The 531,809-nt window shown below is 42.4% G+C and overlaps 11 protein-coding genes, 1 long non-coding RNA gene and 4 other non-coding genes across 35 annotated transcripts; 9 read left to right on the forward strand and 7 right to left on the reverse strand.

Moving 5' to 3' along the window:
* The first annotated feature begins 11,077 nt into the window (after nucleotides 1-11,077).
* Nucleotides 11,078-27,968, forward strand: ZNF821 (zinc finger protein 821). 9 transcript variants are annotated; one of them, XM_025268977.3, is made up of 9 exons: nucleotides 11,078-11,157; nucleotides 11,828-11,890; nucleotides 13,087-13,174; nucleotides 14,469-14,583; nucleotides 21,556-21,681; nucleotides 24,207-24,352; nucleotides 25,043-25,147; nucleotides 26,089-26,255; nucleotides 26,998-27,968. In XM_025268977.3, the coding sequence occupies exons 4-9, from the start codon at nucleotides 14,544-14,546 to the stop codon at nucleotides 27,650-27,652; spliced, it is 1,239 nt and encodes a 412-aa protein (XP_025124762.1). In that variant the 5' UTR covers nucleotides 11,078-11,157; nucleotides 11,828-11,890; nucleotides 13,087-13,174; nucleotides 14,469-14,543; the 3' UTR covers nucleotides 27,653-27,968. The 9 variants fall into 9 exon arrangements, with proteins under 9 accessions (XP_025124762.1, XP_044788066.1, XP_044788068.1 ...); XM_025268976.3 differs by having other exon boundaries at nucleotides 11,086-11,157; nucleotides 13,057-13,174; XM_044932135.1 differs by lacking the exon at nucleotides 26,998-27,968 and adding an exon at nucleotides 26,451-26,591 and having other exon boundaries at nucleotides 11,086-11,157; nucleotides 13,057-13,174.
* A 2,082-nt stretch (nucleotides 27,969-30,050) lies between these two features.
* ATXN1L (ataxin 1 like) lies at nucleotides 30,051-41,106 on the reverse strand. Of its 2 annotated transcripts, none has more exons than XM_006060388.4 (3): nucleotides 40,960-41,106; nucleotides 39,038-39,105; nucleotides 30,051-37,843 (listed from the first exon to the last, which is right to left on the reverse strand). In XM_006060388.4, exon 3 carries the CDS (start codon nucleotides 37,724-37,726, stop codon nucleotides 35,663-35,665), a length of 2,064 nt encoding a protein of 687 aa, XP_006060450.1. In that variant the 5' UTR covers nucleotides 37,727-37,843; nucleotides 39,038-39,105; nucleotides 40,960-41,106; the 3' UTR covers nucleotides 30,051-35,662. The 2 variants fall into 2 exon arrangements, with proteins under 2 accessions (XP_006060450.1, XP_025124760.1); XM_025268975.3 differs by having other exon boundaries at nucleotides 30,051-37,846.
* A 19,123-nt stretch (nucleotides 41,107-60,229) lies between these two features.
* Nucleotides 60,230-144,027, forward strand: AP1G1 (adaptor related protein complex 1 subunit gamma 1). Of its 2 annotated transcripts, XM_006060402.4 has the most exons (24): nucleotides 60,230-60,564; nucleotides 85,730-85,933; nucleotides 95,466-95,590; nucleotides 99,752-99,893; nucleotides 101,491-101,587; nucleotides 102,711-102,787; nucleotides 103,634-103,642; nucleotides 105,891-105,986; nucleotides 106,440-106,520; nucleotides 106,719-106,817; nucleotides 112,023-112,078; nucleotides 113,114-113,227; nucleotides 116,083-116,223; nucleotides 117,122-117,176; nucleotides 127,400-127,522; nucleotides 127,692-127,781; nucleotides 128,076-128,203; nucleotides 129,136-129,240; nucleotides 129,915-130,056; nucleotides 130,241-130,367; nucleotides 135,065-135,172; nucleotides 135,294-135,454; nucleotides 138,335-138,433; nucleotides 139,836-144,027. In XM_006060402.4, exons 2-24 carry the CDS (start codon nucleotides 85,733-85,735, stop codon nucleotides 139,935-139,937), a joined length of 2,478 nt encoding a protein of 825 aa, XP_006060464.1. In that variant the 5' UTR covers nucleotides 60,230-60,564; nucleotides 85,730-85,732; the 3' UTR covers nucleotides 139,938-144,027. The 2 variants fall into 2 exon arrangements, with proteins under 2 accessions (XP_006060464.1, XP_006060465.1); XM_006060403.4 differs by lacking the exon at nucleotides 103,634-103,642.
* On the forward strand, nucleotides 113,509-113,594 carry LOC112580487. Its single transcript, XR_003104885.1, has one exon. It is a non-coding gene; the product is annotated as a small nucleolar RNA SNORD71 (small nucleolar RNA).
* A 3,988-nt stretch (nucleotides 144,028-148,015) lies between the features above and the next one.
* PHLPP2 (PH domain and leucine rich repeat protein phosphatase 2) lies at nucleotides 148,016-211,288 on the forward strand. Of its 2 annotated transcripts, XM_025268982.3 has the most exons (19): nucleotides 148,016-148,198; nucleotides 156,965-157,242; nucleotides 167,204-167,337; nucleotides 175,097-175,287; nucleotides 180,852-180,977; nucleotides 182,125-182,279; nucleotides 184,029-184,175; nucleotides 184,559-184,789; nucleotides 186,338-186,540; nucleotides 188,391-188,451; nucleotides 191,895-191,990; nucleotides 193,293-193,448; nucleotides 195,728-195,928; nucleotides 199,210-199,372; nucleotides 199,555-199,685; nucleotides 200,793-200,903; nucleotides 202,168-202,362; nucleotides 203,718-203,949; nucleotides 206,287-211,288. In XM_025268982.3, the coding sequence occupies exons 1-19, from the start codon at nucleotides 148,100-148,102 to the stop codon at nucleotides 207,439-207,441; spliced, it is 4,065 nt and encodes a 1,354-aa protein (XP_025124767.1). In that variant the 5' UTR covers nucleotides 148,016-148,099; the 3' UTR covers nucleotides 207,442-211,288. The 2 variants fall into 2 exon arrangements, with proteins under 2 accessions (XP_025124767.1, XP_025124768.1); XM_025268983.3 differs by lacking the exon at nucleotides 193,293-193,448.
* A 2,698-nt stretch (nucleotides 211,289-213,986) lies between these two features.
* MARVELD3 (MARVEL domain containing 3) lies at nucleotides 213,987-227,658 on the reverse strand. 2 transcript variants are annotated; one of them, XM_006060405.4, is made up of 3 exons: nucleotides 227,152-227,658; nucleotides 224,306-224,433; nucleotides 213,987-214,701 (listed from the first exon to the last, which is right to left on the reverse strand). In XM_006060405.4, the coding sequence occupies exons 1-3, from the start codon at nucleotides 227,649-227,651 to the stop codon at nucleotides 214,064-214,066; spliced, it is 1,266 nt and encodes a 421-aa protein (XP_006060467.3). In that variant the 5' UTR covers nucleotides 227,652-227,658; the 3' UTR covers nucleotides 213,987-214,063. The 2 variants fall into 2 exon arrangements, with proteins under 2 accessions (XP_006060467.3, XP_006060468.4); XM_006060406.4 differs by lacking the exon at nucleotides 213,987-214,701 and adding an exon at nucleotides 217,725-219,197.
* Nucleotides 227,659-227,760: 102 nt separating this feature from the next.
* On the forward strand, nucleotides 227,761-288,125 carry TAT (tyrosine aminotransferase). Of its 4 annotated transcripts, none has more exons than XM_044932137.2 (13): nucleotides 227,761-227,807; nucleotides 228,815-228,902; nucleotides 279,499-279,745; nucleotides 279,885-279,989; nucleotides 281,966-282,033; nucleotides 282,886-283,044; nucleotides 283,267-283,405; nucleotides 283,816-283,868; nucleotides 284,165-284,317; nucleotides 284,977-285,105; nucleotides 285,420-285,503; nucleotides 286,222-286,320; nucleotides 287,061-288,125. In XM_044932137.2, exons 3-13 carry the CDS (start codon nucleotides 279,511-279,513, stop codon nucleotides 287,199-287,201), a joined length of 1,365 nt encoding a protein of 454 aa, XP_044788072.2. In that variant the 5' UTR covers nucleotides 227,761-227,807; nucleotides 228,815-228,902; nucleotides 279,499-279,510; the 3' UTR covers nucleotides 287,202-288,125. The 4 variants fall into 4 exon arrangements, with proteins under 4 accessions (XP_044788072.2, XP_044788073.2, XP_006060474.3 ...); XM_044932138.2 differs by having other exon boundaries at nucleotides 227,789-227,807; nucleotides 279,532-279,745; XM_006060412.4 differs by lacking the exons at nucleotides 227,761-227,807; nucleotides 228,815-228,902 and adding an exon at nucleotides 278,749-278,905 and having other exon boundaries at nucleotides 279,532-279,745.
* Nucleotides 264,835-264,938, reverse strand: LOC112580515. The gene has a single exon (XR_003104910.3). It is a non-coding gene; the product is annotated as a U6 spliceosomal RNA (small nuclear RNA).
* Nucleotides 288,126-289,507: 1,382 nt separating the features above from the next.
* On the forward strand, nucleotides 289,508-402,415 carry ZNF19 (zinc finger protein 19). 4 transcript variants are annotated; one of them, XM_044932141.2, is made up of 8 exons: nucleotides 289,508-289,905; nucleotides 290,272-290,377; nucleotides 294,717-294,791; nucleotides 391,380-391,524; nucleotides 394,131-394,194; nucleotides 396,832-396,958; nucleotides 397,514-397,627; nucleotides 398,744-402,297. In XM_044932141.2, exons 5-8 carry the CDS (start codon nucleotides 394,162-394,164, stop codon nucleotides 399,829-399,831), a joined length of 1,362 nt encoding a protein of 453 aa, XP_044788076.2. In that variant the 5' UTR covers nucleotides 289,508-289,905; nucleotides 290,272-290,377; nucleotides 294,717-294,791; nucleotides 391,380-391,524; nucleotides 394,131-394,161; the 3' UTR covers nucleotides 399,832-402,297. The 4 variants fall into 4 exon arrangements, with proteins under 4 accessions (XP_044788076.2, XP_044788077.2, XP_044788078.2 ...); XM_044932142.2 differs by lacking the exons at nucleotides 289,508-289,905; nucleotides 397,514-397,627 and having other exon boundaries at nucleotides 290,082-290,377; nucleotides 398,744-402,415; XM_044932143.2 differs by lacking the exons at nucleotides 289,508-289,905; nucleotides 394,131-394,194 and having other exon boundaries at nucleotides 290,086-290,377.
* Nucleotides 330,271-336,777, reverse strand: CHST4 (carbohydrate sulfotransferase 4). Of its 2 annotated transcripts, none has more exons than XM_006060407.4 (2): nucleotides 336,262-336,777; nucleotides 330,271-331,447 (listed from the first exon to the last, which is right to left on the reverse strand). In XM_006060407.4, the coding sequence occupies exon 2, from the start codon at nucleotides 331,444-331,446 to the stop codon at nucleotides 330,271-330,273; it is 1,176 nt and encodes a 391-aa protein (XP_006060469.1). In that variant the 5' UTR covers nucleotide 331,447; nucleotides 336,262-336,777. The 2 variants fall into 2 exon arrangements, with proteins under 2 accessions (XP_006060469.1, XP_006060470.1); XM_006060408.3 differs by lacking the exon at nucleotides 336,262-336,777 and adding an exon at nucleotides 335,564-335,700.
* On the reverse strand, nucleotides 381,628-381,700 carry TRNAG-CCC. The gene has a single exon. It is a non-coding gene; the product is annotated as a tRNA-Gly (tRNA).
* A 12,016-nt stretch (nucleotides 402,416-414,431) lies between the features above and the next one.
* Nucleotides 414,432-441,290, forward strand: ZNF23 (zinc finger protein 23). The gene is made up of 8 exons (XM_045163454.1): nucleotides 414,432-414,522; nucleotides 414,926-415,031; nucleotides 419,929-419,993; nucleotides 426,673-430,459; nucleotides 430,557-430,628; nucleotides 430,948-431,247; nucleotides 431,366-431,444; nucleotides 441,198-441,290. The coding sequence occupies exons 1-4, from the start codon at nucleotides 414,447-414,449 to the stop codon at nucleotides 428,469-428,471; spliced, it is 2,046 nt and encodes a 681-aa protein (XP_045019389.1). The 5' UTR covers nucleotides 414,432-414,446; the 3' UTR covers nucleotides 428,472-430,459; nucleotides 430,557-430,628; nucleotides 430,948-431,247; nucleotides 431,366-431,444; nucleotides 441,198-441,290.
* Nucleotides 441,241-445,022, forward strand: TLE7 (TLE family member 7). Its single transcript, XM_025268987.3, has 9 exons — nucleotides 441,241-441,605; nucleotides 441,719-441,741; nucleotides 441,908-441,966; nucleotides 442,421-442,633; nucleotides 442,717-442,958; nucleotides 443,138-443,279; nucleotides 443,413-443,566; nucleotides 444,297-444,370; nucleotides 444,670-445,022. The coding sequence occupies exons 1-9, from the start codon at nucleotides 441,298-441,300 to the stop codon at nucleotides 444,772-444,774; spliced, it is 1,320 nt and encodes a 439-aa protein (XP_025124772.1). The 5' UTR covers nucleotides 441,241-441,297; the 3' UTR covers nucleotides 444,775-445,022.
* Nucleotides 445,023-449,462: 4,440 nt separating this feature from the next.
* On the reverse strand, nucleotides 449,463-449,535 carry TRNAM-CAU. The gene has a single exon. It is a non-coding gene; the product is annotated as a tRNA-Met (tRNA).
* A 4,166-nt stretch (nucleotides 449,536-453,701) lies between these two features.
* Nucleotides 453,702-501,752, forward strand: LOC112580264. The gene is made up of 6 exons (XR_003104582.3): nucleotides 453,702-453,827; nucleotides 454,644-454,793; nucleotides 455,556-455,586; nucleotides 458,938-468,012; nucleotides 479,897-479,987; nucleotides 501,635-501,752. It is a non-coding gene; the product is annotated as an uncharacterized LOC112580264 (long non-coding RNA).
* Nucleotides 474,577-501,879, reverse strand: CALB2 (calbindin 2). Its single transcript, XM_006060417.3, has 11 exons — nucleotides 501,679-501,879; nucleotides 491,257-491,333; nucleotides 488,387-488,476; nucleotides 485,304-485,384; nucleotides 481,828-481,884; nucleotides 481,152-481,229; nucleotides 480,598-480,653; nucleotides 480,242-480,281; nucleotides 480,056-480,109; nucleotides 479,234-479,305; nucleotides 474,577-475,259 (listed from the first exon to the last, which is right to left on the reverse strand). The coding sequence occupies exons 1-11, from the start codon at nucleotides 501,770-501,772 to the stop codon at nucleotides 475,143-475,145; spliced, it is 816 nt and encodes a 271-aa protein (XP_006060479.1). The 5' UTR covers nucleotides 501,773-501,879; the 3' UTR covers nucleotides 474,577-475,142.
* Between the last annotated feature and the right edge of the window lie 29,930 nt (nucleotides 501,880-531,809).

Below are 531,809 nucleotides of genomic sequence, written 5' to 3' on the forward strand. Positions count from 1 at the left end.
ATAGCGTCTAAAAAAAAAGTGAGCAAATTGCTTGGATCTAAAAAGGCTTAGAAACACAGCAACCACATGTTATATGGACCTTGTTTAGATAGCCTGAAACCAATTTATAGTCTTTTATGGGCTTCCCTGGTGGCTCAGACGGTAAAAGAATCTGCCTGCAATGCAGGAGACATGAGTTAGATCCCTGGGTTGGGAGTTGGGAAACCCACTCCAGAAAAGCCTGGCAGGCTACAGTCTATGGACTCGCAAAGAGTCAAGACTGCAGGATTCTAGTTATTTGAGGAATTTAAAGACGTCGGCTCAAGACAGAAGGTAGAATGGTGTGGGAAGGGAGAGTGGGGAGTTACTGTTTAATGAGTACAGAATTTCAGTTTGGGATGATGAAACCGTTCTGGTGACGGATGGTGGTGATGGTTACACAACCGTGAGTGTACTTAATGCCACTGAACTGTACAACTAAAAATTTTTAAATGGTAGCTTTTATGTGTATTTTACCACAATAAAAAATGTTCATTGTAAAAATTTTCAAATGACGTCTGTGTCATGCTGCTGCTGCTAAGTCGCTTCAGTCGTGTCCGACTCTGTGCGACCCCATAGATGGCAGCCCAGCAGGCTCCTCCGTCCATGGGATTTTCCAGGCAAGAGCACTGGAGTGGGTTGCCATTGCCTTCTCCGCTGTGTCATGGGAGAGAATTAAATAATATACTAGTGAATTAAATGGAAAATGTGGCATCTTCAAGAAAACTGGCTTTACAGAAAGAGGGCTAAGAGATACAATAACCAAATGTAATGCATAAAATTCAATTGGATCCAGATTAGGAAAAAAAAATACATATTTGGGAGAACAACTTGGGAAGTTTGAATATGTACTAGATAATAGATATTATGGAATTCTTGTTAATTTTCCTTGGTATAATCACGTCACTGAGTGGAGAATGCATGCTGACTGTGTAGAACCAAAGGATCATGGTGTCTACAACTTAACTTTCATATAGTTCAGAAAACAGGAAGTGTGTGTGCACAACTAGGCTATTATATGTCTTAATGGGAATTATTAGGTTTTCCCCCAGAAACTACCAGACTAAGCTAAGATCTCAGCAATAAGTATATATATAAATATATATATATAGTTAATATGCACACACACAGATATATATATTTGGATGTGCCACATGGCATGTGGGGACCTTAGTTCCCCAACCAGGGATCGAAACTGCACCCATAGTCTTAACCACTGGACCACCAGGGAAGCCCAAGTATATTCTGATTCTGTTCTGCATTTAGTTTAAAAACAGAATAAAATGGACTGATTTCAATACTCTGTTTTTTAAGGACAGAAATATGTTTATTGTTTTTACTAGTTTGAGAATATATATGTAAAGTAAACTGAAAGGCCTATGCACACTCTCCATACCATTGTTAGTTTTGGAATATATTCAAAAGTTTATTTATTTAAAATTTAACACAAATAGGATAACAATATGTACTCTATTCAGTACACTTGGGCTTCCCTTGTGGCTCAGCTGGTGAAGAATCCGCCTGCATTGTGGGAGACCTAGGTTCGATCCCTGGGTTGGGAAGATCCCCTGGAGAAAGGAAAGGCTACCCACTCCAGTATTCTGGCCTGGAGAACTCCATGGACTGTATTTAGTCCATGGGGTCGCAAAAAGTCAGACACTACTGAGCAACTTTCACTTCACTTCTTCAGTAAACTTGCTTTTATCTTTAAGTTGGAAAGATCTTTATTCCTTACTGGATTGATATGCAAGGTTGTAAAGTACTTGAAATCACCTTTTTTTTTGTTTTTTTTTTTTTACTTTTTATTTTATATTGGAGTATAGTTGATAAGAGGGCTTCTTAGGTGCCACGGTGGTCAAGGATGCATGCCACTGCAGGAGACCCGGGTTCAAATCCTGGGTCAGGAAGATCCCCTGGAGTAGGAAATGGCAACCTGCTCCAGGATTCTTGTCTGGAAAATCTCACGGACAGAGGAGCCTGGCAGGCTACAGTCCATGGGTTGCAAAGAGCTGGACATGACTGAGCAACTAAGCACACACACATAGTTGATTAGCTATGTTGTATTAGCTTCAGGTGTACAGCAAAGTGATTGAGCCATACATATACCTATATCTATTCTTTTTAAAATTCTTTCCCATTTAGGTTATTACACAATATTAGGTAAACCTGCTTTTTATACTTAATATATTCTGCATATCTTTTTATATCAATGCATATCAATCCATATTATCTTTAACAACGGAAGCAGGTATATCATTATTTAGCCAATCTTTTACTGATATTTAGGTAGATTCCAACATTCCAATAAGTGCCATTGTGGATATACTTCTAAAAATATCTATGCATACTTTCAGATTATTTCTTAAGGATGCAGTCCCATAAGTGGCATTGCAAGGTTAAAGAGTATGCATGTTTGAAATTTGGATACCCATGTTATTTATGGGTTGAATTATGTCTCCCCACCAATATATGTGTTGAAGTTCTAAGCCCCAATATCTCAGAATGTGACTTGACTTGGAGATAGGGTCTTCACAGAGGTAGTCAAATTAAAATGAGTTCATTAGGGTGGGCCCTAATCCAATATGACTTGTGACCTCTAAAGAAGGATAAAATGTGGAAACAGACACAGGTATGGGAAGAAAACCATGTGAAGATGAAGGCAGAGACTGGTGGAAGAGTCTATGCATGGAGCAACACCCAGGATGGCCAGCAAACCACCAGAAGCTAGGAGAGAGGCCTTGAACAGTTTCTTCCTCACAGCCCTCAAAAGGATCTAATCCTACTAATCTGATCTAGACTGTCCAGCCTCCAGAACTATGAGACAATAAATGGCTGTTGTTTAAAGCACCCAGTTTGTGGTACTTTGTTATGGCAGCACATGCAATCTAGCACAACCCAGCACCAGACTGCTCTCCAAAAAGGTTCCATGACTGTATCTACCTCGGGTCCAGCTTCTCCTACTCTCCAACTGTAGGCATTATCAACCTTTCTCATCGTTTGGAAGCTAAGAAGTTATGTTAATTGGCACATCTTTGAAAATAAGATTGACTGTCTTGTAAACAGCACTCATGAGAGTCTTTTTACCATTTTCCTAAGTTATTTTAAAAATAATTTTTTAAGTAATGCATAAACATGGCAAACCACACACACACAGCTGAAAAAGATGGACAGCAAAAATTAAGTCTCTCTGACCTTTAGTCCTTCAGTCTCTTGACTGGGGAAGTAACCATTGTTACCAGATTCTTGTGCCTTTGAGCAAGTTACTTAATCTCTCTATGCTTCAGGCTCTTCATATGTAAAATGGGAATAATATCACCTACATTAATAAAGTTATAAGAATTAAATGTGTCAGTTATAAACAGCTCTTAGAACAGTGTCTGACAATGTTAATGCTATTGAAGTCCTTCCAGTGATACTATCTGTAAGGCCATATACATAAATATGACTTATTTTTAAATATGTAGTAGCATACTATACCAGAGAAGGCAATGGCAACCCACTCCAGTACTCTTGCCTGGAAAATCCCATGGACAGGGGAGCCTGGTAGGCTGCAGTCCTACCAGGGGTCATTAAGAGTTGGGCACGACTGAGCATCTTGACTTTCACTTTTCACTTTCATGCATTGGAGAAGGAAATGGCAACCCACTCCAGTGTTCTTGCCTGGAGAATCCCAGGGACAGAGGAGCCTAGTGGGCTGCCACCTATGGAGTCGCACAGAGTCAGACACCACTGAAGCGACTTAGCAGCAGCAGCATACTATACATTCTACAGTTGTCCCTTGGTATCAGCAGATTGGTTCCAGGAACCTGAATGATACCAAAATCTCAAGTCCCTTGCGTAAAGTGCTGTAGTATTAATATTCTCACATACTACCTATGATCCTCCTTGCACACATGCTCAGTCACACCTGACTCTGTGCAAGTCCACGGATGGTAGCCTGCCAGGCTCTTCTGTCCATGGGATTCTTGAGATAGGAATACCTGAGAGGGTTGCCATTTCCTGCTCCAGGGGATCTTCTCAACCCAGGGATCAAACCCGTGTCTCTCTCACACTGCAGGTGGATTCTTCACCACTGAGTCACCAGGGAAGCCTCACACAATCCTCCAATCTACTCCAAATCATCTCTAGATTTACTTATAATACCCAATACAATGTAAAGTCTATGTAAATAGTTGCCAGTGAGCTGAAAACTCAATTTTGCTTTTTGGTACTTTCTCCAATTTTTCTTCACAATTGTTTCAAGCCAAGGTTGACTGGCTGCATGGATGAAGAACTCTTAGGTATGGAGAGCTGACCTTGTACTGTAACTTGTTTAGTACTATAGCTTGCTTTAAGATACATATCTCAGAGATTATACTATAGCAGCAATTATCAATAACTCTCATTCTTTTAAAGAGCTGCATAATATTCCATTTTATGTGAACCATATATTTTAAGCACTGCTCTATTTATGGGTGTTTACATTATTTCTAATATTTTGCCTGTATAAACAATACTGCAATGCTTAAATATTTGCCTGTGTGGATTGTACAAATTGGGTAAATTCCCAGAAGCAGAAGAACTGGGTCAAAGTGTAGGTATATTTTTAATGCTGATAGATATTGCCAAATCACCCTACAAAGAGGAAGTGTCAATTTACACCATCACCACCGATGTGTTGGGAGTTTCTATTTCCCCATGCCATCAGTAATAGTGTATTTACATAACTTTTGGAATCCTTGACATTTTTGCACCCTTGAACAAACCATAACAGTAAAGATGAGTGAAAAGTGTCATCAAGCCACTGTCTTGCTAAAAAATGATATGCTTCACTTAGAAAAATTGCTTCTAACTCAGCAATTTCTTGGATTCAGCAATCATCACCTGTGTCCTGTCCAGTCTAATTATTTAGGTCCTATAATATATCAATGTGAATTGTACCACAACCTGCCAATTATTCAAAACAGTATCTCTATCCCTGGCTGACTAGACCAGTTTTGATCAAAGCAAAACATAATCCAAAAAAAAAACAAAATGACTCACACTGTTTCACTTGAAAATCCTGCTTTGCTGTCAGGATAAAAATTAACACATAACATTTCTTTGGTTAACTAACCAGTAATTCTATTTTATGTATACATTATAACTAGTGGCTGTAACTAAAACTTGATATAGTACTTGAAGAGTCTTACAAGTTTGTAAGACAAAATGTTAGGCCTGTTTCTGTACAGACCTTCCAGCTAAGAATGGTTTTTACAGTGTTAAGAGACTGAATAAAAAAACTAGGACTTCCCTCTCTGTCCAGTGGTTGAGAATTTGCTTGCCAGTGCAGGGGACATGGGTTCAATGCCGCTAGGCAACTAAGCCCATGCTTCACAACTATTGTGGAGAAGGCAAACGGCAACCCACTCCAGTACTCTTGCCTGGAAAATCCCATGGACGGAGGAGCCTGGTAGGCTGCAGTTCATGGGGTCGCGAAGAGTTGGACATGACTGAGCGACTTCACTTTCACTTTTCACTTTCATGCATTGGAGAAGGAAATGGCAACCCACTCCAGTGTTCTTCTCTGGAGAATCCCAGGGACAGGGGAACCTGGTGGGCTGCCATCTATAGGGTAGCACAGAGTTGGACACAACTGAAGAGACTTAGCAGCAGCAGCCACAACTATTGAACCTGTCTTCTAGAGCCCAGGAGCTACAACTACTGAAGCCTGCGCCCTAGAGCCCATGCGCTGCAAGAGAAGCCACAATGAGAAGCCTGTGCACTGAAATGAAGAGCACCCCCCCGCGCCCTGCAACTGGAGAAAGCCTGCACAAAGCAACGGAGTCCAAGCACAGCCAGAAATAAATAAATAAATCTTAAAAAAAAAAAAGGAGGAATAATATGTGGCAGAACCCTTATATTGCCCACAAAGCCTATTTGTAAACTTTATAGAAAAAGTTTGCTGAGTGCTGGGGCTTCCCTGGTGGCTCAGCTGGTAGAGAATCCACCTGTAATGCAGGAGACCTGGGTTTGATCCCTGGGTTGGGAAGATCCCCTGGAGAAGGGAACTGATACCTACTCTAGTATTCTGGCCTGGAGAATTTCATGGACTGTATAGTCCGTGGGGTCACGAAGAGTCAGACATGACTGAGCGACTTTCACACACAACAGAAGAAGGGCTTCCCAGGGGCACTAGTGGTAAAGAACCTGACACAGGAGACAGGGTTCCATCCCTGGGTCACGAAGATCCCCTGGAGGAGGGCATAGCAACCCACTCCAGTATTCTTACCTGGAGAATCCCATGTACAGAGGAGCCTAGTGGGCTACAGTCCATGGGGTCACAAAGAGTTGGGCACAACTGAAGCAACATAGTAATTTGCCCTTTTTTTTTTTAAGGACTAACATTTACAAAGGGGCAAGTCTCAGAAAGTTTTTAGGCTAAAAATTGTAAAGTGAAATAGAAACCACTCTGGATATCTTCCTAATAAGGTCTAGAAAAAAAATAAGTGCATGTTTTAGAGCACTTAGGAAATGACTCCTCAGAGAACTTATGAACATCAATAATTTGGGCTATATACAGATATTAAATATCTCCATGGCATTTTGCAGTTTATAGGGTACTTACAAGCATATTAACTCAACCTGAGGCTCACAACATTCCTGTGAGGAACTGTAGGTCAGAAATGTCTATTAACTTTTATAAGAGGAAAGTGAAGTTTAGAGCTGTAAAGTGACCAATCCAAGATCAACAGCAGTAAGTGCCAGGATCAGATCTTGATCCCAGATCTTGAGACTCGACATGATATAATTTTTATAGGTCCACATTTCCACAGTAATTTGCATCTTCCTTTTACCTTCAATTTGTGTATGAGTTTATCAAAAAAGAAAAAGGAAAATGCAATAAATCACAATTATAAACTTTCATTTGAGTTCACATATCAGATCAAAAGGAAATTCTCAAATCAGATTCTTTTCATGACATTTATCCTGATTGCAATCATCCTATAAAACTTAATTTTTCCTTAAATGAATTCAAAGACATGAAAACTTATAACTCTATATTCTAAATATAAACTCCATCTCCTTAAAATATGATGATCTTATCAAGACTGTATGAATCTGCATACGGATAGACATATAGGACAATAAAATAGAACTGAAAATCTAGAAATAAATCCATATATTTATTTTCACTTGATTCTGAACAGGGATAACAAGAGAGTTCAATGGGGAAAGAATAGACTTTTCAACAAACAGTGCTGAGAAAACTAGATATATGCATAGAAAAGAATAAAGTTGAACATTCCTGCCTAATACCTATACAAAAATTCACTCAAAATTAATCAAGGAGTAAAATATAAGAGCTGAAACTATAAAATTCTTAGAACAAAATATACATGGAAATCTTTATGATTAAGGACTAGGAGATAGTTTCTTAGATATGACACCTAAGTCAAAGGCAAACAAAAAGAAAAATAGAAGAACTTTGGTGCTTCAAAGGACATTATCAAGAAATTGAAAAGATAACCTACAGAATGGAAAAAATTTTTTGCAAATCACATATGCTATAATAGTTTAGTATCCAGAATATTTTTTAAAAAACACTTCTAAAACAATAATAAAAAGGCAAATAACTCAAAAATGCACAATGCATTTGTGAAGACATTCTCCAAATTGTTAATGATAAGCTCAAGAAGATGTTCAACATTCTTAGTCATCAGGGAAATGCAAATCAAAACCACAGTGAGATATCACTTCACTGTATTACAATGTCTATAATGAACAAGACAAACATTAACAGGTGTAGCACAGGACATGAAGAAATTGGAATTCTCATTCATCACTGGTAGGAATGCAAAATGATGCAGGCTTTTTGGGCAAAAGTTTGACAGTTCCTCAAAATGTTAAACACAGAATTACCATATGAACCAACAATTTCACTCCTAGGTGTACACTTGAGAGAGCTGAAAACATGACCACATAAAAATTGTACACCAATGTTCACAACAACATTATTCAGAAGAGCCAAAAAAGTGGAAACAACACAAATATCTATCAACTGATGAATGGAAGTAAATGTGGTATATCCATACAATGGAGTATTATTTGGCCAAAAAAAAAAAAAAAAAAAGAAATGAAGTACTGACACACACATAGCAACACGTGCGAATCTTGAAAACTTCGTGCTAAGTGAGAGGAGCCAGCCACAAAGACCCATTATTGTATGATTCCATTTATGTGAAATGTTCAGAATAGGTAAATCCATAGAGACCCAAAGATTGAAAGAGGCTGGAAGGAGGAAGAAGAGGGATTGACAGCTGTCTGGGGTTTCTGTTCAAGGTGATGAAAATGTTTTGGAATTAAATACTTGTGATGTTTCACATCCTTGTGAACATACTAAAATCCACTGAGCTTTATTTTAAAAGGGTGAATTTCATGGTATGTGAATTATAAATCATAATAATTTTTAAATGAAATTCTTTAAGTTGTCCTACCAATATTGTTGTAATGTAAAGCCCTAACAAGGTTTTTGCAGGAGCCAATAAATATAAACAAGAGGATATTTCAAGGGAAAGTTAATATAGTTAAAGTGGCAAAATAATAGCATTAGTTCATAAGTAGACTGGGAAAGTAAAAGTAAAAGTGAAGCTGAAAAAAAACCCAAGATTAATGAAAAAGTCTTCTAGATCCAGAACATGTTTAGGTGAGAGCAGAGAAAAAATAAACGAATTTCTTATTTAATAATTTTTCCCTTATTTGACTATAACCCTGAATCATAACACCTCAGAGGCATTTCTAGGGTGTATGTGTGTGTGTGTGTATTAGTTGCTCAGTTGTGTCAGACTCTTTGTGATCCCATGGAACTATAGCCCACCAGGCTTCTCTGTCCATGGGATTCCCAGGCAAGAATACTGGAGTGGGTTGCCATTTTCTTCTCCAGGGGATCTTCCCAAGCTAGGGACTGAATCCATGTCCCCTGCAATGCAGGCACATTCTTTACTGTCTGAGCCACCAGGTAAGCGCATTTCTAGGGTACATGAAGGTTTTAAAAATAGCATTATTATGACTCTATTTTACTTGCAGTTCAAGTAGATGAAACCAACCACCCAGTATTACACATTATTATATGATGAAGCCAAGAAATATCCCTGGAGGCTCTTTCCTAATGCTTTGAAAGTTGAAAGTGAAGTCGCTCAGTCGTGTCCGACTCTGCGACCCCGTGGACTGTAGCCCACCAGGCTCCTCCGTCCATGGGATTCTCCAGGCAAGAGTACTGGAGTGGGTTGCCATTTCCTTCTCCTAATGCTTTACCTGCTAGCTATTTTCATATTGAAAATGTCAACTATGTAAATTTTAAAGTGACATAATACAGCCGTATTTGTATCCCTCAGTCTAAACTCATGAAGAATTACTGTTAAGTACAAAAGCCAGTGTTTATTCCAGCTTACATTCTTATACTGTCTACAAGCCTTCTGGTTGGATGAGAATATTCCATTTTCTGGTTACCTACCCAGAAATTAAAATTTTAAAGGAAATTTTAATTTTTTATTTTAAAATGAGATTTAACTGAAGTTCAAGAATAATAATTTCTACCTCAAATCCCAGCCACAATGAATGAATAAGCCATTTGCTAAAGAATTATGAAGGAACAAGATCCTCTCACATTAAACACAAGATGGAGACAATGATATCATCTCTTGAGAGATTTCTGGAAAAGCCATTTTGCAAGAATGCTTTATGCAAATACCAGGACTTGTTGCTTTATAAGCAAAGTTCAGCATTCTCTTTACCCTCCTCTTTGTGGGGGTCAGTGATCATACGGGATACATGCATAACGCTTTCATATATTCATTTTACTTAATCAGCACACCAACCCTACGACAGTAGAGACTAGGAATTATTACACTATTATCCATTTCACATTTTAGGAAGCAGGGGTTCAAAATAGAGAAGTGACTTGCCCAAAGTAACCAGGCTTGTAAGCAGCACACTCAAAGCTGGGTCTTCTAATATCAGATTTCACCTTCTTTCCACCGCATGCCCTACTTCTCCATGTTAGCCTTATCAAAGGCAGACTTACACATTCTACAATGAGACGGATGACAGAATGAGAGGTAAGGAAGGAAGTGGTGAGGAAACAAGGGAACGATGAGAGGGCAAAGAAGTGTTTTATTAGGAAATGAGTCTAACCATTCTCAATTGCCCCAAATGTCCCTTAAGTGGCAACAATGCTATAAGTTACCCTTCTCTGAATTAATTCTATGCCGCCGGTGTACAGCTACTGTTATTAGTCGAGAATCATGTTCGAGACTTACATGTCTAAAAGGAATTATAGATCTGTCTCCTCCGAGTTTCTGACAGCTGAACCTAGCCCCTCCCACAGTGGTCCGTGGCCCCTAGGTCTCGGTCACATTTAATGCCTTAGGGGCCCGAAGAAACCATGAGATGTGGGGAAATGAAGGGACGAGCGTTTGGGTTTGGGGAAACGGGGAGGCTAAGGTTGGGCTAAGAAGAGGGGAAACCTGTGGTGGAACTGTGGTTGGGGGATGTGGGTTTTGTGGCTGAACTCGAAGGTGGGGTAGGAAACCAGGATCAGAGCTGACAGTCAGGGTGAAGTTAAAAAGTTCAGGAGACGATAAGGGGAGCTGAGGAGCTGACAGGACCAGAGAAAGACCTTGGAGAGTGCGAGGCTGGGTGGTCTCCACGGCGCGAGGATGCAGACGAGGCCCCTCTCGAATGTCTGTGATTGGATGCTCTCTTAGATCCCGCCTCCCCGGACCCCCTCCCTATAAGCCCCGCCCATGCCTCCGGGCGCGCGCCTGGGGAGCGGGGAGGGGGACCAAGAAGAAGAAGGGGGGAGGGGGGGGTGAAGAGGAGAGACTCGTGCACGCGCTCCACTCGCTGCGGGTGCGCGAGCAGCGCGCTCCCGCCACCCGCGTCGCCATCTTTTCCCCCTCAGTCTGTCTGTCTGCTGTTGGCTTTGTCCGTCTGCAGCGCCGCCCCTCGGCTCCCCACCACCGGCACGACCCGGAGCTGCCCTCTGCCCGCCCGGGCCCAGTCGCGGAGAGCCCCGGCCCGGCGGGCCCGAGCTGCGGCTCGGGGCCCATTGTCCGGCGGTCTGTCTGTCCGGAGGCGGGGCCCAGGGACCCGGAGCGCCGCGGAGCGCCGAGGCGCCGGGTAAAAAGACCCCCGACTCTTTCCATCCGGGACCAGGCTGAGGATGCAGGGGCTCCTCGCCCCCTCCCTTGGTCGCCGTCTGTCGGTCCTTTTGTCAGTCTGCGTCTGGGGAAGGGGCCAGGGGCTCACTCTGGCCTGGGGGGCGGGGGCCGTCCTGGCTCCGACCCTCCCCCTGCCCCCGGCTCCCGCGACGCGGCTGGACCCGGCTGACTCCCCACCGCGGCCGTTCCTCTTTCCCGTCCCTCTGGCGATCTCGGGCGCGGGAGGGGTGTCCGCGCCGCCGCCCTCCCCGCGTGGGCCTAGGTCGGTCTCAGCCGGGCACCGCCGGGACGGCCCCGGCGTCTGACAGGCTGGGCTGGAGCTGGGGGAGGGAGAGGATGGGCGTGAGGGTGCCGACCCGGGTATCATTCCGGAGCCGCCGTCTCCAGAAAGGCTTCTAAATTTAGATTTCTGAGAAGACTGTATTGTCTGAGCGTTTGTCTGAGCCGCCTCGGAAGACCTCTGGCTCTTGGCTGATAATTCCCGGGAATCTACCTGTGCTCCTGCTTCAGGAAGCCAGAGGGACCGTCTCGGCTGAGTATACACAAGCTCCGGACCAAACAGAAGCGGGAGCAGGGTGAACCGGGAGGCGGCTACGTGACCAGCTTTCTTGTCCTCTCCTTTTTGGCAGGTACAAACCACTGGGATTCAGGCGAGTTTACTTTGCTCCGTGGGAACTGCACCAGATCTGGAGGTGGGAGTGAACCCTCTTTTCTTAAAGCTTGGATTTCACCCATTTTTTTCCTTGCCGAAGTCTGTGGCGTGTCCTGGAACCTGCAGCCTAACACCTGTGAGAGATCAGGGACAGTGTTAAGAGGAGTTGTTGGCCTCCCTCCCAAGGATTCTTAACCTTGTACTAAAGATGGACAAAGTTGCCTCCCTTTTAAAATAGGATCTCTTGTAAACCTGAATCTCACCGGTTACCTTTCTTCCCATCCTCTTTTTCTTCCAGATGGTGATGTTCAGGCTATCCATTTACATTTTTGTGTGGGTTTCGAATTACAACTTGGGAACTGAGTCAGTGTTGAAAGTAAAACTGAGTTAGTGAACTTTAGGGCACTGTGTCTATGGAATTCTTTAGCTTTTACTGCTGTAAAACAATTGGCTAATCTCTGCGATCTTGTTGTGCAGTCAAGAATGTACCTCCAGTGCTAGATTTTTTAATTGTTAATTAATTAAATGACATTTATTTTCAAGAGTCCAAAACCCCACAGGCTTTCTTTTTTTTTGAGGGAGGTAAGAATATTTGCTTCTGTTTTCCCTTCAATCCCTCAGGTGTGAAGTCAGTCCCATTGGGTACCATCTGGTTGGTTCCTCATTTGACCACTAGGAGGATTGTGAGATGCAGTGGACACTGGAGATTTAAATATGCAAATACTGATCTCTGTTTCAGACTTGAAGCTTTAGTATTGTTTAGTATTTAGCATTGTTGCCTCACCAAGATGATCTGAATAGAGCCTGTCTCAAATTATTTGGCCTTCTTTTGAAGGATTTTTATTGCCTTTATCCCATAGTTTCAATTTCAGATCTTGATGGGAAGAAAATATAAATATTAGTTAAGATTTCGTTTCTTCCTTATACAATAGAGAGCTATAGCTCTGCAAATTTGGGGGGGAAAATGATAGGCAACCTGCATTTCATTCAGCTTTCTGTTTTGTGATTCCACAGACTTATAGAAAAAGACCCAAAGTGTAATATTCATTCACCGCTTCAGTTTATGACATAACTATTTGATTAAAAAGAAATCATCTAAACAAACAAAACTTAGAGAACACATTTCATTAACATTAGCACTTAGCATTCTACCTTAAAATTGATTTTTACTGTATACATTTGGAGTTTTTTTTTTTTTAATTAAAGGTCTGAAAAAGAACTGTGTTTGATATGCAGATATGATAGAAGACTGCCTGAAAGCTGCTTCCTTTGCCACTTCCTGTGGAGGCCTGTCTTTGCCATTTGCGGTTTCTTTCTTCTTTTGGTAAGGGGAGGCAGGATCTGATTACAGGTCTGAGGTCCTTTCTAGCTACATAGAGGAGTTAGTTGGCATAACAGGAGGCAAGTCTTCACTAACTTGAGTGCAGAGTATAGATGGTAGTAAGTAACCTCTCATAATGCCTCTTAAGGCAGTAAACTACAATTTTATATTTGCTTATTCAGTGTGAGTACAATTTGAGAAGGCAAGAACTGAAAGAAAAGTTCGAGGGTGATCAGGTCCACATTCTTATCTTTGGTACGAAAGAGAATATCTCTCTTTTCAATCTATGTCTGTTTATTCACTCTGTCTTTCAAAGAAAATTCACAGCTTCCTCTACTAATCCATTTCAGACTCTCTAACAACACTTAATGCTGGGAAATCCTTTCTTATAACTAACCAGGAACTGTAGGCGTAAGTATCTGTTTCCTCCTATTTCAGGGAAGCAGGTGCATGTCTCTGCAACACTTCTCATTTGGGCACTTTTTCTCTTTGTTCTTCCCACCCTTTGCTACACAAAGGCTGGATTGAGAAGAGGCACTACAGTTATTAACTTTGACCACCACCTGGGAGCATGTGAGCAGGGCCAGGTTGATACTTCACACTGCGGTATTGAATTAGTACTCAACAATGTGGACGGCGCCCAGCTCTTCTGGTGAAAGCCCATCTTCAGCATTGGAAGTCTGATTTGCTTTAGTGCCCTGTCATCCACAGTGCCTGGCACTGTGCCTACATCACTAGTAGAGGCTCTACTTCCCATGTTTTCATTGACAGGTGCCCAAGAGTTTTGAGATATTTCCTGTTTCACAGGAATGTGGTGCCTTTGTCCCCTCCAGGAGAGATAACCTCTTGAAAAAAACATCTGGAGGCTCCCACTGGTGCAGATTGCAGGGCTTGACTTCCAGAGGGCATGTGACATGTGAGCTGCCACCCTCTTGAGCTTCCTTTGCTTCCTTTTACAATTTGTGGGGTGAGCCCACAGTGTGTCTAACACTGGTTGCCTGAGTTTTTCACTTTCCTTTCTACCCTGTGACCTTGAACATGATTACTTAACAGTATTCTGGATTCCACAAGTGGATTTAGAGTGAAATTCTCTAAATCCTTTAGAGTCCCATCTCAAACTTCTTGGGACCTTAACGTTATGCTAGAGATTTATTCATTTCTCTCTTTAAGTAGTACAGTAATTTATAAATGGTGAGTTTTATATGCTCAAAAACTATTTAAAAAAGTCTTTTATCTTTTAATTGTGTATAATTTCCAGGCTGAATGACACATGCTAACATTATCCTTTTTATTGTAGGTCAGCACCTTGCAAGGAGGTGGTAACATCCAGTCGTGAAACTGGGAAAAGCCAGAGCTCTTGGATCAGGGAAACATGTCCCGTCGGAAACAGACAAATCCAAATAAAGTTCACTGTGAGTATGGGGCTTTTCTCTTCCAAAACCTGGGAATGCTGAGGGTTGGAATGGAAGAGTAATCTGAATTTAAGTGATTGGCTCACACTAATTCTTGAAGCAAAAAAGAGTCAAAGGTGTCAAATGTGATGGATTTAAAGTGTGTCTGTGCTAGGCGAAGTCTTGGAAACCTGTCTTAGGAATAGGTGTTCTTGATTCATCCTTAGTATTCACATTAACAGACATTTATAGGGTTCCTACTCTATGCAAAGCTTTGTGCTAGATGCCAAGGCTATAAAACAATAAAATGATACGTAAGACTAAAATGTAGCCACAGATATATAGAGAGGTAGATGAGCATATAGCAAGATAATCTATGCTAAGTGTCAAATAAGGATGCTGTACACTGTGTGTACTACAGAAGTTAAGAGGAGGGAGAGAACTCCATGGACTGAAGTAGCGAGGGAATGCTTGATGGAAGAGGCCCCACAACATGACTTTGAACGGGGCTTTAGAAAGTAGAAGGTGAGTTTTTTTAAAACAGAGGAAAGGAGAGGTAAAATCAGGTAGGGGAAACTGCATGAGCAAAGATACAAAGAGGGAATGCACATGATATGTTCAGGGAACAAGGAGACTTTGTATGAAGCAAAAGTTTCATTTGTTCAGAAACCACAGACCATGAGGTTGGAGATGTTTAACTCTATATTGCAGAGGCCTGAAGGCCAGGCCAAGTTCATACTTCATTGTGGCTGTAAGGAGATACTGTAAGGTTTTTAAACAGGGAGACTGGAGTGACATTTAGACTACAAAGTAGTGTGCAGGATGGATCACATGAAGGAGAGACTGATAACAGAAAACAGCTGTGCTTTACTGCCTTGCATTATTTCTCTTAGTTCAGTAATTGGATTGTAAACTTCTGGAGGGCAGACACTATGTCCCATATATAATTATTGCTATCCCTTTCAACTTTTAGCACTGCTCAGATTTGTTGTTTACTTACCAAGTCATATCCAACTATTTTGTCACCCCATGGACTGTAGCCCGCCAGGATCCTCTGTCCATGGGATTTCCCAGGCAAGAATACTGGCGTGGGTTGCCATTTCCTCCTCCAGGGTAACTTCCTGACTTAGGGATTGAACCCATCTCCTGCTTGGCAGGTGGATTTTTTTTTTTTTTTTACCACTGAGCCATCAGGAAAGCAGCACATCTCAGAGTGGGTGTTCAAAAGGGCCTTATTAAATGAGCATTGACATATTTATGCAGATTTGAGACAATTAACCAATTTCCTTTGTTCTGAGCAGATAAACATCTTCATTCAAATGTAAAAAAGAGACAAATAGCCCCCTATTGTTATGGAGGACTGACTAAAGCACAGCAACATTTGAAGGGAATTCAGCATTAGAACATTTGAAAGATTTTTTTTTTTTAAGGAAAGAAATCCTACATTTGAGAGGTTAGGTTAGTCAAGGAGTTAAAAGGACTAAAATTTATTAAAAAGATACTGTATGCCAAACAGTGTGTACCTTATTTTATTTTATTGGGTAATTTCAAGAGTAGGAGAGAAAACCATAGGTACGGAGGAATTAAGAGGACTTCAGTATGTTATAGATTAAATGAGATTAGGGTGGTAAACATTCCTATACAATTAATTCTTCTATTCAAGTCCCAGAAGAGTTGTATAAAACAGAGCAAGTTTGGATGCTTCTCAGAGTGTATTTTATAGTAAGTGGATCTGGAAGGCTGCTTAATATAAAAGTGAGTGGTTCAGAAACAATTAGAAATTGTTTCTGAACAATTAGAAATTGTTCAGAAGCAATTTAGAAATTGCTGCCAAAACAGTGAAATTTAGTGGCCCTAAATGTGAGGATTGTCAAGAGAGACAAGATGAAGTATCTGTAGCATAGGTAATTGAACACAGAAGTTCAGGATTGTCTTCTCTGCTCTGGTTTGAAGATGAATATTGATAAAGACACAGATGTTTCCCCAAGAAGGCAGGGTAGGAAAAGGAACTCTTAGTAAAGTGATGAGTTCACAAATAAGGCAGTCACTGGAGTTGGGATTTAACTATAAAAGCCACCTGTCCAAAGAGACTTGGAGGAATGTAGCTCACAGAGATGATATATGACTGTGATCAGTCCAGGGGAGCCAGTAAATGCTTGTGTGGCAGATTCCTACACCCACATAGCATAAATCCATAGCCGCATCTCTTCCCACCGTAGCTACTGGAGTTGGAACACAGGCCATAGAGAAGAAGGGAATACCATATCCACAGCTGCAGAAATGCAGTGTTCTAGACTTGAGCTAGTGAATATCATAGTACAGTGGTGGAGCGGGTAGGACTTTGCAGACTCTGCACTGGTAACCATTAAGAGGGCTATGAACAGCAAGGTTTGGGTGCAACTAAAAAGCAGACCTTCAGGGAGGGGCTGTTTTCAGTGAGACCTTTGGGCAGGAAATTTTGAATGCATCTCACACGATGGACTAAGAAAGAAGAAAGACCCTGAGATTTGCTAGTCTCTGGGAACCTTCTGCTTATTTACTATTTGGGGACTAAAGCTGATCCTCCCTTTTTTGAAAGGTCATTTTCTCATTGCCCATGATAATAATGACAAGCGGAAGTTAGTAATTTCAGTCTTCTGACCACGTGAGCCTTCTATCCCCTTGCAGCAAAATAGAACCAATCAAATATATTGAATTTAATGCCTCTCCTCTATTTAAAGTAAATGGAATGGATTCAGGTTCTGGGAGGCGGGAAGGTCTGCAGAAGCTTTGCTTAAATGTCAAAGCCAATCGGCATTTGAGCAGAGTAATGGCGGAGCTCCATCAGATCTGCCTTCTGGGAAGAAGAGGATTGTGTGGCATGAAGCTCAAAGCCCGCCTAAAAGAATATATTAAGAATCGCACTGCTGTAGCCCAGCAGCATCTGTCAGATCTACTTTAGAAGCCAACGGGCAGGGTGCTCTGGCATATACTTGGCTTTTCTCAGGACTGTCTCTGGATCTAAATTATCGTCATGATCTCTCCTTCTCCCAGAAACATCTAGGCACTCTTTATGTTTTGCCCAGTTGGTTAATAGACTTGATGCAGAGCTTTGGAATAGAAGTCCAGAATTATTGTTAGTTACAGAGGAACTGCTGGTAGCTTGAGATCTCTGTTAGATCTCTTCCCTCCCTCCTTCCTCATCTCACCCCCTTCTGAGTACAAACTTCTGTAAACTGTTTCTAGAGTGGTTTCGAACAGTCCTTTGCACACTTTCATTTGATGTGTTTATACCAAGCAAACCACTTAAATAAAGGAAAACTTTTTCTTAAGAGACTTTTGTTTTCAAATTATATGTGAGACTGAAAACTTCCAACCTCAATTACTCTTTTAACTTGTACAGAGAAGTAGGAAAAAAGGCTTTAAAGTCCCTCATCTTCTAAAAAGTGCAATTTGTTTTGTCTTTATTCATTGTCAGCATCCTTGTAAGGTAATGGTTCAGTTCCCAACATGTAGCACCTCAGTTACAGAGACTGTCAGCTAGAAAAAGAATCCTAAACACCTCACTCCTAACACTAACTTATTTTATTTTGAATTCGACATCTGCTCTCCTAGAAAATGTCTCAACTGCTATACTTAATTTCATTCCACCAGACATTGCATTTATTTAACTGCACCAAAGACTCAAGAAAGAGAATTGTAAAATCTTTTTCTTTCCAGTAACTTTCATCTCAGGCTTCTCATCTGTTCTACAGACTTGCTTGTGTGACTTTATTCTTATCTGGTCTAAAAACCCTTAGCCAAATCAGACCAACAGTATCTAGATTTCATACCATAAAAATGAGAGGTAGCACCTTGCTTTTTACTGGTGAGCTTAGATGACTTTTTCTCAACTATCAATAGACAAATAAATACCCATGTTAATTAAATAAGATAGTTACTTTACATTGATATCTAAAACCAGAGGATTTTTTTAACCTCCAATAGTCTCAAGACAGAAGGAAATAATAATTCTACACTGTAAAAGCAGGCAATTGTGTAACACTTCCTAATCACTAGTATCTGTTTAGATCATATTATACCTGAGTTAATATGACATACTTTTAGCAAGTATCACTACCTTCTTATGAAAGAATCCTTTTTAATAGTTTTTATATAGTTTGCTTTATGTTGATATTTAAAATAGGAATATCCCTGAGGAGTAAAGTTTACCTTAGCCTTTTTCCCAAGTCAGGAGTGGAATAAAATATGGGACCATAGCTTTTCTTTCCAAACTGCCAAAGGAAAGAATAACAGAATTAATATAGCCCAACTATCCAAGGTGAGAATGCTCCCAAAAGTCCTGGATAGGATGGCTGTATTATACAGACTCTTCTCTGTTCTGTGAAGGCCTAAATATTTAGATAATGTCAAGAGAAGTAAAATTTTAGCCCAGGATAATGGAGACTAGACTGAATTACTAGCTGATCTTAAAAAGTACATATCCTTTTAGATGTCCTTCGAATCCAGTGGTGATTCCCCATTAAGAAAGGAGGGGAAAGTATAGATTCTTGGTGTGTTAAAAACCTAGCTGGTTTCTAGATAGGCTTCTTTAGAGATGTCTTTGATGTGGATGGTCTGCCCTTGATAATTATATGCTAGTACGTAACTTACTCCTTAGTGTCATACCTGTCATGGCCACCAGGTCCAAAAACATGCATTTACCCAGAGTTCATTACCTGTTCCAGTTGGCCATGGTCTTGTGGTTACAGAGGAACCAACAAGGAGAAATTCAATATTTTACTCCTGCAGAGAGGAAAGAGGAGGCACTGTAACAAAGAATTCATTTTTTGCTCTCCCTTGCTATAATTTATACCCAGTGTGTCATCCTGAATATTATGAAAGTCGACGTGAAGCAGCTTATTTTTCCTTTACTTGAGGGCTGTGTATCTAGAAGTGCACTTAGACTTTCAGCATCTCTGTTCCCACTCACAGCGTCATTCAGAGGAGCATAATATCACTCTAAGCCAGGCATGGTAACTCATCACATGGCGTCAGAACCAGGAAAATGATGGTTCCTTCCATCATTACTGGCCTTGAGAATATTATTTTGATATTTGCATTGTGTATATCAGTTTCTCCTGGAAGGAAAGTAACACTGACGGTAGGATCAGAGCTATTCTTATCACACAGAGACAACCATTTGTTTTTGGTAAAATCACTCTAATGAACCACTTAAAGTTCTGTTTACAACTATGCTAGAAAGGAGTTGAAAAATATAGTTATTAAGGGTTGGATAGACTGGAGTTTGAATCTTTATTTCCACCATAGATCTTAGTTTTTCTCCCAAGTAAAATATGGACAGTAATTCCCACGACAAAGACTCTTGCAGAGAATTAAGGTGAAGTAGCAACTATAAAGGAGGAGAAGGGGACAAAAGAGGATGAGATAGTTGGATGGCATCACTGACTCAATGGACATGAGTTTGAGCAAACTCTGGGAGATGATGAAGGACAGGGAAGCCTGGCGTGCTTCAGTTCATGGGATCGCAAAGAGTCAAACACGACTTAGCGACTGAACAACAAAGCAACTATAAAGCACTTAACACAGCCTGGAACTTGGAAGTGCCAAATAATCACTATTATTAGCATTCAGCACTTAACATATAGGACATGTTCACTGAATATTTGCTGAACAAATACCTGAGTGAATCACACAAAGCCCGTGTGTGTTCTCAGTCGCTCAGTCATGTCCAACTCTTTGCAACCCCATGAACTGTAGCCCACCAGGCTCCTGTGTTCATGGAATTACCCAAGCAAGAATACTGGAGTGGGTTGCCATTTCCTTCTCTAGGGGATCTACCTGACCCAGGGATTAAACCTGAGTCTCCTATGGCTTCCTGCATTGGCAGGCGGGTTTTTTACCACTGAGCCACCTGGGAAGTCATACTTCACATCAGTTTTTTCACTGCCCGAAGACTAGTTGTTCAAGTCATTTGACCAGGTTATTTCTCCAAATCATTGTATCAGCCTCGGAATCTGAGCCTGTTTAATTTCCCTTCTCTCTTCATTAAGAAAGCACCTGGCCTATTGTCAGACATTTCACTAGGGCTTTTATTATTCTTCCTTGGTGGCTGGAGAATAGGGATTGTAGTTTCCACTCTGACTGAGATAATGGAAACCTTGAGAAACCCAATTCTTTTTTTCCCTTATGCCTGGCCTCTTGGAAATAAAAGAGCACTTAAATGTTAACTCTTCAATAACCACACAGACACCAGGCGGAGTTCCTTGGGATAAATGCACAATCAAGGATGGTTCCAGGGCTTTTGGATACTCCATACAAAGAGAAAAAAAAAGACCATACTAAACCAAGGAGACTAGATGAAATATTATCCTGTTGTGAACTGGTTGGCATGTTTCAGGAAGTTTGTTCCTCAGCAGAAGTGGGTTCACATATTATCCATTTTCCTTTTAATCAATCATTCTACCAATTTTTTATTTGCTCGTGACTAATTTTTATAGATGTGAGGGAGTCAAGGGAAAACTTCCATAGTATATCTTGTAAGGAGAATGGATGAAAGATGGGGTCAGAGATACTGTTTTTAGATGGATCATTTGAAGCATTTGTTTACATAGTCGGAAGTTGGCAGTCAGGGCCATGTCATTAATACACTAAGATTCAAAATTATGCCCAGATTTGTCACCCTATCTTCATCCCATCGCTTTGCCTCCTCTTGTCTCTGTCTATCCATTCCTGATGGAACATTATAATAGCAATTTATCACCTCTAAAAGGAGTCAAGAGTAGGAGGATTTAAGAGAGGCAAATGCTGCTTTCTAGAGCATCTGGCTTCTTGCCCAGGAAGAGTAGCTGTGCCCAGAAACCACTGGAGGCCACCAGCTGACTTGGAGATGAATGACCCCACCACAGGGTACCTGCCTGTCTCCTACCTTTGAATGGTCTGCCTTTCCAACCAGCTTGCCTGGGGATATACCGCCCAGCTGGTGGCCTGACTATTTTTCCTTGTGACCACCAGGGGATCAAGTATTTGCTGGGCTAGAAGAGCAAGCCCGCCAGGCGATGATGAAAACTGATTTTCCTGGAGACCTTGGCAGTCAGCGACAAGCTATCCAACAACTAAGAGATCAGGACTCCAGTAGCAGTGAGTTCTGCACCTTCTGGTAATGACTCAGGGCAATGGGAGAAGAATTATCAGAGTGTGTGTGCTCTGGGGATTGTGCATGGGGGTTGGGAGGAAGACCTGAAGGAGATTTGTGGATCCTCAGTGTTCCCACAGGTGTTCTAAGGTGTATGGGCATATGCTTGTTCAGAGAGATAACAGGTTTGACATTATGTTTTTGTTTTTTTTTAAAACTCAAGGACTGCAGTACTTGGCATAGTGCCATACATAGATAGGTTTGTGATAACTCTGATAGGGGCATAGGGATGTTTAGGGATGTTTAGTATGCAAGGAGCCCCTGGGCTAGATCAAATGAGAAGAAAAAAAAATCCCTGTCCTTTGGAATCTATTTATTCATAATTAATAAAATATAAGCATGGTATTCTTGAAAGTTATTGCTTGAGGACCCAGTTTTAATGCTCTGTAAGAGGATTTGCTTGTTAGTGAGATTACATAGCATATAAACTGCTAATGTGGAGGTCTTTCCACCCCACATCCTAAGTAGATCCCTTTGACTAAGAGATTGAAAAGACAGTGGCTGGTAACTGGTTGAACCTCAGGGATCATCTGTTCCATGACTTGCTTGAACAAATACACTTTGAGATGTATTATTTTCTAGGATGATACCCTCACTTTACTAATTTGATCCTTCTGATATTGGTTGTTATTAGTATCAATTCAGATTGACATTTCTGATTTTTCTCCACATTTGGGGTTGGAGAGGAAAGAAGAGGGAGAGTTCTGCACTCTTCTACGTACTACATTTTCTATTTAAACTAACATGTTAGCAATGAAAAGTAATTTAGCAAGTCATTGCTCAGGTACAGAAAAATAAACCCAAATATTTCTAGAAAATCTGTGGGAGCCACCAGTTTTAGTAGTAGGTGGGAATGCCAAATCTATAGAGGTCTGGTAGGTTTCCATTCTGGAAAAGTTGTATCATCCCTTTACATGGCAGACTTTTTTTTTTAACCTTTCTTGTATATATATTTGAATTTTTGAGAAATTACAAAAAGTGTTTGATACAGTATTGTCTTAGACTACAAGTATTCGAAATAAGCTGATGAGAAAACATTGTATCATTTAATCTGTGCCAATCCTTATTTACTGAAGTGGATTCAAACTAAACCTTTGGACTGAGGAGTAGTGCACGTGTACTACAGATCTTTCCAGGGCTCAAATCCAGGCCACTAACCAAGTGGAATATCTAACAGAGACACAAGTAACTACCAGCAGGTGACATGGGTAGATTCTCTTTGGAAGAAAGGGAATGTGACCAGTTTTGCCCAGTTACTGGTAGATTTAGAAATTACTTAAGGGAGAGTAGAAGATAAGCATCGTTAGTTAAGAAAGCCGAGTCCCACTGCCAATGCAGAGAGCCTGGTGAAGCTCCATCCTGTATTCTTCTCACTGACATTCAGGCCCAGGAGTCCAAGATACAGGTGGTGTTGGGATGGGACTAGAGTCTGACAGTTTCCCCTGGTTTGGCTTCCTCTTGGGATCTTCAATGTACTAGCACTTTTTTTTTCCCTTTCAGAAAGAACTTCTTACATTACTATGTTTAAAAAAAAATTTCTTTTCCTATTTTATAATAGAGAGGAAAAAAAAAATCAGCTCACACAAACCTTGCAGATCCCCCAGCCACAGGCAGACCTCCGCACAGCCACATCCTACGCCTAAACTAAAACAAACTCAATTCTTACTTTAGTCATGAGAAATGATGTTTCATCCCAAAGTAAAGAATATCCTGTTGCCTCCAGTTAAGCATTCAGTTATCCATCAGATAATCCAAGGAACCACCAGGAATAATGGAGTTATTTAGCCTAGACTGCTGAGTTCCTAGCAGGGTGAGGACACCATGAGTCAAACACCACTGCAGAATGCCAGAGGTTGGTTGCTGTACTAACTCTTGCACTGTCCTGAGCAGCTTTTCCCCTAGAAAGTGACGTTTTTACCTAATTTCTTACTACTTCCTTTATTGATAAAAAGAAAGAAAAACTTGGTGTTTCTACAAGTGCACCTTGGGGTTTGTTGGGAGAGAAAAGACTAGTGGGTCTCAGAATAGAACAGAGTATATGGAGAAACTGCAGCGAGGTTAGGGACAAAAGTAAGTAATAAAATCAGTGATAAGTGTTGGTAAGTTGGAAGTGGTGCGTTGTCGGAATAAGCATGGTGTGAGGTGCATGGGAGGTGTGATTTGAAGTGTGAAATATTTGGGAACCGTGTGTAAGAAGTTATCGCTTTTTTGATAATATACAAGGCCTAATAACCATTTTCCAATGCAGTTTTACCTCCAATTTTCTCTTTTGTGTATATATGACAATATAAGGAACAGTTAGAGCTGGCTTCCACTTAACATGATTTGTACTCAAAAAAAGCTCTGATACCAACTATATTATGGAAGATCTGGGGGTGTTTTCCGTTTTAGCTGCAAACTCTTGGGTGGAAAGCAACACAAGATGTACTCATGCAAAAATCAGAACAAGTGACCAGTTTGTGTGTTCCAGGTGACAGTGAGGGAGATGAAGAGGAGACCACACAAGATGAAGTCTCTTCCCATACGTCAGAGGAAGATGGAGGAGTGGTCAAAGTGGAAAAAGAGTTAGAAAATGCAGAACAGCCTGTTGGTGGAAAGAAAGTGGTAGAGCATGAGGCAAGTGACAAATGGCTCCTGAGTCTGGGCACCCCTTCCCGTTCTGCTCTGTCCAGATGCCTCTCTTCCACCTGAAGGCAACTCTCGCCTCTGAGGGTCTCCCGGGTTTTCAAACGTAGCCTCTCTTCTTTCACAGCACCAGGTACCCAATCCTCAGGCACACAGTTCTCATCACACCCAGCCTTCCTTTTCCACCCGCCCACATATCACTTTACCCACACACAGCTTCTGCTCTCAAAGCTCCCCACTTCTTTCCGGCAGAATGTCCATCTTTGTAAAACTATTAGCTGACTTGCTGAGATGTACTCTTGAATACGCTTGCAAATTTCAGTCACAGTATTAAATGAGGTGCCATCTTTTCACTAAATTGTCTCTTGAGGATTCTTCCAAGAGGCATGGCAGGAGGGAAAGCTAGTTTTCTCCCTACAGAGTTTACCTTAGGGGGGGAAATTAGATAAGCTCTCTGGAGTAATTCTATGTCTTCATGGCAGGAAGCCTTGGAAAAAATGAAGATGGGAACAAATTTAATTCCCTTTCCCCCGTCACTCTCCTTTGACCCACGATGGGAACCTGAGAATAATGTATGATAAGAGGTTGTGTTCCTTTTAACAGGATACCCTTTTAAAAGAAGCAAGGCAGGGAAGAGACTGGTAAACCATCTTAGTGAATTGCCTACTTGTTGTGTTGCAGGTCACGGAGAATTTGCATTCTGACCCGTTACTTGGACTCTGCCAGTGTCCCCTCTGCCAGCTCGACTGTGGGAGTCGGGAGCAGCTGATTGCTCACGTGTACCAGGTATGGTTTGGGGAGCCACATGCTCTGGAAAACAGGCGCCAGTGACTTGTTTAGCCTTTGCCTCCAACCCCAGAAAGAACCTTGGGTTGTTTTTGCTTCCACCCAGATTCCACTCTTATAGAATAAGTGGGATACATTGAGTGAATATGTTCTGGGTTCCCAGGCAGACATTGTGAAAATTAAGTATCATTTTTTTCCTAAAGTAATTAATGTATATTTTATATAGTGAGAGAGAAATGGGCTTTGTTTTAAAGAAGAAAAAAATGAATTAACAGATGTTTCGGAAAGACTGGAGAAAGTTAGTGTAAACCAACACATCAGAACAAGACAACCGTCCAGTCTCAGAACACGTGTCATGATTTGTAGTGAACAGGCATCAGCACACATGGCAGCTGGGTTTTACCATAAAGATCACTGGTTCATGAGGGGAAGCATTTCTTCAGAAGACTGATACTGAAAGATGGAAGGAAAGGCTGTGCATTTAAATACCTTTTGGGTACCAGTCTTCCCAGCCAGTTTCTAGACTTGGCCTTCAATGCTCCTTTAAAGTGCACTTGTTGGGCTTCCCTGGTGGCTCAAGATGGTAAAGTGCACTTGTACCTACACAGCATGGGGCAGACAGACCATGAGAAATTATCCTGAGTGAAAATTCTTCTCTGGCTCTGAAGAGGAATGTGGCATCTCATTGTTCGCCAAGCCAGCCCCATATCCCAGAACAGAGTCAGAACTCAAATCAGTGAAATCTGAGCAGTGGTGTGGATGGCCTCGCCCTTCTGAAGGCCCTTTAACGTGAGCCTGTTCCTTTTCTGGATGCTAAATAGGGAGAAGAGTTCTTGTTCTAAGACTAAGGAAAGAGGGGTGTTTCCCAGAAAGTAGTTCTTCAGTGGGTAGAACTTGTCCTGGAGCTGGTGTGAGTTGACAGATGAGGCTCTCTTTTCCAGCACACTGCAGCCGTGGTGAGCGCCAAGAGCTACATGTGTCCCGTCTGTGGCCGGGCCCTCAGCTCCCCAGGGTCACTGGGTCGCCATCTCTTAATCCACTCGGAGGACCAGCGGTCGAACTGTGCTGTGTGTGGAGCCCGTTTCACTAGCCATGCCACATTTAACAGGTGAGCCGGGCACCTAAACCTCTATGCTGGGAGCAGATAACTGGGTGTGGGTTCTCCTTTCCCAGTCAAAGACTTGGCATTGCAAAGGCAACTGACTCTTGACTCTGGAAATACAAGGAAGGAGGCTAGTAAATATGTCCATTCCATTAAAACACCCCCAAAGGGAAATGAATTCTCGTGTCTTTCCTTGATCAGAATATCTTCATCTGGAAAGAGACGTGGGAAGTCCAAGAACCTTCATGATAAAGCATGGAGAAAGAAGTTAGAGAGGCCATGAGGACCCTCACAGGAGGACAGTCTCCACCGTGTCCAGGAAGACTGGGGCTGTGTGCACTGTCTGCACCGTTTGCTAGTTAGTGTACAAGGCAGGGTCGGGCAGGGGGAGGTGAAGCCAGTGGACCGGACCTCCCCTACGGCAGCTGCCACCTCAAGGAGGACTGCCCTGCACAACTCCTACAGACACCATCAGTTTGGCTTGAACAGGACTGCACATCGTAAGGGCTCCTCCTCTGATTTCTGGTGGCTTGCTGTGGCGGTTGGCTCAGTCCCTAACTCCAGGTGGGCTTCAAGACTTGGTAGACACCCTGGCCCAAAGAAGGGCAAGAGCGGAAAGGTGGAGGAGGTCTCCCAAGTACTCAACTGACCCCTAGTGGTGAACTTGGAGCGTCTGGCCTGGCAGGACAGAATAAATCAGGGCCTTGTTAGACCATGGCATTAACTGTACAAAATTTTTGCTTTCCAGTGAGAAACTCCCTGAAGTCCTTAATATGGAATCCCTACCACCAGCCCACAGTGAAGGCCCCTCCAGTGCCGAGGGGAAGGACATTGCCTTTACTCCTCCAGTGTACCCTGCTGGAATTCTGCTTGTGTGCAACAACTGTGCAGCCTACCGGAAGCTGCTGGAAGCCCAGACCCCCAGCGTCCGCAAATGGGCCTTGCGTCGGCAGAATGAGCCTTTGGAAGTCCGGCTGCAGCGACTGGAACGAGAGCGCACAGCCAAGAAGAGCCGGCGGGACAATGAGACCCCCGAGGAGCGGGAGGTGAGGCGCATGAGGGACCGAGAAGCCAAGCGCCTGCAGCGCATGCAGGAGACGGATGAGCAGCGGGCACGCCGGCTGCAACGAGATCGGGAGGCCATGAGGCTGAAGCGAGCCAACGAGACCCCCGAGAAGCGGCAGGCCCGGCTCATCCGGGAGCGGGAGGCCAAGCGGCTCAAGAGGAGGCTGGAGAAAATGGACATGATGTTGCGAGCTCAGTTTGGCCAGGACCCTTCTGCCATGGCAGCCTTAGCAGCTGAAATGAACTTCTTCCAGCTACCTGTGAGTGGGGTGGAGCTGGACAGCCAACTCCTGGGCAAGATGGCCTTTGAAGAGCAGAACAGCAGCTCTCTGCACTGAAGCCACACCCTCCTGCCTGCCTTCCCGCTCACCACCCACCCGAGCCCACAGGGATCCGCACTCAGTCACCCTCAGATTCTGTCCTTGCGGCGGAGGCAGGCCCGGGTTTGTTGCAGGTGGACCTGCATACCCCTTGCATGTGGGAGCAGGATGATGGGGTCAGGAGGGACCCGGATCCAGGCAGCTGTGGACAAGGGAGCAGGCACTCCAGACACTTCAACTTTCCAGCCCACTGCTGCAAGGTCTGCGTGTGGGACTGTGGGGTCCCGGTGCAGCCCGTGGAGTTACGAGGGCAAATAAATTAATTTTATCTTTACTGCCCTTTCCTGCTCTTCTCTTGATTTCATTCTAGCAAATGAAGTGATCTAAGACCTGGATGGAAGTTTTCAGGCAGGAACTTCCAGTGATTGTCTTTTTCCAAGGGAGGGTGCTCCTCCACTTAGGCTCTCCAAGCACAGATCACTTATCTGGCCCTTCACAAGTTAATGACAACATTGAGAAAGAACCGATGCCGGCTTTGTGAGGGTCCATGCCCACAACCCTAATGAGCCTCGCCTATGGTCCCAAGAGCTATTTCAACCTAGCTTTCCTTTTCCAAACTCAGAAGTAGACACCTTTCCTCATGACTGGGGCTTCCCTGATAGTTCAGTTGGTAAAGAATCCACCTGCAATGCAGGAGACCCCAGTTCGATTCCTGGGTTGGGAAGATCTGCTGGAGAACGGATAGCCCACTCCAGTGTTCTTGGACTTCCCTTGTGGCTCAGCTGGTAAAGAATCCACCTGCAGTGGGAAACCTGGGTTCGATCCCTGGGTTGGGAAGATCCCCTAGAGAAGGAAAGGCTACCCACTCCAGTATTCTGGCCTGGAGAATTCCATGGACTGTATAGTCCCTGGGGTCGCAGAGTCAGACATGACTGAGCAATATTGAGCACACCTTTCCTCATGACTGGCACTTGCTAAAGAGGATATAGTATTTAGACTAGGTACCAACTACTTTGCCCAGCAGAATTCAGTCTGCCAAACTTAAAATTCTACCCTAGACAGCAGTCATTTGCATTTAGGGATACAGTCATAGAAACAGCTGTAATATTAAGGTACATAGTGCCAGGGAACTCAATATTTGAGAGAAGAGGTAACAGCTTATCTTTTTATGTAGTCGCCAGAGCCAAGGTAGGATAATAAAACCCACTGAGGAAAATCCAGAGTTCAGGTGATACTGAGAGCTCAAGTCAGTAGTGGTCAAGACTGGAGCAAAATGACTACTCTGGCAGTTTGTATGTCTGCCAAACCATGGAGGAGACAAAGAGCTGAGGTCATTTCTAAAAAGCCGCCTATGATGGTACACAATAAGCACAAAACTTTCCTTAGCCTGCACCAAAGGTTGTGTACAGTTTAGATAATTATAGATCCTGATGTCCAGAAGGAAGTGCCCTAGTTAAGTTGTAGCCAGAAAAATAACTATGCCAGGAATGTGGACCTCTTCCAATATCATAACAAGGAAACTTGGACTCCTCCCTGACCTCTGTAGGTTCAAGGCTACTTAAAAGAGTGTTAGCTGACCCCCCACCAAACTAGGGTTAATTCCTACCAGGCTGGCTGAAATACTAGTTTTGAAAAATGTTAATAAGCCTATTACAAAGTACTGGACATTTTAAAGAAAATACTTGAGCCAAATGGCTTCCTCAGAGCCCCACACTGGAAGTTCTACCTGGGATGTTTCAAAAATGGTTGAGCACTCATTATGTGTCAAAGATTGTTCTGAGCACTTTCATGGATTATCTCATTTAATTTTTACAACAAACTATGAGTTAACATAAACTCAGGAATTAGGTGCCTGGATTTAACATTCTGTACCGCTAATTACTGCTGTGTAACTTTGGGCACATACTTAAACCTCTTCATTTTCCCACCCACAAAATGGAAATAATAGTACTAGCAACAAGTAACTGTTAATACATAATGCACGTAGATTTTGTGGCACACGGCAAGTGCTCAATAAAAGTGAGTAACTATTATGTATCTTGAGTGTTTCACCCCTTACTAGTGGCGAGCTAAGTTAGCAGTGGTAGCTGGGATTGGAGATGACTTACTCCAAAAGTTTCTGGCAGTGTTTCTGAGAATAGAATTAGAAAAAAAGCCAACAGGGAGGGCATCTACAGGTCCTTGTGGTTGTGCGAGTACAGAATCTGAGTCTCCAGGCAGACTTCTGGGTCCCTGAGATACAACAGAACGTGCAGACCACGGTTCAGGACTAGCTCAGACAACCTGCCCCAAGCCCACCACATCAAGATGGGTGCCACTTGCTCTCCAGTTCAAGCTCTGCCACACATGGCTTCGGTCCCCCACCCAAGGGCCACCATCTAAGGCTGGGATACGAAGAAGGCGCAAACACCAAAAGGAAAAGCTAGTAGTTTATATAGATAGATATATAGATATATAGATATTGATATATATTGTGTTTACATAGTCCACAAGTTAAATGCAGGTATCCATAAGAAGAGCATTAACAATAAAAATACAATCTGTGTGTAGCCAAGTACAGAGACTTAAAATGGTAAAACAGCAAAAAGGATCTCACAAAAGTACAAATATACAGTACAAATTGATTTATTTAAAACAGTTACAAAAAAGCACAACAAAATAGAGATTATCCTTAGAATTATTAATGCTTTGTTAAAGATCAGGTAGGATTAGAGGGTAAGAAATGGTATTGGGTGGGGGGAGCACCTGACTAGTTCTAAGGCTTTAGATACAATGCAGTTGATTACATATTAATTTAGCCATTACATACTGGGGATAGTAGTTGGGGGATCAGTAATTTATCTACAGGGAACTCCTACACAAATCAGATCCATCCATCAGACCTCCCCAGTGCCGTCCTCTACTACTCCTCAGGACCCTAAAGCCACCTGGATGACAACATCCCCATCCTCCCTTCTCCACCCCATTCCCTACCCATATAGTCTTCCCTCCCCTAAGGTGCTGTGCAAGCTGAGAGCAGTCTGCTCTCTGCAGCTGGAACATATACTGTTTTGGCTACAGGGATCCTGTGTGTGACGAGGGAGGTTGTAGGGGACAGCCTTATTTTTAATACTTTTAAGTTTGCCAAGAGTACTGTCAGTCTCTTCCCCAACACAAGCTTCTCTTGAATGCGAGTGTCAAGCAAATGAGAGATGAACCCTCCCTTTAGCAACCTCAGTGATGCACTAACCACTCGTAGCTCACAACTATGTGCAAACTCCCTGTGCGGGGAGTGGATATAAACCACTGTGTCATCAGCTCGTTCACACTCGCACACACGCTCGCTCTCTCTTTTTGAAGAATCTCAGTCCCCGTGACAGTCATAAAGACCAAAATAAATGCTTGCAAGTTTGACAATAGGTAAAGGCACATGGGCTGCCACCACACACACTGCAGACAGGAACTCAATTTGAGGCCATCTTCACTGCTGGGCATTTGCAGTGGAATGGCTTGGGGGAATCACACAGACTTTTGAGTTTGCAGTCTACCAGGGGAGGATCTAGGCTTAATAGGAGAACTAATAAAGAAACCTTAGTGTGAAAAGTGCATTACTACTGTTCCTGCTGGGGAGGCTCAGCAGGGCACACCGCACCACCTCTCCTCCTTCCGCCCCAGGCACTGTGCATAGTCTGAAGGTAAGGAGAGAGTGCAGTCGACTCTAGCATCTCAAGGGCCAGCATCATCCCAGGCCCAGACCAGACGTGTGGCCCCAAGATGGATCCTAGAGTTGAAAGAGCAACTGACAGCTGCAAAGACCCAGATGCGTTTTTTTATTATTGCATAATGCGGGAGGCCCTGTCTATACCAGGGAAGCTGGAGGGTGAAGGCTTCCCAGCAAAGGGCTATTAGGTTCCTGGTCAACATCCAACCTCACGTGGTTCAGATCTTCAACTGTAGTGTACACTTCTTCCCATCTGGAAAGTATTGTAGCTTCAGTGTGGTTTAGTAAACTTAGCCTCAGAGGCCAAAAAGTCTCCCTAAAACTTGGCCTCTGCACTATTTAAGACTGTAACTTAAATCTCCCGCGGCCAATTCAATCAACCAGGTTGTTTTTACTCCAACGGACCCAAGCCCTTTCCCAGTCAACTCATGTCTACCCTTTATCTCCAGTGTGATCACTCAACTTTTCAACATGCCTGCTTCTTGCAGGCTGAAATCATACCACCACTCTGCATCTTCTATGGTGCCCAGTGGTAAAAATAAAACTAAACCCCACCTGAGGGTCTATTTCAAACCCTCCCCCAACCCCAGAATCCATTTAACTGGAGCCAGATGAACCTCCCTGGGATGCTGACACAGGTCCTAACCTGGTTCCCCATCATTTAATTTTTAAAACAGGATACAAGGTATTATAAAGGAAAGAAGCGAATACGCAGAAAACACCACTTACAGGACCCATTTGTCTCTTCTTCAAGAGTCAGATTATTTGGAGCCAAAGGGCTCCCAAGATGCACTGAAGCCACATCCCTTTGGATTCACCAGCCCACCAGCAGCATTTCATACCATCCCTACTCAACATGACTTTGCTACAAAGTAACCCTTGCACAGGTAAGGATGGACAGGATGCCTGGGTCTCACCTACATGGCCAAAGACACAGAAAGAGTGCTGTGAAGGGCAGCAGGCAGGACAGTGAATAGACAGCAGCAGTGGCAAAGCAGCACAGACCAAAGCCCCTGATGTGACAACCAACTGAACCAAGAGTACAGAAGGATCAGTCCAGATCTACTGGCCGCCCCTCCTCGCTGGGCTGCCAGTGCTCAGCTCTGACCTCCCAGTTTCCCCTTCCCCCACGCCAAACCCCCTCCTTGTACATTAATCTTGATAGAAATGGTTATCCAAGACTTGGATGTCTTACTCTTCCTTCACCTGGTCCCCGTACTTCCCAAACCGGTGTAGGCATTTCTGTTTAATGCCAGAGTTAGCCATCTTCCTATGTCTAACCTCTAGGATGTCCTACCCCTGACACTGGCCTTCTCCAACTGCCCATTACCTGCTAAAGCTGACAGCTTCCCACCAAAACACTCACTCTTTCAAAATGCTCTTAGGTCTCTTATAATAACACTTATGAAATCTTCACAAGGAAGAATGGACACACCATAGGTTATTCATTCCTCACGCCTGGAAGAAAAGACTGAACCAGAGGGAAAAGGTAAAGGGAATGCCAGTGCTCTAACCAGGATCTAGAGCACAGAGCTTCTTTCCCTGGGAGACCATACTTTACACAAGACACCTCTGCAGCTCAGCGAAGTCAAGTAATCAATATACTACATATGCATGGCACAGTATCAGGGGAAGTGCTGGTATTGCCTTACCAGCAAGATGCAGAAGAGGAACAGCAGCAGAAAGCTCAGGACCCAGCTCGCCAAGGTGCACAAGATTTTCTCTTTCCAGAATTAAGTGGAAGTTACCAGGCTAGGCAGTGAGGGGTTTTTGTATTTAAACTACTTGGCATGTATCTGGTTAGACAGAGGTTTGCTCCCTTAAGAAGAAGCTCAGTTGGTATCTGTGGTGGGTATTTCTTGAGTGCTTAGTGTGTGCCTGTCACTATAATCGGTGGATGAGCCTTGCTAATGAGAAAGGTTTCTGAGAAACCTGGGTATGAGAAACTGGGAATGAATTGCTTGTGGAGCAGCCAGAAATGAGGCCTTCTCTGGAGGCCTCCTCTGAGAGAATTCCTCAAGACTCAGCCCCACAGGGCCCCAGTGTAGAAACAAGCCAGAGAAAGCAGCATTGAGAGAGAACGGGGACAGAGAAGGGAAAGGACATGATCCCAAATGTGTACAAGGATAAGTGTTCACCAGACATGGCTGGTGTTTGGTTCTGAGGTGAACCGGAGACTGAAGTGATCAGGTCAGCAGTTTCCTTTGGACAGGCCTCCAGAAGCTGACTGACCAGGAAACTGCTTGCAAGGAATGAAACCGTGGAGTGTAGGGCTTGGAGCAAACAAGCCGGTCTCAGTCACTCTGTTCCCCCAGGAGAACAACCTTTAGCACCTGAACACTAAGAATGACTCCATTCTCAGAACGCCCCCTCCCCCCAGGAGGTAGGTAAGATTATTTATCCCCATTTGGCAGCTGGGGAGAAAGTGAAAGAGTGAGAGGTCACAAGACTTGCCTAAAGCCTTTGACAGAGCAGAGATCAGACCTTAGAGGTTCGGGACTCCGGATGACAGGCCAGGCCTCAGCCAGTCCATCTTGAAAGGCCAGGGTCATACCCTGGGAGAAGCCTCACCAGAGAACTGAGTGGACAATACCCTGAGTTGTTTCAAGAGTCTAAAGACCTCCCCCCCCCCATATAAACAGAACACCCACCCACCCACCTGAAAGCTGATGGGGGAAGCCTAATTCTCAACATCCACTGGAATCCCACAGTCCAAGCTGATGCTAAAAAGTCATGAAGAAAAAAATGGGCTTAAGACACGGGGGCACATGCAACTAAGATCGAAAAAACTCTTTGCAGAGGAATACTCCACCACAAAATGAAATCTAGGAGACTTTTCAGGTATTGAAATATTATCAAGAGTATCCCAGGGAATTCCCTGGTGGTCCAGTAGTTAGGACTCCATGCTTTCACTGCTGAGGATCTAGGTTCAGTCCCTGATTTGAGGAACTAAAATCCCACGGACAAAATAAAGAAAAAAAAAGACTATCCCAACACCTTAGAGCTGGCTGTGGGAGGAGACGGCTTGGGGAAGCCCAAATGCTGGGAGAGGGAGTGGAGTAACGTGGGAGGGACTCTGTAAAAACCTAAGGATGGGCACTGCCCAGCCACTGATACTGGCCCCGACCCAGGGCATAGTTCCATTTTTGTTTCCCCACCAAACAGTTCAACTACAGGAGAGGAGGGGACATGACTCTGAGTTTTTAAAACTAGAGAATAACTGAAAGGGAAACCAGAGAGACCCCCTACACACCAAAAACTAGAGGTCTTGGTCAGAGTGGACAAAACCAGTTTTGTAGAAAGGGAACGGCAATGCAGCTAAAAATTAGGCCCAGGTCAAGATACCAAGCAGACAGGTTAGGTCAGCAGAGAGTGGGGGCAGCGCAGGCACTTAGGCACAACACAGACAGACAGAGGAGCGGGTGTAGGGGCCTGGGGCAAAGGATCCACTGGTTCTTTTGAAAGTCACCATTACCAACTCAAGATTCAGGACAATTTCAAAGTGGGTCTGGAACACTGAGGAGGAGGGGCTTTGTTAAGTCAGCTGCCCTTCCGGAAGCTCTGCCTAGAGCCTGGTCAGTCTGGCCATCAGGTCTTTCTCCTCATATCCCGCAACTCGGTCCCCGCTAAGGTAGGTCTCCACTCTGAGCCTTGGAGGGGCTTCTCTCTCCTGGTGGGATGCTAGAAGCCTTGTGGGAGGAACGGTGGGGAGAGACGGGAAATGGCTGGAGCAGAGGGTCACACAGAGTCCCCTGCAAAAATACCCAGCCTCCAACATCTGTAACAAAACTACCCTTTAAAGTGCACAGCTCTCAAAAGAAGAGTTCTGGGTGGGAACCCTCTTACTTCCAACCATGGGGCCTCCTGCCCTCCCATCACAAAAAAGAAAGGGAAAAAAAAAAAACTTCAGACAGCTGAACTGCTACTATAAGCTGTGGATCATCATTTTTGGCTCTTTCTTTGCTCCCTCCCTCTGCCACCTGCTCCCAAAGCCTGACTCTCTCCTTGCAGGAGCCAGGGATGAAGAGGAAAGAACAGGGGGCCCTGATATTTGGAATGTTTCTTATCCTGCGTGCACCCCCTTCCTTCCTTGGCCCAGGCCTGCTGCTCCCCGTCACAACACCCCAGTGGGGGCTGTTCTGAAAGGATGCCATGGGGTGACAGGTAACAGACCCTGCCTCAGGAGGCTGCCTTCGTGCCACCTCTTCCCCACCAACCTCACTGCCCAGAGAGCTACCCACTGCTCGGCATGTGCAAATCCTCTGCTCTGCTCACTCACGGTGAGGCCCAGCTCTGGGGTGGAGCCCCAGGCTGGGTCTGGGATAAGTTCATTTCCCCGCATTAGAGCGCCCTTCGATGGACAGCTTCACCTCCTGCGGAATGAAAGAGGGACGGAGCAGTGCAGCCCGCGCCTCCTCCCCTTGCGTGCTGTATCTTTGGAAGCTCGGGGCTGACCAGCAGGCCTGAGCACCAGGCTCCGGCTGCGAGGGCTCTACCGACCGGGAGCCCTCGCCTGACGGCTGGCTTTTCCCATCACTGTCACATTGCTCTCGGGGTCCCAGGACTGTCCTCTCAGGTCTTTCTCGGGGAGGACCCAGCTGGCCTGGGGGAGCACAGCTGGACTGAGAGACTGAGTTACTGTTCAAGTTTTGTAAACTGATAGAGATGCAGACATCTCCCACCTGGAGCCGATGGCAGGGCAGAGAGAAGAGTTGTGCAGTCCGCCCGGGGCTGCAGGAGGACCAGCCCTGGCCATAGACGAAGAAGGGGTGCTCAGGGGGCACCTCGATGCTCACTTTGCTCTGCTGCTCACCCACCACGAAGTGCAGCATGACAAATCCAGGCCATTGGCTCTCCTGAATGTCCACAACTGTGCTTGAGTCAATCTTCAGCCCCCCGCTCACTTCGGCACTGCGCACAAAATCCTGTGTCTGGAGGTCCTCCACCCGCTTCAGCTCCCCCGTAGCCAGCTGGATGATGGCGCCCTTCATGAAATGGGAGGGCAAATGGGAAGAGGTCACGGGTGGTAGCGTCGACTCCTTGTCTGGGAAGGTGGCTCTGGCCTGTATGTCCAAACTTGATGCCACCAGGATCTCCGAACCCACAGGCAGCAGGCCTGGGTCAGTTCCAGCAGGCACCAGGTTGCCATTGGCTACAACCACTGCTTTGGGGAAAGGTCTATGCTTCAGGGGTTCCTGATGGGAGTGAGGGGAGACCCCTCGGGCCTGGTTTTTCTCGGCCATCTCGGCGGTGCTCCTGGCTGGCCCTCGCCCCCCGCCCTGGTGGTCAGGGTTATGGTGGGACAGGTTGAGGGGGCTGGGCTCGTCCTTCCTCTGAGCTGCCACCACCCGGTAGTCCTGAGAAGCTAAAGCACCCACCACCCGCTGGACCTCGAGGTCAGTGTCCGGGGTCCCTCGGTGTGCTGGCACTGCCACCTCCACCCGTGCAGACTGAGAACCTGAAAACAATTGTCCGTCCACCACGCATTCGACCACTGGCGCCAGTCCCTGGCCCTCACCCTTGTTGCTAGGGGAGTCAAGGGCTTCGCTTTCCCGTCTCACTAAATTCCGATCTCGCGGTCTCTGTCCATTGGCAGCGGCTGCTTCCAGAGCAGGCTGGCCCTCCTGAGGAGTAAGAACTGGGCTGGCACCTGCGGGGGCGGTTTCATGCAAGGTGTACCCAGCAGGGAGCCTGGACATCTGATAATAAATGGGCATCCGGCCTGGAGCGAGGTCCAGTGGCTGAGTACTCGAGTGATGTGGCAACTGCCCAGGCGGGGAGCTGGCAGAGGGGGCTTTGCTGAACGAATGGGCTGGGGATGAAGCCGGGGGAGGAGTGGCTCCTTCTGCCAGGAGTGAGGCGTATGGCACAAAGTGTGGAAGGTGAGAGGTGGCGAGGTTGGCAGAAGGAGAAAGGAGGGGACTTGGGAGGAAATTAGGTGGCACAGCATAAGGAAGGCTGTACGGAGACCCGATGAACTGCAGAGAGGTGGACGGGAGCTGAGCATAGTGGATTGGGGGATAGTGGATTCCTGGATGTTGAATCAGAGAAGACGCTACATTAAATGTGGGGGGCAAGGGGCTCATGTTCACCACAGATGGGAGGCCAGTTGGGGAGAAGGTGGCAGGTGGCACAGCCACCTTATACAGCATGCCATACTGGTCCACCGTTAGACCAGTGATGGCCTCGGCTCCATCACCCCCCAGGCTGACTCTGGCTCCTGCCTGGCTCTGCCCGGCCACCACAACCCCTCGAGACCATTCAGAAGCATCACTGGAGGGTGTGTGGTTAGTTGAGCAGCTGGTGGTTCTCCCCATATCCTCGCTGGTCACGGGGAGGTCTCGTTTCTTTGGTGGAAGGCATTCCTGACTCCTCTCATGAACAGGTTTCATATTGCTTTGTGGTGTTCCTGGAGCCTGGAAGGGGTCGGCTTGCTCCTTGGGGCATCAGAAGGGGCTTCTTTGTAGCTCCCCTGCACCCCTCTGTGCTGTTGGCTGGGGCGCCCACATCTGCTAGGGAACAAATCAGAGGCAAAGAACAGTAACCCAGGGGTAAACCAAGTCAAATGGAAGAGCAGGAACTGCATCCATGGAGGAAGATGGAACCAAGAGGACTGCTGGGAAAAAAAGAGGAATGAGAAAGAGGCAGACAAGGATGCTACACCCCTCACTCATCCAGCCAAGGACATGAAAGAAACAATCACAGAAAGCACACAGCTACAAGGTCAAGCATTCAAAAATGCGGAACGTAACCTGTTGGTCCATGACCCCAGGGAAACCAAAAGCGTCATGATTAGCTGTGTCTCTGATGCGAACCCTGACTATTCTGAGTCTATCCCCCTAAGGGGGATTTGAACACATGGTCTTTGCTGCTGGGTCCTTAAGTTTCTCCTTTTGTCACCAAACACTACTGTGCTATCTTCTTTCCTGAACATATGAGCTCATCCTTGCTTCCTTTCCCCAGCCTAATTTGGGTTATGATCTCATCTATCCCCCTCCTCCCTCCCAGGCCTTACCTCCTTTGCCTCATATCACCACTACCCCAAGGACCCAGGTGTCAATAGGTCCTGAGGTCTGCTTGTTTTTTTAAAAAAATGCTGTTCCCTAAGTATGTTATGAAAACAAGTATCTTCTTTGCCCCATAAAATACTACCTTCAAACTTGGGCCCTATGAGGAAAGTGATTGTACTAGCATTTTCTAGAATTTATTTATTTCTCCTTTTCTTCAAAGAGCAACAAAACTCTTCTGACCTCACACAGACTTTGTGTTTCCTAGTCTGGCAAGACTTCTTTTCCTCCCATGGACTACCTTCAATTTGCCTTCTTCACTCATTCCCTTTCTTTTTTCCTTTGCCAATGGCTCCTTTTCTTTGGTAGGGAGGTTCTAGGCACCACTTCTTAAGATTCTGGTTCCATTCCCCAAAACATGCCTCTTTATCGCTATCTTAGGTCTATGTGATTCATAAGAAAGTTCTCTCTCCCCTTTCTCTATCACCTTTCATACACACTTTTGGCCACTGTCACAACTTATCATTTTGGTCTGAATACTTGAACACCTATGAAATTTGTCACCTATTTCTTCCAATCAAGCTTCAGTTCTTTGGCTCTGGAAAAAGATTTCTATGATATTACACTCTGTTCTGCTTTTCCACTGTTGATTCCAGATGTTTTTCTGCAACAAGGTATCCAAAGCACCTCTATTACCTGAGCTTCCAGTGGTGCTTCTGAGAAGTTGTAATAAGAAGCAGTGTCCTCCCCACTGGCTTGGGAGCCTAGAAGACAGAAACAGGAATACAGTAAGCGGGAGCCTAGCCTCTGACCATCCCCAGGATCATGAAGAAAGCGAATTCTAAAGCCATAAAGACATTAAAGTCCAGGAGTCCCTGCCTCAGCCTCTTCTCTAGGGGTAACAACACATTAAATTCTAATTTGTTGGAAGACATTTCTGGGAAAAAAATTTCCAAGTGTCAAACTTCACTGTTTTCCTTAACATCGTATTCTTCATTCTCTACCTGTACCTATTCCACCAAAGGTTAAATTTATTTCCAATCCCAGTTTCAGGTAAATGCACAAAGTGGAAGACTCAGCATTGTCCCCATGTGAACAAAGGGAAGCAGGAAAAAAATTAATCTCACGGATTTCACTTTTATTCTGGGCTAATGAAAACATAGATGTGGAGGTTATTTAAATGAGAAAAGAGGCACTGGAGGAAAATGAACAATTATTTATGTTTCTGGGGCAGAAAAAGAGGCCAAGGGGGAGTCACTCAAAGGGAAGCCTTATTAACAAATTTCCAGGGTAAAAAAAAAAAAAAAAAAACAGGCTCCTGTGTGTGTGTGTGTAAAATTTGTAAGTGACAACTTTGTACCAAGTGCTGAATCAGGTGTGACAGAAACTGAAAGTACTGCCTTCATCCTCAGGTACCACAACAATGGAAAACAAAACTGCTAACTGTCAACATCCGAATCTACACCTGTCAGAAACATCATGCACTGAAGACCAGAGCCTTAATCTCTAAAAACAAAGAAAGTAATATTGACCAGTACTTGGAGACACTGTTGATACTACCCACTGTGCTTTCCAAGTCCTACAGAATACTGCAAGCCTCAAACCAAACTGAAGGTATTTCTCCCTTAAGATCGGCAAGGTGCAGATATATCAAAAAAAAAAAAAAAAAAAAGGGAAGAAAAAAAAGGAAGAAGACAGGAAAACAAGGTGGAAAGACAAATTCTTCGTTCCATAAACACAAAGTTACACAGAGGGCACAAGTCTTGCATTCCTTCTTTGCCAGCAGTTCCAGTAACTGAAAAGCTGTTGGCTTTCTCTGTCATTTCCAACAGAAAATGGGGTCACATCTTCAATTCTAGAATGATACTTGCCTCTCATGACTAAAACATTAAAGAGAACCTGCCTCTAGGTCACAGAGGGGTTAGCCAAACAGAGGCTAATAAAAGGACTGAAAGAGGCAAAAGGTCTGGGGGAGTAACAAAGAGCCAAGACTGTGCACCAAGTTCCCACAACGCAAAACACATTTTGGAATCTGAAACGTTAGCCTCTTAAGAGGCTCAATGAGGATTTCTCCAGGGCAAGACGCAGCCTGTGGCCCTAACGGAGCTAACGGGAAAGGAGGACCATTCCGGAGAGCTGCTGGAGCTGCCAGCACAGCCCAGAATCAAGAGGTTGAATCCAGCCCCAGACTCGAATTCGCTGAGGGCGAGGAGCTTAGAACAGACAGGGGCTAAGGCTTCCCTTGATCCCCCGATCACTGCCCCAAAAGGGGTAAGGCCCGAAATTGGGAATTCTGCGTTTAGAGAGTGGAGGGTCGACCTTTCAAGCAGAGGAGTAAGGGCGAGGCCCCGCAGGCGCTGCTTCCTTGTTTGGGGGCCCCTTCCCGCCCCGAGGACTCGGACAGCCCGGGCCGCCAGGACACAGCCGCGGGGGCGCAGGAACCTGAGGCAGCTCTCTGGGCCGGGCCGGTGAGAAGCGATCCGGGGTCTAGGCGAGGCCTCTTTCGCTCCCTCGGTCCGCGGGGTAACGGGCTCTGGGGGGCCACTTCCTTCAGAGCACCAAGCCCAGGCCTGCTTGGCCCCAGTGAGGTCGGCGGCCTCAATCAAGGCGACACTCACCGGCCCATCTCACGGCGCTCCCCGGGCTCCTCCCGCTGGTCCCGGAGCCGCCGCAACAGCGGCCGCCGCCATCCCCGGCCCCGGAGCCGCCCCACACCCAGCGCCCCCCCAGCCGGGCGCCCGGAGATGGCGTCAAGAGCGCCCCGCCCCCGGCGCGGAGAGATGGCATCAGAGCCCCTGGTCGGAGAGCGACGCCCAGGAGTACCCCGGAGGGGAGGGGGCTGGCTCCCCGCCTGTCACTCCCAGCGCCCCGCCTGGTGGGAAAACGAACTCCTCTCCCTGGGGCAGGGTCACGTGAATAGGACTGGGCCCGGCCTCCACACCCTGACCCCACCAAGGACCCTGCAATCGCTTACTCCAGTCAGTTCTGGAGGTTCCCAAACAGAACCCCGAAGCGTGGCCATCAGTGACCCTCGTTTCCTGGACCTCGGGAACTGACTTTGTGAAATCTTTTGGGAACCTCCCGGAACACTGAGGCGACCCAGGTCCGGGAGAGTATTGAGATTCCCCCTAGAGACCCAGGATGGAGAGGGGAGCTCTTTAAGAGTTGAGAAATGCCTCTGAGGGGGGACGAGAAATGGACCGGAACCAGGATCTAGAGGAAAGTGAAGTTAGTGACTTGAAAGTCTGTGAAGAATGAGAGGATGGGGGAAGTACAGTGGGAAGCAGCTTAGCGGGAAGAGGGCTTGACTACTAGATGAACTGTTTGGTCACCAATTATTGACAATTAACTTGTCGACTTGATAGTAATATGAACATCTGATTAACTTAAGTGAAAAAAGGGAATTCCTTGATGGCTCGATAGTTAGGATTCGTGGCTTTCACTGAGCAGGAAACTAAGATTCCGCATGCTGCAAAGCCCTGCAGCGTGGCCAAAAGAGAAAAAAAAAAAAAAAAAAAGGACACCAATTGATTTATGCTTTGATTACAACTATGTAAAAAAGTAGTTCTGCATACAGACAAAAGCTGAACAGAGGGAAAAAAAACTATTTGAGAGACTGGATTCTGAGTAGATTTTGTTCCTTTTTAGTTTCTGCAAACTGTTCAGTAAATAATCACTGATTTTTGTTCGATTTTGAAAGTTCTACTGGCTGGGCTCTTGCTATTAAGCCTTTGGAAAATCATTTTACTACTTTAGGCTTCAGTTTCCTTTTATGTGAAATGAAGAGCTTGAACTGGGTGAAGCTGCTGCTGCTGCTGCTGCTACTAAGTTGCTTCTGTTGTGTCCGATTCTGCGCGACCCCATAGACGGCAACCCACCAGGCTCCCCCGTCCCTGGGATTCTCCAGGCAAGAACACTGGAGTGGGTTGCTATTCCTTTCTCCAATGCATGAAAGTGAAAAGTGAAAGTGAAGTCGCTCAGTCATGTCCGACTCTTAGCGACCCCATGGACTGCAGCCTACCAGCCTTCTCCCTCCATGGGATTTTCCAGGCAAGAGTACTGGAGTGGGTAGCCGTGGCCTTCTCCCGAACTGGGTGAAGGGGCCGGAGTAACACATAGATAGGAGAGATCGCGAAACATTTTAAGTGAAAAAATAAGCGAAGATATACATTGTGAGATCATGTATTTATTTTAAACAACATAATGTTACAGTTGCATATATTTATGTATTTGTACAGAAGAGGAGTGGAAGGATATGTATCAACTAGTTAACATTGGCTATCTCAGGAGAGGAAAGTGGAACTGGGTGGTGGCCAAGAGGAACAAAAGAGACTTTTAGTTATTGTTTGGATTTTTTTATTGAGAATATTACCTTAGAAATATTAAATGAGCAAGTTAAAATACAAATAAGGTATATGATCTCTAATATTCTTTCTAGGAAACACTTAGGCCTCAAATTTGATATTTTCTCACCTGGGTGGGTCCAAAGAATTATCAAAATTATTGAATACTACACACACACACACACACACACGTGTGTGCACACACACACACACCCCTACACCCAAATGGGTAAAACATAATGACACTACTGATTCGTAGCCATCTAAATCAGCAGAAAACTTTGCTTTGTGAATATTAATATTATACATAACAATTATTTTCTCAGTTTGGCCAAGAAGGAAGTCCTGTGGTTACTCAGGGACCCTGTTTTAGTGCTAACTGGCAGAATGGTTTCTGGTTCATTTCTTCGCTCACAAAACTGGCATTGAAACTGCCAAGATCAAGACCTTTGGACCATCAAAGTGTATTCAACGATAGCCAGTTTCTCCCAGATCAAGATATGCAATCAGAGACCTGGTTTTCAGGCGAAATTGATGCAAGCAAAATGTTTTTTGGCTGCCAGTCATTAACATAATGACATGGTTCAAAGGTGTGTGTCTATTTTTGTTTAAGGGTGTTCTGAATGGTGAAACACTAGTGATTTCCTGGTTTGATGCTGCAGTCCCAAAAGGGTAGGTCATATCTGCTGTATCTTCTTCTAGAACTCTTTACTCCAAGCAAGCCTCATTTCTTTGGTTGTACATATTGATGGTTGTTGTCTAGTTGGTAAGTCGTATCTGGCTCTTTTGTGACGCTATAGACTGTAGCTCGCCAGGTGCCTCTGTCCATGAGATTTCCCAGGTAGGATACTGGAGTGGGTAGCTATTTCCTTTTCTAGCGGATCTTCCCGACCTAGAAATTGAACTCTCATCTCCTGCATTGGCAGGTGGCTCCTTTACCACTGAGCCACCAGGGAAGGCCTACAGGCAGGGTAAACTCAGACAACTATCCCAACTGTTTGTGATGCTAAGGAATCAATCAGAGATAAGTTTGGGATAAAAACTTGGGAAACCATGTTTGTCACAACAAGAGGAGTAGGTGGCTTTTTTTCATACTGTCTTATCTTCCTGCTTATATGCTTTAGCATACCAGGGTGTCGTTTTAAGAAAGGAACTTCTATCCTTAGATCCTATGGCAGAAATGACAACTAATCTTAAGCATATATTGAAATTATAGAATCCTTAGCAGATTTGACTTTCCCTAGAAACATGTTGGTTCCTGATATTAGATTATTTGGGAAAGTTTTCTAATTGTTTCCAAATGTAGGAATGTGCAGTTTTTAGGCTTCTGTTTTATCTACTTCCCTGTGTTCTCATTTCCACATGCCTTTAATGTTATGCAACCTCTCCAGGTTCCAATGGGGATTGCCTTTTCGAATTCATTAACATTTAGAAGAAGGTCTTATAACTTCTCCAAAGTGACTATTATGTCCTCTGGGGAGGAGAATATCCCTCTGTTGTCTACTTCCTCAGACACTTGTCAGAGACTTTCACTATTTGTCAGAAACTTCCGGCAGAACTCTCAAAAGTTGCAGTAAAAACACTGACGATTACAATAAACTGAAGGAGATCTAGCCCTTATTTGAATCACAAGCGTCGTATCTGGGGAACTGGTCCATAGAGAAGCAAGTGCATTCAGGCCAGTACTAAGCAGCCAGGAGTTCCTTACACGGGATTTGTTAAATAAATAAATGTGTGCGTGCTCAGTCGTGGCTGGCTCTTTGCAACCCCGGGTACTGTAGCCCGCCAGGCTCCTGAATAAATAAAGTAGATGTGGAAAAATTAGAGCCTCTGATAACTCTCTCTTTGGCTGGGAAACTTCTCAGCAAGGTGATTTGCGAGCTGCTGTACCTTGTGGTGAAATCACATTCAGCTTTGCCTTCAAAGCTTATGCCTTTTGCAGACAACTCGCAGCTGGTTGTCAGTCGCCTAGAATTCCTGGAAAAAAATTTTTTTTAGAGTGAGGGAGCATAGCAAGCTGCGCCTCAGATTCCTGTGCACTTCATGCTGCCACCTCCCAGTCCCATGGCATATCTCATAAGACCTTACTTAGCAACTCTGAAATTTAAAGGCATGTTCCTGAATTGTGGGACTGATTATTACAGTGATCAAATTGTTTAAAAATTTTCAAACACTCTCCTGTATCTTGGTTGTCTCAATACCAATCATGGTTTTGTAAGATGTTAAACCACTGGTGAAAACTGAATAAAGTGGGTCCTCGGTTGTTCTGTATTACTTCTTACAAACCACATGTTAACCTACAATTATGTCAAAATAAAAACTTTATTTAAAAAGAAGTTTCAGGCTTCCCTAGTGGTTCATTGGTAAAGAATCTGCCTGCCAGTGGCTCAGTTCAAGTTCAGTCCGTGAGCTGGAACGATGCCATGTGACTATGCACCAAACTATTGAGCCTGTACTCTAGAGCCCAGGAGCCACAACCACTAAGCCCACGTGCTGCAACGACTGAAGCCTGTGAGCCTCTAGAACTCATGCTCAACAACAAGAGAAGTCACTGCAATGAGAAGCCTGCGTACCACAGCTAGAGAGTGGCCCTCAATTGCTGCAACTGGAGAAAAGCCCATGCAGCAACAAAGACCCAGCGCAGCCATAAATAAATAAATAACATTTGTTTTTTTAAAAAAAAATATAAAGAGTTTTCCAGGGAATGCCCTGGTGGTCCAATGGTTAGGACTCTGCACTTCTACTACAGGGGGCTCAGGTTCAATCCTTGGTCAAGGAACTAAGATTCCAAGTATGGCCAAAAGAAAGAAAAACATCTCCGAAGGTTTAAGATGTAATGTTATGTCCAAATGACTGGACTTCTCTCCACCAAAGCACAGTGCTTTATCTAGCCAAGCCTTTTTTAGATGTGTAATAGCTATTAAGTTTGAGGTCCTGGGCAAATTTTTCTGAAAGAGCTTCCTTAGCTTTTTTCAAACACACACAGAAGATGCTCTTTCTTCTATCAGGTGACACCTTAAGTCATGTTATACCCATGAATATGAGTAATAGCTGATTTCTATTGTCTTCTTTCTGTAATTTATGTTGCCTTTTGCTCTTTCCTTATTCCAGTGGGTCACATGTGCCATGACCCCCTCAGTAAACTGAGAAACTGAGGATCTCTGATTATGAGAAGGGTTCAAGTAAAATAAGTAATGCATGTAAACACAGTTTTCTCAGTGCTGCATAAATAGCACTGTTCATTATTGAATTACTATGGTCTATTAGATTATGGTAGCGGAGAAGCAGATATTACCCAAACTTTCAAGCTGATTTTTAGGCATTCTTTAACCAAATCTTGCAGAGGGTGTTTGGGCATTACTTATATAAGGAACCTATGGAAAGTATTCAAAACAAATGACGTATAGAGAAATCCAGTGGTACTCATTATTATTATTGTGAACAAAGAGAATGACATTGATGGTGTACATAGAACTTGTGAACTTTATCAACTGTATGTCCAAGTGTCCTTTAATTCTGACAATCAGGGATACATATTGATTTTTTTCAGTTTTTTGTTTTAAATAAAAACATTATTTCACACTATGTCATATATGGCCCTATTTATTAAAACACTCCTCTTTGTCAGTTCATTTTCCTAAATGCATGCTTTGTGCTGCAGCAGAGCAGACCCAGAAAATAGGAAGGAGGCGATTTACTATCTGGCCTCTGGGAAAGAGGAACAAGCTCGGATCAGAGCACATTACCTGATAATCCTACCGCCGGAGGCCATGGAGATCTTGGAACTGTACTGGGGACCTGCTGCTGGTTTACTTTAGCTTGATCCAGGGCACAGAGTGAGACCTACTGAACTTGCATCATTTGTCAGGCTCAACAAAATTGCAAGGCATTTCTGCCACCTAGTGAGGGTGGCACTGGGCTCTAACTTGTGTGCATGCTCAGTTGTGTCTGGTTCTTTGTGACCCCATGGACTGTAGCCCACCAGGATCCTCTATCCATGGAATTCTCCAGCAAGAATACTGGAGTGGGTTGCCATTTCCTCCTCGAGGGGAATCTTCCTGACCCAGGGATTGAACCCACATCTCCTGCATTGGCAGGCTGATTCTTTACCAATGAGCCACCTGGGTATTTGGGACTGTGTCAAAAAGCACTGTCTCCACTTGGTAGAGAACTAGTCCTGCTTGACAAGAATATGTCAGCCACAGAACCATTTTTAAAACCAACTAGTTGTCTTTCCCCGCCCTGAGCTGTAAAGATGTAATATAAATGTGTAGAAAAGTTAGGAAGTACAGACAGAATCTGGAGATAAGAATTTTGGTATATTTATTTCAGTCTGTATATGTTTATCTGTATGCATCTCTGTGTCTGTATATATACTTATTTATACTGATAGGTACATAAAGGTTTGTGTGCGTGCATGCTTACTTGCTAAGTTGTGTCTAACTCTTTGCGACCCCATGGACTGTAGCCTGCCAGGCTTCTCTGTACGCAGAATTCTCCAGGCAAGAATACTGGAGTGGGTTGCCATTCCCTCTCCATGGGATCTTCCCAACCAGGGATTGAATCGGGTCTTCTGCATTGAAGGCAGATTCTTTACCAGCTGAGCCACCAGGGAAGCCCAAGCATACATTTTCCTAGATATAACTGGCTTAGTAATATGAAAGAATCTAATCCAATTTAGCAGTTTCAACTTTTGAACATCTTAATCATGACTACATGATACTGATACTCAGCTGGGACACAGGGAGGTGGCCTCAGAAGTTGTTTTCAGGCTGGTGGACACTCTCATCATTCAGTGTGTCCATTCTGATTGGACTGTGCCTTGTTGAATATGTTGACTATTACCTCTGATATAATTCAAAATACTTATCATAAAATCAGATAATACTAATTAGAAAATAAAAATATTTTTTCTTGTGTCCCTCAGATAAGGCTGCCTTATGATACAAGCACAGCATCTCCTTGTTGTTGCTAAACTATACATCTTTTAAAAATTATGCATTTTACATAACAGAGACAAGAAAAATGAAGAACTATGATTCAAAACTGAAATACTACTTAAAACCTTTTTGTTTATTTCTTTGTAGGTATGTGTGTGACCAGATTTGTTCTGCTCTTTATTTTGCAGCTGATGTGCAAATTGAATGTGAACACTCAAACTCAGGTTCTAGTGGAGCAGTACCTATAGAAATGGCTAAGAGCTACGTGTGTGTATCTCAGCCTGACTCTTTGCGGCCCCATGAACTATAGCCGCCAGGCTCCTCCATGGGATTTCCCAGGCAAGAATACTGGAGTGGGTAGCCATTCCCTTCTCCAGGGGACCTTCCCCACAGGGATCAAACCCTCATTGGCAGGTAGGTTCTTTACCACTATAATGTGCCATTTAAATCCAAAGCAACCTTTATGGTGAGTACTTTCAAGAAGAGAGAACTGACTTAAAGCTAAGATTTTTATTGTGCACTAGATTTTTTTTTTTTTTTTAACTTAAGAATGTGGCTTCCAGAGTTGTTCTGGCAGGATTGTAAACGGGTGACCTCTGCACCTTTTCTCCACCCACATACTTTTTCTAGCAGAGATGGACTTCTATGGTCAGATGACCCTTCTATTTAATAAGTTGTTAGCAATAGAGGAGAAAACAAAGATGAAGATATGTAAAGTGTTATGCCCAGAAGCATATTTAGTTCTTAAGATCTCTTTATCTGAGCATTATTTTACATTAAAAATAATCTACTATTTTTATATATTTTTTAAAATATTTATTTATTTTTGGTTGTACTGGATTTTGGTTGCTGCTCACAGGCTTTCTCTAGCTGTGGTGCATGGGCGTTTCCTTGTGGCGGCTTCTATTGTTGGGGGAGAAGGCAATGGCACCCCACTCCAGTACTCTTGCCTGGGAAATCCCATGGACAGATGAGGCTGGTGGGCTGCAGTCCATGGGGTTGCTAAGAGTCGGACACGACTGAGCGACTTCACTTTCACTTTTCACTTTCATACATTGGAGAAGGAAATGGCAACCCACTCCAGTACTCTTGCCTGGAGAATCCCAGGGACGGGGGAGCCTGGTGGGCTGCCGTCTATGTGGTCACACAGAGTTGGACACGACTGAAGCGACTTAGCGCAGGCTCTAGGGTCAGCTTCTGTATTTGAGGCATGTGAGTTCAGTAGTTGCAGATCACAGGTCCGGTTGCCCCATGGCATGTGAAATCTTCCCAGACTACGGATTGAACCACATCCCATGAGGTGGCAGGCAAGTTCTCAGCCACTGGACCACCAGGGAAGTCCTATTTTGCAATTAAATAAAGAGGTCTTGCAATAAAATCTACAAAATCCAAAGGCACAAGGTACCATCATTGAGCCTTGGTTCAGAGTTTGAGTTCAGTAGTAAAAGGACCCTTATTTAGATCCAGCATTTATTAACTGTGAGACTTCAAGCAAGTGACTTACCCTCGCAAAGACTCAGTTGTCTGGACTGTAAGAAAGGGGGTAATAACATTTAAGAGTTATTAACAGATCTCAAAAGCATGTTGAGATGATTAAATGAGATAATATGTATAAGGAATTTATATGCAGGGCCTGGCACAGAGCAAACATAATCAAATTTTGCTTTTCATCCTCACATCATTACCACAGAGAATGGATTAAGCTTCCAAAAGGTGGTCATGAATTTTTTAAGGGCAGGAGAAATTTCTCCTTAATGCCTTCAAACTGACAGCATGGACCATGTTGGACTGTGGTTAAAGGGCACACTTGTCTTTTCTGATGCTTTGCTTCCGATGGTTTCCTGAAAAGGACTCTTTTACTCTTTTTTTTCTCTTCCAAAGAGTTATGTGGTTTGTTGAAAAATGACATGTAAAAAAAATTTAGACAATACAGAAAGGGACTAAGAAGAAGAAAAAGCCATATGAAATGCCACCAGAGTTGTGCCTAACAGCTCAGTATCTTCCTCCCTAGTCTCTAGGTGATCTCATCCAACATTGTGGGTTTTTTTTTTTAAATTTTAAAAATTAGTTATCTATTTGGCTGTTCTGGGTCTTAGTTGCACATGCGATATGTGGTAACTCGTTCCCTGACCAGGGGTTGAACCCAGGCCCCCTGCATTGGGAGTGTGATGTCTTAGCCATTTGACCTCGAGGGAAGTCCCCAACATTGTGGCTTTTACTCGCCTTTGTGGTGAGGACTTCAACATGTATATCACTAGCTAAGGTCTCTAGGCTGATATGAACGGCAAGCTGATGTATTTGCCTGCCTTCCTGATATCTCCTTGGATATTTCAGAGGCATCTCAAACTAACGTGTCCCAAAGTGCTCTTCCAAGAACCTACTCATTCTACAGTTAATGGTGATGCTATGCTAGGGACATATCTTTCTTGACTCTTGCCTTCCTCTCAATCTGACAGTACCCTGAGCTAACACGGAATAATCTCTGGCCTGGTATTCTTGCCTGGAAAATCCCTTGGACAGAGGAGCTTGGTAGGCTGCAGTCCATGGGGTCACGAAGAGTAGGACACGACTGAGTGACTTCACTTTCACTTTTCACTTTCATGCATCAGAGATGGAAATGGCAACTCACTCCAGTGTTCTTGCCTGGAGAATCCCAGGGACGGGGGAGCCTGGTGGGCTGCCGTCTGTGGGGTCACACAGAGTTGGACACGACTGAAGCGACTTAGTAGTAGTAGGATGATTGCAATATCCCCTTAACTGGTTTTTCTGCTTCTACCCCTTTTCCCCCATAAACTGATGTTCAGTGTTTTCTGCTTCTACTCCTTTTCCCCATGAACCAATGTTGGGAGATCTGGCTAGTACCTAGATTAGGTTGTGTATCTCCTCTGCTTTTTAAAAACCTCCAGTGACTTTTTAATCTCACTTAGGATAATAGGCACCAGCTTTCCTCTGAGCCAGGAGGCCGGCCACGTCCACTCTCACCTCTTTTCTCTGGCCTCGTTCCCTCAGCTCTCTGCTTGTTTACTCTGCCTCAGCTACACTGGCCTCCCTGTGCTTCTTCAAACACACACCTGCTCCCTCCTCAGAACCTTTGTCCTTGGGGACTCTGTGTTTTCCGGCTCTCTGCCTGGTCCCTCCCTCACTTCCTTCTGGTCTGTACTCGAATGTTCTCTTCTCTGGGAAGCCCTCCGAAGCTACCTTCTCTTCCCTCCTCACCACTTTATATTTTTTCTCTACTGCTCTCATCTCTGAGATCTAACACACTGTATCCTTCACTTAGTGGTCTCGTCTGTCTCTCAGCCTGCAACATCAGCTCCATGAGAACAGGGACTTTTCTCTGTTTTGTTCGCTGTGGCATCCCCAGCTCTGTGCCTGGTTTATATTATGTGGTCAACAGATTTTTGTCAAATGAATGAATAAATCCAGAGTTTACTAAAATAAACTAAATATGAGGCTAAAATATGAGAAACTTTCTTGTAGACATTGTTGTTGTTTAGTCGCTAAGTTGTGTCCGACTCTTTATGACCCCATGAGCTTTAGCACACCAGGCTTCCCTGTCCTTCACTATCTCCCTGAGTTTGCTCAAACTCATGTCCATTGAGTAAGTGATGCCATCCAGCCATCTCATCCTATGTTGCCCACTTCCCTTGCCCTCAATCTTTCCCAGCATCAGGGTCTTTTCTAATGAGTCGACTCTTCACATCAAGTGGCCAAAGTATTGGAGCTTCAACTTCAGCATCAGTTCTTCCAATGACATATCTATGCATATTGATATCTAGTTCTTAAATACTGGTGCACCACAATGTCTGACCTCACAGGTACTCAAAACATAGTCACTGAAACAGAGAGAAAGAAGTATGTAGGCCAGAAAGTCTAAAGTTTGCTTGAACTGTCATTGACTTACCCTAGACTCTAAGCTTCATGAAGGCAAGAATCATGTCTCCTTGGCTTGCTGTTTCTCCCCCTACAACCCCCTTAGGGCCTCTAAGGGTACTTGGCATATAAAAGTGGTAGGCAATAAATAAATGTGTCATAAATCGAGATGCCAATGTGATTCTTGCCTCAGGCTGAAGCCCCAGCGGACCGAGTCAATATTAGACTTTCTGAGGATGTCGAGAGGTACTCTTGACAAAAGCAGTGGAACTGTCACAGGACTGGTGACCTACTTGGGGCATCGCCAGATTAGCACCAGGGCCCTCACCTGTGTCATCTCCAGCCCCTTATTTCTCATCCCTTCCTCCTGAAAGGTCAATATCGTTAGGGAAACTGAATCTGGAATGGGACTACATATAGTGCTAGAATATATTTCTAAATGGGCTCTTGAATAGTAAGCCTGTCTGAAGTTATGTTTTTGTTTTTGACCCCACCACGAGGCATGTGGGAATCTTAGTTCCTGAGCCAGGGATTGAACCCGCACGTCCTGCAGGGTAAGCTTAGAATCTTAACTGCTAAACTGCCAGGGAAGTCCACTGTCAAGGTTTTTTTTAAGGCAAGGGGGGCATATTTGCAATCATATTGCTGATATTTGCTGATATTGCTGATATTTGATGTATTTTTATGATGAATTCATGAGAAAATAGGGCTATAGTCTTTTATCTACCTCTTGACAATACCACAGTAGAGACTGCAAAGAACATTTTTAAGAGCTGGCCTATTTGAAGTGTTAATGTATAGTGATTTAGATTAGATCTGTTCAGTTTTTGTAGAATGAAAGCAATTTTCTCTTATATTGAAAATAGTATAAAAATCGCATTTATTTGTGTACATAATTCTGGAGAAGTAAAAAAAAAACCCTAAAGAACCATATACATTAATTTGTTTACTCTTTGTTCCTTCAGTATGAAGGAAACAAAGAGAAATTGTTTTGTTCTTTTCATCTTGTGAAGGTTTTCTGCCCCATGAAGTTCTCTTTTAAACGATTTTATATTTTGGTCGTAATTTAACTCTGGTTTTCCTTGTGAATTTATTTGCCTGAACCACTTTGTGTATTGCTCAGCTTCTACTCTTGGAATTCAAGTCCTCTGCTTTACAAATAAAGTGAAGAAAGCTTTATTATAGAAAATTTAAATGTACAAAATTAGAGCAAATAATAAAATGATCTTTCATGTACCCACCCCTCAGTTTCAATGTTTATCAATATTCTACTGCTCTTATTTCATCTACTTACCTCTTCCTAACACTCTTTTTGGAGACAAAAGGAACTTAATTTAAATCTCAAACATTATACTTGTAATTTTACCTGTAAATACTTCAGTTTATATCTATAACATATACCTTTTACTTTCATAATATGAAACAATGTTATTATGATGCCCAATAAAATGAAAAATAATTCCTTATTATCATAATACTCACTATCTCAAAAATGCATTTTTACAGTTATTTTGTTGAAATCAGGATCTCAAGAGACCCACACTTTGTATTTGGTTTATATGTCTCTCTCTTTTTTTCTTTTTTTGCCACACCAGGAGGCATGCAGGATCTTAGTTTCCCAACCAGGGATCAAACCCATGTACCTTGCAGGGGAAGCGTGGAGCCCTAACCAGTGGATCACCAGACAATTCCTGGTTTTGGTTTGTCTTTTAATTCTTTTCATCTCTAATACTTTCTTCTCCTCACATCTTCCTTTTTTTTCTTGCCACTTATTCGTTGGAGAAAGAAACCTCTAATTTTATTAAACTGAATCATCTTTCACAAGTAGCATCTTCAGACTCAAAGATAACAGATTTTCCAATTCTTGTATGAGGCCATAGGAGATAGAAGATGTAAAACTCATCATTGCGTCTAAGGCTAATTTCCCCAAGGCATAAAACAAAACAAACAAACATACACCCTTCACCTCAAATAAGAAGGAAGCTTGACTGTGTAACTTAAGTTAATTTTAGGAACTATTTATTGGAGGCTTACTGTGAACAAAATATGCACTTGGAACTCAAAACTAATTGCTTCCTAGTCATGTTTTTTCTTGCAGAATGACTCCTATAAGAAAAAATGATTTGCTTCCTTCAGTGGTTCTTGTGAAATAGAGGGAATGCTGGTAGAAGTTGAAATTGCTTAATATGCATGCTGCTACTGCTAAGCCGCTTCAGTCGTGTCCAACTCTGTGTGACCCCATAGACAACAGCCCACCAGGCTCCCCTGTCCCTGGGATTCTCCAGGCAAGAACACTGGAGTGGGTTGCCATTTCCTTCTCCAATGCATGAAAGTGAAGAGTGAAAGTGAAGTCGCTCAGTCGTGTCCGACTCTTAGCGACTCCATGGACTGCAGCCTACCAGGCTCCTCCGCCCATGGGATTTTCCAGGCAAGAGTACTGGAGTGGGTCGCCATTGCCTTCTCCGTAATATGCATGAAGATATTTCAATTATTAAGACTATTCTGGGCTTCCTTGGTGGCTCAGGGGTAAATAATCCACCTGCCAATGCAGGAGACATAGTTCAATCCATGATCTGTGAAGATCCCACATGCCATGGAAAGCTAAGCTTGGGCGCCATAACTGTTGAGCCTGTGCTCCAGAGCCTGGGAGCCTCAACTGCTGAGCCCACATGTCACAGTTACTGAAGCCTGCACACCAGAGAAGCCATCACAGTGAGAATCCTGAGCACCACATCCAGAGGGTCGCTCCCACTCGCCCCCCAACTAGAGAAAAGCCTTCGTAGCAATGAACACCTAGGACAGCCAAACAATAAATAAATTAATTAATTAAAAACAAAGTAAAACTTTTCCTCCATTGGTGAGAGAAGTTTATTAGTGGTTTACCAGAAGTACAGTGCGTTCCTTTCTAGACGCTAACAGCTTTCAAAGTGGATGTGAATCTCAAAGAAATATTTAACACAAAAAAAATGCTTTAAAACTCCTACCAAAAAGAAAAATACTACCACACTAGATTATTCTGGCACATGTTTTGAAAAATTGTGCCTGTTTAGAGAGAACTTAAAGAACATAGCCAAACAAATGTAACCACAACTACCATTCGCATGATGGGGGAATTGTCCGGTTTTCCAGCCATATTATATGCTGCACTCTCAAAAGTGATTACAGCTTACTGTCTTTGAGGCTGGGGTTTCTTTCTGGGGAGCTGTATTGTTGTGACTTTTAATTACTTTTAGAAATGAACAAGTGCAGACTTAACGCTCAAACTTCTTCTAAGTCAGAATCTTTCTTAGTACTGAACTGACTGACTGGGAATCAGAGCTCCTGGGCACAGATTTTAATACGGCCACCTGTGTGTAGGTCTGAAGTTTTCTCCTTTATGATCCCTTCCATCTCTTGAACTTTATGGTTCTCTGCCTCTCCTTGGGCTAAGGAACCTCATCCTAGCCCTTCTTCAAGTCCTGGTTCATCCTCTGGTGTGTGTGAGTGGCTTAGCAGAGGAGTTTGGTGTTTCCTGAACTGGGTACCAGGAACTGGCTGCCCCAGTTACTGTAGATGTCCCAACACTTCGTGGACTGCTCAAACTAATTTTAAAGCATCTCGTAGGACTGACTGATTTTACAGGAACAAGGATGGTGCTATACACTTAAAGGAAAACCAAACTATTTTACTGTGAATCCTTCCAGGCAAATGATGATGCTCATACTAAGGAAATAAAATTACTGGAGCAGGAAACAATGCTCTATTTCTGGATGGTACGTCCTTCTCTGGTGGTTTCAGTTTTTTTTTCTTCCAGTTTTACTGAGATATAATTACACAGCACTGTATAAGAATAAGGCATATAGCACAATGATTTGACTTATATACATTATGAAGTGATTATCTTAATAAGTTTAGTGAACATTGATCATCTCATATAGGTATAAAATTAAATTGTTTTTCTTGTGATGGGAACTCTTAGGGTTTATTGTCTTAGCCACTTTCACTATCATGTTAGGAGGTCAGAGTTGGCCGTTGGAATATTAATTTTTACATCATTTCTGGTTTCTATCATAACTGTAGGATTGACTCCTAAAACCTTTTCTCAGGATAGCAGAAACTGTGATTAGGGACCACCCTTAAAAGAATTGTAAAGAAATACTTTTTGTGCAAACATTACATAAACATCAGAGGGACTAATTTTACTCCATTTTCAGGCTTATTTATAGATTCCGTGACTCAAACGATAGCAAAACAGACCAGTAGAGCTGCTTCTTTGACTCATGTCAGTGCATCTTCTCTGGGATTGCCTGCCCCTTCACTCTCCTTTCTAGGCTGAGGTCTCTGGCAAGTGCAGGAGTAGGAAGAGTTCCTTATGAAAGACTGACCACGTTTCTGTAGAGAGGGCTTTCCCCATGCGCTGCAAGGTCATGTGGTTTCAGCTGCTGATACTGAATCAAATCCTGCTGATACTTAAAAATCCTGCTGCATCTAAGCCCAAGAGAATGGGTCCCCTTCTAGTTCCATGGATTCTATCAGACATGCCATGTCTTCCAGAAGCTATCTTTTCACTGCTCAAGCTCCAGTGACCTCTCATATTTCTGCTTCTTTTGAAACTAGGACTTATCTGCTGAGTAGTAATATCACTGATATTTTTCTGGATTAAAAAAAAAAACCTGTTTCCCTCAATGAGATTGTAATTATCTGCAGGGTAGGGACTGTCTCTTTGCAATGTCTATTACAGATTCTATGCACCCAGGTCAGTGTGTTGTAGTGGAAAGACTCAGGAAGTACATTCATTGAATGGTTACTGTATGGACTGAAAAATATATCCAAGGTTGGAAGATCTAGATTTGAATCTGATCTCTGCTGCATGAAGGTGTGACAAATCATTTAACTTTCATGAGTTTCTGTTTCCTTATATCTAAAATAGGGATGATAATATTTATCCTAAAGGCAGCTAATATCTATTGTGCCCTTATATCTACTGGCACTTTGTGCCAGTTGCTGTTTCTAAGTACTTTAAATGTATCTGCTCATTTGATGATCACACCAGCCTTAAGATGCTGATGCTATTTTTTTTTAGGTGGGGGGTGTGTGTGGAGCCCCTTGGCACACAGGATCTTAGTTCCCCTACCAGGGATGGAACTCACACGCCCTGCAGTGGAAGTCCGAAGTCTTAACCACTGGACCGCCAGTTAAGTCCCAAGATGTTGATGCTACTATTAATTCCATTTTACAGATGGATACACTGAGGTTCAGAAATGCTCAGAGATGTTAGGTAACTTGTTGCAGGCCACACAATAAAGAGAGGAAGAGCAAATTTAAATCCAGGCAGTCTATTACCAGAAAACAACCTTTATTTTTTTAAACACTTTTAAAAATAATATTTTAAATTTATTTTTATTGGGTGTGCTGAGTCTTCATTGCTGTGCAGGCTTTTCTCTAGTTGCGGCATGTGGGGGCTACTTTCAGGATGTCGTGCTCGGGCTTCTCATTGTGGTGGCTCCTCTTGTTGCAAAGCACAGGCTCCAGGGTGCAGGCTTCAGTAACTGAAGCTTCCAGGCTCTAGAGCAAAAGCTCAGTTGTGGCACAGGAGCTCTGTTGCTCCACGACATGTGGGATCTTCCCAGCTCAGGGATCAGATCCGTATCTCCTGCACTGGCGGGCGGATTCTTTACCACTGAGCCACTAGAGAAGCCTGAAAACAACACTTTTAACTACTATGTTATTGTGTTTGCATGATTTACCAGCTCACGGTGGGTGAGGAGCAAATGAATCCATATATATGAAAATATTTTTGTAAACTGTAAGACAGCACACAGGGGCTTCCCTGGTGGCTTAGCAGTAAAGAATCCTTCTGCCAATGCAGGGTACATGAGTTCCATCCCTGATCCAGGAATTATCCCACATGCTGTGGAGCCCTCGAGTCCGTGCTCAGCAACAAGAGAAGCCAGCGCAATGAGAAGCCCTCACACTGCAACTACAGTATAGCCCCTACTAGCCACAACTAGAAAAAACCTGAATGCAGCAATGAAGACTTAGTGCAGCCAAAAATAAACTAATTAATTAAAATTTTAAAAAATTGTTAAAAAAAAAAAGATCTGCCACGCAACTGTTATCTATTCCTAGAAGTTTATTGAATCCTTTCTGGCTATGGCTGTTTTAAAAACAAAAATCTCCTTTAGTATTTGGATCCATAAAACTGCATTATCTTATAAGACTTTTTCCCCTCAAAATGTGAAAGTCTTTTTTCCCAACTAAAAACACAATATGCTTTTGAAAAAGAATATAATAAAGATAATAAAAGTCCTCTATAATCCCACCATCCAAGATAATCATTTTTACATTTTAGTTTTATTCTTCAACTTCTCTGCATATACACATTTTTTGGCTTCCCTGGTGACTCAGATGGTAAAGAATCTGTCTGCAACGTGGGAGTCCTGGGTTCAACCCCTGGGTCACAAAGATCCGCCCCCCCCCCCCCCCAAGAAGGAAATGGCAACTCACTCCAGTAGTCTTGCCTGGACAGAGGAGCCTGGTGAGCTACAATCTATGGAGTTGAAAAGAGTTGGACAGGACTGAGTGACTAACATTTTCACTTTTTTCACTTCATACTTTTTACAAGCTCATTTTATAATACCATTTTGCAATGTTTTTGAAAACCTGCCATACCATGCTCATAAAGATAGTTGGAGCTCCAGTCTGGTCAGTGGCATGATATTCCACTTTATTGATTTGCTGTAATTTATCTGAAATTTGAGATTATGTTTGAATAGGTGGGGAATAAGTCTTCCCAATCTTTAAGATCTAGCCGCAGAGATCAAAGATCTCAGGAAAATAATCGTGCTTTATGTTAGGTCAATTGCTTTAAATTTTCAGTTGCATTAGGGGAGGAGTTTGGTAATTATAAAGATCAATATAAGTAAAAAAATGTACATGAAGGGGGTTTACATTTTATAATGTCTGTCATTTTCTCTTTGTTCTACCACTTGGCATGGTAGAATAGAAGCTCCTTCCTGTTTCTTAAGAAGCTAGTTTAACTTTCCTTTTGTGGTTTACAATGGGAAACACTTAAATTCAATTTCTAAGCAAATTTTTGTGACTTGCAAACAGAATGTTTTAGGTAACTGTTTTGCAACCTGCAAACTCCTTACTTTCATGGGCACTCCATATTGTACTTTAGCATGTGTTCATGCAGTGAAACAGTGAAATCTACGTTATGGAATGATTATGGTGTTCTAGTTTTACACTTTGCTTCCACCCCTGCGGCCCAGTAGTAAAAGAATCTGCCTGCAACGTAGGAGACTCCAGTTTGATCCCTGGGTGGAGAAGATCCCCTAGAGTAGGAAATGGCTACCCACTCCAGTATTCTTGCCTGGAAAATTCCATGAACAGAGGAGCCTGGTGGACTACAGTCCATGGGGTCCCAAAGAGTTGGACAGGACTGAGCTGCTGAGTTTTACACTTTACCTCCCCTGTGATCAAGAGCTGCACTGTGCATGAACAGGATATGAGGCAACTGAAATCCATAAGCATTCTGCTCCCCAAATCATTTGCTCTCGGTTTATAGCACTCTGAGTGTGGGGGAGGGTGAGTGGGTGTGTACCAAAGAGAGGAACCCCAGTGGGGGAGGGGAGAGGGAGGGTCGTTTAGCAAGTTTCAGCTTCTCTGAGCCTCAGTCTCCTTGTTTGTAAAACTAAATTCCTTACGCTTGTCTAGTCTGATTCAGGAGGTTGTCTCAAGGGTCAAATTAGATTATATATGAAGATGGGATATCAATATTTAATAATAAAAAGTGATAATTACTAGTATTAAGCCCTTGGCCTCCTTTCTTTACAGCTACTTGGCTCAAGAGCGAAATTGCACAGGCGGGGCTACCCAATTCAATTTTTGTTAACTGTTTTGAAATTCCCTGCATGAAAATGACTAAGGACAAAATGTACGACCTCCTGCCTGTGACAGGTCCTAAACTCAAGATTTGTGGTTAGTTCTGTTTTCTTTGACATCTAGCTAGGTGCTCTGCTTTATTCACTTTTGGGAATACTTATTGCCATTTCATCTGAAGGAATAGTAGGTCACCTTTTCTTTGAAAGGGCAGTGATATCTTGGCTTTTTTTATGTTCACATGGAAAATATTCGTGTCAGGTGTTAGTAATTATTTATCAAGCCAAGACCTGTATGGTTGGGCTGTCTTCAGCTCAGGTCATTGGTACATGGAGTTACAGTTGCAAAGTCCATTCTGGAACGGTTTTAGCTACCACTAGTACAAATCTCTTTTTACAATGAGGAAACTGAGACCCAGAGAATCTAAATGTTTTGTTCAATGTCAAAGGTTGACAGGTGATGGTGTGCTTGAAATCTATTCTGTGACATCCTCTCTTATTTTTATAAAATGCGTTGCAAAGATGACATAAAACTTCAGAATCCAAGACTACTTGGAGCATGATCCTAAAGTTAACCTACAGAGAAAGCTAAGGTCTCAAAAGTGATAGGTAAGAATTTGGGGTTCTGGTGGATTAGGACCAGCTCAGCCAGGCTCATTCTCCACCTCTACCTGCCTCGCCTCCCCATGTCCTCCGCTACCTTGCTAGCCCCACCCTTTTCAGGTGACCCCTCCACTTCCTGGTAGCCCAGCTCCCACCCCATCGCAGGCGGAACCAATGTTCGTGGGCTCTGGGGTCCATCGGATCTTTCTCGCTCAGACTCTTCGCAGCGGTGACTCGGCAGCGGCGTCTCGCGTCATCAGTGACAGCCCCGAACCTTGCTACGCTTTGCGTCGCTCTTCCAGGAGCAGTCACCTCCTCCTTGGCAAATAGTCCTCGGTGGGGTCCGAGTTCTTGGATAATAGGAGAAGGGAAGCACGAGAAGCTGCAGTCTGGGGACGCGGGACCGACAAGCAGAGAGAGATAGGGACCTAAGTTTCTGTGATAGTGTGCAAAGTTAGTTAAAAACTACTTCCCACCTAAGATCCCTCCGCCTGCAGTAGCGGTGGTGAGGCCGAGGGAGCCGCCATTTTGGATGTTCGGTTCCTGCTGCCACTGCTGCCACCGCCCCCGGAGCTGCTGGTTTCATTCGAGGTTTCGGGCCGGTGAGTGTCAGTCGCGGCGCTAAGATAATACTTCTTGTTTTACTCTGCGCCTGCCAGGAGCGCTCGGCCGGAAGTTTCCTGTCTATCCCAGGGGTCCGGTCCCAGATCGTGGAGGGTGAGAAGAGAAGACAGAGACTGGGCCAGGAGGGACCGGGAGCACAGGGGTGGTTCCGACTTTTTGAGGGCCAACCCCGAGGCCTCAGACCCGGAGGCTCCGCACGCGGCTGCGTCTGTGTTATGGCGTTGCCCGGCCGGTACGGGCCTCCTTGGACCCATTGACTTTCTCAGGCTGCACTCCTCCTTTGAGGACTCATTGAGAGAGCCTGGGGTTAGCGGGGCGGGTCCCTCCTCCGCGTGTCTTCTGTGTGCCACGTATCAGTGTTCTTGTATCTTGCATCCTAGTCAAGTCTTTCGTGAAACTCTCTTTTGTATTTCCAAATGCTCAGTTAGTTAATCGTTGTCTGCATCCGCATTGCCGTTCTCTTTGAACTGGACGTCGGCCTCGCCTCTCTCTAACCTTCCGACCAACTTCTTTCCCAATTTTCTGGGGTTCCCCCCATCTTTTTTCTTAAACTCACCTGCGAATACATTGGTTACCCTTCTCTGAAAGTCCTGATCCTGCAGGCATCAGTTATTAATAATTCTCCCGATTTTCTTGGCGGCTTGACAGAGTCGGGACGGTTGGTTGTGTTTCTCAGTTAGGGTTTGGTGTAAGAGATTCGTCGAACCACTCGGTCAAGAGTGTGCTTCAACAGTACATGTTTATAAAGCTGAGTAAAGGGTTTTTGGGGGGAAGATGGTAGGGAGAGGCTGTCAAATGTTTTCTCATTTGTATTTTCTCATCCCTTCCTGGGCTGAACACGTAGCTTCTGGGTACTTTTGGACACTTAACATATTTTTGTTGATGCTGTGTATCCCTGCCCAGGGCAATCTGCCTGTGAAGAAGAATCTTAGTCTGACATTGGTAGAAGGGAAAGTAATTTTTTTTTAGATACTGCAGGGATTAGTTAACAGAAGAGAGGAGTGACGACTTCTTAGTGATTTTAACTTTCAAGTGGTTTGTACAGTAGTGTTCTTCGTTGATTAACTCCGAAAAAATACTTGGATTGACTTCGTGTATGGTATTTTTCTGGGGATAGTTGGATTTTAAATATTCACTTTTACTGTTCCCCATAATGCTTATCATACTGTATACACTTTAACCTTTGCTTTAAAAATAAAGCCTCTCCAGGCACCCATAGTTTCACCACTTTCATTCTATTCTTGAGGTATGTTTGCAGTATAGCATACTTGAATAAAAAGCATTTCACTATAATTCACTGATTATTTCCTATAATTCAAATTAAATGAGTGTGACTGAGTCACCTCTGTTGCATCTCAGCCTGGGTTTTCACATCTGCAAAAGAGAGATGTAAATTATTTGAGATGGTACCCTAGTGACTGCTGAAACTTAAATTTATAACTTGAACTTGACCAAATCTTTCAATACTTGAAATCCTAATCCCTGTATAAGTGCATTATTCTTATCAGGTTATTATCAGGTAGATTAATTCCTGTACTAGTCATATGATGTCTCAGTAGAAGAGTGAATGTTTCATTGTAAATAGTCAGTGTTCTTGGTATTTGTTTTCAGGAGACTTTTCAAAAATGTTTTATTTCCTGTTTGTATATCTACTTTAAAGCCATGGAGTCTCTTTTTGGTTTAAAGGGCTGTCTAACAAGATAAATGGAATCCTCACTCATATACTTGGGCTTCCCTGGTGCTCAGATGGTCAAGAATCTGCCTGTGATGCTGGAGACCTGGGTTCGATCCCTGGGTTGGGAAGATTCCCTGGAGGAGGAAATGGCAACCCACTCCAGTATTCTTGCCTTGGAGAATCCCCATGGACAGAGGAGCCTGGTGCGTTGCAAAGAGTCGAACAGGACTGAGCGACTAAACACAGCAGCACTCATATACTGAGTATCGCCTTGTAGTTGCTACTGAAATGTTGATTTCTGAGTTACACTATCAAATACTCCTAATATTAAATATTGGGCGAGCTATCAGATGGGTGTTAGTTCATTTCATGGCATTAAGTACTGGTATTTAAATGTCATTCATTCTTGGGTAGTTTGCATTCAGTTGGAGAAAGCATCCTTTTGCCTTGCAAATGATAAGTGTTGTTTATTTTAGTGCACCTTTGATTGATCATACTTGAATGTCTACTTGGTGTAAGGGATTGTTGGGGTTCCATACTTGAAATAAACATTGTTTAGGAAACATTAATTTCTTTTGTAGCAGTTGCTTGTTCTTTGATCTGTTTCACTGACAGCAATTCTAGATTTGAAGATGAATTTTAGAGTGAAAATATAAAGTACAAAAATTGTCAGCAATGCTTTGGTGATATTTCATCATACTATTTATTTTTAAAAGTGGTCTTGAGTCTTGAGATTAGTCGTGTGCAAAAACAAAAACTTATGTTTTTGTGATTTGTAATAATTCTATGCAAATTGAAAAAGTTGAACGAATATTTTCCAAAAGATTATTTTTAATTAAAAAAATGGAATTGGGAAAACACATACCAAAACAGATTATCAAAATGCTTAATCTCCTTATTTGCATTTGATGAGGATTTAAAAATTTTGTATATACAGCAGGATGTAATTGATATAAAGACTTTAAAACTAATTTGGATTTAGCTTCAGAAAATCTAAAACTATTACCTTTCTTCAACCTGCAGCAACTTGTTTTATCGTTTTAGGGGCTTGTCTTTCGGTCTTCCTTTATGAATTGTTTTCAGTTCTTGATTTTGACTTTCATCCTTTTGTTACTTGTTCAGTTTCTTTCATGCAGGATGATGTTACAGTAGCTGTGTGTTTGTTGCTCAGTAGTGTCCAACTCTTTACGACCCCATCGACTAGCCCGCCAGGCTCCTCTGTCCGTGGAATTCTCCAGGCAAGAATACTGGAGTGGGTAGCCATTCCCTTCTCCAGGGGATCTTCCTGACCCAGGGACCAAACCCAAGTCTCCTACATTGCAGGTGAATTCTTTACCACCTGAGTGGTAAAGAATCTGCTTGAGCCACCAGGGAAGCCCATTAAAGTAGTAAGCAGTTTTAAAATTAAGAGAACATATAGATTTATGTAAGTGCTTATATTTGTTGGCTTACAGGTTTTGAAAATCATTTTTGGCAAAAAGTGATAGTTTGGATTCTTTTGGATTCTTTGATTTGCTTTTTTGTATAGAAAATTTTGTTTCAGTAAAGGCATCATTTCTACATTTAAAATACATATAAGGTTTTTCTTCACTGAAGGAGTCATTGAAAATACTTAATTTGCTATGAATTCTGGTCACTAGAACAATCTGTCAGAGTTTGAAGGGTCCAAAAGTGGAAGAAAAAAAAAAACCCACACTTGCCAAACTTGTTGAGTCAGTATTAACTAACACTTTTGTACAAAAAGGGCAAGGGTTAGGATAATATGATTAAAATGAGAAATGCTTTTTTTACTAGGTACTTTGAAGTTTAGCCTTTTTTGGTGGGGTTTTGTTTTGAACTACTCTAACTATTGGAGAAGAAAATTAATGAGTTATAAATGTTGCCAGTGAAAAACAGGCTTAGAAAGAAAAAAGATTTTTTTTAAAAGATGAAGAAAACATATGTGACCTTTGTACTTTATTAATAATTAAAGACATCTTAAAGGCAAGTAGTGTTCACCCCCCTTTCTTTGTTGTTACAGTGCAGCAGTCACAGTGTAACCTGATAATCCGTTGCTTTGCTCACTCCAGTTTGCCTGTGTAGCTGATTGTGTTGGGCTGAGCATCCTAGGCTGTGCAGCTTGTCTGGCTTTGAGATTAATGTTATAGATTCTTGGAAAGAGCAAATATGAGAAAGGCATGTGCTTATTAATCTTTGGAGATGTAAAACATTTGTAGTCTCCTTGTCAGCGTTTGGGTTAAAATTAAGAATATCATAGCATAGATGGTGTACACTATTTGATCGTAAGATTTAACTTTCGTAAATGATCACACAGTTGTACAACTCAAAAGAAGTTCCACTAGTGTTTTTACATCTCAGTTTAGTTTCTGCTTGCTAAACCTTACTCTTGGGAAATTGTTCAGTTTCAAGCTGAAGAGAAGGAAGGGAAGTTAATTTTTAAAATTCCTTTTTAAAGTCTGCACAAGAGATTCCCTTCCCACTTTTTGAAATTTTTGAAAACATGATACTTTTAAAATATAGTGAAAATACTGGTTTGAGATGGATGGGGAAACTGAGGAAGAAATAGGTACACTGTGTAGAGTTAATTGAATCTTTGTAGTTATTGTTAGGGGTTTTGGGGTCTGAATATTGAAGGAAAACTATTGTAAGAAGAAAGAGCCTTGGGGTTCCCTAGTGGACCAGTGGTTAAGACTCTTGATTGCACTGCAGGAGGCTTGGGTTCAGTCCCTTGTTGGGGAACCAAGATCCTAGATGCGTCATGGTGTGGCCAGAAAATAAACAAGAAACAAATAAAAGAAGAAGGAAGAGCCTCTTTTTCTAATAGTCGCTGAGTTGTATCTGACTCTTTGCCACACCATGGACTGAATGAAGGCTGTCAGGCTCCTCTGTCCATGAAATTTTCCAGGCAAAAATACTGGAGTGAGCTGCCATTTCCTACTCCAGGGAATCTTCCTGACCAAAGGATTGAACTTGTGTCTGTTTTGTCTTCTCTGTTGGCAGGCGGGTTCTTTACCAGTGAACCACCTGGGACTCCTTTCTGTTAGTACTCAATCAATGTATGTAACTTTTGAAAATGTGTATTTCTATCAGTGAAGGCATGGGCACTGTATTTTCTTTAGAAGCTTTACATGATGAACGTTTAATAAATGGTGTTCATTATTTAAGAAAGTAGAATGAGGAAGTTGCTTATAATTTGACTCTGCTGTCATTTGGGTGTGTTATTTTATTTACGCACGCTGAACTTTTGTTGTTCCTTGAGCACTTAAGTGTTCTTTCATTCATTGTACCTGTTCGGCTTACACCTGGAATGCTTTTCTCCCTTCCAACTAATGAATCTATTCTTTCTTCCTCTCTACCCCAGGCAAAGGATTGTAGTATTTTTTTTTTTAGTGTTTGTGCAATTGTTTACTAGTCCTGATCTTCAAAGGACAAGAACTATCTTAATTTATGGCATCCCTAGTACATAGCACGTGTGTGCATGCAGAGTCCCTTCAGCCGTGTCCGACTCTGTGTGACCCCATGGACTGTAGCCTGCCAGGCTCCTCTGTCCTTGGGATTCTCCAGGCAAGAGTACTGGAGTGGGTTGCCATGCCCTCCTTCAGGGGATCTTCCTAACTCAGTGGTCAGACTCAAGTCTCTTGTGTCTCCAATATAGCAGGCAGATTCTTTATCCACTGAGCCACATGGGAAGCTCATAGGAGTTGACTGCAGGTCATTTACTTGCGACTGATAGAGTTGATGTTATTGAAATTTATTTTCAGATTTAGAACATATACAAAACCTTATCTGTGTGTCTTTGGAAATATTATTTAGATATTTAATTCCAAAATGGATATTTTCCTTTTCTACTTGTAATTTACTCAGACCCTTTGTTTTGCCAAAGTTTCAAGTGACAGCAAAGAAATTTGCTCTGCCTGCCATCTTTTTTCTTTCTTTTGAATACCTGTTATGTAATTCATTATGCTCAGGGAACTAATAGTAAGCTGAGAACTTCAGTCTTTTTCCTCAGAATGGGAATATGTTGATAGTTTAGTGATTTGTTATCGACTTTCCCACTGTTTTTGAAGGCTCTACTATAACAGTGCTGAGGCGTTTTTAAAAAGTTCTTAATCTATTTACAAAATAATAGATGTCCACTGTAATAAATTAAAAAAAAAAAACTAAAGACACACTTCTAAAAAAAAACCTGTTCATTTCCCCAGCCGCTTTGTTGTTACTCCCCAACCATTTTACCAGGTTTTGAGTATACTCCAGTACCTCTCCACGCTTGGTTAAGTACTGTACATACAACATTAATGTACATACATGGCATGCTTTGTTTTTACAAAGGGTAGATCATACTTTTTATGTTACTCTGTAACTGAAACTTTCCTTAACACCTCATGGTCAGTAAGTATAATGCTACCTTGTTTTAGAGGGGTGGGATGGGAGGGTGGAAGGGAGGCTCAAGAGGGAGGAGATACATGTCTACTTACCGCTGATTTATGTTGTACAGCAGAAACCAACATGGCATTGTAATTATCTTCCAATTAAAAAAAGGAAACCCTATCACGTCTCACAGTGTGGATGTACTCTACATAATTTATTCAGTCATTTTCTTGTATACGTTTGGGCTGTTCCGAGATTTTTGCACTACAAACAGTAGTGCACTAGACGACCTTTTACATGTCCCTTTATTTGCTGATGCTCTTATTTCTACAGAGTGGAATCTCTTAGGTGGGATTTCTGAGTTAAAGGAATTATATTTTAAATGTTACCATTGCTGGATTACTCTTTTAGTAGGTTGTCATAATTTCCATTTCCACTAGCAGTGGGTTCATAATGTCACATCTTTAGATGACATTACTTAATTTTATTTTTGCTGGTCTGCTAGTTGCTAAATGGTTTCTCAGTTTTGTCTTAATTTTAATTTCCTTGATTATTGCTGGAGCTAGTCTCTTTTACTATGTTTTGTGGTCTTTTGGATTTCCTTTACTGTGAATTGCCTGTTCATGCCCTTGCTTCATTTTTCTTTTTCTTGTATCTTGCAGGAACATCTCATGGTATATTAATTCTTTGTGTATAACACATGAATTTATTAATCTAGAGTTAAATTTTATCTGGTATAAAGTAAGGGGTCTTATATGATTTTCTTTTGTGTAGAGAGCCAGCTGTGTCCAGACTAAATAAACCATCCTTTCTTCAATGAATTGAATGCTGCCTTATCATATGTTACGTTCCCATATATGTTTGCTCTATTTCTGGATGTTCTGTTTTACTCTTCCTGTACCATTATTTTACTGTTTTGAATATTATAGCTTTATATAGAAAGTTAACACTCTGTTAAGTGCTCCTGTCACTGTACTTTTAAGTTTTTTTGACTATTCTTAAATATTTATTCTTATCTATATTGGTTGAATATAATTCTGTTGAGTTCAGAAAGCTTCAAAAAAGCCAAGTCAGTGTTTGGAATTGCACTATATTCATGTATTAATTTTGGAAGGCCTGACATTTTTAAATAATGATAACTTTTCCATATTATAATGTTTCCATTTATTGAGGTCTTATTTTAGTTTCTTCAGTAAAGATTTCGTAGATTTAGTAGTTGTCTTCATCTAGTTCATGTACCTTTATTGCTAAATTTATTCCTAGATATTTTACAATTTTTGACTCGGTTATCAGTGGAACTTCAACCCCCACCCCCACCCCCCCCATTTCTAACTAATGTCAAACATAGGTTAAAAATGAATCTTTCATTTCCTATAGACCAGTGCTTCTCCTCTCCACCCACTTCTTGGCTATCTCAAATTAACAGAACTTGGATTCGTGAAGAATATGCTAGGGAAAATTTGTTGTCTTAGTATTAAGTCACTTTCTCATAGCTTTCTAAAGTCATCTGTAGAAAAGTGCCCATAGATAACTGTGACTCTAGCCTTTTAGGATGAGTGCCACCTTTTTATTTTGAAAGTTTGCAGTTTTGCTTTATTCATCCATTCTTGTGGTTTTTGTCAATTTGAATCTTTAAAGCAAGAATTCTCAAATTATGCATGTTCATTATATGAAAGATATCAAAATATATGGAAGTTAAAGCACCTATATTCACATGAGGTACAGATATCTTCCTTAAGATTTATCTTACTTGTTCAATTCAGTTCAGTCACTCAGTCGTGTTTCACTCTGCGACCCCATGGACAGCAGCACGCCAGGCCTCCCTGTCCATCGCCAACTCCCAGAGCTTGCTCAAACTCTTGTCCATCAAGTCGGTGATGCCATCCAGCCATCTCATCCTCTGTCGTCCCCTTCTCCTCCTGCCTTCAATCTTTCCCATCATCAGGATCTTTTCCAGGGAGTCAGTTCTTTGCATCAGGTGGCCAAAGTATTGGAGTTTCAGCTTCAGTATCAGTCCTTCCAATGAATATTCAGGACTGATTTCCTTTAGGATGGACTGGTTGGATCTCCTTGCAGTCCAAGTGACTTTCAAGAGTCTTCTCCAATACCACAGTTCAAAAGCATCAATTCTTCGGTGCTCAGCTTTCTTTATAGTGCAACTCTTACATCCATACATGACTACTGGAAAAACCATAGCTTTGACTAGACGAATCTTTGTTGGCAAAGTAATGTCTCTGCTTTTTAATATGCTGTCTAGGTTGGTCACAGCCTTTCTTCTAAGGAGGAAGCGTCTTTTAACTTCATGGCTGCGGTCACCATCTGCAGTGATTTTGGAGCCCCAAAAAATAAAGTCTGTCACTGTTTCCATTGCTTCCCCATCTGTTTGCCATGAAGTGATGGGACCAGATGCCATGATCTTAGTTTTCTGAATGTTGAGTTTAAAGCCAACTTTTTCACTCTCCTCTTTCACTTTGATCAAGAGGCTTTTAGTTCCTCTTCGCTTTCTGCCATAAGGGTGGTGTCATCTGCGTATCTGAGGTTATTGATATTTCTCCTGGTAATCTTGATTCCAGCTTGTGCTTCATCCAGCCCAGCATTTCACATGAGAGTTCATCTTACCCTTTAGGGCGTATCTTTAAAAAAATTAAGATTTTATTTGAAGCATTTTGTGACCGTTTTTGATAATTGAGGCCTCTATGGTATATCTTTGCTAATATTAGGGTTAAGAGAGTGAAAAATTGCTTTTTATTTTGTGTCAAATTGATCATGTTCATCTGTCATAGTTTATTTCGCCTTTATTACTTTTCATATGAATTAAGGTGACTGAATTGTTCAGTAGGCATATTTACATTTATATATATCTAATTTTAAAACCTCAGGTTTGGTGAGTTTTGCTTATGGATAATTAAGTTTAAAAGAAGATTCCTATAACACTGACAGTTGAGGGACAATTGAGCTTAAGATCTCATAGAGGGATACCAGGTGACTGCTTAGACAGGGTGTGGTAATATCCTAATGTGGTCACACATTTCACAGCCTTCCCCTTGAAGATCCAGAAATTCCATTTTAGTATTTCACCTAGGAATGATTCATCCTGATCAGACTCGCTGGTGTGTAAGTTAGGATAACAGTGTTGTAATTCATAAGGGGTTATACTTTTCTGTTGAATTACCTGTATCTACTTTGTGGGGTCCTCTGTTCCTTGTATGGAGGTGTTTGGGAGGCAAGGTGCTTCAGAAGGTGATTAATAATCAGAAAGTTGCATTGTGAGCCTGAAACCAGATCCTATAAAGTTGCATGGGCTTGAGTGTTTTATCATTCTAGGCCAAGGTGAAACTTGAAAGAACTGTCCCTGACAATGGTGTTTTGCCTCTCCAGAGACCAAAATACTTATCCCCAGATTTAATCTCTTCTATTCAAACAGTGATTTATTAACACTGGCCACCCCTTTTTCTTCACTCTGTAGAACATTTCCTTTCTATGAACACATTTCTTCATACAGGAGAAATAGATGTGTGCTGCTTCCCCCTCCCTGCCCACTTTACCCCAAAGAAAGAAAACCACAAGAACACAGACAGTGAGAGAGCACAGCTAAGTCAGATTAATGACAGGTAGTGTCTGTAATCAAGAGGGAAATGGCACCCCACTCCAGTATTCTTGCCTGGAAAGTCCCATGGGTGGAGGAGCCTGGTGGGCTGCCGTCTGTGGGGTCGCACAGAGTCGGACACTATTGAAGCGACTTAGCAGCAGCAGCAGCAGCTGCAGTGTCTGTAAGATACATTGTAAAGTAAAAATCTGGTTGAAGCATAATACTGTTGATTAGTTTGGTTTAAGTTTCTTACTATTAAGCTTTCTTACTATTTTGGTCATGGTATTTTTGCAAGTTTTAAATATACCAAAGCAATTCAAATATACATATGAGATAAAAATCTGAAATAGGGGTTTTGTGTGGAGTGTAATTTGAAAGTATAGGTCATATGGAGAGTGAGAGAGAAACATGGCAACTTCTGTTGGAGGGTTTTGCCCAGTGTTAATTTGGGTCCCTTGAGCACTCTCAGCCATACTTAGAAGTCTGTGACTGGTGGTAAAGTTAACATAAATTTTATTTCTTTTCTTACTGTTTATCAAGAAAGATTTCAAGTACAGTGGGTGTCTAGAAAAGGAGATAATTTTCATATTGAAAAATCACTTTTAACTTGGGATTTCTTTTTAGATTTAGAGTTCAAATACCTTTAAGTTTAGAGGAAGCAGAATCAGATAGCAGTGGGAATCCCACCCTTTATGTATTTGTCGGCTGTCAGCTCAGCGCTCACAGCCAGAGAGTGTGAGGTCAGGAGTGGGAAGAAAGTTAAATAAGTATGATAGAATAGAGGACTGGGTCAAGTCCTGATGCCTTTTCTATAGCTGTTAGTGAGGATCCAGTGCACTTTATTTTGTATTCTCTGGAAAGGACAAGTACATTTTCTTTAAATAAGGCTCTTCTACTCTTCAGAATTCAATAAATGCATTATTTGTTCAGTTCCTACTCTTCAGGCAAGGGGAATATAAGGATTAATAAAATAATCAAGAATCAGGCTTTAGGGAGCTTGTATATGAGTGGGAAAAATAGGTATTTCAGAGGAAAAAAAAGAGGTGATCATGGCTTGGAGATGGTATTGATGGTTTTATCCCACAAAGGGTTTTGTGGAAACTTTGGAAAGTAACTATTTTCTCCATTTTAGGGATAAGATTTAGGTGAATTGGAACATTTGCAGTCTTTTTTTCCCCTGGTCTCTTCTACTATTTAAAAATTTTCTTTTCTATATGAAGCATTTATAGTTTTGATTACTTTGATATGTAAAATAATACTAATTTAGTTTTAAGCTTCAAAACCCAATTTTGTTTAACCATTTTGGATAGAAATTTTTCCAAAATGAATTTTATACTTCCTTTTTTTGTTTTCATCCTTATTTATCAAATTATTAAATAGAATACATTTATTAAAAATAGACTATGTTAATAAAATAGAATACATTAATAAAATAGAATACATTTGTCCACAGCTCCTGTTCCTTAACAAATCAGACTTAATTTTTTTGTGTTTGCTTTTCATCCTTGTCGTACTAAGTGTTTTACTTTTTATTTTTAGTTTTTAAAAAGATAACAAAGAGGGACATTTTATTTTGAAAATATGTGCAAGCATGTACATATAAAACATGTGGATGTTTAGGCATTGACTGAAACCATTGAAATACTAAATGTGTTAGACGTAAAAAGAGAAATTGACAAAACATAATCATGGTAATAGACTTAAATATATCTTTCTCAGTCTTTGATGGATCAGGTAGTTAAATGAATGAGAGTGGACAGTATTTGAACTATATAATTTTTAGAAATTGGTTATTCCATGGATACTGTTTTATTTTCATGTAACTGTTAGCTTTAGTTTTTAGGGCAGCTTTATTGAGATATACACAAAATTGTATATATTTAATGTATAATTTGGGCTTCCCTTGTGGCTCAGTGGTAAAAAATCCGCCTGCCAGTGCAGGAGAGTTGGGTTCGATCCCTGGATTGGAAAGATACCCTGGAGAAGGAAATGGCAACCCACTCCAGTATTCTTGTCTGGGAAATCCCATGGACAGAGGAGCCTGGCAGATTACAGTCCATGGGTTGTGAAGAATTGGACACAATTTAGTGACTAAACAACAATGTATATAATTTGATGAGTTAGGATATAACTTTATATTCAGTTTTTTTCTACCTTCTGCCTTAAATGTTAAATGTTGATCTTTATGAGCCATTCCTTGCTGAGCCATGATCTTATTTAAAAAAACTGAATATGGTACTGTTTTTAACTTGTTAATATTCTTAGGACTTCAGGGAGAGTTGAAGACTTTTTACTAGCACACTAAGTATCCTCAGACTGCTATGCTCTGTGTGTGTCTTAAGTGTGTATAAGATAAATGCTTTAATTTTGGATTTTTTTTAAAAAGTTGTAAATCAAGGTAATTATTGTGGAAGTCAAAGGTAGAGATTTATCAGTGATTTGGTCTTTTCCTTTTTGATTAATCATCTATAATTTTTAATAAGAGAAATCGGTAAAGGGCACAATCTTTTTTCTAGATTGTGGAATTTTTAGAATATTTGTTTGTATTTTTTAGAATACAGCAGGCACTGTCCTCTTGACAAATTTTCAGTTGCACAATATAATATTGTATAGGCACTGTATCGGAGAAGGCAATGGCACCCCACTCCAGTACTCTTGCCTGGAAAATCCCATGGATGGAGAAGCCTGGTAGTCTGCAGTCCATGGGGTCGCGAAGAGTTGGACACGGCGGAGCGACTTCCCTTTCACTTTTCACCTTCATGCATTGGAGAAGGAAATGGCAACCCACTCCAGTGTTCTTGCCTGGAGAACCCCAGGGACGGGGGAGCCTATGGGGTTGTACAGAGTCAGACACGACTGAAGCGACTTAGCAGCAGCAGCAGGCACTGTATTGTTATAGCAGATCTCCAGAATTTATGAATCTTGCTATTATGCTTTTGAATGCTTGCTTCAGTTAGATATAAGTTTTATTTGTTTGTTTTGCAACCGTTTTTTTTTCCCCCTTGCTGTTAGGTGACAGTTTAACTATCATCAGTGTCCTTTCCCAAAACAACTTTCTCCTGGCTCCCACTCTCTTCAGTTTTTCTTCCAGTTTTCTAATTTGTTCTATTCTGGAAAAAGCTGAATAAGAACCTGCAAATAAAGTAGATGTTCCGGGTCGATATGTGTTGATGTGAATCTCTCTGTTGGCTGCATGAGATTATAAAAATGTGTTTTAGATTCTCAGCTATGTTCTGTATAGCTGAGTCATTACTATACATTGTATCTTACGTTTTTATTTTAAAGGATAGTTATTGTTTTTTATGATAGATGTTTAAGCTGTTATATGTTGAGGAATCTCATGGTTTTTGAGTATTTGAAAAGCAAGTAAACACTTTGAAAAATAAGGAAATCTACATCGTAATTAAAATAGGTAATGTGGTCTACAGCATTCATTACATATGTCTAATACATGGATGTATTTGAATCTAATTTTTAGAAATATTTCAGATATAAAGCACATGGAAAATAATAATAAACATTCATTTACCTACTGCCTAGTCCAAGAAGTAAAATACCACCAATGTAGCTGAAGCTTCCTGTGTACTACCCCAGTCAGAGTCCCCTCTTTCCCAGATGATTGTCTTTGGCATACACATTCTTATTCTTTTACTGCATTTTCACAGTTGAGGTATGTTTTAGGTGTACAGCAAAGTGATTCAACTGTACATACACTCTTTTTTTTTTTTTTAATATTTATTTATTTGGCTGCCCCAGGTCTTGGTTGCGGGATATAGGATCTGTTTCCCTGACCAGGGATTGAACCCAGGCCCCTGCAATGGGAGCACAGAGTCTTAGCCACTGGACCCCCAGGGCAGTCCCCAGTTACACATGTACTCTTACTGCATTTTTGTAGTAGATCTAAAGAATCTAGTAGATCATACTTTCATGTCTTTTAAACTTTTATAAATATTAATTCTGTGTGTCTTTCTGCAACTTGTTTTTACTCAAGATTATTTTATTCAGGGGTGATTTGTTCATGTAGCCAACATTCGTTTAGTGATTACTACGTGCTAGGCACTTTGCTAAGACTTTTATGTGTATTCTGGTTTGTTTCTTGTAACAATTCATTGAGGTAGATACTCTCCGCATTTTAGAGACGAGGAAACTGAATTCTGAGAGATTAAGACATTTACACAAGGACACAGCTAATAAGTTGTGGAGCTGGCATATAAACCTAAGTAATTTTATGTTGTTTTAAACAGTGATAGGGTCATTGAATAAGGGTACATCATCTCTTATCAGTCCTGAAATTGCCAAAAGACGTTCTTCATAATTCTTTTGGTGTTAAAGTCTGATCTGACCAGATGCGAGGCTGTTTATAGTATTTATTTCTCTCCTTGGTGTGAATATTCTTATGTGTTACTGCAGAAATATTGTTTGATAATAGAACAGATGCTCCAGACCTAATGGGCAAATTATAACGTATTGTGTAGGTACTATATTACCTTTCTAAAATCCAGAAAATTTATTTCCGTTCTCCCCTAAAGGTTTTGAATGAGTACTGGTACTGTGCTACGTAGGGGCTTCCCAGGTGGCTTAGTGTTGAGAAATCTACCTGTCAGTGCAGGAGATGCAGGAGATGAGGGTTTGATCCCTGGGTCAGGAAGATCCCCTAGAACAGGAAATGTAACTCACTCCAGTATTCTTGCCTGGAAAATTCCATGGACAAAGGAATCTGGCAGACTACAGTCTATGGGGTTGCAAATGAGTCGGACAGGACTGAGTGAATAAACGACTGTGCTACAAACCTCTTTCTATATATGTATGGGATTTTGGATTTGTTTGATTCAGAAATTGCTCAAAAAGAAAAAAATGTCTACATATATTGAGTTAGTTTGGCCATGACAATATTTGGCTTATCATAAATACAGTGTCCTGTCATTGATTAGCAATTTTTGCCTTTTATTATGTGGCTGGAATTTAAAAATCTGTTTTCTTCAGTAGACTTTGAGATCTTAAGGATAGAGGCTATGTCCTTGCCAGTCCCTAGCACCTATTACAATGCCTGGCATAGCAAAGGCTCAGCAAATATTTGTTCAATGAGTGATTGGCACTTACTGGTATAACATGTTTCCCTGTTACTTAGGTCATCTCTGGGGTAGTGTGACTAAGTGAATTGAACAAGGAAGAAAAAGAAGAGGTACATGAAGCTAACTTCTGATTCTGTATTTTTTACATTTTCCCTTTCCATTTTGAAATGGATTTAAATGATGCTTATGTTGATGTGTTGATGTTGTTTATGATATTGTAGTCTCTGTTTTATAAATGGGCCTTCAGCTATTCAACTTTTTTTGTTGTTCATTTTCTGTTTAAAGACCTTGATCTTGCTGCTTTCTCAGTTCAGAATTCTCAAACTTAATGTTAAGTGTAGTATATAATATTTTGCTCATTATTAAAGTTTGGTTTAACTTATTTTTTCCTTGTACAGAATTACCTGACTGTACAAGCAGTCAATTGAAGAGGCTACCTTTGATTTGTAAAGAATGATGCTTTTAAAATAGACTGAAAATAGAATGATATGTAGTATGATCATTAAATATTTGTTCTCATAGATTTTTAAAGCTGATTCAATACTCTTTATTTTTTATTTTAATTTTTCAGTTTTCAGTATTCAGTATTTATTCAATACCCTTATTTTACTGCTGAAAGAGAGGCTTAGAGAAGTCAAGTGGCTTGCTGTAGGTAGTTGGGCCAACAAGGGTGGTTAAGTACTAGGATCTTCTTTTTACTGTTTTTGCACTAACATTTCTTTTAAATCTGTTCTTTTCTTTATAGACACTGTGTCTGAGGGATATTCAACATGTTAAGAGTTTTTGTTTGAACAATTTAAGAAGTTTCTTATTCAAAATATAAAACCATAGTCGCTAAGGTTTATTAATGTAAGAAGACTTGGGGAGCAGGCAAGAGGAGAGGCTAGCTTACTGGGCCCAATTCTCTTCCCCAGTAATTTTTCCTTCACTTGTAACTCTTTGACTTCAATTACTGTTGCTTCCAGTGCATAGTTCCTGTGGTGTGACTCCCTCCTTTTGGTGCCTTGGCCAAAACATAGACATGACATTTTGTTTTTCTCAATTTTTAGAATAGACCTTCTTACATATCTTAGGTAGAAATAAAGAGAAATACAAGTTCTTAAAGATTTGTCCTTGGCCTTCTCCATGTATTTAAAGCATTACCCTCTTAGTCTCAGTTCACTTGTTTGGAAGTCCAAAATAGCTGTAGCTTGACAGGCACCCTTTCTGAACTGCCTGGGTTTGAAAAGCACTCCCTTTCAACCTGGTACTCAGGATCTCCTTTCTAGATGGCTTGGTACTTCTATGGAGCTTAGCTCAGTAGAGCACCTATTAGTTCCCTGTCCCTCATAAGCCCCATTTTTCTGTGATAAATTCCTAGATGTAGCATTGCTGGGTCGTATGGTAAGTGTATGTTGTAAGTTTATATGAAACTGTCAAACTGTTTTCCAGAGTGGCAGTACCATTTTGCTTGCCTTCCAGCGCTGTGTGAAAGAGAGTTCCAGTTGCTTTGCATCCTCTCCAGCACTTGGTGTGTTAGCCATTCGAGTAGGTGTATGTTGTTGCTGTTAAATTGTTAAGTTGGGTTCAACTCTTGTGACGCCATGGACTGTAGCCTGCCAGGCTCCTCTGTCCATGGGATTTCCCAGGCAAGAAAGTTATCTTATTGTGGTTTTAATTGGTATCTAATGCTTAATGTAGTTGAGCATCTTTTAAATATGCTTATTTACTATTCTTATAGCTTTTTGGTAAAGTGTCCATTTTTAACTGTTTTGAGAATTGTGTCTGTGTCCTAGATAAATACACATCCCTTGTTGATACGTGATTTGCAAATATCCCAGTCTGTAACTTGTCTTTTCATTTTCTTAACAGTGTTTTTCATAGTGTAAAAGTTGTGTATTTTTTATAAAATCCAATTTTATCATTTTTTTTTCTTTTATGGATTGTGCCTTTGGTATAACCTCCAAGAACTCTGCCTAACCGTAGGTCATGAAGGTTTACTCCTATGTCCTCTAAAAGTTCTATAGTTGTATGTTTTATATTTAGATCTAGGATCCATTTTGAGTTAATAAGGTGTGAGAGTTAGGTCAAGGTTCAGGTTTTTTTCTTTCTCTTTTTGCATGTGTATGTTCAGTTGTGATGTGCATTAAGTTGTTCATACTAATACCTAATTATCCTTTTAATGTTTGTTATAATATCTCCTTTCATTCCTAGTATTGGTAATTTGTATTGTTTCTCTTTTATTGTCTGGCCAGAGGTTTATCAATTTCATTGATTGTTTTTAACAACAAGTTTTTGGCTTCATTGACTTTTTTTTGTTTTTAATTTCATTGATTTGTGTAGTGTTTACTTTTTTCTAGTTCATTGCGGTTATTTTTATTTACTTTTTAGCTCCCTGACACGCAAATTCATGAAGTGTTCCATTTTTGGGGGGTTTCCCTGAGAGTTCAGTTGGTAAAGAATCCGCCTGCAATGTAGGAGACCCCGGTTCGATTCCTGGGTCTGGAAGATCTTCTGGAGAAGGGATGGACTACCCACGCCAGTATTCTTGGGCTTCCCTTGTGGCTCAGCTGGTAAAGAATCCACCTGCAATGCGGGAGACCTGGGTTTGATCCCTGGGTTGGGAATGGCTACCCTGGAGAAGGATCCCCTGGAGAAGGGAATGGCTACCCACTCCAGTATTCTGGCCTGGAGAATTCCATGGATTGTATAGTCCATGGGGTTGCAAAGAGTCGGACACAACTGAGTGACTTTCACTTTACTTCCCTGACCAGGGTTGACCAGGGGTTGAACCCATGCTCTCAGCAGTGAACGTAAGGAGTCCTAACCACTGGACTGCGAGGGAATTCCCTCCAGTTTTTTTTTAAAGTAGAACCTTAGTTGTTAGATTGTTGACATGTAAGTCCTTAATGCTATACATTTCCCATTAACCATTGCTTTAATGTATAACCCAGATTTTGATGTGTGTTTATGTTTTTGTTGAGTTCGGCATGTTTACTAATTTCCCTTGATACTTCCTTTTTCACCCATGCATTATTTGGGAATGTATTGTTTAATTTCGAGGTAGATGGAGAGTTTTCCAGTTAGCTTTTAATTCCATTATGGTCAGAGGCCTTTTTTTTTTTTTTTTTTTAATTTCCATTCGTTTAACTTTATTAACTTTTTTTTTTTTTGCTGTGTGGCTGGTGGGATCTCAGTTCCCCAACCAGCAATTGAACCCCAGACAGTGAAAGCGCTGAGTATTAATCATTGGACTACTATGGAATTTCCTAACTTTTTCCCCCAAATGGTCTAGGACATGGTCTGTCTTGGTGAATGTTCTGTAATTAAGAAGAATGTACATTCTGTTGTTGGTTGTGGTGTTCTGTAGATATTCGTTAGATCCAGTTAGTTAACAATGTCATTCAAGTTTTTTGTTTTATCCTTGGAGAACATGGTGAAGTCTCTTAACTATAATTGAGGATTTGTTTATTTTTCCTTTCATATTTGTCAGTTTTTGTCTCATATATTTTTTAACACTATTGTTGAGTATGTTTGCAATTGGAATTGTTATCTTTTCTTGGTGAATTCACATCAAGCAGTGAGAGGATAGGGAGGGATTACTGCGTGCTTGTAGGGTCTCAGCTCCTCTGGTCGAGAGGAGTTTTGCTTTTCCGGTTTTAGGCGCCTGCCTGGAGGGCACTGCCATTGCTTTTTTGCAGCAGCCACCAGCGGTATTACCCCGGGGCAGGGGAGAGGGAAGGAAAACACGAAACAGAATTTCTTCCTTTGTCCTTTATCTTTCTTTTCCTGCTCCTCGGATCAGAAGGAGAGGGTTTTTCTTAGAACTTCTTCTCTGTACCCACTGAGCACTTCCAGATTTGGGGCTTCCCTTGGGTACAAGCTGAGCAACACTGGAGGAAAATGACAGCTTCTTGCCAGTTTGATGTAGCTTCAAATTCCTCTTGCTTTCTCTAGTCTGCTCACTGTCATTTGCTTTGCAGAGTCCTCAGGTAGCTGTGGCATGTATTTTTTCTAGGATTTATAGTTCCATTCAGAAGGAGAGAGGCAGGACTCCATGGAGTGTTGTTTACTCCCATTTTCACTGGAACCAGAACTTTTTGTTTAGTTTTGTTCTTAGAATATATTCTGAAATATACTAAATCCTTTACTTTTTCATTCATGCCTGTGTAAACCAAAAAAAAAAGTTTCAGTAAACAAGTGTTTCCTGCCATCAAGCCGTCAGCCACTGCTGCTACTGCAGCCATCTGGTGGTGTACCCTAAAGGGAATTCAGGATGGAGAAGAGAGAATACTGGCAGATAAGATGCGGATCAAAGGAATGACTTCAGTAAACCCAGACTCTGGCATTTTCACATACACAGAAAAGCACTAAAATCATTAACTTGAGATGTCTGGTTTTTGTGATTAGCAGTCATCTTGTGATGTTTGTTGGATTACATGTTTTTGGTTTTTTTGCCTCCCGCCGGTCAAAACTCATATGTCCTGACTCCTCCCTTATCTCTTTGGAAGGTTCCCTCTGATCTGTCTGTATCCATGGCCTATAGTGAAAGTGAAGTCGCTCAGTCATGTCCGCTCTTTGCAACCCTGTGGACTGTAGCCCGCCAGGCTCCTCCGCCAGGCAAGAATACTGGAGTGGGTTGCCATTTCCTTCTCCAGGGGGTCTTCCTGACCCAGGGATTGAACTTGGGTCTCCTGCACTGCAGGCAGACTCTTCACCATCTGAGCCACTAGGGAAGCCCTGAGCTATGCTGCTGCTGCTGCTGCTAAGTCACTTCAGTCATATCCGACTCTGTGTGACCCCATAGAAGGCAGCCTGCCAGGCTCCTCCGTCCCTGGGATTCTCCAGGCAAGAACAGTGGAGTGGGTTGCCATTTCCTTCTCCAATGCATGAAAGTGAAAAGTGAAAGGGAAGTCACTCAGCCGTGTCTGACTCTTCGCGACCCCATGGACTGCAGGCTACCAGGCTCCTCCATCCATGGGATTTTCCAGGCAAGAGTACTGGAGTGGGGTGCCATTTCCTTCTCCAGGGCGTCTTCCCGACCCAGGGCTTGAACTTGGGTCCTCTGCACTGCAGGCAGACTTTTCACCATCGGAGCCACCCGGGAAGCCCTGAGCTATAGTTTTCAGTAATTCTCCAAATAAAACATAGTTCTCAACTTTTTACGTCGTGCATTTTTTCAGTTGACACCTATTAAGATATTTTCTTGTGATACAGAAAGAAATCAAGTAGTAGTAAGTTGTCACAGCCCAAGGGAAAAAAAATCTTGTGTTTCTCTAAGCTAGAGGCAGCCTAGTATTGGAGGAAGAGTGCTGAATGGGGGAATCATGAGATATGAGTAATGCTAGTGACTAATTCTGTGACCTTGTACGAGGTAGTTAACATCCTGAATCCTCCATTTCCTCCCCCTAGCATTTACAAAGCTAGGGGCATTGCGACTTCCCTGGTGGTCCAGTGGTTAAGACTCCACACTTCTAATGCAAGGGACCATCCCTGGGTGGGGAACTGAGATCCCATATGCCTCACAGTGTAGCAAAAAAAAAAAATACTAGAGAAAAAAGCTAGTGGCATGAACTATATTTCTGTGACTCTGAGGCTGATAGCTGAGAAGTTGATCAAGGTAACTTGTTTTTCTCTCAGCTGTCTTAAACTTCTGTGATTTCCCTCATATTTTGGGACTAGATTTAGGCTTTTTCTGATAGTCTTTGTTGGCTTTGTAGAGGTCTTCTAGAGAGAAGTTACTTACTAGCAGAGTATTACCATTGATACTGATTTTTTTAAAAGTAGTTTTATTTATTTCTTTATTTGGCTTTGCTGGGTCTTCGTTGCCGCATGGGCTTTTCTCTAGTTGCAGAGAACGGGGGCTACTCTCTGGTTGTGGTGTACAGCCTTCTCTTGCAGAGGCTTCTTTTATTGCTGTGCACAGGCTCTAGGGTGCACGGGCTTCAGTAGGTGCAGTTCCCGGGCTCGAGAATGCAGGCTCTGTAGTTGTGGCGCGTGGGCGTAGTTGCTCCGCGGCATGTGGGATCTTCCTGGATCAGGGATCGAACCTATCTCCTGCACTGGCAGGCAGATTCTTTACCACTGAGCCACCAGGGAAGCCCTTGATTGATTTTAGATGTCTCTTGTTCCCCACACACCAAGTTAAGGTTAACAGTAAATAAGATTCTTTTTGAAAATGCAATTACTGGGCTTTTGACAGTCAACACCTGATTTTACATTTGGTTCTTGATCTTTCAGAGCTGTAATACCTTTATACTTTTCTTAGTTTATTTAGCTGTGTTGAAAGTAAGTATGTAGTACATTGGTTTTGCTTGCCTTTAGATTTTGTTTTGTCCTAAAGTCATTGATATTTATGATTATTGTGAAAGTAGTGGTTCTTTATATGGACCTCTATTAATATTTTTTATTATGAAAATTTTAAGGACTTAGATGCCTTGTTGAAGCTTTTTGATTTTTAAAAAGCTTTTGGTGATGAACAATTTCTAATACACAAGAAAATAGAGAATAATATAATGTATTGTCATGTATTCATCATATACCTTCATCAGTAATCAATATTTGCCCATTTTGTTTCATTTTTACCCCCTCCTCTTCTCTTTCCTTGATGTTTTTCCCCCAAGAGTATTTTATTTATTTATTTATTTTTAGTTCTACTTGTTTATTGCTATCACCCCATCTCCTTCCACCTTCCTCATGCATGTTCAGTCGTGTAGCCCCATGGACTGCAGCCTGCCAGGCTCTTCTGCTCATGGACTTTTGCAGGCAAGATTACTGGAGTGGGTTGCCATTTCCTTCTCCACCCTGGGAGTATTTTAAAACAAATCCTAGCAATCATATAATTTCACATAGATACAATATTTATTTTTGAAGTACTGGGAAGAACTTCTTGCATCTTAATACCAGGTTCAAGTGCCTAGCTCTGTCACTTGCCAGCTTTGTGACCTTAAGCAGGTTGAATAGTTGCTCTGAGACCAAGTTTTCTCAAAGGCAAAGTGAGGATAGTGATTTTCCATCCTTATTTTAAAATGATGTAAGGGACAAATGAAATAATGACGATAATAAACGTAAAAGTGCTTTGTAAACTACAGACATTAACCCGCAAATAGTTCTATTAAAAAGTGACAAAATGGGTTTAGCCAAGTGCAGGCAGCTGGAGGGGCGCCGCTGAACTGATCCACTGAGCCTGTTGCTTCCACTGCCGACCCGTGCTCTGTGACCTGCGATTCCAGATCCCTTTTAGATTGGCCTAGGCGCCCCAGGCCCGGTCCTGGCGGTGCGTCTGGGGGATGAGCAGTGGGCAGCAGGCCAATGGGGCCCTGTCTGGAGCAAGGTGCTGCGGAGCGACACGGTCTGGGAAGACAAGGATGAATTTTTAGATGTGATCTACTGGTTCTGACAGATCATTGCTGTGGTCTTAGGTGTCATTTGGGGAGTGTTACCACTGCGAGGTTTCTTGGCAATAGCTGGGTTTTGCCTGATCAACGTGGGTGTCGTGTACCTCTACTTCAGCAACTACCTGCAGATGGACGAGGAAAAATATCGCGGCACATGGGAGCTCACAGAAGAAGGGTTTATGACATCGTTTACCTTGTTCATGGTCACCTGGATCATCTTCTACACTGCCATCCACTATGACTGACGGTGCACGGCCCCACCTGCTCCCTGCCCGGTCCAGAGGACCCTCTTAGTCACAGCACAGAAGCATGATTGGTAGGGGCTCCCCAGCCACATGGAACCGGGAAGACCTATGTTTCCTGGACTGAAAGTCAGTGTGTTGGGCGTCAGTGTCTTCTGCAAGGGTTGCAACCTGAAACTTTAGAGAACCATCCACCTTTTGAAGAAGCACTTTTGAACTCTCTGTTGCCAACTGTTTCTTCTTGGAGACCATTGTGAGATATCTGTTTGCCGATTGGAGCTGTCCTTTGATTTGCTGCACCTCTGGATCTGGATGAAACATTAAATTGTCTTCCTTCTCCATCAGGTGTACAGTTTTTAAACTGCCATCATGGGCATTTCAAGTCTTCTGAAAACAGTATGGCAGTATGTGCATGGTCCATAGCATAGTACAGGCAGCATCTGATAACAGTTTTCATTGTAGAATGTTTTCAGATGTTTGAGTAAATCAGATCTTTAATTGAGAAAAAAAAATGACAAAATGGCATTATACAGGTAGCTTTGTGTAGTTTAGGACACACAGTCTTAAGAGGGCCGGTATGCTGGAGCTTATCAATACCTAGGGAACTTTTCTGAATTCCTAACGTACCATCCCTACCTTGAGGATTGATACCATAGTGAACTGATTGGAGTGGGATATCCTACGGGTTTATTAGATTAGAGCAACATAGAAGATGATTGGTTTAGGATTCCACAGCTAATAGGTACTGAAGGTGATTGTAATGATTGTCTAATTCTATAATTTTTATTAACATGGAGGTATAATATGTATAAAATAAAATGCACCTATTTTAAGTATACATTTTGGTGAATTTCATAAGTGTATACATCCATTTCTATCACCCCAAAAGATTTCCTTGCTGCCCAGTCCAGTCCCTCTCCCCACAGGTAATCATTGATCTCTTTTCCATCATTGTAGATGAGATGTGTCTTTCTTAAAGGTTTCATATAGGTGAAATCATACAATATGTGCTCTCTTGGTCTTACTTCTTTTGCTCAGCAGAATGTTTTTGAGACCCTTGTGGGTTGTGTATTGGTTCTGTTTTATTCTGACAAGTATACTTTTATATGGGTATGCCAGTCATGCTTCACCTGTTTATGAACATTTGGGTTGTTTCCAATTTTTGGCAGTTACAAATGAAACTTCTTTGACCATTTTTGTTCATGTGTTGTTGAGAACACATATTTTCATTTCTCTTGGGTAAACACTGAGTGTATTTGCTGAATCATATGCTAAGTGTATATTTATATGAAATTGCCAAATTGTTTTAAAGTATTTGAGCTATTTTACATTCCCGTGAGCAATGTGTGAAAGTTCATTTGTTCTATATTATTGCTTAAAATTATAGGCATTCTAAGGGTGTAGAGTGATATCTCCTTAATAGTTTTAATTTACATTTCTCTGTTGACTGATGACATTAGCATCTTTTCATGTGCTTGTTGGCCATTCATATATTTTATTTTGAGAAGTGTCTAATCAAATCTTTCCCCCATTTTAAACTATGATTATTTTATTTTATTTTTGAGTTATAAGATATGTATTCTAAATACAAGTCCTTTGTAAGATAGGATATAATGACATCTTTTGAAGGGTAAAAGTTCAAAATTTTTATGAAATCCAGATTATTAATTTTTCTTTTGTGCTTTGTTCTTATATATTAAATCATTGTTTAACCCACATTTCCAAAGATTTCCTTCTGGGTCCCATTTTGAATTAATTTTTGTATATTGTGTAAGGTTAGGGTGCAGGGTTAATTTTTATTTTTTCTCATGACACTAGTAGTCTTCTGGACAAAAAAATGTTGCCTGCCATTTCAGTAAACACAGAATATTATGACTGTGAAGACATCAGCCTGTGCAGCTGCCCCTGATGGTACACCTTGAGGGGAATTCTGGATGGAGAAAAATAGGATCCTGGCCCTGGATAGTTAAGATATATATCAAAGGAATCATTTCAGTAAGCCTAGACTCTTGAATCTTGTCAAACATACAAAAGCATTAAAATCGTTACTTTGAGATGTCAGTTTTTGTGATTAGCAGTCATCTTGTGATGTTCAACTACATGTGTGTTATTTTTTCACAGCAAAACCTATGTATCCTGGCTCCTTCTTACTTCTTTGAAAGACCCATCTGAGAGGCTGTATTCTGGGCTATAGTCTTCACTAATAAAACATAATTCTCGGCTTTTAGGTTGTGCATGTTTTTCAGTTGACGGTTTTGTCTGCTGAGATTGGTTTATTGGTTTTTTTCCGCCACATTTTCAAAGAATACTTAGTATATACTGAGATGATTATGTTTCTCAGATAGGTGTTTAAATTTGATATTTGATCTTTTCTCCTCATCTCTTATTTTGTTGAATTGAGCTTTGATTATGATATTCAGTATTCATCTCATACTTTGTTGAACTATGTTGAGTTTAACGACAGTTGAGCAGAAAATACCTATCTTCTTTAAGGTTAGGCATGGTCCTTTAGTTAATTTAAGGATTGTGTAAAGATTTGGCTTGATTTAGTTCCTAAGATATTTTGATATTAGTGATAGACTTTTCATTGTTAGTGTATTTTATTTCTTACTTTGCTTTAGTTACCACTTAACATTTTTATTAGTGTTCTTTACATAAATTTAATGAATTGAGGGGTTTGTATGTAATTGCTTTGCTGGAACATTGTATTACTGGACTTAACAAGTCTTAAATTCTTAAAAATCAGAAATGTGTGTGGAAAGTTGTGTATATGGTTTTGGTAGAATGTGAACATCTTTATTTAATGTCTTTCTATATCCAGAGGATGCCAGCCCCCATCAGATTGCGGGAGCTGATCCGGACCATCCGGACAGCCCGAACCCAAGCCGAAGAACGAGAAATGATCCAGAAAGAGTGTGCTGCAATTCGGTCATCTTTTAGAGAAGAAGACAATACATACCGGTGTCGGAATGTGGCAAAATTACTATATATGCACATGCTGGGCTACCCTGCTCACTTTGGACAGGTAGGCTGGGGTGAGACCACATCTAGCAAAGGGTGCTGTGCTCTGCTTAGTCGCTCAGTCCAGCTCTTTGTGACCCCATGGACTGTAGCCTGCGAGGCTCCTCTGACCGTGGGGATTCTCCAGGCAAGAAGTGGGTTGCCATGCTCTCTTCCAGGCTAACAAGGGTACTCTTATTTTAATGTCAGTAGGTCAGGGACTGTTAGTCTTTCCTGTCAAGGAGGACAGGATATTTTTGATGTCCCAGTAGTCTTATTATTATGGAACTGAGGGTAGAATTGAGAGAGAAAGCTGCTGACCTGGGAAGGCATGATATTGCCATCAGTTGTCTTTTCCATTGGGAATCTCTGTAATTATGTGGATTAGAGTATGTTTTGATGGTGGCAGTGTGTTTAAAGATTGACTGGGATTAACTGGTAGGTTGTGATTGTTCTGTCACATATTCTGGACTATGATGAGTACACTTTTAAGAAAAGTTTACTAAATGTTTTCTTAATTATTTTCTCAGTGCAGTAATATTATAACACTACCAACACTGTTGACAGTTGTGTTTAAGTAAAAGAAATTTGATGAATGCCAGGTAATGGCATTTAAGGATTTTGTCCTTAACCTCATTCCTTGATAGCTATAGCCACTGTGCAGTTCTGCCTCTTGTTTCACTCCCACACACAAACACATATTTCTTTTAAAAAAAAAAAACACATATTGCTTGATACAGCCAGTCTGGGCCTGATAGTCTTGGTGATAAGTACTTTCTTCTTTCCACTTTTATACATGGTGAGGGAGATTGAGCTACAGAGAAGGGTGTAGTGGGTTGTTTTTTTATTCTTATGAATGCTATTAAATTTTATTTCACTTGAAAATTTAATTGTGTGCTAAGTAGTCTTTCTGAGGAAAAGACTGCAAAATTGAAAGAATGTAAAAAAAGTAAAATAAAAGAAAGAATGTGCAACACTAGGTACAAAGAGAAAAAATACCACCCATATTTGCATTATTCAACAATAATATTATTAATGTTTTGACATATTTGTCAGGAAAGATGGCCATCAGTTTATTTTCTGTTCAGCTCACTAACTTCAGTGGAAGAATATACCCGCACCATTGAGTTAAAATAAAAAAGTAATGGGATTGAATCTTCCCAGGCTGACTTGGGTGACTTTTATGCTCATTTTGGGGCAGGGAATGAGATCAGCCTCTCAAGAAATTCATGGTTAAGAGTGGGAGAGCGTTAATTCCCCAAAGGAAAATTGAGGTATTAATATCCGAGGAAAGGACCAGATACTAGGCAATCAAAAGCAACAGCTGTCTCCTATAAATAAACATTATATGCTTTTGCCATATCAGAAATGGATCTAGGTGGTTATCCATATAGCATGTGACATAATTAGTATAAAACAGATAGCTATTCATGTATTCTTTTTGGTTGATTTTAAGTAGACACATTAAGTTAGATAGTCAAGTGGAGGAAAGGCTCCTAATCCTTCCACTCAGAGAGTGCTGCTGTTAAAACACATCATGAGAACAGTAGATTTATATACTCCTAAGGCTGTTCTTTAAAGACAAACTCTTGAATTTAAAATCATAGGGTAGACTTTGGTGATATTTCATTTTGTACAGGAACTTTATATATATGTCTAAGATTCATTTCTATGACATATTTAAATAAAATATGTTTTCCGAGTCTATCTAGGCGGCATTTTTTAAGAGAAACTACAGAGGTCATTTTGAAAGGATTTGGTAGCCATGAGAGAAGGCTGTCTTGCCTCAAAATGAGAAAGTTTGAGCTTTAATAAAAGAGCAGTAATTGGGGACTTCCCTAGTGGTCCAGAGTTAAGACTCTATGTGTCCACTGCAGGGGAGGTAGGTTTGATCCCTGGTTGGGGAACTAAGATCCCACATGCCATGTGGTGCAGCCAAAAAAAAAAAAGTAATAATTGTAGTTGAAACATGCCAAATAAGTTTGTATCAATAGTTCATCATAATTAAAAAAATTTGAAAGTGTTATTGGCTGTTTTTGGAAAATACTAGGGAAATGACTCATTATTTTGAAAACTGGTAAAGAAAAAGAAAGAAATATTTATCCTGCCTTTTCTATCCAGTTGTTCCTTGTAAAATAATTATTGCCAAGTTCTTTCCGAAGGAACTATTGGTAATCCAATGGTATATATAGAGAAAGTTGCTCCTTAGAGGAATAGCCCAGCTAATAAATGAAGAAGGGATGGAAGAAGAATTAGGGTATTACCATTTTCAACCCCTGATGATCATCAGTGCTGCTGATGTCACAAAAGAGATAAAACCACCAGCAATAATTAAAGCCTCCTGTTAAAAGTTCATATCACCACCTGTGAATTATATTTGCTAAATCAAAACAAAACTGATAAACGTGAATCTGATCAAGCTTCCTTGTCCATTTAAAAAGAGACATTTACAAGTGTTCATATTGGGAACAATCTGTATGTCCACAAAGAGAATAGATAAGTTGTATATTCATAGGTGAAATACTCTATAGCAATGAACATGCCTAAACTGGAGCTTCTTGTCTGGATGTAGGTAATGTTCAAAAGATGTTGGGTGAAACGGGCAGGAATACAATATGATACTTTGTGGAAAGTTTAAAGCATTCAAAAACAATTGTCTTTTTCACGTATAGCTAAGGACATACGACATGACAGTGATCAACAGCAATTTTGAGTTTTGGTTACTCCTGGGATGAAGAGAGGGAACTTAGACTGAGGCAGACTATTCAGAGGGATTTAATTGAATTCATCATACTAAATTTTTAAAAATAAATGGGATAAAACGTTAAGATTTGTTGAAGCTTGTTGGTGGGTCAAATTTTTGAGTGAAATATTTCATAATAAATTTTCTCAAGAGAAAAAAAAAAGGGATACAATAGGAATGTTAATATGTATTTTCTTCTCAACCAGAAGAATGAAAAAACAGGCTCTGGTTCATATAGATTTTATGTTGCCAGTCTGTATAGTGGTAAAGCAATTATAACCTTGTTCTTCAAATGTGTGTGTGTTTGTAAACGAGAAAGTTATTTCTGAATATTAAAATGAAATAAAAGTAACTTTTAAAAAATACCTAACCAATCAGTTGCAGATCCATTAATATTTACAATATTTTTTAAATTTTTATTTATTTAATATAAATTTATTTAATTGGAGGTTAATTACTTTACAGTATTGTATTGGTTTTGTCATACATCAACATGAATCTGCCACAGGTATACATGTGTTCCCCATCCTGAACCCTCCTCCCTCCCCATACCATCCCTCTGGGTCGTCCCAGTGCACCAGCCCCAAGCATCCAGTATCATGCATCAAACTTGGACTGGCGATTTGTTTCATGTATGATATTATACATGTTTCAATGCCATTCTCCCAAATCATCCCCACCTCTCCCTCTCCCACAGTTCTAAAAGACTGTTCTATACATCTTTCTAAATTCCATATATATGCGTTAATATACTGTATTGGTGTTTTTCTTTCTGTCTTACTTCACTCTGTATAATAGGCTCCAGTTTCATCCACCTCATTAGAACTGATTCAAATGTATTCTTTTTAATGGCTGAGTAATACTCCATTGTGTATATGTACCACAGCTTTCTTTTTTTTCCTAGTTTTATTTATTTATTTTTAATTTGAATTTATTTATTTTAATTGGAGGCTAATTACTTTACAATATTGTATTGGTTTTGCCATACATCAACATGAATCCACCATGGGTGTACACGTGTTCCCCATTCTGAACCCCCCCTCCCACCTCCCTCCCCATACCAATATTTTAATTGCATCTTTTCATCGAGATGAGTGTAAACATCATAAAGCTTGGTGTTAAATTAAAAGCAAGTGTCATGTGCATTTGACCTTTTGGGAAATTATTCTAAAAGCTGACAAAATGAGTGCAGCTTTTTTTAAAAGGGCAACCAGGTTAAATGTTGATAAAAGGCAGTATTTCTGCTTGGTTCAGAAAAATGTGACAAAGCCAGAAACTTGGTAAAATTATCCTTTTAAAAATTGTTTTGCAATTCAAAGAAAATTGGAGGATTGCATCTAGAAAAAGTATGTAGAAAATTAAGTTGTTAGGTTTTCCATCTAATCTACTCCCTCCAAATCTACTGTATTTGTTGTAAAGGGGGACAATGATTTCATTCCCTTCAGGCTTGTTGCTAATGACTGTCTGGAGTTTCGGAATGCTTCTGCTGAGAAAATATTCTGCAAAAAATTCAAGGATCAGCTGGAGATAATTAGTAGCTATTTGCCTTGAAGACATGGCATGTAGGACAACTGTTTGGGTGCTGTCTTCCTTGATGTGGCTGTTACCTTAGTGATGAGGAACTAGGCCCAGATGGTGAAACAACTGGCTTAGGTCTCTTAGCTAGAACCAGTCTTAGACTCAGCTGCTAACTCTGATTTCTTTCTCTTCCACTCTGTGTTATGTACAGAGAGAAACTTTTCTCAAATGTTTTCTTTCAATTACTAACCTGAATTTGGTGTCCTTCCTACCCTGTTTTCACAGTAGCTTGTGCATGACTGTCATGGTATATATATCATATTTTCTGATAAATATTCAAATGCTGGTTTTCTTTTATGTATCCTTCTAACAGTATCAGTGGGAATGACTGGTACATTGGTTTGGGCACAGCAGGAACTTACCAAATTAAAGCAAAACCACCAATGACTCAGAACACTTGGAAAGTAAATATAAAAAAAAATCAGTGAGTAGCGAAGAGTTGTGACAGTCAGCCCTTTGGCATGATAGTTGGGGAGACAGAAGGTTGCTGTGGATAAGCAGGTATATTGAGGGTGTTGTTAAAGGAGAAATTGATAGTAGGTGAGGAATACAAAATAACTCAGCAGAAAAAGCATAGCCTTCATGGAGTATAGAGATAAGAAAGGAGTACTTAACAGGCTCCGACAATAGCATCACAGATATGATAGATAGAATAGCACAGTAATTGCTCATGATTTTAAGTTATCTTTAAAAGGCTGATTGCTTCCATTTACTGAGTTATATTTGCATAGGGTTGTGGTCTTAAATTTTCGAAGACTTTTTCATGAAATGATTCCAAGACTTAAATGCTTTTTTGAAACATATGTTGTTTAACTTTGGAGGGAGAACAAATTATTTCATCTTTTTTTTTTCATTTTTTTTTTTATTGTATTAACTTTTCTAACCCTAAGTTCTCTTTGTCCTGCAGTTTTTTTCTCCCAGCCCAATATTATTCATCTTTGTAATAAACAATGACAGTTCACTGATGCAAAATTTAAAAGATACAAAAGGATATATGATGAAAACTGTGCTTTCCATCCACTTCCAGTCACTTAGTTTCCCTCCTTACAGGTGACTTGGGGTATTCATTTCTTGACTATATTTCCAGAGATGCTTTATACATCTCCAGGCAGTGGACATATATATTTTTTAGTTCAGTTCAGTTCAGTCGCTCAGTCGTGTCCGACTGTTTGTGACCCCATGAATCGCAGCATGCCAGGCCTCCCTGTCCATCACCAACCCCCAGAGTTCACCCAGACTCATGTCCATCGAGTCGGTGATGCCATCCAGCCTTCTCATCCTCTGTCGTCCTCTTCTCCTGCCCCCAATCCTTCCCAGCATCAGAGTCTCTTCCAATGAGTCAACTCTTTGCACTAGGTGGCCAAAGTACTGGAGTTTCAGCTTTAGCATCATTTGGTATATTCTTTCCTCTTCCAAAATTATATTGTAACATACTGTTTGCACTGTTCACCTACTAATCCATCTTGAAGATTAGTCCATACCAGTATATAACGAGCTTCCTTGTACATATTTTTTTTTCCAGCTTTGTTGACATGTTCATGGTAGTAAATCCAGCATGGTATTCCATTTATGTATGAATCATAATTTATTAAACTGATGTCTTATTAATGGACACTTATTTGCAATCTTACTGTTTGAAGTAATAATAGTACAGTGGAATAATATCCATTATCTTGCTCACGTGTGAATGTAAATGCTTTGTCAGTTCCTAAAAGTGGATTTGTTGAGTCAGAAAGATATGTGTGTGTGTAATGTAGACAGATACACTCTTTCTCACTACGTCTTGTGCCAGTTTATACTCTCATTACTAATGTCCTTGCACTGTTATAATAACACTTTTTAAAAAATCTTTTTTAATATAATAGGTTAAAATGTGATATCTCAGTCTGGTTTTGATTTGCATTTCTTTTTCTTTTCTAATAACTTCACTGAATCATATTTTGCATATCATATAACTCACCCTTTTCAGATGTACAGGTCCTTTTTTTTTTTCCCAGTAAATTTTCCTAGTTGGTTTTGCATTTGTTTTGTGAGGAGATTGAACTTCCTTTTGTACTTTAGTTATTTTTTTTAGTTTGAACTGTCTCTTCATATTCTTTGTCGGTCTTTTTTAAAAGTAAGTATAGAATCCTGTTGTACAGGATTTCATGTCTGGTTGCAAGTAGTTTTTCTAAGTTTGTCATTTGCTTTTACTTTGTTCACAGAGTTTGAGATAAAAGCAAAAGCTTTCTTTTATCTTGGTGGTGGACTGTTTATGGTGGATTTAAAGGTAGATATGTGGGTTAGCTATGTTTCAGGTGGAAGTTTAGGTAGCTATAAATGAGGAGTAGAAGTACTGGGATGAAGTTGAGGTTGTTGTCTTAAGAAATGGATACATTTAATTGGTGACTACTTTTCTTCTGTAACTTACCTGTTGAGTTGTATTTTTAGTGAGGGCTGCTCAAAAGTGAATGCCCTCTCCTCACTACCCACATCCCATTGTGTTCTGCTTCAGTCATTTTCTTTTTCAATATTTGAAAACTTTGTAACAGTCTTAATAATGACACATGGTACATTATGAGTTCAGTTGCTGGCCACTGCCACGTAAGTGTGAAGTGTGATCAGAGTCAGTCCTTCACTTGAAGATGTATTTCAGAGACCATTTCCAGTATATAATCTTATATTTTCCCCTCAAATTTGTCACCTTCAAAAAAAAAAAAAAAAAAGAAGCAGCTCATTCTTGAAGCAAAGTCACTGTACCAATGGAGAATATTTAAAAGAAAGAATTTAGTGTTTGTCTCTTTATTTTACTTTTTCTTTTGGTATTTAGTTAGTAGTTCTAACAGCTGTCACAAAAAAACAGCAAATTGTACTCACTAGTCATTGATGAATTTTGGTCTATCTTAAAACCTGGCTTCCCAGGTGGCTCAGTGGTAAAGAATCCACCTGCCCAATGCAGGAGCCACAGGAGATATGGGTTTGATTCCTGTTGCGGAAAGTTCCCCTGCAGGATGAAATGGCAACCTACTCCTGTATCGTTGCCTGGAAAATTCTTTGGACAAAGAAGCCTGGTGGGCTATAGTCCATAGGGTTGCATGGAGTCAGACGCAACTGAGCACGCAATGTGCGGTGTGCACACAGACACGCCCACGCACACACACTCTTAAACTTGGCCTTTAAAAATATGAAGTAATATTAATGCCTAAAAATGTCCTTCTCATTAGTTCATCTTAATTAAAAAAATTTGGGGTGGTTTATTTGTTTAATGCTTGATGTTTGTCAAAAGCATGATTCAGTAAGGATGATAAACATTTCGGTGATATCTTGATTCTTAGGACATTTTCTTTCACTGTTAAAATATTATTTATAGAATGATTAAGTGAGAAGATTTAAAAGCCTTCAGTTTGAAAAAGAGAAAGATTTTTCTAATAACATTTTAACTTGTGATTTTTCATTCACCTCAGCAGTTACTTTTCTGCTGACATTTAAGAATGACTTTAATCCTCTACTTCAGAAATTGTTCTTTGAAATTTAAATTGTGTAGATAGAAAGGGTTGTTAGATAATCTTTGTTGATCTCAGAGGCATTTCAGTTTTCCTTGGGATCCTGGTTATTCTCTCTTAGAGGCTTCTTTGACTTGCTCATGATGCTATAGTCATCCCACAACCTCTTGGTGTTTTTAATGTAGGTACATTGAGAGAGCAGTTTTTAAATAGCTCAAGAGGGATTTATTTGTAAACTCTTTTACTTTCCTCAATTTGACTTTCATACTTACAGGCAGATTCTTGTGGGAAGTAGTATCATGAGATCTCACATTGCTATATACACTGGTCTGCATCTGAGCCCCTTTCCTTGGAATGCTGTGAGTCTAAATGGGAGCATAGTTTGAAAAACTCCTCTTAAAGAGTTTTAACTTGTGTATACCCTTTGAAAACCACTGCCCTAGAGGGAATGTTTGGCTTCTTCCTTGTTAGTCAAGATGAAATCATAAAGTATATATCAGTGATTATGAAGTTCAAGAAAGTCTAAGTAGAGAGACAGACTAATTGCAAGGACTTTTTTTTTAATTTAAGGATTTTTTCATTTATAGTATTGTCTGTATTTCCAGTGTACAGTGAAGTGACTGAGTTATACGTATGTGTGTGTGAGAATATATATTTCAGATTAGTTTCATTATGTTAAGATACTGAATATAGTTCCCTCTGCTATACAGTAATGATTGTTGCTTATCTATTTTATGTATAGCAGTTTGTATCTGTTAATTGCTCCTAATTTACCCCTCTCTCTCTCTTCCCCTCTGGCAACCATAAGTTTTCTACCTTGATCTGTTTTCTATTTTGTAAGTAGATTGATTTGTTTTACTTCTTAGATTCCACATGTGATACCATGTACCATTTGCCTTTCACTTCACTTAATATGATGCTCTCTAGGTCCATCCATGTGGCTGCTAATGGTAATACTTGGTTCTTTAATACTCTATTATACACAGGTGCATGCATGTGTGCGCACACATGCGCGCATACCCCGCCCCAAACCTTAAACCAGTCATCTGTTAATGGGCACATGGGTTGTTCTGTATCTTGGCTGTTGTAAATAACTTCATGGATTCTTAAGCTCTGAGGGTTGTGTAAAGAAAGAATTATGTAAGAGGAAATTGTATAAAATATTTTAGGTTAATTCTATTACTGAGTTTTCCTGTGGCTTTTTGTTGTTGTTTACTTCTGTTTGATTCCTAAAACCTCTCCTCTTCATAGTTCAAGCCTCAAATGTAGCACTTTTCCACATAATGTTAAAGTTAGTTAATTGTTCTTCTTTTTTAATTGTACCTTCCATGATGTTTAGGACTGTTTGACACTTGGGTGCATTTCAGTTACTGAGCTTTTGATATTTCAGAATAGGAACCAGACATTAAATACACACATGTGTTAGGTGCTCATTTAATGTACCCTAGGAATTAAATTAAGAATAAGGTTTATTAAACCCTTATGATAACACTCCCGTAGTCTGTATGAATATTTAGATCTAACATAAACTTCGCAGATTATTTGGATGGCAAGTACGATAGGGCCTTAACTAGATACTGTATTCCAGAGCTTGATTATTATCTTTAAGATATTGAAAGATCTTAAGTCTTTGCCTTTTATTTTTGTGGTTTGATGATATAGGTTATACCTATGTACTTTAGTTATCCATTGAGTCTGGGTTAAAAACATTGTTTTCCTGATTGAAATTTCTTTTTTTTTTTTGTAATTTGTAGTTGGAGTGCCTCAAGCTTATTGCCTCTCAAAAATTCACAGACAAACGCATTGGCTATTTAGGGGCAATGCTGTTGTTAGATGAAAGACAAGATGTCCATCTTCTCATGACCAACTGTATCAAGAAGTAAGTCTTAATTTCTCTCTTCTAATAACTGCTTTGTTTTTTTAGGTCTTTTTAATAATATGACATCAAGGCTTCTGTTTATTGATTTTATATTTGCTGTCTAGAATATAATTGAGTTGCTTTTGGTTCTGGAGCTTATATGTAAAGAGGATAAGGAAAGTTTTAAAACTTCTGTAGAAAAAAAGTAAATCTGTAGGGGATAATTTAAATGAAAGTATTGTTGTACATCCTGAGTCATAGCAACTATTTAGCAATAAATAAGCATTTGGACTTTGATAGAATAGAAAAAGCATTGGTAAATCTGAGCTTTCTTATCATAGAATTTTTTGAATACCATGAATTATGAGGCACTGTATTTATTAAATAATTACCAGTATATTCTAAATGAATACCATTTAAAGGTAAAAAGAGAGGTCTTGCTTGTCAGCAGTCTAATCCCAGATTTCAGTTGCTGACAGTTGTATTTAGCCTGTGAGCTTTTGTGCATAAGTCCTTTTTTCTCTAACAGGTGCTTTACTAATTTACTAGTCCAGTTATGTGTTTACCTTAGAAGCTGAGGAATGCTTGCCATTCTAGAAAAAGTAGAAGACCTGCGAGTAGGGAGTTAACAGTTCTTCTCAGTATCCCTCTTATAATAAATTTCTGTTAAAAAGCTATGAAAGTTCTGATGGCCTTATTGATTTAAGGTTCTTTTTGGGTTCTTTTGCTTTTGGTATGTCTACCAGTTTATCTCCTTTTTTAGATTTAATTTTTAATTTACAGTATTTGTGTAATTGACAGAAGCAGGGGTTTATAGGCGATCAGTTTGTAGACATTGAACTCATATATTTTGCTGTGGTAAATGTTGTAATTTAAAATTTCCCGATAATGAAAAAATTTTAAATGAGAATTAAGATTTGCTTGTAAAAATATAGTATCTCATTTAAATACATTGACTCTTCAGCTTTATTTGGGAAAATTTTGTTCTTTTTGGCCTTGAAATAAATATTAATAATGAAAATACTAAGTTGCTTCAATTTATTCAACAAACATTGATTGCATACCTGTTGTATGCCAGGAGCTATTGTAAGTGCTGAGGATGGAGAATGAAAAAAGTGAGCAGAAATCTTTGGTGTCATGGAGGTTACATTCTAGGTGTTTAACATGACTTTATACTCTTATTTTGGACAAGGCTCTGCAAGTTTCTTTAATTTTTGTTCTTACATGCTCTGCTGCCCTTATTACTCAAGCCTTTAGTCACATGCTGATAATTTGGCAGTTCTGCCTAGCATCAAGTTTTGAGCCAACTTAAGAATAGGTTTGTAGCTTGATTAAAATTAAAGAATGAGGCATATAGGCAATGAAGGAATCTGCGTGTATAATGAGACCCAGCCAAGCCCCAAGTGAATTTAGGAGAGAGCTACTAATAGTTGGGAATTGATCCGATACTTCAGTTTAAGTTCAGTCAAAGGACTTTGGATCATTCAGTTTTTTAAAATCTTTTAATGAATGGGTTTTTTGTTTATTTGTGAGGTTTCTTGCTTTTTGTTTGTATTATAGGGCATCATAGTGTACTAGTAGTTTTTCTGTTTAATGATGGCATGTTTACCTCATTGTTCATTGGTCCAGAAAAACTTTTAAGACATTAATGATCTTGGACTTAAATCTTTAAAAATCAGACACATTATTTTAAGAGCTTGCCTTATACATATATTCTTAATCATTGAAAAATGAATGAAGAGTTAACGAAATATTTTTTGGGAACCAGGACCATAATTAAGTTAAAGTTTATTAGTAATTTTTATCTTAAATATTCAAATTAGTAGAAAGTAGCAAACCTGACTGACACTTTGCTTTTGTTTCTTTTCCTTTCTTTGTTCTTCAGGAATTTATTCATTGGTTCATTAAAAATTATCATTAATGAAACCTTTACAGTGTTGACAGCAATACATTTTGTTATGAAATATAAGCTATTTTCCAGAACAAACAATTCAGAGAGAAGAATGGCATTATTTTACACTTTTGTAAATATCTTTAATGTCTAACCTAATAGAATAGGTTAGATGCTTGTGTTTGCTTCTGCATTCATTTTCTTATGTTTTAGTTGAAATATATGAAGATCTAGCCTTTCACAGATAATGTTTGAAAAAGGAAGAGGGCTTTAATAACCTTTCAGATAACTATGGATAATCTTCCATGATACCATACCAAACTCCACAAGTGGTAGTTTCATTAGGTTAGTGTAGAATCTGAAACTGTATCAGTGAAGTTTGTTTTTTTTTTTGTTATATTGAAACCCATCCATACAGTTTGACTCTTTTGTTTAGTTTTTAAACATCATGCTTAAAGCATTTGGAGAAAATTAGTTCACTGAGTTTTAAAGTATTAATAGACTGTCAGGTTCATGATGGCAATACAAATATTCCAAAATTCTAATTTTCACTTTCAAAGCTTAGGTTTATCATTGGCAACAAATATTGTCACTTGTTGCCCTTGAAGTGATAGGCTTACTTGGCTTTTCTTCCAGAAAATGTTTAAGAAAATAATCACATCTTAGTAATTATAATTGTTATTTTTCAGGTAAAAATGATGTTCATTTTAAAAACAGCTGGTTCGTAGTTTAGCTTGTAAATGAAACAGATACACAAGTGCTTTTCGCTGAGATTGTCCCTTATTTCATTATGCATCAGAAGTATTTCATGCATACTTTCCATTTTGTCACACAGAATATTAAAAAATGTGCACTCAGGAGTCAAGGTATGAGGGAGTTCCTTGGTGGCCTAGTGCTTAGGATTCTGGGCTTTCACTGAAGTGACCCAGATTCAATCCCTGATCAGGGAACTGAGATCCTACAAGTTGCATGGCATGGCTTAAAAAAGAAAAAAAGTCAAGGTATAATTAAGCTAGTTATTTTTACTGCTTTGTCATGAGTGACTGAACAGCAGACAACAACAAAATGGGGAGTATTAAGTGAAACTGCCTCCCTCCCTTCCTTCTTTCACCGTTAAGTGTATGGCAGTGAATTCAGTGACTGGTAATACAGTTTGGTGCCTCTTTCCTGATATGTGCTAATGTGCCTTAGTTCTTCCCATTTACACTGATAGTGCAATAAAGCTGACAAATAATGAGTTAGTATTGTGAAAGTATTTGTATCTCATGGACCCCCTGAAATAGTCCTAGGAACTTCCAGAGATTCTCTAATCACCGTTTGAGAACCACTGAACTAAAGGATTTTAAAATACTCTTAAGGCTGGTAGAAGTAGCATAACTCAACATAGGAATTCAGCTTCTGCATAGTAAGAGTTGATTATAATATATAAATGCATTTACTATTCAAACTTTTAATGCTTCAGCTTTTCTGAAAATACTTCCTGGCTGGTTTAGAAATAGTTTTGTGCAGTAATCAGTGCCTGTTAGAATTTTTTGTATCTGTTCAGTTCAGTTCATTTCAGTTCAGTTGCTCAGTCGTGTCCAACTCTGCGACCCCATGAATCGCAGCATGCCAGGCCTCCCTGTCCATCACCAGCTCCCAGAGTTCACTCAGACTCATGTCCATCGAGTCAGTGATGCCATCCAGCCATCTACTAGATATTGAGCCTCACTGTAACATCTACCTTAGTTTAAAATGGTTTAATTAGCTGTTTTTTTAGTTATTGTTTTTCTTCTTTTGAATAAATGTAAAAATTAATATCAAGGTTAATACTATGCTCAAAGATTTTAGAGTGTTTCTGTTGTGATGTTTGTCATCTTAAATGCTCTAGCAGTAGAGATTGTGTTTTCTAAATTTTTTTTTAAACATTTTGGTTAATATCTTACTTTTTTGTAGTTAGTAGTAGAGCATATTAAAATCTTTAAAGACAGAGTTGTGCTTCATATTCTGTCATTGCTAGTAAAGAAAGTTCTTTTGGCATCCCATAGATAGTATGTTGTATAGATTCTGTTACTCGTGGTGTTTGGAAACGCTGGGTTGTAAGCATGTAGAACAAACTGTCAGTTTACTGTGTTGTAATTTGTATTAATAATAAGGTTAGAATAAACTTTTTTTTTGCAAAAATTATCCTAATATTTTCCTTATGAGAGAAATCATGAATCATTCAGAGCTTTCTTGTTAGATTGTGAAGCTTCTTCATTGGGAGCACTGGGCAGGGCATATTCATTTCTGCCGCCTTCTGTCTTTTGCAGTGATCTCAATCATAGCACACAGTATGTACAAGGGCTAGCACTTTGTACCCTCGGCTGCATGGGGTCCTCAGAGATGTGCAGAGATCTTGCAGGAGAGGTAGAGAAACTCTTGAAAACCTCCAACTCTTACTTAAGAAAAAAGGTAACTTTCCATGAAACGGAATGTCTGTGTTTGGAATAGGGAGTATTATGGAGAGAAGGCACATTATTCATTCTTGAAAGCGCAAGTGATAATATAACTTTCTCTGTGCATTAAATGTGTTTTAAATGACTGTATATGAATCACTTGTTCATAAGTCAAAATCTATTTTTTATACTAATTTTGGAGGTGATTTTTTTATTGCTATTTAACTCTCCAGTTGGTAAGTGATTGTGGACACTTTAATTTTCTTAATTCCTCACTTTTCAAGAAAATTGTTTATCAACAAACAAATAGATGGCATACCTAATTACTTTCTAAATTACCTGACTCTAACCAGTGTTAAACAAAGTGATAATGAACAGATTGTTACAAATTTATTTTAGTGCCCATGCCTTTGTATTAGGGCCTTTGAATCTTGGAAGTGCAGTTCCTTGGGACCTAGATAATTATTAGGGAATGATTTAGCACCTCCTTCCTAAAATTGGTATATCTAAGTGGAATAGTAATGGAAGACAGTGATTTTATTCTCTTATATGCTTTTATTTGTTAGTATAAATATTTTGTTGTTATTTTATTGTGCTTGAATCTTAAAGCCTTCATAAATAAGCGGTATAAAATTTAGGACTCTAGAAGGGACATAAAATCATCTGATTGTCATTGACTGTGCCTTTTGCATTTAATGGTGTGAGACAAAGCTGTTTAAAAGGGCCAAGCTGTTTTCCAGGATCATGTGCTGCTAATGATGGCTAAAGGCCAAAGCCAGTCCTTTCTCTTAAAGAATGTGTGGGCTGCTCTTGTTCAGAAAGATTACATAAATATTAAATAAAATATCCCTGCAGATTAGGAAAAAATTGTTTTCCTCAACTGTAGCATGGGAAGAATTAGTTGAAATCTTTTCTTATTAAGTACCTAAATTATGATATTCAATTCCAACAAGTAGTAGTTATGGTTCCTTTGCGGGGATGGGGGAGAGTAACTGAAATCAGTCTTTGAATGTCCCTTTCTTTACTGTCAACAAGCTAGGGCCATCTTTTCTTTAGTAGAGACTGGCTAACAGAGAGACTTAACTAAGATACTAAGTAACTTTCAAATGATTTTCTTGATTTCAGTAGAGGTTGAATGGAGAAAGTATAGGTATTATTAAAAGTAGCAGCAGATTTAAAGCATCTGCAATATATGTATCTTTCACCTGCATAGTGTTTTTATAAAACCTTTTGGTTTTCTTACTCAGAAGAACAATGATCACTGACAGAGTCTTTATTTTTTAACTTTGCAAAGCTGCAGGTAAATTATATTTAGCAAAATTGGTAAGCTCGTGTTAACAGATGGTCTGGTTGAAAAAAGTTGTTGTCCACTTATTTGGTAATATATGACCAAAGAGACAGGTGAGTTAGAAGTTCTCATTAATGCAGTAGTATAAATTGGACAGCCCTAAGCAATTAATAACTAATAAATCTGATAATCAGATCTATACCTCCTTTCTTTTTTCATGTAGGTGAATTGGTTGACAAGGTTCTTTTGTTTGTAAGATTGGTTGTCCTGACTTTAATTGAAATAAATCTTCTTTTGTCCTTTTATGTTTTTTTTTTTTTTGTAGGCAGCACTTTGTGCTGTTCATGTCATCAGGAAGGTTCCTGAACTTATGGAGATGTTTTTACCAGCAACAAAAAATTTGTTGAATGAAAAGAACCATGGTAATGTGATTTGGATGCACTCATGAAGTACTGAGGGAGAAGGAGAAAGACAATAGTCTTCAGGCAGTCTTGGCCTCTGTCTCACACAGTGGACTCAGCTTTCTGCTGTGCTTGGACACCTTTTCCAGGAAGGGCCAATGGGTTGAATTTCTCTTCTACTCTCAAATACTAGCTTTGTAATTAGAGATTGATTCCTTTATAGTAAGCTTGTTTTTCATTTCTGGTCCCCTTTTATTATATCAAAAATACTATATTAACTAATACTCAGTGTAATTGCAAATGATCCTAGCCTTGATTTTCATGTGTGAAACCTTTTGACTTCTTGGCTATTTCTTTATCTCTTTGCCATTGTAGTGTAAGATTTGTGAAACTCTTTGTAGGTTACTTGTAACAGGAATTTGTAATGGGTACTCAGACATATAAAACTTATGAGGAATTAGATGGAATGTATGTGGCTGTTCTTTACTGAACATTTTATTCTTGTTTTGAATTTAATGAAACAGATTCTGAGTGAAGAAAATTCTTGTGTCCTAAATGCTAAGAAAAAAAGTGGTAACATGTATTTAATTTGATCAATGCAGTCCTCTGCCTAGAAGATTCAGAATATACTTGTTGAATAAATGAATGTCTAGGGCACATATTTAGTGTTAAGTATGTGCTTCTTTTCACTCACTCTTGAACAAGCAAATTTACTTTGTCATTCATGCCTATATTTTGTCTGGAAATTTAAAGTCTTAGTAAGATTTTTCTTCTTGAAATATCTTTCAAAAATCAGCTAAGAGCTTAGTAAATTTGGAGCAGGTGATATCCAGTTTATGTTGACTGAGCATGTCTTTATGGATATTCTCAAATGGAGAGGCTTGTACATTGGATGTCATTTGTAAGCAATTATTTTGGCCACGTAACTTTAGAATATTCTGATTTGACAGATCATCTGTGTTAAATCAGCAGGTATCTATGAATACCTTCTTTGTATTCAGCTCAATGCTTAGATTCTTGGGAGATTAAAAAACAAATGTAGCAGCTACCTTTTTGGAATTGACCTTCAGAACTGAAAGCCCTGTGCTATGAAACTGAAGAATACAGCCTCATTTTTTAGTTTTCACCGGCTCTTTTCTTTCAGGTGTCCTTCACACTTCTGTAGTTCTCCTCACAGAAATGTGTGAGCGAAGCCCAGACATGCTTGCACATTTCAGAAAGGTAGGTGCCATAATGTATATCTAAGCCTCTCTTGATTGAAAATGGTTTTCCTAAAGGACATGATTTTCTCACTTAGGAATTTTCTTTTGAAGGAAAGGTATGGAACTGAGTAAAGGACTTAACCAACCCTTCTGTGTGGTAGGAAGTCAGCTTTAGGCATAGAACTGACAGTAGTACAGTGTTTCCCCTTTCATAATAGAAGTCTTTTCTCCTTGGCAGACACGCCGATCTCTCATGTGCTTTATCTACTGTTTTCACATTGAAATTAGGAAGTGTAACCTGAGGTCGAATTACAAGCAGGAATTGTGTGTGTGTGTGTGCGTGTGCATGTGTTTTAAGGCAGGTGATTTCTTTTTTTTTTTTTTTACCCTCTTAAGGTGAAAACTGCAAACAGATTTGATATTACCTTTACCTAACAGAGAGTCCCCCTCTGTTCATTTTGTGCTGTGGTGACTCCAGTGGTGGATGTCTCTAGCTTTCTGAAGTCCCTCCCTCCCTTTCTTAGAGCATTCTAGAATGGAGATTTTTGTTTTTTCCACTTACGTTCAGAAGGCACTAGTAAGCAGGACTCAGAGAAAGACTGTTTTTTGGATAATTACATGCATTCAGTTCCTTTTATAGGATGCTGACCACTTCATATATTGGGTTTACTTTGTACTTTAGATCTAATGAAGCTCTAATAGCAGCTCTTCGGGCGGTGTGGCCGGGGGGAGCTTTTTTTTCCTCCTTAGATGATCATGTCTTGATTAAAATATTATAAATATAGTATGAGGCCCGTATCTGTCCCTAATGCTTGCTTTGTATGTTTTGTTCCTGTTGTCTGTTTGGAATCCTGCTGTATGTTAGAATGAAAAGGTAAGAATTAACCCTCATTTAGATGGTGCATGCTGGCATTAGGTCCTTAGTAGCTTTTGTGTATCCATCCACAAATGTGGCTTAAAAAATATACTAATGCTGAATCTGTGCTTAATACTGTGTTATTTGTCATAGCATTTTTGGCTAACTCCTTAGTCCAGATTTGGTCTTGTCACTTAAACTCCTGATTCCACAGTCAGCCTTGGATTTCAGTTGCAGCCTTTCCTGATTTTTAAGCCTCCTTCTCTGCCTTTCCTTTATCTTCACCTGAGAAACTTTGAGCAGTTTCCCAGTGGCATTGGTGATGGCAGTCTAGAGCAATTTGGAACCAAAACACCAAACACTGCTTCTTTTTGAAGTAGATACACTTTAGAACCGTGTCTGGGTAACCTCATACTTTAAAAAGCTCAGTACTACTTCTGAACTTTAAATTCAGACTTAGAGCTTTAATTTCTTCTTGACTTGCACTCTATCTTGCCTTGAAGTTTTGGAGTGTTAAAAGATTTTTGAGGTAGAGTGGGTGGGCATCAACTGATTTTCATGGCTGCAGCTTTTCCCTTTGTCATTTTATTTTGTTTGTCTCGTCATCAGTTTTAGTAACTTGCTTTTTTGTCTGAAAAATAAAGCTTGGTTCCAAGAATTTGTATGCTGAACACTTAGAGATATTTGTGCTTTTTGTCCCAGGGTGCTCTTATGTGGTGTGAGCTTCGTAGCTGAAGAAAAAAGAATTTTTCTGAGACAGAAACCAGATTTAAAAAAATAATGAAGGATATGTGTAGTACAAAAAAGTAGACTGTTGAGAAGTATGCAAGGCGAACTACTTTTTAGTGCAGAGCTTGGTAACTAGATGGTTCCAGTTTTATTACATTTTAAAGCAGTTTATATAGTTATATTATTCTGACTTCTTATTGAATCTGTCCAGAGTTGAGAGATTTAATGAGGATTCTGTTTAGAATTTACAGGCCATTGTAAGCTTAGATTTGTTTGAATCTTGGAGTTGTCCAAATTAGATTTTTGTTAGGTGACTTAGGAAGTGCTAAATTCTGAAGTGTTATGGCCAAACCTATTCACACAGATTATGTTGTCTTATATTCAGCAGTAGATTTAGTATTGTGTTTTGAGTGCATTCCTTGAGCCCAGCTTGGCTTTTGTTTCAGTCTTGATCCACTTAGAGAAGAATCCAGATTCAATGAGAAAAAGATAATTGAGTTGCAGCAAAGTTGGGGCTGTTCTGATTGCCTCCAAGACAGATAAGATTCAGTTTGCTTTGGATGGTTCTTAATGTTAGGTGATTAGAGTTGTTTATATAGCTAAATTGAGTTTGTAGTTGGAGACTGCAGAGGTTCTTATTGTGGCAAACATTTTGAAATGGGGTTTTGATCTTAAATGATTTCTCAATGAAGTACAATAAATAATAGTATTTAAAGCATTTTTAAGTTCAGCTTGGCAATAAAATTGCCTCTACTGTGTGTCATCAGTCAGTCTAATGGACAGAGTTAAAAAAGAAGGGCATTCTGACCATAAGGAATGTATCATTTCATTAGTAAGATAAGATAGGCAACAAATGTATGATTAGGTGCTGAAATTGAATTTTATCAAAAATTGTGTCATATGAGTTAAGAATAGGACAGAAACAGCATTCATGACCTTGCTTTCTTCCTCAGGAGAAGGAGACAGTTTTTCATGTGTCTTGTCAGTGTTGGAGACTTTTGTATTCCCTGTTGTTTATTGGGAAAGGATATAACTGACAATATAATAAGAAGAGAGAGTTTTGTTTTCTTTATTTGAGATAGTTTGTTTTAAAACTAATTTTCATAAAATTACCAGAGTTTTGGATGTGGTAGCATTTTATATCCATATGTGTTAGATAGATTAAAAATTGAATATGTTTGTGCAGCCTAGGTGTGTCAAGTCCCATAGAAGTCCCCATAGGCATTTGTTTTACTCGGTTCTCTAGGCTTTCTGACCTACTGTTATTTGTAGTATCTTTGCATATATTACTCTGGAGTAAAAATGTCTGTTTTGGTTTTAATTCAGATAGCATACATACTCCTTCTTGAGTTCTGGGCCAGAATACTTCTAAGTTATGTCTATGAAACATCAACAGTATACTAGGATTTTGTATCACTAGAATTTGCTTGGACTCAGACTCTTGAATCTGTTTTTTTCTAAGCCAAGTTAACCTCTGCCTGTTCCTGAGAAATTCTTTGATGTTCACTGTTTTTTGATGCATTTCTCTTCCCTGCAGCTTGTGCCCCAATTAGTTCGTATTCTAAAGAACCTCATCATGTCCGGATATTCACCAGAACATGATGTTTCTGGGATCAGTGACCCCTTTTTGCAGGTGAGCTTAAAAGAAAGTTTAGGATAAATGATATATTTTGGAATGAATTTTTCCTTCCTCTTATGTTTGTGTTGAGTAGTTTTGGTAGTTAATTGATTAAGCTAATTACATTAATAAATGAATAGTGACACAATTCTGTATTAGATTAATAGGATAAAATTATATTTGTAATAGTCAAATCATATACCACATAGAAACGTGATTTTCCAGTGTGCTATAGCTCTGCAGGTAATGGTATCCTTTGACTGTTAAGTGTAGATTGTCTAACAGCTTCATTAAGACATAGAACCATACATAACTGCTCTAAAGATCATGTTTAAAATTCTTCTGTTTGAATTTTGACCATTTCTATTGGGATCTAAGACTTCGTTTAAGTTATTTGAATTTCGTATCAAGCAAAGTTCCTTTGTGCTAGACAGAATTTGTTGATGTTTGTCATATTTTGCACATTAGGTACGAATTTTGCGGTTATTAAGAATTTTAGGACGAAATGATGATGACTCAAGTGAAGCTATGAATGATATATTAGCACAGGTGAGTAGAACAAAACTTGTGTTTTTGTAAACACCCATTTTAGTATAGCAGGGAGCAGATTGATTGTGATTATATGGAGCAATTTTTATTTGTGTTTTCTCATTGGTGGCTGAAAACAATCACAAAATGTCTCTTGTTACCTCTGGATGTTTTTTGGAAACATTGTTTTGTCACGTAACACCTTCTGTGTCTTTTCAGGTTGCCACTAATACGGAGACTAGTAAAAATGTAGGAAATGCTATTCTTTATGAAACCGTTTTGACTATCATGGATATTAAGTCAGAGAGTGGACTGCGAGTAAGTTTTTAATCTTTACTCTCAACATTTTATTTTAAAATAATTGACTTGGAATTTGGAAATTAACTTTAGGAAAGAATGATGCAGAATGTATCATGTTTTGGTACCTAAAGTATCATTCTATCCACTGAAGGATTAATGTTGATTATAATAGAAATTGGAAGATTTTACGTATGTTACAAATACAGATGATGTTGAATGAAGGAACCATTTCAGAATAAGCTTTTGTTTGGAACCGTGATTTGAGTTGGCCTCATTCACTTCAAACAAGATGGCAGCATATTTGAGTTAATCCATTTTTCTTAAATATTTATTTTTATTTAAAAAAATGAACACATAAAGTAAAAAAAATTCAATACAAAATGGTATCAGTTCAGTTCAGTCACTCACATGTGTCCGACTCTTTGCAACCCCGTGGACTGAAGCATGCCAGGCTTCCTTGTCCATCACCAACTCCCGAAACTCATCAAACTCATGTCCATTGAGTTAGTGATGCCATCCAACCATCTCATCTTCTGTCGTCCCCTTCTCCTCCTGTCTTCAGTCTTTCCCAGCATCAGAGTCTTTTCAGATGAGTCAGCTCTTTGCATGAGGTGGTCCAAGTATTGGAGTTTCAGCTTCAGCATCAGTCCTTCCAATGAATATTTAGGACTGATTTCCCTTAGGAATGACTGGTTTGATCTCCTTTCTGTCAAAGGGACTCTCAAGAGACTTCTCCAACACCACAGTTCAAAAGCATCAATTTTTTGGTGCTCAGCTTTCTTTAAAGTCCAACTCTCGCATCCATATGTGACTACTGGAAAAACCATAGCTTTGACTAGACAGACCTTTGTTGGCAAAGTAATGTCTCTCCTTTTTAATATGCTTTCTAGGTTGGTCATAGCTCTTCTTCCAAGGAGCGAGCAAGCATCTTTTAATTTCATGGCTGCAGTCACCATCTGCAGTGATATTGAAGCCCAGAAAAATAAAATCTCTGTTTCCATCGTTTTTGCATCTGTTTGCCATGAAATGATGGGACCGGATGCCATGATCTTGGTTTTTTGAATGTTGAGTTTTAAGCCAGCCTTGTCACTCTCCTCTTACACTTTCATCAAGAGGCTCTTTATTTTTTCTTTGCTTTCTGCCATAAGGGTGGTATCTGAGATTATTGATATTTCTCTCAACAATCTTGATTCCAGCTTGTGCTTCATCCAGCCCAGCATATCACATGTTATACTCTGCATATAAGTTAAGTAAGCAGTGTGTCAATATACATCCTTGATGTACTCCTTTCCCAGTTTGTAACCAGTCTGTTCCATGTCCGGTTCTAACTGTTGCTTCCTGACCTGCATACAGATTTCTCAGGAGACAAGTCAGGTGGTCTGGTATTCCCATCTCTTGAAGAATTTTCCACAGTTTGTTGTGATGTACACAGTCAAAGGCTTTGGTGTAATCAACAAAGCAGATGTTTTTCTGGAATTCTCTTGCTTTTTTCTATGATCCAGTGGAGGTTGGCAATTTGATCTCTGCTTCCTCTGCCTTTTCTAAATCCAGCTTGAACATCTGGAAGTTCACAGTTCACGTACTATTGAAGCCTGGCTTGGAGAATTTGAGCATTACTTTGCTAGCGTGTGAGATGAGTGCAGTTGTGCAGTAGTTTGAACTTTATTTGGCATTCCTTTTTTTTGGAATTGGAATGAAAACTGATCTTTTCCAGTCCTGTGGCCACTGCTGAGTTTTCCAAATTTGCTGGCATATTGAGTGCAGCACTTTCACAGCATCATCTTTTAGGAATTCCATCACCTTCACTAACTTTGTTTGTAGTGATGCTTCCTAAAGCCCACTTGACTTCACATTCCAGGATGTCTGGCTCTAGTTGAGTGATCACACCATCGTGGTTATCTGGGTCATGAAGATCTTTTTTGTATAGTTCTTCTGTGTTTTCTTGCCACCTCTTCTTAATGTCTTCTGCTTCTGTTAGGTCCATACCGTTTCTGTCCTTTATCAAGCCCATCTTTGCATTAGATGTTCCCTTGGTGTCTCTAATTTTCTTAAAGAGATCTCTAGTCTTTTCCATTCTATTGTTTTCCTCTATTTCTTTGTATTGATCACTGAGGAAGGCTTTCTTGTCTCTCCTTGCTATTCTTTGGAACTCTTCTTTCAAATGGGTATATCTTTCCTTTTCTCCTTTGCCTTTAGTTTCTCTTCTTTTCTCAGCTATTTATAAGGCCTCCTCAGACAACCATTTTGCCTTTTTGCAATTCTTTTTCTCGGGGATGGTCTTGATCACTGCCTCCTGTTCAGTGTCACGAACCTTCGTCCGTAGTTCTTCAGGCACTCTATCAGATCTAATCCCTTGAATCTGTTTGTCACTTCAAGTGTATAATCGTAAGGGATTTGATTTAGGTCATACCTGAATGGTCTAGTGGTTTTCCCTACTTTCTTCAATTTAAGTCTGAATTTGACAATAAGGAGTTCATGATCTGAGCCACAGTCAGCTCCTGGTCTTGGTTTTGCTAACTGTATAGAGCTTCTCCATCTTTGGCTGCAAAGAATATAATCAGTCTGATTTTGGTATTGACCATCTGAGGATGTCAGTGTGTAGAGTCTTCTCTTGTGTTGTTGGAAGAGGGTACTTGCTATGACCAGTGTGTCCTCTTGGCAAAACTGTGTTTGCCTTTGCCCTGCTTCATTCTGTACTGCAAGGCCAAATTTGCCTGTTATTCCAGGTGTTTCTTCATTTCCTACTTTTGCATTCCTAGTCCCCTATGATGAAAAGGACACTTTTTTTGGGTGTTAGCTCTAGAAGGTCTTGTAGGTCTTCACAGAACCGTTCAGCTTCTTCAGCATTAGTAGTTGGGGCATAGGCTTGGATTACTGTGATATTGAATGGTTTGCCTTGGAAACAAACAGAGATCATTCTGTCATTTTTGAGATTGCACCCAAGCATTTCAGACTCTTTTTTGACTATGACAGCTACTACATTTCTTCTAAGAAATTCTTGCCCACAGTAGTAGATATAATGATCATCTGAATTAAATTTGCCCATTTCAGTCCATTTTAGTTCACTGATTTCTAAAATTCGATGTTCACTCTTGCCATCTCCTGTTTGAGCACTTCAAAGAAAATGGTATACAGGGAGGAAAATGTCTGCTTATTGATTTTACGTTTAGACTTAATTCTTCTAGTCAGCAGTTGTTACCATTTTCTAATGTACATTTTGGGATGGTATTCTATTCATATTTAAACATATCTCTATGTGTGTATTTCTTATCTTGCCCACTTTTAAACCTTTTTATTTAAAATAATTTTAGGCTTATAGAAAAGTTTCAAAAATAGTTCAGAGTTCCCATAATACCATTCAGTCAGCCTCCCCTAATGTTAACATCTTGTTTTCCTGTAGTGTAATTATCAAAACTAAGAAATTAATATTGTTTCAGTACCATTAATTGAATTACAGATTTTATTCAGATTTTACCAGTTTTTCTGTTGATGTCCTTTTTCCTTTCCAGCACCAGTCCTTGATCCCATGTTGCATTGATTGTCATGTCTCCTTAACTCCAATCTTGACATTTCCTTCATCTTTCCTTGTCTTTTGTGACAGTTTTGAAGAGCACTGATCAGTTATTTTGCAGAATATTCCTGAATTTGACAGTCTGATATATTCTTATAAAAATTAGTTTGTAGTTACGCTTTTTTGGTGAGACTACCCCAGAAGTGTTGTGCCCTTTACAGTTTCATATCTGGAGGTACATGCTCTTTATTTGTCTCATTACTGGTGATTTTAACCTTGATCTTTTGGGTAAGGTGGTGTCTGCTGTGTCTCTCCACTGTATAATTGTTATTTTTACTCTATGTAATTAAAAATATTTTGGAGGAAACACTTTTGACACTATGCAGATACTCTGTTCTCAGACTTTTGCCAACCAATTTTAGTATCCTTCTGAGGATCTTGTCTTTAACAGTTTTTTGGGTGGTGCTCTAATGATTCTTTTCTATTCTCACTTTTTCTTCTTTAAGTAATTGGAATTCTTTTGTAAGGAAAAACTCTCCTTCAAGTGTTTATTCATTCTTTCAACCACGTATTAATATAATGATTGCTAATCCATTGCTTTGTGAGAAACAAATATACTAACTACACCACAGTATTTGGGTACAGGTCTTTTGACATCTGGGTGGTTCTGCACCTTATGCTTATCATGTTAGATGAAAACATTATGTTGGAGCTAGTTTATATTCACATATATAGAGACCATTCTCATTTTAAAAAAGATTGGTACAATATGCATAACATAAACTCTATCATTTTAACCATCTCTAACTTTGTAGTTCAGTGGCGTTAAGTAAGTACCTTCAGACTGTTGTATAGCCAACACCCACCATTCATCTTCAGAACTTGTTAGTTTCCCAAACTGAAACTGTGTGCCCTTTAAACAATAATTCCCCATTATCCTCTGATCCCAACCCCTGGCAACCACCATTCTACTTTCTGTCTCTATGGATTTGCCTATTCAGGATATTTCACCTAAATGAAATCATATAATATGGGGTGTTTGTGTCTGGCTTATTTCACCTAATATAATATTCTCAGGGTACATACCTGTCATAGCATGTGTCATGATTCATTCTTTTTAATGGTTGTATAACATTCCATTGCATGAATGTGCCATAGTACATTTAGGAAAATTGCTATTAATGAACACTCCTATCATTTGTGATTACAGATAGTGTTGCAGTAGATTTTTGTGCATATGTTCAAGTATATTTTTCAGCTGAATTCCTAGACGTGAAATTGTTGAAGCAGGGGATATATTTTCATTTTGTAGTTTTAATTATTTATTAATTTTTTTGACTGTGTCATGAGGCATGGATTAAACTCGTGCCACCTTCAGTGGGTGCTCGGAGTCCTAACCTAACCATCCAGTGAATACCTTATTTTTATTATTTATAGTTATTGCCAGATTTCCCTCCAGTGAAGTTGTACCAATAGTATTTTCCTGCTAGCAATATAAAAACTTGAAAACATTCTTGCAGCTTTTACTTTTGAAATAGAATATGATTTTAAGAGTTTGCCTTCAGAGGTTTTTTTTGGCTAGTAATCCATAGAAGTGCTGATTAAACGACCACCTTTAAATAGTTTGCACTCATCAGAGGCCAGGAAGTGATCCTTAAACAATATAGATTTTTTATTTTCTTAAATTCTTAACTTGTGCTATTTTTCTGTAGGTCCTAGCCATAAATATCCTGGGTCGTTTCTTATTGAACAATGACAAGAATATCAGGTAAGTAAGCTGAAAAATATTTTGTATCTGGCTATTATAAATTCAGTGTATTCATGAGTGACTTTGCTCAAGATCACACATGTAGAGTGACATGTCTAAAACTTCAACTCAGGATTTTTATTTTTAGTCTAAAGACTGTTTTGATAAGAATTTGAGGATTTGCCTCATGAGTTAACTTTTAGTCCTTATTTATGCTTTACCTTTAGGAATCAGCAAACTTTTTCTGTCTGGGAACAGATGGTCTCTATTATAAACTACATGGGCCTTAGGGTCTCTTTGGCAACTACTCAGCTCTGCCTCTTGGTGTGAAAGCAGCCACAGACTGTTCTGCATTGCAATAAAAATTGATTTACCAAACCGGACAGCAGAGGGCTGTTCTAGGCTTAGTTTGCTGACCCCTCTCAATTAAGAAGAAAAATAGAATATTTCGGTTACAAATCTAGAAGATGTTTATAAACTCCAGCTACTTTTAAAAAGTGAATGAATTTATCAGTGTTATTTTTTTATTCTTTCTTATCGTGTTATGATTGAAAAAAAAATGTGGAAATAATCATTATGGTACCCTGAATTATCTTCTCCTTCCAGAAGAATTTTTTATACTTAGATGGTAAATTCAAAGTTTTGTAGGGGCAGTTTTGGTACTGGTATCAAAAGCAGAGAAAATACAAATGATAAAATTTAAATAATTTCCTCTTGCATTTTGGGGCTCAGGCAGCCTGAAAAGGCATACTGTATGCTTATTTTGTTGTGGTATTTGAAAGAGTTTGGAAGAATCGCGTCTATCACTTTTAGAAGTTTAATGGAGTTGGCCATGAATGTAAATCTAAATCCCAGGCTTCTGGTTGCCGCAGTTTTTGATTATAGTGTTGTTTATGGGTTTGCAGCGTTTACATTTTACTAAGTCTGTTGTATCTTTTAAATATTTAACCATGTACGGTTTTCAGTAGTCATTGAACATCATCTTTGTCATTAAGCAGAGAACTATCCTGAATTTCCCGTTTTAATTCTGTTCTTCTGCAACTTTGTTTCATCCAGATATGTAGCTTTGACATCTTTGTTGAAGACTGTGCAGACAGATCACAATGCAGTACAGAGGCACAGAAGCACAATTGTGGACTGTCTAAAAGATTTGGATGTCTCCATAAAACGGTAACAGATAATTGAAAGTTGTGTGCTCCCCCCCCAATCCTCCGTCTGATAACTTTGTAATAGAGTTTTGAGAAGGAGAATGTTGACATTTATGTATTTAGTCATTATTTTGACAGAGTAAATCCTTTTTTCCAAAAGGATTGGCAGGGAGAAATTTAGATCAATGAAAGAGACCAGTAAGGAATACTTAAGTGCACCCTGAAGTTATCCTTGGTTCTTTGTTAAATAAAACAGGTGCAAGTAGGCTGGGCATACGTTTACTCATCAGAGGTACTGTGTTCTGTGTGCTGGAGGATGAAGATACGAAGTGATCCATCGGCTGAGTGTTCTGTCACTATGCTGAGACTCGAATGGCTGACAGCACACATTTTCTCGCAGTACTTATGCCCCAAGATACTAGAGGCAACCTGTTAAAACAGTGCATCTGGGAATGACTTTTAGGCAGCACATAGGACTTAAAAAAAAAAAACAACTTGGAGTATGGCTGATTAACACTGTTCTGATAGTTCAGGTGAGCAGCAAAGAGACTCAGCCATATATATGCGTGTATCCATTCTCCCCCAAACTTCTCTGCCATCCAGGCTGCCACATAACGTTGATGTGGCATACAGTAGGACCTTGCTGGTTACCATTTTAAAATACAGCAGTATGTACATGTGGGTCCCAAACTCCCTATCTCTTCCCCGATCTTCTCTGCTGGCAACCATAAGTTCATTCTCTGAAGTCTGTTTCTATTTTGTAAATAAGTTTATTTGTATCATTTCTTTTTAGATTCTGCATATAAAGGATGTCATATGATATTTCTCCTCTGTCTAACTTACTTTACTCAGCATATGACTTTGAAAGGCATATATTTTTTTTCCTTGATCAATTAACTCTACTGGTCCTCCTCTTAGAATAACTGTACGTGTTTGTAAAACCTAGTTATAGTAGGCTTCAATGAACTTTTGGTTTACTGTTCAAACCAGAAAAAATTTAATTTGAACTGATCTCTGAAACTATTCACTTAACAAACATTTATTGATAATTGAGTTCCTTTTATTTGTAGAGGACAGGTGTTAAGTGCTTGGGCAAACTAAAAATAAGACCTGGTCTCAGTAATAATGACTTTTATATAAAGCTTTGTGAAGGATTTATAAGCACCCTCTCAGTTGGTTCTCAGAGCAAGCCAGTAAGAGAAACTAGACAATTACTTCTCTCCTCAGTTAACAGATTAAAGTACAGTCCCAGAGGAATCAAATGACTTAACTCTAAAGCTTACTCCTTGAACAAGGCAGTCTTCAGAATAGAAATCAGACTTTCTGACTCCTATTGTGTTGTTTCTCTATCGCTCTTGACTGGGCTTTGCATTTCAAAAGTAAAACCTGGGTCTCTCCACAGGTTGTATAGCAATGGCAGCTAAGACTCTGGAGCCAGAAGGCCTCATTTCAAATCCTAGCTTTGCCCTTAATAAACTTGGTCTGGTTAATTAGTCTTTCTGTGCTTCGGTTGTCTCCATGTACAGTGTAGATACAGGAGCACCCACTTCCAAAGGTTATGTGGGATTAACTGGACTAGCATATGTAAAGCACTTAACCACTGTATACGAATTAGCTATTATTGCATTTCTTAATGCAATCTTAAGGATTGAGTTTTTGTTGCTTGTAGATTAAGATGAAAGTATTTTCAACTTATTAAATTGGTATTTTTGAAAGTAAATTATATGCCATGGTTTGACATTATTGACCAAATATGAAAAGATGAGTGTAGTAACTAGCATATCCATATTTACCTTGGTTGCCAAATTTGATAGGCAGCTATTTGTTATTGTTGTTCAGTCGCTCAGTCATGTCCAACTCTTTGCAAGCCCATTGCAGCACACTGGGCTGTCCTGACCTTCACTGTCTCCCGGAGTTTGCTCAAACTCATGTCATAGTGATGCTATTATAGAAACTCCTGTTTGCTCTCATACCGCATATCTTTTTTTCCTTTTCATGGCGCTTACTGTCTTTTTTTGTTTTTCTTTCCAGCTTTATTGGTATATAATTGTATGAGTCTAAGATGTGCATCACATTGCTTTGTCACACTTTATTGCAAAATGTAACTCCTGCAGCATATCACATAATTACCATTTCTTTTTTGTGGTGAAAATATTTTAAATCTACTTATTTTAAAATATTTAAAATCTAGCAGCTTTCAAGTTTATTAGTACATCATTATTAATAATAGCCATTATGCTATACATTAAATCTCCAGAGCCTGTTTATCTTACACGTGGAAGTTCATGCTCTTTGACCAATATCTCCCTATTTTTCCCACCCCACAGACCGTGGTAACCACCATTCTAGCTGTATGTCTATGCATTCAGCTTTTTTAGCTTCTACATATAAGTGATATCATACAATATTTGTCTTTCTCTAACTTATTTCACTCAGCCGTCAGGGTTTGTTTTTATTCTAATCACTTGTATACCTTTCGATGTATGTTACATCATCTTTGGGTTGAAGTGGATGTAGTAAAAGAGTTTGGTGACTATATATCACATTTTTAACTGTTGATGCAGAGAGATAGTATCTTTGAGTATTAATTTCTTTGCCTCTCTTTTTGAGCCTTTTAGGTATTCTAAATTTCAGCTTCATAGAACAGACTGTCTTTAGTAGTGTGTATCTTTTGGGAATTTTCGAAGAAAAGCATTGATGAAAGTTCAAAATAACTTTGTTAACTTTGGTTATCTCGTGTGCAAAGATTGGGATTACAAGATCACACAAAGACATCAATACATCCACTGGTGCTTGGTGTTCAGGGACAACATACCTGGGTCTTTGTTTCATTCCCACTGTAACTATCATAACTTTTTTTCCCTCCCTCCATGGAAGGCGTGCAATGGAATTGAGTTTTGCCCTGGTAAATGGGAATAATATTCGAGGCATGATGAAGGAGTTACTTTATTTTCTGGATTCATGTGAGCCAGAATTTAAAGCAGACTGTGCATCTGGAATCTTCCTTGCTGCAGAAAAGTAAGATTTAACTTTTACATTCATTGGTAAAAAATGCTTGGAACTTTTTGGAAAGCATCTTTAAAACATGAGGGAAATATTGTAAACATGTTTAAATATGTAACGTTTATTTCAGGCTTCCCGTTAGAAATTGGGTTTGAGAAGGTCATTCTAGTCAGTATTTATGTTAAGCATTATACTAAGACCAAAATAATCCCACTTTTATAAAATCTCCTCTTGTATCTGTTCTTTAACCTCTCTTCTATGATTCCCTTTTAATGAAGAGAATAGAAAAGTTACAACATTTGCATTGTGGTTCGTGTAAAACTTTCTGGGATGAAGTCCTCAGGATTTTGATAGTATGGTTATTTCTCCTCTTTTCACTGTTAATTTAAGGGGAGGCAAGTTCCTAGACCTGGTGTTACCTGGGTCTGGGAACAGTGCTCTTTCTTCTTTCTTCTCTGTCCTCTCCTGTCCTGACTTTATGATTTGTTTTCTAAGAAAAAAACTGGAGACAGAGTCCTCAGTTCTCAACTCAGCAACTCCTATTGCAGTATTTACATATGAATTTGACCATGTACTGTTTCATTATCCATTGAAATGGGATTTGGTGCTAGTTTAATTGCTTGTAGTTTTGAAGGTGAAATGCGTCCAGATACAGCCTCTTAACCTGTGAACCTCAAGACTATAGGACAGGAGTTTTGAAAGTCACTGTGTATGTGTGAATGTGTATAAGAGTTGCTTAGTCCTGTCCGACTCTTTGCAACCCCATAGATTGTAGCCCACCAGAGCCCTCTGTCCATGGGATTCTCCAGGCAAGAATACTGGAGTGGGTTGCCATTTCCTTCTCCATTAAAGTCACTGAGCAGAACTTAATTTACAGGTTCCAGTTTTTTCACCCGTGCCATTGTTTTCTCAGGTATGCACCTTCCAAACGGTGGCATATAGACACGATTATGCGCGTTCTGACAACGGTAAGTAGTTTTTTTAGGTAAGTGTGTACTAAGTGCTGGATGTGTCAGTTAATGAGACAGACAAAGCTCTTATTCTTATGCAGCTTATGTTTTAGTGGGGGAGATGGGAAATTCATGGGGAAAGAGGGATGCTCCTGTCAGGCAGGGGGGAATGCTGTGAAAAATACTAGAGCAGCATGAGGAACTATAGTGATGACAGAGGAGAATGGGATATGGGGCAGTGGGCCAGGTTCTTGGGTAGAATAGTCAGGGCAGGTCACTCAGAGGAGGTAACATTTGAATAGAGAACTTGGTAAAGTGGTGAGCTGTGCAAAGATTTGGGGGAAGAGTGTACAAACCAGAGGGAACAGTTGGTGTTGCAAAGCCTGAGGGTAAGTAACAAGCTTGACGTGTTTGGAGAGCATCAAGAAGGCCTGTGCAGCCAGTAGACGGAGAGAGGCAGAGAATGGTTTGAGGCAGGGGCTAGATTCTGTAAGGCCTCACAGGAGTTAGGATTTTATTTTGATATGATGGGAAATCATTGGGAAGCTTTGTTTAGTTTTGTTTTGGCTGTACTGTGTAGCATGCTGGATCTTAGTTCCCAGACCAGGGATCGAACCCATGCTCTCTGCAGTGGATTCGCAGTCTTAACCACTGGGCCACCAGGAAAGTCAAAACCTATCTTTAAGAAAATGCTCCAACTTTTCATTTTTCCAATGAGTTTATATTCTCTTATTATACGGTTATATGCCTTTTCTTCTTTAGCCTGTTGATGTACTAGGTTACATTAATTGATTAAAAAAAATAATTTAATTGAAGTTTAGTTGGCTTGCATTAATTGAATTTTTAATGTTGAATCAGCCTTCCATATCTGGAATAAATACGACATGGTTGTGGTGTATAGTTTTCTTTAATACATTATTAGATTTGATTTGCTAAAATTTTAAGGATATTTGCACCTGTGTTCATGAGATACTGGTCTATAGTTTTCTGTTCTTGATGTTTTATTTGACCGTTGTGTTATTTAGTTAGTAGTGTGTTGTTTAATCTCCACATATTTGGGGACTTTTCAGCTATCTTTGTATTGCTAATTTCTAGTTAAATTTTGTATGATTTCTGTTCTTTTAAATTTAAGACATTCTTAATGGCCCAGAATGTGATCTGTCTTGATGAATGCTCCATGTGAGCTTGAGAAGAATGTTTATGCTGTTGTTGAATGACGTAGTCTGTAAATGTCAATTAGATCATGTTGAAGCTTTCTCTTAAAAACATTCTGCTTTTTCCCATTAGGGAACAATATACATGTCCCAGTCACATCACTGATTACCTGCTTTTTAGTGTCTTGCCTTTCCTTTCTTCCAGTTTCTCCAAACTTCTCCCTCCATCTTTGTGTTTCTTAACAGGAGTGAGTATCCTACCAATCTGGGATTTTGTTTCTTTGTCTTTTTCTGTTTCCTCTTCAAAGTACACGTGTGTAGGCCAGGTCTTGGTCCTGTAAATCAGATCCACTCTTCTATCCAATAATGGGAGATTGACCAAGGTGGGCACAGCTTCCACAGTTTGTATGCCCTGTGCATCTTGGTTATCATAATGCTCTTGTGAGACCAAAATTTAGTTTCCTCATAGGTTAAATAGCTTTACTTTGTCTCCATGGTGGTAAATCTCAGATTCCATTTGTCAACAGGACAATAAAGAGATCATTGTGTGTTTTTTTTTTTTTGAAGTGTGGATAATGAAATACAAAACACTTCCCATTGCTGGGGCTATGTATTGGTTCTATATTTATAAACTCTAGTTTTTGAAGGACAGTTATGTTTTAAAGAAATTCGGATTTTTAGAAACTTACTGTTTATTTCAGTTTTATCTTATTTATTAAGCCTTTTTCAACTGTTCGTACACAGCCCTTTCTCCATATCCCAGAGTAGTGTGACTACCATAGCTGGCTTGTATGCTTTTATTTATTTATTTATTTTTTAATCTCAGTTTTATTTATATATTTATTTACCTTTACAATATTGTATTGGTTTTGCCATACATTGACATAAATCCGCCACAGGTGTACATGTGTTGCCCATCCTGAACCCACCTCCCTCCCCATCCCATCCCTCTGGGTCATCCCAGTACACCAGCCCTGAGCACCCTGTGTCATGCATCGAACCTGGACTGGTGATCCATTTCACATGTGATAATATACATGTTTCAATGCCATTCTCCCAAACCATTCCACCCTCGCCCTCTCCCACAGAATCCAAAAGACTGTTCTGTACATCAGTGTCTCTTTTGCTGTCTCGCATACAGGCTTATCGTTACCATCTTTCTAAATTCCATATATATGCATTAGTATACTGTATTGGTGTTTTTCTTTCTGGCTTACTTCACTCTGTTACAATAGGCTCCAGTTTCATCCACCTCATTAGAACTGATTCAACTGGATTCTTTTTAACGGCTGAGTAATATTCCATTGTGCGTATGTACCACAGCTTTCTTATCCATTCATCTGCTGATGGACATCTAGGTTGCTTCCATGTCCTGGCTAGTATAAACAGTGCTGCAATCAATATTGGGGTACCCGTGTCTCTTTCAATTCTGGTTTCCTTGGTGTGTATGCCCAGCAGTGGGATTGCTGGGTCATATGGCAGTTTTATTTCCAGTTTTTTAAGGAATCTCCACACTGTTCTCCATAGTGGCTGTACTAGTTTGCATCCCCACCAACAGTGTAAGAGGGTTCCCTTTTCTCCACACCCTCTCCAGCATTCATTGCTTGTAGACTTTTGGATCGCAGCTATTCTGACTGGCGTGAAATGGTACCTCATTGTGGTTTTGATTTGCATTTCTCTGATAATGAGTGATGTTGAGCATCTTTTCATATGTTTGTTAGCCATCTGTATGTCTTCTTTGGAGAACTGTCTGTTTAGTTCTTTGGCCCACTTTTTGATTGGGTCATTTATTTTTCTGGAATTGAGCTTCAGGAGTTGCTTGTATATTTTTGAGATTAATTCTTTGTCCGTTGCTTCGTTTGCTATTATTTTCTCCCATTCTGAAGGCTGTCTTTTCACCTTGCCTATAGTTGCCTTTGTTGTGCAGAAGCTTTTAATTTTAATTAGGTCCCATTTGTTTATTTTTGCTTTTATTTCCAGTATTCTGGGAGGTGGGTGATAGAGGATCCTGCTGTGGTTTATGTCAGAGAGTGTTTTGCGTATGATTTCCTCTAGAGTTTTATAGTTTCTGGTCTTACGTTTAGATCTTTAATCCATTTTGAGTTTATTTTTGTGTATGGTGTTAGAAAGTGTTCTAGTTTCATTCTTTTACACGTGGTTGACCAGTTTTCCCAGCACCACTTGTTAAAGAGATTGTCTTTTCTCCATTGTATATTCTTGCCTCCTTTGTCAAAGATAAGGTGTCCATAGGTGCGTAGATTTATCTCTGGGCTTTCTATTTTGTTCCATTGATCTATATTTCTGTCTTTGTGCCAGTACCATACTGTCTTGATGACTGTGGCTTTGTAGTCGAGCCTGAAGTCAGGCAGGTTGATTCCTCCTGTTCCATTCTTCTTTCTCAAGATTTCTTTGGCTATTTGAGGTATTTTGTATTTCCATACAAATTGTGAAATTATTTGTTCTAGTTCTGTGAAAAATACTGTTGGTAGCTTGATAGGGATTGCATTGAATCTATAGATTGCTTTGGGTAGTATACTCATTTTCACTGTATTGATTCTTCCAATCCATGAACATGGTATATTTCTCTATCTATTTGTGCCCTCTTTGATTTCTTTCATCAGTGTTTTATAGTTTTCTTTATATAGATCTTTAGTTTCTTTAGGTAGATACATTCCTAAGTATTTTATTCTTTTCGTTGCAATGGTGAATGGAATTGTTTCCTTAATTTCTCTTCCTGTTTTCTCATTGTTAGTGTATAGGAATGCAGAGGATTTCTGTGTGTTGATTTTATATCCTGCAGCTTTACTATATTCATTGATTAGCTCTAGTAATTTTCTGGTGGAGTCTTTAGGGTTTTCTATGTAGAGGATCATGTGATCTGCAAACAGTGAGAGTTTTACTTCTTCTTTTCCAATCTGGATTCCTTTTGTTTCTTTTTCTGCTCTGATTGCTGTGACCAAAACTTCCAAAACTATGTTGAATAGTATTAGTGAGAGTGGGCACCCTTGTCTTGTTCCTGACTTTAGGGGAAGTGCTTTCAATTTTTCATCATTGAGGATAATGTTTGCTGTGGGTTTGTCATATATAGCTTTTATTAAGTTGAGGTATGTTCCTTCTATTCCTGCTTTCTGGAGAGTTTTTATCATAAATGGATGTTGAATTTTGTCAAAGGCTTTCTCTGCATCTATTGAGATAATCATATGGCTTTTATTTTTCAGTTTGTTAATGTGGTGTATTACATTGATTGATTTGTGGATATTGAAGAATCCTTGTATCCCTGGGATAAATCCCACTTGGTCATGATGTATGATTTTTTTAATATGTTGTTGGATTCTGATCGCTAGAGTTTTGTTAAGGATTTTTGCATCTATGTTCATCAGTGATATTAGCCTGTAGTTTTCTTTTTTTGTGGCATCTTTGTCAAGTTTTGGTATTAGGGTGATGGTGGCCTCATAGAATGAGTTTGGAAGTTTACTTTCTTCTGCAATTTTCTGGAAGAGTTTGAGTAGGATAGGTGTTAGCTCTTCTCTAAATTTTTGGTAGAATTCAGCTGTGAAGCCATCTGGTCCTGGGCTTTCATTTGTTGGAAGATTTGTGATTACAGTTTCAATTTCTGTGCTTGTGATGAGTCTGTTAAGACTTTCTATTTCTTCCCAGTTCAGTTTTGGAAAGTTGTACTTCTCTAAGAATTTGTCCATTTTTTCCAAGTTGTCCATTTTATTGGCATATGGTTGCTGATAGTAGTCTCTTATGATCCTTTGTATTTCTGTGTTGTCTGTTGTGATCTCTGCATTTTCATTTCTAATTTTATTGTTTTGATTATTCTCCCTTTGTTTCTTGATAAGTCTGGCTAATGGTTTGTCAATTTTATTTATCTTCTCAAAGAACCAGCTTTTGGCTTTGTTGGTTTTTGCTATGGTCTCTTTTGTTGCTTTTGCATTTATTTCTGCCCTAATTTTTAAGATTTCTTTCCTACTACTAACCCTGGGGTTCTTCATTTCTTCCTTTTCTAGTTGCTTTAGGTGTAGAGTTAGGTTATTTATTTGACTTTTTTCTTGTTTCTTGAGGTAAGCCTGTATTGCTATGAACCTTCCCCTTAGCACTGCTTTTACAGTGTCCCATAGGTTTTGGGTTGTTGTATTTTCATTTTCACTCATTTCTATGCATATTTTAAGTTTTTTTTTTAATTTCTTCTGTGATTTGTTGGTTACTCAGCAGCATGTTGTTCAGCCTCCATATGTTGGCATTTTTAATAGTTTTTCTCCTGTATTTGAGATCTAATCTTACTGCATTGTGGTCAGAAAAGATGCTTGGAATGATTTCACTTTTTTGAATTTACCAAGGCTAGATTTATGGCTCAGGATGTGATCTATCCTGGAGAAGGTTCTATGTGCACTTGAGGAAAAGGTGAAATTTCATTTTTTGCTGGTGAAATGTCCTATAGATAGCAATTAGGTCTAACTGGTCTATTGTATCATTTAAAATTTGTGTTTCCTTGTTAATTTTCTATTTAGTTGATCTACCCATAGGTGTGAATGGGTATTAAAGTCTCCCACTATTGTGTTATTGTTAATTTCCCCTTTCATACTTGCTAGCATTTGTCTTATGTATTGCGGTGCTCCTATGTTAGTTTGGGTGCGTATATATTTATAATTGTTATATCTTCTTAGATTGATCCTTTGATCATTATGTAGTATCCATCTTTGTCTCTTTTCACAGCCTTTGTTTTAAAGTCTATTTTATCTGATATGAGTATTGCTACTCCTGCTTTCTTTTGGTCTCTATTTGCATGGAATATCTTTTTCCAACCCTTCACTTTCAGTCTGTATGTGTCCCTTGTTTCGAGGTGGGTCTCTTGTAGACAACATATATAGGGGTCTTGTTTTTGTATCCATTCAGCCAGTCTTTGTCTTTTGGTTGGGGCATTCAACCCATTTACATTTAAGGTAATTATTGATAAGTATGATCCTGTTGCCATTTACTTTATTGTTTTGGGTTGAGTTTATAAACCCTTTCTGTGTTTCCTGTCTAGAGAAGATCCTTTAGCATTTGTTGGAGAGCTGGTTTGGTGGTGTTGAATTCTCTCAGCTTTTGCCTGTCTGTAAAGCTTTTGATTTCTCCTTCATATTTGAATGAGATCCTTGGTGGTACAGTAATCTGGGCTGTAGGTTATTTTCTTTCATCACTTTAAGTATGTCCTGCCATTCCTTTCTGGCCTGAAGAGTTTCTATTGAAAGATCAGTTGTTATCCTTATGGGAATCCCCTTGTGTGTTATTTGTTGTTTTTCCCTTGCTGCTTTTAATATTTGTTCTTTGTGTTTGATCTTTGTTAATTTGATTAATATGTGTTTTGGGGTGTTTCGCCTTGGGTTTATCCTGTTTGTGACTCTCTGGGTTTCTTGGACTTGGGTGATTATTTCCTTCCCCATTTTAGGGAAGTTTTCAGCTATTATCTCCTCAAGTATTTTCTCATGGTCTTTCTTTTTGTCTTCTTCTGGGACTCCTATGATCCGAATGTTGGGGCATTGAACATTGTCCCAGAGGTCTCTGAGGTTGTCCTCATTTCTTTTAATTTTTTTTTTTTCTTTTTTCCTCTGTGTTTGTTTCATTTATTTCTACCACTCTATCTTCTACCTCACTTATACTATCTTCTGCCTCCGTTATTCTACTGTTGGTTCCCTCCAGAGTGTTTTTGATCTCATTTATTGCATTATTCATTATATATTGACTCTTTTTATTTCTTCTAGGTCCTTGTTAAACCTTTCTTGCATCTTCTTGATCCTTGTCTCCAGGCTATTTATCTGTAACTCCAATTTGTTTTCAAGGTTTTGAATCATTTTCACTATCATTCGGAATTCTTTATCAGGTAGATTCCCTATCTCTTCCTCTTTGGTTTGGTTTGGTGGGCATTTATCCTGTTCCTTTACCTGCTGGGTATTTCTCTGCCTTTTCATCTTGTTTATATTGCTGTGTTTGGGGTGGCCTTTCTGTATTCTGGCAGTTTTTGGTTCCTCTTTATTGTGGAGGTTTCTCACTGTGGGTGGGGTTGGATGGGGGTGGCTTGTCAAGGTTTCCTGGTTAGGGGAGCTTGTGTCTGTGTTCTGGTGGGTGAAGCAGGATTTCTTCTCTCTGGAGTGCAGTGAAGTGTCCAGTAATGAGTTTTGAGATGGTCAGTGGGTTTGCTGTGACTTTGGGCAGCCTGTATATTGAAGCTCAGGACTATATTCCTGTGTTGCTGGAGAATTTGCGTGGTATGTCTTGCTCTGGGACTTGTTTGGCCCTTGGGTGGTGCTTGGTTTCAGTGTAGGTATGGATTAATGTTATGTTATTAATCCTATGGATTAATGTTCCCTGGATTCAGGAGTTCTCAGGTGTTCTCAGGATTTGGATTTAAGCCTCCTGCCTCTGGTTTTTAGTATTATTTTTACAGTAGCCTTAAGACTTCTCCATCTATAGAGCACCAATGATAAAACATCTAGGTTAATGATGAAAAGATTCTCCACAGTGAGGGATGCCCAGAGAAGTACACAGTTACATGGAGAAGAAAAGAGGGAGGAGGGAGCTAGAGGTGACCAGGAGGAGAAGAGGGGGAATCAAAAGGGGAGAGAGCAAGTTAGCCAGTAATCACTTCCTTATGTGTGCTCCACAGTCTGGACCGCTCAGAGATGTTCATGGAGTTATACAGAGAAGAGAAGAGGGAGGAAGGAGACAGAGGTGGCCAGGAGGATAAAGAGGGGAATCAAAAGGAGAGAGACAGATCCAGCCAGCAATCAGTTCCCTAAATGTTCTTCACAGCCCTGAACACACAAAAAGATTCACAGAGTTGGGTAGAGAAGAAAAGGGGGAGGGCAGAGATAGAGGCGACCTGGTGGAGATAAAGGAGAGTCCAAAGCAGGAGAGAGCAGTCAAGCCAGTAATCTCACTCCCAAGTAAAAATGGGTACTGAAGATTTGGTTCTTAAAGGCACAAAGTTGATAACAAGTACCAAAAAGCAAAGGTTAAAAATACAGAGTAGAGGTTAGATTCTCAAAAATACAATGTTAAAAAACAAAGTCACAAAAATTATAAAATATATATATATGAAGTTTGCTTTAAAAATAGGGTCTTTTTTTTTTTTTTTGCAAGGTAATAGTAGGTTATAAAAATGAAAATTAAAGGAGTAATAGGGGACTTAAAAATGAAAAAAAAAATTTTTAACTTAGAAAATGATAATAGTAAAAATATACCTAGGACTTTCTCTGGTGGTGTTGCGGACAGTGTGGGGTCAGTTCATTTTCAGATAGTTCGTTGGTCCAGCTTGTACTTCTCAAGGTCTATAGGCCCCTTCCTATGTCGTCATTGCTAACTACAGGGTTTTAATCTATTGCACCTGTCACTTCCAAAGTGGTTCCCTCTGTTTATTTTAGCTTCTTCTGTTTGCTGGTCTCTTCAGTGTCTTAATTTCCGCCCTGACACAAGGAGGGCGGTGGTGGTCACTTTTTTTAGCCTCACTTGTTCAGTCGTGTTGTGGGGAGGGAGGAACACTACAAACCAATATCACTGGCGTGTGCTCACAGTGATTCAGCCACACTGGGTTTGTCCCCACTCATGGCGTGTTGCTTTTCCAGTCTACCCTGTTCAGGCTCTAGGTTGCTCTGCTGGGAACTGTCTGATGCTGGCCCTGGGTTGTGTGCACTCCCCAGGTCTAAGCCACTCAGGTTCAGGTTTTCGGGCACTCCTCAAAGGCGCAGACTTGGTTGAGCCTGTGTTTTGTGTCCGTCCCAGGTTCAAGCAGCTCAGGTGACCAGGTGCTTGGCGAGCATGTCGCCCCCAGTTGAAGGCTGCGACTTAACGCCTCCCCCGTCCCAGTTGCTCGGTTTTCTGGGTATACAATGGGCACGCCTTCTCAGGTGTGCTGTGTGTCTCTTCTGGGAAGCTGATCTCTGGCTGTGACCCTCCCTGTGGATGTCGACCATCCAGAATCCCAAGAAGTCTTGGTTAGCAAGGAAGTCTGCTTGCAGTTTGGTGTAGGATGCCTCTCTGGGGCTGTGGTTGCCCGCTTCCAGCTCTGGCTTCCCTCTCCTGCCTATCTCCTGCGGGGGATGGGCCAGTCCTCAGCCTGCTAACTCTGCTTCATCCTTTGTTCTGTGAGTGGGCCTGGCAGTATCTTAGGTTAGGGATTTTCCTGGGATAACTATCCCACAGTCTGGGTTGCTGTCTCAAGCTAGTTCCCTAGGATTGCCCTCGGTCCTTACCGTAAGCAATACAACCCGCTCCGCCCTGTCCCTTCCCCACTTGCTAGTGGGGGATGCAAGAATCTGGGCTGCTGCTCCGATGGGAGTTGCTGTTAGCACATAATCTGTGGGTTTTAATTATTTGTTTATTTTTCCTCCTGGTTATTTTGCCCTCTGAGATTCCAAGGCTTGCCACAGACCCGCCAGAGAGAGTATTTCCTGGTGTTTGGAAACTTGTGTCTTTTTTAAGACTCCCTTCCTGGGACGGATCTCCGTCACTACCTCTTTTGTCTCTCTTTTTATCTTTTATATTTTGTCCTACCTCCTTTCGAAGACAATGGGCTGCCTTTCTGGGTGCCTGATGTCCTCTGCCAGCATTCAGAAGTTGTTTTGTGGAATTTGCTTGGTGTTCAAATGTTCTTTCAATGAATTTGTGGGAGAGAAAGTGGTCTCCCCGTCCTATTCCTCTGCCATCTTAGGACTGCCTCGCTTGTATGCTTTTAACACCTGTGTTGAGGAGTTGTGGGGAGGAAGAGGTTGTTCTAATTAAGTTCCCAGTAAATGTATTTCTTACATTTTTGCATTAGTAGACATTCTATTTTGAATAGAAAGGGCTTTTCTTGAAATTCTAAACCTTTATATTTTAATTTTACTTTGGACAAAGAAGATTTTATCTTTTTATAAAACCTTAGAACTTAGAATATTCATTTAAATAAGACTTTGAAATTTGAGCTGCTTCTGAACATGAGAATTGGAAACAACTTTATCTTGGAGGGTGTTTTGTAGTCATCTCCTCTGAGCAACAACAGCACTAGCTGACTTTTCTTATCATTACTGTGTGTTTCTTGGGGTAACTGTCTGCATTTCCTTTTAGGCAGGAAGCTATGTTCGTGATGATGCAGTTCCCAACTTGATCCAGTTAATAACCAATAGTGTGGAGATGCATGCCTATACTGTCCAGCGCTTGTACAAAGCAATTCTTGGTGATTATTCTCAGGTAAGTACTTTTACTTGAGGGGGGAAATTGCTGTTATTTTTCTGATATGTTCTTATTACTGTCACTCTTAGAGGTGCCTCAGTTGTGACCTTTATGGTTGGATGACCTATATGATTTGTATTAATCCTTTAAAGGATAAAAATCTTTTTCAAACTGACTCTTTTGACAGCAACCTTTGGTGCAAGTGGCTGCATGGTGTATAGGTGAATATGGAGATCTTCTTGTATCTGGCCAATGTGAAGAGGAAGAGCCTATTCAGGTACCCTTTGTCACTCGTGGTTAAGAAAAGGGAAGACAGTGTTTTTGGTTTTAAGAGTAGTATTTAATGAGTTGAAGTCGATTCCTTGAAAACCTTTTAAAGAAGCAGTGGTAGAATTATTGATTCATTGGAAAACTTGCTCATTTTTCAGTTGGAACCTACTGGGCCATTGTGAGATTTGAAACTCACCTTTAGGTCCCTCTCCCCACCCCATCATAGTGACTTACATTGTTTCTCTTACCTTCTGGCTGAAGAGAAGTGAGAATGTCATGTTTCCATTTTTTTTCTCCCCAGGTAACAGAGGATGAAGTGTTGGATATTTTAGAAAGTGTCCTAATATCTAATATGTCCACCTCTGTGACACGAGGTTATGCCCTCACTGCCATCATGAAGCTTTCTACTCGATTCACCTGTACTGTAAAGTGAGTATGGGGAAAAAGTAGGGTGAACGCATTTTATAATTTTAAAAAAACTTTTATTTTGGGAAACTTCAAGCAAAGCCAAAAGTAGAATAGTAAAATCAACTGCCTATATCTGTTACTCCTCAGTAACAGTCATCACTTCATGGTTAATCCTTATTATATACTTTGTTCCCTGTTATCCCTTCATCCCAACACTGCTTAATTTGAAGGTAAAAACTAATGTTTTTAAAATCAGTTATCTGATGTCTGTTTTCTTTTTTAAAGTACTGAAGTTATTTTCCCATGTAAGGGTTCTGGTTTATTATTATTTTGAGATATCTGAATTGGAAGAAAATCATTTTGGTGTTTAAATCTTTAAATTTTGCTTTTTTTAAAAAAAACACTGTTTTGAATAGAACTCAATTCTTGGGTCAGTTTCCCAGCCAATCATATTTAATACAGACTTGGTTCTCTCAGACCTGCTGCTTTTGTTTATAATGTAAAGCCTCATGAAGAATGATATTTTTTAGTGTTTAAATTGTGAAGTATAAGAATTTGGTGTTAGGCAGTGACACTTTGCTTATAAAAGTCTGATGCTATGACCCTTTTGTTGATAAAAGCTTATTACTGTAAAGTTATTAAAGAAGGGAATGAATACTATAAATTTGTTGTTTGTAGCAAATTAATAATTAGTACTTCTGTTTATGAAATTTGTATGAGATATTCAACAGACAAAGTCTAGCATTAGAACTAGAATAAATTCTGATGGTCTTGAGCTATCTATTAGATGACCGTAAAGGAAAGGTCTTTTGTTTTTGAAAAACTATGTACATTAAGAAAAGATGAACATTTCAAAATTTTAACCAGAAACCTCTGTTTTAAACACTGTTCTTTCTGCTTGTTTATGAATTTTCTTTTGGATGTTTGAATTTGTTTGTCATTTTATCCCAAAGCCGAATTAAGAAAGTGGTTTCCATCTATGGAAGCAGCATTGATGTGGAACTCCAGCAGAGGGCAGTAGAATACAATGCACTTTTTAAGAAATATGACCATATGAGGTAAGTAAAAGAAACCAAACAATGCATGTGCCTCTTAGCATCCCAAACACTTTGTTGTGATAACCCGTAAAGGAGTTTCATCCCTCATGCTTTATTGGTGGGACATCACAACCCCGTTCAGTTCTCACGGCTTGCCTACTTGTGTTTTGTTCGTCTTCTGTTATGCCTAGCCTCTAAAGAAATAAGTGAACCGTGTTCTTTTAGTCCCCTTTTCCCCTTCCTCTTGGTAAGGAAAGTTTTCTTCATTTCCATTTTATTTGGTGAAGAAGTGAGAGTTGTTTTATTTCAGGAGAATCTCATTGAGATACCATTTACTATTACCATTGTGTGTATCTTTTTTCCCCTTTCTGTTGTGCAGTATCTTCTTGATTGAAAACTGCTAATATGTACTTGTTTATCTTTCTTTCATTCCAATTTCTCTGTCACTTAGAATTCTCAGGCTCTTGGGGTTTAGATGGACAGTTTGTCCGTTCAAGGTTTCCTGCCTGCCCTTAATCCAGTCAGGAATGTAGGTCACATATTCTTGTAATCCAGCTTCTATTTTAGTATATGTGTTGGGATGTGGGGAGGGGAGATGTCTCTCCACATTTGGCTGGAGTATAGTTAACAGTGATTGTTTTGGGTAGGGAATCTAGGTTAACTGCCTAGAATTTAACCACTTCAGATTCTTCCAGGTCTGCCCTGCTTGAGAGGATGCCTGTCATGGAGAAAGTGACCACAAATGGCCCTACTGAGATTGTACAGACAAACGGAGAGACAGACCCAACTCCTCTAGAGACAAAGCCACCGCCCTCAGGGCCACAGCCCACCAGCCAGGTAGCTTTTCCCTTGCTTATCCTCATGATCTTTTGGTTCCTTAGACCCTATCTCTTAGGTGATTCCCTTCAGTGTTCCTGGGTTGATTGATAATTCTGTTCCCTGTTTTTAAGTATTGAAAGGGCTTTGTGTTAGATAACAGATTAGACAGTGACAATGAATAAGATATTATTTCCTTGTTTAGGCCAATGATTTATTGGATTTGTTGGGAGGAAATGACATAACACCTGTTATTCCAACTGCACCTACAAGCAAACCAGCTTCTGCTGGTGGAGAGCTTCTTGATTTGCTGGGAGACATCAACCTTACAGGTGAGGCCAGACTAGAGTTAATTTCATGCTTGGCCAGGGATAAGGGCCTTGAATGTAGACTTTCTGTCTAGCACATGAGACAGTTGAAAATGGGAGAGGGTAAGTGAAAAAAAAAGAATCTTCACAACATCTGGACTATGTTGCCATACTAATACTCTAGAGGTAATTCATAGGGATTCCTCAAAGTCTAATTTTTAGTTTTTGGAGAGTAAATTACTCACAGTGTTTTAAGACAGAAAGAAAAGTCTCAGGCTAGAAAAGAAGCACATCCCAAGAAATACATTACTTTTTCTAGGTTTCTTTCTACTCATGGTTAGTTTCTAGGAGCTGTGGCCATTTGTGGAGAGTGGAAAGATGTTAACCTGTTTTCCTCTTTCCCTCTCCCCCTTTCTTTCTCCTTCATGTTAAAGCAATGGAAGGATAAAATTATCCAGGATTATAATATTCAAACATAACTTTTCATTTGGGGATATCTTATCTTTATTGACATGTAGTAGACATTTATAATTAGTGTGTTCAGAGATACTGTAAACACAGGAGTTCAAGAGAATATCACTGTAGCATATAATTTCTATCTTAAGTGACTTCTCTAAAAGTGAAATGCAGAGTTGCAGCATACATGACCTTGAGTGGAAAACAGCCATAGGTTAAGGATGTTGGATGCTTATCTAGACTGGCTATCACAGGCTTACAGGTTTTTTCCTAACATAACTGCCTCCCAGAACTTATGGTTTATATTTATGTCTTAACAAAATTTCAAAATATTGCTTGTCATTGCTTAGGGCCATTCACAGTCAGTTTCAAATCCCGGGATGCCAAAGCTGTCCTGGATATATGGAAAAACAAGAACAACCCCATTTGAAACAGTGTATGGGGACCTTCCTGGCAGTCCAGTGGTTAGGACTCATGTGCTTTCACTGCCAGGTGCCCAGGTTCAATCCCTGGTCAGGGAACTAGGATCTCACAGGCTGTGTGGTGAGGCCAAACAAACAAAAAACCGGAACACAGTGTATAGATGATATGCTTTACTTATTAACATATTAGCATTTCCATGTTAGTGTATAATCTTCACAATTTTAATTTTGAATGGTTGTCTAATATTTGGTTAGTTTAACCATTATTTATTCAGTTCCTTACTATTGGGCATTTTGCTTACTTCCAGATTTTTCTTATCATAACTGATGCCTCAGTAAATATTGTTATTACATAAATTTGCCCAAATTTATTTTGGGTTTACATTCTTAGGCTCAGTTAAGTTAGGCTTACTCTTTCTGAATCTGTTTAAAAATGATTCTTATCATCATAGGGTATTTGTGAGGAATAGTGACTTCGTGTGTGCATAACACATAGTAGGCACTTGGTAAATGTTACTTACTTTTTCCTCAATGTCTGTGAATTTCACTGTATAGTCATAAATAAAAAAGCCCTCACAGTTGAAAGATTGACCCTCTTATTAATTTTTATTTTTTCAATCTAGGGAATGTTTTATATTTGTCCATATTTGTATTATACATGAATTTCCTTTTTGCGCATTCCTTTTGTTTCCTTTAACTCATTTATTCTGGAGCCTTAATGTTTTGTTTTTGTTCTGACTTTCTTTTTTTTCTAGTGTTAACAAGAAAAAGCAAAATAATGAAATCTAGCTTTTTTTCCCCTTATTCATAATGTATTTTACTTTTTTAATTTATTTTTTAATTAGAGGAACATTGCTTTACAGTGTTGTGTTGGTTTCTGCCATACAACAACATGAATCAGCCATAATTACACACACGTCCCCTCCCTGCTGTGCCTCCCTACCCTCACCCTATCCCACTTCTCTAGGTCATCACAGAGTACAGAGCTGGGCTCCCTGTGTTACACAGCAGCTTCCCACCAGCCATGTATTTTACATGTGATAATGTGCATATGTTGATGCTACTTTCTTCATTTGTCCCACCCTCTCCTTCCCACTCTGTCCATTCGCTACATCTTCATCTCCATTCCTTCCCCGCAAGTGGGTTCATCAGTACCATTTTTCTAGATTCCATATATATGCATTAATGTAGGATATTTGTTTTTCTGACTTACTTCACTCTGTATAACATAATGTGTTTTAAATGCAATTCCCCATTTTTTTTTACAATATTAAGTAAAGTTTTGAGTTCTAGATTCTTTAAGCCATCATTACAGTCAAATCCTGATGTACCATCATTTAAATCAGTATAAATTAGAAAATAAATTTAGTATGTGCTTTTAGAAAAACTTAAGCACTGAGTTTCTGTTGTTTTTTCAGAACTACCTACTGTACCATTATAGGAGGGGGAAAAAGCTACAATTTGAAGGACTAGGGACCAGCAGCAGCAGCAGGGACCCATATGTTGCCTCTGTGTCTTGGGTAGCCTATGATTTTCCATGGAAAGACGTTTCTAAAATTGTTTTGAAATGGAAATTGTGGGGAAATTACTAGATTAGTTTTATAAAAACTAGGATAGCTATCTGAATATCTGTTCATATTCTTCATTGGTAATCTGACTGCACATCCTGTGGTGTCCTCCTCTGTTTTAGGTCTCTGTGCTTTGCTTAGTCATATGTATTTCTACCTTACTTGCTAATTTTTACTATATGATTTTTTTTTTCCTAGTGTACTTGGGTATTTTTTTTTAAAGCTAATTCAACCTTTATTTCATTTTGTGAATTTTAAAATGGTGTAATTTCAGCTAATTTCATAAGTAGTTTGACGCCAATTTAAGCATAAAATGCATTGTTTCTTTTGGTGAATTTTCTTATGCTTCTTCTTAGAATCTTGATTTCTGTCAGTTCATGGTCATGTTCTATCATTTGCCCTCCATAACTTGTTCTTACTTGGAAGGATCAAATAAAAATGATAGACTGACGATTTTGTTTCCCCACTTCATACCACCTTTCCCAGGATGTGTGTGTGTGTTAACATAATACTCTGCAATATTTAATATATGTAAAACTCAATAAATAAGTCTTGTCTTGATCTTCTTAGCTTGGCAAATAAAATGTTGCTAAGATTGTTGACATTCTCTGTGTACTACCGCCTTTTCTTATTCCCTCTTGATCCCAGAGGTAACTACTATCTATCCTAAAATAGTGTTAGCTTTGGTGTTTACCATTCCCATGTATTTTTGGAATGTTAGAGTGTGTAGTAGTATTTTGGCTTTTTAGAACTGGTATCCAATCGAATGTGTACTTTTGTACCTTGCTCTTTTGCTATGCATTGACTTTGTGAATAATCTATGTAAAGTGTATTTCTAATGCATTCACATTTTTATTGCTGTATGTGTATAGTATTTTGGGCTTTCATGGTAGCTTGGCAGTAAAGAATCTGTCTGTCATTGCAGGAGATATGGTGACACAGGTTCAATCCGTGGGTCAGGAAGATCCCCTGGTGAAGGAAATGGCAGCACACTCGAGTGTTCTTGCCTGGGAAATCCCATGGACAGAGGAGCCTGGTGGGTCCTCTGGGGTTGCAAAGAGTTGGACACGACTTAATGACTAGAAAACAACAGACAGTGAATAGTATTTTATTTTGTCAGTGTACCACAATTTACTTACCCATTATTTTGATAGTGAACATTTTGATTGTTTCTAGAATTTCCTTGTTAGAAGTTATCTTGCCCTGCACATTTTTTGTATATGTCTCCATGTGTAAATATGCAAGAATTAAAGCATTCCTAAGAAAGGCAGTGGATCTCAATTGGGGGAGATTTTGCCCACCAATGTCTGAAGATACTTTTGGTTGTCAGAACTGAGAGGATGCCAGTGGTGCTGAATCCTACAGTGCACAAGACAGCCCCTCACAGCAAAGTCTTATCCAACCTGAAATTTTGTTAGTTTTGCAGTTGAGGACCTTTAGTTTAAGGGTATACTTGTATTCAACTCTGTTGTTGTTTAGTTTCCAAGTAGTGTCTGACTCTTCGGCGACCCCATGGACTGTAGCCCTGCTAGGCTCCTCTGTCCATAGTATTTCTCAGGCAAGAAGACTGAAGTGAATTGTCATTTCCTTCTCCAGGGCATCTCCCTGACCCAGGGATCCAACCCACATCCCTTGCGTTGCAGGAGGATTCTTTACCGCTGATCCGCCAGGAAAGCCTGTATTCAACTCTGCTACTGCCAAATTGTTCTCCAGTTCACAACCCTGTGGCAGAGATTAGAATTCCCCATTGCTCCATAGTCTTACCAGTATCTGGTGTTATCAGACATTGAAGTATTCACCATGCTGGGGGGATGTGAAGTAACACCTCATCGTGGTTTTAAATTCCATTTCCCTCATTACTCATAAATTTGAGTATCTCTTTTTGAAATTTCATTCATGTTTGGTCTGTGAATTGCTTGTACATTTCTCTTTTTTCTTTTTTTTTGCTTGTACATTTGTCTTACCACTTTTAAATTGGGTTATCATTATTGACTTGTAGAAGATATTTATAGTTTTGGATACTCATCCATTTGTTATTTTGTAGCATACACTTTCTTCTGCCTTTGGTCCACTTTTTGGTGGTATTTTTTAGTGAACAAAAGTTACTCATTTTAAAGTATTTGAAATTTTTAATTCTGTATTTTTATGGTTCATGCTTTTTGCAAATTGTTTAAGGCTTCCTTCCCTTAATTTGAGATCGTGGTAATTTTCTTATGTGTTCTCTTGGTGGCATTTGTCAGCTAAGATGGACTTAACTGTGGGATGTGTCATTTAGGTGCTCCAGCTGCTGCTCCTGCCCCTGCCTCAGTCCCACAGATATCCCAGCCCCCCTTCTTGTTGGATGGGCTTTCATCACAGCCTCTCTTCAATGACATTGCTACAGGTACCGTTACTGGTGTTATCATCATTAGACCTATGAGAAGTAGTTGTTGAAGAAAGGAGGTAGTGATTTGGCAAGCCTTAGGCTGACTGCAACTCGACTGATCTTCCTGTGCTCTCCCCAGGCATCCCCTCCATCACAGCGTACAGTAAGAATGGCTTGAAGATTGAATTCACCTTTGAACGGTCAAACACCAACCCCAGTGTCACAGTGATCACGATACAGGCCTCCAACAGCACAGAGCTGGACATGACGGACTTTGTTTTCCAGGCTGCAGTACCAAAGGTACTATAATTGTCTTCTTGGCCTTTATCCTTGAATTAAAAATTGCTGATTATTTTTTTATGCGTTTGGTAAGGGATATATTTTAGTGCCTAGAGATTAAATTTGCAGATTCAACTCAAACTAACAGTAATGTAACTGTTACAGTCCATTGGAGCATGTCATTTTTAATGAATACTTCTGCTTAGTCATAAATATTCTTACAGTTAGTATTATAGGATAAAGGAAGTACAGTCTAAAAGTAGTTAGTAAGAGAGTAGAATTCTACAAGGAGGTTCATTAATGCTCTGAGTATTGAGGATAGATTGCAGTTCTGTAATACAGTGGTGAAGACCTAAGAAACACAAATTCTAACATGGAATTAAAGTTCAATCAAGATGAGAGACTGCATATATTCTCTTCTAGTCACTGGATCAGAATTTAAAGTTTTTGTCTCTTGATGGTGTAAGTGAGAGAAACATTCCTCCTTCACTAACATATAGCTAACTATTGATGCAATGACTGCTTGGTTTTGTAAATTGAAGTTTTGTTTATACCAGTTCTTAGTTTAAGGAGTGTTTATGTTCATCGTTGAATTATGAAAAATTTTGAAAAAGGAGGATTCAGAATGAGGAGTGGGCAAGATTTATCTGTAAACGATGAGATAGTAAGTATTTTAGGCTATATGCTGTCAAAGTGCCATTACTGCGATAATACATAAAGGCGCATGGCTCTGTTCCAGTAAAACACTTGCAAAAACAGGTGTGGGTTCACTCTTGGCCCATGGGCCATATTTTACCAACCCCTGGGATAGATTAGGCTAATCGAATCTTTTCAGTGACTTGTGAGGTATGACATTCAGATAACACAATTTTGGAAATTGAAGACTTTTATTTGTGGTTATTGCTGCCTTTGCATCTGTCTTTATTTTCATTTTTAGGAGTTAGAAAAGTGTAGATGTTTTAGAAGCGGTAGAGTTGGTGGTTTCAGTACTAGTTGTATGACATTAAGCAGGTTACTTAATCTTTATGCTTCAGTTTCTTTATTTGCAAAGGGGGCCTGTCATCATGATATCTACTTCATAGGGTTTCTATGAGGAATAAATGAGTTTTATGTGCCAGGTACTGTCTTGTTTGAAGCACTTTTCATGTGTTAGCTTCTACAAATTAGGGTTTTATACTTATTACTTTAGGCTGCCGCTTTAACACATACCACCTCTGCTTTAAAGCATGGCCTTATTCTTGGTGCTGTACTATACAATTCCTATTTGCATGTTATGATGTATCTGGAACTTCAAAACATTGTATATTTCATAGATTCTACTAATAACTGATTTTGCTTTTTGTTCTGAAATTGAGGTACTTTTTTTTTTTTTAATTTTTTAATTGGAGTATAATTGCTTTACAATGTTGTGTTAGTTTCTGCTGTATGACAACGTGAATTGGCTATACGTATACATATATCCCCTCTGTCTTTAGCTTTCCTCTCACCCTCCCCGCCCTCCACCCATCTAGGTCATCACAGAGCACCAAGCGGAGCTCCCTGTGCTCTTCAGCAGCTTGCCAGTAGCTGTCTGTTTTATATATGGTGGTGTATATATGTCTGTGCTACTCTTGCAGTTCGTCCCACCCTCTTCTTGCCTCCCTGTGTCCACAGATTTGTTCTCTACATTGGTATCTCCATTCCTGCCCTGCAAATAGTTTTAATCCGTATGGGTATATTTTGAAATTGATGCTCTTGTCATAGTTTCATTGGCAGCCTTTCTCTCAGTGGTGTATAAAATAATGGTGTGGATTACAGTTGATGGCATCTAACATTAATCAATTAAATGTAAACAAATAAATATTTTAGTTTATGTAATTTATCTTGACAGTAGACTTATAAGTCCCAGGGTAGGTGTACCGTGGACCTTCCTCCCTTCTTTCCTCCCTCCTACCATTTCTTTCCCCTTTGCCCTTCTTGATTTTCTCTCTCTCCATTCCCTTCGTCCTCTCCCCCTCTTCTTTTTTTTTCTCTTTCTCTTTCTCTTATTCTCCTCTCCAATATTTTAGAAGACTAAACTTTAGGAAATTAAAAAAAATAAGCCTAGTCTATAAAATAGCAATATATATATATATAGACATGTATACTTTACTGTGCCAACTATGACTTACCTGTCTTGCTCATAGCACTTTTATCCCTCTTCCCTGTAAACACACAAACAAATCGACCAACACTCAACAAATTATGGTGTTTGCTTTTTCACGTCTTTCACTGTATAGACTAGTTCTGCACGTAATTTTTCTGCTAGTACTTGTGGTGTTTCATTGTGGAGACCCTGAGGTGTTTCACATCCGTGTGAACAAGCTGCCTCATTTCAGCCTTTCCTGCACCTCCGTCATGTAGGAGTGACCCTTGACACATTCCAGATTATATAGGCTTTAGAAAACAAAGTTCAAGTCCCTGACCTCAACTGTCCAAATACACAGAAGCATGAAGGCTTGTTGTTGGTGACTAGTGTGCTGGTTTACTATTTTTAGAATCCTTTTCATTTCTTTCTAGTTTTTTTTTTAGCCACAGTCACCCAGGTTTTTTGTTTTTTCACCTACATAGTTGATCAGTTACTATTCAGTGAGGCTACTAGAACAAGATTTGTTTACCTTTTGAAAAGTGCTTGGCTAAAGTTGCTTCTATCAGAAAGGAGAAGGTAGCTCGTTGCTAGAAACGATAGTGTTTTATAACTATGAAGTGATAGTCTGCATGCTGGGAATTGCTGATTATCTGGAAAACAAATAGAATTTAGTAGGAGGTATATCGGTTAATTGAACCATCATCTGGGTGTCTGACTTGACTTGTTGATATCTCTGACATAGTATTAAGCGTATTTTCTGAAGAGTGCTCTTTGTCTCCCCCACACCCCACCAGACATTCCAGCTGCAGCTTCTGTCTCCTAGCAGCAGCATCGTCCCAGCATTTAACACGGGGACCATCACACAGGTCATTAAAGTTCTGAACCCACAGAAGGTGAGTACCACATTCAAAGACAGTATCTGAGCAAGACATAAGCATTTCCCTAAAATAAAATTTACTTTGTTTCTCTTAAGTTGTTTTTTTTTTTTCCACTCATAGCAGAAAATATATCTGTTAAAATGTCTGGCCTTACCTCCTTGTTTTTTTTGTAGACAATAAATGAAGCCCAGACACATAAAATGGTTCAATGGCATCTTATTAAAATACACATTTAAATATTTCTTTATTTAGAGGCTTAAAGATCTAGTCTTTTGCATGGGGAGGGTGGAAAGCTTACACATTTTAGTCTTTATACTAGTTGTTGTCTGAGGTTGAGAGCATTTGTTGAACCAGATATTCACATTTACTACAGTAATTATTAGGTATGCATAGCAGAAGTGGAGACATTTTTAATGAAGCAGCCCAATGAAAAATAACTTCAAACACCTGAAAGTAAGCAATATTTTTATTACATTGTCTCAAAGAAGTATATTGGCTCCACTTAATATTGATCAGTTGACTCATTTTCAGCAGTTTTTGAAAATGGTTCAGAGGATTTCTAGAAACTTCTGAGAGATCTCTAGTAGTGTCTCATAAATACCAGTATGATTTCCTCCTCTTAAAACACCTTGGTTCTCTTCTGCTGTCCACTGTATTTTGATTGTCTGCCCAAAGCACAAGTACAAATTCTTTTGATGATCTGATACAAAGAGTAAACATTTTCTTAGTATATTAATGTTTGAAATCTGCCTTATAAAGTAAACAGCACGTATAATTGAGTTCTCTTAAAATACAACTGTTATCATAGGTTAACTCTTCTTTTTTTTCTTTTATGCCTTGAGAACAAAATAAGTTGATATTCACATTTACTGTCAGTTTTACGGACAAAACATCCAGTATATCTGAATGTAGAGTATAATAGATGAGTATGTTTACCTCCTTTTTCTAGAAAATTGGATACAAGGGTTGATTCCTTGTGAAAAGTACTCAGCAAATGTTACTATGAAAATGCTCCCGGGTGGTTTGTCCTGTTAATGTGGTTCTAGGGCTGGAGCCAGCGCTGCATTCTGGAGGTCGTTTTCTCTACTTGACTGCGTGACGTTGGCCAGTAGCTGCAGTGCTAGGTGTTTGCTTTTGTTGTGGTTTGCCTATGTGCCATTTTTAAGAGACAGTTCTGCTTCAAAATAATTTGTGTTTTCTGTGATCAAAAGTCCATTTGTAGGACTTCCATGGTGGTCCAGTGGTTAAGACTCCATGCTTCTACTGCAAAGAATGCGGGTTTGGTCCCTACTCAGGGAACTAAGATCCCACATGCTACCCATTGTGGCCAAAACAGAAGAAAAAGTCTGTAGACTCTACAGATTCTGGAGATTTTATTTCAGTGTGTCATTTTTTATTTCTTTTTTCCTCTCTTCAGCAACAGCTGCGAATGCGGATCAAGCTCACATATAATCACAAGGGCTCAGCAATGCAAGATCTAGCAGAGGTGAACAACTTTCCCCCTCAGTCCTGGCAATGAGGGTCCAGCACCATTCTCATTCTTATCCCACTCAATCAAAGGAACTCTGGGAAGGAGGTTGTGATGGCTGGCAAGTCCCCCCCAACTGTACCATGGGCATGAGGAACTGAAGAGAACTGTTGAGGAGGATTTTTCCTGAAGTTATTGCTGACCTTGAAGCATTGTTAAAGACTAATCTCCTCTCCTCCACTGTTGAGGCCGGCTGCTTCTGGAGACTACTTTGCACTCTTCCTCCTCTCCTCCTGTTTCCGCACTTCTCCACCCCTCCTACATTTACAGCCAGAATCAACATTCCCTGGGCCCCCGAGGAAATAAGCAGCTGGTCTGGAGGAGAGGACTGGAATCCATGACAAGAAAACACTCACTCTGTCTCTGCAGCAAAGAGTTGCCCCTTCTTTCTGCCGTGTTTCTCTGTGGACTGGGCGAGGTGGGGTACTTACTCCTCACTAGCAGGGTTACCATCTTCAGGCGCTTCTTACATCTGGCATTCAGAATGGAAATGTAACAGTGGACATGAGGGAGCCATGCCTTTTTCTACTGGTTCCCCCGATGTTTGAAAGAGGCATTAGGCTCCTGGTAGCCTTTTCTGTGCATTGCTGTATATACACAGACACACACATGTATATGTATGTTTGTTACCAAGGACTGGTCAGACCTTGAGAGGTTATTTGTAAACACTGGACAGATGCAGTTAAGAAGAGCTTGTGTTGAGATTTGGCATGAAGGTTATGGTGCTCTATTTGTAATAGAAACTTCCAAGGCTCTTCCAGCTCCCCTTTCTCTCCATTCTTTTAGCTGTAGTCATGAATTCTCTCCATGATTTTTGAAACTGATTCCCCTTAAAGTACAAAGTGGACAACTTCTAAAAGATATATTAATAGTTATTAATGCCCCTGTTTCCACCACAAATTTTAAAGTTTCTCCTAAACCCATAACTTGCCTGATGAACTATGATAAATGGGTGGAAAGAGGAGTTTGCCACTTCTAAAGTACAGACTCCTCAACAAAAGCACCTTTGCCCATATGAAGAGTGAGTATCTGGACTCACCCTAGAGCGTATTGGAGTCGTCTTCTCCATCACTCCAAACCTCCCTTTTTATTTCCTGAGCCTGGCTTGGACCTTGGCATTCCGTTTGAATTCCTTCTTCTAACTGGAACATTTGTGTTGTATCTGTAACACTGGCACTGAAATAAAGACCACACGGTTAAAGAAATCTTTCCTATATTGTACTTTATGGTGTTGGAATGAAGCCTTGAAGCTTCCTTGTCCCCTCTGTCAGAGGAAGTCTCAGGGACACTGTAGGGTAGGAGTATCGTTTCCTGAGTCTGAGAGGTTGGTCTTTCTCTTGAGAGGCCAGTCTCATGAATATCTACATCAAAGCCTTGAGATCTGGAGCTTTTTAAACTAGTGAGAATGCCTAGTGCTTTTCGAAAGGCCCCTCGTGGTGTCCAGTCTTAATGCTGAGGTGCGGGCATGAGGTAAGGTGGCTCTCCTGTGGTGCATGTTGAATGCACCATGTGCCTTCAGGCGCACAGGCGCTATGTCTGATGTGCTAAAGAAGAGGAAAGGCCAGGCCCACCTTGCTCTTAAAACATTTTCAAATGTTACTGTATTGAGTACAGTATAAGGACTACTTTGGCTTTGATCTTAGAACTGGGTACAGATAGCCATTGTTTCCTTTCCATTTCACCAAGCCTTTACTGAAAAGCTTCAGTGTCTTGTCAAATCTAGCTCTGTATCAGATGCTAGACTATTCCTAACATTTGACAAGTAGGAGTTGAACTAAAGGCTCCAATGGGGGAACTTTCTGGTCTTATTTTAGTATATAAGAGCAAGATTTGCTAAAACTTACTCTGCTGGGTAAATGGTTGACTGAGTCAAGAACAGAACATTATCTTGTGCATAGTTTTCAGTAAAGTAAGTGTGGACTAGTGTACGTTTCAGACAACTGCTCTGCCTGTATGATGAAAAGTAACCTTTAAAGGTTTCTTTGTAGACAGATTTCATTGGATGGGCATTTAACGCTGTGAAACGTGATAGGATTAACATAATATTGGTGGATTTCTTGAATAGAATTTGTCTAACATTCCTTTTTGTGGTTGAGGGTTTATTTTCTCTCTCACGTTTATAGTTAACCAGCTCAAGTTTCTTTAGTTGAACCAAACTGAATCTCAGAAGTCTGCTGAAGATCATGCTATGAGACAGCACTATCTGATGGGTCTGGAAAAGGGGCTACTCTCAGAACAAAGTCTCCTTGGGTGAATGTAGTTTTGAGGTAGAGTTATGTGATCATCCATGGCTTCGTCCAGACAGAGTAAAAATTGGCCTTAACACAAAGGATGCTGTGTAGAATATGTAATGATTCCAGAGAGTGAACCTAAGCACCATATTGAAGAACTAGCAGCCGGATGACTTGCCTAGGACACTGATGGTTGTGAAGACTGTTTCAAATGATAGGATCTTGGAAAGCTTCAGCGTGCCTTAGTTTCTAGGATCAGAATTCATTCTCCTCTCACTTGGCCTCAGTGCTAAAGGAGAGATGTCTTACTTTCTATCAATACTTGCACATTTTAGTTCTTTCTTTCCCTAGTATAACCATCCAAGGGGGAGCAAATTTGGACAGACTTACAACTTCAGAGCCATTGTGAGGAAAGAGTGATTTCCATGGCTGCTCTAATAACTCTAGGGTGATAAGCCGTTGAGCCTACAAGCACTTACTTGGATAATTTCACAAGCACTTTTACCTCATTTTTTCTTCCTCTTCCAGAGTAGTTTTTATTCTCTATGTCCTCCCTGCCCTCACAGGAATCCTAAGGGATAATTCGTCTAAGTAATCTCAAAAAATTGTAGGAAGGGTGCTCTACCCAAGAAACTTTTCCCCCAGTGCTCTGGTGCTTTACCTTGAGGTGATTTGAACAGCCATGGAACGCTTCATGCTGTGTATAGTGATCATCTGTTCATTTTAAGGTCTTTCTCATTTAAAGAAACATTCCTCAGCATAACATTTGGGAGAGGGTTCTCCCCTCTTGCTAGGTTAAAGGGTGGTTTGTACCCCTTGTTTGTCCCATTGATATAAGAAAACTGTCAGCACTAATGGTTTGAGTGTTTCCATCTATCATATAACATGCTTTCCGTGTTGATGTTCTTATAAGAGGTTGAAAATGAGGGGACACTGTTTTTGAGGCTCAACTTCACTATCTTCTGCATTAGAAAATACCAGGCTATGAGAACTAAGGGATGGAAAGTCTGAATGCGTTAAATTTTTTTCTAGTAAATGTATCTTATCCCCACTGTCCTAAACAGAGAGGGAGCTAGAAAGCAAAAAGTGGATATTCATGTACTCTGTGGTTGGTAGAGAGGTGGTACATGTCTGTGCACTTGGGTTTGGGAATGGGGAGGATCACCGAAGAGACTAGCTCAGAAAGTCCTCAAGTTGAAAACACTTTGACCATCTCTTGCTCAGGAGGGTGGGGCTGCTTGTAGAACTGGAAGTGAATAACTTCTTTCAAGCAATAGCAGAGAGTGGGTCCCATCTACAGGGTTCCAGGACCTGAAACATTCAAACAGAAGAAAAGGCTGAAGCAGCTTGCAGAGTTGCTTCACGAATTTCCACGAGGCTGATTCTGGCTTCCAGATGGAGCATTGGAGGTTTTTTCGTTGTTTTGTTTTTGGAACCTGCTGTTGCGCTTTGTGTATTTTTGTTTTTGTTTTCTCTTTGGGGGCCTCATGGGAAAGAGCTTCTGAACTCTTTCCTCGGTGAACTCCAGTGTGTCCGTGTATAGTCCCTTTTCTTTCATAATGTTGTAAGTTACATTTTCATTAAGCCCCATCACATCTTCTTTACTGTAAAAATATTAAAAGGCTGTTTCCAAGTGGGATGGCTAATGAAGTTCTAATTATTGCAGACATATTTTTGAGATGTAAAAAAAATTTAAAATTAAATGATAAGTCTTGGAGGCGAGTGAGGAATAAAATGGATGTAAACATTTACATGGGATGCATTAGAATTCTGCTGTGTGTATTGTCTTTTGGTTGAAACAAATTATGAACAGTGACTAATAATAAAAAGTCAATACTCAATGATTTAAATTTTGCTTCCTCACTTCTTCCAAGTGGGTTGGAGAAGCCCTGGATGGGTTCTTATTCCACAGCTTTGAGCTAAAACCCACTAACCAGTTAATGTTCCTTTTCCACAGAAAACTTACAAGAGAGAAATTTAAACAAATTAAAAAAAAATTTGTTCAGTTCTGTTGCTCAGTTGTGTCTTGACTCGTGACCCCAAATTCTCCAGGCCAGAATACTGGAGTAGGTAACCGTTCCCTTCTCCAAGAGATCTTCCCAACCCAGGGATTGAACCCAGGTCTCCCGCATTGCAGGCAGATTCTTTACCAGCTGAGCCACAAGAGAAGCTCACCCCCACCCCCACCCACCAAAAAAAAAAAAAAAAAAAAAAATTTGTAGTTAACAGTGAAAAGTGCAGTTGGAAATTTTAACCAGTGACGGTTTTCATGCTGATCTTCTCCACATGGGTGAATTCTCAAAAGTAAAAATACTGAATCATGTCTAGATGAAGTATGTATTTGAAGGTGGTCATGGACTTTTAGCTATAAGCTTCTGTTTGTGGCTTTTTTATCTGTGACTAGGAAGAGGAAGCCTTGACCAGCCAAAATAAATTCTGTTTCCTGATCTATTTTATACAAACTCTTCCATAGAAGTGAGAGTGGTTGAAAGTTGGGAGCTTATACATGATCCCTGACCTTGACTGAGATAGGAGGAGAGTGTGATAGTCCCCTAATTGAAAAGTAGAAGGAAGTACGCCTTAGCAATTAATCTGGTTTATGCAGAAGTGACCCTTGGTGCTGTTTGATAAGTGACATTTCTATAATCTTTCCTTGTATGTGGCTTAGTTAAAATTCATATTTGTCTCTAATATTAAATTTACTTGACATTTTCATCTTTGTGTAATGAGATGAAAATAAAAGAATTACATTAGAAAATGTTAGGCAGTAATAGACTCCAGACATTTCCCTTACAATACAATGAAGAATAGCAGATTTGAACTTCCATCCAGAAGGACCAAATTAATTTTTATCACTTTTAAGTATTTTTCATGCTATTTCCTGCCCTAGTTCAATTGTCTCCAGATTCAAAAAATATAGAAATGTTCAAAGGAAAAAACAGTCCTATAAACCTGGAGGCCAGGTTAAGTCCACCTTGTTTATTCAAAACTAAAAGAAGGAATATCTACATCTGCTCAGCCTATGGTAGAAATAACAAAGGATTGAGGCCTAAAGATGACTTGTGATCATTGAAGGAGTCGGAACTAGCTATAAAGAAGTACATGTAGAAAGCTCTTAAGACTCCTTTACCAAAATCTGGTAGACATGAACTCTCCTTTCCCAGACTTCTCTTTACATTTTGTAGTGAGGATTAGGAAGAGCTCCTAGAATAAACTGTGTGTGTGTGTCCTGCCCCAACCCCTTTCAGGTGGAGAGAGGTATGCATAGCTGCTTATAGAAAGAATACAGAAAGGAGGTAGTCTAAAGACTTCTCTGTCTCTTGGCTTGATTCAAACAATGAATTTTATAATGATGAACCTGCAGTGAGGGCAGATGGATTTTTGCACAAAAAATCCCAGAGGAATTTATTTTTAGGGTTAGTCTCAGCTGTTTACCATTTCCAGAAACTGTAGTTACATAACCCTTGGCATACATAATACACACTGCCTTGAACTGAGGGGAGAAAATGGATATGTGACCCTTGAAACAGTACAAAATGTTAATGGCAATACATGATTTGAAAGGAAAACTCAGAATCAACTGGTTGTCACCACTCAACTGGATTGGATCTTAACAATGGAGACTTTTAAAGAGCTGTATCCTAAGTTACCCCTGCAACACCTGGGCTCGTAGCTTTTTGTTGTTCTGCTTTTGAAAGAGGTACTACTGTTGCTGCTGAAGAAGTAGTAAATACATAACTCAGCATATGCTGGTATTCTGAATTGATGCTTTAGCCCACTATTCCATTAATCATAACAACAGCAAACCCATCATCTAACTGCTGCTGTTTCCCAGCATGACTTCTAATGGAGGTCCTGGTAAGACCTTCTGCTCATGAAACGTGGAAAAGGTAGTGTGTAATACCTCAGGAAATGGGCTTTTAGAAACACCCTGAGCTGCATTCATTCTTTTTTCTGTCTCTTTGCCCTTGGTCAAGTCCACTTCTGTCCCCATATTGATGCCTATCCCTTACATATGGGTGTCCTTGCTGGAGCAAGTTACTCAATAAGCACTGAAATGGGAATCCCAACAACTCTTGAGTAGCTTTCTTAAAGGTAATTTCAGGATAGAAGGAAAACTCAAGAGGCAGATAACATAAGCTTTTTTTCATCTTATGCCAGACTGACAGACATTATTTTAAATTCACTAAAATGAAACATGAAGATAACTGGAGATTGGAGTTTTGGTGTATATATAAAGTAACTCAAGTGAAGGGAGAAAGTAGTGACCAAACTTCCACAGAAGAAATAATTTGCACAGAGTCAGAATCTTTGAGTCAAATTTTGTCTTAGAATTTAAAATGTCTATAAATGGAGCAATCTCCTAGAAGAGAGGGGAACAGTTTGCAGTGTTAGACCTCAAACTCTCTTGTACTAAACCTGTAATTAAAATATTCTTAACATATATTTGGTCTGGACTAGGTAAGCTGAAGGAGTGGATAATTGGTGAAACCATTTATACCAATTATTCAAAGTGTAAGAAACTTTTTTTTCTGCTTCATTCCTTAGCAGTTGCTTGACGATTCAGACCTGTGTAGGAGGGGAAGACCTAAAAATTCAGAGGTCTAGAGGGTTTCCTAGGAAAATATAGAGCAGAATTAAGAATAGGACTGAGGAATTGAGTGTATCTTCAATTTGAAAATTCAGAATAATGCTATGCTATGCTAAGTCACTTCAGTCGTGTGCGACTCTGCGACCCCACAGACGGCAGCCCAACAGGCTCCCCCGTCCCTGGGATTCTCCAGGCAAGAATACTGGAGTGGGTTGCCATTTCCTTCTCCAATGCATGAAAGTGAAAAGTGAAAGTGAAGTCGCTCAGTCGTGTCCGACTCCTAGCAACCCCATGGACTGTAGCCTACCAGGCTCCTCCGTCCTTGGGATTTTCTAGGCAAGAGTACTGGAGTGGGGTGCCATTGCCTTCTCCGTCAGAATAATAGTGACTGCTATGAATCATTAGTATGTGTCAAGTACTTTGTATGCATTTGCAAAATCTTCAGACTTAACTACTAGATAGACAATTTTCTGTTTCACAGCTAAGAACCAAAGGCTTAGATCAAATAACTTGCACAAGGGTATAGAGATAATAAGGGGTAGAGCTGAAATTTGGAATCAGGCTCTCTGATTTGGCTCACTGGCCGGCCACAAAACTATCACTGCAGGAACTAAAAGAAAATTAAAAATTTCTGAATTAGAACTGCAAATAACAAAATAGAGATCAGACCACATTACTGTTTGAAGCAGAGAACAATATTCAGAAAATTCTACTACATGAAGAGAAAGGGAATTCAAATGTGGCTGGGAGGCGAGATGACATTTTGTACAGGAGGCGGGGTCGAATTTTCTGAAGAATTTTCTGTGACCATCTACAACAAAGAGAAAGGGCCTTGCTAAGGTGGATATTCTCAATTCGTCCAATGGCTTTGCACCCGTGAGGGTGACGGACCAGTTTTGGAGTAGAGGAAACGTCTGGGAGAGGTAAGTCACAAAAGCCACCTTCTGCAGAAGGCAGCATCTTCCCGTCTCTGTTGACAGGTGCAAACCTCCCTTGCCCCTTGTCCAGCCCCTACTTAGGAGTCGTGGAGAGCAGAAAATAACTCTCCCTGCGCCTCAGTCCTCCAAACTGAAGGCAGCTGACAGTAAAGGCCCAGCCATGCGGCGGCGCCGGGCTCCGCCCGTGAAGTTCCCGGCCGACTGCCGGCGGCTTGCGTCCCTTAGCGCCCGGGACGCACCCGGCCCGCAGCTACGCAGGCCAGGGAGGGGCGGGACTCGGGGCGGGGCCAGAGGGCTGAGTGGGGCGGGCTGCTGGGTGTTCGCGCGCGCCGCCGAGGCTCCGCGCGGCGTCGCGCCGGCCGGGCGTCCCTGTGCAGCCGCCGCTAGCCGCCGATGGGGGAGGTGGAGCCGGGACCCGCGGGCCCGCTCGAGCCCCCGGAGCCGCCTGAAGCGCCCGCGAGCCGTCGGCCGGGGGGGATTCGGGTCCTGAAGGTGAGGTGCTCGGGCGGGCTGGAGAGGGAGAGAGAGCAGGGAGAGGCCGCCCCTGCCCCGCCCGGTGGCTGAGGTAGCAGGCGACCGCCGCCTCGCGTCGGTCAGTCAGCCTCGCGGCTCGGTCGCCCCTAAGCCCGGCTGGAGGGGCCGCTGCACCCGCTGAGGCCTCTGGGCCGGGCCCCCGCCGAGGCCGCGGCCGCGGCCGCCTCTGTCCCCACCGCTGCCCATCCCTGGCCGCGCGCCACCCGCCTCACAGGCCCACGCCTTGGGTCTGGCGTCCACCCGGCCGCCGCCGCCCACTCGGCTCCTTCAGGACCTGGGGGCCCGCCTCTGCTCCCCCCGGCCGCGCTTGCGGCCCCGGGGCCGGCGTCTCCTGGCCCGAGAGCGGAGCTGGAAGTACGCAGGGCTTTCTCCCCGGACACCTGAAGACATCACCGCAGCGGGAGGATGGCGGCGGTGATTGGCCCGGCGCTGAGGTGTTCGGGGCTGCGCCGGCTGGCGCGGCAGCCTCTGCCCTCGGAGCTTCCCACCGAAGTTAAGACCTGCTCCCCGCACCCGAGCGCCGGCCTGGGAGCACGACCTGCCCCGCCTGCGGAGAGAATCTCCGGAGGAGCTTAATATCGGGGAAGCGCTGGGCGTGTTGCAGGAGGGAGGAGGGGTTGGACAAAAAGGGGACATTCCTGCTGGCGGGAGCGGGGCTGACAATCCAGGGACACGGTGATGGGGGAGCAGTTATGCAACAGGCAGCTAACGGGGCTTTTTGGCAGGAATTGGAATTAGGGGGAGTAGGAGGAAATGATGGCAGATGCCGGCAAGGTGTGGGGGGAATGGAGTCTTCAAGGTGATGACGAGAAGTTAAAAAGCACAAGGAATGTAGGGTGGGGTGGGGACAGTGAAGGTGGTTAGAAGGAGAGATTGTGGAAGATTCACTGGAGGGAGTTTTAGCCTTCGAAATATCTAGTTGGAGAGAAATTTTTCCGTAGGTCAAATATGTAAACTAGGTGTCCTGAAGAAGGAATGGAATTCCTTCTAAAGTTCTAGAAGAGGAATCAGCAGGATTTAAAACTTGCCAGAGAAAAGGAAGAGAGCAAAGAAAAATTAAATTTGGCGTGTTTCGAAAATACTTTGCAAGACAAGGGAAATACATCATGTTGAAAAATTTATTAAGTAATGATCGTTGGGATTGAGAGTGCGCACCAGGTACTCGCTACTAAGGTTATTCGTAGGACATTACAAAGATGGCAACACTGAAAAAAATAGTAGATTTGAAACATCTGGTGAATCCACGAAACCACATAAATTAGAACTCTGTAAAATAAAAAAAAAATTCTGCTACCTCCCAATCTTAATACAGGAACTTGAAATAACTTTTCATAGTTAACTTCTGCTTCCACATACACCTTTTACATATTTATTGTAAACTATTTAATCATGTTTTAAATTTAATTACTCAAAGGCTTTTGGATATTTACTGTAAGGTCACAAAAATGTAAATTGTGAATGAACTTTAAAAAATTTTGCTGGCCTGGCTTATCAGGAAAAGGGCAAGTCTGAGAGATAGGTAATGCCCTCTGGCCTTGAAGGTAAACAGCCTTTGCTATTTTTACAGCAACTATTTTTCCATGGGGAATGAGATGTGGGAGGGAAGGAATTGAGAAATAAGGATCTTTATTGAAGATTCCCACCGTCCTACAGTTCCAGGAAAAGGTCCAGCCTACTACTGGGGTTCCAGTCTGGAGGCCATTAGAAAGATTCCAGAAATTGATACTTAGTCTAGTGCTGATCTGGTGGTATGGGAGGCTAACAGTGTCTTAAGACCTTTGCATCCTTGCAAATAAACGGGATTGACTGAAGAATAGGTGCTGTGTGTTTTTTCAACAAACAAAAGTTGACTTCAGTAGCTGAGTGGTTGAATTTTGTGCCAGGTGAAATGGGAAAGGAATATGTAAGTAGAAGACTTTCAGAATCTGTCATCTCTTAATACTCTTCTCCAAAAACCCTTTGACAAAGACATCATTCTTTTTTGTAACTCTTCTATTGCTGTTCAGTCACTAAGTCATGTCCAACTCTTTGCGACCCCATGGGCTATAGCGCGGTAGGCTCCTCTGTCCTTCACTGTCTTCTGGAGTTTGCTCAAATTCATGTCCTTTGAGTCAGTGATGCCATCTAATGGTCTCCTCCTCTGCCACCCCCTTCTCTAATACTTAATATCAAATCATGAACATCAATTATAGCTAAGCTGGTGTAACTTAGTCAGGTGAGATCTAGGGCTTCCTGGGTGGCTGAGCAGTAAAGATTCTGCCTATGATACAGGATGCAGGAGATGTCAGGTCAGTCCCTGGGCCAGGAAGATGCCCTGGAGGAGGGCATAGCAATCCATTCTGGTATTCTTGCCAGGAAAATCCCATGGACAGAGGAGCCTGGCACAGTATGATCCATGGGGTCACAAAGGGTAGGACACAACTGAAGTGACTAAGCACACACACACCACTGTATGGAGTGTTGGAAAATTTGATTCAGAATTTGGATTCAGAATCTTATTTAGTAAACTGCTATTTAGAATATAGTCCTTCATAACTGTAGTTGGAATATAAGTATGATGTTTTTAATATTCTTTAAGATTATCAGGAGTACACTTGAAGCAAAAATTTCCAGATGTTTGCTATAGTTTGGCTTTTTTTTTTTTTTTAACTCAGTTCAGTCGCTCAGTCATGTCCAACTCTTTTACTTTTGTTTTTTTACTGAGTCTGTATAATAAATGAAGTAATAGTTCATCAAGTCAGTGACTGCTATGAGACCGGTTTTTTCAATAGTAGTTTCAAGTTTTTATCAAAATGATGTGCACATGTGGCTTTTAAAATAAATCACTAACAAAGATTTTAATGAACTGAAATATTCTTCCTCTCTTTATCTCTTCCATCCATTTCAAGATATTCCTTAGCATGTGTATTCTGAGATGAACCCGTATCATTCTGAACTTTTGAATGTGGGAACACATATCCTACTTTAGGATATTTCACAATCTAGAACTCACTGAGTGTGGTGAGTTACTTCAGTAGACCCTGTTCTACCATGTTCTACCATGCATATCTTAGAGTCAGTTGTGTGTGAGCGTTTAATAGTTTATCACCTTTGAACTAATCAGAGCCAACCCTCAATGTTGTCTTCATTTTTTAGAGGGTGGAAAGTGTAAAACTGAAGTAAGTACTTAGTTCATTGCTTACTCTGAAGATTTCTACTATCTAGAAATATCTTTAAATCTTAAATGTGCTCTTAATACACTTGTTTGATGGGAGGATGATTATGGTTGTGTTCCCTTTTAGAGAAGCTTGTCAGTAGTTCTTAATTAAGAAGAGTAAGTGAGGAAATAAAGTATTTTCAATCTAGCAATTCCAGTGGAATAGTGATTCAAAAAGCTGCAGGCATCTTAGAGGAGAGAACTGACCTTCCCAACACTTCCTTGATGGTTTAGGTAGTGGAGAAGGAAGTGAAGTGAAGTGAAGTCGCTCAGTCGTGTCTGACTCTTTGCGACCCCATGGACTGTAGCCTACCAGGCTCCTCGGACCATGGGATTTTCCAGGCAAGAGTATTGGAGTGAGTTGCCATTTCCTTCTCCAGGGGGATCTTCCTGACCCAAGGATCGAACCCGGATCTCCCGCATTGTAGGAAGACGCTTTACCGTCGGTAATTCAGCAGTGACTGATGATAGCTAAGGGCTTCCCTGATGGCTCAGTGGTAAAGAATCCGCCTGGAGTGCAAGAGACTCAGGTTCAATCCCTGGGTTGGGAATATTCCCTGGAGGAGGAGATGGCAATCTATACCAGCATTCTTGCCTGGGAAATCCCCTGGACGGAGGAACCTGGTGGGCCACAGTCCATGGGGTTGCAAAAGAATCGGACATGACTTAGCGACTAAACAGTAATTATAGCTAAGCAGTTCATCTAGATTTTTCCCAGAAGGCTATGCCTTGGTATCTAGGCCTTTGAATGCCCATTGAACAGGTTTAAAAGAATGATACCTACTGAAGTTCTAATTCAGCAGTTTATTTTCATAGGGTAGAATATGTCATATAAAAGGAGATATGTTCTTTGACCAACAACACGTGTGTTTCAAGAGCGTAACTTTCTTAAAGAATTTATGTATAGTCTTTTAAGGGAAATAGATATTCACATTAAAAAATTACTGTTAAACATTCTTACCAAAGAAGAATCATGGGTGTAATGTAATACCTCCTGGGGTCTGCCTTGACTTTTCTAAGATTGAGAAGGTTAATGGGATATTGTTTGACCTTAAGTTTTTTTAAGGATTCTTTTTGATGGATTTGTGGAGTAGTGTCCATGGCCCTCTCGACAGCAGTGAACAAACTTTCTCTCCACTGAAAATGCATGGTTTCTTTGCATAAATGCAGCTGTACCATATGAAACACTGTTTTCAGAGGATCAGTTGATCTTTCCCAATTGATCTTTCCCAAAGAGTAAAAATAAGAAATACTTAAAATCAGTTGGTTAATTATGTATTGGTTAAGATTATTTAGTTGTGCAGATATGATGGTCCCTGTGTTTATACGTGCTTGTAAGCCCTTTGTTAATTCTGATATGTTCAGTGAGAAAATGCTCTTGATGAGAATAAAGAGACCTAGTTCCCACTTGTAGCAGGGCTTTACTCTGTTTATCTGAAGTTAGTATCAGTAATAATCCTCATGGTTTTGATTTAGCCATACTGCAATCCCTAAGATCTATAAAATGATCAATTTACCTATTATCCTAAATTTAAACAATGAAGCCACTCTCATTTCTTATTTTTCTTTCTCTCCACATGGGGAATATGTTCTTTTTCTGCCCCTGTCTTGATCATCTTCAGAGATTGAATTTTAGGTGCTACTGCTGCTGCTGCTGCTGCTAAGTTCCTTCAGTCGTGTCCAACTCTGTGTGACCCCAGAAACGGCAGCCCACCAGGCTCCCCCGTCCCTGGGATTCTCCAGGCAAGAACACTGGAGTGGGTTGCCATTTCCTTCTCCAATGCAGGAAAGTGAAAAGTGAAAGTGAAGTCGCTCAGTCGTGTCCGACTCTTAGCGACCCCATGAACTGTAGCCCACCAGGCTCCTCCATCCATGGGATTTTCCAGGCAAGAGTACTGGAGTGGGGTGCCATTGCCTTCTCTGTTAGGTGCTACACTTATCTTCAAATATTTAAGCTCAGTAAGTACAAGAATAATATCAGCTTTATTATAGATATTTCTGTTTTCCAATGAGGAATATTAGCAAAAGTATTTGCTTTGTGGCTGATACAAAGGAAAGATTATAAGGTTTCCTATTAAAAAAGGAGATTTTTTTTCCCCCCAAGTTTATTCAGCTTCTTGCCAGAGCTAGTCAGGCTTCAGTAGGGACCAGGGATAAATTTCTGTGATATCAGCTGAGTTGTGCATGCATCTCTGTGCCACCTAGGCTCTAAGGCACTATAGTAGGTTCTCAGTGTATAACAGAGGAGAAAATACCAAATACATAATTAAAAACAAAAGTGATTTACATAGTAGTGGAAGTATGTTTAAGGTGAAAAAGTTCTACTGAGGAGAGAGTAATTAATTCTTTCTAGATCAGATCAGTCGCTCAGTCGTGTCCGACTCTTTGCGACCCCATGAATCGCAGCACGCCAGGCCTCCCTGTCCATCACCAACTCCCGGAGTTCCCTCAGACCCACGTCCATCGAGTCAGTGATGCCATCCAGCCATCTCATCCTCTGTCTTCCCCTTCTCCTCCTGCCCCCAATCCCTCCCAGCATCAGAGTCTTTTCCAATGAGTCAACTCTTCGCATGAGGTGGCCAAAGTACTGGAATTTCAGCTTTAGCATCATTCCTTCCAAAGAAATCCCAGGGCTGATCTCCTTCAGAATGGACTGGTTGGATCTCCTTGCAGTCCAAGGGACTCGCAAGAGTCTTCTCCAACACCACAGTTCAAAAGCATCAATTCTTCAGCTCTCAGCCTTCTTCACAGTCCAACTCTCACATCCATACATGACCACAGGAAAAACCATAGCCTTGACTAGACGAACCTTTGTTGGCAAAGTAATGTCTCTGCTTTTGAATATGCTATCTAGGTTGGTCATAACTTTCCTTCCAAGGAGTAAGCGTCTTTTAATTTCATGGCTGCAGTCACCATCTGCGGTGATTTTGGAGCCCAGAAAAATAAAGTCTGACACTGTTTCCAGTGTTTCCCCATCTATTTCCCATGAAGTGATGGGACCAGATGCCATGATCTTTGTTTTCTGAATGTTGAGCTTTAAGCAAACTTTTTCACTCTCCACTTTCACTTTCATCAAGAGGCTTTTGAGTTCCTCTTCACTTTCTGCCATCAGGGTGGTGTCATCTGCATATCTGAGGTTATTGATATTTCTCCCGGCAATCTTGATTCCAGCTTGTGTTTCTTCCAGTCCAGCGTTTCTCATGATGTACTCTGCATATAGGTTAAATAAACAGGGTGACAATATACAGCCTTGAGGTACTCCTTTTCCTATTTGGAACCAGTCTGTTGTTCCATGTCCAGTTCTAACTGTTGCTTCCTGACCTGCATACAAATTTCTCAAGAGGCAGATCAGGTGGTCTGGTATTCCCATCTCTTTCAGAATTTTCCACAGTTTATTGTGATCCACACAGTCAAAGGCTTTGGAATAGTCAATAAAGCAGAAATAGATGTTTTTCTGGAACTCTCTTGCTTTTTCCACGATCCAAGGGATGTTGGCAATTTGATCTCTGGTTCCTCTGCCTTTTCTAAAACCAGCTTGAACATCAGGAAGTTCACGGTTCACATATTGCTGAAGCCTGGCTTGGAGAATTTTGAGCATTACTTTACTAGCGTGTGAGATGAGTGCAATTGTGCGGTAGTTTAAACATTCTTTGGCATTGCCTTTCTTTGGGATTGGAATGAAAACGGACCTTTTCCAGTCCTGTGGCCACTGCTGAGTTTTCCAAATGTGCTGGCATATTGAGTGCAGCACTTGCACAGCATCATCTTTCAGGATTTGGAATAGCTCAACTGGAATTCCATCACCTCCACTAGCTTTGTTCGTAGTGATGCTCTCCAAGGCCCACTTGACTTCACATTCCAGGATGTCTGGCTCTAGGTCAGTGATCACACCATCGTGATTATCTGGGTCGTGAAGATCTTTTTTGTACAGTTCTTCTGTGTATTCTTGCCATCTCTTCTTAATATCTTCTGCTTCTGTTGGGTCCATACCATTTCTGTCCTTTATCAAGCCCATCTTTGCATGAAATGTTCCTTTGGTATCTCTGATTTTCTTGAAGAGATCTCTAGTCTCTCCCATTATGTTGTTTTCCTCTATTTCTTTGCATTGATCGCTGAAGAAGGCTTTCTTATCTCTTCTTGCTATTCTTTGGAACTCTGCATTCAGATGCTTATATCTTACCTTTTCTCCTTTGCTTTTCGCTTCTCTTCTTTTCACAGCTATTTTTAAGGCCTCCCCAGACAGCCATTTTGCTTTTAATGGGAGACATGGAAAACTCCATAGAGAGGGTGACATTTGAGTAATTTTGAGGAATAACTACTCAGATGGACAAGACGGAGGAGGACTTTTCAGATAAGTCATGGAATTGTGAAATAGTTGGTGTTTGGGGGGAGTTGGATATGACTGAAACAAAGTGAAATGCAGTGGGGAGTGGACCAGGAGAGGTACATCAGGGTAGCTATTTGTGGAAATTGGTTTTTTTATTAAAGGGAATAGAAATGGCCCATTATAAAAATAGAGCAGGTAAGTATTGATCTTTAGGGACTTCTTATGTTGCTGCAGCAGTTATTTTTGCTTTGAGATGATATGATTTTACAATGTATATGCATACCTAAGTTTTCAAATGCAACAGGAATTTTTTTTTTTGAAACATGAGAATGGAAAGAATATTTGTGCAACTTTGTGTTGATTCTGTGCTTGCTTATTTGGAATATAAGGCAGAGAATGAGGACCCTCTGCCTCAGATGTATATCTACATCTCAAGTCTTCAGATGGAGATATACAAAAATGTTTATTGCAGCATTGTTTTTCACTGTTTCCAACAATGAAAAATTAGAAACAATCTAAATGCCTTTAGCAGGAGAAGGAATAAATTTTGATGTGTTCATGCAGTGGTATTCAAAAGAATGAGCTGGGTGTAATATCACAGATATATTTCTAAAGCAGTGTTGAATCAAGGGGGAAAAAAATGACAGGGTGAAACATACATATGTCAGGTTTTAGATACAGTTTTAAATTATGTAAAACAATATTAGATAGAGTTTATAGATGTATACATACAGGGCAAATGTAAAAAAATGCATGGGATGATAAACACTAAGTATAGTGGAGTGTTTGTTTCTGGGGAGGGAGAAGGGAAATGGGGTTTTAGGTAGTGGGGGGCTTTAGCTATATATGTAAGGTTGTATATATGTTCTTTAGAATAATGATCTGAACTAAATCTGGCAAAATATAAAAGTTTGTGGAAGTTAGGTAGTGCATACTACTGTTGTTCTTGAAGTTTTTCTGAAAACAGAAAGAAAAAAGGGGTCAGAAAATGATGGGCAGCGACATGAACAGCTGCCAGTGAAGAGAATGAAATTTTCTAGTTGTAGGGGTGGCGTGACAGGTGCAGAAGGCTCCATGAGAGGAAGTAGTACCCAGCTGAGTATTGGTGAATAAGGAGTGGAAAGGTGGGGTAAGGGCCAAATATGTCTAACTCAGTCGGACAGTTGGGCTAACGATTTCTTTTTCTTAACTTTTTTTTTAGAGAAATATGAAGCGCAATGGGAGCAGAAATTGTTTGAATAGGAGAAGTAGGTTTGGTTCTCGGGAGAGAGACTGGCTGAGAGAAGATGTGAAGAGAGGCTGTGTTTACCTGTATGGAGCGGACACGACCACTGCCCCTACAACCACCACTTCCTCTGCTGCCTCCTCCTCCTCTGACTTACATCTTGTCCTTTGCACAGTAGAGACACCAGCATCAGAAATTTGTGCTGGAGAGGGAAGGGAAAGTCTTTATTTGCAGCTTCATGGAGACCTGGTCAGGTGAGATCAGAGTTTTACCATTAATTCTACTGCAGTATAAAGTCATATGTGTTTCTGCTTGGAAGTGGGCTTTAGGATTTTATTCGTGCTGAAGCTGATGATGGTTATAGTCACAAGGCTTGAAAATAGACTTGTCCTTAGGATGCTGACATTAGAATCCTTGAATTTAAAAAGTATTAGAGGAGGAAAATTTGATAGTTACTTCATTTGGGTTACATCATAGGTTGAATATCTAAATTAACTATAAATAATTTTTTAAGTTTTATTTTCTATTTAAAAAATTGTTTATTTTTATTACTTTTGACTGTGCTGGATCCTCATTGCTGTGCACAGGCTTGCTCTAGTTGCGGCGAGCCGGGGCCACTCTAGTTGCGGCGCATGGGCTTCTCATTGCAGTGGCTTTTCTTGTTGTGGATTATGGGCTCAAGGCACATGGGCTCAGTAGTTGTGGCGCATGGGCTTACTTCCCAGATCAGGGATAGAACCTGTGTTGCCTATGTTGCAAGACAGAATCTTACACTGAACCACCAGGGAAGTCCCTGAAGTTTTATTTTTTTAAGTGATACAGGTAAATAGAATGAAATAAAAAAGTGTAAAAGGAGATAGAGAATGACAAGCACCTATGCTCATGCATGAGTATGTGTCACTATTTGTATATAAATTTTTAAAACTGATGGTGCTGTATGCAGCACCTTGTCAACTCACTATCTTAGATACCTTTCCATATTAATATTTTATAACTTTCATTTATTTAATGGCTACATAGTATTCCATTCTACAAGTCTACCATAAATTTAGCCAGTCTCCTATTAGTGGGCCTGTAGGTTGTTAGCAGTTGTTTTTACTACAGGCACTGCTGCAGTGAATATCCTTGTACCTGTGATATTTCTCCCACGTGGAAGTCATCTTAGGAATGGAATTGCTGTCTCAAAGGATATGTGCATTTTTTATTTAGATGGATATTGTCAAATTCCTCTTCATAGAAGTTATACTTTGATGAATAATGTAAAAGTATACCTATTTCCCCCTTACTTTCTCCAGAACATGTTAGTTTTAAATTTCACATGTTTTGACATCCTCACGCGTGAGTACATACTTGATTGTGAATAGAAATGATTGTCAACAGTTTTTAGAGAATTGTAAATTCAGCATTCCAAGGACAAATCTTTTTTGAAGCCTGAAAACTTAGATGTTTGGAAATCTGATAGGAATTTTGTTATTTTAATTTTCATTTATGTGATAGAGTGAGGTTGAGCATATTTTCATAAGCTTAAAAGCCATTTGTGTTTTCCTTAAAATCTTATATAAATGCGAAGAAACAAAGTAGTCTCAAAGTAGTCTTATACTGTGCATGTGAACTCTTTGATTCAGCTTTAAAAAAAAAACTCTATTAGCTCTTGAAGTTAGATCTCAGATAAGAGCTCCTTAAGTGCCTTTCTTGCCTCCCCTTTCTCAGTAATAAGTAAATGTCTCCAAACAGAATTTCAAAACTGTGGATTCAATACTGTTGAAAGTGAGAAAGGAGGCTCCTGCTTCCACCTAAAAATGTGGTAATTATAGTAACACATTTAGCTGAGCTAAAAATTGATACCATTTTAAAAGTCTAAACTGAGGTTTATTATGTGTTCCTTTTAGAAATTGGACAAATTCCTGAAAAAGTAGATTAGCACTTGAATGTTTTCCTTGTTCACCAGTTAACTACATTTCCTAAATCCATTTGTAAAACGAAAGGATCGGACTGGGTGATCCTTAGGCTTTTCTAAATCTTAACACTGATTCCGATCTAATTTTATCAGGTGGAAAGCCTTGACCTACATTATAGCTGGTAGTGACTGATGTAGTTCAAGTATTTAAACCTTACACTTACTCATCTGTATACCAATGTGTATGTATACAGAGATATTAGAAAAGTGGACAAAAGCCCATTAGAATTGGCTTGCTACTACTAATTGTATTGTTAGTTGTTAAGAGTCCAAATGCAATACAGTTTACTTTTGTGAACCTAAACTGTTCTTAAAATGGAGAGCGTAGCTTTGATAATTTTGTAATGAAATAGCTCTTTGGAAACAAAACAATGAATTGATTAGAAAATAATGAAAACACTATTGAACTGTAGTTTGAAGATATGAATATATTTTTTCCTTTTTCTAAAATTAAAAAAAAATTTAAATGTTTTATACAATTTTTAAAGGTTGCACTCCATTTACAGTTATTACAAAATATTGGCTGTATTCCCTGTGTTATACAGTACATCCTTATAGCATGTCTTATACCGAATAGTTTGTACCTCCTCCTCGCCCACCTCTATATTGCCCTGCCAAACCTCCCTGGAGCCCCTCACAGGTAACCACTAGTTTGTTCTCTGTGTCTGTGAGTCTGCTTCTTTTTTGTTACATGTTCACTAGTTTTGTTGTTTTTTTAGATTCCATATATAAGTGGTATCATACAATATTTGAGATATGAATATATTTACTTTGCTGGAGTAGGAGATAAAGAAGTCTTAGTTAGCCAAAGAAACAATAATGATAATGATAGATTTTAGCTAACATTAAGTGCTTTCTTTTGCTAGTTAGCAGGCTTACTAGGAGAAGGCAATGGCACCCCACTCCAGTACTCTTGCCTGGAAAATCCCATGGACGGAGGAGCCTGGTGGGCTGCAGTCCATGGGGTCGCTAAGAGTCGGACACGACTGAGCGACTTCACTTTCACTTTTCACTTTCATGCACTGGAGAAGGAAATGGCAACCCACTCCAGTGTTCTTGCCTGGAGAATCCCAGGGGCCGGGGGAGCCTGGTGGGCTGCCGTCTATGGGGTCGCACAGAGTTGGACACGACTGAAGCGACTTAGCAGCAGGCTTAGTGCTTTATGCATTTTTTTCTCCTTAACTCCTCATAGTAACTGTAAGAGAGGTAGGATTATTCCTTTTCATTGAGGAAAATTGAGGCTTTTTGAGAGGTCTGGTAGTATGTTCAAGGTCAGGCAATATCTCTTCTTTAATAACTTTTTTGCTGTTTATTGGAGTGTAGTTTACGATCACTGTAGAGATTTTGGAAAAAATGAAAAAATGTACAAAGAAATAATACTTTCCAATACTTAGACTTTTAGTAGATTATCTCATTTAATCCTCATGATAATTTTGTGTGGTAAATATTCTCCCCATTTTATAGATGAGGGAAATGAGTCTTAAAAGGGTTAATCATTTCATCTAGAATCACTCAGCTGGTGAGACCTGGAATTTGAACTCTAGATTCTGACAGTAGCTTCCATATATTGCCTTCCCCTTCCCCCAACACCCTGACATTTTTTTTCAGATCTTTTTCATAATTAGTAGGTATGTCTAATTTTTAAAAATTACATAGTTGGACTCATACCATTTATTTATTCAATTTTATTTACTGCTTACCTCAACTAATTTCCTGGTGTCATTAAAAATCCCTTAGATACCAGTTTTAATAGCTACAGAATACTCTATTTTATGCATATGTTGTAACTTATTTAAAACTTGAGAAGTAATATGCCGTAACGGTTTAGAGCTTGGGTTCTGGATTGAGAGCTTGTGGGTTCAAATCCTGGCTCAGACAGTTAACTATGCAAGTGACCTAATGCTTTGTCTTCAATTTACTAATCTATACAATGGAGGATGATAATATTTATGTTACAGAGTTATCCGAGGGTTAAATAAATTATATATGTTATGAAGATTAAATGAGTTTATACTTGTAAGGCTTCTTAAACTCTAATGTCCACCTGGGGAGCTTGTTCAAATACAGATTCTGATTCAGTGGCTCTGGGGTCTGTCTGTATCCTGTTAAGCTCCTACGTGATGTGCTACATTTTGAGTCGCAAGGAAATAAAGTACTTAAAATGATGCCTGGTCCTAGTTAGTGTTAACCTCTTTGGGTTGCTTCAAGTCATTCAACACTCAGAAGTAGTGTGATAACTAAACTTCGCCCATGAATTTTTTTTTTTTTTTTTTTTCCCCATGAATCTTAAATTGTTGATTTCCGTGGGCTGGGTCCTAGAAATGGGATTATTGGCACTAAAATTACCCCATTATTTTTCCTAAATCATCCATGATTTTCTTCTTTGCTTACTCTTTTTTAGTTATGGACTTGTCACTTGAATTTAACTGAGGGGTTATGAATTTATAGAATTTTAGCACTCGAAGGAACCTGAGAGAGATGTCTACTAGGAAAATGAACCCGACCTAACAGCCCTGCCACCTCCTGCCCTTTCCATCTGGGAATATGTGTGGGGGCCTCGCTTTTGTCGTCACAACTACAGGAGAGAATTACCAGCATTTAGAGAACAAGGGCCAGAGAGCCTTAATATCCTCAATGTGTGGGAAAGTCTTGTACAGCAAAAATTGTCCTGCCTAAAAGGCTAGCAACTTCCCTATGGGAGTCACAGAAACCATTTTTCTTCGTTTTATAGATGTGAAACCGAGGTCTGGAGAGGTCAGGTCCACAGCACATTCCTGCAGCTGCTTGGTGCTAGAGCTATAGCTGGAACACAGGTGTCCTGTCTCCCAGTCCAGCGTTCTTTACATAATATTTGGTCTGTCTGTTTTATTGGACTGTTTAAGTGATAAATGACTCACTAGTGAAGCTTAGTGTGATCATTGCCTTCTCTTTGAAAAGTTGTAACAACATTACCTTAACAAAACGAAATGCCCTTTGGCTCATGGTCATATATTTACTTTTATTTTTAGTCATCAAAATGACTAAGATTTTGGTGGCTGATACACTATTTTTTAAGATAAGTTAATAATTGATAAGATATGTCTAGCAGAAAGTTATGCCCTTGCAATTTGGAATCCTGAGTTGTAATTCCTTTACTATCACTGACTTGCCGGGTGACCTCTTACAAGTGTCTGAAGTTTCGTTTACCATATTTTAACATTAAAAAGGGGAGTGGAAAGTCCTGTTTCAGAATACGTACTGAGCTGATCAACTCTGGGGAAGGAAAAAGATTATTTTTGTTTTGTTTCATATTTTTGTACTCTTTTAAACTATAAAAGAATGTGTTATACATTAAGTAATTTGTCTTTTATTAAAACTTTTGTTTTTACATTTTAGTTTTTCACTTCTGAAATTAGTGTGTATTTTACATTTGTTGGTAGGTCATAGTCTAATTGGCAGTGTTTTTTCTTAATGGTTATTGCAATGCCGTCTGGTTTACTGTGATACAGTTCTGACACTAACCACCCAGACTTTGCACAGACGTCCTTCACAAGTTAAAGGACATTACACCTGCAACTAGCACAACGTTATTGCACCCCTTTAGGTTCAGGAATTCACTAGAATGTCTCACCGAACTCAGATCAGATCAGATCAGATCAGTCGCTCAGTTGTGTCCGACTCTTTGCGATCCCTTCTCCAGGGGATCTTCCCAAACCAGGGATTGATTCTCTATTGTCTGAGCCAAATGAATATGCACATAGGGAGCATCCATATTACCCTCCCAGCCCATGAGTGTTTTCATCCACCAGGAAGCTTCAGTACAGAGTTTTTGTTGAGTTATAGGGTAGGATTGATTGATTTAATCATTGATCTTGTGCTTGAACTCAAATTTAAATCTCCAGCCCTCTCCTCCCCCAAGATTGGGCTCATGTCAAGCCCCAAGCCTCTCTTCAGAAGGTTGGGCTTTCTGTGACCAGCTCCGTCAGCTCATCTCTTAGCATAAACTGAGACGTGATCCAAGGCGCTTGTGAATAACTAAGACACTCCCATTACTCAGGAAATTTCAAGAATTTAGAATCCCCCTCACAGAAACCACGGACTACAAAGACTAGCAGGATTCTTATACAACAGTGATGCATAAAAATAGTGTATCTTTGAAATGAGGATGTATCAGACTAACGATGTATAGTAATTTAAAAACATAACTTTTTACATTCCTGGTATAAGTTAACATAGGAAGTACTTTGAGCTCTCTTCTGCATAAATTATTTTAACTATTTTTAAAAATAATATTGTTTGCCTAAAGGCGAGGCTTTGTAAGGAAATTGACAAAGGTTCAAACCCTGATGTCATATGTACTAATTATGCGACTCTCTCTTTTAGTTATTTCCTAGTTTTGTAAAATGTGAGATACTTCTAGCATAGTGTCAGATGTGGAGTAAACATTCATCAAAGTATCCTTGTTTTCTATATCATTATATGTATTGTTGGTCTTAAAAGTTTGCAGATTTTACATTATTGGCCAGAGATTGAGTTTTAACCTGACTTTGATGTATAAAATGCTGCTCTGTGCTGTGTTAGGGTCTTGGATACAATGAGTTGGGTTGCAAGAATGTACTCCCACTATTAACTAGAGTTCTTGTGGAGTGATTGTTGTTGTTTAGTCACTATAGACCTACTCTTTGGGACCCTGTGGATTGTATAGCACACCAGGTTCCTCTGTCTTCCACTGTATCCTGGAGTTTGCTCGGTTTCATGTTCCTTGATGCGGAGTGATCCCTGAAATGAAACTTACTCTTCTCCTTCCTGTAACTTAACTGTGGGCACTGTTCAGAATAACTGTTGGCTAAGAGCTACAAGGGCTACAGTCCATAGCGTTGCAAAGAGTTGGACATGATTGAAGTGACTTAGCACGCAAGAGCTACAAACACTGTTGATAGCATTACTGTATTGGTTGGCTGGTTTGAAGAAAAATAACCAGATGCACATATATTCAGATTTACAAGGACTATTGTAGCTTCTGGAAGCCCGAGAAACACACTGTTAACAACAATAGTCTTACTGTCTCTTCTTAAAGCCTTAACGGAAGTATTTCAAATGATGAATGGAACCTTTCTTTGCTAACATATTCTGTCTTACACCTGTTTTGCAATAGATGTATTTCCTTTGATTTATGAGAGATTTAACACATAGCTAATTAGCAGCCTGTTAAACTTTTGGAACTTTGAAACACAGAACTGATCCATAAGCATATGATAGCATTTTCCCTCCCCCATACTCTCTACTCTCTTAAGCAGATGAGTTTAATGAGTAAATAGAATTAGTCCCTCATTTTACTTGTTTTTGCAGTTCTTGAAATATTTCTTGTTTGCTCATTTATGCTAAATTGATGAGAGCAGATGTAGAGATTCTCTTAGTTTTTTCCCTCTCTCCCAGGGAAAATACTTTCTTTTGGTGGAAATAGTTAAAGAGGGTTTCCAAAATCTACAGAGCCTTTTTAGATCAGGAAATCTGATGATGCAAAATATGTTAGGATATTTCCAATTCTCTTGGTTTTCCAGAGAGAAATAAGAAAATTGAGCTGATAAGATAGAGCTTGAAAGTAAAATTTCTTGGTCTTAATATGTGATCATTATAGTTATAGTATATATAGTCATATATATATACCATATATGTGGAATTATAGTTAAATACATTGAACTCTGTATCCAAAAATAATAGCAGTGTTTAGGTAGAATTTGTATTATACTAGGAAGATCTCTTGCCTGGAAAATCCCATGGATGGAGGAGCCTGGTGGGCTGCAGTTCATGAGGTTGCTAAGAGTCGGACACGACTGAGTGACTTCACTTTACTTTTCACTTTCATGCATTGGAGAAGGAAATGGCAACCCACTCCAGTGTTCTTGCCTGGAGAATCCCAGGGACAGAGGAGCCTGGTAAGAGGCTTTCTATGGGGTCACACAGAGTCGGACATGACTGAAGCGACTTAGCAACAGCAGCAGCAGGAAGATGTTTTAGATACATCATAGACCCCTAAATTGTAAAAGACCCTAAAGATCATCTGGCTTGACTTGATTCCTAGAGCAGACTCTTCTAAATTGTCTGTGACAGGTGGCTCTCTCAGAGCTATTTTGATGGACAGTCTGTTTCATTATTGGGCATCTCTAATTATTAAGGTTCTGCCTCATTTTTAATCCAAGTCTGCCTGTGCAACTTCTTCTCACTGGTCATAGTCCCTTTCTTTGGATCAGTCTAGACTAAATCTAATAACCATTCTTGACATGGAAAGACGGAGCTGTTTATGCCCGTGGTCACCCTGTCTTCAGCTTAATCCTTCAGCCAGTCTTCCTGTTACATGACTAATTGACCCCTCCAGGATAGTTTATTACAAGTCTCTTAAAATGTATCCTTCTTTGAAGGATTCTACCATTGTATGAGGAAGGTGCCCAATATTGTCACAGCCCTTTGTGGACTTTTCTTTATTTGATAGGAGATTCATTGTAACTGATGTTTTTATTCTGAAAAGTATATTTTCCATTTCTGTTAAATTCAGTATTTGCTGATCTTTGTAGGCTTTTAGTTTTTTGGTTATTCCCCATGTAGTAGTTCTGAGTTTACAGAAGCTGGAAGTCAGAACTGAGCCAGGAGGGTCAGGAGGGGCCACATCGTGGCTTTTATTTTTATCTTTTTTTTTTTTGGTATGCATCAATATGATTTCCATTTCTACATTATAATTTTTTTTACAGTTGTTTATATTTCACTTTGTAGTATTTTCATTTCATGTTTTTAAAAAGTAAATCTTATTGCCAACTAGTATTTTCTAGTTCTTGAACCACAAAACACAGATCCTTCATGTCTTTATGCCTTGATGGAAGGTGTATCATGTTTCTTGCGATTAATACAGGTCTTAAGTTTTCTAAACAGAATCCTTTTAAAGAGTGATGTTCTTCAAGATCTTTTAAACACATAGGCTTTCCTATACTTGTTTTTTGATTGTTGTTTCAGTTGGGGGAGACATTCTATTTTTAGTCTCATTAAAATTTTATTCCGTTCCTAAGAATTTTTTGAATAATAATTGTCAGTACGTTATCGAACACTACTACATGTGAAATAATTTTCTAAGCCCTTTATGTACTGTATGATATCTTCTTATAAGCAAATAAATAAATACTTCTAGTAACGACCCTGTGAGTTAGGCACTGTTCTTATTCCCATTAGGCTGCTGAGGAATAAGTCAGTGAGGTTAAATAATTTGTCTAAGAACACACATGAGCTGATAAGTGGCAGAAGTAAGACTCAGACCCGGGCAGTCTGACTTTTGGAGTTCATGCTCTCAGCTGCTGTACTTGTTATAACTGTTTGCTGTCTCCTAAAATAATTGTAAAGAAAGCATTAAGTTCGCGTGATTTTAAAGTATGCAGTATCCCCAGAAGCCACAAATGATTACTGACATTCTGGCTTTTCCTTGCTTTCAGTCATAACCATGAAACAGAATGATTTCTGGGTAATTACTGGGCAGTTTCATTCCTAACTTTTTTGGAAAAATCCATCTATGAAGCCAGAGGTCAGCAACCCAAAGTCTCCATTTTTAATTGTGTTCCAGCTTATGTGAAATCAGTTATGGGCGAGTATAATCTTTTACACCTCATAGTTTTGATGCCTTTAAGTTTGAACCAGAGATTCTCAAAGGACCCTCTGGGGTCTCTAAGATTCTTTAAAGAGGTTCATGAGGTCAAAACTATTTCATAATAATAATGGGGTATTAATTTTCTTTTTAATTCTCAGTCTCATAAGCATATAGTGGAGATTTTTAGAGACTACATATCTTAGAGCTTATCTGCCTTCTGTTATCCAGTTATTAAATAGATTTACAAAGTGCTGAACAGTATAAATCTTATCACCACATTTGTCCTATTTTGAAAATACAGTTTTCAGAAAATATTTGTTAACATGTAATGGGTTTATTGTTACTTAAAAATGAATAAATGTTTAGAAATTCTTAATTTTAGTTTCTCAGTAAATAAGTAGATAAATGTCAATAGGTATACCCCATGTAACTATCAGTAGATAAACCCCATGTAAACAAAAGCTCTTTGGGGGCTTCAAAGACTACGGAGGGATCCTGAGACCAGAAACTTTGAGCACCACTGGTTGTATCATAAGATATTAAAGAAAATTGATATAGAAGTAAAAATCTAGAGCATATTGGAAGATTTTAAAAATCAAATAAAGTGTGTTTATAACTTACCAAATATTTTTCTTCTGAATTGTGTAAGCAGGAGACTGGAACCTACCGAACGACCTCTTCAGATTGTTTATGATTACTTATCCAGGCTGGGGTTTGATGACCCTGCACGAATACAAGAGGAGGCAGCAAATCCTGACCTTGGCTGTATGCTCCGATTTTATGGTGGTAAGAATTTTTCAGTGGCTTTGTGAATATATTAACTGTTTTAAAAAAACGTTTTGTTTTGTATTAGGGTATAGCCAGTTAACAATGTTGTGATAGTTTCAGATGAGCAGCAAAGGCACTCAGTCAATCATATACATGAATCCATTCTTCCCCCAATCTCTCCTCCCATCCAGGCAGCCACATAACATTGAACAGAGTTCCCTGTGCTTTATAGAAGGTCTTTGTTGGTTATCCATTTTAAATATAGCATTAACTATTTTTAATTGATTATTTGTACCTGTAACTTCAGCCTTTTAAAAATATTTTATTCAAAGCTGCCTTAACTTAGGCCGTCAGAAAACAACAGCAAAAGTCTTCTCTTTTTATTTTTGCTCTTTTTGTTCTAGTGTTTTGCTGACTTCCGAATTATTATGTACCTTTGCCACCATCTTGATCAAATCAGAGCTTTAGTTTCAGATTTTTAAATTCCTTATAAGGTTCATGAACTTCTGGACAGTTCGAGAATGTTCAGAAGTAGGTAGTTATTATATATGACTTAACATTTGATGGACTCATCAGATGTGTATATTGTTGAATTTAGTAAGCTTTATTTTTTTTTAGGGTTGTTTTTCCTTTCAGTGTATGGGTCTTGCACCTCTTTGGTTAAATTTATCCTAAGTACTTTATTCTTTTTTTAAAAAAATTATTTATTTTTTTATTTTTGGTTGCATTGGGTCTTTCGTTGCTGTGTGCGGGCTTTCTGTAGTTGCAGAGAGCAGGGGCTGGTTTCTAGTTGTGGTGCGTGGGTTTCCATTGCAGTGGTTCTCTTGTTGTGGAGCACAGGCTCTAGGTACACAGGCTTCAGTAGTTGTAGCTCACAGGCTCTAGAGTGCAGGCTCAGTAGCTGTGGTGCATGGGCTTAGTTGCCCTACAGCATGTGGAATTGTCCTGGACCAGGGCTCGAACCTGTGTCACCTCTGTTGGCAGGTGGATTCTTAAACACTAGACCGCCAGGGAAACCCTGAGATAGTACTCTTTATATTGGCTGAAGCTGTATAGGCTTGAGTGGGCTGGAAGATTCACTTCTAACGTGGCTCACTCATGTGGCTGTTGGTAAAGGCCCCAGTTTCTCACCAGCTTTTGGCAGGAGATCTCAGTTCCTCGCTATGTGGACCCCTCTCTCGAGCTGTGTAAATATCTTCATGTTGTGGCAGCTAGCTGCCCCCAGCAATGAGACACACACACATGCACACGAGCGTGTGCATACATGTATATACAAACACACATACCGACTTCAGTTTTTATGACATAGTTTCATAAGTCACCATTCTTTTTACCACTTTCTGTTCATTAGAATTGTGTCACCAAAAACAGCATACACTGTTGAGTGGGGAATTAGGCCTCATCTTTTGAAGAAAGGAGTATTAAAGAATTTGAAGTATTTTTTGAACCAAATATTAATAGCTTATCAATCAGCTTTCAATATTTCATGTATAGAGCCTTTGGTGAGTTACCTTCGGTTAGAATATAGTCTTAATAAGGTGAGGGTCAGAGGGGCCCAAGTTCAGACCAGTTAGTTTTGATGTGTTTGCTGAATATAAAAGTTGCTCAGTACTTCAAGGGCCGTTGTGCAAATGCCAGTTATCAGACTTGCTGGTGTGGGTGCTGGGGGAAAATGAGTAGAATGACTCAGTGCAGATTCATGATATAAAAGCCTTGAAATAACATATGTGACTAAAGATGAGTGGGTATTATGATTGATCACAGAGATTAAGAGAGTCAGTTAATCAACTCCTTATTATGTATGAGGAAGTGGAGTCTGGGAGGTGTGATTTGCTGGGACTGAATAGTTCAGATAGCATAGCACCCAGCCTGAGCGTTTTCTTTATGTCCCGTATACTCTCACAGGTTGTCTGAGACACTTCCATCCAAGTGGCATAAACACATACAAAAGAAACTAGATACAAAAGAATCACATATTATGTTCCCATTCATTTAAAATTTGAAAACAAGCAAAACTCAGCCGTATTGTTTAGAGACGTGTGACAGGACCACAGTTTGTCCATCAGATCTGCTCTTTCCTTCTTCCGTGACAACACTAGGCTTGACTGCTCAGCTATACCTCATTCTCAGTCTTTTATGCAGTTAGATGTGCGCCTGTGACAAAATTTTCATCAGTGGTAAGGAATGAAATTGTTGTGTGCCACTTTTACACCTGGTTCCTAAACCTTCCCATGCAGACTTCTTGTTCTTTTCCTCTCCTGTAGGCTAGGAGGGCAGTCATCTGAGCAACATTGAAGTCATGTGTTGAAATGGCAAAGCCACCTTCAGCTGGAGTTTCTCAACAGAGTTGACTCCTGGCAACCCATACTGCCCGCCCTAGCAGAGAATTAGATTTCTGTTGAATTAGATATATTCTTTTTGTTACAGTAGTTAAAACTGTTATAACTAATACATAAGTAGCAAAAATACAAAGAAAACAAGGAAATGATTATTCTAAAAGTCAAGAGAATGGCTGACCTCTAGGGTTGAGGGAGGAAGTGATTCCTACAAGTGGTGTTTTTGAGTCAGTACAAGTATATACCAATAGTGGCTATCTATTAAGCAATGACATATAGTGTGATAATTATATGATATACTAATCAATTTGGTATATACTTGTTGAGAATATTCTAACTTTTATTCCTATCTAATGTGTATTTCTAGAAATATGGTTTTGTTTTTTTTACGTAAATCCTATCATTTGGTATTGGTCTTCATGCTTTTTTCTCCTAGCAGCATTTTGGAGGTCTTTTTTAAAACTCTTTTACATGCATTTCTTTACGTTGCATACTGTTGAATGTCACATATGTATTAGAGTTTATGTAACAGTTTCCCTAGTGATGCGCTATTTTACATAGCGTCATGGTAAAATTGCATCATTGTACACCTGTTCTTCAAAGTGTATCTTTAAACATGAAATTATTGGGACTTTTAATATTATTGGCATTTAAAGTTTTTACTAATCTGATGCATTAAATGATGGCCTCATTGTTTTAATTTTGCTTCCTTGATTTCTAGAATGGTGGAATATTGTTTCATAGTTATATTAGATCTTAGTTTCTTCTTTGAATTAGCCTTTATATATTTCTGTTTATCTTTTTTCTTACGATCGGAAAGACTTGTGTATATCTTCTGAATATAAATCCTCTGGATGCTGTATTTGTGACATATTTTTCTTCCAGCTTGTAGCTTGTTTTGTAGTTTTATTTATTGTTTTTTATGGTGCAGAAGACTTACTTAATCATATTTATGAATATTTTCCTTTAATACATTTACATTCCTTTCCTGTCCTAGGTCATAAACATCCTCTGTATTTTCTTGAAGTATTTTTATAGTTTTAAAATGTGATATGAGGTAGGAATCTAACTTTATTTTTTTTTTCTCTACTGATAGCCAGTTGTCCCAACAATACTTATGAAATAGCTCATCCTTTTCCTACTGATCTGATGCATTGCCTTTATTAAGTTCCTATATAGGCAGAGGTTTATTTTTGGACTCTATCCTATTACATTGATCTCTTTGTCTAATGCTAATACCAACACTATTTTTTATTAATATACCTACGTGATAGATTGTAATAGATGATGGGGAAGTTCCCCTTTACTGTTCTTCTAGAAAATCAGGAAGGTCTCTAGAAACAGAGAAATCTTTCTGAAGAAGTAGTTTTTGAGTTGGTTCCTTAAAAATGGGCACAGTTTCAGTAATCACAAAGGAAAAGGAGGACAGAGGAAGGGTATTAGGAATTTCAGTGCATGTTCTGTGAATCAGATAATTTGAGTCCAGATTGTTCTGGGCCTTGAGTGCAATATCAGAAATTTGCCCTTCATTTGACAGATGGTAGAGGAAGTGATGGGATCCAAGTGGGGCTGAGAAAGATGATTCTGGCACCAGAATGGATAATAATTCAGGCTTGAATTAGGGATCTGAACTAGGGAATGGAAGGAATCATTCATATAGAGACTTTTTGAAGGAATAGTAAGTGTTGGTGGTTGATTAAAAAAAGGAGTTGAGGAAGAGATCCTAAGAGGCAAAACTGACTGAGGTTTTGAGCCTGGGTGGCTTTGGGAGAATGACAGGACTTCAGTTGTGAGAAGGATCTGGTTTCAGGCAAGTGTAACTGTAAGCAGTGGTAGACATCCAGTTGGAGATGTCTGGCAGGTAGTCAGATATGTGGAACCAGGAGCTTTGGAAATACAGATCTGGGAGTCAGGTACATGGGAGTGTTAAATCTGTGGAAGCTGTTAAAGATTGAAAGTAATACTTAAAATATAGGAAAAGAAGGAGGCTTAAGGCAGGACTTTCGTTATATTAATAATGACTATCTTTTATTATATACCCTCACTATGTGCTGAGCACATACTAAGGCGCTGAGCACTCTGTGTACTATTTTTCATTTCATCCTTACAAGCATTCAGGTAGATACTATTACTCCAGAGAGGTCTTAACTGATTCTAAATCTCATCTTCTTAACCTCTAAGGTACTCTTAGTATTTAGTTGATAGAGAAACAGTTTAGAGAAATAAAAAGGATCCATAAAATGTGAGACCTGGGCAGGACTAGGGATCATCTAATCCAGCTCCTTGGTCTTTAACTTGGGAAATTAAGGCCTAAAAATATATTAATAGAACTTGTTCAGGGTCATGAAACCAGATGGTGGGATTGCTTCACCAACCACTGCTTCCAAGTTTGAAATTTGTTTTGAAGTTTCCTGTTTTACTCTTGCGATGTAAGTAAATGTTTCATTTTTACCACCGATAATATCAGCCAGTGTTTATTTGTCAGTTTAACTTTTTATTTTGAACTAGCTTTAGATTTTCAGAGCAGTTGGAAAGATAGCACAGAGCGCTCCTGCACAGCCTTCATGCAGTTGCTCAAGCAGTTGTTCTCATATAAACAGTGCTTCATTTTCCTCTGGCTTCTTTAAAGATTTTCCCTTTGTCTTTAATTTTCAGCAATTTGATTATGAACTGTCTGGGCTTGACTTTCTTTGTGTTCAGCCTGTTTGGGGTTCTCCAGCGTTCCACATGTTCTGTCCAGGTTTTATAGGTGAATTCAGTGGGAGAGACAGGGCCGAGTGTACTTTCTCTAACTCAGAACCAGAACCTTAGTGGTATCTTTTGATTAAAAGAAGTATTTCATTTTGATGGAGTCCAATTTAGCAGTCCCTCCCTTTATTATTTTCTAGAAGTTATATTGCTTTACTTTTCAGTTTATATTCACAAGGTCTGTGTAACTTCATTTTTTATTGTCTGTTTTGAGTATCATCATGATCTCATGGGCTTATGTATATTTGTTTCAATTCATTGCAGACATTTTTCTTTCTGATGCTTAATTTGTCTCATCTCAGTTCCTGGGAGCTCTTTCAGGTTGCCTTCTGTGTCCTTCCAACATGACCCCAGTAGGGCTACGCAGTTGGCTCAGTGGTAAAGAATCTGCTTGTCAGTGCAGGAGCCACAGGAGATGCAGGTTCAATACCTGGATCAGGAAGAGCCCCCGGAGGGGGAGATGGCAACCCATTCCAGTATTCCTGCTGGGAAAATCCCATGGACAGAGGAGCCTGAGGGGATATAGTCCATGGGGTTGCAAAGAGTCAGACACGACTGAGTGACTAAGCCTAGCCCAGCACAGTCTTTGGTAATATTCCAGATTTTTCCATTAAGTTCTTACACAAAAAGATGTCCTAAGCTGATCTTGTCATCATCTGATTCACACCAGAAATAGGTGATTTTTCTAAGGACTCCTGGTTCATTTTAATGAAACATAATGTTTAGAGATTATACTATGGGCATTGTTAGAGAACTCTCCTTGATTTTTTAGAAACATTTTTTTTTCTTAAATTATAAAACAATCCATGTTCTTTATGAAAATGAAAGTGTTAGTTGCTCAGGCTATAGCACACCAGGCTTCTCTGTCCGTGGGATTCTCCAGGCAGAAATACTGGAGTGGGTTGCTAGACCCTTCTCCAGGGGATCTTCCTGACCCAGGGATCAAACCTGTGTCTCTTGCATCTCCTGCATTGGCAGGTGGGTTCTTTACCACTAGCACCACCTGGGAAGCCCCTATTTTCTATTTTCTTTATAGACATTTCAAAGTATACCATAATTTTCCACTTAGAGTCTTGACTTTTGAGATTGTAAGTCTGTTTTTAACTAGAACTATTAGTCATTCCAAACATTTATTAGAACTTCCTCATTCTGTTTTTTACCACTTTCAGAAGATCAGAGACTTAACAAACCCTCCAAAAATAATAAGACAGCATATTATTTTGTGTATAAATAACTTATTCCCCCCAAAATTGAATATTCCTTTCTGAGAGTAGCTACAGATAGCTACTATAGAAGCACAAATGAGAAGAAAAGAGCCTTAAAAGGATAAACTTATAGAGTTTCTTAAAATATTATTTGTGGGCCATCTGCATTTAAATTACTTGAGATACTTGTTAAAAACATGCTTTCCTTTGTTCCATCCCAGATCCTCTGAAGTAAATTCTCTGTGGGTAGGTCTTGGCGTTCTGCATTGTAAACTAATTCTCAGATAATTCTTGGGCACATAGAAATTGGAGAATCCCTGATCTAAAGGAATTCTACAGTTGAGACTGAGAGGGAACTGGAGAAAACTGGAGTGCTTTTGTAGCTTTGATAGAAACAATAGGGAGGGTGGAGTTGAAGAGTGAGAAGGAAGAAGAACCAAACTCCCCAAGGAACATGGAATTTAGAATATAGATGAAAGGATTGGCCTAGACTAGAAGGAGAAATGGTGGTGTTAACATACAAAGTTTAAAGCTTTGAAGTAAGCCAGACCATTTCCTCATTTTTTATACAGGAAACACACAGTCAAAAGGGTACCATGATGCCAAGGGTTTAATCAATTATGTAATAGTATTGAGTATAACCCAGTTTTTTTCACTTCCCAGTCTGTTGCTGTTTGCTCAGCCTCATACTGTTGCTACTTCTGTTCGTTTCTGTGTAGAGTTACTGTCTATTTCCAGTAGTACTTTAACCAAGAACATTTCTTCTGTCATAATGCTGTTTTGTTCACTGTTACCTGTCGTGTAAAGTTTTATAAAGGGTGGTAAAAGATAGAGACGCTCTTGCATGTCTGTATCAGCTTCTGCTACCGTGATTGGGATAGTTGATTGAAATATCAGCCAAAAGCTTTTCCTCACAAAGAGCAGGAAGATGGAGGATTGTGTACAGAACTAGTTATTAATTTCTTCCTTCTGCAGTAGACTAAGCACAATAGTTGCTGTCTCTTATTCCATACTTATTTTGTATCCAAAACCATGCTTACTACTTTACATTCATTATCTTAATTTTTTATAAGGACCTTCCAAAGGTAGGTAGTATTAAGATCTGAACTGTATAAATGGGGAATGTCAAGGTCAGTGAGATTATGTAGTTCAAGGAATCAAAGTAAGTAGCAGAACTCAAGTTTGAGTGTATGACTCCCGAGTCCATGATCTTAACTACTCTGTCATACTGCCTTTCTTTGAGCACATGGGAGCTATGACTGGAAGAAGGATTGACAGTGGCATCCGAAATTCACAGTGCTCCCATTATATAACTTCAGGGCTGAACAACATTTTAAGACTGAAAGCTTATTTTGTAATACTTATATTGCTTGGTTACTTAAATCTGTATTAGGGTTGCTGAATGTTGACATGTAATGCTTTCTTTTTCCCTTTCATTATTTTTGTACTACCTTAATGGTGGTTTCTAATGTACTCTTTTCTTTTCAGAAAAACCATGCCAGATGGATCATCTGGATCGAATCCTTCTGTCTGGCATCTATAATGTACGCAAGGGAAAGACCCAGCTGCATAAGTGGGCTGAACGCCTGGTTGTTCTCTGTGGCACCTGCCTCATCGTGTCCTCAGTGAAGGATTGTCAGACTGGGAAAATGCACATATTGCCTCTGGTTGGGGGAAAGGTAAGACCCACAAAGATAAATTACTCTTTCTTTGGTCATCTTAATTAAAAAAAAAAAAAAAATCACATATGCTTTTCAGAGTTTTTTCCACATCTTTTCAAAGAAGCCATTCTGAACATTATTAAAGATTACATCACAAAGTTTTTGCATTCTTAGGTTTAAATGAAACTGACTCAGGCTAATTTACACATAAAACAAGTTTTTTACATTACAGACCGCCTCAGAGGTCCAAAGACTATGTTGTTGATCAGTTGCTAAGTCGTGTCCGACCATTGTGACCCCGTGGACTGCATCATGCCAGGCTCCTCTGTCCTCCAGCATCTCTTGTAGTTTTCTCAAATTCATGTTCATGGAGACTCTCCATGCCCCAGATTCTTCTGCAGAACCCGTCTGTTGAAGAAACCCCTGCTTCCACTGCTAGGCGCTACATGCTGCCAGTAGCACCACCAAGAGTAGCCAGGGGCTGCTGCCGCTAGCACTTTGGAAACTAGGAGTAGTGGCTACTTTTGGAAACTAGGCTGCCTTTGGAAACTTAGCATCCTCCACCAAAACAGATTCTTTCCTATTTCTCCTTTTCCCCCATTAGACTGAAATTCAGAGTCTGGAGTGCTCATTAGCTCCTATCAAGCAGCCAGAGAGACCTTCATTTTTTGCATCTGTACAAGAGAATTCCCCATGATAGGAAAAGCAGTTCGAAGTCATCAGAGTGATAGATGACTGGAAACAGATAATGCTACTGAGAGAAAATAAATGTCAACTTGTATTTTATATCCAGTTGAAGTACTTTGTAAGAATGAAGGCAAAATAGAACATTTTCAGACATTTAAAAACTAATGAGGGACTTACCTGGTGGTCCAGTGGCTAAGACTCGGTGCTTTCACTGGGTTCAGTCCCTGGTCAGGGAACTAAGGTCCTGCAAGCCACGCTGCACAGCTGAAGGGGGTAAAAAAAAACAACTTAAAACAAATGAGCTGGCATATACCCTCACTGAAAGAACTACTAAAGATGTATGTCTAAAAAACAACACCCCTCCAAATAAAACAAACAGGGGAAAGAAGAAAACAACAAAGGATCGAAGGAAAGTAAATTCAAAGGAAGGTATAAGATATAAGAACAGATGATGAGTGGAAACACTGATAAATTATATAAGATATAAGAATAGATGATGAATCAAATACTGATAAAATATGGTAGTAAATTTAATACTGATTGTAAAAAGATTTAAATTTTTTAATATTTTAAATATAAATTTCAACAACTAAAGCTCAAACTCCTGAACAGCATTCAGGATGTGGTGATGTGTTCAATGAGGAACATGTGATGCAGTCTTTGGATAAGAGGAAAGAAAGAAACTGAAAGAACTCGCTCAGTCCTGTTGACTCTGCTACCCCCATGGACTGTAGCCTACCAGGCTTCTCTGTCCATGGGATTTTCCAGGAAATAGTACCAGAGTGGGTTGCAATTCCCTTCTCCAGGGGATCTTCCCAACCCAGGGATTGAATCCAGGTCTCCTGCATTGCAGGCAGACGCTTTACCCTCTGAGCCACCACCAGATAGCTTTACGCTTTGTTAGAAAAATGGTCAAGTACAAACTTAAAAATTTTAAGGATGACTACTAAAAGTAGAGTGGGAAAAGAAAATATAAACTCTGTAATGCTAAAAGAAGGCAGGAAAAGGGTTGAGAAAAAGGAGCAAAATAATTAGCATGGTAAGTTATTACATATTACAGTGACATGGAAGTAAATCCAAATATTTTCTACTAATTACTGTTTATAGGAGACACACCTAAAACTTAGAAGGTTGAATGTGAAATGATAGAAAAATCACACTAATCAAATAGCAACCAAAAGAAAATTGGTATGGTTATATTAACATCATACGAAGCACATGAAAGTTTGTATGCAACATAGGACTTGTGTCAAGACATTTACAACTTGGTAATAGACAAATAACCTATTTTGGCAAAGTTGAGAAGCAACTGGGAACACAGTCACTTTGGGAAACAGGTTTTTTTTGTTTCTTATAGTTAAAAATCAGCTTTTCAGATGACTGAGCATTTCTCTTAGATACTGAGAAATGAACACAAGTATTTCCAAAAAGTATAAGTGAATGTTCATAGCAACTTTGATTATAATTGACCCAAACTGGAAGCAACCCAAATGTTCACTGAGTGGTGAATAGATAAAACAGATGTGCTGTATCCACATGTGTTGTATTCACTGTGCCACTGAGCAGTGAAAAGACATGAGCTGCTGATACACACAGGAAAAAGGGTGAGTCTCAAAACATTAAGTGGAAAAAGCCAGATGTAAAAGCCTATTTATTGTATGATTCCATTTACGTGAAATTAAAAAAAAACAAAACTGTAGTCATAGAAAAGAGACCAGTGGTTGTGCCAGGATATGGAAGAAGGGGATTGGCCGCAAAACAGCCATGAGGGACGTTTTGTGGGTGATGGGGTTGTCCAACTATGTATCTCATCAAATTGTTCACTTAGAGTTTATGAATTAGAAAAAAAACGTAAACTTTATGTAAATTATACCTCAGTAAACTTGTCTCCTGAGAAAGACATTAATGTGCAAAAGCGTTAATAGGGATAAGGAGGCTCACTGGAAACTGATGAGAGGAACATTTTATGTGTATTACCATGTAGTCTCAACATACATATTGCAAAACTTAACAAAATTACTCTGAAGTTGACAAATTAACTTCTAGTGGGAGATTTACAAGCCTTTCTCAGAATTTGACATTATGTGACTATTTTTCTGTGTCAAACATCCCATAAAAAATATTTAGAAGAAAAGATTATTCTAAAGCAATCAGTAATGCCTGTTCTTCATTTCAACAAAGTCCTTTATTTTGACACAAACTCATTGAATTGTGGTGATTTATTACTAATAAAAATAGCCTAGTTGTAAGCATCACAATTGAATGTTATGAATATTATTTAATTTTATTGGATCTTCTTAATATGATTCTTATTAGTTTAAAAGTATTTTGTGTTTCTGCCATTTGGTTCAGTCTTTACTTGGCACCAGAAGTCTAATGATTTATAACTTGGAAGTTTCCAGCTGACTCACCGAGATTCAGTAGCTATGACATACAGAAGTGAGATGTCAGACAAAGATGTAAGTGGTTCCATAGCTATAAAAAGACTTCATCTTCATCAATGGTATATAGGCTGGGTTGGTGAAGAAAGCTGTTGTTGTGCTATGAATCCGTACCATCACCCCAAGTGGGACTGGAGGAAGTTCTGACTCTTTCCTCAAGCCCAGTGAAAGAGGTTTCAAAAGAACCCATGGAATCCTGATTCAGGTTCCCTGCAGTAAGGGGGACATAGTGCACTGGTGTCCTGCCTTCTGACCAGGAAGTCTTGAGGATGAGATAGGCTGCTTTAGTGATTGATAGAGCACAGAGCCTAACTCATGTGTTGGGATCCTTGTGTATTCCTTGGGTTTGTTAGTATGTGACCCAACTGGGTTAAGAGGAAACACTAGCCATTGGGTGGGTGGGTGGATTTTCATGTCTGGTGGGGCCACCTGGAGGGGCCAGCAGACATCACTGGAGGACAAGCTGTCAGTGGACCACCAGGTTCCTTCACGTCTGAGGAGGGAGTAGTCGCCTATTGGAATAGTATGCATTAGCCTGGTTAAGGAATCTGTAGGTGAGAAGCCGCTAATGGTTGAATTAGGGGGCTGGTATCCAAAGAACCTTCAAAAGGACCTATTGAGGAAGATTATCCCCTTTAAAATCTAGTAGGTCTGGAGAGCATGAAGTCAGGTTATGACTCTGCTAGTTTAGTAATAACCTTTGGGTTTGTATGTTCCCTGTTCTTCATTCTGCCCCATGTTTGTGCTGGACGGGGTCAGAAATGGCTTCTAGCCCATTACCTCGAAAGTAAGAGAGGGGGTGAGTCCAAAGAGGAGGCCAGGGTACCCCTTGCAGGCAGGCAGACAGCTATCTCCAGTGTACCACAGTGGTGGCGAAAAGGTATGGAGCAGTCTTATCTTTGAAGTGGAAACTTTGGCTCTTACCTTGTGGGCCTACAGACTCTCCTGTTCTGAAACTCCCCTGCAGTGGAAGCACAAAATCCTAACCACTGCACCACCAGAGAATTCCCCCTTTGGTTTTTTCTAAACAGCTTTATTGAGATGAAATTCATATACTGTACAGTTAACCCATTTAAAGTATGCAACTCAGTGGCTTTTAGTAAATTCACAGAGTTGGGCAACCGTCACCATAATTGATTTTAGAATACTTCTATGACCCTTTGAAAAGAAATCCTGCACTACTTAGCCTTCATCTCCCCATTCCTTCTCTAGCCCCAGGCATCCATTAATCTACTTTCTGTCTCTATAGATTTGCTCATTCTGGACATTTCATATGAATGGAATCATACAATGTATGGTTCTTTATGACTGGCTTCTTTCACTTAGTGTAATGTTTTCAAGGTTCATGTGGGTTGTAGTGTGTATCAGTGTTTTATTCTCATTTATGGCTGAATAGTATTATATGATGTACTACATTTTGTTTATACATTTACCTGTTGATGAACATTGAGGCTGTTTCTACTTTTTCCTATTATGAATAACTCTGCTGTAATTCACAGAAAATTTTTGTGTGGATGCATTTTTTCTTGGGTATATACCTAGGAATGGAATTGCTGGGTTACATGGTTGCTGCTACTGCTGCTAAGTCACTTCAGTCGTGTCTGACTCTTGAGACCCCATAGATGGCAGCCCACCAGGCTCCCCCGTCCCTGGGATTCTCCAGGCAAGAACAGTGGAGTGGGTTGCCATTTCCTTCTCCAATGCATGAAAGTGAAAAGTGAAAGGGAAGTTGCTCAGTCGTGTCTGACCCTCAGTGACCCCATGGACTGCAGCCTTCCAGGCTCCTCCATCCATGGGATTTTCCAGGCCAGAGTACTGGAGTGGGGTTCCATCGCCTTCTCCGGGGTTACATGGTTACTTTTAACCTTTTGAGGAACTCCCCAACTATTTTTCAAAGTGACTATACCATATTACATTCCCAGATTCAGTTTCCCTGCATCCCTGCTAATGCTTGTTACCCAACACTTGTTATTATCTGTGTTTTTTATTTTAACCATCCTAGTGGATATGAGGTGGTACCTTGTGGTTTTGATTAGCATTTATCTAATAAATAATGACATAGAGGGCTTCCCAGGTGGTGCAGTGGTAAAGAATCTGCCTCCCAATGCAGGAGACACAAGAGAGGCAGGTTCAATCCCTGGGTTGGGAAGATCCCCTAGTGTAGGAAATGGCAACCCACTCCAGTATTCTTGCCTAGAAAATTCCAAGGACAGAGGAGCCTGGCGGGCTACAGTCCACAGGGTCACAAAGAGTCAGACACGACTGAGCACACACTCAGTGATGTAGAACATTGTATCATGTGCTTATTGGTCATTCCTGTCTTTGGAGAAATATCTTTTCAGATCTTTTGCCTAGTTAAAAGACTTGAGTTGTTTGTCTTTGTTATTGTCCTGTGGTTTTTTGGATTGGAATTGTTTTGTTTAATTGGTTCTGGTTTTCTCCCCGCTTCTTCAGGTAGAAGAAGTGAAGCGACGTCAGTACTCCCTCGCATTCAGCTCAGCTGGAGCCCAAGCGCAGACCTATCTTGTCAGCTTTGAGACTTTGGCTGAGTACCAGAGGTGGCAGCGGCAAGCTTCCAAGGTGAAAAGCTGTCAGACGTCCTCATGGGGAGATGAGAGCAGAGAAACCAACAGAAAGATATTTTGAAACTGAACTTACTCCCAAGAGATTGAATTATAATTCTTATGTACATCACTCCAGGCTTTTCTGAATACATAGTGAATGAAATGGAATTCTCCCAGGTCCTTAACTTATTATTTATATTGGCACAGTGCAGAACGCTTTCAAAAGTGTTTTCAGGTACCAACTCTGTGAGGAAGGTAGGGGCTTGAAGGAGTAGAGACACAATGAGGTTCAAATGACTCTCCCCCCACCTTGGTGGTCCGTGATAGATGGAGCTGTCCCCTAAAGATGAAGTGCTCTAAAATTATATTTCATTTTCCAAATTCTCTTGTCTTCTTAGCCATCTTTTCAGGATTTAAACACATTTTTCTTTATGGGGCTAGGTAGTTGCATTAAAGATTGTTTCAGTATAATGACATGCCACCAAAACATGAATGACTTTTGTAGTGATGTTTTGTTTTTTTTAGATCCATTTTCACAGCCCATATTATATTAGTATACTATTATAGCAATATAAACCTTGTTTCAGTGTTATTTCTGTATTTGTGATAGTAATCTGTATGAATAAAACTAGTTTCAATTTTAAACAGCTTCTCTATTCGTCTGCCCTTGTAAAGACAAATTAATATTTTTTGAGCATCTTTTACATGCTAAGTAGCAGTGCTGCATACTTGGTTTTTTAATTTTCCTCATGACAGATGAAGAAACTGCGCAAGTTAGGAACTGAGCTTGTGTGGCTACAAAAGGCCATATTAAAAGATCTTTTAATATCACATTCTGTCCTGAAGTTTTGAAGAGTTACTTGGAATCATCTTAACTTTACTTCCTGCATGAGCTGTTACTAACTTTCCATCTTTTGATTTTTTTTTTTAACTTTTACTTGTAGACACATTACAGCTTATGCCTGTTTTTCAAGCATCTTCCAGTTTTGGGGAAAAAGTAAAAATTCACTGCTTCTTATAAATGAGTACTCAGATCTTATGACCTTTTTTGTCTTCTCCATCTTATTAATTGGTTCCTTGTTGTGTCAATGCTGTTCCATCCTCCGCTGGGTGGGAGACATTCAGCACTGGCTCAGATGGCTCTTCTCTGTGACCTCATCCAGGTGGTGTCCCAGCGCATCAGTACCGTCGACCTCTCGTGTCACAGCCTTGAGGAGGTTCCTGAGCATCTCTTCTACAGTCAAGATATCACCTACCTCAACTTGCGACACAACTTCATGCAGTTAGAAAGACCAGGGGGCCTTGACACTTTCTACAAGTATGTGGGGCACAGGTTTCCAGACCAACTTACTAAAATCTAATTGTAGTCAATATCTGTAGATAAGCATGTTTACCCATTGTGTACATATTTGAAAATTTCCCCTCCCTTTTGAAGAAGTAAGAAGTTCTGTTCAGTTTTCCCACTCCCCCTTTTCCCTCTGTATAAGATATGATAGATGTAAAGTTTCTGACATGGAGGCAGCATCAAGCTGCCCTTGATCTGGATAATCTTTTTCTATAAGTCATTGACAGTGGAGCATGATCTGCAGCCAGGGTAAATAGAGAGATACCATATTTGGGAAGTTTTTAAATCAAAAGTTTCAGACTTAAATAACTTAAAGGAAATAGGCCAAATTTCAAGAATTCCACTCCCAGGTTAGGGCTTTTATCTTTCCTTTGCACCTGCTCTTGCCAACTCACAAGCCTTTTGTCAGTGATGAAACCTCTCTCTCCTAATAAAGGAACCATTTCAGTCCTAATTGACAATGACCCATATATTTTTCCATCTTCTTTGTTAGAATATATTCCCCATTCCCACCCTCCAACTTCACCTCCTTCCTTTATTTAAAAAATGGGTAGAAGTGAATAAATATATGGTGTAAGTAATTGGGCTTCTTGTGGGGAGGGGAGAAATTGAAAGTTAAAGTGTTCAAACTACATGGTAATCAAAAAGCTAAATACACATTGAAATGACATATTTTACATACTTCGTAACTAGTATTTCATAATTTTCAAAAAGTGTATGATTTTTACCTCATCTGAAATGCTTTGCAAAGTTTTCAAATATAAGCCTCTATGTCGTAATGAGATAATTATTTTAATAATATTGATGTTTAAAAATTAAAACAAGCTATAATTTTAAGGAAGTGGACTTCTAGTATTTCCTTCTGAATTTCTATGAAAATAGGGTTAATCTTGTTTGAGGGCTGGCTTAGGAAATTGGAAGTCAAGGTGCCAAACCAAAGGAACAATCAGTACTCGAAGTCAGGATATATGGAAGACAAAAGTTGAAATTTTCAAAGAGAAATGTTAGAGAGGGGTACCATGGATTCAAGTCTAGAAGCAGATGATACGGTTCATCATTGTGGAGATCGTCACCTTAGCCGTACCATCTTGCACTGGTATAATAATGAAGTGTAATACTCCTAAGTAGAATTACAGGAGTGACTCTTTAGGATCCAGTTTATGATGATACTGTCTATCAGTGAGACATTATATAGATACTTCTACAAAAATTTGAAGTGTTGAAAATGACTATTTTGTGTTGTGTATCATCACATTACAGTAAAACTGCATATCACCTACATATTTTTAAACTAAATGGCTCAGTCATTTACAAAAAGAGAAATTGCTGGTAATGAGATTTGATCCACAGGTTTGTTAGCTAGTCCTGTGTCCATGAATTGATTAATTGTAAGGTTTTTGTATATTCCATGTAGACATTTAATAAAGGAAATTATTTGAAGCATATCAATAATGGTATTGATTCAACTTGATAGAAAATAACTGTACCATTGTGAGTTTTCCAAGAGTTTCTGCCTTTCTGAGGAGAAGAGAGAACAGCTCCCATCTCACCAGACCTGGTTTCCTTGACAGCTCAGACTGGGCGTTAGTCATCCCGGTGTCTGTGCCACACACAGTTTGACACATACTGAATGTTCAGTAAATACATGCAGAACACATTCTTTGATGGACATTTATAACATCACTTTTTCATTCAATAGTATAATATGCCTTTGCTTTTTAGATTTTCTCAGCTGAAGGGCCTGAACTTGTCCCATAATAAGCTTGGGTCATTTCCTGTATTGTTATGTGAAATTCCTACCCTGACTGAGCTCAACCTTTCCTGTAATGGATTCCACGACCTGCCGAGTCAAATTGGCAGTCTCCTGAAGTAAGTACCTGATTTTTACTGGGTTTGTCTTTTCCTTTGTTTGCAGTGTAAGGAACTTGTCTGCTATTTGGAATAAAGGTAGTTCCATGAGCTCTTGCAGTGAAATAGATCATGTAATTATGAGAATTCTAGTCAGCAGCAATTACTTGCCTACAGAAGAGACTAGTCCCTCAGTTTTAACCACGGAGGCTCTGACTACCTTTGATGTTAAAGGGACCATCTGTATTTAAGTCATCTTAGTAAGTCTCTATAGATAGACTGAGGGCATCTAATCATATTGGACTTATAATAAATTAGTATCAAGTAAAAATCCATAATTCTAGTTCTATCCATTCCAGTTAAAACGTTTCATCAGGGAGTTTTGTGTTGTTTTCTTCTTGCAGTCTTCAAACCCTCTGTCTTGATGGCAACTTCCTGACCACTTTACCTGAAGAACTGGGAAATCTACAACAGCTGTCCTCCCTGGGAATTTCCTTCAACAACTTTAGTCAAATTCCCGAGGTTTATGAGAAACTCACTATGTTAGATAAAGTGTTTATGGCCGGAAACCGAATGGAAGTGCTAAACCTGGGGGTGCTGAACCGAATGAGCCATGTCAAACATGTGGATTTGAGGTGAGGTCATTCTTTTTCATTTTTGATTGCACTGAGTCTTCACTGCTGCTTGTGGGCTTTCTCTAGTTGTGGCAAGCGGAGGCTCCTCTTGTTGCAGAGCACAAGCTTTAGGCACATGGGCTTCGGTAGTTGCAGCATGCAGGCTCAGTAGTTGTGGCTCGTGGGCCCTAGAGCACCAGCTTAGTAGTTGTGGTGCACGGGCTTAGTTGCTCTGTGTCATGTGTCCCAGAACAGGAATCGAACTTGTGCCCTCTGCACTGGCAGGGGGATGCTTATCCACTGCATCACCAGGGAAGTCTGTTTTGGTCATTGTTCACTGCACTTTCTTTTTGTCTACCTCTGATGTTCCTTTACATTTTCTTTTTAAAAATAAAAATAAAGACTCTTGAAACCATTAGGATTTTAGAACAATGTATGTTTTTAAAGCTGTAGTAAAGCTTCATTTTTCACTTAATGGTAGAGAGATTTATGAATGAGGTAGGTGTACCATGTGGTAGAGATGAAGATTGTTCTGACTTACCTCCTAGCAACATTTTATGAGAATTCCCATTTCCTTTCATCCTTACCAATGTTGGATTTTAGCAGTCTTTTTCCTTGTTACTGTAGTAGGAAGAAAATAGTATTTCATCATTTTAATCAGCATTTATTATGAATGAGGTTGAGTATCTTTTTGTATGCTTATTGGTGGTTTGTATTTTTCCATAATAAACTTGACCATCTTTCTGTTGAATCATTGGGTTTCTTCTTGATATCTGTAGTATTAGAATTGAAATGTTACCAGTTTTACTAGTAATATATTTTAATGAGTTTTATTCCTTTTTAAAATTATTTATTTGTAATCTTTTCCTAAATGAAAGTAGTAAAACACACATACTGAATGTTCTGTCATTTACACTAATCCATTGATGTCCCTCATAAAGACATAGTAACAAAAATTTATTGAAGAATAGGAAAATGAGAACAAGCCTGCATGCATTCAATCATATACCTGTATAGAAGAAATCAAAGAAGTCATCGTTTTCTTTTACTTGCCCTTGAACTATTCCATATAGGTAACAGACTGTTTTCCTCTCCCTTAATTAATGTAATGGGAATCTTGGCAGTGGAGAGTAGCCAGATCAGTGAGAGGCAGTGTGGCTGTTTGCTCTTGCTTTTATGTGGTACTTACTCTGTGACTGTCCTGCTAGTCCCAGCCCCAAAGGTTATCCTCATCTTCTCATTTCTTTGTTTTATTCCTTCATCCCTGCCTAACCTTACTAGGTATTTGGATGCAGGTTTTAGACTAACTGTTTGTGGACATGGTCCCCTTTTCTTTCTCTTTAATTTGTACATGTGTTTGCCAATCTACACAGTCTCTAACTTAGCTTGTAAACAAAGAACCCAAGGTACAACTGTCTGTGGTTATTTACATAGTACCTTGCAAAATGAGGCAAGGAGTAAAATTCTTAAGTTGTTTAGGAAAGAGACAAGAAGAACATCTGTTTTTTCTTTTGGTAAGCACATTTAGTAGAATTTATTCTAATGATTTTCTTATTTCTGAATATTAAGGATGAACCATCTAAAAACCATGATTATTGAGAATCTGGAGGGAAATAAATACATCACCCACATGGATTTGCGGGACAATCGGCTGACTGACTTAGATCTTAGCTCCTTGTGCAACTTGGAGCAGCTGCACTGTGAGCGGAACCAGCTGAGGGAGCTGACGCTCAGTGGCTTCTCCCTTCGAACTCTCTACGCCAATTCGAACAGTGAGTTCTCTACCCAGCCTCCTGTATTTCCTCTTGTACCTCTTGTCTGAGCTGTCCAAGAACAGTGGCATATGAGGTGTTCCCCAGCCACTCTGCCAAGTGGAGTTTGAGGTTCATGGAGACCTAACTTTAAGTTTGCAGTCAGCACTTCAGTGGTTGAGATATGCATAAAAAGACATTGCAGGATTATTTGAGCTTCACTAAATAAACGTTATAATAATCAGGCATTTTGCAAAATGCCAGGATGTTAGGGTGGGCAAGCATGTTCAAAAGAGAATATCAGTAATAGTCTTGCAACATGGGTTGGCCAGCTGCAGCCCAGGGGCTAAATCTGGCCTGCATCTCATTTTGTGTGGCCCTTGAGGAATGGGTTTTTATGTTTTTTAATGGTTGGGTTTTAAAAAAATCAAAGGACAAATAATTTTGACATGGGTAAGTTATATGAAATTCAAATTTAATTGAATAAAGTTTGATGGGAACACACCCACGTTCGTTTGCATGTTAACCACTCTCCTGCTACAGTGGCAAAATGATTGAGTAGTTTTGCCAGAGACCACATGGCCTGCAAAGGCCAAAATGTTACTAAATGCTTAGCCCTTGACAGAAGATTACCAGTCTCTAGTCTAAAACCTTGTGCTGCCTTAGTTCCAGAATGAGAAGCCCTTCACTTCAATAGTGATTTATTTGCCCCAGGGCTATTTTTCAATGTAAAAGGCCTCATAGTTGTTGAGGCCATTCTGTTTATAGAGAATTCTTTACTAAGGAAGTTACACAGTTGACTCTTGGAAAACATAGGTTTGCAATGCACAGGTCTGGTTTTTGTTTGTTTGTTTGTTTTTGCTTTGTTTGGCCATGACATGGGGCTTGGGGGATCTTAATTCCCTGATCTGGGATTGAACTGGGGCCATGACAGTGAAAATGCTGAATTCTAATCACTGGACCACCAGGAAATTCCCTGCACAGGTATACTTAAACATGGAGTTTTTTCAGTAGTAAATACAGTTGGTCCTTGAATAATGCAGGGTTTAGGGGCATCTCAAACAAACCCTTTAGACAAAAATCTGAGTGTAACTTTACAGTCAGCCCTCTGTTTTCATGATTCTGTATCTGTGGATTCAACCAATCATGGATTGTGTAGTATTATAGTATTTATATATGCGTATATATATGTATATACATATATATGTATGTGTGTGTACAGATATATATATATATATATATAAACACTACATAAAGTTTTGTATGGATTTTCAACTGCTCAGAGGGTCAGTGCCTGTAACCCCCACATTGTTCAAGGGTCAATTGTAACTGCTTTTCTGTGTTTAAAGAAGAAAAGATATTTAATTTCACTAAGTGTCAAAGAAATGCAAATTTAGATAATACCTTTCTATCACAGAACAGAGCAAAAGAATTGTTCTGTTCACAGAATCCTTAAATTCTACAACCTAGAAGAATTCACGCCAACACTTGAGGTTTTGACACCTTAAGAGTAAAGAACTCAGCTTTCAGCTTCACAGGATTTATCCAAATAGTCAGTTACAGAGGGAAAGGCCCTCCCTAGTCATCAGGGATGTCTTTTACTGAATTTATTACAGTATTGCTTCTGTTTTATGTTTTGATTTTTTGGCCATAAGCCATGTTCGATCTTTGCTTCCCAATCACAGATCAAACCTGTGTCCCCTGCATTGGAAGTCAGTCTTTGGACTGCTAGGGAAGTCCCTACTTACTGGTTTTTATCTTTAGTTCATCTCAGAAGATGACACAAATTTTTATCGATTTTCCCCCACGTTTCCTCTGAGTTACATTCTTCTTTGGAGAATGTCACTAACACCAATCTGTTCTCTGATTAGGATTGACAACAGTGAATGTTTATCCAGTACCCAGTCTGCTCACGTCTCTAGAACTCTCCCGGTGAGTGTGTCTCATGGAGTGGTAGTTGTTTCATTCCTATACTTAAGAGATGTCTGTGGGCACTCTGGCAGTTTTGAGATATAGGAAATCCCAATATGTTGAAATATTTGGATAATAGAGAAGGGCAAAAGGTTGGCTAAAGGAGTACATTTAATGGCCATACTATCTAGTCAAAGTACTGAAGCTGAAGCTCCAGTACTTTGGCTACCTGATGCGAAGGACTGACTCATTGGAAAAGACCCTGAAGCTGGGAAAAATTGAAGGCAGGAGGAGAATGAGATGACAGAGGATGAGATGGTTGGATGACCTCACCGACTCTATGGATATGAGTTTGAGCAAGCTCTGGGAGTTGGTAATGAACAGGGAAACCTGGTGTGCTGCAGTCCATGGGGTCGCAAAGAGTCAGACATGACTGAGCGACTGAACTGAACTGATCTAGTTAAAGGAAAGGTGCCTCTGAATTACTCATTGTTACAGTTTGTGGATTTAGAATGAGTTGCAAACAAAGACCTATTTCCCTTCCATGGGCATTGATTTTTCCAATTGGAATCAGATAATTCTTGGTTTTGAGTGACTTAAAATGTTATTCTCTTACTCTTGTGAGCCATGTCGATCTGATTTGCAGAACGATGTTAATTATATTCAGGATTTTATTTCTTCTGTCAGTGGTCAAGAATAAACATAAATGAGGTTTGCTTTCTTTCCTTCATTCATTTTTAACACTGTGTTAGGCATTCAGGAGTCAGTGGCTGAGTTTTACAGTCTCGTTTTACAGTCTAGCTTGTCTTGACAATCGGACAAGCAGTGAGAGGGCAGAATCATAAGTGCTGTGAGTATAGAGTGGTAGCAGCATGTGGAACGGGCAGTGGGCGGAGTCCTATATGGTCAGAGTTGCCACAAAGTTTAAATGAGACAATAAATGCAACATTATAGCCTAGTACCTCGCATAAAATAGTCTCTCAAGAAATATTAGCCACTATAGCCAGGTTTCCTTTTGTTGTTGTGACTTTATCATCATTATTATTAAGCTGTTGTTCTAGATTCCCTTCCATACATTTCTCTCTGTTGTCTTCCTGTCAGCAAAACCTCTGCATGGTTCGTGACGAAGATTTACCTTCCGCACTGAACTTGATCATTACTGAATAAAATCATGTGGACCCACCCTAAATTCACAGTTTCCAGCCTCATCTGGAGTTTCTTCTGTTGTCAGTTCTTTCCAGGGTCCTGGATCTGTTCCAAATTGCTTGGCTTTTTTTGACCCCTCCCCTTTTTATGTCCTCTGCTTTGAAGCTCAGCTTCCCACTTGACTGAGAAAATAGAGGTCATTGTGGGTGATCTCCCTTAGCTTCCTACCCCCTTGCTAAAATTCAGGTAGATCCATATGCTTTCTCAGCTTTCTTTATTCCAGGCCAGCCCAGCCATCTGTGCCTTTGATCGCATCCATTCCCACTGCCCTGAACCTTGCTGTGTTAGTCAGCCCTCCTTCTCTCCTTTCACATGTGCTCAGTGTCTTTTTTGGTTTCTGTGCACGTTTATATCTCCTGTCTTAACAAATAAACATTCCCATTATCTTGCACCCCTTCCAGCTACTATTCTGTTCCTTCATCTTGCTCATCCCTTTTTTTGTCCACATTTCTCAAGAATTATCTGTATTTCTTGGAACATTTTCCTGTTTCCAGTTGTTCACGACAGCTGGCTTTAGACCTCCTCTTGTGGAACTTTTCTATATTGACACTGTTCACCTTGCTCTCTTTTATTCAGCCATGCTGTTTCCTTGGCTGGCTGATACAGTCTGATTTTTTTCATGCCCCTCTGACCATTTCTCCTGTCTCTTCTTAGCCAGCCCTTTAAAGGTAACTTGTCTCAGGGTCTGTCCTTGGCTACTGCACTTCTCATTTGACACAATCTCATTTACTCCCAGGATCTCACTACACTTCAGTGTCAGCACCCAGAGCACCAGTCCAGACTCCCTTCTTTCAGCCTCAGACCTGTGTGTCCAATTTCATAATAGATGTTTCCTCCTGCATGTCTCCAAATACCTCAGATATGTGCAAAATGAGATTTATTATCCACCCCTCCACCAGCACTTTAACTGGTTTGTCTTGTTTTCTGTTTCACCTTTTGGTGTTATCATGAGATGATCAGCTCAAGATGGACACCGCTGAAATTCATGATTCTCAGCCTCATTTGGAGCTTCTCAGTCCCTTCTCTGGATAGGATTTCCTCTCTGATGTCACTTTTGATTCTTCTCTCTGCTCTACTCACATGTTTACTCCATTTCTAAGTCATTTTAATTTTTGCCTCCTAAGTGTTTCTGGCTCCTTTCCCTTCCCTTCAAGGTATATCAGTACTCATTGAGGCCCTTATCATTTCCTTTTGGGATAAAATTGCCTCACAGTTTCCTGATTACGCTTCCTTTTAATAATACAGCCACCTCAGCCAGACCTCTTGTGTATTCAGAGAGTGAGCTCTTTAAAGTGCAAAACCGACATGTCTCCTCGATGCTCACAAACCCTTCAGCGATCCCCCCTACACCTGCAGGATAAGGTCACAGCCTCTGAGAGATGATTAGGTCTTTCCAGCCTTGTTTCTTCTCACTCTGCTCCGTATTTGCTGCTCCAGCATCACCAAACTACTTACTATTCTTTTCTTGCCTCTGTGCTCTAGCGCATGTTGTCAACCTCTTGCTTGACATGCCCGCCACACCTCAGGGCATTGTGCAACATTCTACCACGAATGTCATGTTTCTTAGGGGCTTTGCCTTGAAGGGCTTCCTTCACTGAGTAGTCAGAGCAGCTTCTGCATTTCTCTTGCAGCATTTGCTTCATTCACTCTGCCTCATCATACTGATCCATCCATCAGTAGAGACTTTGAGGCTTAGGGAAACTAAGTAACATCTGAAAATAAAATTCCTGTGACTGAGGATCTGCCCAGTGCTCTACTAAGATTTGAATTCACATTCTGAATGATCTGGCAATTTCCCCTGACATGTTACCTTTTGTTCTTGTTTCCTCACTTTTATTTCTTTGGTTCTTTTCCCCCAGAATTCACTTCTCTTCTCCCCCAGTCATCATCACCTGGGGATATCCTCCTCAGCTTTGAAGATATGTGTACTGTGCCTCATCTTCCTTTAAGGCTTCCTCCCCTCTCTCTCCTCTCCCATCCTGCCACGTGTGTGCTTTTAGTGCTAAAGGTCTTCATATCTTCATTGAGTCCCAACATAGTTGATCCAGTATCACACACGTGTGTGCTTCTTTCTCTCCACCTTTCTGTCAGCAACAGTCATTGAGCATCTACTGTATTCCAGGCAGCACACCAGGGGTGCCCTGGGGATTGTGCTTCTGCCCTCGGGGAGCACAGGGGTGGATGTGTTACAGACTGGTGACACGGTGTGAGTTCCTCCTCATTCAAAATGATACCCTTTAATCATTTATTTTCTGCAGAAATCTGCTAGAGTGTGTCCCTGACTGGGCCTGTGAAGCAAAGAAGATAGAAATACTAGACGTGAGCTATAATCTCCTGACAGAGGTTCCCATGAGGTATTCATGTGTTAATATATATATTATTTATGCATTTAATTAAATAATTTTCCTATATTTGGGTTGCCTGTCAAGGATGCTTTGATTCATCTGTTCAGTAAACATTGAGTATCTGTTGAGTGCAGGACAGCATGAGTGCTGTAAGGAATACAGTAACACGTCAAGCCTAGTCTTGGCTGGCAAGGAACTTAGTAAGCAGACAGTAAGGGTGACCTGTGCAGAGATAACTGTGATACAGTGTACAAGAGTTGCTGGCAGAGGTCAGTGACTTGTTAGTGATAATAGAACATTTGTATTGAGTGATTTGTTATGAGCTGGGCAATGTGCTAAGAATTTTACTTTCATTATCTTATTTAATCCTGTGTTAACCTTATTTTATAGGTGCTGTTACTTCATCTTACAAATAAGGAAACTAAAGCTTAGAGTGGTTAGATAGTTTGTCCATTGTTAACTAGGAAGTGATAGGAGCTGGCGTTTAAATGTAGTCATTCTTACTCCAAAGCCTCACTTTTGGCCACTGTGCTGTATAAATAACATGCCTTAGAAATTCAGAACTTTGAATAATTAGGGGATGCTGTGTGGAGAATACCTGTTTGAATTGACCTTTATAAGATGGTGGGGTTTCTATATGTGGAGGGGAAAAATACAAACATTGGGGGATGAGGGGTGGTACCAAGATGTGTAATGTGAGGTCATTACCTAGCAGAATCTTTAAAAGTATACAGGAGGCTTTGTACATAGTAGGTATGAACATGGCATTAGAGTCAGCCTTTAATCCAGATCCTGAGTATACCATTTACTACGTGTGATGTGAGATCTTTGGCAAACCAAAGTCACTTAACCCTTCTAACCTAATTGTTAAATGGTCTGGCACATTTTAAGAACTGAATAAGTCATAGTTTTTGTTACAATAAATTTTTTAATGAACTTATTATAATTGATTATATTCATGTTGATAAATTCACTGAATTTTCGGTGCTGTCTAGACGTGAAATCTAAATTGATTTATGGCACAAATTGCTTTTTTTGTTTGGGGCTTTTTGTGTTTGGGGCTGTGTGCTTTCATTAGTTTATCTTTCCCCAGAATGACCTGAATGACTTCCTGGTGGGTGGTGGGTAAACATATGGTCGTGGCTGCTTTCTTGGCTCAGGTACCTGTCTGTGATGATACTGTCTAGAAGAACACGTTTCTGTACACTTCCTGATTTTAGTTAACTAGCCAAGGGCAGACTCAGGAAGAGAGATTTAATCCTGTTTTTTTTGTTGTTGTTGTTGTTGTTTCTTTGTGCTCTGTTCCCTTAGAATCCTTAGTAGCTTGAGTCTTAGGAAACTAATGGTGGGACACAATCATGTGCAGAGCCTTCCCACGCTGGTGGAGCACATCCCTCTGGAGGTGTTGGATGTCCAGCATAACCTGCTCACCAGGCTGCCAGATACTCTCTTCTCTAAGGCCTTAAAGTAAGTGCTGTAGATTTTATTGAGAAGAGCAGGACAATGGATAAGCAAACTACCTGGACTTGTCATTGGAGTGACCTTTGAAACTATCTTTACAGAGTGTTTACTTCATAGTCCGGCTACAGGTGGACTTATTTGCAGTTTGTATGGAATAAAATATGACACTGTCTTAGGAGGCAGGAAGCTTCAACTCAAAAGGTGAAATAACCATCAAATACTTGGGAAGTTATGATGTTGTAAACAGGTTTCAAGAGCTTGGGAAGGTTCAGGCTTTCATCTCAAAAAAGGAATACAGTTATGATCTTCAAAGAGAGGCTGCAGTGTTCTGATACAGCTTCTTTGGGCACTTTTCAGCTTTTGCCTTAGGAGAAAAGGACATACCACTGAAGTTAATTTAGTTTTTGCTTCTAGCATTGCCAAGCTATCATTAAATTACACTCTTTATCTGCAGGCCTTTTTTACTCCCTGCTTTGAAAACTGTGCATTTAAATGCAACATTGTTCCAAAAGTATTACTTGCTTTCTCATTGTAAATTAACAAATAGTAAATCTTCCTATTTTAATACCCATAATCAGGTTTATTTAACACGTATGTCACCATTCAATGAAAACTAGTTTTTAATTATAGTCTTCTGTAATATGGAGAAGGCAGTATTGTCTTCAATTTAGACATGGAGAAAGCAGGGAGAAGCAGTAGTAATTAACATAAGGCTGCAGGACGCGTACAAAAAGCATTTAGCCCACAAGCGTCTGGCTTGTTCTTTGTTTGGCAGCTTTGTTGTTGTTAAGTCGCTCAGTTGTGTCCGACTCTTTGCGACCCCATGGACTGCAGCATGCCAGGCTTTTGGCAGCTTATACATCTCTTAATGTATGATATATTTGGTTGGATTTTCCTAAAAATCTTTGGAAATTCTAAAAAATGCATGAAGGAAATTTTCTCTTTGAAAAGTTTACATGGAGTCTTAGTGCAGTAACATTTGTTAATTAGCAAGTATTTGTTAGTAATGCATTACAATGCCTTTCATTCTGATGAAATCTGAATAAAATTAGTTTACAGCTTTAGAATCTGCAGTAAAGAAGTTACCTAGAGGTTGTAGCAAACTGTCAATAATATTTACTAGTATCTCTGCACAGAGAATTTGGGACATACAAAGATATAGACACACAGTACCCTCAATAACTTAAAAGCTAACTGGAGATACAGATCACACAGTTTGAGGATGACTTAAGAACACATAAGTTTAATAATATATTAACTGCCTTTTATTGACCGTGTTCTATATGTACCAAACTCCGTGCTAGGCAGATTTTTAAAATCATACCATGTTTTACTTATTAGATAGGTGAAGGTTAAAGTGAATTATGATATTCAGTGTTGACAAAAGTATGAGCCAACGCATTCTTTGTATCCTTCTTGTGGGAGTATAGTTTGTTATAGCCTTTCTGGAGCTGATTTTGGCAATATATGTATAAAAATCTTAAAGATATATGTAGCCTTTAACCCCCGGAGAAGGTGATGGCACCCTACTCCAGTACTCTTGCTTGGCAAATCCATGGATGGAGGAGCCTGGTAGGCTGCAGTCCATGGGGTCGCTAAGAGTCGGACACAACTGAGTGACTTCCCTTTCACTTTTCACTTTCATGCATTGGAGAAGGAAATGGCAACCCACTCCAGTGTTCTTGCCTGGAGAATCCCAGGGACGGGGGAGCCTGGTGGGCTGCCGTCTATGGGGTCGCACAGAGTCGGACACGACTGAAGTGACTTAGCAGCAGCAGCCTTTAACCCCACAGCTTCTGCTCCTGGAAATGTAGCCTAAAGAAATAATTGGGTATGGGCTCAAAGATATTCATTACAATGTTTATAATAACAAACAATTGGAAATAGCCAATATGCCCATAATTAAGGGATTATAGAGGGAGTGGCTAAATAAATAATTCTATTAAAATCAGACAAAAATTTTTCCAAAGGGTGACTTCACAGTTCACATACTTGTGAATGTAATACTCAGCAGCATCCTTTCAGTGGACATACAGACAGAAAAACATGAAGCTGGCTTACAATCAAGCCAGTGCAGAAGCCCAGGAACTTAACTGGCATGAGTTGAGTAAAAGGAACTTTCATTGGATAAAGTCAAGCAGAGAAAACACCCTGGAGGAAATTATTTTGTCATCAGTTTGGGAGCATGGAAAGGCATTGTTACATACTAAGATGGCATGATGGTTTCCACATCAGAAGGCAGCAAATAGCCATAAAGGAAATGATGGTTTGCATGTGTCTGTCAGTCTCAGATACTTGAATGCGTCCGCAAATAGTCTGGAGTCTCTGCCATCTGCCTGTGCTGGGGAGGAGAGCCTGAGTGCGCTACAGCTGCTCTACCTGACCAACAACCTCCTGACAGATCAGTGTGTGCCCGTCCTGGTGGGGCATCCGCACCTGCGCATCCTGCATCTTGCAAACAACCAGCTACAGACGTTTCCTGCAAGGTAAACAGATCCAGACTCTGATCGTTTCAGACATGTAACATGATTCCACATTTGTCAGACTGTGTCACATATCTTTTACTGGGTGCTCTTACTTTATCTTGACCGACTTACCGATCCCTTACTTGAATGAGAAGGTCTGTTTGTACCCTTTTGTAAGTATCATTAACCACAGAGGTTGTGGTTAAAATGTGTTTAATTCTTAGTATATAGGTTGAATGTCTGCTGTATGTCAAGACCTGTGTACATACTAGGGAGACAATGATAATTAAGTTGCAGTCTCTGTCCTCAAGGAACTTGAATTTAAATTAGGGAAATAAACGAGTATTATAATATTGGCAGTTGCAGTTCAGTGTAATAAATGCAGGATGTTAAAGATATGTGCAGATAGCTGCACTGCAGAGATGAATAGTATTCAGCCAGGCTACATTTATAAGACATAAGAGAGACATTTGGTATTGTCAAAGTTTTAAACAGCATCAGTGGAGAAATAAGTATCTTCCAAAATACCTTTGACTAAAAAATTTTTTTAGAAAATTTGACGCCAGAAAAATTCATGAAGGTAGTTACTAAAAATCGTGTTTTCAAAACCTAAACACATAGGAAAGTGACATTTGATATAATTTGAGTGAAATTATATATATATATATCATAAAATTATATCATTTGATAGAATTTGAATGAAAACTATTTTTTTCTAGTTTTGTTTTACAAATTTTCTTAGAAATGTGCTAAACACAGAAAACACAGAGATTGTAATTTTTGTGATTGTTTATAAAATATTTGGAGCTTATAGAAGACAAGCGCAATAAACTTGATTACTTCCTTGAAAGAACTTGAACAATAGCTTTTAAAGTGAATGCAGAATCTTAATTTCAAGATGTGATAGATCTCTTGAAATCCTAGCAGATTAGTTCACTTGGCCTCAAATATGTTCAGATAAAGTGAAAATGACACACCACTGAGAAGTTATATGAGTTTATGAAGCTCTTGGGAAATACCAGATGTAATACTCTTGAAACTTATGAAGTCCTCCTAATCTGATGATACTTAGTGCTGGACTAGTTCATTTCAGTTCAGTCGCTCAGTTGTGTCCGACTCTTTGCGACCCCATGAATTGCAGCATGCCAGGCCTCCCTGTCCATCACCAACTCCCAGAGTTCACTCAAACTCATGTCCATTGAGTCGGTGATGCCATCCAGCCATCTCATCCTCTGTTGTCCCCTTCTCCTCCTGCCCCCAATCCCTCCCAGCATCAGAGTCTTTTCCAATGAGTCAACTCTTCGCATGAGGTGGCCAAAGTACTGGAGTTTCAGCTTTAGCATCATTCCTTCCAAAGAACACCCAGGACTGATCTCTTTTAGAATGGACTAGTTGGATCTCCTTGCAGTCCAAGGGACTCTCAAGAGTCTTCTCCAGTACCACAGTTAAAAAGCATCAATTCTTCGGCGCTCAGCTTTCTTCACAGTCCAAATCTCACATCCATACATGACCACTGGAAAAACCATAGCCTTGACTAGACAGACCTTAGTTGGCAAAGTAATGTCTCTGCTATCTAGGTTGGTCATAACTTTCCTTCCAAGGAGTAAGTGTCTTTTAATTTCATGGCTGCAGTCACCATCTGCAGTGATTTTGGAGCCCAGAAAAATAAAGTCTGACACTGTTTCCACTGTTTCCCCATCTATTTCCCATGAAGTGATGGGACCAGATGCCATGATCTTAGTTTTCTGAATGTTGAACTAGAGTAATCTGAATATAGATAATAAAACTAAATGGAATTCAGGAGCAGAGTTTTAAGGAAAATATGTGTTCTAACCTGAATCATAAGTCTGCTGTCATCTCCTGAACACCGTTATAATTGCATGGGCACAGTCCAAGGCTTCTATTTCCTTTGGACTGTGTTCAGAATCCAGCACAGTTCTGGGTGCTCAGTAAGAGTCTGATTGAGATATAGATTCTGTGTCTCTGTGTAAGAGAAAAACATGAGGTTTGGACATGGGAACACCTTAAATACATATGATTAAGTTTTTTTAAAAGTTATAAAACAGTACATGTAATAAGCATCATGTTTTAATTAAAAAAAAATAGGGTTTCATGCATTTAAAAGGACAAGAATACTCACCACCAAATTGTCATCAGAGATTAAATCTGGTCATGGGGTTAAAAGTTTTTTTTTATGTTCAGCTTTATTTTTCAATATTTTTCAGCAAGTATTATTGTTGTAATAAGAAAGCAATTTTAATTCACGGAATTCAATTATTACAAAGTATTTATCAGTATTCTAGCAATGGAAATTATCTGTGATATATGAAAAGGGCAGAGTTAATGCAAAATCTGCTTATGAAAAATTTGACAGGAAATTCAGCAAAATGAAAATAACTTTTTCAGATTGGTGGTGGTACTTTGGATTTATTTTTTTTATTTTTCTGAACTTTCTGTTGTGGGCTTCCCTAGTAGACCAGTGGTAAAGAATCCACCTGCAATGCAGGAGACGTGGGTTCGATCCCTGGATCAGGAAGATTCCCTGGAGAAGGAATACCCACTCTAGTGAATCTTGCCTCTGAAATCCCATGGACAGAGGAAACTGGGAGACTGCAGTCCATGTGGTCACAAAGAGTCAGACTTGACTTAGCAAGTAAACAGCAATAACAAACTTTCTGTTACAGCAGTTTATTATCTTTACAGTTTTAAAAAATCTGGATAAAGGTGTTAGGCCCTCTGAAGCTATTCTGCTTACTGCATAGAAAGCTTGGCTTACTCCAGGGGGACAGTGTGAATGGCCTGCATCACAGCCCATGGCACAGGGTTGTGTTTATGCTCGGCACTCGATAATGTTTATGGAAGCTGGATTATGTTATGAATAACTATGGAAATTAAAACTGAAAGAAATGTTAGTGATAATTTAGTACAACTTTTTATTTTATAGCTGAGGATATTGATGTCCACTGACACTAACTTACCCAGTATTTTGCTACCAGTTAGTGGCAAAGCAGTACCGTAATTAGTCGACTGGTTAACCCTGGGAAGATGTTCCTGCCCTGAAGATCCAGCAGCTGCAGTAGAACCATGGGACACTCCAGCTCTCAAAGTGCACTGAGAGGGAGGCAAATGAGGCTGCAGATGAGGCTGAGGCTCAGCGGGAACATTCGTTCACCGTGGTGGCTGTTCATTATGGCCAGTTAATCAGGCCACAGGCAGGTCCTATCTGTACTCTGGCTACTGTAGAACTTGCTTGGCAGCTGCTTGTTTAGGTGCAGTATGGTATTTTGGTGTTTCTTTTTCAGCAAACTAAATAAATTGGAGCAGTTGGAGGAACTAAACCTAAGTGGTAACAAGCTTAAAACCATCCCCACGACCATTGCGAACTGCAAAAGGCTGCACACTCTGGTGGCCCACTCCAACCACATCAGTATTTTTCCAGAAATACTGCAGTTGCCTCAGATCCAGGTACTTCTGTTTGCTGTGTCCTGGGGTGATGGCTGGAGTGTGACTCCTAAGAAAGTGGCAGTTTGGGATCACAGTATATTTAATTGACTCTTGGGAAGAAATGGAATTCCCTTTGAGGATATAGTGGGAGGTTGAATGTTAGGGAGTTAAGAATTAACTTAATCTCTCCCTTTTCCTTTCAGTTTGTAGACCTAAGTTGCAATGACTTGACCGAAATCCTGATTCCAGAGGCTCTGCCTGCTACTTTACAAGACCTGGACCTGACTGGAAATACAAATCTCGTTCTGGAACACAAGACACTGGACACATTTAGGTAGGAAGACCTCTGAAGTTGAATCCACGTGTGCTCTTACTCCCACCAGCCTTGTGTGGTTCTTCATAATGACTGTGCAGACCTCAGTTTATTAAAGCTGTAGGATGACTTAGGTCATAAAGTCCCTCGGTTCTCTTCTTTGATCCAGTTTGTGTTGGGTGTTCTGTCCAACAGTCAAGCTCAGCATCATGTTTGCTGCTCAGCTGCACCCCAGTACCTTTATAGGGGACTGCATCCCACAGGCTTGCAAAGCCTATACTTGCCCAGCCTCACGACCAAAGAAAAAGCCCAGAGGTGGCAACAGAGACATCATGGTTTAAAGGGTAGGGGGTTCTTACTTGTTTGAACCAAGGTCCTAGAGCAACACCACCATGTGCAGCAGATGGCATGCAGGACACAGTAGTATCTACTACAGACGGGGAGGGCATCGGTTACCTGGGAAATAGCAGAGGAGCACGCCCCCTCACCGTGCCTTTGATAAACTGTCATAGTAGAGATAGTTCACATCTAAAGATCAGAACAGTCACTAGCTAGGGCTGGGTGAAGTGGTGGGAGGTCAGGGGTGGGGTAGGGCATTATGTATGACTTTATGATTAGGCTCTCTGATTAAGAGGGACGGTCAGTCGGGTGAGTAGGGTGTGAGTGAGACAGGAATTGGTCAAGCAGGGGAGGTACAGAGAGCAAGAGAACAGCTATCTTGAGTGGTCTGATCATATAGCAGGCATAGGTAATTTAGGTGGCACAATTACATTGTGTTACGTCTAAGACAGTGCAGAATCACTCACTGTACCAAGACTTCACTGTATCAAAATACTTCAACTAAGTAGACAGTTGGTTGAAACTAGAAATCTTTGTTGTGCTTAGTTTTTGAGTGAAATGAATGGCATCAGTTATTACAAAATTGGCCCGTATGTCTTCCTCCTACCCCTTTTCTTTCTTTTCTTCCTTCTTGGTCTGTGGGCCAGCATACTACTTTCTTGGGTCTCTCTGGAAATGAGTCTTAGTATGTCAACAGATTATTTTATAAAAACAAATTATTGTTGGGATAGCTTTTGTAAAATAGAGACACATGTAAGGTTTAAACCTCCCTTCCTCCAATTCCCACAGCCATATCACCACCCTGAAAATTGATCAGAAACCTTTGCCAACAACTGATTCTACAGTTACATCAACCTTTTGGAGCCACGGACTGGCTGAGATGGCAGGACAGAGAAACAAGTGAGTATCATGGCCATGAAGACTGAGAAAATTCTCTTGACATCTGGGAACAGATCTAATGCTGAAAGCTAGGCCATGTTGTTCTCCTGGTTTGACATAAATAAATCACAGAATGTCAACATCAGATAAGATTCCTCTGAGACCGTAATCCGGTAAGACACAACAAGATGAATGTGCACAGAACACTCACACCCCACCTCATGACTAAGATGGGTTACTGCTCCTTTCTTTATCAGTCACAGCTTTGTCCCATGCTAACCTTCTTTCCCTGTAGTTAAGATTTGTTGATTATCAACCATAGAATAGCCCTGCTTTCTTTTTTTTTTTTAACTTTTTTAAACATTTTTTTCTCTTATTAATATGTATATTTTAAAATTTTTGGCTGCACCGTGAGGCAGGTCCCTGACTGGGGATCCTTGACTGTACTCCTTGCCTTAGAAGGCAGATTCTTAACCACTGGACCAACAGGGAAGTCCCAGAATAGCCCTGCTTTCTGACAGCACCCAATCTAGTATGACCCCTCACTTTGTTAGACTTTCCCCAAAGTGATCCAGCCAAACCCAAATCCTGTACTAGGTTTTTTCCAGTACCCACTAACATACTCCTGAGTCCCATGGTGTGCTTTCTCTTGTTGTTACATGATAAACCCAACTTGTTGAGCTCCAAGTGTGTTGTACACTTTGGGGAAGTCTTTGAAGAGTGTTGATAGTAGGCCTTTATCACTACTGAGAAAAAACATCTTTCTAGCCTTCTGTAACATTGAAGTGAAGTGAAGTCGCTCCGTCGTGTCCGACTCTTTGCAACCCCATGGACTGTAGCCTACAAGGCTCCTCTGTCCATGGAATTTTCCAGGCAAGAGTACAGGAGTGGGTTGCCGTTTCCTTCTCCAGGTCTGTTGCGAAGGTAATATACACTGCTCCTGAATGTGGCTGAATTCCCCCATTTCTTATGACATCAACTGTTTAAGATGTTGCTTACTTATCTTCTGTGTAACACTTTTTTTTAATGTGTAGATGGGGATTTACCACTATTCTTCTCCACTCTCAATCAGCACTTAATTTTTAATTTTTTAATTTTTGGGGGGCACCACATGGCATACAAGATCTTAGTCCCCTGACCAGGGATCAAACCTGTGTTCCCTGTGTTGGAAGTGCATCCTAACCACAGGACTGCTAGGAAATTCCCTTCCTTTTTTAAAGAAGGCTCCCTGGAGAAGAATGCTTTGCCACTGACTTTCTCTGTCTTTCTTCTGTTTCTGTGATAGGTTATGTGTATCTGCTCTAGCTGTGGATAACTTTGCAGAGGGGGTGGGAGCTGTGTATGGCATGTTTGATGGTGACCGGAACGAGGAGCTCCCTCGCCTTCTCCAGTGTACCATGGCAGATGTGCTTTTGGAAGAGGTACAGCAGTCAACAAATGACACAGTTTTCATGGCTAACACCTTCTTGGTATCTCACAGGTAAGCAGGTGGGTTGGTCTGGGTCTCAATTATAAGTACAGGAGCAAGGTGAGATCTTGATTTTTGTGTCATGACCGTTCTGTCCATCAGCATGGAACATGGGGACTGTGGCTCTTTAAAGAGCCTGTGGGAGCCATCTGTTTTCTCTCTTGAAACCAAAGGCTGCTGAGAATCTGGAAAGCCCAGACAGCATGTGTAATAGGTTATGTATGTGTTATGTGCATTTCGGGGAAGGAAGGTGGTTAAGCCTCTATATGATTCTCCTAAGGGTCAAAGACCTACAGAGGTTAAGCACTCATCAGATTCTTGTTTTTAAAATACTTATTATTGAGGATTTACCAACTAATCTCCTCGCTGATGCCTAAGCCACTTAAAGGCAAACACCCTATAAACCAAACTGTTGAAAATCTCTTCGCGGCTAATAGAGCATCTTGCCCAGCAGGTGGGCTGCTTAAAGCATATGTACAACTGAGAGAGTGACCCTTTGCATACTCAAGGTTCAGATGGAACAGCCTGGAGCCCAAGCTGGTTTCACCTGTCATTATAACATAAAGATGTTGGGAAAGAAGTCTATTTTTCAGTAATAGAATTGAGCCTAGGGACTTGGCAAAATAAAGCATTTGGAAAAGGAAACTCAATTTATGAAGCACTTCCCAAGAGCTGGACACAGTTTCAAGCATTTTTCATACTGTATCTTTAATTTTCTAAATAAGCCGAGGAGGTGAGTATTTTAATCGGAAAAATTTCTTGGAGCATTAATTTGCTGAAGATCTATAGCCCATAAATGGGAGAGCTGGAATCTGAAACCAGATCTTTCTGATAGCATCTGCTCTGTGCTTAGCATTGTGTACCAAGTGCTGGGGGTTAGGGGTAAACACCATGTGCATGGGAGAAATAGAAGGAAAACTGTGGGCCTTCTTTTGGGGAACTTACAACCCAAGTAAGTGGTTCAGAGTGTTGTTCTAGGACCAGAAGCCTCAGCATCACCAGAAGCTTGGTGGAATGTAGATTACTGGGCCAGCCCTTTGCCCACTAAATCAGAAACTTAACAAGCACTTCAGGTGATTCTGATTTGCTTCAGTTGGAAGCCACTGAGTTAGGTCATTGCCGATTATGATCAATCAGAAGCAGCAGAGAAAGTTACCTCTTCATTGCCTTCTTTGCCCCTACCCTTTTGGTAAAATTTCTTAGCTACGAGTAGAAGGCAAAGCTCTCTTCACCATCATCACTCATATCAAGATGGATGAGGGTGAGGTGGGTTCATGGTCAACAGAAAAATGAGGAAGTCTTGGATATGAAGGACCGCTGCTTTCTTCTAAAACTAGCCGTTTTCATTTTCTTTTATTTCTAAACAGGAAATTAGGAATGGCTGGCCAGAAACTAGGCTGTTCGGCTCTCCTTTGTTACATCCGTCCTGACACTGCTGATCCAATGAATAGCTTTAGCTTGACTGTGGCTAATGTTGGCACATGCCAAGCAGTCCTGTGTCGAGGTGGGAAGCCAGTGCCACTCTCTAAAGTCTTCAGCCTGGAACAGGATCCAGAGGAGGCTCAGAGGGTGAAGGACCAAAAAGCCATCATAACAGAGGTAAATCTTACACTCCACCAGTCACTTCTACTCCTTGAATCTAATGAATGCTATTCTACATAGAACAACGAAAGTCCATTTTCTTCCTATCAAGCCTTGTAAATTGTACTCAATCCAGATAATAGTTACAGAAGAAAATCTAATGAGCAGCTAATGACTAGCAGAAAGAAAGAGCAAAGTAATTAGAAATGAAAAATCCTAAATTGTGGTCTTTAGACTTACACCTAACATGTAAAATAAATGTAAATGTCCCCCTTGGTTAATTTTCATCTGGTTTCTTATTCCAAAACACAAGAAGAAAAAGTTTATAGTTTGACATCCCTGTTCTGAAGTGCAAAGTTTCAGAGTAGTTTTCCTGTTTATGGCTGAATATATTCTGGTATTGTTTTGGGTTTTTTTTTTAATAAAGAAGCATCAATATTTCTAGTATTTCATAACTCTCCTCCTTTTTCAGAAGTTAGCATAGGACTTTTGCTTTCAAAGAGACTTTAGCAATTACATGTGAACATTGTTTACTGCAAAGCAGAATTTTGTTCAGATCTTCTGCCCATATTTAATTGTTTATTTCTTGACTGTTGAGTTCTTTGTGTATTTTGGATACAAGTCCTTATCAGAAATGTTTTGCAAATATTTTCCCAGTCTGTGGGATGTCTTTCATTCCTTTAGTAGTGTCTTTTGCAGAGCAGAAGTCTTTAGTTTAATGAAGTCCCACTTACCAATTTTCTTCCTCATGGGTCATGCTTTTGGTATTGTATTTAAAAACTCATTGCCAAACCCAAAGTCACCTAGATTTTCTTCTGTGTTGTCTTCTAGAAGTTTTGTCTTTTACATTTAGATCTGTGATTTATTTTGAATTAAATTTTTTTGTAGTAAGTGTAGCTTGCTCCATGTCCAGATTTTTTTTTTTTTTTGGACATGTAAATGTCCAGTTGTCCCAGCAGCAAATTGCCTTAGCTCCTTGTCAAAGATCAGTGGACTCTTATTTGTATGGGTCCACTTCTGGGCTGTCCTGTCAGAATTTTACAAGAAGGACTGTCTAAAAGATTCCATCCAAGGAAGCACAAAACCAAAAAATTATCCTGCTAATGTGGTTGATGCTATGAAGATTCTGGAACTATGATCTTAGGAGGGTCTTTCAGTCAGAACAAATGAAAGATAAAAGATAATTTTTTATTTGATTAGTCTATTACAGAATTTAATTAATGCTGTTAAGATTTTTCTTAGGGAGTCCTAGACAAGTAGGAAACATTTTTATAATTATAGACATGTATTGTTTGTTACCTGCTTAAGCATTGTACTTTTTGTTTTGTTTAACCTTCACAATAACCCCCATGAAAGAAGTGCTTTTATTTTTATTTCACAGATGAGGAAAATAAAATTACAAATTTTTAGAGTTTGTGACAAGTTCTGATAAATAAGAGTGCCAGGATTTTCACCCAAAGAATGATTACAGCTATGAAATTAATATATTGAGGGTTTAGGTGGTTTTGTTTGGTTTTCTCTTAAGAAATCAGTATGAAGCATCTGGCAGATGAACATGCCCAGCTTGCAACCAGGGTTATTCCTTTTCCTCTGAGTTTAGAATTATATCATTCTTGATACGACCCTTAGAGAGTAGGTAAATTATGCCATGGATTCAGACTTTCCTTTTCTAGGCCAAATAACTTCAGGGATTATTCAGTGCTTTAGCTATAAAGATTCTCTTACCCAGTTAATATCTTCAGTCACAACTTTCAGTCCCAACTCTGCCTTTGTTATTTATTTATTTGGCTGTGGTGCATCTTAGTTGCAGCATATGGGATCCAGTCGCCTGACCAGGGATAGAATCTGGGCCCCCTGGATTGGTAGTGTGGAGTCTTAACCACTGAACCACAAGAAAAATCCCCCAACTCTGCTTTTAAATGAGAAGTCATTTTTAGTGACCCATCTGAGTTTTGGCCCCTGCCAGAATACGAGTGATGGAGAATTAATGATAGTTTTGCTTATTATTTTCCTAACAGATGTTTCTCTATTTAAGAACATGCTGAGGCCTATACTTAACATTAGAGCAAATATCTTTTGAGATGGAGGTGCCTTTTAACCACTTAATTTTTATTGGTTTTAACTCAGTCCTCTCAACTATTTGTGGTATAATACCCATTTGATATTCTGTCCTTTTGGAATTCTATACATTTATTTCTTGTAAATCCACTTAAAATTGCACAGACTCTAGGAGAAAACCATATACCATGTCAGCTCTATTCTATTGTAGAGCCCTAAGTGTTGTGATCTGGAAAGATATAAAATTGTGTGTCACTGTTGCTTGTTTCTCAAAGTTTGCATTCTGCTTATCTCTAGGACAACAAAGTGAATGGGGTGACCTGCTGTACCCGGCTGCTGGGCTGTACATACCTCTACCCTTGGATCCTCCCCAAGCCCCACATATCTTCCACTCCACTCACCATTCAGGATGAGCTGCTGATTCTGGGAAACAAAGCGTTGTGGGAACACTTGTCATATACAGAAGCGGTCAACGCAGTACGCCATGTGCAAGACCCATTAGCAGCTGCCAAGAAGCTGTGCACATTAGCCCAGAGCTATGGTTGTCAGGACAATGTGGGGGCGATGGTGGTTTATTTGAACATTGGTGAGGAAGGCTGTACTTGTGAAATGAATGGGCTCACGCTCCCAGGTCCTATGGGATTTGCTTCAACCACCATCATCAAGGACCCACCCAAGCCGACCACTCCTTCCTCCAGTAGTGGTATTGCCTCTGAGTTCAGTAGCGAGATGTCCACTTCAGAAGTGAGCAGCGAGGTGGGGTCCACTGCTTCTGATGAACATAACACTGTTGGCCTGGATGCTGGCTTGCTTCCGAGGCCAGAGAGGCGCTGCAGCCTCCACCCAGCACCTACTTCTGGGGTGTTCCAGCGCCAGCCCTCTTGTGCGACTTTCTCGAGTAACCAGTCTGACAATGGCCTGGACAGTGATGATGACCAGCCGGTAGAAGGGGTCATAACAAACGGCAGCAAGGTGGAAGTAGAAGTAGATATCCACTGCTGTCGGGGGAGGGATCTTGAGAACTCACCCATCCTTCCAGAGAATTCTCCTGCCCCGTGCCCTGAGGACCGTGCTAGAGGATCGTTATTTGGGATCCGAAGACAGAACAGTGTGAACAGTGGCATCCTTCTGCCAGTGAGCAAAGACCGGACCGAGTTACAGAAGTCTCCCTCCACTTCCTGTCTCTATGGAAAGAAGCTCTCCAATGGCTCTGTTGTACCCCTGGAAGACAGCCTGAACCTCATCGAGGTGGCCACCGAAGCACCCAAGAAGAAAACCGGCTATTTTGCTGCCCCCACTCAGCTGGAGCCAGAGGACCAGTTTGTTATACCTCGTGACCTAGAAGAAGAAGTGAAGGAACAAATGAAACACCACCAGGAAAGCAGGCACGAGCCTGAGCCCAGTGAAGAGGATCGGACCGAGCTCCCGGAGGAGTTTGACACGGCGCTGTAGTCCTCCCCCAGGGGCCACGGCATCGCGCAAGGCTGCATGGTGTAGGGTAGGGGACCCTGCCAGGGGCATTCTGCCTCTGTATCTCAACCACAGATGAGAGGGGGCTGGATCTCGGAGGTGGAAATGGTGAGAGCTGTCAGGGTCTTGCTCTGGATAAGCTAGTCAACACCATCAGTGTTAAGTTTCATGTTTAACCTGCATAGGGATCCCCAGGTTCCTGGGGAGCGGGTGGGCATTACTCTGTATCAGTCTTGCCACCTGCCGTTAACCCTTTCTCTCCTAGGATAATTTTGAGAATTTGCCTGCCTGGGCAGGAAAGGGACTATTTCTGTGGAGGAATAACTGAAGATTGGTTCCTTTTACTGATTGCTGCTGATAGATCTCTGTGACAGAGAAATCACCTTCTATCTCAACCTGATGGGATGTGATGACTAGTCACATGGCTTTTCCTTCTTCTCTACGAGAATACAGCCTATTGAAATGATGTTTATTGGAAATGTAGAACCAATCAAACAGATAATTTATGTTTGTGATGTAATGAGAGCACTTTCCACTGACTGTGAACTTTTTATTTTCAAATCTGCACTCGAGCCAATCTTCTTAGAGGCAGCCCACATCCTTTGTCCATAGGCAGGATGATCATCGGGAGTTGGGGCCAGCTGTGAGGGTACGAGGAAGGGCCCTGGGAAATGGACTGTTGGATGTCAGACTGTGAAAGTTCCTGAGAAACAGGGGAGTAGGATCTTCTTTGGGGGATGAAGATGGGGAAGGGGTGAGGAACAAGACTACTTCCCCCAAATCACAAAAAGAGAATAACTGACAAATGCGACACCTGATAGGAATCTCCCAGAAGATCACAAGAGAGGCATTTGGGGATTGGCCTCTTTCCATAACATGAGGTGGAGATGGCAGTCAGCCTTCTAGTATGCAGGGCCCAAGGCTGATGCTGCTGCTCACATCCAAGTAACCTTGAGTTACAGCAGACGACTCTGAACAGACTGAGGCTGAATGAGAACAGATGGATGGATGGATGGAGCTTCCAGTTAGACAAGTTCCTTCTCTCATTCTCAAGCCTAGAGATGGTTTCCTAAAACATAAGGAGTGAGTGGAAGTTTCAACTTTTAATGGTTAACAGAGTCTTCTGAAAATGCTTATCCACCTCACATGGCTTCACAGTACTGGGCTCAATTTCCATAAAACTTGATTGAGAAAATCCTAAGCTTACAGAAAACCTGGTTTACTGATTTTTTTTTTTTTTTTTTTTGCACATTCCATGTAAGCCTAGCAAAATGCAGTTCATTCCATATTTCTGTTCCATTGCCTTTTCCTACAAAGTTTTGACATTGCTTAATTTTACCCAGTGGGGAATGTGCTTTGAATTTTTAGAATACTTTGACAATTGAAAATAGAGTAGAATCATTTTTAATCTGTTTGATGAGAAATGAAATGTTAAAGATAGGGTTGATCTATACATACATATGTTGGGGGTTTTATTTTAAGTTTTGCTGAAGCAGTAGTAGAAAACCAGATGACCTCTCCACAGATAGTTAGGTATCCTCATCTTCTCAGAGGCCTGTACCCATGTGTATGTGTCAGTGAGGTACACACTCTTGGAAGATTCCATACCAATGAGTGTCTGGTGTTCACCCTCTCTAAGATATGAATTTGAGTCCCCAAATTGTCAGGAACATTTTTTTCTGTGTCAAACTACTTGTTAGCTACTGAAAAATTTTAGAACTCAGGTCTTGATTTGAAGTGAGGAACATAATATGGTTCATACAAAGTTCAGGTGCTGTAAGAAAGATGGGAACAATAGTGTGTTGCCGCCTTATTTTTTTATGGGAAAATGGGGGGAAAATGAAGGAAAAATGAAGGGAAAACCCAAGATGATAGTGATGAAAATTATTTTGGGACGATACCACTTTAATAATGTAGTCTTTTTAAAATTGTCCTTTATCTGTGAACTGTTTCTTGTCTCTTTGTTTCCCACCCTACGCTAATTGGAACCACTACAAAGCCCAGTCATGAAACTACTTAACTGAAAGTAAATGTATTTACTTTGTAATCAGAAGAACCTTCAAATTCCCAGTGTTCTTTTATGTTTATGTCCCAGGTTTATGTTCAGGAAACGTTAGGTTGTATGAAAATCTTTAATATAGGCTGTACCAAAACCAATCGCTCTTTTTTTTTGTAAGTTCCTTTGATTCATTTCCCTCTATAATTGCTGTTTGTTAAAACAGAGGATGAAAAGGCCATAGCCCATCACCAAAAATACACAGAACCCTCTTGACCTATGAAGTCATTTACACTTACTGTGTGAGCTGATTAGGTTGTCAGGTGGTGAAAGCCAGTAATCTGTCTCCAGGTGAATGTAATCTGCTTCCCAGGACTTTACCCAGAGGACGCGTTCCCCAGGTGGGCAAAGGCCCGTTGATCTCTAGCCCAGAGGTCCCAGCCTCTGCACGATACTCAGGTCCCTGTGTGTACCTCCCATTTAATGGAGCTGTTTAAGAGAGTTTCTGAAAGAACATCACTCCTGCTTATGGGAGTAGTCCAGGAGTCCCATGGAAGAAAGAAAACTATACAAGTCTTGGCAGCCATGGTATTTTTATTCTTATCCAGATGGATTGGAAATGTATTTGAAAATTTGAATGCTAGTATGTCATAGAGCTACCGTGATACCATAGAGTCATTGAATTATTACTCCTCATTCAAGTGAGGGCTTTCTTATACTACTGTAGAGTGTATGTGCAATAAGTTGATGAATTCATTTTCCTGATGTATAGAAGAGCCAACATGAGCAGCTTGGTAATCATTGGGTGCTATTTTAATTGTTTGTAGCGAGTGCTATTTTCTAGGAGATGGAGCCAGTTAGGTTTGGCTGATCTGCTGAATATCAGATGATGCCCTTCTTTCCATGTCAGCTCTCAGCAAAAGCAGGTACTTGGAAGCCACAGGCTCCCCTCCTCTGTCTACTCAGTAATCACTAATGAAGCGACCTCCACAAGGGAGCACTTGGCTGTTGTCGATAAACATACCAATTATTAAATAGTCTCCAAGCCATTCAGTGATGTCTGCAGCATCACTCTAGAACTGTCTTGTGTCACTTTTTTACTTCCCTCTGGGTGGGGCCTCTCAGACTCCCTCGTTCATGGAGGCAAGTTAATCTTTCTCTCCAGTTAGTGACTTTTGCCCCACAGTTGGGTAAGCACTTCCTAGACTGAGAAAAGCAGCTACAGTAAATCCTGCTCTGTTTCCCTCATTTGGTGACCATTCAATCACACATAAGCTCCTTGTGTTCTAAATTTCATGCACTTCTCCCAGACGCTGTAGGGTTTTCTCTCGCTGTTGCCAGTGGAGGTCATCCAGACAGTGAGTTCATATCTTATGGTTTTGTGCAATCATTGTCGTATTGTAGTCCTAAGACTCATTATAGTGTATTTTTGATATTTTTGAAATGTGTTAAATTTTTTAATTCAGTAATATGAGCCAGAGCATGTTGCAGCAAATCTATTGTTTGTAAAAAAATAAAAATAACGATAACAATAATAATAAATAAAATAAAATGGAATATCTTTTTCATGGCTTTGTTTTAAAATGGAATACCTGTTATTTTATAAGTACTTTATTTTAGCATGAAACTGTAATTTTCTCTAACTTGTATGTAGAATTAGTTTCTTAACCAAAAGCACCTTTAGGATTTTTCTGCTTTTTCTTGCTTTAGGGGAAGATAAGTGAAATCACATTCCATGACAAATATGAAGCTATGAGTTAAGGCAAGAATAAATATTTTTGATCACCTTTTAAGCTGAAATAGCAATAAAGTTTTTTACATTAAGAAATATTATATTCTGACTTGGTTTATATGTTTAAAGAAATCCCAAAGACAAGAAGCATGGTCCTTATTTCCATGCAGGTTATTAGCTGATGAAAGGGAACTCAACTTGTGAATAATCTACAGCTCCTCTTAAACCACAGAGCTACCGATGATACAGTGGAACTAAGTGGATAATCTGGCCATCATGTCTGTCCTAATGGCTTTGGTGTTAGACTTTAAGGCCGTGGGTTTTGGCTTACAATACCTCTGATCTAGGTAAGCCTCTAAATTGTTCCCCTCCCCTCCCCCTATTGGTTGTCTCCCATAATTTCTGGATGTCCAGGCAAGATTAGCTACCTCTCACTCCAAATAAAGCCCCAGTTGAAATAATTTTGCAGGTTTCCTCCTCATTTAGCAGAATTTATTACACGTCCCAATGTGCTGGGCCCAACGCCGCCATCTGTTTTCATACCTCAGTTCCATGACACACAAACCCACCTATTCCAGGGCGGCATAAGTGCTTCATGTGACATAATTTTCCTGGTACATCAAACACAAGAACACAAGTCACTCGGAACACGTTTCAATGTGTGATCCACGGGGTCTAAGTTTTGCCTCTGCTACTTAAAAAAGATTTAACTTTAGGCAAGTTCATCTCCCTAGGCACAGTTTTTTTCTCGATGTTAAATGGAAATAAGAGTCTCATCAGCTGAGTTAAAATGAGATGATGCCAACAAATACTTCTTAGCTCAGCACTGGACCTGGCACTGAGCAGTCGTGACAATGAAATGTCAACCATTGGGTGAGCCACTTAAGCCTTCCTGAGCCTTCGTCTCATCTGTAAAGTGTAAGAAACCTTGACCAACTGACCTGACAAGTGATAGTAAGGCAAGTTTGGCTAAGGCACTTTGAATGTGATGGAGTGTTACTGTAGTGATGAGAGGAGCTGAATTGATGCTGTATAGCTGGGCCTGGGCACCATATGGGGGTCGCAGAGGCAGAAGTCCTCATATTCCCAAGCCCCTGACCCAGACATGTCAAAGATCTACTCAGGACATAGTTGAGGGGATAAATCCTAGGTGAGAATAGTGTGTGTTCGGAAGTTTTGGTGGGGGGTGGGGGGTGCTTGGGGTAGGAAATGGGTTGTTTGATTTTTGCTGCTGTTAAACCTGTCTTACCACTCAGTGAAAACTGCCAGGGACTCCAGCCATTGCCTTGGGCTAAGGTGGTGGAGCGGAAGCTTCATTCTGTGGCCTAGGTGTTTGTATTTTAAGGTCACAATGTGGACTTTTAGTTGATTGTTTTCCTCCAAGCTTTACTTTTTGTAAAAGTATAATCTAGATCCCCCCCCCCCCCCCCCCCCCCCCCCCCCCCGTTTCTGTATGAGGTTTAGTTTTGATCCTTCGCCTGGGATAGGTTTTATAAGAATTAAGAGTAGGATGGATTTAAGAGGTGAGGGGAAAGATGGTATATTCAGGGAGAAGAGCTAGCAAACATGCAGGAGTAAAAATGTCCAACCCATGTCAGAGGAGATGATGTTGACAGTTGTTTTCATAGTCATTTTGGCATATGTTGAAACAGGCTTATGTTGGCTGATTTCTAACTGTATAGACAGTCTGAGATTTATGTCAAACTTTCTGTTTTTAGAAATGTACTAAAAATTCGGTTTGAATTTATTTAATCTCATGAAAATAAGTTATGAAATAAGATGGCAACTAGAAAAAAAACTACATAATAACATTTCTAGTTGCATCCCACATGAACTGAATATCTGAGACTAGTTGTAAATTATAAGAACAGCTATAAAACTTTAGATTAAAATTATCAAAAGAACTTTATTTTTGAGATTCTGTGTTAATGAATTGTTACATTATGGAAACAATTCAGGATCATGAAGAATTTATAATTAACCTTTGAAGGCCTAATCTGTAGGGCACTGTAAGGGATGCAGAAATAAAGATGCCTCCAATATACCTGTATATTCCAGGAAAATCATCTGCTTTATCTTTGCATTCAGCTGTATAACATGTTTTAAGAAGTTTATGAATTATTTCTCACTATTTGGAGGCCTCATATTTCAGGAAATGATAAAATCTTCCAGGAAGTGAATTCCAGTCAAATAACTTGAGAAAGAAACTAACCTGGAAAGGTGGCAAAAACCATCTTCTCTGAGCCCTAACGCAGGAATCCTGAGGAGGACCATGTATGCTAAAAGCACTTGCCTTCAGGTATCAGGGATCCAGCCCCCCATCTCTAATAGAGGAAGGCTTCTTGGGGTCATGGCACACTATCTTATCTAGGGGGCAGGAGATTTTTCTTCTAGGGAGAGAGTCAGAATGGAATTACTCGTTTGAAATCTAACCACACAAAGGCTTTAAAATCAGTCCCCTGGGATCATATACAGGGGGAAATGGCATGTTTTTCTTAATGACTTTAGTTCAGACAGGCAAGATACTTCTACTGCCTGCTACTGCCTGACGTGTTATTTTCATCTTTCAGAATTCCTCTGGCTAATATTTAAGCTATTATTATTACCTTACCATTTGGCAAGAAAGCCAAACCATAAGCATATATGCAGACTTCCTAATGTTTCTCTTTGTAGTAAAGGTGGAGGTATTTTTTGCACGCTCTCAGCCAACAAAGACACGGATAGAAAAATGGGACGATCATCTAGCTTTGCATTGGTTCCAGAGGGAGGATTTATGAAATCAAATATGTGAAAACCACATCCGTGTAAAGTGTGATTTTAATGGACCCATCTTTTTGAGAGAAACAAGATGGGTTGACTTTAGGTTCCAGTGGATCTCAGAGTACTCCAGACCACACGTATTCTGGTGCATCATTGTAATTTCTCTGCTGTTCCTGGCTGGCCTTGTACTGCTTCTGTTCTCGGTAGCTCCGCAGGGCCAGCACCACGCTGGCGCCATACATCACCACCAGAAGACAAGCAAAGGTGGCAGCCGCTCCATCAGTGCCTGCCAGCTGGCAGTTCATCCAGGTGAGACCCTTGCGGGCATAGACCCTCTCTCTTGTCCTGCAAGTGTCTGTGGCATTGATCTGCAAGGCTGCGTGGAGGTAAATGCCGATGCCCACGCAGTAGCCCACTGCCGCCAGGAGGCTGAAGGCGGCCTCCAGGAGGAGCCACTTCCCCGGCAGTTTGTGTAGACTTTTGGCTCCTTGGAGTAAAACACCCAAGGTGAGGACACCGAGCCCCAGAGAAACAGCCACGCCGCCGTATATCAGGGGTGCCCGGAGGATTGTGTACTGCTGGTCCAGCTGCCGAACCTGCTCCAGCTCGGTGCCCTCAAATGGCGAGTAATAGTTGTTCCCAAAGCCGCCGCCGCTGGCAAAGCTGGCACTGAATCCGGCCAGGACAAAGTAGGAGGCCACGATACACATGAGAACCATCCCATTCAGTATCACCTCCACTATCTGTATCACACCTAGGAGGAGAGAGATGGGGGATTTAGCACTGCTCACTCACCCAGGAAAGCTCCCTAGGTCAGACAAGAGAAATAACATCGGTCAGCTGATTGTGAGGACACACATTCAACATTAACATCCTTGGTTTTGGGGGGTTTTTTGGCTCATCTTGGGGGGGTGGGTGCTTTCTTTTTTGGCTACACCATGTGGCATGTGGAACTTTCCTGACTAGAGATCAAATCCATGCCTCCTACAGTGGAAGCATGGAGTCTTAACCACTGGACCTCCAGGGAAGTCCCCGTTTTTTATTTTGTTTTAGCACTTGTGTTTGAAAAATCAAAATGCCACTGTGGAAAAAGTTTTGGCAAACTACACATACACTTAACCATGTGACTTTGCAACCCGTACCCCTGAGCATTCATCCTAAAGAAATGAAAACCTAGGTCTACACAAAAACATGTACATGGATGTCAGAGCAAACCCAAATGCCCTCCAATGGGCGAACAGTTAAACAAGCTGGTACAGCCCTCCCAAGGGGAAACTCTACTCAGCGGTGAAAAGGAACGAGCAGTTGATACTCGGAACAGCTCGGATGCATCTCAAGGGATTCATAATGAGTGGGAAAAAGAAAAAGCCAGACTCCAAAGGTTACATACTGTATGATTCCATTTACATAACAGTCTCAAAATGAGAACAGATTCATGGTTGTCAGAGGATGGGGATGAGTGGGGGTGGGGACGGGAGGGGTGGAACTGTGAGTGGGGGAGCCAGAGAGACGCCTGATGATGGGGTAGTTCTGCAACTGACTGTGGTGGTGCTCACACGAATCTGCACGTGCGATACAACCTCAGAGACCTACACTCACACAGATTCGAGTGCATATAAAACCGGTCAATCCTAAACAAAAGCTCTCAAGATTGGCAGTTTCCTGGCTGTGATACCGTACTACAGTCACCACTGGGGTAAACCGAGTTCATGCCATGCAGCGCAGCACTGTGCTGTATTAGCAGTGTTCCGTGAATGTATAATTATTTCAAATTTTAAGGTTTTAAAATAATAGAAGTGACATAAAAGCTTGTAAACTGAAAAAAAATTCACCCATGTCACTGTCCACCCTGTTTTCTACCCCCAACCACTTTCAGTGTTTTCTAATACAACTTTCCAGTGTTCCTTTATGCAAATAAAAATATTCAAGTCTGAATTTCATCCCCCCACCTTCCCCTGCGAGTGTCATGGGGACACCACACACACTGCTCTGCATCGTGCTTTTTTCATTGACTCATCCCTACAGATGTTTTCAGATCAGCTCCGACAGGGTCCCCGTGCCCTGTGACGTGGCCTCCAACCCCACCTGTGGGTGGACCAATCTACTCAACCAGGATCTTATTGCTGGATACCTAGCCTGTTCACCTGGGGCGTTCTTCCAAGTTTAAGGAACCCACAAATGCCACGAGGCAGGAGACACCAGCAGGTGAATGGAGATAAACGTCGTCTTGTCCAGAGTCACCTTTCACTTCTCCTTGAAGGGGACCTCAGCCTCTCGTGAGGTATATTCCTGGGAGAAGGTCTCCTGTGGTTCCCTCAGGTGTCAGGGATGAAAACAAAGAGGAGGCATAAGAACTTACGAGTGGGAGTGCAGGCTCACTTCCCCGCTCTTTGCTGCCTTGTGACTGTGCCCCTCGATGGCTCTAAGCCTCAGATACTTCATCTGACAAATAAATGAAGGTAATGCCTTCTTTTGTCTGTCTTATCCCACAGGGCTGGGGTGAGGCCCAGTTGAAAGCAAGTATCTGAAAATACCTGGAAAATCATAAAATGTTATGCAAGTGGACGGTGATGCTACCTAGTAACATTTATAAAATGAAAGAGGATTAGTAAGAGATTTAGGAAATGGGACAAGTTTATGAAAAGCATGAATTCCAGAAATCAGAAAAACCCTCTAATATACAAAGGGGTAACACAGTGTTTATAAACTGAGCAGCTAAACACCAGTGTGTCTACAGTACTTAGGCAACAGCTACTGGGCTTGCTGATTCTATCTCCTGCTGGGCCCACACAAATTCCAAAGAGGTCCACAGGACAGAAGTAGCAATAATTAAGGACTCTGAGAGCTGAGAAGCTACATTCTTCTAATTTAAATCTGAAAATAACATCAGGCCAGAACTGCATACTCCTACCCCAGGCACCATAAACTACTGGCTACTCTCTCCCTACAGCGAATTGACGCAGAGATCATTCTAATTCATGGAGAGTAGCTATCTCCCCTAACCATACCTTTCTCTGCCTTGGTTTTCCTTCTGCATGCAATTAATCTCTCACCCTCTGAAGGGAAGCAGGAATGCTGTGCTAATACAAGATGTGGGCAGCCCGAACCTCTCCTTCTGGGACAGATTCTGCCAAAACAGCAGAGTCATAATACACAGAGCACATATCTGCCAGCCTGGAATGGAATATATCTGGATCTTGTCAATCACTCCATTGACTAAAACAAGCAAGAGGAATAACGGTCTGTTGCCGGGTCCAATGATGAAGAAATATGGCCACTGAGTATTACTCAGAGCACTGGCCTACCCGGCTTTGCTGAAAACAATGAACAGGTTCAAGTATTTCCAAGCATGCGGTTAGTGCAGAAAGATTCAGACATCAGGAGAAAAGAAAAGGGTGGCCTACTAGGAGCCTGGTGGGCTACAGTCCATGGAGTGGCCATGAATTGGACAGGATTTAGTAATTAAACCACAACCACCACTAGAGCCAGCAGTTAGGGATAAGCTGTAGAGGGAAATGAAAACTGAAACAAATAGATTTTTGTTGTAAAATAGCATCTTTTTTGGGTGAGGCTGCTTTTGTGGCTAATCAAATTAAAACTCTTCTCCAAAAGCAAATACTGTTAATACTTTCTTATATATTCTTCAAGAAGCTTTCTAATCATATACAAGCAAATATATGTATTTCCTTTTGTAAACCCAAATGGAACTCACCTTTTAAATGTGCCAAGTAAGGAAATAATATTATAAATGTAAAGAGAACCATCACCTCCAAATCAAAATTTTTTCTTTGGATTTTTATTGGTGTCACATAAAGCAAAGAACATATTCACTTCTACCAAGAATATATTATAATGGGCCATAAGTCCTAATTTAACATGCAGTAAGAACCCATGAGGTTGTCTGGCCAAAAGTAGCATTCTTCTGCTGGGAAAGATTTTACATTCTTTGATTCTGGATGGATCCTGAATTCTGGTTGTCGAGTTGAATCTGTCGTACAATGGTACATTTACAAGAGGTACAAAAAACGTATTGAGCTTTCAAGGCCATTGTAAGGGGGCTTGTTAGAAAACCTCTTTTGCAACCCAGTAAAATAATCTGATTCCTCTTTCCTCAGCCCACATCTCCTCCAACTTAAATCTCACAGAAGTGGTCTCCCCAGCATCCCCACCCGCCCTCACCCAGAGCATTAAAGAAGTGAAGAATCTAGAGTTCAGTGAGGAAAAAGTTTGAGGCTGAAATGTTTTTTCATGTCTATGTGGCTTTTCATGCACATTGAGGATAAGGTTCTTCAAGTACCCTTGGTTATCTCCCTTTATTCAACCAAGAGTGCATTTTGCCACAGCACATGCCTTTTCCTTGTGGCTCCTGGGCTCTGGTTTTGGTGTGTTTTTATTGTTTTATTTTCATCTTTGTTTTTTAAAGTCATTTTGGTCAGTCCCTCACCAACAGAGAGCTCCAGAACCAGGGTTTATTACATCAGGTAGTGCTGTTCCAAGTACCCTGGAATTCAGCCCAGCAAACCAAAGCTGGACTGTTTACCTCCTGAGGGCTGGCAAGTTCTACAACAAAGCATTCCACGAAAGACGGTAGTTCAGAGTAACTTCCATCACTCAAGTTTGGTGGAATGTTTTAAAAAGCCTAAAACTCCAATATTTCTGCAGGCTTCTCCTTCAGCTTTCTGACCTTTTGGTAACCCCTGATGGCCAGCGCGGCCCCCACTGCAAAGACCCCAATGCCCAGGGCAGCAAAGATTCCAGCACCAATGTCTCCCCCATGGAAACTGCAGCTGAAGCCACTGTATCCTTTGCTCTGGTACAGCGCCTCCCTCTCCTTGCACACGGGAGAGGCGTAGGCAGCCGAGAGGTTGTGGAAATAGAAGTACAAGGCCGGGATGTATGCCCCGGCAATAAGCATGTGCAGCACACCTTCAATCACCAGCAACAGGGGGCAGTGCCACGGCACCCGCAGAATGCCCAGGATGAGGACGAGGCAGCAGAAGGCCATGAAGGCTCCGCTGCAGGCCATCGCCACAATGACCGTGGGCAGCTTTAGCTGGTAGAACTGAATGTCCAACTGCTGTGCTTTCTCCCCGTCAGCACCACTGAAACCACTGTAAGCCCCTCCATACTGGTAGTAGTAAATTCCCCCCAGGCTGGTGATGCCCGTGTAGCCCCCCGTGGAATTGTAAGACACAGAGCTGCAGGCCAGGATCAGCAAGTTCAGGAGAACCTCCAGCATTTGGCAGCAGGCTGCAAAAGAAGGGCGTGTTACCATTTTGAGAGATGCTGTTTTATACTTGAAGACTTCCACCTCAAGGCTTATCTTCCCCGTGGCAGCTCATGCCAGAGCCAGCTCCTTCTTCTGCCCCTTGGAAGGCCTTGAGCAGCCAAAGCTGCAGGATTAGCACTAGATGGTAGCAGGGAACCGTGGCCTCCAGAAACTATGTCAGAGGTACTTTGGACTGAAAAGGGTAACTCTAAAAACAGCAAAGCAGCCGGTCCAAGTGGCTGCAGGACGATGAGGGGAGAAGTCAGGTCAGGGAGCAGGAAGAAAGGTGTTGTTTATGGAAGGCAAGAAGATTCTCTGTCGTAGCCCTGCCCTGCCACAAAGGCTGAAAAAATAGTTATGTCCTCTTTAGATGTTTTGTGGCCATCTTCAATTTGCTTCCCTTGTGGCTCAGCTGGTGAAGAATCCACCTTCAATGCAGGAGACCCCAGTTTGATTCCTGGGTCAGGAAGATCTGCTGGAGAAGGGATAGGCTACCCATTCCAGTATTCCTGGGCTTCCCTTGTGGCTCAGGTGGTAAAGAATCCACCTGCAATGTGGGAGACCTGGGTTTGATCCCTGGGTTGGGAAGATCCCGTGGAGAAGGCAAAGGCTACCCACTCCAGTATTCTGACCTGGAGAATTCCATGGACTATATAGTCCATGGAGTTGCAAAGAGTCAGACACAACTGAGCGACTTTCTTTCAGTTTGGAAGAGGAAACTTCTCCAAGTTTGAAAAAGATTATAACATAGTGCTTAAAAATTACAATTAAGTCAGAAAAAAGCATGGAAGTTATCCATCAAAATATTAATCGTGGTTCACAAGTACCAGAGATAGGAAAGATTAAGTTAATTAATTACTGAAATATAATTAAACAGTAAAACATAACTTATTGTTCTTAGACTTTAACTCAAGAAGTAGTAGCTCCGATGGTAAAGAATCTGCCTGCAATTCAGGAGACCTGGGTTTGATCCCTGGGTTGGGAAGATGCCCTGGAGGAGGGCATGGCAAGCCACTCTAGTATTCTTGCCTGGAGAATCCCATGGACAGAGGAGCCTGGGGGGCTACAGTCCACGGCATCGCAAAGAGCCAGGCACGACTGAGCCACTAGCACTTTCACTTTCAAAGAGCAAATCTGGGCTGTGATACTTTCCCAGGGCTGGATTTTTTCAGGATCCTTGGCTGGACAATCAAAGAGCTCCAGCTTTTCTACCAAACCTGGCTGCTTTCCTTAAAGTCAGTTTTATTGTGATATACCTTATACACAACAAAATGAACCCACATTAAGCCCACAGCTTGACAGAGTCTGACAAATGTGTATGCCATGTAATCATAATCAAGATATAGACTGTTTTCATCCTTCCAGAAAGTTCCCTAAAACCCTCTGGGGTCAATACCTCGCCCTCCTCCTCAGGCCACCACTGATCTGCTCTCTGCCATTAGAAACTAGGTTTGTCTTTCTCGCATTTCATGCAAATGGAATCATACAGTTATGTGCTCTTTTGTGTATGGCTTCTTTTTCTCTTCATAATACAAAGCTGGGAGTTGTATGTGCTTGCATGGTTCTGTGGGTCAGCTGACTGTAGGATCAGGCTGTTGCATCTCCCTGGCTTTTACAGAACCAGATTTTGGGCCTGGGTCCAGTTGGTCTAGGGTTTCCCTGGTGGCTCAGTGGTAAAGAATCTGCCTGCCAATGCAGGAGACATGAGTTCGATCCCTAGAAGTTGGGAAGATCTCCTGGAGAAGGATGTGGCAACTCCAATATTCTTGCCTGGAAAATCCCATGGACAGAGGAGCCTGCTGGTCTATAGTCCATGGGGTCCCAAAGAGTCAGCTGAAGAGCAAACACCAGGTGGTCTAAGCATGAAGGTGTGCTACACTTGCACACTCACTAATTGAAACCAAGCACTCTCAAGCATTATGTTTACACTCTGCCATTCCCCCTCCAAAATGCAAATGGCCTTACTGTTTTATTTAATTATAAAAGTAACACACAAGGATGGTAAAAAAAAAGAAAGAAAATCTAGATGAAACAGAAACATAAAAATGATCTAAAGTCCAATCAATAAAACTGGAGAAGCCACTGTTACCATTTTTTTTTCTTTTGGACTTTCCTACCACATGTGCATCATTTTTGCTGTTTATTTGTTTTTAAGTAAGAATAGGATTCTCTTCTCTCTACTATTATATAACCCATTTTCTCACTTAATATAGTGTGAACAGTTTTTCTACCATAGCCAATATAAATATATTATTAAAGGATTATAGGATGCCATGATGAATTTAAATAATTTCAATGTAAAGGATATTTAGGCTTTTTGCAGTGTTTTGCTATATGGGAGCAGATATATGTTATGTATTTCCTAATAGAGTTTGGAGAGGCTCCACAAACTCCTTATTCCTGTTGTAGCTTTAAATAGAACCAGAAAACAATCACCAGGGATAGGGGAGATGTCTGGTAATACGTTTTTAAAAATAAAAGCCCAGAGCCTCTCTAGGCCTTACTTGCCCCTTAAAGGATCTGGCTCACTGAGTCAGCACCTCTCTCTTAAGAAGCAGTTATGCACTTCAGGTCATTCATTCCTCTGATTCTGGCTGAATATTTCAGATCTGTTAATGAGTTAACACTCTTAGAGTTAGCCATGGTTTGAAATCTTGACATAGGCTCAGTCCCATAAGCACTGGGTAAGGATATTGAGAATGCAAGGGTAATGGGGTACTGAGAAAGCAAGTTGAGGAGCAAAATCTCCACAACTGTCCCCCTGAACCTTTTCAGCATGGTCACAAGTCAATTCCATAGGCAGCAAGAAGCCATCTCAGAACTAAACCTCTAGGCTCTGAATGACAGACACCACCACTGACTATAGAGATTATAACATTTGGAGAGAGAAATTAAATTTTAAAGGATGGTTTGCAAGTAAGGCTGCAAGCTGAATGCAAACATTACCTTTAAAAAAAACCACACACACTTTCCTTGTTATACTGGCCTAATTTTTCTCTTATGATATTTTCCATTATGATTTGAGCAACAGAGGTCTAGAGGAAGAGGAAAGGGACAAAAAGGGAAAGGAGAAGCTGCCCCAAATGCAAATCAGAGGGAGCCAGGAGGAAAGCAGGCGATGTATCTCCTTCCCAGGGAACCTGTAACTCCTCACCATCCCTCCAAATAATAAACCCATAGCACAATCTATACACACACAGGATTCCTAGTGATCTGATATGCACATGTAATATTTGTACTTGCTTATTATCTGATCTTTATCCTCAGCCTTTAAAGATTTTGGTAGCTGAGGAGTCTTGCCCCAAACCGTGAATTCAGGGCTTATCTCTTTTTGTCAGTGTTCCACTGAACTTCCTAAGGGTGACTCAGCCCAAACTGCAGGGTCTCCCTAAGAAGTCAGGGCCACAGCTGCCTCCCCTCTCTGCCCGTTTGCCGGGGGAGGAGGATGTGATTTCACCGATAAGGAAAAGAAGTCACAGAAGATCTAAGACAAGGCTGAAATTCTTCAGGTGACCTTTATCCAGGTGTGCCTTTCCTACTGAGACAAGTTCCTGGCGTTCAATGACTGCCGCTGTCCAAACAATACAACCTTGTGTATATACACGGGTCTCTGTGTCCAGAGATCTTTATAAGCGCTCATTTATTAGCTTCTGACTGCTGAGCCATCCTTTCACTATCTTGACTCAGAAACCCAACCTCTAGGCCCAAAGCCAAATAACCAGAAGCAATCAAAGCTAAATCAGGGGCCTCAAGCTCGGCCCTCTCCTCTCTCTTGGTAAATCAATCACCAAAGAAGAATACCTCTAGAGAGAAACCTGTTAAACAGCCTCTGGCTTGTTCCTACTATTTATATCATCAAGAAAAGAAGGTCAAGCACATAAACCATATCAGGCCTTAGCGTTAGGCTGTAAGTTTCAATTCCAGCTCTTCCACTTCACAGCTGTGTGACTCTGTATAACTTACTGTACCTCTCTGAGCCTCAGGAGTTGTTGAGAGAATTAAAAGCAATGGGGTGTCCCAACATATGTAAACTAGAGTAAGGATTCTTGTACCCAGATTACCTAGAGCTCTTCAATAAGAGTTCTACGTAATCCTATAACAATGTATCTCACTGTAATCATTCCAAGGGACACTTTCAGGTGTAAGTTTCATGATTTCTCCCCCTCAGGCTGAGAAGTTTTCCCCTCTTAATCATAGGCAGCTGAGGTAAATTTCTCACCAAATCATGTGAGCCATAAGGACTCACCCTGACAAACCTGATTTTCTTCATTGTTGGCAAGGCCAAGCCTGGTGCTAGGATGGGAACTCTGGAAAACCACATTTGGAGCTGACACATGATATTATTTAAAATCACAGTTCTTCAAACTGTGGATTCTAAGTATGTTTTTTTTTAATATTTTATTTTACCTTTATTTATTTGGCTGTGCCGGGTCTTAGTTGTGGCACGCAGGATCTTCAGTCTTTATTGCAGCATGCAAACCCTTAGTTGCAGCATATGGGATCTAGTTCCCTGACCAGGGTTCGAACCCAGGTCCTTTGTACTGGGAGTGGAAGTCTTAGCCAGTGGACCACCAGGGAAGTCCCTTAAGTGTGTTTTTTTGTTTATTAATAACACAGAACAGGATAGAAGTTGGTTCATGATGTGTGTGTATTTCTTACTGTGGGTTTCGGTCAACAACATTTAAAAGCCATGATGGCATGTTTGGGCATCAGATCTGTCCTGTGGCATGAGCTCAACCTGTCTGCCATCTCCAGGTCATCTTCCCTCTCTAGTTCTGACCACCTTGCCTGATGAGCCCCACTCTGACAGCTGGCATCTCAGAGCTGGCTCTGCCTGGAGGTCCATCTGCAGCCTGAACATTGCAGGCATGGCTGCCTCATCACCCCTAGGCATGTCCAAGAAGAAACATGGGAAACCTGGCCACCTGTTTTTTGTTTTTTTAAAACATGTGATCCTCATGCGGGTATGAAAACAAAAATGCTAGGAAACCAAAAGGGAGGTCTGCTTGAATTTTTGCCCCACCAGCTTGGACCCCTTCCAGGACCACCACCAAAGGTAAGTAAATGGTCTGCCTTCAAAATGGCTCACCTCTCCCGGTGCACAGGTATCTGCACTTGTGGCATTCCAGGAGCCCTTCAGCCTCTGACTGGTAATATACCACTTCCTGTAGTCCAGGCCGGGGGTTCGAGAGTGGATAACTCCCTGAAGTGGGTTCACTATAACCAAACACACACATGGCCATTAGCAGGCTTTAAATTCAATAGCTTGTTCAGTATTAGAGCTCTGGACACCTCATGCTGGGCCCAGAGGTTAAAGAACACACAGAACAGAAAATCTGCCGCAGTTTTCATACTCCAGAGAATTTTCTGGCTTAGTGGTTCCAAAGGGTGTTCAAACACTTGGCCCAATTCTGCTAAGTACGTCACTTATCCCGGTAATTCTGAGCCCTACCTCTCATGCTGGCTTGTTGGCCTGCTGGGGAAACGGGGAGGGTGGCTATTGAACAGGTAGCTGGGAACCACTTGGGGGAGCTTTTCAGTTCATTGAGGATGGGCTCTCTTCAATACTAGTTTGCATTCACAAGACTGATGTCCAGGCTGGGATTCTCTTCCTTCCCTTGTTACTTTGAAAAGAGGTGAATCAGCAGTAATTCTCTAGGCTCTGGTGGTATAGACAACTTTGCACATCATAGTTCTCCCTCTTCTTCTGACAGCCCTGGCATATTCTATTCTGCCCCTTCTTCTCATCCCCTACTCCCAACCTTCCCCATCACTTTGTCCAGCACATCTTGGGCTTTTGTCCAAGATTCTGTGGTGAATGGTGGGGGCTGCATTCTACTACCTGGGCTCCAGGGATTCTTATAGAACACAGATCTCATCATGTACCTTTTGGGTTCAAAATCCATAAAGTCCAAACTTTAAGCACAGTGCCGGAGGGCCCTTGTTCATCACTCTCCACTCACAATCTCACTTTTACAGACCCAGCCCTAGTGAACTGCCCCTCTCCCTGCCCCAAAAGATGATCTGCATTCCCATGCCTCTAGATCACCGTGTCACCATGAGAGACAGCCTGGAGCTCCTTCTCCAGAACTCAGCTTTGAATCTGTCTCCTCTGGCAAACATCCAGAGCCCAATTAGGGCTCCAGCTCAGTTCTCTCTGAATCAGTTTCTCCTGGAGCAGCACATTTCACATGTGCTGCAAATTGGGCTATTTACTTGTCAGTGTCCTATGGATATCCTGAGTAGACCTCTGTAATTCCTGGCCCTGCTTCCCATCCATTAAATACATGCTTGTTATGTGGAGGAGAGTCAAATAAATGGCTTTTGATTTTAAACCACCAACTATCTGTGAACAAAAGCAGCAAAAGTATTCCCTTCACTAGCTTTGGGGCTAGTACAGGTAGTGGTGGTTGTGGTGGTCAGGGAGCCCAGGACACCATTTTAAAAGGAAATTAAAAAAAGAAGTTGTGGCTTCTCCTAGGTCTGCTGCTGCTGCTGCTGCTAAGTCGCGTCAGTCGTGTCCGACTCTGTGTGACCCCACGGATGGCAGCCCACCAGGCTCCGCCGTCCCTGGGATTCTCCAGGCAAGAACACTGGAGTGGGTTGCCATTTCCTTCTCCAATGCATGAAAGTGAAAAGTGAAAGTGAAGTCGCTCAGTCGTGTCCGACTCTTAGTGACCCCATGGACTGCAGCCCACCAGGCTCCTCCGTCCATGGGATTTTCCAGGCAAGAGTACTGGAGTGGGGTGCCATTGCCTTCTCCGTCTCCTAGGTCAGGCAGTTGCAGCGCAGTTTGGCTTTAGGTAGGGAAACAATGACCAGTGCCTGTGACTGTAACTGGGTACATCCTTTGTTACACTTTGGCTAATTAGTTCTAGATAATTCAACATAAACTCAGGATAGTAGCTTTCCCGCTTTGTGGACACAACTGGGAGAGAGACTGGGCTAAAGCCTCCAAGTCCCATAGCAGACAGGAGCCTGGACTCCTCCTAGGGATGAGGGCAAAAAACAGTAGGTAATCATCACTCTAGTACCTGCCTGTCTCCGGGCATCTAATCTGGGCATTCAGTAATATTTGTGGAGTTAGAACATGCAATGGGAAAAGGACCACTTCCCTAGAGAAAGAGTGGGGCCTGGGAATACTGCCTTTCCTTCCTTCCTTCCATCCTAACCCTCTCTCCCAGCTTACCAAGTCTTCTAAAACATCATGATGCTGTCACTCCACAGGCTTTGTGGGAACTCTGTTCTAAAGATAGGGATGGCAAAATTTGTTCCTTCAGGAAGGTGAGGTCTGAGACAATCATGGGATTTGAATGAGAGAGAGAGAGAGAGAGAGAGTGAGAGTGTGTGTGTGTGTGTGTGTGTGTGTGTGTGTGTGTGTGTAGGGGGGGTGGGGTGTCGGGGGGGTAGGGTGAGGGGGGTGGGGGGGTGGGGGTTGTATCAGGGAGGAGCCTCAGATTAACCCCACCCACTTAATCTCCTTCCCCTTCTGGTCCTGCAGTCCTTTCTTCTTTACCTGGAACCCCGGCCCTTCCACTTTCAACGGGGAGTGGGGCGCCGGGGAGTGGAAAGGGGTAGTGGGTCTCTGCTTTGTTAACCGGGTTCAGGTCAAGAAGTGTGTGTGCGGGGGAGGGGAGAGGGTGTGGTGGTGGGCACTGTAAAGTCTTTCTTCCCTCCTTGCTGCTAAGTCGCTTCAGTCATGTCTGACTCTGTGCGACCCCATAGACGGCAGCCCACGAGGCTCCCCCGTCCCTGGGATTCTCCAGGCAAGAACACTGGAGTGGGTTGCCATTTCCTCATCTCTAAAAGCTCAAACGGGAAGAATGGCACTTTGTCTAAACCCGCTTCCTAGGACAAGTAGTCGGGACCGCAGGCGGGCCTCAGACCCAGGCTTCCTCAGGGCCGAGATCCAGGGCCCCCGCAGCCCCACCTCACCTTTCGGGTCTTCGGCGTCCGAGGCCCTCCTTCCGCAGGGGCTGTGGCTCCGGGGTTTCCAGCGTCGCGGGCCAGGGGGGCGGGGCCGCGTCCCAGGTCGGCCGCCGGGGTCCGTCCCGCGTCCGACTCTGGCGGGAGTTTTCCCAAACTCTTTGTTCGCCGCCGCGATGGTCCCCGGCCCTGGGCCTGTCCTGGCGAGGTTCCCGGTTCCTCTCCCTGTCCCGGTCCCCGTCCCTCCGCCCGCCCCCGTTTCTCTCTCTGTGCCGGTCCCTGGCTCTGTCCCGCTGTCTCTCGGGGTGGCGGTCTGGGTCCCGCTCTCTCGGCCGGGCCCGGGACTCGCGAGTCCCCGACGTCTGTTCCATGGCTTGGTTGCGCGTCCCCGCCCCGGAGCGACCCGAGGGCAACAATCCACAAGTTTCGACGGCAGGTGGCCCAAGCTTGGGGGCGGGACGCTCACCTGCGCGCACGCGCACTAATCCCGCTGCGGCCCGGGAGAGCATTCACCTGATGACCCGCGCCGGAAGGGGGAGCAGGTGAGCGCGGCCCGGGGTCTGGGCGCGCGTGAGCCCGGATTGGGTGCGGGCCTAGAGCGTCGTGCAGCTTTACACAGTGAGGACGCGACTACTGCCCGCCCGCCGTGCCTCGTCAACCGTGAGGTATCTGCGCCGTGACCCCTCAAGATGGCGGCCAGGGGGACTGTGCCCTCAACTTAGCACCTTGGGTTTGTTTTCCCAGACTGTTTCCATCTGCTTTCTCCCTCAGCCACTCAGCCAGCCAGCGGTTGTCCTCTTCCTCCCTCTCCTGCTGTCCTTACAACTGTGTTTTAGGGGACTTGAGGCCAATGCATCCGTTTATAAGAGTGCAGTACACTTGCCTGAAAAATCCCATGGACAGAGGAGCCTGGTGGGCTGCAGTCTATGGGGTCACTAAGAGTCGGACACGACTGAGCGACTTCACCTTCACTTTTCACTTTTAGGCATTGGAGAAGGAAATGGCAACCCACTCCAGTGTTCTTGTCTGCAGAATCCCAGGGTCGGGGGCCTGGTGGGCTGCCGTCTGTGGGGTCGCACAGAGTCAGACAAGACTGAAGCGACTTAGCAGCAGCAGCAGGACTTACAAAGCTTTTTTTTTTTTAATGATGACCCACACAGAATTGACAGCTTTTTTGTCAAGTCAGGATATTTTAAAACATAAAATTGCTGTCTGTTAATGAATTATTTCAACAAATATGTGTGAGCGTCTAGCTTAGTGGGCTTGAGAGATCCAGCGGTGAACTCTCCTAGGGCACTTCCACTGTACTGCATAAGGAGAAGGAGAACAGGCAATCAAAAGACGAGACAAACTTTGACGGAGCAGGTTTCTTTATCTAGATCTGGGAAGGGGACACTTGAGTTCTGGAAGAGAAGGAGGCAGCCTTGGGAACAGCTGAGAGAACGTTCCAGAAAGGGAAAAAGCCTGCGTTATGCAGAGGGCTGGACAAGAAGGTCACTGTGAGGCTAGTGAGGTGGGGATGAGATGAGGCTGAGAAATGGAGCAGGAGCTGATAGAGGACCTTCATGGTGAAGAGTCATTTTCAAAGAGCAGCGGGGAAACTTTGACATGTTTTGAGCCAGGAGAATGACTTCTGATTTGCTCTGACTTACCTGTTTAAAAAAAAATATAGATTGCTCGGACTTCTGTGAGGAAGATGGACTCCGTGGGCACAAGAACAGTGTCAAGAGATGAGTTAGGAAGCTACTGAAGCATTCCAGGTAAGGAGTGATGGCGGCTGAGTTGATGGTGACAAGTAGACAGATGTAGGTTGCAGTTTGGAGGAAGAACTTAAAAGATGAGTGGATGGAGGGATCATTTACTGAGATGGGAAGACAGGAGAGAAACAGGGTTGAAGAAAATTGGAGGGTTCCATTTTGGACATTGTTGAAACCACAGGACTCCACTCAGGACTTAATGAAGCTCAGATTCTTTATGTCTCAAGTCAGAGGGCATTCAGCGAGCGAGAGGCAAAGTGATAGGTAAGAAGTAGATTTATTAATATAGAATGCTTATGAAGGATACAGGTGAGCAGGCAAGAGGGCGCTGCTTCAGGAAATAAGTGGGCTACATTTTTATAATCAAAGGAAAAGTAGGAAAGAAGAGAAGACTACCTTCTTCCTCTTCCTTTGTCAAGATGTTGCGGGAAAATAGGACACTAGAGGATGATCAGGTCCCAGGTGAGTTCCTGGGATGGGCCACCAAATAGTGGTCCTTGGCTTCGCACAGGAAAGAATTCAATTCAAGAGCAAGCCATAGTAAAATGAAAGCAGGTAATTGAGATAGATGCACATTCCATAGGCAGAATGCCCTTCATCTCAGGAGAGAGCAGCCCCCAAATATGGGGTGGTTTGTTTTTATGGGCAATTCATAGGCTCATAGGGTAATTTCATAGGCTTAGGAGCAGGAGGATTGTTCAAACTATTTGGGGGGAAGGGGTGGGGATTTCCAGGAATTGGGCCACTGCCCACGTTTTTGCCTTTTATGAACTGTCATGGTGGATGTGTGTGTGCCATTTAGCGTATGTTAATGTAGTACAATAAGCATACATTATTGTACTACATTATTGTAGTACTTATTGTACTACATTAAAGAGATTCCAGGTCTATAGGAAAGAGAATCTTCTGCCGTCTTGGGCCTGGTAGGTTCTAACTAGTTTTTGTCATATCCTCAACAGCTATGTCATTCATTCTTTTAAAGGTTGTGCCTTGCCTCTTTCCCTCCTGTCTCAGTGTTAAATTTGAGATGGTATGCTTCATCCACGTGCCCAGGTGCAATGGAATATATGAAAGAGTCTGGAGTTGGGTGGTTGGGGGTGGGAGTAAAAGGACTCCTCTAAGGAGAGAGGGAGTTAGAATAGAGAAGGGCTTGGGCAGAGCTGCAGAAAAACTAACATTTAGACTTAAAAAGCAAGAAGATTAAGAAGTGAGGAGTGAGATAGAAAATCCAAGAGGGTGGGGTCACCAGGCCCATCTGCATAGACATCATCCCCCATCCCACAGATGGGATCCTATGAGCTCCGCCAGCCTTGCTTCCCAGAGTAGAGAAGATGGGCCAAATCCTAGGACTGTCTACAAATATTTATGTGAACAAACCCTTTGCTGAGCCTGGGACTGCTATGGCTATAGAAGAGTTTTGTGAACAGGCAGACACAGGATGATTTGTGAAGTGTCATGGTCCTTTCTCTTTCAAACCTTCCCTCTGGAAGCTTCTTTTGGAGTAAACAGACCCCCATACCAGCTTATCCTCTGTTCCATTTGTTTTTGTTTTATTTCATATCTTTACCTTAATAAGCTAATTGTTATTTTGCCACATTTGTTCTACAATTTTATATATAGCTATAAAATCTTTTTTATGAAACATATAAGTTGCAGACACATGAGTGTCCCCACTAAATACTTGCTTATACTCAACTTGAGTTTATTGGTCATTTCCTTATGATTAACTTCTAGTTTAACATTTTGGCAGGAATATTAAAATAGGTGATGCTATATCGTTCTTGCTGTGTTCTATCAGGAGGCACAAGATGTCAGTTTGCCCTACGATTGGTGATGTTAAATTTGATCACTCGGATAAGGTAGTATCCATCAGATTCTTTATTTTAAAGGAAGCACCCTCCATTTGTATTTAATAGCTTTGAGACTTTATGTTCCTTCTTAACCTTTCTTGCCTGAATGAATTATTACAATGGTGGTTGCAAACTTGTGTTTTTTAATTCTATCAATCCTTCTGTATTTATTGATTTATTGGCATTTTCCAATAATGCAGAACTTTCCCTTCCACCTACTGTGATCAACCTGCAGAAGTAGTTTCTATACCCCACCCCAAATTTAGTTCTCATGTCAAGACTGGTGATGCCAAAAATGCACCAGTTGGGTATATTTGTTCCTTGCATAATGAGGCTTTCTGGTGAGAGCAGAACAGATTCCCAAGTAGATTTGAGAATGACTTGAGAAAGCAGGAAGGGGTGACTGGCCTTAGGGTTTTATTGTGATTAGGGAATAGATCTGGGTGAAGATTCTTGTGTGTTCACATCAAGAACCTGCCTGATGTGGACTTCTGCCAGTGTCAAGGACTTACCTACGCTTTCTTATCAGCTTTCTCAGTTGTGGGGCAGAAGGGGCAGGGGACTGGTGGGACTTGAAAAATGTCAGTAGTCAGGGTCAAAAGTGGTGTCAGACTATTAACTTGATAGACTTATTTCTCCCTGACAATGTGTCATAATGTATTAATTTTTTGATACTTAACATTGCCCAAATTTGGCTAGTGGGAATCCTTTTACGCTGTCTCCAGTGTGCTTTTGACATCAGGAGAAATATGCTGATATGCTCATGGGTCTTTGTGGTTTCATCTTGTGCCTCTTTGCCTGATTTGCCCCTTTCCTGAAGCACTCACTTCTCTTTCTTTCTCTCGCTCTTTCTTTTTTATTTATTTATTTTTTTGAGCTCACTTCTCTTGATGTTCCCTCATTTGGAGAATGCTCACTCAACATCCCCATAGGAATGTTCTGTTAAGATCCACAGAATATCCTCTGTTCCTTCGAGGCTTGTCAGAGTTAGATCATAAGATGGGCTGGATGGGCCAGTGACCCAACGTAACAGTATCTTAAACATGACAGAAAGTTATTTTTCTCTTGGAAAAATCTGAGCCTATTTGGTGGCTCTGCTCTGTGAAGTTCTTGGAAGTCTAGGCTCCTTCTGTGCTGTTCTATCACCCTTCCAGATGCTGCCCTCTTCTACAAACTCCAAAATGTCAACCACGGACATTTCAGCCCACCGGAAGCAAAGAAAATTAGGGATTGGTAAGGGCTCTTCTCATTTCTTTAAGAGTGAGACCCAGAAGTTGGAGACATCACTTTCTGTTTATGTCTTGTTGGCCAAAAGATAATCACATGACTGTAGCTAACTGCAAAGGAAGCTGGGCTATGTACCCAGCTAAAAATTGGGGCATAAAACCATGAGAGTGAGGGAAGAATGGAAAACAGGAATTTCATCTGTTGGTCTCAAAATTTGAAATTATACATTTGTTTCTGTTGTCTATTCCTTTCTCTAGTCTGTCAGCTGCCTGGGACAACGCCTTTGCCATTATGCATGGCACAGTTGGTGCTCAATAAGTAATTGTTAAATATTTATTTACTTATTTATTTGGCTGCACCGGGTGGCACACGAAATCTTTAGTTTCAGCATGTGGGATCTAATTTCCTGACCAAGGATCAAACCTGGGCCTCCTGCATTGGGAACTCGGAGTTTTAGCCACTGGACCACAAGGGAAGTCCCAGTAATTGTTGAGTAAATAATATTAGTTCTTAGATGAATTTGTCTACTCAGGAAGATGACAGGGATCTTATATTTTCCATGGCATCTTGAATAAGGTGTAAGATGGCATAAAGTGCATTAAAAGTAAAACAATCCTAATGTATATAATTTTTCTTAAATCCGTCAACAACACAGGTAAGGAAGAAATAAGTAAATAAGTAAGGTATTTGAGAGTTAAAAATATGATGCTCATTATTTAATTTAAAATTTATGTCCTTTTATCTTAGTTTTTGTAGAAGACTTGGAACCAATGCCCTGACCTCACTTTTGTCTTAAAAATGTAACATACTTTGGTCACTCCACTATTATTTCAGGAGTGCTTGGTTAGACATTATGCATATGGTAGAAGGTTTAAAGGCAGGGACCCTTTTCTGAGGAAACCCTCTTGAGTTTTCACCTAAAGCAAAGAGCACAGTAGCAGATGGCTGAAGAGTAGGGAGAAGGAAAATACTTGCCATTGGGGTATTAGAGATGATATTCCAAAAGAGGTAAAATTACAAGTCTTATTCAGATATAAAATGGCCACATTCTAAAGATTTTATTTAACTCAATATTCACTGAGGAATTCAGCCAGTGTTAGAGCAGGTTCAGGAAAAAATCTGAAGAACAGACTCATTATAGATCGGGAATAAGGAAATCAGTGTACAAAGGAGGAAAAACTTATTTCTTCCAGAGAGGGAGAGGAAAATCAATTAAGCCTCCATCAGACAGGATAGAATTTGTATGTCTACAGACAAGAATTTTCTTTTCATCACTATCAGTTACCCGCAATACACAGAGTTCTAAAAAATAGCTTAGTTTTCTAGTGAAGCACAAATGGAAAGGCATTGCCTTTGCTTAAACTGGAAAAGTGGAATGCTGAAGGGTCTTAGAGATCTGGGGGTTTGGGAAAATGTAGAATATGGAGAAATAGTAAAACACCAGTGGTTCTAAGGCTTGAGATGGAGCTTGGGGGTAAGTAATTTTCAGTTGTTCCATGGGGCAACCCATTGGCAAACCAATCTGTTAATACAAATTAGCATTCAATTCTCCATCCTAAAAAAGTTTAACTTAGAATAATCCAAATAGTTACCTAATTTTTTTCTTAAAAATAAACATTTGTGTTGGTTTTGTGTAAATTCTGTGGTGTTTGGTGGCAGAGAGTTTGCTTGCTCAGTTCTAACTCAGAGAGGTTTCATTCGGCTCCTCATCAGGGAGATGGCCTTTATGTGTGTGGATCAGGAGACATCTGTGCATATTCTCCGCGTGATCTTAGGGCTCCCTCTCCCCCTTGGAAAAGATCCTGTGCTTGTCAGAACCCAGGCTCAGGCTCAGGTAGCAGAGGGGACTTGGGAACTGGTTAAGCCTGCAGTGAGGGCAGATCTGGCCAGCAGGGGGCAGCAGAGGCCCAGGCTAGGGCTGCCCACATTTACTATACACCCTCTCCTGGGCGCTGGTGGCTCAGAAGGTAAAGCGTCTGTCTACAATGTGGGAGACCTGGGTTCGATCCCTGGGTCGGGAAGATTCCCCAGAGAAGGAAATGGCAACCCACTCCAGTACTCTTGCCTAGAAAATCCCATGGACGCCGGAGCCTGGTGCAGGCTACTGTCCATGGGGTCGCAAAGAGTCAGACACAACTAAGCGACTTCACTTTTCTTTCTCTCCTGGGCCTGGGTGACTGTACTCTCATCACAGGTAGATAGAAAGGATGCAGTTCAGTTTAGTCCAGTACTTCCTGGACTAAACTTTGCCTATTACATAAGTGACCTCTGGAGGTTACTTAGTCTCTCTGTGACCGAGTGTCCTCATATGCTCAACAGGGATAATGATACCGTTTCATAGGATTAAATAAAGCAAATATGTGTACAGCAACTTGACTGGAGTCAAGTTAATATATAGCTGGCATATATTAACACTATAAAAATATTGGCTGTTATTACTGTCATTGTTATTGTTTTTAAGTCACTGTAGACTCCTAAGTGAGCAAGACAGTTACAGAGCTCACAGCTTAATGAGAGAGGAAGCGAGGTAAACATTGTGGGTTTGTTTATTTATTTATTTTTGACTGGGCCAGTCTGCATGCAGGATCCTTGTTCGCTGATCAGAGATGGAATCTGTGCTCCTGCCCTGGGAACACGGAATCCTAACCACTGGACTATTAGGGAAGTCCCCATGTTGTGTTTGACTACGAAAGAAGAGATGTGTATGAGGTGTGTTGATGGAGTATGAGGCAGAAGTAACACAAAAACAGCTTTCCAGAGGGAGTGCCTGAAGAATAAATAAGATCGAGGGGCTTGGGGGAGCCAAGGCAGGGGACAGCCTTCCAAAGAGGGCACGAAATGGAAAGCAGGCAGATCTGGGGAGCTTGAAGTTTAAATCCTTCCATTTGGACCACACCATTAGGAGTGAGAGAGGAAGCAAAGGGAAAAGAGACAGAAGAGACAGGCAGGAGCCAGACTGAGAGAAGCCTTGAAAGTCAACCATAAGTTCTTATATTTAACTGCTATGGGTCTGTATTTTCTGAGCAAGTGCACAAAACCCCTCCTGCACTGAAGGGAAGGGAGAAGGCAATGGCACCCCACTCCAGTACTGTTGCCCGGAAAATCCCATGGATGGAGGAGGCTGGTAGGCTGCAGTCCATGGGGTCGCTAAGAGTTGGACACAACTGAGCGACCTCACTTTCACTTTCCACTCTCATGCACTGGAGAAGGAAATGGCAACCCACTCCAGTGTTCTTGCCTGGAGAATCCCAAGGACGGAGAAGCCTGGTAGGCTGCAGTCCATGGGGTCGCACAGAGTCGGACACGACTAAAGCGACTTGGCAGCAGCACTTAACTTGTAAATGCTATTTCTTTGGGAATTTTTCTTCTATACTTAATTCATTATATATTAATATAAGCAATATATTTTTACAGTGGTGGTGGTTGTTTCAGTTGCTAAGTTATGTCCAACTCTTTTGTGACCCTGTGGACTCTAGCCTGCCAGGCTCCTCTGTCCAGGCGATAATACTGGAGTCGGTTGCCATTTCCTTCACCAGGGGATCTTCCTGACCCAGGTATTGAACCTGTGGTCCTGCATTGGCAGGCAGATTTTCTACTACTGAGACACCAGGGTAGGCTACATGGATATAATTTACAGTGGTACATGGATATAATTTATAAATAAATATTTGTGTATTGGCATGCATGCTAGGTTTGTGACCACAAGTCGTGCAGAACCCACAGATGGCTTTTTATGAGGAAGTATCTAGTCAAATTTGCTACAGAAATAACCTTTTAGGAGGTTTGGGGAGGAGGGCTGGTTCAAGCCAAGGCATTGTGGATGGAAAAGAAGTTGATTTAGGCAATGTTAAGGGGATTCCCCCGGAGAAGGCAATGGCAACCCACTCCCGTACTCTTGCCTGGAAAATCCCATGGACGGAGGGGCCTGGTAGGCTGCAGTCCATGATGTCGCTAGGAGTCGGACACGACTGAGCGACTTCACTTTCACTTTTCACTTTCACGCATTGGAGAAGGAAATGGCAACCCACTCCAGTGTTCTTGCCTGGAGAATCCGAGGGATGGGGAGCCTGGTGGGTTGCCATCTATGGGGTCCCACAGAGTTGAATATGACTGAAGTGACGCAGCAGCAGCAGCAGCAGCAGCAGCAGCAAGGGGATTCCCTGGTAGCTCAGCTGGTAAAGAATTTGCCTGCTGTGCAGGAGAACCCAGTTCAATTCCTGGGTCAGGCTACCCACTCCAGTTTTCTTGGGCTTTCCTGGTGGCTCAGATGGTAAAGAATCTGTCTGCAATGTGGGAGACCTGGGTTCGATCCCTGGGTTGGGAAGATCCCCTGGAGAAGGGAATGACTAACCACTCCAGTATTCTTGCCTGGAGAATTCCATGGACAGAGGAGCCTGGCGGGCTGCAGTCTATGGGATCACAAAGAGTGGGACATGACTGAGCAACTAACACTGTTGGAAGGAAGTATATAGTAAATGAGAAAGAGCAACCAATCAGTAAGTGCCAAGTGACCAAGAGCATGGTCACTCAATGAAAGATAAATACCCAAAACAGTGTCCAGTGCTCAATGAATGTCAGATATTGGTAGATATAAATATTTTTTTATTACAGAAAGCTAAGTGAATTCAAGATTGGAAAGTGTCTGTTGTATTTGGACAGTGTTAGTGAGTTTGGCTGGACTTTCCTGGTGGCTCAGTGGTAAAGAGTATGTCTGCTATGCAGGAGACACAAGTTCGATCCCTGGGTCAGGAAGAACCTTTGAGGAAGAAAATGGTAACCCACTGCAGTATTCTTGCCTGGAGAATCACTTGGACAGAAGAGCCTGGCAGGCTACAGTCCATGGGGTCACAACGAGTCTTACATGACTTAGTAAGTGCTGCTGCTGCTAAGTCACTTCAGTCGTGTCCGACTCCGTGCAACCCCATAGACGGCAGCCTACCAGGCTCCCCCGTCCCTGGGATTCTCCAGGCAGGAACACTGGAGTCGGTTGCCATTTCCTTCTCCAATGCATGAAAGTGAAAAGTGCAAGTGAAGACGCTCAGTCGTGTCCGACCCTTAGCGACCCCATGGACTGCAGCCTACCAGGCTCCTCCGTCCATGGGATTTTCCAGGCAAGAGTACTGAAGTGGGTTGCCATTGCCTTCTCCAACTTAGTGACTAACCAACAACAATGAGTTTGGCTAGATCATGAGAGGGTTGCTAAGGAGGAACCAGATTGCATTCTCAGGTGAGAAGAGTAGGAGACAACACCACAGCCAGAAGGAAGGGAAGCTATTTTCTAGAAAGGAGAGACTTAATCATACCTATGGACTAAAGAGAAAGGGGATCAATAAAGGCATGAAAAACAGAAACGATGTCTCTTGTCTAGAACTTCAGGACCTGTTCTCCTAGAAGCACCTCCCCGCTTCCCCCCTCACCAGAGAAATTCCTTCTCTTGTCAAAAATACTCATCTTTAACATTTTTTTTTTTTAGTTTTAAAAGTATGCATTTATTTGTCGGTGCTGGGTCTTAGCTGCGGCACATGGAATCGTCAGTCTTCGTTGGCTTGCAGAAGGGCTCCTGCATTGGGAGCATGGAGTCTTAGCCAGTAGACCACCAGGGCAGTCCCTTAAGTGTGTTTTTTTGGTTTTTGTTTGTTTTCAGTGACACAGAATAAAAGTTATCAGTGCGCTTGGACCATCAGGGAAGTCCTGAGAATCAACAGCTTTGGGCAGGCCTGTTAAACAATGTTCCATGTGATGTTGAAGACATACAATTATTTTTTCTTTACTTCAAAGTGTTAAATCATTTTTTTTATACCTCATCCACAAATACCCATGTCTCTAGAGGAAAGAAGAGTTGTCAAGGGCAAGCCTGGTCCTTTTGAACCTTGGGGGACTCCTCTTGATGTAAGCTGTCTACTTGCATAATTAAGATTTATCTCTCCCATAGTATCCACCATTTCCTAAGGTTGCAAAGGCTGTAATTCCAGGCCCAAATGTGGGCCCACCCAGATAATCGAGACTAGTTTCCTTATTTTAAGATCCTTAATTAAATCTGCAAAGTCACTTTTGCCATGTATTGCTGACATATTCACAGGATCCAGGGAGTAGGATATAGACATTTTTGGGGCGGGACATTATTCTGTTTACCACACTATGAGTCAGAAATTCAGCAATGACTGGGTTGGATGGGTCACGGGTCCCCCATGAGGTTGTAGCTGAGTCTATAGTTAGCCAGATTTTAATCCATCTGTTCCAAAGGTTGATTACTCACAGGGTGGCAAGTTGATGCTGCTGTGGCCAGGAGGCATCAATTCATCCCTAAGTGAGGCTCTCCACCAGACTGCTTGGGTGTCACCATGACGTGGCAGCTGACTTTTCCCAGAGCTGGAGATCCAAGAGACAAAGGTGGAAGCTGCAGTGCCTTTTTTGACATTACCCTTGGAAGTCATACAGTATTCTATTGGTCGCACAAGTCACGGCTTATTGAATGTAGAAGGACCACACCAAGGCTTGGCTACCAGCAGGCAAGCATCACTGGGGCCATCTTGGATACTGGCTATCCTAATGGTTTTCACCACTCATCTTTGGGTGTATAGTGTCTGTAAGAATTTTCCCAGATTGTGAAGACTTTTTTCACAGCAGTCTCTGATTTTAGGAAAAGTCTATAGAGGCATGTGCATATGTTAATTGTAAAAGTAATGTTACATAAAAATAACCTGGCTCCTGACTATAAATTGCTTTTACTTTTGTGTGTTTTATTAAGGCTTTGCCTGCAAAAATATTTTTTACATGTTTAAGTATTGTTGGCATCCTAACATACATGAAATTTTGCAGTATGGTGGCAAGGTTAATTATATGGTCTCTGGAGCTGGATGGCCTGGGTTCAAAGCCTGATTCCACCATTTATTACTCATGTGACCTTGAGAAAATAACGTTTTTATACCTCAATTTTCTTATGCACAAAATGAGGATAATGATACCCCATAGGAATGTCTTGAGGACTGAATGAATTAGCATATCTAAAGCATTTATAACACTGATACAGGGAAAGAACTGAATGAGAGTTTGCTGTTGTTATTACTTCCCTTAGCATTGTGCCATAAAACACTATTATGAGTTAAGTTGTATCTCCCTTCAAAAAGAAAAAGAGGGGAATTCCCTGGTGGTCCAGTGGTTGGGACTTCGTACTTTCACTGCCAAGGGCATGAGTTCAGTTCCTGGTTGGGAGCTAACGTCCTGCAAGCTATGCGCAGTATGGCCTATATGTCTTAACCCCTAGTACCTCAGACTGTGACCTTATTTGGAGATAGGGACTTTACAAAAATAATCAACTTAAAATGCAATCATTAGGGTGTGACCTGATCCAAGATGGCTGTTGTCTTTATAAAAAAAGGGGAAATTTGGACACAGAGATAGATGGGTATAGAGGGACAACAATGTGAAGAGGCAGGGAGAAGATGACCAGTGAGAGAGGCCCAGAACAGACCCTTCTATGTATTTTGGTTGTTGAATCCACTCAGTCTATGGTACAGTTGGCCCTTGGTATCAGCAAGGTTCTGCATCCTCAGATTTAACCAACCACAAATCAAAAATATTGGGAAAAAGATTCCAGGAAGTTCCAAAACACAAAACCTGAATTTGCCACGTGCTGGCACTATTTACCTTGCATTTGCGTGGTATTTACAGCTATTTACATTGTATTAGGTATTATCAGTAATTAGAGATGATTTACAGTTTACAGGAGGATGCATATAGACTATATGCAAATACGGTACCATTTTATGAAGAGACTTGAGCATCTTTGGATTTTGGTGTCCGTGGGGGTCCTGGTACCCCTTGGGTACTGAGGGACGACTGTACTTTCAGTTTGTATCATCATAGTTCACTTAGTTGTCCCCCAATTGTGGGTATTTAGGATGTTTTCAACCCTTCAGTATTAGAGCTGAGGCAGAAATAAATTACTTCTTTGGAATAAATTCTCTGAAGAGGAATTCCTGGGGTTCAAGAATATGGATCTTTTGTGTCCAGTTGTGTCTTGCCATTTTCTTTTCTTAAAGAGACATTCTTGTAACATGGCCGTGGCAGGCCAAAGTCCCGTGTAATTGTTTTTCTCTATTCCAGGCTTCTCCCTTCATGCTCTTTGTCATGCCCTCTGAGCATCACTGGACATAGTTTCCATTTTAGCATCCAGTGAAGAAGTCCACCAGGCACTAGCAAAACCTAGCCATTCACTAAACCGTAGGATGTCAGGAATGTGTACACTAATCAAAAACAGGTTCCTCCGACTTTTTCATCTCATTAAACATTCAGTATGTTGCCTCCAAAAGTGACTCAGAAAGAAACCACTGCCTCGCCCGGAAATGGCACCTGCATCAGCTGACCTGTGTTTGAGGCTTTCTGTGCACTGACGTCCTGTCATCAGCCCCATCTTGGTCAGTAGTATTGGGTGGAGGTGATTGATAATGTCCCATGGATGGTGGCTGAGTGCAAAGGGCAGCCTTGGGCCAGGGAGAGTGGAACTCCGACTTGACTCCAAGAGCCAGCTTCAGGTAAAATGTATACACAGAGGAAGCACACTGATTACTACCTTCAGACCTCTTCACACATCATCCTTTCCTTCTTTGGGGCACGTGTTCCCTCCAGCAGGTGGCAGTCTCTTCTATCATATCACCCCCACCCCGGAATCTTCCCAAAGTAAGCTTTTGCACAGAGGGATGAATGACCTCTGCCTGATAATATCACCTTTCCTCCTTCCCTCATAGCTCAGTTGGTAAAGAATCTGCCTGCAATGCAGGAGACCCCAGTTCGATTCCTGTGTCGGAAAGATCCGTGGAGAAGGGATAGGCTACCCATTCCAGTATTCTTGGGCTTCCCTTGTGGCTCAGCTGGTAAAGAATCTGCCCACAATGCAGGAGACCTGGGTTTGATCCCTGGGTTGGGAAGATTCCATGGAGAAGGAAAAGGCTACCTACTCCAGTATTCTAGGCTGGAGAATTCCATGGACTGTATAGTCCATAGGGTTGCAAAGAGTCGGACACAACTGAGCTACTTTCACTCACTTCACTTCTGCATGGAATCTTCATAGGAGCTGTTGTTTTTACGTTATGACCGTGCCTGGCATGGAGTTAAGTGCTCAACAAACATTTGTTGAATAGACAAACATCTTCATCTTTAAAATCAATCATTATTATTGATGTCATTATCATTGTTCATTAGTAATATCATTATTATTTTAGATATTAGTGGAATATTATTAAATTATTAGTATTGTTAAATCTGGTTCTTTGAAAAGATAAATTGATGTAACAGAAAGTACCAGGCCCAGATGGATTCAATGGTGAATTCTACCAAACATTTATTGAAGAAAATTGTATTGAGTCTAGTTGTTTTCAGAGGATGGAAGCAGAGGGAGTACTTCTTCACACATTCTATGAGGCCAACATAACTCTAATACCAAACTCTGATAAAAAGTTTACAGGAAAACTACAGACAAATCTCTTTCATGGGCACAGATGTAAGAATCCTCAACAAAATATTAGCAAATCAAAAGAATTATGTGCCATGACAAAGAGGGAATTTTCTCAGGTATGCAAGGCTGGTTCAACACTTGGAAAATCAAATAATATAATCCATCACATCAGTGTAATTCATCAGACAAGTCCCTGGAGGCTCAGATGTTAAAGAATCTGCCTGTAATGTAGGAGACACAGGTTCGATCCCTGGGTCAGGAAGGTCTGCTGGAGAAGGGAATGGCAACCCACTCCAGTATTCATGCCTGGAGAATTCCATGGACAGAGGAGCTTGGTGGGTTACAGTCCGTGGGATTGCAAAGAGTCAGACACGACTTTGTGACTAACAGTTTCACTTTATCACATCAGTAGGCTAAAGAAGGAAAAACACATCATATCTTAGATGCAGAAAAAGCATTTGAGAAACTTAAACACCCATTTATGATAAAAAGTCCCAGTAAACTAGGAATAGAGGGGAATTTCCTGAATTTAGAGCATATCTATAAGAAAATTATAGCTCATATCATACTCAATGGTGAGAAGCTAGAAGCATTCCCACTCAGAAGTCCCCTCTCACCACTACATTTCTGTAATCCTACAGGTTAGAACCAAGGCAAGGATTTCCCCCCTCACTACTGCTTTTCAATATCATACTGAAAATTCTAGCTAATGCAGTAAGACAAGGAAAAGAAATAAAGGGTATACATATTGGGAAAGAAGAAATTAAACTACCTTTGTTCACAGATGACATGATTATTTATGTAGAAAATATGAAACAAAAAACTCCTAGAATTAATAAGCAATTAAGGCAGTAGTTATGGTAAAGTTTACTGGATACAAGGTTAATTTATAAAAATCAACTCTTTCCTATATGCAAGTAGTGAATAAGTGGAATTTGAAATTTAAGCATAAGTGAAAGTGAAGTCACTCAGTCGTGCCCGACTCTTAGTGACCCCATGGACTGGAGCCTACCAGGCTCCTCCATCCATGGGATTTTCCACACAAGAGTACTGGAGTGGGGTGCCATTGCCTTCTCCGTCCTCATAATACAGTTTATATTATTACTGCAAAAAAATGAAAAGACACAAATCTAACAAAGTATGTACAAGATTTATTTGAAGAAAATACAGAATTCTGATGAAAAATATCAAAGGAGAACTAAATAAATGGAGGGATATTCCATATTCATGGGAAGGAAGAGTCATTACTGTCAAATTGTCAATTCCTCCCAAACTGATCTAGTAGATTCAGTGCAATCCCAGTAAGTCATTTTGTAGATATTGACAAACCTGAAATTTACCTGGAAGGGAAAGACTGAGAATAGCCAGTGCAATATTGAAAGAGAACAAACTTAAGGAATGATACTACCTGACTTCATGACTTAGTATAAATCAACAACAGTCAGACAGTGTGATACTGGTGACAGAATAGACAAATAGATCAATGGGACAGAATAGAGAGCTCAAAAATAACCCACATAAATATAGGCAACTGATCTTTGACAAAGAAGCAAAGGCAATACCATGGGACAAAGATAGTCTTTCCAGCAAATGGTGCTGAAACAACTGGACATACACACACAGACAAAAAGGATCCTAGACACAGAACTTACACTCTTAACAAAAATTAATTCAAAACAGATCACAGACCTAAATGCAAAATTCAAAACTTTATAGTTTTATACTCCTAGTAGATAGCAGGAGAAAACCTAGATGTCTTTGGGTGTGGTGATAACTTTTTATCATCAGAGACGTGATCCATGAAGGAAATAATTGATAGTTGGACTTCGTTAGAATTAAAAATCTTTGCTTTGCGAAATATGAAGAGAATGAGAAGACGAACCACAGACTGGGATAAAGTATTTGCAAAAAATGCATATAATAAAGTATTGTTATCCAAAACATGAAGAATTCTTAAAACTCAACAATAAGAAAATGAGCAACCAGATTAAAAAATGGGCCAAAGACCTTAACAGGTTATCTCATGAAAGAAGATATACAGATGGCAAATAAGCACATGAAAAGATGCCCATATCATATGTCATCAGGAAAATGGAAATTCAAAGTGAAGTAGACTCAGGCCATCCCTACTATAATGACCAAAATCCAGAACAATGAACACTGAACACCAACTGCTGATGAGGATGAAGAATAACAGAAACCCCATACATTGATGGAGAGAATGCAAATGGTAAGCCATTAGGAAAATTTTCTTGGAAGTTTCTTACAAAACTAAACTTACTTTTTCATATGATCCAGCAATCACTCACCTTCTTCAGTATTTGCTCAAAGGGGCTGAAAACTTAGGTCCCACCAAAGTCTGAGGGCATCCCTGGTAACTCGGTGGTGAAGAATCTGCCTGCCAATGCAGGCGCCACAAGAGATGGGTTCGACCTCGGCTAGGAAAGATCCCCTGGAGAAGGAAACAGCAACCCACTCTAGTATTCTTGCCTAGGAAATCCCATGGACAGAGGAGCCTGGAGGGCTACAGTCTATGGGGTTGTAAAGAGTTGGACACGACTTAGTGGCCAAACAACAACAACAAAGCAAAACCTGCACAGAGATTTTATTTTATTTTATTTTATTTTTAATTTTATTTTATTTTTAAACTTTACATATTGTATTAGTTTTGCCAAATATCAAAATGAATCTGCCACAGGTATACATGTGTTCCCATCCTGAACCCTCCTCCCTCCTCCCTCCCCATACCATCCCTCTGGGTTGTCCCAGTGCACCAGCCCCAAGCATCCAGTATCGTGCATCGAACCTGGACTGGCAACTCGTTTCATACAAGATATTTTACATGTTTCAATGCCATTCTCCCAAATCTTCCCACCTTCTCCCTCTCCCACAGAGTCCATAAGACTGTTCTATACATCAGTGTCTCTTTTGCTGTCTCATACACAGGGTTATTGTTACCATCTTTCTAAATTCCATATATATGCGTTAGTATACTGTATTGGTGTTTTTCTTTCTGGCTTACTTCACTCTGTATAATAGGCTCCAGTTTCATCCACCTCATTAGAACTGATTCAAATGTATTCTTTTTAATGGCTGAGTAATACTCCATTGTGTATATGTACCATAGCTTTCTTATCCATTCATCTGCTGATGGACATCTAGGTTGCTTCCATGTCCTGGCTATTATGAACAGTGCTGCGATGAACATTGGGGTACACGTGTCTCTTTCCCTTCTGGTTTCCTCAGTGTGTATGCCCAGCAGTGGGATTGCTGGATCATAAGGCAGTTCTATTTCCAGTTTTTAAAGAAATCTCCACACTGTTCTCCATAGTGGCTGTACTAGTTTGCATTCCCACCAACAGTGTAAGAGGGTTCCCTTTTCTCCACACCCTCTCCAGCATTTATTACTTGTAGACTTTTGGATCGCAGCCATTCTGACTGGTGTGAAATGGTACCTCATAGTGGTTTTGATTTGCATTTCTCTGATAATGAGTGATGTTGAGCATCTTTTCATGTGTTTGTTAGCCATCTGTATGTCTTCTTTGGAGAAATGTCTATTTAGTTCTTTGGCCCATTTTTTGATTGGGTCATTTATTTTTCTGGAATTGAGCTGTAGGAGTTGCTTGTATATTTTTGAGATTAGTTGTTTGTCAGTTGCTTCATTTGCTATTATTTTCTCCCATTCTGAAGGCTGTCTTTTCACCTTGCTAATAGTTTCCTTTGATGTGCAGAAGCTTTTAAGGTTAATTAGGTCCCATTTGTTTATTTTTGCTTTTATTTCCAATATTCTGGGAGGTGGGTCATAGAGGATCCTGCTGTGATGTATGTCAGAGAGTGTTTTGCCTATGTTCTCCTCTAGGAGTTTTATAGTTTCTGGTCTTATGTTTAGATCTTTAATCCATTTTGAGTTTATTTTTGTGTATGGTGTTAGAAAGTGTTCTAGTTTCATTCTTTTACAAGTGGTTGACCAGATTTCCCAGCACCACTTGTTAAAGAGATTGTCTTTAATCCATTGTATATTCTTGCCTCCTTTGTCAAAGAGAAGGTGTCCATATGTGCGTGGATTTATCTCTGGGCTTTCTATTTTGTTCCATTGATCTATATTTCTGTCTTTGTGCCAGTACCATACTGTCTTGATAACTGTGGCTTTGTAGTACAGCCTGAAGTCAGGTAGGTTGATTCCTCCAGTTCCATTCTTCTTTCTCAAGATCGCTTTGGCTATTCGAGGTTTTTTGTATTTCCATACAAATTGTGAAATTATTTGTTCCAGCTCTGTGAAGAATACTGTTGGTAGCTTGATAGGGATTGCATTGAATCTATAAATTGCTTTGGGTAGTATACTCATTTTCACTATATTGATTCTTCCAATCCATGAGCATGGTATATTTCTCCATCTGTTAGTGTCCTCTTTGATTTCTTTCACCAGTGTTTTATAGTTTTCTATATATAGGTCTTTAGTTTCTTTAGGTAGATATATTCCTAAGTATTTTATTCTTTCTGTTGCAATGGTGAATGGAATTGTTTCCTTAATTTCTCTTTCTGTTTTCTCATTATTAGTGTACAGGAATGCAAGGGATTTCTGTGTGTTGATTTTATATCCTGCAACTTTACTATAGTCATTGATTAGTTCTAGTAATTTTCTGGTGGAGTCTTTAGGGTTTTCTATGGAGAGGATCATGTCATCTGCAAATAGTGAGAGTTTTACTTCTTCTTTTCCAATTTGGATTCCTTTTATTTCTTTTTCTGCTCTGATTGCTGTGGCCAAAACTTCCAAAACTATGTTGAATAGTAATGGTGAAAGTGGGCACCCTTGTCTTGTTCCTGACTTTAGAGGAAATGCTTTCAATTTTTCACCATTGAGGATAATGTTTGCTGTGGGTTTGTCATATATAGCTTTGATTATGTTGAGGTATGTTCCTTCTATTCCTGCTTTCTGGAGAGTTTTTATCATAAATGGATGTTGAATTTTGTCAAAGGCTTTCTCTGCATCTATTGAGATAAGCATATGGTTTTTATTTTTCAATTTGTTAATGTGGTGTATTACGTTGATTGATTTGCGGATATTGAAGAATCCTTGCATCCCTGGAATAAAGCCCACTTGGTCATGGTGTATCATCTTTTTAATGTGTTGTTGGATTCTGATTGCTAGAATTTTGTTAAGGATTTTTGCATCTATGTTCATCAGTGATATTGGCCTGTAGTTTTCTTTTTTTGTGGGATCTTTGTCAGGTTTTGGTATTAGGGTGATGGTGGCCTCATAGAATGAGTTTGGAAGTTTACCTTCCTCTGCAATTTTCTGGAAGAGTTTGAGCAGGATAGGTGTTAGCTCTTCTCTAAATTTTTGGTAGAATTCAGCTGTGAAGCCGTCTGGACCTGGGCTTTTGTTTGCTGGAAGACTTTTGATTACAGTTTCAATTTCCATGCTTGTGATGGGTCTGTTAAGATTTTCTATTTCTTCCTGGTCCAGTTTTGGAAAGTTGTACTTCTCTAAGAATTTGTCCATTTCTTCCACGTTGTCCATTTTATTGGCATATAATTGTTGATAGTAGTCTCTTATGATCCTTTGTATTTCTGTGTTGTCTGTTGTGATCTCTCCATTTTCATTTCTAATTTTATTGATTTGATTTTTCTCCCTTTGTTTCTTGATGAGTCTGGCTAATGGTTTGTCAATTTTATTTATCCTTTCAAAGAACCAGCTTTTGGTTTTGTTGATTTTTGCTATGATCTCTTTTGTTTCTTTTGCATTTATTTCTGCCCTAATTTTTAAGATTTCTTTCCTTCTACTAACCCTGGGGTTCTTCATTTCTTCCTTTTCTAGTTGCTTTAGGTGTAGAGTTAGGTTATTTATTTGACTTTTTTCTTGTTTCTTGAGGTGTGCCTGTATTGCTATGAACTTTCCCCTTAGGACTGCTTTTACCGTGTCCCACAGGTTTTGGGTTGTTGTGTTTTCATTTTCATTTGTTTCTATGCAAATTTTGATTTCTTTTTTGATTTCTTCTGTGATTTGTTGGTTATTCAGCAGCATGTTGTTCAGCCTCCATATGTTGGATTTTTTAATAGTTTTTCTCCTGTAATTGAGATCTAATCTTACTGCATTGTGGTCAGAAAAGATGCTTGGAATGATTTCTATTTTTTTGAATTTACCAATGCTAGCTTTATGGCCCAGGATGTGATCTATCCTGGAGAAGGTTCCATGTGTGCTTGAGAAAAAGGTGAAATTCATTGTTTTGGGATGAAATGTCCTATAGATATAAATTAGGTCTAACTGGTCTATTGTATCGTTTAAAGTTTGTGTTTCCTTGTTAATTTTCTGTTTAGTTGATCTATCCATAGGTGTGAGTGGGGTATTAAAGTCTCCCACTATTATTGTGTTATTGTTAATTTCTCCTTTCATACTTGTTAGCATTTGTCTTACATACTGCGGTGCTCCCCTGTTGGGTGCATATATATTTATAATTGTTATATCGTCTTCTTGGATTGATCCTTTGATCATTATGTAGTGACCTTCTTTGTCTCTTTTCACAGCCTTTGTTTTAAAGTCTATTTTATCTGATATGAGTATTGCTACTCCTGCTTTCTTTTGGTCCCTATTTGCATGGAAAATCTTTTTCTAGCCCTTCACTTTCAGTCTGTATGTGTCCTCTGTTTTGAGGTGGATCTCTTGTAGGCAACATATGTAGGGGTCTTGTTTTTGTATCCATTCAGCCAGTCTTTGTCTTTTGGTTGGGGCATTCAACCCATTTACGTTTAAGGTAATTACTGATAAGTATGATCCCGTTGCCATTTACTTTATTTTTTGGGTTCGAATTTATACACCGTTTTTGTGTTTCCTGTCTAGAGAATATCCTTAAGTATTTGTTGGAGAGTTGGTTTGGTGGTGCAGAATTCTCTCAGGTTTTGCTTGTCTGAAAAGCTTTTGATTTCTCCTTCATACTTGAATGAGATCCTTGCTGGGTACAATAATCTGTGCTGTAGGTTATTTTCTTTCATCACTTTAAGTATGTCTTGCCATTCCCTCCTGGCTTGAAGAGTTTCTATTGAAAGATCAGCTGTTATCCTTATGGGAATTCCCTTGTGTGTTATTTGTTGTTTTTCCCTTGCTGCTTTTAATATTTGTTCTTTGTGTTTGATCTTTGTTAATTTGATTACTATGTGTCTTGGGGTGTTTCACCTTGGTTTTATCCTGTTTGTGACTCTCTGGGTTTCTTGGACTTGGGTGATTATTTCCTTCCCCATTTTAGGGAAGTTTTCAACTATTATCTCCTCAAGTATTTTCTCATGGTCTTTCTTTTTGTCTTCTTCTTCTGGGACCCCTATGATTCGAATGTTGTAGCGTTTAATATTGTCCTGGAGGTCTCTGAGATTGTCCTCATTTCTTTTAATTCGTTTTTCTTTTATCCTCTCTGATTCATTTATTTCTACTATTCTATCTTCTAATTCACTAATCCTATCTTCTGTCTCTGTTATTCTACTATTTGTTGCCTCCAGAGTGTTTTTAATTTCATTTATTGCATTATTCATTATATATTGACTCTTTTTTATTTCTTCTAGGTCCTTGTTAAACCTTTCTTGCATCTTCTCAATCTTTGTCTCCAGGCTATTTATCTGTGATTCCATTTTAATTTCAAGATTTTGGATCAATTTCACTATCATTATTCGGAATTCTTTATCAGGTATATTCCCTATCTCTTCCTCTTTTGTTTGGTTTGGTGGGCATTTATCCTGTTCCTTTATCTGCTGGCTATTCCTCTGTCTCTTCATCTTGTTTAAATTGCTGAGTTTGGGGTGTCCTTTCTGTATTCTGGCAGTTTGTGGAGTTCTCTTTATTGTGGCATTTCCTCACTGTGTGTGGGTTTGTACAGGTGGCTTGTCAAGGTTTCCTGGTTAGGGAAGCTTGTGTCGGTGTTCTGGTGGGTGGAGCTGTATTTCTTCTCTCTGGAGTGCAATGAAATGTCCAGTAATGAGTTATGGGATGTCTATGGTTTTGGGGTGACTTTGGGCAGCCTGTATCTTGAAGCTCAGGGCTGTGTTCCTTTGTTGCTGGAGAATTTGCTTGGTATGTCTTGCCCTGGAACTTGTTGGCCCTTGTGTGGTGCTTGGTTTCAGTGTCAGTATGGAGGCGTTTGATGAACTCCTGTCAATTCATGTTCCTTGGAGTCAGGAGTTCCCTGGAGTCAGGCTTTTGACTTAAGCCTCCTACTTCCAGTTATTGGTCTTATTTTTACAGTAGTTTCAAAACTTCTCCTTCTATACAGCACCATTGATAAAACATCTACATTAAAGATGAAAAGTTTCTCTACTGTGAGGGTCACTCAGAGAGGTTCACAGCGTTACATGGAGAAGAGAAGAGGGAGGAGGGAGTTAGAGGTGACTCAAATGAGATGAGGTGGAATCAATAGTGGAGAGAGTGGGCTAGCCAGTAGTCACTTCCTTATGTGCACTTCACAACTGGACCACTCAGAGATGTTCACGGAGTTATACAGAGAAGAGAAGGAGGAAGGAGACAGAGGTGGCCAGAAGGATAAAAGGGGGGAATGAAAAGGAGGGAGACAGATCCAGCCAGTAATCAGTTCCCTAAGTATTCTCCACCGTCTGGAACACACAGAAATTCACAGAGTTGGGTAGAGTAGAGAGGGGTTAGGGAGGAGACACAGGCGACCTGGTGGAGAAAAAGGAGAGTCCAAAGGGAGAGAGAGCAGTCAAGCCAGTAATCTCGCTCCCTAGTGAAAAATGGGTACTGAAGATTGGGTTCTTAAAGGTACAAAATTGGTAACAAATACATAAAAGCAAAAATTAAAAATCTAGAGTAGAGTTTGGAATTTCAAAAATACGATGTTAAAGAAAAGAAGAAGGAAAAGAAAGAGAGAAAAAACGAACAAAAAAAACAAGGTCGCGAAAATTATAAAGAAAATACAGGTACAAAATTGATAACTAATACCAAAAAGCAAAAATTAAAAATCTAGAGTAGAGTTTGGAATTTCAAAAATACGATGTTAAAGAAAAGAAGAAGGAAAAGAAAGAGAGAAAAAATGAACAAAGAAAAACAAACAAGGTCATGAAAATTATAAAGAAAATACAGGTACAAAATTGATAACTAATACCAAAAAGCAAAATTAAAAATCTAGAGTAGAGTTTGGAATTTCAAAAATACAATGTTAAAAAAAAAAAGAAGAAAAATAAAGAGAGAAAACAAACAAACAAAAACAATGTTGCAAAAATTATAAAGAAAATACAGGTATAAAATTGATATCAAATACCAAAAAGCATAAATTAAAAATCTAGAGTAGAGTTTGGAATTTCAGATATACAATGTTATATAAAAGAAGAAGAGAAAGAAACAGAGGAAAAAAAAAAGTCACAGAAATTATAAAAAAAACTATAGGTACAAAATTGATAACATATACCAAAAAGCTAAAATTAAAAATCTGGAGTAGAGTTTGGAATTTCAAAAAAACAATGGTAAAGAAAAGAAGAAAAAAAAAAAACAAGGTTAAAAAATTATAAAATATATATATATGAAGTTTGCTGAAGAAGAAAAAAATAGGGTCTTTTTTTTTTTGCAAAGTAATAGGTTATAAAAGTGAAAATTAGAGGAACAATAGAGGACTTAAAAATTTTTTTAAAAATTAAAAAAGAAAGAATGATCATAAAAATAGTAAAAATGTATCTAGGACTTTCTCTGGTTTTGTTGTGAGTATTGTGGGTTCAGTTCATTTTTGGCTAGTTCCTTGGTCCAACTTATATTTCTCAAGATCTATAGGCCCCTTCCTATGTAGTCCGTAGTAACCACAGGGTTTTAATCTATTGCCTGTAGCTTTCAAGGCATTTCCCTCTGTTATAGCTTCTTCTGTTTGCTGGTCTCTTCAGTGTCTGGTTTCCGCCCTGACACAAAGGGGACGGTGGAGGACACTTTTTTTTTTTTTTTTTTAGGCTCACTTGTTCAATTGCGCTGTGGGGAGGGAGGGAGGGATGCTGCAAACAAATAACACTGGCGTGCGCTCGCAGTGCCTCAGCCACACTGGGTCTGCCCCCGCTCACGGCGCGTGTAGCCTCCCTGCCCACACTGCTCGGGCTCTAGGTTGTTCCACCGGGAACAATCCGAGGCCGGCCCTGGGCTGAGCTCCCAGGTCCAAGCCGCTCAGGTTCAGGCACTCGGGTAGTCCTCAGAGGCGCAGACTCGGTTGGGCCTGCGTTTTGTGCTCTTCCCAGGTCCGAGCAGCTCAGGTGATGAGGTGTTTGGCGAGCGCCAATGCTGCGACTTATCGCCTCCCCGCCACTCGGTTATCTGGGTGTAAAACCGGCGCACCTTCTCAGGCAGATGTTGGCCGTCCAGACCCCCAAGAAGTTTTAGTTAGCAAAGAAGCCTGCTTACAGTTTTATAGATAATGTCTCTCTGGGGCTGCGATTGCCCCCTTCCGGCTCTGGCTGCCTGTCACCAGAGGGGGAAGGTCTGCAGCCGGCTATCTCTGTTCAGTCCTTTGTTCCGTGCACGGGCCTGGCGGTGTCTTAGGTTAGGGCTGGCTTTTCACGTGGTAGATATCCCACAGTCTGGTTTGCTAGCCCGAATTATTTTGCTCAGATAGCGCTCAGGGTATTTAGGCCAGATTCTTACTCTAAGCGATGCAGCCCGCGCTGCGCCTCCCTGCCCAGCCCCCGCTTGCTAATGGCATGTGCAGGCGTCTGCGCTGCTTCTCCACTGGGAGTTACTGTAGGGCTCGCAATCTACGAGTTTTAATTGTTTATTTGTTTTTTCTCCCTGTTATGTTGCCCTCTGTGCTTCCAAAGCTCGGCACAGATTCGGCAGTGAGAAGGTTTCCTGGTGTTTGGAAACTTCTCTCTCTTTAAGACTCCCTTTCCGGGATGGAACTCCGTCCCTCCCTCTTTTGTCTCTTTTTTTGTCTTTTATATTTTTTCCTACCTCCTTTTGAAGAGTTGAGTTGCTTTTCTGGGTGCCTGATGTCCTCTGCCGGCATTCAGAAGTTGTTTTGTGGAATTTACTCGATGTTTAAATGCTCTTTTGATGAATTTGTGGGGGAGAAAGTGTTCTCCCCGTCCTACTCCTCCGCCATCTTGGCTCCTCCCCCCACTTTGAATCTGTACAGAGATTTTAAATAAAATTGTTTATAGCAATTTTGGGGCTTCCCTGGTGGCTCAGCTGGTAAAGAATCCGCCTGCAATGCAGGAGACCTGGGTTTGATCCCTGGGTTGGGAAGATTCCCTGGAGAATGACTACCCACTCCAGTGTTCTGGCCTGGAGAATTTCATGGACTGTATAATCCATGGGGTCCTCAAGAGCTGGATGTGACTGAACGACTTTCACTTTCACATAGCAATTTTATCAGTAATTCTGAAACCTGGACGCAACCAAGATGTTCTTCACTAGGTGAATGATAAATAAATTGGGGGATATATCCAGACAATGGCATTATAGTCAGCACTAAAAAGAAATGAGCCATCAAGCCATGAAAAGACAGACAGGAAACATAAATGCCTATTTCTAAGTGAAAGAAGCTAACCTGAAAAGGCTGCTTTCTGTATGATTCAAACTATATGGCATTCTGGAAAAGGCAGACCTATGGAGGCAGTAAAAAGATCAGTGGTTGCCAGGGATTAGGTGGAGAGGGATGAATAGGTGGAGCACAGAGAATTTTCTGGTCAGTGGAACTTCTTTTAATAATACTATAATGGTGGATACGTGTCATTATATGTTTGTCCAAACCCATAGAATGTACAACAAAAGTGAACCATAGTGTAAACTATGGACTTTGGATGATGATGATGTGTCCAGGTAGGTTCATTCTTGGTAAAAGAAAAAACTGTGTCACTCTGGTGAGTGATGTTGATAATGAAGGAAGCTATCCATATGTAGGGGCAGAGGATATATGAAAAATCTCCATACCTTATGGTCAATTTTGCTGTGAATCTAGAACATCTCTAAAAAAATATAACCTATTAAAAATATATCAGGGTACTTCCTTGGTGGTCCAGTGGTTAAGACTTTGTGCTTCCATTGCCAGGGGCAGGGGTTCAATACCTGGTCAGGGAACTAAGATCCCCCATGGTATACAGTGTGGCCAAAAGGTTAAAAAAGTTATATTAAAATAAAAGGAGTGATTTTTGTGTGATTAAAATAGTTGGGTTTCTTGTTCATCAGCTCCTTTTTCTCTACAAGTTTCCTTTATAATACATATATTAAATCTTTTTTTCTCAATAACATCAAGTTTAGAACTTTGCTTTTATGTCCCCTTTGATATTTAGATTGAATTGCCATGAAGTGATGTATTTCTGGGCTGGAAGAAGCACAAGCTGGAATTAAGATTGCCAGGAGAAATATCAGTAACCTCAGATATGCAGATAACACCACCTTTATGGCAGAAAGTGAAGAGGAACTGAAAAGCCTCTTGATGAAAGTGAAAGAGGAGATGAAAAAGTTGGCTTAAAATTCAACATTCAGAAAATGAAGATCATGGCATCTGGTCCCATCACTTCATGGGAAATAGATGGGGAAATAGTGGAAACAGTGTCAGACTTTACTTTTTTGGACTCCAAAATCACTGCAGATGGTGATTGCAGCCATGAAATTAAAAGACGGTTACTCCTTGGAAGGAAAGTTATGACCAACCTAGATAGCATATTCAAAAGCAGAGACATTACTTTGCCAACAAAGGTCCGTCTAGTCAAGGCTATGGTTTATCCTGGGGTCATGTATGGATGTGAGAGTTGGACTGTGAAGAAAGCCGAGCACCGAAGAATTGATGCTTTTGAACTGTGGTGTTGCAGAAGACTCTTGAGAGTCCCTTGGACTGCAAGGAGATCCAACCAGTCCATTCTGAAGGAGATCAGTCCTGGGTGTTCATTGGAGGGACTGATGCTGAAGCTGAAACTCCAATACTTTGGCCACCTCATGTGAAGAGTTGACTCATTGGAAAAGACTCTGATGCTGGGAGGGATTGGGGGCAGGAGGAGAAGGGGACAACAGAGAATGAGATGGCTGGATGGCATCACCGACTCGATGGACATGAGTCTGGGTGAACTCTGGGAGTTGGTGATGGACAGGGAGGCCTGGCGTGCTGCGATTCATGGGGTCGTAAATAGTCGGATACGACTGAGTGACTGAACTGAACTGATGTATTTTGGGTGATACATGCATTCATTCTGAATTGAGTATATCCTATGAGCTCAGTGTTGGAGATGTAGAGGTAAATATGGTTCCTACTTTCACGATTTTATAATTCAGTGAAGGAGGCAATGGAAAACAAAGAAACAATCACACCATAAATGTAACATCACACTTGCAATTAGGGCCAAGAAGTAAACTCTGGTCAGAGCAGACATAGGGCATGTTAGGAAAGATTTCCCCAAGGAAATGATGTTTGCAGTATGGTCTGTGGGGTAAGAGTGAGCCTTAGCTAGATGAAGAAGGACTGGGGAGTTCAAGGTGGATGAAAATGCAAGTGCAAAAGCCCTAAGATAGAAAGGAGATGGGGATAATCCCAGAATGATGGGAAGATCAGTGAGTCTAGGAGAAAGAAGCCCTACCATGGGCAGTTAGAGAACTCAGGTCTTCTGAGAGAGTGCTAGGGACTTTTTATCTTGAGAGCAGTGGGAAGTCAGTCAAAGATTTTAAGCTAGGGTGAAGGAGATAAGTGTGACATGATCAGAAAATACGTTTGGACCATATGAATGGTTACAACATGGAGAACAGTTAGAATGAGCGTAGATTTCCAAAGAGATGATTACAAATAGTTCACTTAAGAGGTGATGGTAGCTGGGACTAGGAGGAGGTAGTGGAGATAAAGAGAAGGAAGTGGATTCCAGAGATCTATGACAAGTAAATTTGCTAGAACTGTGTGGTTGATTGTATCTGAGAGTAAGGGGAGTAGGACTTTGGATTGGCAGAGCGAGGAACGTGACAAATCCTCTCCCCTCAAAGCAATAACAAAACTGAATAAAATGATCAAAAACAACCACTTAGGGATTCTGGAAACTGAGCAGAAGTGTACAACAAATTGAGAAGTGTTTATTCAGGAAAAACTACTCAGCATCAGGTATGAGCAGTGAGAGTTTATAACTTCTTGTCTGGGACAGCTCCCACCCTGGGACCCAGTTCTTCAGGCTGGTAATTCCACCAGAGTTGTTGTTGTTCAGTCTCCCATTCATGTCTCACTCTTCGAGACCCCATGGACTACAGCTGGGCTAAGCTATAAAATAGCACCCTCATTGCCAGAGGGGACCAGTTGGATTTGGAGCAGGACACAGAGGAAACCCAATGCCCAAGGGTTTGTTAAAAAAAAACAGCAACGATCTTCTCTTTCTCTGTTAGTCCCTCAGTTGTGTCTGACCCTTTGTGACTCTATAGCTCTTCAGGTTCCTCATGGGATATCCCAGGCAAGAATATTGGAGTGGGTTGCCATGTCCTCCTCCAGGGGATCTTCCCAAACCAGGGATCAAAACTGGGTCTCCTGCATTGCAAGTAGATTCTTTACTCTGTGAGCCACCAGGGAAAGATCTTCAGTCAGCTCAGTCGCTCAGTCTTGTCCAACTCTTTGCAACCCCATGAATCGCAGCACGCCAGGCCTCCCTGTCCATCACCAACTCCCAGAGTTCACCCAGACTCACGTCCACCGAGTCAGTGATGCCATCCAGCCATCTCATCCTCTGTTGTCCCCTTCTCCTCCTGCCCCCAATCCCTCCCAGCATCAGAGTCTTTTTCATGAGTCAAGTCTTTGCATGAGGTGGCCAAAGTACTGGAGTTTCAGCTTTAGCATCATTCCTTCCAAAGAAATCCCCGGGCTGATCTCCTTCAGAATGGACTGGTTGGATCTCCTTGCAGTCCAAGGGACTCTCAAGAGTCTTCTGCAACACCACAGTTCAAAAGCATCAATTCTTCGGCGCTCAGCCTTCTTCACAGTCCAACTCTCACATCCATACATGACCACAGGAAAAACCATACCCTTGACTAGACGAACCTTTGTTGGCAAAGTGATGTGTCTGCTTTTGAATATGCTATCTAGGTTGGTCATAACTTTCCTTCCAAGGAGTAACCGTCTTTTAATTTCATGGCTGCAGTCACCATCTGCAGTGATTTTGGAGTCCAAAAAAGTAAAGTCTGACACTGTTTCCACTATTTCCCCATCTATTTCCCATGAAGTGATGGGATTGGATGCCATGATCTTCGTTTTGTGAATGTTGAGCTTTAAGCCAACTTTTTCACTCACCACTTTCACTTTCATCAAGAGGCTTTTTAGTTCCTCTTCACTTTCTGCCATCAGGGTGGTGTCATCTGCATATCTGAGGTTATTGATATTTCTCCCGGCAATCTTGATTCCAGCTTGTGTTTCTTCCAGTCCAGCGTTTCTCATGATGTACTCTGCATAGAAGTTAAATAAGCAGGGTGACAATATACAGCCTTGATGTACTCCTTTTCCTCTTTGGAACCAGTCTGTTGTTCAATGTCCAGTTCTAACTGTTGCTTCCTGACCTGCATACAAATTTGTCAAGAGGCAGATCAGGTGGTCTGGTATTCCCATCTCTTGAAGAATTTTCCACAGTTTATTGTGATCCACACAGTCAAAGGCTTTGGCATAGTCAATAAAGCAGAAATAGATGTTTTTCTGGAACTCTCTTGCTTTTTCCATGATCCAGCAGATGTTGGCAATTTGATCTCTGGTTCCTCTGCCTTTTCTAAAACCAGCTTGAACATCAGGAAGTTCACGGTTCACATATTGCTGAAGCCTGGCTTGGAGAATTTTGAGCATTACTTTACTAGTGTGTGAGATGAGTGCAATTGTGTGGTAGTTTGAGCATTCTTTGGCATTGCCTTTCTTTGGGATTGGAATGAAAACTGACCTTTTCCAGTTCTGCGGCCACTGCTGAGTTTTCCAAATATGCTGGCATATTGAGTGCAGCACTTTCACAGCATCATCTTTCAGGATTTGAAATAGCTCAACTGGAATTCCATCACCTCCACTAGCTTTGTTCATAGTGATGCTTTCTAAGGCCCACTTGACTTCACATTCCAGGATGTCTGGCTCTAGGTCAGTGATCACACCATCGTAATTATCTGGGTCGTGAAGATCTTTTTTGTACAGTTCTTCTGTGTATTCTTGCCATCTCTTCTTAATATCTTCTGCTTCTGTTGGGTCCATACCATTTCTGTCCTTTATCCAGCCTATCTTTGTATGAAATGTTCCCTTGGTATCTCTAATTATCTTAGTGGCAAACAAATAAGGAAGGCAAATGCCATAGCTATCCTGAGGGTTTGGGCAAGCAACAGGGCAGTAGATTGGTCAGAAAGTTGATAGTGAATTCAAAAACCGAGATAGGCATAGTGGGCCTTGATGAGCTCCCACAGACCTCTGGTGATCCAGAAGGCCATGTACGGGAACAGCTATCCAGTTGTTTCTAGATTAGTACTGAGTGTTAAGTTATCCTGATCAAGGGACAACTCCTAGGAAGCCACACTTTTAAAGTAATGGAAAAAAATAACAAACCATCCATAGGTATCTGGGGCTGCATTTTGTAGGGTAAACAGACTACAGAATTAGTCCAGTCAAGTCACTATAAATAACCAAAAGAACAGCAATAGCAACAACCCGTAAGGTGAATAATCAGAGTTTAGAGTTTCTACAACATATCATATGAAGTGTCCAGCAGCTGCTGCCATCTGGCCTGACTACTAGGGACATGTGAACTCTGTTATGTCTGAGAGGACATAGAGGAGGCAGATGTAAATGCCAGATGATTGGAAGAAGCTGGAGAAATAGCTTGAGTATCATCGCAGGTCCCTAAGCTTTTGGGAGCTTCCATTCTAAGGTATCATGTTACCAAAATTCACATGACATATACGTCAACATATCAAATAACTTAAAGTAAGTTTTATATACTTTGAAATTTTCATTACTGTTTCATTTTTCCACGTGTGATTTGGCCATGACTTTTAAGAAGTTTTAGCGTTATTGTGCCACTTACTTAGCATGCAGGTCAGATCCACTCATGGTAAAGATAAAGGTGACCAGCAAATTCTTGAAGGGCTTTTTTCTGGTCATATATTAGTGGTTAAGACAGATCTGTGAGGGACTTCGTGGTGGTCCAGTGGCTATGATTCTGTGTTGCCAATGCAAGGGATCCGGGTTTGATCCCTGGTCATGGAACTAGATCCTGCGTGCTGCAACTAAAGGATCTTGTGTGCCACAACTAAGATCCAGTACAGTCAAATACATATTTTTAAAAATGAAAAAAAAAAAAGATAAATCTGTGAGTCAGAGTACCTAAGTTTAAATCCCAGATCCACTACCTGATAAATTTGGGAACTTGAGCAAGATATTTAATCTTTCTGGACCTGTTTCCTTCAAAGAAATGAAAAGCTTTCCTTCGTGAAAATGAGCATAATATTAAAACTGACCTCATAGGATTGTTGTAAGAAGTAAACAGATTAATATGCAAAACACCTAGAATTGGGATTGACATATAATAAGTTCTGTGTAAGTATTAGCTGTCATATTTATTTTTTCTGTGTCGCTTCACACCTGAACCTTCCTATAGTTTGTACAGAAGGGAAAGCACAAGTTTGAATTTTTTTTTTAAAGAAGGGGAGGGCTTCCCTGGTGGCTCAGTAGTAAAGAATCCACCTGCCAACGCAGGAAATATGAGTTCAATCCCTGATCTGGAAGATCCCACATTCCGTGGAGCCACTAAGCCTGTGGGCTATGACTATTGAGCCTGTGCTCTAGAGCCCAGGATCTGCAACTGCTGAGCCCACTGCTGAAGCCCTTGGGCCCTAAAGAAGCCACTGCAATGAGACTCCTGCATGCCACAACTACAGAATAGCCCCCACTCCTCCCCGAGTAGAGAAAGCCTGTGCAGCAATGGAGACCCAGCAGCCAAAACAAATAAATAAGCAATTTTTTTTAAAAAGAGGGAAAAATCATGGTAGACATGACTTGAAGATGCATGGAAAAGGACAGTTGGAGTCGGAATATTACCATTGTGCTGGAATGTTCTTCCAGTTCTGCCTACATCAGACACAAATTGTGGCTGCCAGTTTCGGACTGTCACTCCATGATGAAAAACCAAAATATACAAACTTGTCTAAATTGTCATTTTTATTAATGAGTATGTATATTTGGTCTGATTTATTTGGTACTTGTAAATCACATTTTTTATGAGTTTTAAAACATCAAAATGTTTGAATGTGTTCATATCTTACTTCCACTTGGAAATGAACATTCACCTCTTGATTAAACTGGGTTGTTTAAGTACTCCCTTGAGCATGGAACTATCTAGAACTGTATTTAAAAAAAGTTAAACAAATATGGCCCTTGCCCTCAGAAATGCACAAACATGGAAAGAAACAGGGATATATACCCTTTCCTAGAGTCCACACTTTAGCAAAAGCACAGGCCAGGAACACGTTGATCAAATATTTACAAGACACATAACCATTACAGTTAATAATTTTCATGTTAGGGCACACTGACATCTAAGTGAGAACTTAGTGGCAGTTAAAAATCAATAGAACAGTAAAAATCAGGAACTTCTATAAGCAATTTCATTGGTCACTTTGATAGATTGATCATACATAAAATCTGAGAAAACACTACTGTATATATGTGTGTGTACCTAAAACTGTAACTTTATATTTTTTTATTTATTTTAAAGAAAGGAGACAGTGGTTCCTGGGAGACCCCAGAACAGCTAACATTTACATGCTTTGTAGTTATGGATTATTCCTTTGATGTCAGGCAATATTCATCACAAATTCCACAAGCCCTGGGTCCCTGTGGGTGGGAAACATTTGCAGGATCAATCTCCAGTCACTCTTTTTTGGTTCTTTCCTCACTCCCTGTGTCCCTCGGCAGCCTCTAATTATCCCGTCTCATTTACTAGCTCTGCCTCAACTACCTGATGCTCATTTGAGGGGTCTGGGGCAGGAGAAGAGATGTCTTCCATGGCACATGCAATAAGGTGCAACACTGGAGTCACTGAGTCTGATGTTTCTCAATATTTGCTCTGTGTCAGAGACAGGCAGCCAGAGCTGATCTCTTGTTCCAAGGCAGTGAAATCGTTTTGTAAAGAGAGGGGAAGGAGTCCACCCAGCCTCAGGTCTGAAGGCTAGGAGGTTTGCCTGGCAGTGAGTCTAGCCTTCCTTTGCTCTCATTTGGCAAACTGACCCCTCCCTCAAGCTTCCACTCAAGGTTTCATAAAGTCCTCTCCTTTCCTCTGGGCTCATCCTGAAGCTCCTTACAGACCTCCATGGTGACAATCATTGGTTTCCCAGCTTGTCTTACCTGTCTATCCCCAATACATACCACAGTGCTAGTCACATCAAGGGCATTCAACAAATGTCAATAGGACAAAAGTCAACCAAAGTAGGTTGTTTCACTTGATGATCATTGGCCAGAAAATTCAATGGCCTAATTAACCAGAGAGTAAGGGGGTCACTTTGGTTACAGAAGTTCATGATTTTTATTATTTTACTGGCAACCCACTCCAGTACTCTTGTCTGGCAAATTCCATGGATGGAGGAGCCTGGTAGGCTAGTCCATGGGACTGCAAAGGGTCGGACATGACTGAGCAACTTCACTGGTGGTGGACAGGAAAGCCTGGCATGCTGCAGTCCATGGGGTCACAGAGTCAGACATGACTGAACTGAACTGAACTAACTACCACTTGTGTGTGCGTGCTTAGTTGCTCAGTCATGTCCGACTCTTTGTGACCCCATGGACTGTAGTGCGCCAGGCTCCTCTATCTGTGGGGATGCTCCAGGCAAGAATACTGGAGTGGGTTGCCGTGTCCTCTGCCAGGGGATCTTCCAACCCAGGGATCTAACCCAGGTCTTCCACACTGCAGGCGGATTCTTTACCATCTGAGCCACCAGAGAAGCTCAGGCTACCACTTAAGTACCATAAATATAGGCTATTATAGTTGGTATGACGGAGAAGGCAATGGCACCCCACTCCAGTACTCTTGCCTGGAAAATCCCATGGATGGAGGAGCCTGGTAGGGTGCAGTCCATGGGGTTGCTAAAAGTCGGACATGACTGAGTGACTTCACTTTCACTTTTCACTTTCATGCATTGGAGAAGGAAATGGCAACCCACTCCAGTGTTCTTGCCTGGAGAATCCCAGGGACAGGGGAGCCTGGTGGGCTGCCATCTATGCCGTCACACAGAGTCGGACACGACTGAAGTGACTTAGCAGTAGCAGCAGTTGGTATGAAGCAATGTGGTCTGGCAGATAAGAATGCAGATACCTAGAATAGCTGCCTTGGTGTCAGTTTTGACTTTGCCATTAGTAGCTGTGTGACCTTGAGCAAATTCCTTAACCTTTAGGCACCTGGGTTTTCTCATTTGTAAAACAGGGCTCATAACAGTATGTACCTCATGTTGTTGTTGTGAAAATCAGATGAGTTAACATCTGTAAAATGTTTATGTGCTTAGTTGCTTCAGTCATGTCCAACTCTTTTCGACCCTATGGACTGTAGACTGCCAGGTTCCTCTGTCCATGGGGATACTCCAGGTGAGAATACTGGAATGGATTGCCTGGCGAATGGGCTGACACTGTACAAGTACTCAATTGATATTTGTTGATGAGTAAAATTATTTTAAATTCTCAGTACATTGTTAAACAAGATACTCATACTCTTTTTTTGGTTTTTCTTTCAGCTGCTTAATTTTATTTATTTATTATTATATGATTATATTTTGACTGTACCATGTGGCACGTCATATTTTAGTTCCCCGACTAGGGATCAAACTTGAGTCTCCTGCAGTGGAAATGTAGAGGCCTAAACATTGGAATGTCAGAGAATTTCCCAGTTGCTTAATTTTATGTTCTGTTTAGCTTAGGTATTGAAAATATCACTCTCTGGGTTATTGCTGCATGCACATGTGCTAAGTTGCTTCAGTCATGTCTGACTGTTTGCAACCCTTTGAACCATAGCCCACCAGGGATCTAAACAATGAACAGAGTTAATATAAGCAAAGAGCTTTGAATGGTGCCTGACACCATTCAAATGGAGCCTGACAAGGGCTCCATTTTAGCTGGCATTATGTTATAATTTGTTCATTCAAAAAATATTTTCTGAGTGACTATTATGTGCTATAGCTCAGTTGATAAAGAATCCACCTGCAATGCAAGAGACCCCAGTTTGATCCCTGGGTTGGGAAGATCCGCTGGAGAGGGATAGGCTGGTGGTGGTTTAGTCACCAAGTCATATCTGACTCTTGCGACCTCATGGACTGTAGCCTGCCAGGCTTTTCTGCCCATGGGATTCTCCAGGTGAGAATACTGGAGTGGGTTGCCATTTCCTTCTCCAGGGGATCGTCCCAACCCAGAAATAGAACCCAGGTCTCCTGCATTGCAGGCAGATTCTTTACCAACGGAGCTATGAGAGAACCTCATAGCTACGGGATAGGCTACCTACTCTAGTATTCTTGGGCTTCCCTGATGACTCAGCTGGTAAAGAATCTGCCTGCAATGCAGGACACCTGGGTTTGATCCCTGGGTTGGGAAGATCACCTGGAAAAGGGAAAGGTTACCCACTCCAGTATTCTGGCCTGGAGAATTCCATGGACTCTATAGTCCATGGGGTCGCAAAGAGTTGGACATGACTCAGTGACTTTCACTTTCTTTTCATTATGTGCTAGGAACCAGGGATACATTGGGGAACAAAGAAATCAACATTCCAATGAGGTAAAGGACAATAAATAGAACATGTAAAATTCAGATCATATTTCATAGATTTTAGGACACATGTTTTTATGTCTTAATATCTTAGAACTTGGGATGCATCTTGTAACTGATGGCATTTTGCCTTTGTAATTGCTGGCATTTTTCTTTCGTACATAAAATGGTGATACATGTTTCATGCAATGGCATCTTAAATTTGATGTTATATGAGAGCATGTTAGGCTTCCTCCGTAGCTCAGTGGTAAAGAGTCCATCTGTGATGCTGGAACAGCAGGAGATGCAGGTTCAATCCCTTGGTCAGGAAGATCCCCTGGAAAAGGGAATGGCAACCCACTCCAGTATTCTTGCCTGGAGAACTCCATGGACAGAGGATCCTGGTGGGCTACAGTCCATAGGGTTGCAAAGAGTTGGACGTGACCGAAGTGACTTAGCACACACACACACACACGAGAACATGTTAGATATAATCAATGATATAGAAAAAATAAGGCAGGATGAGGGTAGGGAACTTGAGAAGCTTTGCAACTTAAATATGGCATATACTCTTGTGTCTTTTTATATTCACATATTTTAGAAGTCAAAACCACAATTATTAAGCCAAATAATAGTTTAAAAACATTGTGCCAAATGCAATGTGGTATCCTGAATGGGACTCTAGAACAGAAATAGGATTTTGGTGGAAAAAGAGTGAAATCCAGATGAAGTTTGCAAGTATAATTAAGGGCTGAATCAATGATAATTTCTTAATTTTGATGATTATACTGTGGTTATATGTAATAACATTAGCAGGAACTGGGTAAGGATATATGAAAAATCTGTACCTTCTTTACAACTTTTTTGTATATTTACTTTTATCATCAAATAAAAACTTTAACAAAAAATGTTATTAGTGAACTTGAAGCCACTCTGTTTACCAAGAAATAACCTATTTGTTTGGACGCAATTTCTTTGTAAGATATTTTACCCAGTAGGCACATTCATGCATGCAAACAGTTTTGGATTACAAGGCTGAAAGGTAGAAAAGACAAGAAGAGTTTCGGGAACCAGAAGTAATAACCGCTAACAATTATCAAATATTTACACAGTTCCAGCATTGGTTAAAGTCCTTTATACATGTTAATTGACCAGATCTCACTGCAGCCCTATGATGTTGGTGCTATCATTATTCCCATTTTCACCAATGAAGAAGCTGAAGCACAAGGATTAAGTAATTTGCTCAGTTTAGGAAATGATGAAACTGTGGTCCAAACCTCACTAGGGCAGTGGTCCTCAGGTGGGGATGAGCTTCACTTGTTCAAGGACCCAAAGAGCCAGTGTGGCCAAGCTTGGAGAAGTTGAGGGGTGGGGCGTGTATGGTAGGATGTAGTGTTTTGTCCACAAAGGACACTTATGTTTCCTAAAAGAAAAACAAACCACACTTTAGGTGATGTCATCCTATCTGTTTCTGCAAAATTACTGTCAGTGACATCCTTCTCAGCACAGGTGTTTTGATTTGGGTTGGTTTTAGCTTTTTTTTTTTTTTTTTTGAGGTAAACTGTTGTTATTTTTCCTTAAAAAAAAAATTAAGATGTACTTTACAAACAGGAAAATTCACTTTTTTTTTTTTTAAAGATTTTAGTAGTCAAGAGCTTTTTTTTTTTTTTAATTTTTTAATACAGTGGAGGAGAAACAACTGGAAACTCTCAAACAAACCTATGGATTTTTTTTTTTTTTTAAATATGGAATGCTTCACAAATTTGTGTGTCATCCTTGTGCAGGGGCCATGCTAATCTCTGTATTGTTTCAATTTTAGTATATGTGATGCCGAAGTGAGCTCTGGGTTATTTTTTTTTAATTGGAGTAGAAAATTCACTGTTTTGTGTGTGTGTGTGTGTGTGTGTGTGTACAGTTCTTCAGTCTTTGTCAAATGTGTACAGTCATATAGCCAGCACTACAAAAAAGATATGGACAGTGTCCTCCAAAATTCCTACGGCAGCCATCCCTTCCCCCACTTCCAGCCCCTGGGAAACCACTGAGCTGTTTTCTCTCCTTGTAATTCAACCTTTGCCAGAACATCCTACAAATGAAATCATACTATCACTTTTTCAGTCTGGCTTCTTTAACTTATCCTAATGCATTTGAGATTCATTCCTGGTGATGGTGTATTGGCAGTTCATACCTTTTTATTGCTCTGTAGTTTCTCTTTATTTGGATGTACTAATATTTGTTTACTAATTCATTAGCTTAAGGACATTTATGCTGTTTCCCATTTTTGACAGTTACAAGTATACTATAAACATTCACATCCAGAGTTTTGTGTGAAATAACTTAAAAAAAAATCCTTTCCTGTAATACAGTAAGATGACTTTTAGTGTTGTATGGTTAAGTATGTGGAACTTCATGAAAAAACATTGTTTTCCAATCCAGAGTATTCATCTTAAAAAAAGAACATCAGTTTTCTTTATATGTATGCTCAAGAAGTTTCTGTTAGTATCACAATAATAAATGTAGTAGGGTTAATGGAGCATTAAATATTATCTTGAAGGAGCATTGAGATGCTTTTCTTTTTTCTTCGTCATCTATGACCTTCATTTGCCTTTTACTCAGAGTTGCTCATCTCACAGGGAAGACCAGGAAGTGTTACAGCAGAGGGAGAATCTAAGGTCAGCTCTGACTTCTAAAAAGGATTCTCAGTTTATTTTAAAGACATTAGCTGTGAGAACCAGAGTTTTTGATCCTCTTTATGAGAGAAAGGGAAAAGGCTTTTGGCAAATCAAATGAAAGGTCAGGGTTTATCTCTATGCAGTGGATTGAAAAGAGAGACAAGAGGAAAAAGCAAACTACCTTTCCCTGAGGAGGGGGTAAGAGTGGGAGGTGAGTGGGGGTGAGGGGGTCAAGGAGCCGGGAACTCTGTGGTTTTCTTTGCCTTTCCCTAACTTTCCTGCAGAAGACTTCCCACATAGAGACTGAACTTGGAGGTCCAGCCCTTCAGTTGCCAGTTATTGTTGCTCAGTCGCTAAGTCATGTCCAACTCTTTGTGACCCCATGGACTACAGTATGCCAGGCTCCCCTGTCCTCCACCATCTCCCGGAGTTTGCTCAAATTCATGTCCGTTGGGTCAGTGATGCCATCCAGCCATCTCATTCTCTATCATCCCGTTCTCCTCCTGCCTTCAATCTTTCCCAGCATCAGGGTCTTTTCCAGTGAGTCAGTTCTTCGCATCAGGTGGCCAAAGTATTGGAGCTTCAGCTTCAGCATCAGTCCTTCCAATGAATATTCAGGGTTGATTTCATTTAGGATTGACTGGTTTGATCTCCTTGCAGTCCAAAGGACTCTAAAGAGTCTTCTCCAACACCGCAGTTCAAAAGCATCAATTCTTCAGCACTTAGCCTCCTTTATGGTTCAACTCTCACGTCAGTACATGGCTACTGGAAAAACCATAGCTTTGACTCTGTGGACCTTTTTCGGCAAAGTGATGTCTCTGCTTTTTAATATGCTGTTTAGGTTTGTCATATCTTCTCTTCTGAGAAGCAAGTGTTTTTTGAATTTCATGGCTGCAGTCACTGTCTGCAGTGATTTTAAAGCCCAAGAAAAGAAAATCTGTCACTGTTTCCAATTTTTCCTCTTCTATTGCCATAAAGTTCCAGGGATACTCACTAAACCCTGGATATAAAAGGTGGGCCCATTACCTGGGGCAGGGAGAGGGGAGGAGGAAGGCTGGAGGCTGCTTCAGTGTGGGTGGGAGGAGGCCAGCCCCAGCACTTGGGAGCCATGCAATCCAGCTTCCCGGGTGGTGCCCTTCCATGCTGTGACAGTCTATGACTGCCTAATAATTTCTAGAACCAGAGTGGGATATTTAAAAATAAATTAACAGCTTTTCCATTCCTTTTATAAAACCTAGGGTCAGAGTCCTACCACCATAACTACTGATATCATAGTTCCCTCAAAGCAGCACTTTGCAGGACTCTCAGGTGACAGCCAAGGGAACAGCTCGATTGGAAGAGCCTTGGGAGAGATGGAGCAGGTTGCGTGTAAAGTCCCTTTGGGGTGGACTCACTTCCTGGGGGTGACTGCAGGGATCTCCCCAGCAGAGCCCCAGTTCTCTACAGACTCAACCAGAAGGATTACCTCCTAATTTCCCCTGCATCTCTGTCTGGTCCTCTGGCCTTTGCCGGGCAACTACAGAATGAGGTGATCCTGCTGACCCACCAGCAACAGCATGTGTCCTTTGCAGGTTTTATTTTAGTTTGCATGGGGTCAGCACTGATGCAGTTGACATTCCTAACTCCTCACGTCTAAAGACATCTATCAACAGTGAGTTGGGGCCAGAGGACCAGTCTGGGGCGGTGAAACAAATTTTCCTGTCTTAAACCAGTGTCCCTAGTTAGTCCTCTCAGAAGCAAGACTAAAGCACTTTCTCTCTTACTTCATCTGCTGCCACCCTTTCCTTGGCTCACTCAGCCCACTGGCCTGGCCACACCCTGAACACACCAGGTGCCAGCCCACCTCAAGGCTTTGCCCTGCTGTTCCTTCTGCCTGGAATGCCTGTTCTCCTGTCATGCACTGCACTCATTCTCTCTCTTCTTTCCTTTCTCCATTAAATGTCACTGCCTCCGGGAGGGTGTAGGCGGTGGGGAGCTGTTCTAATGATCTTACACAAAATACCAGTAGTCTAATTTCATGCTCTGCCTCATTCTTATCTGTGATATTGATGCCTCCTGACATATGTTTCTTTGTTCATTGCTTCTCTTGCCCCACAGAAATGTCAGTTCCAAGAATGTAGGGGCAGGGCTTGCCTTGTTCCTTCACTGCTGTCTCCCCAGTATTAGGCATGTGTGTGGCTCATAGATACTTATGGAGTGACTTTATTAATTAAAATTGGTTGCAGAACTCTTGCTGTGGAAGGGCTTTAAGTGACAAGCAGGCACAATGCCCCACCTCTCTCCATGTTTTGGTTCAAACCTGAAATCCTATTATCCTGACTTGTTCTTTTTTTTACATTGAAATGTAGTTGATTTGCAATGTTAGTGTTAGTTTCTGGCGTACAGAAAAATGATTCAGTTATACAAATATATCTTTCTCCTATTCTTTTCTGTTATGGCTGTTTATTACAGAGTATTGAATACAGCTCCCTGTGGTATACATTAGGACCTTGTTGTTTATCTATTTTATGTATAGTAGTTTGTATCGGCTAATCCCAAGCTCCTAATTTACCCTACCCCACCCTCTTTCACCTTTGGTAACCATGTTGTTCTTTTTTATTCTCTCCCTCCCAGTCCTCCCATGGAGGGTGATGTGTACCCTGTGGTACTCTTCTCAATCACTAGAGACCCCCATCATGTCTTTGTTTTGTCAGAGTCTCGCGGGAACTTGATGTTCCCAGACTTGGGTAATTCACTGTAGTTTGGCCCCTATCGATGGTTCCCTCCCTTTCATGGATCTGAGCAGTGAATCCAGATAAAATTTGCTGGGTTGCATCACCTCTGGCACTTATTTCCAGGCAGAAGAGCAAAGGAGTGTCCTTGAGGCCTCACTGGGGGATGAGAGCAGCAAACCCTTTAAACTTTGGGACATTTCTGTGCTTCTTGGCTGAGAGAGTTCTTCAGAACTGCAGACCCATGAAAATGTACTTGGAGTGAGACTTCCCTGGTGGTTCAGTGGCTAAGACTCCACTCTCCCAATGCAGGAGGACCGGATTCGATCCCTGGCCAGGGAATTAGATCCCGTGTGCTGCAACTAAAAAGGTCCCACATACTGCAGTGAAGATCAGCGATCCCATGTGCCACAACTAAGACCTGGTGCAGCCAAACAGATGAATATTAAAAAAAATTCTTGAGACTTTCTAAAACGTTCACAGATATCCAGCATCCCAGTAGATGACCGAATATCAAGAATACGTGACCCATGGGCAAGAATAAGATTCAGGACCGACATTGAGCCTCATAGGGCTGGAAGAAAAACTGCCTAACTTTGAACAGCTTCAAAAATTTCTAATAGCTATTTAAATGTCTGTATAATTATTTGCTTAAAGTCTCTCATTAGACTTTAATAATAGTACTCTGAGAGCAGGGTTTGTATCCATCTTCTTGAATCCTGTATCTGTAGAACTTAAAACAATACTTAACCAATGGTAGGTACTCCGTAAGCAGAGATAAGTCAATTACTGAATGAATATGGTAGAAAAGTCTCTGATTTCTACAGAAGTGGTCATTTTCATGTTTTTTAAAATATATTCATTTTCAGTGATAGCCACTGTTGGCTACATTTTCATGGCAGCTGTAGGTAAGACATGAATGGGGATTAAGAATTAGGAAGATAAGGTATGATGCCAGGAGCTGAGGCAACTGGTAAATATTGAACAGCTATCAAAACACAATCAATTATGGAATGATTTCAATGTCTATCAGCAGATGAATGGATAAACAAAATGTCCTGTATTCATCCAATGAAAATTACTCAGCCATGCAAAGAATGAAATCCTGATGCTGTTGCTAAGGCGCTTCAGTCGTGTCCGACTCTGTGGGACCCCATAGATGGCAGCCCACCAGGCTCCCCCGTCCCTGGGATTCTCCAGGCAAGAACACTGGAGTGGGTTGCCATTTCCTTCTCCAATGCATGAAAGTGAAAAGTGAAAGTGAAGTCACTCAGTCATGTCCGACTCTAGCGACCCCATGGACTGCAGCCTACCAGGCTCCTCCGTCCATGGGATTTTCTAGGCAAAAGTACTGGAGTGGGGTGCCATTGCCTGATACTTGCTACAAATGGATGAAACTTGAGGACATTATGTTAAGTGGAAGAAGTCAGACATGAAAGACTACTTATTATACAGTTCCCACTTATAGAAAATGTTCAGAATAGGCAAGTAGATTAAAGGTTGCCAGAGGCAAGGCAAGATTGAGCAGTAGAGCGATACTGCTAATAGGTACAGGATTTCTTTTTGTAATGATGACAGTGTCTTGGAATTGGATGGTGGTGATAATTTACAACCTTATGAATATACTAAAACCCAGTGAATTGTACACTTGGAAAGGATGAATTTTGCAGAATATGGATTATATCTCAATTTTTAAAGACAGCCCAAAATAATATTTTTATTATGAGAAAAACAGTGAGAAATTGTAGTCTAGACACAGGCTGATGGATTGGAGCATAGTTTAGACACTAGGTTATTCTCAACATCAGAATAGTAAGAGCACAGAATCATTTCCCAAGAATCTAAGCTTATTTACCTGGTGACTCCCTCTGTAAGTACAAATGACACTCTTTCTTGATGAATGCCAAGAATTGGCGTGGGACTGAGGTCCTAGACATTCTCAAATGAAAGAACCCCAAGTTCTGAATAAAGGGAAATGACTGAGTTACTGTGAGAATGGTTTAAATGATTATGCAAAGTGTAAAATAAACAGGTTGGTATTATTTGCTAAGCTCCATGAAAGAAGTAGCCAGCAGGTGCTTCAACCAGCAAACAGATGAAAGCTTTGTTTTCTCTTTAGCCTTTAGTGTCCTGACTTAAAGTGAATGGCCATAACGTTAAAAGCTCAACTTGCCTTCCCCTTTCACCGTGAGAAAAACATCAGACAAACCCAAGTTGAGGAACATTCTATACAAAATTGCCAAGGTCATGAAAAACTAAGTCTGAGAAACTGTTCCAGATTAGAGGAAACTTGTTACTTGACCATTACATGTAAAGTGGTCTCCTGGAGCAGAAAAAGGATTTTAGTGGGAAAACCTAGTGAAATCTAAATAAAATGTGGAGTTTGGTGAATATTAATGGACCAACATTTATTTCTTAGTTCTGATTAAGAACATGCCATGGTAATGTAAGATATTAAAAATAAGGGGAAAACTTGGGTGAAGGTATGTGGGAACTCTTTGTACCATCTTCATACCTTTTCTGTAAATCTAAGTCTATTCTAAAATTAAATATTTACTTTAAATTTTAAAAGTTCAACCAGAGTAACCTCTGTGTTCTGACAGCCTTCTCTTTGTCTAGCTCGCAGGTCTGTGGTTTGTATGTGGGTTGGTTTTTAATTACATGATAGTGAACGTGGGAACAAACTGTGAAGCTCTCTCTGTGAATGTGAGATGGCGCCACGAATGAACAAAGCTCAACCTAGCCACCTATCCCCTTCTGCATCCCTCACCTCATCGTCTATAACTGAGCAAAGGCTTCAGTTTCGCCTCATTGATCACCCCTTCTGCCATTCCTCTCCCTCTGGTTTATGTACTATTCACTGCCAGCTGGCAGGCAAGCATTGGGTATGGCTGATAGAAGGTATCAGGCCAGACCTGAAGGAGGTTGTCAAGAAGTGGAAGGAATGCTCTCGATTTTGCACTTCCTCAGGGAGCTTACAGTCCACCAGGGGAGTTAAAACTTACGAATTCCTCTGTATCCTACAGATGAGTGATCACTGGGAATGATTCAGGATGGAAAGTTAGAAAATAACAAGCAATAAGTAATAAAAGGTGAATCCTCCATGCTTAATCCACATAATTGATTCACTATCTTCTTAAAGTTATCCCCAGTGACTCTCCATGGTGTTTTTTTTTTCCCTGTCTTTTTTGATTTTTTTTTTTCTATTTGAGAAAGAAAGGACTGTATTTCTCAACTCACTTGGTCCTGTAAAGTGGGGCAGACTTGTGTAGTGGAATCTAGAACCAGATGGTAAGATTGGAACTGCAACTCACCATTCACTACTATGGGACTTGTTTTCATCTTTAAAATGGAAATGAAACAGGCCTTACTTCTGGGAGGGAGGTGAGGATTATGAGTTGATTTGAATAGAATGTATCAAATAGTGCTGATTATAGGATAAATAGCCATGAGCATAAACTCTTATGCCTGGGTCAAGAAAAGAAGGGTGTGGCAAGAGATGTATAAAAATGGGGGGACACAGGGTTATAGGTGATTCCTAAAAACCAGGTTCAAAAATTTTTTTGGAGTCTTAGTAAGACCACAGTATCATATGGAATACCAAATTCTGATATATAAGGCCTATGGATGTACCCCTAAGGAAAAATATTTCAGAATATTAATTGTGGGCAAAATAGTTAACAGTGCCTATCTCTGGATGGGTGGGACTATTTTTAAAATACTTTCTTACTGGAAAATGAAAAGGTGGAAAGTAGAAAGGTGGTTGCCAAGGGCTGGGGGGAGGGGAGGGGGAGAATTGGTTTAATGGGTATAGAGTTTTAGATTTGCAAGATGAAAAAGTTCTGGAGAACTGTTGCACAAAGTGAATATACCTAACAGTGCTGAACTTTATTCTTAAAAATGATGAAGATGGCAAATTTAATGTTATGTGTTTTTTTTGTTTTTTTTGTTTTTTGCCACACACAACCACTTTTCTAGGGCAAACACAATAGTGTCATATTTAAGAACAAACTCAGTGCAAGTTGTTTGATTTTAAGGTGAAAGCCTTAATGGTTGGTTGGTGTACCTTTTAGTGAGCGTTTCTATGGTTTACTGGACCCTGACTGCCTGGTGAAGGTTAGCTGGTGGCCGTTAGGCTCCATAACCATGGTTGGGCCTTCTCTTTAATTTTCCCTGCTCCGCTTTCTATGGAGAGAAAACATGAACTACATAAGAGGGGTGTTACTGAAACTTGTTTGCTTTGTCTCTTTTCCCTTCTCATATGAGTTTGCATGTCAGCTACTGAATGAGGGTGTGCCCAGGGATGGCCTTCTGACCTAGCGGCCCCTGCTCCCTTCACACACCCTCAAGCCCTGCTGGTTCTGCGTCAGTTGCACTATTTGCAGGACCACCCTCAAAAACCCTGTGCTGCTGGCTGTTCTTTGATCTGTAAACCTGAGTCTGAGCCAGCTGGATTGAGACAGAGGAGGCTAGGCCAGTGATCTCAGAGCTGTTTTGTTGCCTTGCAGTGCCTTCCTTGGCCCAGGTCTCATCCAAGAAAAAATCCAGCCCCCGGGCAAGACAGGTGAGGGATTGTAAACAGGTAATTCACAAAATGTGAAGAGCTATTCAGTTCAGTTCAGTCTCTCAGTCGTGTCTCACTCTTTGTGACCCCGTGGACTGCAGCACTCCAGGATTCCCTGTCCATTACCAACTCCCGGAGCTTGCTCAAACTCATGTACATCGAGTTGGTGATGCCATCCAACCATCTCATCCTCTGTCGTCCCCTTCTCCTCCTGCCTTCAATCTTTCCGAGCATCAGGGTCTTTTCCAGTGAGTCAGTTCTTTGCATCAGGTGGCCAAAGTGTTGAAGTTACAGCTTCAGCATCAGTCCTTCCAATGAATATTCAGGACTGATTTCCTTTAGGATTGACTGGTTTGATCTCCTTGCAGTCCAAGGGACTCTCTAGAGTCTTCTCTAACATCACAGTTCAAAAGCATCAGTTCTTTGGCACTCAGCTTTCTTTATAGTCCAACTCTCACATCCCCATAGCTTTGACTAGATGGATCTTTGTTGGCAAGGTAATGTCTCTGCTTTTTAATATGCTGTCTAGGTTGTTCATAGCCTTTCTTCCAAGGAGCAAGCATCTTTTAATTTCATGGCTGCAGTCACCATCTGTGGTGATTTTGGAGCCCAAGAAAATAGTCTGTCACTGTTTCCCTTGTTTCCCCATCTATTTCCCATGAAGTGATGGGACCGGATGCCATGATCTTAGTTTTCTGAATGTTGAGTTTTAAGCCAATCTTTTCACTCTCCTCTTTGACTTTCATCAAGAGACTCTAGTTCTTCTTGGCTTTCTGCCATAAGGGTGGTGTCATCTGTGTATCTGAGGTTATAGATATTTCTCCTGGCAGTCTTGATTCCAGCTTGTGCTTCATCCAGCCTGTCTTTTCGCATGATGTATTCTGCATATAAGTTAAATAAGCAGGGTGACAATATACAGCCTTGACGTACTCCTTTCCCAGTTTGGAACCCGTCTGTTGTTCCATGTCCAGTTCTGACTACCTGAAAAATGACCACCCTCACTAAAATAAAAAGGAACAGAAATAACAACACCTTTAATACAATTTTTTTTTTCTGTTGATCAATTGAGCAAACATTTTTTCCAGAAAATAACTCTCAGGGTTTGCAAGCAATTACTAATAGGAAGGCAAATGGCCATTCTGAAAGGAAGCTGGCAATGTGTGTCAAGAACTGTACAATTTTTCATTCTAGAATATAATTTTCCATAAAGGGTTAGGAAGATGGAAGAATTTAGTACGAGATAAAGGTGACATTTCAAATTAACAAAGAGAGACTTTCATTTTTTGTGATATTGAGGTCTGGAGGACCTGGAAGATCTCCAGTTATAAAAATATCTGGAAATGTTGGGTTAAATGTAACAAAATGCCTAACTGAGCTCCAAAGATAAAAATGGAATGCCCCAGAGGCCAAGCAATGAGAATGACTGAAAACCAGAGGCACAGATGAGCTGACACTGCTGATGCCCCACCGAGATTATCAATTTGAATAGTTTAAGACTACTGGTTTAATGTTGAGGTGGGGACAGGACACCAAGCCTATTGGCTGTGTGGGTGTGTGGAAGAGCGAGTTGAACCTGAGTCTTCAGTGTAGTTGGGATCTTTGAAAGTTTAAACCTGGAGTGGCAGAATAGTCACAGTAGCCTTTAACTTTGAGACAACCTCATCCTTGCTTGACTTAACTCTTGCAAAGGCTAGTATCAAGAGGAAGGGCCTTAACCTCTGAGATTCTCTCCACCTGGAAAACCCCTGCCGTAACACTCAGTTGATTCCCTGTATCACCCTTCAAGTTCTAACAGCTGGTTTGAACTCCAAGAAGTTGTCATGATAAGATATATTTGTGTTCTCTCTTCTTCCTATAGTCCATTATTTGATCAATTTGTCAGATCTATCAGTGTTTGAAATGTGATCCTGCTTCAAGGAAATTATCCCACAAATTGCAGGATACTCATAAAAATTCCCAATCATAAATAATAAGTGTATGCAATATGATTTATTTCTAATAGAAAGAAAAATTGGAAGCTACCCCATGTCCAAAAGGAGTGGAGTGGCTAACTGAACATAATATAGCCATTAAAAGGAATTAAGTTGATCTCCATGTATGAAAATGAAAAGGATGTCCATACGACATATTATTGAGTTTTTAAAAAACAAGCTATAGAATAACATTGTTCAATAGAAATGGGATGCAAACCACATAGTAATTTCAAATTTTCCAATGGGAATATTTTTAAATGTCAAAAAAAGAAAAATAGATGAAACTAATTTCAGTAATATACTTTATTTCACCCAACAGATTCAAGTATTATTTAAGCATGTAGTCAATATAAAATTATTGGTGAGACATTTTACATTATTTATATAAGTCTTTGAAACCTGTTGTGTATTTTGCACCAATGACACATCTCAATTCAGATAAAGCACATTTCAAGTACTCAATTACCACTTAAGAATAGTGGTTACAATAAGAGACAGTGAAGCTGCAGAATGAACATATAGTATATATATAATTTTGAACAACTCCAAAACCAGCTGTACAAGCCCTGTGTAGACATAGAAGACACTTGGAAAGATAACCGAGAAATGGCTAAACTGGCTGTCTCTATGAAATGGGATTATGGGGAAAAAGTTTAAAGAGTTTAGTTCATAAACATCTGAATTTGAATTTATTATATGATTATATATTATACTTTAATTACTAGAAGAGTGAAAGCAAAATGTTTGCTGTCTTCAATGCAGTAAGTAAAATTTCCATGTATAGTAAAATTTACATTAGGGAGATAATAACATGTAAATAAGTAAGTAAGTGTTAGTCACTCAGTCGTGCCCGACTCTTTGCGACCCGATGGACTGCAGCCCACCAGGCTCCTCTATCCATGAGATTTTCCAGGCAAGGATACTGGAGTGGATTGCCATTTCCTTCTCCAGGGGATCTTCCCAACCCAGGGATGAAATCTGGGTCTCCTGCACTGCAGGCAAATTCTTTACTGACTGAGCTACAAAGGACATGTATGAACTGATATTTATATACAATGATGCTCTTGGCAGCATTTCTTACAATAGTAAAAGCTAGACTCCACATCATGTCCAACAACAGGAAAATTATTCAATAAATTCTGATAATTCTCTATGATGGAATGTTTTTCAGAACATGAGAAAATATTCATGATATAATTTAAAAATTCATAATGCAAAACTATCCATAATATGGTCCAGCAGCTCTACACCAAATATTCAGGAGAACTGAAAACATATATTCATACGAAAACCTGGATCTAAGTGTTAATAGCAGCATTATTTCTAATAGCCAAAAGGTGGAAACAACCCAAATGTCCAGCAGCTGATGAACAGATGAACAAATGAATATATTCACACAATGGACTGCTATTCAGCCATAACTAGGAATGAAGTACTGAAACATGCTACAACTTGGAAAAACATTTGCTAAGTGAAAGAAGTCAGATATGAAAGATGACACAGTGTATGATTCCATTTGTGTGAAACATCAGGAATAGGCAAATCCACGGAGACAGAAAGTAAATTAGTGGTTGCTGGGAGCTAAGAAGAGGAAAATTGAGAGGGGCTAGTTAATCGGTGGGAGAAGGCAGTGGCACCCCACTCCAGTACTCTTGCCTGGAAAATCCCATGGACAGAGGAGCCTGGTAGGCTGCAGTCCATGGGGTCGCTAATAGTCGGACACAACTGAGCAACTTCACTTTCACTTTTCACTTTTATGCATTGGAGAAGGAAATGGCAACCCACTCCAGTGTTCTTGCCTGGAGGATCCCAGGGACGAGGGAGCCTGCTGGGCTGCTGTCTATGGGGTCGCACAGAGTCGGACACGACTGAAGCGACTTAGCAGCAGCATCAGCAGCAGCAGCAGTTAATCGGTATGGAGTTTCTCTCTGGAACAATGAAAAAAAATGTCTTGAAATTAGATGGTGGCGATTGTTGCACAATGTTGTGAATGAACTAGAAATCACTGATTCTTACACTTTGAGATGGTGAATTTTATGTTATATAATTTTTTCCCTCAATTTAAAAAATATGTACACAGAACAAGACCCCAACTTTGTAGGGAAAAAGTAAAACTAATGTATTAAGAGTGGTGGTAGATTATAAATGCTTTTAAATTTTTCTGATTTTCTCCAGCACACATATATTTTAAATGGAGTTGGTGGTGGAATAAACGTGTTTAGGAAAGGGTGGTCTTCTCTCTTCACAAGATCTATGTGTTTTGGAAACAGCACCATGTTCTCACTTGGCAACGTCACCAAGGGTAGTAGATCCAGCCTGCGAAGCGTGTGTCTATCTGTAAAATGGTTAACTGTATTTAGGAAAACGAGCCATTTGTCTATGTATAGGGTGCCAAGTAGCAAACCTAAACCTTTCCTTTTCTGTCTTTTAGATGTTTTAGACATAGCTTTTTGAAATAAAGCAGTCTGTGTTGTCCAGCTCGGGGCTCAGGGCTTCATAATTAACCTAGTTTTTCTTTGACCTGGCTGGCTTCCTGCACCTGCCTGGTGCTTCTGCTTCTCCACTGGTGAGATGAAGTGGTAAATGCTTGCTTCAGTGAAGTGGAGGAGCGACTGCATTAGGTGAATTTTTCAAAGCACTAAGAGTTGGAAGGGATATATGTATACATATGGCTGATTCTCATCATTGTATGGCAGAAGGCAACAAAACATTATAAAGCAATTAGCCTCCAATTTTAAAAATAAAGACATAAATAAATGGAGGGAAAAGAAGAAGATGGAAGGACCTGAGAAATAAAAGGTTATTCAACCCCAGTGGAGACTCAAATCACCAATAAACAGCTGAAGAAGACAGAGCTTATGAAACAACTCTCTGTCTCTCAATAAGTAAACGATAGGATTTGAGCCATGGGGTCACTGAGGTTTCTCTTAACCCTTGGGTGGATGATACTTTTCATAGGCTCACAGGAATTCTGAGATGTCTGCTGTGCTGGCTTAGCAAAGGTTTTTGTTTAGATCTCACCTGACATCTTATTTTTCCAATAACTCCATAACAGGAAAATTAAGAATTCACAGCATAAGGATAAAATTGCACAGGTTTTGGTGGCCTTAGATATCCTGTACTTTTTAAATGCTTATGGAGTGGGCCTTCATTTACTCTAGCTGCATAGTTTTTTCTAACTGGAGTAGAACTTTGTGGACTAACAAGGAAAGGAGCCCCAGATGTAGGAATTAAATAAGCATACTGCTGAACAAGTTTTAGAGCATGATCTCAGCTGTGTTTTGAAAATATTTACAATTCTGTATCTATATATCCATCATCTAATCTATCTACTGTCTATCACCTATCTATTTATCATCTGTAGATCGATTGATCTACTATCATCTATCTATCTTGATGAATGGATAGAAATGGCCAGATCATTACCACTGCCTGGCCCTTGCAAGACTCTCACTTTTTACTCTATACATTTCTGTACTATTAACATTTTAATAGGTCATTTTGTCACAAAAAAAGATTTAATAAAAATTACCAACTGTAATCCTAACTACCTCTCTGACAGTCTTTTCAAACATCTCGCAAATTACCTAGAAAGAGTTAACACAGATAATTCCAGAAGGCTGAAGTGTTCAAATTCCTGATTTGGTGGTGGAGGTGGAGGCAGGGTTAGAGGTAAAAAGCACCAAAAAGTGAGGAGGGGAGGAAAGAAGAGGGCTGGTTGCTCCATTCTTACCTGAGCCAATAGCATGAGAGTTTCAGGCCCAACGCCCATTTGTGGGACTATTTCAGGCATCAGAGGTTGCATCTGAATTCACCGTCACTATCATTTGTCAAAGAACTTAGGCAACTTCCTGGTTTGGCTGCTTGGGGGCTGCTTCTCCTTTACTGGGAAGGTAAAATCTCAAGCCTCAGCTAACCTTGTGATTTGCGGTGCATTGTGGGGTGATTTGTGGTGTATTGACTTCTTTTTCCACAGGGCAGTAAGCTGCTTATAGAATAGGGCTTTATTTTTACTAATGATAATGTTAACACTAAATTTCTAACAATATGGAATAGTTCTTCCTGGTTATTCTTTGCACAGGACAAGACACAGTCTGTTGAAGTTTAAGGAGACTCTTCCTTGCATGGAAAGGAAGGGATACCTATGCTTTCCTTGTTTAACATTAGTTTTCATGTCATTCTTCCTTGGTTTTGCTGACAGCATGGTTAAATTTTCATGGTGATGATGTAGCACATAGTCAATCTCACAGTAGATAAGCATTCAATGGAACACTCTGCTAATATTGTAGAATGGTTATTTTGCTTATTTTCCATCTGAGTGAAAAGTCTTAAAATTGCCCTCATCCATTCAAAGCTACTTTACATGTGAAAGGAGTTTGAAAAGAGATGTCTGGCCAAGTCACCCCAGTGTTTAGGTCGAACTGTAGCTGCTCCACTGGACTGTATCTGTTCTTAGAGTCACAATGACCCCTTCTTTTCCCCATAGTCTTTGCTAGTCATGGACCCATATGTGATTCAGATGCAGGATCACGGCAGCCTCCGCTCAGTTCTGGATGTGCATGTCAACGTTGCTGGGAGAAGCTCTGTGCTGGGAAAAGTGAAAAGCAGGAAGGCCAGATGGTCCGTGAGGCCCTCGGACATGTCCAGCAAAACTTTCAATCCCATCCGGGCCATTGTGGACAACATGAAGGTGAAGCCAAATCCAAACAAGACCATGATTGCTTTGTCGATTGGTGAGTTGAGTACACTTAACCAAGAGGCAGGCATTGTTCCTCTCACCCCATCCTCATGGGTTGGGCAGAGAGGATGGAAGTGGAGGGTGGGTCTGGGTACTGGGCGTGGAAGAATAACCTCTTGGTGGTTCTTGAAAAGGGGACCCTACTGTATTTGGAAACCTGCCGACAGATCCTGAAGTTACCCAAGCAATGAAAGATGCCCTCGACTCAGGGAAGTTTAATGGCTATGTCCCCTCCATTGGTAAGTTCCCCCTGAGACTCTAATCTGGCAGTTTCCAAATCTTCTGTGCTCTTCTGACAGGAATAAATTTCTAGCAGCTCTCTTTGCTTTCCTGATGCATAATTCCTAAGGAGAGGCTAAGATAATATGACTGTTGAATTTGGGGAAAGGAGTCTCAGAATGCTTAACCTCAAGCCATGAAGGTCCAACTTCTTTCCTGGCTTCCTCTGGCATTATGGCACCTCCCTGCTCTAGGTTCCCATTACACACTCTGCTCAAATAACACTCCTATCCTATCATTGCTCATTCTCCACGGAGGCCTTGAGTTTGGCTGCAGCTGCTGCTTGACAGAGCCGTTTGGCTCCTAAATCAATTTACTTACTGCCCTATGTAAATACTTCTTGGTGTTATTTCTCCTCCTCTGCACATTCAAGATTTATTTTAATTATGGTCCTGGTCATACTCTCAATGTAACTGTGCTTGTTTCAAGGCAAAAACAAAAACAACAGCAAAGAATGAGTTGTTCTATTAGAGGACAGAAGGTTAAAACAGGAATAATTTTATTTAGGTGTAACTCTTGCCTGGCAAATCCCATGGATGGAGGGGCCTGGTGGGCTACAGTCCATGGGGTCCTAGGAGTAGGACATGACTGAGTGACTTCACTTTCACTTTTCACTTTCATGCGTTGGAGAAGGAAATGGCAACCCACTCCAATGTTCTTGCCTGGAGAATCCTAGGGATGGGGGAGTTTGGTGGGCTGCCGTCTCTGGGATCGCACAGAGCTGGACACGACTGAAGTGACGCAGCAGCAGCAGCAACTCTCTCCATGTATTGAACATTCTTACCCTAAGCATTTTGATAAAATAAGTGACTCCTTGACTTTGTTTCAGTGTCACACACTTCCCCACTGTGTGTATGTGCAGAATAAAAATCAGCTTCATGCTAAAATAGAATTTAAAAACACTTTAAAGAGATATCAGGGACATGATTTTTAGGTTGATTATTTACATTTTACACAGCTTCATAAATAAAAATCAAAACAAAATAAGACCAAAAGTTAGTTATAAAAAGTTTATACATAATGAAAGGGAATATGAAAAAGAATATATATATGTATAACTGAATCACCTTGCTGTACAGCAGAAATTAACACCATATTGTAAATCAACTATACTTCAATACAATTTTTTTAAATGTTTATTATGACTTTTATATTCAAAGTATTAAGAAACTGATTTAACCTGAAACCTAAAACCAAGTCTCCATTTGACAGATACTCAAAGGATATGAACACTTCATACCAAAGGAAACACAAATAATGTTTATGTTTTTTCTTAGCAATTAAGGAAATGCTGATTAATTTCAAGATAATTATCTGTACCTATTAAGTTAACAAACATTAGGAAATATTGCCTCTAGTTTTGGTAACTGAAGATAATCTTTTTGGACAGCAATTCTGTAAAACATAATAATTGGTATGAAACTCTATACTTCAAGCTTGTAGGCCAACATTTGGAAACATTGCATGAGAATATAATTTAAAAGGAAATATTTTAATTTGAATATAATATAAAAGGAAAATACTAATAGGTATACAATACAATGTGAAAAAGTTAAAATGAACTCAGTGTAATGAACTCATTAATTACAAGTTTTCAAATATAATTCCTGAAAGGGATTTAAGAATAATCTAAATCCTGTATTTTAGATTAAATAATCGAAAAGAAAATAAAACATAATCACAGTAACCAAGATGCTGCAGAATACTTTATAGTTTTGTGAACTCTTTTTGTTATTATTTATACATTTGTGTGCTCATTATAAAATTGTAAGGTACAAAGTTAATCTTCTTTAACTATAGTGACTGAGAGCTAAACCGAATGCTACGTGCTGTGATCTGGGACAGAAGGTAGCCTTAAAGCCCTGTGACTTAAGGGCATTGCTGTCAGTTGTGGGATGAAAACTTCTAGCTTTCTCCTTCTGCTCTTTTCTCTCAGGCTACTTATCCAGTCGGGAGGAAGTTGCTTCTTATTACCACTGTCCCGAGGCACCCCTGGAAGCTAAGGTGAGCCCTAGACAAGGTGCCAGCTCTAAAGCAATGCCAGGCAAACTCTACCCTTTGTTTCTATTCCATGAGGAATAATGGTTTCAAGGGAAATAAAAACTAAGAATAATTTCCCTTTGGCAATCCCAGGACTTTTTATATGGGGAGGCCACTAGTCAGTGATTATATTTAATGTAATTATAGTATGATAATAACATTGCATACAACTTATATGATGTCTGTCTCAAGGAGGCTCAAAGGACTCAGAGGTCACCCTATATTTGATTATCTGAAAAAGATCATTGAAAAACTAATTCATAAATACCAAATAATTGGAAAATTTAATTTTGCCAATAGGATCTTTTATTAATCTGTAGTTCCCTTCACTTACCTAAGGTCACTTAGATGGGAGGATCAAGTTTCCATGGCATATTGGACTGATGGCAGGGTCAAGTTTAAATGCCCTCCACTCTGTTGTTTATAGGGTGGAGGTCAACATTTCTTAACGTTAAGGGGAGCCCTTTGTATTTCAGAAGAGAGCCATGCTTCAAATCTCTGGTCAAAAGTAAACAAATAACCAGGTGAAAAAGTCCAAGGTCATAATGACCTCTCATGGAGGTCTGCTGAGTCACAGTCAACCTGTCCTTTTTAAAGTGATTTATTTCTTTTAAGTGGCCAGCATTTTCAACAACCTCTAGATATGGACATATATAAACATATTCATTTCTTTTAATTTTGGCCTAGTATAGTCCCCACTACTTTACATAGGATTTTTAAAAGTGAGCTTATTTTTGCTTCCTACTCACTCATCTGATAATCCCTTTTCTCCTTTTGCTGTTGGAACCCCTAACAAAACAAAACTTTTCTTCACAGGATGTCATTCTGACAAGTGGCTGCAGTCAGGCTATTGAACTGTGTTTGGCTGTGTTGGCCAACCCAGGGCAAAACATCCTAGTTCCGAGACCCGGCTTCTCTCTCTACAGGACTCTGGCTGAATCTATGGGAATTGAGGTCAAACTCTACAATTTATTGGTAAATGACTTTTTAATTTTAGATACAAATTAGATAATTTTAGATACAAATGCTAAATTACTACTTCATAAAAATACATGACCATTATCTTAGCAGAGAAAGATCTGAATAGTCTGAGGCCACAGACACATTTTGTGACTTATATTATACCTTTGAGTGAAGTGAGTAGTCTTCCTAAATTTTTCAGAATCATCTTGATCTCACTGTGTTTTCCCTCCCCAGCCAGAGAAGAATTGGGAAATTGACCTGAAACAATTAGAATCTCTGATTGATGAAAAGACAGTTTGTCTTATTGTCAACAATCCATCAAACCCTTGTGGGTCAGTGTTCAGTAGACGTCATCTCCAGAAAATTTTGGCAGGTAAGTCCAACAGATTTCACTTGACAGGAAAGGAGACGGGGATGGAATCCTTTAGCTGTTTCCTGGAGTGAGAAAGAAGTCCTTCACTAAGTTCCAAGACTAGGATAGAGGTTGGAGGGCTCCAGTGGGGTCCCTAGTGAGTGGTGTGCCACTGGAAAGGTAGAAAGAAGGAGAAAAAGAGTTGCCTCTTTATCACTCCCATCATGTGGAAGAAAGGATTTGAAATATCTAGTTAATTAAACAGCAAATTTAGGCTTTGTACCCTGAAAGAGTATGAGAAGAATTTGTAGTTCTTAAAGAGGAAGACAAAACCCAGAAACATGAAGTGTAAAGTATAAGCCCAGGTAACTATTTAAGTGCTAAGGCAATTCATATTAAAAATGACATCGGCATGTTTCTTTTATTTTCAGTGGCTGCAAGGCAGTGTGTCCCTGTCTTAGCTGATGAGATCTATGGAGACATGGTGAGTCTCGGGTGGGATCTAATTATTTCATTCATTCCCTAGAGTCAGGCGTTGCACATATTACTGGGCTGGGACCAGTTTCCTCATTTTAGGCTTCTTTTAACCCAGACAAGACACCAGGTTAAATGTTTTTGGATAGTTCCTTTTGAAGCTTCTTGAGATCCCAGTCATGCTTCAGGGTAGAAAGAACCTGTAAATCTGAGGCCCTGTGCTTAATGATATAAGGAAAATTTGGGGAGGCATGGGATTTGGAGGGAAGCCAGAAAACAACTGTAAGAAGCACCTCTTCTTCTCAGGTGTTTTCAGATTCCAAATTTGAGCCTCTGGCCACCCTCAGCAGCAATGTCCCCATCCTGTCCTGTGGAGGGCTGGCCAAGCGCTGGCTGGTTCCTGGCTGGAGGATGGGCTGGATCCTTATCCATGACCGAAGAGATATTTTTGGCAATGAGGTGAGAATATATATATTCTAAATATTTATTTATTTGTTAACTTATTACTTGCTTGCTTTATCTCACAGTGGTGGTATAGATGTGAGATTTTCCTTTCTTGGCCCTGTAGTTCTGTATGCCTGGAAAGACACTGGATAAAGATAGTACTAGTTATTTCTCTCCAGAACTCAGTTTTTCTGTGTTGGTGAGGAAGTTCCATCTACCTCCAATTTTATTACCACAGAAAAAGAAGCAACAAGCAGTAATGATCCCTAATACTGTTTGTGGGCTTACAAGGTGCCAGTGCTTTATGTACTTTATTTCAATGTAATTCTCCCAACAACCCTGTGAGGCCAATATTGGTATTATCTCCATGTTACAGCTGATAAAAATGAACTCAGATAGGTTGTATAATTTTCTCAGAGCCACACAGTCAGGGTGTGGCAGAGCTGGGCTACAAACCCAGGTGGTCTGATTTAAGAATGACACGAGGCACCACCACATCTCCAGAGATGAAAAACTAACCCTAACTCTGCCTAGATAGAAGATAACAACAACCACAACAAAATTAAAAGTAAATAAAAATGAACACTTTATAGAAGGAATGGTCAGAACAAAAATCTCCACAGCAGGGATGTTTTAAGAAAGGCTAAATAATGTGTTTGCTGGGGGGTTTTTAGATCCGAGATGGGCTGACGAAGCTAAGTCAACGGATCCTGGGCCCCTGCACCCTTGTCCAGGGAGCTCTGAAAAGCATCCTGTGTCGCACCCCTCGTGAGTTCTACCACAACACTCTAAGCTTCCTCAAGGTAAGGGCAGCCTGTAGCCTTCCACTCTGGGAGTCAGGGAATGCCTCCAGTGGAATTTTGTGCCATGATGGGGCTTCCAAGCCAGAACGTGGCATCATTGTCAACATTCATCCATACATTTCTCTAACTTCTGGCAATCCATTCTGCTCCTGGCCTAAAGCTGTGAGTGGGCAGAGTTTTTTTTTTTCTTGTTAACTCCTTATGCCAGCAGAGCAAACCTAGTTTCCCCGCCTTTGATGTGGGCTCTCTTTTTAATGACCCAGCTTTTCTTTACCTTAAGTTTTCATCCTTGATGTCTCTGCCTCTTCTCATAGTCCAGTGCGGATCTCTGCTATGGGGCATTGGCTGCCATCCCCGGACTCCGGCCCATTCGCCCTTCTGGGGCCATGTACCTCATGGTGAGTATGTGGGTGGCAGGTGAGGGAAGCCAGTCTGCAAGGCTCACAAAGACAACCAGATGGGCTCCTGAGCCAGTCAGTTTAGGAACTGTCTTTTTCTGAATTGTCCCACTGACGTGGTTTAAACTCAGTGCTAAAAAAAAGAAAGAAAGAAAGAAAAAAAACACAAAAAACCTCTTAAAATGACAACTTTTCAATACAGAGAATTATTTTATATGCAGATACAGAGATGATATGACACAAATAAGAGGCTTTCCACACTATTGTAGCTCTCAACCAGGAGAGATCTGGTCCCCTTGGAGTGTTTGGGGATATATAGGAATGTTATTTGTTTTTAGAAGGACTGAAAGGTGCTATTGGCATCTTGTGGGCCAGCAATGCTGAATATTTTTCAATGGTCAGGGTAGTTCCATGCAATCAAGACTAGCCTGGCCCATAGTACCAATAGTGCCTTTTTTAAAGAACACTAGGATCCTATTTTCAGCTTTCATTTATCAGCATCCAAGAAGGAACCCTTCAGTCAACTAAAATATTAATATGAATATATCCTCTCTTCCCTATGAGAAAGTCCACAAGCTCATAAGAGCAAGAACTCTTAGTTATCAGTAGTGGAGTTCCAAGATATTTTTTAGAGCAGTCCCTGCCTTGATTTCTGGCATAGGGAGTGGCCTGTTTTCCCTCCTTATGATCAGTTTGCCTTTCCCTGTTATTGGTATAGGTTGGAATTGAGATGGAACATTTCCCAGAATTTGAGAATGATGTGGAGTTCACAGAGCAGTTAGTTGCTGAGCAATCTGTCCACTGCCTCCCAGCAACGGTGAGTGCTTACATCCCTCTCAGGTTTCTCTAGAAACTCTCAATGGCATATGCCTTGGGAGCTCTCCCTGAGCTGGTCTTTAGCCTTTCCTCCCCCAACAAAGTGTACAGTTGGCCTTTATATGTGCAGGTTCTGCATCCAAGTATTCAACCAACTGGGGATGGAAAAATATTAGAAGCAAAAAATTCCAGAAAGTGCCCCAAAGCAAAACTTGAATCTGCTGCAGCCTGACAACTATGTACATGGCATTTACATTGTATTAGGTATTATAAGTAACCCAGAGATTATTTAAAGTACACAGGAGGATGTATGTAGGTTATGCAAGTACTATGCCATTTTATATACGGAACTTGAGCATCCTCGGATTTTAGTACTCTCGGTGGTTACGGAACAAACCCCACTATGGATACTAAGGGACTACTGTATTCTCTTTTGAAAAGATTCTTACTGTTGGGTGTCATGACCTCTATTTAAAATTTGTTTCTTCTTCATCATTATCCCATCTGATTCAGGAATAAAAATTATAGTTGGACATTCTAAGTGAGAGGAAATCAAGCTTGTTCCACAAATTCCTTTTAAGATAAATTAACTCAGTTACTGGTTCAGCATCCCAATGGTGGGAACTGATAGCCCTGGGTAAATGGTATTGCTGCCTCTTGCTGATTAGGGCCCTGGCCATACTAGGGTGGTCTAGTCACTGATTCAACTGCTCTGAGAATAATAGGCTTTTATTTTTGCAGTGCTTTGAGTATCCAAATTTCTTCCGAGTGGTAATCACAGTCCCTGAAGTGATGATGCTGGAGGCCTGTAGCCGGATCCAGGAGTTCTGTGAACAGCACTACCATTGTGCTGAAGGGAGCCAGGAGGAATGTGACAAATAGGATGGAGTCAATTCTCCAGAGTATGTGTCCCGTCTGGCTGGGGAAACTGGACTGAGCCCTGCTGCCCCTCCAGGAATCAGGTGCTCCTGCTGGGAGAGGAGCCTCACAAACACCACATCAAGGGCAGAGAATTGCTCTGGCTTTCCCCAACTATTGCCGCATACACACACTCTAAACCCCAGATTTCATCTCACTGTGCTCTACTGGAGGGACTCACTAATTCATTAATCCGTCCCTCTCCCATTTGACTTCCTCCTTTTATCTTGAGAGTACCAGGTGAACAAAGTTGCCCAGGAAACAGCAGGGACAAGAAAATCAAGAGCTTAGGATTCGAGAAGCAAAAGACTGAGGGAACACGTGCCCCCAACCATTTCCTCTTATTCTAAGTAAGAACACACTCTTGTCTAGTCAGGTTTGAAGCCCAGCTCTTCTGGCTCACTTCAGGTATACCTCACTGTATGTAATAGTGCTAGAAGGAAAGAAGTTGGGGACACATGTATTTGGTTAATTCTAAACACATTAAGAAAATTTGACAATTTGAAGGATACATTACAGAAACTTGTTGATTTTTTGGTAGAGAATTATTTTGTGACACAAATAAATTTAATTGATAGAGTTTCTAAATATAGATATATGTATTATCAGGCTTTCTTAAAATGAAGGCATATCTGTACTAAAAAAAAAGGAGGAATTGGAGGACCTTCCAGAAATGCTGCTGTGTAAGGGCCAGAATTATCCTCACTTGTCAGTGTTATACAATCATTATTACTTTTGCTGTAACATTGATACTGATTTATTGATATATAAATTATATTCTCTTTTCATATGTTTTCTAAGAAACATTTATATTGACAAGATCTTTTATTTTGCCAAGGGCATAAATTATTGTTTTTCTTTTTTTATTTTAATAAATTTTACTAAGTATTCTCTTCTGTGATGCCATTTTTATCCTCTGTGGGGAATTTCTATCCCCAGGTGCTGCTTATTGCTCAACCTGGTTGATGTACTACCCACTAGGTTTCATTTATTCCTTTGTTGCCTAGATCCACTAACCACTTACTGGATAACAAGTTAAACTGGTTCAGCTAACCAAGAGAATGAGGTGTGTCCAGGATCTTTTTTCAATATGAGATTTTTGTCTGCAAATCCTCTTAGGCACAGTCGCCTACTTTTTTTCCCTCACCATTCCCTTGGAGGAGGGAACCTGAAGTTATCTTACAAGGTTAGGGGAAGGAATGTATCATAATCATCCTGGAGAATCCTTACTAAGGGATGTTTTCCTTGTCTAGAATAGGAACTTCGAGTCCCAACTCTGCCAACCACACTCAATTAACTTCCTTTACAAAAATAAACATCAAATGTTCCCCTTCCAATCTAGTTGGGCTTTAGTGAAATCAACTAAAATTTACCCTTCAATTTTCTTCAGCAAATCCAAAAGGAATATACAAGTGATTTGAGATGATGAAAATTTGTTTCCTGTATGCCAACCCTGCCGACTTTTCGAAAATTCCTGGCTCCTCTTTTCCTGTACTTCCCGCCCCAATTCCCAAGGATGTTTGTCCAGAAATAAACAGGAAAACTTAGTGGTTTACACAAAACGTTTTATCTTCACACATAATGTATAATTCTATCTAGCATTAGGGCATCTAGACAGACGTCTTAAGTTTCCAAATTTCTTTGATATCTACATTTTGGTAAGGGAGTCAAATGAACATTCAAAGATTAAAACACACACACATATTGGACACATTTCAAACGATGCAAAAAACCACAAAAAACCCAAAACATTCATGCCTATCCTTCAGCCACCCATTTCTCTCCTGAGGTAATCACAGTAGCAGTTGCTGTCCGGTTCTTCAAGATTATTCTATGTACACGTAAATGTTTACATGAATTTTTCCTTTTCCTTTTTCTTCAAAGTTAACTATTACTTGGTCTTCCCTGGTGGCTCAGACGGTAAACAATCTGCCTGCAATGTGGGAGACCTAGGTTCGATCCCTAGGTTGGTAAGATTCCCCTGGAGGAGGGCTGCTGCTACTGCTAAGTCACTTCAGTCGTGTCCGACTCTGTGCGACCCCATAGACGGCAGCCCACCAGGCTCCCCCGTCCCTGGGATTCTCCAGGCAAGAACACTGGAGTGGGTTGCCATTTCCTTCTCCAATGCATGAAAGTGAAAAGTGAAAGTGAAGTTGCTCAGTCGTGTCCGACTCTTAGTGACCCCATGGACTGCAGCCAACCGGGCTCCTCCGCCCATGGGATTTTCCAGGCAAGAGTACTGGAGTGGGATGCCATTGCCTTCTCCGTGGAGGAGGGCATGGCAACCCAACTCCAGTATTCTTGCCTAGAGAATCCCCATGGACAGAGGAGCCTGGTGGGCTCGAGTCCATGGGGTCGCAGAGAGTCGGACAGGAATAAGTGACTACGCACAACTTTCTAATTCAGCTTCTTATGGAAATCAAAGGAGGGATGACATTTCTGAGGTGTCCATCACGTCATGGGTGATCCTAGGAAAAAAAAAAAAAAAGGAACCACTGGCCGGGGCTGCTTCCAAACAAAATTAAAATTCTCAAGAGACAATTTCTAGCCGCCTAGCGGATGGCGACAGCAGGACGTCCGAGTATCCGAGGATAAAACGAAGGATGCGTTAACAGTTCGGAAACAAGGGCTCGCGGCTGTGAATTCTAACCAAAGCATCGTTTACCCGGTAACTGGCGAGTTATCACTGACCCAATATACAAACCACCCCAACTCTAGTCCCTAGCAACCACGAACGCCCGGGTATGGGCTGGGTGGCGGCTTTTGAAGACCCGGGTTGGGGAGTGAAGTGGATGTTGTGGATAGTGGGGGGGGGGGGGGGGGGGGGGCCGCGCGCACACACAAAAAACCAACCCCACGCCTGCGCAGGCGCAGATGGCGGGGGGTGGGGGGGGGGCGCGCGTGCCCCACTGCTCAGGGCGCATGCGCGATCTTGGGGCTGGGCGCTTTGCTCTGCTGCAGACGACGGCCATAATTCATCTCTGTTGGTGAGGCGGTTACTTCTCCTCAGTCTTCGGTATTGTTTCCTCTTTAGCCTATTTCCTGACCGCACGCCTTGAGAGAATCCCTTCCTCCCCGCCCCCTCCCTTTCGGATCCCGTCAGGCGGGAGGCTTCCAGCAAGTCGACAAGTCATCCCTAGGTATTGTGAACACCTGTTAACCTATTTCTAGCTCTGGGCAGGTGCCAGCAAGTTCCTTGAGTTGTGAAACGGAAAAAGAAATTCCCAGTAGCTGTTGTCAGTTTTCAAACGTATGGTCCCTGGAACTTTTTTTTCAAAGAATCTTGCTTTTCACGGTCCCGAGTACCTGACATACGTGTTTGGATTTCTGCTGAGCCAGAAAAATGAATCCTCCGCTGAACTCCACGCACACCACACATTACTGTGCTTGGGGGGCTGAATTTTAAGTACCCCAAAGGTTGAATTATTGAGTTCTTTGGAGAAGTGAATTCCAGGAACATGTTATTCATACTCTTACTTTAAACAGTTTGCAGATGGGTTTCAGGTGGTGACATAGAAATCTCAAATCTGGATTCTCTCTGTGGGTCAGATTATTGCACAGCACCTTCTGTAGAAACGGTCGCTTTCTGATAGTCCAGTTGAGGTGTATTATGTAGGAAGGAGGGATGCCAGTTCTGGGAAGAAAAGTCTGCAAACGAGCATGTGGGTCTTAATTTTTGTCAGCGTTTCAGGCATAGAAAATAATTCTTGCTCCTTGAGACATTTACTCGTTTGAAAATTGAAATGCGAAAGTACATTATCCCCTATTTAAAAAATAAAACCACAGGGACTTCTTGCTTTAGCAGCACATGTACTAAAATTGGAACAATATAAAGAAGATGAGCACAGGACCAGCAACCCGAATTCAACAGCAGATTTGACCAAGTGGGATTTATTCCTGGAATATGAGAATGGTTCAACACATGAAAAAAAATCAATGAAATAGAGCACAGTAATAGAACGAAGGACAATCATACCACCATTAACTCTATTTTAGAATATCCCCCAATGCCCCTTCTGCTCATCTTTTCTGTAATTAAAACTCCTGGAGTAGGACCACTTCTCATGTGAATTTCTCAGCTTGGGATTCCAGACCATTCAGGTAGGTAGAATGCAGTTGAACACTAAATCCATGTGAAGGAATGCCTATGGTTACAGATTCTCATGGGAGAGGTTTTTTTTTCTTCCAAAAGGCAGACCAAGGGAGATTAATTTTTAATTCATCCTTGTGTTCAAGCTTAGCATTTGAAGGGTCCTGATTTCATGCAGAGTTTAAATTCCGACTCCCTGCCTTACTTGGGCCTAAGGCCTCCTTTCCGCATCTTAAAACCCAAACCTCTTGATTACTGAGATGTGTGCTGGGTTCAGTTGCTCAGTTGTGTCTGATTCTTTAGGATCCCACGATCTGTAGCCCACCAGACTCCTGTGTCCATGGGTTTTGTCTGGCAAGAATACTGGAGTGGGTTGCCATTTCCTCCTCCAGGGGATCTTCCCCACCCAGGGGTCAAACTGGTGTCTCTTGCATTGGAAGGTGGATTCTTTACCAATGAGTCACTTGGGAAGCCTGGTTACTGAGATAGCACCAGCATAACCATACTCTTTTAAAAAAAAAAAAATTATTTTTGGCTGCATTGAGTGTTTGTTGTGGCATGCAGGGGCTTCTCTCTCGTTGAGGTAGGCAGGCTTCTCTTGTTGCAGAGCACAGGCTCTAGAGCAAGAGAGCTTCAGTATTTGTGGAAAGTAGGCTCAGTAGTTGTGGCATGAGCAGGCTTAGTTCCTGGACCAGGGATCAAACCCTCATCCCCTGTTTTAGAAGGCAGATTATTAACCACTGGACCTTCAGGGAATTCCCAACCATACTCTTTTTTTTTCTTCTAGTTTTTAGTTCTCTCTTTGTGATCCTTTGGAGAAGGCAATGGCACCCCACTCCAGTACTCTTGCCTGGAAAATCCCATGGGCGGAGGAGCCTGGTAGGCTGCAGTCCATGGGGTCGCTAAGAATCGGACACGACTGAGCGACTTCCCTTTCACTTTTCACTTTCATGCATTGGAGAAGGAAATGGCAACCCACTCCAGTGTTCTTGCCTGGAGAATCCCAAGGACGGGGGAGCCTGGTGGGCTGCCGTCTATGGGGTCGCACAGAGTCGGACACGACTGAAGCGACTTAGCAGCAGCAGCAGCAGTTGTGATCCTTGAGAGGTACCTTTACCCTCTTGAAAAAATTAGCTCTGAATCTGAAAGTATGTCTTTTAGATTTGATTTAACATATCTAGGTGTTTTGAAGCCCACATATTTATTTTCACTTTATGTGGTTTGTGATGCTACTGATGCTGCTAAGTCACTTCAGTCGTGTCCGATTCTGTGTGACCCCATAGACGGCAGCCCACCAGGCTCCCCCGTCCCTGGAATTCTCCAGGCAAGAACACTGGAGTGGGTTGCCATTTCCTTCTCCAATGCATGAAAGTGAAAAGTGAAAGTGAAGTTGCTCAGTCGTGTCCGACCCTCAGCGACCCCATGGACTGCAGCCTACCAGGCTCCTCCGTCCATGGGATTCTCTAGGCAAGAGTACTGGAGTGGGGTGCCATTGCCTTCTCTGGTGGTTTGTGATATTGTTATAGAAATTCCCATACTTTTTGGTCCCTCCCACCTCATGCTTCCTCCTTCCATTCTTTTCCCCTGGAATTCTTCCATGGCAGATAAAATTCTGTGCCATTCCCAAATTGTTGAGAATATTTCCTTCACCTTTTTTCCTTAAGTGTAACTTGGCTGTTTCCTGAAAGACAGTGCCATCCTTACAACCTGTTTGAAATTGGTTTTTTTCTCAGTCTAGAAGTCTCATTTGAAAGGACCTTGATGCTGGGAATGATTGAAGGCAGGAGGAGAAGGGGACAACAGAGGATGAGATGGTTAGATGGCATCACTGACTCAATGGACGTGCGTTTGAGTAAGCTCTGAGAGTTGGTGATGGACGGGGAAGCCTGGCGTACTGCAGTCCATGGGGTCGCAAAGAGTTGGACACGACTGAGCGACTGAACTAAAGTCTAACATATTGATTGTCCTCCCAGGATCTCTGTTCTCTGAGTCACACAATAACTATCCTTTAACATATAGGCTATAACACAACATTGTAAATCAATTATACTCCAATAAAAATTGAAAAAAATAAAATATAGGCTATATTACTTTATACCCTTTCTGTATACTCTGTTTACTTAGGGCCTTGACATGTGGGAAGTTTCAGTATTTCTGTGGATAATCCAACCAACACCTATTAAGGCCTCCTGCCTATCTCAGACTGGAGGCACTGTAAATACCACCCCTATTATGGCCACCCACTCCCACAGCCACACCTTTGTTCCTTATGGTGATCTTGAACTAGACTATTTTAGGAATCTTAAACCCAGATATATAAGTAACTCCCTACACTTTGCTTGCCCTCCAGCTTGATCACAATTTATACTTAGACATTATTCAACTTTCTGATCTCTCCACACTTTTCTCCCAGGTCCATCAACTCCCCTGCATTGTTGTTATTCTATTTTTTTTGATATTCTACTTTTTTCCCCAGCATTTACCCCTTGGTGCAGTACTCAGCCACATTCTTGCTAGCTACTTGAACTTCTCAACTTCCTTAACTTTGGGTAGCATCTGCTGTGGGCAGTCTTTACCAGAAATTAATCTAACCCTAAACCCTCTGCATTTCTATACCCCACTCCCCGCCAAAAAAAGGGTAAATTGGTGCTATTGGTGCATGGTCTCCAGCCTCACTTTGAAAACCCTTTTACTAGTGCTGCTTTAGAAGCCTTCAGTTGAAGATGGCAGAGAAGAGAATGGAAGGAGCCCAACTGCCTGAATTACTGCTTAGAGGAGAGGACCACGTCAACGAGGATGTTTACTGCCCCCATACGCTTCACCAGGGGGGATACAATACTAGTTTGTCCCAGGATTGTTGATGCTAAATTCAATCACTTAGTTAAAGTGGTGTTACCTAACAGAGCTGTGATGGGGGATTAAATGAAAGACCCAGGGGGCCTGGTTCATAAACCTTACTCTTTCCCCATTCCCTGTCAGTCTTCATTTTGGGCAGATACACATTTTTGACTACACTTTTCCCACCACAAATGCCTCTTGGTGGGACTGGTAGTTATCAATAACTTGAGATTACTTAAAAAAAATTTTATTATGAAACTTTCAGGGGACTTCCCTGGTGGTCTAATGGCTAAGACTCCCAATGCAGGGGCATAGGTTTGATCCCTGGTTGGGGAACTAAGATCCCACTTGCTACACGGTGCAACCAAACAAGCAAATACACAAGTATAATTAAAAAAATATTCTCCTAAAAAAGTTTTAAAGTAGAGTAGTTTAATGAGTCTCAGTGTATTCATTAAAAAAAAAAAAAAGATCACCATTTTGCCAGTAAGTTTTGTAATTACTTTTGAGTTTTATCCTTTGAGCCTGTCTTTTCTTTCCCTAATACACAGGTCCTGAATTCTACAGGGGGCATTTGGGAAAACGTCACTTTTGAATTCTCCTTGTTCCAGTGGTCCAGCTTGTAGGTAAGGGCTAATGATCAGTACATTGGAGATGCTGGAGATAGCAGCACTGGTTCAGCATGTCCAGAATTGCTACGTACCTCTCGAACTTGCACTAGTCACCTGGGACTCTTGTGATGTGACACATTCTGTGCCTCTGAAATGAAGTCTGAAATCCTGCATTTCCAAACACACGTCTAGGTACTGCCAGTGATGCTGGTCTGAGAAAATTCATTGAGTTGGGAAGTGTTCTTAGAAGGTGAAATCTTGATATTTGGGGTACAAACGATAAGAAAGAAACATCTGATAAGAAGGAAACCAGCTAAGTAGTGCCCAGAAGTTCCTTCCAGAGCTTAAAGTCTTTGAGTCTTTGCTCCTGTCCTCTAGCAATTGCAGAAGTAACTAAGCACAGTGGCCCCCGCTACTACTGGGAAGAAAAGCATGCTTGAATTAAGGACTTAAGAGCCCTGAAAAAAACTGCAGTAAGTTTGATCCAGTTTCTGCTGTATAATTAATAGTCCTAGTGTCTAGTTCAATGACTAGTGTCTAGTGCCACTGAAGCACGGGCCAGGCTGTCACACAGACTTTTCCTTACCTTTTAAAATATTTGTTTCTGTAGGCAGGCAGATGTAGAGCACAGATGAACCAGTCTGTGGAGGTGTGGCCCCCAAATTTTTAATTCTTTTAAACACCCAGGTGATGGAGACTAGGCAGAGTTTGTTATAGTCATGAGAAATGAGACGAGTGGCTGGAAAGTTCCAAAATATTTGCTTATGATTTCATCTTTGATTATCATGTTGGTGTGGAATTTGGTCAATCAGCCACCACATATTAAGCATCTACTATGTGGACAAACAAGACAGAAATGTCCTAGTGATAGGGGAGACAAAAAATAAACATGTAGCAAACAAATAACTAAGACAATTTCAGGTTCTGAGATGTGTACTAAAGAATTGAAACAGATCCTGCTTTTCCTTGTTTCAGTCTTTACCTCCTTTTGTTTTAATTTAAAAAATTTTTAAATTTTATTTTTGGCTGAAAAGCATGTGGGATCTCAGTTCCCTGACAAGGCATTGAAGCCAAATCCCCTGCATTGGACGCTTGGGGTCTTAACCACTGGACTGCCAGAGAAGTCCCTTTACCTCCATTTTTCCTTTCTTCTTTCTTTTCTCTTTTTTCTCCTGTCAGTCCTTCCCTTGAACCTTAATTGACATTAGATCTTCAACATGGCTTACAAAGATAGCTCTCAAAAGAATCCTTTGAACTGCAACCAAAGTACTGTCATTTATGACAAAGAGGCATAAATACCCCAACATATCCCACCCTTTTAAATTGCAATGTTTGGCAGCATTTACAGATAAAGAAAATTGCAACTTGGGACAATACCATAACCGTATACCCCTCTCTTAACCATATACCCCTCTCTTCTCCCGCTGTATAAAAACTCCTATTCTGCTTCAGCTCAGGGACTTAACTAATTTTGAGGTGCCACCTGACATGCATCAGCTGAATAGCTGAATTTATTTTTTGTTCCTGAACAGAATATAAAAGAGACCATTTTCAGGGGGAGAGACTGCTTTAATTGGGGTGGTCAGGGAAAATGTCTCTGAGGAGGATTCACTTGAATTGAGAGTAAATAATAATAATTTCAGCTTGAGATAATTTGGGATAGTATGTTCTAAGTAGGAACCATACTTACAAAGTATAGGAAATTTGACAGAAAGAAGAGAACATGGATACAGGTGAGTGAGTGAGGAAAGAAGGGCCATGTGGGTTAGAAACCTAGAGATTTATGTTTTGTTTTTTTAAATGGCTTTATTAAGACATAATTCAGGGAATTCCCTGGTGGTCCCGTGGTCAGGATTCTGTGTTTTCATTGCCAAGGGACTGGTCAGGGAACTAGGAACCCAGTGAGCCATGTGGCTGCCCACTCTCACTGCAAGCCCTGTGCTCAGCACTCAGTCATGTCCGACTCTTTGTGACTCCATGGACTGTAGCCTGCCAGGCTCCTCTGTCCATGGGGATTCTCCAGGCAAGAATACTGGAGTGGTTTGCCATGCCCTCCTCCAGGGGATCTTCCCAATCCAGGGATAGAACCCAGATCTCCCACATTGCAAGTGGATTCTTTACCATCTGAGCTACCAGGGAAGCCCAAGAATACTGGTGTGGGTAGCCTATCCTTTCTCCGGAGGATCTTCCCAACCCAGGAATCGAACCGGGGTCTCCTGCATTGCAGGTGGATTCTTTACCAGCTGAGCCACCAGGGAAGCCCACCTCCAGTCCTAGTGAAGTGAAGCGAAAGTCACTCAGTCATGTCTGACTCTTTGTGACCCCATGGTCTATAGCGTCCATAGAATTCTCCAGGCCGGAATACTGAAGCGTGTAGCTGTTCACTTCTCCAGGGGATTTTCCAAACCCAGGGATTGAACCCAGGTCTCCTGCATTGCAGGCAGATTCTTTACCAGCTGAGCCACGAGGGAAGTCCAGTTTATTTTCTGTGTGTATGAATATGCCTATTCTTGCCATTTCATATAAATGGAATAATACAATATATAGTCTTTTGTAAATAACTTTTCACTTAATAACATTTACAAGGTTCATCCATGTTGTAGCATGTATCAGTACTTCATTCCTTTTTTTTTGCAGAATAGTATTACATTGTGTAAATATACTACTTGTGTTTATTCATTCATCAGTTGAGGAATGTCTGGGTTGTTTCCACTTTTTGGCTATTATGAATTATGTTGCTATGAATATTTACATATAAGATTTCATATAAAAGTGTTGGTAATGGTTTTATTTCTCTTGGGCACGTAACTAGGAGTGAAATTGCTATTTCATGTGGTGACTCTGTGTTTAATGTTTAGAGGAACTGTCAAACATTTATCATATTTTCATTTCAGCAGTCTTGGTGGATATCTCATTGTGTGTGTGTGTGTGTTTAATATTATTTATTTATTTGGCTGTGCCAGGTCTTAGTTGCAGCATATGGGATCCAATTCCCTGACCAGAAATCAAACCTGGGCCCCCTGTATTGAGAGTACTAAGTCTTAGCCACTGGACCACCAGGAAAATCCCTGTGTTTATTATACTGTTTTCTTTTTTTTTAAATAGTATTATTGAGATGTAATTGACATACAGCACTGTATAACTTTTTAAAAAATTGAAATATAGTTGATTTACAGTGTTGTGTTAGTTTCAGGTGTACAGAAAAGTGATTCAGTTATACATGCATATTTAAACTAGAGTATTTATCTTTTTATTGTTGAAATATAACAGTTCTTCATATATTCCAGATACAGGTTCCTTATCAGATATATGATTTGCACATATTTTCTTCCATTCTGTGAGTTGTCTTTTCAGTTTTTTTATTAATTTATTTTTTTATTGAAGGATAATTGCTTTACAGAATTTTGTTGTTTTCTGTCAAACCTCAACATGAATCAACCATAGGTATACATATATCCCCTCCCTTTTGAACTTCTCTCCCATCTCCCACCCCATCCCACCCCTCTAGATTGATACAGAGCCCCTCTTTGAGTTTCCTGAGCCATACAGAAAATTCCCATTGGCTATCTATTTTACATATGGTAATATCAGTTTCCATGTTACTCTTCCCACACTCACCCTCTCTTCCCCTCTTCCCATGTCCATAAGTCTATTCTCTATGTCTGTTTCTCCATTGCTGCCCTGTAAATAAGTTCTTCAGTACCATTTTTCTAGATTCCATATATATGCATTAGAATACAGTATTTATCTTTCTCTTTCTGACTCACTTCACTCTGTATAATAGGTTCTAGGTTCATCCACCTCATCAGAACTGACTCAAATGCATTCCTTTTTATGGCTGAGTACTATTCCATTGTGTATATGTACCACAACTTCTTTATCCATTCATCTGTCGATGGACATCTAGGTTGCTTTCATGTTCTAGTTATTGTAAATAGTGCTTCAATGAACAATGGGATACATGTGTCTTTTTCAATTTTGGTTTCCTCAGGGTATATGCCTAGGAGTGAGATTGCTGGGTCATATGGTGGTTTTATTCCTAGTTTTTAAAGTAATCTCCATACCGTCTTCCATAGTGGCTGTATAATTTACATTCCCACCAACAGTGCAAGAGCATTCTCTTTTCTCCACACCCTCTTCAGCATTTATTGTTTGTAGACTATTTGATGATGGCCATTCTGACTGGTGTGAGGTGATATCTCATTGTGGTTTTGATTTGCATTTCTCTAATAATGAGCGATGTTGAGCATCTTTTCATGTGTTTGTTAGCCATCTGTATGTCTTCTTTGGAGAAATGTCTGTTTAGGTCTTTTCCCACTTTTTGATTGGGTTGTTTGTTTTTCTGGCATTGTGTTGTATGAGCTGCTTGTATATTTTGGAAATTAATCCTTTGTCAGTTGTTTCATTTGCTATTATTTTCTCCCATTCTGAGGGTTGTCTTTTCACCTTGCTTATAGTTTCCTTTGCTGTGCAACAGCTTTTAAGTTTAATCAGGTCCCACTTGTTTACTTTCGTTTTTATTTCGGTTTCTCTAGGAGGTGGGTCATAGAGGATCTTGCTTTGATTTATGTCATCGAGTGTTCTGCCTGTGTTTTCCTCTAAGAGTTTTATAGTTTCTGGTCTTACATATAGGTCTTTATTCCATTTTGAGTTTATCTTCGTGTATGGTGTTAGGAAGTGTTCTAATTTCATTCTTTTACATGTAGCTGTCCAGTTTTCCCAGCACCATTTATTGAAGAGGCTGTCTTTGCCCCATTGTATGTTCTTGCCTCCTTTGTCAAAAATAAGGTACCCATAGGTGCATGGGTTTATTTCTGGGCTTTCTATCTTGTTCCATTGGTCTGTATTTCTGTTTTTGTGCCAGTGCCATACTGTCTTGATGACTAGCTTTGTAGTATAATCTGAGGTCAGGAAGGTTGATTCCTCCAGCTCCGTTCTTCTTTCTCAAGACTGCTTTGGCTATTTGGGGTCTTTTGTGTTTCCATATCAACTGTGAAATTTTTGTTCTAGTTCTGTAAAAAATGCCATTGGTAATTTGATAGGGATCACATTGAATCTGTAGATTGCACTTGGTAGTATAGTCATTTTCACAATATTGATTCTTCCTACCCAGGAACATGGAATATCTCTCCATCTGTTTATGTCATCTTTGACTTATTTCATCAGTGTCTTATAATTTTATGTGTACAGTTCTTTTGTCTCCTTCAGTTCAGTTCCGTCGCTTAGTCATGTCTGACTCTTTGCGACCCCATGAATTGCAGCACGCCAGGCCTCCCTGTCCATCACCAACTCCCGGAGTTCACTCAAACTCACATCCATCGAGTCAGTGATGCCATCCAGCCATCTCATCCTCTGTCATCCCCTTCTCCTCCTGCCCCCAATCCCTTCCAGCATCAGAGTCTTTTTCAATGAGTCAACTCTTCCCATGAGGTGGCCAAAGTACTGGAGTTTCAGCTTTAGCATCATTCCTTCCAAAGAAATCCCAGGGCTGATCTCCTTCAGAATGGACTGGTTGGATCTCCTTGCAGTCCAAGGGACTCTCAAGAGTCTTCTCCAACACCACAGTTCAAAAGCATCAATTCTTCGGCACTCAGCCTTCTTCACAGTCCAACTCTCACATCCATACATGACCACAGGAAAAACCATAGCCTTGACTAGAGGGACCTTTGTTGGCAAAGTAATGTCTCTGCTTTTGAATATGCTATCTAGGTCGGTCATAACTTTCCTTCCAAGGAGTAAGTGTCTTTTAATTTCATGGCTGCAGTCACCATCTGCAGTGATTTTGGAGCCCAGAAAAATAAAGTCTGACACTGTTCCCACTGTTTCCCCATCTATTTCCCATGAAGTGATGGGACTGGATGCCATGATCTTCATTTTGTGAATGTTGAGCTTTAAGCCAACTTTTTCACTCTCCACTTTCACTTTCATCAAGAGGCTTTTAAGTTCCTCTTCACTTTCTGCCATAAGGGTGGTGTCATCTGCATATCTGAGGTTATTGATATTTCTCCCAGCAATCTTGATTCCAGCTTGTGTTTCTTCCAGTCCAGCGTTTCTCATGATGTACTCTGCATAGAAGTTAAATAAGCAGGGTGACAATATACAGCCTTGACGAACTCCTTTTCCTATTTGGAACCAGTCTGTTGTTCCATGTCCAGTTCTAACCGTTGCTTCCTGACCTGCATACAGATTTCTCAAGAGGCAGGTCAGGTTAGGTCTCCTTAGGTAAGTTTGTCTCCTTAGGTAAGTTTATTCCTAGATATTTAATTCTGTTTGTTGCAATGGTGAATGGGATTCATTCCTTAATTTCTCTTTCTGATTTTTCATTGTTAGATATAGAAATGCAAGTGATTTCTGTGTATTGATTTTGTATCTTGAAACTTTGCTAAATTCACTGATTAGCTCTAGTAATTTTCTGATACTATCTTCAGGGTTTTCTATGTACAGTATCATGTCATCTGCAAACAGTGAGAGCTTTACTACTGCTTTTCCTATCTGAATTCCTTTTTCATTTTCTTCTCTAATTGCTGTAGCTAGGACTTCCAGAACTATGCTGAATAATAGTGGTGAGAGTGGACACCTTTGTCTTGTTCCTGATCTTCGGGGGAATGCTTTCAGTTTTTCACCATTGAGAATGTTTGCTGTGGGCTTATCATATATGGCCTTTACTATGTTGAGGTAGGTTCCTTCTATGTCCATTTTTTGCAGAGTTTTAATCATAAATGGGTGCTGAATTTTGTCAAAGGCTTTTTCTGCATCTATTGAGATAATCATATGGTTTTTATGTTTCAGTTTGTTAATATGGTGTATCACATTGATTGATTTGCATATGTTGAAGAATCCTTGCATTCTTGGAATAAACCCAACTTGATCATTTTTGACGTGTTGCTGAATTCTGTTTGCTAAAGTTCTTTGAGGATTTTTGCATCTATGTTCATCAGTGATATTGGCCTGTAGCTTTCTTTTTGTGTGTTGCCTTTGTCTGGTTTTGGTATCAGGGTGATGGTGGCCTCGTGGAATGAGTTTGGAAGCATCCCTTCCTCTGCAATTTTTGAAAGAGTTTTAGAAGGATAGGCTTTAGCTCTTCTCTAAATGTTTGATAGAATTCTTCTGTGAAGCCATCTGGTCCTGGGTGTCAGGACCAGCCCAACAACGAACTGACCTGAGGGAGGGGTCCCACAGAACAATAAGGAAAAATAAGACTCAGAAATAAAGTGGGGATCAGGGAGCTGATGCCATTCTCAGGCAAAAGCCCAGATCCTAATCCTTGCATGCCTTTTAAATCTCAGATCAGTGATAAAGATATAGAATGTACAGTCCTCAATGTCAAACTTTCAGGTCTTTCATGACTTTGTTTAGCCCTTTGGCTAGTGATGCCCTTTCTCATGGAGAAGGCAATGGTACCCCACTCCAGTACTCTTGCCTGGAAAATCCCATGGATGGAGGAGCCTGACGGGCTACAGTCCATGGGGTCGCTAAGAGTCGGACACGACTGAGCGACTTCATTTTCACTTTTCACTTTCCTGCATTGGAGAAGGAAATGGCAACCCACTCCAGTGTTCTTGCCTGGAGAATCCCAGGGATGGAGGAACCTGGTGGGCTGCCATCTATGGGGTTGCACAGAGTCGGACACGACTGAAGTGATTTAGCAGTAGCAGCAGCAGCAGGGTTTATCTGGAGAAGGCAATGGCACCCCACTCCAGTACTCTTGCCTGGAAAATCCCATGGATGGAGGAGCCTGGTAGGCTGCAGTCCATGGGGTCGCTAAGAGTCGGATACGACTGAGCGTCTTCATTTTCACTTTTCACTTTCCTGCATTGGAGAAGGAAATGGCAACCCACTCCAGTGTTCTTGCCTGGAGAATCCCAGGGACAGAAGAGCCTGGTGGGCTGCCGTCTATGGGGTCGCAGAGAGTCGAACACGACTGAAGCGACTAAGCAGCAGCAGCAGCAGCAGCAGCAGCAGCAGCCCTTTCTCAGCAACTCCCTCAAGGCTCTGGTTATGGGAACAGTCACTAATGGTTTTCCATCAGTCACATCAGTACTTCAATATCTTGTTTTCAAGATGTCCACGATGTACTTTTTACTGCTCCCAGCCCTTTGCCTGGGGGTGATGAAAAACACATTCTTATTTTTCAAAGAGGCCCTGTTAATTATAGTACAGGCCTGTGCATAGCATATTCTGTACACTGGGCTTTTGTTTTTTGGGAGATTTTTGATCACAGCTTCAATTTCAGTGCTTGTAATTGGGTTGTTCATAATTTCTATTTCTTCTTGATTCAGTCATGGAAGGTTGAACTTTTCTAAGAATCTGTCCATTTCTTCCAGGTTATCCATTTTATTGCCATATCAGATCAGATCAGATCAGTCACTCAGTCGTGTCTGACTCTTTGGGACCCCATGAATCGCAGCATGCCAGGCCTCCCTGTCCATCACCAACTCCCGGAGTTCGCTCACACTCACATCCATCGAGTCAGTGATGCCATCCAGCCATCTCATCCTCTATTGTCCCCTTCTCCTCCTGCCCCCAATCCCTCCCAGCATCAGAGTCTTTTCCAGTGAGTCAACTCTTCGCACGAGGTGGCCCAAAGTACTGGAGTTTCAGCTTTAGCATCATTCCTTCCAAAGAATGGAGAAGGCAATGGCACCCCACTCCAGTACTCTTGCCTGGAGAATCCCATGGATGGAGGAGCCTAGTAGGCTGCAGTCATGGGGTCGCTAAGAGTCAGACACGACTGAACGACTTCACTTTCACTTTTCACTTCCATGCATTGGAGAAGGAAATGGCAACCCACTCCAGTGTTCTTGCCTGGAGAATCCCAGGGACGGGGAAGCCTGGTGGGCTGCTGTCTATGGGGTTGCACAGAGTCAGACACGACTGAAGTGACTTAGCAGCTTCCAAAGAAATCCCAGGGCTGATCTCCTTCAGAATGGACTGGTTGGATCTCCTTGCAGTCCAAGGGACTCTCAAGAGTCTTCTCCAACACCACAGTTCAAAAGCATCAATTCTTCAGTGCTCAGCCTTCTTCACAGTCCAACTCTCACATCCATACATGACCACAGGAAAAATCATAGCCTTGACTAGACGGACCTTTGTTGGCAAAATTATGTCTCTGCTTTTGAATATGCTATCTAGATTGGTCATAACTTTCCTTCCAAGGAGTAAGCGTCTTTTAATTTCATGGCTGCAGTCACCATCTGTAGTGATTTTGTTCATAATAGTCTCTTAATAATCCTTCGTATTTCTGCATTGTTGTAACCTCTCCTTTTTCATTTCTAATTTTGTTGATTTGACTCTTCTTTTTTTCTTGATGAGTCTGGCTAAAGGTTTGTCAATTTTGTTTATCTTCTCATAGAACCAGCTTTTAGTTTTATTAATCTTTACTATTTCTTTCATTTCTTTTTCATTTATTTCTGCTCAAATCTTTATGATTTCTTTCCTTCTGCTAATTTTGGGGGTTTTTGTTCTTCTTATTTCAGTTGTTTTAAGTGTAAAGTTAGGCTGTCTATTCGATGTTTTTCTTGTTTCTTGAGGTAGGTTATTGCTGTAAACTTCCCTCTTAGGACTACTTTTGCTGCATCCCATAGGTTTTAAGTTGTGTTTTCATTGTCATTTGTTTCTAGAAATTTTTTGATTTCCCTTTTGAGTTCTTCAGTAACCTGTTGATTATTTAGAAACGTGTTGTTTAATCTCCATGTGTTTGTGTTTCTTACAGTTTTTTTCTTGTAATTGATTACTAGTCTCATAGTGTTGTGGTTGGAGAAGATGCTTGATAGGATTTCAGTTTTCTTAAATTTACTGAGGTTTGATTTGTGGCCCAAGATGTGGTCTATCATGGAGAATGTTCCATGTGCACTTGAGAAGAAGGTGTATTCTTCTGCATTTGCATGGAATGTCCTGAAGATATCAATGACATCCATCTCATCTAACGTATCATTTAAGACTTGTGTTTCTTTATTAATTTTCTGTTTTGATGATCTGTCCATTGGTGTAAGTGGGGTGTTAAAGTCTCCTACTATTACTGTGTTACTGTCAATTTCTCCTTTTATATCTGTTAGTGTTTGCCTTATGTATTGAGGTGCTCGTATGTTGGGTGCATAGATATTTACAATTGTTATGTCCTCCTCTTGGATTGATCCCTTGATCATTATGTAGTGTCCTTCTTTATCTCTTGTAATCGTCTTTATTTTAAGGTTTATTTTGTCTGATATGAGGATTGCTACTCCAGCTTTCTTTTGCTTCCCATTTGCATGGAATATATTTTTCCATCCTCTCACTTTCAATCTATATGTGTCTTGAGGTCTAATGTGGGTTTCTTGTAGACAGCATATATATGGATCTTGTTTTTGTATCCATTCGGCCAGTCTGTGTCTTTTGGTTGGAGCATATAATCCATTTACATTTAAAGTAATTATTGATATATATGTTCCTGTTGCCATTTTCTTAATTGTTTGGGATTGATTTTGTAGATCTTTTTTATTTTCTTGTATTTCTTTACTATATAAGTCCCTTTAACATTTTTTGTAAAGCTGATTTGGTGGTATTGAATTTTCTTAACTTTTGCTTGTCTGAAAAGCTTTTGATTTCTCCGTCGGCTCTGAATGAAATCCTTGCTGGATACAGTAATCTTGGTTGTAGATTTTTCCCTTTCAGTACTTTAAATATATCCTGCCATCCCCTTCTGGCCTGCAGTTTCTGCTGAAAGATCAGCTGTTAAGCTTATGGGGTTTCCCTTGTATGTCACTTGTTGCTTCTCCCTTGCTGCTTTTAATATTCTTTCTTTGTGTTTAGTCTTTGTTAGTTTGATTAGTATGTGTCTTGGCGTGTTTCTCCTTGGGTTTATCCTGTATGGAACTCTTTGTGCCTCTTGGACTTGATTGACTATTTCCTTTTCCATGTTGGGAAAATTTTCAACTATAATCTCTTCAAAATTTTCTCATACTCTTTGTTTTACTCTTCTTCTTCTGGGACCCCTATTATTTGAGTGTTGGTGTGTTTAATATTGTTCCAGAGGTCTCTGAGACTATCCTCAGTTGTTTTCATTCTTTTTACTTTATTCTGATCTTCAGGAGTTATTTCCACCATTTTATCTTCCAGCTCACTGATTCGTACTTCTACTTCAGATATTCTGCTGTTGATTCCTTCTAGAGTATTTTTAATTTCAGTAATTGTATTGTTTGCATGTTTATTCTTTAATTCTTCTAGGTCTTTGTTAATTGATTCTTGTATTTTCTCCATTTTGCTTTCAAGGTTTTTGATCATCTTTACTATCATTATTCTGAATTCTTTTTCAGGTAGTTTGCTTATTTCCTCTTCATTTATTTGGACTTATGTGTTTCTAGTTTGTTCCTTCATTTGTGTAATATTTCTCTGTCTTTTCATAATTTTTTTTTAACTTATTGTGTTTGAGGTCTCCTTTTCCCAGGCTTCAAGGTTGAATTCTTTCTTCCTTTTGGTTTCTGCCCTGTAAGGTTGGTCCAGTGGTTTGTGTAAGCTTCTTATAGGGTGAGATTTGTGCTGAGTTTTTATTTGTTTGTTTTTCCTCTGATGGGCAAGGCTCAGTGAGGTGGTAATCCTGTCTGCTGATGATTGGGTTTGTGTTTTTGTTTTGTTTGTTGTCTAGATGAGGTATGGGGTGCTACTGATGGTTGGGTGATGCCAGGTCTTGTATTCAACTGGTTTTCTTTGTGTGAATTCTGACTATTTGATACCCCCTAGTCAAGTGGGCCTTAGAAAGCATCACTACGAACAAAGCTAGTGGAGGTGATGGAATTCCAGTTGAGCTCTTTCAAATCCTGAAAGATGATGCTGTGAAAGTGCTGCACTCAATATGCCAGCAAGTTTGGAAAATTCAGCAGTGGCCACAAGACTGGAAAAGGTCAGTTTTCATTCTAATCCCAAAGAAAGGCAATGCCAAAGAATGCTCAAACTACCGCACAATTGCACTCATCTCACACGCTAGTAAAGTAATGCTCAAAATTCTCCAAGCCAGGCTTCAGCAATATGTGAACCGTGAACTTCCTGATGTTCAAGCTGGTTTTAGAAAAGGCAGAGGAACCAGATCAAATTGCCAACATCCACTGGATCATGGAAAAAGCAAGAGAGTTCCAGAAAAACATCTATTTCTGCTTTATTGACTTGGCCAAAGCCTTTGACTGTGTGGATCACAATAAACTGTGGAAAATTCTTCAAGAGATGGGAATACCAGACCACCTGATCTGCCTCTTGAGAAATTTATATGCAGGTCAGGAAGCAACAGTTAGAACTGGACATGGAACAACAGACTGGTTCCAAAGAGGAAAAGGAGTACATCAAGGCTGTATATTGTCACCCTGCTTATTTAGCTTATATGCAGAGTACATCATGAGAAACGCTGGGCTGGAAGAAACACAAGCTGGAATCAAGATTGCCGGGAGACATATCAATAACCTCAGATATGCAGATGACACCACCCTGATGGCAGAAAGTGAAGAGGAACTTAAAAGCCTCTTGATGAAAGTGAAAGTGGAGAGTGAAAAAGTTGGCTTAAAGCTCAACATTCACAAAACGAAGATCATGGCATCCGGTCCCATCACTTCATGGGAAATAGATGGGGAAACAGTGGGAACAGTGTCAGACTTTATTTTTCTGGGCTCCAAAATCACTGCAGATGGTGTCTCCAGCCATGAAATTAAAAGACATTTACTCCTTGGAAGGAAAGTTATGACCAACCTAGATAGCATATTCAAAAGCAGAGACATTACTTTGCCAACAAAGGTTCGTCTAGTCAAGGCTATGGTTTTTCCTGTGGTCATGTATGGATGTGAGAGTTGGACTGTGAAGAAGGCTGAGCGCCGAAGAATTGATGCTTTTGAACTGTGGTGTTGGAGAAGACTCTTGAGAGTCCCTTGGACTGCAAGGAGATCCAACCAGTCCATTCTGAAGGAGATCAGCCCTGGGATTTCTTTGGAAGGAATGATGCTAAAGCTGAAACTCCAGTACTTTGGCCACCTCATGTGAAGAGCTGACTCATTGGAAAAGACTCTGATGCTGGGAGGGATTGGGGGCATGAGGAGAAGGGGATGACAGAGGATGAGATGGCTGGATGGCATCACTGACTCGATGGATGTGAGTCTGAGTGAACTCCGGGAGTTGGTGATGGACAGGGAGGCCTGGCGTACTGCAATTCATGGGGTCGCAAAGAGTCGGACATGACTGAGAGACTGAACTGAACTGAACTGAACTGAGGGTTAGTTCTCTGGTAGTCTAGGGTCTTGGAGTCAGTTCTCCCACTCCAAAGGCTCAGAGCTTGATCTCTGGCTTCATCCTCAAAACTCCTGAAGGTCAGTGAGATGGTGAGGTTCACAGAGGTGAAATGACCAGCCCCTGGCCACCCAGATAGCATTAGGCAGAGCCAGGATCTGTCTTTTGAGTTCAGTGATTCAGCCAAAAGTAAAAACTCTGCCAGCCTTGACTGGGTGCCTGGTGCTGGGCACACAGCAGTGAACGAGACAACCAGAGAACTCCGCCTTGTGAAGGGACTTGCTTGCTGATACACATGTAGGTGTGAGGTCTCGCACTCCTCTTTCAGAATTTCAGCATCGAGACCACTTCTGAACAGAGCTATAACATGGTAACACTCTCTGAAATACATCCCGATATGCCCAGATGAGCCATGGGCCTCTCTGTCTTGTGGGGAGAAGGAATTGGCACCCCATGACAAATCCGGTGACAAATCTCCATCAGTGAGGGCTGGCACCTCCTTTTACTCTGTCTTTTCAGTTTTTTGTTAGGATGGTGTCCTTTGAAACACAAGTGTTTAATTTTAATTAAGCTTGACATCTCTTTCTTTCTCTAGTTGCATGTGCTTTTAATGTCATATCTAAGAAACCATTGCCTGACCAAAAGTCATGAAGACTTGCTTCTATGCTTTCTTTTAAGGTTTTACACTCTCAGCTCTTACATAAAGGCCTATGATCTATTTGAGTTCATTTTTGTTCTGTATGTGGTGTGAGGTAGAGGTCCAACTTCATTCTTTTATATATTGATGTCAAATTACCCTAGCACAATTTATTGAAAAAATTACTCTTTTCTTATTGAATGGTCTTTGCACCGTTTCAAAGATCATTTCACCGTTTATGTGTAGGTTTTTTAGGGGCTTTCTATTCCATTGATCTAGTTGTCTGTCTTCATACTACTACAACATTGTCTTAATTTCTGTAGCTCCAGTAAATTTTGAAATCAGAACTATTGTTTTTTCCTGTACTATTTTAGCATCAGCTTGTCAGTTTATGCAAAAAAAAAAAAAAAAAAAAAAAAAAAAGCCACCTGGGATTTTGATAGGAGTTACTTTGAATCTGTAAATCAGCTTGGGGAGTATTACCCTTTTAACAATATTAAGTCTTCTGATCAATAAGCATAGATATTTTCCCATTTATTTAGATTTTTGATTATTTCAATATTTTTATGCTTTTCAACTAATAGATTTTACACCTTTGTTAACTTTATTACTAAGTACTTTATTTCTGATGCTATTGTAAATTAAATTGTTTTTTGAATTTCGCTTTCGTATTGTTCGCTAATGTGTAGGAGTAGATGTGTTATTTGCTTATTCATTTGTATCCTACAACCTTGCTAAACTCCATTATTGGTTCTAATATTTTTAAAGTGAATTCCTTAGGGTTTTCTCTACATAATACCATGTTATTTTCGAATAGAGATCATTGCGCTTCTTCCTTTTCAATCTTTTTGGCTTCCTGGTGGCTCAGATGGTAAAAAATCTGCCTGCAATGCAGGAGACATGGGTTTGATCCCTGGGTTGGGAAGATCCCCTGGAGAAGGGAATGGCTACCCATTCCAGCATTCTTGCCTGGGAAATCCCATGGACAGAGGAGCCTGGCAGGATACAGTCCATGGGGTCGCAAAGAGTCGGACACAACTGAGTGACTAACACTTACTCATTTTCAATCTCTATACCATTTCTTTCTTGCTCAATTGACCTGGATAGAACTTTCAATATATTATTGAATAAAAGGGTAAGAATGGACATCCTTATCTTGTTCCTGGTCTTGGCGGGGAAAGTATTCATTCCTTCACCATTATGATTAGCTGTGGGTTTTTCATAGATGCTCTTCGTTTCAGTTTAAGGAAGTTTCCTTCTATTTTTAGGTTACTAAGTATTTTTAATCATGAAAGGTTTTCAGATTTTTGTCAAGTACTTTTTCCCCCCTTGTACCTATTGAGGTGACCAAATGATTATTGTTCTTTATTCTATTAATATGGTCATTAAATTAATTGATTTCCCAATGTAAAGTGAACCTTGCATTCCTAGGATAATTCCCACTTGGTTTTAGTGTATAATTCTTTTTATATGTTACTGCATTCAGTTGACTAGTATCTGTTGAGGCTTTTGCATCTATATTCATAAGAGATATTGGTATGTAGGGGTTTTTGGTAAACATGTCTTTCTGGTTTTTGTATTAGAATAATACTGGCCTCATAGGAAAAAATTGAGACGTGTTTCCTCCTTTCCTGTATTCTGAAAGAGTTTGAGAGCATTCATATTAATTCTTTAAATGTTTTGTGAAATTCACCAGTTGAGCCATTTGGGTTTGGGATTTTCTTTGGTGGAAATTTTAACTTACTAATCCAGTCTCTTGTCTTAGGCCTTTTGAGACTTTCTGTTTCTTCTTCAGTTGATTCTGATTGTTTGTTATGTAATTTGTTGGCATATGGTTGTTCATGATATTTTCTTATAATTCTTTTTTTCTTATGAGCTCAGTAGTAATGTTCCTTCTTTCATTTCTGATTTTAGTGATTTTAGTCTTCTCTCTTCTCAATCAGTCTAGCTAAAACTTTGTCACTTTTGTTGATCTTTTCAAAGAATGAAATTTGGTTTTATTTTCTTCCCTCATTCCCCGTTCTCCATGTCCACAATTTCCACTCTCATTTTTATTGTTTTCTTCTTTCTGCTTTCTCTGAGTTTTGTGTGCTTTCCCTCCACACCCCCTCCCTGTTACTTAAGGTGGAGATTTAGTTTATAGATTTGAGTTTTTTTGTGTGTATTGGCATTTATAGTTAAAAATTTTCCTCTAGGCACTGTTCTATCTCCATCCTATAAGTTTTAGTTTTTTGTGTCTTCATATTTATTTGTTCTTTTTTTTCCTAACATTTTCTATGTCCCTTATTGGTATTCTCTGTTGGATAGGATATTGTCAACATCAGTTCAGTTCAGTCACTCAGTCATGTCCGACTCTTTGTGACCCCAGGGACCACAGCACGCCAGGCCTCCCTATCCATCACCAACTCCCACAGTTTACCCCAACTCATGTCCATTGAGTCGGTGATGCCATCTGAATGAGAGGGTAACAGGCAGGAAGGCCAGGGGTCTCCAAAAGGAGGAAACAGGCTGCAAGTGTCAAACATTTTTATCTCTCTTAAGTGGCAGGAGAAAACAAACTAGCGATATTTTTTTTCCTTCTATATAAATTTAAAAGGAGGTTTCTCTTAAAATACTGTGTTGCCATAATGACACCTGGTTTCACCTGAAGTTAACTGTTCTCAAACCTTGAGTTAACCAATGCATTTTTCTTATGGAAATGTTTGTCTTAAGCTATGTTAATGTACTATGCATTTACCCCAGACTCTGTCTTCAAGTCGGTTCCACCTAATGGCTCAGAACCTACTTGACAAACCAGTGTGTTATACTCAGATATTGTTCCCCTAATCTATGTAAACCAAACTATTTGTATGGTAATCTGCCCTTCTACAAGATTCAAGTCAATCGTTTTATGGCCCGGGATGAATCATCTGGTGCCAAGATTATCCCAAAATGCATCTTCTGGATGGGGGGCCTGGTGCCATTCTGAGTTTTAAGACATTCCTTTCTGGCTCAGAGGTTAAAGTGTCTGCCTGCAATGCAGGAGACCTGGGTTCGATCCCTGGGTCAGGAAGATCCCCTGGAGAAGGAAATGGCAACCCAACTCCAGTATTTTTGCCTGGAGAATCCCGTGGACGGAGGAGCCTGGTAGGCTACAGTCCATGGGGTCGCAAAGAGTCAGACACGAATGAGCAAATTGTTGTTATTGTAGTGACTATATAACATCCAGCTGAAGACTAGCAGGGGGGTACTCTTTCTGTCCCCTTCTGATATGATTAGGCCCAGATATCTAACAGATTGCTGACAAAGCTGAGCCTTTTCTCTTGATGCCTTGTAACCGCAGCCTGCCAGAAAGTTTAAGAAATCTTCTGAGGCTCGTGAACTAGCTTCCTCTGTCTCAGCATAGAGCAAAATATCATCTACATAACATATTGTAACACCACTGCTTCAGAGCTATTAAAGTTTTGTAGATCCCGTGACAAACTTTGTCCAAATAAGTGAGGACTGCCACGAAATCCCTGGGGCAAAACTGTCCAGGTTAACTGAGAAGCTGGCTGTGTAGGGTCTTCAAAGGCAAATAGAAATTGACTTTCCTCCGCCAAAGGCACTGAATAGAAGGCATCTTTCAAATCAATTACTGAGAAATATTTGGCTTGTTCAGGAATTTCAGACAATAGAGTATAAGGATTAGGTGCCATGGGGGTGTAAAGGAACTACAGCCTCATTTATTGTTCATAAATCTTGAACTAGTCTCCATTTACCATTTGATTTCTTTATACCCAAAATAGGAGTGTTGGATGCACTGTTACAGGGAACTAATAGTCCCTGCTCCTTTAAATTTTTGATGATGGGTTTTAACCCTTCCTTAACCTCAGGTTTCAGTGGATACTGCTTCTTGTGGAAATAAGTTTGGGTCTTTGATCTTGAAAACTACAGGAATAGCATTTTCTGTTCAACCCACAGATTTTCCATCAGCCCATACTCTAGGATTTACATTTTAACTAAAGGGAGAGAAAGGGAGGACTCCATATTCATGAAAACAGAGGCATGGACCTTGCTCAGTATATCCCTTACCAAAAAGGGTGAGGGAGACTCTGGCATGATCAGAAACTCCTGTGAAAATAGCACAGAATCCCAGTCAGAACTTACAGAAAAAATACCTTTTGACTCGTCCAGACAGTCCCATTACAGAAGCAGATCAGGAAGAAAGTGGGCCAGGGGCTTCAGTAAGCACATAGTAAGTTGCCCCAGTGTCTAAAAGGATATCGACAGATTGGCCTCCCACAGTTATTAATACTCGGGATTCCTCAGGTGTAATTAGGATGGGAGCTTGTGTGGGGACCCCCGAGCACCTTCAGTCTTGATTGTCTTGAGGGTCTGACCCCTGAGACCTATGCCTCTGGGGGCAGTCTCTCTTCCAGTGTGGTCCTTTGCAGACCGGACATGAAGCCGGGGGCAGCTTAGATGCCTAAGGGCAATCCCGCTTGAGGTGCCTCTCCTTTCCACAGTAATAGCAAGCCCATCCCTTTTCACCTGGGTCCCTCTGGGGATTTTTCTCAGGCTGTTTAAGAACGGTTTTCATAGCCATTGCAAAGGCTTCCGCCTGTTCCTTTGTCTTTCTCTGCCTTTCTTTCTTTTCCTCATATTCCCTACCATAATAGACTGTCTGAGCCAGTTGTAACAGATTATCTAAAGACTGATTTGGTCCATACACCCATTTTAATAGCTTACGGTGGATATCTGGAGCCGATTGAGTGAGAAATCTATCTTTTAAGATCACTTTTCCCTCATTTTCTTCAGAACCGGTCTAATTGTAAAACAATATTATACTTAAGAGACCCTCCAACTGGCCACCGTTCGCCGTCCTCCAGTGGGTACTGCGGCCATGCAGTATCACATAGGAAGACCAGGTGTGTCTTTTTTAAGCCCTAGAGATCAAATCTATCCCAGTTTTTCAAGATACAGTTCAAAGGAGTGAGGCTGGAATTGTTAGCTCCCATCTGTAAGAGAGAAAAAAAGCGACCAGTGCCATCTTTCTACTGGAGGCATCCCTCTCTGCTGTAGATGGGGGTGTAGACAGACTTTACACCAAAACCTTTTCCTTCCTGGTCAGACTTAGTCTGTCCCTGCATGACTGATGCAGGCGTCATACTCGTCCCTCCCGGTTCTACCACTGAGACGGGGTGGGGATGCAGCAGGAGTAGACCTGATGGCATGCCTGACTGACGTCCAGCTCTTCACCTTTAAAACCTTGCTTGCCTCTGATGCCGGCTGGGGTGCAATCAGAGTAACCTTCCGGAATACCTCCCAGGCTAAACTGCTGGGGGAAACATTTGTCACCTGAGTGCCTGTGCACGACCCTGAGTATATTCCTGACCACAATAAGACCAATACAAATATAATACTGAGATGTTCCTTCCAAGTGTCACCACACCAGTATAAGAGCCTCCTCTGGTCCACGAAGAACCAGTGATACCAAAGGAAAAAAAAACCATTGCAGTTCCAATCTGAGTAACCTTTAACCTCAGAGATACTCTGGGAGCTAGAGCTCCATCTAGCTTCTGAACTTTTGATTCCCAGCGAGGCTAGGCACTTCCTGACTACCAATCCAAGTTTCGGACCTAAGTCACAGTACATGGTAACAGCATAGATCACAAGTCCCTTGAAAGTCTATGGTCCGATAGATTAGGTTAGTACTTCTAATTCCCAAGGAGTTATGAAATGGTCAAAGAGACTGAAAAGTTTGACCGAGAAAGGAGAGTTCAGTCCACACACTTTGCCCATTTCTGGTTGGTTCCCGAAGGAGACATTTGGTGCCTCTTGGCATTGGCAGGTTGGTATAAACCCCCAACAGGTTTCTGCCATAAGCCATATGAGATCACCGCAGAACCACAGAGCAGGGCTCCTCACTTGCTTCATGCAGGGCGTTTCATTCATTCACTCAAGCACACTGTAAAGTTAGTAAAGTACAGCAGAAAATGTGTTCACTAGGAGAACAAAGAACTAGAGCTCCAAGCATCCTTAACTTGTCCTAAAGGATCCTGACGAGCCCCCAAGATGAAAGGTTGTTGCTGAATGAAAAGACCCTGGGATTCTTGGCCTCCGGAGGAGAAGGATTCAATCCGGGGCCAGAGACGAGGCTTGATTGCTCAGAGCTTTTGTGTAATAAAGTTTTATTAAAGTATAAAGGAGATAGAGAAAGCTTCTGACATAGGCATCAGAAGGGGGCAGAAAGAGTACCCCCCCCTGCTAGTCTTCAGCAGGATGTTATATAGTCACTAGCAGTCTGTTAATGAAAGAAAGGAATGTCTTAAAACTCAGAATGGCACCAGGCCCCCCATCCAGAAGATGCATTTTGGGATAATCTTGGCACCAGATGATTCATCCCGGGCCATAAAACGATTGACTTGAATCTTGTAGAAGGGCAGATTACCATACAAATAGTTTGGTTTACATAGATTAGGGGAACAATATCTGAGTATAACACACTGGTTTGTCAAGTAGGTTCTGAGCCATTAGGTGGAACCGACTTGAAGACAGAGTCTGGGGTAAATGCATAGTACATTAACATAGCTTAAGACAAACATTTCCATAAGAAAAATGCATTGGTTAACTCAAGGTTTGAGAACAGTTAACTTCAGGTGAAACCAGGTGTCATTATGGCAACACAGTATTTTAAGAGAAACCTCCTTTTAAATTTGTATAGAAGGAAAAAAAATATCGCTAGTTTGTTTTCTCCTGCCACTTAAGAGAGATAAAAATGTTTGACACTTGCAGCCTGTTTCCTCCTTTTGGAGACCCCTGGCCTTCCTGCCTGTTACCCTCTCATAACCATCTCATCCTCTGTCGTCCCCTTCTCCTCCTGCCCTCAATCTTTCCCAGCATCAGGGTCTTTTCCAGTGAGTCAGCTCTTCACATCAGGTAGACAAAGTATTGGAGTTTCAGCTTCAAGATCAATTCTTCCAATGAATACTCAGGACTGATCTCCTTTATACTTTCCTTTAATTCCTCAAATATAATGTCCTTTAATTCTTTGAACATATTTACAATAGGGGGGCTTTGAAATTTTTGTTAAGTTCAACATATAGGCCCCCACCAAAGCAGTTTCTAGAGCCTACTCTATTTTCTTCTTGTCATGGGTCACACTTCCTGTTTCTTTGCATGTCTCATGAATTTTTTTGTTGAAAACTGAACACTGTTACAATAACATATTGTAGCAACTCTGGATTTTGACCCCTCTCTTACCTGGGGCTTATTTTCTTATTTATTTCTTCAATGACTTGGCTGGAACAGTTCACAGAAATCTCTTTTTCCCAGTGTGCAATCTCTGATGTTATTCCCCAAAGAGTGACGTTTTGATCATGTGCAAAGTCTCTCTGACCACCAGGGATTATATTAGTTTTAGCAGTATTCTGTCTGTTTCCCTGGTCTCCCTGTTAAGCTACTAGTTAATCTGACTTGACTGTAACACTCACAGCCTTAAGCCTCCAGTAGTTGCTAACTCATTACTCTATTGTTTTTGCAAAGTCTGGGGCATAAATTGTTCCACAGTTTAATATAACTAAAGTTAGGCCCCTTTGTTTACTGCTCTGAGCTCAGAAGGGCTCTTCTTACCTGTCTCTTTCCCCGCTTTACTCTCTTAAACTTCTAGAGAGTAGAAGAGCCTCTACTACCATTTTGTTTGCTGCTACTGGTTTAAAGCATCTTAGCTGCTGCTGCTGCTGAGTCGCTACAGTCATGTACAACTCTGTGCAGCCCCATAGACGATAGCCAACCAGGCTCCCCCGTCCCTGGGATTCTCCAGGCAAGAAAGAACACTGGAGTGGGTTGTCATTCCCTTTTCTAATTCATGAAAGTGAAAAGTGAAAGTGAAGTTGCTCAGTCGTGTCCAACTCTTTGCGACCCCATGGACCACAGCCTACCAGGCTCCTCCGTCCATGGGATTTTCCAGGCAAGAGTACTGGAGTGCGTTGCCATTGCCTTCTCTAAGCATCATCTTAGAGACTCCTCCTAACTGTTTACCACCAAAATCTCCATTGATTTTGACAACATCCCATGTTGTCTTCCAGTAACCTTATGTCCTCTTAGGGAGAGCTGCTGAATTCTCTGTTCTTATGGCCTTCCTCTCCCCCATCCCCTAAGCAGAAACTGTACTATCGCATCAGAGTAATGTGGGAGTGAGGACCATGGTCCACTGCTAAATGATAAACTGTCTTGCTCCACGAGTAGGGCATTGGATGTGCATGGTAGCCCTAGTCTTTTTGGCTTGCCCTCCTGCCACAGAACCTTTGAGTGAGTTGGGGTAGTCGGGGGAAGTTGGGACCCAATATTCTCAGCTTTTAGTGGCTAGCTTCCACCCTATGAGTGGGACCTGGGATTTGGAAGGGAGTCCCAGTCCAGGTTCCTGCCTGAAACAGGGATGATATGCTGGCCACCTGCCCTTCCTTGGGTGGAATCCATAGTCACAGACTAGGAGCTGAGGGGAAAGGGAGCCCTGTCTTCTTTGACCTCCCTGCTTGAAGTAGAACTTCTGTCATACTGAGCTGAGAGGAGATGGGATCAGAGAGTGGCTCAAATACCATAGACTCTTCCTGTTCTTATCAAGATTTACCAAACTTTCTTGAATAAATGTTTCTTCATTTTCTGTATACTCTTAGGACAATATCCAGAAATTATAAATGATTGTTTAAAAAAAATGATTTTCACTAGTTAAATGTATGTTTCATTGGGGAGATGAGCTTCTCACACTGCCATTCCAGAAGTGTGGTCACCTTAGGAAGTTTTATCTCCCCATCACTTTTTAGTGTGAAAAATTCTAAACAGCAGAGTTGAAAGAATTTTGACAGTGAATACCCATACTCTCCTTACCAAGATTCTACCATTAACATTTTGTTATAGCTGTTGTATCATATATCTGCCCTATTTGTCTATCAATCACTCTGAGGTATTTTTGGATAAAGTGCAGAGTTACTGACATCAGTAACTTCTAAATTCTCCAGCATGTATATCATTAACTAGAATTTAGTATTTGTTTACAGCTTTTTCTTGTGAGATTAAATTTGCATACAATGAAGTACATAAATCTTAAGAGTATAATCATTGAGTTTTGATATATTCATGCACCTGTGCAACCCAAACTCCTCTATCCTGATATGAAACATTCCCATCACACAACAAAGTTCCCTCATGTCTCTTCCCAGTCAGTCACCACCACCTCTCTGCCCCCAGAGGCAACCGCCGTTATGATTTTTTTCCTACCATTTATTAGTTTTTTTCCTGGCTTAGAACTGTACACATTAAGACATTATAGAGTATGTACAAATTAGGACATTATATATTACATGAACTCTTTCATGTAAAAGTTCTTTCATTTAACCTGATGCTTTTGTGAGGCATCCATGTTACAGGTATCAGTAGTTTATTCCTTTTTATTTCTGAATAATATTACATGATATGAATTTAACAACTTATTTCTCCATTATGCTTTTACAGTCACCTGGGCTATAATTTACTGGAGGACTTTATGCAGAGAATTGACATTAATTTACTCTTAAGATAGGTCATTCTGGTTATTAAATTGGAGGCAAACCATGAAGGCAGGCAGGAAGAGACCTGGTAGGGGGTTCTTGCAGCAGTTCAGGTGAGATTTGAGGTTGGTTTGGATGAACATTATCATTGGAGATGATGAGAGGTGACCTGATTCAGAGTATATTTTGGAAGTCAAGCTAATAGGATTTGCTGATGGACAGGATGTAGAAAGTGAAAGAAAAGAAAGAATCGAAGAGGACTCTATTCCCCCAAGCCATTCCTAAAACCAAACTTTGCCATTGTGAAGGTGGAGAAGCAATAAAAAAACAAGCCATGAACTTTCTGCTTAGAGATTTGGCTAAAAAGCAGTTGGAAGGTAATCACTAAGCAAGTATTTGCCAAATGCTTCCAGGGGCAATCGATTAGTTCATATGTTACATTCTGTGAACACATGCAGCTCGTTAGACAACCAGCATAATTTTCAGCTTCTCTTTCTATGATAATATCACTATTAAAACTACAAGTCAACTTAATTTTTGAACCTCTGTTTCATCCACCCTGCCACCTGCCACCTCACTTGACCTAACACTTCAGAGCTGTTGACTTTAAGATTCAACTTCCCTTATTTCTCTCTTACAGGAAACTCTTAAATGTTGGTTATTTCTTATCTGAATCTTTAAATATGTCACTGTGTTTCATGATTGGCCTTTTAAAAAGTATTACGTAAAGAATTATCCCTTTACATGTAATGAGGCTGAGATCAAGGTTTCATTAAATAAACAAGTATTTATTTATTGAGTGCCTTCTAGATGCTGGGAACTGTACTAGACCTTGGTTATACCACAGTGAATAAGATAGACCTTACCCTAAAAGAGCTCAAATTGGGAGGTTTTATTACAATGTGATAAACACTTTAATAGAAAGAAAGCCTGTAAAAGTTGCACTCAGAGGCTTAAGGTTCAACCAGGAAAAATTCCAGAGGATCTATTTCAGTTGAGGACTGAGGGATTAAAAAAAAAAAAATGAGCCAGAAAAATTGAAGGTGGAACAGAACAGGATATTCCAGGTGGGAGAAGCAGCATGATTTAAAATCCAGACATATATGTGGTACACTGGTAGAACTTCAAATATGAGATGGGGGAAGTCAAGTCTAAGAGGGGGTTACTAGAGAGGGATGTGAGGGGACAGATCATGAAGGCTTCCTAAACTCTACTAAGGAATCTGGACTTTCTGAGTTTTCAATAACAGTGTAGGTATTGGATTGATGTGTGCAGCATTGGAGGCAGGAAGACCAGTCAGTGGTTCAGGAAGGAGATGATGGTGGCATGAACAAAGTAGTGCAGAGAAGCTTCAGCGGGGAGGAGATGTACATGAACTTAAGACATGTTGATGAGGTAGCATTGGTCAGCAGGAGAAGTCAAGGGCAAAGTCCAGGTTTTTGATATGGTAGTGGGTTGAAAACGTGGAAAGGAGACCCAGGAGAGATGATATGTGCCGTGATTGAAGGTGGAAGGGAAACTCATGAACACAGTGTTTGGACATGTTGAGTCTGAGGTGTCTTCTGAGATGTTCAAGATATGTTGAATTGGTGGTTGGACTTATAGATATAGAACTCAGAGAAGTCGCCACTGGTGAATATACATTTGTGGGTCATCTATATGTAGGTGGTTTTTAAAATTGTGGGCATGGTTGAGATAGTCTTAAGAGAAAGCATACAGTGAAGAGAGAAGAGAATCTGTGCTGAGTCTATGTTAAGTAACTGCAACATTTAACAGCTAGATAGAAGAGAAAAATTCTACAAAAAACTGAGAAGGGGCCAGAGGAAAACCAGCATAGTATTTCAAGGAGATATATATATATTAGAGTTCCAAAGAATAGCAAGGAGACATTAGAAAGACTTCCTAAGTGATCAACGCAAAACAATAGAGGAAAAAGATAGAATGGGAGAGACTAGAGATCTCTTCAAGAAAATTAGAGATACAAGGGAACATTTCATGCAAAGATGGGCTCAATAAAGGACAGAAATGGTATGGACCTAACAGAAGCAGAAGATATTAAGAAGAGGTGGCAAGAATACACAGAAGAACTATACAAAAAAGATCTTAATGACCCAGATAACCATGATGGTGTGATTACTCAGTTCAGTTCAGTTGCTCAGTCATGTCCAACTCTTTGCGACCCCATGAATTGCAGCACGCCAGGCCTCCCTGTCCATCATCAACTCCCGGAGTTCACTCAAACTCACGTCCATCGAGTCGGTGATGCCATCCAGCTATCTCATCCCCTGTCATCCCCTTTTCCTCCTGCCCCCAATCCCTCCCAGCATCAGAGTCTTTTCCAATGAGTCAACTCTCTGCATGAGGCGGCCAAAGTACTGGAGTTTCAGCTTTAGCATCATTCCTTCCAAAGAACACCCAGGGCTGATCTCCTTTAGAATGGACTCACCTAGAGTGAGACATCCTGGAGTGTGAAGTCAAAGGGGCCTTAGAAGCATCACTATGAACAAAGCTAGTGGAGGTGATAGAACTACAGCTGAGCTGTTTCAAATCCTAAAAGATGATGCTGTGAAATTGCTGCACTCAATATGCTAGCAAATTTGGAAAACTCAGCAGTGGCCACAGGACTGGAAAAGGTCAGTTTTCATTTCTTTCTTTCGCAAAGAAAGGCAATGCCAAAGAATGTTCAAACTATCACACAGTTGCAGTCATCTCACACGCTAGCAAAATGATGCTCAAAATTTTCCAAGCTAGGCTTCAACAGTACATGACCTGAGAACTTCCAGGTCAAGCTGGATTTAGAAAAGGCAAAGAAACCAGAGATCAAATTACCAACATCCATTGGATCATAGTAAAAGCAAGAGCATTCCAGAAAAACATCTGCCTCCGCTTTACTGGTAAAGAATCTGCCTGCAATGTGGGAGACCTGGGTTCGATTTCTGGGCTGGGAAGATACCTTGGAGAAGGGAACAGCTACCCACTCCAGTATTCTGGCCTGGAAAATTCCATGGACTGTATAGTCCATGGGGTCGCAAAGAGTAAGACACAACTGAACGACTTTGATTTTCACTTTTTCTGCTTTATTGACTATGCCAAAGCCTTTGACTATGTGGATCACAACAAACTGTGGAAAATTCTTCAAGAGATGGGAATACCAGACCACCTTACCTGCCTCCTAAGAAATCTGTATGCAGGTCAAGAAACAGCAGTTAGAACCGGACATGGAACAACGGACTGGTTCCAAATCAGGAAAAGAGTACGTCAAGGCTGTATATTGTCACCCTGGTTATTTAACTTATATGCTGAGTTTATCATGTGAGATGCTGGGCTGGATGAAGCACAAGCTGGAATCAAGATTTCTGGGAGAAATATCAATAACCTCGGATATGTAGATGACACCATCCTTATGGTAGAAGCTAAGAAGAGCTAAAGAGACTCTTGATGAAAGTGAAAGAGGAGAGTGAAAATGCTAGCTTAAAACTCAACATTCAAAAAACAAGGATCATGGCATTGGGTCCTGTCACTTCATAGCAAATAAATGGGGAAACAATGGAAACAGTGACAGACTTTATTTTCTTGGGCTCCAAAATCACTGCAGATGGTGAGTATAGCCATGAAATTAAAAGACGCTTGCTCCTTGGAAGAAAAGCTATGACCAACCTAGACAGCATACTAAAAAGCAGAGACATTACTTTGCCAACAAAGGTCCATCTAGTCAAAGCTATGGTTTTTCCAGTAGTCATGTATGGATGTGAGAGTTGAAAGCTGAGTGCCAAAGAATTGATGCTTTTGAACTGTGGTGTTGGAGAAGACTCTTGAGAGTCCCTTGGACTTCAGGAAGATCAAACCAGTCAATCCTAAAGGAAATTAGTCCTGAATATTCATTGGAAGGAGTGATGCTGAAACTGAAGCTCCAATACTTTGGCCACCTGATGAGAAGAACTGACTCATTGGAAAAGACCCTGATGCTGGGAAAGATTGAAGGCAGGAGGAGAAGGGGACGACAGAGGATGAGATGGTTAGATGGCATCACTGACTCAATGGACATGAGTTTGAGCAAGCTCTGGGAGTTGGTGATGGACAGGGAAGCCTGGCATGCTGCAGTCCATGGAGTTGTAAAGAGTTGGACATGACTGAATGACTGAACTGACTGATTTCAAGCAAAGTAAAAGTGAAAGTCCCTCAGTCATGTCCAACTCTTTGCGACCCTAGGGACTATACAGCCCGTGGAATCCCCCAGGTCAGAATATTGGAGTGGGTAGCCTTTCCCTTCTCCAGGGGATGAAATGGTCAATAAAGTCAATTGTTGCTGAGAGTTAAAATCAAATGAAAATTGGGAAGTGTTCGTAGGGTTGAGTGAGCAAAATGGAATTTAATTTTTGTTGTTAGAGCTGTTTAGATAAGGAGGAAAAATCCAGATTGAAGTGAGTTGAGGAGGAAGTAGAAGGTAAGAAAATAAAGTCAATGAATGCAGATAATTCTTTAGAGAAGTTTGGCTGTGAAGGGGCTGAGAGAGTGGCCAGTGTTTGGTTAAGGATGTGGGAATGAGGGAGAGTTTTTCCAAGATGGTAGAGACTTGAGTAAGTTAAAAGCCAGAGAGAAGGATTCAGTTGAAGAGAAGAGAGGCAGTGAATAATAAAAATATATAGTTCTTAAAAAGGTGAGAAGGGGCTGAAATACAAAACTATGATGGTCTTAACAGGAGATAGACTAACATCTATATTGTAACCCAAGATAAGAAGGAAGACAGAATGCTAAGGGGGGTTTGGTTATTTGTACAGAGTGGTTGAGAAATTGGTATCTGATGGTTTTCCTTTCTCTTGGGAAGGACGGGAAGGCATGTGGTCAGAAAATGGTTGTGGGAAGTTCTTCTGGAGAGGAGGGAAAGGGTTGCAAGGTTGCAAGTGAGTGTTGAAGTGACCATGAACTGATGGAGGTGATTCTAATTCTTTGTGAACTAAGCTGCCCTCCTGTGATTTTCTCCATTCAGCTTTTGCCTGCTTGGGTTTGGCAGGAGGCAAGTTGAAGCCAGAGTGTTGGGGCCATCCAGAGTTATGGTGGCTGAAGACAATTCAGCATTTCTCTAACTGGTCTTTCTCAAAATATTCCCCTGACAGATGTTAACAGGAGAAAACTTCCTTGGTCAAAGAAGTTTGGGAGAACTGCTGTATACTCCAATCCCTTCTTAATATGCATATTAACATATTTGAAGCTCTGAGGGTCTCACATTTGAATACTCAGTTAAATTTAGTGTAGTCAACTTTTTCAAGCTTATTTGCATCTCAAGTGGTGTATGTGTATTGCATCTGCTAAGGTCTTACTTTGGTTTAGGTTGGGTCATTCACCTCACTGCCATATAAAATGGTAGGAACTTTTCTTTTCATTCAACATGTTTAAATGATCTGCAGTTAGCCATTTAGATTCACATTGATTTAGGGTAGAGCAATAGCTACTATTTTCTGAAACACTCCTCATTCTTTATGAACCTATTTCATGTGCCTGTTCCATTTGTTACCAACTCTTGTTATAAACTTTAAAAACAAACAAACTGTAAACTGGCTTCCTTATTGTTCTTCCAGGACCATAAGAAGTCAATGTGAGAACTGGTAAGGAAAGCCGGACCATCCCCAAATGATTAGGATTAGGGCTTGCAGGGAGGACAACAGTCAGAGTTACTTGTATTATTATTTTACTACTACTGCTAACCAAAATTTTCATGGTCTTTACAGTTTACAAATTGTTCTTATATGTGTTATTTTTCAAAACCATATTCAGTCATTACTGAGCAAGGTACAGCTATCATTGGTGAGCACAAGGAACATAGTTTGGGGAGATGACAAATGAAAAGATATGATGAGGAAATAAAGAGAGGAGCTACATGGAATGGAGCTTAAAAAATATTGGGACAGTGGTCTAAAGCATGCATTCTCAGTGAAGATCAAAATTACCATGGGTGTAAAAAGTGGTTTCGGAGAAGGCAATGGCACCCCACTCCAGTATTCTTGCCTGGAAAAATCCCATGGATGGAGCAGCCTGGTAGGCTGCAGTCCATGAGGTTGCTAAGAGTCGGACACGACTGAGCGACTTCACTTTCAGTTTTCACTTTCATGCATTGGAGAAGGAAATGGCAACCCACTCCAGTGTTCTTGCCTGGAGAATCCCAGGGACGGGGGAGCCTAGTGGGCTGCCGTCTATGGGGTCGTACAGAGCTGGACACGACTGAAGCGACTTAGCAGCAGCAAAAAGTGGTTTAGGGGGAGGCAGAAAAATGAGTAAATATTACGGTGCTTTGGACCCTCCAAAGGGCCACCATAAAAAAATAGACACACCATGTGTTAGTGGTATTAATATTTCATGGTGGGGGTGGCAATTAGGGGGAAAAACATTTCAGATGGCTTGTTGGTTAGGGGTGGTGATGGTGGTAGTGATGAGGTATTGTGGTTTAAATTCCGTGGTGCCTATGGAACTTTTTGACAACTGTCAGTGTGTCTTCTGTTCCCATAAATGTTAGACAATTCATTTGTCTAGCACAGAGTCTGCGTCTGGCTTCATTCGTCTGCCCGTCTTGCCCAAGGCCCTGTGTGACCTTGTTTTGTGCCTTTAAACTCTCCTCTTCAAGCCACAGCTAACTGAATTAGGGTGGACATGAGTGAAGATCACTTAAGGCATAGATTGGCCTGTGAATGACTGGCTGGTCTCGGGAAGCCTGGCTGTGGTCACTTCCTCGTGTCAGACTTCTGTGGTGCTATTCTTGTTGTTGTAATGTGTCTACCACTTCTCCCTTTGAGATAACTTGAGTGGGTCTCGAATGAGCCCAGGTTATAACATCACTGCATTCATAACACTTGGCCTGCTGGTGTCCCATTTGAGTGAGACTGAATGTAATTGAATGAAGGTGGAAGAGAAATTTATTTGAATCTTCAGCTCTTTGTCCTTCATGTGTTAATCATGTGTTAGTTAAGGGAGGGCTTTCCTGTACATTGTAGGTTTAGCAGTATTTCAGGCCCTTCCCCACTAGGTGCCAGAAATGCCCCCTCTGCAAAGTGTGACAACCAGAAATGTCTCTGGATGTTGCCACATGTCCCTTGTGAGGCAGAGTCACCTCTGGTTGAGAACTACTGATACTGAAAAACTAGAATATCAGAAAATTATCAATTTCCTAATGGTATCATGATCAGAAATGCCTTAAATAAAGGGTTTTTGATCTGCTGTTAAATTTCACCTTAATAAGGATGTTACCAGAAATGTTGGAAGACAATCCTTGAGAGCTGAGACCAGTGTTGTTACCAAGATATTCACAGCTTGCAGTAATGAGCTCCAGATGCTTTCTAAGCAGGTTCTGTATATCCACTCATTAGCTATCCTGGCAACTCCAAAGAGTCAGTACTGCTATTATTATACCCACCCTACAGGTAAGGGAACTGAGACATAAGATGTTGAGAGACTTGCTGAGGTCACCCAACTGGTAACAGCAGAGTCACCCATACAACCCAGTTCTAGAGCCCACATGTTTATGAGCACATAACCTCTTGGTCATACTGTTCTTTCTGTAACATCTGTACTTATTTATCCTCCACAACACTCAGCATACTACCAAGCATATAACAGGTTCTCACTGGACCCTGATGGATCCTGTCCATATTGACATTGGCATTTACTGGGGCACTTTGTCCCAGATCTCTGCTCCACAAATGCCTCTGCCCAAATATCACTTTCTCAGCAAAGATATTCCTTATTGCCCTCTTTAAAATATTACTCTCCCTCACCTCCCAAACACTTACCCAGCTTTATTCTTCCCCACAGTACTTATCACCATCTGACATGTATTTATTGTTTATTCCTCCACTCCCCAACAGACCAAAATAGAAGCTTCATGAAAGGAGGGGCTTTGCCTATGGTGTTGGCTGCTATAATCCACAGCACCTTGAACATTCCTTGGCATGCCCATCAAATGTATGAGATGAATGAAGAAATCCTTTAACTTAATGCCATATTCAATATCCTTGCTTTGATTATCTGTCCTTACTTTTTCCTCAGTACTGCTTTTAGAAAATAATCTTTCTCTGAATGAACAGGAATATTTATGCAGGAGAGGGGCCTAGCCCTCAGTAGAAATGCCAGGGTATTGGGGATCCCCCACTGATACTGACCAGACATATACTGGTGGCCTATGTCACTTACATATGTTTATTTTTAATTTAGCTTTGCTGGTCTGTGAAAGTAATTCAATAGAGTCATTATAATATGCATACTCAGAGAAATTAACTTATGTTTTGCTTTATATTTACATAGAAAAATTATAAGCTATTCTTTTAAGAAAGATGTTACATACTATTCAGTGACAGATTTTGCACAAAAATCTGATTCTACCTTCTCATTTCTCCCTATAACTACTATTCATAAGCTGAGAAGAATATAATTTTAATTAAAAGTAATTTAAAAATGTAGCAATTGCTCTCATTATATAGAAAATGTAGCCACAGAGAAACACGGTCAACACCACTTTGTTTCCAAGCTAACCTTTTCTCACCCTCCAAACACATATTTAAAATTTTGGGGCTCCTTTCTCTCCCCAAATTGGTGGGCTTAGAGCACTTACCCAGTATGTCTTTTTATAAAAATCATCAATCACTTTCCTGCAATTAGGCATTTCAGGCCATTATGTTTCTCTAGATGTGAAATAGCTCATTCCCCAAGCCTGATTACTAGCCCTAAGAAATTTAGATCACATTCAACCCTCATCTGTGTTCAAACTCATCCTTGGATCCTATGCAGCTCAAATAGGCTTGGCAAGCAAACAAATACCTCCCTGTTTGGCGGAGGTGGAGGGCTGGAATAGATGCCTCCAGAGTAGTAAGGCTGTTCTGCAGAACACAGTCCTCTGTACTCGTCATGGTTCTCAGCTTCTCAAATTCCCGATGTCCCATAATTGATTGTACTGCCCCTGGCACCCCTGAACTCCAGTGCCAGCTTCCTGAACACTTCAGTAGAAGACATTCCATTGCTCTCTAAATATTGCTCAGCACTGGGTCACAGTTTCAGAGGTAATATAGCATGATTTTATACTACACATTCTTACATAAGAATGCCATTACAATATTATATTCTCCAAACTTTTTTGGGGGGGCTTGTGGTTTGAGGTTAAGAATATGATACTGCAAACAAATAGAAATTAATTTAGACCAGAGCTATCTGATAGAACTTTTACAGTGATGGAAATGACCTATATCTGTGGTGTCCAGTACAGTAGCCATTAACCACATGTTGCTGTTAAGTACTTGAAACATGGCTAATGCAACTGAGGAACTGAATTTCATTTTAATTTTAACTTATTTAAATCTAAACAGCTACCAGTGGCTCCTATATAGCAGTGGTCCTCAACCTTTTTGGCACCAGGGATTTTGGCACCAATTTCATGGAAGACAATTTCATGGACCGGGGTGGGGGTGCATGGTTTGGGGATGCATCAAGTGCATTACATTTATTGTGCTCTTTATTTCTAATCAAGTGCTACTGCTGATCTGATAGGATATCTGATAGGATATACCAGTCTGTGGCCTGGAGGTTGGGGACCTCTGCTATATAGGGTCATGTATAAGACTGTCCTTCAAGAAGATGGACCTCATCTGACATCAGGACTTGGAATATAGGAAATTTAAAACTATTTTAAAGTAGATCTTAATTTTAAATAAGATCCTGAGATTTCACTCTGTCCTTGTCTGGGGATGGGGTGACTCTTTTGGAGATGGAAAAGCAAACTGCTCTGTACTCTGGCATTCCATAGAGATGGTTCCTAAGGAAGTTGCTAACTTTAAGACAGAGGTAGAGGCTGGAATTTCAGAGGGAAAATCAGAGATGGTCGTCTATCACTATCTCTTCCTCTCACTGACCGTCTTCTCTCTGTTTCCACCATCACCTACTGCCATGGCCTTATTTTCAATGTTGGGGAAATTTTTATAGTTTTGAAAGGTTTGTAGTGGCAAGAAGCACATGTCTGAGAGATTCCAGGCTCTTGAGGAGGGTCTAGAGTGGCATAGGTTTAGATATTAGAATAAATTCACTCATTTAAAACCCATATAAATTAACTTCAAAGACCCAGATGGCAAAGGTAACTATCTACTCAAGCATCTCAGGGGTGGCACAACCCAGGAGCAAAATGGAGTGGGAAAATTCCCATCTGATGTGGAGGGAGCTTCATGAAGTGAGGACCATGCCAAAAGTGGGCCTGGGAGCAAAAGGAATGGTGAAATGATGGTACCTCTCAGATGTGAACAAAGAGAAATGTTTATAGAGTCAGGACTCAGACACAGAGTTTCAGACCCACAGGGACCTTCTTCCTATTCCTTCCAACCTAAGGATAGCACCTGTGTTGTAAATAAGTGCTTAGATACTCTGCAGGCACTGGAGAAGTCATCTGTCTTGGAGCAAGAAGGCCAAGAGTGCTGCTGCCCAGGGCAGGGGGTACCACTGTCAGACTGGCTGTGGAAGAGTTACAGAGTCATGTGATAAACATACAGAATCCCAGCTTCTTCAGCAGATCTGAAGGCAGACGTGACAAAACACATCTTTAACAGGTGATTCTGATACACAACTAAATGTGAGGAATCCTGCAAAGACTGAAGGAAACAACCTTTCTTGTTAGGGGAGGTGACCAGGAAGAGCTGAATGGCACCAATTATATTATAACTGAGGTCCTCTGGCTGAGGTATGAGATTAAAAGAACTGTAGAACCTAGAGTTGGAGAAGGCAATGGCACCCCACTCCAGTACTCTTGCCTGGAAAATCCCATGGATGGAGGAGCCTGGTGGGCTGCAGTCCATGGGGTCACTGAGGGTCGGACACAACTGAGCGACTTCACTTTCAGTTTTCACTTTCATGCATTGGAGAAGGAAATGGCAACCCACTCCAGTGTTCTTGCCTGGAGAATCCCAGGGACGGGGGAGCCTGGTGGGCTGCCGTCTGTGGGGTCGCACAGATTCGGACATGACTGAAGCGACTTAGTAGCAGCAGCAGAACCTAGAGTTATGCATCCTGTATTATTACAGCCTACATCTCACATGAGAGTGGGCTTAGCTGTGGTTGTCTACTTTCTACAAGTTCTTGAGAGGGCAGTGTATAGGTCAGTATTGACCAAGTTAGACTTAGTCCATCGTCTGAACCAAACACTGTCTTAACAATTTTGTTCTATGTGTGGGTGATAGATGATAACAAAAGTATTTTTTAAGAATCTATAAGTATATATATATATATATAAAACTGAATCACTATACTGTATACCTGAAAGTAATACATGGTAAATCAACTATATTATAGTAAAAAAATTTTTTTTAATTTAAAAAATAAAATATTCCAGTAAAAGAAATCTATAAAGATGATTAAGCTGTTAGTTAAGATCCCATAAGAATGAACATTTACTACTAACTAATTAGAAAGCATAAAAAGGTACACTCCAAACAGAATCTTATTTTGAAATTTTAGTGTTAACAGACAGCAGTTTCACAGCTTAAAATAGGAAAACACTGAGGGGAACTGATGTCCAAATTGGGTCCAGCCACCCCATGAATTTAAAAGCTTGCTCTGTTGTGCAGAGGTTTTCTTCTGTATTTGTGGTAATTGACAGTTGTTATGGCCAGGCTCACAGGTAAGCATCCAACCCTGATCCCTGCTCTCTTTTTAATCCAATGGGAGCTCTGAGGGCTCAGAGTTCACATGCCTATTGAACATGTTGGTGGGCTCTTTGGCAGAAGACCCATTTCCCTGTTTTTTTCCTGTTTCTGTCCTTTCCCATTGGGCAAGATGTGGACAGAGGAGTTTATGGATTTCCTCCAGTGATACTGCTTGTACTATGTAGGACCCAGGCCACAGAATCTCTGAGGTATACACGGGTAGGAAGGCCAAAAAGAGAAGAAAGGCATCACTTCTGTTTTGTTGGTTGGTTCTCACATAAGGTTCCCAAGTCTCTTTTCTAGAAATGAGCAGAGACACAGAGATCTCTCGATTTGAACATGTGTGGGCAAACCCGTTCTCATGCATACACTGACACATACTGTCAAAGCTCAGAAATAGCCTTCAGTTAACGTGGCTGAAGCTGGTGCTGGGTGGAGAAGGAGCCTCCTTAATCCTCTTGGTAGACCAGCTCATAGGGGCTCCAGGTAGACAGAAGATCCAGCGACAGGTTTTTCTGCTCTTGGTCTGATGTGACAAGGTGGTAGCCCAGCAGGTTCATGGTATTCCTGCAGACTTTCTGAAGTCGAAAAACCTTTTTATAAGGCAGGGACCAGCGCCAGGCCTGAGAGACATTGAGCGCATTCCTGGCATTTGTGTGGAAGGCGTGCTTACCCATGCCCTTGCCTCGAGTGATATTATGTACCCAAGTCTGGAGCCGGGGCAAGAATTTCAGCCCTACGTATTCATACATTCGGGCAGTTTGGCCCAGGGGGTCCCGGACCAAGTCCTCATAGCGCACGAGCAGGTAGCGCTGCCTTAGGGCTTTGGGCAAGGACTGTACAGCTTTGAAGATCTCCAGCTGGCTTTGGCAGATGACTTGCATCGCATAGTAAGGTTGATCCTCCTTCTTGAGTTTCTGCCAGTGCTGCCCCATCACAATGTGGCTGTCAATCTTAAGTTCATTCGTGGTGTGTTCTCGGGACCGGAACACTGCGCGGGGGTCCCGGACCAGGTGCACAATGTGCAGGTTGAGGGAAGGGTCTCTCAGCAGAGGGTAGAGCACCTGCAGGTTGAAGAAGCGCACCTCCTTGAGCACCACGTGGCTGTAGGTGCGGCAGGCCTCCTCCACCACCTCGAAGGGCTGCTGGTGGCACAGAATCCTGCAGTGGGCCTGGGGTATGATCTTATCTCGCGGGAAGAGGTTGCAGGCAGGTGGGGAACACAGGGCCCGGCTGCCATCCCACTGGAATAGGCTGGACTGTTTCCGGGGGCCAGGATTCATGTAGGCATCAAAGACACTCATGTCACACAGAAAGATGGCCCGAATGAGGTCCCGCACAGCCATATGCAGCCTCTGGGCTGTGCTTTGTGTGAAGGTCATCCACACGTGCCAGGCGGGCTCCATCAGGTAAAAGACATCTGGGTGCTGTCCAAAAAGCTGCCCTACAAAAGAGGAGCCAGAGCGCCACGAAGACAGGACCAGCACATGCGTGTGCGGGGACTTGGGTTCCTCCTTCACCTGCAGGGAGTTGTCATTGTGGGAGTACACAAGGATGAACAGAATGAAGATGGCCATCTGGGAAGCCAGGAACAGCAGGAGCTTCATTCTTTTGGGTGGTATCATGCTGAAGTGGAAGACCGTGGAAGAACAAACAGAGGGGTATCTTAGGCTATCACAACATAGAATTTTATTGTACAGATGTACCACAATTTATCAGTATTTAACCAGTGTCCTCATTGGTGAACTTTGGGGTTTTTCCAGTCTTTGGCCATTTCAGAGCTTTCAGTAATGACCTTTATGTTCGCACATCATTATCCAAGCATGTAAGCTAACTCCCAAGAAGTGGAATTGCTGAGTCAGGGAGTATGGGCATGTGTACCTTAGGTATCTGTTGTCCAGTTAGGCTTCATACTGGTCATAAACCACTGTCTGTGTCTACAGCTCCAGAGATTTTAGGGAGCAGATTTTAGAGGAGGAGTTGGACAGCCACAGATGTGCCTCTTGGAGTTTATGGCTTGCTTCCTGAAGAGGTAGAACATGCTTTGCCAGCCCATGGGCTTCCCTTGGAAGTCCCCTGAACCTTCTGGGAAGTGTGTGATGACCTCAACCAAACCTTAAGTGGCAGTGGCCCAGAAACCTTTCTCTTCCATTCATGACAACAATACATTTCCTCCACATGTGCCAACAGATCCAGTGAGAATCATCTCTCCCATGTGCCAAAAAAAGCACATTGTTATGTGCCAGGAACATATCAGTGAATAGTAATTCCTGTCTTGGCCCTGAAGGTTACAGCAGGACCAGCTAAGAAGAACAGGACCTAATTCTTTTGAACTTGAGCCCAAGAGGAAATGATTAGAAACTAAGCCATGTTTGATAATGACTCAAGAATTGAGCCAAGTATTGAGGAACTGACCTTCTCCCAAAGACAATTTGAGTATGAGGAAAAGTTTAGAACAAATATAGGAATTAATGGAGCAAAAGAGAAAGGAAAGAACTTGACCTATGTAGAAATATAAGGATAGAATTTTATAGGCAGGGCGTATAATCAGCTCAGGAAAAAGAACATTTCCTAGGGACTGGTAACATGGACCTTTCAAAAGTCCACCTCCTGCCCCCATGTGGCTTTGGGCCAGCTCAGGGTCCAGAGTGGGCTTCATGCTCTGAGCACTCCTTTCCTGCCTGTGGCTCCTGACCTCATGCCCATTCTTACCCAGAGCTGGTGCCTGGCCTTCAGACTCGTCCTCGGTTGTCCTCAGGCTTTAATTGGCCACAGTTTTCAGGGACTGTCAAGGGAACCCTCTCACTTTCTCTGTTTTTTCTTTCCATGAGCACTTTCCCTGGCCAGCAGGAAAGTGTGCTTTTGTAAAGTGAATCCCATCTCTTGTCACTGAGATCTGGATACAACCTGGATCTAAGCAACCCATGATGGGGCTGATGAGCTCAGCCAGAGACCCTTGAGGGTGTATCTCAGGGAAAGATCATCTCTGCAGTCACTGGAATCAGTGTAGAGGCGGCCCAGAAAGAACAGAAAACTGAAGGCTTTTCATGGCAATCTCCTCTCATCTAACCATCACCTCTCCTCGGCTGTCCTACACTACCTCCTCTGTAGACTCTCCTTGAGGTTGGGAAGCATTTATGAGAGGTCCCTAGTGCACCTTCCTGAGTGTTCTTTTCTGGCTATTTGATGCATGCTTGAACCCTGCCCTGCCTGTTATCAAAATGAGTCTGCTCATCTCTAGCCTGGCTTCTATAGTAAGCCTCTCACTTCTGTCTCTCAGTTCTCTCCCTCAGCTCTCCACCTCATTCACTGCTGCCAGAATCTATCTTTTTAAAGCACAAGCCTGTCATTCCCTTCCTTAAAGTCCTTCAGTAGCTTTCTGACACATATAGGATTAAATCCCCAATTCTCATGTCTGGGGGCCCTACATAATCCAATCTTAGATCTTCTGTCACTCCCTTCCCTTTCTGACACCTTAGGTTCTGAATTTTACTTCCAGTTCTTCCAACTTGCCCTGTTATTTATTTTTAATAATTTATTTATTTATTTTTGGCTGTGCTGGGTCTTTGTTGCTGCGAGAGCTTTTCTGTAGTTGCAGTGAGTAGAGGCTACTCTCTAGTTGTGGTGCACAGGTTTCTTATTGTGGTGGCTTCTCTTGTTGTGGAGCATGGGCTCTAGGGCTGGTGGGCTTCAGTAGTTATGGCTCCCAGATTTTAGAGTACTGGCTTAGAAGTTTTGGCACATGGACTTAGTTGCTCCACAGCAAGTGGGATCTTCCCAGACGAGGGATGGAACCCTGTGTGTCCAGCATTGGCAGGTGGATTCTTTACCACTGAGCCACCAGGGAAGCCCCTGCCCCATTGTTTACAAGCTCTGAGACATTTGCAAGACAACCACTCTTTCCTCAAGATTCTGCCCACCTCTCGGCTTTCTCCCTGAAAGGTATCTTATCTCCTCCCAAGATTTAGTTTTCCCCCGAACTTTCCATTCCCATCCATCCCTCTCTCTGTAGTACAGTTAAGGGAAGTGAAAGTTGCTCAGTTGTGTCTGACTCTTTGCGACCCCATGGACTATAGAGTCCATGGAATTCTCCAGGCCAGAATACTGGAGTGGATAGCCTTTTCCTCCTCCAGGGGATCTTCCTAACCTAGGGATTGAACCTAGGTCTCCCACATTGCAGGCAGATTCTTTACCAGCTGAGCAACAGGGGAAGCCCCTGTAGTACAGTGGAGGATGAATATCTCCACTGGGCTGCTATTACTTAAAGGTGAACTCTATATCTTATCTTGTTTACAGGCACATAAAACACACAACTGATTAGGGCTCATTAAGTACTTGTTGAACAAATGACTAAATAAATGAGTGTGAGAAGTGGCATGTGTGCATACATACTAAGTCACTTCAGTTATGTCCACTCTTTGCAACCCCGTGGTCTGTAGCCTGCCAGGCTCCACTGTCCATGGGATTCTCTAGGCAAGAATACCGGAGTGGGTTGTCATTTCCTCCTCCAGAGGATCTTCCTGACCCAGGGATCAAACCCATATTAGTTACTAAAATTTAGATGATTTTACTGAGTATTGAGCACAAAACCAATACTATCTCAACTGCATGGAGCAAGATATTAAGTCAGAACCATAGTTTAGAAGCAATATGGCACAGTGAACCTAACTCTAAAAAATTAAGTTCTATACAGAGCATGTATTATTTAGAACTAAGGGAGTAAAAACCATGAGCATCACTAAAAAAATATGTTTATTAATAAGAAATTAAAGCCCCATTGAGGGGCAATAGACTACTCACAAAACTTCCCTGGGTCCATTAGTAAAAGAAGAAAATAGAAGGAAAAAAACACTCACAGCACAACCTGTCATCTCCTTCAAAGAAACGTAATTTAAAAACATACTGGGGTCTTTCCTTGTGGTTCAGTGGATGAGAATCAGCCTGCCAATTCACAGGACATGGGTTTGACCCCTGATCTGGGAAGATTCCACATGCTGCAGAGCAACTAAGCTTGTGTGCCTCAACTACTGAACCCAAGCTCTAGAGCCCGACACCTCCAACTGCTGAGCCAGTGTGCCTCAACTACTGAAGCCAGCATGCCTAGAGCCTGTGCTTTGCAACAAAAGGAGCCCCCACAATGAGAAAGCCTGAGTACCACAACAAAGAGTAGCCCCCACTTCTGCAAGTAGAGAAAGCCCAAGTGCAGCAACAAAGACCCGGCGCAACCAAAAATAAATAAAAGAAAAAACAAACACTATATTGGGACTTCCTTGGCAGTCCTGTGGTAAAGACTTTGCCTTCCTAGGCAGGGGGTCAGGTTCGATCCCTGGTTGGGCAGCTAAGATCCAATAGGCCTTGTGGCCAGAAAACCAAAATGTAACACAGAAGCAGTGTTGTAACACATGCAATAAAGACTTTAAAAATGTTCCACATGGGGCTTCCTTGATGGCTCAGTGGTAAAGAATCCACCCGCCAATGCAGGAGACACGGGTTGGATCCCCTGATCTGGGAAGATCCCATAGGCATTAGAGCAGCTAAGCCAGGGTGCTGCAACTACTGAACCTGTGCTCTAGAGCCCATGAGCCATGACTGATGAGCTCCTGTGCCGCAACTGCTGAAGCCCGTGCCCCTAGAGCCTGTGCTCTGCCACAAGAGAAGCCACCCCAGTGAGAAGCCCAAGCACAACTAGAGAGTAGCCTGAAGACCCAAAATAAATAATTTTTTTTAAGGTATTTTACTCACAGTTAGAAGTTCCAGACTTGTCCACAGCCTTACAAGACAGAAGTCTCTTCTACCTTGGCTGACTCACTGGCCTCATAATTTAATCTTATTTTACATCGGAATGGAGCTCCACAACTTTGAAAGCCCTTCTAGTCACAGTAATGACAACACTCCAATTAAACACATCACATAGAACAGTGATGAGCCACACCTCCGTGTTTCAGAATAAGTGAACTTTAATTCTCAGTGATAAAAACAGCCCCGCCTGATTAGACCTGGATGTTTTGGGTCCCAGATCTGAGAATTCAGTTATCACACTAAATGTCAGCTGAGCTAGAGAAAATCTGTAGCTCTTAGCACCTCTGGTCCTCACTTCCCAGCACCTGAGCAGAGGAGAAGCTACAGGAAACACAGAAGCCAGCATCGGAATAAGTAAGATGAACCAGCTATAAAGTATACATCAGAATAGCCCCACTCACTTTCTAGGCTCTTTCTTAGGGATGGGGGTGGGTAGGGTTAGGAGAGCTGCTGGCAGGCAACTTATGCTTTTGGGGAATATTATCCAGGTGATTCTGATCCATCCCCTCTCCAACACCTCCTCTCTGCCATTCACAAAGAAATGCCCAGCTTAGTTGTCCCATGTTATCTGAAACTCTGCTCCAAGGACCTGGGAATAATGGCCCTGCTCTGGAGGTGTACACGGGAAATTCTCTCCTTACCTTGTCAACAGCTTGGGCTTCTCCACCACTCTGAAGGCTCTGCCAGCTAAGCTGTACAGCTTTTTTCCTCTGACTCACCAGCTCCTCTCTCAGCTTCCTTCTCCTCCTCGAATCTTGCATAACCATCCCTACTCAGTAGAGCACATTTCACTGTCTTCTTCCTCTGGTAGAAATCAGCTACCTTCCAAGACCGGGTTAAGAAAGCACTGGCTGCCAGGGAGATGTGATCCCAGCAGCTTTAACTCTAAGAGACTCGAGGGGGTGGGGAGACGCTGCTTGAATGGGCTGGGCCTGGAGAAGCAAAGGAGGAAGTATTCTCTCCCACAACTGGAAGGTGATGCTAGATGCTAACTTCCTTGAAGGCAGTGGAAGGGTTAACTCTCTTAGGGCAAAGTGGAGAAAGGAAAGGGACTCCAGAAGTACTTGAGGTTGATAGGGAAGTCACAGGACAATGACAGCCAAAATAACCCAATGTGATACCTTACTCTTAATCTCTGTTGCAAAAAGAGGAGAGAAAACCTTGAAAGTATTTCTGGGTTGTACCTTCCTGCTCACCCCACAGTATTTAGGGAGATAAGTTTTTTTTTCTTTTTTTTTGGACTCTGTTTTTTTCAACATCTTCACCCTTCTTGTGCGAGGTAATAACTAGATGTCCTGCCTAGATGTAGTAACTCATTCTATGGGAGGATGTAGATGTATTGGCCTTTAGATGGGGTATGGGAAATTTCCCCCTTAAGGAAAAAAAAAGTTATTGTAAAAGATTATAGCTTTTAACTAGCTGTGTGTACTTGGGCAAATCATGCAACTACTCTGAACTAATTTACATGATTGTTGTGAGTATAAAGCAATAGGCAAATTGAAAAAATTTTTTTAATTGAAGTATAGTTGGATTTACAGTGTTGTGCTGATCTCTACAGCAAAGTGACTCGGTTTAGCTGAATATTTTTATTCAGTTAACTTAAATGTGAAAAAATCAGTCACCCAAATTATTAAATAAATTAATATGAATTAATTTTAATTAGTTAATTCAATTTACTAAGTAAATTGAATAAAAGTTATTTTTTAAAATGATCACTACCTTCCCCCACCACAGTGCGTAGGAACCACAGACTTTTCTGTCTGAAAGGGGCTGGGAGGTGGAGTGCGTTCAGTGGTTGTTAGACTTCTCTCCAAAAACAGTGTCAGTGACCTCAGAGTTTGGGCAATATTTTTTTTTTGCTTCCTTATTTTTAACACTGGGTTGTTTATAGGTGTTTGTTAAAAATGGGTTTTAGTTGCCATTTACAAAATATTCTAAAGAGAAAGTAAATTATAAAATATCCCAAAATAACTAAATAAAAAATGCCTCAGGAAATTACGGGCCTGTCATGATGGCCTGTTATCTAATCACAGACACTAAGAACAGTATGAAGCAGGGCAAAGGCTAATAGAGTTTTGCCAAGAGAACACACTGGTCATAGCAAACACCCTTTTCCGACAACACAAGAGAAGACTCTACACGTGGACATCACCAGATGGTCAACACCGAAATCAGATTGATTATATTCTTTGCAGCCAAAGATGGAGAAGCTCTATACAGTCAGCAAAAACAAGACTGGGAGCTGACTGTGGCTCAAATCATGAACTCCTTGTTGCCAAATTCAGACTTAAACTGAAGAAAGTAGGGAAAACCACTAGACCATTCAGGTATGACCTAAATCAAATCCCTTATGATTATACAGTGGAAGTGAGAAATAGATTTAAGGGACTAGATCTGATAGATAGAGTGCCTGATGAACTATGGACAGAGGTTCGTGACATTGTACAGGAGACAGGGATCAAGACCATTCCCATGGAAAAGAAATGCAAAAAAGCAAAATGGCTGTCTGGGGAGGCCTTACAAATAGCTGTGAAAAGAAGAGAAGCGAAAAGCAAAGGAAAAAAGGAAAGATATAAGCATCTGAATGCAGAGTTCCAAAGAATAGCAAGAAGAGATAAGTAAGCCTTCTTCAGCGATCAGTGCAAAGAAATAGAGGAAAACAACAGAATGAGAAAGACTAGAGATCTCTTCAAGAAAATTAGAGATACCAAGGGAACATTTCATACAAAGATGGGCTCGATGAAGGACAGAAATGGTATGGACCTAACAGAAGCAGAAGATATTAAGAAGAGGTGGCAAGAATACACAGAAGAACTGTACAAAAAAGATCTTCACGACCAAGATAATCATGATGGTGTGATCACTCACCTAGAGCCAGACATCCTGGAATGTGAAGTCAAGTGGGCCTTAGAAAGCATCACTACGAACAAAGCTAGTGGAGGTGATGGAATTCCAGTTGAACTGTTTCAAATCCTGAAAGATGATGCTGTGAAAGTGCTGCACTCAATATGCCAGCAAATTTGGAAAACTCAGCAGTGGCCACAGGACTGGAAAAGGTCAGTTTTCATTCCAATCCCAAAGAAAGGCAATGCCAAAGAATGTTCAAACTACTGCACAATTGCACTCATCTCACACACTAGTAAAGTAATGCTCAAAATTCTCCAAGCCAGGCTTCAGCAATTCATGAACCGTGAACTTCCAGATGTTCAAGTTGGTTTTAGAAAAGGCAGAGGAACCAGAGATCAAATTGCCAACATCCGCTGGATCATGGAAAAAGCAAGAGAGTTCCAGAAAAACATCTATTTCTGCTTTATTGACTATGCCAAAGCCTTTGACTGTGTGGCTCACAATAAACTGTGGAAAATTCTTCAAGAGATGGGAATACCAGATCACCTGATCTGCCTCTTGAGAAACCTGTATGCAGGTCAGGAAGCAACAGTTAGAACTGGACATGGAACAACAGACTGGTTCCAAATAGGAAAAGGAGTACGTCAAGGCTGTATATTGTCACCCTGCTTATTTAACTTATATGCAGAGTACATCATGAGAAGTGCTGGGCTGGAAGAAGCACAAGCTGGAATCGAGATTGCCAGGAGAAATATCAATAAGTCAGATATGCAGATGACACCACCCTTATGGCAGAAAGTGAAGAGGAACTAAAAAGCCTCTTGATGAAAGTGAAAGCAGAGAGTGAAAAGTTGGCTTAAAGCTCAACATTCAGAAAACGAAGATCAGGGCATCCGGTCCCACCACTTCATGGGAAATAGATGGGGAAACAGTGGAAACAGTGTCAGACTTTATTTATCTGGGCTCCAAAATCACTGCAGATGGTGACTGCAGCCATGAAATTAAAAGATACTTACTCCTTGGAAGGAAAGGTATGACCAACCTAGATAGCATATTGAAAAGCAGAGACATTACTTTGCCAACAAAGGTTGGTCTAGTCAAGGCTATGGTTTTTCCAGTAGTTATGTATGGATGTGAGAGTTGGACTGTGAAGAAAGCTGAGTGCCGAAGAATTGATGCTTTTGAACTGTGGTGTTGGAGAAGACTCATGAGAGTCCCTTGGACTGCAAGGAGATCCAACCAGTCTATCCTAAAGGAGATCAGTCCTGGGTGTTCATTGGAGGGACTGATGCTGAAGCTGAAACTCCAATACTTTGGCCACCTCATGCAAAGAGTTGACTCATTGGAAAAGACCCTGATGCTGGGAGGGATTGGGGGCAGGAGGAGAAGAGGATGACAGAGGATGAGATGGCTGGATGGCATCACCGACTCAATGGACTTGAGTTTCAGTGAACTCCGGGAGTTGGTAATGGACAGGGAGGCCTAGCGTGCTGCAATTCATGGGGTTACAAAGAGTCGGACATGACTTGAGTGACTGAACTGAACTGAAGTACAGTCAGCTCACCTTGTCCTTAGCTTCTGCATCTGAGGTGTCAAACAACCTTGGTTAAAAATGTGCAGAAAATTTTTTTTTCCAGGAAGTTCTACATAGCACATAGTAAAACTTAAATTTGCCAGGCACAGGCAACTATTTTTGTAGCATTTACAGTGTATTTACAGCTGTTTACATAGCATTTGCATTCTATTACAAGTAAACTCGAGATTATTTAAAGTACACAGGAGGATGTGTATAGGTTATAAGCAGAGACTACACCATTCTCTATAATGGACTAGAGCATGGCTTCAGTGAGAGTCCTGGAACCAGTTCACCTGTGGATATGGAGGAAGAGATGATTGTACAGGTGAGAAAATGCAGATCACTAAAGGGAACCCTTCAGGTCAAAGCCTGAATTATATAAAGGAACACACCAGATTTCCCAAGCCTGTATAGGTTCCAGGAATTTAATTCAGAAACCATCTGACAGACAGCTGCTCCCTTTCGTGGAGAAGGGAGATCCAGGAGAGAAGTCGTAGATAGTGCAGCACTAGGACAGACTGACTGACTTCTTTTTGTTGGCAGGCAGAGGGCCTCTTCCACTATATATTCTTTGTCAGATAATCATAGGTTCAGCCACTGGATTTGTCACATTATGAATTCCACAATCACTGTGTAATTGACACAGACCTTTAAATAGTCCCTTCTTCCTGGTGGCAAGTTTGTTGTTGTAATTAAATGAGCTGTCACTCCCTGGGGAAATGGAACCTACGTTTCACTTGGCTCATCTTGGCTAGGAGTAGGGGGAAAAAGATGAGGAAGCTCTTTACAACATGTACAGGAGTAAAGATAAATCATGGTGGAGTGAGAGCAGCTGGTTTGGAGTCAGACATCTGGACAAGTCATTCCACCTCCCCAACCCTAGAATATCAGCACAAAATATATAGTAACCTAATAGAATGCTTGTAAATGTTAGGATTGAATTCATGCATGTAACACCCCTAAGACAATATTACACCATTCCCTTCTCCAGGGGATCTTCTTGACTCAAGGTTCATACCTGTGTCTCCCACATTGCAGGCAGATTCTTTACCATTTGAACTACCAGGGAAGCCCTGTTATGACAATAATGAGTTTTAAAGTGGTAGTTATTATTGAATCGTAATAACGTCTCTTTTTTCTTTCTCAGCTGTTGGCTCATTTTCCAAGGCCTTGAAAGAGAGAGAATAGGCAGAGTTGTGTGGGTTCTGGGATAAGACAGGCAGTAGTATCTTTTCTGGTTTCCATCAGCTGAGCCCCCTGAAGGCCTATCGTCTATATGAAGAAGCAGACCTGTGGTGGTGCCTTGTACTGATTTCAGTTGTGTGGCCCTTGCTCCCTTCCTGTTTCTCTCTAGCAGATGTCAGAGACTTTTCTCTTCCTCAAAGTGACTCTACCACTGCAGAGATACAAATTGAAGAGCAAAACTGGTGGTCAATAGTTCTGCTTTTATTCTTATTGTAAAAGTAATACTCATTAATTATAAAAAATCTGAAAAATGCGAAATGTATAAAGAAGACAGCATAAATCTCTTTACATTTTGCTGCCCAGAGAAGAGCACTGTTGATCATTTTTCCCGTGCCTGCAGACATCTGTATAATTGAAATAACACTGAAAATGTAGTTTTATATTTATTTTCCTTTTGTCTTTATTTTAAAATATTTTAAATTATGAATTAAAATTAGGGCATAAAGGTACAATTTAACAAATAATATAAAGGAACTACCACTCTGGGAGGAAAAAAAAAAAGAAACAGAACATTGCCAAAGCTGCCCCAATATCCCTTGCCTCATCACTCAGAGGTGACCACTTCCATGGTAGGCAGTTCCTTGTTCTTCCTTACAGTTTATCACCTTAAACAGCACAATTGAATTTTCCCCAGTTTGACCTCTTTCTAGGTAGAATTATACCACATGTATTCTTTTGAGATTTGCTTTTTACATTTCATGTTATTCTTGTAAGATTCATCACATTGTTACATGCAATTATGGGGCTTTTTTTGTTTGTTTTTTTGTTACTGTGTAATATTTCCAGTTTTTCATTATTACATATAACACTGTGGCAAATATGGTGATCTTAATGATTTTTAAAAAATTTTTGTTTATTAATATTTGCCCATGCTGGGTCTTAGCCACGACACATGGGGTCTTTGATCTTTGTTGCAGCATACAAGATCTTTTAATTGTGGCATGTGGGATCTATTTCCCTGACTAGGGATCAGACCTATTGGGATCTGTGTTCCCAATGCAGATCATTCCCTGCATTGGGAACACAGAGTCTTAGCCACTGGACCACCAGGGAAGTCGCACTGATTTCAACGACTAATGAAGCACCTCACATAGTCCTAGGTACAAGTGGCCGTTCTCGCCTCCTTCCTTATATGTATCGATAATACAACAAATCTTAGTCTCTTTCATTTGTGACTCATAAATCTGTTAGGAATAACTTTTAGAAAGGCAGGCTGGAAGCAGTAGTTAAGAAATAGGTATTCACAGTAATTAATCAAAAACTTAGGGTATCCAAAACAGAGGGCATTCCCAATAAGAAATTATGGAGCATGAAGACTATGAAAGACCATTGTAGCTACCACTCCTTGAGAGCTTGCTACAAATCAGGTACTGTACTTTACACTTATTTGAGTTTTCACCTTTAGTCTTTGCCATGGCCTTGGGAGATAAATTTCGTTATTTCCAGGTGATGAAAAGAGGTTTGGAGAAGCTAAACAATGTATCCACAGTTACATGGTTTATTCTGGCAGAGTCTGGACTCCACCCTGAGTCTGAGTTCAAAGCCTAGGCTTATTCATCAGGTAATATTACCTTCTTATTATCCCATGGACCATTTCTTTAAGGCAGCACTGTCCAATAGAACTTTCTGTGGTGAGGAAATGTTTTTGCACAGATATGGTGATCACTACCACATGTGGACATTGAACACTTGAAGTGTGACTAATTCTACCATTTTGGAAAATGGAGTTAAGGTTGTACAGATCCAGTCTCTTTCTTAAGTCGCAGAGAATCTGATAATGACCTTCTCTCTAAATAAAGTGCACATGTGCTCATCATACAAACAGAAAATCATATTCAATTTCAAGGAGGTCCCAAGTTAAGGATCCCTACAGAAGTCTGCATGCCCTTCAGGTGTTTCTCAAACTGTAATTTGCGGGGCCAGTTGTCTCCCACAGACCATATACAGCAGAGCTCTGAGCTCTAACAGTTGCTCTTGGATTTTTACAGTCTGGGGACCCACCTGAATGGTGAAGAGATCCTGGGTCAGCCCCTGAAACAAAGTCTGATTTTCTCAAGAGATCAAGGAGAAGCCCTATGCCAGCTACACTACCCATACTTGCTACCTTTACCCAGACCATCACTCCTTGTATACTAGGGTTGGAGTTTCCTCACTGATGTACTTGGCTACTTGTTTTTCCTGTCCACGGTGACACTGAAAGGACAGTCCAGCTTTCTTTGTGTTCCTTTTCATGTGGGGGCTCCAGCTCGCCTCTTTTCACTCAGTATGCAGCAGCCTGCAATGTGGATGTTAAGGTCTGAAACTTAAGTGATGTTAAACTCCCTCCATTGGTCAACAGCCCTGTGTGGCTTACGAAAGCCTGATGTCAGTCCCAATTAGGATATTGGCTAAGGGGTTGGGTTTAAAGAATGAGTTCTAGAGGACTAGAGCTTTCTGTTTTGGCTAAGCATGTATAGACTATAGTAGTTGGACCTTAGCATCCTGGGAAGCCAAGACCTTCTGAAGAAGTATGCCAGGAAGGGAATCTTTACTATAAATCCTATTATCAAATGGACAACTGCCATCAATAGCACTTGCTTCCTTGAACTGGGCCCTAGGTGGGGGGCGGGGGGGTTCCCTGGCAATAGGATAGCCCTTATCTCTCTGCATCTGTGAAGTAACTATGTCAACAGTGGGAGAAGAAGCTGAATTAAGGTAGGTCAGTAGAAGGTAAAAAGTAAACACGGTTTTAAGTTTCTTGGTGGTTCTTGCTTTCCAGAATTTCCTTAACAGGGCAGACAGAGTGGGTGAGAAAATGGGAAATAGACCAGGAGTTCCTGGTAAAGCCCAAACCTGTAAATTCTTAGTGGTTCAGGAGCTTGACGTTGTTAGACAGTGCCTTACCTGGAATCAAGACAGGGTGGGATTTAAGAATTCTAGCTCCAGGCTTTCAAAAATCTGCAGAGACTGCTACAGGTGATCCATAATGGCCCAGTCTAGGGGTTTCTGGGGATGAAATCTGGGGAGAATAAAAGGGTGTCTTCTGGTGGGCTGTATTCCGCATATCGCATTAATCACCAGGGTCTGTCTCTTCTGCCCCTAAGTAACTGTCAAATTCCCTCCCTTTCTCTTTATGTCCATAGCCTCTGCCTTTGCTCAGCTCTCAATTTTTCTAACTTGAATTTCTGCCAACATCCTCTCAAGTATTCCTTCCACCTCCAATCCCACCCCTCCAGTCTCTGCTCCACCCTGTGGCTAGACTGATCTTTCATTGTCCAGGTCTGATCCCTGTCACTCTTCTGATGGAAACGCTGCAGTGGAGCTCATCATGGACAAGATGAAAACTCGGCATGCCATTAAGCATTTTCTAAAAAGTGCTGTTGTCTCTCAACACTCCATCATAATCTTCATGTAATATATTCCAAAAATAATTTTTGGGTATCTCTTACACTCTAGGCACTACTCTAGGCCCTGAAAACAGCAGGAAACAAATCAGAAAAAATTCTCTCTGTGGAGTTTGAAGTCTGTTGCATGGGAGACAAACACAAGTAAAATGTGTAGTGTATCAGCTCGTGATAAGTGCTATAGAGAAAAATAAGGAAAGAAGAGATTGTGACCAACTTTTATTTTTTTAAAAGTTTATTTGTTTATTTTTGACTGCACTGGGTCTTTGCTGCTGATCACGGGCTTTCTCTCGTTGTGGTGATTGGGTACTTTCATTGCAGCTCACAGGCTCTAGCGCTCAGGCTCATTAGTTGTAGTGCATGGGCTTAGTTATTCCGTGGCATGTAGGATCTTCCCGGATCAAGGACTAAACCCGTGTCCCCTGCATTGCCAGGTGGATTCTTAACCACTTGACCACAGGGAAGTCCCGAAATTTTAATAGGTCAGGAAAAGTAACATTTTGGTGGGGACCTAAAGGAGGTAGGGAAAATACCCGAAGAAAGACCATTCTGGGCAAAAGGAACAGGCAAGTGCAGAGGTGCTAAGCCGGGAATCACAAGGAAAGCTGTGTGACTGATCAGAGTGAGGAAGCAGGACGGTATGAAAGAGGAGGTTGAGAGGTAACAAAGGCAGGATGGAACAAATTGTGTAGGAGTCCCTGTTAGTTGGAGTTTGACTCTCACTTAGGGTGAAATGGGAAGCTACTTAAGGGTATAAGTTTAAGAATAACATATTCTAAGGGGATTATTTGGGTTAGAGGGAGGGGAATAAACCATAAGAGGATCAAGGGCAGAACTGAGAGGTCAGCTAGGAGGTGAATCAAGAGACCAGTGTGTCAGATCAGGGTAAAAGCAGTAGAGTTAGTAGATCCTTAAATATCTATTAAAACATATATTTTAAAAGTAGAGTCAACCAGTTCACTGATGGATCATATATGGGAGTGAAAGCAAGAGAGGAGTCAAGGCTGACTCAAGGATATGGTTGCCATTTAAAAAAAAAAAATGAATTAGGTTTGGGGATAGAAATCAGGAATTTGCTTTTGGATGTGTTAAGTTCAAGATGCCTATTGTACAACCAAGTGGGAATGTTGATCAGGCAGTTGGATATACATATATATATATATATATATATTAATATATATATGCACACACACATATAATGCCATGGAGTATGTGTGGTGCCCTGGTAGCCAAGAGAAGAAAATGTTTCAGGGAGAAAGGAGTAATCAATTGTATTTAAACCTTCAGAAAGATTAAGGATAGATATTGACCATTAGATATAGCAATGTGGATGTCATTAATGACCTTGACAAGAGGACATTCTGTGGAGTCAAAAGGATAAAAATCTGATAGAGGAAAGGGTTGGAGATGCCAATTTTTATTGTCTACAGGGGAGGAGAAATGGGATTGTTGTTAGAGAAGTGAGGTCAAGAGTCAGTTGTTGTTTTTAAAGATGAGAAAGTAACCGCTTGTTTATTTACTGATGGAAAATGGTCCAGGAGAGAGAGGATGGTTGGAATGATGGAACCAGGAGTACACAGGTGGAGGAGTTGGCCAAAGTTAGGAGCACATACTGTTCATCATCGCTGGAGTCCATGGGGTCAAAAAGAGTCAGAAACGACTTAGCGACTAAACAACAACAGCAAATGTTAATCATTATTAATAGGAGGGAAGGCAGAGTGCATGAGCATGGATGCAGGGAGGTGGAGACCTTATGGACTTTCTCTTCTTTTTGTTGTTTTTTTTCCTTGGTGAACTAAGAGACAAGGTTGTCATCTTAGGATAAGGAAGATGTTATGGAAATTTTCAAGAGAGGGGGAGTTGTGGAATGGCTGTCTGTGAGAATGGTTTAATAACTGTGCCAGGATAGTGTAAGTAGAATTGATGAGTGACATTGAAGGCCTTTTTAAGGTGAGCGGTCGTAAACTGAAAGTGAGAGCAGTTAGCAGAGAGATGTGAATTTTCCAGTCACATTCAGCTGCTACACTTGTGCATGTATGGGGGAAGAAGGTCAGATTTAATTAAAAGGCTTATGTTCGATCAGGAAAGTACAGCGAAGTGTACTTGGAAAGAGAACCAAGGTTGCATTTGAGTGAGTGATTATAATAACAGACACAGAATCTAAGTGAGATAGGAGGAGAATCAAGGATACAAAGGGAATAAATGGGCTAAAACGAAGGACAGATGTTTGGAGGAGAGGAGGTCAAAGATTTTAGAAATTAGTGTTTTGGAAGGATTGTCTATAAGGGTATTGAGATCATGTGGGAGCAGGGTTGGAGAGTGATAGTGGCTACATGACAGCAGTGAGGGCTTCCCAGGTGGCACGCTAGTGGCACAGAACTTGCTTGCCAGTGCAGCAGACATTAAGAGATGTAGGCTTGATCCCTGGGTCAGGAAGATCCCCTGGCGGAGGGCATGGCAACCCACTCCAGTGGGTAGCATAGTCTGGTTAATGTCAGAATCAAAGCTAGGCATGTTTGGGAAGGAGGAAAGCAGAATGGCCTGGAAGTAGCAATAAGGACAAGGTGGACACCTTTTCCATTGCAGGGTGTGGGAGAAGCACAGCCATCCCATGAGAGGGCTACAGAGGAAGCATTGTCTTCAAAGAAGAGCCAGATTTCCTTTAGAGCAAGGAGAAGGGAAAATTAAAAGACTGAGAAAAGAAGGATTTTACTGATCCCAACAACCAATTCCTGAAGAGTTTCAGAAGATAGGGTATGAAATTGGATTAGAAAACAGGATGTAAAGGACCATTTGGGATGAAATGTAATGCAAGGGATAAGGAATGACCTAGAAACCTGGGCTTCTTGTGTGACTAGCATAAACCAGCATAAAGAGAATCATGATGACAAATAATGATGATTTCAAGGCAGGTAACGCTGGCCAGACTTTGGGTACTGAGGAAAGGGAAGTGTGAAGGACCTGCCAGGAGAATCCAAAGTGCACCTATCTTTACTCTTGTCAGTGATGAGGCCTGGGGAGGGATGTTGTCTTATCCAGAGCACCTGACATTCTAGAAATTTAGAAATGTCATTCTGGAAATAAATTCTCTGGAGAGAAATGTCACCACTGCTGCAAATGATGCAAAGTTTCTGGAGTTGGCTTGACTAAAGGAATGGGGGCTCTGACTGAAGGAAGAAAGGGAAGTCATGGTGGGGTGTGAAATACTGAAGAACAAGGTAATAATTCTTCAGGGGATTTTATCAAGTTCCTTTTGCTGACACAGTTTTTATTTATTTATTTTAATTGGAGGCTAATTACAACATTATAGTGGTTTTTGCCATATATTGATATGAATCAGCCATGGGTTTACATGTGTTCCCCATCCTGAACTCCCCTCCCACCTCCCTCCCAATCCCATCCCTCTGGATCATCCCAGTGCACCAGCCTTGAGTGCTCTGTCTCATGCATCGAATCTGGTCTGGAGATCTATTTCATATATGATAATATACATGTTTCAATGCTATTCTCTCAAATCATCCCACCCTCGCCTTCTCCCACAGAGTCCAAAAGACTGTTCTATACATCTGTGTCTCTTTTGCTGTCTCGCATACAGGGTTATTGTTACCATCTTTCTAAATTCCATATATATGTGTTAGTATACTGTATTGGTGTTTTTCTTTCTGGCTTACTTCACTCTGTATAATAGGCTCCAGTTTCATCCACCTCATTAGAGCTGATGCAAATGCATTCTTTTTAATGGCTGAGTAATATTCCATTGTGTATATGTACCACAGCTTTCTTTTTTTTTATTTTTTATTTTATTTTTAAACTTTACATAATTGTATTAGTTTTGCCAAACATCAAAATGAATCCGCCACAGGTATACATGTGTTCCCCATCCTGAACCCTCCTCCCTCCTCCCTCCCCATACCATCCCTCTGGGTCATCCCAGTGCACCAGCCCCAAGCATCCAGTATCGTGCATCGAACCTGGACTGGCAACTCATTTCATACATGATATTTTACATGTTTCAATGCCATTCTCCCAAATCTTCCCACCCTCTCCCTCTCCCACAGAGTCCATAAGACTGTTCTATACATCAGTGTCTCTTTTGCTGTCTCGTACACAGGGTTATTGTTACCATCTTTCTAAATTCCATATATATGTGTTAGTATACTGTATTGGTGTTTTTCTTTCTGGCTTACTTCACTCTGTAATAATAGGCTCCAGTTTCATCCACCTCATTAGAGCTGATGCAAATGAATTCTTTTTAATGGCTGAGTAATATTCCATTGTGTATATGTACCACAGCTTTCTTATCCATCTGTCTGCTGATGGACATCTAGGTTGCTTCCATGTCCTGGCTATGATGAACATTGGGGTACTGCTGTGATGAACATTGGGGTACACATGTCTCTTTCAATTCTGGTTTCCTCGGTGATTATGTCCAGCAGTGGGATTGCTGGGTCATATGGCAGTTCTATTTCCAGTTTTTTAAGGAATCTCCACACTGTTCTCCATAGTGGCTATACTAGTTTGCATTCCCATCAACAGTGTAAGAGGGTTCCCTTTTCTGTTTGTAGATTTTTGGATAGCAGCCATTCTGACCGGCATGAGATGGTACCTCGTTGTGGTTTTGATTTGCATTTTTCTGATAATGAGTGATGTTGAGCATCTTTTCATGTGTTGGTTAGCCATCTGTATGTCTTCTTTGGAGAACTGTCTATTTAGTTCTTGGTCCACTTTTTGATTGGGTCACTTATTTTTCTGGAATTGAGCTGCAGGAGCTGCTTGGATATTTTTGAGATTAATTCTTTGTCAGTTGCTTTGTTTGCTATTACTTTCTGCCATGCTGAAGGCTGTCTTTTTGTTTTGCTTATAGTTTCCTTCATTGTGCAAAAGCTTTTAATTTTAATTAGGTCCCATTTGTTTATTTTTGCTTTTATTTCCATTGCTCTGGGAGGTGGGTCATAGAGGATCCTGCTGTGATTTATGTCGGAGAGTGTTTTGCCTATGTTTTTGTCTAGGAGTTTTATGGTTTCTGGTCTTACATTTAGATCTTTAATCCATTTTGAGTTTATTTTTGTGTATGGTGTTAGAAAGTGGTCTAGTTTCATTCTTTTACAAGTGGTTGACCAGTTTTCCCAGCACCACTTGTTAAAGAGATTGTCTTTTCTCCATTGTATATTCTTGCCTCCTTTGTCAAAGATAAGGTGTCCATAGGTGTGTGGATTTATCTCTGGGCTTTCTATTTTGTTCCATTGATCTATATGTCTGTCTTTGTGCCAGTACCATACTGTCTTGATGACTGTAGCTTTGTAGTAGAGCCTGAAGTCAGGCAGGTTGATTCCTCCTATTCCATTCTTCTTTGTCAAGATTTCTTTGGCTATTTGAGGTATTTTGTATTTCCATACAAATTGTGAAATTATTTGTTCTAGTTCTGTGAAAAATACTGTTGGTAGCTTGATAGGGATTGCATTGAATCTATAGATTGCTTTGGGTAGTATACTCATTTTCACTGTATTGATTCTTCCAATCCATGAACATGGTCTATTTCTCCAACTATATGTGTCCTCTTTGATTTCTTTCATCAGTGTTTTATAGTTTTCTATCTATAGGTCTTTTGTTTCTTTAGGTAGATTTATTCCTAAGTATTTTATTCTTTTTGTTGCAATGATGAATGGAATTGTTTCCTTAGTTTCTCTTTCTGTTTTTTCATTGTTAGTGTATAGGAATGCAAGGGATTTCTGTGTGTTAATTTTATATCCTGCAACTTTACTATATTCATTGATTAGTTCTAGTAATTTTCTGGTCGAGTCTTTAGGGTTTTCTATGTAGAGGTTCATGTCATCTGCAAACAGTGAGAGTTTTACATCTTCTTTTCCAATCTGGATTCCTTTTATTTCTTTTTCTGCTCTGATTGCTGTGGCCAAAACTTCCAAAAGTATGTTGAATAGTAGTGGTGAGAGTGGGCACCCTTGCCTTGTTCCTGACTTTAGGGGAATGCTTTCACTTTTTCACCATTGAGGATAATGTTTGCTGTGGGTTTGTCATATATAGCTTTTATTATGTTGAGATATGTTCCTTCTATTCCTGCTTTCTGGAGGGTTTTTTTTTTTTATTATAAATGGATGTTAAATTTTGTCAAAGGCTTTTTCTGCATCTATTGAGATAATCATATGGTTTTTATCTTTTCATTTGTTAATGTGGTGTATTCCATTGATTGATTTGCAGATAGTAAAGAATCCTTGCATTCTTGGGATAAAGCCCACTTGGTCATGATGTATGATCCTTTTAATATGTTGTTGGATTCTGTTTGCAAGAATTTTGTTAAGGATTTTTGCATCTATGTTCAGCTGACACAGTTGACAAAGAAGTTGGAGCATAGTCAGTTAGGGCTGTTACAGTGACTTGATGTTGCTGTTAAGTGCCATCTTCCTGCAGACCTTCAACCTGACACTTATTGCCTCATGGTCATAAGAAGGTTGCCACACATCTAGAACTCACATCTAAATTCCAAATGGGAAAGGAGGAAAAGGTTCACAGGCAAAGGATATATGCATCTGTGAGGCAAACATGTGGAAGTACTTACACTAGCTTATGTGGGTTGCTCTGTTTAAAGCATCTTCTTTATTCCCTAGCTAACTTCCATCTTCTCTTTCAAAATTCTGCTCAAGTCAGCACCACCTTCTTGGAGAAGCCATTCCTTATCTCCCTAGGCTGAGTTAGGTGCCTCTGGTATTTGTATTCAGAACCTGCAGTAGTTTGCAGTGACAACCCCAATTCTCCCATCTCTGATCTATGCCCTGTGCTGTATAACTCTGATTCCAGTCTCAGCCATGCAACTTTCTTTGACCAATGGAATAGTTTAAAGCAGAAGCTTAAAAATAATTGGTGCAGTTAGTTGAGCATGCTCTTCCTCTTGTGTCTAAGCCAGTGCCATGAGAACAAACCTGCTAGAGGATGAGATCCTTGAAACAGAGATGAATCAACATGGCGAGTCCATCCTAGATCAGCCAATAGCAGCTAACCCCTGGACACTTCATTGAACCCAACCAAAATGGGCAGGACTGCCTAGGCAGCCACTCCAGATGCATAAGAAATTAACAGTTACTGTTTCATCCACTAAAGTTATGGGCTTGGTTGCTACTCAGCATTATTATGGCATTGGATCACTGACACAGAGCCCCTTGGCTGTAGCTTTGTCACAAGCCTTAACCCTGTCTCCTGAACTAATGTTAAAGAACTCGTTTAGGACAGGACACCTTTATCTGTATACATCTGGCACTTAGCACGGTGCCTGGCACATAGAAGGTGCTCAGTGAAAGCTTGTGAAGGCATGAATGAATGAACCTTTGTTCAGCCTTCACAAAGGGCCTCACTGCTTTATGCACAACAGTTGCAAAATTCCCCAAAATTAAACAACATAATCAAACAGACACACCCATAGAAAACCTGGTTCAACAAGATATGTGAAGCTACAGTACCTAATAAACTCTCATCACAGATTAAAGCGCTTTTCCACCTCAAGTACAATGGCCATTTCTTAAACATTGGGCAATCGATTTTATAATTTATTATGTTTTATAGATCAATCTAAAGATAATCTAAATCCTACAAGTACACTTTAAAGGTTAGAGTGTAAGTAAGTGGATATGACTCGATCTAGAGATCCTTGCTGTTCTCTTCAGTACATAATACTAAACCATTGTTAACTACAGACATTTCCGAAATCATGTCAAGAGACTTGCATTTCTTAAAAAAAAATTGTATGAGTATAAAAAAGAGAATTTCTGCTAGGAGTCTACAGAGGAAAAATATCTAATAGCCTAGTCAAGTATGGGGGTGGGAAGGCAAGAATATTGTTGTTATGAAAGGTCAGCAACAATCATATGGTAGGGCATGTTTTGTGGACACTGAGCAAACTAGTTTTGCCAAAGAAGAGAGTTTTTTGCAAAGAAATAGTAAAACAACAAAACTAAAAACAAACAAAAAGTCTGGGAGTAGTAGAGCAGGATGGAACCCAGTTGTGGAAATCCATGAATATAAGGTTAGGGGCATTTTCACATTATCTTTTTCTCATCAGGGGATAGTTAATTTTTGAGCAAGGGAGTGACATAATGAAGGATTGGGTCAGTCGTAGCTGCTGGATTCTAGCAGCATGGTGTATGGATGGTTTTTGCAGACATATGGCTAATAGTCATATTAAATTATTTAATACAAAGTACTGTTCTTCAGATTCAGTTCCCATTTTTAAATTAATTATGTGGGCTTTCTCTAGTTGTGGAGAGTGGGGGCTACTCTTTAGTTGCAGTGCTCGGGCTTCTCATTGTGGTGGTTTCTGTTGTTGAAGCGCACAGGCTCAAGACACACAAGCTTCAGTAGTTGTGGCACATGGGCTCAGCAGCTGTGGCTCATGGGCTTAGTTGTTCGGCAACATGTGGAATCTTCCCAGACTAGGGATCACACGTGTGTCCCCTGCATTGGCAGGGAGATTCTTATCCAGTGTAACACCAGGTTAGTCCCTGTTCCCGTTTATTTTTAAATCCCATGTCGAATAAGTCTGGATTTCTGCTGGATGCAAATGACCAAGGAATTATTTTGAGATCAGAAAGTTTGCTATTCTCTCCCTGACTGTCTTAGCCTTTGTCCATTGGAAGTACATGAATTGTCCACCGCACCCGACCCCACCCATCAACCATTGGGTTGTCTCATTTTCTTCTATTTTGCCTTTGATACACTCTCCTGGCTCCTGCTGGTCTAGTTCTGTGAGAAACTAATGATAGTCAGATGTAAGGATGAATGAGACTCCATGTAACCAAAACCAAAATCAACATTGGAAGAAACTATTCTAAGCTCTTAAGAGCACATCTCACCTGTGTTATGGTTGCATTTACCTTTCAGGTGTGAGGGTGTCATTTTGTCCTCAAAAGGTGTTTCATAATCCAATGATTGTATTACCAGATAGGTGTCACTGTTTATTCAGGCAGAACTTAGAGTCAGGAAGGAAAAATATCAAAAATCTTATGTTAGTGATGTGTGTTAGTTGCTCAGTCATGTCAGACACTTTGCGACCCCATGAACTGTATCCTGCCAGGCTCCTCTGTCCATGAGATTCTCCATGCCAGAATACTGGAGGGGGTAGCCTTTCCCTTCTCCAGGGGGTCTTCCCAACCCAGGGATCAAACCCAGGTCTTCAGCATTGCAGGCAAATACTTTACTGTCTGAGCCACGAAAGAAGCTCCTGTTAAGCCCTCTAAACCCTGTTCAGACATGCGTTGTCTATGCCACGTTTCCTTATCCATGCTCAGTTCAGTCTCCTCCCCCTCCCCCACTGAAATGATCATTCTCTGGGCTGTACAAATTTCTGTAATTATGCACATTATTTTACATGTCTTTCTCCCCTGTTGGACCACAGGGGTGTTGAGGGTGTTGTGGAATCCATGGGGAGAGAATCTAAAGGCCAAGTAGAGAATTCTAAATTCAGCTAACAGTCTAAGCACAAGATAAAGAGGAAACACCTAAAGCCATCCCTAGTTAGATTCATTTTCTTCCTGCTTTTTTAAACTGTTTGAGAAGGAGTTTTCACAGCCCTCCAGTAGCCATCAGGGGAATGGTATTCACTGCAGGGGCTCCCATGCCAACTTGCTGTGTTGCTTGCTTCTCACCTGCTTTTCTCTCCTCATGCCACCTGGACCCCTCCTGGGTGTCCCTCAGGGCACAGTTGCTTTTTCTGCCTTCCTGTGTTTCCAGCGTGGATGCTCTCTCCTCAGTTCACTTTGCCCTTGTTTTCTCACATTTATGTCACCCAGGAACTTACCTTTTTCTGAGGAGGTCTGTCTGTCTTCCCCTCCACATCCTCCTCCACCCACTGCCTCCTGAGCAGGCCCCCCTGGGAGAGTGGGCGGAGAGGACTAACTCCTCTGGGCCCCAGGGTGTGTTTTATTTTACATGGTGACCGTTCCTTCCAACTTGTCAAATCTGCAGTCAGGCATGAAATGTAATCAACAGGTGGTGAGGACTGAATGAAAATGAGCATAATTTACTTAGGGGGTGAGGAGGAAGTCTCCCCTGGCAGGCCTGCTCTTCCAGCTTCTTCAGGTTCCCTGTGGACAGAACCACTGGTCAGCTGGTTTAGGGCTGAAACGAGCAGGTGGACCTTCGGAAAGCTGAGTCCTGAAGCTTCACACACGTCCTGTCCTCAGGATGCTGAAAGAACCTGGCACAGGTGTGTAGCTCCCCACTTGAACTCCTCAGATCTGTAACAAAGCTGGGCCCAAGTGGCCCCAGCTGCTCCAACTCCAGGGTCTCCTTCTAGTAGATGATGAGAATGGATGGAGTTGGGAGAGAAATACACCAACCATTCTCTCCTCCCACCCTCCAGTTTCTAACAGGTGCCTCCTAATGGCTGAGCCCAGCTGGAAGCCAGAAGACAAAGAAGCCCATCCATGCAGTCCTTAGGGACCAGCCCACCCAGGGGGAACCAGAACTGGGCAGTGGAGGGCAGAGAATAGATCTGCTGGAAAGAGGGAACATACAGGGAATAACTGAGCACAGTCAGTGAGGCTGAGTTGGGGCATGCACAGGGGTGGAGCCTGCCTTTATTTAAAACTTAGGTATTGTATTGAAAGGTTGTTGCTGAACGAAAAGATACCAGGAAAAGATACCAGGATTCTTGGCCTCCGGAGGAGAAGAATTCAATCTGGGGCCAGAGATGAGGCTTGATCGCTCAGAGCTTTTGTGTAATAAAGTTTTGTTAAAGTATAAAGGAGGTAGAGAAAGCTTCTGACATAGGCATCAGAAGGGGGCAGAGAGAGTACCCCCTGCTAGTCTTCAGCAGGATGTTATATAGTCACTAGCAGTCTGTTAATGAAAGAAAGGAATGTCTTACAACTCAGAATGGCACCAGGCCCCCCATCCAGAAGATGCATTTTGGGATAATCTTGGCACCAGATGATTCATCCCGGGCCATAAAACGATTGACTTGAATCTTGTAGAAGGGCAGATTACCATACAAATAGTTTGGTTTACATAGATAAGGGGAACAATATCTGAGTATAACATACTGGTTTGTCAAGTAGCTTCTGAGCCATCAGGTGGAACCGACTTGAAGACAGAGTCTGGGGTAAATGCATAGTACATTAACATAGCTTAAGACAAACATTTCCATAAGAAAAATGCATTGGTTAACTCAAGGTTTGAGAACAGTTAACTTCAGGTGAAACCAGGTGTCATTATGGCAACACAGTATTTTAAGAGAAACCTTTTAAATTTGTATAGAGAAGGAAAAAATATTGCTAGTTTGTTTCCTCCTGCTGCTTAAGAGAAATAAAAATGTTTGACACTTGCAGCCTGTTTCCTCCTTTTGGAGACCCCTGGCCTTCCTGCCTGTTACCCTCTCAGTATCATCCTGGACTTTCTTTACAATAATTTTGATTTTTTAAAAAATTAAAATATTACTGATTTTTTTTTTATTGCCTCCCCTTCCTCTTAAATTTTACACCTGAGGCAAAATTCACCTCACCTTAATCCTGGCCCTGAAATGGTGCTCTCTGGATTAGGGGTATTATGTGAGGTTCTTATTTTCTCATTTTTGCTCACCTAGTTTTAGTATATTCTAGTTTTTTTCTTTAAGTGATCATCTATTTATTTTTTAAAATTTATTTATTTATTTATGTTTATTTCTGTTTGCACTGGGTCTTCGTTGCTGCACGTGGACTTTCTCTAGTTGCAGTGAGTGGGTTGCTCATTGTGGTGGCTTCTCTTATTGTGGAGCATGGGCTCTAGGTGCATGGGCTTCAGTAGTTGCAGTATGCAGGCTGAGTAGTTGTGGCTCTTCGGCTCTAGAGAACAGACTCAGCAGTTGTGGTGCACAGGTTTTGTTGCTTGGTGGCATGTGCGAATTCTAGACCAGGGATCGAACCTGCCTCCCCTGCATTGGCTGTCAATATCCGCTGTGCCACCAGGGAAGTCCTGATCATATATTTTCTATAAAAACAGTCATGTGCAAGATATCTTCTTTGAAAGGAGGGATCCTTAGTTTGTACAACATGGGGAAGACTTGGCAGAAAAATCAAATGTTTGTTGGATGAGTAAAGAGTGTATGTTGTTGTTCAGTCCCTAAATCATGTCCTACTCTTTGTAATCCCATAGACTGCAGCATGCCAGACTCCTCTGTCCTTCACTACCTCCCAGAGTTTGCTCAGATTCATGTCCATTGAGTCAGTGATGCTATCTAACCATCACATCCTCTGTCACCCCCTTCTCCCTTTGCTTTCAATCTTTCCCGGTATCAGGGATTTTCTAGTTAATTGGCTCTTCACATCAGGTGGCCAAAGTACTGGAGCTTCAGCTTCAGGAACAGCTTACAGTGAATAGTAAGGATTGATTTCCTTTAGGATTGACTGTTTTGATCTCCTTGCAGTTCAAGGGACTCTCAAGAGTCTTCTCCAATCACCACAATTCAAAAGCATCAGTTCTTCAGCTGTCATCCTTCTTTATGGTCCAACTCTCACATCCACACATGACTACTAGAAAAACCATAGCTTTGACTATAAGGACCTTTGTCAGCAAAGTGATGTCTCTGCTTTTTAATACACTGTCTAGGTTTGTCATAGCTCTTCTTCCAAGGAGCAAGCATCTCTTAATTTCATGGCTTCAGTCACCATCCGCAGTGATTTTGGAGCCCAGGAAAACAAAATCTGTCACTGCTTCCAGTTTTTCCTTGTCTACTTGCCATGAAGTGATGGGGCTAGATGCCATGATCTTAGTTTTTTGAATGTTGACTTTCAGGCCAGCTCTTTTTGCTCTCTTTTTTCATTCTCATCGTCAACTCTGTTCCCAAACCCTACCTCTTCTCAGATTCTAACTCAATGCCACTTTCTGATAAAACATTTCCTTATATTCCAGATCACACTGGCCTACCAAGACCTACACCATGTGTCCATGGGCCACTCCCATCTCTCCATATCCCTGCTTACCTCCTGCTACCCTTTTTCTCCAATATACTGGCCTCCTACTAGCTATTACTCCTGGAACACAGGAAGCAATTCATTAATATGTGTTGAGAATGAGTGGGACCACTCCCTCTTTCTATCATTCTTGACATAAGATTTTGTTCTACAGTTATATATTTATTTTATCTCCCCTATTCTTAAATGACTCAGGCTATCTTACTTTGATATGATTCTTGGTGCCTGGCACAGTGCAAGCAAGTGCAAGTATTGTTAATATCAAATATTAACAACAGTATTAGAAGAGCCATCATTTGAGTGATTTCTCAAGCACTGTATTAAACACTTAGGAGTATCATCTAACTTATATATTTTATTTATTTTTAATTTTTTTGTTTAACCTCTTGAGTTTATTTTTTTTCCTTTTTTAAAAAAATTTATTGGAGTATAGTTAATTTACAATGTTGTGTTAGTTTCAGGTGTATAGCAAAGTGAATCAGTTATATCAATTCACATTCACTTTTCCTCAGATTCTTTTCCTGTATAGGTGATTACAGAGTACTGAGTAGAGTTCTCTGTTCATAAAATAGGTTCTTATTAGTTATCTATTTTTTTCTTTTTCCAAGAGTTTATTTGTTTGTTTTGTTTTAATTTTTAAAATTTTAATCAGAGGCTAATTACTTTACAACATTGTGGTGGTTTTGCCATACATTCATATGAATTAGCCATGGGTTACATATGTTCCCCATCCTGACCCTCCCTCCACCTCCCTCCCCATTCCATCTCTCAAGGTCATCCGAGTACACCAGCCCTGAGCACCCTGCCTCATCCATCCAACCTGGACTGGTGATATATTTCACATATGTTAATATACATATTTCAAATCTATTCTCTCAAATCATCCCACCCTTGGCTTCTCTCACAGAATCCAATGGTCTGTTCTTTACATCTGTGTCTCTTTTGCTATCTCATATATAGGGTCATAATTACCATCATTCTAAATTCCATATATATGTGTTAATATACTGTATTGATGTTTTTCTTTCTGACTTACTTCGCTCTGTATAATAGGCTCCAGTTTCATCCACCTCATTAGAGCTGATTTGAATGCATTCTTTTTAATAGCTGAGTAATATTCCATTGTGTATATGTACCACAGCTTTCTTATCCATTTGTCTGCTGATGGACCTCTAGGTTGCTTCCATGTCCTGGCTATTGTAAACAGTGCTGTGATGAACACTGGAGTACACGTGTCTCTTTCAATTCTGGTTTCCTTGGTGTGTATGCCCAGCAGTGGGATTTCTGGGTCATACGGCAGTTCTATTTCCAGCTTTTTAAGGAATCTCCACACTGTTCTCCATAGTGGCTGTACTAGTTTGCATTCCCACCAACAGTGTAAGAGGGTTCCTTTTTCTCCGCACCCTCTCCAGCATTTATTGTTTGTAGACTTTTTAATAGCAGCCATTCTGACTGGCATGAGATGGTACTTCATTGTGGTTTTGATTTGCATTTTTCTGATAATGAGTGATGTTGAGCATCTTTTCATGTGTTTGTTAGCCATCTGTATGTCTTCTTTGGAGAACTGTCTATTTAGTTCTTGACCCACTTTTTGATTGGGTCATTTATTTTTCTGGAATTGAGCTGCAGGAGCTGCTTGGATATTTTTGAGATTAATTCTTTGTCAGTTGCTTCATTTGCTATTACTTTCTCCCATTCTGAAGGCTGTCTTTTCATTTTGCTTATAGTTCCCTTCATTGTGCAAAAGCTTTTGATTTTAATTAGGTCCCATTTGTTTATTTTTGCTTTTAGTTCTATTGCTCTGGGAGGTGGGTCATAGAGGATCTGGCTGTGATTTATGTCGGAGAGTGTTTTGCCTATGTTTTCGTCTAGGAGTTTTATGGTTTCTGGTCTTACATTTAGATCTTTAATCCATTTTGAGTTTATTTTTGTGTATGGTGTTAGAAAGTGGTCTAGTTTCATTCTTTTACAAGTGGTTGACCAGTTTTCCCAGCACCACTTGTTAAAGAGATTGTCTTTTCTCCATTGTATATTCTTGCCTCCTTTGTCAAAGATAAGGTGTCCATAGGTGTGTGGATTTATCTCTGGGCTTTCTATTTTGTTCCATTGATCTATATGTCTGTCTTTGTGCCAGTACCATACTGTCTTGATGACTGTAGCTTTGTAGTAGAGCCGGAAGTCAGGCAGGTTGATTCCTCCTGTTCCATTCTTCTTTCTCAAGATTTCTTTGGCTATTTGAGGTATTTTGTATTTCCATACAAATTGTGAAATTATTTGTTCTAGTTCTGTGAAAAATACTGTTGGTAGCTTGATAGGGATTGCATTGAATCTATAGATTGCTTTGGGTAGTATACTCATTTTCACTGTATTGATCCATGAACGTGGTCTATTTCTCCAACTATACGTGTCCTCTTAGATTTCTTTCATCAGTGTTTTATAGTTTTATATCTATAGGTCTTTTGTTTCTTTAGGTAGATTTATTCCTAAGTGGAAGTGAGAAATAGATTTAAGGGACTAGATCTGATAGATAGAGTGCCTGATGAACTATGGAATGAGGTTTGTGACATTGTACAGGAGACAGGGATCAAGACCATCCCCATGGAAAAGAAATGCAAAAAAGCAAAATGGCTATCTGGGGAGGCCTTACAAATAGCTGTGAAAAGAAAAGAAGTGAAAAGCAAAGGAGAAAAGGAAAGATATAAACATCTGAATGCAGAGTTCCAAAGAATAGCAAGAAGAGATAAGAAAGCCTTCTTCAGTGATCAATGCAAAGAAATAGAGGAAAACAACAGAATGGGAAAGACTAGGGATCTCTTCAAGAAAATCAGAGATACCAAAGGAAGATTTCATGCAAAGATGGGCTCTATAAAGGACAGAAATGGTATGGAAGCATAACAGAAGCAGAAGATATTAAGAAGAGATGGCAAGAATACACAGAAGAACTGTACAAAAAAGATCTTCATGACCCAGATAATCACGATGATGTGATTACTGACCTAGAGCCAGACATCCTGGAATGTGAAGTCAAGTGGGCCTTAGAAAGCATCACTACGAACAAAGCTAGTGGAGGTGATAGAATTCCAGTTGAGCTATTCCAAATCCTGAAAGATGATGCTGTTAAAGTGTTGCATTCAATATGCCAAAATTTGGAAAACTCAGTAGTGGCCACAGGACTGGAAAAGGTCAGTTTTCATTCCAATCCCAAAGAAAGGCAATGCCAAAGAATGCTCAAACTACCATACAATTGCACTCCTCTCACACGCTAGTAAAGTAATGCTCAAAATTCTCCAAGCCAGGCTTCAGCAATACGTGAACCGTGAACTTCCTGACATTCAAGCTGGTTTTAGAAAAGGCAGAGGAACCAGAGATCAAATTGCCAACATCCGCTGGATCATGGAAAAGGCAAGAGAGTTCCAGAAAAACATCTATTTCTGCTTTATTGACCATGCCAAAGCCTTTGACTGTGTGGATCACAATAAACTGTGAAAAATTCTGAGAGGGATGGGAATACCAGACCACCTGATCTGCCTCTTGAGAAATTTGTATGCAGGTCAGGAAGCAACAGTTAGAACTGGACATGGAACAACAGCCTGGTTCCAAATAGGAGAAAGAATATGTCAAGGCTGTATATTGTCACCCTGTTTGTTTAACTTCTATGCAGAGTACATCATGAGAAATGCTGGACTGAAAGAAACACAAGCTGGAATCAAGATTTCTGGGTGAAATATCAATAACCTCAGATATGCAGATGACACCACCCTTATGGCAGAAAGTGAAGAGGAACTCAAAAGCCTCTTGATGAAAGTGAAAGTGGAGAGTGAAAAAGTTGGCTTAAAGCTCAACATTCAGAAAACGAAGATCATGGCATCCAGTCCCATCATTTCATGGGAAATAGATGGGGAAACAGTGGGAACAGTGTCAGACTTTATTTTTCTGGGCTCCAAAATCACTGCAGATGGTGACTGCAGCCATGAAATTAAAAGACGCTTACTCCTTGGAAGGAAAGTTATGACCAACCTATATAGAATATTCAAAAGTAGAGACATGTTGGTCTAGTCAAGGCTATGGTTTTTCCTGTGGTCATGTATGGATGTGAGAGTTGGACTGTGAAGAAGGCTGAGCACTGAAAAATTGATGCTTTTGAACTGTTGTGTTGGGAGAAGACTCTTGAGAGTCCCTTGGACTGCAAGGAGATCCAACCAGTCCATTCTGAAGGAGATCAGCCTTGGGATTTCTTTGGAAGGAATGATGCTAAAGCTGAAACTCCAGTACTTTGGCCAGCTCATGCGAAGAGTTGACTCATTGCAAAAGACTCTGATGCTGGGAGGGATTGGGCGCAAGATGAGAAGGGGACGACAGAGGATGAGATGGCTGGATGGCATCACTGACTCGATGGACGTGAGTCTGAGTGAACTCCGGGAGTTGGTGATGGACAGGGAGGCCTGGCGTGCTGCGATTCATGGGGTCGCAAAGAGTCGGACATGACTGAGTTACTGATCTGATCTGATTCCTAAGTATTTTATTCTTTTTGTTGCAATGGTGAATGGAATAGTTTCCTTAGTTTCTCTTTCTGTTTTCTCATTAGTGTATAGGAATGCAAGGGATTTCTGTGTTAATTTTATATCCTGCAACTTTTTTATATTCATTGATTAGTTCTAGTAATTTTCTGGTCGAGTCTTTAGGGTTTTCTATGTAGAGGTTCATGTCATCTGCAAACAGTGAGAGTTTACATCTTCTTTTCCAATCTGGATTCCTTTTATTTCTTTTTCTGCTCTGATTGCTGTGGCCAAAACTTCCAAAAGTATGTTGAATAGTAGTGGTGAGAGTGGGCACCCTTGCCTTGTTCCTGACTTTAGGGGAAATGCTTTCAATTTTTCACCATTAAAGATAATGTTTGCTGTGGGTTTATCATATATGGTTTTTATTATGTTGAGGTATGTTCCTTCTACTCCTGCTTTCTGGAGGTTTTTTTTTTTTTTATCATAAATGGATGTTAAATTTTGTCAAAGGCTTTTTCTGCATCTATTGAAATAATCATATGGTTTTTATCTTTTCATTTGTTAATGTGTATCACATTGATTGGCTTGCGAATATTGAAGGATCCTTGCATCCTTGGGATAAAGCCCACTTGGTTATGATCTATGATCTTTTTAATACGTTTTTGGATTCTGTTTGCAAGAATTTTGTTAAGGATTTTTGCAACTGTGTTCATCAGTGATATTGGCCTGTTGTTTTTTTTGTGTGGCATCTTTGTCAGGTTTTGGTATTAGGGTGATGGTGGCCTCATAGAATGAGTTTGGAAGTTTACCTTCTGCAATTTTCTGGAAGAGTTTGAGTAGGATAAGTGTTAGCTCTTCTCTAAATTTTTGGTAGAATTTAGCTGTGAAGCCATCTTGTCCTGGGCATTTGTTTGTTGGAAGATTTCTGATTACAGTTTCAATTTCTGTGCTTGTGATGGGTCTGTTAAGATTTTCTATTTCTTCCTGGTTCAGTTTTGGAAAGTTGTACTTCTCTAAGAATTTGTCCATTTCTTCCAAGTTGTCCATTTTATTGGCATATGGTTGCTGATAGTAGTCTCTTATGATCCTTTGTATTTCTGTGTTGTCTGTTGTGATTTCTCCATTTTCATTTCTAATTTTGTTGATTTGATTCTTCTCCCTTTGTTTCTTGATGAGTCTGGCTAATGGTTTGTCTATTTTATCTATTCTCTTGAAGAACCAGCTTTTAGCTTTGTTGATTTTAGCTATGGTCTCTTTTGTTTCTTTTGCATTTATTTCTGCCCTAATTTTTGTGATTTCTTTCCTTCTACTAAGCCCGGGGTTCTTCATTTCTTCCTTTTCTAGCTGCTTTAGTTGAATTAGGTTATTTATTTGATTTCTCTCCTGTTTCTTGAGGTAGGCTTGTATTGCTATGAACCTTCTCCTTAGCACTGCTTTTACTGAATCCCGTACATTTTGGGTTGTTGTGTTTTCATTTTCATTCATTTCTATGCATATTTTGGTTTCTTTTTTGATTTCTTCTGCGATTTGTTGGTTATTCAGAAGTGTGTTGTTTAGTCTCCATATGTTTGTATTTTTCATAGTTTTTTTTTCCCTGTAGTTGACCTCTAATCTTACTGCATTGTGATCAGAAAAGATGCTTGAGATGATTTCAGTTTTTTTGAATTTACCAAGGCTAGATTTATGGCCCAGGATGTGATCTATCCTGGAGAAGGTTCTGTGTGCACTTGAGAAAAAGGTGAAATACATTGTTTTAGGGTGAAATGTCCTATAGATATCAATTAGGTCTAATTGGTCCATTGTATCATTTAAAGTTTGTGTTTTCTTGCTAATTTTCTGTTTTGTTGATCTATCCATAAGTGTGAGTGGGGTATTAAAGTCTCCCACTATTATTATGTTACTGTTACTTTCCCCTTTCATATTTGTTAGCATTTGCCTTACATATTGCATTGCTCCTATGTTGGGTGCATGTATATTTATAATTGTTATATCTTCTTCTTGGATTGATCCTTTGATCATTATGTAGTGTCCTTCTCTGTCTCTTTTCATGACCTTTGTTTCAAAGTCTATTTTATTTGATATGAGTATTGCTACTCCTGCTTTCTTTTGGTCTCCATTTGCGTGAAATATCTTTTTCCAGCCCTTCACTTTCAGTCTGTATGTGTCCCTAGGTTTGAAGTGGGTCTCTTGTAGACAGCATATATAGGGGTCTTGTTTTTGTATCTATTCAGCCAGTCTTTGTCTTTTGGTTGGGGCATTCAACCCATTTACATTTAAGGTAATTATTGATAAGTGTGATCCCAATGCCATTTGCTTTGTTGTTTTGCGTTCAGGTTTATAAACCTTTTCTGTGTTTCCTGTCTAGAGAAGATCCTTTAGCATTTGTTAGAGCTGGTTTGGTGGTGCTGAATTCTCTGAGCGTTTGCTTTTCTGTAAAGCTTTTGATTTCTCTTTCATATTTGAATGAGATCCTTGCTGCGTACAGTAATCTGGGTTGTAGGTTTTTCTCTTTCATCACTTTAAGTATGTCCTGCCATTCCCTTCTGGCTTGAAGAGTTTCTATTGAAAGATCAGCTGTTATCCTTATGGGGATCCCCTTGTGGGTTAATTGTTGTTTTTCCCTTGCTGCTTTTAATATTTGTTCTTTGTGTTTGATCTTCGTTAATTTGATTAATATGTGTCTTGGGGTGTTTCACCTTGGGTTTATCCTGTTTGTGACTTTGGGTTTCTTGGACTTGGGTGGCTATTTCCTTCCCCATTTTAGGGAAGTTTTCAACTATTATCTCCTAAAGTATTTTTCTCAAGGCTTTTCTTTTTGTCTTCTTCTTCTAGGACTCCTGTGATTCGAATGTTGGGGCATTTGACATTGTCCCAGAGGGTTCTGAGGTTGTCCTCATTTCTTTTAATTCTTTTTTCTTTTGTCTTCTCTGCTTCATTTATTTCCACCATTCTATCTTCTGCCTCACTTATCCTATGTTCTGCCTCAGTTATTCTACTATTGGTTCCCTCCAGAGTGCTTTTGATCTCAGCTATTACATTATTCATTATTGATTGATTCTTTTTTATTTCTTCTAGGTCCTTGTTAAACTTTTTTTGAATCTTCTCAATCCTTGTCTCCAGACTACTTATCTGTAACTCCATTTTGTTTTCAATATGTGGGATCATTTTTACTATCATTATTCTGAATTCTTTTTAAGTTAGACTCCCTATCTCCTCCTCTTTTGTTTGGTTTGGTGGGCTTTTATCATGTTCCTTTACCTGCTGAATATTTCTCTGCCTTTTCATCTTGTTTAGGTTGCTGTGTTTGGGGTGGCCTTTCTGTGTGCTGGAAGTTTGTGGTTCCTCTTTATTGTGGAGGTTCCTCCCTGTGGGTAGGGTTGGATGCATGGCTTGTCAAGGTTTCCTGGTTAGGGAAGCTTGCGTTGGTGTTCTGGTGGGTGGAGCTGGATCTCCTCTCTCTGGAGTGCAATGAAGCATCCAGTAGTGACTTTTGAGGTGTCTATGGGTTTGGTGTGACTTTTGGCCGCCTATATTTTTGTGCTCAGGTTTATGTTCCTGCTTTGTTGAAGAATTAGCTTGGTATGTCTTGCTCTGAAACTTGTTGGAACTTGGGTGGAGCTTGGTTTCATGTAGGTATGGAGGCTTTTGGATGAGGTTTTGTTGACTAATGGCCCCTGGAGTCAGGAGATCTCTGGTGATCTCAAGTTTTGGATTTAGGTCTCCTGCCTCTGGCTTTCAGTCTTATTCTCGTAGTAGCCTCAAGACTTCTCCATCCATACAGCACTGATGACAAAACATCTAGGTTAATGGTGAAAAGATTCTCCACAGTGAGGGACACCCAGAGAGGTTCACAGAGTTACATGAAGAAGAGAAGAGGGAGGAGGGAGAGAGAGGTGACCAGGGGGAGAAGAGGGGATCAACAGGGGAGAGAGCAGTCTAGCCAGTAATCAATTCCCTATTTTCTCTCCACAGTCTGGAACACTCAGAGGGGTTCATGGAGTTCCATAGAGAACAGAAAAAGGAGGAAGGAAGGAGATAGAAGTGACACGGAGGAAAGGAGGGGGAGTCAAAAGGAGAGAGACCAGTCTAGCCTGTGATCAGTTCCCTAAGTTTTCTCCACAGCCCAGAACACCCAAAGAGATTCACAGAGTTAAGTAGAGAAGAGAAGGGGGAGGGGGGAGATAGAGGTGACCTGGGGGAGAGAAAGAAGAGTCAAAAGGGGAGAGAGCAATCAAGCCAGTAATCACACTCCTAAGTAAAAATGAGTACTGAAGATTGGATTCTTACAGGTACAAAATTGATAACAATTACCAAAAAGCAAAGATTAAAAATCTAGAGTAGAGGTTAGACTCTCAAAAATACAATATTAAAAAAAAACAAAACAAAATCGTACAAGTTATATAAAAAATATGAAATTTGCTTTAAAAATAGGGTCTTTTTTTCAAGGTGATAGTAGGTTTTAAAAGGGAAAATTAAGGATTAATAAAAAATTAAAAAGAAAAAATTAAAAAGAAATTAAAAAATGTTAATAGTAAAATATATCTAGGAATTTCTCTGAAGCTGTTGAGGGCAGTGGGTGGTCAGTTCAGTTTCAGATAGTTCCTTGTTCCACCTTATACGTCAAAGTCTATAGGTCTCTTCCAATGCAGTCTATGTTAACTACAGGCTTTTAATCTGTTGCATCTGTCACTTCCAGAGCTGTTCCCTCTTCTTGGTTTATTTTGGCTTCCTCTGTTTGCAGGTCTCTTCAGTATCTAACTTCTGCCCTGACACAAGGGGGCAAAAGTGGTCATTTATTTAGACTCACTTGTTCAATTGTGCTGCAAACAAATATCACTGGTGGGTGTGGGGAGTGCTCTGTGTCTGGGTCACACTGGGTTTGCCCTGCTCACGGCGTCTGTGCTTTCCCAGTCTACACTGCTTAGGCTCCAGGTTGCTGTGCTGGGGAACTTTCTGGGGTGGGCCCTGGGTTGCGTGCACTTCCCAGAACCAGGGCAGGTTCCCAGATCTACGCCGCTCAGGTTCAGGTTCTCAGGTACTCCACAAAGGCACAGACTCAGTTGGGCCTGCGTTTTGTGCCCTTCCCAGCTCCGAGCAGCTCAGGCGACCAGGTGCTTGGTGAGCGCACACTCCCCAGGTGCGGTGCGTCTTATCACCTCCCCAGTCCCAGCTGCTCGGTTTCCTGGGTGGTGTACTGTGTGTCTCTTCTGGGGAGCTAATCTCTGGCTGCAACTCTCCTGACAGATGTCAACCGTCCAGGATCCCAGGAAGATTTGGTTAGCGACTGAGAACCTGTGCGCAGTTTGGGAGGAGATGCCATCTCTGGGGCCGAGTTTGCCCCTTTCCTTCCGGCTCGGGCTGGCACTGCCTGCATCCCTGCCTCCAGCAGGAGATTGGCCTGTCCGCAGCCAGCTAGCTGTCCTCTGGTATTCACTCAGTCCTTTGTTCTGTGAGTGGGACCAGCAGTACCTTAGGTTAGAGCTTTTCGCGGGAAAGTTCTCTCTCTCTCTTTTTTTCCCTCCTCTCTGGCTCTTCCACGGTTTGGGTTGCTATCTCACTTTAGCTCCCTCAGATCGCCCTCAGGGCATTCAGTGCTTACCCTAAGCAGTGCAGCCCATGCCTCCCTGTTCAGCCCCCGCTTGCTGGTGGCGGAGGCAAGCATCTGGGCTACTTCTCCTCTGGAAGTTGGAGTTAGAACCGTAATCTGTGGGTTTTATTTATTTATTTTTTCCTCCCTCTGAGATTCCAAAACTCCCCACAGACCCACCGGTGGGAGGGTCTCCTGGTGTTTGGAAACTTCTCTTTTAAGACTCTCTGCCCAGGACAGGTCTCCATCCCTAACTATTTTGTCTCTCTTTTTATCTTTTATATTTTGTCCTACCTCCTTTCAAAGACAATGGGCTGCCTTTCTGGGTGCCTGGTGTCCTTCACCAGTGTTCAGAAGTTGTTTTGTGGTATTTGCTCAGCATTCAAATGATCTTTTGATGAATTTGTGGGGGAGAAAGTTGTCTCCCTGTCCTCTTCCTCTGCCATCTTAGGACCACCTCCTCACTTATATATTTTAAATGACTATGAGGAAACACATTTATAGGAATCCACACAGTCATAAAAAAGACTATTTTAGTCTAGCTTCACAGCTAAGGAAGCTGAGGTGTAGAGAGATCAGGTAACTTGCCGAAGGTCACTTTGCTAATAACTGGCATTAACAGAAAGTGTAATCCTAAATTACATCAGACCGGTAGTTCTCAAACTGTGATCCAGGAACCTCTGAGGTTCCCAAGATAGTTGAGTTTGTACATTCAAAACCGCTCTTGTATGTATATAGGGTTTTCCCTGAGACTCCATGCCGTGTGATAGCAAACACCTTGAATGCAGAAGCAGAGGTGTGAATCCAGCTATCTCTTGTTAAGTCAGCCACTCAAAAGATTTTCAAAAATAATGCCAATCTTTTCACTTATTTTTTTCTGTTTTGGAAAATACAGTTTTTTTTAAAACCTAGAAAGTCATACTTATGTTAACATGCAATTTGCTTATTATCATTAAAAAATTATATTGATAAATATTTTTAAAAATCCATCAGTGTCCATTTTTAATATGGTAAATGTCCATAGATACAGCCCACATAGTCAAAAACTCTTTGAAGTTCTCAATATCTTTAAGAATATTATGGGCCTTGTTGCTCAGTGGTAAAGAATCCACCTGCCAAAGCCCAAGATACAGGACTGACCCCTGGTCCAGGAAGATCCACATGCTATGGGGGAGCAACTAAGCCCATGTGCCACAACTACTGAGCCTGTGCTCTAGGGCCTGGGAATTACTGAGCCCATGTACCACAGCTCTGAAGCCCACACACCCTAGAGCCCATGCTTTGCAACAAGAGAAGCCACTGCAATGAGAACCCCGCGCACTGTAACTAGAGAGTAACCCTCGCTTCCCACAACTAGAGAAAGCCTACATGCAGCAACGAAGACCTAGCACAGCCATAAATAAATTAAGAAATAATAATAAAGTATTATGGAGCCCTGAGACCAAGTTCTTTGAGAATAGACGTGTTAGATAATTTCTAAGTTTTTTCTCAGCTCTAGAATTTAAGAGTTCTCTATCCATTAAGCAGTTTTGGTGGGCAGGGACAGGAGCTCAAGATCATTAATCAGTGTCAGAAAAGAGGGGCAGTCTTGAGACCTGACTCCATGCTGAGGTTCTACATAGTCTGACTAGTCTTGGTTACCTGGATTTATTCTTAACTGCTTAACAGCAGAACTTAACTGCTCTGTAGACTGCTGAAAACTCCCATTCCTGCCTTGGACTTATGGATATCTTGCAGTCTTACTATTTCATTCCTTTATCCTTCATCCTCTTTTCTGCTTGTGTGCCATGGCATTTTTTATCTCAACCCTGCTTCCAACTTTCTATACTTAGTCTTCCATAACCAAGGTTTTATAGTACCTGAACACTTCCTGGGCTTCAGATTAACCCCAAATGGCTTATCTCATGTTGCCCCTTCCATGGACAGAATTACAACGGATTTCATGTTTTAAATTCTTTCTCATTGATTACCTCTCGCAAAAGGAACAGGGTGGAAGAGAAAAAGAGTGGACAAGAAACCTCTTTTGTAATACCTTTTGCATTACTAGTCAAAAAATAAATGAAAACTTTGTTTCAAGTGAAGCAAAAACAAAAACAAACAAACCCCACCCTCAAAGTCTCCTGAAAAGTAATTATTTCTGCAAACTTCCTTGTTTGGTCAGTGGCATTCCTTGCAGCAGGGGCATCACCTTGCAGGGTGGTGGCAGAAATAGGAAATGTGTCATAGATCACTGCACAATCAAGAATGAATGTGCATTTGAGGACAGAGACTACCTTTTCCTGTCTTCAGGTTTTTGTTTCTTTTCCTTTTCAGTTAAATGAGTCATGCTTTGGTGGAGTAAACTGAGACAATATTTCTTGGCCTCTGTTACTGTTAAGAAAATGATTTAAAAACAATTTGAGTGGGAAGATTTGGGAGAATGGCATTGAAACATGTAAAATATCATGTATGAAACGAGTTGCCAGTCCGGTTTCGATGCACGATACTGGATGCTTGGGGCTGGTGCACTGGGACGACCCAGAGGGATGGTATGGGGAGGGAGGAGGGTTCAGGATGGGGAACACATGTATACCTGTGGCGGATTCATTTTGATGTTTGGCAAAACTAATACAATTATGTAAAGTTTAAAAATAAAATAAAAAAAGAGAGAGATTTTGGTCAATAAAAAAAAAACAACAATTTGAGTGTAGTATAAACTTAGCTCTACATAGGTATCCTATGTGTTGTCTAGAATATACATGCTAGATATGCTTCATACTTTGTGTGTATTTGCTGGTATTTAATTTAATTGATGGTTTCCTTGGGCTCTGCTTTTGTTGTTTTCTCAGTATTTTCCTATGCTGATATATTTGGAGAAAGGAGGTGCTATTCCCAAAGAGGTCACTTATTGGCTATGACATCTTTTTTTAAAAAAAAAAAACTTTTTATTTTTCATGGGAATATAGCCAATTAACAATGTTGTGATAATTTCAAGTGGACATCCGAGGGACTCAGCCATACATATACATGTATCCCTTCCCATCATGAGATCTCTGGCAAGACTTGTCCTGCGTCTCCATGACTCACATCTTTGAAAGCCAGTTAGGAGGAAAGCACAAGGTCAAGACAACAAAGTCTTTTAGAAAGTTGAAAGAACTATTCAAAACCTGAGTGGTATTATTAACTGCTCCTCTTGATTAGTTCTCCAAATATCATGGGAAGGAAACAGGTCACTAGATATTGATTCCACTTTTCAGATTAGAACAACAAAGCTAAAGACTGTTCCATGAGTTCCAAAGCAAACTAGTGGTCAAGTCTGCTATATCTACTTCTTCCCAGTCCACAGAAATGACTGCAGAGCTAGAGGCCAGCACTTAGTGTTCTTCTAAGTGGGGGCAGCAGCAGGGACAGTCCTAAGGGAACCCATTTCCAGATTCTCATCTCATGCTTCATCTATGAAAGCAGGTCTGCTTGCTCAGGCGGCTTTTCCCTTTCCAAAGTCTCTTTCATAATCTGACCTTCTCTTAAATACTCTTTCTCTGCCCTGGACTGCCCCCAGGAAAACCTCTGAGGCACCACACCATGGGACACTTGAAAACACAGATTTCTGAAAAGGCTCCTTGAGTAATTAGTCCAAGAGCGAAAACAAACTTCCCACAATATGTCTTCCATTGTCTTGTATTTTTTTTATTGGAAGGAATTAACCTGCATTGGAATATTCTGAATTCAGATATTATGGAGTATGATAATAGAGTAGGAATGACTTCATCTCTTTTGTCTCTAGTTTATTATTGAAGAAAGCCTCACTCCTAACAACAAACTCATGGAAGCAAAGCCAACATCAGATCCTCAGAATGCCTTTCCTGTTTTTTAGGATTCCATTGAATCCTCAATCCAGGACATGTCTTTTATGGAAAGGATTGGTACAAGTTAAAATGCTGATTTTTTCAATGAGACGTGTGTTCTGGGACTAATAAATTATTCAAGATATACTGGATAAACTTACCAACAAAAGTTTTATGTGATTTCTCTCAGATTTTCTGTGCATCAGTCTGGTAGTTCATGAAGGCAATTTTTTCAAAACATATCATGAAATATTTATTCCAATAGCAGTCAATCCTCATCTTTTTTTCTCTTATAAAATGTTAATGATACAAAGGCTGGACAAATTAGTGCAATATATACATTTCTCTTTCATAGTAAAAGTTCAATCTTGATATAAAGCAAAATGAGGAAAGTTAATTGTGATACTTATACATCATTTTATTTAATTATTTTCAAAAGCTGAACACCTAGCATTGATATACACACATGCAAACATCAAAGAAATGCCATATTTTCCCTTATATTTCTTGCTTTATAAATAACTTACAATGTTAACTGCATATTACCTTAAAATATACTTGATGACAAATGCATGATTATGTTGTTTTTATAAATTATTCTAAATGTGAATAAATTATATAAGAGTTATTGAGGGGCTCGTATAATTTATTCACATTTAGAATAATTTGTAAATCTTAGTGTTTAGTAATGTATCTTATAAAATCTATTTCATGATTTATTTTACAGCAATTTTTATATATTCCCCCAAAATGCCTATTAACACATTTACTTGGATATTAAAAGTCAGAGAAATTATCTCTGATTTAGTTTATTGATTTCAAAATGAAGATCAGAGTTGCCAGTTAGGTTTTATGATGAATATTTTCCATAAATAGGATGATATAAATCTCTTAAGATTTTTTGACAAAAATGTATTTTAAATGTGGGGTGAGATAAAATTATTTTTATTGGAAAAATGTTGAGTTGGTTGTGATGCATTAGAGTTAATATTTTTATTTTCTCAATATCTTCTGAGTTTATCAAATTAAACAAGATATCTCTTAAGTGAAGGAGTAACATATAATACATTATGATTATATAATCCTCAACATTAATAATTATGTATAATAATTCTTGAAATTTTAAAAGTTATGCTAGTTTACAGGAATTAAAAAAGTGAATGAATCTAATAAGAAGGCAACAAATTCTTTTGCAAGTTAGTGATTTGTTTTCATCAAAATCAAAGGAGGAATTTGTAACGAAATGATGGATCTAAGAAATGATCACTAGTGATTGCTAAAACCATTAGATGAAAAGCTGATCGGGACCTTGATAAGAGTGGATACACTGAGCCCACTGATTAGTACTGTCATGAAAAAAAAAGACATATTCAGACTTTACGTACTTGCAGTGAAACCAGAAGCATGCAGACACCACCTCTGAAGCATTCTTGCTAAAGTATCAGCTCAGAATCTGACCAAGCCTAAATATCAGTTTTCAGGAAATACAGAGGCCAGAGAGATAGAATCAGTAAAATCCAGAATGTGGAAAACCATACAAGAAGAATGATCCAAATATTGGTTTTTCAACAAACCATTTACAAGAGGAAAGAAAAACAGGAAGAAGAGTCTACCATTAAAAGAGACAAGGGAAATATCAGCCAAAAGCAATTCGTGGGCATTGTTAGGATCTTGAGCTGAAAAAAACCACACTGAAATCCAAACCAAAACAAAAAACAAGAGCACATATGAGACAACCAGAGATCTGAATGTTGGCCGAATACTGGATTACTCACAGTTTTTAAGGATACTAGTTTGTTTTTAAATGAGTCCTGATTTCTTAGAGCTATCAGTTCAGTTCAGTCGCTCAGTCGTGTCCGACTCTTTGTGACCCCATGACTTGCAGCACGCCAGGCCTCCCTGTCCATCACCAACTCCCGGAGTTCACCCAAACTTATGTCCATCGAGTCGGTGATGCCATCCAGCCATCTCATCCTCTGTCATCCCCTTCTCCTCCTGCCCCCAGTCCCTCCCAGCATTAGAGTCTTTTCAATGAGTCAACTCTTCTTAGCGCTATATATAGAGGTATTTACACATGAAATGGCATGATACTTGGGATTTGCTTCAGAATAATCCAGCAGTGGTGAAGGGTGGAAGTTGGAGAGGGGAGAGTGGAGAGATCAAACAGGACTGGCCATAGGTTGATAAAATTGTCTAAAGCTTGATACTGGTCACATCGAGGTTCATTTTATTATTCTTCTACATTTATATACATGAGCTTTTCAATAACAAAAAATGAAAAGATAGATTAAAAAAGGGAGTCTAAAATAAACTCACTGAAGGAATACCTAATTTAGCTGTCAGCAGATAGGTCACTGAAACTAATTTTTTGATGATTAACACTGAGTGGCTTTTGGCACATACCTTGGAAGGGCTGAGTGACTGACACTGATATAACAAAGCTCTATTCCCATCCACTTGTTTATGTGAACAGTGCTTGAACATATAGAGGCAGAATCAAGAAATAGGAGTTTATGTTGAATTCTTTCATTTGGCAAGAGGTAATAGTTACCCATGAATTCATGAATAAACAGGAAAAAAAACTATCCATCTATTAAGAGATCTGTATTGTCAACAATTTTTTGTGTTTAATCATTGTATTATATATCAAAATGTATAATACTTATGCTGTTTTGAAAAATGTATACTAATACCAATTATTATAATCCAATCCAGAAGAAATTTTTAATATTTGGAGCCCTTAGTATCAGGAAACTATAACAAAAACAAAAACCTTAAAAAATTCACAAGTTGGGGAATTTAATGGCAGTATCATTTTAAGGAGATATAGGAATGATGCAAAATATTGATAGTTCTTTTTTCTTATATGTATGAGCCATACATTCTGGTTTCTTCATATATATAAGTGGCTTTTTGTTGTTGAAAACTGAATATTTTAAGTAAAATAATGTAGCAACTCTGGAAACATAAAATATTTGAGAGTTAAAGAAGAGTTTATGTATTTTTACAAATAGATGATGGGGTATCAAGTTAGAGCATTAAGATTGTATGGATATATTTAAAAGAATGATGTAACAGTTTTATTTTAAATTATCATTATTTATAGTATACCAGAGAGCTGCCCTTTTAGCACACCCAACAGAGCATCAGTGAAGTATAATACACCAGAAATTACATCTTTTGTAACTCTTTAAAATTCAGAAATGTTAAATATTAGCTAAAAATGAGTAAAATGGCTTCCCTTGTGGCTCAGCTGGTAAAGAATCTGCCTGAAAGGTGGGAGATCCTGGATTTGATCCCTGGGTTGGGAAGATCCCCTGGAGAAGGGAAAGGCTACCCACTCCATTATTCTGGCCTGGAGAATTCCATGGACTGTAGTCCATGGGATCGCAAAGACTTGGACATGACCCAGCAACTTTCACTTTCACTTTGGGGCTTCCCTGATAGCTCAGTTGGGAAAGAAGCCGCCTGCAATGCAGGAGACCCCAGTTTGATGGCTGGGTTGGGAAGATCCACTGGAGAAGGGAAAGGCTACCCACTCCAGTATTCTGGCCTGGAGAATTCCATGGACTATATAGTCCATGGGGTCGCAAAGAGTCAGACATGACTGAGCAACTTTCACTTTCAAAAATGAGTAGGGAGACTACTTAGGTCTTTTTTTCCTTTTATTTATTTCTTATTGAGTAAAATTCACAAAACATAAAATTAACCATTAACCATGTTAAAGTATGCAATTCAGTAGCATTTAGTATGTTTACAGTGTTGTACAACCATCACATCTATTTCCATCACATCATTTTCATCATCTCAAAAAGAAACTCTGGACCCATTAAGCAGTCAGTCCTCCTGGCAACCACTAATCTGTTTTCTGTTTCTGTTGATTTAATACTCTTCATATAAGTGGAATCATACAACCCATAACCCTGACTAGCTTCTTTCACTTACTGTAATGTTTACAATGTTTATCTAAGTTGTAGCATGTATCAATATTTCATTCCCTTTTTATGGTTGATTAATATTCCACTGAGTGGACATATCACATTGTGCCTATTCATTCATCAGCTGATGGACCTTTGGGTTGTTTCTACCTTTTGGCTGTTATGAACAGTGCTGTTGTTATGAACATAGTTGTACAGATATTTGTTTGAATACTTATTTTCAGTTCTTTTGGATCTATACCTAGCAGTGAAGTTGCTGAGAATTCTATTTAAACTACAATTAGAAAACAAAATCTAGGGACTTTCCCGGTGGTTCAGTGGTTAAGTCTCTGCTTCTACTGTGGTGGGCATGAGTTCAATCCCTGGTTGGGGAACTAAGATCCCACATGCAGCCCGGCAAAGCCATAAAAAAAAAAAAAAAAAAGGCAAAGAAAACAAAATTTTCTTTCTTTGCTGCTTACTAGATTAGCCCTTTTCTGTTTTGATGACATCCTTATAAATGCTAAGCTTCCAAGCCTCTATGATGAAATAACGCCAGAGTTAGCTAGCCCCTTGCACATAGCGACCTTTCTCCATGCTGATTTGTTAGTTTGACATGACAACCGGAAGAGACCTCTGGCTGTGCTGAACTGTGCTTCCCATAGACTGAGTGGGCGTGCTAAGGGAGAGACATTTCTGTGTCAGGATGAAGGAAAATCACTGCACTGGGGGCAAGACCCAGGCATCACAGTTTTAAAAAATCTTCCCAGGTGATTCCAGTGTGCATCCCAGTTTAAGAGCTGTGTTGATGGAATTTCCTTTGGGAAGTGTATCCTGGTGGAAAGTCCCAGGACTTTTGGAATGGGTTTTTATAAACTGATTTAATATTGGTTCAGTAAGGATGGATATATTCTAAGTCACATGAGCAGTTCCATTCATCCTATGTAGAAAGCATCCGTTTCTTTCAGTTAAGGGGACTTTGGAAAGCAAAGAGGCTGTGAGTATGGTGAGATGTCAGCAAAGCCAGCTGAGCCTATAACTTAACAGGGTATCTTTACAGTGAGCTAATGAAAGGGACCTGAGCAACACTTGCGGACCATTGGGTTGTGTACCTTATTGGTGCCAAGATAGTATTTACCACTGAGCGGAGGAGCCCTGTGGGCAAGGATTTGTGTTAGGGGATCTATTTGTGTGTGTATGAGTGCTTAGTCACTTCAGTCATATCCAACTCTTTGCGACCCCATGGACCATAGCCTGCCACATTCCTCTGTCTGTGGGACTTCCCAGGCAAGAATACTGGAGTGGATTGCCATACCCACCTCCAGGGGATCTTCCCGACCCAGGGATAGAACCCTCATTTCCTGTTTCTCCTGCATTACAGGTGGATTCTATATTGCTGAGCCATCGGGAAGTCTAGGGAACTCTATTTACATGTCATCAAATAAGAAATCTAAGTTAATAATAATCATAATGAAAGAGACTGAGTGAAGGAGTAGGTATGTTAATACTTTTGAAACATATTTTAAACCTAACTGGTGTACATAAGCATTTACACATTTCAAGTGTGCTTCTATTGTGGAGGGAACTGTAGGTTGGCTCAAACCAAACCCTTTCCATTTTCTTTCTGTTATGGAAGCCAAAAAGCTAAAATCTTGCCTTCCTAATTCCTCTGCTGTTGGAAATAGCCATATGACATAATTTTGGCTGTTAAGAATGTAAGACTATGATGCCAGGGATTTTTGTCTCTTTCGTTCTCTGCTGGTCAAAACTCATCAAATTATACACCCTAAAAATGTCCAGTTTGGTGGGAGGATGACAGATGTTGTTTAAAGCTACAAATTTTCAACAAGTAGTAAATAGGTCCCAGAGATTTTATGCACAAATAGTGAATTTGAAAGTGTTAGTTGCTCAGTCGTGTGCGACTGTTTGCACATGGACTGTAGCCTGACAGGCTCCTCTGTCCATTAAATTCTCCAGGCAAGTATACTGGAGTGGGTAGTCATTCCCTTCACCAGGGAAATCTTCCCAACCCAGGAACCCACGTCTCCTGCATTGCAGGCAGATTGTTTACCGTCTGAGCCACCGGGGAAGCTGTGGTTTTTCCAGTAGTCATATACAGATGTGAGAGTTGGACTATAAAGAATGCTGAGTGCTAAAGAATTGATGCTTTCTAATTGTGCTGGAGAAGACAGTTGAGAGTCCCTTGGACAGCAAGCAGATCAAATCAGTCAATCCTAAAGGAAATCAACCGTGAATATTCACTGAAAGGACTGATGCTGAAGTTCTGATCCTTTGACCACCTGATGTGAAGAGCTGATTCATTGGAAAAGACCCTGATTCTTGGAAAGACTGAGGACAGGAGGAGAAGGGGGTGACAGAGGATGAAATGGTTGGATGGCATCATTGACACAATGGACATGAGTTTGAGCAAACTCCAGAAGATAGTGAAGGACAGGGAAGCCTGGCGTGCTGCAGTCCACAGGGTCACAGACACTATATAGCAACTAAACAAATGAATGAATAATGAATATAGGGCTTCCCAGGCGGCACTAGTGGTAAAGAACCCTTCTGCCAATGCAGGAGATGTAAGAGACGTGAGTTCAATCCCTGGGTCAGAAAGATCCTCTGGAGGAGGGCATGGCAACGCACTCTAATATTCTTGCTTGGAGAATCTCATGGACAGAGGAGCCTGGTGGGCTATAGTCCATAATGTTGCAAAGAGTCCAACAGAACTGAGGCAACTTAGCATGCACTCATAGTGAATATAAAAATATACTATATAACCATCAAACTTTCTGAGAGACTAGAACTTAAAAATTCCAACCACTAAAAAGAAAGGATAATTATGTAATCTGGAAGAGGTGCTAATTATCACTATAATAGCAATCATATGACAATATATAAAAGTCCCAAATTAACATATACCTTCATGGGAAATAGATGGGTAAACAGTGGAAACAGTGTCAGACTTTATTTTGGGGGGTTCCAAAATCACTGCAGATGGTGACTGCAGCCATGAAATTAAAAGACGCTTACTCCTTGGAAGGAAGGTTATGACCAACCTAGATAGCATATTCAAAAGCAGAGATATTACTTTGCCAACTAAGGTCCATCTAGTCAAGGCTATGGTTTTTCCAGTGGTCATGTATGGATGTGAGAGTTGGACTGTGAAGAAGGCTGAGAGCCGAAGAATTGATGCTTTTGAACTGTGGTGTTGGAGAAGACTCTTGAGAGTCCCTTGGACTGCAGGGAGATCCAACCAGTCCATTCTGAAGGAGATCAGCCCTGGGTGTTCTTTGGAAGGAATGATGAAACTCCAGTACTTTGGCCACCTCATGCGAAGAGTTGACTCATTGGAAAAGACTCTGATGCTGGGAGGGATTGGGGGCAGGAGGAGAAGGGGACGACAGAGGATGAGATGGCTGGATGGCATCACCGACTCGATGGACGTGAGTCTGAGTGAACTCCAGGAGTTGGTGATGGACAGGGAGGCCTGGCGTGCTGGGATTCATGGGGTCGCAAAGAGTTAGACATGACTGAGCGACTGAACTGAACTGAACTAAGTTTACACAATGTTGTGTCAAGTATATTTCAGTTTAAAAAATTTAAATGTTCAGTCTATTGTATATCAGTTTTATTTCAACAGTGAAAAAAGAACAGATGTTAAGAAAATTAAAAGGCAAATTGGAAAATGGAAAAAAAACAGAAACAAATTTCTCAGCCCTACAGTAAGCTGAAGTCAGAATCCTGAAAGGAAAGGAGGCATCTGTTTCTCTGAATTTCAAGTCAGTTGCAAGGCTGGCTGAGACTTATCTAGCTAACACTAGGTGTCACCATTGTGCTTTTAAAAAAAAATGTAGCTGATGGTCATGTGTGCTATTTAATATTCAGGACCAAGGAAGGTCTTAAAATCCTAAAAGATGATGCTGTGAAAGTGCTGCACTGAATATGCCAGCAAATTTGGAAAACTCAGCAGTGGCCACAGGACTGGAAAAGGTCAGTTTTCATTCCAATCCCTAAGAAAGGAAATGCCAAAGAATGCTCAAATTACTGCACAATTGCACTCATCTCACACACTAGTAAAGTAATGCCCAAAATTCTCCAAGCCAGGCTTTAACAATACATGAACTGTGAACTTCCAGATGTTTAAGCTGGTTTTAGAAAAGGCAAAGGAACCAGAGATCAAATAGCCAACATCTGCTGGATCATCGAAAAAGCAAGAGAGTTCCAGAAAAACATCTATTTCTGCATTATTGACTATGCCAGGCCTTTGACTGTGTGGACCACAATAAACTGTGGAAAATTCTGAAAGAGATGGGAATACCAGACCACCTGACCTGCCTCTTGAGAAACCTGTATGCAGGTCAGGAAGCAACAGTTAGAACTGGACATGGAACAACAGACTGGTTCCAAATAGGAAAAGGAGTACATCAAGGCTGTATATTGTCATCCTGCTTATTTAACTTATATGCAGAGTTCATCATCAGAAACACTGGGCTGGAAGAAGCACAAGCTGGAATCAAGATTGCCGGGAGAAATACCAATAACCTCAGATATGCAGATGACACCACCCTTATGGCAAAAAGTGAGGAAGAACTAAAGAGCCTCTTGATGAAAGTGAAAGAGGAGAGTGAAAAAGTTGGCTTAAAGCTAACATTCAGAAAACAAAGATCATGGCATCCGGTCCCATCACTTCATGGCAAATAGATGGAGAAACAGTGGAAACAGTGGCAGACTTTATTTTTGGGGGCTCCAAAATCACTACAGATGGTGACTGCAGCCATGAAATTAAAAGACGCTTACTCCTTGGAAGAAAAGTTATGACCAACCTAGACAGCATATTAAAAAGTAGAGACGTTACTTTGCCAACAAAGGTCCATCTAGTCAAGGCTATGTTTTTTCCAGTAGTCATGTGTGGATGTGAGAGTTGGACTATAAAGAAAGCTGAGCACTGAAGAATTGATGCTTTTGAACTGTGGTGTTGGAGAAGACTCATGAGAGTCCCTTGGACTGCAGGGAGATCCAACCAGTCCATCCTAAAGGAAATCAGTCCTGGGTGTTCATTGGAAGGACTGATACTGAAGGTGAAGCTCCAATACTTTGGCCACCTGATGTGAAGAGCTGACTTATTCGAAAAGACCCTGATGCTGGGAAAGATTGAAGGCGGGAGGAGAAGGGGACGACAGACAGTGAGAGAGTTGGATGGCATCATTGACTCAACGGACATGAATTTGAGTAAACTCTGGGAGTTGGTCATGGACAGGGAGGCCTGACGTGCTGCAGTTCATGGGGTTGCAAAGAGTCAGACAGACTGAGCGACTGAACTGAACTGAACCAAGGGAGGCCATCCATTGTTTGAAATTGTTCCATTTCTCCCCTCTCCTTATTGCAGGATGTGATTGCTGTGGCCTTATTAAAACTCCCTGAACCCTGAATGTGTCTTATATATGATTCATTCTATATCCCTTGAGCTGGGTAATGCTTGAGGCTATCCATGTTGGAAGGAAGAGACCAGGGAGGGCACTGGCCTCAGTGCTCCTGGTGGAGGGCCTCTCTGGTGCAGTGGTTTCCACCTTGGAGTCCCTGCCTCAGCCCTGGGAGATGAACAGTCCCCTGGGTTCTGTTACCAAAAACTAAGGCTTTAACCACAGTTGTTGAAGTGTCCAGTGGTCTTGGAGCATCCAAACCCACCAGTTTGGTACAAGAATCCACATGTAACACAGAAGTTATTGTCCCCAAAGTCTTTAATGATTCCTGGGCTTTGGCAAGAAATACGTATTGCATATGAAATATAGGAAAATGGTTCATGAGACCTCACATTTAATTTGTTGCATTAGTAATTTAGAAATTTATGTTTAGGACAGTGTAGTTCATGAGTATATAGGGTCTTGCCTTCAGTGAAAAGAGTAAGGGCTCTCCAGGTATTAGAAACAGAAGTGCTCGGCTTGGGAGGGATGCCTTGATAAAGGCTTATTCACAGGCTTATTTACCTTTGGATTTAAGGAAAGTAGCCCCAATCATCTAGGCAGAGTATGTTTCATCTGTTTTCTGTATTGATGCATCTAAGAATTTTTAACCCACTTTTTTTTAAATTTGACTGTGCCTGGTCTTAGTTGTGGCAGTCACGATCTTTGTTGAAGCGTGTGGGATCTTTAGTTGTGGCGTGTGGGATCTAATTCCCTAACCAGGGATCGAACCCAGGCCCCTTGCATTGGGAGTACAGAGTCTTAACCACTGGACCATCAGGGAAGTCCCCCAACTTATACTTGTGATAAATTTTGGTCTGATGTCTGTCATCTTGAATGCCTTTAGTTTGTAATGATTACTTTTATCCTGTTTTGTGTCCCTTTTGCTTTTTCATCAATTTTTTTAAAAAAGATATTTCTCCTGCTTTTATTCTACTAGTAAAACTGTTGAGGTTTAAAAAAATTTCTTTAAAATATTTCAGGTGTAGGAAAATAAAGAGAATAACAAACACCTGTGTACCTGCCCTCAGCTTTGTTTCTGACCATTTTGTCATGGCTGTTACATTATGTTTTTTAGAACTAAACCATTGCAGATGGAATTGAAGTCCCCTGTATACCTCTTTTGAATTGCTTTCCCTCTCTGTGGTTCCAGAGGTAGTTACCTTATGAATTTGGTGTTATTCATGCCCATAGATGCTTTTACACTTGTTATATATGCTTATTTCCATAAGCATCATAATACTATTTTACATGTTTTGAATCTACATAAGTAGTAAACTTGATGTTTTCTTCTGCAGCTTACTTTTTAAAAAATATCACTTTTAATTTCTGGCTGCTCTGGGTCTTCATTGCTTCTTGTGAGTTTTCTCTAGTTGCGGCAAGCAGGGGCTCTTCTCCAGTTGCAGTGTTCAGGCTTCTCATTGCGGTAGTTGTGGAGCACAGGTTCTAAATGTGCGGACTCAGCAGTTGCAGCTTGAGGGCTCCAGAGCACAGGCTCAGTAGCTGTGGTACACAGGCTTTAGTAGCCTTATGGCATGTGGGATCTTCCTGGACCAGGGATTGAACCTGTGTCCCCTGCACCGCAAGGTGGATTCTTAACCACTAGAGCACCACTTACTTTTTAAATTCAACTTTATAGAATTGATATTTAACCGCATAGCTCAAGTTCATTCATTTTCACTGATGTTTAGAATCGTGGTTTCATATTTTCCATCTCTGTCTAGCTGTGCTATAGTCTAGGTCTGTATTCAGTTTCACTTTCTCATTGACTGCGCTCTGTTGTCCAACCCATCCACTGAGGGTGTCTGTATTCACTTGTAAAATCTATTTAGTTCATTTTCACGTCTGTTTATAAAACATCACTTTCCTCAAGGTTTTGATTTCTTCTTTTATGTCTTTATTTTACATTCTCTTTTCTTATTAACCCTAGATCTTGGACTTTGCATTTTGTCTCATCCACTTAACCTCAATCAAAACTGGTTGTTTTTTTTTAAGTTTGTGTGCTTATCTCTAGTGGAGTTTACTTTTTCTCGGGGTCCTCTGCTACTCTGAAGAGATAAGGAAGGAGGAGCCAGTATATATATATATAAACTTCTGCTGGGGGTAGCAGACAACAATAACAAAAAAACCATATCAAACATTAAAAGATTACTGCTAAACACAAAGCACAGGCACCTCAAGTTAATGATTTTAATGCTTTTCTTTGTATGGAAAGATTCAAGAATTTGGGCTCACTGAAAATTTTCCTTGAATATGTATCTATGTATACAGTCAGCAAAAACAAGACCTGGAGCTGACTGTGGCTCAGACCATGAACTCCTTATTGCCAAATTCAGACTTAAATTGAAGAAAGTAGGGAAAACCACTAGACCATTCAGGTATGACCTAAATCAAATCCCTTATGATTTTACAGTGGAAGTGAGAAATAGATTTAAGGGCCTAGATCTGATAGATAGAGTGCCTGATGAACTATAGAATGAGGTTCATGACATTGTATAGGAGACAGGGATCAAGACCATTCCCATAGAAAAGAAATGCAAAAAAGCAAAATGGCTGTCTGGGGAGGCCTTACAAATAGCTGTGAAAAGAAGAGAAGCGAAAAGCCAAGGAGAAAAGGTAAGATATAAACATCTGAATGCAGAGTTCCAAAGAATAGCAAGAAGAGATAAGAAAGCCTTCTTCAGCGATTAATGCAAAGAAATAGAGGAAAACAACAGAATGGGAAAGCCTAGGGATCTCTTCAAGAAAATCAGAGATACCAAAGGAACATATCATGCAAAGATGAGCTCCATAAAGGACAGAAATGGCATGGACCTAAGAGAAGCAGAAGATATTAAGAAGAGATGGCAAGAATACACAGAAGAACTGTACAAAAAAGATCTTCACGACCCAGATAATCACGATGGTGTGATCACCGACCTAGAGCCAGACATCCTGGAATGTGAAGTCAAGTGGGCCTTAGAAAGCATCACTACAAACAAAGCTAGTGGAGGTGATGGAATTCCAGTTGAGCTATTCCAAATCCTGAAAGATGATGCTGTGAAAGTGCTGCACTCAATATGCCAGCACATTTGGAAAACTCAGCAGTGGCCACAGGACTGGAAAAGGTCAGTTTTCATTCCAACCCCAAAGAAAGGCAATGCCAAAGAGTGCTCAAACTACCGCACAATTGCACTCATCTCACACACTAGTAAAGTAATGCTCAAAATTCTCCAAGCCAGGCTTCAGCAATATGTGAACCGTGAACTTCCAGATGTTCAAGCTGGTTTTAGAAAAGGCAGAGGAACCAGAGATCAAATTGCCAACATCCGCTGGATCATGGAAAAAGCAAGAGAGTTCTAGAAAAACATCTATTTCTGCTTTATTGACTATGCCAAAGCCTTTGACTGTGTGGATCACAATAAACTGTGGAAAATTCTGAAAGAGATGGGAATACCAGATCACCTGATCTGCCTCTTGAGAAACCTGTATGCAGGTCAGGAAGCAACAGTTAGAACTGGACATGGAACAACAGACTGGTTCCAAATAGGAAAAGGAGTTCGTCAAGGCTGTATATTGTCACCCTGCTTATTTAACTTATATGCAGAGTACATCACGAGAAACGCTGGACTGGAAGAAACACAAGCTGGAATCAAGATTGCCGGGATAAATATCAATAACCTCAGATATGCAGATGACACCACCCTCATGGCAGAAAGTGAAGAGGAACTCAAAAGCCTCTTGATGAAAGTGAAAGTGGAGAGTGAAAAAGTTGGCTTAAAACTCAACATTCAGAAAACGAAGATCATGGCATCCGGTCCCACCACTTCATGGGAAATAGATGGGGAAACAGTGGGAACAGTGTCAGACTTTATTTATCTGGGCTCCAAAATCACTGCAGATGGTGACTGCAGCCATGAAATTAAAAGACGCTTACTCTTTGGAAGGAAAGTTATGACCAACCTAGATAGCATATTCAAAAGCAGAGACATTACTTTGCCAACAAAGGTCCGTCTAGTCAAGGCTATGGTTTTTCCTGTGGTCATGTATGGATGTGAGAGTTGGACTGTGAAGAAGGCTGAACGCCAAAGAATTGATGCTTTTGAACTGTGGTGTTGGAGAAGACTCTTGAGAGTCCCTTGGACTGCAAGGAGATCCAACCAGTCCATTCTGAAGGAGATCAGCCCTGGGATTTCTTTGGAAGGAATGATGCCAAAGCTGAAACTCCAGAACTTTGGCCACCTCATGCGAAGAGTTGACTCATTGGAAAAGACTCTGATGCTGGGAGGGATTGGGAGCAGGAGGAGAAGGGGACGATAGAGGATGAGATGGCTGGATGGCATCATTGACTCGATGGACGTGAGTCTGAGTGAACTCCGGGAGTTGGTGATGGACAGGGAGGCCTGGCCTGCTGCGATTCCTGGGGTCTCAAAGAGTCGGACACGACTGAGCGACTGATCTGATCTGAACCAGGGGTTCTACCCAAAGCACAGAATGCTTCCTATTTTTCCCCACCCTAAATTGCCCTCGGGTGCATTATGGGTAGGAGTCTGCAGTGGCTAGTGTCTTGATCCTTGTAGAACTGAAATGGCAGGCAACATTATTTCTTTACAGTTGCTAGGGTATCTGAGTTAGGCATGTGGTGATGCCAAAACCATAGGAGACCTTGCAAGGAGATGGGAGGACCACCTCATGGGGTAGGCTCCAAGAAGACCAGGTGCATGTGGAAGAAAATACAGCTCTAGGAGGCAGTGGACCCAGTTCCTAGATTCCCCATTAAGGCTTAGTGGCAGTGTGGCACCGGCATTTTTGTTGCTACACTATTCGAAAATAGTGTCTTTATAGTAAGTGTCTGAGCCAGAGAGCTGGACCCCCGAGGTGCATTTCATTTCTGAGGCACTGGAGTAGCTCCATCTTCCTGGAACTTGAGCACCTAGCAGATTATCCATGATATGTGACCTAGGTGCCACTGCTGGAGGCCCTCTCCAACTGATTTACCATCTTTGGCTCAGACTTGGTTAGGTTCACATGCATATAACTGAAAATCCAAAATAATAGAGCTTAAAGTAAGACTGGAGTTGATTTTTTCCTTTTTAAAAAAGAGATATGGAGATAGGCAGCTGCACACCATCAGCAGGAATCCTGGTTCCTTTAGGTTCACCACACTGCCATCCATCAGATGTGGCCATATTCTCATGGTCTAAAGCAACAACTGGAGCTCTAGCCATTCCAGGATGTGGGATGGAGGGAAGGAAGAAGATCATGTCACCTTCCTTTCAAGGGAATATTCTATGAGTACTGAAAATACTCCCATTTCATTGTGTAGACCTTGGTCCTGGGAGACCCACAGACTTAAAAGGGTGGCAAGAAATGTCCTTGGCTGAGAGGCAAGGTGCCAATCCCTAATTCAGTTTTCTGTTACTAAACAAGATGGATGAATGGATGTTCGTGTAGGCAACCAGCAGCCTCTGACACTACCAGTATGTCTTAACTTCAGATGTCTAAAGTAGTTTGCATGTGCTGCCATGACAAAACATCACTGACTGTAGGCTTACATAACAGAAATTTATCTTCTCACAGTTCTGCAGGCTGGAAGTTCAAAATCAAGGTGTTATCAGGTTTGATTTCTCCTGAGGCTTCTCTCCTTGGCTTGCAGAAGGGCAAGAGGGGCAGTCATAGAAAACAACCCAGACCATGAAGAGGTTATCAGTCCCACTGGGTATTATGGCACAGTAGGCAGCAAGTGGGTAGAAGCATGTACAGGGAGGCCATGTGAGATGCCTCTGAATGCACATGTCCGTCTGCTGGGAGTGCTGGGGTGTAGCTTGAGCAGCCCTGTGTGGAGGTATCCATTACGGGGTTCAGAAATTACATGTGGGGACAGACAAGATAAAGCACATTGTAGAAATCATATTGCCCATACTTTCTTTTTTAAAAAAGTTATTTATTTTGTCTTGGCTGTGCTTGGTCTTTTGTTGTGTGCGGGCTTTCTTTAGTTGTGGCGAGAGCTCTTTGTGTGTGAGCTTCTTATTACAGTGGCTTCTCGTGGCAGAGCACAGACTCTAGGGTGCTCAGGCTTCAGTAGCTGTGTGCACAGGCTTAGTTGCCCCTCCACATGTGGAATCTTCCCGGACCAGGGACTGAAGCTGTGTCCCCTGCATAGGCAGGTGGATTCCTATCCTCTGTACCACCAGGGATTCTGCCATTACTTTCTCATTAAAGATGTAGATTTGTCACAATCAGATTTTTCTCCAAACTAGAATTTATTTTTTAATTTTTTATTGAAGGATAATTGCTTTACAGAATTTTGTTGTTTTCTGTCAAACCTCAACATGAATCAGCCACAGGTATACATATATCCTCTCCCTTTTAAACCTCCCTCCCCATATCCCACCCCACCCCACCCCACCCCTCTAGGTCGTTACAGAGCCCCTGTTTGAGTTCCCTGAGCCATAAAGCAAATTCCTGTTGGCTATCTATTTTACATACGGTAATTAAGTTTCCATGTTACTCTTTCCATACATCTCACCCTCTCCTCCCCTCTCCCATGTCCATAAGTCTATTCTCTATGTCTGTTTCTCCATTGCTTCCCTGTAAATAAATTATTCAGTACCATTTTTCTAGATTCTGTATATATGCATTAGAATACGATATTTCTCTTTCTGACTCACTTCACTCTGTATAATAGGTTCTAGGTTCACCCATCTCATCAGAACTGACTCAAATGCGTTCCTTTTTATGGCTGGGTATTATACCATTGTGTATATGTACCACAACTTCTTTATCTATTCATCTGTCGATGGACATCTAGGTTGTGTCCATGTTCTAGCTACTGTAAATAGTGCTGCAATGAACAATGAGATACATGTGTCTTTTTCAATTTTGGTTTCCTCAGGGTATATGCCTAGGAGTGGGATTGCTGGGTCATTTGGTGGTTTTATTCCTAGTGTTTTAAGGAATCTCCATACCGTCTTCCATAGTGGCTGTATAATTAACATTCCCACCAACAGTGCAAAAACATTCCCTTTTCTCCTCACCCTCTCCAGCATTTATTGTTTGTAGACTATTTGATGATGACCATTCTGACTGGTGTGAGGTGATACCTCATTGTGGTTTTGATTTGCATTTCTCTGATAATGAGCGATGTTGAGCATCTTTTCATGTGTTTGTTAGCCATCTGTATGTCTTCTTTGGAGAAATGTCTGTTTAGGTCTTTTCCCCACTTTTTCATTGGGTTGTTTGTTTTTCTGGCATTGAGTTGTATGAGCTGCTTGTATATGTTGGAAATTAATACTTTGTCAGTTGTTTCATTTGCTATTACTTTCTCCCATTCCAAGGGTTGTCTTTTCACCTTGCTTATAGTTTCCTTTGCTGTGCAACAGCTTTTAAGTTTAATCAGGTCCCACTTGTTTACTTTTGTTTTTATTTCGGTTTCTCTAGGAGGTGGGTCATAGAGGATCTTGCTTTGATTTATGTCATCAAGTGTTCTGCCTGTGTTTTCCTGTAAGAGTTTTATAGTTTCTGGTCTTACATATAGGTCTTTAATCCATTTTGAGTTTATCTTCGTGTATGGTGTTAGGAACTGTTCTAATTTCATTCTTTTACATGTTGCTGTCCAGTTTTCCCAGCACTGTTTATTGAAGAGGCTGTCTTTGCCCCATTGTATGTTCTTGCCTCCTTTGTCAAAAATAAGGTACCCATAGGTGCATGGGTTTATTTCTGGGCTTTCTATCTTGTTCCATTGGTCTGTATTTCTGTTTTTGTGCCAGTGCCATACTGTCTTGATGACTAGCTTTGTAGTATAATCTGAGGTCAGGAAGGTTGATTCCTCCAGCTCCGTTCTTCTTTCTCAAGATGCTTTGGCTATTTGGGGTCTTTTGTGTTTCCATATGAATTGTGAAATTTTTGTTCTAGTTCTGTGAAAAAATGCCATTGGTAATTTGATAGGGATCACATTGAATCTGTAGATTGCACTTGGTAGTATAGTCATTTTCACAATATTGATTCTTCCTACCCAGGAACATGGAATATCTCTCCATCTGTTTATGTCATCTTTGATTTCTTTCATCAGTGTCTTATAATTTTATGTGTACAGTTCTTTTGTCTCCTTCAGATCAGATCAGTTGCTCAATCATCTCCGACTCTCTGCGACCCCATGAATCGCAGCATGCCAGGCCTCCCTGTCCATCACCAACTCCCGGAGTTCACTCAGACTCACGTCCATCGAGTCAGTGATGCCATCCAGCCATCTCATCCTCTGTCGTCCCCTTCTCTTCCTGCCCCCAATCCCTCCCAGCATCAGGGTCTTTTCCAATGAGTCAACTCTTCGCATGAGGTGGCCCAAGTACTGGAGTTTCAGCTTCAGCATCATTCCCTCCAAAGAAATCCCAGGGCTGATCTCCTTCAGAATGGACTGGTTGGATCTCCTTGCAGTCCAAGGGACTCTCAAGAGTCTTCTCCAACACCTCAGTTCAAAAGCATCAATTCTTTGGCGTTCAGCCTTCTTCACAGTCCAACTCTCACATCCATACATGACCACAGGAAAAACCATAGCCTTGACTAGACGAACCTTTGTTGGCAAAGTAATGTCTCTGCTTTTGAATATGCTATCTAGGTTGGTCATAACTTTCCTTCCAAGGAGTAAGTGTTTTTTAATTTCATGGCTGCAGTCACCATCTGTAGTGATTTTGGAGCCCAGAAAAATAAAGTCTGACACTGTTCCCACTGTTTCCCCATCTATTTCCCATGAAGTGGTGGGACCGGATGCCATGATCTTTGTTTTCTGAATGTTGAGTTTTAAGCCAACTTTTTCACTCTCCACTTTCACTTTCATCAAGAGGCTTTTGAGTTCCTCTTCACTTTCTGCCATGAGGGTGGTGTCATCTGCATATCTGAGGTTATTGATATTTATCCCGGCAATCTTGATTCCAGCTTGTGTTTTTTCCAGTCCAGCGTCTCTCATGATGTACTCTGCATATAAGTTAAATAAGCAGGGTGACAATATACAGCCTTGACGAACTCCTTTTCCTATTTGGAACCAGTCTGTTGTTTCATGTCCAGTTCTAACTGTTGCTTCCTGACCTGCATATAAATTTCTCAAGAGGCAGATCAGGTTAGGTAAGTTTATTCCTAGATATTTAATTCTGTTTGTTGCAGTGATGAATGGGATTGATTCCTTAATTTCTCTGATTTTTCATTGTTAGATATAGAAATGCAAGTGATTTATGTCTATTGATTTTGTATCCTGCAACTTTGCTAAATTCACTGATTAGCTCTAGTAATTTTCTGATACCATCTTTAGGGTTTTCTATGTACAATATCATGTCATCTGCAAACAGTGAGAGCTTTAGTTCTTATTTTCCAATCTGGATTCCTTTTATTTCTTTTCCTTCTCTGATTGCTGTAGCTAGGACTTCCAGAACTATGTTGAATAATAGTGGTGAAATTGGACACCCTTGTTAGAGTTTATTTTAGTATGGCGTGAAGTAAGAATCTTATTTTCTTTTCCTATTGTGATATCCAAATGTTTCAGTATAGTTTACTAAGAAACCCCTCCTTTCTCCACTGCTTTTTTTCAGCTCTATCAAATGATTGACATACAATTGAATTGAATCAGTTTGTTGATTTCTGTTAAAGGGTCTTGCTGGGGATTTTGATTGGATTGCTTTAAATACATAGAGCAATTTGGGGATAATTGACATCTTAGTACTGGTTTTTCAATCAGTGAACAGAGTATCTCTCTCAGTTTATTAGGTGTTCTTTCATCTCTTCTATTATAATTTTCATCATGTGTATCTTACACATATTTTGTTAGATTTATACCTATTTCATGTTTTCTGTGCTGTTGTAAATGGTACTATTTAAAAAATTTTATTGGAGTTGTATTACAGGAAATTTTATTGCTGCATATTTCAGTTTCCACAGTTTTATCTTTTTGCACCTTTAACTCTGTGATCTTGCTAAACTCACTTGTTCTAGCAGTTTTGTAGCTTTCTTTAGATTTTTTTTTAATGTAGATAATAACGTCCTCTGCAAATCTTAACAGTTTTATTTCTAATCTCTATGCCTTTTATTTCCTTTTCTGGCCTTTCTGCACTTGCTAGGACTCCAGTGCGATGTTGAATACTAGTGGGAAGAGCCGTCATACCTGCCTTGTTGCCAATCTTAGAGGGAAGGCATTCTGTCTCTGACCATTATGTTTTCAGCAGCAAAGACATAATCACGTCAAATCATATCAATGTACACACTGCAACAAAACAGTTTAAATACTTTTTGGTCGGCTAAGGCAAAAATGATCGTGCATGAAACTGAAGTTCCCCTCTAACTGCAATTGTAATGTGATATGAAAACGTGGGATTCCTATTGCAGACAAAGTCAGCACTGCTGATACTGTTGTGGTCCTCGCCAACACAAAATTGAAGGAAATTCTAAATTTCAGCTAGAGATTAGCTTAACGATAAGCTTTTTCTATTTGATGTCTCCAGTTAAAGTCGCGCGCCTGGAGAGGAAAGCCAGGGACCACAGAGACGTGCGCCGTGGCTTCCTAGAGAGGAAGTTCGCGATACTTGGGTGCCACGGCCGACATAGTGACGCACTTCTGCTCACACCACATATTGCCCTTTTCCTGAGGTGAGTTTCTGGGTCTTGTCGCCTCAGCGAGCCTGCTGGGTGCACACCTTTCACCCTGGAGAAGGCTGTCCGCTTAGTCCCTCGTGTCCAGGTGGAGGGAGTCGGGCGGCGCCACCTGGTCCTGGGAGCTAACGCGCCCGCCGGCCAGTCTCCCCCCGCCCGCGGTGCCTTCGCCCCAGTCCTTAGCGGCCGCCTTGTGTAAGGCTGTGGATGAAAAGGAGACGCCGTTTGATCTCACACAGCCACAGCCTCCCCTGCTCCCTGGGCTGCTGCTGCTAAGTCGTTTCACTCGTGTCCGACTCTGTGCGACCCCATAGACCGCAGCCCACCAGGCTCCCCCGTCCCTGGGATTCTCCAGGCAAGAACACTGGAGTGGGTTGCCATTTCCTTCTCCAATGCTTGAAAGTGGAAAGTGAAGTCGCTCAGCCGTATCCGACTCTTCGCGACCCCATGGACTGCAGCCCACCAGGCTCCTCCGTCCATGGGACCCTCCAGGCAAGAGTACTGGAGTGGGGTGCCATTGCCTTCTCCCTGGGCTAGCAGCTACTAACTGAGCCGCTAAATGCTAGTTGCTGTTCTAGGTTCCCAAGATGCAGCTGCGAATGAGAGGGCCGTGGGCCCCTCTCCCAGGGACCTTTCAGTTTAATTAAAAGTCCTCTGTTAATCCAGTGCGATCATTCTTGACGTGCACAAGTCCTTGCAGGACTTGATCTCTTACAACTTCTTCACCTTCGTCTTAAGCACATTCCCCTTGATTCTTTGGACTTTCATTTCAAGAACATGTTTTTGCACATACTGTTAACTTTGGAAAGATTTTCCTTTCAACTTAAGTAATTCCTATTCTTAAGTTTCCGCATCTAGGATAAGGTATCCCTGTCACTAGTCACGATTGTGGTCTTAAAGCTAATTCTGAGGATCTTTGATTCTTATTTGTGTTTCTTTTAGTTTAAGCCCCATGAAGGAAGGGATCACACCCTTCTTTCTCTACTGTTTGTCCTGTGTCTCGCACTTGGCCTGGAATGAAATGTTTGTGATAAATGTTGGATAAAGAACACACAGTGTCTTCAACGGAGAGAGGTGGTATACAAGAAAGAGAATACAGTGCTAGTGGCGTGTGTAACCTGCGGCCCTGGCCTGGTCTGTAGAGACAGGCTGTGGTGAGCTGGCAGTTACCTATATAAACAGAGGGCCGACTTCGGAAAAGTACTGCACACAGTCTATCAGTTACAAAGGTTCTAAAGGTTGGAGATGAGTGGTTCATGCAGAGGAAACAGCAGGTACAAAAGTCCTGAATTAGCATAATAGAGAAGCTGAAAGACCAGTGTGGCAGATGAGGCTAGCAGGAAATGGCCACATGCAGTGAATTTCATTTGGGAGAATCCTGGCTTTTTGGTAGGATATGACTGCGTAACAAGAATACAAAGTGTCTATAGGGGATCAGCCCTGGGATTTCTTTGGAAGGAATGATGCTAAAGCTGAAACTCCAGTACTTTGGCCACCTCATGCGAAGACTTGACTCATTGGAAAAGACCCAGATGCTGGGAGGGATTGGGGGCAGGAAGAGAAGGGGAGGACAGAGGATGAGATGGCTGGATGGCATCACTGACTCGATGGACGTGAGTCTGGGTGAACTCTGGGAGTTAGTGATGGACAGGGAGGCCTGGCATGCTGCGATTCATGGGGTCGCAGAGAGTCGGACACGACTGAGCGACTGATCTGATCTGATCTGATCTGTAGGGGATGATATAATTAAAGTGGTGACCCAGACATTTTTGCCTGTTGAAGTGGTCTTTTCATGGTCTTTTGCTAATTGGTTTCTGGTTATCACTGGGTCCTAGAAGAGGGTGGTGAACAAAAAAAGATGTGTGCCCCAAGATCAAGAAAAGGAAACCTTACTCTAAGATGATTTTTCTGATTTGGGGGGCTACCTTTATCTGTTTTTTTAGCCTTAGAATCCCTTTATTGAGTTCTAAAAGAAAAAATCCTGTTGGGATTACTGTTGGAAGCAATTTGATGTAGTTATTAAAAGCTTGGCCTCTGGAAATCAGGCCCATCTTGTTTGGGATCCAAGTTCATCCATCCACTGGCTGAGTGACCTTCATAGAGAAAATTATTCTCTTAAGACTGTTTTCTTATTTGGGAAAAAGAAAAGGTTTAAAGAATTATTGAGGTGATTGAATGAGTGGATATATATTTATCATCCAAAAACATATTTCTTTTTTTTAACCATTTATGTTTCTCAGTAAAATTTTATTTTTAAAAATAAAGGTCTAGGTTCCTTCTTACGGGGTTTGCTTTGAGTTTTCTGATGTCTTGCTTGTTTGCTTTTTGTGTATTTGTGTTCCCCTGTTCTCATGTCTTAGGACAGACAGTGTTGCACGATGTTGGTGAGTACAAGTTCTGGTACCCAAGGTCAAGTTACTTACCTTTCAAAATCTTAATTTCCTAAGAATTCAAACCTCATGGCATATTGTGGGGAAATATTCATATACCATTTACTCAATGGCATGTAGTAAATGGTTGTTGCTATTATTGGCAGATTTGTTTTAAAAAAGAGCCTTTGTCTGGATTGGCTCACTCTTGTTTCTCTTTGCTTCTTCCCTCAGCCCCTGCCCTTCATTGAGAGAGAGCTCAATAATGGCTGTCATGCCCCTGAAAGTCTGGCACCAGGTGAGCTGTGATTCTCTCAGGTCAGCCTTAGAGAGATCTGATGTGAAGAAAGAGGGGGATGAGAGAGATGATTCTGGCAAGAAGTCTTAGAGCCAAAGCAATCGGAAGACCCTTGTTGATTCTCATCAGTAGGACTGGATGCTGGGGGAAAGCTGATGACGCGGGAATGAGCAGCCAGAAGTCCAGCAACAGTGGGTGCACAGAGTGTCCAGGGATGCAAAAGGATAGTCTCCTGTACTCTGAGGATCTCTGTTGAGCTAGTGGGTTCCCAGGTTTAGTGGTTCCTCCTGCAGAGGGCCCTGTGAGAATGAGGGACTCAGATTGGCATTATAGGTGTCCATTACACAGTGGGAGTAATCAAGATCAGGGAGATCACAAGGTTCTTGGGAAGCAGGGGCAGAGCGATAGCGAGAAGAAGACAAGAAGAAGGGAGCTTGTACCATTTATTCAGAAGTTGACTTGGCTAATCAAGGCAGGGGCCTATGACAGGAAAAGTCTGCACTAGGACAAAACACCTGAAGTTAGGGATCCTGTAAAGCCTCTGTGACATTGCGGCCTTGAACCAGTCACTTAGCTTCTTTGCACCTTAACTTCATCTGTGAAGTGAACATTAAATACATATATGGGATAAGGAAATTGATTTCTTGAGTTGATTTCACTTTTTGAGACTGATGAATTTCTGGGTGTTCCTTAACTATTTCCTTCTTTCTGGGACTTATTTATCTACTAACTCAGCATCTATGAACTATATCCCAGGTCCCTGTCCTGGATTTCTGATATCTGGCTTGTCCCTCTGCCTGACATTGTCTACCCTGCTGCTCCCATCTTCTGATCTTACAAAAGTTGTCAGTTACTGATATCACCGGGTCACAATCCTGACCACTCAGTTTCTAGGTTGCTGAGTAGTTGTTGACTCTGTTCTCGCTTGATACCATTTTCAGAGTCTGACTCTTTCTGGCTACTCTATCTTCCATTTGTCCCATCTTTTATATTGACCTCCTTCAGGGTTTATCATTCCTTTTCTTTTTTTTTTTTTTATCATTCCTTTTCTTAGATTTTGTTTGCAGAGCTTCCTAGATAGTTTCTCTGTACAGTCTTGTGCTTTCCCCTCATCATTTGTTACCTGATAGAGCTTGGTTTCCTGAGCTCAGATTTTATCCTGTAGTCCAGGGTTCTTGGACTTTAGTGCGCATAAGAATCACCTGGAGGGCTTATGAAAGCACAGATTGGACTCAGATGGGGCCTGTGAATTTGCCTTTCTGGCAAGTTCCTAGGTGATCCTGCTAGTGTGGTGGGGTACCACACCTTGCGAACCATTGTTGTAGTTCCTGATGACTCATTCAAGGAAGTCATTCAGTTGACTGAGTCAGTTTGTCGTTACAAGTCCATGATTGTATAGCTGGCTGAGGATGGATTCAATGCAGGACAGGCCTAGAATTGGAGTTAAGTATTCCTAGCAGGTACTAGTGAACTGATTGTATGATGGTGAAGAGGAATCAGATTCCAGAAATATTTAGAAAATAAAATTGACAGGATTTGATTACTGACTACTTATTGGAAATGAGCAATGAGAAGGGCAAGTTAGTCCTGGGTGAATCTCAGATTTCTAACTTAGGAGACTGGGATGAAATTCGTACTATTTCTGTGTTGAGAAACAACACTTTCACTCTCTGTGCTGGTTAGTTACATGAAGATAGAGCCAGTTTGGCAGGAGGCAGATAGAGTGGATGCATTTGGTGTTAGAGGGTGACAGTGCTGACGGGATCTGCAGAGTCAAGTTGAGGTGTTGAAAGGTGGGAGGGCATTCCCTGCATATTTAGGTAACCAAGTTTGATACCAAAGTCTGGGGAATGAGTAAAAATTCTAAGCCAGATCCTGAGCTTTCTGGCAAGGTAGAGTGGGGCCATCAGGAATGGGAAAGGGTGGCTATTGAAAAAGCATGATACTTAGTTGACAGAAACATTTACAGATTGTTTTGGAGGTGTATGAAGAAAAGCAGTTAAAAGAACTACCCAGCAGCAATTTGATTCCAGAAGCATATTCTCCCAGGAAAACCCATCAGGAAGCAGAATACACTGTCCCATGCAGCACTGAGTTCTCTCTGCTGGACATTCTTGAGCACAGGCTGCACAACCCCTTCTTCGAGCAGGAGATGAGGGTTGGATGAGGCCAGTCATCAGGGCAAACCATGACTCTGTTCCTGTCATTTGAACTTGAGGTCTGGGGTAGAATGAGCATGCGTGGGGAGCATATGGATTGATTGGGCACTTGGGGCAATGAAGGGGGAACGTGTTGGTCCTCCAATGTCACTTCTGAGTGGGTGTCTGAAGAGATTAAAGCTAACTGTTAACTTGTAGGTGCAACAATAAAAGATTTAAAGTTTTATAGAATCAAAGAGATTTTGCTCTAGGGATTTTAATTCATGGGAGACTTTCCAGGGTTTTCAAAACATGATGTTAACATTTCATGAGACTAAATTTTGTGTCCAAATGGAAGCTCTAACTTTTAGTGAGAGAAGTTCCAGATTTTTTGTTGTAGCAACAGTCATTTAACAATCCGCTCACTGTCCCTGTCCCCTGTGCCCCGCACTCTGAGCCAGAGAATTGGCTCTGGCATAGCAGGAACCTCTTGTTTTAGGAGGTGGTGACCTTTGAGGATGTGGCTGTTTACTTCACCCGGACAGAATGGGCTGGCCTTTCTCCTGCACAGAGGGCCCTGTACAGAAGTGTGATGCTGGAGATCTATGGGAACTTGACATCCTTGGGTAAGGCTGCTTTTCTCCTGGTGCTCAGATCTGTGCTTTCCTGTTTCCTTCCTTTTTTCCTCCTTATCAGCCAGGGGTGTGGTGTGGAAAGTGGGGAGTTATCTCTTGCACCCTCCATGGTCCTAGGACTGAGACCAAATGACCCACTTGAGAGGTTATTGGGTAGGGACAAGTCTTGGGTCAGTTTGGTCCCAATGTAGGGAATTGTTGTCGCCTGGTATGAGTATGCTCCATCCTCCCAGGGCCTCTGCAGGGTAAGTAGTGTCTGTTGTTAGATAAGTTTTTGCCTTACTTTTGTCTCCCTGTAGTCTAGGGAAGGGTATGACCCCTTCCCTTTGTTTGCATATGTCCCTCAGGATCACTAACTTACTCGTGGGTCTAGTTTTAGGAAGCGATCACAAATGCTTATTTTCCACTTAAGCAAAAATCTTGGCTTTCCCCAGTCCTGAGCCCTTTACTGTGGATCTGTTCTAGTCTCACTGAGACTCTTGAGCTTTTCATTCTTTTGACACAGCAGACACAGGACTGACAGGTGCCATTTTCTGCCCTTTTCAGGATACCCAGTTCCCAAACCTGCGTTAATCTCACTTCTAGAGAGAGGGGATTTGCCTGTGGGCCTGGAGACACAGGATAATCCTCCTGCACAGGGTACCAGAGACATCTATAAAAGTAAGTGAGGCAGTGACTATAGAGCTTTACAGAGCAGTATGTTTTAAATGAACCATGCTGGGAAGGATTTAAATAGATGATTTCTCAAAATAGCCAAATATGAAACCATTTCCACCAACCATAACTCTTTTCCACATATTTCTGACTAATGCATCTCATAATTCTCAAATCTATTTCCTTGTCAACTGTTCTCTACCTGTAAATATTTGACACTTTCATTTTATTAGCCTTATCTGAACAGCAGGCTGATGTTGGGAGTAGTAATCTCTAATATCTCTGTTGTGAAAGTGAAAGTGTTAGTCACTCAGTTATGTCCAACTCTTTGTAATCCCATGGACTGTAGCCCACCAGGCTCCTCTGTCCGTGGAATTCTCCAGGCAAGAGTACTAGAGTAGGTAGCCATTTCCTTTTCCAGGGGATCTTCCCAGCCCAAGGACTGAACCCAGGTCTCCTGCAATGCAGGCAAATTCGTTACTGACTGAGCCACCAAGGATAGTTACATGTGGGGCATATGTTTTCAGATCCCCAATGGATGCCGGAAACTGCAGGTAGTATCAAACCCTATGTAGTTATCCCTGGGTATCCACAGGGGGTTGACTCCAGGACCTTTGTAACTGTGGGGTCTGCTTTCTTGGGTACAGAAAATCAACTATGTATCTATCATGTCTTTTTTTATATATGCATACCTGTGATAAATTAGACACAGTAAGAGAATATCCAGGTTGCCAGTGTCACTCCTCTTGCATGTTGGAGCCATTATGAAGTAAAATAAGGGTTACTTGAACACAAGTACTGAAATCCTGCAAAGGTCTATCTGATAACTGAATCAGCTACTTATTAATAGGCAGGTAGCATATACAAAAGGATGAGTTACATCTGGTTGGAGTGGGTTGGTGCTAGGTTTCATTATGCTATTCAGAACAGCGCACAATTTAAAATTTAAGGATTATTTATTTCTGGAACTTTACGTTTAATATTTCTGGATTGTGGTTGACAAGGAAACTGAAACTATGGAAAGAGGGACTGCAGATAAGGGGAACCACTATAATTTTCAATATTCTTTTGTTTTTGCTATAATTCTCAGGTGGCATTTTTGTTTTCTATTTGTTATATCAGGTGCCAGGACCCACATGGACAGTGAGTTAACAACAACATGGGGAATTTCTGAAGAAAGAGACTTGATGATGTCACATGGGCCACAGAAGAATGTTCTTAACAAAAGCAGCTTCCTAGAAACATGTGAACTGGAGCAACACCAGGAAATCCCCACAGTGAAAAATATTAGAGGAAAGGTTCTAAGAATCCACTATAATAGGAAACCCTTCAGATGTGAGGAGTGTGGGAAATGCTTCAGCTATTTTTCTTACTATGTTAGGCATCAAAGAATCCACACTGGGGAGAAACCCTTTGAGTGTAATGAGTGTGGAAAAGCCTTTAATGGCAATTCTTCATTAATTCGACATCAGAGAATCCACACTGGTGAGAAACCCTATCAGTGTGAAGAGTGTGGGAGAGCCTTTAATGATAATGCAAATCTGATCAGGCATCAGAGAATCCACAGTGGGGACAGACCCTATCTCTGTAGGGAGTGTGGAAATGGTTTCACCAGTAGTTCTGAGTTTATTATACACCAGAGAATTCACACTGGAGAGAAACCTTATGAGTGTAATGAGTGTGGAAAAGCTTTTGTTGGTAATTCACCACTTCTGCGACATCAGAAAATCCACACTGGAGAGAAACCATATGAGTGTAATGAGTGTGGCAAAAGCTTTGGAAGGACTTCTCATCTTAGTCAGCATCAGCGTATTCACACAGGGGAAAAGCCTTACTCTTGTAAAATATGTGGGCAAGCCTTCAATTTCCATACAAAACTAACTCAGCACCAGAGAGTCCACAGTGAGGTGAAACCTTTTGACTGTATATGTTGTGGAAAAGTGTTTAGTACTCAGGCTCAGTTGAAAAGGCATCTAAGAATCCATATTCAGGAGACCTCCTGTGATGAGTGTGGAAAAGTCTTCACTAGCAAAAGAAATCTGCTTCTTCATCAAAGAGTCCATACTAGAAAGAAACCCTGTGAATATGTCAAGTATGAAAAAACCTTTAGGACATCTTCCCAGCTAGATTGTGTCCACCCTGGAGAGAAGCCTGTGCTGGATGTTGGTTGTTTTGGGCTCCCAGAATTTTTTACCCCCTTTTACTGGTAACAGTACACTATATTTCTTTTGCCTTCCATCTTCCACTCGGGTAGAATGTGTGACACAGGCCCAGCTTAGCTGCAGATTCTTTCCCTCAAGCTATAGCTGTTGGTTCATATGTCAGTAGATGACCCAGGATAGTCCAATTAGAATCCCAGACTGAGTTAATAACCCTCCTAATGTTGAGCGTGGCCCTGGCCACAGCAACCAGACAGCAGACTGTGGCCCTGTAATCCTTTCACCTTCCAGTTGTTGCAAACTTGTGACATTTGTACTTGTTAAGAGTCAAAGATATGTGAACAATGTGGCCTCCTAATGGATGGTTTCACAGGCTTCTTGGTGTTTGGAGACCCATGTGCACCCATGTGGACTTTGGAAAGCCTGCCAGTTATGAATTCCATGGTATTGAATAATCCTTGAAACTCCCAGTTCTTCATTGAGCAAGGATTTCCTTACACCCTTAGCATTTGGTGTCTGTTCTTTGTAGCACAGGGAGAAGAGGCTGGAGAAGTGAGCGGTTTGGGGGAGTGGTTGATTAATGTGGCCAGGGGTAGGCTTGAATCCTGAGCTCCCACCTCCCAGGAACAAGACAGGTCTGTGGGCCTTGCAAGGGCACAAGGCCTGTTCTGAGCCAGTCTCTTGAGATGCAAGAACCTGATGTTCAAGGCTGGAGCCTGGAGTTTATCACCATCATCATCCTTGCTCTTCAGCAAATGGAAGAACTTGCTGTGGCTGGATAGCAAGAGCATTTGACAGGTAGCTGTAGGCACCGACTCTTAAGTAAATCCCTTTTTACCTTGTGCTTCAGATTCTGTGCTGTGCAGTGGGATCTGCTGCTTTCATCAAGCCAGAATCTGTCCACATGTCCAAGTACAGCACCTCAGCTTTCCTTAAGGAGCTACATCTCACGTGCTTGCAGTCCAGACAGTATCAGAGGGCTGACCCCACACTCCACCCATCTGGAAGATGGTTATATGATGCATGTCTAGCCAGCTCCGTTTTCTGTCCTCTGATTGCTATGATTGCTATGAGGGCGAGAATGTTATCCAAGCCAGGCCAAAGGCATTCCAAGTCATGAGTTTTCATGGAACCCTAGTGAAGGAGAAACCATTCCCAGTAGAATGGACTTTGAGCTCGTGTCATCCTGGAGGTGCTGGGTGAGAGACTGCCTGAGTGGAGTCACTGCAAGGCACTCAGCAGGACTGACAGAGAGGGGCCAGGTCGCACACTATGTGAGCCCTTGGATCTGACACTTCTGAACCCACTCTTCAACTTGTCTCTTGTAAAGATTGCTTTCTATCATCCATAATATAATATTTATTTCACTTGAGTGTGTCTAGGCCCTTGTAATCAAAAAAGCCCTGACACATCAGGATCATTGATTGTTGAGGCTTCCTCTGGCATGGTGTCTCTGATGGGTGGGGCATGTTTAGGGGAGGTGAAGACACTAGGTGCAGTCAGGTCTAAGGGGAGCTGCCAGACAACTCTTCCTAATTTCTTGACGTCCCAGAACACTGAGAGGAGAACTAGCAGGGAGAAAGGGCCAGAGGATGGTCAGTTGGTCTGTTTGTATTTTCCATATTTTAGGGTTTATTTTGTTTGTGTCTTTCACCTGTTGAAGTCTTTCAGCACATCTGCCAGAAACTCATGACAGCCTATTTACTTATTGGCTTCTTATACTGTATTTCATGAAAATCTATCAACTTTTTTTTTTACCTCTACCCTGAAACAACTGGTGATTCTTGAAGGACAAACATTTCCAGATTTCCAACAGAGTCAGTCATGATTGTCGCCAGGCCACTTTTATCAGCCTCATTGCCTTTTGTTTTTGAAAGTCCCTGTCTCTCTACCTCCAGAATCTTTTTGTTAAAACGGGAAGGTAGCTAGATATGGCAACCTACTCTACTATTTTGCCTGTGAAATTCCATGGACAGAGGAGCCTGTGTCCATGGGGTCACAAAGAGGAGAACATGACTGGGCAGCTAAACAACAAAAAAAGCTAGGTATGAGCAGAGAAAGGGGAGCATGGGTCAGATGGCGGGAAGCTATGCATCTTGTGCAGAGCAGAGGGGGATCCTTGGAACCTCCATACTGGAAACCATACATTTGGAGATAAGTGTCCTGGAGGCAGAACAAAGAAATGTGGGGAAATGCAGGAATCTCTGGTGTCTGAAAGTAACCTTTTGCTCATTATGCTTTCATTACAATAAAATAAGCCTTGCAGGTAAGTGTCCATCCTGCACTGATGCCATGACATTTCTGAGCAATGCTAAATAAGGACAAAAGTCCTTCTTCCCTCCAGGAAGATGGTGCTGCGATAAAAATCAGATAACTTGACCCCCAAACCCAGTGAATATTATGTTCCACATACCTGGCTTGCCAAAAAAACTCAGGGCAGCTATTCACCTGAGCCTGTCTCCTCTTCCCACTGAGAGTGTACTTTAACTTAAATAAATTCTTGATTTCTCTGTCTTATCTCTGAATTTTTCTGGGATAAAACAAGAACCTTTCACCAAGAACACTTTCAGGGTTACCTCAGTCTGTCTTCCGAATAGCAATTCTTAAGACCCCAAATAAATTATTTTGTTTGTTGTCTCCTGCATTATGTTATTTTATATTTTAACACTTAGCAATATATATATGTAGATTCATCTTTGTCTCTGCTTGGGTTTGTGGTTCATTTCTTTCAATAGCTAAACTATTCCATTGCCTGTGTAGGATGGGAAAAATGATTTTCCCTGTACTTTTCTTCATTCTTGGCTGAGGCCCCCTCTGTAATGACCTCATAAAAAGGTAACTTCTGATGGATTTATAGATATGTGTTTGCAGTTTAAAAAATTAATCAGCCTAAAATAATTCTTACATTAAACAGGCATATTTGGGGTGCATATGCTCTTGCCCTTCACATGTCAGTGCCCCAATATGCTTATGCATTCACCTACAGAAGAACATCCTAGTATCTTTAAGCTTTTAGCCATTATGAATAGAGCTGATGTATACAATTTATGGCAGTTTTGTTTGAACACAGTTTTTCAAAACAATTGTCTAAATACTGGAGGTCTGATTTTTATATCCATGGTAGGACTTGTTTAGTTAAAGGAAAAAATTCCAGACTGTCTTCCAAAATGATTGTACTTGTACTCCACCAGTAGAGAAGTAGAGTTCCTGTTCTTCCCCCCTCCAGCAAGAGATATTGTCATGTTTTGAAGTTTAGCAGTTCTAATAGGTGTGCAGTACTGTCACGTTCTGATTTGTATCTCCCTAATGGTATGTGATAGGGAAGGAAATGGCAACCCATTCCAGTATTCTTGCCTGGAGAGCCTCATGGACAGAGGAGCCTGATGGGCTACATACAGTCCAGGGGGTTGCAGAGAATCAGACATGACTTACCAGCTGAACAACAACAGTTTTTCTGATGTTGAGTGTATTCTTGTGTGCTTATTTCTGCTCTGCATATCTTCTTTGGCCAGGAGTCTGTTCTGATCTTTGCCCATTTTTAATGAGGTTTTTTGTTCTAGAGTTCTTAGGACAAAATGAGAACAAATCCTTTACTAGATATGTGTTTTGCAAACATCTTTCTATTTGTAGTTTGTCTTTGGCTTTCTGAATAAGATCTTTCACAGAATAGAAGTTTCTAATTTTATAAAATCCACATTATTAACTTTTTTGTTGATAGGCTTTTGGTGGTGTGTGTTAAAGTCATCCCCAGATCCAAGGTCATATAGATTCTTTTTTTTATGTTTTCTTTCAGAATTTTGATAGTTCCCTAATTTAAGTTTGTCTGTGGACAATTTGGGGTAAGTTTGGGTGTAAGTTGTAAAGTTTGTCTATATTCATTTCATCACATGTGTTTTCTAATTAATTACTTGGTGTGGTGTCTAGTTTCCCTAACACCATTTTTTTCAGGGGACTGTCCATGTTGTATGTTCTTGGCCCTATTCTCATGAATTAACTATCTGCATGTGAGTTTTTTGCTGGGCTTGCTCTGTATTCTTTTCCTTTATTGCACCTCTGTGTTTGTGACAGTTCCACACTGTTTTTGTTACCTTAGCTCCACGATATAGTTTGAAGTCGGAGGGAGACTTCTGACTCCCAGCTGTTTTCTTTTTTCTCAGGATTTCTTTGGCTGTTCAGGGTCCTTTGTGGTTCCATACAAATATTAAGATGATTATTTCTAGTTTTATGAAAAAAGCCTTTGAAAAGCTGATCAAGAATGCATTGAATCTACAGATGGCTTTGGGTAGAATGGACATTTTAGTAATAGTAATTCTTCCAGTACATGAGCTCAGAATATTTTTCTATTTATTTATGTCTTCTTTCATTTTTTAAATCACGGCTTTATAGTTTTCCAAGTACAAGTAGGAGTCTCATATCCTTGGTTAAAATTATCCTAGATATTTTTTTTCTTTTCTATGAAGTTATAAGTAGGATTGCTTTTTAAATTTATTCTTCTCGTGGTTTGTTATTAGTGCATAGAAAGTTAGCTGATTTTTATATATTAATTTTATATTTTGCAACTTTATTGAATTTTATTCCAGCAATTTTTTTTTAATATGAAGTAAAGTGGAAAATTGTAATTCTAAAATCCCACTGTTGGGCTTTCCTGGTGGTTCAGTGGCTAAAACTCTGCTCCCAATGCAGGGAGTCGAGGCTTGTTCCCTGGTCAAGGAACCAGATCCCACATGCCACAACTAAGACCCGATGCCTCCAAATAAATTATTTTTAAAATTATTAAAAAAATAAAATCCCACTGTTTCTACTGTATTTCAGGTCATCCATAATAGCAAAGACATGGTGGCTCCTAATGTAATCTTCTTATGATATGTCTTACTAACATGTGGCCCCTACAAGGCCAGTTAATATTACAACTTTGGTTAAACTGGATCTAGGTAAGTCTCATTTATAACAGAGTTAAGGTCTTCTGTTTTTCTGGCATGGTATTGACATGGTTGTTTTGAAAAGTAAATTACCTTCTAATAATTTCAAACAAAATTTCATAGCAGTAAAAAGTATTCACATTTGCCACTTCACACAGAATACTCTAGTATGTTTTACCCACAACAGAAATTCTCTCCTCAGATGACACATAACCCTCCAATCAAGAAATTCTGTGGTTCCCACATTATAATTTAATCCACAAGCGCACTTCAACTTTTAACAGTTGTCCAAATTTGTGAAAATAACTTTTTCTGTTCTGATCCAGTTTTCTTGTTTTGGAATGATTACTTAGATTTTCCCTTATTTTTATAACCTTGATGGATTTAAAGCCCACAAGATGAACATGTGATCTGGGTGGCCTTCTCTATATGGCCTTTTTTATACTGAGAACATTTTCAGTGTTCATCCATATTGTAACAATTATCAGTACTTAATTCATTTTTCTGTATTGTGATTAAAAATATATAACATGACAGTTACCATTTAAACATTTTAAGTGTACAGTTCTGTGGCATTACCTACCTTTATACTGTTGTACAAATATCCTCACCCTCCATCTCCAGAACTTTATCTTTCTCAAGTAAAACTCTTTATCTGTTAACATGGTGCCCTCAGCCCCTGGAAACCACATTATTTTTGTCTTCTCTGGATATCTGTGTAAGTGGAATTGTACAATATTTGTATGTCTGTGACTGACTTATTTCACTTAGTGTGGTGACTTCAAGCTTCATCCACGTTGTGGCATGTTTGAGAATTACTTTAGATTTAAAGGCTGAATCATATCCCATTGTGTTTATTCATTTGTACTATATCTTGTTTTTCATTCACCTTCATATCTTCATTTTCATTCAGTGGGTAGTTGAGTTTCTTCCACCTTTGTCTATTGTGAATAATGCTGCTATGAAATGGTTGTACAAATATCTGTTTCAGTTTCTGCTTTCAAATATTTTGGGTATTTATACTGGAGTGAAATTGATATATTAACTTTAAGTTTTTAAGGAACTACCATATTGTTTTCCATAGTGAGATTAGTATAGCTTTGCAAAAATCTTCCCAAATATCTTGCAAAGTAGCTGTATATCCATTTCACCCGCAGTGAAGGATAGTTTCTGTTGTTTCTCACGCTTGCATCAATTGGTAGTATCATTTTTTTTTTTTGAGTTCAGCAGTTTTAATAGTTGTACAGTACTTCCTCATTGTTTTAATTTGTAATTCCCTAAAGGTATGTGATACTGAACAGACGGTAAAGTGTCTGTCTACAATGTGAGAGACCTGTGTTCGATCCCTGGGTTGGGAAGATTCCCTGGAGAAGGAAATGGCAACCCACTCCAGTACTTCTTGCCTTGAAAATCCCATGGACGGAGGAGCTTGATGCAGGCTACTATCCATGGGGTCATAAAGAGTCGGGCACAACTGAGCGACTTCACTTCACTTACTATCTTCACTGGCCAAGTAGGTCTCCTGTTCAGATATAAAGCCATTTCTAATGGGGCTGTTTGTTCTATAGTTGTTGGTATAATTTGAGTACAAATCCTTTATCAGGTAAGTGTTTTGAAATTCATTTTCTTTCCATTTGTGGCTTGTAATGGAATTTGAGTTTTGAAACTTAGTGGATTCATCAGACCTCTCAGATGGGCACAGGGCCTCAACTGAAAGGTTTGAGTGGATGAAGCCTGCACTTCCCAGCAGGCAGAGCCAAGTCTGCCTCTCTGACTTTTGAGGTACCTGCATGTTCATCTGGAGGACTTGATTCCATGCAGCTGACAGGAGCTTGGTTGTCTCAGGATTCGCCAGGGCTTTGACTTCCAGACTGTGCCTGGCTGAGTTAACGCAGACAGAAGTTCAGTCTCCTCAGGACACACTCACATGTGCAGACAGGAGTTCAATGTTTTCAAGACCTGCTGGGAGGCACTGCTGCAGGAGTAAAAGGCAAAGAAAAAGTGGGGTGAAGCTTCCTGTATGTGGCTGACTCCTGGGTGGCGGGCAGTGATCCATTTTCACAGGAGCCAGAAAAGGACTTGATGTGGAAAATTGTGGCTTTTTTTTTTGTGTGTGGTGTGGACAGTTTCCGGTGTCTTTGGTGTGTAGTATCTACTTTCCTGGGCATCAGTTTATTGAGGGGACTTGATCCTAGTGTATGTCCTTGAGTTTACTTCTGGGTTCTCTGTTCTGTTCCTCTGGTGGGTGTGCCTGTTTTTGTGCCAATTCCACATTGTTTTGGTTCCTGAAGCTTTGTGGTGTAATTTGAAGTCAGGGAGTGAGTCGACTCCAGCTGTGCTTTCTTCTTTAGAATCGCTTTGGCTCTTTCAGGTCTTTTTTGGTTCTACGCACATGGTAGAATTGTTAATTCTGTTTCTGTGAAAAATGCCACTTTAATTGTGTTTGAATTGAATGTGTATACTGCTTTGGCTGGTGGAATGTTTTAACAGTAGTCTTCCAATGCACAATCATGGAATATTTTTGTTTATTTCTTCTTCAGTTTCTTTATTACTGTCTTCCAGTTTTCATTTTGCAAGTGTTTCATTCACATCATTGGTTAAATTTACATCTAGATATTTTCTTTTTGATGCAGTTGTAAATGCGATTGTTTGCTTAATTTTTCTGATACTTCTTTATTAGTGTGTTAAAAATTCAACTGACTTTTGTGTATTACTTTTGTATCATACAGCTTTACTAAATTTATGTATTACTTGTAACTTTTGGAAGTTTGATGTGGAAAATTGTAATTCAAAAATCTCATTATTTCTACCACATTCTAAGTCACCCACAACACCCAAGACATAGTGGCTATTAATATAATCTTTCCACAGTACCTCTTAATAATATTTGGATTCCTATAAGAGTAATTAACTTAACCATTTTAGGAGAGCTGAATGTGGGTAGGGCTTGGCACCTGTCATGAAGTTTGATGTCTTAATACCATGTCAGAAAAGTAGATGACGTGTTTGTTTTGAAAAGTTATTTACTTTCTGCTAACTTCAAACATATAGAAAACTTGAAGTAGCAGTATAATGTATTCTTTATCTGTAGGTTCACGTTCCCTGGGCTTCCCTGGTAGCTCACGATATCAGGGATAGGCTACCCACTCCAGTGTTCTTGGGCTTCCCTTGTGGCTCAGCTGGTAAAGAATCCACCTGCAATGTGGGAGACCTGGGTTCTATCCCTGGGTTAGGAAGATTCCCTGGAGAAGGAAAGAGCTACCCACTTCAGTTTTCTGGTCTGGAGAATTCCATGAGCCATATAGGCCATGGGGTTGCAAAGATTTGGACATGACTGAGCAACTTTCACTTCACATTTCCCAGTCATCACTGATTTGCCACATATGCCAGTTTAAATGATAATTTTCTTTGTGTTTTATCCCCCAAAGGGACACTGTCCCAGGGAACACCGCTATAACCCCAGTATGAGAAATCATTATGATTTTTACCTTCTGATAAAATCTACAGGCCCACTTCTACCACTTGTCCCAAAGTATGAAAATGTCTTTTTCCATTCTGTCCAGTTTTCTTTTTCTGGAAGTGATCTTGAGACTTTGATTTTCACAACCTTGATGGATTTAAAGCACACAAGACGAGTATGATCTGGGTAGCCTTTTCTATATGGCTTCTTTAGGGTATTTTCAGTGTTCTGCATGTTGTGACTTGTGTCAGTACTTCAGTCACATTTTCCATTGTGATTAAATCTATTGAACATAACATTTACCAGTTAAACCATTTAAAGTATATAGTTCTATGACATTCACTACATTTTCATTGTTCAAATGTGTCCTCACCATCCATCTCCCATACTTTTTAAGTTTTTCCAAGTGAAACTGCATCCATTAAACATTAACTCCATTTAACCCTTGACAGCTGCATTCTACTGTCTCTGAATTTCACTTCTCTGAATACTTCATAGAAGTAGAATCATATAATATTCATCCTTTTATGCCCAGGTTATTTCACTTAGCATAATGACTTTAAGGCTTATACATGATGTAGCATGTGTTTGAATTTCCTTAGTTTTTAAGGCTAAATAATACACCTTTGTGTATCACATTTTGCTTATCAGTTCATGTATCATGGACACTTGGGTTGCTTCCACCTTTTGGCCAGTGTAATGCTGCTATGAATATGGGTGTACAAATATCTGTTTCACTCCATCCTTCAAACCTTTTGGATGTATATCCTAAAGTGGCATTGACAAATCATACATCAATTTATGTTTTTGACGAACCACCATACTGTATTCTTTTCCACAGCAGATGCACCATTTTACTCTATTTCTGTGTATGGCAGAATAATATGGAACTTTATAGATCCACCCTATGTCACTTATCTATTCATCCACTGATGGGTTATTTGAATTATTTCTATCATTAGGCCAATGTCAACAATGCTGCTATGAATATTCATCTATAAGTTTTTGTTTGAACAACTGTTTTCAGTTCTTTGTGGCATATACCTAGGCATGGAGTTCTTAAACCAAACTCGAATTGTATTTTACCTTTTTTGAAGAAATGCCAAACTGTTGTACATATTGTCCACACCATTTTACACTTTCACAAAAAACGTGTAAAGGTTCCATTTTTCTACATTGTTGCCAACATCTTTGTTCTTGATTATAACTATTTATTGTATGTGAATGGATGTCACTTTGTGGGTTTAATTTGCATTTCTATCATAACATGAAAGAAGTATATGTAAGAAGGTTTTATTAGAATCTCAAACCTCAGGATACTGCTCAGTAGACATAGCTGTTGTATAACCAAACAGTATTAAACATTCCCCTTAAAACTATTAAACATATTCCCCTTAAACAAATTTTAAAAATCATTAAGCACAAAACAATACACCAAAATGTATTACAGTACACACATATTCCCCTTAAACAAATTTTAAAAATCATTAAGCACAAAACAATACACCAAAATTTATTACAGTACACAACCACTTTATTAACCCATAGAAGTGCATGCTCACTTGTGTCTGGCTCTTTGCAATTTCATGGACTGTAGCCCGCCAGGCTCCTGTGTCCATGGAATTTTTCAATCTAGAATACCCAAGCCCACAATAAATTTGTGAAGGGTTTGAAGAAAAACCTACAAAACTACCAAAATAGTACTTAAAGCAAATATAATGTGTGTCATCATTAGTCTTACATGCAATGTAATCATAGCCAATGACTTGAAAAATCATTGTGTCCCAACTGTAATAACACTAATGACCAACATTAATTAAATCCCACCCATTTATCAAAATTGTTAACAATGCATTTACTGATCTACTAGCCCTATCAAATAGCTCAGTCAGTCAGTCACTCAGATCAGTCACTCAGTCGTGTCTGACTCTTTGCGACCCCATGGACTGCAGCACGCCAGGCCTCCCTGTCCATCACCAACTCCCAGAGTTTACTCAAATTCATGTTCATTGAGTTGGTGATACCATCCAACCATCTCATCCTCTGTTGTCCCCTTCTCCTCCCACCTTCAATCTTTCCCAGCATCAAGGTCTTTTCAAATGAGTCAGCTCTATGCATCAGGTGGCCAAAGTATTGGAGTTTCAGCTTCAACATCAGTCTTTCCAATGAACATTCAGGACGGATTTCCTTTAAGATGGACTGGTTGGCTCTCCTTGCAGTCCAAGGGACTCTCAAGAGTCTTCTCCAACACCACAGTTCAAAAGCATCAATTCTTTGGCACTCAGCTTTCTGTATAGTCCAACTCTCACATCCACACATGACTACTGGAAAAAACATAGCCTTGACTAGACGGACCTTTGTTGGCAAAGTAATGTCTCTGCTTTTTTAATATGCTGTCTAGGTTGGCCATAACTTTTCTTCCAAGGAGCAAGCATCCTTTAATTTCATGGCTGCAATCACCATCTGCAGTGATTTTGGAGCCCCCCCCAAATAAAGTTTGCCACCGTTTCCACTGTTTCTCCATCTATTTGCCATGAAGTGATGGGACCAGATGTCATGATCTTTGTTTTCTGAATGTTGAACTTTAAGCCAACCTTTTCACTCTCCTCTTTCACTTTCATCAAGAGGCTCTTTAGTTCTTTCACTTTTTGCCATAAGGGTAGTGTCATCTGCATATCTGAGGTTATTGATATTTCTCCCAGCAATCTTGATTCCAGCTTGTGCTTAATCCAGCCCAGCGTTTCATTATTGCAGTTTTAGCAGTTCTTCACCTATTATTCCTTCATGAAACAGGCTCTAATAGTCCAAAATGGATCTCATCCTGAATGAACAATATCACATTTCATCTATACTATACTATACAATTAAAGATATCTTGAGTGCCTTGTTCCTATTTCTAATCTTAATCTTACTAATACTAGTCTCACCTGACCTTCTAGGGTACCCAGAGAGTTATACTCAACCTAATCTCAGTGCTCTCCCTCACATCAAATAAGAATGATATTTTTTATTTTCATATGCAATTGTTACCCATTTACAACAAATACGAGGTGTACTAGCATTAACCATCTCATTCCTAATTTTATCAGTGGTCCCAATACTTCATATAGTAAAACAACGAAGTATAATATAATAACCTCTTAGCCAGTGTTTTTCCTGAGTACTTGTTCAGTTCAGTTGCTCAGTCGTGTCCGACTCTTTGCGACCCCATGGACTGCAGCACACCAGACTCCTCCGCCCATGGGATTTTCCAGGCAAGAGAACTGGAGTGGGTTGTCATTGTCTTCTCCGCCAGGCTTCCCTGTCCATCACCAATTCCTGGAGCTTGCTCAAACTTGTCCATCTCATCGGTGATTGCCATCCAACCATCTCATCCTCTGTCATCCCCTTCTCTTTCTGTCTTCAATCTTTCGTAGCATCAGGGTCTTTTCCAATGAGTTAGTTCTTTGCATCAGGTGTCCAAAGTATTTGTAGGGGATCTATTAACAGCATACTTGTAGGGGACCTCTTAACAGTGACATGAATTGACAAACTGTCAATCACTCATTTATTATCATTTGACAAAGAGGATCTGTTCTGCATTTTCCTACCACTAACAAGCATTATTATAGAGAACCTCCTAAAATGAAGAGTCTTTGTAGTGTATTTATTAGTTTGTTCTTCTAAAACAGAAAAGGAAAATAACATTTTTCTCTAAGACTCAAGGAAGATGTTCCAGCCCTCCATCAACACCCAAAGCTGAACTCTACTTCAATGATTCCCTGAACAACTTGCTTATGGAACATGTTACATTATCTTTAAGTACTGTGTGAGTATTTAAAAATGACATCTAAAAACTAATATTATGGTGTGCTTTGTGCATTTTGTGCCCTTCCACTAATGTAAATAAATATATATGCCTTCTCATGCATAGTATATGATATGTATAATCATTAATCATTTATGTATCCTACGTATATAAGTATGTACATCAGCCTGTTGATATTACATACACATTAACAATTCAACCCACATTAGGTTCCAGTCCCCACAAACATTCACAGGGGTAACTGAAGTGATTAATATTGCAAAGGACATATTTTTTAAATCATGCATAGCACATAAAGCTAATCATTCCCAGTCATCATGCTTATCATAATTACTAGGCAGAGCATTATTATCAAGCCGTGATAAATCATCAGCTCACCCACAAATGTGCCTCTTTCCTTGTACTAGGCCAATGAAGCATGAGGATTTCTATAAATGAACTATATCTGGCATCTGGTTCTTACTTCAAGATTATCTCACTTAAAATCACCCACTCTTTCCCCTTCAGTAATACACCTCAATAGATTAATGATTAATCAGCCATGCTCACTCGTTTCATGCTTCTGGCATTTTTAAGTTGAGGGGGATGCTGGGACTCAGCTATAGCCATCAGAGGCCTTAACACAGTCAAGAATCTTGTGGCTGAGCTTTGAGAGTGAAGGTGAAAGTTGATCAGTCTTGTCCAACTCTTTGTGAACCCCATGGATATACAGTCCATGGAATTCTTCATGCCAGAATACTAGAGTGAAGTATTCCTTCTCCATGGGATCTTCCTAACCCAGGGATTGAGTCCAGGTCTCCCACATTGCAGGCGGATTCTTTACCAGGGAAGCTGAGCCACCAGGGAAGCCCAAGAATACTGGAGTGGGTAGCCTATCCCTTCTCCAGTGGATCTTCCTGATCTAGGAATTGAACCAGGATCTCCTGCATTGCAGGCAGATTCTTTACTAGCTGAGCTGCAAGGGAAGCCCTTGTACAAGAAGTAGCTGAGCTTAAATTGAGTATTATTTTCCAACATCATCTATCACAATGTGTTACTGTGTCAGTGGTCACAGGATACAGAGCAGTTACACACATACCACACATGCACACTTATATCTACATGCACACTTATATCTGATAAATAGCTTGCCTAACTAAACCCCTACCATCCTCCCACTAATTCTCATACTTTATATACCATTATCACCCTGCCAAACCCCCCAAATAAGTCAAAGCATATAAGATTCTGCTAACTCACCTAACATACTGCCCTCAATTCACCAACCCAAAGTTAGTTGAACTCCAAACTTGCCTCCTAACTACACCATTGAGTTATTTACGTATATAAGGCTTATATAGACAGACACCTACCTCAATCTGCCATTTACCTTGAACAAAATTAAAAGTAAAAATTACATTTTAATGATCATTTTGGAGTTTAACAGGGCTATTTTTGTCACAAGATTTGGCAGTGTTGATTGGGAGCCAGGAGTAACAAATCCTGCAGTGCACAACACATACCTGCCTATGAAAAGTGTTCACAGGCTTTCATACGTCTTGATGGACATAAACATAGGTAAAAACTGCTTACTGATGACCTGAATCGAGAGCTTTTTTTTTTTTTTAATCAGAATAAACAGTGTATTTTTGCACAGTTTTGACATAGCTGATTCTCCAGAAATCAAACTACTGTGTATGTGTAATCAGGAGATTCTGTGATCAACCATTTTGGATCATACCTTGTAGTTTTTTGAAATACCTATAAGATACAGCATTATGGCTGTGGACCCTGCATGTTCTATATGTAGAGGCAAGTTTTCTGAGGACTTAGGTCTACGGGCTTCCCTGGTGGCTCAGATGGTAAAGCATCTGCCCGCAATGCGGGAGACCTCAGTTCAATCCCTGGGTGGGAAGATCCCCTGGAGAAGGAAATGGCAACCCACTCTAGTACTCTAACCTGGAAAATTCCACGAAGGAGGAGCCTGGTAGGCCACAGTCCATGGGATCCAAAGAGTCGGACACGACTGAGCAATTTCACTATTAGGTCTACAGCAGACTTACCAAACATTTACCTACTGAAATACATACACTTTATAAATTATTTCTCCTTTATTACTTAACATTACTTTGTAAAGAGTAGGTTGTTTATACTGTCTATGGTCTTCTAAGCTATTATCTATGAGTTTCATGACAGGAGCTTATGGTGGTCATTAGGAAATATTTGTTTTAAAAAGGGGGCCTTAGGTTTGACATCGTGTGATCAGGGGTCCAGTCCGGAAACTCCCAAATCTGGTTATACCTGCAGCTTTACTACGATAAAGATCCCCAACGCCAGCCCCTGGTTTGGGTCCATCGCTCGCCTCATTCTTGCCTTCCCTATCCCACCTCGAGGAGCACTGCTTTCCCTATTAGATCCGCAGCCGGGAGAAAGAAGTCAGGCTAGAGTACCCGGGATTCCGCTGCAGGGGGCGGGGGCAGAGCACATCCGAGAAAGAGCGATGCTGCTGCTAGAGAGACTCGGCCGCGGTCTAGTGACGTACTTCCGGCCGCGCCGCGGAGCGGCCAGCTTCGGAGGTGAGTGTGGGCTGCGGGAGGCGGGGGCGGTGCCTGGTCAAAACCTCTGGTTGCGGTTGTGATGCTCCCATCTCCGTTGAGGTGGATCTCCTGTGTCTGTGGGCTTCTTCCGCTCCTCTTCGCGCCTGCTTTAGATTTAGTAGCCGATTACGTTCCGTCGGGTAGAAGGCGAAGTCTGGGTTATTGTCACAGCCGCGAATCCTCGAGCAATTAGCACTTTGGAGAAGATGCTACTGGCCTTTTGGGAGCTTGTGTTGGAGCGGCCAGAGGGTGGAATATTTGCAGAGGTGAAGAGGCCTAAAATAGTATCACGAGTCTTTCGACGTGTTGGGTTAGTGCAGGGGCTTTTATCTGTATGCGTTTCAAGTATAAGCTTTATGTGCCTTACTTCCTATGAATCGAGGTCAGTGGGGGAACAGAAAAAGCCAAGACCCTCCAGTGCACCCGAGAGCGGAAGAAGCCCGGATTTTGGAGGGCACTGTCTTCTGGAGCGATGTTAGTTCCAAAAGGTAACCTGGCCCCAACGTCTCTGGGGCTGTGGGATGACGATGACCTGGGAATGATTTTTACAATGTGGAATATACTGATTTTCTCAGTCCTAGAATACCCATAAAATAGTTGTTGAATTGCTCATTTATACCCTCAGGAAAGCATGTTTACTAAAAATGTAGTAATGAAGACACACACAAATATATATACATACATATATATATATATATTTGAAAAGCTTTTGGAATGTGGTTTGTAGTGTATTCAAAGGAAAATTTGTGGTCTTAGGTTTTAACTGCCAAATAGGGAAGAATGGAAATAAATTTAAAAATCATACAACCTCAAGAAACCTTTGGGTACAGGTCTTTTTAGCCTTACAGTATTTAGTTAAAATATTATTTTTCAGGGCCATCACTTCCCATTACTGCTTCAGTGCAGTAATGTTGTGGTATGGTTAGGCTCACTTGCTGCTGTTTTTAGTTTTTGGAGGTTGTCACCCCCATTCCATCACTGATTTTTTTTTTTTTAATATATGTATGTGTGTATATGTGTGTGTGTGTGTGTGTGTGTGTGTGTGTGTATTTTGATATGCAAAGCAGTACTATGGTTAGAAAGAACAAAAAGACACATGCAGGTGTCATTTCCTGTCACCCCTTCTACTTCTACACCCCAGGTTTCCTTCTATCCTGTTTTCATTCCCTGAGTTGCTTTCACCGACTTCGATCCACACCTGAGGCACCCATTCTCCTTAGTTTCTGGTTTTGCCTTTTATTTCTTTTTGCACAAATCACCAGATACATATATATTTTTTCTTACAGTTCCTTTTTGTTTTATACAAAAGATAGCACAGTACCTTTTGTACGTTAAAAAGTATTTCATATCATATAGATAAGTATATATTTTAAATGTAATTCATGCATTCAGAAGATTGATCTAGCATGGCATTTATGAAGCATAGTAGTGATATGAGCACCCATGAAACACTCCAATAAAAAGGAGAACATTGCCAATATGGCTGCATGTGTTCGTATGCTCCTCTCCACTCCAGCTCCCACTTTCTGTCCCCTAGAGGTACTCTCTTGAATTTTGTGTTAATCATAGCCTTTGCTGTTGTTGTTTAGTTGCTAAGAGTCATGTCTGACTCTTGCAGCCCCAAGGACAGTAGCCCTTCAGGCTCCTCTGTCCATAGGATTTCCCAGGCAAGAATACTGGAGTGGGTTGCCATTACCTTCTTCGAGGGATCTTCCTGACACAGGGATCGAATCCAATCCTGCATTGCAGGCAGGTTCTTTACCACTGAGCCACTAGGGAAATCCATCATTCCCTTACCTATTTTAAAAAATAATTTTATCACATATACTTGTTTCTGTAAATAATGTGATTAATTCTGTTTGTTTTTGAGTTTTATGAAGGTAGTGTCATGGTGTCTGTAAGTCTTCTGGGCAAGTCTTCTGAGACTTACCTAACTCAGTATTATGATCCTAAATTCATCCAGATTGTGTTTGTTGCTGAGTCATTCGTTTTTGCTACTGGGTGATGTTCCATTGTAAAAATAGTATGACAGCTTGTTTTGCTGAAAGTCTTCACTTCATCTCAGGGTCAAAGGATTTGTTAACAAAATAAGCCACTTGTTACATACAAGTAAACAATAGCACTATTAATTAGAGAATTATATAGCTTACTTTTAATATACTAACATTAAAAGAAAAGAGAAACAGCAGAGGATACATCACCAATTTGGTTTTGTCCAACGTCCAGACTCAAACAGCACTGAGAAGTCCCGTGTCACAGCACATCTGGAGTCCCAATTGGGAAAAGGTCCCAGGCAGGACATCCTCTCCATGGGTGAGACTTCAAAGATTGCAGTTTGGGTTCTCCTTTATGATCCCGGAAGCAAACTGATATCATTGTCAATCTGAGCAAGACTGCAGCACTGGTAGTGATGTTCATTTTTTTACAATGCTGTTTGCTTTGTTCTGCAAATCTTGGAATGTTGCTAAGTCTGGGAGTGTTTGGCCAGACCTCCTCCAGGGACTTACCAGTTTCCAAGACCTGCTCCCTATCTATTGTGTTTCTCTTCTGACACTCAGAGCAGGTGTGGCTGGCACCCACAGCAGTAGTCAGGGCAGTGTGCAGGTAGGTCAGAAGCGAGGTCAGAGGCCTGCTCTGTTTTGTCTCTGAAGCCTACACAAGATTATTTATTTAATTTCCCTAACACTGCTTGTTCATGTATTCTCAGTGGACATGTAAGGTGTTTCCAATTATTTTGTTACTAAAATACTGCTGATAATGAATAATTTTGTATGTATACCCTACATATGAGAGGTTCCCTAGGGTATTAGTTTTAAAATTTAGGCATGAATGTTGAATTTTATCAAACATGTTTGACACCCACTGAGATGGAGAGTATGTTTTTATTTCTTTGATTTATTAATGTGAAAAGTATAACCTGTATGCCAGTATTGAATTTTACTTGCATTCATGGGATGTTCCCTCTTCGTCATGATGTCCCGTTAATAAACTACTACTAACTTATTTTGCTGGTATCTGCTACAGTTTAAATAGTGTTAGAATTATTCATTTTTTAAAGATTTGAAAGGATTTGCCCATGATATATAAGGACTCAGTTTTGTGAGAGTTCACTCTTTACTGGGTCTCTAAACAATTAGGTAAAAGTAATCATGGGTTATGGAGAAAACGTTATGTAATAAAATCGGTAGAACCTTTTGTAGTTTAGCATTCCCTAAAAGCAGAACATTGGACAGAGGCTTGTGGGCAGGCTGTTTATTTGGAAATTTAGTCCTGGGACAGAGTTAAAGACAAGGGGAATGAAACAGAGAAGGAGGGGCCAACACAAGGGTGCGTTGCCAGGCTGGCCTCTCAGTGGGAGAGTGGCGCTCTGACTTACAAGGCCTTTGAAGAGCCTTGGAGTCTCATGGCTGCCCACCTGGGAAACTAAAGGGGAAAATCTTTATCCATTGACCTCTATCTGCTGTTGGTCAAGGGTGGCATCACAGATTTTAACTCCCCTGTCCTTCAGGACCCTGTGGATGTGTGCAGATGTCCCACACAGGACAGAGAAGCCCCAGGGCAGGAGCCACTACCATGTGTGGTATAGACCCTTGAGGAAGCATTGGTAGGTTGTACTTGTGCAAAGCTGGTCAGAGCCTCTGGAACTGGATTAAGAGTGGACAAGAGGATTTGGTAAGGTGCATAAGGTATCTCTTACAGAGCTAGAGAAACAAATTTTACAAAGCAGAGCTTAGGGGGACATTTGTGCACCCATGCATTCATGTCGATATATGGCAAAACCCAACACAATATTGTAATTATCCTGCAGTTAAAATGAATTAATTAATTTTTAAAAAAGCAGAGCTTAATTAAAAAGTAGAAAAGGAAGTGGTGTTCAAAATTAAAAAGCTGGTTGTTTAAAAATAAAAGTTAACATAGATAAACCACAATTCAGCCTAATGTTTTTAGTCTGCCTGGGTTGCTGTAACAAAACACCATACACTGTTTGCTTAAACAACAAAGTGATTTCTCTTAATTTTGAAGGCCAGAAGTCCAAGATCAAGGTACTAGATAATTTGATTCTTGCTAAGGATTCTTTTTCGTTACAGATGGCTGCGCTTCTCACTTGTGTCCTTACATAGCAGAGACAGAGCGCTCTGGAGTCTCTTCCTCTTCTTAGGGCACTGGTCCTATCAGATTATGACCTCGTTTAACCTCATTATGTCTTCATGAGTCTTGTCTCCAAATATAGTCACATTGGAAACTAAGGCTTCAACATTCAAATCTTAAGGGGAGACACTCAGTCCATAACATTAACCAAAGCTAAAAGGTCTCAAGAACACATATATCAAAAGAAACAGGAAAAGCAGAGAAGCTTCAGGTATGGAAAAAAGTGGAAAAAAAAAAAAAAATCACAAGCCAGTGTTTCCCATAATCCTACACTTGTTTACATTCTGAAAAACATGGACAATATTTTAAGAAAATATAACATCTCAAGACTGACTTTGGAATCAGTAAAAATCAGGAAATAACCAGTCCATGTTTGTGTGTACAGTATATGTCAGAATTGTAAAAATCCCAGAGTTCCTGGCAGTGAGCATTGATGTCATGGCTGGGAGGACCCCTGGGCACAGAACCATTGAACAGATCACTCCTTTCATTTGGAATATAATGAACAAGGAGTGCTACGTCATGGGACCCTGGATAGTATAGTGACTCCCTCTCTCAGGCAGCTGAGGCCTTGGCTTCTTTACCATCAGAAGCCTGGAAGGTATGAGGAGCCAGCCTGGTATCTCACTTGCAGCCCAGCATCCTCATTGTAATGCTGGGCCTGGCAGGAGCCTAACTTCCAAGATCTGTACAGAGATATCAGTACTCTTGAGGGCTCTCAACTGTATGGGGGAACAGGCACATGGGAGAGAGCGGCTGTACCTTTCTCCATGAACTGCCTCCCTGGGGCCTGACTCAGGCCTCTGTATGGGGGCTGCAGCCTCTCTATATTGGCTTCTCTGTAAAATAGAAGGGGAAGCTTATTTAGAGAAAGACAAATAAGCCCAAGACCTTGGGAATATTCTGTCCCTTGATTTGAACTGTTGCTACATGAGTCTTTGTTTTAGTATTCTTCAGGCTCTACCTCCATTTTATGTACACTTTTATGTGTACAATATATGTCAGAATTGTAAAAATCCCAGAGTTCCTGGCAGTGAGCATCGATATCATAGCTGGGAGGACCCTGGGCACAGAACCATTGAACAGATCACTCCTTTCTTACCATGGCTGGTAGCTTCTGCTCGCACGTCTGTCTGGATGCTGGCTCCCTGTGTCTCAAACCTTCTGTGGGGGTCTATATGGTTCCTGGTGGGGGTGACTGACTTGTCTTGTACTTGTTCCCCTGTTTTCCCTCAGCTCCAGTCCTCCTCTGAGAGGGAGATCAGGTGATGGCAGCCATGCTCCTGACATCCTGGCCCGAGGTGAGCTGTGGGTCCTTCATCTCTTCCTCTGAGCAGTTTCACATTGAAGAAAACTGAGAAGGGAAGCCGGTGAGCCTTGCTGTGAAAGCTGGAGGGGGCCTCCATGCTTCCGCCTTCTGGGCTGGAGCTTGTGGAAAGAAGGGTGATGTGGAGGGATGGGGTCCAGAGACCAGGAAAGGAAAGACACGTGTGAGGGGAAGGCAGAGGTATAGCGTTCTGCACAGCGGTTTGTCTTGCTCTACCAGCAGAGGGCTCTGGTGAATAAGAGAAGTGGAAGCTGCCTGTGAATGGAGGAAAATAGCAGAGGACTAGGATTCCAGGAAGGGGAATATAGATAAAGAGGGATAGCAGGACCAGATCCACATAATGGTTATGCCTATAATTCCAGGGCAAGCAGAAGATGAGAGTGGGGTCAAGTGAAGTAAAAAAGAAAGGATATACTGTGGGGTGGGATGTCTCACTGTGTCCTGGAGAGGCTTTCAGGGCTTGGGGTGCAGTGGTCAAAGTTAAGTTCTCTGTTAAGAGCTGTGGATACTCTCCCCCAGAATAACAAGCAAACAGAATTTTCCATACAATTTCAGGGATTTCACGGACCCCTTGATGTTCATCCATGGACCTCCATGGACTAGCAGTTTAGTTCAGTTGCTCAGTTGTGTCCGACTCTTTGCGACCTCATGATTCGCAGCACACCAGGCCTCCCTGTCCATCACCAACTTCCGGAGTTCACCCAAACTCATGTGCATCGAGTCGGTGATGCCATCCAGCCATCTCATCTTCTGTCATCCCCTTCCTCTCCTGCCCCCAATCCCTCCCAGCATCAGGGTCTTTTCCAGTGAGTCAACTCTTCACATAATTTGGGAATAATCATAGTCACAGTGACTCTAGTTACACGATTTGAAGCACCATAGTAAGCACTTTACATGGATCACTCAGTCCTGACTGCAGCGCTGGGAGATAGGCACTGTGTTGTGTTCATTCTGCCACAAAAGAAACAAAAGGCAAAGGGGATCGAAGTGACATGTCCACAGTCACACAGTCATTGCATGACTCTTTACTGTTCAGCCCTGTGTCACATGTGGGACCATAATGTATTCAGATTTCTTATGGCTATATAGGGAATAGTTTTGAGGGGAGATTTGAAAGCAGAGTGACCATTTCAGAAAAAATCCCATCAGTCTAGGTGATGTAGGCTTCATTAAGACAAGGGGTTGCTAAAGAGGAGGATGCTTAACATAATTCAGGTAATGCTTAACATAAAAATCTTTAGGACAGTGAGTCAAAGGATTAGGGTGGGGTAAAGGAGGGAGGAGCCAGGAATGAATCACCAGGTTTCTTTTTATGTGGATTATGGTGGGAGACACCAGCTGAGATTTGAATTCAGAGAGAAGCACCGGTTGTGGGATAAAGTGGGTGGTGGCTGGTGTTGAGGGCATTTCATTTTGTACTGCAAAGTTATTTGACTTATCCAGGTCACACAATGAGTGACTCACAGAAATGCTTACAGGTTGGACTACAATGGTTGATGGGTTGGAGGCCAGTACAATTGAACAAGACACATCCTGGTAGAGAATAGTTGAGGGGCAGATCACGCCAGTGTGTCCCAGAGGTGTTTCAGAAGGCTGAGGAAGGAGCCTGTGCTGAGTGTGGAGTGATGCAGAGGAGTAACTGAAAAGATGGTGACCCTCTTTCCCAAACCTCCTTGGAGAGACAGTGAAGTCTTGGGTGAAGTTGGACAGGATGAGGCTTGAATGGGAGAGGGTAACAGAAAACAGGCTTTCAGTGAAACCCATTTGGAAGCAGAATGGGCAGCCTCTTCCCTACTCTCCACCCCCACACCGGCCAGCTGATCTGGGCAACACTGAGCTTCCTCTGCTGGAGGTGCTGGAGCAGAGGCTGTGCATCCTCTCATAGAGGGAGCATGATAGAAATCTGTGGCAGGTGGGGGTGGATGGGATAGAAGCCATGGATATGCTTTGGAGCTGGCTTGAGGGTGAGGGTGAGGTGTGGTAAGCTGGGCGCAGAAGGCAAGACCTCAAGGCCAGGAGTGTGAAGCCTGTGGGTGGGTCCAGTGCTGCTTCTGCCAGTGAGGGGCATGGTAGCTTAACTGAAAGAAAGCAATTGCATTGGGAGAACTCATTCATGCGAATTTGTTTTCTTTCATTTCAACTTAATGTCATCTTTTGTAAGTATGAAATATGGCATGAGGTTTCTCTGCTGTGAGCCAGATATGCCATGCCTTACTTTCCAGGTATTTTTTGTAAATATTTTCCCCTATTACCTCTGTGCTCTCCACAAGCGCCTCCTCAAGCCCTCATACTGCCCTCTGCCCCTCACCTAGGGCATGAGCCATGGCATTGGCCGTAGGGCAGCAGGAACCTGTTGTTTCAGAAGTCGGTGACCTTCGAGGACGTGGCTGTGTACTTTACCCAGACGGAGTGGGATGGCCTGTCCACTGCACAGAGGGCCCTGTACAGGGATGTGATGCTGGAGAATTATGGGAATATGGCTTCCCTGGGTAAGCACTTTCTATCCCCGGGGCTCAGACTGCTTATTAGGGTTTCCTGGCTTCCTTTCCCTTTACTGGTTGCAAGGGGGCTTCTGGTAATCCTTTACGGAGTAGGAACCTTAGGAGCTTATTCCTAATCCCCTAGACCCAGGGGTTGCTGGGAAGGATGAACCCTAAGCCCTTTTGGGGCCAATATAGGACTCTGCTGGGACTGGCATGCACTCTTGATTCACCCTATAGGCTGTTCTGGATACAGAGAGGAAAAAAAGTATCTTCCTGTTCTGCGGTATTACCTTCAGGTTCCCCCTCACCCAACCTGCATCTCTTGAGTCTTTCTAGGAATCTCAGTGTACTTGGAATATTATTTAGGCCAGTGGTCAAAAAATGGTATCTGTCCCTTTAGGCAGAATGTCTTTATTTGCCCTGCGTGAAGTGTCTCAGTCTGGCCCTGCCCAAATCCTCCCACATCTTCTCAAGCTTCTGCCTCCCACCCCACCCTACACATACACCTTCCTACCCATACACCCCACCCCCTTTCCCATAGTTCTTAGACACAGGACCACCCTAGGGCTTCTCTCCCCATTACTGACACAATATGAGAAGAGGTTTAGGAAATCAGCTGTGGGAGATTATTAATCTGCCTTTCCTTTTTCCTTTCCCTGAAACAGGATTTCCTCTTCTCAAACCTGCTGTGATCTCTCAACTGGAGGGAGGAGGTGAGCTGGAGGGCCCATCTCCACTGGCCTCTGCAGCAGGCACAGGCCTCCAGGGCCTCTGGACTGGTAAGGGAGGCACACATTGCCCTTATGCTGGAAAGTAGTTTAACCCTTTAGGAAGAAAGTCAACTTCAGCAACATAGAAGCATGCCATGTTTATTGGCCAGGTGTACAGAGTAACATTTAAATAAATTTTGATTTCTAGAGATAGGAACATTTGAGACCTTTCTGTTTTTGTAGTTCACTCTTTCTTTGTAATTCCAAGAACAGATCTTTTTTTGAATGCTTCATTCAAATTCTTTTCAATCCTAATTTTGTTATTCTACCTTTCTGAAACAAAAGGAATGGATTCAATACTTCTTTGGGTCCTTGCTATTTCCTGTGCACTATCCACTTAATATGAAGGATACAGAATTAAGTCTTTTAACCTAGGCTTTGGAGTAGACTTTCTCAGATCCAGTCCTAACTGTGCTACTTCATAGTTGTGTGACTTTGAGCAGGTCAGTAATTTGCCTTCTCTAATAGTATTCTCACTCTTGAAAATGGAGTAATAATTATAAAATGAGGTAATAGTCTTGTGGGTTGTGGACTGGTGATAAAAAGAGAACATGTACCAAGCACCTAACTTATAGTGTGTGCTCAGTTAAATTTGGTTTTATTATAAATATCAATAACTTCAGATATGCAGATGACACCACCCTTACGGCAGAAAGTGAAGAGGAACTAAAAAGCCTCTTGATGAAAGTGAAAGAGGAGAGTGGCTTAAGTTGCTTAAGCTTAAGTGAGCTTTAAGTTGGCTTAAAGCTCAACATTCAGAAAAGTAAGATCATGGCATCTGGTCCCATCACTTCATGGGAAATAGATGGGGAAACAGTGGAAACAGTGTCAGACTTTATATTTTGGGGCTCCAAAATCTCTGCAGATGGTGATTGCAGCCATGAAATTAAAAGACGCTTACTCCTTGGAAGGAAAGTTATGACCAACCTAGATAGCATATTCAAAAGTAGAGACATTACTTTGCCAACAAAGGTCTGTCTAGTTAAGGCTATGGTTTTTCCAGTGGTCATGTATGGATGTGAGAGTTGGACTGTGAAGAAAGCTGAGTGCTGAAGAATTGATGCTTTTGAACTGTGGTGTTGAAGAACACTCGAGAATCCCTTGGACTGCAAGGAGATCCAACCAGTCCATCCTAAAGGAGATCAGTCCTGGGTGTTCATTGGAAGGACTGATGCTGAAGCTGAATCTCCAATACTTTGGCCACCTCATGCGAAGAGTTGACTCATTGGAAAAGACCCTGATGCCGGGAGGGATTGGGGACAGGAGGAGAAGGGGACGAAGAGGATGAGATGGCTGGATGGCATCACTGACTTGATGGACATGAGTTTGGGTAAACTCTGGGAGTTGGTGATGGGCAGGGAGGCCTGGCGTGCTGCAATTCATGGGGTCACAAAGAGTCAGACGCGACTGAACTGAACTGAATGTATTTAAGCAGAAAGCTGTATATAATAAGCTGCAGGAAGTAAGGTGGGAGGAAGTACTGCTATCAGTTTGGCATTTCTCAAAAGAAGAATGAATGCATCACCTGGGCATCTTGCAGATGTGCAGGTTGTCATTTAGTTAGTTTGGGGCAGGGCCAAGATTCTCTCTTGAAGTAATGAGGTTCTCATGGGCTCACACAGAGTAGCTGCCAGGTGATTTCCTATTTCTCATGAGGCCCAGATTTAATTCCTGCCTTTGGGGTCCACAAGATAGTCTTGCATCCTTTTGATAAATCTTTTTTTTTAAAAAAAGATGGTTTTATTGGATTTTTGTTCCTTGTGATTGTACAACCAGATGTTTACTGACCAAGACATATTTTGGAAATGAAATGGAGAGTTTAAAGTGTTTGACCAAACAGAGGGGTAAGTCAATGATGTTGTGGAGATTCTCAGTCAGAGAAGTCTAGATTTCATTCTGTAGGCAGCCCACAGTCCTGAAGTCTTTGAACAACCCATCATGATGTCAGCAGAGGATAGAAACATTCATCTCATCAGTGTATGTAGGTTAATTGGGATAAGGAACCAAATGGGTTCTAGGCAGGCAGAAGGGGAAATCATAGGGCACAAGACCTATGTCAGCAGAGTTGACTTCCTTTTTAATTAATTAATTTATCTCTGCACTTGGTCTTTTGTTGCTTCATGTGGGTGTTTGCTACTTGTGGCAAGCAGAGGCTACTCTTTATTGTGGAGCATGGGCTCTGGGCTTTCCAGCTTCAGTAGTTGCAGCATGCAGGCTTAGTTGCCCCATGGCATGTGAAATCTTCCCAGACAAGGGACTGAACCCATGTCCTGCAGGAAGAGAAAGATGACTTGGGATTACTGTTTCGCATTATGGTCTTGGTATTATAATGAAATACTGGGGTAGGGGGCTTATTACATGTGATTGAGAAGAGATGAGACATGAAAAAATAGAGGCAACATTTTGGGGCCAATTTTGAGAAATTTGAGAATAAGTGTAGAGATCATTAGTTCTACTAGGACTGTGGGGATTATAGAAGAACTAATAAGATGACAGAAAGAATGTTGGAGAGTGACCAATTTTAGGATTGTAGGAGGTATGAGGAAAGACAAGGTGAATGCAGCAGTGTTCTGGTGTGGGTGGGAAGAGGTTGGGTCAAAGGGATCAAATGGGCCTGAACAGAGCCATTCACAAGTACAGAAAAAAGAAGTTAAAGGAGAAAGTTTGGAAAGCCTAGAAATTCAGTTCTAAGAAAACAAACAAAATTCATTCCCACTTGCTTCCTAGTGCTGTCAATACTTGCCATCCCTTGTTGCCACATGTTGGATTCTGTGCCCTTTCCTTCTTAAGCAATTTCCATTTTTATTAACAGAAACTGCAAAATGTAGTAACATATGATGTGATAGAAGGAATCTTGATCTGGCAGATAGGACCTAGAATTTTGTCCCACTGCTGTTACTCTTAACCTTCTTGTTATTGGCTTTTGGTTTAGAGACTGGTGATCTTTTAAAATCATTACTTTACTATTTGTAATATTTGCACATGCTCAAAACAGTACAAAAAGTGCATAAAGGGGAAGCAGTGGGGAAGGTTCCCAAAATTCCTGTGCCAGTTTGTTCAGTTTCTTGTGTATTCCTGCAGTAGATTTCTAGCCATATTCAAATAGACGTATGTCGGCCCTTTTTACTTTCTGTACACAAATGGAAGATATTTTACATACCATATCTCAAGTTGTTTTTCCAGTAAAAAATGTATCTGACATCTTTTCACATCAGCACACATGGGTTTATTTCATTTTTTTAAATAGCTACATATTATTCCAGCTTTAGATTCTTTGGCCCAATCTGATGATTTTAAAGAGCCTCTCGATTACTTTGATCATGTATTCTGTCACAGTTCTTTTTCTTTTTTTTAACATGGTTCTTACATGATATTTTATGTTTTGTTTTTTTTATATTAGATATTGATATCCAGACTGACAATAATTTGACAGAAGAAACGTATGAAGAAAAATATAATATATCATACGAACTTCAGAGGAACTCTTTTAAGGAAACTGACTTTTCAGAAACCTATATTCTAGAGAAACAGCAGGACGTCCACTCAGTAGGAAGTGTGAAGAAAGAAAACAGCAATGTCATTGACAGGATGGTGAAAGACAGTACTAGCCCCATGGAGGAGTGTTTCTTTAGTCAGAGTCCAAATTTGAATCAGTGTCATATCATCTCCACTGGAGAGCAGCCCCCTGAGTGTACAGGACTGGAGAAAGCCTTCAGCTTTGACACAAAACTTATTCAACAGGAAATAATTAATTCTGGGGAAAGACCTTTTAAATGCGAAGAATTAATGGAAAACTTTAGCTATAACTCTCAACTTAATCAGGGTCAAGATAGCTACACTGGGGAGAAGCCCCATCAGTATAAGAAGTGTGGCAAAGCCTTTAGCATCAATGCAAAATTAATTTGGCATCAAAGACTTCACAGTGGGGAGAAGCCCTTCAAATGTGTCGAGTGTGGTAAAAGCTTCAGTTACAGTTCCCATTATATTACACATCAGACAATCCACAGTGGGGAGAAGCCCTATCAGTGTAAGGTGTGTGGAAAAGCCTTCAGTGTTAACGGGAGTCTAAGTAGGCATCAGAGAATCCATACAGGAGAGAGGCCTTATCAGTGCAAGGAGTGTGGGAGCAGCTTTAGCTGCAGTTCTGCATATATCATACATCAGAGAATCCACACTGGAGAGAAACCTTATGAGTGTAATGACTGTGGGAAAGCTTTCAATGTTAATGCAAAATTAATTCAACATCAGCGGATCCACACTGGAGAGAAACCTTATGAATGTACTGAGTGTGGGAGAGGCTTCAGGTGCAGTTCCCAGCTTAGGCAGCATCAGAACATCCACACTGGAGAGAGGCCCTTTCAGTGTAAGGAGTGTGGAAAGGCCTTTAGTAGTAATGCAAAACTCATTCAGCATCAAAGAATTCACACAGGGGAGAAACCCTATGCGTGTACTGAATGTGGAAAAGCCTTTGGCGTCAAAGGGAAATTAATCCAGCACCAGAGAATCCACACAGGTGAGAAACCCTATGAGTGTAAAGAATGTGGCAAAACCTTCAGATGTAACTCCCAGCTTCGGCAGCATCTGAGAATCCACACCGGGGAGAAGCCCTATGAGTGTAATGAGTGTGGAAAGGCCTTCAACGTTAATGCGAAATTAATGCAGCATCAGAGGATTCACACTGGGGAGAAACCATTTGAATGTAATGAGTGTGGGAAATGCTTTACTTCTAAAAGAAACCTACTCGATCATCACCGAATCCACACTGGAGAAAAGCCCTACCAATGTAAGGAATGTGGGAAAGCCTTTAGCATCAATGCCAAACTAACTAGGCATCAGAGAATACACACTGGGGAGAAACCTTTCAAATGTATGGAATGTGAGAAAGCATTCACCTGTAGTTCTGACTATATTGTACATCAGAGAATCCATACTGGAGAGAAACCCTTTCAGTGTAAGGAGTGTGGAAAAGCCTTCCATGTTAATGCTCATTTAATTCGGCATCAAAGAAGCCACACTGGGGAGAAACCCTTCAGATGTGTGGAGTGTGGCAAAGGCTTCAGCTATAGTTCTGACTGTATTATACATCAGACAGTTCATACTTGGAAGAAACCGTTTGTGTGTAATGTGTGTGGGAAAGCCTTCAGGTTTAGCTTCCAACTTAGTCAGCATCAGAGCATCCACAGTGAAGAAAAGTCCTAATAAAAGGGATGTAGAAAATTGTCGGCATTAATGCTGAACTGGATCAAGTGTCCTCAGATTCACCATGGTGGAAAACCCTGAAAGGGAAATTAATATGGCTGAGTCTTCATAAGGAAATCTTTTTCATTTTACTCAATTTTAAATCAAGAATGATGACCAGTTTTCAAATAACATCCAAAAATAAATAGTTTGGTTTATACCAACAACCAATAGAAAATATAATGAAGGAAAATATTCCATTGCCAATAGCATCAAGAAGAGTCAATTTTCTGGGTATAAACTTATTATGTAGGACTTATGTGGAGAACTTACAGATCTCCACTGAGGGCCACAGAAGGGAAGTTAAATAAATGGAAGAGAGCAATACCTTCTTCTTAGATAGAAAAACTCTAACTACTTACCTAAATTAATTGCCGTTTAATTTTTGACAACAAGCAAGCATCAGTTTGTAAAGAGGTATAACAATAAAGCTTTCCTTAAGGGAAAAATATGAGTAAATCTTTTTATTTTCATGGAATGGAGAAAACCTTTCTAAGCATCAGATGAAAGCTAGAAACCAACCATGAGGGAAAATATTAATAAATTGGCTTTTCAAAATTGAATCTTTATGCTTCTGTTTTGAATAACTCCAAATAAAAAAGCACCAAAAGTGGGAATACATTTGTAAAATTTGTGTTATTAACATGTAGTACGTAATTTACAGAGAGATCTTACAGTTAAGAGAAATTCTAAAACCCAGCAAACAACAATAGCAAGCAGCTTTTAAAAAAGATATAAAGGTGACTAATAAAGGAAGATGTTCAGTCTCAGGAGTACTCTAAGGAGTAAAAATTAAAAGCATACAGTCACACATAGTAAGCCCTCAAACCTCTGTCCCACATCAAGATGAACACAGACTCTCAGACACACAGTATACCCCACAGCACCGCTTTCCCCATACCTGCTCCTGCACTCTGTAGCTCAGAAGACCAGTGTTTTCTGGGAGTACTGTCTTGTGTATCTCAGAGGAACCACTCCTGCCAGAAAGCTAATGACATGGTGTAGCACCTCAGCAGAATGTCCAGGACCACTGTGTAAGTGACCCCTCCCCACCCAACTCCAGCTTCTGGAAGCTGCATATGGGTGGAGGCAGACCCTGGAGGCCCCCGGACACAGGAGAGCATAGTCCTTCACCCAGTCATTTTGGCCTCCTGCTCTGGGCAGATCTAGACCACACAGGCCCAGAAGTGCCCCAGGCCATAGAATCCAAGTTCTTCATTTATTTACAGAAACACTGAAAACCAGAGACAGATGCCACTGCCCCTGGTCACACAGCAAATCAGTGGCTAGCTAATGCGTCCCATTACCCAGGCCAGAGAAGAGGGTAGAAGGCCGTGGCTCACCCCACCCCACCTAGGTCATGAATATTCTCCAGCTAGTCTCTGGATGTGACAGGGGAGATGGGGACAGGAAGTCCTGCAGTCCTGGCTCCAGGTAGAGTCTTAGCACCGTCTCTGCTGTGGCAGGACCAAGGCAGGGACTCTAGGAAGGCTGAGAATCACTGAGGACAGAACCTATCTTCCAGATCTGCCCCCAAATCCTGTGTGAACTTGGCCTCTGGGTCTCAAGGTTATTGATCTGCAGGTTTGGGGCTGGACCTAGGGCGTAAGGCCCATCTCACCCAGACGGCTCCTGAGAGTTTTCTCCCTCTCTGTAGCTTTGTTACTATCTATGGCAAGTCCCCTGCTTAGATCCCAAGGATACGGGGGTGAAGAAAGCAGATAACCGCAGTCTCATGAAGTCATGTGGCCTCTATGGCCCAGAAGTCCTGACACCCTGTCACCTCGATGTTCACTACTCCAGTGAAGAAGCTGCCTGGGTCCAGTCGAGGCCTTCCAGAGACTAAGAAGAGCCATGGCACTGGAGACCTCGCAAAAGCGCTTCTTTTCTCAATAGGAGCCATGAGCCTGGAAGGGTCAGGATTAAATCAAGTGTCTCTCTCAGTCCAGGTAAGCATGTTCCATCCCTGCAGCACAGGGCACCCTTCTGCCCAGGCCTGTCACACTGGAAGGGACCTCAGAGAATACCTGATCCTGTTCTGTCCAGATCAGGAGGGAAAACTGAGGCTCAGAAGAAAACATGGCTGCTTCAGGGCATCCAGCAGGTCTGGGAAGCCTGGTGAGCAGAGGCCCAATCAGGGAGGGAGGGTGTGTGCAATGGGTGGAGGCAGGGCTTCTGTGACATCTGGTCGGGGTGGGGTGGGGGTGGGGGGACAAGAGACAGCACAGCTCCCCCTGGGTGGCAGCCCTCTCCTTGTGGTGGGGCCGGGGGTTCTGAGAAGAGGCTCCTAAGATGTTCTGCTTCCGCCTCTGACATCCCTGTTATTCCCAGACCATAACGCCGCTCTGATGTTCTTTCTCCTGACAAGGAACTGAGGACACCCCTTCCCTTACACAGTCCACTCAGTTCAATTGAACATTTGCGGACTCATCCACAGGCCAGGGTTACCGAAGTGCCTGGGGAATCCGAGAAGAGCGAACTTCCAGTCTTCGCCGCCGCGAGCTCCCTGAAGCCCCTTCCGCCTTCTCTCGGGCCCTATTCGCACCACAGACCACGTGGTCTCAGCAAATTCCCACACCTCACAGGGTTCCTGGGGCTTCCGCCCGAGGTCTGAGCCGGCTCTGTGGGGGCCCGGCGTTCTCCGCCTGCTCCTAGGCTTCCAGGGCCGACTCTGAGTCCCGCTCCGGCTCTGGTTTACACCCTCCCCTCCCCGCTCACCAGCCCCTACCCTGCGCAGGTCGGTGCTCAAGTGTTTCCAGTGCCCCCGAAGCCTGCCCCCACCCCCCCACCCCCCCCACCCCCCCACCCCCCCACCCCCCTCCCCTCCTGGCCACTGAAATCCCACCCACACTCAGCCGAAGCCCAGCCTCCAGGAAGCCCTCCCAGCGGCGCGACCACACTCACCTCTCTCGCCCCTCTCCTCGGCTCGCCAAGGTAAGGGGTTGTCCTGCCCAGGGTTTGACGCATCTGCCGGCCGTGCTGGCCGGGGCTCCGGGGCCCACCTGCTGCAGGTGGGGGCCTGAGGCTCTGGGTCCCATTCGTCCTGGGCCATAGACGTGCGGCGCTGGCAGCCGGTGGCCGCCTCCAGTGGTTGCCTCCCTTCCTGTCTCCCTTGGGCGCGCGCCTCGTCGCCCTGGGACTCGGTTTTGCCCTCGAAGTGAGAGAGAACGGAGAGGACGGGCCTGCGGGTCCAGGGCTCGGAGGCCGGCGCTGTGGGCACGAGGAGCCAGCCATTAAGACGCACAGACCTCCAGCTTGGCCCCTGCTGCCCCCGGCGGCCGGTCTGCTAACTGCAGGGCGGGAAGAAACAACTAGGAGCGCGAGGTTGCCGGGGTCACCTTGGCGCGGGCCGGCTCTCCCTGCTCTGGTCCTGAGGAGTCTCCCGGGCGGAGTCCTGGGGCAGCCGGTCTGAGCCCTTGACGGTAAGTCTCCTGTTGATCTGCGGAGCGGGGATGGGGGAGGACACGATCAGGGCGCGGGGGTGGGAGTCGGGGTGGGGTAATGCTGGGGTGCATGAAGCCGCGGAATTGGACTGTGTGCGGCAAGGATCCCGAGTTCTGCAGGTCAGTCAGAAGGACGCATAGAAGGCGTTGCAAACATTTCTTAAAGAAGCACAACCTATTTCCACCCCCACCCTCACTCCTACCCCGCATGAAAACTGACTCGAGGCTTATATTGTGAACACAATATAGAGCTTCTGTAGGACTGCGTGCTGTGCTTAGTCGCTCAGTCGTGTCTGACTCTTTGCGATCCCATGGACTGTAGCCCGCCAGACTGCTCCGTCCTTGGGGATACTGGAGTGGGTTGCCATGCTGTCCTCCAACCCTGGGATTGAACCCAGGTCTCCCATGTTGCAGGTGGGTTCTTTACTATCCGAGCCACCAGGTGAATGCAGGTAAATAGAACTGCTGTAGGACTTCGAGGAGGAGGCAGTTCCAGGCCCCTGGGAGTAAGGGGAAAGGGCTTTGCTTAAACATCCCTTGGGAGGTAAGAGGTCGTTCCATCAGGAAAAGTGAAATGCAGAATTGAGAACACAAGCGTTCAGTAGCCAGGCTGTGGGGGTGAGATGGGTAGGAAGAACCTAAAAGATGGGGGAGGTGGGATCCACCACCATGCTCTCCTGGGAAGGACTCAAAGTAAGGAGTGGTGAGTTGGAGGCTCCTGACGACAGGAAGGGAAGAAGAGAGAGGAAGCAAAGGGACCCAGGGAACTGTGAGCAGAGTCCTTTACCTGGAGAACTTTTCCCCTCCCCCTTCACACACCTCAGCCAAAGGCCACCTCCCCTTTGCTGGCCTCCCTGATCTCCTTGATTGGTTAGCACTGTGTCCCCTGTTCTGGGTCCTCACCTCACCTCTGTCTAATTGATATCATTTTCTGCCTTCTCTACTTGGAGCTGCTGGTTTACTGACTCACCTTGCAAACCGCAAGCTTATTGTGGGTAACTCTTTGGGTGAGGCCGGAACTTCAGTTCAGTTCAGTCGCTTAGTCATGTGTGATTCTTTGCGACCCCATGGACTGCAGCACACCAGGCTTCCCTGTCCATCACCAACTCCTGGAACTTACTTAAACTCATGTCCATTGAGTCAGTGATGCCGTCCAACCATCTCATCCTCTGTCGTCCCCTTCTCCTCCTGCCTTTGATCTTTCCCAGCATTAGGGTCTTTTCCAATGAATCAGTTCTTCACATCATGTGGCCAAAGTATTGGAGTTTCAGCTTCAGCATCAGTCCTTCCAGTGATATTCAGGACTGATTTCCTTTAGGATGACTGGTCGGATCTCCTTGCAGTGCAAGGGACTCTTAAGAGTCTTCTCCAACACCACAGTTCCAACACCACCTCCAACATTCACAAGCTGGGTGGAACTTGCCTGTGAATAATTTATGTTGAGTGGAAGATGTCAGTGAATTAGTAAGAGAAGAAGTGTTCCGTGCCTATGTTTATATGGTTTATACATTTTCATCCACAACAGGGGCCCTAGTCAGTTCTCCAGAGGCTGTCCTGCAGAAAGAGAAATTCCAGGGTGGGGGAGTGGCACCCTGAGTACAACCATCAAGTGCTTTGGGATGTGACTACAAATATCTTCAGTTCAGTTCAGTCGCCCAGTCATGTCTGACTCTTTGCGACCCCATGAATTGCAGCACGCCAGGCCTCCCTGCCCATCACCAACTCCCAAAGTTTACCCAAACTCATGTCCATCAAGTCAGTGATGCCATCCAGCCATCTCATCCTCTGTCGTCCCCTTCTCCTCCTGTCCCCAATCCCTCCCAGCATCAGGATCTTTTCCAATGAGTCAACTCTTCGCATGAAGTGGCCAAAGTATTGGAGTTTCAGCTTCAGCATCAGTCCTTCCAATGAACACCCAGGACTGATCTCCTTTAGGATGGACTGGTTGGATCTCCCTGCAGTCCAAGGGACTCTCAAGAGTCTTCTCCAACACCACAGTTCAAAAGCATCAATTCTTCGGTGCTCAGCTTTCTTCACAGTCCAACTCTCACATCCATACATGACCACTGGAAAAACCATAGCCTTGACTAGACGGACCTTTGTTGGCAAAGTAATGTCTCTGCTTTTGAATATGCTATCTAGATTGGTCATAACTTTCCTTCCCAGGAGTAAGCTTCTTTTAACTTCATGGCTGCAATCACCATTGCAGTGATTTTGGACCCCCCATAAATAAAATCTGACACTGTTTTCCCTGTTTCCCCATCTATTTCCCATGAAGAGATGCTAAGTGGTTAGATTTGGGTTGCTCTTCGATTGCCCACCAGAGGGCGAACAAACCCTTGCCCCTTAGGCTGTCGCTGGCCAGGGTCTCTGGGCATGGAGGGGTACCTACCTGCATCTTGCTGGTTCTTCTCTTACCGAAGCAAAGGTGAGAAAACTACCAGCTAAACTGTTTGGGGTTTGGTGGATGAAGAGGAAGAAGGGGAAAATGCTACTGGGACTTGCATGGCCTCTAACTCATTGACACAAAGTCTGTTTTCATTGGTTTTCTAATTGTGGTAACATACACGTAACATGAACTTTACCGTTTTAACTATTTTAAAGTGGCATTCGTACTTTCACAGTGCACTGATCACTACTATCTAGTTTCAGACCTTTTCATCACCCCAGAAAGAGCCCCATGACTATTAAGCAGTTGCTCCCTGTACCCCCACCCCCACCTTCCAATCCCTAGAAACCAATAATCTGCTTTCTCTATATATAGATTTGACTCTTCTGGGTATTTCATGTAAATGGTCTCTGATCTCTGTTATGGCTCAGATGGTAAAGAATCTGCCTGCAATTCAGGAGACACTGGTTTGATCCCTGGATCCGAAAGATCCCTTGGAGAAGGGAATGGCAACCCACTCCAGTATTCTTGCCTGGAGAATTCCATGGACAGAGGAGCCTGGTAGACTATAGTCCATGGGGTCACAAGGAGTCAGACACGACTGACTGAAGAACACTTTCATTTTCATTCTGGGTATTTCATGTAAATGGCCTCATACAATATGGAGCTATTGTGTCTGTTTTTTTACTTAGTGTAATGTTTTCAAGGTTTATCTAAGTTGTAGCATGTATGTGTCCTTCCTTTATTTTTATTGGTGACTGATATTCTAGTGTATGGATATACCACATCTTGCCTATCCATCCGTCTGTTGATGGACTCTTGAGTTGTTTGTACCTGTTGGCTATTGCGAATAATGCTGCTGTGAACACTGGTATACAAAAATCTTTTAGAGCCTCTGTTTTCAGTTCTTTTAGGTATATACCTAGGAGTGGAATTGCTGGGTCATATGGCAATTCTGTGTTTAAGTTAGTGGTTTTGGCTGCTCTGGGTCTTTGTTGCAGTGCACAGGCTGTTCCTTGCTGCGCACAGCTGTTCCTTGCACACAGCTGTTCCTTGCACACAGCTGTTCCTTGCTGCGCACAGCTGTCCCTTGCTGCGCACAGGCTTTCTCTAGTTGTGGTGTGCGGGGTCTACTCTCTAGTTGTGGTGGGCGGGTGTCTCACTGTGGTGGCTTCTCTTGTTGCAGAGCACAGGCTCTAGGGTGCATGGGCTTTAGTAGTTGTGATGCATGCGTGGGCTTAGTTGCCCTGTGGAATTTTAGTTCACCAGCAAGGATGAAACCCACATCCCCTGCCTTGGAAGATAGGTTCTTTACCACCAGGCAAGTCCCCACTTCCATTCTTATCAGAAGTTGACAATTCAACTCTTAGCATTCTCATGTCTGTCCTGAGAGTGCCCAGAAAGCACCCCTCCAGGCTGCTGCAGCCAAGTGGCCCCTGTTCCTATCGTCCTCCATCTCCCTGCACTCCAATAGAAGGCTGTGTGGGGTTGTGCAAACCTGGTCTCAAACTCTTAACTCTAGCCCTTCCTTGCTGTGTGATCTTGAGCAAGTTATTCAAACTCTCAAAGCTTTAGCTCCCTTCAGTGTAAACCTCCCTCCTGGGTCAGCTCTGAGAGTGGGCTATGATGATGATGCAGAAAATGAACATCTAGTGCCCAGCAGTGCTCTGGATTGTGATCCAGACCCTACGCCCCTTCTATGAACGCTCTTCTCCAGGGGCTGCCTCGCTGACCACTGGGGTCCTCTCACTGGCCTCTCTCAGGCTGGCAGGTTGTCTGAAAGTGACAGACTTGGTCTTTTTTTTATTTTTCATAATTTTTTTTTTTTTTCAAAACAGAGGTCCTAGATGAGGGAACAAACAGCATGAGGGTGGAAACATGGAGTCTTGACAGGGACAACTCTCTCTTTTTTAAAATATTTAGTTATTTAGCTGCACCTGGCCTTAGTTGCAGCATGGGGGATCATTTAGCCGCTGCATGTGGGATCTCGTTCCCTGACCAGGGATCAAATCTGGGCCCCCTGCATTGGGAGCTGGGAGCATCAAGTCTTAGCCACTGAACCTCCAGGGAAGTCACCTAGGGATAGACCTTAAATACAGGCATTATCTAGAAGACTATCAGTTCAGTTCAGTCGCTCAGTCGTGTCCGACTCTTTGCGACCCCATGAATCGCAGCACGCCAGGCCTCCCTGTCCATCACCAACTCCTGGAGTTCACTCAGACTCACATCCATCGAGTCAGTGATGCCATCCAGCCATCTCATCCTCTGTCGTCCCCTTCTCCTCCTGTCCCCAGTCCCTCCCAGCATCAGACTCTTTTCTAATGAGTCAACTCTTTGCATGAGGTGGCCAAAGTACTGGAGTTTCAGCTTTAGCATCATTCTTTCCAAAGAAATTCCAGGGCTGATCTCCTTCAGAATGGACTGGTTGGATCTCCTTGCAGTCCAAGGGACTCCCAAGAGTCTTCTCCAACACCACAGTTCAAAAGCATCAATTCTTTGGCCCTCAGCTTTCTTCACAGTCCAACTCTCACATCCATACATGACCACTGGAAAAACCATAGCCTTGACTAGACCATGGGCAGCAGTAATAGTTTTGGAGACAAGGGCTGTGTTCATGAGTGCGGAGAGAGAAAGGGAGAGACAGAGAGCTTTGGATATTGGAAGTCAGGGGTGGTAAAAGATTTCTTTGTAAGCAGCAGCAATTTCAGGACTTACACTTCAAAAGAAGGAAGGCAAAAAGAAAAAGCAGAACAGAAGTGAGTGTGTTCAGTGGGAGGGGTGGGCCATGACTGGAGGTGAACAAGGGGAGCAGAGCAGGAGAGGTCCGGGCTTGTCACCCCTTCCCCTCCTGCCAGAAAAGGACCACCAAACAGAGGGATTTAGGCGGTACCTCTCCAGTGGGGTCCCCAGACTGCCAGCAGCAGCGTCACCCTCACCGGGGAAGTTGCTAGAATTATCAGGCCTCAAACCCCACACCAGTTCAGTTCAGTTCAGTTCAGTCCCTAAGTTGTGTCCAACTCTTTGCGACCCCATGGACTGCAGCACACCAGGCTTCCCTGTCTATCACCAACTCCCGGAACTTACTCAAACTCATGTCCATTGAGTCAGTGATGCCATCCAACTATCTCATCCTCTGTCGTCCCCTTCTCCTCCCACCTTCAGTCTTTCCCAGTATCAGGGTCTTTTTAAAAGAGTCAGTTCTTTGCATCATGTGGCCAAAGAATTGGAGTTTCAGCTTCAGCATCAGTCCTTCCAATGAATATTCAGGACTGATTTCCTTTAGGATATATTTCCTTTAGGATGTGAAGAGAAGCGCAAGGCAAAGGAGAAAAGGAAAGATATACCCATTTGAATGCAGAGTTCCAAAGAATAGCAAGGCTAGATAAGAAAACCTTCCTCTGCAATCAATGCAAAGAAATAGATGAAAACAATAGAATGGGAAAGACTAGAGATCTCTTCAAGAAAATAAGAGATTACCAAGGGAACGTTTCATGCAAAGATGGGAACAATAAAGGACAGAAATGGTATGGACCTAACAGAAGCAGAAGATATTAAGAAGAGGTGTCAAGAATACAAAGAACTATACAGAAAAGATCTTCATGACCCAGATAATCGCAATGGTGTGATCACTCACCTAGAGCCAGACCCCACCCCAGGGCCACAGAATCAGAATCTCCTGGGGTGGGCCCAGTGCTGGGTTTTAACAAGCCCTCCAGGTGTTGAGCACTCCAGTTTAAGAATCACTGGTGAGGCCTCCGCAGAGAAGAGTTCCCTGATCCTCACTTTCTGAGAGAGACTGGTGAGAGATGAGAGGTGACAGGGCTGGCCTCCCCGTGCCCAGGGGGTTCACCTGGAGATGAGAATGTGAAACTGCTTCCGGGTGTAGCTCCACCCTGCTGTCCATCTTTGCACAAACTCTGCCTCACATGGGGTGCCCCGAACCCATCCTCTGAAAAATGTATCACTGCACCTGGCCTCCTGCCGTGAATTTATTGGGCAGATCCCAGTCTTATCCCAGGACTCTTATCCCAGCCTTATCGGTAAAGGCAGCCCAGCTCTGTGGTGGGCGGTGGCCGAGGTCACGCCCAGTAACTGATGAGCCATCCAGGGCCCTACACCTGACCCAGGTTCTGACCCAGGGCTTAATTATCAATTAGTCTAAACTAGCAGCCTGCAGCACAAGGGGCAGTGCCTGAATGAGGGAGGGGTGGACGAAGCTGGAGGAAGAGATTCCCATTACTAACCAGATGTGTGCAGTTCTCACCTCCTGTCTCCAGGGTCTGACCTGCCTACGGAGGTGAGTTGCGTGCTGCGAGGGACTGGTGAGTGCTCGTCTTGCTGCCAGGGTGAATCTCTGCTCTAGCATTTTGTGTTGAAGCTTGAGAAAGAGAGTTGCCTTTATTCCCAGTTCTGAGGGTGGAGCAGAGAAGGGAAATGGTGATGCTGACTCTTCCTTGGACACTTCAGAAAGCCTTGTCTTATTCTTAGCATGTAATCCTTCTCATCCATGAAATCCTGTCTACATGGCTTCACTGCCTTTAAGCTTTACCCACACGTGGGCCTGGGCTCATGCCCATCTCTCTCTGCACATCCCCATCCCCCTGGCTGGGAAGGTGTGTGCTCTGCCCTTCCACCACCCTCAGGGCCAACCCAGACCTGGGGTCCCAGTTAAAGGAGACTGCTGCATGTCTTGGCAAATTTGATGAATTATTTAAAAAAGTAATTAAGAATTGGGCTTCCCTGGTGGCTCAGTGGTGGGAAATCCTCCTGCCAGTGCAGGAGACCTGGATTTGATCCCTGGGTGGGGAATATCCCCTGAAGAAGGAAATGACAACCCTCTCCAGTATTGTTGCCTGGAGAATCCCATGGACAGAGGAGCCAGGGGGGCTACAGTCCTTGGGGTCTTAGAGTTGGACACAATGTAGCAATTAAACAATAACTAAATAACAACAATTAAGAATCATGAGAACTTCAAATTGCCAGTTGGGGAAAGTGACAAAGAAAGGACCTGGTTGAGGGAAAAGGCTCATGGTCCAACAATTTTAATTTAGGTCTAAAGAGCCACAGGCATGCAAAATATATCCCAAGTTTTGCAGTGACATCCTCCTGCCATTCCTCTTTCCTGCTTGCCAATTTCTATTCCTAAGGGCAGCACCCTTCCTAATTTCTTAAGTCTATACAAGCATATGCAAAGATAGGCTCTAATTTCCATCCTTTTACACCAAAGCTGTGCCTGATACACATTGAATACACTCCTTCCCCATTAACTTCCCTTGGAATTTTCCACATCCAGACAGCAGTGTCCTTGTTCTTTTTCACAGTTGTGTCACATTCCGCTTTACACAGATTACTGTGACTTATTTTACCATTCTCTTCTTACGGATTTTGGGTTTGTCCAGTCATTTATCACAAGCAATGCTATAATGCTTCTGTTTAGACATAGATTATTTAGCTTATATTTGAGGGCAACTTGAGGATAAATTGCTGAAAGTGGAACTGCTGGGGGTTAGGTAACTACATCACGACAGTGGTGGATAGTACCCTCCTTCCTCTGATGGGAAGGAAGGAAGGAGACGGTGGAGAGCCAAACACGGCAGAATTTGCACCTCTTCTCCATGCTTTCTAGCTGTTTGCTTACCCACTCAGAACCTCAGCGTTTAAAGCCTGTCAAATGTGGCCCGCACAGGTGTGTGGATGAAATGGGACCAGCTATGTGAAGTATTTGATTCAGGGCCACGGGCACAGTGAGACCGCCAAGTGTCAGGAGGAGCTTCCCAAGGGCAGGCAGCCTGGGTACCCCATTGTATCTGAGAGCGGAGGATCGAGCCTGGGTTTCAAGGCATTGGTTCTAACTGGAAGATCCCGTCTTCAGCCCTGCCTGTTGTCTTGTCCCTACAGCTTCTGATCTGTCCTGTCAGCGGAATACTGGGTCTCGCCTGGGACTTCTGGGGTTGGCTTTTGGGCAGCCTGAAGGAAGGCCTTTGGTCTGCCTTCAATCCTCAAAGCTCTGGTCCCTGGCACAGCCCTCAGATAAACGCCCTATCTGCCATGTATTAAGTGTTTGCCACTGGCCTTGTATCATTCTGAGTATTCCACATGCATGTTTGCATTCAGTTCTCAGAATTAACTCCTAGGATGGGAAAGATTAAATCTCCACCAGCCAACCTCTTCATCCTTCTGCAGCCTCGCCCAAGGCTTCTTGCCTGACCGCTGAGTTCTTCCATGCTGTCCCCTCTAGGGGAGAGAGACCCTGTGACGTGTGTGTGGTTTCCTGTGGCCTCATGTGTCTTTTACCCGGTGGATGAACCCTCACTTGAAAACGCTATGCAATGGTCAAGAATCTGCCTGCCAGTGCAGGAGACACAAGAGATGTGGGTTCGATCCCTGGGTCAGGAAGATCCTGTGGAGTGGGAAATGGCACCCCATTATTCCAGTACTCTTGCCTGGAGAATCCCATGGACAGAGGAGCCTGGTGGGGTACAGTCCATGGGGTTGCAAAGCGTTGGACTCTACTGAGCACGCAAGTACAGTCGTTGCTCAACAGTGTGTATGTGCCTAATGCCACTGACCTGATCTGTATGTTCAAATCGAAGGGTGAGTTTGATTTTAGAGGATAGGAAGTACAGTCTGTGTGTCTGGAAGGAAAAACAAAACACACACCTGGTACTATTGTAACATCTCAAAGTGTCCAAGTGACGTTTCACCCTCAGCACCATCGCTGCCAACATTTAGTATCACAAGTGAATCTGTGACCAATTGCGAATCCTCTCTCTCAGAGGAGTGTTCTCACAGTCTTCTCAATAGACCCCAAAGATCGCATGCACATGTCAGCATCTCTTCTCTCTCTTGCTGCAGGGGATCGGGACGAATTGGGGACTCAGGATCTGTGTGGCAAACTCATTCATTTCTCAAGCCCTGGAACCAGGTGGCTCAGGCACTTCATTGACCGAAAACCATGAGTGAAGAGAAGGAAGAGACCTTGTTCTATGTGCTCCCAATTTATGATGAGCCTGAAAAGTGGAGGGACGTACCAGAGAGCCCTGATGCTTCCTCCCAGCCAGAGCACCATGCACGGTCTCAGCTGGGTGAGATGTGCAGTCCCCCGGAGCAGCCCCTGGGCTCCCCGAGGCAGCACGGCCCAGCTTATCAAGAGATGACCTGTGCGAGTCCCCAGCAGCAGGCCCCCCAGGCCCTGGACGGATCTGAGCTGCCAGCCACTCGGCTCTCCAAGGCAGAATCCGAAGATGCAGCATGCGGTTTCAGGTAAGTCTCCCTTGAACCAGGCTGGCCTGGGGCGGTGAACTTTCTCAGGAGAGGGAGTTTCCACTCATCTCACTTCCTGTCTGTCTCCTCCCTCTCTCCTCCCTGTGTCACAGCCCCCCACCAGGAGCAGAGTTTGGTAAGTCCTAGCTGGGACGGTGTGAGCAGGCAGGGTGCAGCCAGCGGCTGGGCTTCAGAGTGGGGGTTCCCTGGGGTGTGAGAGCAGCCTTCTCCCTGGGTCCTGTGATGCTGTTGCTGCCAGACCCTACCTCTCTGAGCAGGTGGCCACTGGTCTCTCCCTATAGGTGAGCCTTGTCCTTCACCTGGTCCCAGTGAAGAAGTCTTGTCATTCCTCAGAGCAATTGTACGTGTCTTTTTTGTTTTTTAAACCTGGCATCTTTCCCTTCCTATTCCCCTCTCCCGCCCCAAAAAGAAGTTAGTACGAAGAGGGTGAGGGCGTGGGGTGTGTCTGTCCCCCATAGGTGGTGGGTGCATGGAGCCCCTGCTTCTTTGGACCCGGGCTGCCCTCCTTCTGTCACCAGTGTGTAGGGCCTCAGCTCTCAGGGTCACATCCTCAGAGGGACTCTGAGCCAGGCTCTGCTGTCATCGCTGAACTCAGAAGTGTATAAGATATGGCCTGTTTGTCAGAGAGGCCACCCTGGGCTGGTGCAAAAGTATGTCAGTGGTCTGGGGACCCCAGTTGAGGACACGGTCCTGCCTGGGGATCAGAGAGGAGCTGGTGGATGCAAGCTTAGGAACAGGCTGGCCCCTATCGATGAGAGCAGGTCAAGGCTGTGACCCTTTCGTGCCTACCCCAGCCTCCCGTTCCAGATGACGTGGTGGTCAGGCAGAGGGCCCCACATAAGTCCTGGAAGGTTGGCCGACTCCGCCACGGGAAGAAAGTCTATGCAGTGGCCATCAGCGGCTCAACTCACCATGTGTACACGTGTGGCCATGGCTACATCAGAGTGTGGGATGAGAGTGCCCTGCATGCCTGGGACCAGGCGCCCCAGGCCCAGCTCAACTTCCAGGTGAGGGGTCCTCCAGAAGGCTGGGGGAGCTTGGGGAGCTGTGCTTCCTAGAGACCATTTGAGAATATTGGCCCTTCCAACAGGACCGTGACAGCTGTGTCTTCACCTGCAAGCTGTTCCCCGATGAGCGGAGCCTGATCACGGGGGGTCTGTCCCAGAGCCTGACACTTTGGGACTTGGCGCCCACCCCCCGTGTCAGGGCACAGCTGGCCTCCACTGGCCCTGTGTGCTATTCCCTGGCTCTCTCTTCCAACGCCCAGATCTGTGTGGCTTGTTTCAAAGGATTTGTTGAAATTTGGGATTTGCAGAACCAAATCTTGATCAGGTATGACCCCAGGGGGTGGGGTGCAACGGTGAGGCTTTTGGGCTTGCTCTACCTCATTTCCTCCTCTGCAGTAGGACAAGGTGAGTCCGTGTGGAGGGCTGCGTATCTAGGGACTTCCTGGGCCCCAGACTTCTAAGGGTTCAACCAATGCACAAACCTCTGAGTTGTTTTCCCACCAGGAAGCATGAAGTCCCCATATATGGATCCCAGTGTGTGGACATCACGGACAATAAATTCTGGACGGGAGGTGAAGACACCAAGCTATATTCCTGGGACCTGAGGAGCTACCAGAGGCTACAGCAACATGATTTACGGCATGAGGTGCTCGCATGGCTACTGCGGGTCTGAGTGTGGTCCCTGGGGCCCGGGAGCTGTGGGTGCCTGCAGAAGTGGGGTGCGACGAATGATGGGCATGGCCTCTTTGAGTGCTGACCCCAAACCTCCTCCCCAATAGATCCTCAGCATCACCCATGACCCCAGTGAGGAGTGGTTGTTGGTAGGCTTGAGAATGAGTGACATCGTGATTGTGCACACACACCGGAAGGAAAAGTTTAAGGCTGTCCTACAGAAATACGTCTACCGTCACAATCTCAAGTTTGCCCCCTGTGGTGAGTGAGCAGGCCCGGGACACTTCTGGATGCCCCATCACCTGATAAGCTGTCTGCTCATCTGGGGAGTCTGGGCCCAGCCTCTTTTCAGACTGTTTAGTTCCCTCCTCTTTGGCCCCAGAACTGGCTGGACCAAGGTCTCGGGCCACCTTCCCATTGCCTTCGCCTCTGCTTCCTCCCACCACCAGTTTTTCTCCCCTGCTGGCATGGCTAAGTTTTCTTCTTTCTTCCTCATCTTCTCATTATCACTTATTTCTTTGGCTGTACCAGGCCTTAGTTGCGCCAGGCAAGCTCTTAGTTGCAGCATGTGGGATCTATCTAGTTCCTTGACCTGGGATGGAATCTGGGCCCCCTGCGTTGGGAGTGCAGAGTCTTAGCCACTGGACCACCAGGGAAGTCTCTTTCCTCCCTTCTTTCTCTGCTTGTTCCCTCTGCTTCTCTGACTTTGTCTGTAATGGTAGCTTCCTACACAGAACCACAGCCCAAAGACAGAGGAGGAATGAAGCCCCTTGTGATCGTCCTGATGTTCAGGGACTCTCCCTGGGATCCTGGGTGTGGCAGGAGGGAGCAGACTGAAGATGGAATGATTTGGGTCATGTCTCTGAGTTTTATAGATGGGGGAAGCTGAGGCAGAGAAAGAGTGGTTCCTTCCCTGGTCTCGTTGGGAGCAGAGCTGGGGCTGGAAGGCAGGCGTGGTCTTTGGCCCCTCCATCTGTCTTTTCTCTGCCAGGGAGCTTTTTTGTGGCCACAATGAATGAGACGATCCGCTGCATAGCTGCACCTTCTCTGCATAGATTGTTTCAGGTACTGGGTGGAGGGGTGTTCAAACCCAGGTACTTGGAGCTCACAAACCCCAGACCCCAGATGGTGGGGCCCCAGAGATAGTGCTGGAGAGTACCTCTGAGATGGAAACCAGGGCCATTGAGTACATCAAGGGGAATGAGAACTCAAGGCCCTGGGAACTCCTGGGCTCCACCGTGAGCCCCGAACCGAGTCTGGCCTCCGGACCAAGCCTCAGGTCTACATGGAGCCTTGAAAAGAGCCCTGTATGACGCCTGAAACACCCTGCATGTCGCTCCTCTGCGGCCTCTCTTTCCCTCCAGGTAGAGGAGTCCGCACACATCCTGTGTTGTGACGTATCTTCTGACAACCAGTATGTGGTCACAGGCTCCAAGAATAGTGCCGCGGTTTACCAGCTCTTGTATTGAAGGTCCTGCTGGTGAAGACCCAAAGAAGGCCAGCGTGCTGGGAGGGTGACCTTGGGGTGCTGGGCCACTCTGCCACTCCCCCTCCTTCTCCTCATGTGTTGGTTATCTGTCCATTCCCCTCTTGCCCAGCACATGCCTAGCCTGCCCTCCAGGTTTTTATTATACAGCTTAAGGATTTTTCCTTTGTTATTTTTCTACCACTGATTTCTGGATTTTGTAATTAATAAAATAGAAAAGCAAAAACCAAAGTGGCTTGGGTGTGTGGTCAGTTGTTTCAAATAACAAACTCATCATGATGGATTGCTTACACCCCCTTTCAGCAAATTCCTGGGTGGGTAAAACATTTTAGACCGTACTTAGTTTTGTTTATAACTCTTTTTGGGGGTGTCAGGGAATTCTTGGACTCTTAAGAAAGCTCAGGAAGCAATGTATGTCCATGTACAAACTTTCAGTTTGTATCAGGATGCTGGTAGACCAACAAAACTCAACTCGACGCAGGTTAAGACTCCAGGAGCTGATCTAACCATATCCAAGATCTCGATTCTCAATCTGGCATCTGGAGCCAGTCAGAAGCTGCCTGTCTGTTTCAGGGCATCTTCTCATGTTGGTGGATGTGATATTTTGTGTGGCCTTCACCAAACTGAAAAAGACCCAGCCCCCTGAATCAAGCCATATAGGCCTGCTTTACTCTAGCCTCTGCTTGGAGTTGGCATGGCTGAGACAGCTGTTGCTGCTAAGTCGCTTCAGTCATGTCCGACTCTGTGCGACCCCATAGACCACAGCCCACCAGGCTCCCCTGTCCCTGGGATTCTCCAGGCAAGAACACTGGAGTGGGTTGCCATTTCCTTCTCCAATGCATGAAAGTGAAAAGTGAAAGTGAAGTTGCTCAGTCGTGTCTGACTCTTTAGCAACCCCATGGACTGCAGCCCACCAGGCTCCTCCGCCCATGGGATTTTCCAGGCAAGAGTACTGGATTGGGGTGCCATCGCCTTCTCCGGGCTGAGACAGCTAGTAGCCTACTAAAGTTTGTAGGTTAAAATTCACCTGGAAGAGGCACGAAGACTGGGACCAATTGTACCATCCTTTGCATTGAGATACTGTCCAGTACTGGTTCTTGCTGACAGATAACGAGTGAAGAATGTGCCTCCTTTCTGGGCCAAGACTAAAGGAGTAGGGGGATGTCCCCTCCAGGCTGTCTGTCTCCTCCTACCAGCTCTAGGCAAGTGATGTGAAGGTCCAAGGGGATTATAAAACAATGAGATGAAAGCATCCTGTGTCCCCAGATCAAACATGGACAAAAGCTTCCCCCTTTGGAATATTTCAGGGGAGAGAAATAAACTTGTATTTGAATTGTTATACACGTTGAAGTGTATTTGTCACTATAACTCTGGAAATAACAAACTTTTACTTAAAGGGCCAGATAGTAAATATTTTAGGCCTTGTTGCAATTGCTCAGCTCTGTTGTAGCATTCACATATGTGAATGTGACTGTGTGCCAATAAAACTTTGTTTATAAAAATAAGCAGTGGGTCACATTTGGTCTGCTGGCTGTAGTTGGCTGACTCCTGCTATAGCCATTGTGCCTCTCAATAATATATTTATTTAGCTTCCATGGAAAAATATACAGAGAGTATGGTCCAATAGTAGTCCTGTCCTGTGCTATAGTAACAATTAGACTCCAAGTGTCTATATGTTTTTTACACAGTATTTTTAAAAGGTAGGGAATTCTAAAGATCAAATTCACAAGATGGGTAATTTCTGGAGACTAAAATAGAGAAACTGGATCATAAAAGGATAAAAAGAACACATTCAACTCTACATGCATTGTTTATTTCTTCAAGGTCAGTTCAGTTCAGTTCAGTTCAGTCGCTCAGTCGTGTCCGACTCTTTGCAACCCCATGAATTGCAGCACGCCAGGCCTCCCTGCCCATCACCAACTCCTGGAGTTCAAACTCACGTCCATTGAGTCGGTGATGCCATCCAGCCATCTCATTCTCTGTTGTCCCCTTTTCCTCCTGCCCCCAATCCCTCCCAGCATCAGAGTCTTTTCCAATGAGTCAACTCTTTGCATGAGGTGGCCAAAGTACTGGAGTTTCAGCTTTAGCATCAGTCCTTTCAAAGAACACCCAGGGCTGATCTCCTTTAGAATGGACTGGTTGGATCTCCTTGCAGTCCCAGGGACTCTCAAGAGTCTTCTCCAACACCACAGTCCAAAAGCATCAATTCTTCGGCGCTCAGCTTTCTTCACAGTCCAACTCTCACATCCATTCATGACTACTGGAAAAACCATAGCCTTGACTAGATGGACCTTTGTTGGCAAAGTAATGTCTCTGCTTTTGAATATGCTATCTAGATTGGTCATAACTTTCCTTCCAAGGAGTAAGTGTCTTTTAATTTCATGGCTGCAATCACCATCTGCAGTGATTTTGGAGCCCCCCAAAATAAAGTCTGACACTGTTTCCACTGTTTCCCCCTCTATTTCCCAGGAAGTGATGGGACCAGATGCCATGATCTTCGTTTTCTGAATGTTGAGCTTTAAGCCAACTTTTTCACTCTCTTCTTTCACTTTCATCAAGAGGCTTTTTAGTTCCTCTTCACTTTCTGTCATAAGGGTAATATTTGTCAAAAAAGAGTTGGCTTCAAGAAAAACCATTAACAAAGTGAAGACAGCCTACAGAAGGGGTAAAAACCTTTGCAAAGATATTTCTGGTATGGGATTTATATCCAAAATGTGTAAAGAATTCTTAAAACTCAACAACAAAAGACAAAACGATTTTAAAAAAGGGCAGAAGATTCGAATAGCTGTTTCTATAAAGAAGGTATACAGATGGCAATAAGCACAGGAATAAGCTCAACATTATCAGAGAAACACAAACCAAACCCACAGTGCAAAGGAATAGTGCATGAGCAGGATGGCTAGAATAAAGAGGACAGACAGTAACAAATTTGCTGGGTTTATGGAGAAACTGGAACCCTCATAACTTGCTGGTGGGATTGTATTAATAGAACACATTGAAGCCACTTTGAAAAACAGTTTGGTAGCTTTTTAAAATGCTAAAGGTAGAGTTATAAGACTCATAAATTCAATTAGATGTATACCCAAGAGAACTGAAAAAAAAAAAAAAAAAGGCATGTAAGTTGGGAGAGTAAGACTTTGAAAAGATAAAATAAGAGAACTGTATACTTTTTCTTCTTTTGTGGAAAGAAGGTCAAGTCCAAGTTAAGAGTAGTCACGATAAGTCAAAGAGTAGTGTAATTTCAAGGCTAGTTACTAAAAGAATACTAAACAAGGGTACAGCTTCCAAGTTAATAGAGGAAAACTACTGGAATAATAGAGTATAATAATATATTAATAAGTTTTATTATTTATATTTATAATTTATTAACTCAGTACATTAATTTGATGTTACTCTAAATAAAATTATGTAATAATGACAAACAGAAGATGTGACTAAATACTGAGCTATAAAGTTCAGAGTATTTAATCCTTACAGAATATATTCTAAGACCATAATGCAATTAAGATAGAAATAAACAATAAAAAGGAAACTTTTTGGGGACAAGAAATTTCCTTGTTTTGGAAATTAAGAAATATATGTCTAAATAATTAGCAGAGGCAAAATCACAAAGAAACTGGAAGCTGTTGTCAACTGAATAATCAAAAATTGAAGGATTAAAAAAAAAAATCTAAAAAGAATGGAAGGATTTAGCTAAAGCTATAGTTAAAGTTTGGCCACTCCTAGGTCATCAATGCCAGCCTTCACCTTGCTTTCCGGGGCCACGTGGGCGACTTGCACTGACAGCCCAGTTCTTCCCAGAAACTGAAACTGGTCTGGACTGGAGAAAGGATACAGTCTCCGGAGACAGCAGAAAAAGAATGTGGAGACCCCGCCTTGATCCGCGTAGAGGAAGGCGGTCGTGTTTTAGTTGCTAAGTGGTGTCTGACATGGACTGGGGCCAGTTAGGCTCCTCTGTTCATGGGATTATCCAGGCAAGGATAGTGAAGTGGGTTGCCATTTCCTTCTCCAAGGGATCTTCCCCACCCAGGGATTGGACCCGCGTCTCCTGCGTTCCAGGCGGATTATTTACCGCTGAGCCATTAGCGGAGCACACAGAGGAAGTTGAGGGAAAGGAAGTCAGAAGTGGTATGCTGCTGCTGCTGCTAAGTCGCTTCAGTCGTGTCCGACTCTGTGCGACCCCATAGACGGCAGCCCACCAGGCTTCCCCGTCCCTGGGATTCTCCAGGCAAGAACACTGGAGTGGGTTGCCATTTCCTTCTCCAGTGCAGGAAAGTGAAAAGCGAGAGTGAAGTCGCTCGGTCATGTCAGACTCTTAGTGACCCCATGGACTGCAGCCTACCAGGCTCCTCCGTCCATGGGATTCTCCAGGCAAGAGTACTGGAGTGGGGTGCCATCGCCTTCTCCGAGAAGTGGTATAGGAAACAGATTTTTCATAGATGTTGCGAGACGAATTTAATCGCACAGCTGCGCTGTATCCATTTCCCCGCAGGAAGATGGGACAATGATCAGCCCTGGTGGCTGTGGCTGAATGGGCTCTCTATGGACCTAAGCATTTACTTCTGTTCTCTGGCAGCACGTGGGGATCCCTCTACCTGCCGAGTCCGCGGGGCCTCTGTAAACGCGATCCCGGAAAGCAGATTATTTTCTGTGAATGGCAGCAAAACACTGTGCCCTCTCTGAGGCTCGAACTCAGGACCTTCAGATTATGAGACTGACGCGCTGCCCACTGCGCTAAGAAGGCCGACAAACATTGGATCTTCTTTACCGCTAAAGGGAAAGTGCCTGCAGCCGCTTCCTTTGGCTTAACAGCCTCACAGGAGTCTCGGTGTTTGCCGGCAGAGCGCCAGTGGGTCCCGGGACAGCTGGGGAAGGACGGCTCCTCTCTTCTTCTGGGAATGGAGCCGTCTTGCGGCGGGAGGGAGTCCCGCGCCTGCCTGGAGCTCAGGGGGTCGAGAGAGGAGGTGGGCTCGTGCAGCCGCGCTCGCCGGGGGTGGAAGGGCGCGCGCGGCCGGTGGGGTTCTGCGGAGCGAGCAGGAGTAGGCGCGGCAGAACACGCGAGGGTCCCGCGCTGGCACAGGCTCCGAGGGAAACCGGAGAGCACGCGCCTGGCTTTGGCGGGAGGACGGGCGGCAGGGATGCGCAGAGCAGGGAGGAGGCGGCGCGAGCGGCGGGCGGCGCTGGGGGCGTCCGCCCAGACGGCCACCGTCGCCGGAGCGCTAGGGGCGTGAGTTCGGGCTTGTGTTGCTGACAAACGGAGGGTGTCCGGCTGGACGAAGGCTGGAGGGGGCGACACCCGCTGCAGATGGGCATGGGGAGGGGGGAGGAGGGGCATCCCTGAAGGGTGGGAAGGGACCTGGGGCCAGGGCAGGCGGGCGGGAGGAGGAGAGAGGGGTTCGGAAGAATTTGGGGCGTGAACTTTCCAGCCCTGAGCCGGCCTTAGGAGTGGGGATGAGTTAGGAGAAGGGAGAGAAGATTCCAGAAGACTCTTGGATGTGAATTCAGTTGGAAAGACGGAGGAGAAACCATGATTGCCTTGGACTTGGCATCTTACTTGTTTATTCAACCTTGTGGTTCTGCTTTCTCCTTCAAATCATTTTGTGTCCTTATTACATATCAGATCAGATCAGATCAGTCACTCAGTCGTGTCCGACTCTTGGCGACCCCATGAATCGCAGCACGCCAGGCCTCCCTGTCCATCACCAACTCCCGGAGCTCACTCAGACTCACGTCCATCGAGTCGGTGATGCCATCCAGCCAACTCATCCTCTGTTGTCCCCTTCTCCTCCTGCCCTCAATCCCTCCCAGCATCAGAGTGTTTTCCAATGAGTCAACTCTTCGCATGAGGTGGCTGAAGTATTGGAGTTTCAGCTTTAACATCATTCCTTCCAAAGAAATCCCAAGGCTGATCTCCTTCAGAATGGACTGGTTGGATCTCCTTGCAGTCCAAGGAGCTCTCAAGAGTCTTCTCCAACACCACAGCTATCTAGGTTGGTCATAACTTTCCTTCCAAGGAGTAAGCGTCTTTTAATTTCATGGCTGCAGTCACCATCTGCAGTGATTTTGGAGCCCAGAAAAATAAAGTCTGACACTGTTCCCACTGTTTCCCCATCTATTTCCCATGAAATGATGGGACGGGATGCCATGATCTTCGTTTTCTGAATGTTGAGCTTTAAGCCAACTTTTTCACTCTCCACTTTCACTTTCATCAAGAGGCTTTTTAGTTTCTCTTCACTTTCTGCCATAAGGGTGGTGCCATTTGCATATCTGAGGTTATTGATATTTCTCCTGGGAATCTTGATTCCAGCTTGTGTTTCTTCCAGTCCAGCGTTTCTTATGATGTACTACTCTGCATTATTACATATAGAGCATTGCATTTCGGAGAGCGGAAGAGCAGCAGCGTTCCCTCTATGCAGGGTTTAAAATCTTATTGTTACAAGAATGCAGGGTGGATGGATAAATGAGTGGATGGGCAGAACATAGAACATGTAAGTCAGAAGGCATTTCTTCCTTACTTCTTCACGGGAATTTCTGCTGCCGATGCCCAGAAGGCATGAGTACCGAGGAATAACTACCCCATCCCGTTTATCCAACGATTATTACGAGGTACGATTACTGCCTTGGGCTGGGTGGCTTATTCTTTCTCTCAGCCCTTGTGGAATTATTGTTTTCACCAGGGAACAGTGTATCTGGTGAGTCTAGCCCCTTGCCCCCACTGACCCCTTTCAGGGCTTTGGTGCTCAGCTGAACGCAGGTTTCAGGTCATCTCTTGGACAGTCGTTCACACTGGTTCCCTCTTGCTGCTCTGATTTCCCAGGGCACTTAAGTGATTGTATTGCATCCTGTGGTTCCAGGTTGTTTTCAGTTGTTCCCTATGTGTCTCCTCCCTTGACTGGGTGTTCTGTAATGCAGGGACAGAATCTGAACCACCCCTGGGAACACCACATTCAGAAGGATGGTCGAGGAGGTTCTGGACCCCACCCCTAAGCCCCTCTACTGCCACCTCCTGCCTAGACTCAGTGCGCCTGTTTAGTGAACAAAGAGTTCACTTGGCCGGGAGTCAGGGCTTGGCATTTGTTCTCTCTCAGCCACTACCCAATCTTGACCTTGTGGCTTCCCCTCCGGGTCATCCTAGCCTGGTACGAATTCTGCCCCGAGAACAGGAAGAAACCTGCTGAGGTACAGGCAGCTCCTCCAGCGGGCCAGGTTCTCGGAAGCTATGAGAGGTGTGTGGCCAGAGCTCCCTGCAACCTTCCCTTCCCTTTCCTCCCTCACTGCCTCCACCTCCCCCACCGACCCCGCTTCCCCTCCCCCCGCCTTCCCCTCCCCTCCGCCTCCCCTCCCCCCTCCCCGCTTCCCCTCCCCTCGACCCTGCCCCGACGTCCAGTCTTGAGAAGCTGTAGAGCAGAGGACACGGTTTGTTCCAGGAATCTCTCTAAACACATTTTTCAAAGTATCCCTGCGCCCAATCTTGAATGGCACCTCACAACATTTGGGGAAATAGTTCTCAGGGCTCTGCAGCTTGGTCTCTCAGCTGGAAGAGTTAGGCCATGCGCCATCCTGCACACCCACTCGGAACCTTCCAGCCCCCCTCCCAGCCTTTGCTCCTGCCTTCCTTCCACCTACCCACACATCCTAATCCGATGTTGGTCACCCACAAAGCCCCTCTGTCCTGAACTCCTCTTGCTCAGCGGCCCAGAACCAACAGAGAATGTTTCCCTGTCCTTCACTTTCCTGAATCTTTACTCTTCCCTTGAGATGATTCCTTTACCTTTGTGGCAGAGGTTGCTCTGAAATTTTCTAAATCCTCCGCAGCAGATACACAAGAACTAGTTTTAGCTTATTGATTGATTACCTAGAGACTTCTCTATAGAAAGGCCTACAAAGGACTGGGAGATCTGAGGATTTGGGGTTGAGGTTGGGAGATGTGACCAAGGGCATGGGGGGAGGGAGGGGAGTTAGGAAGGGGTGTCTAGAGTGCCCAATAGGATCCTGGATTGGCTACTGAAACTTGAAAAGGGCATCAGTGGACAACTGCATAAATTTGAATAAAGTCTGTAGATGAGTTTATGTATCTATTAATTTCCTGGTTTTGATTATTGCATGACAGGTTAAGTGTTAATATTTGGGGAAGCTGGGTAAAGGGTATATGGGAACTTTATTATTTTCAAACTGTTTTGTAAGTCTGAAAAGTACTTTAAAAGGAAAAGTTAAAAGTTGAAAACAAATGAATCACAGTGGAAGCCCTCAGACCTTCCTTTGGAGATTCTGATTCAGTAAATTTTGGGAATGGGCTTAGGGATTGTACTTTTAACAAACTTCCTAGGTATTTCCAGTATTAGGTTGTAAATTCTCCTGGATCAGGTAACCATTAACATCTCTTTGATTCATTAGCTCAAGAAGTATTTGAATAGTCCACACACATTAGTGGGTGAAAACAGAAATAAATGAATAAAAATAGGTCAGGTGTGCAATGCAAGGGCCAGAGTGACCTGGACTGTGGGAGTGGGCAGTTTTATAAGTTTCTGTGTCATAAATACATATAACTTCCAAGTTGTTAGTTTTTTTTTTTTTTAATAAAATGCTCCCTATGAATCAAGACACTTTCTGCTTTAACTGAATCCCCAAATTCTTTTATTCAAATATATTATAGTGGTTTTCTGTGCTAGTTACTGTAATCTGTGTCAAGGGGACAAAAATTTAAAAGACACAGCTCCTGCCCCCAAGGAGTTTATGGTTCACTGAGTAAGACACATAATTGGAACTAACTCTTACAGGGGCCAGAGAGTGGACCAAACTGAAAGCGGGCTTGGATTTGGCCTGAGCTTGCAGGAGGGCAGGGAGCAGTTGGGCTTCTGGAATGTGGGGGAAGGGAACAATCTAAGAGGCAGTTGGGAGCCAGTTCTGAGTTGAGAAGCCTGCTGGAAAGGGATGGTCCAGGAAAACTTGCAGATCTTAGGCGACCTGATGAAGGAAGGATACAGCGCTGTGATTCAACATGGGAGCGCAGGGAGGGGACACTGGTTGGAGAGACAGGTAGGCCCTGTGTTGAGTGTGCTCGGGTCTTTGAGAGGCGGCGGGAGACAGTCTGTCCTCCAGGACCCCACCCTGGGAATGGAGACCAGCATGAAGTTGGGAGGTACAAGGCATGAGCTACCCAGGCTCAGGCTAGAGGAGGGAGTTGGGAACTTGGGACAGGTTAGGCTTCAGAAGAAGACAGACATCCATGTAGATACTGGCCTTTGGAAACGTGGGTCTGTTGATTAAAGAAGATGAAGGCCAAAAACAAAAAAATTGAGATTGGTCCTTACAACTGCCAGAGGAGGAGTTATTAAGGGAGAATGTGTAGCTTGAGAGTCATGGAGGAGCCACAGAGTCCTGGGCCATCTCATTAGGAGGCTGTATGGAAGTGTGGTTAAGAGAGGGATGCTTGATCCTAACCCAATTCAAACCCTTATTGGGTGCATGTAAAACTCTGTCATTGAGTTTTCTCACCTTTAAATCAGGGAATGAATAGAACTGATCTCAAAGCATTATTGAAGGCTTAAAAGAGCTTGTGCTTTGATATGGGTGTAGTACTCAACAGATGCTAGCATTAATTAGGGGAAAGAGATTGAAGGAGTAACTCAAAGAGATAACCAAGGCAGTGCTATCTTACCTGGGAAGAACAAGGGTTAAGAAGTAGAATAGAGTCGTCATGATACGGAGCACCAGCTAGACACCAGGTGTAGAATGTGTCTTATCACAGGCAATTCTTACCTTATGAGGGAATTTCTGTTATGGTCCCCACTCTATGATGGAACAAGCCCAAGGTCACAAGAGCATTGACTTACATTTTCTGTTCTGATCTAGACCTTGAGTCTTAAATGGCCTCTGTGTTGAAGGCTGGCCTCCCATGGATATGGTCAGCTAGAGGAGACCTTTCAAGGCCAAGACTCTACGAAAATGCTGGTGACCCTGAGATGAATGAGCCACTAGTCTTGCCCTCAGCAAGCTCCCAGGGTAAGGGTTTCTATAGCCCCTTCCTCCATTGAACCATGTCCAGTACATCCCAGAAGGCCTTTTAAAGGCCCAGACTTCCCTCTGGTTCCAATACCTTCTATGGCTCCCTGTGGCCTCCAGCCCAGGATCTGAATCAGCTCTACCAAGCAGCCCTCTGTCTACTTTCAGGGTCTTGTCTATGTTCTGAGCCACTCCCCCAGTGAGTGAATGAGTGAAAGCCGCTTATCATATATGACTCTTTGTGACCCCCATGGACTATACAGTCCATGGAATTCTCCAGGCCAGAATACTGGTGTGGGTAGCCTTTCCCTTCTCCAAGGGATCTTCCTAACCCAGGGGTCTCCCACATTGCAGGCGGCTTCTTTATCAGGTGAGCCACAAGGGAAGCCCAAGAATACTGGAGTGGGTAGCCTATTCCTTCTCCAGGGGATCTTCCCAACCCAGGAATCGAACTGGGGGGTCTCTTGCATTGCAGGCAGATTCTTTACCAGATTCTTTATCAGGGAAGCCCTGAGCCACTCCCCCAATCCAGCTTTATCTCTCACAGCTGCCCAACACTTACTTGGTTCCCTGGTCTTACCAAATCCCCTTCCTGACCTGTTAATACCCTTCATTCATCTTGGCCTTTTTGCCTGAAACCTGCCTCTCCCTCCACCAGCCACTGAAATCTCACCCACCCCTCTCACAAGCCCAGCCTGCAGGAACCCTTCCCTGGCTACACTTTTGTTCACACTGATGTTTTTCTCTTCTCTGTTTTCCTAGATTTAGAGATGGTCCCACAGCGTCACTCAAGGTGAGAGGTTATATTTGGGTGATATCATGTATGTGTGTTGAGTTGTTTATTTGGGTGGAAGTTCCTTGAGCCAATGGTACTTTCGCCATCTCTGGGATACCCACTGTCCTTGCACTAAGAGCTATGGGGAAGTTCCAAAACCTCATCAAACTCCCACCACCATTTATGGCCATCTGATGCCTAAGCCCAGTTCTGGGTGCTGTGGGAAAAAGAGTACTAACTGGGAGTCAGTGTCTTGAGGTCTGTGGCATTCCACCCAGTGCATGGCCAGTGATGCTGAGAAAATGGATTTTTCCCTCTTGCTTCAATCTCTGCATTTCTAAACTAGATTTGGCACTGGACTAAGACCACCCACCCTAAGGGCCCTTCTGGTTACTAGGGCCAGCATTCCTCAAACTCTGATATGCACACAAAACCCCTGGGGATCTGGTTAAAATGCAGATTCTGATTCAAGAGATTTGGGATGAGTCCTGCGTTTCTGCATTTCTAACAAGTTCCCAGGTGACGTTGATGCTGCTGGTCTGTGAACCACGACTGGGTTACAAAGGCTTAACTCAGTGGTTCTCAACCCTGGCTGAAAAAAGTGATCTGAGAGGTTGCTGCTTCTCCTTCTTTATTTTTTCCCCATTAAACAAAAATAAAGATTTTGTTGGGAGACCAGAACGTGTGATGCTAGGATTGCACCCTGGGACAATCAGAATTTCTGGGGGTGGGATCCTGGCGTCACTGTTCCTATAAATCTCCCTAGGTGAATCTGATCTGCAGCCAAGGTACGGAACCACTGCTCCACCTCGTGGGCAGACAATGTAACAAAGGAGCTGTTTTCTGATCAAACTGTGGTCTTCTGCTGCCCTCTGCTGGCAGCACAGATTTCTAGCTCAAACTGATTTCCCCCAGATGAGATAGGAATATCAGAAGGCTAGAGAAAACAATCCCATGGACGGAGGAGCCTGGTAGGCTGCAGTCCACGGGGTCGCTAAGAGTCGGGCACGACAGAGCGACTTCACTTTCACTTTTCACTTTCATGCATTGGAGAAGGAAATGGCAGCCCACTCCAGTGTTCTTGCCTGGAGAATCCCAGGGACGGGGGAGCCTGGTGGGCTGCAGTCTATGGGGTGGCACAGAGTTTGACATGACTGAAGCGACTTAGCAGCAGCAGAGAAAACAATGCTGTTGTCCAGGGTGACCGAGTTTCCCTGCACCTTCAGGACCCACCCTGCCATGAGTGAGGACGTATAACAACAGTTAACAGCCTGCAGGGATCTTGCTCCTTCCTCTGAACCAGCAAAAACACTTCTTGGCATGACACCTTCACACTTTTTCTCCTTTCCTGGGATGAATTCTGTTTCTTAGGGACAGAGGATGGTTTAGGCTTTGCTGAATCCCCTGCATAAGAAATATTTCCCACGTATTGAATTCTCAAGTGTCCAGATTGTGGACGGGTTTGTGAGTGTTCATGGGCAGGGTCAAGGTATGGGGGCTGGGAGAGTCACAGGAATCCCACTGGAGACAGACCTGGTGGGAGAGGGGAGCTGCAGCCAGGAAAGGTGGGTGGCTTCTCTAGGTGGACAGCCACTGTGACCCATGGTGAGTTAGGATGGAGGGAGGGAGGAAGAGGAAGCAGCTGGGACATGGAACTAGTGAGAAGCGGTATTGGCTATGTCTGTTCCACCCCCCACAGGTGCCTTCCCCTCTCCCCACATGTGTCTACCTGTTTCCTCCTCAAAACTCAGCTAAAACACCTTGTCTGTCATTAGAGCCCCTGTGATCCATGTCCATGGTACTTGGTCCTCCTTTCTACCCCTTCCATCCCACTGCCTACCATCAGATCTTTGTTTCACTGTGTTTCTTTTTCTGCCTCACTCAAGCATTTCCACGGAGGGAAGAACAGTATCTTGTTTCCAGTCCTCCAAGTACTGCATCCAGTGGCTGGTCATATAAAGCCATCAATAGAGGATGCTGGGTTAGGGATGCAGTAAGAGAGAAAAAGGGTCTTGTACACGATGGATATGATTTTATCATCAGTTGGAATCCTGGGGATTCTCCCAAGGGTAATCTAGAGAAAAAAGGAAAATCTCTCCAGGAGGGGGCCTGCCCTGAATCCAACCCTCAGCTTTCCTGGGTGGGGATAACAAGAAATCTTAGGGGTAGACCTAAGGTTCGGAGAAGGCAATGGCAACCCACTCCAGTACTCTTGCCTGGAAAATCCCATGGATGGAGGAGCCTGGTAGGCTGCAGTCCATGGGGTAGCTGAGGGTTGAACACGACTGAGCGACTTCACTTTGACTTTTCACTTTCATGCATTGGAGAAGGAAATGGCAACCCACTCCAGTATTCTTGCCTAGAGAATCCCAGGGACGGGGGAGCCCGGTGGGCTACCCTCTATGGGGTCGCACAGAGTCGGACACGACGGAAGTGACTTAGCAGCAGCAGCAGCAGCAGCAGCAGACCTAAGGTTTGGGTTACTTAGCAATTAGCCAGCAGATGGCGCTCTGGCTCCACCTAGATCTTAACTTGGGTGCCCTAGTCCTCTCCCTCATGACCAGAAATGCTGTCTCCAGTGGCAGGATGCCCTCAAGCGGAATTTTAGCAGCTCAGAGCCTCAGGCCACGACTTCCTGTAGCTGGCTGGCTGCTCTCCAGGCTGAGTGCAGTGGGGAAGGAGGGCCCCGTCCACAGAGCCCACTCTCTGTGGGATGGAGAGGAAGAAGGTTCTGATGATGTCACCAGATCATGAATGCACCTTGGCCCAGGCCAAGAGCTCAGGTCTACTCCCTGCCTCGCCACTGACTTTGTGATCTCGACATGTTCAGTTCTCTCTGGGCCTGTTTCTCCTCCATCAGATGTCAGGGTTCATCCCATCCAGCCTGAAATGGAAAAAGCCACCCTTGCCCAGTTGCAGGCATCCGATATCCAGTCAAGAAAAGGAGCTGGGGCTGTTTTAGAATGAGTCCATTAGGGTCCAGATATGGGCAGTATAATGCCTTTTCTGTAAGTTGTCAGAACTCACTGGGCAGGTATGACATGCTGATCTCTGGCTACACTAGTGTCCCATACCAGTAAGAAATATCCAGAGAAAGGATGCTCTGTTGACTCATATAGTGACTGTCCCAGAGTAGGGGTGGATTACGGAAAGGAATAGCAGGGCAGTGGTGGTGGGAGAGTTTTAGAATAACCTTTACTCATTTAAAAAACTGATCTGGTGCACACAGGTCAAAGGGGTAAATACCCATTAAATCTGTTTGGCTGTTGTTTTCTGAAACACAAATTTTAGATCTGAATACATGTAAAGTAGAAGAAAAAAATGTGCCTCTGAACAGTTTCCCCAAATGCCATTTCTTGACTGTCACAGGCCTCTGGATACAAAGGCGCCCTGCTGGGTGGTTTTCAGCAGGAACCCCGTGATCAAATTAAAAGCTCGACCACCAGGAAGTGAGGACTCAGGACGAACCCAGGGGCATGAATGTGCTGCATCATTCCCAGCCAGAGGAGGAAAGTGAAGTTTCCCCCTGCAGGACCGCTAGCCCGCCTCATCCACAAGCAACCTCTTCCTGTGAAACAAAAGCAGAGACAAACTGAGGGAAGCAAGGAGAAGTTTAATGAAGGAAAAATAAGGAAACCTCAGGGGTTCGCCACTGCTCATTGATTTCTAGGTATTGGCTGGCTTCTGGCCTCCAAGGAACACAGAAAGGGTCCTAGCGGATGGAGTGAGCAGGCAAGTTTGGGGGACCCTAAATGCACAAGTGATGGGACTTGGCACTGACTTGCTCCGTGAACCAGTAGCTCCGACAGGTGCCACAGGCAGGAGTGGTTGCAGCGGAAAAGGAGCGGCCAGCCAGAGAGGCACCTGCGGAGACTCACACCGTGGGGAAGGTCCGGACAGGGTCTTCTCTGTGCAGACGCAGCGCCGGCCCGTGGGAGGAGGAGCTGCCCATGCCCCACGCTGCGTGTCCACGTCAATGTGTCAACGTCAAGTCCGCACGTCCTGTCAACGTCCTCACGTCCACGTTCTTGTCTCCGCATCTGCGCCGAGAGCCGCCCCCCGTAGTGCGTTGGTGCAGGAGGGCAGGGTCGGGCCTTTCTGAGGCTTTTACCTATCCCTAAGGGGAGGGCGGCCACTGCGGAGGTGCGAGCTGGGTGGAAGCCAGGCTGGGGTCGGCGCGCCCCCCAGCCCCGCCGTGGGCTGGGATCCTTCCGCGAGTTCCCACGTGGCTTCGGAACCCTAAGGCTCCCGGCCTGCGGGTCTGCCACTCGCCGGCTGTGTCGCTTTGGAAAAGTTGCCTGAACCTTTTTGTGTACTCCAGTCTCCTCTGTCACATAGTGACTCCGAGTCCCGGCCTGACAGGATGACTATGAAGTTTAAACGAGGTAATAAGTGCTGAAGCTTGTTTTGAACAGGTTTTATTTATTTATTTAAATTTATTTAGAAGTATCTTTAAAAGTTTTGGAATACACTCTGAAAAGAGTATCTGACCTGAGTATCCTCGGGTGCCTGGCATTGCAGGGTGGGGTGAGGGAGAGTGGTCACGAATGGCCATCAGGGGTTGTTGACGTCCCCCACCCCTTCAAAACGGCAAAGCTTGGAGTCTTTGGGTACAGTGTTTCCTCTGCCAGGGAGACGGTCTCCGGACTAAGCTGCTCAGAGGGGTTGTGACTCAAGAGTGGATGCCTTGGGGATTTCAAGTGACTTTTGGTTGGGAGTTTTTTAGCCTCTGAAATACACTTGGGGCGGGATTGTTCTTTGTCGCGGTGGGCAGCGTGCCGCCCTGTGCATTGTAGGATGACTAGCAGCGTCCCTAGCCCTCCCCACGAGATGCTAGTAGCATCCCCTCCAGTTTGTGACAATCAAAAATGCCTCCAGACGTTGCCAGATATCCTCAGGGAGGAGAGATGGGGACAGGATTGCCTCTGGTTGAGAACTACTGCTTTGCAACATTCTCTGTGGAGTGAGCCCTCAGAACGTGGCTGCTAGGTGCTCTTGCAAGATTATTTTTCTGAACCTTGGTGGTCTCTGCCCACTTCTCCTGTGCACCGTCTGGAGGGTCCAATGAAGACACGGCAAAAATGTCTTCAAAGGCGACGGACACAGACTTTTTAAACCCTAGCCCTTTTAGATGTGAATTACTGGTTCCTAAATCTGGTTGGGTATCGGCATGGGCTGGAACTCGGTTTTTATTGTATTTCTTTTTACTCAAATCCAAAGGGTTTTTATTAGAGCATTATAGGTAGTGCTCTAAATCCCTAAGTCCTTTACTATTAAAATAATTCTGTGGGGAATAAGGTCTTGAGATAACCTTGTGTAATGAAGTGGGAGTTGCTTATTCAGGTGAGAGACCAGAGGAGAAGGGTTTTAAGGAGAAGGCCCAGCAAGGAAGAGATGTGGAAGATGGAATTGGAAGCATTTGAGGTCTCCACTATTTAGGAGGTGATGTAAAAGCGCCATGTACTTGCGGTCATGCTGGGGCATCCTGGATGTCATGAGGATCTTTGGCCTTTTTTTTTTAATGATGATTTGTCCTCCGTAGTCGAATCAGGCTTTCTTTTTCTTGCTTAATTCTTTGTATAGCTACTCCAGCACTTCCCCAGGAATTCCAAACCCCAGGATGTGTTGCTGCTCAGGAGTGAGGAATGTTCCTCCAGGCTTTGCAAGTTTTTTGTTTGAATGCTCATGTGAGGCCTGGTTCGGGCAGTCCTTCAGTTGTAGGTCTGCCAGCCTGCTATTCCCTCATTGTGGGACTGTGATGTCTGGTACCAGGCAGCAGAAGCAAGTTTTGGAAATGCTCAGGGCGCAGCAGGGAGCCCCTCAGGTGCAGGACTGAGTGCCGGTTTTTGCCTTGAGTCGCTTCTGCACTCTGTGGGATTTGGGGATTTTGACAAAGACCCCAGGCGTAAGAACTGGCATCAAGTCAGGCTCTGGGAGGTGCGTGTCCGTAGCGTTGAGTGTGGCCATTTGAGTCGCTCTTCCCATTGTGTGTACCTGGATGGTCGTCTGCAGAGCTGTCCCTGTGAGTTCGATAATGAAGATTCCAGCCAGCGCCTTGTGACGTCACGGCCGTGGTGCGACAGATGTCATGTACATGGAGGTACATTGGGAAAGACGCACCCTGGCAACATTGCTGGGTGCTTTAAAGCATGGAGGTGGTTCTCTGCGGAGCGAATATGGCCATTATCATGGAGTCTCTAAAGATGCCACTGGGATGTTGAGGGCTGCGTGTTATAGACCAAGTCGAGGTTGCGGCTCATCCCAGATGTGTAGGTTCAGAGATTCTGGTTTCCCATGTGAGAGGTAGCCATGAAGCCAGGGCTATCAGTCTTGGCGTTAATTGCAGACGACACCTCTTCACGCTGGTCAGACTGCGCCAAGGATTGTGCTGTGAATAGTTACAAGAGTGTGGAGCCCTGTGATTTGCTCTGTAGACAGCAGAGCCAATGGTGGAGTATGCCCAGGCTCCACGGGGTGGGGGGCCCCATCTTAGAATTCTCACTTGGAAGAGTCAAGGAGGAGGCTGAGGAAGGTGATGATGGGGTTGGCCCGGGACTGGCCATGCTTGTGGAATCGAGTTGGTTCCCCTTTGATGCTATGGCACTATGGCTCTTCTACACGGATCTGCAGAAGTGAAGGGTTTCAGCAGAGCACAGCAATGTGACCAGAAGAGACCTTGGAGGAGCCCAGGACAAGGTGTAGGGGCTTCCTCTGCAGGCCAGGACCCCAGTTCAGGCTGCCCTCCTCCAGTGAAGGGCTAGGAGGGGCTCATGGGCTGTCTCATTGTTGGTAGTGGGAAGAAACAGTTCAGCCGGTGGTCTTTACAGGGGTCAGATAGTTGTTTGAAACCCAAACCTCAGATTGTCGTCTGCGTAGACTCTCTTGGGCCAAAGGAAGTTCTTACTAGGTGGGGGGCGGGGGAGAGCACAGGTTGTATTTTCTCAGTAGGTCTGAGGGGAACCATAGGTGGGAGGATGCAAGGGGGTGCAGGGGGTCTTCCTGGTGGCGTGGGTGTCTTTGTCTCGGTGTGACCATGGAAATTGTGGAAATGACAGGCAGCCTGTGGCATCCAGCTCCCTAGAAGACGAGGGTTTGTTGCATCTGTGGAGGGACCCAGCTGAACAGCCAGGAGGTGGGTGCCACACTAGAGGCCTCAGGTGACCCCTGGGAGTGGTTGTTGGGGCTTCCAGTCCAGCCCGGGGTCCTTCAGCAGGGAGAGAGCCCCCACCCCCCCCCCCATTGGCCTGGGGAGCCAGATTTCACCTGTTTTGATGGTTGGACAGATCACAGGAACCTCTGGTCATCGCAGGCATCTTCCAGGAAGTTTCTGGCGGACTGCTTACATCTTGGAACTTCTTGCAGAGACAGCTTGTTGGAGAGTCTCTCTTTTTCTTGGTGTGTTTGTCCTAAAACATGTCTCAAGTTGGCAGTTCCCACCTCCTCTGTGTCAAGAGCTCTTTTAACATCCTGTGCCCAGAACAGGAGTTTGTAGCTTTCCTATTTAGATGGCAAATGTAAATTTTAGAGGATCTTTTTTTGTTTTTCTAATTTTTTTCTCCAGGTCTTGGATTTTTTGGTTATCCATTTTCAATTTCTCAAGGAGCGTCTGCTCTTTCTCCTTCCCGATGGGCTGGCTGTACACCAGCGCAGCCTCGTGGCCCATGGCCTTCATTAGGTCCTGCGTGGTTTTGGCTTCATCTGTCAGGGGTGCGTCGATTGGCCAGATGCAGGGAACTCTTGCCTCCTTCACTGCTCCCTTTCCTCTTCCAACACTGGCCCTCTGGGACACATCATCTCACCTGGGATTGGGAGGCTGCGTCTTTTTTCACACCATTCCCTTTCTTCCTGATTTGTTTGTGTTATGGAGCCGTGACTTGCTGCTGATGGCCTCTGAAGGCCTGTGTGACTCTCCTCTTGATTTTCTGGTAGAATGTGGCCTGTGCGCCTTCATTGTGTCTCTGCTATGACACAGTGGTGTCCCCTGTCTCCATTTGGATGGGAAAGAGGCTACCTTTTTTGAACCTTTGTGGGCAGTATTTTGTTCTGGGATCGTTTGATCATGATCGAACTCATCAGACTTCTGATTTTCTCACCCTGGGATTCAGTTGCTTTCTGGCTTGTGGTGCATTGGATGCTGGGGTTGGGGGCATGGGGTCAGGGGTGGGGTGTGAGCCGCAGGAAATGGCACCAGGAAGCTGGGGTATTTACTTGCCAATTCCAGTCTCTCCTTGATTGAGGGATGCTCCTCAGGTGATAACCCTTCCGATTGTGTGGCCTCCCTGCCTTTTGGGATCCATTTCTTTCCCCTTTATACTTTTGCCTGGGGCTCTTCAGCTCTGCCAGTTAACCCAGCTGTGGTTTCAGCTGCTTAGCCTTTGATACAATAACCTACTTCAGAGGAGTGCCTCCTGACGTCAGTGATCTTTTCAGGAAAGTAGAAGCCAAGAGAGGGGAGTCCGGAGCAGCAGCCTCCTTCCTTCAGGACTTAGAGAGGCTGCCTTGGGGTGAGGGGGGCACAGCTGGCACCCCTTCAGTTTCATCTCTGTGTTTGCTGACAATATCCCCCCTGAGGACGCACTGCCCTGACCACACCTGTCCCAAAACCAGGCCTGCTATGCAGGCTTTTGTGATTAAGAGTGTAGTTTTGTGGTCATGAAGCACCCTTCACAACTTCAGTTTGGTTTTTAAAATTAACATTCAGGAGCCTTGCTTTTCTTTAACTGTTAAGTTTCATTTGCAATTTCTGCTCTAACAAGTGTTAGCGATTTCTTTTATGGGGAGTTGGTGAGATTCTGGGTCCCGCTGGGGACAGTCAGGGATGAGAACCCATCCCCTGCTTATGACAAGCTAAGGGGTCACAGACTGATGGCTCTCTTCTGCCCTGGGCTGATGGTCAGTGAGCTCGTTTCTGAATCCATGTCGCAGGGGTATGGGCTGGCTTTTGGAGTGCACAACTTGAGCAGCCACAAAGGGCCCCTTGCTTGGTTTAGTGCTCTGCTGTCGTTGCCTTGTTCTTCCTGATCTTCTGAAGTGGGAGACCCCCTGTTTTCTTTTAGCACTGATCAGCCCTGTAAGCCATTTGCCCAGTTAGTCCTGAAGAAGGGCGGTTACAGACCACAGTGTGCCCCTGGAATATTACTGGGGGCAGTGAAGGAAGAGGGAACGGGTCATCAGAGAAAGAGTTGTGCACAGGGGCTGGGGTTGAGGAGAGAGAGTGGAGGGTGAGCATGGAGGGAGTGGAGGGGGATCAATGGGATGAAGAGTATGAGAGATTAGCATTTTGTATGGGACTCAAAAAAGGCAAGGACACCCCTGCAATCCAAGGGCAGGACAACCCCTGGAAGTATTTGCTGTCTCCTCCACTAGGAGCCCGATATGGGCAGGTCCTTCATGATATAAACTCCGGTGTGAGTGGAGCTCTCAGCCTGTGGTTATTGCTCCAAACAGTAGTTGTCAAGTGATGACAAACTTGATAACTGAGCTGAGCGACAGTGAAATCCCTTGATAAGCAGCCAGGTCCTGATCGGTCAGGGCCCTGATTAAGCGGAAACCAGCTGGTGATTTGGCGTTGATCACTGGTATTTCTATTGTTGGTTTAACGTGATGGAGCATGTACCCTTCAGGACATATCCATGGGATTTGAGCCTGTGGCGCCGACCCCGTGGATCTCTCTGCACCTTTTAAAGACCTTTCTTCTCTCAGCTGCTGGCCCTCCAGTCGGGATTCTGTGTGTCTCTCCTGGGTTCTTTTTTCTCGCCCACCTCTCACTGTGGGCACCGTGGTGCTCCAACTCATGCACCTTTTAAAGACGTCCACTTAACAGGATGACAGACGGTGTGGTTGCTCCCTCCAGCCACTTCTGTCACTTCCTGCCTATGTCCATGTTAGGTACACGCTTCCCACCTGGCCAGTGTTCCCAGCCTTATCCCTGCAACTATACAACCTCTTTGGTCAATGCAGGTGGTCCATACACGATTAATTCGCTTGCATTGCCTCTCTGGTATACACCCAGTCCCACCTGCCTTCCCTCTCCTGGGAGCTGCTCCCTCCAAGGCCAGCTCTCCCCTGCTCTCTCCGTGTGTGGATTGCTGGAGAAAGTTCTCCAGGACGAAGCACCTCTAGGAAGGTGATGATGCTCAGAGCCCAGGACAGGGGTCTCTGTGTATGTCCTGGGCAGCTGCAGCTTCCTTTGGGAGGGGGCGTGGGAACCTTCAGGGCCTAGGGTGAATTTCAGCACACTTCCTAATCGGTTTCCTTTCTCACCTAACACAGCTTTCAGGCAAATGTGGTCTTCCACTCTACATTCTTAAAACTCATTGAGATTACCCAAAGAGCTTTTGTTTATGTGGGTTAAAACTATTGGTATTTACTGCATTTGATATCAGAATGGAAACATTTTGAAAATTATTGAGTCATTTGAAAATAGCAATGATGAACACATTGTGTTGACATAAATAACATTTTATCACTATTATGAAAATAGTTTTGACCTCACAGACTCCCTGTCCCACAGTAAAGGGTCAGGTTGTTCCCCAAAGTGAAAGGTCTGCCTTTTGCTTGTATGACTTTACACTCTCTCTGTCTGGAAATAAACTGTGCAGTGCATTCTACTTTAGCAAAATTCACTCAGGTTGGATGGGCGAACTTGCCTCCTTGGTTTACCGATTAATACCATTGCCTACAACATGGAAGGCTATTTTTGACAGCAGAGATGCTGTGTCCACCAGAAAACTTTTTGGTGCTTTATGTTGAATTTATTTGTTGTATCCTAGAACAGACCATTTTATAACACAAAAAATACAAACTCCTTATTTGGTAAGTGACTTTTAGTATCTTATTAGGTTGTGCGACCGTCAGCACTGCCACTACGATGTCATTCTGCCTCATTCCAGAACATTTTCACAACGAAACCCCACACCAGTTAGCGTTCACTCCCCAACACCCTTCCTTGTCCCCAGCCACCGCCCCAGTCCCTGACAACCGTTAGTCTGCTTTTGGTATCAGTGGATTTGCCTGTTTCGGACATTTCATATGAGTGAAACCATATAGCACGTGGCCTTCTGTGTGTAACTTCTTTGTGTAACGTTTTTGAGGTTAATCCATGTTGTAGCCCGTATTAGTACTTGATTCCATTTTATGAGTGATTAATATTCCAGTGTATGGATATGCCACATTTTATTTATCCATTCATCAGTTGATGGGCATTTTGATTTGTTTCCCCTTTTTGGCTATTATGAACAATGCTGCCGTGGACATTTGTGTGCAAATATTTATGTGGACTACGCCTTCAATGTTCAGTATGCCAGTATTTTGGTCGCTTGATGTGAATCGCTGACTCATTGGAAAAGTCCCTGATGCTGGGAAAGGTTGAAGGCAGAAGGAGAAGAGGGTGTCAGAGGATGAGATGGCTGGATGGCATCACTGATGCAATGGACATGAACTTGGGCAAACTTCGGGAGATGGTGAGGGATCTGGAGGCCTGGCATGCTGCAGTCCATGGGTCACAGAGTTGAACACGACTGGGCCACTGAACAAAAACGAACAACATGCCTTCAATACTCTTGGGTCTGTCTACTTTTCAATGTTATTTAAATGGGTAACCAGGGATTGTTTCTCAGGCACCCACAATCATATATTAATCAAGTGTCTATATCTCTTCTGATGACTCTTTGTAGATTTTGTCTTTTCAAATAATAAACATAGTAAAAGAAGGAAACTTTCAGGATATCATTTACATGTACTGTGTTCTTTGACATTTATTTCTCAGAGCAGCCCTGGAAAATCACAAAGATTTATTTTTGCATCTTATTAAAAGAGAGTTGCCAGAACAAATTAGGTTTATTTAATATATTACTATTTTAAGATTTGCATAAGACTTGTCAGATCAGAGAGTGTTTTTGGCCTTCTTGTGGTTATGCTTATATAAATGAAATGTTAATGTGAGTGTCTTAGAAATTATATGGTTTATGGAAGCTCCTGGTGACTTGTTGGTGCCTCACTGCCGTATATTTTTACCCTTAGGGCCACGGTTCATCTGAAGTCTCATCTAAAGATTGTTCTGTACTATAGTCTGAGAGACAAGTGTACTCTCCTCCGTTCTGATCTTATTGGTTAGCATAATACTTTAACCGCAGCCATGAAATTTCTGTCATCTTAGAGACGTTTTTGTTTAGTCTGGTTTAGTCTTAGTTTAGTCTTAGTCTTAGTTTGCTTAGTCTTAGTTTGCCTGAAGGCTCTGCTCTAAGCTGCAGAGTGCTTGAGTCTTCAGTTAAAAAGGATGGTCTTAGAGCCTCGTAATAAAAGACTGTACCAGGTACTTCAAACTGCCCATACTTTATAAGAAGAACAGACTCTTGGGCTTCTGAGTTGACTTCAGTTAGGCAGCTCTCAGACTATCCCCGTGGACTGAGTTGGGATTTCCAGGACTTTTTGGTCCAGAAGCAGGTAAGAATGAGTTACAGAGCACTGCATGGAGGGATGTGGGAATTTCATTGTGGGTTTTTTTTTTAATTTTTGGTAATATTTTATAACACTGTGCTTACTGGCTCTATGAGAAAGCCTTTTTTCTTCTTCAGCTCCCTGTCATCCACAACAATTCCGTAGATTTTGCTTTTGTAAATGGGAATAAGACACTTAAAAATGATACTCCGTTTTTCACAGTGACATTTCCCTAATGGCTGATGATGTCAGTCATCTCCAGTATGTTTATTTGTATTTATAAATACTCTTCAGTGAAATGTCAGGGGTAAGAATTGGAAGGACGCTTGCACGCTGTCCACTCCAAGCTTCCCATTCTACAGATGGGGAACTTGAGAGCAAAACCAGGGACGTCTGGCCGGGTTCTCTTGGTTGACCGTGATCTCTGCGTGGACACAAAGGACTGGCATAAGGAGGACTGAGCGCCCCGAGCCAGACTTCTGGGCAGTTTCTGGGACCCTCACGGGCCTGGGGTATGAGGTCAGCTGCCTGGCCACAGCAGACAGAACCATCCCCTTGGCGTGTCCGCCAGGCTCAGAAGACTCCCACCCCGAAGGAGGAGGTGGTACACCGGGGGGGACGCCTTCTCTAAAAGGTGAGACTTTCCAAATTTGGAGCCAGCTGGGTCCCCGTGAGTCCTGGGGCAGCCCCAGTCACACAGCATGAAGCAGAGGAAGCTTCCTGTGTGCCAACCACAGCAGACATCATTCCCACAGCTGCCAGTTAGAGAGGCTCCATGCTGGGCACCATGCAAAGCGTGTGAAGCCAGGATGATCTGGACCCTCACAGAAACACTTGCAGGATTACCCTATGTCATAATGTGCCAGGAACACAAATGTGGAAGAGGTGGGTCTGTTTTTGCCTGTGTTTCACTTCATGTTGCGGCTGTGTATTCACTTCTAGTTACTACAGACTTGGCTGCTTAAAACAACACAGATTTATTACCTTACAGATCTGGAGGTCAGAAGTCCAAGTTGTGTTAAAATCAAGGTATTGGCAGGCCTGTGGGGTGGCTCTAAGAAAGAATATTCTCCTGCTTTTCCTAGTTTCTAGATGCTTCTCACTTATGCATCATTTTCATTCTGGGTTTGGCCGCCATCTTTCATCTCCAGGGACCTTTGTGATGACTTCAGGTGCACCTGGATCATCTGAGATAACCTCAAAGACAGCTGATTAGCAACCTTAATTCCTTCTACAAGTAATTCGCCTTTGCCACATAATATATTCACTATACATCCTGGGATTAAGACTCAGACATCTTTGGGGCCACTTTTCTGTGGAGCTAGGGACACCAGGTGGGGAGGAGGCTGGGAGGACTGTTGCCCCCAGGTATGTGGTGGAGCAGGTATGGGTGGGGCAGTAGAGTGAGAGCTGCCCTGGAGGACTTGCCTTCTAGCTGGGGAAGCGCCTGAATGCACATCAGGGCGTGTGGTCATGTGCTGTGGAGAGAAATGTTCCTGGGGAAGGGGTTATGGGGTACGGGGTGTGGATGAGTGGGTTGCAGTTTCATCAGGGTGGGCCTCATTGAAGAGGTGACAGTTGAGCCATCTCCTCAAGGTGGCTTCTCAACAAGACCAGAAGGAAAAGAGAGAAACTTCAAAGCAGCCTGGGGAGAGATTGATGACTAAGCCTTCAGGGCTGCAGGGCCCTGCAAGAGCTGGTCCTGTCTGGTCTTTGAGCTTTATCCTCTGAGCTTCTCCCTTCTCAGCTTCAGCTCCCAAGGGATTAGCATTCACCACCAACCCCACTCTCCAACCCACTGAGCCTGGCTTCATCTGGCTCTGGTGCCTGCCAGGCATTCTCACCAAGGAATTCCTCCACCCTTAGGGGCCTCTTCTCTGCTTTTTTTCTGACCAACCACTCACCAGGATGAATTGCTAGTTTCCTCATCTTTCAGGCCTGGGAGCCTTTAAGCTCTCAGCAGCCAGGAACTGGTCTGTTCGCTCCTGTGTCCCCAGCACCTAGCATTTGTTTATCTTGCAGATGTTTGTCAAAAGCAAATACCATGAACCTGCAGTCTGTTTTCTGTTGGTGTCCTGACAGACACCTGATATCAGGCAGCATGTCCCACATCCTGGTTCAGTCAGTTCAATCACTCAGTCATGTCCGACTTTTTGCAACCCATGGACTGCAGCACGCCAGGCCTCCCTGTCCTTCACCATCTCCCAGAGTTTGCTCAAACTCATGTCCATTGAGTCGGTGATACCATCCAACCATCTCATCCTCTGTCGTCCCCTTTTCCTCCTGCCTTCAATCTTTCCCAGCATCAGGGTCTTTTCCAATGAGTCAGTTCTTCTCATCATATGGCCAAAGTATTGGAGTTTCAGCTTCAGCATCAGTCCTTCCAATGAGTATTGACTGATTTCCTTTAGGATTGACTGATTTGATCTCCTTGCAGTCCAAGGGACTGTCAAGAGTATTCTCCAATACCATAGTTCAAAAGCATCAATTCTTCGACACTCAGCTTTCTTTATAGTCCAACTCTCATCTCCATACACGACTACTGGAACAACCATAGCTTTGACTAGACAGACCTTTGTTGGCAAAGTAATGTCTCTGCTTTTTATTAATATGCTGTCTAGGTTGGCCATAGCTTTTCTTCTAAGGAGCAAGTGTCTTCTAATTTCATGGCTGCAGTCACCATCTGCAGTGATTTTGGAGCCCCCAAAAATAAAGTCTGTCACTGTTTCCATTGTTTCCCCATCTATTTGCCATGAAATGATGGGACCAGATGCCGTGACCTTCATTTTTTTGAATGTTGAGTTTTAAGCCAGCTTTTTCACTCCTCTCTTTTACTTTCATCAAGAAGCTCCTTAGTTCCTCTTTTCTTTCTGCCGTAAGGGTGGTGTCATCTGCATATCTGACATTATTGATACTTCTCCCAACAATCTTGATTCCAGCTTGTGCTTCATCCAGCCCAGCATTTTGCATGATGTACTCTGGATATAAGTTAAATAAGTAGGGTGGCAATATACAGCCTTGACATACTCCTTTCCCGATTTGGAACCAGTCCATTGTTCTGTGTCCAGTTCAAACTGCTGCTTCTTGACCTGCGTACAGATTTCTCAGGAGACAGGTAAGGTGGTCTGGTATTCCCATCTCTTGAAGAATTTTCCCACAGTTTGCTGTGATCCACACAGTCAAAGGCTTTATTGTAGTGAATGAAGCAAAAGTAGATGTTTTTCTGGAATTCTCTTGCTTTTCCTGTGATCCAGTGGATATTGGCAATTTGGTCTGTAGTTTCTCTGCCTTTTCTAAATCTGGCTTGAACATCTGGAAGTTCTCGGTTCACATAGTGTTGAAGCCTGGCTTGGAGAATTTTGAGCATTACTTTACTAGCATGTGAGATGAGTGCAATTGTGTGATAGTTTGAACATTCTTTGGTATTGCCTTTCTCTGGGATTGGAATGAAAACTGACCTTTTCCAGTCCTGTGGCCGATGCTGAGTTTTCCAAATTTGCTGGCATTTGAGTGCAGCACTTTCACAGCATCATCTTCCAGGATTTGAAATAGCTCAGCTAGAATTCCATCACCTCCACTGGCTTTGTTTGTGGTGATGCTTCCTAAGGCCCACTTGACTTCACACTCTGGATGTCTGGCTCCAGGTGAGTGATCACACCATCGTGGTTATCTGGGTCATTAAGATCTTTTTTGTATAGCTCTTCTGTGTATTCTTGCCGCCTCCTCTTAATATCTTCTGCTTCTGTTAGGTCTATACCGTTTCTGTCCTTTATTGTGCCCATTTTTGCATGAAATGTTCTCTTGGTATCTCTAATTTTCTTGAAGAGATCTCTATAGTCTTTCCCATTCTGTTGTTTTCCTCTATTTCTTTGCACTGATTACTGAGGCTTTCTTATATCTCCTGGCTATTCTTTAACATTCTGTGTTCTGATGGATATATGTTTTCTTTTCTCTTTTGCCTTTTGCTTCTCTTCTTGCCTCGGCTATTTGTTAAGTCCTCCTCAGACAACTGTTTTGCCTTTTTGCATTTCTTTTCCTTGGGGATGGTTCTGATCGCCTCCTTTTATACAGTGTTTGGAATCTCTGTCCATAGCTCTTCAGGACTCTTATCAGGTCTAATCCTTTGAATCTGTTTGTCACTTCCACTGTATAATCATAAGGGATTTGATTTGGGTCATACCTGAATGGTCAGTGGTTCTCTCTACTTTCTTCAGTTTAAGTCTGAATTTTGTAATAAGGACAGGGGCTCTGGCTGCAGCAGACCTGGGAGGCGCAGCGTGTGGCATAATTCCTCTTGGAGGAGGTGGCTGTTAGCCCCACCATAGAGCCACTGAGCATTGCCCCACAAACTGGAGAAGAATTACACCAAAGAAGGTCTTGAACTGTTGAAAAAGTTCTAGGACCCACCACAGATATCCCAACCTGGGGATCCGGCAAAGGGACTGAGAACCTCCAGGGCATTTGACTTCAAAGGCCAGTGGGTTTTGATTACAGAACTTCCACAGGACTGGGGAAATAGACTCTTGGAGGGCACGGACAAAACCTTGTTGTGCCAGGACCCAGGAGAGAGGAGCAGTGATCCCACAAGAGACTGAGCCAGACTTGCCCGTGAGTGTCCAGGAGTCTCCAGCGCAGGTGTGGGTCAGCAGTGGCCTGCCACGGGCTCCGGGGTGCTGGGAGCTGCGGCGTACTGGTGTGCTGGTGTGAGCCCTCTTGAGGGAGGTCGCCATTACCACCGTGACCCCTACCATAGTTTGGCCTCAGGCGAAACTACAGGGAGGGAACGCAGCCCCACGTCAACAGAAGATTGGGTTAAAAATTTACCGAGCACGGCCCCGCCCATCAGAGCAAGACCCAGATTTCCCCACAACCAGTCCCTCCCATCAGGAAGCTTTCACAGGCCTCTTATTCTTACCCATCAGAGGGCAGACAATGAAAGCCACAGTCATATCCCGGCTACCCCTGCCCCATCCCCAAATATGCTGTCTGCCTGCTGGGTTACTGGCGTCCACCATGTACCCAGTTGCTCCAGTTAATAGCCTTGGACCCATTCCTGACTCATTTTTCTCCCATATGACTTATCCAGTCTTCAGCAAGCCCTTTTGATTCAATCCTAGAAATAGGTCCAGACTCTGATATTTGCTGTCACCTCCCATCACTTCCTTGGTCCAAGTCATCAGCGTTTCTCAGCGGCCCTAGTGCATTGGCCTCTTAACTGATGTCTCTGCTTTCTCTCCTAAGTTTAGTGTTGACGTAGGAGTCAGAGTGACCTTTGAGATCATGTCACTTCTCTGACGTCCCCCCTCTCTGCGGCTTCCCTTGACACAGTCCCTTTTGTTCTGGCCTTACCCTTTCCCCCAGCCCTATTTACTGTTCACGCCCTTCCGTTATTCTGCTCTGGCCCCAGCGACCACATTTCTGAACTCTCCCTCTTCAGGGCCTTTGCACTTGCTGTTTCCTCCATCTGGACTCCCCCCGCCCCACGATGGCAGCATGGCCACTCCTCTCACTTCTTTCATTTCTCTGAGAACCTGAATAGATTCTCTTTCCAGAGAACCTAAAATAGATTCGTATATCTGACCCAGGTATATCCACTCTGGGGGCTCTGTTGCTCCAGCTAGGTTCTTGGTTATCAAATGGACACTTCCAAAGTTACTTAATGTCTTTGAACTTTAGTTTCTTCACCTGAAGTAATATTCATTGCAAGGACTGTTGGGGCATGAAATGAGGTAAAGTCAAAACTCATCTTGTAGACAGTCAAACCTGATAGCATTAAAAAAACAAAACCACACGCACACAAAAACAGTTCTCTCTCTATTCTGAGGTCCCAAAGAGTTCTCTGCACCCAAAGGCCATGCTGACCCTGGGGCACCTGATGTGTTGTTGTGGGGTAAGTTGCATTTTGTGGGGAGAAGTTAAGTTTTTGGTGTTTGGAACTCCTGGGTGGAGGTCACCCCTACTCAGGGGACACCTAGTCCCATTACCACAGACTATGGTATCCCTGTTGTGAAGATGGTGGTCCAGTGGTCAGAACGCCATGCTCCACTGCCAGGGACATGCATTCAATCCCCAGTCAAGGAACTAAGATCCTGCAAGACATGCAGCATGGCCTATTAAAAAAAAATGTGGATCCGATGCTCAGGAGTCATACCCTGGCTCTGCGCCGCTGACTGGCCCTGAGACACGGGGCTCATTACTTAACCTCTTTAATCTTGAGTTTTCCTCATCTGTTCAGTGGAGACGGTCCCAGCACCCCTCTCCAGGGACTGAGAGACACTGCGGGTGAACTGTTTTGCACAATAGCTGGCATTTAGTAAATGTGCAGTGAACTGATAACTGCTCTTATGATCTCAGAAACCTAGAAACAAACACAGAGCTAAAATGACAGGTTGATGGAGAGCAGGCGGCGCATGGCAAGGGTGAGCCCAGAGTTCTGGGGTCCTGTGCCCTCGCTTCCAGTGCTTACACCCCAGTTGGCTGGTTCCCCCCAGCCTCCCTACTCACTTGAGAAGAGGCTCTCTCTCTGTCAAGAGTTGGCTGTAGAGAGAAAGTTGACCACTTGGCCAGAACTGGGAGAGCTTCCACAGGAGAACATTTTATTGTCTGTAAACTCTTTGGTAAACAAGAAACCCAAAGGGAAAAGGCGTACACTGCATCAAGAAAAGGACAAGGCTGACACCCACCACGAACAAGGAGCTCTGAGAGACGGCTACACCATTAGCGAGGTGGGGCCATGGGGCCTGGGGGTTGGGGTGGCCGGTGGCATGGGGGAGAGGCGGAGGAGAGGGTCCACTCTGTTGGACGTAGAAGTCTAAATCATACAGCAAGCGAGCTCATGCATCACAGCAAAGAGAACCAGGGACCTCCTGTCCGTGCCCCTGCCCACCTCCCACGAGGTTGGTGCCCCCCTGCACACAGAGTGCTGTGCCCAGTCAGCCAGGGTGGGGTTGCGGGGGGCTCCAGGGGGCCCGGCAGCAGCCCCTTCTCCATTTCTCCTTTCCTGCTCTGCAGGCTGGTGTGTGCAGGTGGCAGGGACAGTCACAGGGATGATCAGGATCTCTGGGTCTGGGTGGCAGTGGCAGGGCAGCAGGGGCAGGTTTGAGGGGGAGGTGGAGAAGCAGCCCCCATCCCCTGTTTTACAGCGGGGGCTCGCTGCAGAGGACAATCTCCAGGTCCTTGCGGTAGAGCTTTCCCGCCTCAGCCAAGGACATGACGCTCTTTCTGTAGCTGGTGAGCTGTTGGATGTTCATTTCCTGGGAGACAGAGGGAGAGGGTAAGAGCAGGTTCAGGGGAAAGTGCCCCCGCCCCCCCTCCCCAAATGGCCCTCGTGTTCATTCACCAGAAACTTTCCCTTATCCCATCTCAGTGCAAGTAGCTGAGAGGCATACAGAGCATGGGCTTTGGGGTCAGAAAGCCCTGGGTTAAAGTGCTCTCCCTGTCACTTACTAGCTGCATTGCCTTGGGGAAAGTATTCAGCTTTTTCTAAGTCTCAGCTGCCTCATCTGTAAAATCAGTACAGGAATAAGTCTGCCTTACTGAGGTGTTATGATGATTAGATGAGAAATGAATGTATGAAACGAGTTGCCAGTCCAGGTTCGATGCACGATACTGGATGCTTGGGGCTGGTGCACTGGGACGACCCAGAGGGATGGAATGGGGAGGGAGGAGGGAGGAGGGCTCAGGATGGGGAACACATGTATACCTGTGGCGGATTCATTTTGATATTTGGCAAAACTAATACAGTTATGTAAAGTTTAAAAATAAAATAAAATTAAAAAAAAAAAAGAGAAATGAATGTAAACAGCATCAAGCACAGTCCCTGACACTCAGCATGCACGCCAAACAGCAGCTATTGACACCAGTCATTATCTACATACAGCTTCGCTAAATTCCTCTACCTCACTGGGCTTTCACCCACTCAGTCTGCTGGGTCCCTTTGGGTGAGAAAGAGAATGCCAGGGAAACTCCATGGTTTTGTCTTTGCCCTAAGCCTCACCCAGTGGAACAAGGAATTCTAATTCCTCTCGCCAGGGGCAAAGCCTACCAGCCTACTTCTTGTTCACTGGCACCTTGAGGCCTTCAGAGGCTCTAAGACAGGCGACTCACGGTCTCATATAAAATGGAAAACTGAAAGTGACAGTCATCCAGTCGTGCCTGCCTCTTTGAGGCCCTATGGACTATAGTCTGCCAGGCTCCTCTGTCCGTGGGGTTTTGGAGGCCAGCACTGGACAGGACACCAGCATCTGAGACGCCTTGTGTTGCTTTGGATGCAAATGGCCAGTATTACTGCAATACAGCAAAGCCATCATCGCGGGAAAATCACTTAGCACTTTCTTTTTCCTTCCCTCCTCCTTCCCCTCTGCACCTCTTTCCTTCCTCCTCCCTTCCCTCCTTCCTCCCTTTTTTTTCCTTCCCTCCTTCTTCCCCTCTACACCTCTTTGCTTCCTCTTCCCTTCCCTCCTTCCTTCCTTTCCCCTCCTCCTCCTCTTGTATTGAACCTGTTGGCAGATCTTTTTTTTTTTTAAATACTTCTATGCTAATGGGTCATTATCCCCACGAGAAAACTGAGGTGTGAAGACTAAGGTATTGGCTAAAGGATGGAACCAACCCCACAGCCATGAACAGTCTTAGTCCCCTGAGTCCGGAAGGCTGTGTAACTCTTTACCTGGCTCACCTGTACTCAGTGCTTGAGGGTCAGTCTTTCATTGCATTCTTTGGTGACATCTCCTCACATGACTGATTTCTGGGTTTGTGCCACCAGCGAGTCCCAAGGCACTCTGCAAACATCTCTAACTTCCCTAAAGTTGTGAAGTTCCTGGAAATGTCACCTCGTCCATAACACTGAGGTGTGCCTGAGCGACCTATCCCTACATCAGGAGCCAAGGAAGGGACCCCATATATCAGCCATGAGCCTGAGAAAATCCTCTGATTCAGCATGGCCTGAGGAGTTCAAGCAGAATGAAGGGAGGAGGCTGCTTCCTTTCTGTGTCTGGAAGCACTGTGTGTGAAGCTGGGGAAGGCTTTAGCAGTTGCAGTTGCCTTAGGAATGCTAAGAACATGTCAGCGTTTGAGCCCATCGGCCTGTCCCGCAGGAGCCTCACACATTAATTTGTTTCGAAACCGATTCACTGTTCATGTGCTGCTGCTGCTGCTAAGTCGCTTCAGTCGTGTCCAACTCTGTGCGACCCCATAGACGGCAGCCCACCAGGCTCCCCCGTCCCTGGGATTCTCCAGGCAAGAACACTGGAGTGGGTTGCCATTTCCTTCTCCAATGCATGAAAGTGAAAATGAAAGTGAAGTTGCTCAGTTGTATCTGACTCTTCACGACCCCATGGACTGCAGCCCACCAGGCTCCTCCGTCCATGGGATTTTCCAGGCAAGAGTACTGGAGTGGGGTGCCATTGCCTTCTCTGCTCTGTCCATGTAGGCACCATCAAAATGGCATGTGCATCTGCCATGTGGGGTCACCTAAAAATGGTCATTCCCTTCCTAACTCAGGTTATTTACAGGCATGTAGCTCTCTCTACTGATTCCTTTTTCTTGATCTCCATGTGCTAAGTCTGGAACTTAGTACTGGTGGAAGGTTCCCAGGTAAACAACTTTATTAATACCCTTGTTCTCTAACTTTCAGAATTTTTCTTAACCACAACACCTGACTTTTTGTTTGTTTGTTTGTTTGCACATCTCAGAAAGTCAAGCTGTGTAGCCATATGAGTTGTCTTTTGTGGGAATTAGGGAAGAGCCTAGTTAGATGATGACCATGGAATTCAGGTCTCTCCCAAGATTTAATGCCTGCCCTCAAGGCCCATCAGTCTCAGGCATAATGTAGGGCCATATGGAGAAAAACTATATACCTCATTATTCCAATTACAGTTAAGCATATTTTTCATTATGATGCCCAACATCCCTTGAACACATAAGGATACACAAACAATTTTCTCCTCGAGTTTGGTAGCAGGAAAAGGTTTGCCAAGTTCAAGCACGTGATGAGTAATTCCTTCTTCCTAGGAAGTATTTGCACATGATTTATTTTCTGCCTCTTTCAAAAAGCTATTATAGGTAACATTAAAAAAAATAAACTTAGGGTGAAAGAAACGGATGCTATTCAGGATAAAGAGGTCAGAAGACAACTGGAAAGGGAGTCAGACAGACTCAGTGGCCACGATGAATTTTTTTTCCCTTAAATTAGGAGTTAAATTTAGTTCTTGCCTGACTTCCCAGGCAGTTAGACAATGCAGGGAATTATAGATCACTCATCATCTAATTAAAGAAAGCAGCAAAAAAGCTATTTGCTCAGAGGTGGAGGAAGACACTGCCAAGACTTGTCTTCTGGTTCCTTTTTTGCCTGTGTCCTCCCATCCAGGGGCAGATGAGCCCCTGACGACTGCCCAAGAGGCAACATGACCAGGCAAAGTAATGGAGTCCAGTTCCCAGCCTTTCCTTCCAGGGAACAAATTTGTCAGGGACTTCTGTTAGCCCCTTCCCCAGCTCAAGTTTCTAGAGTCAATTCAGAATACCCTCAACTCCTACTGGCCCTTCTCCAAATCTCTCCTAGTGTAAAAGTTTTTTTTTTTTGGCCACGTGACTGACACTTCCAAGAAGTGTGCCACGTCAAAACTGCCGTGGCCTCATAGCTGCATTGTTTACATCAGTCAGCAGGTGGGGGCAACCCACGTGTCTGTCTGTGGACGAACAGACAAAATGTGGGATAGACACACTACGTTACTCAGCCTTAAAAAGGATGGAAATTCTGACATATACCACAACATGGATGAACCTTGAGGAAGGTACATGAAGTGAAATAAGCCAGACACGGAAAGACAAATGCCGTATGATCCCACTTGTATGAAGTATCTAGAGCAGTGAGGTTCACAGAGACAGAATGTAGAATGGTGAGTGCCAGTGGCTGGGGGGAGGCAGCAAGGGGAGTTATCATTTACTGGGTACAGACTTTAATTCTGGGAAGACCAAAAGAGTGCTGGACGGTGGGGATGGTTGCAGAACGCTGTGAGTGTACTTGATGCCACTGAACTGAACACTTAAATGTGGTTAAGGTGGCAAACTTTGATATGTGTATCTAAAAAAAATCAACCATGAAAAGAACCCAAAAAACTGCTGTTTCCTTGTTAGGGGTTATCAGAGGGGAGCAAGATACACTCCTTGGCCAGCCTTCCCACTTCCACACCACCCCCGTGGCAGCACCCCACCTCTGGGCTCAGCCCCTCACCTTCTTGTTTTTCTCATACAGATCCTTCAGGAGGGCATCCAGTTCATTCTCATCAATGTAGCCACTTCCGTCCTGGAAGGGAGCCAAGGGTCAGCACAGAGCCTCAAAACTCATGCTAACCCCTGACCAGAGTCTAGCTTTGCTAAGGGTCTTTACTCTGAGCAAAAGAGGTGCCCAAATAACACGTCACTTCTGACTTTGCCAGTCACTGCAGCAATGTGAGGGCGCAGGGCAAACTGTTGGCAACCTTCCCTTCTGGTATTTTACATTTGCGTTGAAAATGTAAATGAGGTTCAAAAAGCATTTAGCTAACTCCCTGGGTGTTGAATCCCACAATAATATGTCAGGATAACATGGGGCTATTTACCCCACACCTGTAGTTCTGAGGAAAACCACTGGAATCACCAGGCAAGGGCCGCTAAGAGAGGGCTGACAGTGGCACAGAGGGCCTCTCCCCACTTCCTAGGACGGCAAGGTGATGACCTGGCACCAGGGGCAGTACTAAGCACCTCCTGCCTTTGGGCCGCAACAGTGTAACCGCGTCCTAGTCCTGGCCATGACCCTCTTCCCTCCCACGAGCTATTCTCTCCTGTACTTTGAAGGAACCAAAACCTTGGGTCCCACAAGCCACACGTTGTTAAGGACATTTGTCTTCTCATACAGCAGAAGATGCTGCAGGGAATCCAGAGGGGCAGGAAGGAACCGCATGGCCCAGACTGCTGCTCCAACAGCTTGTTTACTTCTAAGGACCAAGGTGAGCGTTCTGGTGGGGTGACTGGGAAGGGCCTCCTGCTTTTCCATCCACACTGTCCTCTATCTTACCTTGTCATAAAATGTGAAGATCGCGTTGAACTCCTCCGAGGTCAGCTTCATGCCCTAGAAGGCCCAAGGTATTAAAGACAGAAGCCAAAGCCCTGCAGGGTGTGTGTGTGTGTGTTTTGAGGAAGGGTGAGCTCAGCGGGACGAGGGGAAGAGAGGAATTGAAGAAAAGCAAAGTCGCTCTTTTACCTGAAATTTAAGCAGGAAGTTTTCCTGTACAGGCAAGAGTCTGGAAAGATAATGTTAGAGCAGTAATTAGGAGACAGAGCAGAGGCAGGAACAATGAGGACCTGGGGGGATGCAGAAGTAGCATCTGTAGTTACAGAAATGATTTCTGAGCACTTCAGAGGAAAGTTCAAAAAAGAGGGAGACGGAACATTGAGGGGATGATGGTCACTATTTGATCTAACTTTGATTGGAGCTTCGGGACACCTGACCCGTCCCTTTCCCCACTGGTTGATCTTGGTGATGGAACGGTAGCACAGGGATTATCTGCCAGGGTCTTGTGAACAGCGATGCTGGGGTGAGTGAGGTTCGGCACTTACCGGGACATCTCTGAGAGGCCCAGTTTGCCATCCCCATTCAAGTCAAACATCCGTAGCTGTTGGGGACAGAAAGTGTACTTGGATTATTTGCTTTGACCTTCTCTCATGTGAGACCTTGACCCGCCATCCCCTGTACTGGAGAGGGAGGAACATGGCAGAGCATGCTCATGTGTCCTCTGAGGTCGCCTGGAGGCAGGGAGCAGCATGGGCTAAATCAGCAGGGACTTGGTCACGGCTGTCCTCTCCCCTTTCTGAGGGACAGGGCTGCAGAGGACAGAGGCCAACACTGAAAGCCCCCCCCTCTCCAACTTTTCCCTCTCCTGGAGCTGTGGAGGCTGCCACACAAACAGATGCTCTGGTCGTATTCTGGCCCAGGAGCATCTGGCTGAGTGGGAACCTCAGAGAGAAGGTGCTGGGGCCATGAACTGGCATCTCTCTTGCCAGCTGCCGCTGGGAGTCACTTCTCCCCAGCCTGAAGAATCAGCCAACTAATGACCCCAAAAACCCCAAATCCCACCGATTTGGGTCCCATGTCCTGTGCCCTGGCCACTCACTATGGTTTGGGTGTACTCTTGGAGCTTGGGTTCATCATATGGTCGGTTTGCCTTCTTCAGCAGATCAGACAGGAATCCCTGGAATATGAAAGGCCTCTTCAGAGCTCTTGACCCAGTCTCTCTGCCCCTGACTCACTTACTTGTTCCTTCAGACAGTTACTCGATCTTGTTTTCTGAAGCCCATTGTTTGCATAGCTTGCAGCCCTCATAATTCCCTCACCCCTTGATGCTTGTGGAGTAACCCCAAAGGAGGCAGGAGCTGCTAAATGCAACCTCATCCCATAGGACAGGTGGTAGAAACCAGCTCTGGCTCCTCAGAGAGCCCAGAACACATACTAAGTCGTGCCTGGAGATCCCTGGGTCTAGAGGAGTTTGTTAGACGTACAAGCCAGAAGGCCAAACTGCTGGAGGACTGAGGATGCCTGTTCTGGGCACTGACGTGCTGAGGCATGTGGACCGGTTGTACTCTGGGACCTTGCAGCTCCAGGTTGCTGATTTCACATGGCCGAATACGTCCAACCATTCAGAGCCAGGCCTGGGTATCCCTGATCAGGCCACATGCCCAACTTCCTCACCCAACATCTCCTCCCTCCCCAGGTTCCTTAAGCCCACCACCACTTGGGCCTCAAGCCCATTCTCCATCTTTCCACACCCTCCCTGACAAGGCCCATCCTACCTTGAGCTCATTGGCTTCAATGTAGCCGCTTCTGTCTGTGTCATACTTCCGCCAAGCCTGCAACAGGAATGTCAACCTATTCACAAAGATTTATCCACACCTATAAGCTTCCCTCCCTCTCCATCTAACGGACCAGGCTGGGTCTTGATATTCAAGAATATCACAGTGGGACGGGGACATTGAGATGGTTTAGTCTAGTGCCTTCCATGTTGCAGATGAAGAAACGAGGGCAGGTGTCTTGGCCAAGGTCACATAGAGGAGGAAGAAACCCTGCTGGGACAGGGTCTGCCTACTCTAACTGGCTTCATGATCATCTTGTAACCAGGGTTACAGTTTTCTTAGATACCAGCCAGGCAGATGTTGCCAGGACTAGCACTAGGATCTGTGGATCCTGTTTTTGTTGTGGGTGTATTGAGTGTCCTTTTACTGTTCTGGAAGCCTCTCATTCTCTGCGTGGGCCCTGGGGGCAAGGGTAAGACCCCTATGGAAGGGGCAGAAACAGATTTTGGTCACTCCTCACTGTACTGTGTCCTGTACCCCTCATCACGATGCCTGTGACAGCCATGTCTGAGGATGGAACAGAATTGGTAGTGTAATCAGTTTGTTCAGACTATCCCAAGGCCACTCCGCCATCTTTCTGTGGCACATCCCCCTTTTATTGTGAGGTGTGTGAGGATCTTTCTTCCATACCACCAAACTGGGCTGTGACTCTCATGGTATAAGTCTTGTCTCGTTCAGTCTCTCAGTTGTGTCCAACTCTTTGATATAGTAGTGACTCAAAAAATTTGATCCTGGTTTTTTGGAAAGTTATGTTGCTTGTAGACTTATTCTACATGAAACTTGGATAGATAGCTTTTGACTTGGGAAGAGAACTTTCTTTGGGGAAAGAAATGCCCAGCTCCATCAAAATATTCTGTCTCATGCTCCGAAAATGCACCCTTGAGTTAAGCACGAAGAAATATGTGCAGATTTTCAAATATGACTTCACCAACCACCTGCGTGCATTGAGTGCATTAGAATTTGGTTTCTAGGTTGAGTCTTGACTGGGAGAAAAGTCAGATGCCCCCCCAAATTGCCTGAGGGGGGGATAACCTGAAGGGACTCCAGTGCTCACAGAAAGCAAGGCATTCAGCTGCCTTCAGAGTGAGGGCCTCCCAGCAGGTCTGCCTTCCCTCCCTGGGTGCACCCCAGCCCCCTGACCTCATGCTGGACTTCCCTTCCCTCCCAGCACTTGGTGCGCTGCCATCAGCGGGTCATTATTCTCTTCCCATTCAGGGAAAAGAATTCAAGAGACCTGGGCTTTGTGAAATCTCAAAGAAATCCCGAGGTGTCACTAAAATTAGAAATTAAAATGTTGTTCTGAGCAGTGGGATGGAAACCATCCGAGAGCACAAGGCTTTCGGGGCTACAGAGGGGCCTTTTCAGGTTTCCAGCTGACAAAGATGGAACCAATGCATGACCCCAGGAGGGGATGGTCCTGTAAGGCAGTGGGGTTCCAGGAAACTCGTGGGATGGGGCGGGGATCGGTAGTTACGCTGGGCTTAGCTTAAAGGATAAAGACAGGTAAAACATGGAACCAAGTCAACTACACAGAAAGAAACCACTGATGATTTAGAGAGGGGCGGGGTTTGGGTTTTGGTTTGCTCCTCTTTAAGCGTCTCTATACCCTGTAAGCTATCATCCCCATTTTCCTGATCATAAGTGGAACAGAGCCAGTGTCTGGTTGCCTCCCTATCAAGAAAGGAGCAATCAGGTATAAATGCTCCCTTTTCTTTTCTCTTTTTTGGCCACACGGTGTGGCAGGTGGTATCTTAGCTCTCTGATCAGGAATGGAACCTGTGCCCCTGCAGTGGAACTGCAGAGTCTTAACCACTAGACCACTAGGGAAACCCCTTATCTATAGACAGAAAATTGACACTCACAAAAGTAACCCCCCTGACAAGTTCTATGTATACGCGACTTCTCCTTCTAGATAGGCAAGGGGGGCTAAGAACAGAATCCAGCATGTCAAATTACCAGCTTATGGGATTTTGCCATCTTGAAAAAACTGGAGAAAATCCTTTAAAGCACCATAAAATTAAACCCATATCTAATGCTTAGGCACACTGCCACTTAAAAAAATGAGTCTTCTACCCTGAGAAGCCATTATTTTTAACTGACTTTCCATCCGTGTGGGGAACTCACTTGCCATGTATGTTTCTGGACTGGCTCTCCAGTCATTTTTAAGCACGAATCACAGACAGGAGATTACTGGTGGCTGGAAATGGATTTAACATGACAAATGGCAACTGGAGTTGTGTTGAAGGCCAGTTAGTTATCACAGCAGGCAGTGTGTGTGTGTGTGTGTGTGTCTCTGTTGGGATGATGAGGGGATGAGTTGAATCTCACCTTGACGGACACATACGTTGAGTGGCTAGGGTGCAGAGCCCCAGAAAAATAGGAGAAAATTTTTGGTAGTTTGCTGGATTAGTAATATATTTGGTTAAACTGTAAGGAATTTCCAATTTTTATAAATAAAGAATGATTAAATACAAGCAGTTTCTCATGGTTCAATCTATTTGAATATTACTCAGAAGACACTTAAGTTTCATTGTCCTGTTCACACGAAGATCTCAAAGAATCCCTACTGCAGAGATGGCCACGTCCCTTTGAAGACGGACAGTGAAGCCATGACCACAGTCAAAGATCAAGCCTGGAAGATACTGGAAACTGGAATTCTCACTGGCCTTTTTCAGTTTTAGAATGGTAGCTGAATCCATCCTATCCAAGAATGCTTCTTCGAACTCTGAATTCTAGGAACACTAATGCTATTGAGTGAGAAGAAAACATGAAGGAGTCTAGAAGCAAACTGAGTAAAACAGATTTGTTTACTGCAGGACTTCCCAGAGCCTGTAATATGCAAATGTCTATGTCAGATACCCAAACGGCAAGCAGAGTGTACACATGACTTCCCAAAAGTACTTTGAAGTGAAGTGAAGTGAAAGTCACTCAGTCATGTCCGACTCTTTGTGACCCCATGGACTATACAGTCCATGAAATTCTCCAGGCCAGAGTACTGGAGTGGGTAGCCTTTCCCTTCTCCAGGGGATCTTCCCAACCCAGGGATCAAACCCAGGTCTCCTGCATTGCAGGCAGATTCTGTACCAGCTGAGCCACACAAGGGAAGCAAAAAGGTACTTTACCCAAGCTTACTTCTCACCATATCCTCCACACTTTAATGCGCACACACATCACCTGGGGATCTTGTTAAAATGTAGATTCTGATTCAGCGGGTCAGGGACTCGGCATTTCTAAAAGCACCCAGCTAATGGTAACACTGATGCTCCTGGCCCACAGACCATGCTTTGAGTAGCTCAGCTACTCAGAAGGGGTTTGGTATCTTACTGAGACCATTACAGGCATAGGGTGGGCCTGTCTCTGAATGTGAGAAAGGCAGGCCCCAGCGTGCAAGAGAGAAGGCAGCGCCTTGGTCTCACCTCCATAAACTCGGTGCTGGAGCCCACGTGCTGCCTGAAGCACAGAAGGAAGTTCTCCTCGGTCGGCAGGATCTGTGCCAGCTGTGGGGATCAGAGAGTGACAGTAACGTTACAGCCGTGCCGGGGAAGCACGGAGAACAGCCAGTGCCAGGCTGCGATGGGGGTCACGTTTTGTTCCATTCTGCTTCCTTCCTTAAAAATAGGGGCTGGCAGCCCTTTAAATGGGAAGAAGGATTTTCTAAGAAGCGCTTCTGGGTGCCCCCAAGCCTCTGGGTATGAGTAGCTGAAGGGACCAAAAGTGGTGCCACTTTAAAATGCATGTATTAGGACTCAAAGGAATACTTAATGATTCCATAGATACGCAATTCTAGAAAACGCAAAGCAATCTGAGACGGGTGGTTGCTGGTGCTCAGAGGACCTTTTGGGGGTGATGGAGATGCTGTATTTTGATTGCAGCTATATACAGCTGTCTAAACTCATGGAATTTTACAGTTCAAATTGATGCTGCTTACTGTATATAAATTATACTGCAAACATCTGGTTTTCAAAAAAATGCAGGATGTGCCACCGCACGCCCCCCACCCCCACCCCCTTCTCTGCTCCCAGCATGCTGGAGTCACAGGCAAATCCTAATCAGTCTGTTAAACATAATAATCTCATTTCCCTGGCCAGTGATTGGCTTCTGGGTAGGAGTGACCTAGTCCTGGCCAATGAAATGTGAGGGGAGGTCTGCTGAGGGCACTCCTGGGAAAGGTTTCCTTGCTTTATTCAGGGACCAGTGAGGTGGGCCCTTTCTGTATCTGGATGTGATGTCTGGAACTGCTGTAGCTAGCTTTCTTATCCAGCCTGGGGATGAAGCCATTGTGGGGCAGAGAACAGAACCAGGAGAACTGCAGAGAAGCCAGGCTGGAGACCTGGCCTCTTTGACCACCCGCCAACCCTTCTAATGGCCTTTCTCCTTAGGAGTCTCTCACAGTTTAAGCCAAGAGGCAGTATATTACAGCCCGTGAGCCAAATCTGGGTCTCCACCCCCAAAAGGGTCCTCTGTGTACTAGCAACCACCCGTCTCAAATTGCTTTGCCTCTTTCTGTAAAGAAACTTGTATTGGAGCGTGGCTGCTGCTGCTGCTGCGAAGTCACTTCAGTCGTGTCCGACTCTGCAACCCCACAGACGGCAGCCCACCAGGGCCCATTTATTTACATACTGTTTGTGGTTGCTTTTGTGCCACAGTGGCAGAGTTGAAGAGTCATGACAGAGATTGTACAGCTTGCAAACTCTGAAACATTGACCACAGTCTGTTTCTTTACAGAAAAAGCCTGCTGACTCCTGCTTTGAGCCCATTTGAGTCAGGATGTTCCAACACCTGCACTTTAGGCGTCGATAGTGGATGGTCTTGGTGCCTTTTGCAGATCCCCTTTAGCTAGGCTGGTGGGCCATCCCTCAGCTGCAGAGAAGGCTGTGAGCTCGTGGCTCATGGCTGCCCCCTGCAGGACTGCCCTGCACCAAACGGGCTGCCTCAGCCACCCTCTTCTCCAACCCCCATCCTGGAGTGGGCAGCCTGCATCCAATACCTGATTGACATAGGGGTTCAAAGGACCACCCTACTACCCCTTACTTCAAGGTGGGACCAGCTCTGTGGCACAGTCCACCCTCCAGGGGCCCCCATGAGATCAGCTGAGACCACACCCTTGCTTAGCTTCTTCCTCTGCCCTTTCTTGCTGCTCTCTCTTCCCTTCTCTTGAAGTCCTACCCACTCGGATCTCTGTCTCAGTATCTGCTTCCAGGGCACTGACCTGAGGCACCACGGTAACCAGTCCACCCCGGAAGAACTGTGTCCTTCTTTGTGTGCCCAGTTGTCATTCTGGATCCCTTGACCGTGGGTTGCAAACTGACTTCCAGAAGAGTTTGGTTAGGCCTGCACACATGTGCACATGTATGCTGCTGCTGCTGCTAAGTCGCTTCAGTAGTGTCCGACTCTGTGTGACCCCATAGACGGCAGCCCACCAGGCTCCCCCGTCCCTGGGATTCTCCAGGCAAGAACACTGGAGTGGGTTGCCATATCCTTCTCCAATGCATGAAAGTGAAAAGTGAAAGTGAAGTCGCTCAGTCGTGTCTGACTCCTAGCGACCCCATGGACTGCAGTCCACCAGGCTCCTCCATCCATGGGATTTTACAGGCAAGAGTACTGGAGTGGGGTGCCATTGCCTTCTCCGGTGCACGTGTATATGTGTATGTATAAGTGTGCATATGAAAAGTGAAAGCGTCACTCGCTCAGTTGTGTCCGACTCTTTGCAGCCCCATGGACTGTAGCCCGCCAGGCTCCTCTGCCATCGTTAAACAGGAAGTCTTTGGACTGAGGTGGCCTTAATGCCTTAGTAGCCTACATAAGCAAACCAAAATCTAAACACCCAACCAAAACAGCCAACTAGGCTTTCCCAAATAATGTAACCACTTAGGCTATAGCCCGTCAAAGAACTTCTTTGATTGCTACTGTCTCTTTACAGAAGTCTCCCTTAGCTTCTGTTGGTAGAGTGTTCCTAACTATTTCAGGTTGGTACTGCCCCATTTGAATTGATTTTTGCTTAAATAAACTCTTAAAATTTTTAATATGCCTCGGTTTATCTTTTAGCAATATGTGTATATCTATGCATATATAAACACATGTGTGTGTATATATATAAATGTTATACATACTACATATGTAAATTATACACACACACACCCTCCTGTGGATGCCTTAGGTGGGGCACGAACTCTCCTAACTCCCCAGTGCTCACCCTGTTTTCTGCCTTAAGTTCTTCACATGTTTACAGTGCCTATGGGACCCTGAGAGCATTAAAGTTCTTTATCCCTGTCTTAGGCCAATGTTTGTTCCTCTTTCTTTGTGAGACAAAGAAAAAGTTCCATCTGTTCTCTTTGATCAGCCTGAGTGCTAGGGGCTTTAAGACCACCACCTCATCAGACTCCTGGAAGGATGCTCGTGCATGGGAAAGATACAAGCAACTGATGACCCTTCCCACGTAGCTCTTAGCAGCTAAGACTCAGGTCTGATGACTATAAGCAGCTTAGACACTAGGACTCACCTCTGCCATCTCAATTTTCCCATCTGAGTTCTTGTCATACTTCTGCATGAATTCCTTCATCTTCTCCCCTAAGTTGTCACTCTTTGATACCTGTAGAAAGACAAAGGGGACTGATTTTGCTACTAGGTCCCCTTCAAACCAGGAATCTCTCACCCTTTTGGTGTGGCAATGATGGAGAGTTATTTTGCACCCCAAATATGCAGGTTGAACCTGTGTTCAACTGGGTTGAACCAGTGGTCTGAGTAATCAAGGCTGTACTCTTTCCTTTTCAGGGTCCTTCCTTTTCATTGTTTTCTTCTTTGAGGCTTGTGCATGCCTGCTAAGGTGCTTCAGCTGTGTCTGACTCTTTGTGACCCTGTGGACCGTAGCCTGCCAGCCTCCTCTGTCCATGGGATTCTCCAGGCAAGAATACTAGAGTGGGTTGCTGTGCCCTCCTCCAGGGGATCTTCCTGACCAAGGGATTGAACCCGTGTCTCTTCTATCTCCTGCCTCGGCAGGCAGATTCTTTACCACTTGTGCCACCTGGGAAGCCTTCTTTCAGGCTCAGTCACATAATTTGCAAAGGGGAACAGGACATGTGGAGATGCTGTGTACCACATAGGTAAACACACCCTCTGCCTTTGGAATGGAAGGGTGAGGCTTTATTCCCATTGCAGATGTGAGAACTCAGGTCCCAACATTTTACTGAGGCAGCTTCTAATTAGCCCAGCTTATTGCAAGGCCCCCCAGTAGGTTCTAGGCACTCCACCAGAGCAAGGGGAATCACTCGTTTTCTTCTTTAAAGACTAATTGGCAATTCTACAATGCTTTTCACTGTGAATTTAGGCCAGGAAGAATGTGAAGAGAAAGTCTATATTAGCTGAGGGATCATTTAAATAGTCCACTAGATGAGTGTGACTACTAAAAAGCATAGAACTTCAAAAGTTCTGTTGGGCCATCGTCACCTAACTTAAATTTAAGCCCTTCTTGAAGTTCTCAGAGCTTCTCTTGGTTTGGGGTGCTGCTGATTGATTATTTCCATTAACAAGCTCTTCCTTATCCTTAATCAGTGATGAATTATTTTGGGACTTGATGCCTTTTCTTTGTTTCGCTGAAGGTTTTCTAGTGGGTATGTGTTTCCTAGGATTGGGCCTAGAAGAATTCTACCAATTCTCACAGTCTTTTCTGAATCCCTTCTGTTGTCTTTTTTTTTTTTTCTTTAACCTTTGGGACTGGTCTCAATTTGCCAATATGTGTTTGTTTATCGATATTTATTGCTTTACATTTGCAGATGTGCATGGAATGATCCTAGACCCTTATCACAAGTTAGGGTCTATTTACCCTGTTTACATTTCACAACAATCCCCATGAAGCTAGTAACCTGACTGTTTTACATACAAATGGAGGCTGAGATGCAGTGGCTTCTCCTGAGGTCACCAGTTAGTATAGCCAGAATGTGAACTCATGATTCCCGTTTCCAAGACCAGTATTTTTCCTGCCATGTAACAGCTGCTCTGAGAACCAGTCCAAGATGATGTTAATTGAGAGTGTTGTTGACAGACTTGAAAATCACCCCTGATGCCATCTGAGGAAGGGAATGACTAAGAGAAGGATTTCAGATTTGAAGCACTTCATAAAATCACATTCCTCCATCTACCTCAAGATCCCAGGACCAGCTGAGAAGCCTGTGTTTTCCATGATCTGGGCTTCATTATCCTAGTAATGAGGAGTGATAGAGGACTGTTGATAAACAAACCCATGAATCACCTCCACCACTTAAGCCCATCTCTTGGACATCCTCCTCACTGGGGCCCACTGCCGAGCTCAGAACCGAGTGCCCACCGGTGGGCTTGTGACTCATCTCCCAAAGGCTCCATGAAGACTTGCTAATAAGCGGTGGATTAGCCAGCAGACACGCATAAGGGGAGAATGGAGAGACCTCCTATGAAAAGACCCACAGGGGCTGGAGGGAGGGAGTTGGTCTGACTCCATATATTTGAGAGCCAGACATGAGAATCACAATGGACTAGCTCCAATCTCCTTACCTTTTCAATATGTTAGACTCCCCCCAAAGGGCTTTCGTGTCAGTAGTGCCAGGTTGGCACCAGGAGGGACAAGGTACCTGCCATTAAGGGGCTGGGATGTGATCTGGAGTCACTCCAGGCCATGAAGGGCCGTCTGACACCTGCGCAAATGAGCCAGTGCGATCCAGCTCAGATACTGGTTTGGAGCAGTCCTCCATTCTCCTCTAAGTCCTTGCTGAGTTCCAGCCTCGGTTGGTCTAGAACAGTGGTTCTTAAGTGGGGACAATTCTGCATCCCCTGAAGGGGATATTAGCAGCGTCTGGAGACACTTTTGATTGTTCCAGTTTGGAGGGGTGTACTAGGATCTCATGGGTAGAGGCCAGGGATGCTGCTAATCACCCTACAGTGTCCAGGACAGCCCCCCATGATAAAGGGTCGTTTACCCCAAACATCAGTAGTGCTCAGGCTGAGAAACTCTAGTCTTGAATAAAGGCACTGGAAACCCCCTAGGCATCCAATCTTGAGTCATGACGCCTCTAAGCATATTAGGTAGGCTATGGACTCTTCTCTGGGAAAAGATAATGTTTATAGACACCGACACAAAATTTGCAGTTTTGGGGGCATTTATCAACCTGTGGTAGCCATGAACACCCCTCAGTTCCAGACACCCAAGGATAGTGAGGTAAGGTACCCTTTTTAGGGACTATATCAATTTAAAAAATCCTTCCAAATAAAAGAAAAACTCTAAGGGTCAAGACGAGAGATGTCAGGCTGCTGATGGAATGCATGACCTAGGACAGATAATACTCAAAGCCATGGTCAGGATGACAGAAAATTCCAAGTAATGGGAGAGGGGACTGGGCTTACCATGCCAGAGCCTTTTCTTGCTTTCTCCAATTCTTGGAAAAAGTTTTCTAACTCTTTACCTTCAATATACCCATTTCCTGCAAAGATAGCAAAGAAAAAAAAAAGCAATGAATCTCCAAGCGAAATATTTACAGTGGGTGGGGTGGGGAGGTCGGGGGCTTCACGGAGAACTTGTTCTCCTCACTGGTCATTAAGCAGGTGTCCGGGCCAACCCTGGACTGTTAGGGATGTGGGTCCTGTCCTCTAGGCATTTGCAACCATAGAAATCCAAGATGAATAACGGTGTTGTTTGGAGTGTACGTTTAGTAGTCAGAAAGCACTGGGAGGGGCCGGCGTCAGGACCATGCCTCAGAGGGAGCAGGGGCTGGCAGCTGTCCCTCTGTTGCCCGCTGGGCAAGCAGCAGGAGCTGGAGCTCTAACAGGGGACAACAGGTCATCGGCCTCAAGGTTTGTGGGCAGGTGCCAAGCCCCGGTCACCAGGGTGGATTGGGTGGGAGGCAAAACTTGAGTCTTTGGTGTACTCAAGTTGGAGGCTATACTGAATTGAAGGTTGTCCACCTGGAACTCAGAATGTGACCTTATTTGGAAATAGTGTCTTTGCATATGTAATTAGTTAAGATGAGATCATACTAGCCCTAAATCCAGTGACTGGTGTCCTTAAAAGAAGTCCATGTGAAGACACAGAGAGATACTCAGGAAAGGAGGCCACGTGAAGAGAGGCAGGGATCAGAGTGGTGCATCTCCAGACTAAGGGGTGCTGTGGGTTGCTAGCCACTACCAGAGCCAGGAGAGGGACGTGGGACATGCTACCCCTCAGAGCCTGGAACCAACCCTGCCTACACCTTGATTTTGGGCTTTGCGCCTCCAGGACTGTCAGAGGATAGATTCTTGTTGTTTTAACCCCAGTTTGTTGTACTTTGTCATGGCAGCTCCAGGAAACTGATGCAGAGGGAAGAGTGGAAGGAGAAAGGCAGAGTGTCTATCCCATGGTATGGGGGCACCTGATGTTTTAAAAAGCTCCCCAAGTGATTTTCATGCCTATAGCAAGAAACCACTGGCTAAAGGTCAAGTTCCAAATCTGAACTGAAGCAGTTGAGGAAGTTTCTCATAAGAGAGTATTCAACTTGAAAAGGAAAGGGAGGTGGTAGCTTGTGTCAGGGGCGTACGGAGTTACACACTAAACAGAATAAAGAAGACGTGTTTACCCTGGCCTTGGTGGGGGCTTTTGGGAGGGTGGAGGGGGATGTCAGAGTGGGAGTGTATGTTCTTCCCAGCCTCCCCTCCAGTGCCCCATGATAATAAGTAACCTTACTGGTGCCCTCTAGTAGGAAAAATGCCACAATATGGAAAGTGCATGGAGGGCATCATGTGAGATCAATTATGTATTTTTATCTGCAGGGAAAAGATACGATTGTTACTGCGGGTTGGGGAGTAGTGCATGGTGGGGAAAGATTTGAGTTACCTTTTTCCCTTAGGCTAGGGAGGTCATCTTTCTTCTAGGATGTTCTGCAAAGCTTCTTAGGAGAGCTGGAATTTCACGAGTGTGTGCCTACTGCCAGCGAGGCCAGCTGGAGTGGGGTGGCGGAAAGGGGGGCGGGGATGAAGGGCTTTCTAGACAAAAAGGCAGTCGCCTGTGGACAGTGACTCCGAGTTGGAGGAACCAGTACGTTGTGTCTCCCTGGGTCGCTCCCTGCCATGATCTGGCTGTTCTTATATTTCTCAGGCAGGAAGCTGAGCTCACCTCTGGGTCCAGGAGAAGCCCGAGGCTGAGGTTGCAGTGGGGTGGTGTGTGTGGAGCTCGTACAGTGAGCACGCACTGGGGTTAAATGTAGCAGAGGCCTCAGAGGTGGGCTGGCCCCGGGCTGGATGGACATGTGAGTCAGTGGCTGTGAGTCTGTTTCACGAGTGGACTAGGAGGAGGCTGATATAACTATGGGGCTACTTGGACAGCATGGGCAGGAAGGCCTCGCGGAGAAACCCCAGCTACTAGCAGAGGCAGCAGGGGGCCAGGAGCCAGCCAGCGCCCCCATGGAAAGAAACTCCTTGAGTCCGACTTGTGCAGGCTGAGTAGCAGGGGGCTGCATGACCCCTCTAGCCACCAGTACCTCATTCTGTGCAGAGGAACAGAAATGTGGTTCAATTCTACAGCCTTTGTGTTTTTTTTTTTTTGAACTGAATAACAAGTTCAACACTGTGGGAACTATAGCCAAGTTTAGATATAGGCCTGTTCCCCAAGAGCATTTAATGGTCTCCTGGGGTGAGGGAGCCACACAGGAACAGAGGTATCTGCCAGCTGAAGGGAGAGGGTGAGGAGCAGAGGTTAGGTAGGCTGCAGGGGGCAGACAAGGCATCTTCCATCACGGACGTGGGAGAAGGGCCTCCGCTACCCTGGCTTCCCTCAGAGCGACTCCCTGCCCATCAGGCAGGAGGCACCTGTTATCCAAGGTGGGAGTAGGGGACAGGTTGGCCTGCCAGCTTCCAGGGAGGACTTCAACACTAGGCAGGTGGTTTGCTTTTTCTATGACCATCTTATATGGGGGTGGGGTGGCTGGCCACCCCACAGACCTCGAGGATTGGCATTGATAAGGATGTGGTTAACACAACAACCATCCCTTCTAATCTCCACATCAAACCATACCCTGTGAACATTAGGGAGGGGCTGGGTGGAGCCAGGGACCCTGCATCTTTCCTCATTCTAGGGTCGCTACCATTCTTCACCACCACCGTACCTCGGTTTCCCCAGATTCTGAAGTGAGTCAGCTCTTCTTCACAGTTGATCTGGCCACAGACACTTGGAAGACCTTGACTGAAGAACGGCCTGCCCCATGGCGGAAAGGGGTCTGTTTCTCACTGACGTTTGTGTGTACAGATTTCCTGAGCGTTGAACAGCTAAGAGGAGCCTGAGTAAGAGCTGTAAGGCTATCACCATTTCTGTGACTGTTCATGTGATGTTGAGCCAGTCAGTCTCTCTGAACTCTTGATTTTTCTTGATCTCTAAAACGGCTGTAACTGTTTATGCTCAAAACTACTTATGCTTTTTTTTAAAAAAAAAAACAACAACTTTATATAGAGTCATTGTGACAGCCATACAACACAAAGCTGTGATAGCATTCTGGAAAATGTAAAATCTCACATAACTGAAAAGCATCATTTTATATTCTGTGCTCTTAAGGTCTTCCAAACTGATCTATGGCTATAAACCCTTTGGCCCAAAGAGTTGCAGCATTACTGCTCAGCTTCAGCATCCTGGTTCTCAGCCCAGGCTAGGTATTAGAATCACCCAGAAAGCTATTAAACCAGCACCGTTGCCTGGACCCTACCCCCAGAGCTCCCGATTTAATGGGGTGGGGGTGTCTCACGGGCATGTTTTCAAAGCTCTCTGGGCAATTGTGAGGTGCAGTCAGGACTAAGGACGGCTTTAGAGCAGCCTGTCTCAAATTTTAAGGTATGTGAGAATTACCCGGGGAGCTTGTTAAAATGGAAGTTCTAACTTGGCAGATCTGGAGTATGAGAGCTTGACATCAAAGTGTGGTCTGTGGAATGGGAACACTGGAATTACATGGTAGCTTGTTAGAAATGCAGAATCCCAGGCCCCACCCCAGCCCTGCTGATCAGAATCTGCATTTTAACAACATAGGAGCATGAACATTTGGGAACCGCTGCTTTTGAATGTGAGCTCTCCTCCCTAGAGAGACCATGCCTTTGGTTTCACCTTTGAGGTTGAGCTTCCCTGGTGGCTCAGATGGTAAAGTGTGTGCCTATAATACGGGAGACCCGGGTTCAATCCCTGGGTTGGGAAGATCTCCTGGAGAAGGAAATGGCAACCCACTCCAGTATTCTTGCCTGGAAAATCCCATGGATGGAGGAACCTGGTAGGCTACAGTCCATGGGGTCGCAAAAGAGTCAGACATGACTGAGCGACTTCACTTTCACTTTGAGGTTGAGGTGGAGGGCTGGTGTGAAGCCTGAGGTGGTAGACCAGGGTTTCCTTTTAAGCGACAGCACCTCTTTTGACAAGAGTGGCCTAGACCAGCACTATTCAGAGAGCGGCCGGGGCCTGATAGTGTCAATATCACCTGGGAGCTTGTTAGAAATGCACATTTCTAACCAACCCCAAACTGGCTGAAGCACAGTTGTTGGCAGTGAGTCCTGAAAATGTGCTTTTGAACCAGCCCTCCTGTATGCTCATTTGAGAAGCGTGGAGCTGGGACTGTGGCGGTGCGTGCTCACCAATCTGTATTATTCTGTGTCCCTTCTGTTTAAGGAAATCAAAAAGGGCAATTAGGCAGTTTCAAGTTAGCTGCCCAAGAAAGCATCCAGGAGGCCATGCCTCCTGGCTCCCTGTCAGGAGCTCAAATTTATGAAAGAGCAAGTAACCTTCTACCCTCAGCCCTGGTTTTCTTGGAACACATCTCACCCTTTGTGGCAAGAAACAGGCTTCCTCTGGCCCTGCTCCAGTATTGATAATATACCTTTGCACAGTGTACACCATACAAAGAGCTCTCCAATTCCTGTCCCATCTGGTCTTCAGGACCCTGCCAGGTAAGCAGACGGGTGCAATCGACCTCACGTTAGAGAGAAGGAGTTTGAGGGGAAAGAGACCGAACCACAGCTTACAGCCTGTTTTCCTTTGACTTGCTCCAGGGACAACCTTTGTCCATATCTCTGTTTTGTTTTGGTTTCTCTCTTGTTCAGTCTTACACAGACACAGACAGACAGACACAGACATACGTCTCCCAGAGGCTCCTGGGGGAAGAACCCAGTGCGCACAGCTACTGGATGAATATTCAGACACTTGACTTTATCTGTGTTTCTGTGCCGAGCTGCTTCTGGAACACTGGCTTTGGAGCTGGGTCCCCTGAATCTGTGGACATCTGGCAGCCTAATGCTGGGCCAACTCCCAGGGGTGGAGGCCAGAAGGATGGGACAGATTGGGCGAGAGAGGAGGGGAGGCAGAGGGCCGAAGCCAGAGGCCCCGGCTGGGACTGGCTGGGCAAAGGTGGGATCTGATGCAATCTGCCAGGACAGCCCCGTGGGTCAGAGCTGGAGAGGCTCAGTTCTTGAAGAGCCGCATGCCTGCTCTATTAATTCTGGCTCCCTGGGTACTAGAAGAGGTTTCCCCAAGAGGTCTCCTTAGCCCTGGAAACCTCCCCCAGGGGCTCAGCTACTGAAACTACTCAAGTCTAGAGGGAGATAAACAAGGCGAGTAGGGCAGGGATGCGGGATCGCTGCTGGCTGCCCTGGTGAGGCGGGGCAGGCTGAAGTGTCTTGTTTGTGCAAACGTCCCCATAGCTGCCTCCCTGGGGAGCCCCAGCTCTTCTCAGACACAGCTGCCTCCCCACTCAGCTGACACCATCACCCTCGGAGAGGTTGGGCCATGGGGCACGAGTCCACACGAAGGGCACCCTGTGCAGGGCTGGCGCGCTGTGGCCATCCACACCAAAGGGCACTGTAGGCAAAATAAATGGGGGACTTGGGGGTGAAAGCGGAGGTGGGGTGGGGGCCTTATTCTTAGGGCTTACCCAGGTGGGGCGGGACGCCCCAAAGATCCCCAAAGAACCCCAAATCCCGACCTCAGGTGCAAACGGGACACGTGGACCCCACAGAAAAACAAACACCGACAGGGTTAAAAGAAAACCGCCTTCAGACAGCGCTGGCTCCCTCCTGGCATCAGACCCTCTGACTTTAATGTTCTAAGAAGCAATCATTTTTATAAATCCTATGGAGAAGGAAATGGCACCCCACTCCAGTACTCTTGCCTGGAAAATCCCATGGACAGAGGAGCCTGGTAGGCTGCAGTCCATGGGGTCGCTGAGGGTCGGACACGACTGAAGCGACTTCACTTTCATGCATTGGAGAAGGAAATGGCAGCCCACTCCAGTGTTCTTGCCTGGAGAATCCCAGGGATGGGGCAGCCTGGTGGGCTGCCGTCTATGGGGTCGCACAGAGTCGGACACGACTGAAGCGACTTAGCAGCATGATCATCTTGTGAACAGCACAGTTGTGTTGCACAGTAACAGTGGTTGTGTTTGTGTAAATGCCTAGGTACAGGATACTCTGTAACCCTTTCTGGGCAAGTCTTTTTTTTTTTTCCTTTTATCGAGTTTGATTGGAGTATAGTTGCTTTACATTGTTGTATTAGTTTCTGCTGTGCAGCAAAGTGCATCAGTTATACGTATATCCACCCTTTTTTAGATTTCCTTCCCATTTAGGTTACCACAGAGCATTGAGTAAAATTCCCTGTGATCAACAGCAGGTTCACTGTGCTGTGCTTAGTTGCTCAGTCATGTCTGACTCTTTGGGACCCCATGGACTGCAGCCTGCCAGGCTCCTCTGTCCATGGCTATTCTCCAGGCAAGAACATTGGAGTGGGTTGCCATGCTCTCCTCAAGGGGATCTTCCCAACCCACAGATCGAACCTAGGTCTCCCGCCGTGTAGGCAGATTCTTTACCGTCTGAGCCACCAGGGAAGCCCTATTTTATGCACAGAGGTCTTCTTTTCACTATCTCAAAAGCCTTCTTCATTGAGAATTCCAGGGCAAGCTGCCCAGGCCTCTCTCCACCTCTGAGAGGCACTGCTGTTCAGCTTCCCCATCAGGGACACAAGCTCATCAGTGACTGAGAGCTGGCCTGGCCACTCTCCGTCTGGCCGGCCAGTGTTCCCTGTAGGGGGTGGGCTGGGAGGATGCTTCTGTTATTACCCCTGTGGAGAGAGGTGGGAAGACTGGGCAGGGCCTTCCTTAGTTCTTGGTGGTCCTCCCTGTCAGTAATTTTCAGTCCTTGGGGCCACACCGTATGGAGCAAGGCTCAGGCCCTGTGCAAGGCTTTGAGAGTCTCCTGCATCACCAGGGCCATCTGAAGGCAGACAGAGGCCTACAGAACTCTGGGCAGAGGCCCACAACTGGAGAGAGAGATGTATTTCTTTTGGGGGGGCACTGCCCATAAAATTATTTTCTTCTTGACTCTTTTTATTATTTTGCTAGTTATACAAGAAGCCCAGGCTCTTGTAAAACACTATAGAAATTAACATCAAAAGTTAAAGAAAATGCCTTTTAATTTGACATCATCTACTCTGCAGAGAAGACCACTATTGTTATGTTCTTTCTAATATTTTCCATCATACTTGTTTCATTAATAGTAAAAATGGGCTCATACTATAACAGTGTCATGCTGCAATTAAAAAAAATGTCGGTAATACACATTGGACGTTTTTCCATGTATAGAAGCCCCATCTCAGTCCCATTGGTTGTATAATATTCCACTGTAGAGATTAGAGGATTCATTTTCCTGTTCCCTAGGGAAGCACATTCTTTCTCAAAAGATCAGTCTCCCAAAGAACTTGGTAATAGACCCCTGTGTTCACACAGCTTTATGTATACGCATGAGTGTATCCGTGTAGGATGCTTCCTGGGATGAGTGGGATTCCCTGTGCTGACTTGTGAATGTCTGTTGGCCTCTGGGAGAGAAAGGATCCCAGGCTTGCACCAGCTTCCAAAGAGCAGCAAAGGCCAAGGGCAGATCTTGGCTCCTCACAGACCCCCTCCTGATGGTCAGCAGATTAGGAGCCTGGTGGCCGTGTGGTCAGAACCACAGACAGGACAGCGTCAGCTTGGAACTGGGCATCTCTCTGAAGCCCGAATCTTGCACAGTGAGAAAGGTTCTGACAAACGAGTGACCAGGAAACAACAAAACAGTGGACTTAGTCGTGTAGGGCACGTAAAGGTTGTTCAGCCAGGCTCGCAGAGCGCACTGGACTGCTGTCTCCTTCACCGCTGCCTTTGAGGACAACACCTGAACCCTGCCAAGCACCTGGCCTTGTGTGGCCACTGAGGAGGGGTGGGAGGGGGACCAGGAGAGGAGTCATGGGCCCCCCCACCCTCTCATTTAGCGATGTGGTATTGTGAAAAGAATGGTGCCTCTTTGAGGCCCAGTTTCCCCTCTCCAGACACCTGCTCCTTCCTTTCTCCACAAGGCTGATGATAATCTTGGATTTACTCTCTTTGTGCAAAGTCACCAGGATGCTGCTGGCTTTCCCTCCTTGTTAGAAATGGGCAGAGTAAGGGTTAGATCCCCTGCCTCGTCCTCACTCTCCTCAGAGTCCAGCTTCTCCTCGGACTCCTGGCCTCTGTTTACTAGAGTCCAGGAGGGGTGGGTCGGTGCTCCCTAGTGGCTGGGACTAATTGGGCTCCAGTGAGCTCACTCCAGAGACCTGGTGAGCTGAGTCTTCCAGAGGTCTTTAACTCTCTGAGTGGCAGGAGAGTTGGGAAGAACCCCAAGATAAAAACAGAAGCCAGAGTTAGTAAGAGGAGGCCCGGCCAGGGCAGGGAGCACCTCAGGGATGAGAGGGAAGCTCACTGGCAGCCTTGAGAGTTCAGGAGGGGACTCATGCTAGCTTAGCTATGCTCCAGCCATGTGAAGGACCCCTTTCTAGTATTAAAGGAACTGCCTATCACCTCCAGGGCTGGGTCAGGGGCTCTTCTGTGAGTGAATGGCAGGGGAAGCAGGTGTCCAGAAATCAGAGTAGGGAAATCAGAGTGGCCAGGGGCCACTTTGCTCCATGACCTTAGAAAAGTCACACTTCGTGTCTGTTCCCTCATCTGCATGAGGAGAGTCATGATCTGCCCAGAGCCTCTCTGTGTGGAGCTCAAGAAGGTGTGATTGTGTTTTGAAAAGTACAAAGTCTCAGACATGTGTGAGGGTTTGCCTGATTATCAAGAGTGCTATTGGTTGTCCCTGTGAGAACAGGGGGAGAGGAGAACTGTGGAGTCCTCTGTTTATAGCTGACTCATCTGGCAGGAGGCCGGTGGTATAACCTTGGCCACTTGGTAACTTTCCTTGAATCGTGCAAGTCTCTGGTGCAGATAAACTGGCAGGAGAAGCCTTAGGGACTGTCATGTCACCTGGAATATGAGACAATCTTCTCATAGCCCTTGCCCCCGAGGGAGTTTTATGGCACCAGCCATGGACTGGAGACACAACCCCTCCTTAGCCCCATTTTACAGATTTAACAATCTACCCTCCTCCTTCAGTAATTCTTAGGCAGATCACATGGCCTCTCAGCCCCAAATTTCTTGTTGGCTCCTAGGGAACAAATCTTCACTCATCAGCATACCTGTTAACCCCTGCCTCTCCACAGCACTCTGGGGCAAGGTACCTGCTCAGCCACCTTTCCATCCACCCTGCTGAGGCAAGGAAGGGAAGGGAGAAGAATGGAGGGACCCTCCACCTGATCCTCCTTCTGGTTCCCACCCACTTCGCTCTTAGTCCCAGGATAAACACCCTAGACCACCATCCTGCCAGTGGTGTGAGATACCAGAACATTTCAGATGCCCACCCCAGGCAGGACTTCTGAGAAGGAAATAAGATCACTTAAGTTGGGGTGGGGGTGGGGGTGGTGGTTTAGTCGCTAAGTTGTGTCCGATTCTTGCGACCCCATGGACTGTAGCCTGTGAGGCTCCTCTGTCCATGAGATTCTCCAGGCAAGAATACTGGAGTGGGTTGCCATTTCCTTCTCCAGGGGGAGTGGTAGAGAAAAAAGTCTCTAGTGATATCTGAAGCCTCTAAAAGGGAACCTCCCTTTATGCCTGAGTCAGACCATCCTAGACCCTTGGAATCCCTAGAGCCAACTTCCAAAGGTCATTCAGTCCAGCCCTTGGTTTTTGGTTAGTCAGTATCAAGACCACACAGACCAGAGGGTCAGTCACTGAGGCATTTAAGATGGTGCCTCCCCTGACCCACGGAAGGAAGGAGTCACCCAAAGCACCCAGGATTAGCACCCTGAAAGAATGCGTCAGGCTGGCACCCCAAGCTTGCCCCCACCACACCCACTGCTGCTGTGAGTGGGACCTGCATGCCAGTGAGGGATGGAAAATGACAGAGGAAGCCCAGGGGATGCTCACTGCCCGGCTGTCCTCTCCATTCCTCCTCATACCAAACAGGCTGGGGAGGCCAAGGGTGTTCCTTCAGCACCCCGCAGCTTGCCCCAGCCCCCTGGATCCCTACTTGGCTAACCTGGTATTCAACAAAAGGGGAACTTGGGGGAAGAAATGAATGGGCTTCTGAGACCTGTGGCTGCAGCCGCTGAAGGCAGGCTGTTACCTTGAAGGGGAAGGTGGGGGAAGATAAAATGGCAGGGGGAGTCTTGGGGAGCCTTGCCAGCACAGGCATCCTAGCTGGGGAAGCCCCAACTTACCCAGAATGAGGCTGCAAAAGCCGGTGGGCTCTGTCAGGGGAGAAAAGTTCCTGACAGTTGTTACTGGGCAGCGAGGTGTCTTCCAAACTCAGGACCCCGACCTCAGCAGGTTCTGCGGCCAAAACATGCCCTAGGGGCAATCTAACACCTGCCCACATCATGACTGACCCCTTCCCTCCACTGCAGGTCCCCTGGGGGCGAGCGGGCACACACGTTGGAGCTTTACTGACCGTCTGCATCGAAGTGCTTCCAGATCTCCAGGAACTGGGTCGCGGTCAGCTCGGCCAGGTGCAGGTAAGGTGGCTGCTGCTGTGGGCCAGCCATGGCGAGCCGCTCAGAGACCTCAGGCAGCACCGCGCTCTCCCTGCGCGCCGGCTCCGTTCCAGGCACTCGCCAGGTCCTGCGCGCCACGCTGCCTTTATATACAATCCAGAGGCTGCGCCCGCGCCCTGCAGCCAGCAGAGGGCGCGCGTGCTCAGAGAATCGGCTTGCGTCTCAGCGGGGCGGCGGCCGCCCAGGGGCTCTGCAGGGATTTTCTGGGTGGGGATGCCTGTCTGTGCTGAGACCACTGTGGACCTGGACAGGGAGAAGGCCCTCAAGTGCAAAGGAGAGGTTGACCTTGCCTTCCCTCTCCCACTCTCTGATCATCTTGAGAGCAGCCACCACGTATCCTCACTAGCAGCGGCAATAATAAATAGCTGTAGTAACAACACCACCACCAACACCAATAATAAAAGTTTGACAAACCGTTAGCCCTGGCACTTCGGAGTCCTTCTAGGACTCTCTCATGCATTGTCTCGTCTGACCCTTCCTCAGCAGGAAGACCAGGGACCACTTTTCTGATAGGGGGACTTGAGACTTCAAATGACTTGCCCTGCCCAGCCCTCTTTCCTTGCTATCATGGTCTCTTAATGGCCAAGGCCTGGGAAGAAGCCGAGGTTCTCTAGGCTTTACTGGGGTTGGCTGGAATCAGCGACCCCCAGGGAGTGGAGAAGGGGCTACCACTGATTGCCCTCACCTGGGTACCTCGATCCACCCTCTGATGCCTGCTAGCACCTAGGACAGGCCCTGGGGGCTGAACTAGATCCTCCTGTCCCAGGTCTTAGCCACTCCCACCTATGGGCATCATGGGAATTTGCTGAGGCTGGTGGGCCCAGAGGGTCCCACATTGACCTAGGAACGGTCTCAAAATGCTGGTCTCAGAGAAGATGGAGACAGCTGCTGAGGGTACAGCCCGAAAATATTGACAGGTCTCCCCCAGCTGGGAACTGGGCTCCCTCCCATTCTCCTGGGGAGCCTGAACCTGGGGGGCTGCCCTGTCCTTGTGAACCATCACCCCCAGAGTGGCAGCTTGTCCCCACCTTTCTCTCCTCTCCCGCTGAGTGACTGAGAAATGAATTGATGCTCATTAGCATGTGCTAATGAGTGTTAGCTGAACTGCCTTCCAAAGGGAGAGCAGAGGCAGGGAGGTGAGAATGAAAAGGAGGACACCAGGGGAGAGAGGAACGCCAGGAGGAGACAGAGGGGCAGGCTGCCCCTTAGGGGAGGGATGAGCCCTGAGTGAGCAGGGATGAAAGAGGCAACACAATGAAGAGTCCAAAACCACTTGTGGGTTTTTTTTTTTGGTTTTTTTTTGCCTAGCACAAAAGTGTTTTGAGTTACTTGCAGGAACAGAGTAAGAGAGAGAAGTTATCATAAAAAGCCAGCTTTCCAGGCCTGTATGCACCCTCTGCCCCCATGCTGTCTGGTCCAGGGCTGAGGAATTCACCAAAGCCGCTGGGTCTAGGGTGGTAGGATTGTTCAGTGGTTAAGAGCAGGCACTCTATAATCAGGCTGCTTGGGTCTGAACCCCAGAATAAGCTGTGTGACCTTGGGCAAATTACATAACCTATCTGTGCTTCAGTTATTCTCTTTTAAAACATGGGAATGTAGGTATCTACCTCATGAGAATTGTTGCAAGGATTAAATGAGCTCACACTCCAGCTGCCCTTTGTGGAGACGGAGATCAGCGGCAGTTGGCTTGGCAAGAAATTTCTTGGCCAGCATCCCTCCTTGAGGGAGCCAATAGCTTCTAGAGGGGCTCACCCCAGAGTGAGACCAAGGAAATGCTGAGCCAGACTCTTTAACGTTACACTGTGCTGCCGGCCCCGCTTGGCTCTGCCACGGTCATCTGGGCTCCTCGGCTCACCTCCTGTGCCCTCCCCTGGCCCAGACAGGGGCGAGAGATCTCAGCTCCGGTTCTCTAAAGATCCAAACCAGTACCTCTTTGCTGCTGGTCTTCCTGGCGAGAAAGAGAGAGTGGAACTCATGCCTGCTACTTTTCAGAACTGCTGAGATGGGGGAAGATGTTGGCCTGACTAGGAGAGGTCCTGAGTATGACTGCAGGGTTCCACAGTGGCCTCCAAACTCAGCATTGGGACAGCCCTGCGTTGTTCATTTTCATGCATGCTTGGAGTCTCCTTCTGGGAGGTGCACCCCTCCCAGATACAAGCCCGGGGAGGGGTGGCAGAGCCCAAGCAAGTCCCTTTGTCCCCAAGGTGAGTCCTGCAGAAACAGTCACGTTTAGTACTGACAAGTCCCTGCCCTGGGATTGGAGAGATGTGGGTGCAAAACCTACTTTGAGACCTGTGCTCAGTCGTGCCTGACTCTGTGACCCCCATGGACTGCAGCCCACCAGGCTTCTCTGTCCATGGAGTTTTCCAGGCAGGAATACTGGAGTGGGTTGCCATTTCCTCCTCCAGGAGATCTTAGACCTTGGGCCAGCTATTTAACCTCTCTGATCCTTAGTAGAAATACAAGTCATAATAATGCTGGTGGTGCAAAGTTAGTGCAAGGTCTAAAAATAATGTACTCAGGGAGTTAGTTAGCAAGAATCTGGCAGCAATAAGTGCTTACTTAAAAAGTAGATATTATTATTAATATAGAACATTAGAAATTTTTTCTTGTTGTTCTGAAATAGTAGCACACAAGGGACTGAGTACCCCACTTGCAAAGCTCCTCCCCAGGAGCCAAATATCTTGTGTTCTGTCTGCTGGGCTGCCCTCTGCTTCCAACCAAAGCCATGGGCTGTGAAAGGAGAAGCTGCCTGGGGGAGAGGGAGGAACCTTAGTCTTCAGGGAGTGCAGCATGTGTGGTTTCCCTGAAGCCACACTCTGTTGGGGGGACTCTAGAAAACTTCTCCAGGTCACGAGGGGTGCCATCTGTAAAGGGACACTGGCAGGCCCGCCTCTTCCCCGAGCAGAACTCTGGAGTCTGCACGTGAAGACAGAACTGGTGCTTTTGTCTGACTCAGAGCTGTCTGAAGGCTCAGGCTGTCCAGTCCTGGGCCTAGAAGGAAGATGGGAGTGATCACACCCCACCCCGTTCCTGGTCTCTGCAGCCCCTGGAGGTCACTGTGTTTCTGCGAAAGGTGCATGGAGTTGAAAGGAGGAGCAGAAGCCAGATACTGCTGGTTGATTCTTGGTGTTGAAGGAAGCTAGGGTACAGCTGAAAACAGCTCCGATAAAACCTTCATTCTACTGTGCAAGGGGCCCTCAAACTCCCTAGAGACCAGCCCACAGTTCTGCAACCTGAGGTGACTGGGTAGCTAAGATCTCCTCCTGTCCCCGGGCCCCCTACTCACTGAGGGAGGAGACATCTCCAAACCAGCCCACCCCTCCTTTCCATGATCAGCCCCAACCCAAGACTCTCAAGTCTCTCATCCAGTTTGCAATGGGGGAGGAGGAGAGCTTTGAATAAGAGCAGAGTCTGGAGTTTTAAGCTGGACCTAACCAAGTTTAAATACCTGAATGTGAGAAGAAGGGCATGGATACAGAAATTACTCAGGAATAAGAAAGCGAGTCAATGAGCATAGTTGAAAGCAGTGACTATAGAAACAAAATTCTTTTTATGTTTATTTCTAAATTGAGTCTTGTGATTATTTTGGGGCATCTGAAGTTCTGCTACTCTTCCAGAATCTCCGCACACGATTTATAACGATGATGATGAGGACCACAAGGATACCTTTAGATGACTTTAAAAAGAGGGCCTTATTGTGTCTTGCTTGGTGAAGTCTTCACAGCTATCTTATCAGTGCAAGAATTGGGCCCATTTTAAAGATAAGGAAACCAAAGCTCAGAGAGATTAACACCCAACCATGACCTGGCAGGAGTGGGATATAGGGAACATTCTGGCTTCTCTAGTATATGGAGACCTTGTGGACCAGGTGGCAAGGCCCTGACGTGCTTAGTCACTCAGTCATGTCTGACTCTCTGCAACCCCATGGACTGTAGCTTGCCAGGCTTCTCTGTCCTTGGGATTTCCCAGGCAAGAATATTGGAGTGGGTTGCTATTTCCTTCTCCAGGGGATCTGTCTGACCCAGGAATTGAACCCATGTGTCGTGTGTCTCCTGCACTGCACATGGAGTCTTTACCTGCTGAGCCATCGGGGAAGTCACTGGGAAGATAGTACGAACAAAATACTTCCCATCTTCTGACCACGGGAGCTGCAGGGCGTGTCCTAGGGGCAAGGAACCTTGCCATGTCTGCTGTTCCGAGATGCCCCGGCGCTCAGCTGATGGTTGCTCCCTCCTTCTCCAAAGGGGCAAACTGGGTACATCCGCCCTTTTGCACCCGCAGGCCACCAGCTGCATCGTGAGTGCTGCAGTCCAGTACCAGAGATTGGCAAGAAGTCTTGCCCTCTGCCTCAGACCCCAGACTTGCACCCGCAGGAAGGGAGGGCGGCCTGCTGACTGAAATGGTGAGATGCAGGAGAACAGATGACAAGCCACGTTCCAGCCAGTATCCACTGGGCCGAGGTAATTGGCAGAGCGGCTCAGAGCACCTGGTGCTATTTTGGAGACCATCAAAGGAAAAAATCAGAAACCCCGTTTGGTTCTTCCCTCTGCCTGGAAATATTTCTTCCAGATATTACCTCTTTGGTCTTAATAATGGTTAGGCCTGGCTACTGGGGTGCCCGAGCGCTGGCCTTGCTTCCCAGGAAGAAGGATGAAAGGGATGCAGGAGCCCAGCAGTTTCCATGGAAACGGATCAGGTGGAGGGAGAAAAGCGTCCAGAGGAACCCAGAGGTGGGAGCAGGACTTTTGAGTAAATTTGGTCTGAAGCCAGAGAATCTGTGGACAAAATACTTCCCTCTGAACCAAGGATTTGGGTCACCAGGATAGCAATATGAAGTGGAATGACAGTAGCTGGGGCTGTTGAGTGACACCCTCCCCCAACAGGCAGGGACACACAAGAGGCTGAGAGCTCCGGCCCCAAGATCCCCCGGTCCCTTTTAGCTCTTGGTTTTGCTGCTAATCAGCAGCTCTGCCACGTGATGGCCATGTGACCCTGGGCAAGGCCTCTAACCTGTCTGTGCTTTCCTGTCCTCATTGGTAAAATAAGGATAATTCTAATAACTTCCTCATTGACCGTTCTGAACGTTAAGAGTTGGAATGCTTGTAAAGAGTGATGAGGGCCTGGGACATAAGGAACACTCCAATGTTGTTATCATAGGCGAGTAAACGGAAAGCAGATGCTAGGAGGTCTCATCGAGTTAGTGCAGCCCACTGCTTGGCCAAAGTGCAATCAAAGATAGGCAGTAAGAGATCGCATTCCAGAATGGGAGGGAGCTACTGGAAGGGATGCCCTCTCTATGGCAGACAGACTGGATGCAGCTGTGAGGTCTGGAATTGCTGCAGCCATCTTGACACCATGAGCTAAGAGTCTAGAGTGGCCCAGGGTGGGGAAGGGCATGGAGTGGGGGTGAAGTCCAATCACAAAAGGCAAGGCAGAGAAACTGCAGGAAATTGGATCATATGTAACATCATTTGAGCTGCTGGATTAAGCTGAACCTGAAGCATCTTGACCTTTTCAGTTATATTAATTGATATGTACCCATTGATGTTTAAACCCATTTATATTAGATTTTCTTTCATTTGTAACCAAAAAAAGCTTAGCTGATAATCCAAGAAGAGGACAGTTTTTCTCATGAGACCTGGACTTGGGAAACCTTCAGGGACCGAGGCCTCTCCCTTTCGTTTTATCTTATGGCAGCAAGCCACTCCTGCCAGGGTTCTGTCTACACAGCCAGCACAGTTCCTCTGGTTTCTTCTGTCCCACAGCACATGTCCTTATCGCTTTGCCTTTCGTTGTCTGTCATACCCACCCGGTCTCCACTTGTCCTCAAGAGTCACATCTTCCATTTCCCCTAGTGGCCTGGGTCTCTCAGTTTCCCTTTCCTAAACACCCACGAGAAGGATCTGATTGGTCTCGTTCACTTTTTTATATCAAGGCATTCATATCATAGGTTACTGCCCAGCTGTGGATGACACCCACCCCTTGATCCCATTAGCTGTGGATCCAGTCAGAAGAGGGTGAGGGGAGTTGAGGTGTGAAGCAGCACAGAGAAAGGGCTGTTGCTCTCAGAGGGAGTTGTGGGCACAGTGGCGTTAATGAACACCTCCAGGCTTGGGTGCTCAGCGTGGAAAACTCAAACATGCAGTGGGAGGTGTTTGCAGTAAACCTGCATATAAAACACTCTGACCAATGAGTCCAAATGTGAAAAAGCCCAGAGAGGGGTGTCATCTAGAACAGGGGTTGGCAAACTTTTGTGGTAAAGGGCCATATAGTAATATTTTTGGCTTTGCAGGCCACAGAGTGTCTGTCTCAGCTACTCTGCACAAAAGCAGCCAAGGATGGTATGTAAACAAACATTGGTCTGTTTCAATGAAACTTCATTTACAGAAACATGCCCTGGGCCAGATGTGGCCTGTGGGAGGTAGACTGCTGACCCCTGAATGAATGACTCCTAGGCTCTCTCTAACTTCTTGAAGCCCCAGTTTCTTCTTCAATGAAACAGGTACACTAATAGAATCTCCAGAGAAGAATAGTAATGATTCAGTAAAATGATGCATATAAACTACTCTGCACAGTGTTTGGCACGGAGTAGATAGATACTGGCTGCATTTATTCTCTTTATCGCTGGGTGGGATCTCAGAATAACTGGATTCCGTTTATTTATTGGCTGTGGGTTTTCGTTGCTGCGAGAGGGCTTTTCTCCACTTGCGGTGAGTGGTGGGCTACTCTCCAGTTGCGGTGCTCAGGCTTCTCACGGCAGTGACTTCTCTTGATGCGGAACATGGGCCCTAAGTGTGCAGGCTTCAGTAGCTGGGGCGCACGGGCTTAGTTCTCAGTGGCACGTGGACTCTTCCCGGACCAGGGACCCAACTTGTGAATTGGCAGACAGATTCTTAACCCCTGGACCACTGAGAAAGTGCCATAACTGGATTCTAGATCCACTGGTTTGCTTTATGAACCTACAAGAGTCTCTTCATCTTCTCTGACCTGATAATTCCTCCCTATAGAAGATTACAGATCACTAAAGGACTGGGGTGAAGGAGATGCAGAAAGACAAGGCTTGGGAGGAATGCAGAGGGAAATATAGCTGCATAGGAATCTGAAGCTGCAGGGCCTCTGGGTGAGGCTGGTTTGGCCTTCGTTTGGGGACTTGGCAGGGAGCCCTGGCTTGATTTGCAAACAGACCTGCTCTGTTTCCTGATGAAGGGGACTTCCTGATGACTGTGAGTTTGGATCCTTTCTCTAAGGATAGGTAAAGAGTGCCTAGGAGAGCAGGGTCCCACTTCCAGGATTTTCCAGGATGTAGCAGGCAGTTGGAGTGAAATACTGAAAGCCAAGGGATATCTTCCATTTATTCATAAGCTCATTTAAAATCAGAATTGTTCATGCTCTCAAAGATATATTTAATAAGCCTCAGCTTTGTGCCAGGCACTGTAGTAGGCCCTAGGGATTCACTGGTTAGAAAATCAGAAATAGTCCCTTCTCTTGGGAGTGTCAATTCAAATGTGAGAGACAGGTATTGATCAAACTACACAATGGAATGTAGAAGGTCCCCAAAATATCTAGTGTTTAAGAGAAGTCATTCTGAGAGGGAGTTAGCTGAGAAGGGAGGTGGGGAGCATTCCTGGGGTTTGAACCCCCTGTTCCGTGGTGGAGGAACTGTAAGAAGACCAGTGGATTTGGAGCATAGGGGGTGTGGGGGGTGTGGTGGGGAAGACCCTGGAGAGGCAGGCATTGACCAGGGTCCATCTCCAGGGGAGATGGGCGTCTTCCTTCCATCAAGGGCAATCCCTGGAGAAGGGTCCTGGTGTGACAGGTTAGCAGCTGTGAGGTGGGAGCCCTGGTTAGTGAAGGGGGTGGATGGGGACCCAGCAGCGGCTGCTGCACCCCCAACAGGACAGGAGTAGCGGAGCTGTCTAGGCAGTAGCAGACCAGGCCAGCCACTCAGGAGCAGCAGCCAGCAGGGAGGACCCAGTGTTCCTCCAAGCGATGTCCACCCCTCACCGCTAGTTATCCAGTTATCACTGCCCTCCCTCACCCTCAGACACTGCCCTGGAGATGGAGGTGAGGAGAGGATGGAAAAGACTGCACGCTCTCCAAAGGAAACCAGCTCCTTCAAATCGCCCTTCTGCGCAAAACAGCAGGGCGGTTCCACAAACTGGCGATTTTAAAGTGTGCTCTCCCGTTCCTGCTCCCACTTCCAGGCAGAGCAAAGGCATTTGAGGAAGACTGAACCAGTTACGGGATACAGAGAAACTGTTTCTTCCTTGCGCATCTATCTGAGTGATTTGTGGCCTTACCACACACAGTCCTTCCTTGTCACCCTTACTAGAATGGAGGTGAGGACCCTGTCTATTTTGTTCATCACTTTTCTGCAGCGCTTAGCACAGTGTGTGGCCCATATACACTCAATGAATAACTGCTGAGCAGATGGATGAACGAATGAATGAAAGGCAGCAGGGAGGAAGAGATATATCTACTTAGAGACTCACAACCCTCTGAAAGCCCTAGAAATGACCCCTTGTACCAACGTGGCCAGTGCAGCTCCTGGTGATCAAGTGCCAGGCAGCAGGCCTCAGCAGGTCACCTTCGAGGGGGCACCTGCTCACCCTGCTAGGGGCTGAAGCACCGTCTCGGGAGGAGGAGCCGCCTGCTCTTGTCCTCTCCCTCATTCGTTAATCCCCAGGCCTGGCTCATAGCTGCTCCCCACCCATCACGTCAGTGGAGATGCCCTTACAGGCAGAACGCAGATGGGGCTCTGGGGAGAAGGCTCAGGCCGGAAGGATCTCATTGGGCACTTCTTGGAAACTTCAGCTCCAGCTGTGATTCCTGATGGTCTCAAACAGGAGCCAGAGCCTGGGCCAGGCGCAGCCCAGCCAGTGCTGGATGGTGACAAAGGAGGAGGTCCAAGGGGAAGGGAGCAAAAGGAGGAGCAAGGGGAGGGGAGGGAAGGAACTGTGGTTTTCCAGGAGTCACAGAGACGGATAGGTCGGGCCTCCAGGGTCACTTGCCCAGAGTACATGCCAGTTGTGTCCCGCTGAGGACCCTTCTAACTCTGGGACTATGCTCCCTGGCTGCTGTGAGTGTTGACTGCCAGGGCTCAAAGCTGCTCCATTCTCTGGAGAATTGCCACCTTGCCCAGAGATGTTCCCCCATCCCCACTGGAGGACAACCCATGATCAATGACTGACAGATGCAGGGTATCACAGTCTGGCCCCTTTCCTCAAGATGAGAGAACTCTGTGGTCCATCCCAGCTCCACTGGGGAGCTCCGGAGCTCGCCAGAGGTCAGACTGAGGCCAGACTTCAGCTGAACCTATACCTTCTCCCCTCGCTCCTCAGGGTTCCTCCTGGGCACCTCCCTCAATAACTCCTTGCACAGAATCCCTGTTGCAGGCTCTTCTTTTAGATCAGACCTCAGACACACTCTTAGAATAAGATAACAAAGATTCCTCTCTCACCACTCTTTGAAAGGCCCCACTGTTTAGTCTAGGACCCCGGTTTCTGACACTATCTAGAAATGCTATGTTTTCACAAGAGGGCAGGATATTTCCAACATGTCAGAGGTTCTAACAAAGGGTTTTACCACTGCCATTCATCAGCTGCATGAACTTGGACCAAGACTTGAGCTTCTCATGGTTTATATTTCTACATCTGAGGAACTGGGATCATGACACAATCTTGGAGTGTGGCTGTGAGACAGAGAGGATCAGGGGAGCTGGCGACAGAGAAACCGGCTTTAGAATCAGATAGAACCCGCACCCCCCGCCCCCACCCTGCACCAGCTCCGTGCCTTGGGTGTGCTGTTAACACCACTCTTCTCTGTTTTCTTATCCATAAGATAAAAGTGATGTTGGTACTAAAGTCATATGTTCCTGAGAGCCCTAAGTGCTTGCCAGGCACTTGCAGCAGAGCCTGGTCCATCCAGGGAGTATTAGCCATGGAAGGTTTATATGGCACCTGCCCAGACCGAGCTCCCAGTACCCAGTGAGTGTTGATTGCTGTTTTGGTAATGGGGTGGTATGTCTAAAGTCAGATGCGATAACAACAGATACCTTTGGTAGTTTGGGAGAGGCATCTAAAGAGTGGCCCATAGTGTGGCAGATGGAACCCTCAGGACTTGACAGCATCGGAGGTGGGCTGAAAGGAGCCCACCCCCATCAGCTGGCGTGAACCTGAGGCCGCTGCTCGTCAGCAGCCTGCCGCCGGTGGCTTGCCGGCATGCCAGCCCATTTGTCACCCTGTCATCTCCTCCACACTTGAAAGCAGATCCCCAGGGATCACAGACAAAGCATGCCAAACAAGGAACCGATTCTTTTTCTCGAGGGCTGGAGAGGGGAGGCAAGGATGGCGAACAGCAAAGAATGACCACGGGCTTGTCCTTGCAGGGGGGATGGTTTGACAAGATGGAAAAAGCGCAAATTCTGTCTTCCGCGAAGGACTGGGCAGCAAGCTACAGCTCTCGGGCAAAAGCCAGCCACCTCCCATGTTTGCCTGGCCTTCAGGCTAAGAATGGTTTTTACATTGTAAGTGATGGGAAAAAGTTAAAGAATATTTTATGAAAACGATACGAAATTCAAGTTTCAGTGTCTGTAAGTAAGGTTTTACTGGGACACAGCCATGCCTGCCACTGCATCCACTTACATAATGTCTGTGGCTGCCTTCATGCTGCCATGGCAGAGTCCAGTGATCACAGCAGATATTCTGTGGCCAGAAAAGCTGAAAACGTTTACTCTCTGGTCCTTTTCAGAAAAAGCTGGCTGACTTCTGACTCAGAGCACCAGGCTGGATAGAAGAGAATGATGCTTCACTCTTGCTTACATTTGCTTTCCCTCCATGATTCCATCTCTTTTGAATAACCTTTCCCTTCAAATGCTTGGTATTTTCTTAACACCTGGCTAAGGCAGAAGGAAGAATCTGATTAATAAATTCACACTAAGGTGTTGGTGACTTAATGTATTGCACCCTCCTTCTCCCAGGAGATTGGACTGAAGGAGTAAGTCTTTGAGTGGTGAAATTTGGGAACAGTTGACCCTGTGTGTGTGTGTGTGTGAGTGAGTGAGAGAGAGAAAGAGATGGGGAGAAAGAAGGAGTTAGGGAAAGAGAGGGGGAGAGTAAGAGAGAGGGGGAGAGTGAGAGAGAGATGAGTAATGACAAAGGATGGCAGCTGTAGAGCCCTGGCCCTAGGGTATAATAGATCAGTAACTTTCTTGGGAAGGGCCTAGCTGGGAATGAGCAGTGAGAGCCCCCATTAGTGGCCCCCAGAACTTCTGAGGGCGGGTTAGAGAAGGTGCAGTGCTTTTGATGTGTTGACCATCACATCAGATGTGATGACCATCCCGTCATCAAAGACACCTTGCACCATCAACCCAGGTGTCTTTGATGACCGGATGGTACTGGGAGTCTGTGAACAAGTCAGGGCAGTGGGGGCACCACCTCCTCTCAGGTGCTGCCCAGGAGGTCAGACCCCCACAGCATGGCCAGGGGACAGGTGACAGCTGGCTCTGTGCATGTGTTGGCCTTGACACTTGCTCTGCGGGCTCTGGTGCCCTGGGTACCAGATGCTTGCCTTTATGCAGAGGCATACTTTTGTTCTCCTCTTCTCTCTGCTGCCTGGATCTGAAGGTCAGTCGCAGCCAGAGGGCAGAGTCAGCGCAGCACCACTGCTCAGCTATCGCGCAGACTGCGGACTCAGCCACCCTGACTTCAGGCTCTGAGTGGCTGGTTTCACCCAGCCCGTCGCCTCTGGTTTCTCCTACCAGAGCCACGGAGAGCTTACTGAAATGCTTACTGGTATGGGCTGAATTGTGTCCCCCCACCCCAATTCACATGTTGATATTTGAACCCCCAGCACCTTAGACTGGGGCTGTATCTGGGGATAGGACCTTTGAAGAGGTAATTAAGTTAAAACAAGGCCCTTGGAGTGGGCTCTAATCCAGCCTCACTGGTGTCTTTCTAAGAAGAGAAAGTTTGGACAGAGAGAGAGACCGAGGATGTTCAGAGGATAGACCATATAAGGACACAGTGGGTTTTCTGTGGGGGTTTTGCGTAGCATCCCTGGAGAACTAACACCCCAGCCGAACTGCGGAGCTCGCCGTTTGAAATCTGCATCGGCCGTCCATTCTCAGATCTGCTCTCTGTGCGGCCTCCATGCCCTGGCCTCTTCTTCCACCGCCCCCAACTCAGCCCGCATCCCCCCTCACCAAAGCCCTCACAGTTGCCAGAGTGTGTGTTGTTCCCTGTAGGCCAAGCCCTTGCCTGTGTTGTGTTCTGTGTCGGAAAGCTTGTTCCCCAACCTGGCAACTCCCATCTCTTCTTCGAGACTCCTTCCCAGGGTCACCTCCTCCCACCTCTGTGATGGGACTGCCAAGCGCTGTTCTGGTGGAAGTTACATGCTAGGTCCCCCGGCGACCTGTCATGTTTCTCCTAGACTAGTTTTGTTCATCTCTGTGGCCCCAGAACTCAGCACACGACCAGATACAGTAGCACCTTTTTGTGAGCGCTTCCTGTATGGCAGGTGATGGACTGAGCATCCCACCTGGATGACATCATCTAACTCTCAGCTATGACATGAGCATCATGTACTTACACCTCCTACCACTGCACCAAGGAGTCAACACTGAAGTGTACCCAGAGTGCTTGACACAGTGCCCTGTGCCTGGGATTGCTTCTGTGGGCTTTGCTTCAGCTCACACCTGCTGCCTTCCTCAGGGACCATCTGAACCACACCACGTTCAAGGGAAGTGCTCACGCGGGGCTCAAGCCAGGCTGGGGCTTTACCTGAAGTCATGCCCTGGCTTGGCCTCTTTCCCTTCCCTGTCCTGCTCCTTCCACCCCTGTACTGGTCCCTCCCGGCAGCATTCCCTTGATAAATCACTTTCCCCAAATCTTCGTCCCACTTCTGGGAGATTCTAACGTACGATGGGGTCAGCAAACTTTTTCCGTAAAGGGTGAGATAATAAATACTTAATCCATGTTTTGAACTTTGTGGGCTGTCATAGTCACTCACCTCTGCTGTCCTAGTTGAAAAGTACCCATAGGTATTCCATGAATGAATGTGCCTGGTCGTGTGCCAATAAAACTTTATTTAAAGAAATAGCACGTGGGCTGTATTTAGTCTGGGGGCCATGATTTGCTGACCTTAGACTAAAGACAACAGCCTTGGACGCTTGGTGCTCTGTCACATCCTCATTATTTTTATTTTTTATTTTTCCAGAGAGAGTTTATTTTTATTTTTTGGCTGTGCCACTCGGCTTGTAGAATCTTAGTTTCCTGACCAGGGATCGAACCCACACCCCCTGCATTGGAAGCACAGAGTCTTAAGCACTGGACCACCAGGGAAGTCCCCACACCCTCATTTTTATAGACAAAAAAACTGAGGTGCAGAGAAGTGAAGTAGCCTGCCCAAGGTTACATGCTGGTGAGCGGCAGGGCCCGCAGCCTGGCTCTGAAGCCTGTGCACTAAACTCCCTGAAACCGGGGGCTGGTGGGGGCAAGGCAGGTGCCTTTCAGAGTGAAGGAAACAGGGAGCAAGTGAGAAAGGTCTGTTTGGCTTCACTCCCTCCATCTCCAGAAAGAACAGTGGCAAACATATCCCCGGGGTGAGGGTAGGGTGCTGTGTCTCCTCCATAGTTCTGGGCGATTTCTACTAAATCATTAACTGTTTCATTTGCCTTCCTAAAGCACTGGGTGGACTGAGCACGACTCCTGGAATCCTCTGTGAAACTATGAGGTGGAAAGATTTTAAAAATAGCCCCAGATTTTTTGACAAGTGAAGTGTTAATTACCCTGTCGATCCAGCACCCTGGCCCGGGTGCTGCCGCCACTGTCTGCCCACGGGCTTGGGGCTCTCCCCCAGCTTTGAATCCTGAAGTCTTTGTTGGGGAGTGATGTGAGGCTGTCACTGTGTCCTGGATTTTCTTGTCAGGTCAGGGAGCTGCATCATAATAAGAGCTTCCAACCTGAATGTGATTCTGATGGGGGTGTGGCAGATTCTTGCTTTCTATACACTCCAGGGAGTAGGGTGGAGGCTTGAGGAGCCCAGGTTGGTTCCACCCAGTGACGACCAGCCCAGGAAGCTTTCTGGCTAGCTTTCTGTGTGTTTGTGTATATGCAAACTTTTCCTGAGCAAGAATATTTTATATTCATTGTAGTAAATGCTGCTAAACAAAAAGAAAAACCACCCACAATCCTATCCCCTGGGATAGTGATTTATCAACATTTTGGTTTAATTCTTTCCAGTCTTTTGCTTATACTTATACACATTATTTATTTATTACAAAAATGGGGTCCTACTGTGCAAATGGCTTTGTTTCAAAGACATAGTTTGACCATCTTTCCCTGTCATTGCATATTCTTCCCAATGTCTTTTAAAATGGCCACGCATGAGACACTTCATGCATGCATCCTAACTTTATTTATCAAATCCTGCTTACTAGGGAAAAAGGTATCGTTTCCAGTTAGTTTGCTTGCATAAATAAAGTAGCTAAGTCTTTGTTCATCTTTGATGATCCGCTTATAGTTTTAGGTGTGGAATCTCTGGGGCTTTGGGTAACCTGGAGGAGGCTGGAGTCTTATTAATCTGTTCTTAGTTACCTACAGTTTCTTGACAAGACATTCTAAGGGAGCAACTGGGGTATGCGTTTTAGATTGGACCCCTGGGTTTGATTCCCAGCTCTGTCTGGAAAAGGTTTGAGAACATGCGTGTATATTACTTAACCTCAGTTTCTCTGTCTGTAATGTTTGAACAAGAGGGCTTGACTTTTTCATGTCACGGTTGTAAAGATCTGATTCTCTTCCGTTGGTCTGGCCTGGTCCCCTCACTGCCTCAGTTCTCTCAGGTCGTGGTTCAGATGAGAAGAGTGTGACCTGTTTATTTTCGAAATGCAGTTTTAATGAGGCGATTCAGTTCCTCTTTTTTCATGCTCCTTTCTGACCATCCACTGTCCATCACTCTCTCTCACTTTACTGGGTATGTTTCTTAGACCACTATGTCTTCTTGACATATGACATGTCTATTTTCTTTTGTCTATCTCTTCCCCCATCCTGAAAATACAAGTTCCTGGAGGGCTAGGAGTTTCTTTGCTCATGGCCATGTCCGCAGTATCTGAATTACATTGTTTGCCTTATAGAAGGTGCTCAAACATAATTTTGGGGATGACTGAATTTTGCATTTTCAAGTACTGAGTACAGTGCCAAGCCCGAACTGATGTACAGTAAATTGTTACTTATCTCTTAGGAGAGCTGAATGGAATGAACGAGAAGTTGAAAAGGTGTGCCCCAGGCGTCGAAGCAGTGGGGACGCTCTGAGGAGGCGGGAGGCGGAAGGTAGGAGGGATGTCCTGGTGACAGGCAGCCCTCGGTGGGACAGGAGCTGGCGCTGGCTGGGGTGACGGGCATCGGGAAGGCGTGGCCGTCCCGGCCTGCTGTGTCCTGCCGGTGCCCTTCCTCTCAGGGATGCTGGCCCTCCTTGCCCCGATGCAGAGCCACCTCTCAACTAATCTCTTCCTTTGCTGTTTGGTTTTAAGGGAGAGTTGAGTAGCTGGAAGCCCATGGAAAGCCAAGGGACTTTCCCTTTCCTCCCTTGCTTTCTTCTTGAGCTACATTTCTCCTCCTCTCTTTCACCCTCATTCTCCATGTCACGTACAGCTGCATTGAACTGCTTACTGCACCCCGAAGGCTCTCTCCCATCCCTAGGTTTTTGCACATGCTGTTCACTCTGCCTGGAGCACCTTTCTTTCATTCTGTCCATTTGCTCCCTCCATCACAGCTAACTTTTGCCCAGCCTTCAAGACTCAGCTTAGGTTTTGCCTGGAAAGTACCCAGCGCCCCTTCCCCCAGTCTGGTGCCTCCCTGCCCCCACGCTTCTGTTCTGCCTGCTTTTCTCGCGCAGCGCTGTAACTGTTTTCTTATTGGCCTCCCTGACTGCACTGCCTTAGTGAACCCAGCAACGCTCACCATTTATCCTCAGTGCCTTGCTCAACACAGAGAAAGTGTTTGGTGCTGTTGAATGAGTGGATTACTATTAAAATAGGCACCATTAAGTGTCAGCAGGGGACATCTCTTGGGCGGGGATGCCTGTTTACAGTCACGTGGTTAATTCATGCCAGGGCCCGGAGTCTCAGGTTCTTCTCCCAGGCTGTTACTGAATTTGGGTTTGGGTCTGTTTGCCTGATGTGAAGCGAAGCCAGTCTCCTGACACCAGGTTGTGATGAAAGAAAGAACCGTGTTTATTGTGGGGTGCCAAGCTAGGAGAACAAGCAGCTAGTGCTCAGAAGACCTGACTCCCCAACAGCTTTCAGGGAAGGTTTTTTAAAAGCAACATAGAGGTGTGGGTTACAGGGTGTCTGACCAGCTTAGGGACATTCTTCTGATTGGTTGGTGGTGAGATAGCAAAGGTAATGTTTGAGGAATCAACATCATCAACTTTCCGGTCCCAACTGGTCTGTGACCTGTGTGCTTGTGATCAGCAGTTTTCATTTCGTGGGAGTCTGGTTTCTGTAAAAACAGCTTAGGAGTGTGCATCAAACGTTGTTATTTGTGTCTGTATCTGTTAGGGAGGAACTAAACGCTCTGTGACTGCTATATGGCTGATCTATTGTTTAAATTATTACCAGTTTCCTGGCCCAATAGCTATACGTGTTACAACATGTTCACACTTTCCTCATCATTAATTCAGACTTTTGAGATTCAGGGGGAGCCTGAAGCCTTCATATTTATAGCAACTGGCTACTTAAAGAGACAGGGGACTTGGAGGGCATGTATACCAGAGAGCATCCTGAAAGGTTCTGCTTGGTTTCATGACCGGTACTTCCACAGTTTCTGGATAAAGCATCCTTGGGTGTCTGGGGGAGCGACATTCTCTGCTTGGTGTGCTAGTCCTATTAGATTCAAATGCTTTGGCCACTTTCTATAAATGTGAACATTTGAATCAGGCAGCAGCTGCCATGGTAACTGGGTGAATCTTAGAACTTGGGGACTAGAGCAGACAAGAGATCAGATGACTTTTAAGGGGCTCTTTTTGAATCGTACTGGTGTTTGGAAGCTCACCAGTGAGAACTGACATTGCTCAAGTGCCCCAGGATGCCGGGTCTCTGCACTTCCCTCTCTTTGGGAAGGGGTCTTTAAGGACTTTCACTGTTGGTGGCCTCATCATCTTGACCTCTTGGATCCCAGGTTGTTTGGGGCTCAGATGAGGCAGACTTAGATTTTCTTTGGTACACCGAGGTGGCAAGACTGGGGAAGAGATGTGGTAAAACAGGGGGATGATGTCACACATACCTTTCATATTCTGTTCCAGTCAAACTTCCCAGTAACAATCTCATGGGTGCCTCTTTTTGAAGCTTCCTAAGTGGCAGGACAGTATTTTTGAAATATTAACTAATGGTATTTCCCCATGACATTTTTTCTCCTCCTCATTCAGACTGCATGAATGTGTTGTCAACATTTTGAAACACGCACAGCCGTGGGTATGCATACAGCTGTTCAGGTTGTGCATTAGTTCACCTGGTGCTCCCTGAATTGTGCAGTGTGATAGCCCTAAAAAAGGATTTAACAACAAAAGAAAGTGGAGCTGCCTCAGGGACTTTGGCATTCAAAAGCCTTGGCCTTAGGGGAACAAAATGAACTCCAAGTATAGATAAAAAGGGTAAGAGAATGCTGGATAACTAGAAACAAGAATTCTTCAGCCTCAGTCTAAATAAAGATAGATTCCATCAGCTGTCAGAGGCCCAAGAGACAAGTGCATAGAAGTTAGCGGCTCTCTGGGAAGAGGACCCTCACTTCGCTCCCTGGCCAAGTCCTGGTTAGGGCAGAAGGGTGTGGCGAGAACCTCAGGTCAGTTTGCAGAATGAAGAACCTGTGATGTGTACTCCATTTCCCTGTGGAGCCCGCAAAAGAAAGGGCTGCATGGCAGTTCTAGGTAGGCAGGACCTTCAAAAGCCGGGGCAGTGGGATGATTTCAGTGCTTTGGGCATAGCATCTGAGCTGGTCAAGGAGTTGTTGAAACTGACCGAGCCCGTGGCTGGGTCAGTTTTCTGGGCCATCTTCTGTGTGGATCAGCGATGAAGGTGGATGGGCTGATGGCCTGAGTGGACAGGGAACAGCCAGAGTCAGGCCTTCCTCCACTCCCAGACCTTGACACTCCTGGGAACTTGGATGCCTGTTTGTGGGGAAGTGGAGTTGGGATTCTCATTTTGGCCAAGATCTCTACTCTGGTCGGGTGAGAGGTCAAAATAGAGATTAAGTTGCATTAAAGAAAAACAAGGTAATGTTTCTTGCAGTCAGGCCTGAATCTTGGATACAAGACTTTTTCCTGCAACAACAAATTGCTTCAAGATTCAGGAAGAGAAGCCTGATTGGCTGTCACTGGCTTATGTTGGTAGTTATCCACCAGGGCTGTTTCTTAGAAATACCTAGGGAGCTTGCAAAAACACACAAGTGCTTTTAGGTTTAGAGAAGCAGACTGTCTCAGATGGGGTTGGTCTTTATATTCTGTTGGCTAGATTAGTGCCTAAAAAGTAACCAGAGAGAATCTTTCTTTGTGGAATTTGCTGTGTGCTTTTGGAAAAATTCCTTATCCTTTTTCTTGTTTTGTTATTTATAAAAGTGGGTAAATCTCTCTTCTTGGGAGTGACTCTGAACACTCAGAAATCCTCAGAAGAGAGATCTTAAAAGAGATATATAGTAATGCTGTTCATTAAAAAAAAGCATTCTGTTATTACTGTTTAAAAAGTAGTCTTTGGCACTTAGAAATTCATTCTTTAATATTAACAGATGAAGTAATAAAATTATGATAATAGTAATAAAACTAGTTACTTATAAAGGGAGAAGAAATAGATGGAGGGAACAGGGTCCAAAGCAGAATTTTTCAGGTTGTACCTTTTCTGTGCATTTGACTTGGAAACAATGTAAATGTTGTACATGATTACAGAACAAAATGAACTGAAGAAATGGGGAAAAAGCCCCGAAGTAACTGAAAAATGAAAATAACCGTAGTTGAATATTGAGAGAAACATGAAACACTGGAACCTGATTGTGTACCAAGTTGGAGGCGCACAAAGATAAGTTATTTCATAGGACTTTTAAAATACAATAATTGTATATACCCAATAGAATATATCCTAAAAACAAAACAACTAAAAAAATAGATCTTCCACTGTTTTAAGTAAAAATATCATCAGGAATAATTATTGTTCAAAACTTTCTGTCATGCACAGAGTAAAATAAAGTAAATAAGTAACAATGTTATTAGAAACTAAGATTTTCAGCATGAGAAAAGATACAAATGTTAAGTGTAACACTTCAAGGAAAAATTCTGTAATTTAAAATTTGAATTGGAAATATTTTAGATTTATGATATATTTTCTCTTAAAATACACACACACGTGCACACTATTTGTGTTTCTTACATCTGTAAGCCCCAGAAGCCTAGAATAATGACCAATCCCATAGCAATGCAAGGCTCAGACTCATTTTTCAGTCTCCAAATCCCATTCAACACTGGAAGGGGTGCCATTTCAACCAAATGCAGCATGTGGAACTTTAGATCCTAGTTTGAGCAGAACAACTATAAGGAAACACTTCTGAAATAATTGGAAAAATTTGAAGACCTGTTTGATATTTGATGAAATTAAGCCAATTATGATAGTATCTGTGTTTTGGCTATGCTTTTAAAAAGAGGCTTTATCATTTAAAGGTATATACTGAAGTATTCACAAAAGACAACTCTTGGGTTTGCTTCAAAATATTTCAGTAGGAATGAGGGAAAATTAGGGGAAGGTATAGAAAAAAAAGAAGACTGGACATGCAGAGATCATTAGTTACACGGGCATTCATTGTATAATTCTCTGTACTTTCACATACGTTTGAAAATTTCCATCAAAAAATTGCTTTAAATTGAAAAAAAGGAGTAGGAAAAGAAAGAAGAGGGGATCCCACATATCTCCCAAGTCAGAAGATTCTTTGGTTGTCCTCCAAGAGAGAAGTCCAGGCACCTCCACACAGCACAGGCACTCCCCTCTGCCCAGAGGTCCCAGCGCCTGCTGGGCAGGGGGACACATGACTGGTGACCCAGGCAGTGATTCGAAAACCATGGCAGTGAGTTGGATAATCCATTTAGAGCAGCTGGCTGAACTGGCCTGGTGGGAGGGCAGCCGGGAGCGTGAGCAGAGGGAACCGAGGGGCCATGGTCCCTCTTCTCTCTGGCCATGGCTTTTAAAGGGAACAAATCCTATTTTTAAGGCACTATGGTCCTACTTAGAAGATATCTCTGCGAAGGGCTCACCTAAGTCAGGCTCTGGAGACACTATGTGATTCCAGCTTTAAAATACTTTGTAATGCAAATTTGTTTTTTTATTTTTTTCAGATTTTAAAAACAACATATTCTTTTTTTTTTAATTAATTTTTATGAGAGTATAGTTGCTTTACAATGTTGTGTTGGTTTTTACTGTACAACAAAATGAATCAGCCCCTTCCTTTTGGACTTCCTTCTCATTCAGGTCACCACAAAGCATTAAGTAGAGTTCCCTTTTTGATATAGTATGTTCTTATTATCTATTTTAAAATACCATATTGTTAATATTCAGTTCAGTTCAGGTAAGTTGCTCAGTTGTGTCCGACTCTTTGCGATCCCATGAATTGCAGCACGCCAGGCCTTCCTGTCCATCACCAAAACCATCTTGAACATCTGGAAGTTCACAGTTCACGTACTGCTGAAGCCTGGCTTGGAGAATTTTGAGCATTACTTTACTAGCGTGTGAGATGAGTGCAATTGTGCTGTAGTTTGAGCATTCTTTGGCATTGCCTTTCTTTGGGATTGGAATGAAAACTGACCTTTTCTAGTCCTGTGGCCACTGCTGAGTTTTCCAAATTTGCTGGCATATTGAGTGCAGCACTTTCACAGCATCATCTTTCAGGATTTGAAATAGCTCAACTGGAATTCCATCACCTCCACTAGCTTTGTTTGTAATGATGCTTCCTAAGGCCCACTTGACTTCACATTCCAGGATGTCTGGCTCTAGGTGATTGATCACACCATCGTGGTTATCTTGGTCGTGAAGATCTTTTTTGTACAGTTCTTCTGTGTTATTAAATAGCACATTATGTAAAAAGCATAATGTTTTGTAAAAGGAGTTAGACATAACAGAATACAGAAGATATTATTACATTTATATAAAATTCAAAAAGAATGCTTGAAGCTATGTTTGTTTAGAGATACATGATCAAGTGGTGATTTAGAGGAAAAGCAAGTGTGTGAACAATAAGATGGTGAGGGGAGTGGTTAGTTTTAGTGAGGAAGGAGGGGTCTGGGATCAGAAAGGTCATGGTGGGCTTCTGGGGTGCAGACATAGGGAGCAGTCACATCGGTGTTTATTCTGCTCTTCATTAAGCTACAAATTTATATCTTTCTAGATGTGTAGTGTTTCACAATATAAATATAAAAACAATATATTTTGCCTGTAGGAAATTCAGAAAATAGGGAAAGTACAAAATAAAAAAAAGACAGGCCACCTATGATCACTCCTTCTGAAAGTAACCACGGTTGACATTTTGGTGGGAATCATTTTAGAAGGAGTTGACCTTGGTAGTTAAGAAGTGGACTTGGGAATTAAACAGACCCAGCCAGATTCAGATCTTGGCCCCTGCCTTATACTAAAGGTAAAAACTGGGAAAAGGATTAAAGTTCTTCAAAGGGGGAATAATAATACTAATAATAACAATACTTACCTTGGCAAGATGTCATGGGGATCAAATGAAATAATGCATGAAGAACATCTAAACATAATAAATGTTCAATATGTTAGCTATTTTTAGCTCATTCCAGTCTTTAAAAACTTATGTGTATTATATATGATCTCTGTGTTACATGCATATACATATAATAAATGTTTTTACAAAATTATGATTGCGCTCTTAACAATTCTGACTTGAGGCGATTTTTTTAAAAAGTAATTATCCATCACTGAACTTCTCAGAGGTACGCTTCTGTACAATAAAGCCTGAATAATCTGGTGTAACTTCCAAAGCAGCCTGTAACCAGCGTTGGTCCATCATTCTCCAGAGTGTCTGCCTAAGCCTTGGCTTACCTCACTCCCTTTGCTGGTGCCCCTTCTCCTTGTTTGCTGGTTGAGTTTCTGCTGATTCTTTGGGAACTAGCCTAACTTCTCCTCTGTGAAATGTTCCCAGCTGAGGCAGGAGAGAGCAGTCCTCTCCCTGCAGATTTCCTGGGCCATGGAAGCCTCAGGGGGAGGAGCCCCCATTCCCTTTTAGCTCCAAGGCACAGGTGGAACCTTAGTGACTACTTACCAGTAAGGGTGGTGAACTGGTCCCAGGCTTGTTTCTGGCTGATCGGAAGGCCATTAGAAATGAGGCTCAGGTCAGGGCTCAGGGTGGGGATAACCTGCATAGATGCTAGACCTTTGAGCAGAATTTTAAACCCATCAAGGCGGTATGACTCCTTCCTATCTTCTAAAAGCTGAAAACAAACTGCAGATTAAAACGTAAGGGCTCATTCTCTCACATAGAAAAAGTCCAGAGATGGTGGTCAGGGCCTGAGAATGGGAGCTGGCTCCCATCTATCTGCTTTTCTTTTCTGGGGGGCTGCATTATGAGAGGTCCCAGCTGCTGGAAACCCAGTTTTCACATGAAGAAATGAACGCTTAGAGAGCTGAGTTCACTTGCCTGAGGTCACAAAAGACGGAATTGGGATTTGAACCAGTTCTGTTTGATTTTGAAGCCCTTGTTCCTTAACTGTCAGGTTGGAATGGGTCTTACTCCCCTTTGGCTTCCCTGGTGGCTCAGACGGTAAAGCGTCTGCCTGCAATATGGGAGACCTGGGTTCGATCCCTGGGTCGGGAAGATCCTCTGGAGAAGGAAATGGCAACCCACTCCAGTACCTGTGCCTGGAAAATCCCATGGATGGAGGAACCTGGTATGCTACAGTCCATGTGGTCACAAAGAATCAGACATGACTGAGTGACTTCACTTTCCCTTTGGGAAAAAGAGGGCCTGAGAGAGTTAAAATGACTTGGAAAAGATTATAAACCAAGTGAGTAGGAACACCATCAGGACCCAGGCTGCCAACACTTGCTGCTGAGATGCTGACGTCATTGCCCAGAACCTCAGAGCAGCACCCCAGGCAAGCTGACTGATGTGGCCCAGATCATCCTCAGGCTCCTGCCCACTCTGTGCCATTCTAACCTAGAGGCATCCGGGCTGATCAAGGCCAGAGGCGGACTGGTGAGGTTCCAGGAGAAGCCGCAGACTTAGCAGGAGGGAGCAAGAAGCATCTTTTGATTTGTGAGCTAAACCCCTTTGATCTAAAAATCAATAAGAGTAAACTGGTTAGAACCACAGAAGCCTTTCTCTGCCATGCCTTGCCTGCACTAGCTCTTGAACTCGCTGCTGTCCTCCAGCACTGTGACTCCCCCCGGGATGGCCCCTGCCCCGGCCCCGGAGGACAAGCAGGCAGCAGATGGAGTTATCATTCTGCCAGCACCAAACTGGCAGTTTTTTCACTGATTCCAGCCCATAGTGTGACTTCAGTATCTCTTCCCCACTGTCTAGTAGGGGTAGCTGTCCCAGAGTCGTAGCTGTAGGACGAAGGCCTGGATTTAAGAGATCTTTATAGAATATGCCAACTGGACCATAATCAAACTTCCTGGAGACACTACAGGGAGCGCCATAGGACTACTTCAAGACTCCTTAGCCTCGGTCAAGGACTGAGCGCTGTGACCAGCCAGGCATTTGCAGCCTGGGGCCTGTCTGTCCTGTCAATCACTCAGAAACTTTTAATGACCACCTGATCAGTTTCAGGAGCACCTAGGATCAGCAGACCCAAAGCTGGAAGGGAATGCTATAGTCAACTTGTCTACTCCTGAATCTCTACGGCAAAGCAGACCTACTGGGAACATTTTCCGGTTGTAAATCATTTGGCAGCACATCCTCAGCACTCTGAATAAGCACCGAATGAATGAAAAATGAACAATGCTGTAATGAATGACTTAGCCATGAAGTTCTGCAGGAAACTCTGAGAACTCACATCAGCTGTACAGGAGTCGAGACAAGTGTGAGCTCAAGAATCCAGCACCTGGGTGTTCCTGACACTCTCCTCACTGAGCAGGGACCTGTCACCTGATCTCTTGTCCTGTCATGGGCAGATTTCCTTGTCTCTGGTGGGTGTAGTATGGTGATCGAGACAGTGAGTTTCAGCGTCCAGCACATCTGGGTTCAAACCCAGCCTCTGTCACCTGTTAGCTGTGACCTTAAGAAAATTACTTCATCTTTTAGAGACTCAGTTTGTTCATCACCTGAATGGAGCAATAGCTGTACATGCATATTCCTCCTGGTAAAGAATTCTATGAAGAAAAGTAAGGCAGTTTGAGGGGGAGAGGGCATGCAATGGTGGGCTCTGCTCTTAGTATACAATCTCTTCAGGGAAGACCTCACTGATGAAGTTGATGTTTGAGCAGAAACTTAAAGGATATGGAGGAAGAGGCTTTGTGGTCCCAGGGCAGTGCAGTCTAGGTGGAGGGATTATCAAGTGAGAATGCTCTGATACGGGGATGCGCTTTGATGTTGGGTACTATGTGAGAAGAAGTGAATGGGCTCAATGATGGGTTTTGGCCTGAGAAACCGAAAGAATGGACTTTCCATTTATTGAGATGAGAAGGACTGTATTTTATTGTGGGAGAATTTAATTTTTAATAAACTTTTGACATTAGCATAGTTTTTGATATATAGAAAAATTGTGATGATACTACAGATCCCCTCACACCCAGGTTCCCTTATTTGTATTATATATTAGTATACAGTTATCACAATTAGTGAATCAATATTGATACATTAGTGTTGACTGAAGTCCACCCATTATTCAGATTTCTTTGGTTTTTACCTAATGCCCTTTTTCTGTTCTGGGATCCCATCAGGGTACCATAGGACATTCGCAGTCATGTGTCTTTAAGCTTCTCTGTGTCAGTTTTTCAACATTTCCTTGTTGGGTTTTTTAAAAAATGAACTAAGCAGTTGTGAGGAGTGATGGTCAGGTATTTTGTAGAATATCCCTCCACTAGGATTTGTCTAATTTTTCCCTCCTCATAATTAGGGCTGTGATTTATTTGGAGTAAGACCTTAGAACTAGAGTGCTCTGCTTATCATATCACACCAAGGGCACATTCTACCAACATGAATTATCATGTTGATGTTAAACTTGATCATCATCTGGATAAAATGGTGTTTCTCAGGCTTCTCTACTACAAAGCAACTTTCTTATACCTTTTCCAGGCTGTACTCTCTGAAAGGAAGTCATTCTGTACAATCTACACTTAAGAAATGTTATGATCCACCTCCTTGAGGGCAGAGTATCTTCATAAATTATTTGTAAATTCTTCTGCATTTAGCTAATCTCCTCAATTTACTTATTCATTCAGTCATTTATGTTAGTATGGACTCATGGATTTTTGCTGTATCAGTTCAGTTCAGTTGCTCAGTCGTGTCCGACTCTTTGTGACCTCATGAACTGCAGCACGCCAGGCCTCCCTGTCCATCATCAACTCCCAGAGTTTACCCAAACTCATGTCCATTGAGTCGGTGATGCCATCTAACCGTCTCATCCTCTGTTGTCCCCTTTCTTCCTGCCTTCAATCTTTCCCAACATCAGGGTCTTTTCAAATGAGTCAGCTCTTCGCATCACATGGCCAAAGTATTGGAGTTTCAGCTTCAACATCAGTCCTTCCAATGAACACCCAGGACTGATTTCCTTTAGGATGGACTGGTTGGATCTCCTTGCAGTCCAAGGGACTCTCAAGAGTCTTTTCCAACACCACAGTTCAAAAGCATCAATTTTTTGGCGCTCAGCCTTCTTTATAGTCCAACTCTCACATCCATACATGACTACTGGAAAAACCATAGCCTTGACTAGACGGACCTTTGTTGGCAAAGTAATGTCTCTGCTTTTTAATATGCTCTCTAGGTTGGTCATAGTTTTCCTTCCAAGGAGTAAGAGTCTTTTAATTTCATGGCTGCAATCACCATCTGCAGTGATTTCGGAGCCCACAAAAAGAAAGTCTGACACTGTTTCCACTGTTTCCCCATCTATTTGCCATGAAATGATGGGACTGGATGCCATGATCTTAGTTTTCTGAATGTTGAGTTTTAAGCCAACGTTTTCACTCTCCTCTTTCACTTTCATCAAGAGGCTCTTTAGTTCTTCTTCACTTTCTGCCATAAGGGTGGTGTCATCTGCATATCTGAGGTTATTGATATTTCTCCTGGCAATCTTGATTCCAACTTGTGCTTCATCCAGCCCAGCGTTTCTCACGATGTACTCTGCATATAAGTTAAACAAGCAGGGTGACAATATACAGCCTTGACTTACTCCTTTTCCTATTTGGAACCAGTCTGTTGTTCCATGTCCAGTTCTAACTGTTGCTTCCTGACCTGCATACAGGTTTCTCAAGAGGCAGGTCAGGTGGTCTGGTATTCCCATCTCTTTCAGAATTTTCCACAGTTTATTGTGATCCACACAGTCAAAGGCTTTGGCATAGTCAATAAAGCAGAAATAGATGTTTTTCTGGAACTCTTACTTTTTCAATGATCCAGTGGATGTTGGCAATTTGATCTCTGGTTCCTCTGCCTTTTCTAAAACCAGCTTGAACATCTGGAAGTTCACGGTTCACGTACACTTTGCTGTATACTTTGGGTTATAATCTAGTACTACTTTATTTTGTTGCTGAAGTTGTTTGGCCATTGAGAGTTCTTTCATTTGGCTCCTGTGTCTTTTTGACATATCTGTATCATTATTATTTCCTTACAATTAGTGTGCTCCAGGCTCATCTTGTATATTTTCTTCCCTAGTCTCTAGAATTAGCTATTTCTCCAAGGATCCCTGGTTTCTTTTATTGAAGAATGGTATTACCAAGATCTAGAAACCAGTTCTGCTAGTTGCTACTAGGACATTGTTGTTTCTAGTCCAGGAGCTCAAATTTGGTAATATTTATTTCAAGCCTCTCATTTGATGTCTAAGTTGAGATGTGCACACAAATGGCAGTCCTGTATAGAGGTCTGGAGTTGAGGGAGGGATCTGGGCTGCAGAGGCACGTTTGAGACTCATCATAGTGGAAATGATCATAAAATTACAAGACTGGATGAAACTTCCTAGCAAGCAAAAAATAATTAACGAGAGATGAGGAGTGAGCAAAGAAGGTGAGGTGTGGCCAGTGAGATAGAAAGGCAAGAGGAAAGATTTTTCAAGAAAGAGATAGTGATCAGTTGTGCCAAGTGTTGACAATATTGAGGAGATGGTTGAGTGAAATGAGCACTGAGAATTGATCAGTGGATATAAGCCACGGGGAGGTCATTGGTAATCCTAACCACTACTCTTTTAGGGAAGTGATGGAGACAAAAAAAAGCCTGACAGCTTCAGAGGAGACAGGGAAGAGAGAACCCAGAGACATTGAGTTTGGATAGCTTTGTAGAGTTTTGTTCTAAAGAAGAGTGGAGAAATGGGGCAGTAGATGGAGAGGAATGTGGATCAAGAGAAGTATTTTTTTATTGTAATTTTATATTAGAGTATAGTTGATTAACAATGGTGTGTTAGTTTCAGGTGTACAGCAAAGTCATTCAGTTATACATATACATTATGTATTCTTTTTCAAATTATTTTGCCATTTACATTATTACAGGCAATAGGTCCTTGTTGGTTATCTATTTTAAATATAGCAGTGCCCCAAATTCCCATTCTATCCTTCTCCCTCTGGTAACTATAAGTTTGTAAGAGAAGGATTTTTAAATTTATCCCTTTTAAAAATAGCTATTACTGTGTGTTTTATTCTTAGGAGAATAATCCAGTGGAAAAGAGAAACAATGGTTCAGTAGCAACTGGGGACAATAGCTACAGTGTTTATTGAGAATTTGCTATTTGCTAGCTGCTAAATGCTTTGCATGTACCATCTTATCAGTTCAGTTCAGTTCATTTCAGTCTCTCAATCATGTCCGACTCTTTGTGACCCCATGAATCGCAGCACGCCAGGCCTCCCTGTCCATCACCAACTCCCGGAGTTCACTCAGACTCACGTCCATCGAGTCAGTGATGCCATCCAGCCATCTCATCCTCTGTCGTCCCCTTCTTCTCTTGCCTTCAGTATTTCCCAGCATCAGGGTTTTTTCCAATGAGTTAACTCTTCGCAAGAGGTGGCCAAAGTACTGGAGTTTCAGCTTCAGCATCATTCCCTCCAAAGAAATCCCAGGGCTGATCTCCTTCAGAATGGACTGGTTGGATCTCCTTGCAGTCCAAAGGACTCTCAAGAGTCTTCTCCAACACCACAGTTCAAAAGCATCAATTCTTCAGTGCTCAGCCTTCTTCACAGTCCAACTCTCACATCCATACATGACCACAGGAAAAACCATAGCCTTGACTAGGCGGACCTGTGTTGGCAAAGTAATGTCTCTGCTTTTGAATATGCTATCTAGGTTGGTCATAACTTTCCTTCCAAGGAGTAAGCGTCTTTTAATTTCATGGCTGCAGTCACCATCTGTAGTGATTTTGGAGCCCAAAAAAATAAAGTCTGACACTGTTTCCCCATCTATTTCCCAGGAAGTGATGGGACCAGATGCCATGATCTTTGTTTTATGAATGTTGAGCTTTAAGCCAACTTTTTCACTCTCCACTTTCACTTTTATCAAGAGACTTTTTAGTTCCTCTTCACTTTCTGCCATAAGGGTGGTGTCATCTGCATATCTGAGGTTATTGATATTTCTCCCGGCAATCTTGATTCCAGCTTGTGTTTCTTCCAGTCCAGCGTTTCTCATGATGTACTCTGCATAGAAGTTAAACAAGCAGGGTTATAATATACAGCCTTGACGTACTCCTTTTCCTATTTGGAACCAGTCTGTTGTTCCATGTCCAGTTCTAACTGTTGCTTCCTGACCTGCATACAGATTTCTCAAGAGGCAGGTCAGGTGGTCTGGTATTCCCATCTCTTTCAGAATTTTCCACAGTTTATTGTGATCCACACAGTCAAAGGCTTTGGCATAGTCAATAAAGCAGAAATAGATGTTTTTCTGGAGCTCTCTTGCTTTTTCCATGATCCAGCGGATGTTGGCAATTTGATCTCTGGTTCCTCTGCCTTTTCTAAAACCAGCTTGAACATCAGGAAGTTCACAGTTCACATATTGCTGAAGCCTGGCTTGGAGAATTTTGAGCATTACTTTACTCGTGTGTGAGATGAGTGCAATTGTGTGGTAGTTTGAGCATTCTTTGGCATTGCCTTTCTTTGGGATTGGAATGAAAACTGACCTTTGCCAGTCCTGTGGCCACTGCTGAGTTTTCCAAATTTGCTGGCATATTGAGTGCAGCACTTTCACAGCATCATCTTTCAGGATTTGGAATCGCTCAACTGGAATTCCATCACCTCCACTAGCTTTGTTTGTAATGATGCTTTCTAAGGCCCACTTGACTTCACATTCCAGGATGTCTGGCACTAGGTGAGTGATCACACCATCGTGATTATCTGGGTCGTGAAGCTCTTTTTTGTACAGTTCTTCTGTGTATTCTTGCCACCTCTTCTTAATATCTTCTGCTTCTGTTAGGTCATGCCATTTCTGTCCTTTATCAAGCCCATCTTTGCATGATGTCCAATGTCCCCTTGGGTATCTCTAATCTTTCCCATTCTGTTGTTTTCCTCTATTTCTTTGCATTGTTCACTGAGGAAGGCTTTCTTATCTCTTCTTGCTATTCTTTGGAACTCTGCATTCAGATGCTTATATCTTTCCTTTTCTCCTTTGCTTTTCGCTTCTCTTCTTTTCACAGCTATTTGGAAGGCCTCCCCAGACAGCCATTTTGCTTTTTTGCATTTCTTTTCCATGGGGATGGTCTTGATCCGTGTCTCCTGTACAATGTCACGAACCTCATTCCATAGTTCATCAGGCACTCTATCTATCAGGTACTCACAAAACCCTACAAGGTAAACATGATTCTTATTTAAAATACTAGAAAACTGAGGGCCAGAGAGATCAAGCAACTTGGCCAA

This window comes from Bubalus bubalis, chromosome 18 (genome assembly GCF_019923935.1).
Source record: "Bubalus bubalis isolate 160015118507 breed Murrah chromosome 18, NDDB_SH_1, whole genome shotgun sequence".
Lineage (NCBI taxonomy): Eukaryota > Metazoa > Chordata > Mammalia > Artiodactyla > Bovidae > Bubalus > Bubalus bubalis.

Coding starts and splice junctions, on each gene's coding strand:
- ZNF821 (XM_025268977.3), top strand. CDS start 14,544: ATGTCCCGTCGGAAACAGACAAATCCAAATAAAGTTCACT. Junction 14,584..21,555: donor AAATCCAAATAAAGTTCACT/GTGAGTATGGGG, acceptor TGTGACCACCAG/GGGATCAAGTATTTGCTGGG. Junction 24,353..25,042: donor AGAAAGTGGTAGAGCATGAG/GCAAGTGACAAA, acceptor GTTGTGTTGCAG/GTCACGGAGAATTTGCATTC.
- ATXN1L (XM_006060388.4), bottom strand. CDS start 37,726: ATGAAACCTGTTCATGAGAGGAGTCAGGAATGCCTTCCACCAAAGAAA.
- AP1G1 (XM_006060402.4), top strand. CDS start 85,733: ATGCCAGCCCCCATCAGATTGCGGGAGCTGATCCGGACCATCCGGACA. Junction 99,894..101,490: donor ACTCTTACTTAAGAAAAAAG/GTAACTTTCCAT, acceptor TTTTTTTTGTAG/GCAGCACTTTGTGCTGTTCA. Junction 116,224..117,121: donor ATCTTCCTTGCTGCAGAAAA/GTAAGATTTAAC, acceptor TTGTTTTCTCAG/GTATGCACCTTCCAAACGGT.
- PHLPP2 (XM_025268982.3), top strand. CDS start 148,100: ATGGGGGAGGTGGAGCCGGGACCCGCGGGCCCGCTCGAGCCCCCGGAG. Junction 167,338..175,096: donor TATGCTCCGATTTTATGGTG/GTAAGAATTTTT, acceptor TTTTCTTTTCAG/AAAAACCATGCCAGATGGAT. Junction 193,449..195,727: donor CTCTTCTCTAAGGCCTTAAA/GTAAGTGCTGTA, acceptor TGTGTCTGTCAG/TCTCAGATACTTGAATGCGT.
- MARVELD3 (XM_006060405.4), bottom strand. CDS start 227,651: ATGCTCTCCCGGGCCGCAGCGGGATTAGTGCGCGTGCGCGCAGGTGAG. Junction 224,434..227,151: donor GGACGCCGAAGACCCGAAAG/GTGAGGTGGGGC, acceptor GTTTGGTTATAG/TGAACCCACTTCAGGGAGTT. Junction 214,702..224,305: donor ATACCTGTGCACCGGGAGAG/GTGAGCCATTTT, acceptor CTCTCCTCCTAG/GTGTGATACAGATAGTGGAG.
- TAT (XM_044932137.2), top strand. CDS start 279,511: ATGGACCCATATGTGATTCAGATGCAGGATCACGGCAGCCTCCGCTCA. Junction 279,990..281,965: donor TGGCTATGTCCCCTCCATTG/GTAAGTTCCCCC, acceptor CTTTTCTCTCAG/GCTACTTATCCAGTCGGGAG. Junction 286,321..287,060: donor TCCACTGCCTCCCAGCAACG/GTGAGTGCTTAC, acceptor TTATTTTTGCAG/TGCTTTGAGTATCCAAATTT.
- CHST4 (XM_006060407.4), bottom strand. CDS start 331,446: ATGATACCACCCAAAAGAATGAAGCTCCTGCTGTTCCTGGCTTCCCAG.
- ZNF19 (XM_044932141.2), top strand. CDS start 394,162: ATGGCTGTCATGCCCCTGAAAGTCTGGCACCAG. Junction 394,195..396,831: donor CCCTGAAAGTCTGGCACCAG/GTGAGCTGTGAT, acceptor CTCTTGTTTTAG/GAGGTGGTGACCTTTGAGGA. Junction 396,959..397,513: donor TGGGAACTTGACATCCTTGG/GTAAGGCTGCTT, acceptor TGCCCTTTTCAG/GATACCCAGTTCCCAAACCT.
- ZNF23 (XM_045163454.1), top strand. CDS start 414,447: ATGCTGCTGCTAGAGAGACTCGGCCGCGGTCTAGTGACGTACTTCCGG. Junction 414,523..414,925: donor CGGAGCGGCCAGCTTCGGAG/GTGAGTGTGGGC, acceptor CTATGAATCGAG/GTCAGTGGGGGAACAGAAAA. Junction 419,994..426,672: donor TCCTGACATCCTGGCCCGAG/GTGAGCTGTGGG, acceptor TTTTTATATTAG/ATATTGATATCCAGACTGAC.
- TLE7 (XM_025268987.3), top strand. CDS start 441,298: ATGAGTGAAGAGAAGGAAGAGACCTTGTTCTATGTGCTCCCAATTTAT. Junction 443,280..443,412: donor AACATGATTTACGGCATGAG/GTGCTCGCATGG, acceptor CCTCCCCAATAG/ATCCTCAGCATCACCCATGA. Junction 443,567..444,296: donor TCTCAAGTTTGCCCCCTGTG/GTGAGTGAGCAG, acceptor TTTCTCTGCCAG/GGAGCTTTTTTGTGGCCACA.
- CALB2 (XM_006060417.3), bottom strand. CDS start 501,772: ATGGCTGGCCCACAGCAGCAGCCACCTTACCTGCACCTGGCCGAGCTG. Junction 480,282..480,597: donor GGCCTCTCAGAGATGTCCCG/GTAAGTGCCGAA, acceptor TTATCTTTCCAG/ACTCTTGCCTGTACAGGAAA. Junction 480,110..480,241: donor ACTTCCTGCTTAAATTTCAG/GTAAAAGAGCGA, acceptor TGGGCCTTCTAG/GGCATGAAGCTGACCTCGGA.